The 564,461-nt window shown below is 41.9% G+C and overlaps 4 protein-coding genes, 2 long non-coding RNA genes and 1 other non-coding gene across 12 annotated transcripts; 4 read left to right on the plus strand and 3 right to left on the minus strand.

Annotated features, from left to right (window-relative positions):
- The first annotated feature begins 11,192 nt into the window (after positions 1–11,192).
- Positions 11,193–419,187, plus strand: MCC (MCC regulator of WNT signaling pathway). 2 transcript variants are annotated; one of them, XM_036886983.2, is made up of 19 exons: positions 11,193–11,352; positions 92,608–92,855; positions 128,927–129,141; positions 314,296–314,409; positions 326,370–326,512; positions 335,783–335,925; positions 349,896–350,059; positions 352,390–352,596; positions 368,786–368,932; positions 369,876–369,965; positions 371,006–371,154; positions 375,372–375,512; positions 378,055–378,158; positions 381,139–381,322; positions 390,785–391,019; positions 395,579–395,785; positions 399,433–399,533; positions 412,603–412,725; positions 414,059–419,187. In XM_036886983.2, the coding sequence occupies exons 1-19, from the start codon at positions 11,210–11,212 to the stop codon at positions 414,237–414,239; spliced, it is 3,039 nt and encodes a 1,012-aa protein (XP_036742878.1). In that variant the 5' UTR covers positions 11,193–11,209; the 3' UTR covers positions 414,240–419,187. The 2 variants fall into 2 exon arrangements, with proteins under 2 accessions (XP_036742878.1, XP_036742879.1); XM_036886984.2 differs by lacking the exons at positions 11,193–11,352; positions 92,608–92,855; positions 128,927–129,141 and adding exons at positions 165,679–166,326; positions 356,218–356,259.
- LOC118913178 (uncharacterized) lies at positions 233,760–247,523 on the plus strand. The gene is made up of 2 exons (XR_005025106.2): positions 233,760–234,719; positions 247,190–247,523. It is a non-coding gene; the product is annotated as an uncharacterized LOC118913178 (long non-coding RNA).
- Positions 419,188–419,906: 719 nt separating the features above from the next.
- Positions 419,907–460,640, minus strand: DCP2 (decapping mRNA 2). Of its 2 annotated transcripts, XM_036886899.2 has the most exons (11): positions 460,253–460,638; positions 449,441–449,592; positions 443,067–443,194; positions 442,552–442,650; positions 435,740–435,892; positions 435,506–435,618; positions 435,302–435,409; positions 433,206–433,341; positions 430,607–430,717; positions 429,092–429,143; positions 419,907–427,421 (listed from the first exon to the last, which is right to left on the minus strand). In XM_036886899.2, exons 1-11 carry the CDS (start codon positions 460,303–460,305, stop codon positions 427,258–427,260), a joined length of 1,269 nt encoding a protein of 422 aa, XP_036742794.1. In that variant the 5' UTR covers positions 460,306–460,638; the 3' UTR covers positions 419,907–427,257. The 2 variants fall into 2 exon arrangements, with proteins under 2 accessions (XP_036742794.1, XP_057348586.1); XM_057492603.1 differs by lacking the exon at positions 429,092–429,143 and having other exon boundaries at positions 460,253–460,640.
- Positions 460,641–469,015: 8,375 nt separating this feature from the next.
- Positions 469,016–469,123, plus strand: LOC118913207 (U6 spliceosomal RNA). Its single transcript, XR_005025124.1, has one exon. It is a non-coding gene; the product is annotated as a U6 spliceosomal RNA (small nuclear RNA).
- A 34,298-nt stretch (positions 469,124–503,421) lies between these two features.
- LOC130680897 (uncharacterized) lies at positions 503,422–509,043 on the minus strand. Of its 2 annotated transcripts, none has more exons than XR_008993920.1 (3): positions 508,504–509,043; positions 506,776–508,050; positions 503,422–504,133 (listed from the first exon to the last, which is right to left on the minus strand). It is a non-coding gene; the product is annotated as an uncharacterized LOC130680897 (long non-coding RNA). The 2 variants fall into 2 exon arrangements; XR_008993921.1 differs by adding an exon at positions 504,273–504,317 and having other exon boundaries at positions 506,776–509,043.
- A 1,291-nt stretch (positions 509,044–510,334) lies between these two features.
- Positions 510,335–551,497, plus strand: REEP5 (receptor accessory protein 5). Its single transcript, XM_036886869.2, has 5 exons — positions 510,335–510,565; positions 511,306–511,399; positions 527,575–527,713; positions 544,276–544,444; positions 549,186–551,497. Exons 1-5 carry the CDS (start codon positions 510,448–510,450, stop codon positions 549,233–549,235), a joined length of 570 nt encoding a protein of 189 aa, XP_036742764.1. The 5' UTR covers positions 510,335–510,447; the 3' UTR covers positions 549,236–551,497.
- Positions 551,498–554,800: 3,303 nt separating this feature from the next.
- Positions 554,801–560,137, minus strand: SRP19 (signal recognition particle 19). Of its 3 annotated transcripts, none has more exons than XM_036886979.2 (5): positions 559,983–560,136; positions 559,275–559,350; positions 556,836–556,907; positions 556,455–556,566; positions 554,801–555,336 (listed from the first exon to the last, which is right to left on the minus strand). In XM_036886979.2, exons 1-5 carry the CDS (start codon positions 560,021–560,023, stop codon positions 555,203–555,205), a joined length of 435 nt encoding a protein of 144 aa, XP_036742874.1. In that variant the 5' UTR covers positions 560,024–560,136; the 3' UTR covers positions 554,801–555,202. The 3 variants fall into 3 exon arrangements, with proteins under 3 accessions (XP_036742874.1, XP_057348639.1, XP_057348632.1); XM_057492656.1 differs by having other exon boundaries at positions 555,190–555,368; positions 559,983–560,137; XM_057492649.1 differs by lacking the exon at positions 554,801–555,336 and adding an exon at positions 555,554–555,866 and having other exon boundaries at positions 559,983–560,137.
- Between the last annotated feature and the right edge of the window lie 4,324 nt (positions 560,138–564,461).

Here is a 564,461-nt window from a genome sequence, read left to right on the forward strand (position 1 = left end):
CTCAATAGGCACCACTCCTGGCACCTTTTTTACGCCAGAGAATGAGCCTTGAGCCACCCCAGGGATGGTGGACCTCCTGCTTGCCATCATAGAAGAGGGTGAAGTGGTGGACTCAAGCTGAAGGCAGATCTGGTGTCTCCCAGAGACTGGAAGGTGAAGGTGAGGCTGTGCTGTGGGCATCCTGATAGAGGCCATCCTTTAGAGGAAGCAGCCTCCAGTGAGTACAGAGAATCTGGCCATGCACCTGTTTCCAGGAGAGGAACTCTGAAGTAGCTCAGATCCAGACCCCTACATGCCAGGCTGGAGGGGAGGGTGTGAGGGAAATGGCATCAGTTTGGGCTGGAAAGTCTGAGATCCCAGCATCGCTAATACACAATACAGTTTGCAAAGAGCTTTCCTCCCTGAGCTTTCCTGCCTGTGAGATGGGACCCCCTCTGAGAGACAGAGGACTAGGCAGGACTAGGCACTGATACCAGAGACCTGTGGGTCTGCCTCACCTTGCTTTCCATGTCCTTCACAAACACTTAACAAGTTAATCCACTGTGGGGAGGGCTGGTACTTTTCCACAGTGGGGTCACATAGCTCTGTCTTATAGTTACCTAGTGGAAAAACAGTATGGAGGATCTTTAAGAAATTAAAAATAGAACTCCTATATGATTAGCTTTCCCACTTCTTGGTATATATCCAGAGGCAATATAACTGTTAGCTGGAAGATACATTGGCATTCCATGTTCGGTGCAGCTTATTCAAAATAGCCAAGGTATGGAACAACCTGTCAGTGGGTGAATGGATCAAGAACAGGCAGTGTATACACACACACACACACACACACACACACACACACACACACACAGGAATATTAATGGGCCTTGGAAAAAGGAAATTCTGTCATTTGTGACAATATGGACAAAACTGGACAGCATTATGCTAAGTGAAATAAGCCAGACAAAGATAAATACTCCATGGTATCACTTATATGTGGAAGGAAAACAAACAAGGTCAAACTCATAGAAACAGAGAAGAGAAAAATGGTTGCCAGGAGCCGGAGGGTGGGGGAAACAGGGAGACCAGAGAAGAAGAAGTCATGTACTAGTATATCTGTGAATCCCTAGACAGGATTACTACTCTCTTAGAAGAGAACAAAACACAAATTCTGACTGGTTTGGAGATTCTAGAAGAGAATAACATATGCTGCCTTCCCAGGTGGAGCCCCAGAGAGGCAGTCCAGGAAAGGGTGGTGGTGTGGTGTGTCTAGGTGCGTGGGGCTCAGTGAGGTATAGAGCAGCAGAGAATTCCTGGTGCCCGAGGAGTTCAGAGCTGACAGTTATATACCAGACCTGAAGGTGTCTTGCAGCTGGGAACAGGCAATGCAGGACTCAGAAGGGACATGTGTTGCTCGACAACTGAGGATCAGAAACCCCTTTCAACACTTCCTGATGACTTGATACCCTTCAAGTCCTCCAGAATTTAGAAGCAAGCCTAGGCATGGATTAGGGACCCTGGATTAACTGGGATGAAGTTAACTGGAAAGAAATGAAGTGCTATGCATCTGAATCTGTGGAATGAAATTTGTCCCCACTATCTGAGGTTTAAGTAATTGTAAAATTTCTTCCAGCTCTATCATTCATTATACATGATTATATATACATTAAAATACGTATTTTGCTATGCTCTGTATTTATCTACTTTCTCCACAGTAATCTATTTAAAATGTGTATTAATAGGTTAGCCACAAGGTGGTACTAGAAAGCTATCTTTTGCTTTTTGGCCCTAGCTGTAGACCAGCATTCATGTCAACATACAGTTGAACTACCGTAGTAACAATGGTAATCACAGTAAAAGTGAGATGTCAGCAGTTGGGTTTGTGTGAGGCTGTGCCTATATTTAAAAATCATAAAAATAGACTTTCTTGAAGACAGTCTGGTAGCAGAGGAAATTTACTGGAAATGGAAGTACTCTATGGTCTTGAAGGTAGGAGTGACATTTATCTATGCCAGCAGGCATATGTCTTTATAGAATTTTAAGCATAACTAGATATTAAGCTAGAGTATGACTATTTTGTACTCTTTCTCTTTTTGTTACCCACTCTTATGTCATTATAGAATAACCCGATCATTACCCAAAACATCAAACATGAATATATTCAGCAGTCATAGAGAAAAATGTAAATAGACATGGTGTCTTAAAGTTAAAATCTGAATGAGTATTTTTACAGGGTGTGCCTCAAAAACATCTGGAACATCCTTAAGCCATCTCCCAAACACTAAGGCTCAGCCCGCACATGTGGACACCACAGGTTAGCAAACGCATTGTGTGGCTTATGGAGCACGTACTCTCTCATGCTGTGGATGACAGAAGAGAGGAGCAAAATCATCTCTTCCAGGCACTTTTGCTAGGTTTTGGTTTTTTTAAAAAAAGTAATTCTTAGGAGATGTACAGCCACAGAGGAAGGAGGTTTGGAAAAGCTCACAGGGCAGAACTTCCTAGACGCAGGGGTGGCACAGAAGAGAAAGCACCATGTCACAGTCCTGAGGCGTACTCGCTGGGAACACGAGAGGCAGGTTGACCAAGGCGAGGAAGAAAGCGGTGGCCTGAGGTGATGGCTGTGAGTCTTGTCTATGGTCTGGTAGCATAGGAAACCTACTTTACTGGGAAATGGAACCACTCTATGTTCTTGAAGGTAGGAATGACATTTATCCATGTCAGCAGGCATTCGTCCTTGCAGAAATGTAAGGAAATGATGCTGTTAGGATGCCAGTCAAAAGGTAGGTTGTAAAAATCAAGTGCAGAAATGATCTCACTTTAAGGATTTAACTGTGTTTGTAAAAAGGATTAGATAAGAATCTGTGAGAGAACCAGTTAGGTTGGAGAATGAAGGCCCTGGATTTCTCCTTCACAAGACTGTTAAGAAGGGCTCGGATATGAAGAGGGGAAATCTGTTTATTCATGGAGCCCTCTCCTGGGAACTCCCTCCTGAGGCCCTCTGCAGAGAAACATCAAAAACCTACTGAAAGACAAAAGGTTTATCACTGAATATTTAATGTTTCCATTCTATAAAAATCCTGCTTTTAAAGCATAGACCAGATTTACCCTAACATGTATTTAAAGAGGATTAAATACATTTTTCAATAGCTTGACAGTGTATTTACAGCCCACAAAAAATTTATTTTCTCCATAGTATGCTTCGTATAGTTGATCCTCTTCCAATGTGGGGAGTGTGGGGTTAGGGATGCCCAATCCCGCACAGTTGAAAAACTACATTTAACTTCTGACGCCCCAAAACTTAAGTACTAGTCAATTAACATATATTTTGTATGTTATACATATACTGTAAAAAAAAAAATACCATAAAGCTAGAGAAAAGAAAAAATTTCAAATTATCACAAATCTCCAAAAAGTTTTCCAGTATATTTATCGAAAAAAAATCTGCTTATAAGTGGCCCCATGCAGTTGACAGTTCAAACCCATGTTGTTCAAGGGTCAACTGTATTTGTAAATATTAGGCTCTCAGTGATATTTCTCTTTTGAATCTTCACAATCCTGGGAACCACTGGGTCTGGGTGATGGGTGTATGGGTGCTCTTTGTGTTATTCTCTTACTTTGGAGCATATTTGAAAATGGTGATAATTAAAAAAAATTATTAAAAGTCTTTCCAGTTCCAGCACGCATGAAGTTAGTAAACCCACTTCACATGTGGGATGGGTTAAGGGAGAAATACTCCTTTAGGAAATGCAGCCACCTGGTTTGAATGGACCATCCAAGAGTAGCCAAGTTCAGCAACAGGCCCAGGAGAAAGCCCAGCCCAATAACCTCTGGAGATGAATAATGTTTAAGAATATTCCCTTGCCACTGATTTTGGGGGCATTTTGAGGGAACTTTTTTTCATGCTTAATTTGGTAAGTTGACTCATGGCTGACACTGGAGAGGAAGGAGGGGTCCACATGATTAAAAGGAGATTACACTGGTCTGCTCAGACTGCCATGACAAAGTACCATAGACTGGGTGGCTTAAATGAAAGACATTTATTTCCTCACAGTTCTGGAGACTGAGAAGTCCATGATCATCAGTGTCTGGCCAGGTCCGGTTCTGGGGGGAGCTCGCTTCCTGGCCTGCAGATAGCTGCGTCCTCGCTGTGTGCTCACACCACCCCACCTCAGGGTGTGTGTAGGCAGAGGGAGAGAGCAAGCTCTTTCACGTCTCTTCTTCTAAGGACGCTAATCTCATCCTGAGGGCCCTCAGAGTCTCACCTAACCCTAATTACCTCTGAAAAGCTTCACCCCAAATACTGTCACCTTGGGGGTTAGGACTTCAACATGTGAATTTTGTGGGGGGGACACAAATATTAAGTCCGTAACTGAGATGTAAGGGACTTCAGAGTCATGTGCTAAAATTCATGTGAACTCCAACTGACTTCAAGTCTCCCCAAACTATCCCCTAAATTTAATCCTTTCATTTCTTCTTTTCTGGAACAAGTGGTCCACCACTCAGGGTAATGGAGCCGAGAAGTGCCCTGGATTCACGTCGGTGCCTTCATACTCTCCTTCAGCTCCTCCTCCTGTCCAGAAGACCTATCCACCTAATGGACAATTCCAAAGTTTTAAATTAGTGCTAAAGGCAGAATAATCTGCCAGAGACATTTCCATTTTAACAAGGGAGTCTTAATGGGGAACCTCCATAATGCAGAGAAACAAATCTCTACTAGTATAATCTCAGGAAATGCTATATAGCTAGTTAGGATTCTATCTCACTATGCCCTAAATCACCACATAGAAGTAGTCACTACTCTCTCTGCTTGTGAGACTGACCCTTGTCAAAGGTTAGGTAACACATGAGCTGAGGACAATTCTGCCTTACTAATAATTCACCAATAATGGGTGAATTAAACTTTAACTGTAGCAAATAAACCATGGAATTTAAAAAATAGCAGGGACTTTGGAATTCAGCCAGATCATTTTACAGATGAGGAGATGAAAGCATAGATTAGCTGGGTGGCTCGCCAAATGCTGCATAGTTGAAGATCCAAGACTAGAATGCTATTCTACTACACCATTTCCCATCGGTGCTCTAGTTCTGCCACATATCATTAGACATCAAGGTCAGCCTCTGGCAGCACACCCTCATTTTGGGCCTGTTACTAGGAGCTGGATGAGGGAGCCATTTCCTCACCAGTGAGCCTTTCACTTCTTAGCCCCGAGCAAGCAGTTCTACAGGTTTCATGCTGTGCTGGGCCTCAAAGATTAGTTTGTGGCTTCCTGTTAAGGCAAACCACGCATATCGAATTGCCAGCTGTTGCCACCCTACCTTCTCTATTCATAATTCACAATGTCAGGCATTTTCTATGTAGCTACAGGTCTTGTTGCTTCCTTAATTGTCAATGTCAAAACTGAAATTACAAGCACAAGTCTTCTCTACCTTCACAGGCTCCTGGGAAGTTCTGACTTTAGAGAGATCAGTGGAGTCAGTGGGGAAATGCTGGATTTAATAAATACTACAGACACAAAGCCATTTTTATCTTTTAGATCCCTTCTGATTGCCCAGTGTGACTATGGTTGATATGTCACTCTTGGAGAGCTTGGTCTATCGCAGCTCCAAGATTAGGCTGTTGGGAGAAGCTAAGAATGTGGAAACAGTGTAGCCCATTCATTGCTTCCATGTTGGTTTGAGGTTATGGAGGAAAAGGCAATTATCAGTCCTTGGATGGATTCCTAACAAGGAAGAGTGTTAAAGGCATTTTGAAACACTGTGGAAAATTTCAAATACAAAGTAAACAGAATAGTATGAATCCCCATGTACCCATCACTCAGCCTCAACAATATGCCGTTATTGATCCATCTGTACCTCTACCCACTTCCCACTCTTAATTATTAGCATTTTTTAAAGTAAACTAAATGTACATTGAAATGCACAGTTTTTAGCTATATAATTTGGAAATGGATATACCTGTGTGACCCATACCCCTATCATCTCCTTTTGGGCACATTTAAAATATGTATATTGGTAGATAAGGAAGTAGCTTATATGTTTTAGTTTTTCTCAATTTCAAATCATGAGGCATTGCTGAGGATGCTCATTTTGAGAATTCTTCCCTTTTACCTCCTATCCTCCCATTTCAACAGTACAGGATAAAACCTTCCTCCCCCAATTTTGTTTCTGACACTGTTGGCCTCTGTACCTTGGCTCCAGATTTCTGCCTGGCTCCTTGGAATCGAGGATCCAATGAGATCTCCAGTAATCTCTTCATTAGCTCTACCCATCTCAAGTAAGAAGGCTGCTCCAACAGCAGCCTAAGCTTACTCTTGACTGCTTTGCCTGCTAGGAGAGAGAAATGGAGCAGTCCAGCCTTCTTGACCAGCCCCGGGCGTCACCTGGATCTGAGTAGAGGCATAGAAGGAACCAAAATGAAATGCATTCTTCCTGATCACCCCAAGTATGATAAAGAGAAGGTAAATGACATGGAGAGGAATAAAAGAAATGCCTAAAGCTATTTCTGATCAAAAGAAAGAAAAGTAAGGCTTCTGGACTAAGAATGTCAGGCTAATTGTTCTTGATATCTATCTTTCCCTAAGACTGTGTATTTCAGCCAGATACATGATCAGGTATATACTTGTTTTATATTGTACCCCAGAAAATAAATACATGCAAAAATAAAAAAGTTTTCTGAAACAGCATGTAAGGCTACTAGGTTAAATGCATTCAGATATTTTGTATTTCTCTGGCTCATTAAAAAAATTAAAAAGCTGGTCACCATCCACTAAAATGATCTTGCTACACACAGAAGGGTTGCGACATACAGTTTGAAAATCACTGTCCTAAGGGCTTTGCGTGAGATGTTGGGTTTGAGCTCTTCTCTCTGGGGCTCTTCGCCTCACCATTTCCTTCACTGGGGGCCAGTTTAATCCCTCACAGAGTGTGGTTGCTCAATTAAAATCCAGGATACCTAGGCTCCTTGCAAGAGATGGTGTTTAGCTAGGGATTGTTTAAAGCCAAAGGAGATAGAGCACCTGCCAGATGGAAGGCTCTTCTTCACAACCCACCAAACACACTGTAGCTGGGTGGTGGTAGCTGGAGAGCCAGTCATCCTCTGAAGTAATGAGAGATCTGTGATGATAATGTCTTATCATTGCACACATTCGGCCTGCCCAGTGATTCTCTATTTGTTCGCCATACCCTGTGGCTGCAAGAAATGCAAGCCTCTTACATAGACAAGACAATCTCCCCATCCCTGCTTCCTGCACTGTGTTGGGCACTAGTGGCACTAGGTGCCCTGCACATGAAACTCTGCCTTGGAGTCTGCTTTCCAGAGAACCCGACTTGGGACAGATTATAAAACTATGATGCTGTAACATCTTTCTATGTTGAAAGATAGTAACAGCACTAGTTGGGGTGAGGATTTAATAATGTGTGTAACTGTTGAACCACTGTGTTGTATACTTGAAACAATATGATACTGCATATCAACTATACTTCAATAAAAAAGAAAGCTCATGATGTCGTCTTGTGATTATAAATGTAACAAATATATAAATATAAAGTCTAATGTTGTGACCCTTTCCCAGTGTTTCTCAAAAAGCACAATGCCTAAATGCATAGCAGTGGTCCTGATATTAAGACAATATGCAGTAAATGTAAATTAATGAAATAAAAGACAATATGCAGTGAAGAACATGGGCCTGACGGGTAGATGAAGCTCAATTACAGCTCTTTACTTTGGCAGGGATTTAATTCACCTTACTCGCCATCCCACCTCATAAATGGGGATGAGAAACACGTTCGCCCACTAGATATCATGAAGGTAAAGTATTCAAACATTTAAAAGCATACTAAACTGACTTGTGATAAGGGCTCAGTGTGGTCTGGGGAGGTGAAGGAAGGCTCCTTGGTGGACACAAAAACTCAGCTGGGCTCATGCAAACACCATAGAGAGAGAAGGGTGGGCGGGGGCACCAGAGGGGCCTCACTTCAACTCCAGTGTGGAGTCCTAGTTTAGGAAAACAGAATTTGAAAGTGCAAAAAGCAACTTTGCAGAGCACTGAAATGGTTCTGTTTGTTTTAACTGGTAACTATAGACATATAGAACAGTACATCTTATAATGTATATAGTGTACATTAAAATGTACTGCATAAATATGAAGTGTTAATATAAACAAGAGGAATCTGAGAAGAGAAAAACTGGATAAGTACGATGATGTTGGGCTATGTACTCAGATACATACATAAAATCTTTGAAATTATGATACAACCAATACTGTTAGATTTATAGCCAGGGGTATTGCTCTCTCATTCCAGGTTCCTACTTTACATTTATCATCTTTACATTCATATGGCATCTCTATTTTCAGTGTCTTACAAATTTCTCCTCTCCTAGTAACCTTTTCAGCTGAAATTTCCTATGCTTCATATTAGCTCAGAAGCAGATTCTTTTCTGGAAGGTTGAACCTATCTGTTCAGCCATTTCTGAGTTACCCAAGCATGGGCAAATGTTATTTGGGAAATTTGTCAAGATCTACTTTTTGTGTGTTCAGATTTAATTCAAGATGATTTAAATTTAAACCTCCAGAGCTGTCATACACATATTCTCTCTGAGAAAAACATTCTTTGCTTTGAAATAAAATTGGTTGAAGTTTACAACTCCACTTTCTGTATGCCTGGAGTGCGGTTATGAAGAGATCTACACAAATCCTGGGTAATCTTTTGTGTTTCCAGATCCTCCACACATGCTGTATTTTAAAAAGTGCTCCCCCCAACCCCAACACCCACTCAAACCATCAATTCTTTTGGAGGACACGACTCCTGTCTGGCTGTATTGTCAGAGAATAATAAAAATTTTATTCTATGAAAATCTGAAAAATAAAGATTTTAAATATTTACTTACCCTTAGAAACTTGAACATCATAGACAGGTTTATGTTGATGGTAGCATCTTTTAAGCAACTATTATTGGATATGTTGACAAAATTTTCTAAGATGACATCCTATTCATCGTATGAATTATACATGCCCCTAAATACCAGGAACTTGCAGAATTAAAAAGAACTAAAGTAGAAATGGGTGGATGGGGTAGAGAGAAGAGAGAAGAGGGCAGAGACACCTTCCTTCTGATCTGGCATAGTCCCAAGACACATGGATGTGTTCCAGTTATCTATGGCTGCATGACAAATCACCTCAAACCTCAGTGGCTTAAAAGAATAATTCTTTATTATTGTCGTCATATCTCTAGGGTTTGGCTGGGCTCAGACAATTTTTTGCTCAGGGTCTCATGCAGTTGCAGCATCTAGGGCTAGTATCAACCAAAGGCTCGCTCGCTCACACATGCCTAGCACCTGGGATGGGAAGTCTCCAGCATCTGAGGCTCCTTGGGCATCTCTTTCTATTTTTAACAGGGCCTTTCCCCATGGTCTCTACAGCTTGGCAGCGTCGGTGTGGCCAAACTTCTCTCAAGGTAGTTCAGGGCTTCATAGTTCCCGTGTCTGACGTGAGACAGCTAAATGGAATCTATATTGCATTTTCTAACCTGGCCTCAGAAGATATGATAGTCACAAAGGCCCACCCAGGTTCGAGGGGAGGCAACAGACTCCACCTCTTGATGAGAGGTGCACGAAAGAATGTGCAGACTGTTCTAAGACTACCACAGGACTTCACAGACCTCTGGCAGAAAGTCTGGGACAGAATAATGAGTCATTCACTAAACCACACATTGGCTCATTGTGGTTCCCTTTCTGCCATGGTGGAAGGATACTGTCATGTTTAAGGGCTCCTGCTCTGGAATTAGACTGCCTTCCTGGGCTCACCTCTGCCCTGACACTTACTAAGACTAGAACCCTAAGCAAATCTCTGTGCCTTCGTTTTCTTATCTGTCTCCTGGGGAAGAATGAGAACTAATATTTATTGAGCAGTTAGTAGGTGTCAGGCATTTCCCTAAGTACATACATACTGTGAAAATTAACGAAGTGAGTAATAAACCTCACTAAAGTGGACTCAGGAGGCTGAAAGGGGGACCAGTACCACTGCATTATAGGTCTGTTAATTACAGACCCTAGCAGAAGAATCTTCAATAGGAAGGCATCACCAATTACAGGCCCCCAGAGGGAAAGATGTATATTGCATCTCCAAAAAGAAATGAACTTTTCATGTCAATTTCAGTCACAGAGCAGTGGTCACCTCAGATCAGCCATCCTCAATCACCCTGAACCCTTGCTTTTGTCCAATGGACTTTTCATCCAAAAGAACTCTTCTTAACTGCTCCCTTCTTCTCCGTGGAATAATGTTCCTCTCCTTTGTTTGCTGGACTTGTCTATGGTTTTGCTATAGCTTTGCAATTCTCTGCGGTTCCCAAATGAACCCATTTTTTTTTTTCTGGTAAAGTAACCTTTATTTTTTAGGGTTAACAATACTATCTTATTTCATAACCAAGACAACACTATGAGGTAGTTACCTACCTCCTAAATCATAGGGTCAATAATAATAGGCATCTTTCACGTCTGTTGTGTGGGTCAAATGAGACCACAAATTATGTTCGCTCTTCATGTTATTAAAGCTGTTGGGGCAGATTCTAGTGATGCCAGCTCAGGAGAGTGAGCTGCATCCAGAAATGGACAGAACGTGCCTAATGATGCCACACAGGAGTGCAGATTGTTCTCAGTATAGTGGGAGACCAGTCGGAGCTAAGTAGGGTCGGATTTCTTGGCAGGTGTTAAAAATGCACAGACGGACCAAGTCATTCCTGATCTCACTGGGACTATGGTTGCAGAAACCAGCCCTGTCTTGCAGATTGGGACCACGAGTATTGCTTGGAGTTTGTAAAACCAGAGTGTTTTATCTTTTTCCTCGAAAAGAAATCCACGACTCCAGGCAGTCGGAAGAGTTCTGCTGGGAGAACACACGACCTCCGAGTCCAAGTGTCCGGGGTCTGCGCCGTGGCAGGACGCACCGGGCTGAGATACCCTTCCCGGGGGCCTCCTGTGTACTCTGCCTCCCCGGCGTCCCCGTCGCCACCCTGGGCTTCCTGACTCCACCAGCCACCTTCCCCGCCGAGGTGCCCGCTCCGCGAGTGCAGAGCTCCCGTCCTCTCAGCCCGGCAAAACCTGGAGAGCCGGAATCTCTCGCCCGGGGCGCTCCGGCGGCACTGGGCATGCTCCGTCGCCAGGCGGGCTGCGGCTGCGAGCAGCTTGCTCCTCGCCGATTCCTCCGCCTCCCGAGCAGGGAGCGGGCGCATGATGGCGGCGGCGGGGAGCGCCAGCGGCGGCAGCAGCGGCGGCGGCTGCGACAGCAGCGACACGTCCAGCACCGGCGAGGAGGAGCGGATGCGGCGCCTCTTCCAGACGTGCGACGGCGACGGGGACGGGTACATTAGCAGGTACCTGGGGAGGTAACGCGAAACGCGCCGGGGCGCGACCGGCCTCCCCGCGCTGCCCTTGACCCCCTCCGCCCGTTTGCCCCAACTTCCAGCAAGTTGCTCAGAAGCTCACGGGAAAAGTTGGCTGAGACTCTGAGCGTGTCGCCGGCTCGGCCACCGGGGCCGCGGGGCTGATCTGCTCGCCTTCTGGCGGTGGCAGTTGGTCAACTTTTCCCACAGCAGTCTTTGTCTGGGCGTTGGGAGACATCTCTTTAGGATGCGAGTCCTCCCGGGTCTCGGAGCGCTCTCGCCTGTGCGGAAACGAGTTCTGGTCACTTGTCTCAGGTAGGAAGGGCCGCCCTGCAGCCTCGGGCGCCTGGGTGTCAAAAGGCTGTGCCACCGGGCAGCGATTTCCGGCTGCTGGGTGGACAGCCCGGGCCAGACCCGGTTAGGGATGCGCTCTCGGTGACAGAGTTGGACATGAAAACAAGCTTTCCACCGAGCCCCTGCTTCCCAAACTTCGATGGCATAGTTGCCACCCAGTACTGGTTTAAACCTATTAGCCTGAAGGGATCGAAGAGCTCAGGGAGTTTGGGCGCGAGTGTGCAATAGAGACCCTACTCCCGACTCTGGCTCGGCGCGCTGACCAGGTGAGCCTCCAGAGGGTGCGGGCGTCTCTACGCCACCCACCACTTGCAACCCTCGCTGTGTTTGCTGCCAGATCCCATGCAGGGGAGGTGCTTGGCAAAATAATTACCGATGCCCAAATTTTAATCACTTATCAGACGCGGATGGCGAAGAAGGCAGTCGTAATGTTTTACGGTATGCTTCTGTGAAGGGTTGGCACGGGGTGCTGAAGACCGTAAGCGCCGAAATTTGAATTGCGGTCAAGAAGTAAGCGGCCTAACTTGTGTATTACATGTTTCTTTAGCCTTTGTCCTGGTGATGCTAAAGGTCTGTGAAAATACTGGGCTGCCTCCTGCTGATTGTCCTTGCCTACAGGAGGGGGGTGCGGGGTGGGGGAGAGATTTGACAATTAGGAAAACAATCATTTACTTGGGACTCTTGACTCAATTACGATCATTCTCAGCTGAATTTTATTACTTTTCTAAATTTTTCTTGAGAAACATTAGAAAGATATCAGAAAACTTCATGGAGTAATTCTGTCCTGAAATGAAAAAGAATATGTAACTGTAGTTGACACCCATATAGATTTTAATCTGGAAGTCTTTCTCTGTTTCGGTTATAAGATAAATAATGTCAACATATAGTTTAGAGTTTCTGTTCTTGTTTTCCTTATTGAAAGGCCACTGTCTCATTTGCAATAATAAAAACAATCTACATTCTGCAAGTTAGGATGCAAAGGTAATTAAATTTCATATGGGCAAGAGTGCATATAGAAGTTTAGCAGAATTCTCCCTTTCCTTCGTCTAATTTGGCCTGTTAATATGTTACTTTATCTGAACTACATACTCTTTGTATAAGTGCACACATTATTCTGGATGGTGGTGGCTCTGTGTACCCTGAAGGATAATGAATTCTGTAAGGATAAGTTGAGAACTTTGTTTTGCAGTATGAGGCGCTGTGTGTCAGGCAGTAGGAGTAAAGAGGGGTATTTCAGATGAGAGTAGAAACTAGGGGGGGCAAAGATGCAAAAAACGATATAATTCCTCGAGCCACATCACTTTAATAAATCTCCTTGAAAGTTGAAAAGTATGTGCAGTAAAGAACCCTAAACTATAACTTCAACTGCGGGCAGAGTTGCCCTGGATATTGTTTTATGCTCTGACAAAATTCCCATATAGGAGGAGTTCAGGGATGGCAATTTTACTGAAAGGGGTCACCACAGAACTTCTCTGGAAGTGTGTTTGTATAGCAAGCATAGTTTTACCTGGAATATATGTTTATTTGGTATGTCTTGGGGATGGAGTTAACTGGCATTGTGACTCCCTCTTCAAAGCTACTCGTTTGTGCTACCCGTTTTAATGACCTTTACTGACCACTCACTCTGCATTGGGTGATAAAGTGTGGAGTGCTGTGAATTATCTTTTGTTGAACACGAGGGTTGGACTTTCTACATTAAAACCTTAAAAACTTCAGATTCTTCCAAAGGTGTTAAGTTTATGCACATGGTACACAGCTGTATCCATTAGGATTTCAGTTGGGTATATATAATAGAAAATTAACCACAGTCAAACAAGGGTTGACTTTCTCACCTAGAAGTCTCACCTAGAAGGGTGGTCAGTCCAGGCTGGGGAAGCCATTCCGTAATGGTGTCAATGCCCAGCTTCCTTCTTTCTTTCTGCTTCACCATTATTTATATAAAGAATTCATCCTAATGGTTATCTTATAGTTTTAAAATGATTGCTGTATCTCCAGCCTCATCTCCAAGTTCTAGGGAGAAAGGTGTAAGAGGAAGCTAAAATGAGTCATTATATATATACACGTATGAATAAAATTAAAGCAGAGCATTTCCAAATCCCTTAACTAATGTGATATTGGTCAAATCACATCACCTTACCATACCTACTTGCAGTAGAGTTCAAAAAGGCATAAAATTTAATTGGCCTGTTGCCTCCTAAACAAAATCTGAATCCTGCTCCTGACAGCAGTGAATGGATATTGGGTATCCAAGCTGCAACCAAAACATGCAATAAAACCCCTAGCACAACCCAAATTCAACTATATTTGCTAAATTCAAAACTATGTATCTTTGCCTAGCTCTCATTCTCAAAGACTAGTGAGCTGCAGAGCTTATGTTTGAAGGAAGGATGGTGGAAGTTGCACTGAGGGCATGAGGGGAAATGTCAGGATACACCGTCTTAGAAAGAGGGAGGCAAAGGTAGGGCTTTGAATTCTCAACATTCACTTGGCCCAACCTTTCCCATAAAGCTGACAAACAAGGGCACCAGCTAACCAGAGATTCCTGGACTTGCCGCTTGTGCCCGGGACCTGCCAGAGGGGCCCAGAGTCATCCCCATGGATGGCTAAGCTGAGGCAGACAACTACCATCAGGTGGAGCCAAGCCACAGTCAGCACAGAGAAGGGTCTGTGCTGCCCAGTGGGACCCCAGTTGGCTCTTCTGCTGTACTTCATTAACCTTATGATGACTTTATCCCACATTTTGTCATGTGAATTTTTTGGACTCTAACATGTTACAGGAGATGGTGGGGTTACTCCATTTGTTGAAATTACTTTCTCTTTGGAATTTTTAAAGCCTCTTGTTTTTACCCTTCAATTTAAGAAATTATTTGAATGTTTTGACAAATATCTAAAATCGACACTTAAATTTTTTAGACTCCAAGCTTCAGCTCAAACATTGGTGACTTAGAGCTTCCCTGACCACTGTATCCAAGTGGGTCGGCACCATCCCACCATTATCCTCCATCGTAGGACTAGTGGCTTTCTTCCAAAGCACTTTTTACAACTTGTAACTGCATTTCTATTTATTATTTTGTTCACCTGTTTATTGTTATTCTCCCACTAGACGTAGCCTTTATGAGGTCAGAAATTATGTCTATTTTGTTAAAACAGTACACTTAGGATCTAGCACAGTATCTGCCATATAGCATTCAATCAGTAAATTCTGATGAATAAATGACCAAGAAAAAAACAGTGATATGTTTGTGCATATTAAAAAATCTTTCAAGCATATTCCATGTTTATGAAATACTTTAAATGTGAATATATTTTATTAAATAATATTTTCCTTAAAAATATCTCCTTTCTGGCTATATAAAAGATAGTATTATTGAAAAATTGGAAAATAGAGAGATGTAGAAATAGAAAAGTAAAGTTATTCATTACCTCATAACCAAGAAATATCATTTCTATTTTCCTGGTAGCATATCCACATAACTTCACTTCCTCTAGTACATTAAAAATGATTTGATAAAAGGAAAGACATCCCATGTTCATGGATAGGAATATTTAATATTGTCATGATAACAGTACTTCCCCAAATTGATCTACAGATTCAATTCAACCTTTCTCAGAATCCTAGCTGCCATTTTTTGCAGAAATTGACAATATGATGCTAAAATTCATATGGCAAATTAAGGGACCCAAATAGTCAAAACAATCTTGAAAAGGAAGAAGAAAGTTGCAGGATTCACACTTCCCAATTTCAAAACTTACTGCAAAGCAACAGTAATCAAGACAGTAAGGTACTGGTAAAAAGCTAGACATATAGATCAGTGTATTCGAAGTGAGTGTCCAAAACAACTCTATGTGTTCATGGTGAATTGATTTCCACAGGAATGTCAAGAAAAGCATACCAAAATCAAGGGTGAAATGGAGAAAGAATAGACTTTTCAACAAATGGTGCTGGAACAACTGGATTGTGACATGTAAAGGAATGAAGTCGGACACTTTTCTCATATACAAAAACATATGTGTTCTTCACATACAAAATGTATGGCTCGCTTTCCTCATATACAAAAATTAACCCAAAATAGATAAAAAACTTAAATGTTTAAGAGCTGACACTATTAAACTCTTAAAACAGGACAAAATGTTTGTCACCTTGGATTTGGGAATGGGTTCTTATATATGACACCAAAACACAGGCTACAAAAGACAAAATAGATAAACTGGGCTTCATCAATTTTTAGTGTTTAAAAGACACTGTTAAAAGCATGAAAGACAACCTGAAGAATAGGAGAAAATATTTGCAAATCATATATCTGATAAAGGATTTGTATCTACATTATATAAAAAACTCTTACAACTCAATGATAAAAAAAATAAATAACTCAATTAAAAATGGAAAAAGGATCTGAACAGACCTGTCTTCAAAGAATATATACAAACAGCCAATAAAGACACGAAAAGATACTTGCCATCATTAGCCACTAGGGAAATGGAAATTGAAACTGTAGTGAGACACCACTTTACACCCAGTAGGACGGCTATAATCTAAAAGTCAGATAATACAAATGTAGGTAAGGTTGTGGAGAAACCAGAACCCTCATACACAGCATGTAGGAATGAAAACCATTGCAGCAGTTCCTCATAAACTTAAACAGATAATTATCATATGATCCAGCAGTTCTACTCATAGGTACATATGCAAGATAACTGAAAACATGTGTCCCCATACAAACTTGTATGTGAATGTTCATGCAACATTATTCATAGTAGTCAAAAGGTTAAGCAACCCCAAATCCTATCAGCTGATGAATGAATAAACAAGAGGTGGTCTGTCCATATAATGGAATATTATTTAGTCATAAAAAGGAACAAAGTACTGAAACATGCTATAACCTTGGATGAACCTTGAAAGCATTATGTTAAGTGAAAGGAGCCAGTCACAAAAGACCACATGCTATGTGATTCAATTTATATGAAATATCCAGATTACACAAATTTATAGATACAGAAAATCAGTGGTTGCCTAGGACTGAGGGTAATGGGGGGGATTGAAGGTTAATAGCTGAAGAGTGGAATTTCTTTTTGAGATGATGAAAAATCTTCTAAAGTTGATTGTATGATGGTTGTACAACTCTATGAATATACTAAAATCCATCATGTTGTATACTATACATGGATGAATTTTATGGTATGTGAATTGTAATATATCTCAATAAAACTGTCAAAAAAAGATAGGAAAATGTGATTTGTAAGTATAATATTCCATTAACTGATCAATCAATTTATTTATTTTCCTACTATTGAATATTTAAGTTGTTTCCAATTACTTGCTTTGGAATTTCATTAAATCTAATATACCGTAGATTGGGACACTCCATTATTTTTTTAATTTTTAATTTTTTTATTTTGGTATCATTAGTGTACAATTACATGAGCAACATTATGGTACTACATTCCCCCCATCATCAAGTACCCACCACACACCCTATTACAGTAACTGTCCATCAGTGTAGTAAGATGCTATAGAATCACTACTTGTCTTCTCTGTGCTATACTGCCTTCCCTGTGCACCCCCCCAACATTATGTGTGCTAATCATAATGCCCCTTTTTCCCTTTCTCCCCGCCTTCCCAACCATCCTCCCCCATCCCTTTACCTTTTGTAACTGTTAGTCCATTCTTGGGTTCTGTGATTTTGCTGCTGTTTCATTCCTTCATTTTTTTTTTGTTCTTATACTCCACAGATGAGTGAAATCACTTGTACTTGTCTTTCTCTGCCTGGCTTATTTCACTGAGCATAATACCCTCTAGTTCCATCCATGTTGTTGCAAATGGTAGGATTTGTTTTCTTCTTATGGCTGAGTAATATTCCATTGTGTATATGTACCATCTCTTTATCCATTCATCTACTGATGGACACTTAGGTTGCTTCAATTTCTTGGTTATTGTAAATAGTGCTGTGATAAACATAGGGGTGCATATGTCTTTTTGAAACTGGGCTCCTGCATTCTTAGGGTAAATTCCTAGAAGTGGAATTCCTGGGTCAAATGGTATTTCTATTTTTAGTTTTTTGAGGAACCTCCATACTGCTTTCTATAATGGTGGGATACCCCATTATTTTATGTAGCAATCAAACTATAATAAAATACATATATAATTAGGTTTTAAATTAATTAATTTATTATTGATAAACTTTTAATTTAATCTTATTGAAAGGTCTCCCTTGAACTTCTTTAGTCATAAATTTATATCATATTTTACTATTGTGCACACATAAAGAAAAAGAAGCTAATCAGATTGTTCATAAAAATCCTAAAACTTCTTGATTTTGAAAGTTCAAGTCCTCTAAATCACTTTTAGATTCAGAGTGTTGGTGTGTTTTGCTACCCAATATCAACCTTTGTGACATCAAAATATTCAGGGATACAGCATTTCTTTAAAGGAGGCTCCATTATTTTCTGTAGGATTTTCTTCTAAAATACTAGCATGCTTTCTGTAAGTATTGATGTTGGTAGTGCTAGTCTTATCAGAATGTATCATTGGAAGGTTCTCAGACAATAACAAGTTGCTGCTCTCTAGTCATGCTGCTAGGAATAATAGCCTGATTCGTGCTGCACAGGCAATGGTAACTATGCCAGCACCGGCCAAGAGAATTGTAAGAAACATTCAGATTTTGCAATGTTAAACTGTGCATCTTAAAAGTTTTGACAAAGGATATTTTATATAATGCTAGGATAAATACCTTTGTTGTTCCATGTACTGTATTATTAAACAATGAGTCAAAACTGGAACTATCAGTGAAATGTATGAACTAGAATTGCTTTGCAAACACTTTGCTGAGTCTTCTTTAAAGAAGAACTACAACAACAAAAGTTTTCAGGTTGAATGGAGAACACTATAGTGTGTTTAAAGAGTTGCAGATTTACATATTAAAGATACTCTACTATTCTTCGACTGGTCAGTGGTGCCAGAAATTTGGCAGTGGGAGGCTGGAGAGAGGAGTCATTTGGCTTTTAAAGGGTTAGAGAAGCCACTTAAACAAAAGGCAAGTGGAATAGAAAAGACTATTACCTCTAGATTCCTTGTTTCATGGCCAAGTAGGTTCCCGTGACATAAAGGTTATTCTTAGAGGTGATAACTCTGAAACACAATTTTTAAAAGAGCCTTGGGTGAGATTCAAAGAACAGCGTAACCAAAGCCAAACTTCCAAGAAACTGACTAATACTGAAAGTCTCAAAGCTACAAATCATAATTTCAGAGAAGCATAAACTGAACCTAAGTGATGGAAAAAAGAAAAACAAAAAGGAAAAAACTATTAAAACTAATATGAGGGAGAGAATTGTGAATGGGACAAGTTTGGTACTCAGTCACCCAAAAGAGCTAACTCTGATATGTAGTATTTCCTGATTACTGACATACAATAAAATGAACCTATTTTAAGTTTATATTCAATGAATTTTGATATATTTATATACTCCTAAAACCATCACCACAATCAACATTGATTTTCATAATCTCAAAAAATTTCCTATGCCTCTTCCTGGTCAGTCTCTCCCCTGATCCCAGTCACTGATCTGCTTCCTGTCACTATAGGATAGATTTGTCTTTCAGTATTTCATATAAATGGACTTGTACAGCATGTACTATTTTGTTTTTTTCAAGCTTTCGAGATTCATGCATACTATTACATATATCAATAGTTTCTTCTCCTTTATTACTGACTAACATTCCATTGTATGGATGTAGCACAATTTGTCCGTTCATTTGTTGATGGACACTGGGTTGTTTCGAGTTTGAGGCTACTATGAATAAAGGCACTGTCTTGTCGATGGGTTTCAGCCCTGGGGAAGTTTGCTATGGATTCAGTGTGACCAAAGAAATCGACAGCAAAACGTTCTTGGGGTGAAAGGGTTATACCCAACTTTATTTCCAGGTGGCAGGTCGGTCACTAAAATCCCGTTCACTCAGAGAAAGTCTGCATGCAGCAAGCCGGTCTCTGCTTCTGGGCCCCTCTGTCACACAGCCGTCCTCTGGGCCTCTCTGCACAGCCGTCCTGCACAGCCATCCTCTGGGCCTCTGTCCTCAGCGCTGCCACCACTCCAACCTCTGCTCTGCTCTCTGCAGCCTTGAAGCCCTGCCACCGTGTGGTGCCCAGAGCACTAGGAGGAGCTCTTTATATAGAGTCAAATTGCCCACATGTGTGCAGTGAGCTAGTCAATCAGGGCCAGGTGAGAATCCTGGCCACCAGAACTCTCATTTTATCCACAGGCACTATGAACATTCATATACAAGTGAAACTACATTAGTTTTGAGGAACAGAATTCTGTATTTAAGATAGGGTAGAATTAACACATTGAGTGAGTGTTCACCAGGTGTTTTATATAGCTTATTTATCACTCATAGTAGCTACAGAAGCAAAGAGGAAAAAACGGATAATCCTGGCAAAGCAATAGTGCAAGATAGGAATAGTGCCTAATGGTTAGAGACTGCTCAGCCTGAGCAACACAGCACCACATTATTGAACCACAAATTCTTCATATCTAGAGACACTTAAGGGTCATCTAGCTTGAAGATCCTTAAGCAAGAGCCTAAGTCTAAACCATTTGTCTACCAGGATTCTTGCCTTACAATCTACATGCTTTCAATCTTCTGCAATAGTCCCTGTGAGAGAAAGCTGGAGCACTATAATCAGATTCCACAATACCAACAGAGGATAATAACAACTTAGAGATAATCACAAAAATTCAGATACAACAAGATTTTGATACAGGTAACAAAATTTATAATAGTCCTCAAGCCAGAGGAGGGTCCTAATACCAAAGTTTATAATAATCCTCAAGCCAGAGGAAGTTCCCAATCCACAGAGACTTTAGGGGTGATAAGACACATGTTTTAATGACACCAACATAGGCAAATCTTGTCCATCAGGTAGGATGCATGCAAGAAAGTGGTCCTGTGATAGGACTGTAGCAGGAAGGGGGTCCCTTCCACGTCTAGTATACCATAAATTTACTCCTTTCCCCATGGGGGTTACTGAAGGGTCTATATATAGTGCTACTGGAGGTTCATGCACTGGCCACAATGATAAAACAAAACTCCCTGGTAAGATGCTCCTACCTTCTGGCTATTCAGAATATACTACTGTGACCTTTGGCGGCCACTCTGCTGTTATTCCAGGAATACACAGGAGGCCAGTTTCCAGGCCTTGTCCCCAAGGTGCCAGGAGAGCCAGCCATCGTTGGTCCATGGCTACATCCACTCAATGGAGTCTCCCGGGTTCAGTGCAGTTGGTGATGGCCCCAAGATATTATTCTGGTGGCCGAACCTCGGTTTCAGTGATTCTTCCTTGGTTTGTACTTGCAGTTATATAGGGGAGGCAGCCATATGTGTTAACATGTCTACAGGGGTCAGGGCTCCCTTTCAGGGTCTCTTGTTCAAACGCCGTAGCATGGTGCATAAGCAGACTGACCATCCCAGCAGACTACTGGTATATGACTTTAGTCCGGATTTTAACAAGCCATTGTGCCTCTCTATCATGCCTGCTGTGGAAGGATTGTATGGCACATGAAACTTCCATTTGATTCCCAGCTGTTGCACCCATTCTTGCAGTGTATGTCCAGTAAAATGGGTGCCCTGATCACTCTCAATTACCTGTGGTCAGTCATAGGCAGCAAAGAGACACTCCAGGCCTCTTTTGGTCATCTGCTGGTCTGCAAAACAGGTAGGAAAAGCAACCAGAAGTCCAGTAGCTGTGTCCACACAAGTCATTGCATACCGATATCCTTCTGACACAGGTAGAGGCCCAATATAGTCTATCTGCCACCTGACGAGGGGTATAGGCCCCTTAGCTATTGTCCCATGTTGCTGTGGAACTCGATGTAAGTCCCTTTTGGAGCGCATGACACACTCCTGCCAGGCTCTGCTAACTTCTTCAAAGGTCAAAGGCAAGCCCCACCAACGGGCTACAGCCCACTTTGTCTTTTGCCCTCATGCAACAAGCGCTGATGTAACCATTGGGCTACATCAGAGGCAGGCTTTCCTTCTAATCAACGTATCTGGGCCAATTTATAGGCTTCATCATTTCCTGGGGATACCAGTGGCAAATGGCCTGTCACATGGTATACTGTAATTATTTTAGTCTGACCACAGGCCCATAAGTCTTGCCACAGTTCTTGCCCCCAAAGGGATCAGTGACCAACCAGCCAGTTGGCATGGTACCAGGTTGGTAGCCACAGGGTCAAGCCCCGATAGACAGCCCAGCTGTCAGTGCAGACAACTATAGGGGAGGGCTCCTGGCTGATTACAAGCCACACAGCCTGCAACTCAGCCCATTAGCTGCTTTTCCCCTCACTGTCTTCCATCCATATTGTCTCAGTCTTAGGATGGAAAGCTATCGCCCTCCATTTTGGGGGCTGCCCACAGTTGGAGCCATCTGTGTACCATGCATCTTTGGGTATAGGGGCTCTTCCCTCCTGATAGGGACTCTCTGCTACTAATGGTTCAAAAGCAAGTTCTTCCTGCTTTTCACTAGTATATGTCACTGGCCCCAACAAGTATTGGAGTTCTTCACTCAAGGGGCTATGAGAGAGGGCACTACACTGCTGTAGGTAAGCACACCACTTGGCTAGTGTGGGCGTTTGTGCCACACCACTCCTTGGCTTTTGGGTCCAGTCTCGTACCCACCCTGAGATGGGATAGGTGATTATTACCTTTATCAGAGCCATTTCAGTGATGGGTTCTGTAGCCAGCAAGGTGTGAAACACGGCAGCCAGTTGTTTTTCTATCAAAGTGTATCATACCTCTGCCCCTTTCCACGGTTGTGGCCAGAATCCAACAGGTTGGCAAGTTCGTTCAAGCCGCTGCCAGAGACCCCAGCCATAACTGTCTTCACTCACATGAACGTCCAGCTCACAGGGCCTTAATGGGTCTATCACACTCAAGGCCTGCACAGCCTTGACTGCCCGTTTTGCTGTAGTAAAGGCAGATGCACATGTCTCATCCTAGTTCCACCTGACGCCATTTCGTACCAACCGGTATATGGGCTTCAGAATTTGTGCCAAGTGCGGGATAAACACTGTCCAGTAGCCTAGAAGACCCAGAAACTCCTGTAGCAATGCAGTTGTAGGGGTAGGAAAGGCCTGTACTTTATCTATAACTGCTTCTGGTATAACTTTGGTCTTATCCGACCAGATGACCCCCAAGAATTGGACAGACAAACTGGGTCCCTGAACCTTGGTACTGTTCACAGCCCATCCTTTCTACTGTAGATGTTGCAGCAGTCTAGGTGCTGCACCTTCTAGATCTGAAAGAGAATCAGACGTGAGCATGACATCATCAATATAATGGTACAGCTGCACCACTGGTGGTTTCTCCCATGAAGCCAAGTCCTGGGCTACAAGTCCATGACAGATGGTGGGGCTGTGGAGGTATCCCTGTGGAAGGACGGTGAAAGTCCATTGCCATCCTTCCCACACGAAGGCAAACTGTTCCTGACTTTCCTGTTCAATGTCATTGGAAAAGAAGGCATTAGCAAGATCTACCACATAATGGTATGTTTCTAGTTCATGGCTGAGGCTCTCCATCAAGCCTGCAATAGAGGGGACAGCAGCATGCATAGGGGGTATGACTTTATTCAGTTCTCTATAATCCACAGTCATATGCCAGGAGCCATCTGGCTTTTTTACAGGCCACACTGGGGAATTGAAAGGACTATGGGTGGGCTTTATAATACCCACCTTTTCCAGCTCCTGTAGAGTTTCTCTAATCTCTTTATGCCCTCCAGGCAGTTTGTATTGTTTGGTATTAGTCACCTGCCAAGGCACAGGCCAAGCTATGAGCAGGTGCCTAGCATGTCTTCTCATAACTGCCTTCACCACACGTACTCTCAGTCTGAACTCACCTGCAGTGGTCTGCAGCCATTAACCCTGCAGGATATCAATCCCCAAAATATACTCAGGGATAGGAGATATATACACAGTATACTCTTTTGGGGGTAGATGCCCTATTCCCAAAGGGATTTGGGCTTTTTTCACTCTGACAGCCTTACCCCTGTATCCATCTATGATAGTGGGGGTCCTGGGGAACTGCTCAGGGTTACCATGAATCAGTGAACATTCAGCCCCTGTGTCCACCAGAGCCAGGACACATTGTATGTTCACTAGGTACCAATGGATAGCTATTTCAACATGTGGCCTCTGGTCCTCCCCTGGTCCCTCAGGGCAGATACCTGGACTTTCCCCTCAGTCAAACCATGTTCCCCAATCATCTTCCTGTGTGGGTGCAAGAGAGGTTGGCTCACTCTCCAGAAGGAAGACTTGCAAACACACAGGCCAGACTTGTGGCTCTGTCTCTGACCTCTGCCTCTTTGGTCTTAATGGCTGGAACTGCTGCTCTGGTTTCAGCTGTTGCCATAGCTCCAGTAAGATCCTATTTGACTTCCCATCTAATTTCCTTCCATCTGCTCCTACCCGTATTGAATCAACCCACATCTGGGTCCTCGTAACTTTCATGGGGCCCTTTAAATTCTTCTTGTGAGTAACAGATCTTATTTATTTCTGGGTTCTCATTGCTTCAGCCTCTCCTAAGTCTGCTACTGTATGTGTCACCTCACTTATGGGATGCCCTAAATGAGGGGAAAGAATGGCCCCTAGAGACCCAAAGAGGGATATGGGAGCCGTTTGAAGCACATTTCTTATCCTAGTAGTGAAAATCTCTTCATCTGGGCCATAATTCTCTTGACTATAGATGGCATTTCTTATGCCTAGCTCTCATAACACCTGTTGGAGCTCAGCATATGTCTGCCATCTAACAGGAGAGGATGGCAGATCACCCAGATTGGGCCACACAGCATGAAGTGCAGCCATAAGCCAATCTAGGAGGGAGTGACTCCCTGGGGTCTGATGTGCATTTTGTAATTGCTGCCTCAAGGCAGGCTGCAGTGTCAGGGAAGCCAGCTTTCCCATCTCTGATCCCGACAGAACAATTCCATCCACCCCTAAGTTCCACAGACACAGGAGCCAAGCTGATATTGACTCCAAGGGCTTCTGCCTAAACCAGGAGCCCAAATCCACCAGCTCAGCCTGAGTATAGGGGCAGACCATAGAGTGCTCCATGACCTGGGGAGGGGGCTGCTCCTCTCCTTGGGGAACTTTCAGCTGCTGGGTCTTTGTTTTCTTTACAACCACTAGGCATGCTTTCAATACAGGAGGGGCCAGTGCCTCCGGCACCAACCCTTCATCCTTCCCCAGCGACTCCATTTCTGGGGCTGATGGCACCTTTCTCTCCCCTCCCCCGAGTGCCTTCTCTGCTACAGTGCCTCGCAGCAATGCCAGCTCAGTCTTCAGCAGCTCTCTTACCTTCACCTCAATGCTTCACAGCTGGCGTTCTCGTGCCATCTTGGCCTCGTGTTTCATTTTGGATAGTTATTGTCATAGCTTCGAACTCACTGATTGTACTATATTTTTTAATGTTGTGAGAAGCAGCCAACCCACAGTCCCCGCTGCCTCACGGGCACTCTGTCTCTCAAAAGACCTACTTATTATACCAAGGGCCACCCCTACTGCCTCAGGTATCACCTCCACTTGCCTCCAGTCCTGGGGTGGGTCCCAGTCCTCTAGGAGGCAAGTCACCTCAGACCACATACCCACTGGGGGACAATCCACTGTCTCCCCATTCACAGGGGCAGCCCGCTGTAGCACCCCTCCCATAAGGGCAGCCTGTCTTTTTCCTTGGTCACCAATGAATCCTGCCGACTTTCACCAATTGTCTTGCCAATGGGTTTCAGCCCCAGGCAAGTTCGCTATGGATTCAGTGTGACAAAAGAAATTGACAGCAAAACGTTCTTTGGGGTGAAAGAGTTTATTACCAGCTTGTTCTCCTGGCAGTAGGTTGAGCACTAGCATTTCTGCCTTCGCCCAGAGCACTGGGCTAAGTCATCTATATAGTACAATAATAGCTTATTGCCTAAAGGTGTGGAAGTGGAAGCCTAGCAACAGGCCAGTTACATCATCAGGTGTTTAAGTTCAGTGAGGGTCCTGACCATAGGAACTCCAACTTCCCCACACATTTCTTTTTTTTTTTTGTAGATAATTATTTTTTATTGAAGGGTAGTTGACACACAGTATTACATTAGTTTCAGGTGTACAACACAGTGATTCAACATTTATATACATGATAATTCTAGGTACCAGCTATCACCATACCAAGTTGTTACAATATTTTGACTTTATTCCTTATGCTATACATTACATCCCAGTTACTTACTTATTTTACAATTGGAAGTGTGCACTTTTTTTTTTTTGTGAGGGCATCCTTCATATTTATTGATCAAATGGTTGTTAACAACAATAAAATTCTGTATAGGGGAGTCAATGCTCAATGCACAATCATTAATCCACCCCAAGCCTAATTTTCTTCAGTCTCCAATCTTCTGAAGCATAACGAACAAGTTCTTACATGGAGAACAAATTCTTACATAGTGAATAAGTTACAAGGTGAACAGTACAAGGGCAGTCATCACAGAAACTTTCAGTTTTGCTCATGCATTATGAACTCTAAACAGTCAGTTCAAATATGAATACTCATTTGGTTTTTATACTTGATTTATATGTGGATACCACATTTCTCTCTTTATTATTATTCTTTTTAATAAAATGCTGAAGTGGTAGGTAGATACAAGATAAAGGTAGAAAACATAGTTTAGTGTTGTAAGAGAGCAAATGCAGATGATCAGGTGTGTGCCTGTAGACTATGTGTTAATCCAAGCTAGACAAGGGCAATAAAACATCCACGTATGCAGAAGATTTCTCTCAGAACAGGGGGTGTGAGGTTCTAAGCCTCACCTCTGTTGATCCCCAATTTCTCACCTGATGGCCCCCCTGCGACTGTGCCTGTCTTAGGTTGTTCCTCCCTTGAGGAATCTTACCCGTCTCTGGCTAACCAGTCATCTTCCCGGGCCATACAGGGAAATGTAAAGTTGGTAAGTGAGAGAGAAGCCTTATTGTTTGAAAGGTTAGCTTTTTACTTCTTTGCATATTTATGCCCTGTGGCTTCTATGCCCAGCATTTGTCTTGAGGTATCTTTACCACTTGGAAGAATTATGATACTCAGTAAATTTGATATGAGGCACGAATTCTATTTAAGGGTTGTAATTAGGAAGGAAGAAGAAAAGCTATAGAAGTAGCAGGCAGAAGAAAACATGGGAAGATTATTTCTTTGACATATCTTCTTGTAGAGTAAGTTCAGCATGTATAGGTTTTAAACTACTAATTAAATTGCGCACACACATTAACATAATAGGAGTATAGTTACATAACCAAAGCATATCTGTAATTACCAGCCATCTCCAGTGAAACCAAGAAAACCAGTTAGGCACCTTAGGCATTTGTGAAAACTTATCTATGATATGGTGGATATTGTCCAACTGAACTTGAACAGTCTGAGAGAAATCAGACAAATTAAAACAACCCATTCCTGGGGACTGTTCACATCCCATATGTTCTTTTAACAGTAAATAGTCTGTAGTTGTAAGATTTTGGAGTGCTACAATTTGCACTTCTCCTAATTCTTGGTTGAGTTCCAACAGTATAGATCCAGTCAAATTTGTTGTTTTACTGTATGCACAGGCCAGCTTAGATATCTCCTTCTTCATTCCCATGGCAAGTCCAGGAACTGGTGGGATGAGTGCATCTACACCTGTAGCAATGCGTGGATCTTTGTTGGGGTTTTTTGATGATCACCTTCTGGCATGAGTCTTCCTGAGAGTGCTGATGTTGGAAGTTCTTTTTCATATTGTATCTTAGTTCATTTTTGGGGTAGCCCAATTAGGCTTTGATCCTCTGTATGAACACAAACAGACCCTTTGCCTACACTTTGATATGCCCTTAATAACCTTGTGTAGAACTCAGTGGAGGTCACCACACAGGAACTGCCTTTTTTTTTTCTTTTGTATCATTAATCTACACTTACATGACGAATATTATGTTTACTAGGCTCTCCCCTATACCAGGTTCCCCCTATAAACCCCTTTACAGTCACTGTCCATCAGCATAGCAAAATGTTGTAGAATCACTACTTGCCTTCTCTGTGTTGTACAGCCCCCCCTTTCCCCCACCCCCCCATGCATGCTAATCTTAATACCGCCCTTCTTCTCCCCCCCCTTATCCCTCCCTACCCACCCATCCTCCCCAGTCCCTTTCCCTTTGGTACCTGTTAGTCCATTCTTGAGTTCTGTGATTCTGCTGCTGTTTTGTTCCTTCAGTTTTTCCTTTGTTCTTTTATTCCACAGATGAGTGAAATCATTTGGTATTTCTCTTTCTCCGCTTGGCTTGTTTCACTGTGCATAATACCCTCCAGCTCCATACATGTTGCTGCAAATGGTAGGATTTGCCCTTTTCTTATGGCTGAGTAGTATTCCATTGTGTATATGTACCACATCTTTATCCATTCATCTATCGATGGACATTTAGGTTGCTTCCAATTCTTGGCTATTGTAAATAATGCTGCAATAAACATAGGGGTGCATTGGTCTTTCTCAAACTTGATTGCTGCATTCTTAGGGTAAATTCCTAGGAGTGCAATTCCTGGGTCAAATGGTAAGTCTGTTTTGAGCATTTTGATGTACCTCCATACTGCTTTCCACAATGGTTGAACTAATTTACATTCCCACCAGCAGTGTAGGCGGATTCCCCTTTCTCCACAGCCTCGCCAACATTTGTTGTTGTCTGTCTTTTGGATGGCAGCCATCCTTACTGGTGTGAGGTGATACTTCATTGTAGTTTTAATTTGCATTTCTCTGATAATTAGCGACGTGGAGCATCTTTTCATGTGTCTGTTGGCCATCTGTATTTCTTTTTTTGAGAACTCTCTGTTCAGTTCCTCTGCCCATTTTTTAATTGGATTATTTGTTTTTTGTTTGTTGAGGCGTGTGAGCTCTTTATATATTCTGGACGTCAAGGCTTTATCGGATGTGTCATTTTCAAATATATTCTCCCATACTGTAGGGTTCCTTTTTGTTCTATTGATGGTGTCTTTTGCTGTACAGAAGCTTTTCAGCTTAATATAGTCCCACTTGTTCATTTTTGCTGTTGTTTTCCTTGCCCGGGGAGATATGTTCAAGAAGAGGTCACTCATGTTTATGTCTAAGAGGTTTTTGCCTATGTTTTCTTCCAAGAGTTTAATTGTTTCATGACTTACATTCAGGTCTTTGATCCGTTTTGAGTTTACTTTTGTATATGGGGTTAGACGATGGTCCAGTTTCATTCTCCTACATGTAGCTGTCCAGTTTTGCCAGCACCATCTGTTGAAGAGACTGTCATTTCGCCATTGTATGTCCATAGCTCCTTTATCAAATATTAATTGACCATATATGTCTGGGTTAATGTCTGGATTCTCTAGTCTGTTCCATTGGTCTGTGGCTCTGCTCTTGTGCCAGTACCAGAATATCTTGATTACTATGGCTTTATAGTAGAGCTTGAAGTTGGGGAGTGAGATCCCCCCTACTTTATTCTTCTTTCTCAGGATTGCTTTGGCTATTCGGGCTCTTTGGAGTTTCCATATGAATTTTTGAATTATTTGTTCCAGTTCATTGAAGAATGTTGCTGGTAGTTTCATAGGGATTGCATCCAATCTGTATATTGCTTTGGGCAGAATGGCCATTTTGACGATACTAATTCTTCCTAGCCACGAGCATGGGATGAGTTTCCATCTGTTAGTGTCCCCTTTAATTTCTCTTAAGAGTGACTTGTAGTTTTCAGAGTATAAGTCTTTCACTTCTTTGGTTAGGTTTATTCCTAGGTATTTTATTTTTTTTGATGCAATTGTGAATGGAGTTGTTTTCCTGATTTCTCTTTCTGTTGGTTCATTGCTAGTGTATAGGAAAGCCACAGATTTCTGTGTGTTGATTTTGTATCCTGCAACTTTGCTGTATTCTGATATCAGTTCTAGTAGTTTTGGGGTGGAGTCTTTAGGGTTTTTTATGTACAGTATCATGTCATCTGCAAATAGTGACAGTTTAACTTCTTCTTTACCAATCTGGATTCCTTGTATTTCTTTGTTTTGTCTGATTGCCGTGGCTAGGACCTCCAGTACTATGTTAAATAACAGTGGAGAGAGTGGGCATCCCTGTCTAGTTCCCGATCTCAGAGGAAATGCTTTCAGCTTCTCGCTGTTCAGTATAATGTTGGCTGTGGTTTTATCATAGATGGCCTTTATTATGTTGAGGTACTTGCCCTCTATTCCCATTTTGCTGAGAGTTTTTATCATGAATGGATGTTGAACTTTGTCTAGTGCTTTTTCAGCATCTATGGAGATGATCATGTGGTTTTTGTCTTTCTTTTTGTTGATGTGGTGGATGATGTTGATGGACTTTCGAATGTTGTGCCATCCTTGCATCCCTGGGATGAATCCCACTTGGTCATGGTGTATGATCCTTTTGATGTATTTCTGAATTTGGTTTGCTAATATTTTGTTGAGTATTTTTGCATCTACGTTCATCAGGGATATTGGTCTGTAGTTTTCTTTTTTGGTGGGGTCTTTGCCTGGTTTTGGTATTAGGGTGATGTTAGCTTCATAGAGTGAGTTTGGGAGTATCCCTTCCTCCTCTATTTTTTGGAAAACTTTAAGGAGAATGGGTATTATGTCTTCCCTGTATGTCTGATAAATTTCTGAGGTAAATCCATCTGGTCCGGGGGTTTTGTTCTTTGGTAGTTTTTTGATTACCTCTTCAATTTCGTTGCTGGTAATTGGTCTGTTTAGATTTTCTGTTTCTTTCTGGGTCAGTCTTGGAAGGTTGTATTTTTCTAGGAAGTTATCCATTTCTCCTAGGTTTCCCAGCTTGTTAGTTTATAGGTTTTCATAGTATTCCCTAATAATTCTTTGTATTTCTGTGGGGTCTGTCATGATTTTTCCTTTCTCGTTTCTGATACTGTTGATGTGTGTTGACTCTCTTTTCCTCTTAATAAGTCTGGCTAGAGGCTTATCTATTTTGTTTATTTTCTCGAAGAACCAGCTCTTGGTTTCATTGATTTTTGCTATTGTTTTATTCTTCTCAATTTTATTTATTTCTTCCCTGATCTTTATTATGTCCCTCCTTCTGCTGACCTTAGGCCTCATTTGTTCTTCTTTTTCCAATTTCGATAATTGTGACATTAGACCATTCATTTGGGATTGTTCTTCCTTTTTTAAATATGCTTGGATTGCTATATAGTTTCCTCTTAAGACTGCTTTTGCTGCGTCCCACAGAAGTTGGGGCTTGGTGTTGTTGTTATTTGTTTCCATATATTGCTGGATCTCCATTTTGATTTGGTCATTGATCCATTGATTATTTAGGAGCGTGTTGTTTAGCCTCCATGTGTTTGTGAGCCTTTTTGCTTTCTTTGTACAGTTTATTTCTAGTTTTATGCCTTTGTGGTCTGAAAAGTTGGTTGGTAGGATTTCAATCTTTTGGAATTTACTGAGGCTCTTTTTGTGGCCTAGTATGTGGTCTATTCTGGAGAATGTTCCATGTGCACTTGAGAAGAATGTGTATCCTGTTGCTTTTGGATTTAGTGTTCTGTAGATCTCTATTAGGTCCATCTGCTCTACTGTGTTGTTCAGTGCTTCCGTGTCCTTACTTATTTTCTGCCCGGTGGATCTATCCTTTGGGGTGAGTGGTGTGTTGAAGTCTCCTAGAATGAATGCATTGCAGTCTGTTTCCCCCTTTAGTTCTGTTAGTATTTGTTTCACATATGCTGGTGCTCCTGTGTTGGGTGCATATATATTTAGAATGGTTATATCCTCTTGTTGGACTGAGCCCTTTATCATTATGTAGTGTCCTTCTTTATCTCTTGTTACTTTCTTTGTTTTGAAGTCTATTTTGTCTGATATTAGTACTGCAACCCCTGCTTTCTTCTCGCTGTTGTTTGCCTGAAATATGTTTTTCCATCCCTTGACTTTTAGTCTGTACATGTCTTTGGGTTTGAGGTGAGTTTCTTGTAAGCAGCATATAGATGGATCTTGCTTTTTTATCCATTCTGTTACTCTGTGTCTTTTGATTGGTGCATTCAGTCCATTAACATTTAGGGTGACTATTGAAAGATATGTACTTATTGCCATTGCAGGCTTTAAATTCGTGGTTACCAAAGGTTCAAGGTTAGCCTCTTTAGTATCTTACTGCCTAACTTAGCTCGCTTATTGAGCTGTTATATACACTGTCTGGAGATTCTTTTCTTCTCTCCCTTCTTATTCCTCCTCGTCGATTCTTCATATGGTGGGTGTTTTGTGCTGTGCTCTTTCTAGGACTGCTCCCATGTAGAGCAGTTCCTGTAAGATGTCCTGTAGAGGTGGTTTGTGGGGAGCAAATTCCCTCAGCTTTTGTTTGTCTGGGAATTGTTTAATCCCACCATCATATTTAAATGATAGTCGTGCTGGATACAGTATCCTTGGTTCAAGGCCCTTCTGTTTCATTGCATTAAATATATCATGCCATTCTTTTCTGGCCTGTAGGGTTTCTGTCGAGAAGTCTGATGTTAGCCTGATGGGTTTTCCTTTATAGGTGACCTTTTTCTCTCTAGCTGCCTTTAAAACTCTTTCCTTGTCCTTGATCTTTGCCATTTTAATTATTATGTGTCTTGGTGTTGTCCTCCTTGGATCCTTTCTGTTGGGGGTTCTGTGTATTTCCGTGGTCTGTTCGATTATTTCCTCCCCCAGTTTGGGGAAGTTTTCAGCAATTATTTCTTCCAAGATACTTTCCATCCCTTTTTGTCTCTCTTCTTCTTCTGGTACCCCTATTAAACGGATATTGTTCCTTTTGGATTGGTCACACAGTTCTCTTAACATTGTTTCATTCCTGTAGATCCTTTTATCTCTCTCTATGTCAGCTTCTATGTGTTCCTGTTCTCTGGTTTCAATTCCATCACTGGCTTCTTGCATCCTATCCATTCTGCTTATAAACCCTTCCAGAGTTTGTTTCATTTCTGTAATCTGCTTTCCGGCATCTGTGATCTCCCTCCAGACTTCATCCCATATCTCTTGCATATTTCTCTGCATCTCTGTCAGCATGTTTATGATTTTTATTTTGAATTCTTTGTCAGGAAGACTGGTTAGGTCTGTCTCCTTCTCTGGTGTTGTCTCTGTGATCTTTGTCTGCCTGTAGCTTTGCCTTTTCATGGTGATAGGAATAGTTTGCAGAGCTGGGACAAGTGACGGCTGGAAGAACTTCCCTTCTTGTTGGTTTGTGGCCCTCCTCTCCTCGGAGAACAGCGACCTCTAGTGGCTTGTGCTGCGCAGCTGGGCGCAGACAGGGTTTCTGCTTCCTGCCCGGCTGCTATGGAGTTAATCTCCGCTGTTGCTGTGGGCGTGGCCTGGCTCGGGCAGCTACTCCAAAATGGTGGAGTCGCGTTGGAGGGGGAGCGGCTGGGAGGCTATTTATCTCCATAAGGTGCCTCCCTGCTCCCTGCAGCCCAGGGGATTTGGGTGCCCAGAGATCCCCGGATTCCCTACCTCTGGATTAAGTGTCCCACCCTGCCCCTTTAAGACTTCCAAAAAGCACCCGCCAAAACAAAACAACGACCACAAAAAAAAAAAAATTTTTTTAAATTAAAAAAATAAAAAAATAAATAAAAAATGGCCGCTGGTTTTTCTTTATTCTCTGGTGCCAGCCTCAGGCATCTGCTCACTCGTCTTGCTGCCATGTTTCCCTAGTATTGGGGTCCCTATCCCTTTAAGATTTCCAAAAAGCGCTTGCGAAAACAAAACAGCAAAAAAAAAAAAAAAAAAAATGGCCGCTCGCTTTTCTTATGTCGTCTGACGCCAGGCCTCCAGTACTCTCTCACCATTCTTGCTGCCCTGTTTCCCCAGTATCCAGGGCCCCCTGGGCACGTACTGTGTCTGCGCTCTGGCCCGGATGGCTGGGGCTGGGTGTTCGGCAGTCCTGGGCTCCGTCTCCCTCCCGCTCTGCCTACTCTTCTCCCGCCGGGAGCTGGGGGGAGGGGCGCTCAGGTCCCGCGGGGCCGGGGCTTGTATCTTACCCCCTTCGCGAGGCGCTGGGTTCTCTCAGGTGCGGATGTGGTCTGGATATTGTCCTGTGTCCTCTGGTCTTTATTCTAGGAAGAGTTGTGTTTGTTATATTTTCATAGATATATGTGGTTTTGGGAGGAGATTTCCACTGCTCTACTCATGCTGTCATCTTGGCTCCACCCTCCCCCCTACATTTCTTGAAACATTTTTTTCTGTATCCTCTCTCCTTTCTTCTTGGGACTCCAATTATACAGGTATTAGATTGCTTAATGTTTGCCCACTCCTCACTGAGGCTCTGTTAATTTTTTACCATGTTTTTTCTCTCTGTGTTTCATTTTGGATAGTTATTGTCATAGCTTTGAATTCACTGATTTTTTCTTCACTTAGATCCTGCAGTGTCTAAGCTACTATTAACCCCATTCATACTTCAGATACTGTATTTTTCACTTCTACAAGTTCCATATGAATATATGGAGCGTATTTATAATCCTTAGTTTAACCTCCTTGCCTGTTAATGCTATTTATGTCATTTCTGGGTCTTTCTATTGATGGATTTTTCTCCTGCTTAGGAGACATATTTCTACTTCTTTGTATGCCTGGTGATTTTTGACTGGATGCAGGACATTATAACTTTTTGTGTTCTGGCTTTGTATCTCTCACACCACCTGACACTGTCCCTTGTACATAAATGCTAGTGCATAGATGCTAAATATGTGATGAATGAGTGAATGATGGATTATTACTACCTTAAGACAAAATTATGTTGCTGATTCCATAATCACAAGATAGGAGAAAAACTCCTGTATGTTAACCTGTTTTTAACTGTATGCTTCCATGCTTCCAGAATTACCATCTGTGAGATAACATGGAATGAGAAATTCACAAAGGATATTGCCTTTTGATCTTGTTAGCTAGTTGTTACAGCTCCCTATTTTGCTGATATAAAATCCAGTTTCCTTTAAAGGAATAATTTACCATTCAGAGTGGTTTGTCACTTTATAGATTTTCTCCTGAATCTTTAATACTTATAGTTGTTGATGATTGTCATATGAGAGTGAATTTAGCAATATTAATTTTTATTTTGAGCATTCATTGGATGCTCACTGTATGCATAGAGGAATACAGAGATGGGCGTGTTATAACTCCTGTCCTTAAGGAGTATTTATCTGGTCTTAAGCAATAATTACACACATGACCAGAAATAAGAAAAACTGTGCAGTAGTTAGGAGGGTTCAGAAAAAGGAGAAAAATAAACGATCAGCTGCGCTTCATGGGAAGATATTGTTCTAGTAGTGCTGAGTTGCCAAGAATATGCACTAGGTCCAGAATGGCTACTTAGCTTCGCTCCTTCCTAGATGGTGTCCTCTTTCTTTACATCAGCCAAAATGGCCATCTATCCTTACTTTTCTTCTTCCCAACAGATCCCTAACAAAAGTTCAAGCAGCCACACTTCCTATAAGAAACTCAATGTATTGTAGGGTCCCACTTCCAAATGTTAGGGGAAGCCTGATTGATATAAGGGGAATCCTAGTCTCTTAACAATAGTGGGTTAGGAATGGGCACATGATGTGACTTGGATTGATGAGCCTCTAGAAAAATTTTGCTGGAGATTTCTGGAAGAGTTCTCCACACTGTTTTGGTAGAGTTTCTGGAAGCATTTCCTTCTCTCTTTCCCTCCCAAGTGGGATATGGACATGAAGAGGATGTATGTGCCTTTGATAGCCAGTAACTGCCACCTACAGACACAAAGGGAAATTAATACTAGGATGAAGCCTGCATTTTGAAGGGAGAGAACTCCATGGAGAGAGCTAGAGCCTTGATATTCACCAAACCACTGACACCACCCTGCCTCTAGACTGATTTCCTGCTGTACAAGCCAATACATTTCTTTTTTATTTGTGACCACCTGAGTTATGTCTTCTTTACTTATACCCCAAAGCATCCTAGAACACCCAGTATTTATACAAATGGGATTTTACTATGCATGATGTTTTGTAAGCTGCTTTTTTCACATACTTTATCTTGTAAACTTACCATGTAAATATAGATCTCACATCATTGAAAATTAAGTTTTCCATGGTGTGAATATAAAATTTGATGTGTTATATTGTTTCCCTCTCCATAGAAATTTTATTTTACTTTCTTAGTTTTTTGTTGCTCCCCCCAAAACTCAGTGGCTTAAAACACGTATTTGTCATCTGACAGTTTCATGGTTTTGAATCCAAGCATGACTTAGCTGGGTCCTCTGCTTTAGGGACCGTCACAAGGCTGCTGTCACGGTATCAGCTGGAGCCAGGGTCATCTCATGGTTGGGCAGTACTCGTTTCCAGGCTCACGCAGTTGTTACTGACAGGGTTCAGTGCTGGCTGTTGAACGGAGGGCTTCAGTTCTTTGCTCACTATTGACCAAAGGCCATCCTTACCAAGTTCCTTACCAAGTGTTTCTCTTCACCAGAGCAAACAGACAAGAGGCCAGAGAGAGAGAGAGTGCTAGCAAGACAGGAGTCACAGTCTTTTGTAAGCTGACCTCAAAAGTGACATCCCGTTACATTTGCTGTGTTGTATTCTTTAGAAGCAAGTCATGAGGACCAGCTGACATTCAAGGAGAGGGGGATTACACAAGGATGTGACTTCCAGGCGGCAGGGGTCATCAGGAGCTGTATTAGAACACTGCCTATTACACTTTATTATTTTATAAACAATGCTGGGGTAAATATTCTTACACATGCATTTTTGAAAACCGCTTCTGTTATGGGCTGAATTGTGTACACCGAAATTCATTTGTTGAAACCCTAATGCCTATACCTTAGACTGTGAATATAATAGGAGATAGGGCCTCTACAGAGGTAATTAAAATTAAATGAGGCTTTTGGGGTGGGACCTAATCCACCATGACAAATGTCCTTATAAGAGGAGTTTAGGGTATAGTTACAAAGGGAGGACCAGGTAGAGACAAAGGGAGAAGATGGCCAACTTCTGTTGTTTAAGCCGCTCAGTCTGTAGTACTTTGTTATGGCAGCCCTAGAAACTAATAAGCCTTTCCATTAATATGTGGATTTACGTGTTACTAATTGCCTTGAATTTACTTTGCTATCAGCAGTTTATATAAGTGCCCACATATTTAATAATATTTGGTATTATTACTTTTTTAACCTTTGTCAATTTGATGTCTGAATAATGACATCCCATTATTCAATTTTAAAATCATTTGAATCCTAGTATGTTTGGACATCTTTTTTTATTCATTTATTGACCACCTGTATTTCTGATTTTTGAATACTCCATGTTCATTTTTTTTCTGTTAGGGAATTTGTATTCTTCTTTTTTATTTGTTAAGAGGTCTTTGTATATTAGGGACATTAATTTTTTGTCAGGTTGCAAATATTTTCCCAAAATTTTTGCTTTCTTTTAAAATTTGTAATATCTTTTGTAAAATATAAGTTTAAAATTTTTACAGAGCCAAGCCTATCACTTTATATTCTTTTACTTTTGCCCATGTTAAGGCTCTGTCTATTGACCTCAGTCGATAAATATTGGCATTATGTTCTAATAGCTCTCTTATGGTATGCCAGTGAATCTCTAATTCATTTTGCAATTAAATATCTAATCCCTCTGGAATTTATGTGTATATGATTTACATGATAGGAAACATCATTTTTCAGGCTAGTAAGCTGTCCTAATCCCATTTAATGAATCCATCCTTTCCCTAGTAATTTGCAAATACACACTTTATTGTATACTAACTTTAAAAATACATGTTTGCACCTGATTATGTATCTTACATTTTCTTTTATTGATCTATTTGTTCTTTATAATATGGTTCAATATTCTATTTGGATTGCCTTCCCTCATTGTCTCCTCATCTCTCCCCCACTAACAAAAATCTTGGCTATTTTCAGGCATTTTTTCCTCCTAGAAGAACTTTAGAAATTCCATTGAATTTTCGTTGGACTTGTCATGCATTTCTAAATTAATTTAGAGAGAATTGATACCTCTGAAAGCCAGTTTTTTCATAAGAGGGATTGCATGCCTCTACATTTACTTAATAAGTCTTTTTCCTTTTATGTCACGCAGTGGTTTTCCTCATTTTTATGGTTTATTTTTTGTTTTGTTTCTCCATCTTTCTGTCCACATTTTTTTGCTATCATTAATGGAGATCTTTTAAACCTTTTTTTGTCTAGTTGATAATTGATGGTGTATATATATTAAAACTATTTGTTCAAATATTTTCTTACTCAACACATTTATTAAGTGCTTACTATGTGATAAACATTCTTTGAAACACTGAGAATAGAGCAGTGAACAAAATAGACAAAAATCTCTGCCTTCATGAAATTCAACATTCTTTGGTTGGGGGAGATACATAGTAAACTCAAAAACAAAATATGACCTGTCAAATGATGAGAAGTACCAAATAAAGCAGGTAAGGGAATCATGAGTGTAGATGGGAGAGGTTAATTCAGTATGAAATCCAGTAGTAAGGAGGCGGTGGAACCTTGCAGGGCCCTTGTTGGTCAAGTTAAGGATTTTGACTCACTTGCAGGGTTTTAAGCAGGCTCTTCCAGCCTGGCTAGCTCAGTGAAACTGACCGCTGTACACCCATATACACAGACCAGAAGAAATCTTGGCATCATTCTTGACACCCCCTTTCTCATCAACTCCCATATTTGTTTCATCACTGAGAAGTAAGTTTTGAGCAAAGGCCTGAAGAGTTAGGGAGCAGTCATTTGTTTATGTGGCTCCTGATTGACGGAGCAGCAAATGCAAAAGCCCTGAGGTGGAAACTGGTGCCTTCAAAGAAGGAGGAAGTCAGTGTGACTGGAGTGAGAAAGAGTTGTAAGAAGGCAGGAGGGGGCAGATTTTTTGAGTCTGTAGATTATTGCAGGGATTTTGGGTTTTAGTTGGAGTGAGAGTTTTCAGCTTGATTCTGTAGGATTGTCTGTGTTTTGTACATTTTCTTACTTCTCATAAACTCCTTGACACACTTAGTTCTGGCATCTGTCACTCTCCTCAATCCATATTATCACTCCATGGAAACAGTGCTAAGTCACTCATGAATACAATGAATATTTTCAGGCCTCACCTTGCACGACCTCTCAGTTGTTGACTGGCCATTGTCACAGTGTGTCTGTGTTGACCATTGCCGGCCTCTCAAGGCACCTTCTCCTGGCTCCACTGCTTCTATGTCATCGGCAGGCTCATCTCTTTGTCCTAGGTACTAAGTATCAGAATTTCCCAAGGCATCAACTGTGGCCCGCTTCTCTCTCGGCATTTATGTCTCATCTCTAATTTGTTTCAGCTTCTGTTTGTAGATGCCAGTGCCTCACCTGTGAAGGTCCTGCTCAGATTTCTCTTCTGAGCCTCAGACCTGCATAACCAATGAACTCAGTTGCTTATATATTGTCTCCTGCCAGACACTTCTAAAACATTTCGAGCTCCACAAGTCCAACATTGGATTCATGATGTCTCACCACAAAATCTCTTCCAGCCTGGCTAGCTCAGTGAAACTGACCGCTGTACACCCATATATACAGACCAGAAGAAATCTTGGCATCATTCTTGACACCCCCTTTCTCATCAACTCCCATATTTGTTTCATCACCAAGTCTTTCTATTTTACTTTCTAAATCTCAAGTCTGTCCACTTCCTTCCATCTCCACAATCACCCCCCTAATTCTTTCACTTGGAGTACTGCAAATACTCCTAACTCACTCTTGTGTCTCCTCTGGCCCTCCTCCAGTCCAATCCTCTATACTGTAACCAGAAAGATCTTTTTGAAGTGTCCATTCAATCATGTTGCTCCTGCTTAAAACCCTGCAAGTGAGTCAAAATCCTTAACTTGGCCAACAAGGGCCCTGCAAGGTTCCACCGCCTCCTTCCTCTCCTGCCTCGTCTTGCTCTCTTTCCTCCTGGCTCTTGGTCCACCAATTCTTCTAGTCTTAGAATTTCAGTTTCTCCAATTGTCTGCATTTAGTTCCCATCCAATTCCCATGCAACTGGAAATAGCCAGCTATTCTCAAATTTTTAAACTCAGCTTGAGGATCAATTTTTCGACCTTCCTAGGCCCTCCCATCTTCCTAGCCTTCAGAGCACTTATTTTAGTTTGTGGTAATATGTTCATTTGTGGAAATTCTTGATTAATATCTTCCTGGTCCACTCAGTCATGAGGTCCGTGAGAGCAGGGACCATGTCTGTTTTTGTTCATCACTGAATCCTCAGGCCTAGCACAGTAACTTAGCCCATTATAGGTCCTCAGTAAATATTTGTGGAAGAATCAATGTAGTCCCTTTTACTTCTTAGAATTAAGCCAAAAAAGTTGCATTTTTGCATAATTGGCACACCAGTACCATTATTTTTATTTGCATTTTTAATATTTTAATTGAAAAATTATCTTTTTAAATTTTTATTAAAATTATTCACTAAAATTTTTTTAAATGTTTTAATTTTTAATTATTTTTTAATTGGAATGTAGTTGACATACAATATTCTATTGGTCTCAGATATATGCATAAGCAATTTATTTCGTAAAAAGTCCCATTTTTTGAGAAGTTTCTAGCTTTTTCTGGAGTTGCGAGAGGGGAAATTGCTGTTGGGTTTTCTCGCACTTTATCAAGATCTGATATAACTGCCCTCAGTCCTTTCTGCAACACCACCTGCACTCAGGATTGAGTAAATACAAAGATATTGAGCTGAAAGCTCTTTAAGACTATTGATGATATTTCTGACTATGTTGAAGATGTTGTTTTGGGTGAAATCCACTTTGGGGAGGTTTCAGGGAACTATTGCAGCCTAAGGTGCTATTTCCCAGTCTTTCTGTTGAGCACTTCCCCTGGGACTGTGAAACAGGCAGCCAGGAAAACCCAGCTGTGCGCAAATTTGAGATCACAGCTACAAGGTGTTTTAAAGGGAGGCAAGGCCCGGAAGTGGAAAGTGGATGAGTGGCTGGGTCAGCTGAAGTCACATCACTACGTGGACACTTCCTGAAGGTCAGAGGCCCAGCTCTGTGTATGGTCTTCAGATAGTTTTAAGTATGTTGACCTGACTTTAACAAGTAAAGCAAGAGAAGTACCAATTTTTATATCTTATTTCCCTCCGTTTCTAATGCATTGTGTGGATCTTAACTGGGTAAGGTTCTCATGCATGTGTGTTAAACCTCTTTTTACTTTACCTTTCAGTTCTAAAAACATTTTTAAATGTATCATTTAAGTGTAATACTTTTTCTTTATTTAGTTGTATGTCCTCTGTTTAGTAAACTGCCCCTTCTGCTTGAGTGCCTGATTGTTTGATGGAAAGAAGCTTTTGCTTCTTGCAGCCCTCCCTGAATTAACAATCCTTTTGGAGCAAAGGTTGTCTCTGGGCGTGCTGCTATACTCTGTAACTTCTCAAATAGTTTTTGTTGTTTGAAGCACCTATGGGTATTTGTTTCTGGTGCAAAGTGTGCATCCTTTAATACCTATTCTAATTATCTCCTGTATGTCTCCAAGAGGCAGGCAGCACAGAGTTGTAACATGCAGAATGGATTTTGGAGGTCTAATCCCGGTTCCATTACATACCAGCTGTGTGACTTTGGGCAGGTACTTAATATTTTCATAGATGGATTTCCTCATCTGTGAAATGGGGATGTAATAGTATCTATCTACTATACTGTTACACACGGGGTTGTTCTGAATAGTAAATGAGTTACTATATGAAAAATATGCTTTTGAGAGTGCTTGGCTTATAGTAATTACTATGAATGTTTCTAAATTGAGTAAATGCGATAAAGTTCCATAAACTAGTACTTCTTAAATTTCAGTATGCATAGAAATTGTTTGGGGTATCATTAAATTGCAGATTCTGACTCTGCAGTTCTGGTGCAGGACCTCAGAGTCTGCATCTCTAACAAGCTCCCAGGTAGTAGACATGCTACGATCCACAGGCCACATTTTGAGCATCCGCAGCCAAATAGAGGGCAGCAAGTTACGTTTGTCTCCAAAACTCTACTCAGATGTGACAAACTGCATTTATAAGAAGTCGGGGCTTAAAAATGATCCTTCCTTTTGCAGCTCTGTGGGCACAATGCATACGGTGTACAGTGCAGGGCTGTTAGTGGAGCCTTGAGCAATCTGCAGGCTCACTCGGTCCTCCCACAGCTTTTGAAGGCATTATCCTTATTGCTGGAAGTTAGTCCTCTCATCATCTGGGGGTGAGCTATGACACAGTATGTGTGTTAGGTGTTTTGGAGGAAAGAGAAATAAAAGAGGAGGGAATTCTGGTGAGAAAATTCACAGGAAAAGAGATATTAATGCCCTTGGCTAAGCGAGGTGGAAAGCCACAGCCACTGCTCCCTGTAACTGCTTGTGGAGCACTGGTGACACCAGCTGACACTGTGACACTCTGTGGGGCTCTGGGTGCTTCCCAAGATCTGTGAAAATCTGAAAAAGAAAGTGTCAACTTTAATTTTCACTTATTTAAAATAGCTATTCAACAACATTTTTTAGTGATGGAATAGTGTGTGTGTGTGTGCGTGTAACTGGGGACCAGGACGAGTGGTGTGCTAGGTGATTTGGGCATTGCAGGAGTTTCATGCCTACAAGAGTCTCAGCTGTGTCAATGTTTCTCTAAGGAGAAGGTTTAATTGTATTACCACTAGATGTGCCTTCAAGCAGGACAATTCAATAAGGCTGTGAGTCAGTCCCATGAACACCTTCCCATGATTTCTGTTGCCAAGTGGATCTTTAACATTCAACAGCAAGTACCCATTGTTCAGCCAATTGTTTGTCACTTCATACCTTGCTCCTAAAGTCCTTAATGAGCATTAGTAAATCAGATTAACAAATAATTACATAGAGGCCTTGTTGAAGCTCTGCCTTCTGGATAAATGACACATGAAGGCAAAGTTGCAATATGCCAGCCTCACCTGAGAGCAGGTGGGCAGCTACTTTCCTGCACCTGGGTCTGTACTGAAACTATAACCCTAGAGTCATGCATTGAGGAATTACTGGACTAGTGGCATTCTCACCAATCTTTCTGGGTTGCAGCCATGCCCCTTTTGGTGTGGTAGATTGTCTGGGAATATAGCTGCCCACAGTTCTTCCCATTCCTGAGCATGCATGTGGCTTCTCCATCGACAGACTGAATCTGCTTCCTCCCCTTGCACCTGACTGGCCATGACTTTGGCCAGCAGAAGGTGGTGGAGGTGATGCTGTGTGTTCCACAAGCCTAGGCCTTAAGAGACCTGGCTGTTCCCATTTTTGCTCTCTTGGAAGTCCTGCCATGTAAGGAAGACTGGGCTATCATACTAGAGACCATGAGAAGAGAGTTCTTAGAGGATGAGAAACCTTGTAGAAGAGAGCCGAGGTGCCCTGTCGCAGGCCAGCACCTACAGCCAAACATGACAGGGAGGCCAGTTTGCTTGTCGCAGCCTCAGCCAAGCTCCCAGTTGACATTTCTGGAGCAGAAGAGCTGCCCAGCCAATCCAGCTGGCCCACAGAATCATGCATAATTCAAAATGGAGTTTTTTAAGCCATTACATTTTGAGGTAGTTTGTTATGCAGCAGTAGAGAACTGAAACACTTGGTGTGTAGCATGGGCAACTGATTTGACAGTTCTAAGCCTCAGTGTTCTTAATCTGTGAAGTGGCAGTTATTCAAGTGCTACCTGCCTCACAGGATTGTCATGGTGAACAGCAATAAGAGAATATACATAAATGTTCCAGGTAAGTTGTAAATTGAATTTAAAAAGCTAGTTGCTGAATTGTTATTCTTTCTTCATCTCCTTCTGAGGAATCCCTGATTTTACCTTAGGGCCTTTTGTCATAGCGCAGAGGGAAGAAAGGAGGGCATCCATGTAGAGGAATACACCTCAGGAGAGGTATTTGAGGCATTTTTCTGGAAGTTATTTTTCTGTACATTTAGTTCTTTTTTTCTTTTGACAGTTTGATGTGTACATACATATGTATGGGTTTATTTGTAAATATAGAAACATTTCAGTGTTTGGTTGAGAAGAGGTTCTCTAAATTACCTCATGTAAGCATATAAACGAAAGGGTTTGGACACAATGCATATTCTCTTCTCTTCTTGTAAGTATGGAGCTGAAGAAGTGTTATTTACATATGGAGCTTTACATACATGTTACACATGTATAGCAGAGTTTGGAACATTGGAACTTAATAGTGTTAGTTATTGTTATTATAATAAAGGCATATCCTCTTTCAATAACCTCTCCACTGTCCTCAAGCCCCTGCCCCCCAAGACCTCTACAGGCTGTTTGGCTTCCAGTCGGCCTGGAGGAGAGGTGAAAGGGGAGCAGGGTAGAGCGGCTCAGGTGTGGACGGCAGCACGCCACCAGGGGTGGGTTCTTACCTTGCTTCTGAGTTCCACTGATGGGGATCCTACTGTGTGGTGGCATGTGCTGGCTTATGTCACAGGTAGGACAGACAAATGCACAATTTCGGAAAAGGAGAGGTGCATGAGAATAAAAAAAGAAAGGATGTGGGTCCGAAAGAGAATAGGAGAGAAAAGACAAGGAAAGGAGGGTGGTAGGTGCTGTTCTTGGAAAGACTAATTACAACCTACAAGGCCCTTCTGTTAATATTTGGCAAAAGTGAAGACTAACTGTTCTCTTCCAGGATGAAAAGGGGAGTTTTTGTTTAAGTGTGTCAGGAGTTTGCATTCTCTAGACTTTATCAAAGATGCTGAAGGTGCATTTTAGAAGTGGTCTCTCTCAAGACTGACGTTTTCTCAGGCATGTATGTGCATGTGTACTAGGATGAGGCAGTTTAAGGGGAACAGGTTTTAAAATGCTTATGAAAAGAAATTCAAAAGCAGCTTTAGAGAGGTTAGTGGAAATTCTGCATTACCTTTAAAGCATTTCTTAATGAAGCATATGCCGTGAGAATATCTGTTAAATGGCTTCAAAAGTGTGCTGGGTCCTCCATGGGTCATGATAAGCAAAAGGTCCTAGCGAAAATGCTTCATCTCTGGGGGCTCACAGATATTTCTGTTCATGATGCTGTTAGGTTTTGGGGCACCATATAAATAAAAATCAGTTATATTTGCCAAAAGAACAGGCTTTTTGCCAAAAGCCACAGTTGATAGCACAGCAGCCATGGATTTCTCCTTCCACTCCCCCCAGAGACCTTTCAGCAGGCTGAGCCCCTCCATGGCCTCTCAGGTTCCTAGAGGCAGTTCTCTAGGCTTAAATTAATAAACTAATTCAAAATAAGAATTTAATAACAAGGTTACATTTAATGTTATTTCTTCCTGACCCAATATTTGATTTCAATTGTCAACTTCTACTGTAACTCAAGGAAAGAGTCTAATGAAGGGATTTAATTCTTAGGGACTTGGGGGAGAGTGTATATAGGGAAAACCTCTCCAGTGTCTATGAAATCATGTTTAAAAAGTTCATTAAAACATTGGCAGTGTATTCCTCAAATCATACATAATGAGCTATGTGCTCCTTTTATAAAGGAAAAAGTAAACTTTTTTAAATAGAAAAAAATCACTCTCCAAATGCAGCAATTTACTCCACCTACATGTGAGACCACCCAGGCCTCCCCATCCAAAGGAGTTCTCTTTTTCTCGTCCCACCCAGGACTATAAATACAAAATTTTCTAATGTGGCAATGCATACATTTAAAAAGTCATCATTTATTTGTTGTTATTTGAAGATACTACTAGGGTCAGTTCAGACAAATGGGACCAGAGGTAAGTTCATGCCTAGTTTTTGTCCTGCTCCAGTGTAGACTGTCCTGGGGCTTAGCAGCTGTGACTCATGGGCAGGTCCACCCCAGGCCCCACTCAGTGACTGCTCGGAGTTTGAATACTTCTCTTTTCCTACTTCACTTGACCCTGCTCAAGGGTCAAGCAGATGTGTATTATGCTTCCCTCAAAAAAAAAAGGAATCTTAAGATAACTCCCAGTTTGCCCCTTGCTTTTTAGATGAAACTCCACAGAAATCATCGCTGGAAAGTGGGTGACTGGCTGGGCTGCGGCAGCCCAGCCAGTGTTGCTGAAAGCACACCCCAGGGTGCGCTGTGGGAGGGAGGCGGGGAGGGGCCCTTCTCTGAGTTCCCGATTACAGTTGTGGGTCCCTGACGTCACTGCTGGTCTTGCTGCCCTCCTGTCCTTTCTTCCTTTTGCCCAGCCACCTTTTCTGCTGCTCATATGTACAGGATGACCTTTATTAGAACATTCTCCAGCCTCGTCTTTTCCAGGTTAAGTAATCTGTTTCTTTTAGTTTTCCTCATAGGTCCTTTTCTCCAGCTTTTACAATTAGCTGTTTTTCCTTCACATAAATCCCTGGTGCTGAGAAATATCAGACTGGCTTTCAGTAGGGATCCAGCCTGACCTAAGAGTAATTGTCCACATGATTAGCTCATGAGCCGTTTGTGCTGTTTTATTCCCAGTACGCAGGTGAGCTGGCCTCCGTGGGGTTTCCTGGTCACCTTTGCAGGTTGAGCCAGCGCTGAGGCATGGTTGAATGAATGCTAGTAGTAAGTCAGAGCAGCAGATGAACAATGTTAAGTTTTACCTGTTACATGCAATATATGTGACACAAACAGATTCTTTAATATTTAATCTAGATGGCAAGCCTTCTTTATTGGAGAGGAATAACTCAAATACAAGATGGATGAGGTCAGAATCCAGTGTTAGGCCTTCATTTGTGCAGGTGCTTTAGAGATGTCCTTCAAGGTCAATCCGCCTTGTTCTCAGATACCTTTTCCTTTCCTGTTAGCTTTGAAATCTAAGGACTTTACTGTGCTGATTTTTCAAGCTGACAGTTTTGTAATGCCAGGAAAAAAATTTTCAGAAAAAATCCTTAATGTGCAAAAACAAGGTATTTATTCCTACTATTAATATAAAGGCTACATTTTGAAAAAGTCAGGGTCTGTATGCATCCCAGCAGAAGGCAGTAAATCAAATCTGAAGAAATAAAAAGACTTTGGGGACCCTTGGACCTCCAGCTGTCATTCTGTGTCAGTAGGGAAGCATTTATTAATTCCCTTTTACTTGAGGACGTTGCTGCCTTTCTTTGCTGTTTAGACTGTATTCTTGTGTCTGGCTTTACTTAAGTTTAATATTTAAACAAAATGTTTACCCTGAAAAGATTTTTCTGATGTGAAGCCAGTTGTGTCTGGGACCAAGGTATTTTCACGAGTTACGTGTCCTTACCAGACTCTTAGCTTTTTCACATATGTTCTTCCTTCAAAGGTTACATACCAGGAAGGAGAAGAAAGGAGAGGCAGCCCCACCTGATCCCACTCACAGGGCAGTGCCTGCTCACCCAAGGGCCGCTCCAGCCCTTGAAATAGGGCTCTGGGTCTTGGCATAATTAAAACCTTTTGGAAGCTAAGTGGGCAAATGACAGAAAAATCCTTTTGTGAGATGTCTTATGTGGGGTAAAATCCACATTTCAATTCTATTATTTTTCAAGATAGTTTTAATTTTCCCTCTGCTCTCTTTTTTCCAGCTCCTTTCCATTTCTCCCCAAATAATAGGAGGATTCCAGTCCCATAGGAATCCTGAAGGAGGTCAACAAAGCCATAACCATTTGCTGGCTCTCCTCCAGTGATTGCCCAGGAATGAGACAGCTGGCCCTCTGTCTCAAAATGCTGCTCCCTTGGTGGGCTGCCCTGTGGCAGTCCCAGACACGGCTGGGCTTTGGCATGGCACAGGGGCCCCATGTGTTGAGCAGTCTCAGATGTGACGTCTTCCCTCTCTGAGAGAGCAGATCTGGAGAGAGAAAATGTGGGGAGAATGTGTTTATTTGAATTTGAGCCAACTCAACAGTATCTCCAGTTAAGAAAAAAAGATATATCTTTAAACAAAATCCTTGGGGAATGAGCCAACTATAAGAGAATGTCAAAAAGTATTCATATTGAGCATGTGGTCTTCCTCATCTGTCAAAGGAGGCGGTTGGACCCGATATTTCTAAGATCTCGTCTGGCCATAAATTCAGTTTTAGAAAAATCCAAGTGGGATCATAATATACACAGATACCTGCAAACCCTCAGAGGGAGAGGTTCAATCAGAGCTGAGGAAAAGAGGGTTCGGGGAGGACTGGGCCAGTGACTACAAATTAGTAAGTATGTCATGTTCCCGAGACTCCCCAGACTTGGTGCTTGGAAACTCATTTAGAACTGAGAGAGACAAAGAAGGCTGCTACGGCCTTCCTGGAAAGTGGGGATGGACAGTGGAACCACAGACCATACTCCGAGGTAGAGAGCTGAAGGGCCTGGTTGCATCTGAGATACAGCTTTGTGCTCATCCAGGGAGACTGAATGATTTAAGATTAAGGGACTGTGTCCTGTTATGGACGGTGAAGCGGTGAAGCATATAGCTCTGCCCTTCCTAGCTCTGACCTTGGGTAACTGCTTCAGTTCTTTGAGACTCAGTTTTCTCATCTACAGCTACAGCAGTACCTCCTCTGTGGAGTTATTGTGGGGATAAATGATGTAAAACAATGTGAAGCCTATTTTACATTATTATTGTTGTTAGTTACGTCATTGAGTCATTGGCCTAGAAACTGATTCAAGGCTTTAGTATAGAGAATTATAATATGAAATGAGCCATTAACCTAAAAGAGCTATAATAATTGATGAACAATAGAAGCTTTTTCATTAACATAAGTAACAGAGCTAGGGATCAGTAGCAACAATAAGAAATGAAGGAGACAGATGGTCTTTGAGACTCAGTAATGAAACCATTGGTTTGAGGACCAAGCACCACCCTTCCCTTGATTGTCCCCAAGGTTGTATGGTCTGGATAAGGATTATGCAATTGTTACCAAATAAATCTGGGGTCAGTGTTGCTTCCTTCTTTCTTGCTTCAAAGAAACTCAATCCAGTAACTCTTGAAGGACGTCAAAGGAGATTCAATTCCTACAAATATAGTTTTAATAATCCCAGTATCTCTTTATCCTTTATGTTGTAGCAACCCAGTCTCTCTCCATTCCTCACTTTAACTCCCAGCTAAAACTCTCTCCAGCTCTTTTGTTCTCTCTTCACCCTCCATTTCCAGAGATGGGCAAATTATGGCCTGCCAGCTGAACATGGCCTTTGACCTATTTTTGTATAGACCTCAAGCTAAGAATGGTATACTTTTAAAGTGTACAAAATAATTTAAAAAAATTATGGCAGTGACCCTCAAAGCCTAAAATATTTGCTACCTGGTTCTTTATAGAACCTGTTTACCAACACCTGTTCTACACCACTTTCTTTTCTCCACTGCAAATAGAACTTGTTTTTTTCCCCCTAATTCTCCATCTGTCTAAGTTGGTTATTCATCTGCCCTATTAACCTAATCTGCAATTACAAGTGGGGATAGTGGTTAGAGAGGAGGAGAAGCTGTAAACTCTTATGCATGAACAGGTTTCGTCCCTGTCATGCCTTGATTCCAGCAGTAATATGAAAAATCAGGTGGTATCTTTCATTATCAACCATAGTAATAGTAGGTCATTGTTAAACTTCTGATTTAGTCCCCTATTTCTTTTTTCTCCTCTCTTTCCAGTTCTCTCTTGTTCCTTTTGTCTTCATTTGCTGATTCACTGAAAAATTCACTGGCAGTGACTTTCTTACCTGTTTCCGTAAAGGCTACAGGCCTCTTTTCTTTTTTCCTTTTTTCATGTTTTTGTCTCTCTCCTTCCATTTCTTTTTTACTTCTTGTTTCTTTTCTTCTTTTCTTTAAACAAATAGCTACTGAGGACCTACAAAGCACTGTGCCCTGAGAATCCAGGGACAGACAAGATGGGATGTTTGCCAGGGACACACTTAGGTGGGGAGAGTCAGTGAACGACAACTGCAGTGTGGAGTGCCCGTGAGAGAAGTGAGGTCACGGTGTTGCAGTCTGCCTGGGATGGGTGAAGAGGGAAGTCATAGAAGGTGGAGTGAAGGCAGAGCCAGGCAGAAGAGAGGGGTTGGCCATCTAGGCAGGGTTGGCAACCAGTACAGAGGCTCAGAAGTGAGAGACGAGGAGATTGTAGTTAAGGCACTTTCCCTGAGGGATCGGGAGAACAGATGCCAAAGGGCCTGTGCTTCCCAAAGAATCTCTACTTTTCCCTAAGGGCAGTGAAGATCTGTTTAGGAATTTGAAGCAGAGGAATAAAATATCCAGAGTTATCTCAATAAAGAACATTGAGGAGAAATGCCAGACTGGAGATAGACCAGGAAGGGGGGGGCTTAATTAGCAGCCGGGTGAGAAGAGGTGATGGTGCGCATGAAGGCCACATCAGCAGGGATGTAGGAAAACAGCCCTGAGTGGTCACAGTGGCTGCGCTAGTTCAGCACCTGCTGTGTGTGAGCCTTTTGCTGAGCATTGTCCAGCGTTATCTCATTGGTCCCTTGCAATAGACACTGTTATCCCTACTTACAAATGTGGATACTGAAGCTCAAAGAGACTGAATCTGCTGATTAACTGTGGCCCCAGCCTAGGAGTTTGTTCCCGCATCTGTCATCAGTGGCGTGGGTCTCTAGCAGAATATTTGTGAGTGACCATAGGGTTTTGCTTCCCAGTCCTGTCAGTTGTGAAAGAGCCCAGGGCACTGAGAAACCTTCTGAGGGCACCTGCCGTGTCATATTTCTCCCTATTTTCCTACGGCAATTTCCCTGTTAATAAAGGTTTGTTTTTTACTATAGTCATTCATTTCTCTGTTTTATGCTCATGCTGTTCCCCTTTCCTAGCTAACCAATTTACATCTACCTGTATAGCCCCTACTCTTATTTCAAGGCCCCACACATCTTGTCACCTCCGAGTAATCCCCTATTCATCCCTTGTTAGCCACTCTCAATGCACTGGCATGCCTTCCCAATCAGGCCCGGGACCTGGCTGCGACCTTACTCTCAGCCTGTTGTTGACCACTAGTCTGTCTCCCACATCCCCAGCTTTGGCCTGCCTAGCTGGTCAGTAACCTGGGCTCTTTATACCTTTTCTAAACCCATTTTTCCATCTGATCTCTTGGGTTTTCAATCTGGGTGTTTGACTGTTTCCTTAACTCAAACCTTGGCTGTGCATTGTGGAATGTCTACCCAGAGTGCTCTTTGGCCCCTTAAAATTATGTTCCTGGTATCTGTTCTTTGGGTTCAGGAGCTGTGGTCTTGTCCCCACACCCTGTCCCCACACCCTGTCCCCACAACACTGTCCCCACACCCTGCCGTGATCACATCCCAGCCGAGGGGACCTGTGTGAGGACACTGTTACCCCTGGGCAGCCCCAGGCCTCTGATTTCTTTCTTCTCTCCTAGAAGACTTAGGAAAGTTATCACAAAATCAGCACTTCTTCAGTGTTTAATACTTTCATATTATAGTACAATATTTGTATATATTCTAGTGCTTTCCCCAACTGAATATAAAAATTTCTTGGAAGATGGGGCCATATCATAACTTTTTATTTTCCCCACAGTGCCTAGTAGTGTTGAACAAAGTGTTCAACAGGTACTTGAAATTTATTTGTTTACAGGGTCCCTTCTAGAATGTTCTAGATTTATATTATGCTGAATGCCATTTTTTATGTGACTTGGGCCCAATATAGCAGAACGGCTCTGCTTTAGACCATTATGACATAGTGAAATCTCAGCATAATAAGAGGTGATATGCTGGGAATCACCACATTCAATCCTCAATAACTGTGTGAAGTGCATCCCCATTTGACAGGTGATATTCAGAGAAGAGTGTAAATTACTTTCTAAAAGTCACACTGCTAATAAGAAGGGGCCACTGGGATTTAAAACCAGATTTATCTGTTTCATATCTGGTGTTCTTAACCTTCTTCAGCTCTTGTGCATCACCATATGGTGGATGGAGCCCTTGAGGACGCATCTCTTCTGAGATAGAATCACAGAGTGTTAGATGTGGAAAGGACTTTAAGAATTTCTAGCGAAAATGTTCTTTTTTTCTCTGCAGGTAGGGAAACTCACGTGTGGGAGTTACAAGTTGCTTGCTTAAGATGATAAAGCGTGTTGTCAGAGCCCTCGGGTCAGGAGTCAGGTCTCCTTTCATGTGTTGCCTGTAGGAGAGCTGCTTTCCTTTCCAGATCCTCAGAGTTCTGCCTGCTCTGTTATGGATCTTATAGACTGCAGGTGCTAGCAGCTTTGATGTTGATTTTGGGACACCATCATCAACCTATGGGATGGTTTCTGAAGAGAGTCCCATGGGGCTCTGAGGGAGCAGACATGCAGCATAAAGCAACAAACTTACAGAATTTATTTACCCCCCTCATTCTATACCCAGCAGCAACCTAATCAGTGATAAAATGCCTTAGTTTGGGCCCTAGAATACCTTCATTACCTGGGAAGTAGGGAAGGAGGTTTGTACTGAAAGTATTTGAAAAGTCAAAGGAGGACAAATGGGTGGGAAGGGACTGGAGAGTCGATTTGAGAAGTATGGCTCAGGGAATTTTGAGCAAGAACAGATATCATTGGAGTGCTGCACTATTTCTGCTTTATCTCCAAGTGTTTTGTATGTATAGGTCTATGTGCGAGGGGGTGTGTACATCATCTTTTGTCCAGATTTCCATGAAATGCAAATATTCAGCGACCCCGTCAATTTAGGACTTTAGGTATGATATTCCTCCAAAATCCCAAGGTAATTATTTGTCATTCTGAGTGAATGCCTCATACGTCACTGTCTTTATCCTTGGACTACCCAGAACACAAAAAAGATAAAGGAAAATCGGTTTTACCCGTCCCTGCTGCTACACCACAGCCCATCAGTTTAGGCATCAGCATTTATTCAATGCGGGACCACGCATGAGGCTCTCTGCCAAGGGCAGCCAGGGGACACGCAGACGAGAAAGCCCAGTTTGCAAGGAGCTGTCTTCCCTTGACTCTTGTATTACCTCTATTTGCTCTGTAAGATAACGGCACCAGGACCAAACCAAAATTGTTTTAGCTGTTCTATTCCTAAGGGGAAACATAACCCTGGATGTTTGTCATTGTAGACAGCAATAAAGATAAACTTTTAGAGAAGACTTGAAAAATATTTTTAAAGCATTAAGCTGACAGAAATGCTGGAAATCTTCTACGCCATCTGTGCTTCTTTCAATATTATTTTAGATTCTCAGGAGGAGTGTAGAGACTAGAGAAAATGGGGGGAAAGACCAGGAGAAGTAGAAGCTGACTTACCCTCTAGTTTACTCACTTTTGATTTTCTTATTCCCTTACTCTCTCTCCAGTTCAATCTCTGTGTTGGTAAGAGTATTTGGAAAAGAACATACGGAAATTTTATTTCCATTATTTAAGATGAGATCATACTGGAGTTGGGTGAGCACCTATTCCAATATGACTGGTGTCCTTATTTAAAGGGGACATTTGGGCACAGACATGCACACAGGGAGACTGCCTTGTGAAGCCAAGAGTTATGCTGCCATACTCCAAGTAACTCCTAGAAGCTGGGAGAGGGGCTTAGAACAAAACCTTCCCTAGAGCCTTTGGAGGGACATGGTCCTGCCCCATCGTGATCTGTGACTGTCAGCCTCCAGAACAGTGAGACATTTCCATGGTTGAAGCTACTCTGTGGTACTTTGTTACTGTAGCCCTAGCAAAGCATCCACCATAAGGACTGATCTGGTTAGGCCCTTACCACTGCTCAGTCTCCTCTTCACCTCCTCAGCTCTCTATCCTAATCGCTGATTGCTTTGCCCAGTCCTTTCATGGCCTTGAGCTCCCCCAATTCCTCCCTCAGCAGATTCAGCAGATGACTGAGGCCATGGCCACCTCTGAGGAGACCTCCCACTCCCTCATCCTGCCACCCCTGACTCTTTCCTTCTCATACCTGCTCTTCCCACTGTACTTGCTACGGGCTTGGCCACCCTCCTCCTCTTCTCTGTCCATGTCTTCTTTTTAGTGTTCATAGTTGTTTCTTTAATGTCAAGTATAAAGCCTGTGCTGTTAACTCTGAAACGTATTCCTGTAACCCAACTTCTCTCTAGAGCTCACGCCCCTCAGTTACAACTGCTTGGCAGTTAGTTCCAATGCTGTCTCTTTGGTCCCAACCACCCTTTAAACTGAGCAAGTCATCTGACCACTGTATCAGCTTCTTCTCTCTTCCCCTTTTTCTACAGTCAACCAGACCCCAAAATATATTCTTTTCCATGTTCTTCTAAAAACAGAGTCACCAGGACATGTTGATTCTTTCTTTTTGGTGCCTCTTGCATCCAAACTTCCTAATTTCACTAGACCATTTTAAATTGTCATCCTGAGCAGCTTCAGTGGCTTACTTACTATCCTTCTTGTCTCCTCCCTCTAGCTTTCAGCTGTTCTTCATACACATCCAGAGTCATCTTCTCAATGTAGAATTATGCTCATGGCACTACCTAGCAAGGCTGGACCCTGGTTGAATACACAATAAAGGTTCATCTTAAATTTCGCATTCAAGGCTTTTCTTTAATATGTCTTCAGCTCGCCTCAGTGTTGTTCCCTTCAATAACTAAGGGAGACCAGCTACCCACACAGGAAGAGATTTTTGGACCATCCTTTAATGGTAACTTACGGAACTCTCTCAGAATTTCTCTGAATAGGTTTTATGCCACCACTCAATAGCCTATGAAATACTGGACAGAACAACATCAGCTGGAAAAAAAAAGAGCTGAAAAAAAGTTGAGAAAAAGGAGAGAAGCAGAGCTAAAAGGAAGACAAACAAAAATCTGTGAGGAGGAGTCCAGTGCTAGAGTTTGCTTACATTATGCATCCCCCTGCCCAAGCTGACCGATAATGATCTTCACCTTAACAACATACCATAGACTAAGTAGCTTAAACAACAGAAATGTACTTTCTCACAGTTCTGGAGGCCATGAAGTCCAGGATCAAGGCGCCAGCCGATTTGCTTTCTGGTGAGGGCCCTCTTCCTGGCTTGCACATGGCCGCCTTCTTGCTGTGCCCTTACATGGCAGAGAAAGAAATGTCTCTCTTCCTCTTATAACCCTATGGTCCTATCCTAAGGACCTCATAAATGACCTCATTTAACCTTAACTACCTCCTAAAGACCTTATTTCCAGATACAGTTACATTGGGAGTTAAGCCTTCAACATAGGAATTTTGGGCCATTTAGTCCATAGCACACCCCTCACAAAAAAGTACATGTAAAGTTTTTTCCCCCATTGCTTTAGGGAAGGAGAGCTGATGGATAGTAAGGTACTTAGACATAGTGTGATAGAGATAAAGTAGAGTTACTTAATTTAAATTAACCCAAGATAGCCAGCACAACCATCTAATAGGTCTATGTTATTAGCTAGACTGGGAAGCAAGTTAGCCTGATACCATCTTGTTATTTTAAGATAAATGAACCTAAGGGCTTCAGAGATTGTTCATGTACTGGAAGGTCTAAACTTTATTCAGTATTTTTTGGACTATGAAAAATTGAACCCTTAATGTAGAAAGTTCAACTGTGTTTGGTTGGAATTAATTTGCTTCTTTACAGAAAGTCAGATTATGTAGATGGTTCTTCTTAAATCTTTCCTTTGGTTTGGCTTCTTCAGAGGGGGATAGTCTACATTGGGTTCTGCAGGAAATGGATTCAAATGGAGGTTTAGGTGCAGGTTCTCTGGGGAGTGTGTTGAGATCAATCCCTGTGAGGGAGTTGAGGAAGCAGGATTAGGCAGATGGAGAAGTTGAACTGCAGCGCATTCACAAGAGATGTATAAGCTGATCTGATGGGAAGCTCTGGAGTAAGATGGCCCCACAGCACATCCAAGAGTTGAGAAAAGGGGGCCAGGCCTTTGTGCCCTCACGTCAACCAGTCTTCAGATGCTGGTTGGCTCTCAGGAAGGGGCATACCTCTGGGCACAGTGGCTCCTGTGCGTACAGGGCAATTTCCAGAAAGGGACTCAGTCATGAGCCCGTAGCAGGTAACCTCCTCCCAGCTTCAGTCCATAAAGGGGCTCTGGTATTGCATCACTGCATCTACCACACGGGTAAGGGCTGGCCCAGGAGCCATTAGTGTACATTAAAATCTGTTGACATTCCTCTACTTGGGATTCATTTTTTCCTTGTGGTTAAAACATCATCCTGTGCTAGAGGCTAAAGATTTTACAGGCAGAAGCCCTCTGAAAAATGCTGGGTGGCGGCCAACTAAGACTAGTAATTAATCGTAAAACCAAAACGCACAATATATGCAGTCATGTCAATACAAGCATAAGAGTGGGAGGAGCTAGAATCAGTTGTACACTTAATTTAAAATACTGATAGATAATGTGATGAGGAGAGAGCTTCAGACAAGCCTGAACATTTATTTTGGAGAAGCTGATTTCCATAGAGGCACATGTGGTTTCTATAATCTTTCTGGACTGTTTTTTTCCTGAGAATGTTTATGTTCGTTTGCTAGAATTAGCAGAGGAGTTATGAATGTGGAGTATGGCCCATTGCTGTATGAGTGGTCCTCAACACTTGACTGTTAATTAGTGTGGTTAGGTTTAATGAACTCATTTAACAACAATATTCCTGCTGAGAACTTTATTGGGTACTAAATTCTTAAATTTAATAATGCAAAACATATTTGTAGAGTCTTACTAATGGTTGCAGGACCTTCAGAGAGTGAAATACTGGAAGGTTAAGTGTAATGGAATAATTAAATATGAAAGCCCAAACTACCTTTCAAAGTGACTCCATAATGATCTTCACTTTGTTTTAACGAATAAAGCAGAATATTTCAACTGCCATTTGTGTGTGTGAGTTGAAAGGCAGCATTCAAAGCCAGCAAAGTTCCATCAGAGGAAACACAAATGCGCAGCAAAATATTCTACTTGGCAAACCGAGTTTGGTTTTCTGTACCGATCCATTAAATTGAATAACTTGATTTTCTTACAAGATGTCAACAGTATGTTTCTTCCATGTAGAGAAGCCAGTGGGAACTCTCCAGTCAACTCCTGACAGCAGCAGCTTGTATCAGTAGTGGTCCACATAAACATTTGGGAAATGTTTTTAATTGCTCTAATTGCATTTTAGTGAAATGACACAAACTTCTTATAGCTTTTTCAAAGGAGGCAATTCATTTAATTGGCTAAGAATTTTTAAACTGGTTGTAGATGTCCTTTATGTGATCTATTCAAAATTATTTTTAGCAAGCTTTTTGGGATGATGAATGTGTTTTCTAATTCATTAGCCTAATGTATTACTAGGACTCATGCAGACTGTGACCCTCAGTTTTCCCATCTGCACAATAGGGATGGAAGAAAGGATGTGATGAGGCCATGTGTGATGAAGTATGCACTTTAGCACTTTGAGCTCCTCAGAGTCCTCAGAGGCACTTTTATGTGAGGGTGAGTTCTGTGGGGTTTGTTTTTGGGGAGGTAAATACTCCCAACAGGAGTCCTGGAGGAGAATATTGAATTCATTTTCCACTCCCAGTGGATAATGGAGAAGTGAACTTTGAGTTTCTGAAATATTCAAAAAGCCTTGAAGTAGTGGTTTCCAATCAAATACATTCCCGTCCCATTGGGAAGACACGTCAGCTAGGAATGTGTTTAGTCGCCTTAACTGAGGCATCAAGAATCCTGGGGCGGGCGGCTCCGCGCTGCCTTCAGTGACTTACTTTTCCTCTTCCCTCTGTATGTGCTGCCGCCCTGAGAAGGCTGGTTGCTGCAGAGTTTCAGGATGCTCTGCCTGTGCAGGTGTTGCTGCGTTTACAGGGACCATGTTCCAGGCATGAAGAAGGAAAGAGGAAATAGGAAATGGCACCTGTATCAGTAAAGAAAAGTTTTCCCAGGAACCTTCAGTGTTTGTTTCATTGGATGCATATTATCTCACTGTATGGAGGTAGCATAATTTAACTAGTCCTGCGGGTGGGTTTTGTGGGGCTATACATATGGCCCCAGCCATGGACTAACATATTTTAAAGGAAGAGGGCGACCAGCAGCTCTCAGTTCTGGTAGCTGGCGTTGACTTGGTGTTTGTCAGGCTGCCCACATTTCTAGTTTCCTTTCCCTGTTGCCTTCTTCCAGGCTCAGCCTGATCCAGGTGCCAAGCTCAGGCAGGATAAAGAGTGTGCCCCAAGCACTCTGGGCTTGGCGTCTGCTCACGCTGGCTGCCAGACAAGCTCCAACCTGGGCGTCCCAGTTCAGTAGCGAGTCCCACCTGACGTTGTTTCCTCTGCCTGCCTGCCTGCCTGCCTTGGAAACCAACCAGCCCTCAGTCCCTGGAGGACCTGACCTGCCTAGTTCTCACTTGCTCCCCTCCAGGGAGTGGAATTCTCTTTGAGTTTCTGCCTAAAGGCTGGGCTTCTGCCCTCTGCTGACACTCGCTTAATGATGCCTCTGACTTAAGAGGGTTGTGAGCGCCCGTGACACCCTGTCCTTGGCCTGGCTCCCACCTACCAGCCCACCACCACCACCATACACACACGTGCACACAGACACACACAAACACGTTTGATTGAAGTTGTGCATGGTTTTAAAAATCAGATAGGTATTCAAGATTCATAATGAAAAATGGCACTATTCTGCCCAAACCTTCCTACTTTCAATCCTCCTAACACAATACTTTGAGCTATTTCTTCTCACTTGCTTCTGTAATTTATAATTTGCTTATATTGCTGTTTCTTCCACTTTATTTCAGTTGTAGATATTATATGTTGACTTTTTTACAAGGACTATGTGGATTTAGGGTCCCTCCCCAAATACATACCCACTTCCCTTTACCCATTCTCCTACTCATAAGTTTTGGTTAGATCAATATTCAGATTTCGTATTATATAAGATAAAAATCAACTTTCTTGTTTATGGCACTTTAGTTGGTCATTGGTTGTATGCAGCCAAATCTGATCAACTGTGTTTCTCCTTCTTATCAATACCTCTTTTTGGTAGATCCCTCCTCTAGTAGAGTCCTGAGAAAGCTTCTATGACAGCTAAATGTTTAGAGAAATATTTTTTTTTTTTGAGAGGGCATCTCTCATATTTATTGATCATATGGTTGTTAACAACAATAAAATTCTGTATAGGGGACTCAATGCACAATCATTAATCCACCCCAAGCCTAATTCTCAACAGTCTCCAGTCTTCTGAAGCATAACGAACAAGTTCTTACATGGTGAACAGTGCAAGGGCAGTCATCACAGAAACTTTCGGTTTTGATCATGCATCATGAACTATAAACAATCAGGTCAATTATGATTATTCGTTTGATTTTTATACTTAATTTATATGTGAATCCCACATTTCTCCCTTATTATTATTATTATTATTATTTTTAATAAAATGCTGAAGTGGTAGGTATTAATTTTTTTCTTTGTTCTTATACTCCAAGATAAAGGTAGAAAACATAGTTTAGTGCTGTAAGAGGGCACATGTAGATGATCAGGTGTGTGCCTATAGACTGAGTATTAATCCAAGCTAGACAAGGGCAACAAAACATCCACAGATGCAGAAGATTTCTCTCAAAACAGGGGGGCTGAGGTTCTAAGCCTCACCTCTGTTGATCCCCAATTTCTCACCTGATGGCCCCCCTGCGACTGTGCATGTCTTAGGTTGTTCCTCCCTTGAGGAATCTTACCCGTCTCTGGCTAACCAGTCATCTTCCGGGGCCATACAGGGAAATGTAAAGTTGGTAAGTGAGAGAGAGAAGCAATATTGTTTGAAAAGGTTAGCTTTTTACTTTTTTGCATATTTATGCCCTGTGGCTTCTATGCCCAGCATTTGTCTTGAGGTATCTTTACCACTTGGAAGAATTATGATACTCGGTAATTTCGATATGAGGCACGAATTCTACTTAGGGGTTGTAATTATGAAGGAAGAAGAGAAGCTATAGAAGTAGCAGACGGAAGAAGACATGGGAAGATTGATTATTTCTTTGACATATCTTCTTGTAGTGTAACAAGCGTGTATAGGTTTTAAATTACTAATTAAATTGCGTGCACACATTAACATAATAGGAATACAGCTACATAACCAAAGCAGACCTACAATTACCAGCCATATCCAGTGAAACCAAGAAAACCAGTTAGGCACCCTAGGCATTTGTGAAAAATTATCAATGATATGATGGATATTGTCTAACTGAATTTGAATATTTTGAGAAAAATCAGACAAATTAAAACAACACATTCCTGGGAACTGTTCACATCCCATATGTTCTTTTAACAGTAGATAGTCTATAGTTGCAAGATTTTGGAGCGCTGCAACTTGCACTTCTCCTAATTCTTGGTTGAGTTCTGACAGTATAGATCCAGTCAAATTTGTTGTTTTACTGTATGCACAGGCCAGCTTAGATATCTCCTTCTTCATTCCAATGGCAAGTCCAGGAACTGGTGGGATGTATGCAGCTACAACTGCAACAGCACCAGGATCTTTGTTGAAGTTTTTTGATGATCATCTTCTGGAATGACTCTTCCAGAGAATGTTGATGTTGGAAGTTCTTCTTCATATTGTATCTTAATTCGTTTTCTGGGTAGCCAAATTAGGCTTTGATCTTCTGTATAAACACAAACAAACCCTTTGCCCACACTTTGATATGCCCTTTCTACCATTGTGAAGAACTTATTGGAGATCAACAAACAGGCACTGCTTTTTTTTTTTTTTTAAGAGAAAGGAATATTATCAGAAAAATGTACTTCCATAGCTGATCATCTGACACCCTTTAAATGATCAAAATTAAGGATATTTAAAGCATGCATTTATCAGTGATTTGCAGTTAGTTTTATCCTATCAGGGAGTAATCCACCTTTTCTTTCTTTTTTTTTTTGTTTTTTTGTTATCATTAATCTACAATTACTTGAAGAACATTATGTTTACTAGGCTCTCCCCTATACCAGGTCCCCCCAACAAACCCCCTTACAGTCACTGTCCATCAGCCTAGCAAAATGTTGTATAATCACTACTTGTCTTCTCTGTGTTGTACTGCCCTCCCCTTTCTCCCACCCCCCCATTATGCATGTTAATCATAATACCCCCTTTCTTCTTCCCCCCCTTATCCCTCCCTACCCACCCATCCTCCCCAGTCCCTTTCCCTTTGGTACCTCTTAGTCCATTCTTGGGTTCTGTGATTCTGCTGCTGTTTTGTTCCTTCAGTTTTTCCTTTGTTCTTATACTCCACAGATGAGTGAAATCATTTGGTATTTCTCTTTCTCTGCTTGGCTTATTTCACTGAGCATAATACCCTCTAGCTCCATCCATGTTGTTGCAAATGGTAGGATTTATTTTCTTCTTATGGCTGAATAATATTCCATCGTGTATATGTACCACATCTTCTTTATCCATTCATCTACTGATGGACACTTAGGTTGCTTCCAATTCTTGGCTATTGTAAATAGTGCTGCGATAAACATAGGGGTGCATCTGTCTTTTTTCAAACTTGAGTGCTGCATTCTTAGGGTAAATTCCTAGGAGTGGAATTCCTGGGTCAAATGGTAAGTCTATTTTGAGCATTTTGAGGAACCTCCATAGTGCTTTCCACAATGGTTGAACTAATTTACATTCCCACCAGCAGTGTAGGAGGGTTCCCCTTTCTCCACAACCTTGCCAACATTTGCTGTTGTTTGTCTTTTGGATGGTAGCCATCCTTACTGGTGTGAGGTGATATCTCATTGTGGTTTTAATTTGCATTTCTCTGATAATTAGTGATGTGGAGCATCTTTTCATGTGTCTGTTGGTCATCTGTATTTCTTTTTTGGAGAACTGTCTGTTCAGTTCCTCTGCCCATTTTTTAATTGGATTATTTGTTTTTTGTTTGTTGAGGTGGGTGAGCTCTTTATATATTTTGGACGTCAAGCCTTTATCGGATCTGTCATTTACAAATATATTCTCCCATACTGTAGGGTACCTTTTTGTTCTATTGATGGTGTCTTTTGCTGTACAGAAGATTTTCAGCTTAATATAGTCCCACTTGTTCATTTTTGCTTTTGTTTTCCTTGCCTGGGGAGATATGTTCAAGAAGAGGTCACTCATGTTTATGTCTAAGAGGTTTTTGCCTATGTTTTTTTCTAAGAGTTTTATGGTTTTGTGACTTACATTCAGGTCTTTGATCCATTTTGAATTTACTTTTGTGTATGGGGTTAGACAATGGTCCAGTTTCATTCTCCTACATGTAACTGTCCAGTTTTGCCAGCACCATCTGTTGAAGAGACTGTCATTTCGCCATTGTATGTCCATGGCTCCTTTATCAAATATTAATTGACCATATATGTTTGGGTTAATGTCTGGAGTCTCTAATCTGTTCCACTGGTCTGTGGCTCTGTTCTTGTGCCAGTACCAAATTGTCTTGATTACTATAGCTTTGTAGTAGAGCTTGAAGTTGGGGAGTGAGATCCCCCCTACTTTATTCTTCTTTTTGAGAAATATCTTAATTCTGCCCTTTCTTTTAATGGGTAGTTTGGGCATAGAATTTGAATTGGAAATTATTTTTTCTGGGAACTTTGAAATGATTGTTCCAGTACCCAGAACTGCTGTTGAAAAATTCGTGCCATTATGATTCCTAATCCTTTGCAGGAGACCTGTTACTATTTCTCATTTTCTCTTTTGGAAGCTTTTGGAATCCTCTCTTTGCCCAGCATTCTGAGATTTCATGTGGGCTGTCTTAGTATGGATGTGAGTCTTTAAAAAAAAAATCCATTGTGATGGTCTCAAGAAGGACCCTTTCTTTTGAAGCAGATATCTTTCAGTTCTAGGAAATTGAAAAAAAAATTGTATCTGTGAGTTTCCTCCCTTCTACCTTCTTTGTCATTCTTCCTGGAATGCCTGTAATTTGGATATTAAATATTCTAAAGTCATCTTCTAATAGTTTTACTTTTTCCCTCATATTCTCCAGTTCTTTGGTTTTTACTCTTAGTGTTGCTGTGCTAGTTTCTGGGAGATTTTCTTAACTTTACCTTTCAATTATTTTATTACCATTTTAGTTTCTGCTTTTAATTTCTAAGGGATTTTTATGTTGGTATCTCTGAGTGTTCTTTTTTAAAGCTTTCTCTTCTTGTTCCATGAATAATGTGTCATTACTTAACTCTATCAAATTCTCATGATAATTTTCTGGATGTTTTCATATGTTGCAGCATTATTTCTCCATTTCCTACATTTTTCTTTTTTGGTTTGTTTTTCTCTCTCTCTCTTATGTTAGATATTCTCTTCAAATACCTAGTTGTTGTTGGCTGTCTCCTCATATTTAAGAGTTAGCACAGCAAAGCAGATTAGAAGGTGTGTATGTATGCATGTGCATATTTAGGAGAACAGGACTTTTTGGTGAGTGGGCTTTGCCACAGGATGACATGAGAGGGCCGTTCACTGGGTGATCCCTCCCTCCTCTGCACAACAGACACAAGTACTTTCTTTTGGCCCAGGCAGTATCCCCAGAGGAATATCCTTCAGTCTCCTGCCTGGGTGGTAGAAAGCTAGTAGCAAGGTTCTCAGAGCTGAGTGGGGGAAAGGAGTCAATGATCTTACCATTCAGTATGTGGACTTGCACTTGTCTCTGCAATTTTAGGATGACACCCTTATCCTCTGAGTGGTGGCCCTGAATCCAGAATCAATCTGGAACCAACTAGTATAGAGAATAAAGCTCCAGTTTTCTGCCTGGGCTGGACAGACCTGACTGCTCTGGTTGGGAAACAGGGGCCTGATGGCTTCTTAACCGCACCCTCACTGAGTCCTCCTGCTGTAGGCTTGCCTGCCCTCTCTGGCTCTGTCTGCTGAGCTAAGTCCACTCTTCCATCTGCCTCACAACTTCTGAAATTTAGTTCTAATCTTCTATCCTATTCTTGCCATTATACAATCAATTCCCATTATTTATGATAATTATGTTTTCTAAAGTCACTCCAGACACTGAATTAGTAACTGCTGAGCCATTGCCCTGGAGGGAAATGGAGGTTTAGATACCTGTAAGCCTCATCAACTAATCAATCCATAACCTTGTGTTACGTGTATTTCTGTTTAAAGTCACCTTGTTTAATACATATTATTGATTAGGTAATGTTTAACTCACGGCCTGCAGCACTATAACTCATGTCTGATTGAAGCTTATGCAAAAACACTTGTGTTTTCTCTACAAGGCACATCCAGCCTTCTTTGCTTAGGCTCACTACAGAGCACTTCAGCATTGGGCCTGGGAGCCGTTGTGAATAGCAAACCACCAAGAAAAAGCACAGAAATGCAAAAAAATGTGCCATTAAAATAGACTATGGAAAGGACACTGGTTTATAGTGTGAGACCTGAAACAAGGCAGAGCATCACCTTGTTCAACCTCAGTTGGGAACGTGGGCATCAGGACACTCAAATTTTTCACTGCTTTGGGCATGCCCACACGTGACTGCAAAAGCACCACGAGTAGATTTGGGGGTTAGAAAATAGTTCTGGAGAGCAGGCAAGTTTGCAAATGCAGAATATGTGAATAATGAAGATTGACTCTAGTTTTATCCTTTTTTTATTCCTTCATTTTTTTAGTGTGGTTCCAGGAGGGATTGAAGCAAGCTAAGTAAGCATGATAAACCTACCACATTTAACTAGAAGTCTCTGTCATCCTAGTTGTTTGTATAGGACCCAACGATACCTGCTTGTCTACAGTGACAAGTCCGATTTCTTCTAGTTCCATCTGTCTCTTCCATCCTTATGCATCACCACTGTGCTCCACCGGGTCCAGATCCCAGGTCTCCTGAGGTGACCCAGGCCCCTGCAACAAGCTGGGCTGTGCCTGCCCATGCCACCACACACCAATGGTAAGGGATAGGTTTTTATACATCCTATAATCAGTGGTGGGCTGGAGCACAAAAGCCAAGAGCTAAATTTTCAGGGATTTTGTGAGGCCATTATAAAAATTAAATTGCAGAAGCTTAAAATTAAATAAATTATAGTAACAACAGAGGTAATACTCAAAATGTATCACTTCCTTATTATTTACTGTTTTCTATATTTGTTTATGTTATTTATGTCTCTTGTGTCTCTATGGTGGAAAATGGTTTCAATGTACCACTGTGCATCTCTTCCAAAAACACATTCAATGACAGGGCAGTGCTAATTTAAAATCAGCAGTGACAGGAGTATTTATACCATGGAAATCAGCAAATGCTCCAAATCTGGGCTTTTTCTCCCCAGAGAGCCCATCATTAAACATTCACCAGCACATCCCTGCAGCCTGAAAAGTTGTGTGGGATTGAGAAAAAAAATAGAAATTATCTGACAGTGGCAACGAGGAAGGAGTCAGTAGCTAGATCTGAAGATATGGATTGGCTCCTTGGATATTTATTAAGCAGAATTAAAGAAGAAAGTGAAATGAAGACAGGTAGAAAAGTCACAGGGAAAGAATCAGTCATTCTTGCAATGAATTTTGAAGGTCTGATCCAGCTTAGCTATAGGATCTTATACATGTGAGCTTGGAAAAGCAAAAGCTGTAATGAACAGATGGGGATTAAAGATTATTGATATGTGGTTAGAATCATACAGCTTAGAAAACTTTTCATATGTCTGATAAGAGGTGATTGACTCATGTAATATGTGATTTCTCTGACCTGTTAGTACTGTTGTGAAATTAGAGTAAGGTGTTGTGTTTTCTCTGAGGAATAGCTCTAGGACAGTTGAAATAATTATTCCAGGAAAATCCAGAAGAAAAATAAATGTTATTACAAAATTTCTATAAATTGTAGATCTTTGTGAAGTTCAAGTTACTGGCTTATCATGTAAAATCAGTAAGTATTTTTTAGGAGATTTAAATGTGTTAGATTTAACTTTCGTGCTTAGAATTAGCTGATTCCAAAGAGAAGAAAAGAACTAATTGACTGATACATCCCTGGAAAGGCAATTAAGGGGGAAAAATATCAATGTAGGAGGTAAAAATAGAAAAGAGTAGTGCTGCTGTCGTCCGTGGCTATCATTGGCATGAAAACACTGCTTCTGTTTTTAAAATAGAACACTTCCTCCTCACATCCCCAACCACGTCGGTGAGCAAGGGCAGGCGCACCTCTGGGCCTCTGCCACCGAGTCTTCATCTGTGTTCCCCGCTCTGTTTTGGGGAGCCTCTAGGGTAATGTCTTTGAGGGAAGAAGAACGCTGTCAGGTTTATATACTAAAATCTACCTCACAGAGATGATCTCTGCTCGCAAGTGTTAGCCTGAGGTAAACTGAATGATTTCATAAAGTTGCTCAAGGGAAAGGCAGAAACATCTTTCCTCAGTTGTTCGGTATAAGCTTCATATAACAGAAATTGTGTGAGTGGTCCTGTCAGATTTCTTCGTTCCTTCTCTTTATTGTAACTGTTACTAGTCCGTGTCTAACTGGTTTTTAGTGCTGTTGCAGCATCTGCTTGTCTTCCATGGACAGCATAAAACCATTCTTCTGTTACGTTGCCTTATCTTAAATATGGCTAATAATTGGCACAGTCAATGAACTCATGTCTTTTCTTTAAATGGAGATAGAATCCACATATCATACAGTTCACCACTTCAAAGTATACAATTCAGTGGTTTTAAAAATTCACTATGTTGTGCAACCATCACCTCTATTTAGATATTCAGAATCTTTCCATACCTCACCAAAGAAACCCCATTCCTATTAGAAGGAACGTTTTGAGTTCTCTCGGGTACAAACAGACAGTGTCATTGCTGGGTCATGTGGTAATTCTACATTTAACTTCTTCCAGTGTATCATTTCTGTTAGTCACGGACCCTTACGTCCTTTATTGTTCTGTTCTCTTACGAGGAGGCAGGCCTCTCTCGCTGGCTGGTTGCGCCAGTTGTGATGTTCTGTGAGAGAAAGGATCCATCTGACTTCGGGGATGAGGTGCTGTGTGGTGTAGCATGTGAAATTGCTTTTTGTTTTGTTCTGTTTGTCTGCAAATTGTCAGGAAATATTTATTTAAAGACCCTCATATTGCCAGAATTGGGGGGCGGGGATTCATGGATGGTGTCTGTGTGTGTTCTCCCGTCACCTGGACAAAGGGCCACTCCCTCGTGTTCACCTTCCTGACGATGTTGATGATGACATCACATGTTAGGTGCTTCTTTGTGTGCTTCACTCTAAGAAGAGCTTTACACACAGTGTTTTGTTTAACCCTCACAATAAGTCTCTGAGATGGGTATTTAAAATCAACTTTTCGCTTGCCCAGACGTGGTGAAGCAGTTTCACCCGGCTGGAGGTCGGCAGGCTTGCAGGAAGCTGCCCGCAGGGCACTCCTCGGAGAGGCCGGTGTGCATCAACTCAGATGTGGTTCTTTTGATTGCAGCTGGCCTTGCTATATTGGAGAATGGATCGCAACTGAAGCCTGCATCAGATAGAAGGAAAAAAAGAAGACCTTAGAAGAAACCACCATGTAGTTTCAAACCCTATACCTGAAAAGATACCTGAAGGGGAAATGAACACAAAGCAGCTTGCAATTGCCTTCTAAATTCTGTAATATTTAGATCTAATATCCTTTATCAGTGCCACTAGGAAGATTCTTTCTTATTCTCATTGTATGACATTTTAGTGTTGTCGCTTACACGTATGCATCATAAACCTAGAAAAATGTGCAATAATGATTATTGACTTTCAGATCCCCAAGATGAAAATTCTTTCTCTCCGGAATTCGTCATGGTTGTAGCTTTTTCATAAGCCGGAACCGTTTTGTGCCTCCGGGGGCCAGCCTTGCTGCACTGGTGCTGAGCGAAGCCCGAGGCTGCTCGGTGAATCCTGGTATAAGCCGTGGCAGCCTTTCCCTAAATGAAAACAAGACCACTGGTAGCACAGTAACAAACAGTCTGCTTTATGAAATGTAGATTTTCCTAAATGCCTCTGGATTTTAAAACTTTTTGGAGAGTTTTAGAAAGATATACCCAATCTGCATGATCCTTAGTCTCATACACTTCAAAAAGAGGTGAATAATATCCTCCTTGCATGTTTATTATGAGGATTATGTCAAGTGCTGAGCACAAAGTATGTGCTGAATAAATAATAATCATATTAACTTATCCTGGAGTTATGATTATTGTAGCCACAATTTTGTATTACTCCTTTTTCTCTTGAGCAGTTTATTACAAACATTTCTTATGTTGCCCAGGATCTCCGCATCTATATTTAGAGGCTGCATCTGTTTCACTAAGTGGATAAATGGTATTTACTTCCTCTATTCTGCTACAATTGATATTTAGGTCCTATTGCTTATTTTATTACAGTGGAATGAACTTAGATTTTAAGAACCTGACATATCTCAGTTTAAAATTCTAGTTCTACTGCTAGATGGCTTTGGATCAGTTGCTTGAATTTCCTGGCAATAACAATACTTACTTTGCAGCATTGTTCTGAGGATGAAATAAGACCAGCAGCAGTATATTTAAGTCCTAACACTTTGCTAGGCACATCATACTTTGTCAAGAAATGCTAATCCTTTCTCCTCTTCACTTGCAAGGTGAAGCTCAAGGTGTGGCACCTCTGAGGCAGACCTAATGGTGGAAATTGCTCCCATCTTTGGAAGCTCTTTGTGTGTGTGGATCTATGTGAACCTCACTGAGGTTCTCTGCATGCACGCCTTCTGCTTGAACCTGCTGGTAAGAGAGCAGTGACTCTCAGTGCTCCATGTAAGATGCATGGCCTCAAACTGAAAAGTCACCTTTACTTCTAAATTTGTTTCTTATTTGCTTTTCTGTGAGTGAAGGTTATTTTTCAAACATTATTCTGAATGAATAATTAGCAATATTTAGACTGATTTGAAAAAAAATGTGGTGTAGTTACACTTTTACCAGTGGGTACAGATGTAGGCTTCAGAAGAGATTGTAGAGAATTATTTTTAATATTGGTTTTGAGGGGAGGGCGGGGGACCTTGACAGAGTTTCAGCTTGAGAAGAATCTATATTTCATTTACATAGGCAAGAGTTTATTATGTTCCTACAGAATGTGTCTGATATGAGTAATTTTAGAAAATTCTCCAGTGGGATGAGAATTATTAAACCATGGTATAGGGAAATTTGTGACTGCCTTGATTTTTTCACTAAAATCAGGTAACTACATGCAAAATGATCTTAAGCTCCTTTCCTTCAGCTGGAAGGAAATAAAATGGCATAGTGCTGGATTCTAAGATGAAAATTGCAGGGAAGATGTCTGTAATTAACTTAGAAAGTACTGTTTGTGTTTAACTTCACTGTAATTTTTCAGGGTGAACAAATTGCACATTAGTGTATGCATAAAGTAAGGTTTTTAACAAGTGAAAGTTTTTTTCCTGGTTGTAATTTCTAAGGTGGACCTGTCAACTTTTAATTTATGTGTTGGTTTGGAGTCATTAGCCCTTGAATTATGTAGCTTTTGAGACATAATTATTTAGAAGAGGGGGTGGACCCTGGAGAGCATCTTGGTTTTCAGAATCATCAGAGGAAAACTGATGCCCTTCATTGAAAATCATACAGTGATGCTCAAAAGGAACATATCACTTAGTCACATAGACTTACATTAGATATTTGAAATGAAATTATTTACACTTATTTCTTGTTTTGTAAAAAACCACAACATATTTTGTGACTCTTTTTCCCTCCAAATTACCTTGCCTGGTAGATTTTGAACCCGTTTTATCTTTACAAAGTTTGACGAGTAAAAGGAATTCAAATTTTCTCCATTTACCAGGTAATTAAATCCTGTTTAAATATCTTATATACTGATGTCCGTATTACACAAGTCACCTACAGAAGACCAATGAGTTTTGGACAACTGAAGTGAAGTATTGTCAAGACCACGTGTGAATTGCAAGCTGCTAAAAAATCTTAGCAAGATAATAACTGGAATAACCTGTAAGCTGATGATACCCTGTAAGGAGGCATCTGGTTTTCAGCTTGGCAGGACACTGGATGCCACACCTAAGCTCTGTGGCTCCCTTTTCTCTGGCATTGCTCTTTGGATACCAGGATTCTGACTGTCACTGTAGACCTGGTATGTAGCTTTTAAAAAAATGCCCTATTTGTGCACATGAATAAAAATTCACAATGTGCCTAAAAGGGTTAGATGGCAGAGTAAGTTTCTGTCCCAGCCCTGTCCTCCAGACACAGTGCCCCCTCCAGAGGCAGTCTCTGGTAACGGTCCCTTAGGTCTCCTTCCAGAGTCAGTCTGTGCATACCCAGTGCATACGGGCACAGAGTCTGCGTCTTTCATACATACGGTCGTATAACGTATACACTGATCTGCACCAGTCTTTTTTTAACTTGACCTGTTTGGGAGATTGTGCCACCATTATACAGAGTGGCCCCATTCTTTTCAAAGGCTGTTTAGTATTCCTTGTATTGTGTGGATGGACCACAGTTTCTTTACCAGACCCCCACTGGTGTTTATTTACATGATTTGCAGTCTTTTGCTAATAGAGACAGTGCTGCACTGAGTAACTCTGTACATTCATTGTTTTGCATACAACTACATGTTTGTGGGATATATTTTTAGGAATGGAATTGCTGGGTCAAACAATATGTGTACTTTTGTTTTGACCAATACTCCTAAGCTATAATAGTATGTGCTGTATAAGTCATATTCCCACTAGCAAGGTAGAAGAGTGGCACGTGCTTATTAAATCCTAGACCTGGCCCTTGTCACTGAAGGGTGAATTTTTCTGAAACTGGCCACTGTCCAGAAACGGTCCCTTAGGTCTCCTTCCAGAGTCAGTCTGTGCATACCCAGTGCATACGGGCACAGAGTCTGCGTCTTTCATTATATCGATGATTTTCTGTGTGTGATCAGGACCCATTTTCCAACACTCTGGGATGCTGTATTCTTTTCTAACCATTTGAGGGTATTGGTTGCAGCCTCCATAGGAAATAGACTTATTTCTATACGTTTCCTTGTAGATGGGTGATTGTGGGAAGTGCTCATGTTTCAGAGCCCTGAGTTTTGGCAAGGCAGAGGCATCAGAGAGGTTAGTGTATTATCCTTGATTTGAAAATCAGCGTAGGAGGGAATCATCCCAACTTTAAATAAAGAAACAAATTGAAGTTTTGACCTTTAAAGCCAAACTGCTGCTGGCGTCTGACAGTTAAGACTTCACCACTGCGCCATTCTCTCTGCTGAACCGACATCACGCCCTCCCTCGGGACTGGCTCCCGGCCAGCTCTCCCTCGCTGGCGCCTGCAGCCCTCTCCCTCCGTTGCTTCCTTCCCCCCTCTTTGTTCCTCACCTCCATTTCCTCTCCTTATCCAGACAGCTGTTTATGACTGCCGGTGGACCTTCACCACCTCTCCCTAAGCCTCTGTTGTAACATGACAGGTCCAGGCACAAATCGTTCTCTCTCCCTGTCCTCACTATTTTGTCATCTGTGACATGGTTTCTATTCCAAACTTCTACAACGTAAAGAACAATTTTTGTTCAATTATGTAGATCACCTAGCTCCCAGTGTCCACTGAAACTGATACTGTGGTTAGTTGGCGAGTATTTTTTTCAAGAATTTAGCTTTACATTTATTTCAATCTAAATATATTTGTAAATATATGTATATAGTTATTTAAGTACATGTTCTTATATTTATATATAAATATATTTATAAAATATAAATATATTTATATATATATATTTTTCTAGAACTGGGGCTCTTCATATACTTTGAGTAAATTTAACTCAACAAACCGTTTGGTCAATAAGTGTAGCTTTATTGCTTTTTTCTTTTTTTAAAGTCTACCTATGATTCCAAGTAGTTGAAAGCACGTTTATAGCTATAAATCTATGGCAGCATTTTGGTTATTCCCCCAATACAGTGTTCACTGATGCTGCACATAGACTGCAGTGTTATTTCAGTGCATACTTACTTAGAGTGATGTGTCCCCATCAACAAAGGTGGTGTGCTGCCAGGAATCTGGTACCGCTGTGGTCTGGGTGCATCCCTTCCCACACTGGTCTCCCATCTGTGGAGTACGGCATTCCTTTAGCTACATGCATGACACCTAGAACAGTGCTATTCAAGGTGCAGTCCGCAGACTAGCACTTTTCTGACCTGACCGTAACAAGTTCAGGAATTGGCAGTAACTGTTCAGAAACTTTAGGTTAATTTGACAATTTAATCTAATTTTTAAAATGGAGCATGTGTTTTTTCTATTCCCTTTTTAAATCTTTTTTTTTTTTTCTGAGAACTCATTTTATTCTACAAAATTTCAGTTTATCTCAGATCACGTTTTCTAAATCTAGAAAATTCCTCAAGTTTTGGTGACTCTCTAGCTGGTAAGGCAGATGCATGGCTCTAAAAGTGATTGCCTTGGCTTGTTTTTGTAGGGTGACAAGTGTGATGTCTCCATGGAATACCTGAAGAAATGAGGTACAATGACAAAATTCCTCACCTGATGCTGCTGTACATACTGGGACTAAATCTTCCCCTTCTCATTCCTGTGGTCAGACTCCAAGGGCATGTCTGCTTTTTTCTTTTTTTTAATTAAGGTATCATTGATATACACTCTTATGAAGGTTTCACAAGGAAAGCAATGTGGTTATTACATTCACCCTTATTATTGAGTCCCCACCCATACCCCCATTGCAGTCACTGTCCATCAGTGTACTAAGATGCCACAGAGTCCCTACATGTCTTCTCTGTGCTACACTGTCTTCCCCATGACCTCCCACACACCATGTGTGTCAATCATGATACCCCTTAGTCCCCTTCTCCCTCCCTCCCCATCCACCTTCGCCCACCCCTCCCCTTTCGTAACTGCTAGTCCCTTCTTGGAGTCTGTGAGTCTGCTGCTGTTTTGTTCCTTCCGTTTTGCTTCATTGTTATACTCCACAAATGAGGGAAATCATTTGGTATTTGTCTTTCTCTGCCTGACTTACTTCACTGAGCATAATACCCTCTAGCTCCATCCATGTTGTTGCAAATGGTTAAGATTTGTTTCTTTCTTTTTTTCTTTTTTTTCTTTTTTTTTTTTTTTTTAAATAATTATTTTTTATTGAAGGGTAGTTGACACACAGTATTACATTACATTAGTTTCAAGTGTACAACACAGTGGTAGAACATTTATATACATAATTCGAGGTTCCAGCTATCACCCTACCAAGCTGTTACAATATCTTGACTATATTCCTTATGCTATAGGGCATCTCTCATATTTATTGATCAAATGGTTGTTAACGACAATAAAATTCTGTATAGGGGAGTCAATGCTCAATGCACAATCATTAATCCACCCCAAGCCTAATTTTCTTCAGTCTCCAATCTTCTGAGGCATAACAAACAAGTTCTTACATGGAGAACAAATTCTTACATAGTGAATAAGTTACATGGTGAACAGTACAAGGGCAGTCATCACAGAAACTTTCGGTTTTGCTCATGCATTATGAACTCTAAACAGTCAGTTCAAATATGAATACTCATTTGGTTTTTATACTTGATTTATATGTGGATACCACATTTCTCTCTTTATTATTATTATTTTTAATAAAATGCTGAAGTGGTAGGTAGATACAAGATAAAGGTAGAAAACATAGTTTAGTGTTGTAAGAGAGCAAATGTAGATGATCAGGTGTGTGCCTGTAGACTATGTGTTAATCCAAGCTAGACCAGGGCAATAAAACATCCACGTATGCAGAAGATTTCTCTCAGAACAGGGGGGGTGAGGTTCTAAGCCTCACCTCTGATGATCCCCAATTTCTCACCTGATGGCCCCCCTGCGACTGTGCCTGTCTTAGGTTGTTCCTCCCTTGAGGAATCTTACCCGTCTCTGGCTAACCAGTCATCTTCCGGGGCCATACAGGGAAATGTGAAGTTGGTAAGTGAGAGAGAAGCCTTATTGTTTGAAAAAGTTAGCTTTTTACTTCTTTGCAGATTTATGCCCTGTGGCTTCTATGCCCAGCATTTGTCTTGAGGTATCTTTACCACTTGGAAGAATTATGATACTCGGTAAATTTGATACGAGGCACAAATTCTATTTAAGGGTTGTAATTAGGAAGGAAGAAGAAAAGCTATAGAAGTAGCAGGCGGAAGAAAACATGGGAAGATTGATTATTTCTTTGGCATATCTTCTTGTAGAGTAACTTCAGCATGAATAGGTTTTAAGCTACTACTTAAATTGTGCACACACATTAACATAATAGGAGTATAGTTACATAACCAAAGCATATCTGTAATTACCAGCCATCTCCAGTGAAACCAAGTAAACCAGTTAGGCACCTTAGGCATTTGTGAAAACTTATCTATGATATGGTGGATATTGTCCAACTGAACTTGAACAGTCTGAGAGAAATCAGACAAATTAAAACAACCCATTCCTGGGGACTGTTCACATCCCATATGTTCTTTTAACAGTAAATAGTCTGTAGTTGTAAGACTTTGGAGCGCTACAATTTGCACTTCTCCAAATTCTTGGTTGAGTTCCAACAGTATAGATCCAGTCAAATTTGTTGTTTTACTGTATGCACAGGCCAGCTTAGATATCTCCTTCTTCATTCCCATGGCAAGTCCAGGAACTGGTGGGATGAGTGTATCTACAGTTGTAGCAGTGCGTGGATCTTTGTTGGGGTTTTTTGATGATCATCTTCTGGCGTGAGTCTTCCAGAGAGTGCAGATGTTGGAAGTTCTTTTTCATATCGTATCTTAGTTCATTTTTGGGGTAGCCCAATTAGGCTTTGATCCTCTGTATAAACACAAATAGACCCTTTGCCTACACTTTTATATGCCCTTTATACACTTGTGTAGAACTCGTTGGAGGTTACCACACAGGAACTGCCCTTTTTTTTTTTCTTTGTTTTTGGTATCACTAATCTACACTTACATGACGAATATTATATTTACTAGGCTCTCCCCTATACCAGGTCTCCCCTATAAACCCCTTTACAGTCACTGTCCATCAGCATAGCAAAATGTAGAATCACTACTTGCCTTCTCTGTGTTGTACAGCCCTCCCTTTTCTCCTACCCCCCAATGCATGTTAATCTTAATACCCCCCTACTTCTCCCCCCCTTATCCCTCCCTACCCACCCATCCTCCCCAGTCCCTTTCCCTTTGGTACCTGTTAGTCCATTCTTGAGTTCTGTGATTTTGCTGCTGTTTTGTTCCTTCAGTTTTTCCTTTGTTCTTATATTCCACAGATAAGTGAAATCATTTGGTATTTCTCTTTCTCCGCTTGGCTTGTTTCACTGAGCATAATACCTTCCAGCTCCATCCATGTTGCTGCAAATGATTGGATTTGCCCTTTAGTTATGGCTGAGTAGTATTCCATTGTGTATATGTACCACATCTTCTTTATCCATTCATCTATTGATGGACATTTAGGTTGCTTCCAATTCTTGGCTATTGTAAATAGTGCTGCAATAAACATAGGGGTGCATCTTCTGTCTTTCTCAAACTTGATTGCTGCGTTCTTAGGGTAAATTCCTAGGAGTGGAATTCCTGGGTCAAATGGTAAGTCTGTTTTGAGCATTTTGATGTACCTCCATACTGCTTTCCACAATGGTTGAACTAACTTACATCCCCACCAGCAGTGTAGGAGGGTTCCCCTTTCTCCACAGCCTCGCCAACATTTGTTGTTGTTTGTCTTTTGGATGGCAGCCATCCTTACTGGTGTGAGGTGATACCTCATTGTAGTTTTAATTTGCATTTCTCTGATAATTAGCGATGTGGAGCATCTTTTCATGTGTCTGTTGGCCATCTGTATTTCTTTTTTGGAGAACTGTCTGTTCAGTTCCTCTGCCCATTTTTTAATTGGGTTATTTGTTTTTTGTTTGTTGAGGCGTGTGAGCTCCTTATATATTCTGGACGTCAAGCCTTTATCGGATGTGTCATTTTCAAATATATTCTCCCATACTGTAGGGATCCTTCTTGTTCTATTGATGGTGTCTTTTGCTGTACAGAAGCTTTTCAGCTTAATATAGTCCCACTTACTCATTTTTGCTGTTGTTTTCCTTGCCCGGGGAGATATGTTCAAGAAGAGGTCACTCATGTTTATGTCTAAGAGGTTTTCGCCTATGTTTTCTTCCAAGAGTTTAATGGTTTCATGGCTTACATTCAGGTCTTTGATCCATTTTGAGTTTACTTTTGTATATGGGGTTAGACAATGGTCCAGTTTCATTCTCCTACATGTAGCTGTCCAGTTTTGCCAGCACCACCTGTTGAAGAGACTGTCATTTCACCATTGTATGTCCATGGCTCCTTTATCAAATATTAATTGACCATATATGTCTGGGTTAATGTCTGGATTCTCTTGTCTGTTCCATTGGTCTGTGGCTCTGCTCTTGTGCCAGTACCAAATTGTCTTGATTACTATGGCTTTATAGTAGAGCTTGAAGTTGGGGAGTGAGATCCCCCCTACTTTATTCTCCTTTCTCAGGATTGCTTTGGCTATTCGAGGTCTTTTGTGTTTCCATATGAATTTTTGAATTATTTGTTCCAGTTCATTGAAGAATGTTGCTGGTAGTTTCATAGGGATTGCATCCAATCTGTATATTGCTTTGGGCAGGATGGCCATTTTGACGATATTAATTCTTCTTAGCCACGAGCATGGGATGAGTTTCCATCTGTTAGTGTCCCCTTTAATTTCTCTTAAGAGTGACTTGTAGTTTTCAGAGTATAAGTCTTTCACTTCTTTGGTTAGGTTTATTCCTAGGTATTTTATTTTTTTTTGATGCAATTGTGAATGGAGTTGTTTTCCTGATTTCTCTTTCTGTTGGTTCATTGTTAGTATATAGGAAAGCCACAGATTTCTGTGTGTTGATTTTGTATCCTGCAACTTTGCTGTATTCCGATATCAGTTCTAGTAGTTTTGGGGTGGAGTCTTTAGGGTTTTTTATGTACAGTATCATGTCATCTGCAAATAGTGACAGTTTAACTTCTTCTTTACCAATCTGGATTCCTTGTATTTCTTTATTTTGTCTGATTGCCGTGGCTAGGACCTCCAGTACTATGTTAAATAACAGTGGAGAGAGTGGGCATCCCTGTCTAGTTCCCGATCTCAGAGGAAATGCTTTCAGCTTCTCGCTGTTCAATATAATGTTGGCTGTGGGTTTATCATAGATGGCCTTTATTATGTTGAGGTACTTGCCCTCTATTCCCATTTTGCTGAGAGTTTTTAACATGAATGGATGTTGAACTTTGTCAAATGCTTTTTCAGCATCTATGGAGATGATCATGTGGTTTTTGTCTTTCTTTTTGTTGATGTGGTGGATGATGTTGATGGACTTTCGAATGTTGTACCATCCTTGCATCCCTGGGATGAATCCCACTTGGTCATGGTGTATGATCCTTTTGATGTATTTTTGAATTCGGTTTGCTAATATTTTGTTGAGTATTTTTGCATCTACGTTCATCAGGGATATTGGTCTGTAGTTTTCTTTTTTGGTGGGGTCTTTGCCTGGTTTTGGTATTAGGGTGATGTTAGCTTCATACAATGAGTTTGGGAGTATCCCCTCCTCCTCTACTTTTTGGAAAACTCTAAGGAGAATGGGTATTATGTCTTCCCTGTATGTCTGATAAAATTCTGAGGTAAATCCATCTGGCCCGGGGGTTTTGTTCTTTGGTAGTTTTTTGATTACCGCTTCAATTTCGTTGCTGGTAATTGGTCTGTTTAGATTTTCTGTTTCTTCCTGGGTCAATCTTGGAAGGTTATATTTTTCTAGGAAGTTGTCCATTTCTCCTAGGTTTCCCAGCTTGTTAGCATATAGGTTTTCATAGTATTCTCCAATAATTCTTTGCATTTCCGTGGGGTCCGTCGTGATTTTTCCTTTCTCGTTTCTGATACTGTTGATTTGTGTTGACTCTCTTTTCTTCTTAATAAGTCTGGCGAGAGGCTTATCTATTTTGTTTATTTTCTCAAAGAACCAGCTCTTGGTTTCATTGATTTTTGCTATTGTTTTATTCTTCTCAATTTTATTTATTTCTTCTCTGATCTTTATTATGTCCCTCCTTCTGCTGACCTTAGGCCTCATCTGTTCTTCTTTTTCCAATTTCGATAATTGTGACATTAGACCATTCATTTGGGATTGCTCTTCCTTTTTTAAATATGCTTGGATTGCTATATACTTTCCTCTTAAGACTGCTTTTGCTGCGTCCCACAGAAGTTGGGGCTTAGTGTTGTTGTTGTCATTCGTTTCCATATATTGCTGGGTCTCCATTTTGATTTGGTCATTGATCCATTGATTATTTAGGAGCGTGTTGTTAAGCCTCCATATGTTTGTGAGCCTCTTTGCTTTCTTTGTACAGTTTATTTCTAGTTTTATGCCTTTGTGGTCTGAAAAGTTGGTTGATAGGATTTCAATCTTTTGGAATTTTCTGAGGCTCTTTTTGTGGCCTAGTATGTGGTCTATTCTGGAGAATGTTCCATGTGCACTTGAGAAAAATGTATATCCCACTGCTTTTGGATGTAGAGTTCTATAGATGTCTATTAGGTCCATCTGCTCTACTGTGTTGTTCAGTGCTTCCGTGTCCTTACTTATTTTCTGCCCGGTGGATCTATCCTTTGGGGTGAGTGGTGTGTTGAAGTCTCCTAGAATGAATGCATTGCAGTCTATATCCCCCTTTAGTTCTGTTAGTATTTGTTTCACATATGCTGGTGCTCCTGTGTTGGGTGCATATATATTCAGAATGGTTATATCCTCTTGTTTGACTGAGCCCTTTATCATTATGTAGTGTCCTTCTTTATCTCTTGTTACTTTCTTTGTTTTGAAGTCTATTTTGTCTGATATTAGTACTGCAACCCCTGCTTTCTTCTCACTGTTGTTTGCTTGAAATATGTTTTTCAATCCCTTGACTTTTAGTCTGTACATGTCTTTGGGTTTGAGGTGAGTTTCTTGTAAGCAGCATATAGATGGGTCTTGCTTTTTTATCCATTCTATTACTCTGTGTCTTTTGATTGGTGCATTCAGTCCATTAACATTTAGGGTGACTATTGAAAGATATGTACTTATTGCCATTGCAGGCTTTAAATTCGTGGTTACCAAAGGTTCAAGGTTAACCTCTTTAGTATCTTACTGCCTAACTTAGCTCGCTTATTGAGCTGTTATATACACTGTCTGGAGATTCTTTTCTTCTCTCCCTTCTTGTTCCTCCTCCTCGATTCTTCATATGTTGGGTGTTTTGTGCTGTGCTCTTTCTAGGAGTGCTCCCATCTAGAGCAGTCCCTGTAAGATGTTCTGTAGAGGTGGTTTGTGGAAAGCAAATTCCCTCAGCTTTTGTTTGTCTGGGAATTGTTTAATCCCACCATCATATTTGAATGATAGTCGTGCTGGATACAGTATCCTTGGTTCAAGGCCCTTCTGTTTCATTGTATTAAATATATCATGCCATTCTCTTCTGGCCTGTAGAGTTTCTGTTGAGAAATCTGACGTTAGCCTGATGGGTTTCCCTTTATAGGTGACCTTTTTCTCTCTAGCTGCCTTTAACACTCTTTCCTTGTCCTTGATCTTTGCCATTTTAATTATTATGTGTCTTGGTGTTGTCCTTCTTGGATCTTTTCTGTTGGGGGTTCTGTGTATTTCCATGGTCTGTTCGATTACTTCCTCCCTCAGTGTGGGGAAGTTTTCAGCAATTATTTCTTCTAAGATACTTTCCATCTCTTTTCCTCTCTCTTCTTCTTCTGGGACCCCTATAATATGGATATTGTTCCTTTTAGATTGGTCACACAGTTCTCTTAATATTGTTTCATTCCTGGAAATCCTTTTGTCTCTCTCTATGTCAGCTTCTATGCGTTCCTGTTCTCTGATTTCAATTCCATCAATGGCCTCTTGCATTCTATCCATTCTGCTTATAAACCCTTCCAGAGTTTGTTTCATTTCTGCGATCTCCTTTCTGGCATCTGTGATCTCCTTCCGGACTTCATCCCATTTCTCTTGCGTATTTCTCTGCATCTCTGTCAGCATGTTTATGATTCTTATTTTGAATTCTTTTTCAGGAAGACTGGTTAGGTCTGTCTCCTTCTTTGGTGTTGTCTCTGTGATCTTTGTCTGCCTGTAGCTTTGCCTTTTCATGGTGGTAGGAATAGTCTGCAGAACTGGGACGAGTGACGGCTGGAAGGACTTCCCTTCTTGTTGTTTTGTGGCCCTCCTCTCCTGGGAGAACAGCGGCCTCTAGTGGCTTGTGCTGCGCAGCTGCACGCAGACAGGGTTTCTGCTTCCTGCCCGGCTGCTATGGAGTTAATCTCCGCTGTTGCTGTGGGCGTGGCCTGGCTCGGGCAGCTACTCCAAAATGGTGGAGTCGCGTTGGAGCAGGAGCTGCTGGGAGGCTATTTATCTCCGTAAGGGGCCTCCCTGCTCCCTGCAGCCCAGGGGTTAGGGTGCCCAGAGATCCAGGATTCCCTACCTCTGGATTAAGTGACCCGCCCTGCCCCTTTAAGACTTCCAAAAAGCACCCGCCAAAACAAAACAACGACCACCAAAAAAAAAAAGAAAAAAAAATTTTTAAATTAAAAAAAAAAAAAAAGTTTTTAATAAAAAAAAAAAAAAAAAAAAAAGGTGGTCGTTCGTTTTTCTTTATTCTCCGGTGCCAGCCTCGGGCCTCTGCTCACCGGTCTTTCTGCCCTGTTTCCCTAGTATTGGGGTCCCTATCCCTTTAAGACTTCCAAAAAGCGCAAGCCAAAACAAAACAGCAAAAAAGCAAAAAAAAAAATGGTCGCGCGCTTTTCTTATGTCCTCTGGCGCCCAGCCTCCAGTGCCCGCTCACAGTTCTTGGTGCCCTGTTTTCCTAGTATCGAGCGCCCTGCACTCTGGCCCGGATGGCTGGGGCTGGGTGTTCAGCAGTCCTGGGCTCCATCTCCCTCCCGCTCTGCCTGCTCTTCTCCCGCCGGGAGCTGGGGGGAGGGGCGCTCGGCTCCCGCGGGGCCGGTGCTTGTATCTTACCCCCTTCGCGAGGCGCTGGGTTCTCTCAGGTGCGGATGTGGTCTGGATATTGTCCTGTGTCCTCTGGTCTTTATTCTAGGAAGGGTTGTCTTTGTTATATTTTCATAGATATATTTTGTTTTGGGAGGAGATTTCCGCTGCTCTACTCACGCCGCCATCTTCTGCCCCTCTCCAGTTTGTTTCTTTCTTATGGCTGAATAGTATTCCGTGGTGTATATGTACCACATGTTCTTTATCCATTCATCTACTGAAGGACACTTAGATTGCTTCCATATCTTGGCTATTGTAAATAGTGCTGTAATGAACATAGGGGTGCATATGTCTTTTTGAATCTGAGGACTTGTTTTCTTTGGGTAAATTCCTAGGAGTAGAATTCCTGGGTCAAATGGTATTTCTATTTTTAGTTTTTTGAGGAACCTCCATATTGCTTTCCACAATGTTGAACTAGTGTACTTTCCGACCAGCAGTGTAGGAGGGTTCCCCTTCCTCCGCATCCTCGTCGGCATTTGTTGTTGTTTGTCTTTTGGATGTTGGCCATCCTTACTGGTGTAAGGTGATACCTCACTGTGGTTTTAATTTGCATTTCTCTGATGACTAGCGATGTGGAGCATCTTTTCATGTGTCTGTTGGCAATCTGAATTTCTTCTTTGGAGAATTGTCTGTTCATATCCTCCACCCACTTTTTAATTAGGTTATTTGCTTTTTCAGGGTTAAGGTGTGTGAGTTCTTTATATATTTTGGATGTTGACCCCTTGTCAGATATGTCATTTACAAAAATATTCTCCCATACTGTATGATGCCTTTTTGTTCTGCTGATGGTGTCCTTTGCTGTACAGAAGCTTTTTAGCTTGATGTAGTCCCATTTGTTCCCTTTTGCTTTTGTTTCCCTTGCCTGAGGAGATGCTTTCAGGAAAAAGTTGCTCATGTTTATATTCAAGAAATTTTTGCCTATGTTTTCTTCTAAGAGTTTTATGGTTTCATGACTTACATTCAGGTCTTTGATCCATTTTGAGTTTACTTTTGTATATGGGGTTAGATGATAATCCACTTTCATTCTCTTGCATGTAGCTGTCCAGTTTTGCCAACACCAGTTGTTGAGGAGGCTGTCATTTCCCCATTGTATATCCATGGCTCCTTTATCATATATTAATTGACCATACATGGTTGGGTTTATATCAGGGCTCTCTAGTCTGTCCCATTGGTCTATGGGTCTGTTCTTGTGCCAGTACCAAATTGTCTTGATTACTGTAGCTTTGTAGTAGAGTTTGAAGTCAGGGAGTGTAATCCCCCCAGCTTTATTCTTCCTTCTCAGGATTGCTTTGGCTATTCAGGGTCTTTTGTGGTTCCATATGAATTTTGGAACTATTTGCTCTAGTTCATTGAAGAATCCTGTTGGTATTTTGATAGGGATTGCATTGAATCTGTAGATTGCTTTAGGCAGGATGGCCATTTTGACAATATTAATTCTTCCTATCTATGAGCACGGGATGCATTTCCATTTATTGGTATCTTCTTTAATTTCTTTCATGTCTGTAGTTTTCAGAGTATAGGTCTTTCACTTCCTTGGTTAGGTTTATTCCTAGGTATTTTATTCTTTTTGATGCGATTGTGAATGGAATTGTTTTCTTGATTTCTCCTTTTGCTAGTTCATCGTTAGTGTATAGGAATGCAACAGATTTCTGTGTATTAATTTATTCTGCAACTTTGCTGAATTCAGATATTAGATCTGGTAGTTTGGAGTGCATTCTTTAGGGTTTTTTATGTATAATATCATGTCATCTGCAAATAGTGACAGTTTAACTTCTTCCTTACCTATCTGGGTGAATTTAATTTTTTTGTGTTGTCTGATTTCCGTGGCTAGGACCTCCAGTACTATGTTGAATAAAAGTTTTAGAGTGGGCATCCTTGTCTTGTTCCTGATCTTAGGGGAAAAACTTTCAGCTTCTCACTGTTAAGTATGATGTTGGCTATGGGTTTGTCATATATGGCCTTTATTATGTTGAGGTACTTGCCCTCTATACCCATTTTGTTGAGAGTTTTTATCATGAATGGATGTTGAATTTTGTCGAATGCTTTTTCAGCTTCTATTGTGAGGATCATGTGATTTTTGTCCTTCTTTTTGTTGATGTGGTGGATAATGTTGATGTATTTTTGAATATTGTACCATCCTTGTATCCCTGGAATAAGTCCCACTTGATCATGGTGGATGATCTTTTTGATGTATTTTTGAATTCGGCTCACTAATATTTTGTTGAGTATTTTTGCATCTGTGTTCATCAGGGATACTGTAGTTTTCTTTATCTGTGGTGTCTTTGCCTGGTTTTGGTATTAAAGTGATGTTGGCTTCATAGATTGAGTTTGGAAGTATTCCCTCCTCTTCTACTTTTTGGAAAACTTTAAGGAGGATGGGTATTATGTCTTCTCTAAATGTCTGATAAAATTCAGTGGTGAAGCCATCTGGTCCAGGGGTTTTGTTCTTAGTTGGTTTTTGATAACCAGTTCAATTTCCTTGCTTGTAATTGGTCTATTCATATTTTCTGTTTCTTCCTGGGTTAGTCTTGGAAGGTTATATTTTTTCTAGAAAGTTGTCCATTTCTTCTAGGTTATCCAATTTGTTAGCATATAATTTTTCATAGTATTCTCTATAATTCTTTGTATTTCTGTGGTGTCTGTAGTGATTTTTCCTTTCTCATTTCTGATTCTGTTTATGTGTGTAGCTCTCCTTTTTTCTTAATAAGTCTGGCTAGTGCTTTATCTATTTTGTTTATATTCTCAAAGAACCAGCACCTGGTTTCATTGATTCTTTCTATTGCTTCATTTTTCTCAATTTTATTATTTCTGCTCTGCTCTTTATTATCTCCCTCCTTCTACTGACTTGGGCCTCAGTTGTCCTTCTTTTTCTAGTTTCATTAATTTTGAGTTTAGACTGTTCATTTTGGACTGTTCTTTCTTGAGGTAAGCCTCTATTGCTATATACTTTACTCTTATAACTGCCTTGCTGCATCCCACAGGTTTTGAGGTGTTGAGTTGTTGTTTTCATTTGTCTCCATATATATTGTTTGATCTATGTTTTTATTTGGTCATTAATCCATTGATTACTTAGGAGCATATTGTTAGGCCTCCATGTGTTTGTGGGCTTTTTTGTTTTCTTTGTATAATTCATTTCTAGTTTCATACCTTTGTGGCTTGAGAAGCTGGTTGGCACAATTTCATCCTTCTGCATTTACTGAGGCTCTTTTTGTGGCCTAGTTTGTGATCTATTCTGGAAAATGTTCTGTGTACACTTGAGAAGAATGTGTATCCTGCTGCTTTTGGGTGGAGTGTTCTGTAGATGTCTGTTAGGTCCATCTATTCTAATGTGTTGTTCAGCGCTTCTGTTTCCTTACTTATTTTCTGACTGGGTGATCTGTTCTTTAGAGAGAGTGGTGTGTTGAAGTCTCCTAACATGAATGCGTTGCATTCTGTTTCCCTTTTAATTCTGTTAGTATTTGTTTCACATATTTAGCTGCTCCTATGTTGGGTGCATAGACATTTATTATGGTTATATCCTCTTGTTGGACTGACCCTTTTATTATTATGTAATGTCCTTCTTTATCTACTGTCACCTTCTTTGTTTTGAAGTCTATTGTCTGATACAAGTATTGCAATGCCTTCTTTTTCTCCCTATTATTTGCAGAAATATCTTTTTCCATCCCTTCACTTTTAGTCTGTGAATGTCTTTGGGTTTGAAGTGAGTCTCTTGTAGCAGCAGCATATAAACGGGTCTTGTTTTTTTTATCCATTTTGTAACTCTAGGTCATTTGATTGGTGTATTTAGTCCATTTACATTTAGGGTGATCATCGATAGATATGTACTTATTGCCATTGCAAGCTTTAGATTCATGAGGTTCAAGGGCAGCTTCTTTATTATCTAACAGTCAAACATAACTCACTTATTATGCTATTTCAAACACAATCTAAAGGTTATTTTTTTTTCTCCCTTCTTTTTCTTCCTCTTCCACTTTTTACATATTAGGTGTTATATTCTGTACTCTTTGTGTATCCCTTGACTGACTTGTGGGTAGTTGATTTGATTTTGTATTTGTTTAGTAATTAATTGGTTTACTTCCTTTACTGTGGTTTTACTTTCTCTGGTGACAGCTATTTAGTCTTAGGAGCATTTCCATGTATAGCAGTCCCTTTAAAATACACTGTAGAGATGGTTTATTGGAGGTAAATTCCTTCAACTTTTGCTTATCTGTAAATTGTTTAATTCCTGCTTCAAATTTAAATGATAACCTTGACAGGTAGAGTATTCTTGGTTTGATACCCTTCCGTTTCATTGCATTATTTATATTATGCCATTCCTCTCTCGACTGTAAGGTTTCTGCTGAGAGGTCTGATGATAGCCTGATGGGTTTTCTTTTTTATGTGATCTTTTTTCTTTCTCTGGCTGCTTTTAATACTCCCTCCTTGTCCTTGATATTTGCTATTTTAATTATTATATGTCTTAGAGTTGTCTTCCTAGAGTTCCTTGTGTTGGGAGATCTGTGCACTTCCATGACCTGAGAGACTATTTCCTTCCCCATTTTGGGGAAGTTTTCAGAAATTATTTCCTCAAAGAAACTTTCTATCCCTTTTTCTCCCTCTTCTTCTTCTAGTACCCATATAATGTGAATATTGTTCCGTTTGGATTGGTTGCACAGTTCTCTTATTATTCTTTCATTCCTGGAGACCCTTTTATCTCTCTGTGCCTCAGCTTCTTTGTATTCTTGTTTTCTAATTTCTCTTTCACTTACCATCTCCTCTACCTCATCTAATCTGCTTTTAAATCCCTCCAGTGTATGTTTCATTTCAAATACTATATTTTTCAAAGTTTCTATCTCTTTCTTGAAGTCCTCCCTGAGATCTTGAATATTCTTTGTAGCTCCATGGTCATGTTTCTAATTTTTTATTTTGAAATCTTTATCAAGAAGATTGGTGATTTCAGTTTCACTTAGCCCTCTTTCTGGTGTCTGAGGGATTTTGGTTTGTATAAAATTGTCACTTAATAATTCTAATGATTACTATGGAACATTAACTTTGTGTTTGCAGGGCCCTTTAGTGCCCAGAAGCTCTACTCTCTGTTCAGTGCTTCTGTCTCCTTACTTATTTTATGACTGGGTGATTTGTCCTTTGGAGAGAGTGGTGTGTTGAAGCCAGCACCTGCAAGAAAGAAAGAGGTCTTTTCTGCTTTCCTGGCTGCAGTGCCTGCCTCCACTGTGAGCATGCAGGGAGGAACCTCTGCATTATGCCCATGTAGCTGCCATATGTGGGGCTGCCCTCTGGATAGCCTGGTGTGATTGGGGGGCAGCAGGTCTGTTTACTGGTGCCTGCCAGGAGGAAGGAGTTGCAGGCTGAGTATTGCAGTAGGGTCCTCAGCACTGTGTTGCCAGACAGGGGGATGGAGCACCTGAAGCTCCTGAAAGTTCCCAACCTGCTGGGCTGAGTGTGCCAGGATGATTTCATCCACCTGTCCTTTCTCCTGAGGAGCAAAGTCTGTGTAATCCTTGCCACTTTTGCACTCCTCTTGCTGTTGGGAAGTCTTTTAAAGTGCCTGCCTTTCTTTTGTCCCCAAGTGGCTGGTTGTAGTTACCTGTTCTCCACAAGTGCTAGAATCTCAATCTCTTTGAGTATTCTTCCTGTCTTTGCTTTCTAGCACCACTAATCTCCAGAGTACCATGTAATGTAGGTTCATGCTCCCAAAGCAGATCTCCAGGGCTGGGTGTTTAGCAGTCCTGGGCTTCTACTCCCTTCCTGCTCCATTTCTCTTCCTCCTGTTGGTGAACTGGGGTTGAGGGAGGGCTTGGGTCCCACCGGATTGTGGCTTTGCTACTTTACCCTTTTCTATGAAGTCTTCCCTTCTCCCCAGATGGAAGCAGTCTATTAATGCAGTCTTTGGGTCACTCCTTCAGGATTAGTTGTATTTGCTGTGTTCTTGCATTATATGTGGTTTTAGGAGGTGGTTTCTGCCTCGCTTCTCATGCCAACATCTTTTTTTCCTCTCTAAATTGTATTTAATTTTAATTAATTTAAATGTAAACTTAAATAGCCACCTGTGACTGTTTAAGTGACTACTATATTGAACAGTGAGATTCCAGATTATCAGTATTAATTCACAAAAGTAAAAATTGGTTTCAGCATATACAGTATTGAGGAAGTTGGTAATTAGAAATTCTGGTTTTGCAAAAGCTTTTATCTCAATATTCCATTAGGTGTGGAATTTAAAAAAATATCTTTGTAATATAAATTAGATGACTTACTTCTTTTAATCTTGACTTTTATTTTATCCTTCCTATTTTTCTGTATTTTTTTCAAATTTTAGTTGAGGTAACCTCAACTGAAAGCAATTAGTCCAACAACTTCCTCACTTCTAGCCATATGTTTCATGAGAGAGAGAATGACTGCATAGGCTCATCTTTGAGCCAGTGTCAGATGTTTATTACTTTGGCTGTCTTGGCTTTAAGACTATAGTGATGATTTCAGTTAATTCCTTGGGATGCATGTAGCATGACATTTTGTTTAGGTAATGTCACCAATTCATTTTCTCATTCCTTCATGGCTTTTCATGTTCTCATTCCATGTGTTTTAAGACAACAGCTGACTTTTTTTTTTAAATATAAAGACTTGTTACGAGGGACTGGGGTGCATTTATCCATAGCCATGTCTCTTTGCTTTTCATTTTTAACATCAAAGCACCATTCTAAATTGTAGAACATAATATTTACGCCTCTAAGAAAATTGTCTGTTGATTAACTGAGGACTATATTTGCCACTTTGCCTTCTTCATGTATAACATTTCAATTCACTGGAATATTTCTAAACAGGGACTTCTGGGTGATCAAAAGGAAATGAAAAGAACTACCCATACATTCATTATTTATTTACTGATCATCTGTTACATGCCAGTTGCTGTTCTTGGTATTAGGAATACAACAGTGAACAAAACAGACAAAATGGGTGTGTCTGTGTTCCAATAAACTTGATTTACAAAAACAGGCAATGGTCTGGATTTGGCTGCAAGCCTTAGTTGCAGACCTTTGGCAACTAAGAGAGAAAATAAGTCAGTCATTACTGTGGAGTGGAGTACATGATCAAAGCGGGCACACATGCCTGGGGAACACAGAGCAGGGGCATTGGATTAAACTGGAGGTTACCTGAGGTATTTTGGGAAGAGTTCTGAAGGAGATGTTCAGGTGAAGCATGGGCTGAGGATTGGAGAACACGGAAGGAAGGGATGTTCTGAACAGAGGGATGAACATATGCTTAGCATGGGCACGTAAAACAGCAATGTCTGTCCTGGAAACTCAAAGAAATACAGCAGGGCTAGAATGTAGGTTGCCCACTTCAGCAGGAGGATGAGGCTAGAGAGCAAGGCCAGTGGTATCTGTTAGTTGAGAATTGTGAACAGAAGCATCTAACTTCTTACTTGAAGTAATGATTGCTTTTGCATAGCCCTCATTCCAACTGGGTTTGGGATTTAGTATCATTGTGGAAAATAATAATGTTTTTCTCTGCCTCTGAGCCTGAGAGACATAAGCCCATCTTTTGCATTATCTATTCCAGATACTGAGCTGTGAATTTCTCTGAGTGCTAAACAGCTTCATTGAATATTCGCTTTCTACTTAATTTCTCTGTAAGTTAAAGGAAGAAGAATTTAAAACGGCTTTTCTATAAAGAATGTAATAGCTGTGCATTGTGAAACCATGCAGTTTTGAGCTAGAAGCATGGGTCTTCAGTCGTCTTTTAATTTTGTCTGGTGATTGGTGTCCTCTACAGAACTGAATATTGCCTGACTTGACTAGTTCTTCTGCTGTAAAGTGGAGTCTGTTCTTCTCTTGCCTCGTGGTGATATCCCCCGAAGATAAGATCTACATATCTGACTGTGAATAAATATGAAACACCTTTTAGAGTAGTTGTAGCAATGATGAAAGGAGAAAATTTGTTTAGAGACAACTTATTTACTTAGAACACATTTAGTGAAAAAACATTCACCAAAATTTTGTGAAATTTACCCAAATGTTAACTGTGGTTATTACTGGGTAGAAGAATTACATGTAATTTGTATTTTCTCCTTTTTGCTTGTCTACATTTTCCACAGTGAATGTGTGTATTTTCTGAAATAATATACAAAAGTTTGGTTGGTTTTTTAAAGGTAGTTGTGTGATGTGATGATGTTATTGCTACTGAAAAGTTCTGCCCTTTGCTTAGTTTTGGACAATTGCAGCTTAGAATCTCTTCCTCTGATAGACAGTTCTGGCCTAGAACAGAGATGGGATGCTCAGTAAGGATGAATGACCAGCAGACACCACAGGCACACCAACCCTGCAGCCCCAGTGACGGAGGAGCTTGACAGTACCAATCCATCAAAATGTGATGGGGATCTGGTGTGTAAAGGGCGATGGGCTGGGTGTTGCACAAATCATAAGGGAGACTGATGCATGGCCAACACTGGCTACCAGGAAGAGAAGACTTGAGTGCGTGAAATAATAAAAAGAGATAAATGAAAGTCAAGTGAAACAATTCAAAAGTTGTCACAAAGCTGTATATAGTCACTGCATGAATGGTGCAGGTGTGAATGCTGTCCAATGGGAGAGACCACTTGGGGGCTCAGTGGGCTACAAGGATGCATGGAGTTGGAAGGGTTTGAGCTGAAAGTGGAAGCTACAAGGCATCTTAAGGCCTGTGCTCAGAAATCCTAGGATGTTATTTCTGCCACATTCCATGGGTTAAAGCAAGTCACTAGGCCAACCCAGATTCAAGAGCAGGGAAAAAGCCATATCATGGGGAGGAATAGCAAAGACACATTGCAAAGGGATGAGGTCATGGAGAGTATAATTCACTGAGAGTCATTTTAAATGACCTAGCTCAATGGCTTATAGTAAAACCCTGTGGTCCAAGTTCTCTAGGCCTTAGTTCTTGATATATAAAGGAGAGCTTGAGGAATTAAATTTTCTCTCTTAACCTGGTTTTCTCATCATGTTGATAACAAAATGTAATTTATTATTTCATCTGTGTATAAAATAGAAGGTACCCCATGTATAGGTGTATGTAGTCTTTCTGGTTAAATATGAAAGTATTGTTAATTAATGGCCATTGATAATTAAGGTGCTACTAATTAGTACTGTGCTCACATATGTTGACATGCCAAAAGGAAGGTATCATTGACGTTCAAGGTGGGAGACGGTAGAATAGAAAGGACAAGAGGCTTGGAATCAGGTTCATTAGATTTCGATTCCTGATTCTGCCACATGTTAGCTCCATGATTCTTTTAGCTTGTATCTTGCTCTGTAAAATGGGGACAATAGCCCCGTCCCTTGCAGGTCTGTTGTTATTGCTAGTTCTGTATCTCTATGCTGAAAGAATTTAGCTTTCATTCAGTTTTCAGAGATTAGCACTTCTATTTACAGACTGCAATGACTTTAGCAGAGTGCAATGTATTTGGTTTTTGATCTTTTACATCAGCCTCTCAGTGGCTTATTATGCATTCTCATCTGAGTTGTGATCACTACAACATTACATCAATGATGCAAAAATGCATCATTACACATTCTCCTCTGAGATGGCATTTCTAGAACACAGATCCTTTATTTCAGCTGCTTTTTGTTGAATGGGGCTTCACATGCCTGGGCAGAGCTAGGTTTCTCAGCAGAGTGCCCAAATACAGAAGTGGGCTGGGCAGGGAGGAAGGGCTGGCCTCTGCAGATTGCTTCATTTAGTGAGCAATCAGTTCAGTTCAGTAAGCATCCTTTTTCCCTGAGCAGTTCGTGCTTAATTACTGAAGACTTAACCATGAAACTGGGGATTGTGAAAGAACTATGATCAATAATTATAAAATAATCATGATAATGGTTACTATTTATTGAATACTTAAAATGTGCCAGGAACTGTTAAGTGTCTCACATGCATTATGTCATCTATCATCAGAACAACCTTATAAGATAGGTGCTATTATTACCATTATCTAGGTTTTTAAACCTAGAAAATGACATAGCAATTTGTGAAAGTAGTGTAGTATGTTATAGAAGTTACAAAATATACATAGGCAAAAATAAGAATGAAAACACCATGTTCCTATCATTCAGAAAATTTTAGTGTTAACATCTTTTTATGTGAATTTCTAAAAGTTAGAAAACTTCTTTATCTTCCACCAAGCCTAATTATTAAGACTTATTACCTAAAAATATAAGAAAGAAATTCTTATATTAGAATGCAGAATCTGAACCCTGAGCCTTCCTTTCTGTTTGCATTACTGCTTTAGCAGTCCTAATCATCCTTAAGGCTTGGGTGAATGCAGCTGAGTGTTAGGTTGCATTCTGCGAAGGGCAAAGAAGCATATGAATGCATTAAAAAAGTTACTCCAACATATCAGTTAGCTTTTGCTGGGGAACAATCACAAAATCTCATAGGCATAAACAATAAGAACTTATTCTTGATCACACATCTTGGGGGCAGCTGGGGTGGCTCTTCTTAGCTGTGGGTTTACAAGTCAGCTCAGGGGTTAATAGCTACCATGGTTTGTTCTGTCATTATGATGGCAGAAGTGGAAGGGGAAAAGCCCACCTATATGAACACATACCAGCTAACATCCCAGGGGCCAGAACAAGCTAAATGTCAACCTGATGTTAAGGGATGGGGAAGGACACACCTACCATGAGTGGCTCTGAGGCCAACACAAGGGTATAGATGTATAATACTACTGCAGGGGAATGAAAAATTAGGGCTAATCATTTAATCTACTGTACTTCCATGTGTGTATTTATTTATTCATCCACCTATCAACCTTACAAATAAAAAATAGAAATGTATACACATAGTCATATATATAATATACATATTTACGCAGACATACAGATGCACATAAGATAAAACATACGGCTATGTGTAAAAATTATGAAACATGGGTGGCATATGGAGGGAGGGTGATCAGCTAAAGAGCTAATGTAATAGGCCTCGTATAAATTGTGATAGTCTTGGAGAGTGTTATGTGTATTGAAAAACACAATTAAGAGTAAATATTAAAGCATTTCAGGGACAGGACCAACAGAAATTTGATGATCAACTGGGTACTGGAGACCAGGGCAGAGGGAATTAGGGTAAGATAGAGTAAAAAAGAAGATCTTAAAAATATTTATGATTCTGAGATCCTAGGAAACTTGGGGAAATCATAATGGCACTGATCAGGAGAAGGAATTTATGCAGGGTGACTGGGAGAGAGGAGCCGGTCTTCCTTTGCATGGTATCAGCAAGCATCAAACTGGTCAAGTTCTCAAATTATTGAACTTTATTGGTTATGTTGGGACACGAGCATTTATGAGCTTATTTTGTGACCATGGACTAGTTTCTAATGTCTGTAATCCTTTGACCTTTATTGAGACTTACAGTTGGAACAATATGAACAAAATGTTTCTCCAAAGAGTATGGATAGAGAGAAAAGAGCAAGACTTACACGTCAGGGGTCATACAGTGTCCTCCTGATAAATGTTCTTAGCCAGCAGAGTGTTGTTCTTTTTGTTCCTCTTTTATTATTTTTATTTTTCTTAAAATTTTTTATTTTTTTACATTTGGGAACCTGTAGGCTGGATATCCTTCTCTAGTCCAGCCACAGACTCCACCAACCCTTCTTGTCTTAACTCCAGCCACTTCACACTTTTATGTTATGACCTAGTCCTGAAGACATTTGGGATTTTGATCCCGCCTCTAAATCTTAGGGTTTACTAGTTGCTGATGGGAAGGTGGAAAGTACTCAAGGAAAATCAGGAAAAACCAGAGGTAGGAGGGCACTGCACTGAAAATCTAGACTAAACAATCTTTTAAAGAAGTGCTAAGATTAGCTGTTGGTCCAGGGGAATGAAAACAGAACTGGTTAAAATCTTTGTTGATCTTTTACAATCCACCTAGCTCTGCCAAGAGCAGAAACAATGTCTTTTCTGTTCTGAAACTTCATCCTACAGTGAGATTACAGAGCTGCCTCTACAGCGGCTCCATTAATCTCAAAGGAAAGGGAGAGAAGGGCATGGAGACAGGACGTAAAGGGAACAAAGGATTTTGTTTTTGCCTCACTCTTCCAAATAACAATAAAGTTCTTGTCTAGAATAACCCAGATGAAATAGATTGTTTTGCCCACTTGCCACTTTTCTAGAAGCAATGAGAAAGTTGGAAATAGGTTTACTCTATGTGATGTATTTAAGAAATACTCCCCACCCTGCCCGAAAAAACCGCACTTCCTTTGGTCTCTCCTAACAAGTTTTCTTCTGTTCATCCCCTCCTGCAGAAATGACTTGCTGATGGTCTGTCGCCATTTGAATATGGAAGAGTCTGTGGCTGAGATCATGAACCAACTGGGCGCAGATGAAAATGGGAAGATTTCCTTTCAGGATTTTACGAGGTGCCGCATGCAGCTCATTCGAGAAATTCGGAAGGAGGAAGTAGGCCTTTTTGAGAAGTCAGACAACTTCTGTAACAAGAAGAAACTGAGGGACAGAATTGCTTCCTGGCCCACGAGCAGTGACAACAGTTTAGGTAGGTACAACCAGGAGGCAGCTTGATAGTGTCCCACACCCGGGTGACCTCTGTGAGTGGGAGTGGCCTGCGCAGCCTGCTGCCAGCTTGTCCCCAGGCTGTCTTCTTGGTCACATATTCTCTGGGGGCCTGCTCGCTATTTCCCCCAGCTCTGTCCTATAGCTTCACAATCCCTAGTTTACCACTTTCTTAATTTTAGTTCCTCTTATTTACAAGTAAAATAATGCATTCAAATAGCTATTGGAGAGGAGGGGCAAACTGGGTGGGAGAGGTGCCACCTGGGTCAGCAGGCCGTAGAGAAACTGTTCGGGGTTGTCTTCAAAGCTTAGTGCGGTTCTGTTGAGGTGAGGTTTTTAAAAACCATATTTGTTTTGTTTAAAGCTTAAAAAATTTTTCTACAAAGTTTTCCTGTTCTTAAGTATTATTGTTTCCTACTGATGCAAGATAGGCAATTGGAAAAAAAAAGTTCTTAAAAGTGTTGATAATTACTGAAACTGGGTGATGAGAACATGGGGTTTATTGTACATATTTTTGCACACTCAAATATACATGTTTTATTACAAAAATTTTATGTTTACAATTTTTCAAAAGGAAACTGGCAGTTTAAAGGGTAACCTGAACAAAGGGACAGAGGAAAGTCTCTGAATTTTACCTAGACTTTAGGGAATTTTTTTTTCCTTTAAAATGTCTCCTGTATCCCCACTCTCTGTTCCTTTCTCTGCTAGCTCTAGTGGGAAGAAGCAAAGCTCCATGTTAATTGTCCATCATTTGTTAAATATATACTAATTAGCATAGATAATTATGTAATGCCCCACAGCCGTGCGTGCACGCGCACACACACATACACACACTCATCCTGAGCAGTGCTTCTGGCAGTGGAATAATTTGGAGCATTATTATTGAGTAATTGAAATCATAAAAATGTCCTAATAACCCCTATGCCGTACTATCTTAATGTATTCCATTTTAGTTTCAGATGTCTGAAAATGCATGTGCTCTCAGCATAATATGTAGAAATACTTAATTTTTGAAGAAACATTTTTCTGAGTATGAAAACAATATAGATTGTTCATTATACAAACGGAAGGAAAAACAAGCAACCAGAAGAAAATAAAAATCATCTTTAGTATCTCATCACCCAGAAATAACTGCTGCTTACATTTCTCCTCCTTTCTCTCTCATGTGTGCATGTAATATTAATTTTTTTACTGATTTTTCACATATTTCTATACAGTTTTATATCCTGAAAATTTTCCTTTGCATTTTCCTCATGCTTTTAAATAGCATTTGAAAGCATGATTTGTAATGGTTGCATGTCATGAAAAGGACATGCAGTCATATGTATTAAATGACAGAATAAATGGAATTCTTTTTGTTAAGCTGTCTTTTCTAATTTTTCTGACAAGAATATGGACTTCTTATATAAATTAATAAGCACACACATATATAATTGAAATTAGCTGTGGTATATCCCAACAATTGAATATCATATAGCCATTGAAGTAATAATAAGCATGTTTTAAATGTGTATATAGAAGGAAAATTGTGTGGGAAAAAACTATATGTCAAAAATTACATTTCAATGTGTAGTATATGTTTATAAATATTCTAAAAGAAACAGTTTTGGTAGAATTGCTGCCCATAGCCAGTTGGTTTGGCCATTTCATGAGATTGCCCCAATGAGAGAAACGGTTGAAAAATAATTCCCTTTCATTCTGTTCAATAACCACATACCTTTGGAGAAGGAAGAGTAACTGAGAGGAGGTTAATTACAAAGCATGTCATGAACTGAGGAGATGCAGCAGATGTGAATAACCAGTTTATTCTGGTAGTTCAGGTTTAGAGGCAGATTATTTGAGTGAGAATCCTGGTTCTGTCACTTACTGTGTACATGACAGGAGGCAATTACTGATCTTATCTGCATCTCAGGTTCATCTTCAAGTGTAACCTGAGAACAATGTTGTTATTTGGAGGAATACGCAAGCTAATATGTATGTAAAGCATAGAAAACAATGCCTGGCATATAATAAGCACTAAATACAAGTTCATTAACACTACATTGTTATTATCACTACTCAGTTTTATTTCCTAGATATTATCGCAGTTACAACTCATGTGTTGGGAAACAACCTTCTAGTCATTCTACTTTGAATTAAATTCATTAAAAAATCTACAATAATTAAACAAAGGTTCATGTATTCAATTAGTTTCTCTTTTCTACATCGCTGACCTTTCCTTCTGACTCTACACAGACAAACTTCAGTACCTCTCATCTTGGGGTCAGCCCTTTCGGGACTCCTCGTCCCCTCTAACCACTGCCTCGTCTCTCTGCTCCTCTTCACAGCAAAACTTGTTGAAGAGTTTGTCTGCATTGAATGCCTCTAGGCCTTACCCCTCCTTCCTTCACCCCACCCTTCCCAGCATCAGTCATCACCACCCACTGAACCTGATCTTATGGCCCACAGTGGTTCTTTGACGTTTGGCTCAGCTGACTACTCCCTCATTTGGTGGCACTTTATTCTCTTGGACTCTTAACACTACATTCTCCTGGGTTTCCGTCTATCATTTTGGCATCCCTTTTTCAGTCTGTCTTTTTTTTTTTTTTTGACTCTTTCTCCTGTACCACTTCCAAATTTTGAGGTGTCTTGGGGCTGCATTGTCATCCTAGGTGATTTCATACAGTTACATGATTTTAAATACAATTTTGTGCTCAGGACTCCTCCATGTGTACATCTAGCCCTGCCCTTCCCCATGAGCTTCAGCAGTAAGTAAAACTGACACATATTCCTGGCTGTGTTATAGACCTCTCAACCTTAACACAGTCAACGGGATGTTTGGATCCCTGCCCCACTCTTCCTCTTACGGCCCTTTCTCTCCCAGATATCCTCATCTAGGGAATAAGATCATCCACCAGTTTGTTCAAGCCAGCAAGTCTCATCATCTCTTTTGCCAGAATCTGCCCACTTTGTTCTCCAGCCACCACCCTTGTCTAAATCACCATCATGTCTTCCCCTGACTACTAAAACAGCCTTTGACTGGCCTGATTTCTACCTTGATCTCCTGCATTTCGTTCTTTATCTTGTAGCTAGAGTGGTGTTTTAACATTATAAAAACATGGTTAGGTTATCCCAGGTCTACAATACTCCATGGCTTCCATGTCATCTAAAATACCATCCATGTTCCTTACCGCAGTCTGGCCCATACCCACCACTCTAACTTGTTATCATACTGATTCCCCTGACTTACTATACAGGCTCCAGCCATACTGGCCCTTCCTGCTATTGCTCTAATTTAGCAAATTCAGCCAGCCTCCCACCTTTGTCCTGGCACTTCCCTCTGGTCTAGAACACTCTTCTTTCTGACCTTTGCATTATATGACTGGCTCTTTCCTGTTATTCAGATTTCAGCTTAAATATTTCCTCTTTAGAGAGGCCTTTCCAAGCTAACGTGACTTCTTATTCACAAGCTCTTATTGCTTCTTGGCACTTATTCTTATTTGACATTATGTTGTGTACTTACTTGAAGACTTATTTATCTGTCTCCCCAGCTTGTATACCCCAACACTTAGATTGGTGCATGGCACATCGGAGATGCTCAGTACATATTTGTTGATGAATTAATGAGCAATATACTGTGTTCATGCTCTTTTAGGGATACACGGCAGGGCAGTGTATGGTTGCAGACACTAAGGAACCTACAATTTAATTGTGGACTCATAAGCACATGACAAATTAAATAGCAATAAAGTTTAAATTAGAGTCAACAAAACTTTAGTAGCCATTGAATATAGTGCTCAAGATAAGGCCTACGAGGAGATCTAAGAAATGCTGTGAGCAGGAGTTTCAGGAGGGAATTAGGATTTTATCTGTGATTTGCACTATGGAGAGCAGTAGAAAGGATATTGTACTGTTGTGGGAAAAGCCTAATAGAAACTTTAGTTTAACAGGGAAGTGTCAGAAAGACTTTACTGTGGTGCCTGCCATTTCACAGCACGTCCACAGCAAGGGCTCAGCTGGCAGGAAAAGAAGACCTATCAAAATACTACCTGCTCAACTTGTAGGAGGAATTTCGATGGATTCATTTTTCCCAAATGTTTTCCACAAAACACCTATTTCAAGGGATGGATCATAAATACTACATGAGGAAAGAATTCCTTTGTTAAGTACACTTGAAAACTTTGGATGAAATTAGCTTAATGGTTTTCTTTACTGGGAGACTTCCCAGTCTTTAATATGCTAATGTGTTTTGGGACTCTCCAAGAGAAGAATAAAATATGTAGCATTTCCCACATTTATGTGACCATGAACTTTTATTTAAGAATCTTCTCTTAGGCCTTACATTCTCAGTTTAGGTATACTTTGGGGAAAAATTAAGATATCTGACCAACTAGGTCATGATAGACTTTTATATCTATTTTAAGCCATCTTAGAAATAATATGTTAAAATTTTTGTGTCTTTCATCCATTAGCTATGTAAAATTTATTAATTATAGAAATGACAATAATAAAAATGGTTAAAAATTACTAATATTTACTATGCACAAGGCAATTTTCTAGGCACTTTACTTGTGTTATATGCTAGAAAGATAAATCCCAGGTTTACCACTGAGTTGCCATGGGACTAGGCTGAATTCCTGACTATTATGAGCTTCAATTTTCTTATCTCTAAAGATAGAGTAATAATACTTGCATTATAATGTAGTTGGAAGGATTTAGTGAGATTTAATTTTGCAGTCCCTAAATTGTGCCTATTTGTATTAGGTTTTTAATAAAAAAGAGTGATACTATAATTACCATTATAATCTCTACTCCTTGTGACTACCTTAGTTTAGATTAGAATCTTCCTTATATAGAGGAGGACACTGAGGCTCAGAGAAGTTAAGTGACTTGCTCTAAGCCACAGAGCTACTAAGGAGTTGAGAACACTTAAGACATTGCTGATTGAAAGAGGTGATTCTTTGAGTTCCCTGCAACTTTTACTTAGAAAACGTTTGTGGTGATGACCAAGGTACAAACTAAAAAGAACACTGCCATCCAGAGGTCACTCCTGGAAATTGCAGACACTTTGTGCCTAGGGTCTTCTTGAGGGGAGGGATCTGAGGGCAGTTCCAATTAGATAAGCCCATCTTTTTGGCAGCAAAATGACAGCATATATTACCACAAAATAGTTAACAGGTTTTGTGTATGTTGCCTAATTCCCAGTGGAAAACAAATAATTGAGATTCATTATAATTATTTGTAATTTTCATTTTAAATTTTAAATTTAAAAAACTTAAATCACATTTCAAAAATTGTGATTGAAAATATTTTCAATTTTCTTTGTGATTAGGAAAGACTCTGGAGTTAAAAAATCTTCCTAGCATTAGGTGCTTATATATGTCAGCAATTCCAAGAAAGCCTTTATTGAAACACGCTTTTTTAACAAACAGGATTTTACTTCAACCGAGCTGTAAACTTTACACATGACTTCTATATATTGGTGTCAAAAGTGTGAATTACATGAAACAGGTAGTGCTTCTGGGTGATGACCACTGAAACCCACTGGATTGCCTGAGGAGAACTGATACAAGCCTTCAAGCTTCCTGATGAGGTTGTTACAAATCTGTGCTTTTCAGACCTTTGGGGGGCACTTTTTTTTCTTCCTTTGGTCAGGTCTCAGCGAGCAGCAGACCTTACTTGAATCAAATCCCCATGGTTTTAAAACATTGCTTAAGACAGCACATGTTAAAACCTGTTAATTAGTACAACTAAATTTAATTTATGCTAAGATTAGAACACTGGGCACAGTTTCTAATAACTTATATCTTCAAAGATGCTTTATGGCTTTGCCTTGAGATATATTCCCACCGGATGTGTTAGCCTACATTACTGCTCTAAGAATATCCCTGTGGTCAGGAAGGAACATACATATAAAGTACTGAAGTTTCTCAGAAAAACAAATAGCAAGAATTTCCCTAACAGGAAGTCAAAATAAAAAGTTAGATCAAAGAATATATAGTTTAGGCAGGAAGATCTCCACACCCCACAAGCCTGAGGGAGGAAATGTAAGGAGATATCCTGATTGGCAGATTTAAAGAAACATACAAGCAGTTCCTTGAATTTTGCTTTAGTATCTTGTTTTTAAAAAGTTAAAACCATAATTACTTAATATACACAAAACCTGTCAGTCCTGACACATCCCATTTTTTTCAGAATGAATGTTACTCTGAAATATTGTTGGGGTTTTTTTGTGTGTGTGTATGTTAATGTTTTTCTAAACTCTTAAAATAGGCTAACTTAAGTGAGACAAGAAGGCATTTTCCAATCCAATTGGATTAGCTCTAGTATGTAGTTTTGGCTAGTGAACTAAGAAACTCAAAAGTGGTTTAAGTCCCTTATGGGCTCTGGATGAACAATTAATTATTAACAAGGAGTTTTTAAATAAAGTCATTCATGAGAGTGATTCATTGTTAAAAATCCTCTCCAGCCAGCATAAAACCAGACTAAATTCACAATAGTTTTTAGCTCTGATTGAAGGTTTCAGGAAGTTTGTTTTTTACATACTCTTAGCCCTATGTCATAGGTTGGACAATATGTTTATTTAATTTTTTCTCTTCTTAAATTGGGAGTTAGAATAGGCTTCTAAAGTCTTTAAGTGATAGGTACCGTTTTATGTTTTCCTATTGCATACTGAGAATACTGTCAATCAACTGTAGATTGACTGTTCTTTAGATTTAGTTTATGTGGACTTGGCCACTTCTTTGATTAAATTAGCCCACTTGTATGTCTTCTTACTAGTCATCAGCCTTCCCGTCCTTGAGCAGGTCTGAATCCCTGCTGATCCATCTGTTTGTATTTAGACTGTCACTGCCATGCTCTGGATCTGGGTCCTCCTGCCTGCCCTCTGAATGACTGTAGTTTCTGCCTGATTCCCGTTGATGCTGCTGTAACGTACTAATATTTTTAATATGTACTCATGGTAAAATGCACTGATTCTCTTTTATCTACTTAATAGACTCTACTGTGTCACCTCTGAGCTCTTCTGGATGTCAAAACTCCTCACCACCCTGTGGGCTCATCTGACCATATCCCATTTGTTGCCCATTACTTGCCCATGTAGGCCCTTAGCTTCAGTAATGCTGGCCTTTTTGGTACATTTTTCTCAGACATACTTCTTGAGTTTTGATTATTCTGTACTTTACCAATTATTAGAGCTTTTTGGTGACAAGTGGCAAATACCCCACACTGATACTCTGAAGGAAAGGAGAGGGAGACAGAGAGAGAGAGACAGACAGACAGACAGAGAATGGATGAGAATGAATGGATAAGGATGTGCTGGTGAAGTGTGGGCCTTTAGATCTAGCATGAATGGATCTGGAGGCCCGAATGCCATTAGTTTTCTCTCTGTGTCTCGGCCTTTCCTTCAGGATTGTCTTTATTCTCAAGCTCCTCGTTGTGGCCTCCAGCAGCCCAGGCTTATGCCCATTCTGTTGAGTAACCACAAGAGAAAAGAGCGATTTTTCTCCTCACAGCAACTCCACAAAAGTCCTGGAAATTGGTCTCACTAGGTGTTCTTGGGTCATACACCTATCCCTCAACAAGTCCCTCTGGCCAGAATGCAGTGGTCTGCTTGGCTGGCCTGGATCGCATGCTCCCCCTGTGAAATTGGGGTGGAGTGGGCTCTATCCACGTCATATGGACTGAGAGTTGAAAAAGGGGCAGGGAATCAAGGTGTTATCACCACAAAAGTGAATGGATGCTGGCCAGGCAAAAAGAACAGATGTCTAACGCATGGTACTGTCATAGAAATCTTACCTCCTTTTCTTTTCTTTATATATATTCTTGCAATCCTCACAAGACTTTAATAATGCTGTATAAAACTGGTATGTACACATATATATTTAGCAACTAGGATTCATGTGTATCTTGTCACACAAATTGTGAATTTTAAAAATAAACTTTGTTTTTTAAAATGTATTTTTATTATATTCTGTGCATATATCTATCATTGCAATTATGAACCATCTTGTGTTATAATTATCCATTTGTATGTGTGTCTGATTATGCATCCTGGGAAAATAGCAGAACCTGACACATGGCAAACCCTAGATGAATGTTTGATGAATAAATGAAGGTATTAATGAGCGAAACTTTTTGGTACCCATAGTACCTAGTCTCAGGTTTCATAACTATTTGTAGATAGCATGGGCTTCTTTCCTTGAGGTACAGCTATTCCTTTGAAATAAGACATCTGTGTTTGGATCTGGGCAATTAAAAAAATAAAATTAGCCCAAGTTATAGATCAACCTTACAAGGTTAGTTTTTTTCCTTCAAATTAATTTTTATCCTGAGGTTATAGTCTCAAGCTGGATGTAATAAAAGTGCCAGAACTTTTAGCTAGTGTCTAGCAGGTGCCTTCACTCTGATACTTGCTGCTAAAGCATGGTGTGCTTGACTGAAAAATAATTTTGCTGCTCTTCCTATAAAGAGATGTTGTCTTTCCCCCACCCCATGAATCTAGGGTGGCTTTGTGGTTTATTTTGATCAACAGAATGTGGCAAGACTGCAGTCATGCATGTTCTGGAGTCTAGGCTTCAAAAGGCTTTCCAGCTTCCTGCTTCACCTCTTGGAACATTCCTGCATCCATGAAAGGAAGTCTGGGCTAGACTAACAAATGGCAAGAGAGCACACAGAGAGGCCCAGCTAACAGCCAGCATCAAGGCCCTGACATATGAGTGAGTGTGCACATTTTGGTCCTTCCAGCCCCAATCGAGCTACTAGGGGACCTCAAATCACAGGAGTGAGCTTAGATGAGATAAGATGGAGAAACTCTCCAAGTGAGCCCATCCCAAAATATTGACCCCCAGAATCACAAGAAACAATAAATTGTTGCTGCTTTAAGTCATGAAGTTATGTGATGTCTTACTATGTAGAAATAGACAAGTGATACATATAGGGAATTACCCTCAGTAACTTTGTGAAATTATTATGAATATGAATCAAGACAAAAGACCCAAAGCCTCTACAGATTTGATGCAATCCCTAGCAAAATACCAGTGGCATTTTTCACAGAACCAGGAAACCTAAAATCTCTATGGAACCACAAAAGACCCCAAATAGCCAAAGCAATCCTGAGAAAGAAGAACAAAGCTGGAAGCATCATACATCCTGATTTTGAAGTATGTTACAAACTATAGTAGTGAAAACAGTACTGGCATAAAAACAGACCCATAGACCAGTGGAACAGAATTGAGAGCCTAGAAATATATCTATGCATATACAGTCAACTAATATTTGACAAGGGGGCCAAGAATACTCAATGGAGAAAGGATAGTCTCTTTAATAAATGGTGTTGGGAAAACTGGATATTCACATACAAAAGAATGAACTTGACCCCAATGTTAAAACACTCACAAAATTAACTTGGAATGGATTAAATACTTAAATGTATGGCCTGAAACTGTAAAACTACAATAAAACATAGGGAAAAAGTCCTTGATGGTTGGTCTTGGCAAAAATATTTTGGATATGACACCAAAAGCATAGAAAACAAAAGCAAAAATAAGTAAAGGGATTATATCAAACAAAAGGTTCTGCACAGCAAAAGAAACACTAGCAAATGTAAAGGCAACCTATGGAATGGGAGAAAATATTTGCAAACCATCTATCTGACGAAAGGTTAATATCCAAAATATATAAAGAACTCATACTTCTCAGTAGCAAAAGACAAGCAATCTGGTCAAAAAAATGGGCAGAGGACTTGAATAGACATTTTTCCAAATACATACAAATGACCAGCAGATACATGAGAAGATATTCAACATTACTAATCATCGGGAAAATGCAAATCAAAAACACAATGAAATATCATCTCACACTTGTTAAAATGACTATCATCAAAAAACCAAGAGATTTCAAGTATTGGCAAGGATGTGGAGAAAGGGAACCATTGTGCATTATTAGTGGGTATGTAAATTGGTGCAGATACTATGGAAGACAGCATGGAGGTTTCTCAAGAAAATAAAAATAGAATTACCATATGGCCCAGAAATCTCACTTTTTCTTAAGGAAATCAAATTACTATATCAAAGAGATAATTGCACTCCCATGTTCATAGCAGTGTAATTGACAATAGACAAGATGTGGGAAAACCTAAGTGTCCATTGGTGGATAAAAGGATAAAGAAGATGTGGTGTATATATGCAATGGAATAATATTCAGCCATGAGAAAGAAGAAAATCTTGCTATTTGCAACATGTATGAACCGTGAGGGCATTATGATAAGGGAAATAACTCAGACAGAGAAAGACAGATACTGTATATTCTGACTTATACGTGGAATCTAGAAATGCTGAACTCAAAGAAGTAGAGTAGAATGGTGGTTGCCAGGGGCTGGGGGTCAGGGGAAATGGGGAGATGTTGGTCAAAGGTGACAAACTTCAGCTATAAGATGAGTAAATTTTAGAGATCTAGTGCACAGCGTAGTGACTATAGTTAACTATACTGTATTATATACTTGAGAGGTTTAAAGAGAGTAGATCTTAAATGTCATCACCACACACTAAAATGGCAGTTATGTGAGGAGATAGGTGTTAACTAAACTTATTATGGTAATCATTTTCGTGAAATACATGCTCATCAAATTATCACTTAACACATGTTAAACTTACACATGCTGTGTGTCAATAATATCTAAATAAAGCTGGAAAAAAGATAAAACACATAAATAGAACTAGTACAGGATTATGTGTGATCAAGTGAAAAATTCTTTATGTGAGCCAAATAAGAAGTGCTGAAGAAAATGGGAAAGGGTAATCATTGTTGGACAGAGATATCAGAGAAGACTTTTGGGAAAAATAAAGCCCAAGCTGATCTTAGTGAACTAGAAAGAACTGGAAGAATGTAGAAATAAGGAAGCACCTAGGTGGTGATGAGTTGGAGAAGTGTTTGTTAGAAAGTATTAAACCTATAATTAAATTAAATGCTCCTGTGCCTCATATTGAGTTGTGTGAGTAACTGGGGACCCTGCAGAAGTTGTTGGGGATGGGAGGGTTACTAAAAACCCCCAAAACAAATATGCTTCTCAAACATTGGTATGATTGGTTATTTGGAGGAAAAGTTATATAACTTGATAAGTTTTTTTAAATTGAAGCTTGGTAAGTTTTTTTTATTTTTTATTTTTTATTTTGGTATCATTAATCTACAATTACGTGAGGAACATTATGTTTACTAGACTCCCCCCATCACCAAGTCCCCACCACAAATCCCATTGCAGTCACTGTCCATTAGCGTAGTAAGATGCTGTAGAATCACTACCTTTCCTCTCCATGCTGTACATCCTTCCACGTGCCCCCACCCCCACATTATGCATGCTAATCGTAATGCCCCCTTTATTCTTCCCCCCCTTATCCCTCCCTTCCCACCCATATTCCCCAGTCCCTTTCCCTTTGGTAACTGTTAGTCCATTCTTGGGTTCTGTGAGTCTGCTGCTGTTTTGCTCCTTCAGTTTTTTCCTTATTCTTATACTCCATAGATGAGTGAAATCATTTGATACTTGTATTTGTCCGCCTGGCTTATTTCACTGAGCATAATACCCTCTAGCTCCATCCATGTTGTTGCAAATGGTAGGATTTATTTTCTTCTTATGGTTGAATAATATTCCATTGTGTATATGTACCATGTCTTCTTTATCCATACATCTACTGATGGACACTTACATCCATTTCTTGGCTATTGTAAACAGTGCTGTGATAAACATAGGGGTGCATATGTCTTTTTGAAACTGGGCTGCTGCATTCTTAGGGTAAATTCCTAGGAGTGGAATCCTGAGTCAAATGGTATTTTTATTTTGAGTTTTTTGAGAAATCTCCATACTGCTTTCCACAGTGGTTGAACTAATTTACATTCCCACCAGCAGTGTAGGAGAGTTCCCCTTTCTCCACAACCTCGCCAACATTTGTTGTTGTCTGTCTTTTGGATGGTAGCCATCCTTACTGGTGTGAGGTGATTTCTCATTGTGGTTTTAATTTGCATTTCTCTGATGACAAGCTATGTGGAGCATCTTTTCATGTGCATGTTGGCCATCTGAATTTCTTCTTTAGAGAACTGTCTATTCAGCTCCTCTGCCCATATTTTAATTGGATTATTTGCTTTTTGTTTGTTGAGGTGTGTGAGCTCTTTATATATTTTGGATGTCAGCCCTTTATTGGATCTGTCACTTATGAATATGTTCTCCTATACTGTAGGATGCCTTTTTGTTCTATTGGTGGTGTGCTTTGCTGTACAGAAACTTTTCAGTTTGATATAGTCCCAGTTGTTCATTTTTGCTGTTGTTTCCCTTGCCCAGGGAGATATGTTAATGAAAAAGTCGCTCAAGTTTATGTCCAAGAGATTTTTGCCTATGTTTTTTTCCAAGAGTTTTATGGTTTCATGGCTTACATTCATTACATTCAGGTCTTTGATCCATTTCAAATTTACTTTTGTGTATGGGGTTAGACAATGATCCAGTTTCATTCTCTTACATGTAGCTGTCCATTTTTGCCAACACCAGTTGTTGAAGAGGCTGTCATTTCCCCATTGTATGTCCATGGCTCCTTTATCATATATTAATCGACTATATATGTTTGTGTTAATATCTGGACTCTCTATTCTGTTCTGCTGGTCTATGGGTCTGTTCTTGTGCCAGTACCAAATTGTCTTGATTACTGTGGTTTTGTAGTAGAGCTTGAATTTGGGAAGCGAGAGCCCCCCTGCTTTATTCTTCCTTCTCAGGATTGCTTTGGCTATTCAGGGTCTTTGGTGGTTCCATATGAATTTTAAAACTATTTGTTCCAGTTCGTTGAAGAATGTTGTTGGTATTTTAATAGACATTGCATTGAATCTGTAGATTGCTTTAGGCAGGATGGCCATTTTGACTGTATTAATTCTTCCTAACCAAGAGCATGGAATGAGTTTCCATTTGTTAGTGTCCTCTTTAATTTCTCTTAAGAGTGTCTTGTTGTAGTTTTCAGGGTATAGGTCTTTCACTTCCTTGGTTAGGTTTATTCCTAGGTATTTTATTCTTTTCGATGCAATTGTGAATGGAATTGTTTTCCTGATTTTTCTTTCTGCTAGTTCATCGTTAGTGTATAGGAAAGCAACAGATTTCTGTGTATTAATTTTGTATCCTGCAACTTTGCTGAATTCAGATATTAGTTCTAGTAGTTTTGGAGTGGAGTCTTTAGGGTTTTTTTAATGTCCAATATCATGTCATCTGCAAATAGTGGCAGTTCAGCTTCTTCTGTACCAATCTGGATGCCTTGTATTTCTTTGTTTTGTCTGATTGCTGTGGCTGGGACCTCCAGTACTATGTTGAATAACAGTGGGGAGAGTGGGCCTCCCTGTCTTGTTCCCAATCTTAGAGGAAAAACTTTCAGCTTCTTGCTGTTAAGTATAATGTTGGCTGTGGGTTTGTTGTATATGGCCTTATTACATTGAGGTACTTGCCCTCTATACTCATTTTGTTGAAAGTTTTTATCATGAATGGATGTTGAATTTTGTCAAATGCTTTTTCAGCATCTATGAAAATGATCATGTGGTTTTTTGTCCTTCTTTTTGTTGATGTCGTGGATGATGTTGATGGATTTTCGAATGTTGTACCATCCTTGCATCCCTGAGGTGAATCCCACTTGATCATGGTGTATGATCCTCTTCATGTATTTTTGAATTGGGTTTGCTACTATTTTGTTGAGTATTTTTGCATATATGTTCATCAGGGATATTGATCTGTAATTTTCTTTTTTTGTGGTGTCTTTGCCTGGTTTTGGTATTAGGGTGATGCTGGCTTCATAGATTGAGTTTGGAAGTATTCCCTCCTCTTCTATTTTTGGAAAACTTTAAGGAGAATGGGTACTATGTCTTCTCTATATGTCTGGTAAAATTCAGTGGTGAATCCATCTGGCCCAGGGGTTTTGTTCTTGGGTACTTTTTGATTACTGATGCAATTTCTTTGCTCGTAATTGGTCTGTTTAGATTTTCTGTTTCTTCCTTGGTTAGTCTTGGAAGGTTGTATTTTTCTAGGAAGTTGTCCATTTCTTCTAGGTTTACCAGCTTGTTAGCATATAAATTTTCATAGTATTCTCTAAAATGTTTTGTATTTCTGTGGGGTCTGTTGTGATTTTTCCTTTCTTATTTCTGATTCAGTTGATGTGTATAGATTCTCTTTTCCTCTTAATAAGTCTGGCTAGGGGCTTATCTATTTTGTTTATTTTCTCAAAGAACCAGCTCTTGGTTTCATTGATTTTTTTCTATTGTTTTATTCTTCTCAATTTTATTTATTTCTTCTCTGATCTTTATTATGTCCCTCCTTCTGCTGACCTTGGGCCTCATTTGTTCTTCTTTTTCCAGTTTCAATAATTATGACTTTAGACTATTCATTTGGGATTGTTCTTCCTTCTTTAAATAGGCCTGGATTGTATATACTTTCCTCTTAGAACTGCCTTTGTTGCATCCCACAGAAGTTGGGGCTTTATGCTGTTGTTGTCATTTGTCTCCATATATTGCTTGACCTCTGTTTTAATTTGGTCATTGATCCATTGATTATTTAGGAGCATGTTGTTAAGCCTCCATGTTTTTGTGAGCCTTTTTGTTTTCTTTGTACAATTTATTTCTAGTTTTATGCCTTTGTGGTCTGAGACGTTTGTTGGTAGAATTTCAATCTTTTTGAATTTACTGAGGCTCTTTTTGTGGCCTAGTATGTGGTCTATTCTGGAAAATGTTCCATGTGCACTTGAGAAGAATGTGTATCCTGCTGCTTTTGGGTGTAGAGTTCTGTAGATGTCTGTTAAGTCCATCTGTTCTAGTGTGTTGTTCAGTGCCTCTGTGTCCTTACTTATTTTCTGTCTGGTGGATCTGTCCTTTGGAGTGAATGGTGTGTTGAAGTCTCCTAGAATGAATGCATTGCATTCTATTTCCTCCTTTAATTCTGTCAGTATTTGTTTCGCATATGTTGGTGCTCCTCTATTGGGTGCATATATATTTATAATGGTTATATCCTCTTATTGGACTGACCCCTTTATCATTATGTAATGTCCTTCTTTATCTCTTATTACTTTCTTTGTTTTGAAGTCTATTTTGTCTGATACAAGTGCTGCAATACCTGCTTTTTTTCCCTATTGTTTGCATGAAATATTTTTTTCTATCCTTTGACTTTTAGTCTGTGTATGTCTTTGGGTTTGAGGTGAGTCTCTTGTAAGCAGCATATAGATGTATCTTGCTTTTTTATCCATTCTGTTCCTCTGTGTCTTTTGATTGGTGCATTCAGTCCATTTACACTTAGGGTGATTATTGCAAGCTATGTACTTATTGCCATTGCAGGCTTTAGATTCGTGGTTACCCAGGGTTCAAGGGTAGCTTCTTTACTGTCTAGCCATCTAACTTAACTCTCTTATTAAGCTATTATAAACACAGTCTGATGATTCTTTATTTCTCTCCCTTCTTATTCCTCCTCCTCCATTCTTTATATGTTAGGTGTTTTATTCTGTACTCTTTTGTGTTTCCTTTGACTGCTTTTGTGAGTAGTTGATTTTATTTTTTGCCTTTAATTAGTATTTGGTTGGTCTGCTTTCTTTGGTGTGATTTTATTTTCTCTGTTGACATCTATTTAGCCTTAGGAGTGCTTCCATCTAGAGCAGTCCCTTTAAAATATCCTGTAGAAATGGTTTGTGGGAGGCAAATTCCCTCAACTTTTGTTTGTCTGGGAATTGTTTAATCCCTCCTTCATATTTAAATGATAATCATGCTGGATACAGTATTCTTGGTTCAAGGCCCTTCTGTTTCATTGCATTAAATATAACATGCCATTCTCTTCTGGCCTGTAAGGTTTCTGTTGAGAAGTCTAATGATAGCCTGATGGGTTTTCCTTTGTAGGTGACCTTTTTTCTCTCTCTGGCTGCCTTTAATACTCTGTCCTTGTCTTTGATCTTTGCCATTTTAATTATTATGTGTCTTGGTGTTGTCCTCCTCCTTGGGTCCCTTGTGTTGGGAGTTCTGTGGGCTTCCATGGTCTGAAAGACTATTTCCAACCCCAGTTTGGGGAAGTTTTCAGCAATTATTTCTTCAAAGACACTTTCTATCCCTTTTTTCTCTTCTTCTTCTTCTGGTACCCCTATAATGCGAATATTGTTCCATTTGGATTGGTCTTGGCAAATTTTTTAAAAAATTGTGTTAAAGCAAATTCTGATATATGTGGAATAGAACTCAACATTCAAATGAATTTTCAATATAAAACATGAGACCTCAAAGAAATCTCTGGCCTGAATGTATCTCAGTCTGTCCCCCAAGGCTTCTTTGACTTCTCTCTGCCTTTGGAGTAGTTTGGGGGAAGAAGTACCCCTAAGAGAAGCACAGTTAAAGAATCTCTTTATTTTTAGAGCTCTTTACTCTTGAGCTCCCAGAGTATGACCCAAGAATTACTATTATTATGACCTGAGAATTATGAAGTGTAAACCTTGGGCTTCTTTCTCTCTAACTTGTTATCTTGGGGTATCGAGGGCTCTTGATGCTTAAGGTGACAACTGCTCTGCTGCAGGTAGTAACTTACAGAGCCCAGCAGGTCAAGGAGTAAAGAAGACCTAAGGCCGCCCAAACACTATAAAGATCACCAGGAAAGATGTTTTCCAGAATGGCTACTATTGCAATGACTTCGATATTTTTAAAAGAAGAAAAAGAACCACAGTTCTGCATGTACAGGGAAGTGATCCTTCAGCTGAAAACATATTAATGCAGGAAAATCTTGATCATCTAGCAGCAGTTTATATATGGCAAATCTTGCTTTCAAATTATGAGCATAATTAAAGATATAACATAATAGTGTACTTAATATATCTCACAGCTGTAATAACCTGCAGATCAGCGGCATCTACTAAAATGAAAAGGTTTCCTTTTTCCTAACCCAAGGAAAATATGAAACAATCAAATAGAAAATCTGTTGAGGTTTAACCTGAGAAGTCATGTCATCTGCCGTGAAGAGGCCAAGAGATCTTCTGAACAAGGGAATGGGATAGGATACTGTGCATGCCCTCCCCAAGTTATGTCCTTATTGGTTATTTGAGGGTTCTCAGATAATTGAACCTACATATTAAAACATAAGATAAAACAGCTAGTGAAACCAAAGATAACAAATGACAGACATTATTGGAGACAGTGAGAATTATCAAGATTCAGATGCAGGCTATCTATCTGTCAGAATGAAAATTTTCTATGTTGGATATATTTGAACTTCAGTTCTTTGTATTTGGCTTTTCTTAGTCTGAACTTTAAATTCTGCATTTAAAATGTTAAATTCTGTTTATGTGCATTGGCTATCATCTCTCCTTTCTGCAGCCACTGCAGACAGAAGAAAAAACTAAAGGACGATGTAAGAGGAAAAAAGTGCAATATATTTCTTTTTTAAACTTTTAAGCAGGCATGTGTGAGATCACTGGATTCTCAGGTATTTCTTGAGATAGGAAATATTTTCATTTTCTTTTGTAGATTATTAACCTCATGTGCATCAATATGCTCTTGGGAAGTCATTTACATTGTTGTAAAATAATGTCTCAAGTAGTGCAAACTGGTTCTGTCTCTTGATTTTGACTTTTATTGGTGTTTCAAGCTATTTGGTGCTGCTCCTTTCGAATATGTTTTAGCTCACTTCCCAATGGCATTCCTCCCTTCAGGTTAGTCAGCATAAAAGGGAAACCACGTGTGCTTATTTCGGGTGGTAACCCTGGCATAAAGGGAGCCAGTGATTAACTGTGTTGATTGTACCTTTTGATTGACATATAACACAGTAAAAAAAGATAACTCGTATGCATCCATAAAATGAGAGCTAACTCAATACACAATGGCATTCATCTTTTTTTTTCTCTCCAGCGTGATCTAACTAAAGCAATTCATTAAGTGTCGCTGTTTTTATGGGATGTTGGAGCTGTTCCAATTTCAGTGGCAGTGATACAATTTGGCATGATTTTAGATATTTTTCATGGACTAGAAATGATTACTTGGCTGAGATAAAGATTCAGTCTGCTCACACAAAGTGTTTAGTTTGGCCAGACTTGTTCATTGTCCATTGTTCATTGTAGAGAATCGGTCACTCAGCTTTATAATCACAAAAGGCTCAGGAAGGCTTATTTTACTTCCTGTTTTATCTCTTGTAAAACTACTGCACGGTCTTTAGAGGGTGTAAATGAAAGGGCGTAAATAATAGATGACTGTTTGAATCAGTTAAATCTTTATGGTTGTTTTGGAAGGGTTTTGTATGGTTTCCAGTTGATCCATTTAAGTTTGTTATCTACAAGAAAAACATTTTTGCTTCTAGTTGAAGCAGAATTTAATCTTATACCTTGTGTATTGAATTAGCTCTCATTTTATGGATGCATATCAGTCAGTTCTAGATTAATTTTAATGCAAAAAAAATGACCATGTCAGATTTCTGTCTTGGTATTTATAGTGTTTTCTTTGATATCTCTGACTTGGAGTACTTTGATAAAATTTTGCCCTGGAATTACAAGATTACAGCCTAGAGGGTCTGCTAAATATCACCTAGTTTCACCCTCTAGATGGTATAGATGAAGAAACGAGAGCTGGAGGGTTAAATAATAATAATTCTCAGGTCATAGACTTAGATGACGGCATGGCTGCTACTAGACTGGAATCCTCCTGGCTTCTGGTTTAATCATTTTTCTGCTATCTCACAGCTGTTCTTCCCTACTTTTCTCTTGCTATATTAACAAAAACTTAGAATCCGGTCTCCAAGATGTAATTTTTTAGATGTATCTTTTTCTTGTTAGGACTTTCCATGTAGAGATTAAGGTGTGAAAATGCCACCCTCGACTCCCAAACAGTAAATATAGTTACCAACCTCACCTATTTCAGTTGTTTTAGTACCAATATCAAGAGACTCAAATGCTCATACATATTTTCTAGCATTTTACCTTTGCCCTTTTCCTCGTTATATTATCCTTCAAAGATATTTCACATAATGTATCTCTTTTGAATAACAGTAACTAGGCCCAGAATCTCAGGGATGTAAACATTAACATGCCATACCATCATCTTGCCATGTTTATGTCAACATTGTACTTAGATGTCACCTATCTCCAAAATTGTCACTGGAAGGTACTGGCTTTTGGGGAAAAGGCTGCCTTATAAAGAAAGCACCCCATTGTAAATGTATGGCTTGCATGACTGTTGGGACTGCAGCATGATACACACTTAGGTTTGCAAGGCCACAACCTTGAGATGGGTGGCGTGTCCTCTGAAGGGGAAGGTGTTTGCTGATGGTTCCTCCCAGTCCATCACATGGGGAAGAGTAAGTCCTCAGACACAGAACTGTGGATCGGAAGGTTGCAAACGCTTACTGAGGACAGGTAGACTACGTAAATAAATGAAGTTGACCAGGTGGAGGTTCCAGCAAATTGGAAGGCACATACCTATTTGCAAAGGGACAGCCAATACTCAACTATAGCCCAACTATAGCCAAATATTGTCATATGCGAATAGGGCCCCATGTTTCTAGATCTTGTGTGTTCATGTGTGTGTGTGTGTATGTGTTTTCAACTGTTTTTGCTTTATTAAATATGATCTCTCCAAGTTTTCAATGCTGATGGTTAAATTTAAAAAAAATGATTTTTAAGTAGAGCGGAACTTACAAAATATATCTGTGGACCAGACATAGTCTATAGTCCACCAGTCTAGAGCTTCTGCCAGAAGAGAGACCTTAAGTCAGCAGAGGAGGAGATGGCTTCTTTCTGAGCTTTCATATCTTGCTTTTGGAATAAGAGGAACTGGACTGTCTTGTCTTATGCTCTTGAATAGGGATATGCTCTTGAACTAGGATAATATAGGGTGGCACTGGGAATTAAGATGGATAGGGCTAGGATCCACAGACAGTACTCTGTGGGTCACCTCTGCTATGCCTAATTATCTAGTTCTTGCCACTTCTATGTTAACTTCTCTTTAGATGTTTATAAATCTTATATGAATGTTGCCACCTTGCTCTGTTTGGGATATTAAGGAAGAATAGTTGTCTGTTCTTGGGCTACAATGCCAAAAAACAGCTCTGCCTCTTTATGGCCTGGGAATGGTAGCAGGAATAACAAGAGGGAAATCCTAAAGGGGAAGGTGGACAGTAGTAGGGATTATGAGGCTCTGCTACACTTTCCATTGCGGAGATTCTCTCTCCATTACCAGCTTTGCAGAATAAAAGGTTTGTTTTTATTAAGGGACTTTTCTATTTTCTTATACCTTGCTGCTGATTTGCTTGGTGTTGACTAGATTATACCACTTGAGTCTGTTCCTTTGGTTTATCCCCAAGAAACACCTTTGTCCTTATTTTTTAAAACACCAGAGAACATACATAGGCTTAATAGTCATTCACATTGTGTATTAGTAAAATGATCTGATATTTTACTTGAAGTGATTCTAATGAGGAAAAGCTGAGGGAGAGATCCTAAAGCACAGAGGTAGGATGATGGAGAATTAGAGTTGTGGAAGAAACCTGGGAAGAAAGAGGAGGTGGGGCTCATGGGAAACACTTTGTGGGTTTCACTTCTGCCTACACCTAGTCTGATCAAGTTCCCAAGCACCTAGTGTGGCAGAGACATGGTTTCCTAAACTAGGCCCAGTAGGCTACCATGATTTTGGGAATGGTGAACTGAGATTTTAGAGGTGGAAGAGGTTATATGGTCCACAGGGAAAATAACCAAGGAGTACCAGACATCTGAGGAATTCCTCTAATATGAAAGAGACCAAAGAAGTAAAAACACTCTAACTAAAGGGCACAGAGATTCTGTAAGGAGAATACTCAAAATATTCCCTCTTTACATACTGTGAAAAACAGGAGAAAGTATTGTATCCTCCAAAAAAAGGAATAGGATTAAAAAAAACATTTTAAAAAACCTACTCTAGAAAAACTAGAGCATAAATTATAAACTCAACAAAAAGAATGAGAAATAAAGCTGAAACTGTCTTCCAAGAAGAGGAGCAAAAGTCAAAGAAATGTAAGATAGGAGAGAAAATAAGAAAATTAAAGGGCTGGTGCAACATGTCTGTCACTCAAGTAATAGGGTCCTAGAGAGAGCAAATGAAGAAAAAAGAAGGGAAGAAATCATCAACAAAATGGCCCATGAAATTGCCTTCTGAAACTGAAGGATGTGAGTTTCTTGATAGAAAGGACCTATAAGTATCCAAAATTTACATAGTCATAATGAAAAAAAATTTAAATTGAAAGAATATAATTTAAAGAACAAAAGTTACTAATCAAGTAACATGATTAGATATCAGGACTTTCTTCTAGCTGAAAACATTTTTAAAAGCAAAAATAACTATATTTTAAGTCCTCCTTTAACACACTGAATATCTAGAGAAATAGTAAAGATTTATGAGTCTAAAATCTAAGTGAATGAGGAAACTTGGAGCAGCAAACCACTTTTTACCTTGAGATTATTTATTGTCTGAAGCTGGTAAAACTTGGATAGTATTTATTGTCTGAAGCTTGTAAAACTTGAACTTTGGATGACATGACCTTGTGGGCCCTGGGAACAGAAGACAGACTGCTCAGGTGGAGAATCAATAAGATACACCCTATTTTGTAACTATATAGTGGGGGTGAGGACTTAATAATATGGGTGACTGGTGAACCACTGTGGTTATACTTGAAACCAATGTAAGATTGTATATCAATGATTCCTCAACAGCAACAAAAAGTTATACTCTTTTCCCCCAAACTAGAAAACTAGAGGGCTCTACCTTCTGCATAAGGTTAAACCAGAAATACACCACCCAGATACTGTCCAGAGTATTCTAAGGGCAAATGCCTTGGAGATGAGTGAACCAATTCTAAAAGAATATCCACAAATAATTTTCCATGGAATACGGGCAACTCAGTATCTAAAACTGCTAAGTGTATAAGGAAATTACAAACCATGAGCAAGAATTAACATAAAAAAAATATCCTAGCCATGGCAATCAGACAAAACAAAGAAATACAAGGCATCCAGATTGGTAAAGAAGAAGTCAAACTGTCACTATTTGCAGATGACATGATATTGTACATTAAGAAAACCCTAAAGACTCCACTCCAAAACTACTAGAACTAATATCTGAATTCAGCAAAGTTGCAGGATACAAAATTAATACACAGAAATCTGTTGCTTTCCTATACACTAACGATGAACTAGCAGAAAGAAAAATCAGGAAAACAATTCCATTCACAATTGCTCAAAAAGAATAAAATACCTAGGAATAAACTGAACCAAGGACGTGAAAGACTTATACCCTGAAAACTACAAGACACTCTTTAAGAGAAATTAAAGAGGGCACTAACAAATGGAAACTCATTCCATGCTCTTGGCTAGGAAGAATTAATGTAGTCAAAATGGCCATCCTGCCTAAAGCAATCTACAGATTCAATGCAATGCCTATCAAAATACCAACAGCATTCTTCAATGAACTGGAAGAAATAGTTTTAAAATTCATATGGAACCACAAAAGACCCTGAATAGCCAAAGCAATCCTGAGAAGGAAGAATAAAGCAGGGGGGCTCTCGCTTCCCAAATTCAAGCTCTACTACAAAACCACAGTAATCAAGACAATTTGGTACTGGCACAAGAACAGACCCACAGACCAGTGGAACAGAATAGAGAGTCCAGATATTAACCCAAACATATATGGTCAACTAATATTCAATAAAGGGGCCATGGACTTACAATGGGGAAATGACAGTCTCTTCAACAGCTGGTGTTGGCAAAACTGGACAGCTACATGTAAGAGAATGAAACTGGATCATTGTCTAACCCCATACACAAAATTCATTTAGAAATGGATCAAAGACCTGAATGTAAGTCATGAAACCATAAAACTTTTAGAAAATAAACAAAGGCAAAAATCTCTTGGACATAAACATGAGCGACTTCTTCATGAACATATCTCCCTGGGCAAGGAAAACAAAAGCAAAAATGAACAAGTAGGACTACATCAAACTGAAAAGCTTCTGTACAGCAAAGGACACCATCAATAGAGCAAAAAGGCATCCTACAGTGTGGGAGAATATATTAGTAAATGACAGATCTGGTAAAGGGTTGACATCCAAAATATATAAAGAGCTCACGCACCTCAACAAACAAAAAGCAAATAATCCAGGTAAAAAAGTGGTCAGAGGAGCTGAACACAGTTCTCCAAAGAAGAAATTCAGATGGCCAACAGACACATGAAAAGATGCTCCACATCACTAGTCATCAGAGAAATGCAAATTAAAACCACAAAGAGATATCACCTCACACTAGTATGGATCACCACCATCAAAAGACAAACAACAACAAATGTTGGCGAGGATGTGGAGAAAGAGGAACCCTCCTACACTGCTGGCAGGAATGTAAATTAGTTCAACCATTGTGGAAAGCAATATGGAGGTTCCTCAAATAACTCAAAATAGAAATACCATTTGACCCAGGAATCCCACTTCTAGGAATTTACCCTAAGAAAGCAGCAGCCCAGTTTGAAATAGACAAATGCACCCGATGTTTATTGCAGCACTATTCACAATAGTCAAGAAATGGAAGCAACCTAAGTGTCCATCAGTGGATGAATGGATAAAGAAGATGTGGTATATATACACAATGGAATATTACTCAGCCATAAGAAGAAAACAAATTCTACCATTTGCAACAACATGGATGTAGCTAGAGGGTATTATGCTCGGTGAAATAAGCCAGGTGGAGAAATACAAGTACCAAATTTCACTCATCTGTGGAGTATAAGAACAAAGGAAAAACTGAAGGAACAAAACAGCAGCGGAATCACAGAACCCAAGAATGGACTAACAGTTACCAAAGGGAAAAGGACTGGGGAAGATGGGTGGGAAGGGAGGGATAAAAGGGGGTGGAAAGAAAGGGGACATTATGATCAGCATGTATAATGTGGGTGGGTTGGGCATGGGTAGGGCTGTACAACACAGAGAAGACAAGTAGTGATTCTGCAACATCTTACTATGCTGATGGACAATGACTGCAATGAGGAATGTGGGGGGAACTTGGTGATGGGAGGAGTCTAATAAACATAATGTTCCTCAGGTAATTGTAGAGTAATGACACCAAAATAAAAACAAACAAACAAAAAAAACAAAACAAATGTACCAAGATTTCACTTATTGGAATTATCAGACTAAGAATATAGAGTAATTATGTTTACTGTGTTCAGAAAGAAAACCTAAGCTAAGAAAGGAAAACCAAAACACTAAGCAGATTTGAAAAAAAATTCAAATGAACATCTAGAAATTAGAAATGTTATAATTGAAATAAAAACAATTAAAATTAACAAAAAATTAGAGATGAAGAGAGATTAGTGAAATAGGAGAAAGGTTAGAGGACATTATTTAGAAGGCACAGGAGAAAGAGCTGTAAAATGTAAAATATGAAAGAAGGGCTGAGAATCAGGAAAGTTTAACATAAAATTGAATTCTCAGAAGGAGAGGAAAGAAAGAATGAAACAGAAGCAGCAAAGTAATAGCTGATAATTTTTTAAAACTAATTAAATATACTAACCAACAGATTCCAGAACCCCAATAAGTCCTAAGCAGGAAAAAAAAAGAGAAATATACATATCAAGTAACATAATAGGTAATTGGACACATTATATATATATATAATGAGCCTGTGGAACACAAAAGACACAGAAAATTTAGAAAGTATTTTTTAAGAGGCAGCTTACTTTCCAAGGAGCAACCTTTAGGCTGAGAGCTGATTCTCAAGAACAATGGAAGGCAGTGGACAGTGCATTCCTTTGTCCTCTGTGTACTGAGAAAAAATAACAGACAACCTAACACACATACCCAGCAAAAGTATCTTTAAAGAGTCACTGTGAAATATAGACATTTAATGACAAACACAAACCTCAGGAAGACGTTCATTAAGAGAAATTCTAAAGGATATATTCAAGCAAAATGAAAGTGGTTCCAGATGGAGGTTCTAATTTGTAAGAGAGAGAAGAATAAAGAAAGTGGTAAATATGTGGGTAAACTTGCAATATAAAACAATACTACCCTGTCTTGGAGTTCTAAGGGAAAATAAATATACAATAGTAGCATATTGGGAGTGGAATTAATAGACTTCAAACTTTCTAAGGTCCTTATATTGTCCAGGGATGGTTGAAGATACTGATGAACTTTAGATTTTCGTAAATTAAGGATGCATATTGTAATTTCTAGCATATTCACTAAAATAGAAAGCATTTAACTCTCAAACATATAGATTCAAAAAAATGGAATGAGAAAAAAATTTTTAAGGGCAAGAAAAGAGAAAGAAGTATAAAGCAACTAGACATATAGGAAGTACAAAATAAGATGAAAGATTAATCATTATATTAAGACTCAATTACACATAAATAGACTAATTCTACAGTTAAAAATCATATAAGAATGGATCATTAAAAAATCTGCTTACCCAAATAACCCGATTAAAAAATGGGCAGAGGATCTGAACTGACACTTCTCCAAAGAAGAAATTCAGATGACCAACAGGCACATGAAAAGATGCTTCACATCACTAATCATCAGAGAAATGCAGATTAAAACCACAATGAGATATCACCTCACACCAGTAAGGATGGCCAACATCCAAAAGACAAACAACAAATGATGGCGAGGATGCGGAGAAAGGGGAACCCTCCTACACTGCTGGTGGGAATGTAAATTAGTTCAACTATTGTGGAAAGCAATATGGAGGTTCCTCAAAAAACTAAAAATAGAAATACCATTTGACCCAGGAATTCCACTCTTAGGAATTTACCCTAAGAAAACAGGATCACAGGTTCAAAAACACATATGTACTCCTATGTTTATATTTACAATAGCCAAGATATGGAAGCAACCTAAGAGTCCATCAGTAGATGAATGGATAGAGAAGATGTGGTACATATACACAATGGAATATTATTCAGCCATAAGTAGAAAACAAATCCTACCATTTGCAACAACATGGATGGAGCTAGACGGCATTATGCTCAGTGAAATAAGCCAGGCAGAGAAAGACAAGTACCAAATGATTTCACTCATATGTGGAGCATAAGAACAAAGCAAAAACTGAAAGAACAAAACAGCAGCAGACTCACAGAATCCAAGAATGGACTAGTGATTACCAAAGGGAAAGGGGTTGGGGAGGATGGGTGGGAAGGGAGGGATAAGGGGGAAAAAATGGATATTATGATTAACACACATAATACGGGGTGGGGCATGGGGAAGGAAGTATAGCACAGAAAAGACAAGTAGTGACTCTATAGCATCTCACTACACTGATGGACAGTGACTGTAATGGCGTATGTGGTGGGGACTTGATAATAGGAGGGAATGTAATAACCACAATGTTGCTCATGTGAAACCTGAGCATAAGATTATATATCAATGATACCTTAATAAAAAAATCTGCTTACAGGCTGTTTACAAGGGATAAATAAAAAAACAAATGAAAAGATTGAAAGTACAATAATGGAAAAATGCATGTTAAGCCTTCCTCACCAAAAGAAAAATCTGGAGTTACCGTAATAATAGGAAACAAAATTGCCTTTATGTTAAAAAGCTTTGTGTGTGTTTTTTTTCCCTGACACCAAATACATCATTCCAATACCAATTCTCTGATTCTCTGACACCAATTGGGTGCTCTACAATTCAACTCTTGACACAAACTTTCTGGACTAGCGTAGACCCCACAAGTTAAGGGGTTAATCCCACAGGACTGTCCCCACTTCAGACATCAGCTGCAGATGGGGTCCCCAGCCCATACTTCTTCCTGGTCATTCAGGGGTTCCCACACCCTCCCCTACCTAAGCTGTGATGATTTCTAAAATGACTCACAGAACTCAGGAAAGCACTATACTTAAACAATTATAGTTTATTATAAAGGGTACAAATGAACAGCCAAGTGAAGAGGTGTACAGGGCGAGGTCAGAGAGGCCCCAAGCATGGGAGCCTCTGTCCCCAGGGTGCTGGGGTGTGCCACTTCCCCAGCACATGGATGTGCTCACGGATTTGGGAGCTCCAGAACCCCATTGCTAAGGGGCTTTTATCGAGGTTTCATTATTGTAGGCATGACCGATTAAATGATTGGCCATTGATGATTGAACTCAGCCTCCAGCCTCTAGAACCCCAATCTCCACTCTCCTTGAGTCATCTCATTAGTATACAGAAGACACTTTTATCACTCAGGAAATTCCAAGGATTTTAGGAACTCTGTGCCAGGAACAGGGAGCAAAAACCAAGAAATGTTTTTTATTATATCACAAAAGCTTTACTAGAAATAGGCTTTTTAAAATAGTGGAGGATTAAATTCACCAGAAAGATGTAACTATTTTAAATTTGTGTGTACTCAATAAAAAAACTTCAAAACACATAAAGTAAACATTGACACCTACAAGAGAAATATAACAACCCACAATCATTATGAAAAACATTAGCATATTTCTCATTAATTACTACAACAAGCAGACCAAAAAACAGAAAAATGAGTAAGACTCCGTAAGATCTGAATAATTCAATTGATAAGCTTGACATAATGGACATATAAACCTACTCTATTCAACAACTGCAAGATATATTTTCTTTTCATGTGTTCAAAGGACATTTGTAGAATTTGATCCTATATGGGCCATAAAACAAGTCAACAAATTTAAAAGCATTGAAATAACACAGACTGTTCGGAATACAATGTGATGAATCTATAATTCAGTAACACTGCCCAAACCCTGTATGATAGGAAATTAAGGAACATACTCTTTTTTTTTAAATTTTTTATTAAGGTGTGATTGATATACACTCTTATGAAGGTTTCACATGAAAAAACAATGTGGTCACTACATTTACCCATATTATCAAGTCCCCACCCATACCCCAATGCAGTCACTGTCCATCAGTGTAGCAAGTTGCCAGAGATCCACTATGTCCCTTCTCTGTGATACACTAAGGGACATACTCTTAAGTAGGCCATGGATCTATGACAAAATTATGAACATGCAAAAATAATTTGAATTGAAATATTATGAAAATATTAATTGAAATGCAGTACTCAGAGGAAATTTGATAGCTTTATGTGCATATATTAGAAAAGAAAAAAAGAGCTGAGGTAAGCATCTGTTCCAAGAGTTTAGAAAGAACAGTAAATAAACAAAATAGAAAAAGGGATTTAATAAAGATAAAAATGAAAATTAATGAAATACAATGCAAGCATACACTATAGAGGCACAGTGAAAACTAAATATGGTTTTTAAAAAAGTTTTGTGAAATTAATAACTTTCTGGCAAGAATGCTAAAGTAAAAAAAGAGAATAAGACAATTGTTAAGGAAAAAAAATAAAGACCCCTGGAGAGCAAGGACTGATTGCTGAGTGGAAAGTTTTATTGCCAAACAGACAGCTCAGTCAAGCATGGAGTCTAGGTAGGCTCTCCAGGTTGAGGTTTGGGGAATAAGAAAACCACAAACTGACTTGGTCTTGTATTAGGGATACAAGACACGGACAACTGCTGATTGGCAGTATCTCGGTTTGTCAGTTGGCTACACACCAGGCTGGCTGAAGGTCATATGCTATGTAGGTATGGCATTTATGTAGCATGAGTAGGGCACCCAGGGACCTCTGATTTGCATATATAACAACTGAGTCAAGACTGCTGTCATCCAGCCAAGTGTACATTGTTGTTGGCAGGCTACTGTGGCCAAGTCAGTGTTTGTTACAACCAATACCAGGAGTGAAAAGGACATATCACTACAGATGCTGCACACAGGAATGAAAAGGAAATAATATGAACAGCTTTCTGCCAATATAGTTTAAAACTTAGAAGTAAGAAAATTTCCAGAAAAATGCAACTTTCTGAAACTGATTCATTAAGGAATATAAAATATGAATAGTTCCATAACTACAAATGAAATTAAAACAGTAACTTGAGAAGTCTTTCCACAAAGAATACTCCAGGCTCAGACAACTTCACTGACAAAGCATACTTAATATTTAAACAACAATTCCCACCTCTAGGCTCACATGTAACTGTAATACCAAAACATGACAAGGACAAAGTAAAAAAAGAGAATAAGACAATTGTTAAGGAAAAAAAATAAAGACCACTGGAGAACAAGGACTGATTGCTGAGTGGGAAAGTTTTATTGCCAAACAGACAGCTCAGTCAAGCATGGAGTCTAGGTAGGACAGTGTAAGAAAGAAAAATCATAGGCCAATTTTACTTTAAAAAAAAAAATTGAAGTATCATTGTTATACAATCTTATATCGGTTTTAAATATACAACACAATGGTTCAGCAGTTGCCCATAATATTAGATCCTCATCCCCACTAGTGCAGTTACTATCGACATAGGAAGATGTTACAGAATCATTGGCTATATTCTCCATGGTGTACTACCGTCCTTGTGACCAACTTATATTATGATTGAGAATTTTTGTGCCCTTTTATCTCCCTCACTCTCCCCACCCACTGACCCCAACCCCTCTCCTGCGGTAGCCACCAGTCACTTCTCAGTGTCTGAGTCTACTGCTGTTTTGTTCATTCTGTTTTGATTTGTTTTTATATTCCACAAATAAGTGAAATCATATGGTATTTGTCTTTCTCTACCTGGCTTATTTCACTGAGCATAATACCATCTAGATCCACCCATGTTGTTGCAAATGACAGGATTTCTTTTCTTTTTATGACTGAATGATATTCCATTGTGTATATGTACCACATCTTCTTTATCCATTCATCTATTGATGGACACTTAGATTGCTTCCTTATCTTGGCAGTTGTAAATAATTAAGCCAATTTTACTTTTGAACAGAAATGCAAAAATCCTAAAGAAAATACTCCCAAGCCAAAATCAGTAATATATAAACAAGGTATCACATATTTCCACTATATTCAGTTCATCTCTTGAACACAAGCTTGGTTTAACATTAGAAAATTAATAGAATCTGCCACATTAAAAAACAAATGAAAAACTATAACTTCTCAGCAGTGAAGGATAATATAATTCTATTTTGCTGGAATCAGAACCATTTTTCATATTCCTGTTTGTGGATTTTTCCTGCTTGGCATTTTCCATTTTGATTAGGCTCACTTTCAGCCATGAAATATGACGAGCCCTATGGTCATAGATGTGTGTGTTGTTTCTCATCATGAAGAGCAGCCCTGGAATAGCATGAGCTCTATTCAGTCTGTCATTTATGGTATGGTATTTAAAAATTAGTGACTACCAAGGGCTTACTGAGTACACAGTCCATTAATATGCCTTGTAAGAGAAAAATACAGTTTCTGCCATCTAACCAAGAGAGACAAATCCTTATAAAAATCCTCAACCCTTGTGGACCATGGACATTAGACCCCCGACCCCAAGCTAGCCTCAGGTTCAACTAAAACTCAATTAACACTTTGCTCTGATGCCTTTTCATTTTAACACTTTCCCATAACTCTACTTTGAATTCAGCGCTGAATCAGCCCTCTTGTTTATCTTCTTCATGTATCTAGTTCAGACAAGCCAAGATAATGAGCTGTTAAATATTATTTTTAATTGTTTTTTTAAGTTAAATATACTTGCCTCAGCTGTGCTTTCATAACTAAATTATGAACTGCCAAAGGGCAGACACTTGCTTTTTATATTAAATTTGGTGAACAAAACAATAGAATCTCCATCTGGAGAAGACTTTTAAAGGCTATTTATTCTAGCTGTCCTATTAGCTGTATCTAAGCTACCTTCCATCAAGTTTTCTCAAGCCTGTGCTTAAATACATCAAGGACTGTTGAACTTACTTTTGCAGAGTGGGACATTAAGAAATATCCAATAATGATATTGATGTTAATAAGCACACTTTAATAAGAAAACTGCATTTCTTCATTTTTTTTCTTTCTTGTTACCTATCAACAGTACTGGGGAAGGGGGTAAGAGAGTTGCATTTCAAGATACATCCTCCACTCTATTTCCAGTGTTTCATTAAAATTTGGTACATTGCCTCTGAATAGGACACATGTGACATGTATTCAAAATAAGACACTAATAGGCTCACTTCCTGAAGATAGCCAAAGGCCGAAGAACTGACTTTTCCCACTTGGGAGGTAATATTACTCGCCTTCTCTTAGTAGGACATGTGCTTTGAATTTCTTCTCTTTTCTTTTTGTTTTTTTTTCCCAGAAGGATAGGTAGGCTTTATTAATCTATCCTTTCCCACCCAATTTTCATTGTGACCACAGACACTGATTTCTCAATTGGCCTGTGTTTGCAATATGATTTGTGCCAGAGGAAGTTAGAGGTCCTTATGAGAGTTGGGTTTCTGAATTGGTACCAAGCATTGCCATTGATAAATGACTAAAGACTCATATAGTGATTCTGTTGTGGACTAAATGATTTACTGCTGCTTCTGATGATGTCAGTATTATCTGGAAATAGTAAATGTGCAGTGACAGAGAAAGCTGACACCCGGCAGCCAATTTGTAAAAATTCTCCCTGTTTCTTTCTATCAGGGCGGTACTTTTACACTCAGAAATATAGCTGCCTCTAGTGCTTTGAAAGGAGTATTTTCTCTCTTGTGACAAAGGGTAATAAATTAGGTAATGTTCTCTAGCCAATCTGCATCAATGAAAAATTACTGACTCCTAAATACAGACAATATCATAAGATGCTATTAATACAGGTCTCAGGATCCCCTAAGCACTCTGCAGTACCATCTGCCTGTGATAAGATGAGAGGCTCCAGCAGGCAAATGAAGGATGGAAAAGAAGGCAACAGCAGTGGCTAGAGTGGCAGGAGCACAGATCCCACGAGTAGATCGTGCCTGCTCTGCGTTAGGGCAGCCCCACCACTGCAGGGCTGTGCAGGTCTTGGCACAGAGCTGGCCACAAGTTTGGGGAAGGCTACTTGTTCTCTGGAGATAAGACTTGGCCAAGAATAGGGAAGCAAAGTCTTTCAAACCCAGCAACCAAAGACTTTGCCTTACTGATGGAATATTCCAAACTTAGAGAAACATAACTTTGGCCCTGACCTAACTGGCTATTTGCATTGTCTTTACGAAAACGATACTATTAAGTACAAAACTCTTGATGAAATTTTAGCCACTGGGTAGGTTGCCAGCGATTTGTTTTTTAAGAATTAATAATTTTAACACGTACCTTTCAGAATCTGGGAGAGAGTATATGTTTCTCTCATATATTTGTCCCCTATGTTGTCCAAAATGGATTCCAAATAACTATAAGGTTGTGAGGTACGACCAGATAATTGCTAACATTTGTGGGTCAGTTTATCATATGCCAGGGATTGTCTAGTATGTTCTATATATTTTAATCTTATTTAACTTTCACAACACCTCTATACATGTTATTATCCCCAATTTGAAGATGAAGAAACTGAAGTTTAGGTTAAATAACTTGCTTGAAGTCACACAGCTCGTCATAGTGATTCTTGATTTAACACCAAGCAACCTGACTACAAAACCCCAGCTCTTAACCACTATTCTGTGCAAACAAGCAATGTCTACAAAGTTAAGCCTACAGAGAAGAAAATGTCCATTTCTAAAAATGGAAAAAAATGAGTTAGTCATTCATAGTCTGTGGGTATGACTAAATAAGATAATACATGTAAGATATTTAGAGCAGTGCCTGGCTCCTAGTGGCTTTGAATAAATGTTAGGTATCATGATTGTTATTACTGTCTTTAGTACATGAAGTGTTCTGGATGTTTTGGCTTGCTTTATTCTCACAGGGGGCTTGACTCATGGGGAAGGTGGCATAGGGCCTTTGGTGACTAGGCTCAGTAATTGCTGGCCCTGGTGCCGACCCTGGGTGGCACATTAAAGCTCCAGCATGTAGCCGCCAAGTCCCAGCAGAGCAAGGACTCAGGGTTTGGTGGGCTTTCTGTTCCAGTTTTCTCTCTTGAGATCAGGGTTTTCCCAGTGATGTATTTTATAAACATGTCAAAATGCCACTTGTTTCCTGTGCTTTTCTGACAAAGGAAATGTTTAGAAACTGTGCTCTGCTGCTTTGAACACTAAACATTCTTGTTAAAAAAAAAAGAAAAAAGAAAATACCTTTCCCCTTCCTTCCGAGTGCCCCATAGGATGATAGAAGCAGAGATGGTAGCCTCCTTTGGTTCTGCGTGTGCAGAGACCTCTAGACCCAGGGAGTGTTCTGGCCTTTGGTATTAAAGAGATGCTGGGCAGTTTCCTTACTGGCCTGCAGAGCAGCTGCTCAGTGTTTGTTATGGACTGAATGTTTGTGTCCCCCTCACCACATTCATGTATTGAAATCCTATGCCCTGTCCACCCCACACACAATGTGATGGCTTTTGAAGATGGGGCTTTTGGGAGGTAATTAGAGTCAGATGAAGTTGTGATGGTGGGATCATCACTGACGCTGGCATTAGTTTCCTTATATGCAGAAACGCCAGAGAGCCTGGTGAGTGTGAGGGACAGTAGAACTGTCATGGTGTCCATGTTAAGGAAAAGAAAGCGCAGCCATCTCTCTAAAGTCAACAGACTCTTTTGAGGTTAGCAGGGGAGTGAAGCGAGGCTGGCAGGAGGCTGAATGTGCGCCTGAAAACATCAGACTATCATGCTTCAAAGGGCAAGAGGAAGAGGGTTATTAGAACCACATTTTTGATGCATTTTCAGTGAGGTCATCCCAGTTAACTGCCTCAGTTAATTGGTTTTTATCCAGAAAAATCAGATATGAAGACAGATTAATAAACTGTAATGGGAATAATCTACTGTATTAAAAAACACACTTCTCTTTTTGGCGCCCATTTATGTGGATGCTAAACAAGTGACTTGGCTCCTTAGCAGAAGATCTGAGTTCCTCAGCATCACTTCAGCAAAAATTGTTATGGTGATAGTGTGAGAGCATTTTGATCATGCTGATTAACATGGAGCTTGGCGAAGCTGATCATATGACTCTGCCAGAAACTGGGCTTGGATCTGTTAATGCAGCATGATGAATTCAAATGAAGTATCCTTGGACCATCTTATCCCTGAAATATTGTATTTTATTATTTGAAAATGAGGCTCCCCTTTTGCATAAAGAAAAAGTTAAAGTGTATAATTAATTTTGATTAAAAAATTGATCTCCATGTTGCTGTTCCCAGTTGAGAAGTGAAACTTATAGTACTACAACCCTAGATAACTCAGCAATCCATTCAATAAATGTATATTAAATGCCTGACATGTCACAGGCCACGGGCAAGGTCCTGAGGATACAGTGGTGAAATATAAAAGGGAAGGGCCACCTTTATGCTTGTCTGTGTCACACATGAAGCAGAAGGCCATCTATGATTCAATCCACTTTCCAACTCTACCTCAGTCTTCTTGCCACATGTTCCTGGGCCAGGACAGAGAACATGATGAGGGAGGACAGGCATTCTGCCATCTGTGTTGAAGGAAAGCAAAACTGCCCTTGCAATACAGCTTTACATTTAAATAAACTGTGAGCACTGCATATATAGTGACAGAATTGTCTGCTCTGATACAAAGACATGTGGCCCCCACCTATGCAGCACTATACAAAGAGTATTGGCTCAGACTGACTCAAGATCAGAACATGAACCATAGGGGAGAATCATCTGAAGTGGTCTCAGACAAAAAGCGTTTTCCTAATCACACTGATTAAATTCACCAATACCTAATAAGAGGAAATTGGCACATTCATATCTGAACCCACTGTATATAATTTGTAGTTTCCTATATGCAATTAAATTCAAGTAAATTATAGAGTAATCTGTGTATGTTTCCATTTCATAGTACAAACTAAATCATTTTAATGAGTCCCTTTTTTTTGCCATTAAAAGCCATGTATTATAGACTTAACAAAATGAAAACCCCACAGGCAGGGACTACAATTTATCGTGCTCACTGCTGTGTCTCCAGTAGCCAGCACAGTGCCAGTGTGTAGACCTTTGTCATGCTTTCTTGCTGCCCAGGCCTTTTGACAACTCTTCTATGTTGAGAAAAAATCTCACCTTACAAATCCTACCTCCCCAAAATAGAAGCCTGTAAACAAATTTCCCAGCCTCCCTTGCAGCTAAAACAGAGGCATGTGACCCAGTCCCATCAACCAGCTGTACCCAGAAGGGACTTCTCTTCAAAAGTGAGCAATACAAGGAAGTGGGCTTTACCAAAGTTTTATTTTTCTAAGAAAGGTGACAACAGAAGCATCAGGCTTTCTCCTCCATAAACTTTCCCTGAACATTGCCCACTCTTCTCCAGGTCTACATTTTCATTGTACTTTCCCATTGTACTACAGTTATTAGCTTCTTTTATTAGGTTTTAATCTGCTTTAATGGTTAAGGTAACACTACTGCTCTCATAAGCAAACCAAAAATAAACAGTGAACTAAATGCAAAAGAAGTTTCCCTTTCCTAATCACATAAAATCAGAACAGGGTACCTAGGACCAGCAGACAGCTCTGCTGAGGGTGATGGCTGAGGGATCCAGGCATCTTCCATCCTGTGGCTTCCCCATCTGAGCCATACGGCTACCAATTTTGCCAGGCCAGAAGACAAAGGGCATGGAGAATCACACACTGGGGCTCATGAGCCAGGCCCTGAAGCGATACTCATCACTTCTGTTTACATTTTATTGCTCAGAACTCAGCTGCAAGGCTACATCTAACTGGCAGACAAAGTCTAGTTTCCTATAGCTTCTTGCAGGTAAGAGTACACAAACACTAGAAAATTAGGGTGAAGTACCATAGCTTAACTTTCTCTCTTCTCACTTGCTTCCTTCTTCCTCAACTGGGAAAAAAATGTACAGTAAGAAGGCTAATCATACATAACGCTGCCTGAATCACAGACAGATGTGGCTCTGATTTGGATTCCCTTTTCTTGGCTCTGTGGTACTTTTTTGCTAAGCATTTCTGTTTGAGCAACACATATTGGACAGTTGTTTCTGAATGCTTTGACTAAAATTGCTTTTATCTCCAGGCTCTCCTGTGTCAGTTTGAAAGGGAAAGTGCATAGCATGAAGCCTGGACCCCACATGTGTTCTCCCATGCTGGCACATGGAGGAGTTAGGAGGTTCCACAAAGGAAGGAAACATCTTTTTATTTTTTCTGCCTCTTCTTGACCTAGGTGCCTTATCAGCAGCCAGGGAGAGCTGGGAGTATGACTCGGGTGCCAGAGACCTCCAGAGCCCAGACTTGCAGAGTCAGTTGGCCCTACAGAAGCTTCTTGAGTATGGCGGAAGCTCTTTGCATCAGCAGGCTGCTGCTCTCCACAAACTGCTCACACAGTCGCCCCATTTTGGCAGCTCTGTAGGAGGAAACTACCTAGAGCTGGCCAACACGGTGAGTGCTTTCTGGTTCACAGGACACAGCTGTAGGCCTGTGTGTATTCCAATACAAATATTTTAATTTTGAGCTCCAGGGGACATATTGGGTATTGTCTTTTTTATTGAGCTAAACACTGTACCACTAACAGCATTTGCCCATAATATTAAGTGGTCCAAACACAGCTAGAGACTTTACTCTCATCATGAAGAGCAGAGTGGACTCCTAAAAGGTACTTAAGCCTGTAACTGTACAGATTTAATTACTGGAATATCTACAACAGCTTTTTGACAACGAGAATATTTATGGTATCAGACAATACAAATTAAGAGGATGTAATCCTTTCTGTTCCACAATCTGGGCTTTACTCATTTGAAAGAAAAAGAGGGATGTATTTCACTGAAAGTTTGATTGTTGTTTCTGTTTACACTTTAAAAATGTTTTCACTGGAAACCATGGAACAACTTAGAACTACATTATGTTTAATTTAACCCTCCCTTGCACCTCGGGATGAGCCATCACCATGGTGACCTCTGGGTGAATAGCTATTGTCTTCGCTTTGAGGTCAGAGTCAGGGACACCGGTGGGTGATGGCCTGGGCTGGCTGGGTGACACGCAGGCCGTTCGTAAGGTGAGACTGCTACCCAAACACTGTGGGAACAGCCCATAAACCTGCCTTGCTTTTTGAAACTGAAAGCTGAGTGGTGGAATAAGCATGTTGGCAACTTCACTGATGCATTTTTACGGTCGGCTCTGATGTAGACCAGTGACGTTCAAACTTCTTGTGTTTGAGGTGCTTTTTAAAATTCTGACTATTTGGTGACATGTATGAAGGAACTAACAACCTCAAATATGCCAACAATAATTAAAATACAATCATCAGAAAAACCCCAATTAAAGGACATTCTACAAAATACCTGACCAGCACTCCTCACAACTGTGAAGGGCTGCAAAAGCACGGGTTGTCTGGGGAAGAGGAGCCTAAGGAGATGTGATAGCTAAATGTGATGTGGTGTCCCAGACAGGACAGTAGGTGAAAACTAAGGGGCCGTGAATCATTTAGGGACTTAAGTCAGAGATAACGTCTCAGGACTGCTTCATTAATCATGACGACTCTGCCATGGTAACATAAGGGGTTAATAATAGTGGAAACTGGGTGTGAGGTGTGTGAGAACGCTTTGGCAACTTTTTGGTAAATCTACAACTACTACGAAATGTAAAATCGTGTGAAACATACATGCATAGACACACCATCACTGCTAGAGTATGACTGTGTCTCATAACATCTGTGAAAACACCCACAGTCATTGCATGTTTGTCACTAGGTAACCTTTCAAGGACATTATTGCTCAGTTTGGAAAGAATTATTACCTAGCCTAGTCGTGCCTTTCGGAGTGCTCAGGAGACCAGGTGGGTATGAATAAACATGCCATCTTTCTCTGGGGTGGGCCTGGACTTAGACTACGTGGTCACAGATAATTGGCAGCAAGCTGGACTTTCCTCTGTCCTGGCAACTCAGCCTGTTTCTAGACAGACGCTGCTCACCACAGCAGGATGGGCTGCAGCGAAACTTGGTGTCGCACGTTGTTGCAAGAAGCTGTGGCCCTGCTCTGAAGGGTTCGGGGTTCATGGCCTGCCAGTTTTCTGCAGCCAGCCTCGTGTGGAGACTGCAGGAGTGGGCTGTCTCCTGCCTCTGTGTGGTGCTAGTCACCCCTGGGGTTTCGTTCTGCTCTCCCCTCTCCTGCTCAGAGGGCTCCTCAGCCCCTGGGCCTCCCACAGCCAGGGTTTCTTTGTGTGTTACTGGCAAAACTCTAGAACTGATGGAACTTTGCCTGAGATGGCCTGTGCAGAAGCCAGTTTGAAAAGCACTCCCTTAAATATTGAGCACCCACCTCATACAGAAGTGCTCATGAGCTATATACTTTGAGTTTGCACACTTTGTATGTACATTACATGGCAATAAACACTTATGTCGAATACATAATCAGTAGTGGTGGTTATACAGTGAATAAATGTTTTAAAAAGCTGTAACTCTACAAATGGACAGACAAGGAATGTTGTATATACTCACTTAAGGGGATCCTTTCCAGTAATACAGCACGGAGAATATAATTAATGGTTCTGTAACATCTTTCTATGTTGACAGATAATAAGTGCACTAGTGGAGGTGAGGATTTAATAATATGGGTAACTGTTGAACCACTGTGCTGTTTATTTGAAACCAATATAAGATTGTGTATCAATGATCCTTCAATAAACAAAAAGTGATCCTTTAGTGAGAACCAGACCATAAATGCAAATATAGGCACTGACGTCCTGTGACAGTGATTATATGATTTATTTCTCACTGAACTGAAAATATAAAATTTCAAAATACTGTTAGATATGTAGATCCTGACAATGCCCTTGGACCTTGTGGCGGAGTGTCTTTCGAGCCCCAATTCTTTACCGTTTCCTTTATCTTCACCACTTGTCCTGGGACTGTGGAGCCGTCCTGTCAAATGTGAGACATTACAAGTGATCGTTATTTTAACCATTGTGTTTAGGGTGGTTTATTTCATAACCACCCTAGTGGTTGTGAAACCAGCTGGCTCGGGGTCTGCTCACAGGGGTCCAGGAGCCCAGGTTGAGAAGTGCCCATTATAGGTGGCCAAAGAAAGCAAGCGGCCTCTTTAAACTGCACACTGGGGCAATCCCTTCACTTCCATACTCACATTAAAAATAATTTATGTTTCTTCTAACAAATCCTGAACTAATAGAATTAAGTGCTGTTTTTTTTTTTTTAAACCAGCAACAAAGAGCAAGAGGCATTTTATCAGTGTCCAATTTGTAGACAGAAAGCACACAGTAATTCACACTGGACAAGTTGAACATAAAAATGATTAACTAGTAGCAGGGGATTACCTACAAAGGAGTAAATAAAACTCTAATGAGTATAGGGGTAGCACTTGTAAAGAGCAGCCATTCCCTCTAAAGCTGAGGTGGAGTTCCCAAGGAAGAAACAGGTTAAGAAAAGGGCTCTCTGCTCAACAGGCCCCACTGAAAGGGAGTGGCTGGGCCCCAGTGGGTGGCAGAGAAGTTCCCTGACCACGCTGCAGGCAAGGGCTGGTGAGCAGGAAACCAGCCCTCTGGAGTGTCAGCCCAACTTGTTGGGATGCTGCCCACAGCAGCATTTGCAAGACAGAGAATCAAGAAGGTGCTGGAGGAATTTGCTAGGAAGTTTCCTGCTGCAGTGGTGGCGAAACCCATTGTAAGGCCCCAAGTGGGGCCACTGGAACTTCCTAAGGGTGAACTGCACTGGATGCCTGTGCCACTGGCCTCTGTCTACCACAAGAGTGAGCAGGAAAGAGCACAACAGAACCAGAACAGGAATTCCTTTCTTCTTCAAGAATCCCTCAGGGCCCCCTACTGACAAAAGAGAAATGTCTACAGGGCCCAGCTTCAGTATTATACAGTGGGGCAAGGACGGATGCATTTGGATATCAGAGGTAAAAAGTTGGTATTTGCTACAGGCATTTTTAGCACTGAGATGCTTCTGGGAGCTTTCTTTTTTCTTTTTATTTCACTTACAAATTTAATAAAGGCCACTGTGAAGGAAAAAAGTTAGTAGCTGGATGACAAGATACATAGGGGTAGGTCCTGCATAGAGGCGCTTCTATCCTCATGGAGCTTGGGACCTGGCTTGGTGGCATGTGGAGGTGTTGGCTTCCCCAGGTGTGGAAGCTCGCTCACTCACAGGGAAGCAGGGTGCACAAGTTCTGGGAACTTTCTCCACAAGCTTTTACCTTTCTAAGCATCCCTTCCTTTTCTCCTACCATCAAATACCCATCTTCTCCTCCTGAAGATAGCAGCTATTATGATTTGGAAGCCTAACACACTGTTTGAAATGCAAAGGCAACAAAATTATGTTGTACATAGAAGGCTTGTAGCAGCTAGTTTTGTCTGAGAAGCAGAGTGGCTCACATCACATAGACTAAGGATTTATTGTAAGTGGTAGACTTTACATGAGGGTGGGAGCTGGTGGAGCAGTCTCTGCAGCCTGTAGATGCTGCATCTAGTGTTCAGTTAGCTGTCAGGTCAGTAGATAAAAGGAAAGCTGGATGTAGAGAGCAAGGACAAGCTGGAATGCAAGGACAAGCAGAGGTCCATGTGGACAAACTGGAACTCACTTCTGTCTCTTACCATTTCCCACCTTGATGCTGTGGGTGGCCTGCAGGAGAAGCTGGCACCCATTATGAAGGAATGGCACACACACAGAGGGGCTGAAAAGAGGAGACCTGAGGGGAGCTGGTACACTAAGTGGGTAAGGAGAAGATTAACAGCAACTTTCAGAACATAAAAAATACAACTTCTTCATTTCTCCCTTCTGTATTTCACACAAAACGTCTCTCATGGCCATACAGAACCGTACAGGAAAGAAAACTCTGGAAAACATGGTTCCAGCTTAGCTGAGTTGACTTAGTACCAAGGCACCACAGAGCAACAGCGGAACTTCCAGTACAATCTGAGCTGTATTCATAAAGCTGTCAGCAGAGCAATATGAGACATTTGAGGATATCAGTAAAGAAGAGATGCATTGGGAAAGGTGTACCCCCTGTTTTCCGACGGATCTTCTCTCCAGAGATTTGTATTTCAGGGAAGAGTGCAAGTATAAATTGTAATGTTATGGATTATGAGCAGTGACATACTTAAATATTATAAAATATAAGACATAACTTCAGTTTTATTTGCTAGCTACAACACTGATAAATTCCTGAACAATATCAATTTTGCCGTAGGTTCTTTTAGGCATACTACTTGTTTCTTTAAGTGTTCATTATCAGCTTTATTAATTTTTATTCTTAAACTATTAACTAATGTTAATTAAAAGTAATTACACTATAAAATAAGTCATTCTCAATATATAAAGTATTTGGACCCATACAGACAGTTAATGAGAAGCTATCATTTGTCTCCCCATCTGCCTTCATTTAAAACTTGATGGGGTGTCCCTGCATTGTTTTTATATCGGGAAACTTCCATTTCTCCTTTTGTAATTTTAAGATGCTATGGTCATTTATGTACTAGCCAAATTTGGGATTACCATATTGAAACCCTTGGTCTGCACGATGTGTCCTGGTTTTGTGGTTTGAGAAGGTTGATTATTCTGCGAGCACCCTCTTCTGGGCATTGTTCAGAATCGACGAACAAGCAATTTTCACTAGGGCTTACTTATCACCCTTTAGATTTTCAGAGAATAAAACACTGGATTTTTGAGAGGGGCTATGGGAGGGTCTGAAATATAGGATTGATAAGTTTTCAAAATCTTGAATTGTAACTTCTAAAGGATTGAGGCTGAATTTCAATAAATAACAAGTAAGTAAATAAATAAATAAATGGTTAGAGAAAGAGAGAGAGAGAGAGAAATGGCTTCGGCTTTGTGTTGTGTTATCTGAAATACCAGCTATCTCTGGGGAAGTGCAGTGTTTCATAAGTTTCTCCCCACATTGAAATGATGCTGTTGTGAGCTCTGCCACCTCATTTCTATGCAGATGGAGACAAGAAGTGTCTGGATTCTGCATCCTGCTGCTCAAGGCCAGCTTCCTTTAAAATCCTCTGGACAATTTGGCTTATTTTAACTTGGCCCATTTGAAGATTTAATATTGTGTTTAAAATTTTGCAAAAATGATTTACATTTTTAAAGGAGAAAAAAGTTATGAGTTGTGCAAATGAAATGAATTTTAAAAGGGACATAGCAAATTTTGCTACTCTGTTTATCCAACGGTCTATGCAAGGTTTTCCCTATGTCGGCAAATTATAACAGCTGAGTGTTGGAAGTTGAATTAAAATGGTGTCTATCACGGCTGGTTAGCCAGAGACGGGTAAGATTCCTCAAAGGAGGAACAACCTAAGACAGGCACAGTCGCAGGGGGGCCATCAGGTGAGAAATTGGGGATCAACAGAGGTGAGGCTTAGAACGTCAACCCCCCTGTTTTGAGAGAAATCTTCTGCATCCATGGATGTTCTGTTGCCCTTTTCTAGCTTGGATTAATACTTAGTCTATAGGCACAGACCTGATCATCTACATTTGCCCTCTTACAGCACTAAATTAAGTTTTCTACCTTTATCTTGCATCTACCTACCACTTCAGCATTTTATTTAAAAAAAAACCAATAATAAAATAAGGGAGAAATGTGGGATTCACATATAAATCAAGTATAAAAATCAAATGAATAATCATATCTGACTTGATTGTTTATAGTTCATGATGCGTGATCAAAACTGAAAGTTTCTGTGATGACTGCCCTTGCACTATTCACCATGTAAGAACTTATTCACTATGTAAGAACTTGTTCACCATGTAAGAACTTGTTTGTTATGCTTCAGAAGATTGGAGACTGTTGAGAATTAGGCTTGGGGTTGATTAATGATTGTGCATTGAGTCTCCTATACAGAATTTTATTGTTGTTAACAACCATTTGATCAATAAACATGAGAGATGCCCTCTCAAAAAAAAAATGGTGTCTATCATCATGTGAATCGTCTATATGATCATAATTCTTAGTGTAATTCATTATTAACTGAAATTTATGTGATGCAGAGTTCATGGTTATTTTGCTTTCAGGAATACTTCAAATCCACACATTTTAGCCAATACAGAAGAATTTCAAAATTGTATGTGACTAAATAAGAAATTTGTAAGTAAATAAGGAATAATAAGTAATGGTGAGATAGATAAGAGTCTTCTTTTTGGTTTAACCACTTGATTAGCTTCTCATGTTTCATGTTAGCTTTTGACTCCCTTTCTTTTTTTTTTTTTTTTTTTGAGAGGGCATCTCTCTTATTTATTGATCAAATGGTTGTTAACAACAATAAAATTCTGTATAGGGGACTCAATGCAAATCCTTAATCCACCCCAAGCCTAATTCTCATCATTGACTCCCTTTCTTCATTGAAAAGTTTTTACACTTTTCAACTGTCACCATCCTTATCATATCTCCCTCTTGTCTAGATCTACTACCTTGATGTTTTTAAGTCAGGGGTATGAAAACTCTGAAAAAAGTATCAAAATTTGGAAATAAAACATTACTAGTTTCCCTTTCACAGTCATATTAGAGCCCCCTATGGGTCGTCTGATGCTACAGTAGATGGAGCCCTGTTTGGTTTACTGTTTACTAATGAAGGGTTGCAGAATATGCACCCCAAACTATGACATAGGAGTTCAGGGCATGGCACGCCAATATGCCACTTTGGTATTTTAGTTATTTTGAGCTGTAGGCACTTGGAAAACAGCAAATGCAGACAGAGGCTTTCTCAGAACTCCCATTTTCCACCTAAAGACAGAGCCTCCAAAAAGAACTCAGCTGCCAGGAGTTTCATCGTTCAGGGAGGACTGGCTCCTATCACAGAACAGGAGACCACCAGCTGACCCCCACCCTGATAAACTGTCACAAAAACTGTCATACCTCCCATCTGTTCATCTTTCCTAAAAATCATTTACTCTCCTGAGAGGTCTGCATCCCCCTACCCTTTCCCTTAATCAAATAAGATGCTATTCGATCCTGAACTCTAAGCTTCTTTGGGAGGTACTCATCTTCCCGTGGGTATCTCCCAAGGATACATGAGGTATACATGTGAATAAACCTGTTTCCTTTTCTCTTGTCAATCTGTCTTTTATTACAGGGTCTCAGCTAAGAATTCAGAAGGTGTTGAGAGAAAATTATTTTTCCTCCCTTACACGGTTAATTAGGTTCCAGATTACTTTGCAGAAGATTGATAAATTATCAATGATTTTTGTTTGGTAGAGATGCAAATTCTTCAGCAGAAAAGATAGCATCAAATATTACATTTTATTTGCCCTGGTAAAACAAGAACCAGTTTTGTAACTACTTTGTGAACTTATTCTAGGATTCTTTTTTCTACTAACTGTGTATTTACAGTTGACCTGTGAACAACACGAGTTTGAACTGCACAGGTTGATTTACATATGGATTTTTTTCAATAACTATGTTGGAAAATTTTTTGGAGATTTGTGACAATATAAAAAAACATTTTCTTCCCTGTAGTTTACTTTATTGTGAGAATACAGTGAATAATACACCTTAAATACAAAATATGTATTAGTGGACTGTTTATGTTACAGGTAAGGCTCTGGTCAATAAACTATGGACTATTTTTAGTTCGGTTTTGGAGGACTCAAAAGTTATATGTGGATTTTCAACTCTGCAGTGGGAGGGTTGGGAACCCCTAACCCTCACGATGTTCAAGGCTCAACTGTACTAGTTTCTTCTGTCCTTTGATTAAGCTTTATTATCCTGCTGGGTTTCTCAGTGAATTAAATAAATCTTAGAAAAACGTTCACTCTATATTTATATGAAAGTAATGTTCTTCTTTTTTGAAAATTATACTTTGACACTCTATTCTTTTCGTGTACTGCTAGTGAAAATAGAGGAAGAGAGGAGTTAACAAATGAAACACTTACTAGTTTCCGTAAATTACCCCCAGTATGATCACCCCCCACCCCCACCACCAATGGTTCCCTTGAGGTTAAGCAAACCCAGGCAGTTTCTTTCTGACTCTTTCCCTCTCACTTCTCTCACAGGACTTTCAATCCTTTTCTTCTTCTTTATGGTCCACCTCCACCCCCACCTGTACCACCCTCGCCTCCCTTCCTGAGAGGAGTCCCCCATGTGGCCCATCCCTCACCCTAGGTCCTGGAGCTGGTACTTCCTGTAAGAGAATACAGAGAAATATTTAGAGTCCTGTCAGTTCCTTATCTCCAAAGAAATTCATTCCATCTGCAGGGAAACTTGGGACTGGTAGCATCAAGCTTTTCCAGGTTGTATAAACAAGTCACCTTAATTCAATCCCTGGTCTATAAAGGAGAATGTGGATGTATATAGAAACTAGCCTTTTATCTCATACTTTTGTTGAGTACATGACATGGAAGCACACAGAAGTTAAAAAAAAAACAGGCATGAGAGAGGAAGAATTACTTCTTTAGGTATTTATTTGCCTTTTGAGATATTTCCATAATTGTGCAGAGATGATTTATTATGGTGTTTTCTAATTCTTCGTAAAGATTGAGTTATTAAAAAGTCTTCCAAAGTACTTAATCTCTAAAATACTCTGCTGTCATAAATTTTGAGATAAAAAATTCTAACATCATCTGGAAATTACAATACTCTTAATGGGAAGAACATTAAATTTGACAAAGGTCTCTATTTGTGAAAATGAAGATGCTTTTAAAAGATCGCTGTGCAGGGTCTTTGCTATTGGGCTCTGGGCCCTCTTTTGCTCTGCTCAGTCATTGCTTTCATGTCCTCTAACCTCATTTGTGGATCTAAAGTCTAGACACCCTAGCACAGAAAACCATTTGCTGAAGTATCAGCATACTTCTGTACCAGGCTCCCTGCTACCCAGTCCCCTCTCCCAGGAACCCCCAACCTCCCCACAAGTCAGCCTCTGCAGGGTGAATACTGGCTTTGCAGGGGCCCCCCGCACCGCCGCCAGTGACATCTTAGGCCATCTGTTCTAGATTAAATAGTTTTAGCATCTCTTCTGCCCTTTTGGCAAGCTGTTGAACAGAAGCAACAAATCCAATTTTAGGGCCTGATAAGACAATGGGCACCAACAGGTAGGGTGGTGTGAAGCCATCACACCTCACTCTTAGGAATTAACATTATTTTGTTAAATTATTCAGTTGGCTACTTCAACAGGGGTTCAAGTTTTCTATTCAAGGGATTCTGTTTTCTATTGTCTTTGGGGTAAAGAGCTCTGATTTGCCAGGGTAAAGAATTTTGCAAATTTTAAAGTACACACTAGAGGGCAGTGGTTCCGTAGCTGAACTCCTGATAATTAAGACTTTCTTGGCATTTCTCTGCCCTTCCTTTGTGTAGGGGAGGGGAGGGGGTGGAGTGTCTTCCAAATCCTACAAGTGCCATTTATGTCTGAAGTGTTTTATGAAAACACATCAGCTGCTTGGCAGCACCCTGTCATTCTTTGTAGTTTCTTTTCCATTCTTCTTCCAGTGACTTATCTCAGTGGGGCTTTAATAGGAGAGTTAGTTAATTATTAACATCTTAATGACCTTTTCCTTTTTAAAGATAAGGTAAAGGAGAGATAGGAAACACATTCCTAATTTGGTGTCATAAGTTTTTCTATCTTTGCATCTCTGTATTTGCAAATATGGTCATGAATTAAGAAAGAAGTAAGAGAAAGGTACAGTGAGGGTGTTCTTGGATTTTGCATGTGTGGTGGCAAAAACCATTTACCAGGATTCCTTCTGCAGTCGTCCCCCCTACCACATCATGTCCAGCTCACTCAGTTCACCTTCCTGTCCACTCCTAAGTGGGAGGGGGTCCTGCACACTGAGAGAGGCAAAGCTGTTCTGTATAATACAGGTGGGCTGGGGGTGAGTGAATTGAGAACAGTGAAGCCACTAGGCTGTGTGTTTGCAGAGTTCTGGGGTACTGAAGAGAGAAGTTCCAGTGCAGCTGAATAGTGTGATGGAGTTCAAAAGAAAAGCAAAGGGACATTAAGAAATATGTCAGTGGATTATTTATGAGTCTACCTTTGATGGAATCTGAGGAACCTAAATAAAAGATTTGATTATTTTTAATTACTTTTGGTTGATGGACCATTTCTCTGAAAGGGCTAACCCTCTGAAACTAGATTATGTGAGTCCCTAGATTAATAAAAGTTATGTTGTCTTGCCAATGGGTTTCAGTCCCAGGCAAGTTTGCTATGGATTCAATGTGACCAAAGAAATTGACAGTGAAATGTTCTTGGGGTGAAAGGGTTATACCCAACTTTATTTCCAGGTGGCAGGTCAGTCACTAAAATCCCATTCACTCAGAGTGAGTCTGTATGCAGCAAGCCGGTCTCTGCCTCTGGGTCCCTCTGTCCACACAGCTGTCCTCTGGGCTTCTCTGCACAGTTGTCCCACACAGCTGTCCTCTGGGCCTCTCTGCACAGTTGTCCCACACAGCCATCCTCTGGGCCTCTGTCCTCGGTGCTGCCACCACTCCAGCCTCTGCTCTGCTCTCCTGCAGCCTTGCAGCTGTGCCACCGTGTCGCACCCAGAGCACTGGGCAGAGCTCTTTGCATAGACTCAACAGCCATGTATTGTCCACAGGTGTGCAGTGAGCCAGTCCACCAGGGCCAGGTGAGAATCCTGGCCACAGGAACTCTCATTTTATCCACATATGTATAGAATGAACATGCTGAGGTTTGTTTTGAATTTGTGAGATCTATAGCGGTTGTGTTCCTTTACATCTATTTTTAAGCATTTATTCACTGTGTTTACTCTTAGGCACTGATAGGAGACAAGGTGCTCTTCTTTGGATTCACCTGATCAGAGGCCCAGGTGGGAGAAAGGCCATGTGATCCTTGTAACAGCCTGTGCTGTGCAACACAGTCATGGAATTCCCTCTGCATTTCTCTTGGTTTTGCTCATATTTATTGAGCATTTACTGTATGCCATGTATTGTGTTAAGTGCTTTGCATAGATTATCTTGCTTAATCCTCACAACAACCTTATGCCATATGTATGGTTATTATCCCTGTTTACAGATGAGGAATTTAAGGATTATGAAATTAGGGTTGCCTGTGATGAAAGTGAGGACACAGCAGGCTGATATTCGAACCCATGTTTGTCTGACTCTACAGCTTGAGCTTATCACCATCATTCCTGAGCCCTGAAGGAAGGACAGATGCTGCAGGCAGTGCCACTGCAAAATCATCCCTTTTCCTGACCCAACCTATGTGTGCAGTGCTGTCTCACACACCCTGAACTTGGTATGGGTTCCTGATCTTATCTTACTCCTTCAGAGTACAGACATGATGTCCTGGCTATTCTGGGGATAGCCTAGGCCATCTCTCTCACTCTCTCTCACACACACAGGTTGGATTTGCATTTCTCTGATTTTATATAAGATATTTTCACTGGAAAATAATTAAAAGCCCTGGATTTATGTTGGGGCCTCCTGACATGGCTGTGTAGTTATTTATGCTTAGATGACAGGGAAGATTAGCATTAAATGTTGAGAGAAATGCACCTGTCACTTTGATGCAGTTCGAGGCACCTATCAGAGATGCATTTGGAGCCAGATATCTCAACCTAACTGCCAGGAATGCTGCAGGCTTTGTTCAGCTGGACTTAAAGGTAGAGAGAGAAGGAGTTAGTAGTGAGAGAGCTGGATGCCACCTTAATTTGTCAGTAGATTCTTCAGGGGAGAAGATAAATCTCCTTTCCAGTCCTATCTCTCTCAGGTCCTTGAGGTAATTGTCACAGTGCCATAGGTGAGGCACAAAACACGCTTGCCTAGAGACCGAGGCAGGCAGGGCCACTGTGCTCCTGCTCTTATTTACTCCTACCGCTTAATTTGTTAAGCCTTTACTGTGTGTTGGATATTCATGGAAGGGCCTGGCCTGCATCATCTCATCGTTAATGACCAGCTCCTCTGTCAAGCCTGACCCTCTGCACCTCTCCCCTGACTCTCACGTATGGTGCCATTTCGTTCCCTAGGGGTGGGGGTAAAGAACTGCTTACTTTTAAGACTGGCTTTCAAATATGCTCAAGAAGTAAACTGCCCAGTGACTAAGGCAGAAAAGGATTATCAGATTTATGAATTACAGTGTTTATACTTCTGTTGAGAAGAATAACCATTTGCTAGTTGTTAGATTTTATTCTATGTTTACAGATGTCAGTATAATATGTTTCATACTAAAGTATAATATTAATTAGTGGTTGTGTCATTAACCCAAATTCCAGCTGCCCCTTGGTACTTCATTTTAGTATCTGTTTGTGCCATCTCTATTTTTGCCCCCAATGCAACCCAGACTTGGAACTCAGAGAGAATCTATGATCACAAATGAATTGATGAGCAAAGTGGATTTTAGTAAGGGATGAGGGAGGAGAGTTATATCACATGTAAATCAGCTCCCCAAATACACACACACCCTCTTTTTTTTTTTTAAATTTTATTTTGGTATCATTAATATACAATTACATGAACATTATGGTTACTAGATTCCCCCTATTATCAAGTCCCCCCATGTATCCCATTACAGTCACTGTCCATCAGCGTAGTAAGATGCTACGGAATCACTTCTTGTCTTCTCTGACACACGCCCCTCTTTTTAAAGGAGCTTGAGAGTCTCTAGTACAGGCTTCTGCCCCCTAGAGACCCCCCACTCCACCCCCACCGTCCAGATCTGAGGCTTGTCTCTCCGAGTCTTACACCTCCCTCCTCAGCAGCTCCCCAGGTCACTGCTCAGTTTCCTCCTCCTTTTTAGGAGGGATGTAAATTCCTCTCCTAATATTACACAGCATAGTTTACAAACCATCTTTTGTCACTAAACATGTGTTTAGCATCTTATGCTTCTACCCTTTGTGGTTTATCAAAGTATTACTTTCAAAGAAACTCTCTTTAAACAGAAATAGGCTCCATTAAGACAGAATTCTGAAATGAGAGACTGTTTACAGAGTCTTAGCTTTAAATAGTCTGTCATCGCCCACCCCAATTCAGACATCTTATGTTTAACAGTACTTGGAGGGGCTCACTGGTGTGGGAGTTTATGAAGACAGCCAAAAATGTTGGGGGAGACCGCATCCACGTCCATACTACACCTAAATAATAGATAGTGATTTCCCTTGAGTCCTGAACACTCCTTTACCATGAAACCAGGTATCATCTTTAACCAGACAGGCCTGGTTCTGTCCTCGTGCCTCTGTATACCCCATATTACTCTTGTTCCTTGTTTTGATTCATAGTTAAATGTGAGAAATTCAAACCATATCACATTCAGATTTTCTCTACTTAGTCCCACTAATGGCTTTAATCTCAACAAAACATCTAATTTACAACCGAAGGTGTAAATGAGACCCTAATTCTTGTATTTGCTCATTGCCTTCCCCTTCCTTCCAGAGTCATCTCAAGTGACCTTTTTATAATGCAGTCCAAATTCACAGCTTTCGCCACAGCTTTTCAGAGTTCAGGTACATTAAAATCATGTCTCTGCTAGACCTTGTGGGTTAAAAAATGAATCCAGAAAGGTAACTATAGTATCAGAGGGGTAAAAGTATATCAGGGTTGGCTATGGCTGGATGGTTTAAAATTCCTGTGAAACTTAACTGTGGAGTGACTCCTTTCATAAGCAAAATACAGGTTTATGTTCTTGAAAGTCTGCCTTCAAATGAATTAAGTCTTGATTGGTGTGGCATCATGCATTGTAATACTTTCCATTAAGTAAATGGCTTTTAGTTGTTCAATAAAATATTCAAGCTTATCACTGAGATTTAAGTTTCTCTGGGCGCACAGCCCTTGTGATTCTGGGTGATTGCCTAAGACAGAAATAAAAGACTTTGCAGGAAAGTCCAAGAATCTTATTAAAGTAAGAATGGCTGATGTCCAGGAGGGGAAGAATTTTTATTTCTCACTGGGATTTAGGTCATTAGAAATATATTGAGAGTAACTTGAGCAACCAGTACAACCAGAATTAAATAGACTTCTCCAGGCAGGTTTTGTTTTGAGATTGAAAATTCAGTTTGAGCATTCTTACTGGGTGAATTACTAGCTTATCTACCTCTCTAAGCACTGCCCCCTAGGAGTTTTGGTTAGCATTTGTGGCAAGAAGAAACCCCTTTTTCTATCCCCCATAACTCATTTATCTCAACAGGTGAGGGATAAAAAAGGTGCCCAAATCCTCTCCATAGTGAACAGTCCTTGACTTTTATTTATTATCTTTTTTCATGAGCTAAGGATTTCAGCTAAAATTAAAGAAATGAAAGTTTATAGGATGGCAGCTCAGAATGACAGCCATGGATTTGAATGGGTTCCCAGTTGCAGAGATTCTCAGAAAGAAACAGAAATATTATTGATGCTCTTTATTTTATACCTTATGGTTTCTGTATCTTCCAAACTTCCTAAAAGCAGCAGTTGTGGTTTTTATAATGGACAAGGAAACATTTTTACCATCTCAGTTGTAACCAGCGTGTATGACATACAGGCATTAAGATACTCGGAGGGTACTCACCAACACGAAATAGTGTTTTTCTTGGAGTAATTGGGTAACTGGTAATTTTTAGTTTCTTCTCTTCTGCACGTTTATATTTCTTAATTTTTCTGTAGTGCACATTACCAGCATAATAAATGAAGACTTTTTTCAATGAGCATTATCTTTGTAGTAAAAAATTTAGTTTACATTAAAAAAAAATCATACCCATCCAAAGAGTAAATATTTATACTACAAATTTGTTCTTGTTCCATATCAACATTTTCAACTTAGCAAGTAGATTAACTCTCTCCTATGTTTGGAACTGAGTTCAGTGAGGCTCACACTGTCCCAGAATAGGCCCTGAGGTCCTGCAGAAAGTGGCAGAGAACCCTGTTGCTCTCTCCCCTCCATTTGTTTCTTCCCCTGCAACACTGCAGAGGCCACACCAGGCTTGAGTCTGGAATAACAGCAACAATATTAGGAATAGTCATTATGTCCTTCCTATATTTTCTGACCTTTCCCAATCATTCTTATCCAAGCCTCTGAATAACCGAAGAATAGACAATGGTCCTGGCATTGATATTCCTCCCCATACTGCAGCCCCACTGTTTTAAAACAGAGCAAATTATTTCAGTCTTCTGCTAAAGACTCATCAGAGAATTACCAATGCGTTAAGAATATAACTTAAACTCTTTACAAGAGGACCTGCCTGGTACAGCTAAGCTGATCTCTGGGACCTCATCTTTCCCGCTCCCTGCAGGAATAAGCTCTGGCCACACAGCCCCAGGTACTTTCCAGGACCTTCACTCGTTCCCTGGTTCATTTGGTTGCCTTGTTCTGGAATGCACTTGTTCACCCTGCCACCACTGCCACCACCTGCTCCCAGCTCCCCAGGGCTGAGTCCATTTTACCGCCTCCTGGGAGGTGCCTTTCCTGACCATCCTGTTTAAATAGGTGTGGTCTCACCTCTCACCCAGCTCCTTCTGCAGTAGTTACCTGGGGCTGCACAGTAAATCGTCGGCACCTTCAGTGGCTTAAACAACAAGCATTTATCATCTCCCAGTTTCTGTGGATCAGTACTTCAGGAGGGCCCTGCTGGGTGTTCTGGCCCAGGGTTTCTCCTGAGGTTGCAGGGGAGGCATTAGCCAGAGCCGCAGTCCTCTGAAGGCTTCCCAGGGGCACACCCACGGGCCTGGCAGGTAGAGATGGGGGTTTTCTCTTTCCAATTACTCATACGCTTGCTTACTGTTCGTCTCTGCCTACTCATTCGCTCGCTGTCCTCTGTACCCGGTCCAGTTCCTAACACATCATTTATACTTAATACATATGGAATAATAAGAAACCCCTGTCTACTAATTCACCTGATTATTTGAAACAGGAGGTATAAATAGGGATAATGGTTAATGTTGACTTCATCCAAAGAGCTTCAGTTGAGTAATTGGATGGGGCTAGGAGGAGTTGATTTCCTCTTTACTTATTGAAACTCACTTATTTCAGTTGGAAAACTTGTAATGCACAATTTAAATTTTTTCATAATTGATGTTCTTGATTCTTTTTTAAGTAAAACTGTTCACAACATATTTTGTGTCTTTTTCTCTGGGATCATTTTATATTGTTATGTGTTTCAATATATTCTTGAAAAGACGTTTTAATACAGAAATAATCAAAATAAAAATGAACTATCGCCAGATTGAACAAGCAGCAGGTAGGAATGACTGAAAGTCAAACTGCATGCTTACTTATTTACTTAGAGGTCCCCCACTGGGTAGTAAAGTAGGGAAGCTATAGATGTGTGTGCCCTGTATCCTTGCACCCAAGCATAGCCCATAAATCAGTAGCATCCACATCATCAGGCATTTTGTTAGAAATGCAAATCTTGGGCACCATCCCAGACCCAGTGAATCAAACCTGCATTTTAACAAGTTCTGAGATGAGTCATATACACATGGAAGCTTGAGAAGCCGTGCTCTTTAGTACAGAACATTTAAGTAAGGCTTTTGTACCTCAGGAACATGGAGCATTTGCTTTTCTGGAGTCAAGTTTGGGAATAAAAGGGCCCATCTTACAACTGAGATGCTTTTAATGGAGAAGATGTTTTTATTCGTTCCAAGTGTTAACTATAAAACTTCCCCGTCCTGCAGTCTCCTCCCGTGGCCCGGCTCCTGCCTGGCGCAGTTCCTTGCACATCCAGAAGGCTGAGCTCCGATTTAGGTTTTATCTCAAGTTAAGTAAACAGTGAAGAACCTGAGGCTTCTGGTTGTGAAAACCAAGGTTTGGAAATTGGGGTACAAATTATTAAAATGATATGACCCTGAATATAATGCTTTTCCCTACTGTTTTTTCAAAAATCTTTTTGTGTTTGTTTTACTTTACAAAGAAACATAGGTGTTTAGACTCAGCTATGGAAAAGATATATTTCTGTTTATAGACTGCCAATTAAAAAATAGAAATTCCAGACTTTCAGGTTTCAGTAAAAGTGGGAATTGCTTATCATTCTTGTGTCTGTTTCCTTACCTTTCTGTTTAGTAGTTTTGGCTGTACTGAAGATATTTCATGAAAACAGAGCAAAATGACTTACTGAACTGTGAGTGTATGATGAAATATTATTTCAGGCCTGTGTTTTTTCTTTTAAATAAAAATTTAGCTTTAGGAAATTAGAACAGTTGGATTTCCTAAAGCTGTTGATGTAATTGTGTCAATTAAGAAAGTGTAGGGTAGTATATTAAAAAATTTTTGAGAAAATATCATTAGTGATATATTGACATCCTCTAGACAAAGGTGACAGGATTGACTTTCAAGTCAAATTTCTCTTCATATTTCCAAAATCTGGCCAAATGATATTTAAGAGCAAGATCTTACCTATATACTAATTTACCCACCACAGTTTTCATTCGAAGGTGTTTCTTCCAACAATGTCCTAACCACTGGGCGTGGCCTTTGATTGCAAATAGGAGGGTGTAATAGGTGAGGGAACCACCTTTTTTGAGCAATCCTTTGGTTAGGGAACTCTGTTAATAATTAACCTAGTTGCTGGCGCCTGAAAAAATTAAAATGTAAGCAATATGCTTTCCTAATTCTAAAATAAACATACACTTCTCCAGAAATATAAATATTTGGAACAAGTAGAGGGCTTGTAGGTCATCAGCCTTCTTTGCCAGTTAATACTCTGTTCCCCCCTGGATGACATTTACTTTTTTTTTTTTTTGGCAATGACTCTGATGCATTTTCTTAAACAGTCTTGTCTTATGTATAGTTTTATCACCATTGGAAAATGTGTTTCCTGACATGGCTCTGAATTTGTATTTTTTTCCTTTTTCAATGTATTTCTCACTTAGGATCCATTGCCATCTCTGCTACTGAAATTAAGTTTTTTTGAGACAAACAGCTTGTGTGTGTGTGTGTGTGCGTGTGTGTGTGTGTTGTGTGACTACATAGTGGGTTTGAATGTATACATATGAATGTGGGTTTTTCTGGGAAAAAACATAGCACATGCCTATAAAAAAACAGAAAGCCGAGATATTATTTGTGTTTTTGTAGGAGTTTATATACATTGTTAAAAATGCTAGTGAGTTGGATTATGGATGATTAGGTAATGAAATACTTTTGAAATAGGGGTATAGAATATCTTTTGGTTGACTCCAATTTTGTTTTTTTAGTATTTTATGGTGATGATTGTGGTATCCTCATGGCCATGCTGTCATTCTGGTCTTTTTAGAGAAGCAAGGAAATGCCCAGGGCAAAATGATGCTGAGAAATGACTTCCAGACCCCCAGTGGCCACTCTCTGAGTCAGGCTTGCCCAGGAGCAGGCAAGGTACTAGGAACTTCTAGCCCCTCTTCTCCAAGGAGTTTTATGAGAGGGAGGGGTCTGGGGATGCCTGCGTGGTGATGTAGTTTCACTGGCAAGCACACTGAAGACACTCAGTGTGTCCAGAGCCAGCATGCTTGAATTCAGGCTGTTGAACATCAGTATTTGGTAAGAATTCAGCCCTATGTTTAATTTTGAGTTGGGCCTCAGATTTGTTACACATAAAATTTAATTGACTCGTACATGGAAGCAGGGATCTACTTTCTTTCAAGTTGAATTTTGATTTAAAAAAAAGATTAGATCCAGTCAATTCCCTTCTATTTTTTCCTTGTTCCAGCTCCTGCACAATGCCAGCCTGCCACAGGTTGATAGGCATGAGAATCCAGGTGGTACACTCACATGTACCACATGCAGTCATCAAATACAACTGTATCACAGGACTGGCAGAGAAGTCCCCATTTAGGACTTTTTAGTCCTTATGTTTACCTCAAGAGAAAAGCCTCATCTTGGTGCATGAAGGTCTTTAATATCTCCCTAACTTTCTAAGCCCTCTTTACAAAGGAAAAGGCAGGCCCCAGGTTCAGAGCTTTGGGTAGGCAACAGTGTTCAGCTAGAATTGAATTTATTTTCATAGTCATTTCTTCTGCTTAAAGCAAGTGATATTTTCCATTAATAATAACATTGTAAGTTTTTTCATTTTAAATAAATGTTTTGCAATGTAAATCTGTGAGCTAGAGAAAAATATTAAGTAGACTATAACACAGATGGCACATGGTCTGGCTAAAGTTTTAAAGGTGATACCTGAAAGACAGCCTTGGTAAATACTGTATAGAAAAACAAGGGGTTTTGGAATCCAATGAGTTAGTCTCTGAGTTCATGTATCTGGACACTTTGTGACTTTGGAGAAATTATTACATCTCTGCACTTTCCTCGCCTTCATCTCAAAATGATGATAACAGTGATACCATGTATGTAAAGTATGCCGTTCAGTGCTTTAAAGAAGGAATGTATTCAAAATGTAGCTCCTCCTTTAAAATGTCATCACTTCTGTTTAAGTTCCTTCACAAATCTGTCTTGAGCCATCTCCCTACAGTGCGGTATCAATAATTGGAAATCAGCTGATCTCCACCTCTGTATAATGGATTGCTTCCATCTTGTCCTTCTTATATGATTTATTTATTTATTTATTTATTAAGGTGTCATTGATATGCAATGTTATGAAGGTTTCACATGAGAAACATTCTGGTTACTACATTCACCCCTATTATCAAGTCCTACCACATACCCCATTAGAGTTACTGTCTGTCAGCATAGTAAGATGCTATAGAGTCACTACTTGTCTTCTCTGTGCTATACTGCCTTCCCCATGACCCCTCTACATTATGTGTGCTAATCATAATACCCCTTAATCCCCTTCTCACTCCTTCCCCACCCACCCTCTCCAACCCTTTCCCTTTGGTAACTGCTAGTCCCTTCTTGGAGTCTGTGAGACTGATGCTGTTTTGTTCCTTCAGGTTTTGCTTTGTTGTTATACTCCACAAATGAGTGCAATCATTTGATACTTGTCTTTCTCCTCCTGGCTTATTTTACTGAGCATAATACCTTCTAGCTCCATCCATGTTGTTGCAAATAGTAGGATTTGTTTTCTTCTTATGGTTGAATAATATTCCATCGTGTATATGTACCTCATCTTCTTTATCCATTCATCTGCTGATGGACACTTAGGTTGCTTCCATATCTTGGCTATTGTAAATAGTGCTGCGATAAACATAGGGGTGCATATGTCTTTTTGAATCTGTGATCTTGTTTTCTTCGGGTAAATTCCTAGGAGTGGGATTCCCAGATCAAGTGGTATTTCTATTTTAAGTTTTTTGAGGAACCTCCATATTGTTTTCTTCTTATATGATTTATAAAGCACTCAAATCTCCCAATGTATCTTGTGATATTTAAGCTATATAAAAGTCTTAAATCTGCAAGACTGTGAATATCAAAGCTGAAATTATATCCTGATCATATTTTTCCTTTTGATATTCGCAAAATGGCTCTAGAATTTCTGGGCCATCTGGATGTTGTGAGGTAGCCAACTTAATAGTATACCTTTCTCCATTTGTATCTTCATTAGCCCATCTATGTTGGCTATGATGAAGACATGTGGATTGCATTTACAATTTACATGGCCATATGCTACCATCCCATTTTAAAATTCTATTTGTGGAATGCAAGTTTTATGGAAAACATTTTGCTACAGAGTTGTGAATGTGCTCAGGGAGATCCGTGTCATACATCATGATGGCTCCTTCCCTGTCATCACCATGTGCCCTCACCTCCTTATATGAAGTGCCTTCTTTTAGCATCTGGCCACACACACCCCTTTATGGAATTATCACTCATGACATCAACTGCTGGTACACCTGTATATATTTGAGTGATGGCACATTTGATTAGATAGACATGCCCATTAGAGTGTCATATACTCAAATAAATCTCCCAGTGTCCATTTTAATATAATGGCAAAAAGCTCACTTTTCTGGCAAACTCAGAAATTGCAAGCCAAGCCCCATGTGGACTCAAGAGTCAGTTAATTCTACATGTGGCCAAGTCCCTGAAGGGAGATGTTTGAATGCAGTTGTGTTTTTTAAAGTGGGTTAGCTAACAGAAAATTTAATTCATATGCTAAAGTGTCAGGCAGCTGAGTTCCAGCCTTCAGTTCATCATTATCTTGAATTGTAGGTTTAATCAAGTTTCTTCACTTAATCCGAATGTTTGTGTTCAAAACGCAGCATTCTGCTTTAAGGAAAACCCTCACGTTTTATTGCTTTTGTAGAGCCCCCAGTTTTGCGGAACCTGATGAAGACAGCCAGTGAAGTGAATCTAATTTGGGTGGTTGAATACTGAGAAGGAATCAGGGAGACCACATAGAGTGTGGCTTTCATTAAAATAGCTTTGTCCAAGAAGACATTCTCATCATACCTTTGTATCTGTTCCAGTGTTACTTCCATTTTGCTTTGCTTAAATTAGAAAAGAATGCTATTAAAATGAAAATTTAGTTTTAGAAATATATGGTGATCAAGTCGGTAAGTTGGGCTGAATGCTGTGTTATTTGACAGATTTTGCATGCCTGCCATGGGATGGGAGAACAGTTGGGTCTGCCCTCTTTGATACAAAGCCAGAATATGTAATGGAGTTTACTTGTTCAGAGCTGGGCATCGGGTGTAATAGAACTATGGACTGCGTTTATGTGACCCTGCCTTTTATATTTCTGTAGTTGCTTATTCATTCATTTTTCAGATGTAAATTAAAAGTGGAGATTGCAGATTAGATGTGCCAGGGCTCATGTGCGCTATGTGAATTGTAGTTTCTCTCACTCTTGGAACTTATTAGATCATGACAGAAATATGAATGAGCTTTTGGAGAATATTTGACTCTTATGAGAATTCATTTCCGGCAAGAATAGGTAGGACTGTTGTCAGCAGATGAGGTCTATGCATGTATTTTTTTCCTCTTGTTCTTCTTATTTGTTCTCATCCTTTTAATTCAGTTAACAATACAAAGGGTTTTAAGCAATTTTCTCATTATCTCTATAGCCCATCAATTGTGAATATGGCTAATGTTAAGTAGATTCTCCTACTTATTAGAAGAAACACCTCTTGAGAGTCTACTTTGTGTCCAGCAGTCTCTGGGCACTTTACATGGAGAAATAATCCAATCATTTCAGTCTTCTTGCCATCATTTTTTAAAAAGGTCAGATGAAGAACATTTGACCTGTTTGGATGCTGTTAGATTATTTGTAGAGCATAATCAAAAATTGACTTTCTAAACTGGCTTTGTGTCACAAAACTTAGTGTTAAGTTGAACTATTTAAAGTTGATGCTATTTACTATTTGTGTTCTATGAAAGTGTCAATTTCATAAGCTCCAACATACTATCTATCAGTTACTGAGCTCTTACCAGATCAGTAGCTGTATTCAGCATATGGAATAGATGCCAACTCTAATAGAAAAGACAGTACCTTTGGGAACTGCTGTTGAAGAAAAGCTCCCTGACATGGATATTGTTAGGAATTTGGGGATTTCCTAGCAGCCCAACTGACTTTGGGATTTATCATTTAACATCTTCTAATCTTCACCTTTAAAGAACCTCATCCAACAGTTAAGAATCACCAACTTTATTTGTAGAGAACGTGAATACTGAACAGAGCTTATAATGTCTCTCTTAAAAAAATAGTTTTTTACTGCTTGATGGACAACAAAGCTCACTGAAAGATTGAATCTATAAATGAAGAGAATATGAAAATCAAAGGCCAGGGTGAGCCAAACCTTGAAAGAGAACTAAGAAGGTCCTGTTAGACTTTCAACAGGAATTTCAAGTCAAATATAGTGGAAAATCCATGTGTGTAGGACTTTGCTTGGCTTATTCTGATGGCCAGAGGAAGTCACACAGGGAAGTCCAAAATCGGGGGGGAGGGTGCTGCAAAGTTACAAAGACATGTGTACAGGATTAGTGAGGACTGAGCCATCCTTGCATCCTGTCACAATGGGACTCTCGGAGCAGCTGAGGGCAAGCATGGCATCCCTTTGTTTATTACCATTACATGCCCAGTACCTCGTGAGATGCTTGACACATAGTAGTAGATAAATCTTGAATGAAGGAAGGACTGAATAAGAAAATGTATCAGTCTGAAGCTGTTGTCTCAAGAATCTAGAGCGAGGACAATTTTGAAGGCCGTTCCTGCCTTAACGAAAAATAAAATTAATTCAAAGCTGTTCCCCTTTCTTGTTCTTCAAATTCCCCAAGTCCCCCAGATAATTGCAGGTCGCATCTTAGGGTTAGCTTTTCTTTCCTTTGTGATACATTTTCCTCTCACTCATCAGTGCCAGTAATGGAAGGTGTTTGAAAAATAATATCAAGTGGAAAAAGTGAAACATGAGTTGTATGAAAAAAGGGGACAGAAACTTAGTATTTTGGATATGAGGGGGAAAAAGTGTAGTTCTCATGGTCTGTGCATGGTTTCTTATGTGCCAGAGCACAACCCAGTCTCTTGGTGCTTTCAAATAGTTGAGTTCCTAATAACTGAGAGAATAAGCCAAATATTTTGGTTTGTTCTGGAACATGAAATCCAAAGAAGATTAATAAAACTATGAAACACATACAGGAAGGAACTTGTACTGGAAAGGAGAGGAAAGGAAAGGAAGATTGGCATTGTCAAGAATATGAAACATTAAATGGGTTTCATATTCAGAAAGTGGTAAAGGAATTGGGAGATGCTGATTCAAATGCTGTTAGAAAACCCTGTAAGAGTATGGGGATAGTTTAATTAAACCGTATAATTGGGTAGCTTTAATAAAGAAACTTATTCTTTGATTTTGTCTTCACTTAAGAAATATGACTCCTTTTCTCCAGGAGTGAAATTCAAAGTACACGACAGTGGGGACTAGCTGTAGCAATGGAGGAAGGTTCTAGAGCCCATGATTGTGCCAAGTGTTAGTTCTATGGCTGCTGGACTGTGGAAAGGTCTGGGAGTTTCTAGGGATAGGAATGGGATAGCTGGGCAGCTACTGCCCAGGAAGTGGGCACTCTCTGGTTTGGGGCAGTGGATTATTAACAGACTGGATCAGAATTGTTTCTAATATTGGTTTCTAATTGGTTTCAAAATGGTTTCTAATATTGACACAACCGTTAGATGGTGGTGGTGGTGGTTGCATAACTCTGTGGCTGTACTGAAACCACTGAATTGTACATGTTAAAAGGTGAATTTTATGGTATGTGAATGATATCTCAGCAAAGCTTGTAAAATACATAAAAAAAAAAAGATTTACTTGTATGATTACTTGATAGAAAGCTGTATTTTGGAGAAAAATAGCTGGTCTAGAGTACACAGAATGATTTAGAGTTGAGTCATATAATTAAGTTATAGTTACCAAAGCCTAAAGAGACAAGGCCAGGAAGATGACCAGAGCGGAAAAGTGGAGAGCAAGTGGAGGAGAAAGGGTTAAATGGTTGGAAGGATTTAAAAATTACTCCAAAGATTTTAGACTGGAAACTATGATTCCATTTGCAGAAATTTGCAAGCTTTAATTATAGCTAGTTTTTGGTGGAACATGACAAGTTCAGTTTTAGATACACTTTATAGTGATGGCAAGACTTTGAAAGTGTCTGGTAATCAGATAAAAAACATTAACTGGAGCACAAATAAGGGTTGTGACTAGAGATGCTGATCAAAGAGCATTTGCTTAGAAGGTAAAGTTTGACATCACATGGCAATCATGCAAAAGAACTGGGGATGGCTGGGAGAGGGCGCTCCTCATGCACCAGCATGTCCCTCTAGGAAACCTCTACCACTGGCACACTTTGTGGACCTAAAGTCTGGGATGACTTTCCCAGCCTGTGCCTCAGATCTTCCTTCTTCATCCATCAGCTTGGTACGATGCCGGGTGAACTGCCTCCTTCGTCATTAGGTCTTGAAGCATTGTAGTATATTAATTATTTCTCTGCTCCCTTTGGGCAGCTGCTGTAACATATTCTAGCTAAAAGAGAGTAATTGGAATAATGCTGTTTTAGCCTCCCAAAGAGCTTTAGAAATAACAGTGGCAGGCATTTAGAATTCATTTAATTTAAGCATGTTCTCCAAATTTTATTACATCTATTTCCATGCATCTATTTAATGTATTGTTTTCTCTTTTCTCTCCTGGAGATTGAGCATGTACAGGTACTCCTGGGAGGATTTAAAACATTTAAAATAAACTCCCTTGAATTTCCAAATCCTTTATCTCCACTGATTATTTTTCCTTTCCATAAAGGATTTGATACAGTTTAAACAAACTTGGGGAACAAAAGAGTAAATATTTGTGAAAGATATTCTGAATATTTAAGACAAGATGTCACAGATACTAAATTTTGGGCTCCAGAATATCTTACCAGACAGCTGAGAGGTTCTTGAAGTATCACATGATGCTTGCATAACGTAGTGCATCTCAACTAGGAATTCCCCACTGAAAATGTCAGGGATGTAGCTGTCAAACAACTCTCGGTGATTCCATGAATGTAGTTAATGAGGCAGATAAAAGCCACAGGGGTGCTGCTCTCTTTGCTTGGGATTTATTTGCAGGTGGAGAAGGCTGGATTTTTTGTTTGTTGTATGTGTGAAATTTAATCTGTATTTACTTTTCAAGTATTTCTTTTCTTAGCAAATTTTAAACACAGACTAACCACCTTGTCTACTGCATTTTGTCTGTTTCACAGCAGTAAGTCATTGGGTCAAAAAGCAATGTAGCTGATTTAAAAAATAAAGTGAAGACCCAGCATGGTAAATGGGCTTCAGTTGTCAGTTTACGAAGGGGTCTACTATGCTAACAACTCAGAGTCTCTAATCCCAGTCAAGGGATTCCAGGATAACTTGACTGAAGGGGATAGTGAAGGGATAGAAGGTTAGGAATAGAAGTTAGGACTTCGGTTCAAGATCTCATCTGATAGTTCAGTAGTAGGTAGGCTTTAGACAACATGCTCTCTAAAGTTATCTCCATGTGCTCTCCCAACCTCACTTCCTAGTCACTATACAATCCACACTAACCTAGCTTCTGTCCTTCTCCACCACTTAATGAAATTGTTCCTTTCAAGGTCACCCAAATCCCCCAAACCAAAGGACACTTCTTCATTGTCAACTGTACCATAAGTTTGAAACACTCTTTTCTTGGCATCTGTGATGTCATGTCTTAAGTTTTTGTCTTCCTCGCTGGATACTCTTTCTTGATCTTACTTGCTGGATTCTCTTCCTCTGTCTAACCTGGAAATATTGGATCACCTCAATGATTAAGTCCTAGGACTGCATCTTTTTGCTCGTTTCTCTGTAGGTGGCCTCGTGTTCTCATGGCTTTCAACATCAACTATAATCTATATGCTGATGACTTCCAAATCTGTACATCTAGCCCCAATCCAAATTCATTTATCCAACTGTTACTGACATCCTCTTAACTGTCAAATAGGAATCTCCAATTTAATATGTCAAAGTGGAACCCTTGATTCTCTGAACCCCGTCCTTCCCCACACCCAATGCTCAGCCCCCAAACTGGTGGTCATCCTGATTTCTCTCTTTGTCTCACTACCTGCATGCAATCATTCACCAAGTCCTGGTCAGTTTTACCTAAAAAATGTATCTCAAGTTCATCCATTTCTTACCATCTTCATTGATTGCCTTTCATTTCAAGCCCCAGGTATTCTCTTACCTGGACAATTGCAATAGCTTTTACTTGGCTTCCTTCCTCTACTTTAATAACATTACAACCTATTCCTTTCATAAAGGCAAAATTATCCTTTTTTAGCTTTCTTATTACACAGATTTTCAAACATACACAAGTGGGCAGAGTAGCATAAACTCCCATTTACTTTTCACCCACCTTTAACAGTTATCAATTCATGCCAGCTTGTTCCATTGAAAACCCTATTTCCTTGCCTCTTCTAGTATTATAACACAAATCTGAGACGTCGTATCATTTCACCAGGAAATATTTCCATGTATACCTGTAAAAGACAAATGCTGTTTTCAAGTATAAGCACAAGACCGTTAACACATCTAAAAAATTAATAATAGTTTTTAATATCATCAAATATCCAAAAAGTATATTTCTAAGTGTCTTATTAAATATCATAATCTTTTACAGTTAGGTTGTTTGACTCAACGCCTCAATACAGGCACACAATGCAATTGTTTGATAGGTCTTACAGTTCCCTTCAATTAATATCTCACTCCCCCACTTGCTTTATTTCGTCCTTGCAGTTTACTTGTTGAATAAATGAACTGTTTCTTCTTATCCTGTTGGCTTCTGTAGAGCTGTGGTCTGGATTTTGTTACATGTGCCTGAATGTTAAAAGCCACTACGATGGCTTCCTAGGTGGCGTTGTGTTCTTCCAGCAAGTCATGTGTTTGCTTTTTGTCTTTGGTGATGGCAGCAACCATTATGCTTTATGTCTTCTAAATCTATTCATCAGAGGTTGAAAGATAGGGATATTATCTCCTTTGTTCTTAATTTATTCACAGGAATACCTCCATAAAGGAGGAACTTTCTTTTGTCTATTTTTTAGGTGCCTAGTGGTAACTTTTGTATAGGAATAGATTTACCTTTTAAAAACAGATTCGATCTGCCTGCTTCAAGTCTTCCCAGGGCCTCTCCCAGCACACAGAATGAGATCTCTGGCTGCACGCAGCTGCATGATCTGGCTTCTCCTTTATCTTCACCATGTTCCATCATACTGTCTACCTTTTTATTGAAATGGAAATTTAAAATTATATAAAGAACTTGAAGTTTTGGAAATTTATTGGAAAGGTCAAGTCCTTTTCTGCCCTAGGATTTTTGCACTTGCTCTTCTCTCTGCCTGGCCCTTGTCCCCCACCTTCTGCCTTGTTGTCTCCTTCCTGACCTTCCGGTGACACGCTGAAGTGTCATCTCATTGAAGCCTTCTCTGACTGCTTCCCCTAAGGGGCCTGTTCTCCCTCATCGTAGCTCCTGTTTAGTTTCTCTAGAGCGCCCATCACAAGCTGTTAATCATCTTCTTTGTTTATTAGTCATTTTCCGGCAAGCATGCTAGCTCTGGGGAAGTGAGGATTTTCCTGCCCCATACACCACGGAATCTCCAAGCACACCACAATGTCTGACACACAGCGATCTCTTTCCTTTTTTTGAATGAACAACACAAACTTGCTGATCCTGCATATCCTCACCTATGCCCGTTGGAGGCAGGGATGAGCTAGGCTGTAGGATTTTTTTCCAGGTTTTTAATGTTCTCTGCAGACAAGAAGACCAAGACAGAGCTCACCCAGTGCAATGCTTCCTGGATTCTTTGTTGTGGCGCCTTGGGCAAGTGAGGTCTGTGATGGGGCAGGCCCTTGAGGCTGGCTGTGGGCCCGACCTGGCCCAGGCCTGAGAGAAGAGCCACCTTGGTGACTGAACCGAGGGCCACAGGAGTTAGGTTACAGAGAGCATTTCTGGATTCACTAGGGTGGGAAAGTAGGATGGGCTTATGGTTTTAGGGCAGGAAATGCTTGTGAGTGTATACTTTGAAGGCTCCTTGACTTTTATAACCATTAAGGACTTAGAGGACTGGGCCTTCCTGCATCTCCACAGGGTTCTGAAATCCCCCTTCCCCTGAAAAGTCACTTTCTTCTTCAGGTAATTCCACCAATTTAGCATTATTTCAAAGCATTCTCTTTGGGCTTGGTTGAGAAGATTATAACTATTTTTCACCTTTGTGTGAATTAGCTTAACCAGGCTGCTTTCCTCCTAAAACCTGAGGTATCAATGTAATGTTTAGTTTCAGAGACTCAACGAGGAAGGGGACAATTTTCGAGTTTGGGTTCCTGTGTGGGCTGGAGGAGGACAGGCATGACTGGCACAGTGCATATCCTAGGCTTGGGGACAAGGGCTTAGGGCTTAGATAGCCATCCCCAAAGTTCCAGTCAATTTCTTTAATCCTGGAGGCTTAAGACTTTTCCCCCAGATTGCTTTGATTCATCTGATATTCATTAGTGATAGAGGGTACAGATAAGACCCAGGTTATTATTATTCCTACTGTGCATAGATTCCTGAGGTTGGCAGCCATTCTTGGAGGGCCCAATCTGCCCCCCCTCAACAGCAGAACGGCAACGCCAGTGTGCCTACAGTCAGCAGTCTGCACCCAGATGCGCCCACTCACTCGAAAGGCAACGCCTGCTCTCCCAACACTCTCCCAGGACGACAGCTGCTTCCTCTTCCCTCTTCGATGAGATGGGAAGAGATTAGCCTCTAGGGAAGATGAGGCCCAGGAAGTGGGGAGTCCAGACCATGAGCTGCTGCCCAGTTGGAAAGCAGGTTTGTTCCTTCTCCCAGACTTCTCTCTGCTCTTGATAAATATCCCTGTCACCTCCTGCCCACACCTCTCAATAGGAGCTTACTCTCTGCAAACACAGAACTTAGAGAAACTCTTCCAGAGGGATTATGTTGAGGCAGCCACAGTATGAAAGGATTTGTCAGCATGTACAGTTCTATACTTGGTAAACCATGGTGAGCATTAATCTTGGGACCTTTTCTTATTATGTTGGAAATGCACTTGGAGCTTTATTCACCTCTGGTGTGCTGGGGTGACATGCTGAAGTGCTCCTTGCATTTCTGATGTGCTTAGGATATTGACCCAGTTGCATTCTTGTTTACAACAACATCTTAGCTTTCTTTTATTATTATTATTATTATTTATTAAGCTTTCATTGATATACACTCTTAAATGAAAGTTTCACAAGAAAAACAATGTGGTTATTACATTCATCCTTATTATCGAGTCCCCCTTCACACCCCATTGCAGTCACTGTCCATCAGTGTAGTAAGATGCCAGAGAGTCCCTATTTGTCTTCTCTGAGCTACACTGTCTTCCCTGTGACCCCACACACACCATGTGCACCAGTCATGATACCCCACAATCCCCTTCTCCTTCCCTCCCCACCCACTGTACCCCACCCCTCTCCTTTGGAAACCACTAGTCCCTTCTTGGAGTCTGTGAGTCTGCTGCTATCTTGTTCCTTCAGTTTTGCTTCATTGTTATACTCTACAAATGAGGGAAATCATTTGGTATTTGTCTTTCTCTGCCTGACTTATTTCACTGAGCATAATACCCATCTATCCATGTTGTTGCAAATGGTAGGATGTTTCTTTCTTATGGCTGAATAGTATTCCACTGTGTGTATGTACCAACTCTTCTTTATCCATTCATCTACTGATGGACACTTAGGTTGCTTCCATATCTTGGCTATTGTAAATAGTGCTGTAATGAACATAGGGGTGCATATGTCTTTTTGAATCTAAGAACTTGTTTTCTTTGGGTAAATTCCTAGGAGTAGAATTCCCAGGTCAAATGGTATTTCTATTTTTAGTTTTTTGAGGAACCTCCTTATTGTTTTCCACAATGGTTGAACTAGTTTACATTCCCACCAACAGTGTAGGAGGGTTCCCCTTTTTCCACATCCTCGACAGCATTTGTTGTTCCTAGTCTTTTCTGTGTTGGCCATCCTAACTGGTGTGAGGTGATATCTCATTGTGGTTTTAATTTGCATTTCCCTGATAGTTAGTGATGTGGAGCATCTTTTCATGTGCCTGTTGGCCATCTGAATTTCTTCTTTGGAGAAGTGTCTGTTCAGATTCTCCGCCCATTTTTTAATAGGGTTATTTGCTTTTTGGGTGTTGAGGCGTGTGAGTTCTTTATATATTTTGGATGTTAACCTCTTGTCGGATATGTCATTTACAAATATATTCTCCCATACTGTAGGATGCCTTTTTGCTCTGCTGATGGTGTCCTTTGCTGTACAGAAGCTTTTTTGCTTGATGTAGTCCCATTTGTTCATTTTTGCTTTTGTTTCTGTTGCCCAAGGAGATGTGTTCAGAAAAAAGTTGCTCATGTTTATATTCAGTTGATTTTTGCCTATGTTTTCTTCTAAGAGTTTTATGGTTTCATGAGTTACATTCAGGTCTTTGATCCATTTGAGTTTACTTTTGTGTATGGTGTTAGACAATAATCCACTTTCATTCTCTTGCATGTAGCTGTCCAGTTTTGCCAATACCAGTTGTTGAAGAGGCTGTCATTTCCCCATTGTATATCCATGGCTCCTTTATCATATATTGATTGACCATATATGCTTGGTTTATATCTGGGCTCTCTAGTCTATTCCATTGGTCTATTGGTCTGTTCTTGTGCTAGTACCAAATTATCTTGATAACTGTGTCTTTGTAGTAGAGTTTGAAGTCGGGGAGCATAATCCCCCATGCTTTATTCTTCCTTCTCAGGATTGCTTGGACTACTTGGGTCTTTTGTGGTTCCATATGAATTTCAGAACTATTTTCACTAGTTTGTTGAAGAATGCTGTTGGTATTTTGGTAGGGATTGCATTGAATCCGTAGATTGCTTTAGGCAGGATGGCCATTTTGACAGTATTAATTCTTCCTAACCATGAGCACAGGATGTGTTTCCATTTATTGGTATCTTCTTTAATTTCTCTCTCCTGAGTGTCTTGTAGTTTTCAGAGTATAGGTCTTTCACTTCCTTGTTTAGTTTTATTTCATTCTAGGTAAAAACAAAAGGTATTTTATTCTTTTTGATGCAGCTGTGAATGGAATTGTTTTCCTGATTTCTCTTTCTGCTAGTTCATTGTTAGTGTATAGGAATGCAACAGATTTTTGCATATTATTTTTGTATCCTGCAATTTTGCTGAATTCAGATATTAGTTCTAGTAGTTTTGGAGTGTATTCTTTAGGGTTTTTTATGTACAATATCATGTCATCTGCAAACAGGGACAGTTTAACTTCTTCCTTGCCAATATGGATGCCTTTTATTTCTTTGTGTTGTATTGTTGCCATGGCTAGGACCTCCAGAACTATGTTGAATAAAAGTGGGGAGAGGGCATCCTTGTTTTGTTCCCGATCTTAAAGGAAAAGCTTTCAGCTTCTTGCTGTTAAGTATGATATTGGCTGTGCGTTTCTCATATATGGCCTTTATTATGTTGAGGTACTTGCCCTCTATACCCATTTCATTGAGAGTTTTTATCACAAATGGATGTTGAATTTTGTTGAATGCTTTTTCAGCATCTATGGAGATGATCATGTGGTTTTTGCCCTTCTTTTTGTTGATGTGGATGATGATGATGGATTTTTGAATGTTGTACCATCCTTGCATCCCTGAAATAAATCCTACTTGATCATGATGGGTAATCTTTTTGATGTATATTTTAATTCAGTTTGCTAATACTTTGTTGAGTATTTTTGCATCTATGTTTATCAGCAATATTGGTCTGTAATTTTCTTTTTTTGTGATGTCTTTGCCTGGTTTTTGGTATTAGAGTGATGCTGGCCTCATAGAATGAGTTTCGGAGTATTCCCTCCTCTTCTACTTTTTGGAAAACTTTAAGGAAGATGGGTATTAGGTCTTCACTAAATGTTTGATAAAATTCAGCAGTGAAACTATCTGGTTCAGGGGTTTTATTCCTAGGTAGTTTTTTGATTAACAATTCAATTTCGTTGCTGGTAATTGGTCTATTCTGATTTTCTGTTTCTTCCTGGATCAGCTGTGGAAGGTTGTATTTTTCTAGAAAGTTGTTCATTTCTTCTAGGTTATCTAGTTTGTTAGCATATAATTTTTCATAGTATTCTCTAATAATTCTTTGTAGTTCTGTGGTGTCCATAGTGATTTTTCCATTCTCATTTCTGATTCTGTTTATGAGTGTAGACTCTCTTTTTCTTGATAAGTCTGGCTAGGGGTTTATCTATTTTATTTATTTTCTCAAAGAACCAGCTCCTGCTTTAACTGATTCTTTCTACTTACCTTTCTTTATAGTAGAGATTCCCAGCCCGATTCCTGACCAATCTAAGATGTGAAAAAAGATCACAAAACATTTAAATGATAGGAAAAATTCTTCATTTCCTGGAATCTTAGAGGGGAGGAAAATTAATTTGGACTTCTCCGTGCATGCTCTACCATACATGCTGATGGCTTTTGGTGTGAGCCACCAGCCCTTAACCTATGCTTCGACAATTTCAGGGCTGGGGATCACAACTACTCTACTTTTCTTGCATTGGCCAACAATACTATGGTCTTCCTTTCGTTAGGTTAAAATTTGATTATAAGTTATTATTAGTCTTCATTCCCTTCCACAATCCCATGGAGGAAGTTGGATGACTCTTGAGATAAATTCTCTTAGTTATTATGTGTCTCTGAGTATCTCAGCATGGTTACTGCCTTCAGTTCCTCCTCATTCCTGTAGTAATCTGCATTTTGTCTCCTTAGCTTTGTAGGAATTTATCTTTGAAGGACATTAATGTCTTTAAAATTCTCTTTCATCATTCTTCAGGCTTCTTCCCATGCTGTAGCATAGGTAGACAGAAACTGTAGTGGGAAGAGGGGAACCTAAAAATGACTTGTGGGTCTAGAACTTGGTTGAATGGGGTTTCGGGCAATGTTCTCAACAAAAATAGGGATTCCACAGAAGAAATAGGGAATATATAGGCATCAATATAATATTGATGTCACCCCTTCTGTCTTGACACTATCTCCCTTAGACTCCCAGACTCAAAGCTCTCTGAGTTGCCTTCCAATTTGTCTAATTGGCCTTCCCCACCATTACTTCTTTTATTCTTTTGCTTCCATGAAAAAGACCTTCCTTAAGATAATGTCCTCAGACTGCCTCTCTTTTCTCTGTCCTCGCTTCCTTGGCAACCTTACCTGATTTCACAGTTTCATTTATTATTCTAAAGGCATATCCCCAAATCTCCATCTCCCTTTCCACCCTGACTTATCTATAGCTTCATTTCAAGCTTCCTGATGAATATTTCCACTCAGATATCCAGATACCTCTTAAAACTTATGATATCCCAAACATGGTTTCATCCATAACCTATTTCTTTTCTGGAATCCCTATTTCTTCTCTGGTTCTCTGGAATCCCTATTTTTGTTGGGGACATTGCCCCAAACCCCATTCAGCCAAGTTGTAGACCCACAAATCATTTTTAGGTTCTCCTCTTTCTACCACAGTTTCTGTCTACTCTCTTTCTATAGAATCTCTTATACCTACCCTCCCCCCGAAATCCATTTCCATTGTTTCAACTTAATTCAGGCCCTGTTAGCCTCTTGCTGAACTGTTGGGATAGTCCAATTGGCGTATCTATTTACCACTTCCAACTTACAACATTGGCTGCTTCCAGATTGGAATGGAATTGCATCTTATGTGGGGCTTAAGTTTAAAGTCATTGCTTAAGAAGAAAAACCCATATAGTCAACGTTACTCTTGAAAATGCCTTATGTTGTCCACAAAGTAGAATCTGCACACACACTGCTTCTCAGTAAGTTCAACACTGCCAGTTTTTCCTCCACTTTTGGAACAGATCACTTTTCTTTGGTTGAGTAACAGATGAAGTCATCTGCTTGATTTTAAGGATCATCTAGTAAGAAAAATATGTTTCTTTAAACATCAGAATCACATTCAACACTAATCTATTTGAATTCATATTAGTTACTCATGAGTGTCATACAAATCCCCTGGAATGTCTCAAAGCACTGCTCTGATCCTATTATTTCTGTGCTCAAAAACCTTGAGTGGCTAGCTACTCCATTTCTTATCAGAAGTGCCCTTTCTCTAGCCTGATACTCAAAACTGTCTACCATGTGGCTTCAACTCACTTATCTAATAGTTTCCACTCCAAAATGGAACGCCTGTCACTCCCACACATGCTTTGCACATTCCAGTCTCCATCCGCACTGTCTCTCACAGGAATCCCACTGCCTGGGATACCTTCTCCTTACTCCCCATTTCTGCTGGGCTCAGCCATTCCTCAAAGATCAACTCATATGCTGCCCCTCCTAAAATCCCTTCACAGAGTCTTCTCCTCCAACCCAGCCCAGCCAGAATTCTGCTTCCCACCTTTGGCCTGCAATAGATCTTCGTTTGTACTGCTTTTATGACAAGTATCATTTTCTATCTTGGACTGTCATTTCTGTTAATTTTTTCTGTGACTATAAAAACCTTATGGGCAGGGTTAATGCCTCAGTTCTTTATATTTTTACATTCTTTTACCACCATCTTCATCTTCAAGCACATAGTTCTCAACAGGTATTAATAAATAAATAAGTAAAATAAAGGGGCTTCCCAACTCCTCCCCATGTAGAATAGAAGGGCTTTCCCCGATGTGCTCTAATCTGGCAGTGCCTTAGTACAGTTCTTCAAAAAAGCAGCCAACTCTTTCTCATCCCGGGAGTGCTTCTTCCATCAGCTAAGGAATGAACTCAGCAGGAAGGCAGATGGCTAAGAAGGTATATACAAATGGTCAAGCTCTTTGCTTCTGTTATTTGATTAAAAAAACCCAACAAACCTTGGAAATTAGCAATGCAGTGGCTTTTGCATAGAAGGCTTCAGGAAATGCCAGGTCTGTCACTGGGAATGGAGACATTTTCTTCCCGTTGTGTAGAAAGAGACTGATGAGGCCTCTTAAGCAATTCCGCAGACCTACTGTTTTAAAGGATCGGAACATTTTTCAGTGCATCTCAAGTTCAGTGGCTCTTTAACCTTATGGAGAGAAAAATCCGGTTCTCCCCCACCATCCCCGTGTTGTTACCTCAGGGAGACTTAAAGATGAAGGGAGCTCTGATTCCAGAAGTCCACTGGATATAACAGCTCCTCGAATCTTTTCTGAGTCATACTCCGAACCTCAGAAATACAAATCTAGCTCTGCTCAGATGAGCAGTAAGTGTTTCGGGAAGGTCTCAGGGTCGAAGAGGATGGGAAATGTAATACTTTAAAGGACCTTCTGGGGCCTGGGGAGGATGGGAAATTTGAGCCCAGCCTTGCATTTTTCAAGGGATGGGGTATCTTATGGACGCGCAGAAAATGTAATTTGCCCCAGCGACCAAGAGAGTTTGATAGTGAATTTACATCCTCAGTGTTGGTTTTAGACTGATCAAGGAAAATGACGGCTCCACGCTCTTGTGAAATCTTAATGGACCCTGAGAAGCGCACAGAGCGGCCTGATGAAGTGTTCAGATTTGTCTTGACCTTATTAACTCTCGGACAGTGGCTTCTAGGAGGGAAGTTTTTTTCTTTTAATTTCCTGCATAATTACTCAGGTGGCTTTTCCTGTTTCTTCTCTTCCTCCTGGACTGGGTCCTGTAATTACCATGGCAGAGAGCGGGGAGGATGCCCGCGCTGCCGGCGCTCTCCTCCGCTCGGCCTGCTCCCTGTTTTCCTTCCTTTCTCTCTTTCTGGCCCCGCCTCCTCCGCGCACCCCGTAGCAGGCAGCTAGACAGCTGGGTTCAATCAGAAACCACTTACAACTCCAGACGACTCGGGAGGGAAACTCCGGCGTGAAGCGCAGCCCGCGCCGGCTCTCTCCGGCTTTCCCCCCCGGCCGGGGACCCGGTCCTCGGGCTTCCTCGCCCCGCCGCCCCGTCCCCTCGGGAGCCCTCCGCGGTGCCGGGTCCTGCTGCGAGGTGCCCTCCAGCCCGGTGATGGGGGGCGGCCGGTCGCCGTAGGAGTGGCGAGGCGGCGCCGAGGGGGCAGTGCCCCGGGACCGGCGGGGGGCGCGCGGCGGGTCCCCGCGCCGCTGCCGCAGCTGCGAGCGCGCCACGCCGCCGAGCCTCCTGCAGCAATGGCTCACCCGTGAACCGCCCGCGGCTCGCTTCCTCTTAGGAGCGCTCGCATCCTCGGTTCGGGCTTCGCCACCGTGCTGGGCGAGCATGGCCGTCTAGACTGAAGTGTGCCGCAAGGGACCGAGCAGTGGGTACCGAGCTAGTTAAGCCCAACTCGTGAGCCCCGAAACCTGGGGGAGGAGGAGGAGGAAGAGGGGCTCGGCTCTGAAAAGTGCAGTCATGAATTCTGGAGTTGCCCTGAAATATGGAACCGATTCCTCGGCGGAGCTGAGCGAGGTAAGAAACAGCTGAGGTCCAGGGCTCTGGTTTCTTAGGCATTTGCTTTACGACAACCCCCCGCCCCCGCGCCCAACCCTTCCCCCGGCCCTACACCCCCACCCTGGTGTTCCCAGTCTGGAGGCAGCGCAATTAAAGATTAATAGATTTTTCTGGATCTTGTTGTAACTTGCACTGCTACTCAGGAAGTGACCTGAACTGGCTTGATAATTCAGCCTGAAACGAGTGGCTTAAAAAAGAAACGAGCTCCCACCCCGTCGCCAAGGCGTTTTACCCTCCGTGGTCTGGGTTCCCCGTCCCTTCCTACCCGCTTCCTCCAATTTATGTACAACATTCCTTGCCGTAGTCGGCAAAACACACCGGGACCCCAGCCGAGCTGGGGCCGATGGCGACTAATTTGGTGGGGCCTGGGAGTTTATTGGATTATTGAGTCTGCCACTTGGCCCCCACGTGTGACGCCTTTGGTTAAGTTCAGGCAAGGTGGGCTCTCCCTGGAGTAGCTGAGTGACCCGCACTGGGTAAGGGAGTTGGGAGGAAGCACATCAAAGCTGCTTAGAACTTTATTTCCTGCCGGGACTGGGCTCCTGAGTCTTTGAGGCAGGAGCATTTGCAATTCCTGGCGCTCACTGTAACATACCCACTGGAGTGTTTGAGACCAGCTTTGAAATTAAAGCTACTTCAAACGGTATGCAAATACATGAGCTGTAAGATGCTCAAAGCCACCTTTTTTGATGACTTTAGGGACGCCTCGGGCACATCCTCTCCAGGCTTTGAATCCCTGAGCCGGGTGATAGGAAACCTGTAGAACTGCATGCTCAAAAGAGAGGAGAAAGTGTATGTGATTGGTGTTCGCAGCGGGAGACTGGGTGGCTATCGGCTTTCCTCTTAAAACCATCACTGAGCCATTTATGGGGGCAAAAGTAGAAATAAATAGTCTGTGCTTGAGTATGGCTGAAAACAGGAAAAGGGAAGAAAAGGAGACCCGTGTAAAAACAGCTGGGAGGCAGAGGTGATGTCGGATCACGAACAGTGAAGGGAAGACAAGGCTGGAGCCCTCCTTGGGCAGAGGGCTGCTGATGGAAGAGAGAGGGGGTAGGCGGAGCCACGGAGGTCTGGGGCTGGCGGCCGGCAGTTGATGCCCTGGCCCTTGCCTAGTGCTCTGTGTCTTGCTGCTCTGCTGTCCCTGTACTGGTCTGTAATATCATTTTGAGGTATGGTGGAAAGACGTAGCAGCATTTCCTAACGCTCGGGTCTCCCCGGTGATGTAGAAGCTAAGAGTGGAAGCCTCACTTAAAAAGAGGAGGGTGCAGAGGGGAGAGGCACAAAGACCTGAGTGACTTTTGCCAATTTTACATGCAGGGAGAGGTTTCAAACCTAAAATAGAACCTTGGACCCTGATCCCTTACTAGTACGCCTTAAGGAAAAGCTTTTGTTTTAACTTCTAAGGTCATTCAAACATCAAAAACTAAAGGCATCTGTCTCTTAGAGCCTTTGCCAGGCCTCCCACATTGTTTATTTCTGTGTGGCCCCTTTCGCTCTCTGACACCTGAAGTGTGCTATTCGGTTACCTTTTGTTTAACCATGAATCACAGGTTTTGGACAGGTGGCTGGAATGTCAAATAGGGAGGTTTGGATTGGCTTTAATAACATCGGCGCTGTCAGTGACTGCATCAGATGAGCCGAGCTTATCTCTGAAACTCAGGTGGGAAGTAAAACTCTCCTTTCTGTGCCTAGTTGTATCCACTCCTTAAATAATCCTTAGAAAACCTGTGGTCAAGTGAAAGAGTTGGGGGTGCTCTGTGGCCCCTGATTAGTTGACGCAATCATATCTGAGCATTATAGAACATAGTTTGTCCTTAAGGACAAATTTGTGCCCCAACCACATTCTTTACCATTTTCCCCCCTTTGCCTCAGTGTCTGCTCATTCATTTCTTGTCTTCTTTTGGGGGTCAGTGATTTAGTTGCCCCTTCATCCCTCCAATCCTAGTTTCCCTGCAGATTGAGTAGTTGCAATAGACTGTAAGGATAGTTATTTTTAGTTTTTGCCCCTGTTTTAAATTAGGGTATGGGTACAGAGAATTTGTAAGGCGAGGGTGTGTGTGTGGTTCATCTTGTGGACCCTAAATCTCAGTTCAGTTTTTCATGGGCGATAGCTGTAGCATTTACCTTTTCTGTAGTATCTATAGATCAGCATCCACAGGGATCCACAGATCTGAAAACAATTTATTTGTATTTCTTACATTAGGTCTTTGGTGCAAAGGAAACTTTCTTCTTTTCACTGTAATTTTTCTCTTAAAAACTGGCTTTGCTTTAACAGCTTGGGAGGCAAAGTTGTCATTCTTTTGATGATTGGTTGTTCTTCCTTACCTGGAAGCAGAGCTAATAAAAACCTTCAGGGGCCCTTTTAGTGTCATACCTTTTTGCCCAGGAGCCTCAATGCTGTCGGGAGGTCACCATGGGGTCAGATTCAGCCTGATGTTCACCAGCATTTCAGGGACAAGAAGAACTCTGAAGGCCCAGCATTCTCCTGGATATCAAAGGCAAGAGGCCCCCTCACTGGTATCCCTTTTGCAAGGGTCCTCTAGCCACAGGAGTCACGGACTCTGGGACAACAATGTGGACAGTGACTGCAAACATCCTAAACAAGGGGGAGTGACTTGAATCAGTTTCTAGTTGTAGTCTGCTGGTTCTGCTCATGAAAGCTTTGGTCAACAGGTGAGATGGTGGCCCCTGTCTATGAGGCCCCAGGAGTGTTTGGGTACAAGAGAAGCAGGAGGAGTTCGGATGTGAGGGACATGTGATGAGGAGGCCTAGAGCTGGGTGTTGGGCATGAGATATTTTGCACGTGTGAGAACTTTAAGATGGAAAAACAGGAAATTTGTGAATGTGTTCCTTTTGTGTCTTTAGTTTAAACAATAGCTGTTTAAGATCTTGTGAGATGGTTACAGGAGATAGTAAAATTGCCTCTACCTAAGGATATTCAAAACATTTTTATTTATCCGTGACTGCAAATGGATTATGTCAAGTCTGAAAACTTTAACTAAAGCAAACTGATCCTTAGCATTCACAACAGAAATGCAAAAGGAAAATTTGAGAAGCATGAATTGGTTATTTTTTCTGGGTTATTCACTGTCCCTGTCAAAGATTTAAAGGATGTTTTTCTTTTTCTACTGGGGTTAAGGAAGGACTTCAACAACAGCCAGATCAAAAGTACTTAGGAAATTAAATGTTTGACTTTCAGCCTCTCTCCCCAATGATCAAGAAGCTGAGTGGTTACACTTTCAGGTGCCTTAGATTAAATTCTCCCAAATCTGTCAAGGGAAGGCTCTTAAGTCATCTTCCTCATCACTACATGTCTTCGGTCAGCAGTTAGTTCTGTTTGTTTTGGTAAAACCTGTAGGACAAGTATGAAGTTTAACCTTGTTTCACTATCACAATTACATCTGTTGGTTCTTAGAATCACCCAGACTTTGGGAGGAGAGTGTCTTAGGGTGCAGCAATGTCAGGGAACAACTTGAATTTACTCATCTTTACAGAATTGTGATCTTTTGGACCGGCTTATCTGGTAACAATTACCTATTTATGTAGCAAAATTAAAATTTATCTTTAAGAGTTTGTCCCTGGCAATTATTTAAACCTCTGAAGATGAGTACTTTTTTACTCAGAGTACTTTGTCTGAAGCAGTCAGCTTATATTCTTTGCCTTTTAAACCTTAAACAATGAACAGATAAAAATTCTTCTGTCATTATTTACTTTGAAACCTTAGTTGCCCTTAGGAATCATAGTTCCTTACTCTCCCCTTTGCTCTTTATTCAGAGGCTTTTTATTCCACACCTGAATGTAGGCTACAGAGGCTGCTCTCCATTTCAGCATCTGTCTGTCAGGGAGCTAATGAAACCCTGCATCTTCATTGATACTCTAAGAAGAAGATTTGTACAGGAGAAAGTTGTTCTCTAGATTTTATCTTTTATGACTATCTCTAAGTGATCATCTCACAGATGTACTTAAAATTTTTTTTAATTTTACAGATTTTACAGACATACTTTTCATCATCAAGTCACAAAATATCAGACTTGAAAGGGCCTGTGAATTCACCTTGTCTTGCCACACCCCTTTATACTTCTTTGTCTTTATAGGTTCATTGTAATGCATTGTTTAAGGTCTGTCTTAAGCACCAGAAGCATGGTGTCACATCGTAGGTGTTCTACAAAGGTTTGAGTGAGTGAGTGCCTTGCCTCTTCTCTCCCTTCTCTTTTTTTTATAAATACAGAATTTGAGGAACTGATCTAAGTGCTTGCTCTGAAGCTTTTTTGGCTGTCTAGGGCTGTGTAATTGTCCCCAAATTTCAAGGCTTGTAATAGCTAACACATTTTTATTATTATTAAGGTATCATTGATATACAATCTTATGAAGGTTTCACATGAGCAACATTGTGGTTACTAGATTCCCCCCAATTATCAAGTCCCCCCCAACATACCCCATTACAGTCACTGTCCATCAGCATAGTAAGATGCCATAGAGTCACTGCTTGTCTTCTCTGTGCTATACTGCCCCCACCCCCTACATTATGTGTGCTAATCATAATACCCCTTAATCCCCTTCTCCCTCCCTTCCTGCCCACCTTCCTGCCCCCTTTCCTTTTGGTAACTGCTAGTCCCTTCTTGGGGTTTGTGAGTCTGCTATTAGCTAACACTTTTTGAAGTATTTCCTAGGTATTGACATGCTTAATGATCAAAAAATCCTTTGAGATACATTCTGTTCTGCCCATATTATAGGTATAGAAGTTGAGGCATAAAGAAGTAAAAAAACTCACCAAGATTTTAATGCCCAGGTAGCCTTTCTCTAAGTCCACCATATGTACACTGTTTCCTTTCATTGTTTCTGTTACTCCTCTCAGCTTTTGATCTTGTGTTCCTTGGAGGGAGTATTCTATTTAATAAGCCTGTTTAACTTGATTTGTATTACAATCTCTCTGTGATACCCAGGTAAATGTTTTTGATAAAAATGATATGATTAAAGGGATATAGTTACTGCCATCACCTTTTAAGTGGCTGAGGAATTCTAGGCATTGATTTTCTAGGGCCCTAAAGCAGTAAGGAATAAGGTGGTCCTCTCCCAGGAGGGCCTTCCCTTCTGTTGCCGCTTACTGCTAGGGAGAACCATGACCTCTGTCCCGCTGCCTGGTTGCTCACAAGCGTCGGAGGGATTCGTGCTGCAATACTGGAGGCACCAGAATGAGAATAAGGCTTCCTCCACCACAAGAACTAGGGTTCTCCCACCCCTGCAGGTGGGGCTCTCAGCTTCTAGCACAGTTGCCTAGATCACTATGGGGCTGCAGAGTGCTGAGTGGTAAAGGAAGCCAAGGAACCCAGTGAAATCGGTGGCCAGGGTAAGACGGCTGCTCGGGGCCAGGTCCTGAGGAAGCAAGTGCTGAAAGTGGCCTTGGGCCTGAGTGAAACCTTGCTGGCAAGGGGAAGTACATCAAGTGTGGCTGGAACCAGTGTTCCTCAAAGTAACAGGTGGCAGTGATGCCGGGGTTCTTGTTTGTGGAGCCGAAGAATGAGCTTCACAAACAGTCAAGGTAGGAGAGCCAGGTACAGGCTTTTATTTAGAGATACAGTGAAAGGACAGAGCTCCCGGCTCACGCCAGGAGGGGACAAGAGAGTCTGTAGTGGTGCGTTGTCTAGGGGGTTTTATAGGCAGTTGAGGATTTTTCGAGAACATGAAAAAACTTAGGGGTGGGGACTTGTTAAGTGGTCCTTGAATATTAAAAATTAACTTAACGTAAGGAATTTTCCTGCCTTGATTTCTCTCTGGCACACAGGCGCCTTGGTCTGGGCGCATATGCTGCCTGCCCAGCCCCCAAGGTGGGCTGAGGTATTGTCTACTTGCTAAAGAATCTTGCCTCTTGAACTTCCTGGGTGTTACAATGCAATCTTATCTTTAAGATGGAATTCTTCCTGCCTTTTACCATGCAGTCTACAGCTGGGTCTGCAGGCTAAGTTAGTTGCTTAGTTTGCAAAATCACCTTGTCAGATCTGAAGGAGGAAAGACAGCGCATAGACCTTGGCCTTTTAGCATGCTAAAGTGAATCTTACACATGGTTACAAATGTGCTACTCTTTATCTGGGGAACATTAACTGATCTCACTGAAGAATGATTCTAGAGCTCAATGTTTAACATTGAGTTTTAGCAGGGGGGTTTTCCTTGCATGTAGTTACATTGCTCTGACTGCAAATATCCTGCCCTGCCCCCTCCGGAGGCTCTCACCCTACTCTGACTACATCCATGGTCCCTGTCTCAGCAGCAGAAACATGACATGAGAGGAGAAGGTTAGTCAAAGACCAAGCAGGTGGTCAGGACCGAGAGAGCCACACACCTGGAAACAGAGAGAGAATCTTGATTCTGAGAAAGTGCTTTGTCCAATCAGGAAGTTTTAAAATTAATCCCAAGACTTTTTAATATTAGGGAGGTCATTCCAGGAGTGTGGACACAAGATTTGGGGAGCCAGAACTTTGAGTGAGGGGTACCCATCTAGAGTAGGGAGTGTAATGGTGATGACTCAGCAAATAAAGTCAAGGTGCTGTGGCAAGAGCTCCCTGAAGCTAGTTGACCCAGTGCAGGTCATGAGGAGGGCTTCCTCCAAAGGGAGACTGTAACCGAAGACAAAACCTGACTTTATGGCACAGATGTGAATCTGTTGAACAAAGATTTCACTTTTAGGTTTTGATCCAAGGAATCAAATTTCAGGAAACCAAGGTTATGTTTTAAGTAATCTCTAGGTTCTGGGAAAGAGGTTTGTGCTGGCTAGATTATAGTCAGGCAAGCCCAGAAAAGACTCAGAAGATTGACAGTAGTCAGGATGTAGATTTTTATATTAGTGAGGGGATGTCATAACAGAGGTAAATTCTGTGCATTTATTTTCTCACCTGGCTCCCGACCACACCCACATTCTTGGCAGCAGTGTCTTTCGGTCCTGAAAGAAACCAGGAGAGAACAACCTGGATTTCACAGACCAACAGAAGTTCAATTTCCAGAGTAAATATTTACTGGGACCACAGAGGTGTCCTCTCTTTCTAGCAAGTGTCCTTCTCTTGCTGAGCAGAAACAGCCAAAATTAGTGCAGAGGGAAAAAGGACGCCTTTTGGAAGGTTTGCATTATCGCAGGGGGTGACTGAGGTTGTAAAGCACTTTATATATGCAAATATTTCAAGATATTTCTTAAACTCAGCAAAGAATACACCTTGAGAAAATTTAGGGGAAAAAAAATCCAGTATAGCAGCTGTGGATTCTACGTGCCATACAGAAAGCTATGGGTTAGCTATAGTTTCTTAACTTTGTAAATAAGCAGTAAATGCTGTTGGGCTGGGAAAATTGTGCAATAAAACCTCCTTGATGCTTTGACTGGTGGGATATTTTGAGGCAGATCTCTTGTCAGGAGGTGTGATCAGCGCGTGGAATGCACAAGGGGAATATGAAGCCAGAGGTGGGAACACATCTCAAGCCAAAGGCTATAGTTTTTGATTACCTGAGAAAGTGCCCTGAAATCTCAGTTAGAGCACATGCATGTCAGTTAGCCGTTCCAGCTGGATTCATGAGAAATATTGAAACAGTTGTCAGGGGAAGGCTGCCAACGTGGAAAAAAATTGCAGAGATGGGAGTGCATCATTTCAGGCAGAGGGACGAACAAGGGCCAAGGTGCAGAGGCCAGAGCTGCATGGTGTGTTTAAGCAGAGTTGATGGAGCTGGGAGTGCAGTGAGCAAGGGGAGAGTGGAAGGAGGTGAGGTCTGAGAAAATAGTTCTGGCCAGATCACTTATCTCCTTGGGGCTGTGAAAAATAATCTGCATTTCTCTGGAGTGTTACTGAACTGATTTTTTAAAAATCTTTCAAATAATATGTATATTTATTGTGGAGCAGGGTTGGGGAGACATCAGGAAAGGGAGGAATTAGCAAAGAAAAGGCCAACCAGGAAGGTTGTGTCCCACAAGCTAATGAATGAAAAGTATTTTCAGAAGAGGGTAGAATGATCAGTCAAATGTTTCCCCTTTTGATTTTTTTTACTCCTTAAAGCCTATGCATATTCCCAAATTTTCAAATTGTGTCATTTTCTCCAATCAGAAATAATTGTTATATGCCATAAAAATAAACTATAATTATTTTTGGACTTCAGAGTATTTGAGTTCATTTTCCCCTTAAAAGGAATGGTTTAAAGAACAGAGTGGCATGGACACTAGCCAAGAATAATTAGAAAACTGCCTTCCCTTGATGGATGGTTCAGTCTTAATAAGTGCTGATGACGTAGAATATAGGTGGGTTCTGAGTTAGGAAAACTGGGCTCTACTTTCCACTGTCACTTGGACCAATTTTCTCCAACTATTTAGAATCACTGACTTTATTTTATGAACCTTAGTAATTAATTTTTTCACTTATAAAAAATGTAGCTCCAAGAAGCCTAGAATGCTGACATTTTTTCCTATTGAAAAGCTGTTTGGCAGTCAGATTATAACCAGAAAGTTGCTTGGTAAGCATAGATGCGGTAAAGGAGTTGCTGCTCTTTTGTGGCGCCATTAAGCTATTCTTTGAAGTTTTTCTTAACCAAACCCTTTGCATGATCGATGAGGTAACTGAGGCCTGAATAAGGCTGGCTGGTGGCAGAGGGAGTGTAGAACCCAGAATTTTTTTTTTTCTTCTTAATTCCCAGGGATAATTTTTCCTTTTCTGCCTCAACTTCCTCTGTTTCTATGTCATAGGCTTTGCTTTAAAATATGTGTCTTGCATGGAGATGAGAAGCTCCAGCTGGATTTGTGAGAAATCCAGTGGACAGTGAGCTTAGAGAATATTGTCAATAATATTATAATATCTTTGTATGGTGAGCATTTTGTAATGTGTATAATTATCGAATCCCTTGTACACCTGAAACCAATATAATTGTATATCAACTATGTTTTGATAAAAAAGTACATGTTTTATAATATTCCATAATTATTTTGAAAGGAGGAGGTATAATTCTTCAGTAAATCTTGTCTATATACGCATTACTAGTGATCACACTATCCAAGTAGTTAGAAGAATTTAGTTTTAGCTCTGTGATTTTGGAGTATATTGTAGTAGTCTGTTCTCAGTGGGCTTTTACTGGCCAAGGTTGTTGGGGCCTAACAGGCATAAAAATCCAAAAGAGCAGTTGTGTTTTATTTTGGGGGAATAATGAGATGGACTTGCTCTTTAGCTGGTTTGCCAGCTGCTGTGTGTTGATGGTGCATAGCTTGGTCAGCCCGCCTATCCTCTTTTTTTTTTTTTTTAATTGTGGTGTAACGTACCTAACATAAAATTTTCCATTTAAACCATTTTTAAGTGCACAGGTACCTGGCATTCAGTACATTCACACTGTTGTGCAGCCATCAGCACCATTAATCTCCAGCACTTGTTCATCTTCCACAACTGAAACTCTGCCCCTATTAAACACTAACTCTCCATTCCCTTCTCCCCTGCTCCTGGCAATCACCATTCTCTTTCAATCGCTTTATGAATTTGACTCATCTAGATATCTCATGTAAGTGTAATTATAAAGTATTTGTCTTTTTGTGACTAGTTTATCTCCCTTAGCATAACGTCTTCAAGGTTAATTGACACTGTGGCTGAATGATATTCCACTGAATGTATATATCATATTTTGTTTATCCATCCCTAAAAGGACACTTAGGCTGTCTCCACCTTTTGGCTATTGTGAATAATGCTGTGGTAAACGTGGGTGTGCAAATATCTGTTTGAATCTCCACTTTCACTTCTTTTGGGTATATACCAGAAGAATTGCTAGAGCTTATGAAAATTCCATGTTTAATTTTTTGAGGAATCGCCATACCATTTTCTATGGCAGCTGCTCCACTTTACGTCATTCCTACTAGCCATGCACAAAGGTTCCAGTTTCTCCCCAATCTTGCCAACACTTGTTCTTTTCTGTTTTGTTTGCTTGTTAAAGAATAGCCATCCTAATGGGTGTGAGGTCTTTCTCATTGTGGTTTCTCTTTGTATTTCCCTAGTGATTACTAAATATCTTCCCATGCTGAACATCTTCTCGTGGGTTTTTGGCCATATCTTCTTGGAGATATGTCTGTGCATGTCCTCACCCCCTTTTTAATTGAGTTGTTTTGCTGTTCTGCTGTAGGAGCTCTTGATCTGTCTTGGATATCAGTTCTTCTTCCCTTTTCTCCTTTGTCTAGGTCTGATTTTCTCCATGGTAGGGGCTTTGCAGGACACTCGCCCCTTGGTATTTCCAGAGGGCTTGACAGTGAGTTTAAAATGAGGCAGGAGAAATCAACTGCTCCTCCATGGAAAACAAATGGGCTCTGCCAAGCCTATGAGGCTCCTTCCGTGGTGTCCAGGAAGAAGTGACTTCCTGCTGCATTGCAGGCCAGTGCACAGTTCATGGGGTAACAGTCGGCAGCTCTTGCGGACAGACTAATGAGCTCTAGCGATGTGAGGCAGGCACCAGAGTTAAGAGCCAAGTTCCTGACATTTAAAGAGTTGCAGTGGTCTGCAACAGGCTGTGATTTCACAGTGTTTGAAGAGGAGTTTTAGGAAAGGGTTTCAGCAAGAGAGGCTTGTGGAGAGTAGCCAGGAAGCTGAAGCTGGCCTGTTAGATTAGATAAGTGTTACTTTATTTCTTGGTGCTGTGAGTCTAAGCCTGGTTAACTTGCCATCTCATGTATTTTCATGCTTGATTGGGAGCATGTGAAGTGTTGGGGGGAGAGGAGGCATCTCATAGGAGCACTGTGGGAATGGGATAGCCCAGGGCCTGCTGTACCCGGCTGATCGTTAATAGGCTGTTACTGGTGAGTGGGGGAAAATAGGTGTGTTGGACCCCACAATAGGACTTTTTACTTCCAACTTAGAATGGGTAGGTTTAAACTCAAATGTGGGATCCCCTTTGTTCAGGATGCCTTGATGAAAACATGGGGCAGAGAGCAGTGTGCCTTCTGGTATGACGGAGAGAGCAGCTTCTAGGGGCTTCTCAGTCACTTAGGAAATGCTATCTGGACACACATGTAATTAGTGCCGAAGACAGTGTCTGACTTTGATAAAGCTTCAGCGCCTTTAATTCCCCAAATGTCAGAGATGGGGCCTGTCTCTTAATGGGCATTATAATGTCTCCAGCTAGCAATGAGGACATGTTGGGGTCAGGGTCACATGTTGAAGGACTAGGAAAGGCCTCTGTTTTTTGGCCACCTCCTTTGCCAATTTCTCAGGTCACTTGACTGGTCACCTCAGTTTATCTGTGTGTAAAACTATGTGTGGTAAAGATGTGGGCTCTGAAATCCCAGCTCTGCCACTTTCTAGCTGGGTGATCTGGGGGAAGGTGGCTTTTCTGGGCTGCACACTCCCTATGATAAAGTGGTGATGGTAAGAGCATCCACCTTAGATGTGGCAAAGGCAGTGATGTAACCTGTGTAGTGGTTGTCAGAGCGCCTGGGAAATACTGTTCATTGGCTTTTGCTGCTCTAATTACAGCACAATAATAATAGTAATTGTCATCACTGTGATTCTGCTACTGCAGAGCTTAGTGCAGGTGCCTAAGAGAAGTACTTCATAAACAGGTCATTAGTAGCTGTAGGTGTAAGCACTGAAATAATTGAAAAGAAGTTCTTAAATGTAGACAGGTATGGCATGAAGACTGTGTCCAGGCATCCTGAGAGTCTCACAGTCTGCTGGTGTGTTTTCTCTCTGGACCCTGATGCCAAAGGTCATTACCGGGCAAACTCTTCTTCCAGATACTGGCAAGTCTTAGAAAAGAGAGGTGGGTTTTTGGGTTTTGTTTTGTTTTGTTTTTTTATATGTGCAAAGCCAGAATGTTAATGAGCTAACAAATGGCAGTACTAATTGCTTTTTAAATGTCATTATTTTTTTACCGTTTTTATCAATTTTGTTCTAATGTTGTCCTGGCCATGGTGCCTTCAGTGCCTCTTGCAAGCAGCAGCTGACTTTTGGATAACCATCCTGGTGACCTGCCCTCTGTGGGAGTGGGAAGGCAAAGCAGGCCACTACCCGTGGCCAGAGTGAGGGCGCATTGCAGAGAAACCGAATCCATGGAACTGTGTTGATGTATTCTGAAACTGTTGCTTCTGTGAAGACAAGGTTGATGGTGACACGCACTCTTGAGTTCCCGGACGAGCTGCGATCTGTGAACTGGGGGCTGCCACCGCACTAGTGGGAGCTTTGCTGTAGAGTCGCAGGGGCAGGTAGAGGAGGCCCATCCACTGGTGGGGAGAAAGGTGCCCGGATGAAGGGGTTTGAGACAATCGGGATGTGTCCTGGCAGGGAAGGAAGGCCTCTCTCACTGTTTACAGCTCATTTTTCATTTGAAAGAACTTTAAGTTTAAGCCTCTTGATTAAGGTTTTGTCCAGCAGTCAGAAAGGAGCAAGTTGTGGAATATTCTGTCTCCTGTTTTGAAGTTATTAGGCAGTTTGGTCATTTGCTGAAGAGTGGATACCCGAGGGACCCTGGAAGGAGACAGACAGGAGTCATGGACCCAGATAAACCCCAGGCTCTAACATCTCACTTCTGGTTGAGATTTAGACCCCTTGGACTTCTGTCTCTGTGGACTCTCCACAATGATCTTACCCATTCCTGTGGCTTAAACTACCCTCTCTATCTATGCTGTTGCCTCACAAGTCTCTATCTTTGACCCACATCAATCTGAATATCCATTGTGAAAGGAGAAGTACAGGATTTTGTATAGCACAAAACCTACCCACAGTGTTCTTCCTCCTTCTGCCCTCATCAGAAACTCATCCCAGTCCCTCTTCCGGAGTGATTTTTCCTATAGTTACAGCAGCTTATTATTATTATTTTATTTTAATTTAAGTGTCACTGATATACAATCTTATGTTGGTTTCAAATACACAGCACAGTGGTTCAACATTGACCCATATTATCAAGTCCTCACCCCCAACAGTGTGGTCACTGTCCATCAGCATAGTAAGATGTTATAGAATCATTACCTGTCTTCTCCGCGCTGTGCTACGGTCCCTGTGACCAACCTATATTGTGGTTGCTAATTACTGTGCTCCTTAATCCCCTTCTCCCTTCCAAGCCACTCACCTTTGGTAACTACTAGTCCCTTCTCAGTGTCTGTGAGTCGGCTGCTATTTTGTTCATTTCCTCCTGTTTTGCTTTGTTTTCATACTCCACAAATAAGTGAATTCATTTGGTATTTGTCTTTCTCCAGCTGGCTTATTTCACTGGGCATAATACCTTCTCCATCCATGTTCTTGCAAATGGGAGAATTTCTTTTCTTTTCATGGCTGAATAATATTCCATTGTGTATATGTACCACATCTGTACCCATCCATCTACTGATGGGCACTTGGGTTGCTTCCACATCTTGGCTGCTGTGAATAGGACAGCAGCTCATCTTAAGCCTTGCAACCTATCACCTTCTCTAGGAGGCCTTCTCAACTCCCAGTCAGTGCCTGCCAGGTCCCCCCGTGCAGCCTGGCAACGTGCTTCTTCCACCGACTTACCCCTTGGTGCTCCGTGTCATCTGTTCACTCATTTCTCTGTCTCAGAAGCTTACCTCGTGGGGGCTGGGGCAGGCAGTGGCCTGAGAAATGCTTTTCTCTCAGAGCAGTGTGGCTGTTGGGATACATGACAGTTACCAGTGGTAAAAAGTACAAAGAAAATAAGATGAAGAGGTAGAAAAAAATACACAAAGGGCAACTACTTTTACATCACGTCGTGGTGTGAGCCCCCCGGTGCATCCCCAGGTTCCCTCTCCCTGGAGCTGGGTCCTGGCTACACCTTCCCTCCATCTCCTCCTGAAGGCAAGCACTGGGCCCCCGGGGCCCACTTAGTGTAATTGGGGTTGCCGAGCTTTGCTTCCTGCTTGATCTCTGTGGAGTATCAGCCTGGCTCTGGGTATTCCCTCTTAGGAAGAAAGATCACCAGGGAGGCTGTTTGGAAATAGGTTCTGGTCTTGGGATGGTGGCTGCAGCTTCAGGAGCTGGAATTAGAATGTGTTCCTCTATTAGAAATGATAAATGTGAAGAATGGCAATGCTAATACTCTGTTGAAATACTTCATGTGAAGTAATATGGTGAAAAACTACTTCTGTCTCATCTTACAAGTATTCCCTCCCACTATCTATACTGTAATTTTTAAAATATGTTGTTTTCAGTATAACAAAACTGGTTATTTAATGATGCACAATAGTAGGTCCAATATGCAACAGCAGCCTGTTAGAGATCATAGGTCCTTATTGTGCTTCGCTTTCTTGTACTTTGCGTATACTGCGCAACTGTTTACAAATTGAAGGTTTGTGGCAGCCCTGCATGGAACAAGTTTGTTGGCACCATTTTTCCAACAGCATTTGCTCACTTCATGTCTCCATCATATTCTGGTAACTCCCACAATTAATCACTGATCTTTGTTACTATTGCAATCATTTGGGGGGCCCATGAGCCACACCCATGTAAGACAGTGTACTTAATTGGTAGGTACTGTGTTTATCTGATTGCTGCATGCACAGGCCATTTCCTTGTCTCTTCTTGGGCCTCCCTGTTCCCTAGGACAGAACAATATTGAAATTAGGCCAATTAATAACCCTACAGTGGCATCTGAGTGTTCAAATGAAAGGAAGAGTTACACAGTTCTCATTTTAAATAGGAAGCTAGAAATGATTAAGCTTAGGGAGGAAGGCCTGTCAGAAGCCAAGACAGGCCAAAAGCTAGGCCTCTTGTACCAAATAGCCAAGTGTGAATGCAAAGGAAAATTCTTGAAGAAAATTTAAAGTGCTACCCTAGTGAACACACAAATGATAAGAAAGCAAAACAGCCTCATGGCTGTTATGGAGAAGATTTTAGTGGTCTGGATAGAAGATTAAACCAGCCACAACATTTCCTTGACTCAGAGCCTAATCCAGAGGAAGGCCTCAACTCTCTTCAGTTCTTTGAAGGCTGAGAGGTTTGAGGAAGCTGCAGAAGAAAAATTTGAAGCCAGCAGTGGCTGGCTCATGAAGGTTAAGAAGCCATCTGTATAGCAAGGTGAAGCAGCAAGTGCTGATGGAGAAGCTCAGCAAATTATCCGGAAGATCTAGCAAAGATGATTAATGATAATGGCTACACTAAATAACAGATTTTCAATGGAGACCAAACAGCCTTATACTGGAAGAAGATGCCAACTAGGATTGCAGAGCTAGAGAAGTCAATGCCTAGTTTCAGAGATTCAAAGGACAGTCTGACTCTTGTTAGGGGCTAAGGCAGCTGGTGACCATCAGTTGAAGCCAGTGCTCATTTACCATTCTGAAAATCCAAGGGCCTCTAAGAATTATGCCAAATCTACCCTGCCAGTGCTCTGTAATTGGAGCCATACAGCCTGGATGACAGCACATCTGTTTACAACATGGTTTACTCAGTATTTTAAGCCCACTGTTGAGCCCTACTGCCCCAAACAAAAGATTCTTTTCAAAATAGTACTTGCTCATTAACAGTACACCTCACTCGAGCTGTCATGGAGATGGACAACAAGGTTAATTTGTTTTCATATCTGCTAACACAACATCGATTCTGCAGCTCATGGGTCAAGGAATCATTTTGACTTTCATTTGTCTTATTCTTTAAGAAATACATTTCACAAGGCTATCGCTGCTATGGAGAGTGATTCCTGTGATGGACCTCTAGAAAAGAGTCACCGTTTTAGATACTATTCAGAACATTCATGATTCATGAAAGAGGTCAAAATATGAGCATTAACAGGAATTTGGAAGAAGTTGATTGCAACCTCCACGGATGAAGTTCAAGACTTAAGGGGAGATGTGGTGGAAATGGCAAGAGAACTAGAATGAGAAGTGGAGCCTGAAGATGTGGCTGAATTGCTCCATCTCATGAAACTAATGAATGAGGAGTTACGTCGTCTTATGGATGAGCAAAGAAAGTGTTTTCTTGAGATGGCATCTACTCCTGGTGAAGATGCATAAAGACTGTCAAAATGACAACAAAGGATTTAGAATATTATATAAACTTAGTTGATAGAGCAGTGTCAGGGTTTGAGAGGACTGACTCCAATTGTGCACGAATTTCTACTGTGGTTGTGCTCTATCAAACAGCATTGTTGCATGTGACAAATTGTTCATGAAAAGAACAGTCATTGAATTTGGCAAACTTCATTGTCATTTTATTGTAAGAAATTGCTGCAGCCACACCAACCTTCAGCAGACACCACCCTGGTCAATCAGTAGCCATCAGCATTGAGGCAAGACCCTCCATCAGCAAAAAGACTGCGACTTGCTGAAAGCTCAGCTGATGGTTAGCATTTTATAGTAAAAAGTGTATTTAAAGTACATACTTTTTTAGACTATGCTATTGCACACTTAATAGACTTCTGTATGGTGTAAATATAACTTTTATATGCACTGGCTAACAAAAATTCATTTGAATGACTTTATTGCTTAATTACTGTGGTCTGGAACCAAACCCATAATATCTCCGAGGTGTGTCTGTATTGTTGTTCATTGATACTGATTCATCTAGAGTGAAATTGTTGGAGTTCATGAGAATGGTTACCCTAATGCCTCTAACCTTATCAAGGTTTCTTTTCAAATTTAGAAGTGGATAATGGTATTTAAGGATGAGGGCATGGAGAGTAATTCTATATAGAATTGTCTCCTACATGCAAAAAGACATGCTTTCTTACAAAGGAAGGGAAGTCCCTGTGGTTAAGGTTCAGTATTCATTTGCAAGTGACAAATATGTTAAATCCTTTTCTTGGGTGAATGATTCTTAATCCATAGGAATGATAAAGATGTCAATTCATTTCACTAATTTGAGTTTTTAAAAAAGCATGCATAGGTTACTGTATGGAGTTAATAAGAAATTTCAATGAGGCCTGGGTTACTGCGTGGATTTCATTCAAAATGTGACACTGTGATATTCCTTGGTGGTGGAATTAAGTTTTCATCAAAGCAATCAGCCTGTGATGCTTTGGATGACTCTGAGTGCCCTGAATCACTGGTGCTTATTTGGGCTGGATGGGAAGATTGGTGCATATTATGCCACGAAATGGTGAGGCTGATGCAGTGCCTTATAAATCTACTTAGCAGAGCACTTGGAATTGAGAAGTTAAAGTGACTAGTTATGTGGAGACTTCTGAGGTTTGTGACTTAGATAAGAAATTAACCTTTTCGTTGCTCTTCTTACTGCTAAAGAGCCCAAGACTGGGCTTCTCCCTTTACATTTCTGCCTTTAATTCACCAAGTAGACTGAGGAAACATTTTAAGTTGCTTTAAAAAAATACTCTAATATATTAATAATAGGAAGAGGCTAGCTTAAGAAAAAAGACATTAAAATGTAAGTTTATGGAAAGATAAGCTAGGCTATATGAAAAATGAAGGCAGTTACATACAGGAGTAGTACTCAGAAGTGCTAAGCATGTCGCATGCATTTTACAATGTCATTTTCCTGCTTAAAACCCTTCGTGTCAGGCTATCCAACCCCTTCGTCCCTGTTGACTTCTCCAGCTGTATCTCTGGCCACTTCTCGCCTTTGCATTCTAGTCTCCTGCCAGCTCAGCTACTTCCTATGCCTTCTCAGTACCTGGCTTTCTCTTGACCTCAAACTTCATGTTGGTTGTCCCCTTTCTATTGTTCTAGCCATGTCCTCAAACTTTGCTTTTATCTACTTCCTGCTTGTGTCACATGACTTACTTTAAGCGTCAGTTCCCCTGCAAATCTCTGTCATTCCCACTCTAGTCTAGATTCCATCCTCTCCCTTATGCTCCGGTAGCACTGGCCATTTTGCAATGAAACGCTTAATGCACTGCCTGTACTCACGGACTTGGTATTCCCTCCTGAGTGGTGCTCTTTACCCACTGATCACTAGCACTTAGCCCCTAGCCCTCAACATTCCCTTTTGAGGGAATGACCTTCATTTCAACTTTGTAACAGTCCCATGACACAGCTCCTATCTTTAGGGGGATTTGGTAGTGAGGGAATGGAAGCTCAGACAGATTAAGGGTCTTGTTCAAAGTCACACATGAATACGTAGCAGGGCTGAGTTTAAACTGGGGTCTGATTCTGGAAGTCCCTGCTGTTTACATGATGCCTGCAGCCTTCTCAGCCCTTGTAGTCATGGCCTCTAGGAGTGGCATCTATAGGACCTGGGGTTGGTGGGTGGCTTTACAGGTTGCAGGAAGGAGAAGGACTAGAGATAACCTCCAGGTTTTGAAGAGGATTGTGCTGATGGGTGAGATTGGAGAGTTCATGTAAAATCCAGTTTGTGGGGGATGATGAGTCTGGATTTGGGTGTGCTGAATTTGAGATGCCTGTTGGTCATCTAAGTGGAAATGTGCAGTAGGCTGGGGGGTCACAAGGTGCAGAAAGGGGTCAAAATTTGGGAATCTTTTGTCTTCATGGCTGTTCACTCACAGTGCAGATGAGTTGTGGCTGATGTGCTCTATTTCAGCTCCCCCACTGTACAGCCCTGCACCTCACATGCCACCTAAATAAGGAGTAGTATGGAGCAAGCAACTGGTTTGTGTGTACTGAAATGCAGATCAAAGGACCAGGCCCTCCTGGCCTTCTGGCATTTTATGTATACATAGTGTGCATGTTCATGACTATGGTTCAGAATTTGCCATTATAACTGAAACAGGTTGTGCTTTTTAAGTCATGCTTCTTTATTCTTTTTAAGAAAAATCTGATTAGTTCGTCACATCACATGAGCCATTCTTAGGTTTTTAAGGTTACTCCTTAAAGGTCTTGGTAAGGAATAAGGGCTATGTGGGTGTGATTATACAAATAATGCATGTATTGGGAAAATAAATGAATAAACAAAAACTTGTAATTATACTATCAGGTAACATTTTGGTCTATTTTATTAGTAATATTTTTCTAAAGGGATCATACTTGGGTTTTATACTGGTATATTTACTTTTTCTCACTTTTTTTCTTGATACATTTTCTTTTAAAAAACAAGTTTTAATAACCCTAATAGTACATCTTATATACCATAAAATATTAAGTATTAAATAAATATTTTAGGTTTTCAGTCTTGCACATACAAGTAATGCACATACATAACTTTGCACTTTCTTATATTATTAGGGCACAAGGTGGGAGAGAGAGGGAAGCAGAAAAAATGTGTGTAAGTTAAGAAACCGAGCTGCATATTGAGCAGGTGTGATGTCTGATGTTAAAAGAGAAAAAATAGGGGTACCTTGAGGCCCTAGGCTGTTCTTTGTAAAATAATCCAAAGACTAAAAAGGTCAGTTTAAAAAAACCAAACACACAGGCTCTAATAAATTGGGACCATCTGTTGTTTTACCTAGGCCCGCTTACTTAGTTTTCTGCTGTTGCTTGTTTAAGAAAGCCTTTAAAATGGTGAAGGCGTGCTGCTGGGTGTCAGGTGGTCCTGGGAAGGAGTGTGGAGACTGGAAAGTGGGCAGCAGCCTCTGGAGTGGCAGGATTCAGGACTGTAACCCCTAGGCGCGGGCATAACTGTGCCCTGCGGCCTTGATGCATTGATCCATGGGGATGTGGGATGGAGGTGGGGAGAGAGTTAACCTTTTTTTTCTTTAACTACCAAGTATAAGCAGTTTTAGAATGATGTTTCTAAAAAGGATATTTCACTTGAACATCGAATAATGTATTACTTTCTTCTATGTATGTTGATACTAACCTGTCTCCGTGTGATGTCATATTCATTCATTGTTGCAAAATCTTCCTTAATCTAATTGCAGGAAGCTTAAACCCTGGGGCCCAGTGGAGTCCTTTTTAATTATTGGGGTTGCTGAATTTTCTTTTCTGGCCAAAGAAGGTTACTGTATGAATTGCTAGTGCATCTCTATTTTAACAGATACTTCCTTTAAATAACAAAATTATTACTTGGAATTCCCTAAACTGACCTATTTTCAAAGTACAAGTCTACAGTTAAAGGCTTTATTTAATTTTTGTTTAAATGGATATGACCAAACTGCTAATCTAGATCAACATTTAACTTACTGGCTTGGCAAACTATGAATCAGTTTTAGCTCTTGGAATCGGAGTAACTATTTTTGTAGCAGAATGCAGGAGGGCTTGCATGTAGGTGTGGGTTGTTTTGGGGGTTTTTTTGAGTTTGTTTTTTTAAGGAGCTCATCACTCCAGTGGCCCACTCTGGCTGACCTACTGGCTGCAGGCTTTGGTTGCTAAGATGGTCTTAGGCCTTTGCTGCTTTCAGGAAGTGAAGGGAAGGTGGCAAGCTGTGTGAGGGAAGCATTTGCATGTTGGCCTTGCTCTCCTCTGCACTCCAGTCCCCCTTCTCTGGCATGCTGAAAGCCACACTGGGGATGTAGGCAGGGTGCAGGCAGATATCGGAGCCTGGTTTCCTACCCAGAAATGTCATTGAATGCAAACATGTTTTCTCAAGCATAAAATATAATATTTGTTCAGAAAAGACTATTTATGAAAATAGAATCGATTGTGGGAACTTGGATGATGAAAGCCATCATGTTTGGTGATGCCAGTAGCCTGGTACAAGACCCATCAAAGAATTGTAGTAGAGACTTGATGGAATGATTGGAAATAGCTTTCAGAGTGCTAATCTGCCCTCAGTTTCATTACCCTTCAAAGTGTCTTTAATACAAATGAAATGATCCCATGAGTGCAGATTCTCTGTTGGCTCCCCTCTCTCCTAGGGAAGTTGGTTTGCTAAGAATTACACCATTCTTAGCGAAGTAGAGGAAAGAACTGATTGGCTTCTAATGCCTGGAATCTGATTTATGTTCTGTTCTGATTATTACACATTGTGACAAGCATCCAGCCTATCATAAAAAGTAGGTGCTTTTAATAGCGTTGCAGAAGGAAGTCCCTATATGGCACTCCTCAGTGACCTTCTGGAAGCCCCCCACCCTGCTTCATCTGGTGGGTGGGTGTACAATGTTCAGCAATTTGTGCTGGAGAAGCTGTCTTTTCTATGTGCAGAGGTGAAACCCTCTCTTCTTTTGTGTCAGTGGTACAGACAAACCCTCAGAGCAGCCTGTAATTAGGAGTAGAACTTATGGGCATATCATGAAGACAGAACTGGGAGGATGAAGAAAGGAAATGGGAAATAGAACATATTTCATTGAGGAAGGGCTTATTAACCTCTCTACCCTTGATATTACTTAGTGTTTCTTTCATCATCCAGTTTATTATTATGGATGAGGAGATTCCTGATCTTAATTACTAGGGCCATTTGCATAGTGTTATTTGCATTTTCAATCCAAATTAATCATGAAAATACCCTTATTTGGTTCAGCTTGTCACAACCACATGTCTGTTTTCACCTCTCTTTTCTAAAAGCCCTATCGCATTGAATCTCTATACGGACATGTTATGTGCTTTAAAATGTGGCCTCAACTTGTTTCTTGTGCTTATCTTTCTCCTCCCATATGAGCTTGTAAGCGTCTTCAGTGTCTCAGACTGTATGGTTCTTTAAGCAGTCTATCTCTAATACCTAACACAATACAGGGAGATCAAAGAAGACCCAGCTGAGAACGACTGCATGCTCAAGGCGCGCCTCAGAAGAGAGCACAGAATCCCTGACTCTCAGCTTTATGTAAACTTCCTAAGATCTGATTGGTCTCATTGGTGCTTTCTCTGCAGCTAGCTTTCAGAAAACCCTGAGCAAGTCAGAAATCTCTGATCGCCTTAGATAATGTGCTCTCACTGATAATGGAACTTTGCTAGAAGTGGGGAAGGGAAATGATGCATATTCATGGTATTCCTACAGTTTACCGAAACTATACATTGGTTAAGTTATTAGTAATGAGTCTGCTTGGAGGAAATGCTGTTTTTCTTTTTCCACTCTAAAAATTTGTCCGGTGTCACTCTCAGACCCTCAGGTGCTGTTCTGATAAATACAATGGATTAAGAGCTTCTTTCCTTTCCTTTCCTTTCTATCATCGTGGGACTAACAGTTCTCTCTCCTTAGTTCATTACTGTTTTCTCATTGATGAGATAGCAATACTAACTTCATTAAACCATGCCTTGTCCCATTTTGCATTCCCTGTTGCTGCAGCCCCAAGAATCGATAGCCACTTTGTCAACATTATTACATTTTTGTGGTTCTGTGCTGCCTACCCACTTGAATAGTCAGTGGTTTTATTAGCTTGAGATTGAAAATTCAAATGAGTAAAGGACAACAAAGTAAAAGGAACCTAGTCAGATATGGTAGGAGAGTAATGTTCCTTAATCCATTCACTGAAGTGTTTCCTTGCAGTCCATGCATTGTCATATTCATTTTAAAAGAATAATTACTGTATTTTGTTGAAGGAATAGGCTCATAAAGTCCAAGAAGCTAATTATATTTCGTTACTGATACTGCTAGAATTCTAATAAGCTTATTCCTACATCTAAGTTAGCTATTGGAAGCGGGAACATATCCTACTATGGACAAGTATATCTTGATAATTAGAAAGTCCCAAGAAAGAAATAATGATATTTTGTCATTAGAAGAGTTTTCTAACACTTGGTTATGCTAAAGTGAGCATGTAGAGCTGGATTTTGAAGAAGGAAGTTAAATTGCTTCTTCATTTTTTTAAGTGTAGCTCTGTCAGGGAAAAGGGGAGGGAGTAAGGGAGAGCATGTGAACTTGACTGACTATTCTGAGGTCAAAAAAACAACCCACAGTATTTATATAGATGATGGGGGTTATTTAAAAATCACCAGCAGAACAAATATGACCATACTACTAGGCTTACAGTATTAAATAGAGATGATAATGCTGGCTTACACTTGAGTGCTTACTAGGTGCCTGGCCTGCTGAGGAACTCCAGACAGAGAGGTGCCATGACTCGCCCAAAGTCACAGAGTAAGTAAGTGGCAGAGCCTCAGATAACTGAACCCATACCTGGTTCCCTTTGGCAAAACAGAAAAATCAAGAAAAAGCTAAAATAGAGATAAGCTAAAGCTAGTCAAGGTCTGATTTTTAATGTGGAGAATTAAGTTTAAAGTAGCTGTCTTTGTGAACTTGACCAGTCATCACTGATTATGCAAATATTCTTCCTCATTTGAATTTCTGGTAAGGTAACTGTCTCTGAGTTGATCTAAGAATTTTAATACAAAAACCGAGATAGTCCTGAGCAAACTGGGGTGGTTGGTCACCTTATGTCTGATGTTGATACCAAATTTTGTTCCTAATTTCACAGGAGGAGATTCTTTCTAAAAGCAAGGCTGACTAATCCTAAGAAGCTTTTTCATTTTCTGTTCCTTTTTCTTTAGAAGCTAGGACTCTTGTCTGGGGGTTTTGTCTTCTGGTTAAGTTTTGAGCCTGGAGACCTTTACTGTGTACAAAATGCTTTGCACTTGCTTAATAATTTATGAATCCAGTGTTCTGGGTGGTCGGTAGAAAAGATAACACCCATGCCATTGTCAGTGATAGGGAAACTGAGTCAAGGAAACAAAATATTTCTTACGACTGTAGGAATCCCCAGCAGCCAAATCAGTAGCGTTACATCCCTATGAGTCTGTTCTTAGAAGTGTAAACAAAGGCTTCTTAGATGAAAATATTTCCTTTCATTATCTTAAAGTAAACATACTTGATCATTTAAGTCCAATTTTAAATAGTACTTCTGTAATCAATGACTTGGTTAAATTGCTTAGCTAAGTAGACTGACAGAAAATTTAATGAAGCAAATATTTTTATCCTTGTCTTAGCAAACTGTTGATATTCTTTGAGAGATATTAAACCCAATTTTTTATTTGTGTATTTGTTTGCAGGGAAATTGAAGAGGTGAAGAGAAATAGTTACCTTTCTATCTATCAAAAGCTTTTCTTAACACCTATGTTGGTGGCATTTGGGCTCTGCAGTTTAAAGAGCAAAGACATACTGGGCTTCTTGGAAGATGACACTCATGGAAGTTAGAGATGTAACGAACTCAGGTCTCATGGAATTTGATATTGGAATTTCCATTTCTCAACTTACTGAGCAGAGGCCTTGTTACCATTTTCTCTGCATCTGGTGTGCAGAACAGTTAAAATGGGCCTTGCATCAGAAATCATGAGGCATTTCTACATACCCTTTACATGGGGTAAAGGGAGTCAGGGAGGTGGATGTAAAGGGGATGACATATTAATTAATATCTTGGGAGCCTGAAATTTCTTACGCAGTCGGCCCTTGGGGACATGATGGAATGCTTTATTTCCTTTCCCTTCATTTTGTCTGACTCTCTTTTTTCATAATAATTCGAATGAGTTTGCTGTGTCCCCATGGTAAATTTTGGAATTCCGTCAGTGAAAGACTGAATTCATCCCCTCCAGTCAACAAACATGCTGGGCTTTCTCCTCCCATTCTGCTGCAATTAGCTTAAGTGAATGCCTCCCATGGTTGGACACCCAGTCACTGGTGACCTAAAGGTGAACAGCCCTGTCATCCATTACTTCCTCTTCGAATGATTACATTCACTACTACTTATGCTTAAGAAGGCATGAATTGAAGTTGTTAAAGAAGGAATCTGTTTTTATTTTGTCCTAAACCGGTCATAAGCACATTTTTCTAGTGCAAAAGTAAGGAAAGCAGGTGAGATCTAGCTCCTTCAGGTGCCCTTTTCTAGGTTAGCATCCTAACATTTATTGTAAATGGAAGCAGATTTGATTGGCCCTGGTTTCCCAATCTCTTCCTCTAAAACATTTTCTTATGCCCTCTTCCTGCTTCAGTTAAGCATCTTCTACCTTATATGTTTAAAAATTTCAAAATGTAATTGTCCTTCAGACAAAATAGTGGTTCTGCTTAGTCCTGAGCTCTGTGTACTCTCTTGCTTCTCTTTGAACTCAGACTTGCAGTGGTGAAAAATAAAAGCAGTCGGCCAGTGGGGTGTCTCACTACTTTTCGAGTAATCATCTTTATTGCCATTCGCTTTTACTGATTGCTGCTCTGACATTTCCATGAAAATTACCGAGGGCAGCTGAACTAGATAAATTAGGCCCTTTCTGACCAAATAAAAAACCACTGACATTCTGGCAGTGTTAAACTCATTAACAGTATTAGCCAGGAGTCCTGCTTTTTGCAGAGCTCCATCCTGGGCATGTGGCTGTAGGCTGGCGAAGATAAAGACCTTACTGCTCCTAATTAGCAAGTGTAATAAATGGCAAACCGTGTGTGGGAGTCCCGGAATAACATTAATCAGATTTAGAAGGCTACCACAATTTAATAAATTGTTTCAATGTCAGTGTGAAAAAACATGATTCTAAAGCTACGAAGGAAGTGCTTTTTTGGTGTGTTATCTCAGTAGTTAAATTCAAGAGATAAGAGCTTAACCATGTAAGCGTTTATCACTCAGAATTTTTTTGAAAAAGCTCATAGCAAAGAGTTCCCGGGCCTCTGGTCCCCTGCAGTGGAGCCTGTTGGAGTCAAAGGGCCGGTCCCCGCCTGGAGGGAGATTGCGGAGTCCTGACACCAGGAAGGGACTGCCTGACAGTGTCCCACAGGGTTTCTGTAAGCAGAGAATTATTATGCCTTGTCTCCATCCAGCTTGCAAAGCTGGTCCAGCTGTTATTTTGTCGTCCCTGTCTTCTCTGTCCAGTGCTCAGTCTATAGTCCTGCTATTTCTGCTGCTACCTTCACTGTTGCTGATTTTGCTGCCATTTTTCTTTTGTCCCTTTGGTGCCCGTTGCTTCTTCCCTGAGGTCTCACCTTTGAGTAAAAAGTCTGACCTTTACAGATAACACCAATCCATGTTAATATTCCTGTCTTTATGTTCTGTACTAACCAATCAGGATACCACTGGGTAAAATCATTGGCTTCTCTGTCTTAGCTGGTATTTTTCTCCTCTTAAACCCAGTGTTTGGAATCATTCTAGAAGCTGTTAAAACTAGTTCTCAGATAACCAAAGATGAATGGATGATTTAAAAGCATCTACTCCCCAAACTAAAAAGCTTTTCTTTTGCTAACAGCTTATTGAGTGTTATATTAGGCAGTAAATGGGTGAACTATTTCTAGGAGCTCACGGGTCTTCTTTAATGGTGGATACATTTAACAACACTGTATACAAAAGTATTCTAAGCTGATGGGCAGAGGACCTAACAGATGTAATACTGTCTAACTGCCTGAGCTGCCTTTTGGCCCTCTCTGGGAGACAGAATACAAAGGTGGCTTCTCTTGTTATCTAAGTGTCAAGTGAGTCATGCAGACTGTTAATGCTGGGTGTCGAGAGAAACAGTATGCAGTCCTGCTTCCTGAAGGATTTCTCATAAGCAGAAACAAGGGATTTCTGGTGGTGATGGTGCCTGAGTGTGAGTGAGAGAGAGACTCGTACATCCAAGGAGAGTTAAGCAGACAGGCAAGACTCGATGAGGCCTCTTGATGACGTGGAAAGGGCTCAGCTAGACCCCTGAGGGCCTCTGTGTATTCCACGCTGAGTTAGATGCTAAGATCATTGGCCTCTCTAGGAAAAACGATCTGAGTTGTAGCTGGAAAGTGGTGCAGGAAAATGGTGCTTTGTGAAGATGAATTTTGAACATCTTTGTGTAGGGATGTTTGGATTGGGAGATGTGGTTGTAAGGAAAAAGACCCGAGTTGTTTCAATAACTCAGGTTTGTAGAGATTAGGCCTGGAGTGAAATGGAAGAAATGTTGGACATGTGAGTGACAGGGCTGAGAGACTGTGAAGGAGAGGGGAGGAAGCTGTAGCTGGGTTTGTGTGTGTTATTTTCCATCATCCATTCCACTTTACTTCATTCTACTCTAAGATCTATTCTGTTTCAACAGACATATCTTACTTATAGAATGTTACATGTTAATATAAAGCTATTTTTAATAGCTTTATTGATACATTTATATGCCACACAATGTATCCTTTTTTGTATATTCAAGGATAAGCAACCATCACCACAATCAAAGTTTAGAACATCATCATCCCTGAAAGCAGCCCCATTAGTTGTCACCCTGGGTCTACCACCCTCGGTAAAGGCAGCTACTGATCTACTTCCGTGCCGATGGATTTGCCTGTTCTGGAAATCATACCATGCATGGCCTTTAGTGACTGGCTGCTTTCACTTTGCACTGTGTTTCCCAGTTTGTCCATGTCGTATCACATGTTGTCAGTATGTAGCTGGGTTATTTGACTGTCAGGTGGATGGGAAGTGGTATGCCTGACAGAAAGAAGCTCAGAGTGGCCTCACCTATTAAATGGGAGTGATGGCGTCATCCTCATTACTTCCCATGTTATTGTGAAGATCAGATAACACATATGAACATTTATTTATTTTATGTAAACTTAGAGGTCTTGATGTCGTATTTTGCTGAAGAGAAGACGAATTTTAGGAGTGAGGGGGTAAGATTTAGCCATCATTGCATTTGGGGTGATGGTAGGCCATGTGCAGGTTGCCAGCCTGCAGAGCTTCTGGGGAAGTCATGTTTGCTGGGTCAGTGGTTGAGTCCACGAGCACTGGAGGAGATGCTCCAGGGCAGAGGTTATGGGATTTGAGAACAGGGGACTGAGGTTTGGGGAAGGCCTGTTGTTGGATGGCAGAGAGAGTTTGTGCTAGGATACATGGGAGCACAAAACCTGTTCTGCTGAAATGGTTTAATAATGCAATCCTTGCTAAGTTCTCTTAATTGCCTAACTGTTGGCCAAGTCATGTCTGTGCAGGATTCTCTGACCCAACTTATTATTGACCCAAGCTTACATTCTAACTGGTCAGTAACTTAGGTCTTTATTTAAAAAACAAAATGAAATAAAACAAAGCGTCCTGAGCTTGAAATGTGACCTGGATCTCAGGCCAAGATTCCACTACCCTAGTGTGTTGGCGTGAGCTTGACACCTAATCTCTTTGAGCCTTACAATTTTTTTTGTCTTTACATGAGAACTCCCTTGCCAGGATGTTGAAGATCACCACACATGTGACAAGGTGTGCAGAAAGGCTATGGAAATACTAAGATGCCTTTAAATGTAAGGCATGTCCCATCTGCTGCCCATCCCTCTCCCAAATAAATACACATAAAGCCAGATGTAAGATATTGGGTATTTCCCAGGACTGACTCTGGCCACATTTGTAAGAAACTCTGCTGTGTTGTGTAACACATTTGTAAGTGGTGTGATAGATTGTTGCTGGGTAAATAAGAGTCCCTCTTTGGGAGGTTAAACATCTAGTCTGAATATTTTTTCCTGTGTAGGTTTTCTTCTCAGGAGAGGTAGTGATTCTTCTGTGGTGGGTGGGTGGGGGTGGGGAGCGAAAGGGGAAGCAAGCAAAACAAAACAGAAAAAAGAAAATAGAAGGTGGAGGTGGTGGTCCACTCAGCTAGGACCAAAAAAATGTAGATTATTTTTCATGTTTCTGGGAAAAGGAGTGAGTGAATCAAAGGGGAACCATAAAAAAAAGAGTATCAGTTTTTATTTGCATTTGGCTTGGGACCGAGGGTTTTCACAGAAATTGAAATCCAATGCCTGAGGCTGCCCCATACTGGGGAAGTCTTACTAGACTGGTCTTTGGAAGGAGACTTACTGTCTCTCTTATTAGACGTGTATAGCTTGTTCTCTCTGCCTATATTTTGGTAGGTGAAGTATTTGTTTTTTTATTAAAGTATCATTGATAGACAATCTTATGAAGGTTTCGCATGAACAACATTGTGGTTTCAACATTCACCCCTGTAGGTTAAAGTATTGTTCACCTGGGTCTCCCCTCCTCATTTTCTAGGAACCACCCACCGCTCCATTTAGACTGCTACACTGGGCCCTGTACACTGGGCCCACCTCCTGGGCATTTGGGAACAGGGTATGATTCCACCCTTAGTCTGATTGTCTCTGAAACAGGACAGGCAAACCCTGGTGGTATGTGCCCTGGGAAGGGCTGGGTGTGCAGTGAGGGAGATGTGCAGAGGAGGGCAAAGTCAAGAGACGTGCCCACCTTCCTGCATGGTGCCCGCAAGCTCCCTGAGACCCCTTTGCACTTAACAACCAACAAAGGGAGTTGGTTCCCTTTTCTGCTTAAACTGCCTCAAGTGGTTTTGGGAACTTGCAACCAAAGGAGCCTAATAGAGTAGTTAAAAGCAGCCTGAGAGTTTTACTGTTGTGTGAGGACTTATTATAAGGCAAATATAAGTAGGGGGTTCAGTTACTGAACATTTGGCCCCATAGAGCTGCCGTTTCCTTCCTTGAGTGCAGACATTGAAGTTGGGGCACACTGGTGACATCACAGTCTGCTCTGAACTAGAAGGAGAAACATTTGCCAAAGAGGTCAGGTTGCGGCGGGAGAGAACGACCACTGTGCTGATTTTCAGTACAGTTGCTTCCAGGATTAATTTCTAAGGGTCCCCAGATGCTCGGAGGCATGTAGGACCTGGGCCCAGAGCAGGGATAGGGAAACATTCTCTGTAAAGGGCCAGAGAGTAAATATTTTAGTTTTTCTGGGTCATTTGGTCTATGTTGCAAGTGCTCAACTCTGTCATCATGGGCTAAAAGAAGCCAGAGACACCATGTAAACAAACAGGCGTAGCTGGGCCCCAGTACAGCTATATCTACTGACACTGAAATTTGAGTCTTAGAATTTTTGCATGTGATGAGGTCTTCTTCTTTTGTTTTCTTCAACCAGTATAAAAACCCTTCTTGGTATGTAGGTCATAAAAAAATGTGCAGTGAGATGGGTTTGGTCCATGGGCTGTAGTTTACAGACCCCTAGAGCATAACATGGGAATAAAAGGACCCACTTTTTTTTTCTAAATAATAGCTCAGGTGGGTGAGAAGAGCTTTCATCAAGGGTGAGTCCTGGATATTTTAACTGTGTTATTAACCCTTCCAGACCTCTGTAAGATAGCCTTGTAACCAACCCTTGAGTTGGAGGAAAGATTTTAAGTTCAGTGAGCTAGTTTTAGAAGTGGGAGCTAATAATTACCAGGCTGACCCATGCCTGAGGCCCTCTGTGCATTGCATCAGCTGGAGCAGATGCTTTTGCTACATGTAAATAGGGAAATCAGGACTCCTGGAATAGTGCAGAACGCTCTATGTGAAGCCCACATTTGAACCAGTTTAATTTTTTGCTCTGTAGTTGAACTGCTGAAATTCATACCTTCCCTTGCTCAGTAGTTGAAAAAGCTAAGTACCTTGCTCTTTAAAAACTGTTTTATTGAGACATAATTGACAATGAATTGTACATATTTAAGGTGCATACTTTGAGAAGTTTTGATTTAGGTATAAACCCATGAAACCATTATGACAGTCAAGAAACTAAACATAGCCATCATCCCTAAAAGCTTTTCTCTCTCCCTCCCCCCTCCCCATTCCCCTTCTTGCCTAGACAATTGCAGATCTGCTTTCTGTCATTATAGATTAGTTTGCATTCTCTTGAATTTTATGTAAATGGAATCTTCCAATAGGTGCTGGTTTTTTTTTTTTTGGTCTAGCTTCTTTTACAATTTTAAGATTCATCCATGTGGCAATCAATAATTCATTCCTTCTTGTGACTGAGCAGTATTCCATTATATGAATGTACCACACTTTGTTTATTCATCTGTTGATGCACATTTGAATTGTCTGTACTTTTTGGACATTTCAAATTTGTGGCCATTTGTATAGGCCTTTCTACAGTCTTTGCTCAGGATTCACATGAGCAACATTGTGGTTACCAGATTCCCCCCTATTATCAAGTCCCCACCATATACCCCATTACAGTCACTGTGCATCAGCATAGTAAGATGCCACAGAGTCACTACTTGTCTTCTCTGTGCTATACTGCCTTCCCTGTGCCCCCCACCTACGTTATGTGTGCTAATCGTAATGCCCCTTGTTCCCCTTTTCCCTCCCTTCCCACCCACCCTCCCCAACCCCTTTCTGTTTGGGAACCACTAGTCCATTCTTGGGTTCTGTGAGTCTGCTGCTGTTTTGTTCTTCAGTTTTTGCACATGGTCTTTTTATACTGTCATTTCTCTTGGGTAAATACCTAGGAGTGGAATAGCTGGTCACATGGAAAGTGTATGTTTAACTTTTTAAGTAACTTCCAAACTGGTTTCCCAAGAGGCTGTGATACTTTACATTCCCACCAGCAGTACAGGAGGGTTCTCATTTTTCTACATCCTCACCAGTTAAGAGTGCTGATTTTAGAAAGCAGTTTTAGTGGGCATTTACTTTGAACTCTTTCAAATACAAAAAAGTCACGTCATTGAGGATCATGTAATTTTTGTTTTCAAAGAGCACTGACATCTAGCATTTCTTTTCATTTGCAGGACATCCCTGTAAAATGAGGAATTAAAGACCAAATGAGATGCATGGGCTAAGCAAAGTCAGTTCCCCTTTCTCTTCTTCCCTTTAAAAGTAAGCCTGCTGGTTTTCTTCCCTCCTTTCCTTTTTACTCCCTTCAGTTATTTTGCTTTTGCCACCTTGACGGGTGAGATTTGTGTCTTGATCTGGCTGGAATTGGTATGTGAGCGTCAGGCTGTCATCTGCCCACCGCGAATGTCTCAGGAAAATTAAGATGCTCCCGGAGATAAGCCCTTAGGTAATAGCTGTATTACAGCTTTTAGTTTCCAGAGTGGCTTCCCTGCAGTAAAATTAAGGCAGTCTTTTTGCCTTGTCCTTGAGTTATGTTATTCTGAGCAATGAAATGTTGCTAAAAATGTGTGCATCCCAGTAGGAGAGTTTTAAGCGATTTGAAAGAGCCGTGTTTTCACAATGCCAGTTTTGCAGCTTACCAGGCGGAGGCTTGTCACGTTGAGCCCATAGCTCTTCCACTGTCCAAGTGAATCAGGGCTGCCATTGATTAATCAATGGGAGCCCGGCTATGATTCTCTGGCATAGCAGCCAATATCTGACCCAGAGTTAATGTACCGAGAAGATGTCTCATCTCGTACATTCCATTTCCTTGTCTTACACCTTCAGCGTCCATTTCCTCTCTGTCACAGTCACTTAGATTTAGCCGCAATCCCCCCTGACTAGTCAAGTGGAAAGCGGTCTGCCCCCTCTAACTCTGGCAGATGCTGCTAAACTGTTGGTTGGCTTAGAAGAGACGTGGACACTAGTTAGCAGGGCCCGTCTCTCTGCTCTTTTCTAACTGGAGAACACTTGCCCTCTGCCAGGTGAGCAACTGGAGAGGTGTGGTTTCTTGCCGGCTCTGCAGGGGCTTAGTTGTTACTCTGCAGACCCCTTGATGATGAAGCAAAGAGAAGCCTGAAGTACGTTTCTTGAAGGGCATAGAGAGTAGAAAAATTACACAAGTAGAAAAACTCTCAAAGAGAATTTTGAGAAACGTGTCAGAATTCCAGCCTTTTTACTCCATGTAAACTTTGTGGCTGTGTTAGTTTTCATCTGCTTCCTACACAAACACTAAACCTGCTCCCGGGTCGCGTTGCCATGTTGTTTAGAGCCATAGTTCCTAGTGCGGTCCCTGGACCAGCAGTATCAGTGTCATGGGGGAACCTGTTAGAAGCGCAGATTGCCGGGATCCTTTCCAGACTCCTGCATCAGAAGCTAAAGGGGTGGATGGGCCCAGGAATTGTTCGAAACGGGTCATCCAGGTGACTCTGATGCACAGCAAAGTTTGAGAACCACTTGTGTAGTGAGAAACCTGTGTTTGGATCTAAGTTGTTTGAAAGCTAACCGGGGACTGGTTCATTTTCTTTCAGTTTCTTTACTTACATGAAAAGAGGATAGCCATCTCTGTTTCAGGGTCACCTAAACAGGGATTAAGGTGATCTGTATATAAATATTTGCACACATGTCAGTAAACAAAAACTGCTGGTATTTGGTACTGTCCTTTAAAAGGCATGGCGATAGTCAAAGAGAAGGTAAAAGATGGGCTCAGCCTTGAAGAGTTTGCCGTCAAGAAGAGGTGACTTATGCATAAATGATTATCTGACCAAAAAAATTAATGGCAACCTTTATTGAAAAACCCAAACCAAGACTTTTTTCCCTTTCTACCTGATAGCAAATGTGAGAGTTGAAGAAGGTAGAAGTAGTAATGTGCCTGGAGTCATGGAATGGACGTTACTTTTGCTAGGAATCTGTTGAGCCTAAATTCATAGTCATGTGCTAAAACGTGTGAGGAGCCTGGTGTACAGGCCACCCTAGAAGTGCTTTGTTTCAGGGAATCTTAGGAGAAGAGGCCTTTGGGTTTGCATGGACCCTGTGCTTTAAAAAAATCTATTGAGACATACATGAAAGAGTTAATGCTTTTGGGCTGGTGCAGGACTGGTTGATCAATCTTTCCGATTCTTTATTAGCAGATGGGTAGTTGGGTGCATGGACCCACAGATTTTCATTTTTTTAAAAAATAACCAGTCCCTTCATGTATACTTCAATAACATTAAATGATGCTGTCAAACATCATACTTTCCAAACAGCTTTCAGGAGCTATACTGCTTTGTGTGGACTCTGTAATGAAAGAAGGTGATGAGCAGAAATGTCTTGGATTTTGCACAGAAACCTGTTTGTTCTGTCAAAATCTCAAAAGGATGGCCTTTGGGAATGAATGTGTGTGTAAATGCATGCATCTCTTTACCTCCTGTGCCAAAAGACGGAGAATCATTTCTTCCATGTTGGGTGAATAGAATAGGATTTGTATTTCATTGTTTTTGTTTGTATGGTGATGTTTAACACTGACTCAAGCTTTTTTTTTTTTTTTAATGTAAATCTAACTTATAGATGGTAATACTTGTCAGGCTCTCCCATCAGTGTTGACATTTGGTATTAATGAGTCTTAATTTGTAAATTCTTTTAAAGGACTAGATACCTATCTGCTTTCTGCTGAAGAAAAAGTTTTGGGTTTGGTTTTGTGGCTATTTTGTCTAATATAGAAAAACCTAGGGAAGAGATACATAAACTTTTTTAAGTGTAGCAGATACCATAATATATAAGCAATTTTTGTTACCTTTTTCCACTTAATGTTATAGCATATGCATTTTCCTATGCCATTAAACTATTTGTAAACAGTATAATGGCTGTATAATTCGTCATTAGGATGTGTTCCAACTTAACTAGTCCTTTTGAGCACTTAAGCTATTTGATTTTTTCTCAGAAATAAACAAGGAACCTATCATTTCAAGAAAAACACCTGAAAATACATGTTGCCAATGATAAAATTTGAGCTGTCAAGTGAAAATTGGAATTTTGGATTCACAACCCTATATTTGATAGCTTCCCAATACCTAAAGACCTTTTGCTAGGACCAATGGTAATATTAACAAATGTGATTTTTTTTCTATTTTCTAAAGAAATGTGCTAGCATTTAGAATAACTTATAACTCAGTGAACCAAAGTTTTCCCAAATCACCATAGGTAAAAGATCCTTCCAAAGGGTTAAGATAGACTGTTGGATTTTAATGTAGCAGAGTACAGAGAGTTTGTTTCAGATTCTACACTGCAATTAACTTTTCAGAAACTAACCTCATCAAATTGTATGCATTCATCAAGTTGTATACATTAAGTATGTACAGCTTTTTATATGTCATTCATATCTCAATCAAGTGGTTCAAAAAACAAAACTACCACTTGTTGAATTTTGGAAAAGTTTGGAAGAAGAATAGCCACAATTATCTGAAAAGGCCATTAAGATACCCCATCATTTTCCAGCTAATAGCTGTATGAAGACAGGTTTTCTTCATAGACTTCAACTCAACATTTTGCAACACATTGCATGCAGAAGCAGGCATGAGACCTGTTTTCTGTTAAGCCAGACATTGAATAGATTTTCCAAAATGCAGAAGAGGGCCTTTTTTTCTTACTAAATTTTTTTTTCTTTTGGAAAATATACCTTCCATAAAGAGTATGTATGTTAATATGTAATTAAAAATGTTTTAAATGAAAAAATATTTTTAAAATGTCTCTATTTTGAATATGATGAGCAATAGATGTAACTCATGTAGCAAATGCTCTTTGAGGTCCTCCATAATTTAAGAGTATAAGAAATTCCTGAAGTGAGAAAGTTTGAAAACCACTGGGTTAAATTAATTTCTCTGTTTAAATAGATTTTTTTCGAAAGTTGGATGTCATTGATTCTATTCCTATTCTTGAATTTGTAATGAGTTCAGGCCACCTTGAAAGATACTGTTGATTAACAAACGAAATCACTCATCTTTTCCTCTCCTTTTGAGAGTCATTTTTTACTTAGAGCTTGCTTATACATTTTGGTTAAGCTGAAGCCTGACTTTTCCTAGAAATCAATATTTACCTGATGAAATACTGCATTCTGTGGTACTGAGAAGGATGTCACACGTATAAAATAGCTTTATTTTTTATTGCAGTGAGTAACATGTTCTAGGAGTTGAAATCACCCCAAAGGAAAAATAATAGCCATGTGCTTCCCCTCCCACCAAGTTGAAGCTGATTCCTGGAGATAGCTATGAAGCCACTTGTTTTTTTATCTTTGCAAATGACTTTTGAAGCATGTTAAGAGCAACACACTCTCCCATTTATTTTGATTTCCCGTACTAAATGATAATGTGTCACTAAATGACTTCGGGATGTGAGTGTAGTCCATTACTTGGCACCTTTCTGTCTTTTCCAAGACTGGCTGTCTTCTAACCCGTGAAGTAGACAAGGGATTAGAAGTCAGGGCTGAATGATTTTGAAGGATAGTCTTGATCTCTGAATAGTGTTTGCTCTTTGGCTACATGAGAAAGATGACAATATTCATTTTTTGACTGTTTCATTTGGGATTCATCTGTAACAATGGGGTACCTCACAGATAAGTGAGAGTGGAGAATAAATACAGTTCTTTATAATGGAGTCACTTTTATGGTTCCTTTGGGGGTGGAGGAGTACCTCTTAGAATTTATTTGACTTCCATTATTAGAGGGTATTTTACAGGAATGGGGTTTTGTGTCTTGCTTTTTGCCATTGTAAATCATAAAAATGTGGGTGGTTTTAAACTAAGACACCTTTTAACCTTTTTACTCCCAGCACATGATATATCCTACAAGCTAAATAGATCACTTAAAGATCTTTTGATATAAGAATTTTAATGGATAGCAAAAAGCATAATTATGTGGTCAAGCAGAGTAGTATACAGTCTCTTAATTTGCTGTCAAATTACTTTAAAAGTTTAAATTAGCATAATTAAGTAGAGTAAATTGTAAGATATATTACTTGATGTGTTTTATATGCATTCTCTCCTTGAGTCAGTGCTCTTAACAGGAGACTTTCAATTTAATTACTGCCTTTAACTTAGGCCAGGTGTGAGGCACAAACCATAATTTAGATTTAGTGTGGCCACATGCTAAACTGTTTCTAGTGTCACTTGAGTCCCTGGTGCTCCTGAGCTGTTTTTTCTGTTTGTCCTAGTCTGTTGGCTTTCAAATACTTTGACTGCAACCCACAGAAAGAACATTTTAAACCATCACTGAGTATACACATAAACATGTTATGTTAGTTTTATTATGTACAATAGTTGCCTTTACTGCATGCAGTGTACTCTGATTTTTTAAATCCCCTTTTAAAAAAATACTGCTTTCAAAACCCCTTGCAACCAGCTCCTTGAACAACTCTCCCTGCCACCCACCAGAGTGATTATTTGTTAGCTTTTCTGCTCTCATATCTTATCACTTCTGTCAGTTTCAGCAGATGCCTTGGCCTCCTGCTTTACTGAGAGAGCTCCTGAATTGTGACTTCTTCCTCAGCCTGTCACCAACACACAAGTTTCTGCACTGGAGCCATCTGTCCATCTGTCCTTTCTCCCTCCCTTAATGGGAGAGGTTTCCTTTCTCCACACAGGCCTTAGATATCTGAACCCTGGTCCCACGTACCATGTTGGGCCAGCATGACTGGGGGTGGTATGTGAAGAGTGCCAGAAGGCCATGAATCTTGAAAGTGAGTGTGCTTGGTGCCACAGATGTGGGTCTCCATACTACAAACTTCTACTAATCTCTACCAAGATAAGAGGGGAAAAGGCAAAGAGAGGTGAGTTTCTTTCTTTCTTTTTTAAATTAAGGTATCACTGATATACAATCTTATGAAGGTTTCACATGAACAACATTTTGGTTTGGACATTCGCCCATGTTACCTAGTGAGAGGTCAGTTTCTGACAGCCACTAGTCCCCCCACACCTAGGAAGGGTGGTGATGGAGCATGATAACCCCTGCCAGGCCTCACCTGCTCAAAAGACATGAATTGAAATTAGTTACCTTAGAGATATCAAGGACGGTTATAATCTGGCTCTTAGAGTGATTTCTAGTTTTGCTTTACTAGCATTTTCAGCAAAATAAGCAAAAAGCTGGTACAGTCTAGAAATAAAGCAAAAAGTGCTATTAACCAATTTTGAAGGCCACAGTGACTTTTCTCAGATTTGAGGCTATACTAAGTGTCTGTGTCCAGACGAAAAGTAGACAGTATGTGCAGGAATCCTGTTTAACTATCTCAAACGTGTGCTCCCTTAAATTCTTAATTTCAATAATGATACAATTGTCTACCTACATGTACAGGTAGACAAGTTCTTTGGACTTCAAGCTCCTTGACTCTGCCATGTTGTCTTGCCTCTAGACCTTTGCATATGCTGTACCTTCTGTCTGGAGAACCCATCCTAACTACCCTTTACCTTTTCTAGGGCCCCTTCCCTGAACTACCCTCTTAATCCTGGCTCTGAATTTCCACAGCACTCTTCTCTAATTTCCCCTTCCTATGACACAGTACAAGATATTATAATAGCTTGGTGAGTGCCTGCCCTACTCCCTGGCTTCTGAAGGTGTAAGTTTTTTGAGGTTTATTGTCTTATTTTCTAGAATATTCATAACACCTGGCCAAGCATGTGTCATACATAGTCGATACTCATTTAACATTGTTAAATGAATGAAATAAGCAGTGCTGGGATGAGGATAGGCTTTGTTGCAGTCAAACAGGGGGTGTTATCTAGCTGCCTCTTGCATGGAAACTGGTAGAACCAGGAAGAACTCTACTAGAGATAATTGGGTTGGTACAGCTAAACATCATGCTGATTGCTTTTAAATTAGAACCTTCCATTTGCATTCAGTTTATTTGGGGTGTGGTGAATTACCAGAACAGCAGATACACCCAGTTTAAAGTGTAAATTCATTCAAGGCAAATATTTTGGCTTATCTGTGCCATTGTTCAGTGAATAATGAAGAGTTTACTGGTGAATAAAATATTGATGTGGCTGAATCAGACCAAACGAGCACTTTTGAATTTTAGAATTTGCTATGTCTTAAAATATTACTAGATGGATCTAAATTACTCCCTCCACTGTGTTTGCATACTCCAATGATAGTATGTGTATTTGTCCCCTGCCCCACTGTCCTGGGGCTGATGAGGACAAATGCTGAGCTGCTGTCCTATATACAGACCAGGAATTAGTCTGTGGTGGGGGCCAGTAAGTATTTAAATGAAAGTTCTACCAGACCCTAACAACACCCTATTCTTCCTGAGGCCGTAAGGTAAAAATGATTTGGTTCTCTGACTGTGAGTCTTTGCTCTGGAGCTAAGTGCAAAGAAAGAGAATACAAATTAGATTTTTCTTGTTTGCAGATGACAGAAACCCAACTCAAATTGTGTTTCCTTCAAAACAGGAAATTGATTTCTTGTTTAGTCAGGAATGTGTTCCCCAACAACAAAAAATATGCAACTAACACCTCAAGTAGACTGGGGATTAGTTTTGGAAGGAAGTCTGTCCATGGCTGGGAGATGAATTTGCAGAAGCTATTCTGCATCTTCCCCCATCCTGCCCCACCATTCTTAACACGTGGCTTTCATCCTCAGTCACAAAATTGCAGGATAAACAGGGAAGGAAGAGTGCAAGGATTTTTCTTCAGCAAGTCTTAGCCTTTTTACCCTAAGGGAAACCGTCCCCAGGACATTACTCTAACTGGTCATGTTGCAGAGGAGGTTGGAAAATGGAGGTTACATCAGCCAAGTACAGTGACTTTTAAACTGTTATACTGGGAAAATCCAAGGAGTTGGTTTGCTTTTTTTTTTTTTTTTTGGTTAGATCCAGAGGATCAGGTCCTTCCCGTAAAGTAGTGTCCAAATGGACCATTGAGATGGAATCCTACGTTCCTGATGAAGCATAGGCCACTTGGAGAGAGGTACTCTAAACATCTAAGTCAAATTCTCTATTTATCCTTAGGATCACGGCATACTTTTGTTTGCTTCATACAGGAGCTCTGATGTTCTTGTATAGCGTTGTCCCTCCTGGACTTTTTAATTGTCTGTTTCCTCATTAGTAGAAGAAACATATATTTTCTTTCTCTCAGCACCATAGTATACTCTCTTAATTATACAACTTTTTTGAATGTTTTGTTATGAGCTAACTACTTTCTAGACCTGCTACAAAGCTGTAATCTTGAAATTTCTTTTCCTTTTATTCCTGGATTAATTTTACATTTTCTTAGATTCTATATCTTCCTCTTTCTTAGACATATTTTTCATTTTTCTGGAGTATATTTTGAAATAACTTTTCAGAAAGAGTACATGGTAAGCATACTTTGCAGCCATGCTTATCTGCTCTCATACTAAATTGGTAATTTGGCTGGGTATGAAATTCTAGGTTCAAAATAATTTTCCCTTACCATTTGAAAGGAATTTATTTCTAGCAGTCAGTGTTGCTAAGTCTTGTGCCTTCATATGGACCTTTTCTTTGGAAGTTTATGATGCTTTCCTTCTCCTTGATATTGTGACCTTTCATGAGAATCTTTTTTCATTTTTTCTGCTTAGCACCTGTGGGTACTTTCAGTCTTCAGCTCTTAGAAATCTTATTTCTCTCATTACTTCCCTTCCACTACCTTCCCTTGCAGCCCCCCTTTTTTGTAAATTCAATAGATTGATGTTAGATCTCCTGGATTAATTCTTATCAAACTTTCTGCCTTCTTTCCCTCACCACCCCCTGCCAGTTTTCTCTATTGAAATTTTAACTTCCAATCAAATTTTTATGTCTATATTCTTTTCATAATATTGTGTCCCAGGTTTTCTTTTTTTTTAATTTTTATTCATTAATCCTTCATTTATTCATTCAACAGACATTGGTTTAGCGGTGGCTCTTAAGAAAACTGTTAATCATGGAAAATGTCAACCATAAACAAAGGTAGAGAGAATCGTTAATGAAGCCCTGGGGCCTGATCAGCCAGTGTCAACAACTGCCAATGATTTGCTTGTGTTTTGCATTTATACCCTTCTTCTTTTCTGGAGTATTTGGCAGAATTTGCTATTTTGAAACAATTAGATTTATAGCAAGTTGCACAGAGATGTCCAAGAGGCTGGGGCCCCGTCCCAGGCTCCAGCAGCATCGGCACCTTGAATGTCCCGCAGGCGACGCAGGGACCATCCCAGAGCTGCTTGTGCTTGTGTATGTCTGCGCAGTTTCACCACCCGTGTGGATCTGTGTGGCACACTGCACACAGATCCTTGTGCTGCCTCTTTAAACAGAGGTGTTTCTATAAGAAACTCCCCAAATGTTTTCCAGAGTGACTGCCCCATTTTGCATGCCCGGCAGCATGGGGTGAGGATCCACTTGCTCTGTATCCTGGCTGGCACTTGCTCTTGTCACCACTTTGCAGGGGCCATTCGAGCAGCGGCACGGTGGTTTTGCTTTGCACTTCCCTGATGGTTAATGATGACGAGCGGCTCTTCATGTGCCAACTGGCCACCTGCATGGCCAATTTGGTGAAATATCTTTTGTCCATTTTGGAAGTGGATTGTTTGCCTTTTGGCTGTTGAGTACTGCTCATCCTTTTCATTGATACTTCCCTCTTTTTTCCTGTAATATTATTTTTTTTTTGTAGATAATTATTTTTTATTGAAGGGTAGTTGACACACAGTATTACATTACATTAGTTTTAGGTGTACAACACAGTGATTCACCATTTATATACATGATAATTCTAGGTACCAGCTATCACCATACCAAGTTGTTACCATATTTTGACTATATTCCTTATGCTATACATTACATCCCGGTTATTATTTATTTTACAGTTGGAAGTGTGTACTTTTTGTTGTTGTTGTTGTTGTTGTTGTGAGGGCATCTCTCATATTTATTGATCAAATGGTTGTTAACAACAATAAAATTCTGTATAGGGGAGTCAATGCTCACGCACAATCATTAATCCACCCCAAGCCTAATTTTCGTCAGTCTCCAATCTTCTGAAGCATAACGAACAAGTTTTTACATGGAGAACAAATTCTTACATATTGAATAAGTTACATGGTGAGCAGTACAAGGGCAGTCATCACAGAAACTTTTGGTTTTGCTCATGCATTATGAACTATAAACAGTCAGTTCAAATATGAATACTCATTTGATTATTATACTTGATTTATATGTGGATACCACATTTCTCTCTTTACTATTACTATTTTTAATAAAATGCTGAAGTGGTAGGTAGATACAAGATAAAGGTAGAAAGAGAGCAAATGTAGATGATCAGGTGTGTGCCTGTAGACTATGTGTTAATCCAAGCTAGACAAGGGCAATAAAACATCCATGTATACAGAAGATTTCTCTCAGAACAGGGGTGGGTGAGGTTCTAAGCCTCACCTCTGTTGATCCCCAATTTCTTACCTGATGGCCCCCCTGCGACTGTGCCTGTCTTAGGTTGTTCCTCCCTTGAGGAATCTTACCCGTCTCTGGCTAACCAGTCATCTTCCGGGGCCACAAAGGGAAATGTAAAGTTGGTAAGTGAGAGAGAAGCCTTATTGTTTGAAAAGGTTAGCTTTTTACTTCTTTGCATATTTATGCCCTGTGGCTTCTATGCCCAGCATTTGTCTTGAGGTATCTTTACCACTTGGAAGAATTATGATACTCGGTAAATTTGTTATGAGGCACGAATTCTATTTAAGGGTTGTAATTAGGAAGGAAGAAGAAAAGCTATAGAAGTAGCAGGTGGAAGAAAACATGGGAAGATTGATTATTTCTTTGACATATCTTCTTGTAGAGTAACTTCAGCATGTATAGGTTTTAAAATACAAATTAAATTGCACACACACATTAACATAATAGGAGTATAGTTACATAACCAAAGCATACCTGATATTACCAGCCGTCTCCAGTGAAATCAAGAAAACCAGTTAGGCACCTTAGGCATTTGTGAAAACTTATCTATGATATGGTGGATATTGTCCAACTGAACTTGAACAGTCTGAGAGAAATCAGACAAATTAAAACAACCCATTCCTGGGGACTGTTCACATCTCGTATGTTCTTTTAACAGTAAATAGTCTGTAGTTGTAAGATTTTGGAGTGCTACAATTTGCACTTCTCCTAATTCTTGGTTGAGTTCCAACAGTATAGATCCAGTCAAATTTGTTGTTTTACTGTATGCACAGGCCAGCTTAGATATCTCCTTCTTCATTCCCATGGCAAGTCCAGGAACTGGTGGGATGAGTGCATCTATAGCTGTAGCAGTGCATGGATCTTTGTTGGGGTTTTTTGATGATCATCTTCTGGCATGAGTCTTCCCGAGAGTGCTGATGTTGGAAGTTCTTTTCCGTATTGTATCTTAGTTCATTTTCAGGGTAGCCCAATTAGACTTTGATCCTCTGTATAAACACAAACAGACCCTTTGCCTACACTTTTATATGCCCTTTATACCCTTGTGTAGAATTCATTGGAGGTATCCACACAGGAACTGCCTTTTCTTTTTTTTTTTTTTTTGTATCATTAATCTACACTTACATGACGAATATTATGTTTACTAGGCTCTCCCCTATACCAGGTCTCCCCTATAAACCCCTTTACAGTCACTGTCCATCAGCATAGCAAATGTTGTAGAATCACTACTTGCCTTCTCTGTGTTGTACAGCCCTCCCCTTTCTCCCACCCCATGCATGCTATTCTTAATACCCCCCTTCTCCCCCCCACTTCTCCCTCCCTACCCACCCATCCTCCCCAGTCCCTTTCCCTTTGGTACCTGTTAGTCCATTCTTGAGTTTTGTGATTCTGCTGCTGTTTTGTTCCTTCAGTTTTCCTTTGTTCTTATATTCCACAGATGAGTGAAATCATTTGGTATTTCTCTTTCTCCGCTTGGCTTGTTTCACTGTGCATAATACCCTCCAGCTCCATACATGTTGCTGCAAATGATAGGATTTGCCCTTTTCTTATGGCTGAGTAGTATTCCATTGTGTATATGTACCACATCTTCTTTATCCATTCATCTATTGATGGACATTTAGGTTGCTTCCAATTCTTGGCTATTGTAAATAGTGCTGCAATAAACATAGGGGTGCATTGGTCTTTCTCATACTTGATTGCTGCATTCTTAGGGTAAATTCCTAGGAGTGCAATTCCTGGGTCAAATGGTAAGTCTGTTTTGAGCATTTTGATGTACCTCCATACTGCTTTCCACAATGGTTGAACTAATTTACACTCCCACCAGCAGTGTAGGAGGATTCCCCTTTCTCCACAGCCTCGCCAACATTTGTTGTTGTTTGTCTTTTGGATGGCAGCCATCCTTACTGGTGTGAGGTGATACCTCATTGTAGTTTTAATTTGCATTTCTCTGATAATTAGCGATGTGGAGCATCTTTTCATGTATCTGTTGGCCATTTGTATTTCTGTTTTGGAGAACTGTCTGTTCAGTTCCTCTGCCCATTTTTTAATTGGGTTATTAGTTTTTTGTTTGTTGAGGCGTGTGAGCTCTTTATATATTCTGGACGTCAAGCCTTTATCGGATGTGTCATTTTCAAATATATTCTCCCATACTGTAGGGTTCCTTTTTGTTCTATTGATGGTGTCTTTTGCTGTACAGAAGCTTTTCAGCGTAATATAGTCCCACTTGTTCATTTTTGCGGTTGTTTTCCTTGTGCGGGGAGATATGTTCAAGAAGAGGTCACTCATGTTTATGTCTAAGAGGTTTTTGCCTATGTTTTCCTCCAAGAGTTTAATGGTTTCATGACTTACATTCAGGTCTTTGATCCATTTTGACTTTACTTTTGTACATGGGGTTAGACAATGGTCCAGTTTCATTCTCCTACATGTAGCTGTCCATTTTTGCCAGCACCATCTGTTGAAGAGACTGTCATTTCCCCATTGTATGTCCATGGCTCCTTTATCAAATATTAATTGACCATATATGTCTGGGTTAATATCTGGATTCTCTAGTCTGTTCCATTGGTCTGTGGCTCTGTTCTTGTGCCAGTACCAAATTGTCTTGATTACTATGGCTTTATAGTAGAGCTTGAAGTTGGGGAGTGAGATCCCCCCTACTTTATTCTTCTTTCTCAGGATTGCTTTGGCTATTTGGGGTCTTTGGTGTTTCCATATGAATTTTTGAATTATTTGTTCCAGTTCATTGAAGAATGTTGCTGGTAGTTTCATAGGGATTGCATCAAATCTGTATATTGCTTTGGGCAGGATGGCCATTTTGACGATATTAATTCTTCCTACCCATGAGCATGGGATAAGTTTCCATCTGTTAGTGCCCCCTTTAATTTCTCTTAAGAGTGACTTGTAGTTTTCAGAGTATAAGTCTTTCACTTCTTTGGTTAGGTTTATTCCTAGGTATTTTATTTTTTTTGATGCAATTGTGAATGGAGTTGTTTTCCTGATTTCTCTTTCTGTTGGTTCATTGCTAGTGTATAGGAAAGCCACAGATTTCTGTGTGTTGATTTTGTATCCTGCAACTTTGCTGTATTCTGATATCATTTCTAGTAGTTTTGGGGTGGAGTCTTTAGGGTTTTTTTATGTACAGTGTCATGTCATCTGCAAATAGTGACAGTTTAAGTTCTTCTTTACCAATCTGGATTCCTTGTATTTTTTTGTTTTGTCTGATTGCCGTGGCTAGGACCTCCAGTACTATGTTAAATAACAGTGGGGAGAGTGGGCATCCCTGTCTAGTTCCCGATCTCAGAGGAAATGCTTTCAGCTTCTCGCTGTTCAATATAATGTTGGCTGTGGGTTTATCATAGATGGCCTTTATTATGTTGAGGTACTTGCCCTGTATTCCCATTTTGCTGAGAGTTTTTATCATGAATGGATGTTGAACTTTGTCAAATGCTTTTTCAGCATCTATGGAGATGATCATGTGGTTTTTGTCTTTCTTTTTGTTGATGTGGTGGATGATGTTGGTGGACTTTCGAATGTTGTACCATCCTTGCATCCCTGGGATGAATCCCACTTGGTCATGGTGTATGATCCTTTTGATGTATTTCTGAATTTGGTTTGCTAATATTTTGTTGAGTATTTTTGCATCTACATTCATCAGGGATATTGGTCTGTAGTTTTCTTTTTTGGTGGGGTCTTTGCCTGGTTTTGGTATTAGGGTGATGTTAGCTTCAGAGAATGAGTTTGGGAGTATCCCCTCCTCCTCTATTTTTTGGAAAACTTTAAGGAGAATGGGTATTATGTCTTCCCTGTATGTCTGATAAAATTCCGAGGTAAATCCATCTGGCCCGGGGGTTTTGTTCTTTGGTAGTTTTTTGATTACCGCTTCAATTTCGTTGCTGGTAATTGGACTGTTTAGATTTTCTGTTTCTTTCTGGGTCAGTCTTGGAAGGTTGTTTTTTTCTTGAAGTTGTCCATTTTTCCTAGGTTTCCCAGCTTGTTAGCATATAGGTTTTCATAGTATTCTCTAATAATTCCTTGTATTTCTGTGGGGTCCGTCATGATTTTTCCTTTCTCGTTTCTGATACTGTTGATGTGTGTTGACTCTCTTTTCCTCTTAATAAGTCTGGCTAGAGGCTTATCTATTTTGTTTATTTTCTCGAAGAACCAGCTCTTGGTTTCATTGATTTTTGCTATTGTTTTATTCTTCTCAATTTTATTTATTTCTTCTCTGATCTTTATTATGTCCCTCATTCTGCTGACCTTAGGCCTCATTTGTTCTTCTTTTTCCAATTTTGATAATTGTGACATTAGACCATTCATTTGGGATTGTTCTTCCTTTTTAAAATATGCTTGGATTGCTATATACTTTCCTCTTAAGACTGCTTTTGCTGTGTCCCACAGAAGTTGGGGCTTAGTGTTGTTGTTGTCATTTGTTTCCATATATTGCTGGGTCTCCATTTTGATTTGGTCATTGATCCATTGATTATTTAGGAGCGTGTTGTTTAGCCTCCATGTGTTTGTGAGCCTTTTTGCTTTCTTTGTACAGTTTATTTCTAGTTTTATGCCTTTGTGGTCTGAAAAGTTGGTTGGTAGGATTTCAAGCTTTTGGAATTTACTGAGGCTCTTTTTGTGGCCTAGTACGTGGTCTATTCTGGAGAATGTTCCATGTGCACTTGAGAAGAATGTATATTCTGTTGCTTTTGGATGTAGAGTTCTATAGATGTCTATTAGGTCCATCTGCTCTACTGTGTTGTTCAGTGCTTCCGTGTCCTTACTTATTTTCTGCCCAGTGGATCTATCCTTTGGGGTGAGTGGTGTGTTGAAGTCTCCTAGAATGAATGCATTGCAGTCTATTTCCCCCTTTAGTTCTGTTAGTATTTGTTTCACATATGCTAGGGCTCCTGTGTTGGGTGCATATATATTTAGAATGGTTATATCCTCTTGTTGGACTGAGCCCTTTATCATTATGTAGTGTCCTTTATCTCTTGTTACTTTCTTTGTTTTGAAGTCTATTTTGTCTGATATTAGTACTGCAACCCCTGCTTTCTTCTTGCTGTTGTTTGCCTGAAATATGTTTTTCCATCCCTTGACTTTTAGTCTGTACATGTCTTTGGGTTTGAGGTGAGTTTCTTGTAAGCAGCATATAGATGGGTCTTGCTTTTTTATCCATTCTATTACTGTGTGTCTTTTGATTGGTGCATTCAGTCCATTAACATTTAGGGTGACTATTGAAAGATACGTACTTATTGCCATTGCAGGCTTTAAATTCGTGGTTAGCAAAGGTTCAAGGTTAGCCTCTTTAGTATCTTACTTCCTAACTTAGCTCACTTATTGAGCTGTTATATACACTGTCTGGAGATTCTTTTCTTCTCTCCCTTCTTATTCCTCCTCCTCGATTCTTCATATGTTGGGTGTTTTGTGCTGTGCTCTTTCTAGGAGTGCTCCCATCTAGAGCAGTCCCTGTAAGATGTCCTGTGGAGGTGGTTTGTGTGAAGCAAATTCCCTCAGCTTTTGTTTGTCTGGGAATTGTTTAATCCCACCATCATATTTGAATGATAGTCGTGCTGGATACAGTATCCTTGGTTCAAGGCCCTTCTGTTTCATTGCATTTAATATATCATGCCATTCTCTTCTGGCCTGTAAGGTTTCTGTCGAGAAGTCTGATGTTAGCCTGATGGGTTTCCCTTTATAGGTGACCTTTTTCTCTCTAGCTGCCTTTAAAACTCTTTGCTTGTCCTTGATCTTTGCCATTTTAATTATTATGTGTCTTGGTGTTGTCCTCCTTGGATCCTTTCTGTTGGGGGTTCTGTGTATTTCTGTGGTCTGTTCGATTATTTCCTCCCCCAGTTTGGGGAAGTTTTGAGCAATTATTTCTTCCAAGATACTTTCCATCCCTTTTCCTCTCTCTTCTTCTTCTTGTACCCCTATAATACGGATATTGTTCCTTTTGGATTGGTCACACCGTTCTCTTACCATTGTTTCATTCCTGGAGATCCTTTTGTCTCTCTCTATGTCAGCTTCTATGCGTTCCTGTTCTCTGATTTCAATTCCATCAATGGCCTCTTGCATCCTATCCATTCTGCTTATAAACCCTTCCAGAGTTTGTTTCATTTCTGAGATCTCCTTTCTGGCATCTGTGATCTCCCTCCGGACTTCATCCCATATCTCTTGCGTATTTCTCTGCATCTCTGTCAGCATGTTTATGATTCTTATTATGAATTCTTTGTCAGGAATACTGGTTAGGTCTGTCTCCTTCTCTGGTGTTGTCTCTGTGATCTTTGTCTGCCTGTAGCTTTGCCTTTTCATGGTAATAGGAATAGTTTGCAGAGCTGGGATGAGTGATGGCTGGAAGAACTTCCCTTCTTGTTGGTTTGTGGCCCTCCTCTCCTGGGAGAACAGCGACTTCTAGTGGCTTGTGCTGCGCAGCTGCGCGCAGACAGGGTTTCTGCTTCCTGCCCGGCTGCTATGGAGTTAATCTCCGCTGTTGCTGTGGGCGTGGCCTGGTTCGGGCAGCTGCTCCAAAATGGTGGAGTCGCGTTGGAGGGGGAGCTGCTGGGAGGCTATTTATCTCCGTAAGGGGCCTCCCTGCTCCCTGCAGCCCAGGGGTTAGGGTGCCCCGAGATCCCCGGATTCTCTACCTCTGGATTAAGTGTCCTGCCCTGCCCCTTTCAGACTTCCAAAAAGCACCCGCCAAAACAAAACGACTACAAAAAAAAAAAAAATTTTTTTTAAATTAAAAAAATAAAAATATAAATAAAAAATAGCTGCTCATTTTTCTTTATTCTCTGGCGCCAGCCTCAGGCATCTGCTCACTGGTCTTGCTGCCCTGTTTCCCTAGTATTGGGGTCCCTATCCCTTTAAGACTTCCAAAAAGCGCTCGCCAAAACAAAACAGCAAAAAAAAAAAAAAAATGGCCGCTCGCTTTTCTTATGTCCTCCAGCACCAGGCCTCTGGTACCTGCTCACTGTTCTTGCTGCCCTGTTTTCCAGTATCGAGGGCCCTGCACTCTGGCCCCGATGGCTGGGGCTGGGTGTTCGGCAGCCCTGGGCTCCGTCTCCCTCCCGCTCTGCCTGCTCTTCTCCCGCCGGGAGCTGGGGGGAGGGGCGCTCGGCTCCCGCGGGGCCGGGGCTTGTATCTTACCCCCTTCGCGAGGCACTGGGTTCTCGCAGGTGTGGATGTGGTCTGGATGGTGTCCTGTGTCTTCTGGTCTTTATTCTAGGAAGAGTTGTGTTTGTTATATTTTCATAGATATATGTGGTTTTGGGAGGAGATTTCTGCTGCTCTACTCACGCCGCCATGTTGGCTCCAGACCCCAGGTTTTCTAATATGACTGCACTCAGATTTTTTTCTCCCTTAAATTCTCTTCTGCTTCATGAATCACTGCCTGTTTTTCCTGGGATGGGTTCTGTTTGTTTCCTGCTTGTCTGCCCTTTTTGTTCTTCAGCTTCCCTCAGACCTGATGATCCTTGGTTGCCTATCCCTATTCGCCAGTAAAGGACTAGGTTGCTTGTTGTAGGTAGCTGACTTCATTTCCCTCTGCTGCCCTGCTGATCCTTCCTTCACGAGGAGCACTGGGTGTGCATTCTGAAAGTGGGGGTGTAGTATGTCAGACAGAAGGTTTCATTTTAAGGTGTGTTAGATGGAGTGAGCAGGGCAAGTCAAGGTTCCCTCAGTGCTGGAGAACGTGTCCCCACTGAGGGATCACTTGCTCCCTTTGGAACGTAGATATCTGACTTCAGGGAAAACCCTGCTGCTGCCGTCGTAGGCAAGGGAAGGGCAACTCAAGCTGGGCCTCCATTCTGCAGGCAGTTCTTCAGACAGATGCTCCTTTTGATTTCCACACTTCTAATCTCAGTTTCTGCCAACTTCCACCTCTGCTCTTGCCTCTGCTTACCTGTTTGCATCCCAAGCTCTGCTCTGGTTATTTCTCAATATGCTGTCCTCTCACTTATAAAAGTGTTTACTTCATTGATGTGCCCCTGTGCATTGGGATGGGGAGATATCTTCTTAATGTACAAGCCTTCGGGTATTACATTGAAAGAAAAACTTGTATTTTAGAGAAAGCAACATTCACATGGTGAAAACAATTCACAAAGTACAGGAGATGCAGGCAAAAGAAGCTTTCCTCAACCCTAGGCTCTTGGTTCTCCAGATCCCCCTCCCAGAGGCTCCACTGTTAGCAGCTTCCTGCATGCTTCCAGAAGATCGGTGTGTACATTTAAGAAACCACACCTCAGTCATGTGTAGAACACCCACAGGAGAGAGACTGGAGTCAGGGGCTGCCAAAGTGACCACCGTGGGCGAAGCACTGGTGAGATGGGACTAAGGGGCGGATCCTTGGTGGAGATAATTCCTGAAGGAGATGAACAGGCTCTAGCCACTGGTTAGGTGTTGGCAGGATGTTGGAGATGGCTGGAGTGAGTGGCAGAATGGAGTGTGGTGAAGAGAGAGCAGCCCTCTCAGCTGACTTCGTAGAGGATGAAGGGTGGGGTTTATTTGTGGTCACCCAGTGACTTTACAGAGACTCTGAATGTGTTGTCTCCTAAGTCTATGAAACCTTAATAATTTGTTATCCCCGCTGTTGTTCCTATTCCTTTTACACATTGCCTCAGGCCACTGGAGGGTTTCTGAGACTAACATGCCACAGCAGTTTTAATAGTAGTCATTGAATATGCATTCTTCCCTCTGCCTGTGGAGGAGAGGTAGCAAACTGGAGACCCAGCAGCCAAGTCTAGCCATGAGCACAGCTGGTTGGGTACACACAGTGTTTTGTTTTGTTTTAAACTTGAGTTAACACTTGAGAAAAATTGAGAACTCCCCCAAAACCTGGATTTATGGCTTCTCTTGAGAAAGACGAAGATCTGGCTACACTGAACAGTCTTCTCCACTGTAGTAATTGGCAGTCTGAATACCTTCCCTAATTGCCCTTAGCACCCACCCCTAGCCTACATCTGCATATGAATTACCCTGCCCTGCTGACTCAGTTTCCAGCCAAGCCCCTGTGGTCCAGGTTGTCCTGTTTATAGTGATCCCACCTTAAGAGGTTCCAGACTCTCAGAGAAACTGTCTCTGCCTTAAGGTTTCTCTTAGTATACTTTGTTGTGGTACTTCCCCCCCCCCCCCCCCCCCCCCCCCCCCCGCACACAAACGAATGGGATAATACGGCAACATTAATTCCAAGGTTGAAATCTACCGTAGGCAATACCAACTTTTTTGTTTAAAAAGAAAAAAGCAGGCAGCACTGATGAAGAGTTATATGAAAGAGGGTACCTTCTGGCTCAGCCACACTGATGGAGCTACTCCTGATGGTGCAGTCAGCACATTGCCACTCACAGCGGAGGCGAGGCGACACCTGGAACTCTCCATCTAAAGTTCATAACTAAGAGACTGGATAATTTTATTTTCTTCTGAACAATAGTGATGTGTTAACATGTAGGAGAGTGGAACTGAATAGAACAGTTTTGATTGTATTGCTGAAGCAGTACCCCAAGAAACCTTCTGGATAAAATCTGTGCCTCTTAAGTCAATAAAGAAAAGATATAAATCCTTTGTGCAGCCTTATAGTTGGAAAGAACACTATCAGTTGAGATATTTTGTAGGAATGATATGCCCTAAATTTACCTGTTTTGGGGTCCGTGTTTGTCTAAGACCATCAGAGGGAGTTCCCTTTGTACATGTAGGTCGACCTTGGACTAACCCCAAGATTTCTAGTCATCAGGACATAGGAAATGGAGGGAGCAGATTTACACATGCTTGGAACCCAGCCCATTAGAAAAAGCCACATGCATTTTCCAGTGTTGACTGTTTTTGTCTTCAATTTTGAGTCACTCACTGAATATTTGATCTTAATGTTTGATCTGAATTCCCCATACTGCTTATGTAAACAGTTTCATGCACTTCTCAGGAAGTGTGTGACACAACTTTGTGATTGATGTTAAGAGTCCAGTAGCAGGAACACACAATCACAGAAAAGATCTGTTAGTCCAAATACCAGATCAGTGTGTAAAGGTAACGTCTCAGTGTGTAGGAGAGCGGCTGCAGGGAGGCGGCATGCTGTGGAGTGGGCTGAGTCAGGGTGAAGGCTCAGGAAACATGGGTTCCAGTCCCGGCCCTGGCTGTCTGCTGTGTGACCTTCCAGCAAATTTTCTCTACATCTCCTTTTCCTCTTGTATAAACTTGTAAAAGGAGGGTGAGCTGATGCTCTTCCAGGCAGTGTTCCCATCTCTGACATTGGAGCAGTCCTTTGTTCTCACTATTTTTGCTTGAGAGACTGGATCCTGGGGAAGGTGCTCCTCAGTGGCTGTCTCCTCAGTGCTGTCGGTTGGCTTCGTTTCCCTTTTTCCTGTGTGACTTCTGACATTGGCAGTCTTCACCAACTGTCTTCTGCTCTTGCTGTGTGCAGTGCACCTGGAGACACTGTGGGAGGCAAGACTGGCTGTGTGGGGAGCCAGTCTTTTTGGTGTTTCATAATGCCAGGAAGTTCTTTTCCTTCCAGATGTTTCTCTTGTTTGGTAGTGGTTCCTAAAATTTTGTAATAGTCTTTTCTTTACCCCCCCTTTTTTTCCTTTGTAAAGGCTGTGTTTTAGAGTCTGAAGAGGCTAGTAATAATAACACGGCAAGTCTTAGAATCACAGAGGATTAGTTAGTGGATGGCAAGACCAAAGAATTGGGGGTAGATGGTGACACCAGAATGAGGAAGTGGAAGGAGGGCCTGAAGGCCATCTCATCATCCATCTGCAATTAGCCTAGCCCCCGTCCCGGATGTGTACAGGCCAAAGTGAGATGCAGCTGCTGCTCTGCACAGCTGTGCTTTCTGACCGTGGACCCCACCTGGGACAGGTGTGTGGTATGTGCCCCAGACCCACAGACACGCACAGAAGCAGCCCGATCGCCTGAGCACAAGCTTGTAGGGTGAGCAGGAGGAAGCGAGGGAAGGTGCCAGTGAGAGGCAATAACTAGTGGAACAGAGGCTGGGCAGAGGCTGGGGAGAGTGGGGCAGAACGTAGGTGGAGGGCAAGGGTTTGTCAGTTGTGAAAGGTGGTGTTGTTATCACAGGAAGCTATGAAGGAGAAGGGTAAGTGTGTGGTCTGGGCACTGGGAGATAGGGCCACGGGGGATTGTTTTTCTTCTGACTTGTCCTTGGTAAAGTAGGGAAATCTTAACTGTCCTCATCTCTCCACTGACCTGATCTTTCTGTGTTGGATCTGGTTCTAAGTGGACCTTTATGTGCTGGGATCAGCATTTGAAGGAGCACAGTTGTTGCAGAGTCAACAACAGGGCCTTGGTGCCGCTCCCCATCAGCTCCCCATCAGCTCCTCATCCCCTTCTGAGTCTGCAGTGTGGGGTCTCATCAGGCCTTTAAGGCAGAGAGCTTGCTGCACTGCACTGGGAACCAGAGAGCATCGCTCTGTCCTGAGGGTGCAGAGAGCTTTTTATGTCAGGACCCCACTGTCCCCATGGGATAGGAGGGAGGCAGTGCTTTACTGTTCAGAGCCCTTCCAGGTAAGTGTGTTAGACCAAGAAGCCTTGGCCTACGTCTCTGTTACCGTTTAGAAGATCTCCAGAGTGTCAACACTGAGGAGGTTCAGGAAGCAGCCAGATTGTCTTACACTGGCCTCATATTTCTGCTTCACTTAGATATGAAATTTATATTCACCCGGGCACTGGTAACATGAGGCAGAGTATTGCACTTACTCTGACTCACAGCTTCCTGTGTGACTCTGATCTCTAAAAGCCTGTTGAGAGAAGGGAGATGCAAGCTGAGGGTATCTCAGAATCAGGAACACTCTTTTGGTGTCCTGGCTTAACTGTAAATAAAGCAAAGCCCCTTTTTGAGATGTAATATGAAGAAATGGAAGCTGTGCTTTTAGCTAAGACTTCAGATACATCCTCTAACACAGACTCTCAGAACCTCAGAATGTTAAGGCTGGAAATGTTGGATACCAGCGTAGTCTGACCATAATGGCCTTGTCAGTCCAAGGCTGCACAGTACCTGGCAGAGAAGAGCATAGTGACTTGAGGCTTCTGACAGTTTGGGTCACGTATGGCCCTATCACTCATTAGCCTGTGTCTTGGGCAAGTTCCCAAACCTTTCTGTGCCTCAGTTTCTGTATTTTAAAAAATGGGAATGTTAGGACTCCCTGTGCAGATCTGTTATGGGGTTGAATTCATTAACAAGGTGAAATGCTTAGCACAGTGCGGGACCCACTCCACGCTCAGCACCTTAGAGCTGGTGTTACTGTTAAATCTCCAGCTTCCTGAGTCACAGTGCACAGAGTACCTGTTGTATCTCCCTACCATCTAGATTTTGCTGATTTCACTCTTTACTTACAAGTAATCAATATGGGTTATTCAAATTCCCATGTCTCCTTTTGGGCCGTTTTATTGCTTCACATCAGCTTTCTTACTTTGTCTTCTGATACCCATAATCTTCTGATCACCTCATGAAATGTGTTTTCTGTTCATTTACATTAATTCCTTGGGCATTTAATGCTACTGATTTGTGAAGCTCTCTCCTGGCTTTTTCTTATGCATTGTCTTTATTCTTAGCCTTCTCTTGAGGCTTTTCTTTCTCTGTCTGGTTCCCTGACTTTTCTTGCTTCTTCCTGCCCCCAATAGTGGGGAGGGCCCCAGGCTAAGCCTGTGGGACTCCTTGGACGGTGTGACTCCCACCATGTGCTTCCTGATGTCTTTCCAGAGCTTGGGTTCAGCATCCAGTCTTGGCCTTTGGATCTGTCTTCACATGTGACCACACCCCACCCCTGCTGCCACCTCTCCAGGGCTTCCTTACATCCCTCCCTGTGGTCATGGAGACTCCATCCTCCCATCCTTCCTCCTGAAGATTTGGAGCCTTCTTTGATCCCTCTGTCTCCTCCCCGGCCCCACATCCAGTTGATGGCCGTAGCCCATTGACCTTCTTTTAGAAGGTCCTTCCTTCCATCTGTCCTCCCTCTTGTCACCAGTCACTGTCATCTCACACCTGAGCTATTGATCTCCTCTCAGACTGCCCTGACTCCAGTCTTTCCTCAGTCCACTCTGAACTGCATTTCCAGAGCTGTTCTATTTAAAATGCTGTCTTGTATGCATCACTTTTATTTCTACTCAAAACTTCTTTCTGTACTAGCAGAAATGTTTACAAAATGTCTGGTAAATACAGTAGAAATTCCTTAGCTTGGCATTGAAAACTTTCTCTAGTTTTTCTTTTCATCCCTGTTCATATTTTTCTCTGCTCTCTGAAATATGAGCCCTTCCAATGTCTTTCTCTGTGTGCTCTGCCTCCCTCCCCGACCTTCCCCTGCTTGGAGGCTCTGTCTTGTGGGCCTCATCTGTGCTCTACTCTTTCTCCCTCAAACGGCCCCACCTAAAAGGGCCTCCCTCTGGTGCCCAGCCCCGCCTGGGTGAAGTCTCCCTCTTCTGGATCCCTGTAGGGTTTCTTGCTGACCCTGTTTTCATGTGTAAGCCCTCTCTTCCTCAGTAGCTATAGACTGCTCCAGGGCAGGGATCATGTCTTAAGGCTGCATCTCCAGGGTCTGATACCTTCCTTGTCATCAAACCATCTGAGGATGAAGGCAGTAGACAGAATGGGTTCTGTAATGGACTGAATAGTGAACAGAGTGGGGAAAGCTTGGATCTCACTTCTGCTTCTGAAAGTTACAAATAATCTTGCCAAAAGTTACAAAGAATCCTGACCTCTGTGAGTCTGTTTTTGCATACTTAAATGTGAAGGGAGCTGATGCCATTTTTCAGGTCCAAAATGTAATGTTCTATGAAGGACTCCAGTGATTGGATTTGGAAACAGGATCTGCACTGCTGCCTCCTGGTCCCTGTGTTGTTAAGCTGCAGAGTGGAAGCGGTTTACAGAAGCAACATGTAACTTCATAAAAACAGTATAGAGAGCATTCATGAAATAAAAGTGGAAGGATTTTTCCTTCAGCACAATCACAGAACATGATGAGACAACTTTCAAAAAAAAAAATGGGAAGCTCAACTGGAGACAAAAGACAGTATCTCCTCTTTGGATTAGTTTACTTGGCTCTGAGCCTCTGTCTGTGTCCTAAGTAGGATTAGCTGCCTCTATTTTCCATTCCTCTGAATTCCTGGTTGAATTAGCAAATAGCAGGTACTTAGAAAAGCAGTCCCTTGGCCTTCCTGTTCTCCTAAAAATGAAATCCACCCCTTCCTTCCCACCCCACCCTGCAATCTGGAAGACATAATCTGAATCCTTTCAGTTCCACAATACATTACTGCTGTTCTTTTTACTGGGGTAAGCTTTTCCCCTTTATGTCCCTCTTCCTCTAAGTCAAGCTGAGACTACTTTTTATCAGAAATTACTTTTGGAAGAATGGATTGACTTCCCACTTAATAATTTAAAAAAATATTTCAATAGGTAGGGATCTCAATGTACGAAATCTCTGATTAGGGGTAAGCAAGTGGAAACATTTTAACTGCCTCTGGAACCCAAAAACTTCTAGAATCTGAGTTTTTGGGGAGAGCCTTAATGCTGGTTATCTTTCCTACCCTTGTTTATAAAATTCTCTTCTAGTAAACCATCTTAGAGAACTGAATCCAAATGTCTCTTTTCTACTAAAACTTCATTCTTTTTTGTTGTCTATCTTCCCCTTGGGAAATATTTTTGGTTAGGAGCTATCTTATTCCAGAGCCTCTCTAACAAGATCTTTTCCTAAAATCTCTGAAGTGAGTGACGCTGTTCTCCTTGGCCTCAGTGTCACTGGGAAGCCCAGACTCCCAGACATTTTCTTATCCCATTAGATGTTGATTACATTGTTGGCCTTTACTCCTGGTGACTTTTTCTCCCCCTTTCAAAGTGGCAGTTGCTGTGATTGAATGGGTTTTAAATTGTCTCAGTAGGAGTTCTTTATAGCTTGGATCCTTTTGGATTTTCCATCATTTCAGGGGAGGGGGTGAAAATAAAAGTATGAGGCTTTGTCAGACATGTGTTAGTGAAACTGAGAAGCTGTACATCCCCTAGGGAGGTTACAGGGTGATGGGATAGCAGAGCATCAAACATTAATCACTAGGAGTTTTGTTTTTTTACGCTGGGTTCCAAACCAGCTATTATCCTGCTGGTGCACATCTTGCTGGCCTCATGTCCTTGATTCTCCAAAGCTATGGTGGTGCAGGCTGAATCCTATTCTGTTAACCCTTGTCTCTAATTAGATTGCATATGACTTCAGCATATTTAAGTTGATCGACTTAAAATGTTCAACTGGGCAAAAAAATCAGATGGTTTAGAGAACATAGAAGAAATTGGTTTGCCCCTTCAAGGGTCTTTGGGTTGAACTTCCATGGGGGAAAAAGGCATTTTTATGTGCTCTGCAGAAGCAAGAGTAACCCAGATGATTTACTCTAACAGGTTTGTTTTTAACACCCCCTTGACTAATCAATACTAGTTTTTGTTTGCCTACTTGCAGGTAGTATTGCTGGTTGAACAACATCAGAGAAACTTAGATTTTATCTGACAAATCTATTGTCACAATGGACTTACATTTCATACATATTTAAGGAGAGTCTCATTTTTAAGATTCTATAGATGTGGTATTTGGGGGATAGTACTCCAGTGAAACATTGTGTCCCTAATTAGTTTAGGGATGTGTCTCTTCCCATTGTTTAGCTGTCTTTACTGCCAGCCTCCAAGAGTAGAACTCTTCATAATCACTTAGTGAAATCATTTCTCCAGTGGGAGAGTGGGTATGGATTTGAACTGATTCTGTTCCCTTCCTTTTGGAGTCTGACATTTTATCTTTCAGAGTAAGTAAATTTTCAGTCACAAGAGATATTCCTCGTAGCCAAATGTATGTAGAAATGCTATTTAAGGCTTTTTTTTTTCCAAGCTGAGATATCTAAGGTTTCATAATGTATAGGCTAAATTACAGAGCAGATGTTAAATGCATTCTCCCTCCAATTCCAGAGACTGGATCAAATGTTATGTAATTTGGAGTATTTCCTACATTTATTTGAAGTATAACTTTTGGAAGATCAAAATACATCATGGTTGTCCTACAGGCTTCAGTGTTTTAAGTCTACTTGTGGGTTATATAACTGAGTATTTTACTGTATTTCATGGAAATTTAGATGATCGTTCTGTGTGTTGTTAAAGTACATCAGTGACTGAGGCCACCAATTTTATTCACATACATATACAATTTGGGGGTAATAGGCATGTTCCTATATAGAAATTAGTTATTTAGATAAGCTAGATCTGTAAGAATCACTTATTTAGATTTAGATAATTTTGCCTTTTCTGTATATCCTATCTAAGAAACATCTTGGCAGATTTCTGTATGCTGGCCTTTCCTGTACTATGGAATCTGCTGACTGTGGCCAGGTCTTTAGTGTTCTAACCCATTGCATAACACCATGCATAGAATTCAAATCTGGGTCAAGCTGGGTGTTGGATGGGTGGGAGAAGCAGAAGAAGGTGGTAGTAGAGCCTGAAGCAAGGAGAGAAGATAGGGAAATGCTGGTTGTGTTGAGAAATATCATAGCATCATGTGGCTACAACGTGGGGCAAATGGAGGGCATTGCTGAGAGAGAGCTGGGCCAGAGCACCATGAGCCCCATCACCAAGGCCTCGAATGCCAGGCTGGTTGATAACTTTGTTCAGGATTCAGAGGAAACCCATATAGTTCTTAAACAGGAGGAAGGGTCAAAACGGTAGGTATGGCCAGCATTTGAATTATATTCCAGAAAACAAGGTCTTGCTCTCATGAGTGTTCTCTGTCTGCCAAAGCTGTGTTGGCATGTGAGTTAATACCTGTTTCTTTTAATAAAACAGTCTTTTCTTTACCTTCCATTTATATGTCCTAATGATTCATTACCAGAAAAGGATTGGTGTAACTGATACTATTCTAGGTCATGTCAGTACTTGATACCATCCCATTAAAGAAAGACAAAAGGAAAAACATGGTCTTAGCCATTTTTAGACCTGGGCTTCAGGAATATACTGGTTGCAAGGTAGGGGGTACAAAGGGCATGGGTGTTAGTTTCAGAGTTCAGTAGACGCTTGACTAGATGTTTTGGTTTAAATTTCTTTTTAAAATAAGTAATTCAGTGGAAACAGAAGAGTTTCCCCAGGCATATCTCACTGTGAACTGGACTTACTTGATGGTCCCAGTCTGAATGGGGAGTGGAAACTCTGGCTACTGCATTTCCTGTGACCCAGTGTCGCTCACTTGTCCGGGTCTTCTCTGACACTTGTCATTGCTTTTTGAAGTTACAGCTTCACTTTCTCAATTTTCTGCAACTTAAGTTTTTCTGTTCTTTTTGGTAAGATTGGAGAGAATGGCTTTCTGAAGCACCCGACATGGGAAACATGTGGTTCTTCATACTGCGTAGGCTTGAGTTGTGTCAGTCTGGTTCCGCTTCTCTGGGCACATTGTGCGCTGACCAGCACCCTCTTGAGGGGCCGCCCGCAACCCCGAGCCAGACCCAGCTGGACGGCGCCGGGACGCCCTTCCAGCCTGCTGCCGTCTGTGACGGCGGGAGCCTTTGTACAGCTGTTTCATGGGAGAGCCACTGATTGTGTGGAAACTCAGACTTTTGGGGTCACGTTTTTATTTTTTAAATTTCTTATTAACTCTTGTTAATTCACATCTCCCTCTCTTTGACTAGCTTTTAAAAAAAACATGAATGTGAGGTAATGTCAAGCCAGTCGGTTTGTCCCTGCCCGCCCATCCTTTCCGACCCCGTTTGGGTGGCCCCCTGGTTCTGTCAGCTCACGGCAGCTCAGGCGCCGCTCTGCCTGCTCTGGCCTCCCCTCGTTGCTGGGATGGGTCTTCTGCTGTCCTCCGTGCTGCTCTCGTGCTCTCGTCTTCCCATCTTCCCTTCCCCTCTGACATCATGTCGGCTCTGGAAAGGAGAGGTGAATAGCGGGGTGGGGGTGGTGTCAATCTGCTGCATTGGACCAGAGGCCTGTGTTAGCTCATTCAAAAGCAAATACTGGAAGTTAGTTGGGTTTTTAAACAATTGTCTCATACAACTCAGGCCTTATTACTATTATAAGATTAAAGGTATCTCTAGATGATTCCTAAATGACCTGTTGATATTACTTAATCTCTGATTCAACCAATTTCAATTTATAGGGCAAACCAAAGATTATAGCAGCATGTGGGTGCTGTGTTCCAGAAGCCACACAATGCCCTGGAAGAACAGTGCAGTGGATAGGGACAGGGGCGGGTACCCTCACACCTAACTCTGTGCAACTCTGAGTTGAATCACTCCTCCACTCTAGGACCCAGGTCCTTATTTTGTGAATAAAGGGTCTCTCCTCTGAAGTGATGTTTAGGGTAAACGTTCTGTGATTCTTAGTCCACACGGCCAATGGGGAGGACACGTATGGGCCTTGTGTAAACGCCCTATGCAGCCCTCTCATTCTCAGGTCTTTAGTCTGAACCGGGAGACTCAAGCCGACTCAAGCCCGGATGAATGGGAATCCCTGTGAAATGTCATCGTTTTCTCTGTGATGTGGAGCATGGGGGCCTGCTCTGGTTCTCAGCTTTTCTGGGCCTGAGACTTTGGTTCCTGGAACACAGTTTCCCCCCACACCCTTTTCCTCGCAGCTGGTGTGTTAGCTGTGAGTGAAATCACCCGGTTTGCTCTCTGCCAGAAGGCTTGAAACTGTTACAGTTAGCACTAAACTTTCTGAGGAAGGGAAATGTTGTATCTAAGCCAGCGCCATCCAAACTATCCTCACAGTGAATAGTCCCACTGATCCATCAAACAAGCCATATTACAGGAAGGAGGGAAGAGTTCAGTATAGAAGCCATGCAAGCTAGGGAGTGGAAATCATGGATCATGTGATATACTTATGTTCTATTGAGTTGAAATATCTGGACATATTTACTCCTATAGCCTTATAAACAAATGGAGTATACATCTGCCAAAGATCTGTCAGTTTGATGTGGTCTAAGTTGGAGGTTTAGTTGGAAGTTGAGGAGCCCAATGCAAGTTAGCTTGAAAGTAACTCATAAAATTTATGTTTAGGAGTGACTTTACCCATGGCTAGATCCTGAGGCCCAGGTATTACATTCACACTTCCCTCCCTGCCCCATCTGTTAACTGGGCTTGTGCATATTGACCTCAGGGAAGACTTACTGGGGTCAAGTTCCAGCCCCAGGCCAGTCACTAAGTTGGGGAGAGAGTGTTATTTATGACTGCCCTTTCTCAGGCAGTAGCCCCCAGGCAACCACATATAAGGGAGAGGAGCCTTTCCCCAACAGAAGGGGGTAGGCAATAACAGCCCTCCACCGCTCCCTGCTTTATACACAGTCACTGTGAAGATTTAATTTGCAGAACAGGTAAGCAGAAAGGAGCAGGATTTAGACTTTTAAAGTAGGCAGAAAGGAGCCATTGGAGGATCCAAATGACATAATGAATGATCTGATTAAATTTGTTGTCTTAAAAGCTGGACCTGGGCTGCATGTGGAGAATCAATCACCTAACCTGAGTTGGAAATGGGAGACGAGGTAATGATCAGAAACTGGGAGCACCTGGCACAGACCCAGGAATCTGTCTTCTGCCGTATTTGGAGCTGACCCAGAGGAGTTAGCAGTTCACTGTGGGAAATCTGACAAATGAGAAATGTGTATATGACAAATGAGTGTGCACACCATAGTTGGCAAAGATAAGCGTCCCAGATTTAGGCTTTGTCCACACGAGCCATTTCCCACTGAAGAGTCCACCACAGGCGTCCCGCCCTTGGGTGTGTCAGACGTAAGTCCCCCTCCCATCTGGGCTTTGCAGCCTAGGTCGTCCTCCTAGCTGTGGCTGAGCCCACCTTTTGCTTCCTGGGATCGTGGTCCAGGAATCCATAGATGGGTTTCAACAGCTCTGTCAGTCAAATCCTGGAAATGGATGAAGAGAAGGTCCATCCTTGTTAGATTAAGAGGGGGCTAACCTGAAGGAGATTAGGAACCACTTCTTCATGAAAGTCACCTTGGAGAAATAGCCCTGCTTCCTCTCAGAGCTCCTATACTGGGCTTACCAACTCCCATTACTCAGTTTATTTCTGAAAGAGACCTACAGTGTAACAGGATGTTCCAGTGACGTGTATTCCTGGGGCCGTCCCAGTTGAAACATGGAACGTGTTTTTATAGAGATCTTGTTGTTAATATAGTAACTAGGAGTTATGCTGATATTACTATATAAACTAATGGTCTCCAAACTTCTCTTTTTAAAAATAAGAAGCTTAAGCTTTTACAGCTTGTATTGTGAATCTATGTGTATTTAGAAGCTCTAACTGTATTAATGCTACATACCCTATAAAACATAAACTAGGTGTTAAAGGACAAGGCAAGAAACAGAATGAATGTTCTTCCCACACTCCAGTGAATTGTCACAATTTCCTTACCTTTGAGTCCTTCAGTTTAAACTACATGAACTAAATAATTTTGCAGAGTTAACTAGAAGCATGCCCCAGCCTTTTTCTTGTACTATTTCCTTGGAAAATGTGTTTTAAGGTCTAAACAACCACTTTACAAAAATGGGAACTATAATTTTGCTATACATTTGAGACCCAGTATTTTCCTGCTGCTACATTGCGTCATCTCGAGACTCCAAGGCAGCCTGTGGTGGTGGGATTGCTCCTCTCCACATCCCCTTAGTCCCTGGGGTTCCTGAATGTGCTGGCAGTTTTTTCTAATCTCCTGGCTCCTTGTCTATGCTTTTAGTTCAACAGTCTTTTTTTTTTTTTGAATTAAAAACAAACAGCCATAACATAACCACAAAACATTAAACCAAACTTAAAATTAGGTTTAGCTTAAATTACTGGGTTAACAGCTTTATTGAAGAGTTTTTTGAGGGTAGAGAATAAAATGCTACACTTGGTTTCTCGTGTGTTACCATATTTAACTGCCAAATAGGAAAACAGGAAATAGAAAAAAAAAGACAGGAATGAAATAACAAAATGCTAACAATTAGTGATGTTGTAGGTGGTGTTTTTCTCTTCAATTCCTAGTTTTCAGTAATAGGATTATTTTGCTACAAAACTGGACATTTTTTCCAAATGTTTCTTATTTTTTCTTACAGTGCCAAAAACTCATTCAAGGCTGATTTAAGAATGTCTACATCCATAGGCAGCGATAGGCACTGAAACACAGGTGATACTTGACTATATTGTATTCTGAACTACCCAAGTGACAGTATCCAAAGCTTTGTAATTCTTACATCGACGACTTTGTGAAGTTAAGAAACTGTGAGGCTGTGTGTGTGTTGCTGTGACTGCCGCTCACGCCATGTGGGAAGACAAATACAGCTGCATTCTTGATGTCCGTGTGATATCAGTCTAACTGCCCAAAGTATTTGAACTCTCCATTATTGTTGAAGGAGGGAAAATCCACACAGCACAGTTCCTTTCTTCTCTGAGTCCCTAATTCAGTTTACACGCTCTCCCCTCCCCTGCCCCCTAGCTTGCTTTGCACTCAGTTCATGGAAATTATTTTTCTGCTGTTTCTGAAACATAATTCAATTCTGGTACTTCAAGCATGAGATGACCCTGATTGTTTTTCACTGCTCTTGCTTTAGAAGAAATTAAATCACTAGCAATATTTTGCATCCAGCCAACACACATTAAAACTCCTGTCTCCCTTGGCTTTGAGAGCCTTGGAAGTTTCTGAATTAGTCAGAAATTGTAGTATAACTGAGACTGATAAATGAGGAAGCCCTGTTTTATTTTTTAAATACAGTCTCTCTTCTAGCCCAGGTGTGTGCCTTTGTTTTCATTAAAAACAACTGATTCTTTTTCCCTTACTTTTTTTAGACCTGAAGCCTTCCATGTTTTTCCCCTCTGGCTCTTTGGTGGATAGCTATCATTTTAATATAAATGACTCTTCTGGAGATTTGAACTTTACTTGGATTTTCCTTGGCAGAAATAAGATTAGGTAATTTTATGACCTCCTAATCCTGGAGGCACCGGTTTTCCTAGTTTGCAGTTTTTTTATTGGCTTTCTCCATAAAAATATTTTCAGAACATTAAGATGAATGAGCAGTAGAGCAGTTGGTAGTTGATTTTCATGGAACAAGCCTGTTTATTTCCCCATTACTTAGTGCATGTCAATGAAAATGCCTAAATCATATTAAAATATCTTTGAACCATGAAACTCAGACATTTCTCTGGTGTTAGCTTTAAACATAATGGCCAAAATAGTACCCATTAAAAAGTAGAAATGTTCACATTTTCACCTCAGTAATCTCAGTAGTATATTTGTACCAATTAAATATTTACCTTAAAAATAAACTATTCTATGCTTACTATTAAGAAGCAAGATACTTTGGGAATGGTATAGTCTAGGATTTGTTCCCTGCAGACATAATACAAGTCCAAGTTTTCTTTGAGGGGGCAAGTTCAGTCAGCTAGCTGGTACTGAATGAAGACCCTCAGGGTTTTCAGTACATTGGGAGCCCCCTTTACCACTTTCTTTCACAATTCTTAAAAAAAATTGGACAGGGTGAATATAATTTCAGGGTCTAATTTCTTTTCTTTTAGTATGCACGTTCTGACTTCTTCCTTTTTAAACCTCATTATAAATTGATTTGAGAAGGAAGGAGAGGAGGGTCTCGGGCATGGACCCTTGGGAACACACTCCTGGCCCGGCCACCCAGCCTAGTGCCACGTCGTCCCCCGAACATCCACTGGGTCAGCTTGAGATGGGGCTGGAGCGCTCCTCACGGTGTTCATCTGGCTCTCCATCTGCTCTGCCCTAAGCTTGGTGTTGAGCTTAATGCTCTATTGCTGGTCCTCAGAGTGCCTGCCTCACATAGGAGTTATGATATTTACAGTTGGTGACACTAATAAAGACAAACACTGTGTAGCACTCAACTGTATATCTGGCATCATTCTAAGCACTTTGTAATTCATTAAGGTAATGAATCCCTAGCAACCTCAACAACCCTAGACGTAGTAATCTGCATTTTTCCAATGCAGAAGCAGAGACATAGAAAAATTAAGTAATTTGTCCAAAGTCATAGCTGATTAGCTGATAAGTGACTCGGGTGAGGTTGAAGTGTATGTGTCCAGTCCCAGAACCCATGCTCCTTGCCACTGTACTGCCCCTCCACGGCCTGGCGAGCCTGTCTGCCACAAGAATTTCTAGTATTTTTTGAAATTTGCCTTCCAGATTATTGGTGTCATTGGTTTATGTCATAAGTGCAACAATGTAATTTCAAACCCAGAATCGAGTATGCCTCACCTACTAACTGCTGTCTCGAGCCCTCCTGGCAGTGTGGCTTAGCTGTGTGGATCTGAGATGCCTGAAAAGAGGACACCACAGCCAATATTTTGCCCTGTCACAGAATTCCTACCTTGGAGGCCCTCAAAGGTCTGACATGAACATGGGGAAATCCAGCCGACGGGGTTAGGAAAGCGAGGACATGGGGACAGGAGCGCCTGTAATGCTGCCTTGGTCATTGGGCTCCCCACAAGCCCGGCGGACCCTGACACAATCTCAGGGTCATCAGAATTAGGCAAATCAGGCAGAATGTTCAGATTCCAGTTATTTCTGCTTGTGCAAGGTTGGAGCTGTAGAGTTGGATATAACATTGAAGAAAAAGGATGTCCCCTCAGAAAGTTTTTATTTCCCAGGGGAATGTAAGTTCTGGAAGTTTCTTTACCAAAATGGTTCCTCTACAGCAGAAATCATGCCCAAAGAGGCTTCTTTACCCCACCGGTGAAGCCATGCCCCTTGCAGCCCTAACCCTCCTGTGCGGTTCTGTCCCGGACAGGGCGTGGATCGGGGTCCTCGAGGGCAGCCTGCCTTCAGATGGCAAGGTGGTTACACCCACGCGCACCATTTGATCGCACTTCACCCACCCACTTTCTCCAAGCACAGGTGGATCTTTTTACTTCTCAAGTGCTAAATTCTGTTTAAATATACTTTTCCTCTGTGGGTCATTTGCTTTTGTCATGTTAAGTGGGTTGGAGAAACTAATCCACATGCATAGCCGAATCAGATTTAAATCTATTTGGGAAATTATTTAGGGAAGTAACATGCTATGTGTATGTTTGGTTACCAGTCCAAGTTAAAACACCGGTGTTTTTATTTGGAGGAACATTCCTCTTTGATTCATTTTTCATGTGTACTGAAATCATACTTTTGAAGAACCTAAATTGTGAAAAGAAGGAGGAGGGTTTTGTGTTGCTCCCTGTATTGATATTTTCTTAAATAGAGCCATTTTTATTGTGGAACCATTTAATGTGGACTTGGCACTTTTTGCCTTGGAAAGCTTCGAGAGCAGTCATTTCACTCCTGAACAGTTAGAGAAAGTGTGTTGGGCAAGGCCAGGAGAAGCAGAACTTAAAAGCAAGCCTTTTAGGAGTGCTGGTGGTACATAAAGTTGAAAGTTGGCCAGAGACTAAGGTTACATTGTGAATGTGTGTGTGTGTGTGTGTGTGTGGTGGGGAAGGAGGGGTGAAGAATCCTGACTAATTGGATCAGGCGTGTGGTTTTATCTCCTTTTAGAAGGCATTTATGTCTCTTTCATGTACTTTGGGCTGAATTGCTAGCACCCAGGAGCCTGTCACGCTGTGGGGAACCTGCAGCTGCTCTTTGCCGCTTATGTTGGATCTGTAGTGTGCACCTCCGGGATCCATGCAAAAATATAGTGTGATGTCCCCGGCTGGGTGGGGCTGTGAGTTTCCTTGAGGAAATGGGCAGGAAAAGAGTACTATTTTAACCAGTGTTTCTATATATAATATCTGTACTCACTGTGGCTTTCTAACTTCTTGAAGGAAAATTGAAAACTAAGGGTAGAGATACAGACCTTTTCTTCAGGGATTTTGGTTTTGTAGAAAACCTTCCTGGGGAACCTGCCCTGGTACCCCAAAGCCTGATAGAGTCCTGCAGGGTGTTCCTCTAGCCTGACCCCATATAGAGCAGCTTCCATCACATTTCACAAAGGAGGACATTGGTAAGCTTAACTTTTTATTGAAGTGTTATTCTCAGAGACTTCCTTTTCTCGGCAGGATCATAACACTTGATTTATCCAAATATCTATTTATATGAGATTATATGTAGACTTCTTCTAGAGTCAGTGTGTGTGAAGAATTCATCTCATGTATGCTAAATGTTGAAAGGGATCATGGCTCAAAGTAGCAGCTTTACTTAAAAGTAATTTTCAGTATTATGGCAACATATTGTATAGTGGGTTTCTTTATGTGTTTAACTGTCTTTCATCATCAAAACAATGATTCAGCAATTTCATGACCCTTCATAATGCTCCTGAAAGTAGGTCAGCACCACTAGATTCAGTTACTCAACAAATACTGAGTTGTTATTCTTTTAGATGCTAGTCAGAATGGATCTTTAAGTTTAAACTGTAGGTTAATGGTAAGTGGCTCTGAACATTTTCCCCACTCTTGGTGGTAGAGTGGCAGAGCTTATGCCCTAGCATATATACTTATGTTTCTCTATTGTTTTTCTCCCCCAGGATCTCTCCATCCTGGGATGTCTTTTCTATTTGGGAGCAGGGGCTGGTCACATGAGGAGAATTGGTTCTGATAATTAGGGTCCACCAAGGCCATCTATTAGTCTGACAAATTTCATAGTGGTTACAATTGAATATTATTTGTAATCCAGGAATTTGGGGCAGCCAAATATATCTCAGGTGACTTGGGTGGATTTGGGTCTAATTCTCAAAGAAATGTTGATTGAATGGTAAAGGTTTCAGCCTTTCTTCCCCAAAGGGGTGGACTTGCTGGTAACATCTGACTGGGGTGTGGGGTGGGGGGTGACTCAGAAGGAGGAGAGAGAGGGGAGCGTGCACATATATACAAGTTACCATCACCTCACGGCTACAAATCACAGAAAATGGCAGTTTTGTTCCTATTCTGTGTCATTAGATTGTCTTGGAAGAATGCAAAACTTTTAACTCCTGGGGTTTCAGAGAACCTGGCAAGTTAAGGAGACTTCACTGCACTCCTGCTTGTGTTCGGAACCAGTAGCCTGGTTACTTTGGTCTGCTTTTCTTCATCACTTGAGCTCCTTTCTAGCCTGAGCCATTGAGAGGCATCCAGGGACTCAGTTTAGTTATCTAAGAATTTACAGGAAAACATGAAACCCTTATGGTGACCTTTTCCGCCTGAATATGGGTGTTTTCAGTCTTTACAATTCATATGGTAACTTGCTGGGTAAATAAATATTCTGTCTGGTCCCAAAACACTTTATTTCAAAGAATCCTGTTTCCTTTGCTCTAATAGTTTCAGATAACGTGAACGGGCTTATAATGCCCCTTTGCTCTCTTGTATAATTTTGTTTCCTTAACATTAGCAATAGTCAAGTGTATAGAGCACTTACTGCAGGCCGGATGTTTTGCTAAGTGCCTTACATGTGTTATCTCATTTAATCTGTATGACAGGGTTCAGAGGTGGATTAATTGTGTGACTATTCACTTGCATGGCCACTTCCAAAGTTCTGGAATGGCCTAGCTGTGGATTCATACAATCATACTACGTGTCTTTGCAAAAGACTACCCCTCTGTAAACTTCAGCTCAAAGCCTGGTTCTGCCCCTGGGTGGATACTTTAATGATCTATATTGTATAGTTGAGAAGACAGAAGCCCAGGCCATCTGGCCCCAGGCCCCTGAGGTACTCTGCACACGGTTAGGAGTCTGAGTTTCTCTGAATATCTTAGTGAACATACTGCTTCATATCAAAGTTATATTAATTATACTTAATTTGCAATTCTAGATTCTTCTTAGTGTTCAAATAGGTCCTTTCCCACTTTAATCAGTTTTCAAAGTACCTTTCATCAAAGAGTTACAGGTTTTTTGAAGTGTTGATACATTGAATGTATGTGTATAGAATTATGCATTAATCCAAATTTGAACCCTAGTATGAAAAATCTGCCAAGTAAACTGGCCTGTTCTTCATTCTCACCTGTTTGGAGTTTTTCAGGCATGTGAATCCAGAATAAGGAGGCAAAGGGAGCATTTTGGGTGACCTAAAAGCTGGTAGACATGGGCAAAGGTAAGGACATGCTGACTCACACATCCTGTAGCTATTGTGTGCTAGTGTCTAGCATCTAATTCTGGAAGACTCACTCCCAAAGTCAACTAATTGAACCCCTTTTCCACACACTGAGGTCCAGTATTCCAGCCCTAGGAGGTAGGATGCAGTCATACTATATTAAGTGGATTAAGCAGAAACTATTAATGCAAATGTGAAAAAGCTTGGGGATAATCTTTCCCCACCTCCGTGTGTGCAGTTGGTGCTTTCATGCTTACTGGGTCTCTTTTCCCTGATGTCTGAAGTGATAAGCTCTATTTTTGCTAGAGTGTTAGAGTTTCCTTTAAGGTACAAGCTAGTTAGTAATGTACCATCTTTGTGCTTGAAGTGGTGGCAAACTATCTAGGTAATGGTATCTCATAGTCCATGAATCGACTAGTGAACATAAAAACCAGAGGATTGAATTCAAAGTTTTATAGGTTCTGTAGAACTAAATGTTAGTTCACAAGTTATTGGATATATAAAAGCTAGGGCTTAGTGTAGATAAATAGAGTTGAGGTTTACTAAAGTAGACTTTCATTTGCATGTTTATAAGGAACACTGACCATGTGAAATAGCCTTGAAATAAATGTGAACGCTCACAAAACTCATTGAGCATCAGTAAAACCATGATATTCTTTATTGTCTTTAAGTTCAGTATGTATTTTCCATATTTCTCTTACACATATTGGTCAATTGTTAAACATGATTATCTCAGAGACACCACTTCTAACTTTCATAGCTGTCAAGAAAATTTGTGAACATTTACTTTCCAGGAGAAAATTCCAGTGTGGAGATGATAGAGGGGGAAAGGGATTTTTAATGAGAAAGCTCCTTAGCATATTTGGCCTTAGGAACAAAACGAACATGGGAGATAGCCATGACTAATAAATAAAACATCACCCGTGTCCTGTGGTCAGGTGTTCTGAGTTTTGATCTAGCTAAATAACAGGCCTCCTTTATTTTAAGCAAATGAGTTAAGAATGTCTGATTTGCAAAACTGAGAATGTATGATTGTTAAGGATTGCATCCTAAGATAGTTTTTAGGTGGGTGCATATTTACTGGTGATGTGTGAGAGTGCAGTGTAAACTGAGCTCCTGAATTAAATTAGATTTGGATGTGTGACAGGGAATTTCTAAAGCCTAAGATACTTTTTTCTTAATGAGGAAGTGGAAAGACTCGCAGGAAGGGAGAAGCAATAAAATAGGGAAATGTGCTTGCACCTTAATACTTTAATTTTTTTTTTAAAGATTTAATCTCTGCAGTTTTCACCAATGACTGAAGGTCAAGCTCTTGAAAATTTTTCACTCTGAGAAAACATTTCTGGAGTTAGGCAAGAGTGCTGGAGAATAGGATTTGCTTTCCAGAATGAGGACTTTAACATTGTGATGGCAGTATGTAAACTGCAATCCAAGGAATTTCTGTAGCTGAGGAAAAGTGTTGGGTTCATCAGTTTAGAATCAGAAAATCCCCAGTGACATATAGAAAGTAGTAGAAACTGCCAGTAAGTGAGAGAGAAGGGTCTGTTTTTCAGTTATCTGTAATAATATGGCTCAACTGCTTGAAGAGAGTCAGTGCAACTGTAGTTTTTGTTTTAGAGAAACTGCAATGTGGAGATGCGGGCACAAGGCCAGGTTCAAGTTGCTAAGGTGGAAACTGCATGCTGGGGTGCTTTGCCAGTTGCACCAAATATTCAGGTTAGGCTGCTCCAAGGCTCCGTTCTCACCTCTTCTTCTCACCTGGCCTCCTGGCTGTAAAACCATCTCAGTGCTGACTTCTGAGTCTGTATTGTCAGCCTAAACCTCTCTTCCAATCCAGATCATATTCAACTGCCTCCTCTTTACTTGAACAGGTACCTCAAACTAAAACTGCTAAAGCCGGGCAATCTTTCCCTGTATATGAATGGCAACCCTGTCCTTCCAGTTGCTTGGGCCAAGAACGGAGTTTTCCTTGAATCTTCTTCCTCATACCTCACACCCAGTCTGTCACCAAATCATATTGTCTCCACACCTTTCAAAACTACCTGACACCAAGTGCTGGTCACCTTTGTCATCTGTTTTGGTTGGTCTTGTGCTTTTTGTTTTTGTAGCTGTCTCTCTGTATCCGCCCTGCCTTTCTGCAGCCTGTTCTCACCACAGCAGCTGAGTGAGCCTTTTAAAATGTGAGTCAGTCCCTGTTATCCCTCCACTCCAAATCCTCTTTCCATCTCACTCAGTATAAACACTGAACGTCCTAGAAGTGGGCCATAGGCTCTGTATGACCATCTGTCACCGCTGACAGTCTCCCCTCCGTCTCCCTGCCCAGAAGTACTGGTGGCCCTGCTGTTCCTCCAGCACTCCAGCCGCTCCTTTCTTAGGGCCCTGCTTTCCCCAGAGAGCCACATGATTTGCCCCTCACTTCTTCAGGTGCTTGCTCAAATGTCACCGTATCAGTGAGGCCGTTTGGTCCATCCTATAAATGTGGAAACCCACTCCCTACCCCTCCACTGCTGTGTTGCCAACACCATCTGAATTTCATATATATATATAATATGTTTACATAAATGTTTTCTTTATATTTATAAATACAAATATTTGTAAATATATTTATGTTTATTAAATGTGCTTATAAATACAAATATATATATATATTTTTTTAATCTATAAAATCTTATTGTCCCTTGACTAAAGTGTAAGTTGCATATGAACAGGAACTTGCTTTGCATCCTGCTGTGTTCCTGGCAGCCAGTGTAGTGCTGGGTCCATGATATCCAAAGATATTTAATAGAATGAATGGATTTTAGGTCTTTTTTTCACTGTAAAAGTTGGAAGATTATGTTATTTTATACTACTTATGATAGTTATGTTTGTTCTCAGTAACTTTCTATATCCTCCTGGGTAATCTCATTTTAATTTCTCTCCATTAAAAAGTCTTAGCTGTCTATATTCCAGTTTTCTGGAAAAAAAGTCAAACCTTCAGATAAGTTGCAGGCTTTGTGTAATGAACACCTGTATACCCTTCACCAATTATAACATTTTGCCACTTTTATTTCATCTCTCTATACCTGGGTTTATATAATTTTTTCTGAGCCATTTGAATTAGTTGTAGACATGACCCTTCATGCCTCAGATGCTTCAGGGTCTACTAAGGTCAAGGACCTTCTTGATGTTGATACAGTGCTATAGTCCAATATAGTCCATTTCAAATTTCCTCAATTGTTTCCATCATGTCCATTAACTGTTTTTTAAAATCCAGGATCTAATCAGGTTTCGTTGTTGCATTAGTTGTCATGTCTCTTTAATCTCCTTTGATCTAGAACATAGTTCCCTGGATATTATTGGTCTTTAATGACGACATGTTTTTACAATCCCGGCCACATGTTTGGCAGGATGTCCTTCAATTTGAATCTGTCTGATTGTGTAATCTGAGTCTAATCATGAGAAAACATTTTTGGCAAGAGTGTAACATAGGAGATGTGGTGTGCTTTTTAGCCTGTCACCACTCGGCACACAGTGTCATTTTGTGTCGCTGCTGGTGCCAGTTTTGAGCATTAGGTTAAGATGGTGTCCACCAAATTTCCTTATTAGAAAGGTGTCTTTTTCCTTTTTGTTGTACATGGTCTCCAGTGTGATACTTTGAGACTACGTGGTCATCCTGTTCCCTAGCAACCTTTTACCCAACGGTATCAACATCTAGTAATGATTCTTACCAGGTGGTAAAAATGGCAATTTTCTTTTTTCTATCATTCCTTCTGTATTTATTTGATATTCTTCAGGTAAAAAACTTTCCCTTCTATGTCTTCCTGTTTTAAAATCTTTTTCAGTGTAAGTATAAATTCATAGATTTTTTTTCTATTCAGTATGTCATACTGTCTCATTTTGAAACTCAAATTGTCCCAAATTTGACTAGCGGAGTGCTGTATCTCAGTTTTGATGGAGAAAATAATTGGCACCTTTTCTTCAATATAGTTAGGTATCTGAAGAGCTAAAGGAGTCTCCTAATTGTGGTAACATTGGAGGGAACAGATCGTATAGTGGAATCTTCATGGAGAAAAACGAAGGGGCCTCGGGTATCCCAGCGTGAACGGTCTTGTTCAGCTGGCTTCCTGCCAACGACTTGATAAATGCTATTCTGGCTGAGGCAGGTCTGGAACTGGGCTCTCTGTCCCAATTCTATTCCTACCCTGAGCAAGGCAATGAGGCAGTCTGGGAAGGCTTGGATCTGTCTCTCCATTAGTGGTTCCCAATTGTAGGAGAGATATTTTGGCTTTTTTGTTTTGTTTTGTTTCTGGTTTTGTTTTTTTAGTACAGCGTATGGACCTATAGACTCTGACTCTCTGGACTGGGCTCCATACTTACTCTGAATGTTTGTAAGTTTTTCTTAGGTGATCTTGATATTGTAGGTTCATGCTTTTTGTCTAACTGGAACTTGAGTAGTCAGAAACTCTGTGGTCTGTTGGGTTTAACTGAACCCAGGCTCACTGAGGCTAAAGGGTATAACTTGTGGGTTGATGACAGGTGGTGGCATACCTGGTTCTAGTTAGACTAGACCAGCCTTCAACCAGAGGATGTGTTGGCCCAGGAGTGAAAGATCAGACGCACATAGCCGATGAGCAATCTTCCTTACAGATTCTCTTTCTTGCAGGATTTACATGACAGGTGCTAAAAAGTGGGGAATAATGGAAAGTAATCTTATGGGGGAAAAGACTGCCTTTCATTTCACTTTTATGGTAGGAACAGAATATGTTTGACATCCATCTCCTGCTTTATAGTTATGATAGCTGTACAGAAGCAATATGTGCCTGTCAGAAATTTATAAGCTATCTTAGTGTTGTTTCCTCCAGACTTAAAGTTCTACTGACTGCTAAAACATATAATTTGAACTTTGTTTAAAGATTTTAAAAGGGGGTGGGGTGGTTTTATTATAAACTACTTATTTAAAGCACAATGACTAGTTACATGAGTGAACTAAGCATCACAGCTACAGTATAGGAGCTGAAGTTCAAGTTCAGGTACCATGTTCTCTAGCTGGAAGGTACCATATAGATACCTTGAGTTGCTATAAAGTATCGTTCAATTCAGGAATGAAATACATGGAAAATGGATGTCTGGATTATTTAAGATACAGTTAGATACCAAATAATATATAGTATCTTTTGGTGAGGTCTCGTATTCTATTTTCTGTAATGCTCTGGTATCTTAATACCTAACACCAGATTGTTTAGCAAAGTGGAGCTTGCTTTTATTTTCTGGTGCATTGGAGAAAAGGTGAAATTTATTCTTTGAAGGTGGTATCAGGATACTATAGATAGTAGTTACCCTAGAAATAAGATAATAGGCAGAGATAGTTGCAAGAAGTTAAAATGTGTGTTAGAGCATTATGGGCAATTTTTGTTAACCACCCAAAGTTTTATAATGCTCTAGTGCTAAACAAAATTATTTAATCCCTTTTAGAAATAGGTTACCTTATCGCTTTGGTTGAAAAACAAAATGAAAACTGAGGCTTGGTTTTGCGGCTACTATTAAATATATCTGATAAAATTGCATTGTTTTATCCTTAGCAAATAACAATATACCCTCTTAATTTTCACAACAGTATACAAGGCAAGTATAATCACCATTTTCAGATGCAAACAACCAGTAATAAGACTAAGTAACCAAGTTGAAGGCACTCAACTGATTAGCAGCTTTGGCACACCTTGAACTCAGATGCACTGAGGCCAAGACTATTCTGTAAGGCGTTTCCCCTGATGACAAATAGTACTTACCACGAAGAAAAACACCAAGTTAGAATTTTAAAAATTAAAATCACACATAATTCCACATCCTAGAAATAAACACTTTTAGTGTTTTAGGGGATACTGTTCATTATTGGTTTGGGAAAGTGTTCAGTTAGCTTAATCTAATGCTTGTGAAAAACGTGGAAATTCTTTAAATTGTTGCATCTTTTTCTTTAAAATGATAGGTTGATAACTCTAGACCCTCACATTAACTTGTCAGGTACTTGCAAATGTAGCATTCAGACACACATATAACTTGTTGAGAATGACAGCTGTCATTGGAAAGCCTGATTTTGTCCTGTGCCTGGGTCAGAACACTCTTCTCCAGAACTTTTCATCATGTTGCATCCTTGTGCAGATGTGTTCATGGATTTTCTGGCCTTCAAACTAAAATTTGAGCATATGTCATTTTTCTCCATCATGGCTATTGCCTTTCCAGTCACATTAGTACTTTGTAAGGGATTCAGAGTCATTGTTTCTGGTCCTATATCGGCACTTAAGTATCTCAGTAAGCCCGCACTCTCCCCCAAGACAGTTCCTTGCTCTGCACAGACTCTGTGGCCTGCTAGCACTCACTTTAACCTTAATTTCTTCATCTCTATGGTTAGGGCATTAGAATTGGTCATTTATCACCCTCTCCAGCCCTGACAGTCCCTGATTCTCATTGTTTCCTGGGATGCCAGTGATCTTGTGTCTGTGACTGTCTACACACATCATGATCCAGGAACAGGTGTCTGGTACAGGTTCCCTGGGTTGTGATTCCCATCCTACTGCTGTAATTATGTTAGATCAACTAGGTGAAGGACTTGGTGGGGCTTGTAGTCATGAAGTGCTCATTAGAGTTGAGGGTGGATAAGGGTATGAGTGCTCAGAGGAAGTGACTGGGAGAATTTACCCAAATTGCACCAATGTTCAGTGAATGTTTGGAGGTAACTCTTGAGGCCCAAAGAAAGTTCAGTAGACTTAAGGAGGGGCAAGCAGAAGGTGGTCAGGAGGCTTAGTTGAAGAAGGGAATCTTGGTACTGAGCTCTCAGAGGTAGACCAGTTTTAACTGTAGATGGTGCAAGGTCTAAATGCTGACTGGGGTGGATTGGAACTGAGATCTTTAGGTTGGTGGCAGTCAGAATACCTTGATGGCAAGAGTTTTAGAAGGAAACTCATAACATTAATTCAGTGGAATAGAGGAGAAAGCACATACATTTTAGTGTTCTACCTGGTTCAGGTCAAAACTCAGATAACAACTTTGTGATATGAGCATCTTTGACTCTGTGTATGAATCTGTAAACACCCTGCCAGAGGTTGTCACCAAATCAGGTGATGTTAAAAAGGCCTTAGGAAATCAGCAAAGCACTGTGCAGACATACCAGCTGTTGGTCCTTGATGTGGCTTCATTCTTTAGCCTCTTCCTTTTATTTCAACAAACAGTATAAAGTGGGAGCAGGGCCATCACTTCTACATCTCTTGTATCCTTCCAACTTCTGTTCAGTTTTTAGCCTATCTATCCTACGTAATTGATCTCCCCCAGAATTTTTTTCTAAGGGAGCCACTCACTATCCCCTGGTTAAACTTGTCTCTGTAAAAGGGAGTATGAATTTAGACTTACCTCACTGCATCTGTAAGATCTGAAGTTAGTAGCAACCATACATGGCTATTGTTGGGATTTCAAGAAGGTCCTTTTTATGACCTTTAATTGAAGTTTTTCCTTTGTTTACTCTCATTTGAAGAGTTGCTGTTTGGATTAGTGATGGCAGTTTGGAGTTTACTGAGAGTCTGGGAGCCTTAAAAGCCTTCTGTTCTTTCCACAGTGATGTTAAATTCAGTGTTATGCTGCCGTTAGAAGTTCTTAAAGGTAAAGGGTATTTCCTCCAAGGAAAGTAGGTATTTTCAGTTTTGGGTCCCTCCAGTTCAGAGCTGGAATAAGAAAAAATGTTTGCATGCATTCATTATATAAAAGCAGGCTTTTTAAAAGAGGGAGGAAAAGAAGAAATTAAGGGTCAAAGAGGAAATATTGTACAGGTGTGTACTTAGAGAATATTCATTATAAATATTTTTTGAACTTGATAGGTAATGGAGGTAGAGGGGAATTGACTAATGTACAAAAAGACTTGCTATAAATATTTCCAAGTCTTTTTTAGGTGATTAAATTATTTGAACTATTGGGCTAGTGGCAATGTAGCTTAAAGCTTGAATGTCAGAAATGTAACTTAATTGAAGATCCGTCAAAAGTAGAGATAAAATATGTATGATAACAGTGGTTGGAGAAAAAAAAATTTGACTTGCACATACTGGGTTAGGACCCTATCCATAGAGCAAAAGTAACTCAGGGAAGGGAAGCCTGTAGGGAGGTAATAGCAGACTTGAGGTTTTAGAAGGACTTTCAAATGAGAATGGCCTTAGGTATGTCTTTTGGGATTCATGAGCCTCTTGATCCATCTTGCCAGATCTGTACGTAGAAACTATGAGATTGTCACTCGTACAGTATAGCCATCCTATATGCTTGCAAGAGAGTGGGCTGCCGTGGGGGCTGCAGCATTCCCAGTCTAAGCACTAAGGCATAGCCAGGGCTGTGGTACCAAGTGGAGTTCCCAGGTCCTTCACCTTAGTAGTTAGGGAGGCACTGGAGATCTGCGCTTGTAAACGGTTCTGCAGGGGAGTGTGATGAGCTGGGTTTGGCAATCACCACCAGACAGGACCCAGGAACGGGTCAGGATGAATGTAGAGATCATCAGCCCATTAGCCTATAAAGGTGCTTTATGCCCTGAGTTTTCTGAGTCTCTCAGTTACCAATTACTAGAGTACAGGGTAAAAAATGGTTAAGGACATGTGTTCCATCTAAAGTCTGACCGCCTAGGTTCAAATTCCATCTCTGTCACTTATTAGCTGTATGTCTGAGCAAGTTGCTCAACCCCTGTATTTCCTTATCTGAAAAATGGAAGTATTAACAATGCCTACTCCAAGAATTGCTGTGACTAGTACTTGAGTTATTGTCTGTAAAAGACTTACAATAGTGCCAGGCTCCTAGCAAGCTCTTAGGAAGTGTTGGGGCATAGCAGCAGGGCAAGGAGTTTATTTCACATGGAGAAGGCCTCAGGAGTCCTCGACCTAGAGACCTGGAGAGGATGCCAGTGTGTGAGGGCTTGGAGGCAGTGCCCATTTTCAAGCTAGATGTACTAGAAATGAAGTAGTTATTTGGCAAAATGTCCAGTCTTACAGACTGGTCATAGAAACAAATCCACCCTTGGTGGTGGCTGGGCCATTCTGTTATCTAGGCTAGGAACCTTGACTACTCCCTCTGCTGAATCACCATATAGTTCTTGCTAAAAGAAAATTTCTCAAATAACCCTCCTTTCTCTCCAGTTCCTACGTCCACTGCCCTATACAGGCTGTTTGCATCTCCTGCACTGTCCCTGGAACCAGGCTGTTTGTTACAGGCTTGGTGCTGCTCTCGCAGCAGTTTTATCTAACACCAAGTTCCACAAACACAAATGCCTCCCACTGGCTCAGGCTGGGTGGGGACCTTGGTAAACTAGGGGGGTGCTCCAAGGGGGGCAGGAGCTGCTTGACTCTGAGGATCATGGGCTCTGTGTGGCCAGATCTTCTTAAGAGAAGCTAAAAATCCAAAGTTGTACATAATTCCCAAGTTTTTTAAACTTTGGTAATTAATTGAAGTGTTTTACAAACAGACATGCTCACAGGCCATGGGTTTGCAGGCCGATGGTTTGTGACTTCTGCTATCAGTGCCCAAGTCCGGCATGTGAGACCTTGCATGGAGGTCTCCTGCTCGCCTCCCAGCCCTTTCCTGCATGCCCTGGGTCACACTTGCAGCTGCCCCTACAGCTGGTAGTTCTTCTGCATCCCATTGTTATACCTGTGGCTCTGCCCCATGAATAAGGGTCCACCTGCCTGAAATGCATGTTTTGACCTCCTCACACCCGGCAAGCTTTTCCCTTGCATTAGCAGGAAAATATCTGCGCCTGGCACTGGGCTGTGGTGACGGGTGGGACAGTCCTTGCCTTCAGTGCCTTTGCAATCTCTGGCCCAGGTCTCCTACCCTACAACCTGCCCCAGTGCAGTTCTGCACCCACTTCTGACATGTGTGGGCTTTTCACACCACCACGCAATTTGCAGACACCAGCTGGGGGTCCTCTAATTCAACTCAATTCTGACTGTCTACCTGGAGATAGCATCAGATCCCACAGGGTAAGGCTCAGTTGTCATTCGCACATTCAGGTTGTCACCTGTACTTTTGACCAAATTCTGGCTATAAACCAGCGGTTTCCATGACCCTCTTTTTGGGTTTGATTAATTTGCTAGAGTGGCTTACAGAACTCAGGAAGTTTGCTTCCTTACTAGGTTACTGGTTTGTTATAAATGATATCACAGGATATGAATCACCAGCCAGATGTACCTGAGGACATACAGAGGGCCCGGTATGTGGGAAGAGGCATGGAGCTTCTCTACTCTATGACCATGACACCCTCCCAAAGTCCCACGTGGAACCAGTCTGGAACCACTACACACCCGGTAGAATGAATAAAATGAAAAAGACTGACTAGAACAAGGATTGGCCTGAACGTGGAGCAGATGGAACCATGATACCTGGCTGATGCGAGTGTAAAATTGCTCAGCCACTTTGAAAGATAGTTTGGCAGTTTCTTAAAAAGTTGTACATGTACCTATTACATCACCCAGCCATTCCAAACACCTGGACATGAATGTTCATAGCAGCTTTATTTGCAGCAGCACAAATCTGGAAAGAACCCAGATGTCCATTAACAAGTGAGTGGATAAACAGACTTGTTCCGACCATACAGTAGAGCACCACTCAGCAATAAAAAGGATATTGATAAGTGCAACAGTGTGGAGCATCTCAAAATAATTATGCTGAAACAAGCTAGACCAGAGGTACAGAGTGTATGATTCCATTTATAAAAAAATCTATGAAATGCACACTACTCTGTAGTGACAGAAAACAGAGCAGTAATTTCCTGGTGTTGGGCATGGTGGGAAGAGGCTGGGGAACTTTTTGAGGGTCCCAAGTATCTTCACTCTCTTGATTATGATGATGGCTTCGCATGTGTATATATGTCAAAACTTTTCTAATTGTCTACTTTAAATATGTGAAGTTTATTCTAACCATTATACCTGGAAACTCGAATGAGACAGGACCCATATTTCTTTGTTCTTGTCTGTTGTCCAGAATCTGTCTTTGCTTATAATAGGTGCATGTTAATTATTTCATGAAGTGAATTTCTTTTTAAAATAAAGTGGGGGTGTGGAGAAGAGTCAGTTAGGAAAATGTGAAGAGCCACTGGCGATTCTACAGTGTCATTTATTCTAAGTGTCATTTATTCAAATGAAGGCTGGCTGGGTCCACCTTCCCTTTTCATCTCCTCCAGTGTTTATTTTCTTGCCTTTAATAGACTCATTCCAGAAGAAAAGATTAAAATGGAGTTGGTTTTGGCTCTGATAGAGCCTTAGGCTTGTACCCAGAGAGGCTTTAGATGATATGAAGGCAAACTTGGCTTTGTACAGGTCAGTAAACCAGACCAGAAGAATTCTAGAGCCCAGACTGTGAGCGCAGTTCCGGTCTTCACTGTTAGCAATGAGTCCTGTGCAGCAGGGCCTGTGCAGCAGGTGCATTCTCCAAGTCACGCTGCCGCTCCATTCTGTTTTCTGCCAGATTCAGAGAGAGGAGGGCAGTCGTTCTTAGTTTAGGGAAACCTGACTAAACACTGAGTACAGATTATTTATTCTGAATCTGATTCTGCTTAATAATGAACCTCTGTAGAAATGGCCCTGGGCATCTTGGGCAGCTTGTTTTTGGATTCGTGTTTTGTTGTGTTTAGAGCCTGCAAGTGAGATGAAATGACGAGAAGGGTTTTTGCTCAGGTGGGTTGGCTTTATTTCAGTCATTGACCCAAGGGCGTGATGAACCAGTGATTTGGACGGAGCTCGTCAGGTCCTACAGCACACCGTGGTATAGAGCAGAAAGGCATGTAGGAAAAACAATAATGGGAAGTAGTCTGAAGGCCAGTTTGGACTCTGCCTGGAGAGGGATCAATGTCTTCGTCACAGCAAATCCAAACCTTGTGGAGTGTCGTTGAGGGACATGAAGTTTAGCCTTCAACATAGTATCTATCTGGCCTGCTCAGACTTACAATAAGTCTTTGTTATGGAAAATTTCAGCCATATACAAAAGTTGAGAAGCTAGGTATAAGGAGATTCATTATATTGTTTCCTAGTTGGGACTTCTTATTAAACCTTTTTAAATAGTGATTAAATGACTACCAATAATATGCCATTACTAATACAATTCTAAATGATCTAGTCTGAGATATTAATGTTCTAACCTCACATTGCTTCAAATAAACTTTTGTTTTATTTATTTTTATTTTTATTTTTATTTTTTTTGTTATCATTAATCTACAATTACATGAAGAACATTATGTTTACTAGGCTCCCCCCTACACCAAGTCCACCCCACAAACCCCATTACAGTCACTGTCCATCAGCATAGTAAGATGTTGTAGAATCACTACTTGTCTTCTCTGTGTTGCACAGCCCTCCCCTTTCCCCCCAAATAAACTTTTTTAAAAATGGAAACATAATGTTAAAACCATTTGTAGATTTATTTGTGGATAGATTTAACAATTAATCATTGATTTTTAATCCTTGATTCTTTCTTTTTAGGAGAGCAAGGCAGAGGCTTTTATTTAGAGAGAAAGTGAGAGGACAGAGCTCCTGGCTCAGGCCAGGAGGGGACAAGAGAGTCCCTGATCCCTGATTCTTAATGCTAGAAGCTGACTGCTGAAGTCCCAGCAGGAGTGGAGGCCCCACGACCGGCCCCCCAGAGCCCAGTGTGCTGTGAGGGCCATTTCCTCCAACCTTCCTGCGAGCAGACTGCTCGGCACCGTCCAAACAATGCTTTCCAAGCTGACTTGGCAGTGGGACTCTGGGTTCTAAAGAAATCTTCAGCTTCCAAGCGTTTAAAACAGCCACAAAAATAAAAGCAATGAACAGGTTACCTCTTTAGGCATTTTATTCTGGGTTTGACAGCAGATGCCTTATTGTTTACTGAAAACTGTAAACACTTTAGAAGGCAGAGGACAATTTAAAAATGCTATTTTACCACATTTCTCTCTTACACCAGAATTTTTTTATACTCGCCATCCCTACTCCCATAAAAAAGAAAATACACACAAATTACATATCATCTATAGTATGTTGAGAATTTCTTTGGATGATCTTAGTTCTAGGTTATTTTCAAAGCCATTCTTACATCACCCTTGCTATTTTGAATGCTAGTTATTAATTTAAGAATTTTATTTGTTAAAGAAGCTAAATGTCTAAGATTTCTTCATGTCTAAGTATATCTTGCACAAAAGATATTGCCAAACACATTGTGTGCAAATCAAAGGTTTAATTATTCAAAATGCCTGAGAGGACATTTATATTCTGAAAGAATTCTATAGTGAGCTCATTGGTGAAATGAAAAAATAGCTCCCTAACTCGCTTGAGGGTAATTTTTTTTAACTTTTTGACCCATGTAAATTGAAATGCACCCCACTTTGGTGTTATGAAGTTCATTTCTTCCTCTAAGCATTTTCTCATTAGTTGCCCATGTGGGATTTGTAAGAAAGAAGGGGAAAAAACCCTAATGCACTTAACTGATTATTCTGACCTGCCTCCTACCCTTCTGGTTGAGTGGATGGTAATGTCCGTAATAGGAAGGAGAAAGCGCAGGCACTCAGCCGATCACATGGTGCCCTTTGCCCTTGTCTGCTCCTGAAACGCTGTTCTACCCAACCCCCAACCTCTCAGCTCAGTGACAAAACTATTAGCTAATCTTAAGAGGATGCAAATGTTAGAGATGTAAAGAATAAAGTTAATAAAAACCAGGGTATGAATCCACTTAGCCAGCATACATTTCTGAAGTTATTTGTTGCAGATGAGGCATCCATAAGGCAGTATCACTAGGCTGGTGAGTGAGCGAAACTGGCTGGAGGGCTCTGCTACCCTCCTCCCTGCCCTCCTTCTGGTGGCTGCTTAGGAGCCAGATGCTTAGTTAGGAGTTGTGGCTCCTTTCTGAGCTAAACTATTTGCAGAATCTGGTTAATGTGGGGGAGGTCAAGCAACAGGAAATACTGAAGAATTCTGTCTTACATGTCTACTCCCTACTCCCCAGCCCACAAAAATGTGTGGAGTTGGAAGAGGAGACATGTACTCAGCACAATGAGCACATATGCAGCGTACGTGTCCCTTCTGACCTCTCAGTGTTTCCCTTCTCCCCTGGGAGTGGATGGGGTAGCACTTCCATGAGCAATGCTCAGTGGGCTCTGCCTGAATTCTCTTGTTTCAGGCCAAAAGATAAATGGCAGAGCTCTGGCCATCCATCACAGTCACATGGTGCAACCAGAACATCGATTTGGGGGTACAGGTGGAAGGCAGAGCTTTTCCCCTAATTAGTTTAAAACTCCACTTTCCACTTAATTCCCAGTGCCTCCAAATGTCTTTGTATTTCCCTTTTGGTGAATTTATTGGTATTACTCTCTCTTTTTGTTTTGACATGTGTTAAACTCAAATATCTCTGTCCCAGCCCCCATAAAACACTCTTTACCTTTAAAGAAAGATGATGTTTCACATATATTCATTAACATGGAAAAAGGATCTTTCTAATAATGTGACTTTACAAATTCACTTATTTAGTATTGTCCTTGCATCAAAATATCTACTGTTAAAAAAAATTTGCAGCTTGAATTCTGAAGTATGTCACATCTGAAAAGCAGGTCATGGTCAGTCTATCAGGAAAAGACAATTTATAGAACAGTTTGCTGATGCCAGTGTTTAGTCAACACTAATGTTTTTTAACTGATGAAGCTTTAGGGAGGAGAGGGAAAAGCCCTTCTCTTAGAGTTTGATCTTTAATTTTTATTAATGTAAGACCCAGCCACTTGTTTCTATAATGTAAAATATGAACCAACCAGCTGAACCTGGGTTCCTGTATGAAAAGCTCAAGTGCCCTGCTGTCACGCAGATGTGATCGTAACAGCCATGTTCACTGCCAATGTATTTGGAGCCTCTAAGCAGGAGAACTTGCCCATGAAAATAATACCTCCTATTTATTGAGCACCAACAAGGTGGTAGGCATTTTAGACATATTCTTGATTTCGTAACTACCTACTCTCTCATTATCTCCATTTTACAGATGAGGTAAAGTCTCTGAGAGCAGGCACCTTAACTGAGATCATACAGCTAATAAGGAGCAAACCCAGGCTTTCAACCCTTATCTAGATGAGAAATCACCTATTCGGAATTTTTACTTCATTGGCCATGCCACCTGTAGATGGGTCAAAACTGTTAACGTAAAAGAATAGAACCTGCGTGAATTGAATTACTGTTTTTCACCAACGGACCATGGCTGAACTTTTCCCAGAGCCTTCAAATAGAATAATTTTTGCAATACTTTGTAAACACTCATCCACCTAGTTGATTTTCCTCAACGGCTATTGTGTGCCTGACGCCACGCTCAATTACAGTTGTGACGTGTGGGCCCTGTCCTCAAGGAGCCTAGTCTTTCAGGGAAGACAGATGCACTTAGTGATAATTATACTCTTGGTTTGCGATGGAGGGATGTTGGGGTGCTGGAGAGCCGAGGTGGAGGGAGGGAGAGTGTGTGGGGTGAGAAGACTGAGGAGATCCTGGGGAACACAAGCTTATACCTTCACTGGGCAACAGAACAACAACAGAGGTAGGAGGGAAGCCCGGAGGTAAGGTCACAGGCAGGCAGGGCAGGGCGTGGCAAACTTTTTCTGTAAAGGGCCAGAAAGAAAATATCAGATGTTGTGGACCATGTGGTCTTTGTCAACTGCTTAATCCTGCCCTTCTAGCAGCAAAAGCAACCGTGGACTTCATGTAAATGAATGGGCATGGCTGTGTTCCAATAAAAGTTTATTTATAAAAACTGGCATCAGGCCAGGTTTGGTGCACGGGCTGTTGTTTCCTGTCCTCTGTGTAGAGGAGGGAGAGGGGTTTGTTATCAAACAAGATTCAACTGCGAAGGAACAGTTTTGACTGAACAATGAAACAATTAGTGGCTACTCTGAGAAATCAGTATGGTCATTCCAGCCCTTACCTCGCATATTTTAGGACTGAGTAAGTATCTGTCAAAGACTGAAGGATGGCTTCTAGTTGGCCTGGAGACAGTCTGGTAGTAAAGGGAGAGGTGAATGGTAGGAGTGTGTTTCAGATTTTAGATGGATTGTGTATAAATCACTTGATAGTGTATTCTAAAGAAAAACAAAGACCTCATATTTGAAAACTTATTTTTACTTTGAAATGAAATCATAATGCTGGCCACTTACTTTGGGTCCATCAGGCATACTCTTGTTTTTGGTTTTGCTTTTCTGGAGGAAAGGGGAGGTATTGGTACTTAGTATCCAAAAATATTGAAGTAGTTGATGCTGAAGAAAATTTTGATCTGTCCTTAAAAGTCTGAGGATATATGTTATGCATGGAGCATGGACTGAATGCTTCTTGAGGATGACCAGAGGTTGGCTAAGGCTTAAACTTCAAGGTTCATTTGTTGCTGCTATTAGGGGATTTTATCATTTCATCAATGTAAAAATATATGTGTATTGTTTCACACTATTCTGACTTCTGAACGCCTATGATAGCATAACAAGCCCACACTATTGTTTGAGTCACAGTGGCAGCTGTCCACAGTTCAGTTGTACAAATCAAAGTCAATCTTAATAATTCAGCTCAGTTATCTTTCTGTGGTACCAAAACGAAATATTTTCCATATTGGGGCAGACAGGACCTGTCTCTGGCAACCATGATTGATGTGGAGCAGAGGCTAATGGGTGGGCGGGCTTTGCATTTGTTTAAATTTGAGGATCTTCCCAGAGTGACGACCCCGACGCCATGGTCATGACTGGGCCTTAGCAAACCCTGGATGAACCACTTTCTTTCTTTCATGACTCAGATGATCCCTTCCTGCATACAGCCTGCTACTGAAGCCTCCAGAATTAGACCTTCCATTCAATAAATAATCACCTGCTTCTGTCAGGCACTATTCAAAGACAAAGGCACGAGGTAAGCAAGTCACAGTTTCTGTCCTGTGGTTCCTTATTTGGAGCAGATATCAAGAGTCCCCTCTCTGGAAGGGCCCATTCCAGTCCCCCTAAGTTGCCTGACGTTTAATGGAGAAGAGGTATGCTTCTGGGCACTTGTGATACAGGGTAGCAGGTGTAGCAGGAACTTAAGGAGGCCTCTCGCTCTGTACAGGAGGTCAGCAAAGGCTTCCAGAGGACATGCCTCAACCCCAGCATAGGGGCTGGGCACAGCTCCCCCAGTGAGGGGTGAAGGGATGGGGGCCGAGATGGGATTATGTTCTGGGTAGGGGAATGGGCTGTATACAGAGTCCCAGGGCAGGGCTGAGTGGGGTGATTTGGGGGTACTACAGGCTTTCAGTATGGCTGAGCCAGGTGCCAGGGGAACATAGGAGACAGAAGGGGTTACAAATGGCATTATGACATGGACTTTATCCCAGTGCTTGTGAGGAACTGCTGGCAGATAACTTTTTAAGGGGGTTGGGGGACAGGGCACCACATCGAATTAGAGCTTTGAAAGATGCCTGTCAGCCACGTGGAGCATATCTCTGAGCGAGACGCGTTTAGAAGCAGAAAGAACGGTCAACAGATTGAAGTGATGCAGGAGAGAGATGGCCTGAGAGGGGCTGCTGGAGGAGTGAGATTCAGCAGAATGTAGGCTGGAGCTCATCACACTGGTGGTTGGATAGTCCAAGAAGCTGGAGTTATCATTTGCTGTGAAATCTCATGCCCACCTTTGTTCTAGCATATGTTACATTGGACTTTAAGTGTTTACTTCTTAGATTTTCAGGTTTGTCCGTGACCTCCTCAAGGATTCACCATTGTATGCAGGGCACCCAGTATAGGAGTGCAGCTTGAGCATCCGAGGTCAGTCAGCTCACAGAAATGCATGGAACAGAATCTGTGGATGTGGCCAAGCAGTTGGGACCTGTGAGCAGAGAGGGAATGTGTGGTGGTCTCCAGTCCTCAGCTCTTTTGGCCTGTGTAGGCTTTGAAAGCAGGCTTTGAAAGGGGGAACGTTGGGCCTTGGCTGCAGCCCAGCGTACTTTTCAGCTGAGGCTGGAGCTGGTTGGCATGTGGCTTTGCACTTTTGTGCATTCAGGCCATTGTGCACCGCCTTGTATGGAAAGTTTAGAATATGAAGGTGGGGGCTGAAGAGGGACAAGGAGAGATTGTAATGTCTAGAATGAAACGCTGATCCAACAAATTCTGACTCAGCTGCCTGGGTCCCTTGTGCTGTGTTTTGTGCCTCAGGATTGGGGAGGATTTCGGAAATAGGAAAAAATATGATGCATCCTGCAGGGAAATGCTTTGGCTCTCAAAAAACTCAAGGATTAGCTGGTGTGTCCTCTTCCTGAGAGAGCGGCCGTTGCCGAGTGAACTACAGAACTGCAAGTGATGGCACAACAAAGGGAAGTGGCCAGTCCACTGTGAGTGTGTGAAAGCACACGCGTGTCAGGAATTAGAAATTGACCTTTTTAGTCAGGCAGCTTCAGGACTTGTCAGCACCGTCATTGTTCCCACTGTGTGCTGAAAGGACCGTCAGCCCGCCTTTTCTCTTATCAGACATGCTTTGACACGAGGCTGCCAAGATCATGGGCAGCCGGTGAGCGTAGCTAGCCTGTGCCCATCCAGGGTCCACACATTCTTCTTTTTTATGTTACTGTTTTCCTTTTATGACTAAGTATTTTTATTAGGGCACTGCTTGGTATGCGCTGCCTGAGGGGTCATGGTGGTTACCAGCACTTACTGAGAGCTGTGAATATCATGAGACCATAAAGCTCCACATTTCACTTGACTACTACTGAGTCAGATTTTGTTATCTCTTCCTTGCCAGCCTCCATGGCACAGTGTAGCCTGGGGAGCTGGGGGGTGTTCACATTCTGTTTAATATCTTAATACCTTGTGGCATATCTTAGCCTGCTAAATTTAGCTGCTTGAGGACTTTGATTATTGTCATGTTTATTCCTAGTTCTGTGAGCATAGTTCCTCCGTGGAAGATTAGGAAGGTGTGGGCTTGTCAAGTTACAGAGACCCTAGGACAGAGTGGCAAATTGGAGCAGCAGTGATACAGCACATGATAGCAGCAATTTCAGTTAGCATAATCTTGTAGGAAACAGTCTTGGTTAAGTCATTCTAAAATACAGGTCAAGGAACATTTTCACTGGAAAGCCAGCCTTGCGGAGTAGAATTTTAAAACATAAGGTAAACAAGTACATTTCAGAAGGAAGAAGAAACACTACAAACAGAGAAGATGTATTTGGGACAAATTAAATATTAAAGTGATTAGGGCAAATCCAAGGTAAAGAAAAGTCAGACTGGATAGGAAGGGGAAGCACCGGTAGGAAGGAGGGGGGATTAAAGCATTGGAACAAGGTGCGATTTGTTTTTGCCATATTTTTTTTTAAGTGACAGAGGGGGACTGACACCTTAGACATCTAGAAAGCACAGGAATATCTGGCTCTGAGTTCCATGCCTGCAGGAACTGTCTTCCATCTGGTTCTGGGTTCTGTGCCTAGCACAGTGTCTTAGTAGACAGTGAGTGCTGGTTCATGAGGAACAGCAGGAGCAGTTTCTCATTGGAGAAGGGGCTGGGGCTGAGAGAATGAAATTGCAGGTGGTACTAAATGTTGCCTGGAGCAGTGGAGATTTTGTGTTTGAATATTGGCATTGTGAAAAAAAACAAGGTGGCTTTATTTAGAGGTTTACATTTTTGCGGTATGTGTGTGTGTGTGTGTGTGTCTCTAACAACTGACTGCTAACATGATACTAAAGCTGTCTGCAATCTGAAATTTTTTTGGAAGATCAGGCTACATGCTGCAGTTGAATGGTTTCCAAGAATGGTACGAAGCCTTCTTTGTGGCCTTCCCTGGAGAGGAGTCAGGTTGTAAAGCTCTGTCTGATGGTGGCTATCAGCAACACATGTCCATGTCCAGAATATCTAGGGATTTAAGATTGGCCAGAAGAAAATGTGTATCATGCTGCTTGGCAGAGAAAGGCAATTGGCCTTTCTTGCCTTTTAGCATTGGGTAGGTGTGTATTACCTAGCTGTATGAAGTGGGGAAGATTGGTTATATATGAGATTTATGTACAAACATTTTATTTACTGATGTGTTCTTCTTGAGAGATCTAATAAGGTGTTATTATCAAATACTGTCAGTTTTTAAATGCCATACCTTAGTACAATGCACTTTACTAAGTTATAAATATGTGCTCTTTCTAGACTCTTGGAGAAACCATATATTCAATGTTTAAGAATTGTAGATACTTGGCTTTTTTTTATGCTTAGGTTCTGATGTTTAATGAAAATCCATTTTAGTCTGTAAGTTCTGTTTTTTGGGCATGTGTCAGATGGAGCTATTCCTATTTTTCATGATTCTAAAATGTTTTGATGATATGTTTGTTCCTAATAAATTGTCTCCATTCAGATGGGCTGCAAACTGACCTTTAAGCCTTATTTTGATTAAGTGGGGTTGGGGTGACTATTGGTTAAATCCAGCAGGTGAGGTAGATGAGGGGTATAAGTCTTCTTCCTCAGTCGTGTTCCCAGATAGGAGAGCTGATTCCTGTGACCCCTGCCGGGTATGCAGAACCACATTCCATCAGCAGGCAGAAGGCAGCCACTGGGACTGTTCTCTGAACTTTTAGATGCTCTGACAATACTTTACGTGAAAAGTTACTGTGAAGTAAATGCAACATTTCTGGGTGCAGAATTCCTCTAACCTAGTCAGGATATGGTGACAAGAAGCCCCTAAGCTGGTGGCTGGACACAGGATTGTTCCAGAATCAAGCTGTGGGTACCATTGCCCAGGGTAAGGTCAGGCTCCTCAGATTTCCTGTCTTACTCATCCCTGAGTGAAGGAACTAGGTCACCCTCCTAGCCAGTCCACTATGGTAAACGCCACTAATTTCAACAGTAAGAAATCTTCTCTAACCTCCATTGAGCCGCCAGCATAGAGAGGGAGGTGAAGAGCTTGAAGCAGCTGCCTCCAGAGTGGTGCCTTTGACGAGCATCTTTCAGCACCGGCTAAATGTGTGGGAAGTGCTGGGTAGGTGTGCCTCGTTAGTGCAGAGCCGGCCCCTCGGGGGCAGATTGAAACTAACACATCCCTATCCTGTTGTCTGTGCCAGACTGTTTTAAAGTCAGTTATCACTCATATAACTCTTTCTCTACTGGAAATTAATTTCCTTATCTAGGGAGCTTCCTGGTGCCAGCCAACCCTGGTTTCTCCTTCCTGTGCTCACTGATGTCGCGTCCTTCTTTTTGCCTGTGTACTTATGTTCACGTTCCCCCGGATCCCTTCTTCCCTTTCACCTCAGCTAATTCCATCTCCAGATTCCTCACCACACTTGTCTTCCTCGTTCCCAATCCCCTTCTGAATCCCAACCACACTGAGTCTGCAGATACACACTCATCAACACGGGTTGGTTGGCACTCGGATTAGTTCTGTGTGTGCCCTGAGTGAGGGGGTGGGGGTGTTAGTCTTCCAGACTAAAATCTAAGGTTTAAGATAAGGGCCTCTTAGGCATTTTCTAAACTACTTCCAGCTCCTGTTTAGCAGAACACCAAACTCATATTAAACATTAAACAAGGGAGAACTGGGGAGGAAGAAGAGAGAAGGGGCACATATGGGAAGGTATATTTAGATGCCTTCTAGTTCCTGGTCAGAGGCAATTGTCTGGGGGAAAAAATGTCCTCCTGTCCTGGTGAGGGCTTAAAGCTTCACCCTTTCAACCGTGGCTTTGTCACCACATTCCCTGCCCCTCTGTTAATGCCAGAATATGTGTGACAAGAGCCTAGTGAATGTGATAGGGTATATCATGTGGTGGTGGCTACAATAAAAAGAAAAATAACACTCAACCACATGTCCTTTAAGTCAGATGGAGACTGTACTTTACAAATCTTACCACTGCAGATAGAGAAGGCTGTAAGCATGGACACCATTTTTATAAGCAAAAATGAAGTAATATCCTAGACACATTCATTTACAAATTTAACGAAAAAGCATTGTCCACTACCCCCTCACTTTGTTTTTTGCCAGACTTTTTTTTTAAGAGTAGGTAAGATGAACATGAAACTTGACCAAAATGGGATATTCCCAGAAGCAGATGATTCCCTAAAGGAACGGCCGTGGAAGGAGAGAGTCAGTAGATCAGCTGACATCAGCAGCTACAGTCTGATGTTTGAAAGCAGCTCCTTTCCTGCCTGGGTGCAGTGGTGTCCTTGAGTGAGAGGAAAAAGCTGTCTTGCTTTTTGCTTGACCACTTCATATTTAAAACTCCTTCCCAAAAGAAATTTCTGTACCAGGCATTAGAGTAAAATTATTGCAGCCATGAAAGTAGTGATGTACCCAAAGCCTAAAGGAAGTCAGGGCAGGTCTAAAATAAAGTGTCTATATTCTTTCATCTTTCTATTCCCTTGGCAGACTTTATGGCCTCTGGCGGTGCCACTGGAGTTGCCTTCGGCACAGTCTGTTGTCACCGTGTGTTGCTTAGGTGGAGCATGACTGATTGAGGAGCCACTGATAGATGACAATTGGGAGCAATAACATTTTGGGAATGAAAATAATTTTTGAAGCCTTACTTCCTCTGCTTCTGAAGCATTTTAATAAGTCTGTTCTTTATGACTTTCGGTAAACATATCAAGTGTTCTCTCAAATCTGAACATGTTTTGTATGCCTGAATTAATGAATTGCTTAGAATGTCAATTTTGGAATGTAAGAGCCTGTCAGGAAAACCCAGGCGCTTGATACAGAATATAATCTTGCTCTGCTAGATATACAGCTTCTATAAAAACTCTGATTGTGGGAGATGGATGATATTTAGGGAAGGTAACTGAAGAGGGAGTCTATATTAGTCCACTTTTTGAAGTATTTTAGGATCTGTCCTTGGATGAAATTAGACCACAATAGGAAATTAGACCACTACAGGAATTTAGACCGCTCTAGGATATCAATGTGTACACCACATCCCTTAACTCCTTGCTCAATGTCTTCAGGATCTGACCTCAGTGTAAGGCCTCTGAATTTATAGTGAGTTGTAATAAACAAGAGTGTTAAGAAATCCATGTCTGCATTTCTGTTGGCCCATCGCTGGTGATGTGGCCTCTGGGTAATTTAGTTGGTGCCTCTGTAGTTCTTCAGGTGAGAAATGGCCGTTTAAGAACTGAATCGTTTAAGAAATGGAGGTGTTTTTATTGGTATTCTTGTTTGCTAAAATTTCTATGACTTCCTCTTTGTCTCAGCTTCCAGTAAACTTTAAAAGGTTAGTGTTACTGTCTTACATCATAGCAACGTATTTGTCTCTTATGGTTAAAAAACTTGCAGGTTTTTCACCTCACATTTCAGATGAGAGCAAAAGTGTCAGCCCACCTCAAGGAACCTAGTCGGGAAAAACTGCAAAGGTGACCATCCAGAGGACTTGGTCCTCCATTCTTTGAAACTGTCTCAAGGGCCTGGGACAGCCTTAGACAGGTGAGAGCCATCCAAGAAGCCAGCCATAAACAGCTTCTGGGTGTTCTTGAAGGGTGGTAGTTTTCCTTCTGTATAAGATTAAGGAACTTTGTGGAAAGAAGTTAGTCTTGTCCCCTGGGGTAAAGGACGATGGATGCCAACTTCCTTCATAAAGTTTGCCATGCAAAGGATTGAAAACCAGCTCATGAATGATCAAATTTATTGATTTTTTTCTTGTATCCTTAATAGCAGAATGTTTTCCTTTCCTTTTTTCAACAGCAAGTCCGTGGGCTCACCCATTTTGGCCCTATCTCTGCTTCATCCTCATTAGCACCCTTGGCTACTAGGAGTAGGTGATTGAAAGGAGAGAAAGTTGAAATCATAGTACAAACTGGAAAGTGGGGGTTATTGTCTGTGCTATCATTGGTAAGCAAATACTGCCTATGAGTAAGCATTTGGCCAGGTGAATTCTCTCCTTCAAATGAAAGGTGAAGTCAAACATTGAAATCTCAATTATCTCAGGCTCAAATACCTCTGCTATTGAGAGTAGGGTCCCCATTCAGTCAGCGGCTCTAATGTGGCCTTTGTGGGGGAAGCATTTTTGGTATTGTTAACAAAAGTCAATTTGTTGAGGTTCTTTTTATAGGTGTTTATCTCTTAAGCTGTTACCACTGGCTATGATCAGAATGGACTACAGATATGCCTCATTTCACCCACTAGATATAAGTCTGAAAAGTTGTGTGAGTATAACTCTCAGAAATGAGCTCATGTTTTAAGGATTCTAGGAAAAGCCTTTATTCAGAGCAGCCTTGCTGAGTATCATTTTGTGAAGTGCTGTGCTCACAGTAGGTACTGGGTGACTACATGGATGGACACATGAAAAGAAGATTCTTTTCTATGAACAACCCTTTCATTAGAGCCATTCTCTAAGATTCAGTTCTCCCAGAAAGTGTCTCCAAAAGCCGAGGGTGGATGTCACTGGACCTCCTCCAATAATGGCCTCATATGTCTCTCTCACTGCATGTGTTAACCTAATTAAAAGCAGTAATTCTTATTGGATGCTTACCATAAACCAGGCCCTGTACTAAACATCTTTCGTCTGTTATCTCATTTCGTCCTGTGAGATGAGGAAACCGCAGCTGGAAGAGGCCCCCCAACCCTTGAAGTTTGTCAACCCCCATGAAGTTTGTCATGGTTGCGTAACCAGTAAGAGTGGGGTCTGATCTCAGATGTGAGTCTGTCTGATTCCAAAGCTTGCAACCTCTGTACTCATGTCTTTGTAAGGTGTATGTGTCTGTGTGTCTCCACTAGACGCCAGCTCCCCCAAAACCTGAACTCTGTTTTCGCCTTGTCCCCTTGATTTCAGCCACCATGTCTGATGTGTAACAGGCTCTGAATGTGAGCAAATGAGAAGGAAGGACCAGGACTGTGGTGGGAGACCTGGGGTCAGCTCTAGTTCCAGCACCAGAAAGATCATTTAACCTCTCTAGAGCACTATGTAAATCAGGGAAGTAGTCCCTGCCTAGGTCACAGAACTGTTGTGAGGGTCGAATGAGAGAGAGCTTATGTAAACCATAAAGAGTGATACAGATGTTGAGAAGAATTCATAAACTAATTGTCTAATTTACCTGTTTTATAAATTCAGAATAGTTCAGTGCTAGGGTCCCTCAAAGCTGAAATACTTAAGTATTAGAAAATAATGGGCCTGAGGAAATGATGGGGGAACAAAGATTTTTATTAAATCAGGAGAAAATGTTCTAGGATAATTTGAAAGTCTTATGATATAGATACACATACTGGCAAATGGGCAAACCGTAGGGGTCCCTGTTAGTGAAGGAAAGTATCCAGGTTAGTGGATGGTGGGGAGTCAGGTCCAGGATGCTCAGCGGAGCTTGGTTGCTACCTCTCCTGGGCAAGTGCCTTCATCTTGCTACCAGGCCTCAGTTTCCTCATGTGTAAAATGACATACTTGGACCAAATGACTCCAAGCTCCAGTGACCTGTCATTTTTAACTTGGGTGTTTGGGGCAGTCCTGTAGGGGTGAATTGTCCAGTTGCATGTGGCTGTCACTGTTCATTCCAGATGCCAGCACAGTGTTTTCTTTCAGCCTTTCTTCGTGGTGCCAAAAAGCTGGATGGACCCTCACAGGCTGAAGCAGCAGAGAGCACCAGCCCCACGGTGCCCCTTCAGGTGTCTTACAGAACTGTGCTGGATTCCCAGGCTGCTCTGTGTTCCCCGTCAACCTAGCTTCCTCATTAACACCTCTATTGCTGGTGTCAGTAGTCTTAATGGGTAGAATGTTCTATTTCCTCCCATCACGCCCATAATTTCTCTACCATCGTACCCCTAAACCATTGATTTGAAGCTGTTATGAGTTCCTGTATTTAAAGCAAATAAGATATTTTCCTACGATATGATATAAGGATGTTCTTTGAGACTTTCTATCAACCTGAGAACTGTTTATGCTCACAAACTTTACAGACTTTAGACCTGAAGAATGTGTCCTCAGATGCTATTATAATTTTTATTTTCAAGAGCATTGTTGAAGCGCCACGTTGACACTGGCAGGTACACAGAGCAGGGATGCTAATCCTCATTTTACAACTGAGCCTAAGAAAGGAAGGAAAGCGCTCAAGGGACAGGGCAAACTGGGTCTCAGACTTGGTTTTCTCCATCCTGTGCAGCCCACTCTGTTGATGATGAAAAGCCAGGCTCACTGACCTTGCCACACAGGCACCAGTCGGTCCTGGGCAGAAAGCAAGCAGGACAGCTGATGCTGTCATCACAGCTGAGGAAATGGAGCCTTGGAAGTTAGACTCTCTGCCCACAGGGCTGTGCCACTGAGGAGACCATATCTCAAACCTGCCTCTCCAGACGCCCCCACTCTTTCCACAATATCAGTTGACTTTCATTTCAGCATTTCCTGTAAAAGCTTCATGCAGTGCCTTCATCCTGACAATATCAAATATCTCATGGTTTAGCAACGCACTGGAGAAAGTGCTAGTGAGGCAGGGTTAGGAGAAAGGGAAAGATGGAAACGGCTAAGGCCTGCCTCCTCAGCGAGAGTGGGAAGCAACCTTTGTGCTGACATTCTCTCACGCTTTGTCTGTAAACCCACAACTTCCAGCTTTATCCCTGTCCTGTGCTCAGGGGGAAGTTGAGGGCAGTTCCACTTTCTGTTCTAGGTATTGGTATATTTTCTCTGTTATGCATGTTTACATTTATCAGTTGTTGCATGTAAAGCTGAGACATCATAATCAATTCAATTTAGTTTTCCAAATTAATCCACCTTGAATTTGAGGTATAATAGCTGGAAGAAGGTATTATAATCAGAAAGTAGTTGGAGTTACCTTCCTGTCCAGTAAATAATTAGAACTGTTGGTCAGAGAGCTGGCAGCTTTGGAATGAATCTCCCTTACTTAATTTCTCCTGGATTCCTGACATCTGCGCTCTCCCCTCACATGTTCTGCCTGGCAGTGCTGTCTCTGCAGCACACAGCATGCCCTCTGCCCCCTGGTATTTCTCCTCTGCGATGTTCTCTACAGCACCCTGGATCTGCCCATTTGCTTGAAACAGAGACTGGAATAAACTTCAAGTATTTTGATACTCATCAGTTTTATTTGGTGTGTATTTTTCCATTATAGGCATTTCTAAGGGAAAGAGGTTGAATTTTCATTAGCTGTCATCACAGTGTTGAACTAAAAACCTTTGTTTTCAAAATCAATAAGTAGAGCTTTTCTGAGGAAGAAAGGTTTGTGTGCAAAGGGTTTCATCTGTATTGATGGCTTCATAACTTAACACTTAGTGCTGGAAAAATCCTTTGTGACAGTTTTATACATGGCCTAGCATTCTTGTCCTTACGTGTAATGCTGATTAAACTATTCTCACAAAACCTTAAGGCCGTTTCTCCAGGCATGTATGTAGTGGTTTTCTGGGAACACCCAGTTATCTCCTTGACAGGTTGTCAGCTTTGTACTCATTCCCCTTATTTATCTTGTCTGCTTAGAAAGGCTGTGGAGAGAGACCAGTGTTCTCTTACACGAGCCCTTATACTTTAGGAACAGTATAAAAATTGCTGGAAAAGCTGAGAAAGTGGAGGAAATTGGTCCGTGTTCAGTTTGGTTCCCTGGCACCTTCTCTCAAGTTTAGTTTAATTTACCTCTGTTAAGAATCAGTTGAGACTGGATTGGTTAAGAGCCAATATTAGTAAGAATGTTTTAGCATTCTTAAAAAAGGATCATACTTAGTCTGAATTAATCTGAGAATAAAACGCCCTGTTGCCCTGCCTTGGATCTACTGGCAAAGAAATCTAATAGCAAAACCCATCATCTGGTGTTTTCCAGCTCGTCTTAACCTGTCATTTAACGTACAGCCTTTACTTGTAATCTTCTGATTTGGTGGTAGTGGTGGTGCCTACGGTAACAATACTCTGCCAGGGTGGTTGTGATTACAGAACCCAAGGATGACTTCTATTGCTGCATCTGTGTAAAATCCGGTGTTGTTCCCTCCTCCCAGTGGCCTGCACAGAGCCTGGTTGAGTGGTTGAATATCGGTTGCCGAGTTGCTTTGTTAAAGCCACAAACTTCGGAAGTGAAATCATCACACCAAGCGATCCAGCTTCTGTGGACTCTTCTGTAAATAGTGTGCACTGGGGGAGTATTCTCTGGCCCCTGGGGAAGGTCAGCAAAGTGGTTGTGAGATGGAGTAATCCGGTCTGGATCGTGCTGAAAGCTCTTATTGATACGGGGTCAGTCTCAGTGGAGACACGGCTGTCACATGGGCATCCCCGGGCTCGGGATGGGAGGCCAGCGGGGGAGGGGCTGCCGCTGAGTCACTGAGTTCATTAAAAGGCTGCTCACGGGCGGCGGAGGCCAGACCAGCCCCGCACTGTGCCACCACCACACCCACACCTCTGGGTTAGGTAAGACTCCACTCTGCCTGGGCGAGGGGGCCAACAGCACTTGACAAGGTAGGAACCCAGAAACTGGTTGTCTCAGAGCCCCCATACCTCTCACACAGCTGAGGGCCCCTGGGCAGATTTCTGGTGGTGGGAGGGTGAGGTCCAACTGTACTGCCGGAACTCGGCTCCAGTCCTGAGTGGTGGCTTCTCTTACAGAAGAGGAGTGGGTTGGTCACCAAAAAATTTTCTGAGGTGGTAGCTCACAAGTTCTGAAAGGGAAAAGAGGAAATGGCATATATTTTACTAGTAGCCAGCAGTCAAATACTGTTCCTCCAGATGGGGCATAATTTAAAGTCACATTTAAACTTGGCAGTGAGAAGGCATTGTTGATGTGGGTGAGAAAAACAGGGCTGAGAATATGTTAAGTCCCTGTTCTTGCAGAGATCACATCCAGTTAGACTCTGAAGCTTCTATTCCACTATAAAAGGTACAAAAATAGCAAACTTTGGTCTATGCTGGAGCTGGGAGGGGAGAAGTAGGAGGTATTTGGGGTGGGGGCACTGGGAGCAGAAGTCATACAGTCTAATAAACTGCCTCGCTGATCTGAGGGCAGAAGGCCATGGGGTCTTTGCCTTGTCTGGCTCCCAGCCTTAGGTGGCTGACACTGCTGTGTGCACAGGTGTGCGCTGCATGCTGGGTGGTGGTGGCTGTGTGCTTGTGTGTCTACCACATCATATACTGTCAGCCTATCTAAGTGACTTAATAAATGAACATGTCCAAAAAGGAACTGCAGAGATGAGTCTGTAGACCAATCACATGTGTGTTGTCAAAAAACATAAAAAATCGGTGGCAACCTGAGAAAACCTTTGAAAAGTAAGTAAACTCAAAGTAAACTCTGAATGATGGAGCTACCCCAGGGTAGGCTGTTAGTTCTGGAGAATTGATTTTGGCAAATCTAGATTCACAAATGGCTGCTTGGACTAGGTGAGTCCTTTTTTTTAAAGAAGTCGTTTTGCCCTGCAGCCCCGTGTGCATTCAGGCACAACATTCAGGGGTTGCTTTATTTTTTGAGATTGTTCCCCATCCCTCCCATTTTTTTTCCTTTGCAAAACAGAACATTGCATTCCGTTCATCTCAGTTTGTTCAGAGGCATCTGAGGCAAGGAAAGCAGACAGCAGAAGTTTGGTGGCTCTGGCGGAAGGGGGAAATTAGTCATGGAGGATAGAGGCTGTGCAGGGTCAGGGAAGAAGGAAAGCCTGTTCTCGGCGCAAGAAAAGTTTCTGTTTAATTGGTTGTGTTGGCAGCCGGTAGGAATGGCAGGGAGAGATGAAAGATGAAAGATGAAGAGCACGGGGCTAGGAGGTCGTTCCTTGCTGCTGTCACCTATTTCCTGGCTGACATGACTGTAGCTTGTGTGAAGGCGTGTTGCTTGGATGGCCGTTCGGAAACCACTCCATTCCTGTCTCCCCTGGTCTCAATTAGCTTGAGTGTAAAAACTTGGTTTGGTTTAATCTGTCCCTCTAGCAGAATAAGACTTTCCCCTTTTAAAGAGAAAGGAATGTGTGTCTTAGGCTTTAATAAACTTTTACTAAATTAACCTTCCTGAATAATTAAATTACTTTGAGGTAAAAGGAATCCCTAAAAATTAAGGGTTGAAGTATGATCCAGAATACAGTTTAAATATTTCTTTCAAGTTTTAATAAAAGTTCAAAATGAAAATATCAAAAGCATCAACTCTGAAATGCATGAGGTTTGCTTAGCAACACTCATACCTGGGGAGAAAAACAAAAGCTAGTTGGTTTTGGGGTTTTGTAAGTCACCAGCAAGGAGCCATGGCTTAGGGCTCCATCTCACTTGGGGCCCTAGACTTATGGAGGGGTGGGACGCTAGATTGTGGCGGGCCAGTCATTTCTAATTCCCGATCCAAGCACATGTGATGGCAAGTTAATTTTAGAGGAAGAGATTGGAGATTGGAATTTTTTCCCCATGTGTAATGGTTCAACATGAGAATTGAAATGTTTGATCTCAAATAAGCTGCCATACTCCGAGTAACCTGCAGATTGTCCAGTGCAGAAGGTTAGCCCTTTGTCTACTGTAAGGTCAAGCTAATTTGTGCTCAAGAAATGCAAGTACATAGAGTTAACCTGATAGAAGCCCTCCCCCTCTCCTGGCTTTATGGGACACAGGTCGAGTTCTCCACCAGCTAAGGGGTCTCCAGGCCTTACTCCTGGTCTCACCTAGATGGCTGTGGGGGTGCTGTCTAGCTTCAGATCCCCTCATTGCTCTCTTTGAAATTCCTCTTTTTTTCTGGTTATTGACTCTTTGGTTGGCTAGATTTTTTTTTTTTCATTTCTTTGAGACTTACCCAATATTGCTATGTACAGTTGACCCTTGAACAACAGGGGCTTTGGGACATTGAACCCCCAAGCAGTTGCAAATCTGCATATAACTTCTGACTCCTCTAAAAGTTTACTTACAGCCTACTGTTGACTGTAAGCCTTATCAGTAATAAAGTTGACTAACACAATTTGTATATTATATATATTACATACTGTGTTCTTGTAATAAGGAAGCTAGAGAAAAGAAAGTGTTTTTTTTAATTGTCACTTATCTCCAAAATTTTTCCAATATATTTATTGAAAAAAATTTATGTATAACTAGATCTGTGGAGTTCAAACTCATGTTGTTCAAGGGTCAATTGTATTTAAAATGAGCAAGAGGCTTCCTGTGTCAGCTCAACATGCTGTACAGCCTCAAGGTCTAGTCTAACTAAATGAACTGGGAGGTTCAGCTGGGAGAACGTTTCTCTCAGTTAAAGCAGCGAGCGTTGGTGTGGGTAGGAGCCTTTCCACCACGTGTTTGTATGTTGTCTCTGTGGAAGCAGTGGTGTATTCTTACTGTAACATGTGGTTACCCTGTAAGTTATCATCTTGGCACACAGTTGCTCTCCCGTATAGGACTCTGGATGGCTTTTGTGGAACAAGATGCACCTTCCTATTATTGTGTCACTCACCCGAGACTACATTTGAGATCACCTTTCCTTCATGGGTTCAGATTCATGCTGTTTACTACCCATGGGCTGTGCATCTCTGATGATACTCCAGCGCCCTTCTATTTTTTCCTGTTAGGTTAGAAACCCCATCTATGTTAATCTATCATATTTTTTGCCTTCCACTGTAGCTAGGTTTTAAGTTTTACGTGTCTTCCCCCATTTCCCAAATTCCACATTGACACTTGTTCGCCTTGTCAGTTGGTTCACTGCAAAATTTCCTTTCATCCGTGCTCACGGGGTGCCCTTTCTTCCGGTAGGAGTCATCATTCTACTAGTGCCTTGCACACGTTGTACCTAAAAATAAATTTTAAAAAAGATAAATACAAATCCTATTTTCCATTGTCACATATATTGCTATAGTCTGTGTCCACCTTTAGCTTTAAAAATCAATGACCTTCACCTGGAGGAAGCAAGGAAACATGCCTTCCTTGGGTTTCAGGACTGTCCTCAGAAAGTCAGGGCATTTTAAGGGTGTCGTTTGGTCCTGTGTGAATTAGCAAGTGGGGAGGTGAGAGGGTAGGGTCAGCCTCGGCAAGCTGTTGCGCGTCCTTCTCTACCATTTGTCATTTTCTTTGGGAAGTCTGCAACCTCTGGGGAGTAGTTACCTCATCTCCATGGGGCCCCCCACGTTCCCTCCACTCACCACTCCCCTGGAACTGTCCCAAGACTTTGTTCTGTGGCTCGCAGTGGGCAGCACCTGCTGCAGTGCTAATTCTTCACTCCCATCCCTCTTACCCTGCTTTTAACTCCTTTTAGGTAATGAATCCTTTCAAGAAGCTGAAGCTGCCAACCTTCCTCCCAGAGCAAGTATACACATGTTCAGTTTTGTGTCCAGGCTCAGGGGACTCAGCACATCCTAATCTGGGATAAAGACCCCTTGCATAAACCATACCCACATTGCTTTGAAACGTGGCAGTTTATTTGACTCCGGTCTGTATTGTGGATCATCTATCCTGTGTGTTTTGTGGTCTTCTCACTTACTGTTGGATGCCAGGTGCTCAGAATCAGGTTAATCCTAGCACCTGGCTCACACCAAGCTTCTTGCTGGTTCATGTGGGGCCTCTCCCAGCACTTCTATCTCTTGTAACAGCCGACAGTGTGAGACGCCCCCTCCCCTCCACCAACACAGACTCAGTGTGACAGTGTTGACCTCTGCCTGTGTAGTCCTGCTCACCCAGCCCAGTGCAGCCTCTCTCTTGTACCAATTGTTCCTTGCTTTCTTCAAAAGTAATTTTGTCACATCTATGTTTCTAAAAGGTTAGCTGGGGTGTGGTTTTGTTCCTAACTCCGTTCTAGAAATATTTACGTTCTCCAAGGTTCATTTATTTAAAAATATCTGGGCACTTACTAGATGTTAGTCAACTGAGTGGCAGGGAAAGTTGGAAATGAGATGACTGCTTCTACTGTCACACAGCTCAGGAAGGAGATGCAAAACGCTTTAAACTCAGATAATTATACCCGTAGAGACATGAATGAGTTGAACCGTTTTATGTGGGTGATACCATTTCTGTACATGGTAGGAGACCTGCTTTTCACCAGATTTATAAATATCATGAACCAGGAAACCTACAGTGTGAGCACTTTGCATTTACCTGAGTGAGTTTTGGCTCACAGCCTGGCCAGCAGCCAGGCTTTCCCTCCTCGGCACAACTCTGCCATGTTGAGACACTCAGAACTCAGCTGATACATGTTCACCCAGCCTCCCAGGACTCTCCTCCGCTTCTTGTTTTGGCCTCGGTTTATGAAAGGCTTCATAACCTGCTGCAAAGACCTTGAGTTCAAGTCCAGGCTTTGCAGTTGCTCTGTGACCTTGAACAGATTGCCGCCTTTCTTTCTTTACTTGCAAAGTGATGATAGTAACACTCCCTCGTAAGGCTATCAGGACTGAATGAATACACAGGCTTTATTTCATATATCGTTGAAATCAGTGAAATAAAGTGCTTAATACATAGCACGTAGTAAATTCTCAATATTCGATGCCATCTCTGACTGTTTTGGCTGTCTATGGCCCAAGGAATAGTAGGAGGTGAAATAAAAGGGCTTGGCTCTGTCACCTGTGGTCTGAGACGTCAAGCTGCCTGTGTGCTAGGAGGGTGCAAAGAGAATGTATTTTTAGCAAGCCTGTCACAGTGACCCCACCCATCCACCCATCTGAACCCTTTGCACTTCAAAAAGTCCTTCTATTTCTCCAGTATCACTGTGTGCTGCCATTTCTGCTCCTGTCACCACATGTGCAGGTTATTTGTCCAGAACCAGGGTTCAAGCTCCCTGAGGGCAGAGACTGTATCTTATTTTCAATGTCACATGCAGGGTGGCACCCTTAATAGACAGTTTCAAAGAAAATAGTGCAGGTTCTATATCACAGGCCCCAACTCACAGCTGGAACCCACAGACATGCTTCTGTTGGCCTACACATTTAAAAAAATTAGCACTAGTAAGTAGCCCGTATACATCATAATATTTCACTTAAAAATCCAGGCTTTTGGATTTTCTTATAAAATCATCTGACAACCCAGGACCCACATTCCTACCTGGTGGCAAATGCTGGAGTTGAGAAGCAGATGCCTAGTGGTAGGCGGGCATGTAGTCTATAGTTTACCACAGACCTCACTGCTCCCTAACACTCACCTAGCCCACTTCTCTCATAGCTCACAGGCCAGACCTCCTGGGCACTGGTCTTTGTTACTCTTTCCCTAGTATGTTATGAGAGTCTGATACCAGGAAAGAGAGTTAGTCCTCCATCTAGTACCTCTTCTAAGGCCTGGCATGAGGTGCTGGGTGGGGGGCAAGGGAGATGGAAAGGAGGGAGGAGCAGGCCATGTATGTCACCAATATGTGCATCCCCAGTGGGAGATGTGGCTCCTGTGTAGTGGGAGGTGATATGTGTCAAATGCATGGTGCAAAGAAAGAGTAAAAGGTGGGGTGTCTGCATCTGCCTGAGCTGTATACTGGGGTCTCATGAATGGGACGTCACTCACTAGGGATGGTAGGAGTTCAGTGTCTGGAGGAGAACACGGCCTTCTCCCGGAGGGAGGGGTGTGTGCAAGAGAAGGCAGCTGTGACTTGACCAGTTTGACCCACTCAAGGAGGAACAGAGGGAGCCGAAAAGAGAGGAGGGGGCAGACAAGGGGCCTTTAAGGCCAGACAGAGGCATTTGGAGCAAAGGCACGAGGGTGCTGCCAAGGATTTTTGAGGACAATATTGTGATCAAAGGGGTTTGAGAATTGAAACATTTTTTCAACTGTCAGCAAACAGCCCAAAGGCAGGAATGGCGCTGTGTGTTTGTGTCGCTGTCCCCTGTGCCCTCCATTCTGCTTTTTCTTGAAACCCACTTCTTCCAAGGATGCACCGGTGATGTCAGAAAGGTCCCCTTTCCTTCTTAGGCTCAGAGCTTCTGTGTGGTTGGCAGAATCCCAGTGATCTTAGCCCCAGAGACAAGAGACAGGGGATAAGTTTCACATGCAATCTGAAGCTCATTAAAGAGGCATGGTGGCACTTGGAAAGCCATTTGACCTGCCCATCACAGCAAGAGACCGAAGACGTGTTGACGCTGCTCTGAAGTATGTCTGACTGATTCAGGCCACTGATTGTGCCTGGCTCTGGCCAGATTGTAAGTCTGATTCTCTAAGTGGGACTCCCTGGGTTGTGATTGTTGTAATTGATGCCCGCTGGTGAGCAGAGATGCCCTGCCTTCCCCTTGTTTGGGGCTGGGGTCTGGATGATGGTGAGAAATACTGCTAACCCCTGTGGAGTACATTCTGCTAAGGCTGCTGCTGATTATTGGTTGATGCCTCTGTGAGGCCTGCCATGTCCTCACACCAAGTGTGATCTCCCTGCCATCTTGGAGCCCGCTTCCTTCGCTGCTCCCTTTAACAGACGTGATATATCTGGCACATACTATGCCCTGGGAAGCCTGCGGCACAGTCGCCATCCACAGCACATTTGCTTCTTGGCTGGATGACCTAGTTTCATTCAAGTTGAACGTCACCGCTCCCAGTGATAGACCCTCCAGCCTGTCTCTGATGTTGCCACAGCAGGCAGAGAAGCGAGGCCTGCCCTAGAGCCACAGGGGTGCGTATTCCTTGGTCCATTTTGTGACTATTTCAGGTTTGTTTTATTTTGTGTGCCTTCTGCCATTGCGTCGAGATTCATTTTCACAAGGGGTCCTCGAGAAACGACTGATTACGGAATTCAAGATTGCAGAAATCTTCCTAGTGAGAAGAGTGGTTATCACACAGCAGCCACGTGGCATCAGGAATCCTTCCAAATAGCATCATTACTTTCCTTCCTATGGGACAGTACTGCCCTGCTTTTTCCTCATTCCCTCAACAGAAGCTTCTCAAGCATGTATGTACACGAAGCATCATGCAAGGCTCTGGACGCGGCGAGGTGAGGGATGGATAAGTTAACATCATGTGTACCTGCTGGATTCCTGGATTTTGTGACAAATTCAGGGCAGATTCACTCACTTGTCAAGCAGAACCATCTCCCTCTTTCCCACCACAGAACCTAAGTGTGCTGCTTCATGGCCTTGGGCTTACAAAGTGAGTCCTCTGGATGCCACTTAGTTTTGCCAAGTGATATTTCTGCAGGTGTGCAGATGGCACCCAGTGAACAGTAGCACCTGAAAACATGAGGTAGACCCAGCAGGTGGGCAATGCCCAGGTGTGGGTACCTGGAAAAAAACAGGAAGAGCCCACAAAACATGCTTTCATAGAAGAGTAACAAGTATTACCCAACCAGTGTTCTGGTTAATTATTCTTTAGAAAAGAAACAAATGAGAGGAGGAATTGCTAGGTGTGTAGCATTCACTAAATCCCGGTCAAACTACAGACTTAGGTGTATAAATTTGCCCCACACAAAGGGAAACACACGTGTTTGTGAAAGAGGAGCGTAAGGTCTGGGAGGGTGGATCCCAAGCTATTTAGTGATTTTCTATGAGAAGCAAAATTTATGCTTGCTTTTTGTACTTCTGTACTTCTTGAACTTGTAACAATTAGTAAAATATACACAGATACATGTACACAAATACTAAGGAGTTTCTAGGCTTAAATTTAGTGGGAGAAATGACAAAAGCAATCAATAGGATTTGGCAATAAATATGTTACTTTCCGGACAGAATTGAAAGAAACGAAAGAAAATATTTCCATGTTACCGTCTCAAATAGCTTAACTTAGTAGGAGCCTCTGGCAGGCCGGGTAACACCCCCCCAACCCCCAGTGTCTGGGCCCAATCCCTAGAATTTGTGAATATGTTACTGTAGATGATAAAAGGGACTTGGCATATGTATTAAGAATCTGAGGTGGAAATATCCTGGATCACCAGGTGCCCCAGTATAACCAAAGGGTCTTTATAAGAGGTAGGCAGGAGGACGGAAGTCAGAAGAAAGCAGCCTGGTGGCAGAAGCAGAGGGTCAGAACGGGAGAGCGTCGGAGGGCTGTGCTGCTGGCTTGGAGGTGGAAGGAGAGGCCTCCTGCTGAGGAATGCTGGCCGCCCCTGGAAGCTGGAAGGGGAAAGGAAACCATTCTCCCCCAGAGCCTCGGGAGGGAACCCACCTTGTCCACCCTGGATTCTGGCCCACAAACCATTTCAGACTGGCCTCCAGTATCTGCGTCTGCCTTCTGTCATAGCAGCACCAATAAACTAGCACAGAGCCTGAAGGAGAGAAACTTCTCCAGGGATGTCCCGCTGTCACTTAGCAGGTGCTTCTGGGTCCCGATGTGCTAAGTGCTGTGCATTGTTATCTCAGTCCACGTGAGCTTATGGGAAAGGCTGTATGACTCTCATTTTTGCAAATAAGTCAAGTAGAAGGCTTAAATTATTACTGCACACCCTGCCGTTAGAGTCAGAACTGGGATTTTGTCTGGTCCACCTGACCCCAAAGCCCATGCATAAGCGTCTTCAGCCCTCACAAGTACGTACAGACAACAGGTGCTAAACTGGAAATGGGGGCTGGGGGTGTTAGTGATATTTTCTGCTTATGGATTTTTTTTTTTTTTTTGGTTAACTTACACATTTTGCACAGAGGATATATAACCTTATGTTCAGGAAAAGGGGAAAACATTCTTAATGACAGACTGGTACCTTGCCTCTCATGGTTTACATTATTGACAATTAAGTCTCCCAGGGAATGTTTCCTTTCTGAATCAAAAGCCCTCTAGACTGCACTTCTCAGAGGTCGTTTTCAAAAGCTGCCTTGATACTAGTTCGGTCTTACCAGAACACCTCCAGGCCTTGTGGTTGGCTGCTCTCAGGTGTTGGCACAGGTTCAGGGCAGGGGGGTGGAGGCTGTGGTGAAGGTCGGGGCAGAGATGGCGGGGCCCGTGGCCCTGGGCCCCTGCAATGTGGGATATGCCCTGCTGTGAACTGATGGCCCACCAGCAAGCTGCTGTTTTTAGTTGCTCTTCTGTTATCAATCACTTTAACCATCATATAAGAAGAAACTGGAAAAAAAACTGCTGTGTCCTCAGCCCCAGGACTGCTTCCTCTCCCTTCTCCCCCTGTGCCCAGAAGTGTGGCCAAGAGAAGCACTGCCCCAGGTAAGGAGGAGACTCTGCCTGCGTCACCTCCCCGGGGGGCCCCCCTGCCATCTGCCTGTCCTTCCTTTGTTCCACTGAGGGCGGCCCCCTGGCTGAGGGGGAGCTCCACCCAGCTGGAAGGCCCTCTGGCATCTCTAGGTTCCGGGGCATCAGCTTGGCCTGGACCCTGTTGCCCCCTGCAGTGTGATCCGGAGACCTTTGTCTCACCAGGACCACCAGTGCTCCTGCGTGGACCAGGGCCAGGGCCAGAAAGACAGATGTTAGAAGAGAGAGGTGGCCCCCTGCTCCTCTGAAGGGACAGTGGGAGAGGAGATGGAGAAGCAAAGCCTGGGGTGCCAGAGATTGAGAGGTTTGGGCAGCTGACAGGAGGCAGGGGCCAGTGGAGAACAGGATGAACGCTTGTAAAGAGTTCTTAGAACCTGAGATGCCAGAGGGATGAGGATCAGAAAAACGTGGGGAAAGCTGCCATGAGGCTGATGGGGCACGTCACCCCTCCCAGCCCTTCCCACCTCTGACATTTGTCATGACCAGATGGGCAGAAATCAGGAGCACGGGCAGTGAACAGCCTCCACCTTCTGCTTTGTGGCATTTGGGAACTTAAATGCAGTATGATGGATAACACCCAAAGGGGGTTATGGTAAGGTTTGTATTTGATGATTTCTCCTCTTCTGAAACTACTCTTACAGTCGGGAAGGGACAGGCCCTCCAGGCCTCTGCTGAGGCCCAGCTGTCCAACCACACTTGCTGTGTGCAGGCTCCCAGCTCTGGTCCCCTCTCCCTCTTCATGGTGCCTGGTACCTGTGTGCACCAGGTACAAGGATGGTTGTGGAAGTGGTAATGGGGCTTGTTTTCAAGAGACGTTTCCATCCTGAAACTTGAGGAACATTGTTCTTTTCCTCTGCCTGTCAGGATGAGGTGGGTCGCAGAGACAGGAGTGGGCTCAGAGGGTGTCTGGTGTGCAGTGTGATTGTAAAGGGATGTGGAAGGCAGTGCGGCATAGTGATAGATAAGACTGTGGGGCTTGGAGTCGCCTGAGTCCTGGCTCTGCTTTTGCAAGCATAGTGATTCTGGGGGGGTCCATCCAGTTGGCTTCAAACTCAGTTTCACCGCTTATAAAATGGGCTTATGCTCAAAGGGCAGGCTTTTACTTTGAGACTGCTTTTTTGATGATGGTGATGATAGCAACTGACAGTTACTGAGCACTTGCTATGTGCAAGGCATATTGGATTAGGTGCTTTAAATACATCATTTAATCATCAGAATGCCTCTGAGAAAGACACTATTTTTATGCCCATCATTTTCCATAGGAGAAAACCAAAGTTTAGTGAGGCCAAGGAACTTTACCAATGTTACATAAACAACAGATTACAGAGCCAGGATTCTCACTCAAAAGCTCAAATTTCTCATAATGTTGAAATGTGAGTAAAATAAATATTAAAGAAAGATTTTCACACCCATCCGCTTATTGAGAATTAAACTTCAGTCGTACTATTTATATTAGGATGAGCAGCAATAGCCACTCTCATACAATGCTGGTGGGAGTGTGAATTGGGAACACCATTTAGAAAAGCATTGGGCAGCTTCCTGGAAAACTGAAGATGGTCTAGCAGTTCCTCTCCTGGGTGCATCCTGGAGATGTTGCTTCGTGAGTGCAAGGAGACAAGTAGAGGACTATACATCACTGCTGTTTACAGTAGTAAACAAATCAAGGGCAACGGAAACTTCCAGCAGTAAGTGAAGCAACAAACTATGGAATCATCCCATGATTTAACACACTGTGGTTAAAATGATCACTTCCCTAAGATTGTAGCTAGTAAAAAAGAAGCAGTTAAAATGAATAGTTGGCTAATATTGCTGTATCAGCATGGATAACCTTATAATCATGAATGGAAGGAAGCAACATGAAAGGCTGTGTGTAAGAGAACACAACTTGTGAAATGTAAAGAAAGATCAACAGCTGTATGCATTTATGGGAAGTTATGTTGTATGAAAACTTAGTAGGGCAGGTTCACAGCAGCTCAGGTGGAGTGGCTGTTTCTGAGGAGGGGAGTGGGGTCAAAAGGGGCTTCAAGCATGGCTGTAACTTGATGTTTCCTTTCAAAAAATCTGAAAGCAAGTATGACAAAAGGTTGACATTTCTTAAATCGAGGTAGTCAGTACATGGTTCATTTCTGTGCTCTTCTGTATGTTCTAAATATTTTCTGATACAAGGGGAGGCAGTACATTTGAGAAACTCTTCATTCAGAATTCCTTGCAAAGATTGCAGCACTCTTGTGACTTTTTCTTAGTAGGCACTGATCTTCATCCTCTGAGAGCAAATTGAATTTTTATAAAATAAAGGGCGGTTGGCTTTGGCTCTGAGTGATTTGGATATGCCATCAGGGGAATGGTGGTTTTTACAAATGAGAATTTGGTGTGGCATCAGAGAGTGAATGGTGGAGTGGTGGCTGCATCATGAAAGCAAGTGCTGTCCTCTGGGGTGGACCTCTCAGGAGGGCAGGATGCGTCCACGCAGATGTGCAGGTTGGTCTGCTTGTTAATAGGCCACCCTTGTTATTGACACGCCTCATAACCATTCTGGTGTATCTTCTGACAGACCTGCAGGGGCCATCTCTGCTTCAGTTGTCTTGTCTGGGCCTTCAAGCATATTCTCTTCTGTTTGAGTATAAAATTAGACTAAACCTTCAAAGTTTCTCTCTTCTGTCCTGTGAAATCATGGGTTGGTGTAAGGTGAGTCCTTCCACCAGGGTCACGGTAAGAGCCTCTCACTCCAGGGAACAATGGACTTTTGGTCACACAGGATGATAGCCTTCCCCAGAGAGGATGTCAGAGCAAGGTGAGGGCCATGGCTGTTCCTGGGCTCACAGTGCACATGTCGGATTGTTTGTGAATGCTGGTTTGAAGCCTTCGGAGGCAGGAAGAGGCAAGTCCGAGGTGATGTGGATTCTGTGCAGGTGCTGCCTGCGGCCTCCTGGACGGTCTGCAGTGTGTTGCACTGTGGTCACTTCTCCCAGGCGCCCGCAGACAGCCTGACGCCTCCAAGGTGCAACTGCCTCTGGGCTCCACAGATGGAAAAATCCGTTGTGCAAAGTTCAACTTTGTCCCCTGGGAGAGCAAGCTTTTCTCTTCTCACGTTTACTTTTCCTTGTTTAGTATCCATGTCTCATTCGCATTATCTAATATGCTTTTCACATTCTTTGGTCTGTTTTTTATAGTCATTTGAACTCGGAGTTTGTGTAAGTAAAAGTTGTGGTTTTGGAGGCAGGCAGACGTTTTGATTCCTCTGCATCTGACCAGCTGTGTGACCTTGGGCACATTATTCTGCCTCTGAGACTCAGTTACCTTACACTTCCACTTATTAGTGGCACCTTCCTTGAAGGGCCGTTGTGATGGTTAATGAGATGCTGTGCGGGACCTTGCAGGTCATGTGACATTCAAGTCAAATGTCGGTTGGCAACTTTATACCATACCCCTCTGAAAAGCGTGTGCACCCTCTACTTGATTTCCCTCTACTCCTCTCTGCCGTTGTTTGTTCGTAGTACTGCTTTACTTCATGATTATAAAAACATAAAGCCTCTTAATCAGATTTACTCATTAAGTAGTACAAACTTGGTAGCTGTCCCCCATCAGTCACTGTGGCTGCCCTGTGAAGCTAACTTCGGGGTGTGTGGTGTTCCATGGTGGAACACCAGATTCTGTAGTTTTGGTTACCTGTTCCATCATGGTGCTAGGATAATTAGAATCTTTTCTTTTTCCTTCTTTTTTGGTTAACAATGAGATGAATTCAGTTTGTCAGCTAGCTGTTGTCTTTTCATGAAGCTTGACCACATCCTGTCCTGGCTACGATAAATTTATAATGGAAAACAGGGCATCCAGGAGCAGCCACAGGCTTGCATATAAGGAGGACGAGCAGGCCCTACATAAGCTCTCTCTCTTATTTCAATTCCCATCTGAGGCCCCCACCTCCTTAACTCTAAATAATGCATGGTCCCTTTTACATCCCCTTTGCAAAGCCCCGGGAGTGAAGGAGGCTCCTTTATGGCTTGGTTTACTTGCTCCTGCTTCCTCGTCTCTAGAATGGTAATAGGATCTTGCTGGAGCAGGCCTCCCCACAGATTTGTTTATGCCCCGTGGTTATGTCTTTGTCCCTCAATTTGTTCTGAGTGTGTGATAGGACTCCAAGGAGCTGACTTGTGATGTGTGTTCTGTCTGACCTGGTGTGGGTCACATCTGTGATAACTTACCTCTTTGGGAAAGAGTCCATTTGGCTTTTCTGTTCTGGCTATGGGTGTGTCTTACTGCTTTTGCTGGTGTGTCTTATTATAGCCTTCTCCACTAGACGGAGTGACATGTACAGGTTGTTGGGGAGTTTGCCGAGTGTTTGTTACCACACAGGACACAAGGTCTGCACAGCCATCTTAGACACTGAAGGACATTAGTACTGGCATGGAATTCAGGGCTGTGACGCAGGAACATATGAACACCTACTTCAAGGATTCTACCACAGACAACGCAAGGGGGATGAGGCTTGGCTGTGGACCTGGGTGGTAGGTATTTAGTCTGCATTTTAGGAATAAGGACCCTCGTGGTGTCTTGTTGGATCCTCAGAGAATCCCAGTTCTGGGGTCCGGTGGCACATCTCTGGGGAACCTAAGGTGCCCTTCAGACTGGTGCTGTCTCCCTCCTGGTGCACATCGAATACCTAAGAAGAACCAGGCTGGCTATGCTATTAGGAGTGAGGCTACCCCAGAATGCCAAAGACTGCCTTGTCTCAGCTCTGAAATATCCTGGGATGCTCTGATCTTCCCAACTGCCCAGTCCACTGAGGGTGCTTGTATCCCATTTTTGTAGGAAGAAAGTGAGGAAACTTGCCAGTATCACAGAGGCAATAAGAGATGGTGCAGAAATCGGAGTCCTGGTGTGGGGTGCACCACCCAATTAATACATGCTCTTGCTGCCTTTCAAACAGCAATTTGTGAGAATTAAATGAGGTGATGTAAATACAGATAGGCTGAGCAACACACAACAAAGGCTGTCATATTGATGACATTATCAAGGTGTTTTAAAAAATATATTTTACAATCTGAGAACACAGAAGGAAGTAATCTAATTTTGACAAGAAGAACTTGGGGTCAGCTCCTAGGAGCAGGAAACTGAGGGCTACCTTGCAAGATAAGGGGGATAGAAAGGTGTGGCATGAATACTTTGGGGATGGTGTGGCCACACTGAGTGTGCAAAGGGTAAAGGAAAGACTGGTGGTGCTGGGACAGATGAGGAGTGGAGGAGGATCGACAGCAGATGGAAGCTTCCATGCATTTTGGAATGGTTGGTTGGAGCCAGATGTTGAGCAGCCTCAAAATATCCTAAACCCTATAGGCCAGCATGTCTTAAACATTCCCCTAAAGCTGGGGTCTTTGGTCTCAGCATTTTGGGATGGATAATTCTTGGTGGTGGGGGCGGTCCTACACATTGGAGGTGCTCAGCAGCATCCCTGGCCTCCACAAGGAGCTAGTAGCATCCCCTGCCCCACCCTCCACCATCTTCCTCCCTTTTTAAAGACCAAAAATGTCTTCAAGTTTGCTTGAGAAGAAAATTGCCCCTGGTTGAGAACCATCACTGCCCTAATAAAAAAGCAGAATTAGAAACTGGCACCCCTCAGGCAGCAGAGAGCAACCTACGCTGACCCTTGAAAGGGTCCATGGCTTGAAAGTTCTTCAGCATCTCAGGGGTATTAGCAGTTTTCTCTTAAAAGTGCACATGTGTTTTACTTTGTTCTCTAATATATCTGTGTAGATCTTTAAGGATAAAATAGTTTAAGTTATGTTTAAATCAAGTAAAGCGTTGCTCTAGGGCAGGCTTTACAAAATCAGATGCCAGGCTGGGTAGGTTAAATCAATGAAGTGAGCTAGGGGGTTATTTGTTACTGTTTAAAGGTGATGTTAATTATGGAGGGCGTGCCCTAGGGGGGAGCTAATCTCATTTCTAGTCCATTGTCACCATGCCTGCTGCAGAATTCAGGTTGTTTATAAAGAAATCTGGAAACATTTTCGATGTTAAATCCATTCATATGTAAAACGAGGGAGATTGGCCACACGGACCTGTTGTGTTTTGGTTTGCTCTTTGTGTGTGTGTGTGTTCTCCCTAGGAACCCCACGCATGTGCTCCCCTAGGAACCCCATGCATTTCCCCCCCTAGGAATCCCACGGTCCACCCACAAGTTCCCTCCTCCAGGAGCAGCTCCGATTCAATCCTATGTATTAGATTAATGTACCCACCCTCCCACCCCACCCCCCCACACACACATACACACACACTCACCCCATCCCTCCACTTAAAGAAACCCTCTTTCTCCTATTACCATTTCACATCTCAGGGTCCTGGGCCTCTCATCTGAATGCACACTTACTTGCTCTCCTTTCTCAAACCAAGGAGTCAAGAAGTGAACTCATCTGACCAGTGTGGGTGGGTGGGGGAATTACCTCCTCCTCCACACTCCCTGTACAGCCTCTGGGACTGTGTCCTAAGCTTGCAGAGCTCCTTGGCAGCCACGGGCATGCTTAATTCACCGTGAACTCAGTGTGAACTAGAATTCCTAAATCTCTTTTATATGTTCTGCTACCGAGTCATATTTCTCTGCTACACTTGTAATAAATTATCTTAGTATCTTGGGAATGGTAATGGCTCAAGAGCAACTGAAGTCTGTAAAGCCATTGGTCCCTCTCAGTGGTCCTAGGTGGCTGCTGAGGTTTTACAAGTTTGCTTTTTAAAGTAATTGCCCTCCTGATCTTTCTGCCAGCTGTCCGTTCTTGCTAGTATCTGTGTAGCTGTCTCTAGCCTTTTAATTTGCTGCCTCTAATCTCCTGTGGGTTGGGAAATCATGTGTCCAGGAATTTTAGAACCATATAACCAGGATTTTGAGAATTTCAGAAAAGATAGATGGTCTCTGTGTGTGGACCCTTCTTCTGAGTCACATGTGTGAGCACAGGTCAGACACCTGATGTCTCCTTGGCTGGTCAGAGTCATTTTTGCTCACAGTTTTCAGGGCTGTGGAGGAGTTGGTCCCTCTGGGACTTCTGTCTTATTAAGTAAGACTTGGCTGCATAGAGAAACTCTGTTCCCATTCGTACAGCCACTCTTCCTCAACCCCTCATCTCCCCTGATTGCCTGGAGAATTGGGGCCTCATCTTAGAGACAACGTACAGTCAGGATCCAAACTTGGATGAATTTGTCCTCTTATGCCCACTTCCATAAAGGTGATGTTTCAGCCACTGTGGAATAGTTATTTATGCATGGAATGGTTAACAGCCTGCTAACACTTACGCCATGTTAGACCAAGGTTAATGCAGTGGGCATGACTGTATGTTCTCATTAGCTCTCACATGGGCCCCTCTGGGATCCTTTGCATCCTTCTCTTAATCCCTTTTGTTAAAAAGTGGAGGACATGAGATTTGGGTTTGGAGATGGGTTCTCAGAGTACCTCTTTCTTTCTCTCACCACAGTGTATGTCAGTGAGTCCTTTATATAAAGTTAAGATTGTCTGCCTATTTCAGAATATAATTCTAGAACTGGGTATGTGAAGTTGAAGCTATTAACTGTCTAGTATACCTCTATCAGTGGAATATAAAGATTTTACATAGAAGTTATGTGTTCTGTAGTGTCAGATTTATTTGTGTGACTTATACCTGTCCATTTCTTCTGACATTTTTAATAAAAGTAAGCCTGGTTGACCTCTGTGCCTATAGGATTTTAGAAACTGAACTGATATAGAGGAAAGCCATGTGCTATTCCACAAATGAGCAAAACAAAGTTTTATAAGTTATTCTAATTTTTCTTCCAACATCTTTCTAACGAGTCCAAACAAAAATTTTAAGTTATGCCTCGTAATTAAGGAAAACCAGTTGAGTTGGTGGGAGAGTGGGTGGCAGAGAATTAGAAGCTAATGTTGTAGCCTTTTTAGATTCTATTAAATAGAAACAGAACTTTGAGTTAAGGACTTGAATTATCTCACTATGTTCTGCCAAAGTATTGGTATCACCCAAATTCATCTCAACAAAGACATGGCACTAATAAGTGGGAAAATGACCTTATGAGAGCACACTCTAACTTTGGGAGATGACAAGTCTTTGGAAGATCACTAAAAATTAAACGTCAGCTGTCTCTAATGAGCTTCGGGGAGAGGGGTTGGTGAGGGGGTAGGGGAGCAGAGATGGGTTTTGACATCATTCCTTCTACTTATGGGCTTTGTGACTTTGGATAGTGACTCTATCCTTCACGGGCTTCAGTTTACACAACTGAAAAATGGAAATGGGAATTGTGCAGATGGGGGTGGAGTAACAGAGGAGATGGTGGGAGGAGCTAAGTAATGGTAGTCCTGTATTCTCCTTCCGCCCTTCTCCACGTGTCTTTTTTTCAGACAGAACAACAGGATTCTGACAGTCGTTCCTCACTCATTACATCGCTCTGAGTGGTCGGTTCCCCAGCGCTCTTAGGATGGGGCTTTTGCATCGGCACGCCTCTCCAGATGTCTAGCTCCGAGTCTGGTTAGACCCTGGCCTTCTCTGTGCTGGGTACACCATTTCAGTCATGACCCACGCTGCCGAGGGTGGATGGTCCCTTGTGTGCCCCCTCCAGGCCTATCTGGAGCCTGAACCCTTGGGTGAAGCCAGGCCCCCACTGAGGAGGGCTGGGAGACTGCTGAGCATGTGGTCAAGATGGTTAATGAGGGGCCAAACACCAAGGGAACACTCTTCTTTTTTTTGAGGTAAGAGAGGAAATGTTTTTAAGAGTAGTTTTATGGGTTTTCTCCAGCCTGATACCTAAAGGAAGGAGAGAGAGCTTTGAAAAGAGTCACATATTGAAAACATTGAAATTTAGAGCTGCTTATTATAAAGGAAAAAATCTTTCTCTCACTCATATACACAGCTTAAGCTTTCTAGCCTCTCTCTGGTTTGAATCAGAGCCTCTCAGGAGTGTAAGGGCTGTACTTTGGCTATTGGGGCAGCCTCTAAACTTTCAAATCAGTAACAGCAGAGAGTAGATGGGGGTGCTGAGCAATCGGAGGGCTCGTAAGGTCTACCTTCTCGCAGCTTCCTGCCCCCATAAGCCACTTGATGCTTTCACTTCAGCTGTTCTGCCCGCCTGGACACCTTCCCTCCAGCTGCCATTCTTTGCACCTGTTGAAATCCTACTTCCAGGCTTAGCCCAAAGGCCCACTCTCCAATAAAATCATCCTAAATCACTTCAGATGGGAACTGCATGGGGCTCTCCTGTGCTGCCTGGTGGCAAATTTGGGGATGTCCACTCTGGCCCTTGCCACAGGCTTCCTGAGACAGCACGGTTCTTCAGTCTACACCTTCCTGTTGTTTAGCGTGCTGACTCCTCATTGGCTAAACATAAAAGAGGTGCTGACTGTATGCCAGGCATTGTGCTAGGAATTGGAAATAGGTAAATACAGGAGCTGACCATTCTGTATGGAGACTGGCGTGTAAATACAAAACTCACCGTGAAATATGTTGTATAGAGAAAGGAGTATTAACTATATAACGGAGCATATAACATCAAGGACTTGAGCATCTTCATGTGACTATCTGTGTAGCTCTTTGGGGTCTTATTTTGATGTTGTAGAGTATCTTCTCAGGCTTTTGCTTCCATACCTGACAATGTCTAGCACCTAACAGGTACCAAATATGTGCATATTGAATGAATCACTTACCATCTAGTTAGCAAAAAGAATGTGTGCCTGATGAACCGCACATAACCCTGGCTAGTGTGCTATAGTGGAAGAACAACACGAAGCTGTGGCAGACTGAGGAGAGCACCCTCATACACGCCATCCAGTAAATGCTAACAGAAGAAGTTCTGTGTAATGTGTATAAGGCAGTTCAATCCCTTCTCTTCTACAAAAACCTCCTTAAAAGCATTTCAGTTGGAGGCAGCTCCCCTAAAGTGGAAACTAAATTGACAGGTAATGAGTGACCCCAGTGGAGAAGAGCCCTGCAGCTTCTGCCTTATAAAAACTTGAGGCAACCACCAGTGGAATCGGGCGAGCTGACGCGTTGCTCAGGGCGCTCTGCCTCGGGCTCTTGCGGGTCCCCAGCTGGGTTGTTCTGCAAGAGAAGATGGTCCCCAGGAGCCACGGCTGATGGAGGGCGGTCCTGGGGAGGGCGCCACACCTGCGACGGGATTTATGGTGGGGCTGCTGTCACAGGTAAGGAGACTCCCTGGTCCTTCAGCACAATGACCAGTTTCATTGTCTTTTTATGTTTTTTGTATGATTTTGGTTTTGGAGCTGTGATTCTGACACGCGAAGAAGGGAACTACCCAGGCGGATGATTACATTTGGTTTGATGTTTGCCTTTTGTGGTTGACAACATAAGCCTAACACCTCACATCTGTTGGCGCTGTTAGCATTTCTGTTCATTCATACACGCCCTCTCGCTGTATCCTCTCCCGGGGGCTGGTTAGCCCATTCTCTCGCTGAGAAAGCTAAGGCCCAGAGAATAAAGTCAGATTTGATCCTGTTCTTACAGTAATGCCCAGTCAGAATGCAGCTAATGCCACTGTGCATTCTACATCACTTTAGAGTCCATTTTATAGGTAGAGATGCAAGGTTTTTTTTTTTGTATCATTAATCACAATTACATGAGGAACATTATGTTTACTAGACTTCTCCCATCACCAAGTCCCCCCCACATATCCCATTACAGTCACTGTCCATCAGCGTAGTAAGATGTTGTAGAATCACTACTTGTCTTTTCTGTGCTGTACAGCCCTCCCCATGTGCCCCTCCGCCTACATTATTTCTGCTAATCATATTGCCCCCCCCTCTTTTTTTCCCTTTTCCCTCCCTTCCCACCCATCCTCCCCAGTCCCTTTCCCTTTAGTAACTGTTAGTCCATTCTTGGGTTCTGTGAGTCTGCTGCTGTTTTGTTCCTTCAGTTTTTGCTTTGTTCTTATACTCCACAGATGAGTGAAATCATTTGATACTTGTCTTTCTCCACCTGGCTTATTTCACTGAGCATAATACCCTCCAGCTCCATCCATATTGTCACCAATGGTAGGATCTGTTTTCTTCTTACGGCTGAATAATATTCCATTGTGTATATGTACCACATCTTCTTTATCCATTCATCTATTGATGGACATTTAGGTTGCTTCCAATTCTTGGCTATTGTAAATAGTGCTGCAATAAACATAGGGGTGCATATGTCTTTTTCAAATTGGGCTGCTGCATTCTTAGGGTAAATTCCTAGGAGTGGAATTCCCGGGTCAAATGGTATTTCTATTTTTAGTCTTTTGAGGAACCTCCATATTGCTTTCCACAATGGTTGAACTAATTTACATTCCCACCAGTAGTGTAGGAGGGTTCCCCTTTCTCCGCATCCTCGCCATCATTTATTGTTTGTCTTTTGGATGTTGGCCATCCTTACTGGTGTAAGGTGATATCTCATTGTGGTTTTAATTTGCATTTCTCTGATGATTAGTGATGTGGAGCATCTTTTCATGTGTCTGTTGGCCATCTGAATTTCTTCTTTAGAGAACTGTCTGTTCAGCTCCTCTGCCCATTTCTTAATTGGATTATTTGCTTTTTGTTTGTTGAGGTGCATGAGCTCTTTATATATTTTGGATGTCAAGCCTGTATCGGATCTGTCATTTATGAATATATTCTCCCATACTGTAGGATGCCTTTTTGTTCTATTGATGGTGTCCTTTGCTGTACAGAAGCTTTTCAGCTCGATATAGTCCCACTTGTTCAATTTTGCTTTTGTTTCCCTTGCCCGGGGAGATATGTTCATGAAGAAGTCACTCATGTTTATGTCCAAGAGATTTTTGCCTATGTTTTTTTCTAGGAATTTTATGGTTTCATGACTTACATTCAGGTCTTTGATTCAGTTAGAATTTACTTTTGTGTATGGGGTTAGACAATGATCCAGTTTCATTCTCTTACATGTAGCTGTCCAGTTTTGCCAACACCAGCTGTTGAAGAGGCTGTCATTTCCCCATTGTATGTCTATGGCTCCTTTTTCATATATTAATTGACCATATATGTTTGTGTTAATATCTGGACTCTCTATTCTGTTCCACTGGTCTGTGGCTCTGTTCTTGTGCCAGTACCAAACTGTCTTGATTACTGTGGCTTTGTAGTAGAGCTTGAAGTCGGGAAGTGAGATCTCCTCTGCTTTATTCTTCCTATTTATGCCTTGTATTTCTTTATTTTGTCTGATTGCCATGGCTATTTGGGGTCTTTTGTCATTCCATATGAATTTTTAAACTATTTGTTCCAGTTCGTTGAAGAATGCTGTTGATATTTTGATAGGGATTGGATTGAATCTGTAGATTGCTTTAGGCAGGATGGCCATTTTGACAATATTAATTCTTCCTAGCCAAGAGCATGGGATGAGTTTCCATTTGTTAGTGTCCTCTTTAATTTCTCTTAAGAGTGTCTTATAGTTTTCAGGGTATAGGTCTTTCACTTTCTTGGTTAGGTTTATTCCTAGGTATTTTATTCTTTTTGATGCAATTGTGAATAGAATTGTTTTCCTGATTTCTCTTTCTGTTAGTTCATCATTAGTGTAGAGGAAAGCAACAGATTTCTGTGTATTAATTTTGTATCCTGCAACTTTGCTGAATTCAGATATTAGTTCTAGTAGTTTTGGAGTGGAGTCTTTAGGGTTTTTTATGTACAGTATCATGTCATCTGCAAATAGTGACAGTTTAACTTCTTCCTTACCAATCTGGATGCCTTGTATTTCTTTGTTTTGTCTGATTGCTGTGGCTAGGACCTCCAGTACTATGTTGAATAACAGTGGGGAAAGTGGGCATCCCTGTCTTGTTCCCAATCTTAGAGGAAAAGCTTTCAGCTTCTCACTATTAAGTATGATGTTGGCTGTGGGTTTGTCATATATGGCCTTTATTATGTTGAGGTACTTATGCAAGGTATTTTTGTTGAATGCTGTCAGTTTAGTCTTTGGAGTTTGTGTGTTATCTTATTTTCTTAAAAATTGACTTCAACTATTATAACCAACAGAATAGCCAACCTAAATTCCCATGGGTCTCAGTAAAAATGTAGCTCACCAGAATCCACGTCTAACTTCTAACTGGGACATTTCAAGGCTGGTCATGGTATTCTTACAAATAGTACTAATCTAAAATTTGCGTGATAGAGTGTTAAGAGGTCTGTGCACATCCAGCCATCTTATTAGCAGCAGAAGCAGAAAAATTGCTTGGGAATCAAAGCTTCCCATCAAAATCCATCTTTAGGAATTGTCTAAATTTGGCAACTGTCTAAATTGTCTGTTTCTGGTGATTTAAATGGTCTTTAATGAGTGTCATCAGTTAATGTAGACATTTATAGGTCTCAGTATTCAACATAGAGCTTCGAAGAATGCATGCAGGTTTTTTAGGGCAATACTATATTGATATAGTTTAATCAGATTGGCAAGTTGAAGCCTTGGCTCTTCAAAATCAGAGGTGGCTCCTCGGGATCATTTTAGATTAGATTGTAAATAGGATTAATGATGGCTTGCAGGGAAGGGTCTGAGTGGGGACAGGCAGGACATTAATGACTTTATGTAATATTTTTTTCTGATTAGAAAAGTAATTCTACCATTTTCCATTTATGTCTTAATGTTTGCTTATGTCTTAATGTTTGCTTAATGTTTGCTTATGTCTTAATGTGGAGAAGAAAAAGCTTGATCTTTTTTACACTGTTGAGATCCTAACATATGCAAATGTATATTTGTTTTGAGTATGAAGGGCTGATATTATAGCACAAGAATCTCTCAAGTTTGAATAACAGGAATTTTTGTTAAGCAGCTGACTGGGGGCCGTTCCTTACCTGAAAGTTGAGCCTCCAAACTAGAATATCCTCCTGTGTACCCTCATCTCACCAATGTAGCCTGAATAAGGCTGAAAGCAGAGGGGTAAGGGGGAGGAGAAAGAAGTCAGTGGTCCTGCGTGTGAGAGGGTAACAAGTGGGTTTTACAGGCGGATTCTCTGCGATACAGTCCATCTGAGTCACGCCTTGGGTATTTTTCTTCATTAGGTTTCTGAACAGGAAGCACTGTACTGAAAACTGGAAATGTAAAAGGTTATGAAATTGAAAGCATGGGAGACAGAGGATGGAACTGAAGAGGAAATAGAAATAAGACCAGTAGACAGAGGCATTAGGAAAGAGAAAAATGGTAGATTGAAAACCATGTGGGAGATGAGCAGTGGAGTCTGGAGTCAGTGAGGAGACAGTGCTCAGGATGGGAGGATGGGCTACATCTGCCCTCAAGCTGGGGAAGGAAGGTGTCAGGCTGCTGTATCCATTCCCTAAAGAAGCCCTCTTTGGGGTGGTTGGGAGTAGAAGTATCTAGGAAATATTCAGCACAGTATATGGAGCTACTTTTCGGGTAATTCAAAACCAAGACTTAGGTACCCATAGCAGTAGCTTAAGTGAACACACCCAAAGCCCTTGGCACCGGACAGTATCTGGCTGGGTGTTAAATGTGCTAAATTGTTTGATACTCACAGTACCCATGGCAGCTGGACATGGGGTGAAAAATGCTGCAGCTGGGATTTGAACCCACATGTGTCTGCACCTACTAAGGCACTGCCCCTGTCAGCACTGGCAGGCAGGCCTTGGCACTAATGCTCACCACTGTGAGTTATAAATGGGTGGTACCTCCTGGCAGTGCACACAGTTCCTAAAGGGGTTATCAGATTTTATAGCAAAATCCTACTGAATTGACTACATCCTTTTGTTTTCTTTTTTTTTCAGTTAAAAAGACAAAGTTTACTTAACTGTTAATCTGCTCTTAATATTTTAAAAATTGCAATGAGTTCTCTATTATATCAAAGCAGTTTCTGAAGCTTAAAGTCTCAATGAATTGTCAGAATATTTTTTTTTTTTGTAAATAATTATTTTTTATTGAAGGGTAGTTGACACACAGTATTACATTACATTAGTTTCAGGTGTACAACACAGTGATTCAACATTTATATACATGATAATTCTAGGTACCAGCTATCACCATACCAAGTTGTTACCATATTTTGACTATATTCCTTATGCTATACATTACATCCCGGTTACTTATTTATTTTACAATTGGAAGTGTGTACTTTTTTTTTTTGTTTTGTTTTTTGTTTTTTGTTTTTGTTTTTGTGAGGGCATCTCTCGTATTCATTGATCAAATGGTTGTTAACGACAATAAAATTCTGTATAGGGGAGTCAATGCTCAATGCACAATCATTAATCCACCCCAAGCCTAATTTTCGTCAGTCTCCAATCTTCTGAGGCATAACAAACAAGTTCTTACATGGAGAACAAATTCTTACATAGTGAATAAGTTACATGGTGAGCAGTACAAGGGCAGTCATCACAGAAGCTTTTGGTTTTGCTCATGCATTATGAACTATAAACAGTCAGTTCAAATATGAATACTCATTTGATTTTTATACTTGATTTATATGTGGATACCACATTTCTCTCTTTATTATTATTCTTTTTAATAAAATGCTGAAGTGGTAGGTAGATACAAGATAAAGGTAGAAAACATAGTTTAGTGTTGTAAGAGAGCAAATGTAGATGATCAGGTGTGTGCCTGTAGACTATGTGTTAATCCAAGCTAGACAAGGGCAATAAAACATCCACGTATGCGGAAGATTTCTCTCAGAACAGGGGGGGTGAGGTTCTAAGCCTCACCTCTGTTGATCCCCATTTTCTCACCTGATGGCCCCCCTGCGACTGTGCCTGTCTTAGGTTGTTCCTCCCTTGAGGAATCTTACCCGTCTCTGGCTAACCAGTCATCTTCCGGGGCCATACACATCCTTTTGTTTTTTTAGAGGACTTGCATATGATTAATTGGTAAATGAGAAGCTACGGTAACATTTTAAAAGAAATCAATAAAAATTGATTCAGTTTGTCTTATCTTAATAAAATCCTGCTACCTACTGTTTTTAAAGGATCAAAACACAGCCACAATGGCAACCAAGAAACCTTGAACCACTTCTGGGAAGAATTTCCCTTGCATTCCCTCCACAAGGAATGCAGAGCCAGGCATTTACGGGTACCGAACATTGCCCCTGAAGCAGCTCTTGTGTTACTACCAGGCAGTTACTAACAGCATGTGAGACGCAAATGTACCCTGAGCTAGGCTGCAAATGGATGAAAGCAATGTTGATCCTCATCTGTCAGAACAATTAGCATGAGTAAAATACTTGCCCTACTTGGAGCAGATGGACGGCGGTGAGGCGGCGGGGTAGGGGACGGAGAGGTGTTCTGTTGCCCTCTTTGCAAGATTAATGCTGCAGTATGGGCAGCAGAGAGCACTGGATTTATTTCCTGAACATTACGTGGATTTACAGGGATGTCAGTTATTGCTGAAAGCCCAGGCTGTGTTCTTAAAGGGTCTCTGTAGGGTATTGAGTGAGGCACAGAAGGGGCATGGGGGTGGGGAATGGGTGTGAGATATATAGCATTTTTAACAGTGAAGTATGACTTGCTGACCTTTTTAAGCTCTGTTGAATTCAAGGCTTAACAGTAACCTGGCTTCTTAAAGGGATATATAAATATGGTTATAAGATTTTTTGATAAAATGGACTGACTAGGTAGAAAGAGGGCTGTAATGCCTTGAGACCACAGCTCTGTGTTTGCAGGGAGAGTTCAGATCCCCTCTGCCTTCCATTAGAACTGGATCTGTGCTACCAGGGTGGGAGGAAAAGAAAACAGCGTATTAATTAAGAATGAGACATCTAGGAGAATTTTATTATTCTTTGACAGTGGAATGGAATGGGAAAATTGTTGAGGTTGGCACAGAATGATAGAAAATGACAGTTGTGTGAGAAATAATATTTGCCTGAGTGCTGAAATCAAATTTTAATTATGGGAGCCTACTAAGGAAGGCCTCGGCCAGCAGCAGAAGTTTGGCTGTGACAGCAAGGGCAGGACTGGGGTGAAGAGGAGGGAGTACTGAGTGGCCGCTGGTCATGGGCAGGGTGGGTTGAGATTCTGTTTCTTGGGGCATGCTCCCCAGAATGTCCCTCACAAGTCAGTTCTGTACCCTGGTAGCCATTTCTCTCCTTGTTTGCTCTTCATCTTCTTGCTTTCTAGTCCCACAGCTGTTGGAAAAAGGTCAAAGTGCTCTGCTGTCCTGGCTTTCATGTTTAAGGGGATACTTAGCCACCTGGCTGGAAAACCTGCCGGGCTCTGAGATGGCAGGATGGTCCACTCCCCAACTGGGATGTCCTGTTTCTGAACAGGGACAGCAGAAGGGTGGTACTAACTGTCTGAGAGCCAAGAGTAAGCCTAGAATTGCTTTTCTGGTGTCTTGCTGGTACATACTCCGCTTGCACCTGGCCTGTCTCCACTCCTCTTCCCCTTGTGTGTTTTGCAGCATCTCTTCCTTTGCAAGGTCTCCGTCACTGCCCACCGCTTCCTTTCCTGCTCATCGCTCTGCATCTCCCAGGTGTGTGTTTTGAATTACAAGCTCTTTCTCCACAATTACAGGGGCCTTTGGTTGGAGTGTTGTCTATGTGGATGGTGCCCCAAGCAGGCATTCCTTTCAGGTCCTTTCAGGTAGTGAAATCATTCTTCAAAGTGAGAAAAAAATGAATTCTGTTCCTAATTTGAAAAAAAAATGTGTTTTATGTATGTTACCACATTATCTAAATTAGTAAAGATTAGAAACTTCCTAAATATGAGTTAGAAAATTGTGCATTTACTTGATGACATTTACTTAGTCATTAAAATTAAAAATATGCATTTTATGTATGTTACCACATTATCTTAATTAGTAAAGATTAGAAACTTCCTAAATATGAGTTAGAAAATTGTGCATTTACTTGATGGCATTTACTTAGTCATTAAAACTATGAATTTGAAGACTGTGTACCCACTTGGGAAAACTTAAACAGAATAACACCAAGTTACCCTAAACACAATATATGTATGCTATGATTACAGCTATTTAAAGAAAAACACAAATATATAGATAAAAAATGGGAAGGACCATGGAGAAATCTAATAGTTGTTAACAGTTTTTTGGGGGGAGTGTAATTTCTTTATAGAAAGTGGTATTAAAGGTAGATAATGTTGACATTGTTATAAACAGACTTCCATAATTGACTTTAATTCTTCCTTGTGTTCTGAAATCATGTGGCTCTAGGTTTTCCATCCTTGTGCACCTCAGAGGTTTGTTTACAAAAAGTTTCCTAACCACTGCTGAAGGTCTGCATCGCACAGTGTGCATATCACATGGTAACTTCCAATGCCTCTAGCTTTTCCGTTGTTCCCATTGCCCCATAAAGAGGAACTGGTTAACGCTGAACACACATGTATTCAGCATTTACTTTGTGCCAGACCTGCTGCTGGATGTTGTAAACTGGTGAAACACAATTTGCTCCTCAAGGAATTTACAGACCTAGTAGAGGAGACCCAAGAGACAGAGCCTCTGAGTAGTGGGATAGATGCTGTGACAGGGGAGAGGAGGCACGCATGGGGTGGTGCCCACCAGGGTTCAGGAAGTTTCCCAGATGCCGCCTGAACGAGATGTGGAGTTGAGTGCATGGGGGTGGGATCGCAGCTGGACTGGAGAGCGGCAGTGTGTTCAGTATGGCCAGAGAAGATAAGTGTGGAGGGAAGGGGGTTCTTAGGTCACACTGAAAAATTTGCACTCTACCTGGGAGCAAAGGGCAGCCATTGAATGGTTGTTTACTTATATTTATCTTTTAACAAGAGCAGTGATATACTCAGAACTGCCTTTAGAGTGTTGGCTGTGGCTTTGGAGAACAGTCTGGAGAGCAGGTCAGAGGCAGGAAAGCCAGGGAAAACACCAATGCCACAGCCCAGGTGAGCAATGGGATCCGGAGCTAGAACGATGACAGCGGTCATGCGGAGCCGTGAACAGGCTAATGAGGTGCAAGGTCAGCAGAAACCGAGATACGAGTGATGAGTAGGGAGGAAGAATTCAAACAGGATGCCCAAGTCTCTGGCTCAGGCCAACGGACATGGTGAGCCTGGCTCTTGGCACTTACTTGTTCATATAGTGGGAGCAGCCTACAGGGTGGCACAGTGGACACGTGGGGTGGGCTGGCATGCAAGGGAAGGAGACAGACTGAGTTTGGAGTATGCTGAGTGTGTCCCTCTGGGTGCAGGGGTCTGGTACGCAGCCAGTTGTACATGTCTAGGTATAAGGGAGCTGTCACCCATGGCTGTTAGATTTGGGATCAGCGTTTTATTTCTGTGTGTGAGGCACATCAGAGCTTCAAAAGCAAATGCCAGGTACCCTGAGAATTCTGCTGGCAACAGTGGTCTTGGGAATTCCAAGTGCCAGCAGCACAGCTGCGGGGAGTGACTTGCAGATCTGAGGGTTTCCTGGCTGAGGCTCCCAGGCAAGCTCCTGTCTTCTGCAGGTGCCGGTGCTGGGCTGATGCCGTCCCAAGGAAGGGAGCGTGATCCCAGCCTCCTCTCTGTTGTAATCCCCCATGTTTTTATGTGGCATTGTAATATACAAGAGAAGGGAATTTAGGAATTATTTCTCAGGGAAAAATGCAAAGGCAAAGCCACTTACCCATCATAATAGACACTTTCATTGAGAGGTGGAGAAAATAGAATCATCTCTTGAATTTTCTAATGGATACTTGAACTAGACCTTTTCTTTTTTAATGGCAAAATCAGCTCCTTGAAAATCACAGAATGGGGCCATACAGACTTGAGAGAAAGTGTTCTGCTCCTGCTGGCTGGGAGTAGGAGGTAGGGATGGTAGCAGGTAAGAAGGGAGCATTTAAGGCATTGGCTTTCAAACTTAAAAAAAATCTAGCCCCATGCTCTTCACAACACACTAAATTTATTTCTAGACTCATTCACAGGTCATGACCCACAGGCTGCAAACATTTATGAGAAGTACTCTAGGGACAATTGACTGGGGACCATTTTATCTCTTCCTTAGAGTTGACAGTATTTAGAATATATTATAAGGAATATCATGCAGTTGATTTTTAATTTATCCCCTGGGGTACTCCACAACAAATTTGCAATCTCATACAACCTCCTCAATATTTTCCTGAGAAAGCCGAAAAAGGCTTTCAAAACTCAAATAAATTATGGCAGCCGTAGCATCCTCTCTACTTATCTGTCACTGCTTCCTCTCCAATTTGAGTAGCTAATCAAACACTAACTACAGTAATCTGATTTGCATTTTCCCTGTCAGATGTGCCACTCTACAGATAGCTAAATTAACTTAGTCTTCCTGGAATATGCCCAAATGTTGAAAACCATTTAGGACCTTTCAAAATCATTGGGTCTATTAGCTCTGTCTTGAGATAAGCAGAATAAATAAGTCCTTGAAATCAAAGGAAAACTAATTGTAATACCTTTTTCCAGATTTGAGTCATCAAAGCTTGACTGTCTCAAGTATGTTCTAATGGGGTTCATTATTTTGTCCTACATTTGATAATTCTGGGATAATTTTACATTTGCATTGTTAATATCCATTTTTCAAACATTGTTGACACATCTATTTATTTTCAAGAATAGTAATTTATCAGCCTTTCCTTTCAAGGCACAAAAGTTATGCATGTCTAATTGTAGTAAGTCAAACATAGAAATATACCAAGGAAAAGGCAACTCAGGCCCTGTCCCTCCATATATTTCCATGTCCCTCCTTAACCCATGTTAACCACTTGGTGTTTATTCTTTGATACCAATCTGTGCTCATATCAAATAAACAAATATATATATGGTGGACATTTTTATGAAAATAGATCAGACTATATACATCTTAATGTTAACTTTTTTTAACTTAACAACATATATCATAGTTTTCTAAGATCTCCAATAGATCTCATTCTTTTCCACAGCTGCAAAATGTAGATATGCCACAGTTTATTCACTCACTCCCCTGTAGTTGAGCATATATGAGTTTCAGTTGTTTAGTGTTGTCATTATTACAGTGCTTTAACATGTTTGCAAATATGTCCTGAAACTAGTAAGTTATATCAAAAGAGGTGCTCCCTAGGTGTCATAAATAATGCAAGCAATCCTTACCAGTAATCTGGGTATGATTCACTGTCATTCTTTCCATGCTCCACCTGCAGGTTGATTTTTATTAGTTGAGTCAACAAGGCATTGGGAAGAAGATGGGTCAGGAGCACTGATACAGGCCATCTTTTTGACTCAGAATGCTTATTTCTCTGCCTACCCTGTCCTGTGCCATCACCCTTTAAAAGTCCTAAATGTCTCAGTATTGGGGCTAGGCCTTTTTAAAAGCAGTTTGCTGACCCCTCTACTCCTCCATGGCAATAATATGAAAGGACCTCACTCTGAAGTTCCTATGGTTGTTAAGCATGGATTCTTAACCTGTTGGTTTTAGTTCACTGGAACCTATCTCTGTGACACCCGTCTTTCGTTTGCCCTTTGTGTTGCTGTTGCAGTGATTTGGGAAGGTCTCCACCTTTGGAGTTGGATATACGGTTGGTCAGAGTTGGGTGAAATGGCCTATAAATCCCTTGTACACCTTTGCTCACTTTACACACACCAAGTGCATTCAGAGTTATGGTGCTAATTTTAGCTATTTTGGGTTGGAGATACTAAAGTTATTTAAGACAAAAAAGCTCTACCTCACTTTGATTTCATTCATTCAGTAACTGTATGTGTGTTTGCACTGTACTAGCTGCTAAGGATAGAATTCACTGAGGAGCAAAACTGACATTGTATTTGACTTCAAGGAGTTTGCATCTGAGTTAAGGAGAACCACTATGAAGAAAATTAAAGTTGATAAATGAAAGTCCTTGTTATTACATGGGGTTCAGTCTTATACATGATCACACTGGGGGGAGAGTGGCAGTTAATGTTGTTCTGACGTAAGTCCTATGGAATTTTGAAAATCTTCTTAGTAATTTTATCTAGAAGAATAAACAAATAGCTAAAATATTTTTGAAAAACACTAGGGATATTTTATATTAATGCAACATTAAACATGATAATACTATAAAATTATATAAAGGATTTAACTGTATCTTAATGGCTGCAATAAGTACAACAGAGAGAGTTTAATTATTCAGTACTACTAGGACAAATATTAAAACAACAAAGTTAGACTTATAATTTAAGTATATAATGAAATTCCATATTGAATAAAGATTTTTTAAATGACCACATTAAAAAAAAATCATGATGAATTAAATGTAGGTAAATACCTGATAGAGTGGAGAACTTTTTTAACAAAAAGAAGAAGGGAAAAAATCTGTAAAGGAAAAGATTTATGAGGACAACATAAAAATATAAAACATAGATGTCAAAAAATGTATATAAATTAAAAGGTGACCAGCCAACTGGGAAAGAATATTTGTAATACACATGGTGAAAGGTTCATTTCTGTAATACACATCAAATTCTAAGAAGTCAACATCCTGTCAAAATGGGCAAAGAACATAAACAGGCAATTAAAAAATAAAGCCTTATGTCCACTAGATTTATGAGAAAAATTTAACCTCAAATCATCATGGAAATGAAGGCTAAAGGTCATCTTAGAACCATATTGGCAAAAAAAAATTTTTTTTAAGATTATATCTAGAATTGTTGGGAGTAAGGCAAAATAGATATGGCAGGCAGAAGTATATCTTGCAAGAGCTTTTATAAGGGAAGCAATTTCACACTCAGAAGCAATATTCAGTTTCCAGGAATTTTTCCTAATGTTCTTCATTGCAGCATTGTACAAGGAAAATTGGTTACACATCCAATAATTGGTAGTTGGTTAAATTTTGGTACGTCCAGCACATAGGTAATTATGTTAAGATGGGCAGACAGCCTCGGGGGTGGCGGGGGAGGGGGTCTTCTTTCTTGTAAAGTGGTTTGTTCTTTGTTCTGTCAACGTTTGAAAGGTGTGGGGAAAGAGGGAAATCTTGTATTTACCACTCCTACCCCTTTTTATTCAAACACAGTCACATAAGAGAAGAAGGGCTACACATGGAAAGCTCTAAAGCTGTAGGAAAAAGGTGGCCACATAGTGTGCTAAAGGAAAAGGAAGCGTGTTCTGTATCCAGATAGATTGCTGAAGAAGCTAACTATCTGTAATAACCTCCAGATTCTCACTTGACTGCTGAGTAATTTAAAGAGGTGATTCTGACACCTGAAAGGCTTAGTTGGTCACGGGGACAGAGGGTGTGCCAGTCAGTTCTGCATCCTTTCTCCTTTCTAAGTGGAACTTGGTCATCAGTATTAAGTCAGGAACCTGGATTGTTTGGACTGAATTATGTTTGCTTAATATGAACTGTTCACTGGTTTGTGTCTGTGTTGTCTTCTACTCCTTCAATAGATAAGGGTCTTAATGAGTTTTCATACAAAATCCTTCCCCCAAATAATAATTCTTTTCTTTCCCAAGGCTCCCACAGTGCCTGAAGTCAGTCAACCATATTAGGATAGCGTTCCCTATTACTCACTCTAGGCCAAAAAGTTCAACTGATGGTAGGTGGATTATGCAGGTAGGGAAGGGAGAGCCTTCCTTAGGAAGGACTTCTTGCAACAGTGTCTACAGCCGACTTCCAGGACTTCCTGGTTGGCAAGCACAGATCCCTCAAACTCTCTGGGCCTGGAAGCCTTATGGTTTCTGTAGAATTTCTTCACCATCACTGCTGCTTTTCTTGGACTCTGCCCAGTCATCACTGTGAAATTATATGGGACACAGAGCCGTGTTTTCTGGGTTAAAGGGGTTCCCATCTTCTGCTTATCTGTGCATTTTTGCTTTTGTCAGCTAATTGCCTGACAGATGCTTAACACATTTTGATTCACAAATGCAGGCTAATCGGTACCAAAGTGATGAAACAGCTCTATTTTCTGTGCTTCCTCCTCTGGTCTTTACAGTCAAGAGGATGGCTCCCTGTCTGATGGGAAATTATCTTGTACCATGCTGTGGGATGCTCTGCAGATTTTGTCTCAGGAAGTTGCTCGTGGGTGTATGAATTTGTGATTAGATGTTTTGTGCTGATGGCAGGTATCTGAGTGAACTTCCAGGAACTCACCTTCTGTGATTCAATGAGGTCATTGCCTCATGCCCCAACCAAACACAAATGGTTCACAAGAGCTCCCAGCATATCCGAAGCCAAAGCTTTAGGGAGACTTATACCCAGCACTTCAGCGAAGTGCTCAATTCAGGATGCCCAAGTCCCCTACAGGAGCCAAACACCCATTCTTATGTTAGGACACTCCTATGAATGCGATGATGTGAGTGATTTAGCGACATCTAGATACTCACCCTCAAATTTCAAGTCTTGTCCTTAAAGATCAGTGCTCCTTAAAGCTCCTTTGTGGGAGCAGAATGTGCCAGAAGTGCTTGCTTGTACTGTAACTACTGACTCTATTGGCAAAGAGCCTGTAGTCCATAATGTGACTTCTTTTTTTTTCATACTATGATTCCATTTATATAAAACTGAAAATCAGGCAAAACAAATATGAACTGTTGGAAGTCAGGACAGTGGTTGCCCTCGAAGACTGGAAGGGAGCATGCAGAGGGCTCTGCAGCAGGCAGTGTTCCATTTCTTTTTTTTTAAAATTTTTTATTAAGGTATCATTGATATACAGTCTTACATAGGTTTCATAAGAAAAACAATGTGGTTATTATATTCACCCTTATTGAGTCCCCCCCCATACCCCATTGCAGTCACTGCCCATTAGTGTAGTAAGATGCCACAGAGTCCCTACCTGTCTTCTCTGTGCTACACTGTCTTCCCCATGATCCCCCCCACACCATGTGCACCAATCATGAAACCCCTTAGTCCCCTTATCCCTCCTCCCCACCCGCCCTCCCCGACCCCTCCCCTTTGGAAACCTCTAGTCCCTTCTTGGATTCTGTGAGTCTGCTGCTGTTTTGCTCCTTTGCTTCATTGTATAACATGACTTCTTGTCAAGCTTTATAAACAGAGGAAAACAAAGTGTATTACACATGAATTTTAAGGACCTAGGTAAGAGGAGTTACATATTAAAGTCAGTAAATATCACCTTGAACTGTATTATATATTATTAATAACATTTTTATAGTGCTTGTAACACTCAGCACTTACATAAACATTGTGCAGGGTACGGTAGATGTTAGTTTCCACAGAACACATATGGAAATGGGTGGGTGTGGGTAGACAGAGGTTGGGCCCTGAGGTACTTTAGTTACAGGCACAATGAAAAAAGCAGCTAAGCTTCCCACCGTTCATGTGGTTGTGATTTCTCAGAAGTTTTCAGAAAGGTAGTTTCCTGCCTGAGAGGAGGGAAAATGGTATATTGCCCAATTCTGTAAGAGAAGGGTGTTTTTGCTGTGGGGTAGAAATAGAGTCCTTTGAAGAAAAGGAGAAAAAAGATGAAAGAAATAATGAAACTAGGTAAATCCTACAGCTCCATTTGTCCTGGTTCAAAAGAAGTAGTTGCTGGAAAGAAAATAAAATAAAATCTTAATTTAGACACCACATTAATTACTTCTTTCCCTGAAGACCCAACCTGCCAGTGATCTTGTTCTTTCAAAAACAGAAAAATACCATTTGTGCATCTTATTTTAAAACCCTAAGAATTTTACTTTGGAGTTGAGATGTGTGGGGTAGATTCCTTTAGTTTAATTCTATCATAGCTATAGCCAAGGTGTGCACTTGCCATCCCAGAAAAAAGTGCTTTATTTAACCAGAATGAAGCTGGGCAACGCATAAACGCTGGAGCAGAATAGAAATGTATCATTCGTGCCGCTCTCCCAAGCACTGCTTTGCTGACCAGTCTCTGAATTGCCTCTTGCTGCCTGAATAGCTACTATTAAGGAAATGAGGTATTTTGTTTCCCAGACAGTCCTCTGATTGTTCCCTACACTCACACAGGAGTGCCTGGCTGCAGAGCTTTCCATTTTTCTCCCTGGTCATCCCAAGCAGTTCAAAAGGTGACCTGTCACGGAGAAGAGGTCAAGTTGATGCATTTTAAGAAACCTGCCCTTGTGTGTCCCTGTGGCCAGAATGTAACCCACACAGAGTTCCTGAACTTGAACATTAACCCCCTTGGCTCTGCACCTGAGCAGTGTGACTGTGTCTGAATGAGAGAATTCTTTTTCGAGAACAACCTCAAGCTGTTTCTCAGTCCATAACTCAACTCCACCCAGTTATCTAAGCATGAATGCTCCCCCCTGTGCTTGGCTGGGAGGGCAAGGGGCGGTGAGGCGAGGGGTGGAGCATTACAGGGCACGATGCCAGATGATGGCTTTGACACACTGAGGTGCAGATCCTGTGTGAAGAATTCCAAATGGCCCATTTTTTTAAAACTGAGATACAATTGACATGCAATGTTATATGAGTTTCAGGTGTACAACATAGGAGTTCAGTATTTGTATACATCATGAAATGATCACCAGAGTAGTCTAGTTAACATCTGTCACCATACATAGTTGGAAATTTTTCCTTCTTGTGGTGGGAACTTTTAAGATCTCTCTTAGCAACTTTCAAATATGCAATACAGCAGTAGTAACTGTAGTCACCATGCTGTGCATGACATTCCTGGGATTTACTTATCTTATAACTGGAAGTTTGTACCTTTTGACCACCATCATCCTTATCTTCCCCCACCCCCAGCCTGTGGTAACCGCTAATCTGTTCTCAGTGTCTATGACCCTGGGGTTTTTTTTTCCTCCCCACAGAGGGCCCATTTAAAAAAAATCTTATGCTAATTCCTGTAATTATTTTCTCCCTATTTTCCTTTCTCATTCTGGGTTTCCTGGCTTCCTGCGGAATTAATGACTGCCTCCACGCAAACGGCATTCTGATTCCCCTTTTCCTCCCTGCTTCCCACCCACAGAACAGCAAGAACAGCGCAAATCCGTTTCTCCTCTCCCCCTCCCTCCAGGGCAGGGGCAGGCAGCTGGGACTGTGGCAGCTCCAAAATTTCCATCCAGGAGGGACTCAGAATGCTCTGGGGCAGGGGAGGGAGCGAGAGACTCGGAGGCTTGTCTTAAAGCTCTGTTTTCTTAGCCAACGCAGTTTTTATGTGGATCGATCGCTTCATTGGATGGCTGCAGGAGAGCTGGTGGTTATTATGGGGCTGAAGCCTGCCTAAGCTGTTGCTACTGGTTTAGCCCAAATTCATGGATCTTTCCTTTACAGGCTCTAAGTACAGGGAATTAGTCATGCAAGTCTTTGGCCCCTGCCCTCCTTTCTCCTCCCCACCTCCGGTGTGTTTGCCCTCTTCTCCCCACCCCCACCCACCAGGGGGCCTTAATAAAAAAGCCATAGAGTGGAAAAGCATGGGTTGCTGTGGACTGCAGCCACTGTTAAAACTGAAGATTCAGAATTCCATAAGCCACAAGAGTTTTGTGCATATGATATATTCTGAAATTTGAACTCACCAAAGGCGAGGTCTGCTTTACATTATCATCTTTCATAGCACAGATTTATTGTTCTGTGTACTCTATTAATGTATTTCTGTGGAAATCATATAACTTATGGGGCATAGCTAATCTTTTTTAAGTTGTTTAAAAAATATGTGAATAACTGCATTTCTGTTGATAAAATGCAGTGGGAGAAAGAAATGCAAGTATATATTTTCAGAAGGTTTCAAAGGATGGATCATGTGAAGCACTGGTCTAAATGGATAGGAAGCTACTCTAACATCTGGAATTTATTTTGGAAAAGGCATATTTTCAGCAAAATGTTAACACTCCACATTTAAGTTATCAATTCCTTTAGGCCACGTTGACAAGAGCATGTCCAGCATGTAAGCTCTGAGCAGGCTTGTGGGGCACGCCCGTGCTTGAATATGGTGCTACGTTCGTGAAGTGACCGAAGGCAAGTCAGTTAGCCTTACTGCTTTACGAGGATCCTCTTAGGCTCTGTTTCCCCAGGAAATGATTCGATATGTTCGCACTTCTTCTTCATGAACATCAGTCTGTTGCCCAAAAGAATATAGCATCCGGAATGAGATGGGTTAAATTTTTAATTTCCAAAATCTTAAAACACTAGGCAATTTTTGAATAATGTTAGTTTAAGATGGCAGTTGAAAGGGCAAGGTGATAGTTGTAGATTAGGTTTCTCTGCCCCAGGAAAGATTGCTTTCAAAGTCTAAAGGGAGTTTAGATCTGTTTTTAGATCTGTTCCATTAGGGATTTAAGGTGGTGGTTCTGTTTGTTTTTTGCTCTAACCTGTAATTTGGGGGGAGGAGGAGCTATTCCTTTTTATATCAATCACTTTAAATAAACATCCAGTTTTGTTGCTGTCATGTTCTGGGTAACCCTCAGGCCCTGCAGGTATGTAAGTGCCAGTTGCTCTTGGGGCACAGTACAGCAGGGAATGGAGTGTGCGAATCCTGGGTTCCTATTGATGTTGTTCTATTAGGAATTGCTATTGCCAGGATTTTTTTAAACCAAGAAAACTGGCTGGTCACTGCTTGAAATAACCTCTGTTTTTGTGTGCCACATGGAAAGAAGTGTCCTCCATGATTACTCTGTTGACTCACCTGTTTTGCCCCAACACATCTATTGGTGTGAAATGGGAGAGAATCGTCAGGTTGGAATGCATTTGAAGAGGCTGTAGACTAAACTGTCAGGCAGGGCTGCACCCACGTTAGCCCAGAGAGATGACGCTTACCGGGGCTTGAAAGGTTTTCTGGGAGAGGAACTGCATAGCCCCAGCTGCGTCATGGAAGCCATGACAAGCCTCCCTCTCAGGAACGGCTCTGAGAGCAAGCCTGAATCCCTGTGCTGAAATGCAAACTCATTATCTCAGGCTGTATTCGCTGGTGGCTACTCTCAGTGGAAGAGCTTCTCCAATGCCTGTCAGCTAGTGCTGATCTGCCTTCCTTCTTACCTCAGAGCTAAATAATCCCATTCCACATTTGTTATTTTTCTGGGAGCCTGGGACTAAGCTCAGTATTTTTTATAAATGATGCCTTGGATTAAGGTTGGTGGGAAGGCTATTGTACAGTCTTTGGATTTCATAATCCTGTTTATCCATTGCAGAATGGTGTTTGCATTTAAAGAATAACATCACCAGCATTGTTTCATAATTAGCATTTCAGAATTTTGACCCCACAGGGCAATACACTCTAGGAGATTGCATCTGAATATCAGGCAAAGCTTGCTCACCATTTTGCCACCCCTCTATTTCATCCTGACCGATAGTGTCAACTTCTTTAGAAGTGAACCTTAGCTTTTGATAGTTTGGGTAAATTTGGGTTTTTGTATTATGGAAACTGCAGTATTTCTAGTTGATGCCGGATTTAGGCTTTCCTTTGACATTTTTATCTAGGTTGGAAGTGTTTCATTCTTAAACCACCTAGGAATATTTAATACTTCTCTGCTCATTGCCTTTCTACTTTCAAAAACAAAATAAGGCAGCTTTAGGGAACTTTTCTGTTAGCAGTCTAGTGCTGTGCCTACAAAGGAGTGAGAGAAGTGGGTGGTGGGGCGGGGAAGACATTGTAAGAAACGTGAGGCTTAGATGTCTGTCCCCTCTGATGTGTGAACTGATAAATAGGCTAGACTTCATGGACTTAGGACAACAGGCAGCTCTCCCCATAAGCACAGGAAAAATTCAGTGTGTAAATGAGCCTGTATGATGGGAAGAAAGCTGTGCTGTCCCAGAAGATGTGATGAAAGGGCACCTACTTCCTGGGGGCTGCATGCTCTCGTGATTGTCCCCAGGCCCCCGCTCCCTCTGCACGCAGACCATATCTCTGTCCTCATTGCTGAACCAGGTCTGGAGGTGTGCTGGGGTTTGTTGGGAGCCTGGTGTTGCAGGCCAGAACACAGGGCCCCCCAACTGGGGTCTCCTTCCTTTAGAGAAGGTCTGAGACCACTGATATTATTTGTGCCCCTTGCAGCATCACTTTCATCAGCCCCACAGTGTGACCCCTTTTCGTCCTCTGCTGCTTCTCTTTGAAGGCTGCTCCAGTGGCCCCTCACCAGCGGAAGGGTGGAGAAGAGCACCCGGGTCCTTAGGGAGAAGGTGGGAGTCCTCATGTTGTCCTTAGTACCCCATCTGCAGTAGTTGGTGGGTTCTGCCATGCCTCCTTCTGTACTTTGGTCATTTCAGAGTTAGCCTGGGAAATGGAGGGGGCAGGAAGGGGAACAAAACAATTTATAAGACAGAAAATTTCCTTATAAACATGTGGCAAAGCATTTTCCTAGTAGGTAGGGAGAAAAAAGGGAGGCTCTGTTTATTAAAACAATGCTGAACTGCTTTGTCCCTCTCCAGTTACTACTGTGCCGTGGTTTCTAATGGCAGAGCCGGAGGAGGGGGCACCTTGGCAGGACCAGTGACTCCTTACAGGAAGGGAGCAGGGGCACTGCCAGGCTGGACCCCAGCACAGTGCCGCATTCTGGTCTGGCTCCCTTGCTTGTTTACAGCTTTTGTCTGCAGTTCTGACGTCTCTCTGTGATTTGACAAGGGTGGTGAAACACCCACCAGGCCGTGGCCAGGCCAGCGCCAGCAGATGGGGTGGGGTGCCTCTTCTTTGGTGGGTTCATGGCTCACCTGCAGGAACTGGGCCTTAATGGGTTTGAGGCCAGAGGTCACCCTGCCCTTCACCTGCACTGCAGCTTTCCCCCAACCCCAACCCCCCGGCACCGGTGCTGTCAGAGCAAGTACAGGGGATCTCACTGCAAATCCCTCCTGGTACCAGTGGCTTTTCCAGTTTGAGCAGCACTGCGTAAACCATCTGGTGCTGGGCGCCAGCCAAGTCTGCAATCCCAACTCCCCCGATTCTCTCCCTTGGCGTCCGATCATGCAATCTGAAAATGTGTGACCCCGGATGCCCATGGTAACCGAGACGCAGTAATGGTGAATGGGCTCTGTCAGCCTGGCAGTTAGAGGTTTCAGGTGCTAGAAAAACTGACTGTGCCTCAGTTTCCTTATCTGCAAAGTGAGGTAATAACAGCTCCTATCTTGTTGGGTGAGAATTCAGTGAAAATCCATAGAAGGCAGCTGGTTCCTGGCACGTGCGAAGCGTGCTGGCCAGAATTCGTCTGGAGTGTTGTGCCTGGTCCTGGGTAGCACTTATCAAAAGGAACATTGACACCCCAGAGGGATCTCTGGGGGATGGAGGATCCTTCTGGAGATTTGATGACTCGGAGGGCATGTAAATGGTACAGTGAGTTATCTGGGGCGTTTTGAAGTAGAGAAGAGAGTACTACATTAAACATATTGTTTCATATCAGCTGTTTTAAATGTATTTACATGTAGAAAGACATCTTGACAGACATTTGTGAGTGATGTGACTGCTAGGATGTGGGGGTAAGACAATATAAGTCCTTTTATCTGAATTTTCTAATTTCCTAAATTTTTCCATTCAACAAATTTGTCCAAAGTTCTACCATGTACCAGGCACAGTTCATCTTGTTTGTTGGCTATTTCCCCAGTTACTTGACATATCTGACTTCTTGGAACTCATATTCTTAGAGAGGAAATGAGTCGACAAAAACACACATGATATATTGTAATGAAATTAAAGAGGAGTAAAAGGATAGAGATGTGGGGTAAGGGAGAAGGAAAACTTGTTCCAGGTGGTTGGTGGGGACCATGGAAACCAACCTGAGGGAGTGGAGGGAATACGCATACATACAGGAAATAATGATATTATTGAATAAATAATGAAAACAGATAGAATTTTCTTATGCTTTCTCTATTTTGTTAACATCATAGTGTATTATGCATATCATGCAATTTACTCAACTAATCTTGTTCTTTTTTTTAATGGTTGTGAACAGATCTTCATGCATATCCTAGTTTACTGTAACTTCTGTCTTTTTACCATTTGCATACATTTTCATGGAAAGTCATATTGGGCCAATGTCTCTCTTGGTTCTTGATCATCTCTGACCTTGTGATATGAGGCGCCAGCAGGTGGTGGGTGTGTAGATGGTGTGGGGCTATTCCAGTTTCTAGGCTGTTTATGATCAATGTGTTTGCCTGCTTACCTGCAGGCCCAGCCAGGGTGCAGCTGATTCAGTTGCACACATTGAAAAGCAAAGTGTGGATTATTGTGATCAATGTGTTCTAGGCCTCAATGTGAGGAGTCATTGGGATTGCTTACTCAAGGTTTGTATACACAAGGAGATGGGATAGTAACCCATCTCTGCTTTCAAGGCCCAATTTTATCTGGACACTTCTTAGCAAGCCCGAAGCATGGCAGAATGATTATGATAATGTGAGGAACATTCTGCCAGGCAGCCTGTGGTTGAGTGATCTGCCTACGGTGTGTCCACTTAATCTTTACAACTCTGTGTGGTTAGGTATCATTCCCATTTTATGGGGTGAGTAAACTGAGGCTTAAAAATTTCAACAACTTACCCAAGGCTGAACTGGTATTCAGGTCTGGGGTTTTTGGTTTTGATTTTTGTGATAAAGCCTATGTTCTTAACCATGAAACAATTTCCCTCCATTGCTCTTTCTCCTTCCTCTCTCCCATTTTCTTCCTTTAAAAGGAATAAGATAATCCTGGTTCGGACAAGTATTTGCTGGGTTAGGTGATTTGGAAAGGAGGGAATATTTAGACTTTTTGTCCTCTGTCTAAACATACTGTTCTCTGAAGCAACCAGCATGGCCCCTGATGGGAGAGAACACTGGGCAGATTTGAAATGTGTCTCTTCTGTCCTTTCCTGGTGCCTTGGATTACATGGACCAGTGCGTGGTAAAATGGCCCATCAGTCAGCACCCCCTTGGAGGGGAAGGAGAAGTCAGGGCCTGCGTGTGCCTTCACTGGAATGAGAGCTTATTAATGCATCAAGCATTTCAAAGTGATTCTTTAAATGAAATAGTGCATGTTAAGGTATCTTTTAAAAGTTAGGAATGCATTTAAAATTGATTATATTGAATATTTCAGCTGTCTCCTGTGCTTTAGTGGAAAGTCTGAAAGCATGTGCTTTGAGTATTGTATACATGCAAAGCCCATGTGTATTTATGTGTGTGTGAACACATGTAGATGTGTATAAATATGTATGAGTATGTGTAAGTGTGTGTATGTTTATACATACAGACACTCAAATCAAAATCTTCAGTTTTCCAAAGAAAAAGCATTGTCCTCAATCCAGTAAAAAAAAAAAAAATAAGGCCCTTTCAAAGCACTTCACTATTGCTGTAAAAGTATCTTGTCCTTTCCTGATCTGTAGAGTTTATTGACTGTTTCACTATTAAAGGTACTTGGTTTCTCTAGAGTGGGAAATTCAATACCTGCTAAATTGGATCAATATAAAAATTTATGAACAGTGCAGGCCTTGTCAGGGAACTCTTTCACTCCTGTTCATATACTTCTCTGTGGGAGTCTCTGCCTCAAGGATCACGTCAGTATTTAGTGCATGTTGAAATATTCATGTCCTCTGATTAGCGGGACTTAATTGTTACATCTTCATCTCCTTCATGATGAGTTGTTAGGATGCTACCCACTTTGAAATTTAAGTGGGTGCTGCCAGTTTATTGCAGTCTTTATTTTGTCTGTGTTTCTTTCTAAATACCTTTGTATATACATGTAATTTTGGTTTACCTAGAAAATAAAATTAACTCTGCAAAAGTAAGGATTTACTTGGTAGTGGAAAATACTAAATGACTTATTTTTACTGGCAACTATTATATTTATATAGTAAATTTAAAGATGTATTTATATGTATGTATTTATACACAATATTCTGCTTTGAGTTTTTATTTTTTAAGATCAGTTAAAGTAACCATCCCTCCCATGTGCTGTTAGCATTTTAAATTAATAATTAGCATATTAAAGGCTTTTCCAGCTACACTGCAATATTTTCCTCTTTATCTTTCCCTCATAGGGTATGGAAATAGCTGGAAATTAATTTTTTCTGATAAATTCCTGGTTCTGATATCAGTTGAATGTCTTCTATTTTGCAAAATGTTGGAAATGTTAAAGAATGAGTAACTTTTCCCCTATGCTAATTTTGCAATTCTGCTTTCCCCTCTTATAAAAAGAACCCTCTTTCTGACCTTATCTTTTCAACAGTTTCATGGGTCACTACAGGGACCTCAGAAGTGCTATGATATTCTGAGGCCTGGTGGGTGTGAACTGGGCTCTGGGGTTAGACAGACCTAGGCTTTCATTCTAGCTCTTCCACTTACTAATTTGACAAGTTGCTGAACTTCTAAGCCTCAGTTCCCACCCCTTTAAATTGGTGTTCACAGCAGTGCACTTCGTAAGGCTATGTGAAAGGATAATTAAGAAAGTACATGTTATATGTTTAATAGGACACTTAGCACATGGTAACTAACCACGTGTTAGCTGTTATCATTTCCAGTAAAAATTATGAGGTGACTTACTTCTAGAGGAGCATATATTTGTGGATGGGGTGTTTAAGGGTCATCTTCAAAGCTGGGATGGCTAGCCTTAGACACCTGTCTGTCTTGAGAGCCATCTCCCCAGCTGTTTATTTCTGGCGGAACCGAAAGGGTTGCTTTAGGTGGGTCCCAGGGCTGGTGGGGGGGGCTGTCTTCCCAGTTAGTACCTGGGCCCTGCTTGGTGATTGGCACAAGGCATCCTTGGGTGGGGTCATTTCCTCATGGTATTCAAGTGCTGCCAGGTTGAAGGGGCCTTAGAATGCTGTTTTCAATCCTGGAACCTCAATGGAAGTTGAAAAAGTAACTTGGGGGCCACTGATTTCTCACTGAAATTATCAGGTAAAATGAAAGACAAAAAGCTACTGCTTTCTGAGTTGATCGAGGGCAGCAAGAGGTGATTTGTATGCAGTGGGCAATCTTGTAGATGATATTTAATGAGATTTAAGTTTCAAGGCTCTGAGCAGCCTTTCTTGCAATACTGCACAGCAGGTGCCCCTAGCTGGAATTCTAGCAGTAAATAGGAATGTTCCAGTCCTGGAAGCCACTGAACAGGCCTGATTGTGTCCATCTGGCCAGGAACACTACCCTTTTGCCAGGGATTTTGTTCTTTCTGTATCTGAATTAGAGCGCCCGGGGTGTGGGGAGTCTTGGAGAGGAAGCTGAATGGAGCTGCTTTCTTGTGTACAGCTGTCTCCTGCTATTTGCAAGGACAGAGCTGGGATATGTACATTTATTCACTACCCAGAAGCTCCTGGATTGCCATATGGGAAAGTAGGAAGCCTCTGGATAGGGAATAAGGAAATCTGAATTTGATGAGCCTTGTTTCTTTGGGTCTGTTTCATTGCTTTACAGCGAGGAAATTGGACTAGCTATTCTCAAACCCCCTTGCCAGTGGTAAGGTTAGGTGTGACTCTTGAGGGCTCTTGCATTTCTGGGGAAAGTTCCCCATATAGTGATGCTTCCTTGTATAATGAACTTCAGATCCTTCCTGGGACTAGCGGTCAAATAAACTATGCAAAGCCCCAAGCGCTGAACTCAGGGTGGGGTCTGGGCAGGTGAATGTGCCAGGTATACATGCTTCCAGGTTTAAAACCGGAGGCATGTCAGAGATTATTTGGTACAGATTCTTCTCAGAAGGATGAAAAGACACAGGAAGATAAAGAGAGTTCCTCAAATTCACACTTGCTGACGCCTGCTACTGGAGGACTTGCCCTGCCTCGTTCCCTGCCCCTTCCCTCCACGGAAATCCTGCTTCTCCCCGTGTCCCCGCCACTGCACAAATCTGACTTACCACCCCACTGTGTATATGCACGCATGCACGCGCACCCCACAAGCAAGGGACAGCAGTGGCATAAATGAATTGGAAGTGCCAGCAAAGCACGCCGTGGAGATTAGAGCATAGAGTGTTTGTTAATTTTGCTTCTATTTATTACTTTTCTGCCCTTGGCTGATCTCCAACCTCCTCTGTGCCTTGGTTTCCTCCTTCATTCCTATCTCACAGCATCGTATTGAGGATTGGCTCAGATACTGTAGGAGATGTGCTTAGGCCAAGCACCTGGTGCCCATTAAACGTTCAGCAAATGGTAACTATTAATATTATTTCTGCTATTACTATCCCGTTGATTAGAATTCTCAGAATATTCCCAGAGGTTAGTATTAGGGTTTTGACCCTGCCTTTCATCTGCGGGACTCTGCAGCCGATTGAATTAGGTTAAGTGTGGAAAACAATGCAGAACCCAAGTATGTGGGTGTGAAGAGTACATGTTCAGTAGTTCGTTTGCACTTCTTTCTTTCCCTTTAATGGAGAGAGCAGTTCACTAGGTGAAGGAAGTTGGCGCTTCCCCTTGCCGTCACTCAAACATAAGCAAAGCTGTCTATCTTGTGTCCGGAGGGCAGGTGCTCAGTTAAGACAGGATGGTGTTCCCTGTCACCCTTAGCGGGAAGGAGATAAAGGTACCCTGCAGTGAATGACTAACAGCAACACCTCAGGGAGCCAGACCAAGTAAGAAAGAAAAAGAACAAGTGCAGTTTGCTCTGGATGAGCTGACCTGCCAACTGAGTAGGAGAGGCTGCCTCAGTCATCGCACCCTTCACACGCCAGGTGCCCGTATCTCAGCTCATTCCTCCGTTTCAGGTGTGGCCATGGGAATCTTAGGTCCCTTTGCAGACAGTGCTGTTAAAGAGCAGACCCAAGTCCCCGAAAGATGAGAAACATGGTGGACGAGAGTCTGACAGCCTGGGTTCAGGTCCTGGAGCCCCTCACCAGCTGTGGTCCTTGGGAAAAGTTCCCATTACTTCCCTCAGGCCACAGTGCTGTGGTGAGATGCTCAAGGTCCAGTGGGCTGCTGCCTGGTGAAGTGGACAGTGTGGGCATTTGGTATTTTTATTGCAGTAGTAACAAGATGGAGAAGCATCTCCAAATAATAAATACACAGCAATGCTCCTGGGGCTCATCAGTCATTGGGCTGCTGGCTTAAGAGGGCATCCTGAGAAGTGCAAAGCCCTTTGTCTCATGGCTGATGGGTAACGGGAAGGGTATCTATCCACTTAGTCCAGGAGGAACCACTGGGAGAGGATATCACAAAGGCACTGCTGGCTTCTCACCTGAGCCCCAGACCACTAGACAGCTTATCTGTGAGAGGCTGCATGAGGCTGTCCTTACAGTCAGTTGAACAGTGAAATATTAGTCAAATAATGTTTTGTCCAGAAATAACAACCCGTTTTGACAGTTACCTTGCAGTCAAATTTCCAGGTAGTTTGGTTTCATTTGGATACACACTGTAAAATGAATGTGATGCAGAGCTCAAAACAGCCTAGGGAATTAGTGCCTTCTATCTCCAGAAATATGAGGTATGTACAGATTTATGTCCTTTATGCATTAGACCCAAATTTGTATAGGAAGTGTCAAGGTCCCATCCAACCTTGCTTAGGCCTTGGGTTAAAGTTTCACAGAGAATTAAGAGCCTTGGCAGTCATCTCCTTAAGACAGGCCTTAGGACTTGAGCAGAATCTGGCAAACCAGCCATGGCCTCTCAGTCCTGGGCTGATACCTGCCAGGAGGTCAGCTGCTCCAGGACGTCACTGTGCTACTCACTTGTCCAAATGTCCCTCTCTGCCTTTGGGGCTTAGTCTGAGAAGGATATTACTTGAAACTTGGTGATTTAAAACTTGGCTGGGAAAGAGGAAATGCACATTTGTGGAGTGCTTACCCAGTTCCAGACACTGTGCTGGTGAGTTTATGGATGTGGTCTCATTTTGTCTTTATGAAAGTGTTAGGGCAAAGAGACTAAGTAAACTGTCCCAAGATGATCCATCACCAAGTGGCATAAATGAGATTTGAACCCAGGTGTATCTGGTTCTTCATAAGTTAGGGTTAGATCAGCTTCACTTGCCAGAGTAGTGGCCTACACAGCAGAGGTCTGCTTCTTGCTGCTCTGTTACAGAAGTCTGGAGTTAGGCAGTCCAAAGCTGGCAGGGTGGCTCTACAGAGGTGCAAGGGACACAGGCACCTTTCAGCCCCCTAGAGTGTAGACCTCATCTTTATGCAGCAAGGTGGCTGCAGGAGCCCCATCCATCGTGTCAATGTGCCGGATAGCAAGGATGGAGGAATAGAAAAAGGGTGTGACAACTCTCAGAGATTTTCCCAGAATATGCACATACTTCTGCTCACATCTCATTGGCCAGAACTTCATCACGTGGCCGCACCTAGCTCCAACTTCAGGGGAGGCTGGGAACTGGGATATTTTAGCTGAGCAGCAGCAGTATGACCAGCTAAAAATCGTCTTGTTCCTGAGCATGAAGAGAAAGATGTGCTGGGGAAGAGACTAGCATGGACTCTAAACAGCATATATTTTCTTTCTCTTTGGTTAGTGAAACACCTTCTTTTAATGGTCCTTCATAGTTTGTTTATCTGAATCTCTGACTCAAGTTAAAGGCCATTTCAGAAACCAGGAATATATGTAAAGAGATTCCACCAAATGGTATAAATGTAGTTTTCCTCTTGTAGCTATGTGACAACTTTGGTTGCTTTGGTGAATCTGTCTTTCCAGGATTCAAGCCCACTGTTACTCCTTTTAAAAAGTACCCAGAAAGACCTCTGTGCTTCTTACTTTTCATGGCTTGCCCTGTGCTGCACAGGTCCCAACGTAGTGCTTGTGGCATTGCGCACAAACTCTCACACCTTTGAATTTGCAGGGCTACCACCAGGTCTGCCAGAGTGAGCGGGGTGAAGCCCAGGAGGAAGGAAAGTCAAGCTGGCTTTTGAGTACTGAGTTATGGACAAGGTGGGGCAGGGAAAGCTGCTGAGCCGACATCTGCAGGGAGTGTCCACTCCTCCTGGGAACTTAACTCATCTTGTGCTCGGTGGTCAGGAGGCAAGGGAAGGGGCTCAGGCCCATGCTAAGCAACAAGTCTTGGGACTTGTGGGTAAGGTGCTTTCCCTCCTCTACCTCCCACCCTCTGTAGTTAGCTTCTGCTGAGCAGTTGGCAGTAACATTAGGGAACATGTATATTCTACCCCATTTTTAAAGTTGTACCTTCTATCAGAAGAGCTGCTGGCCAGGGAAATAAAATACAGCAAGGAAGGAAAATAACCCTTTACAGTTTTTATGCTATTGTCTACATGTGCAGAAAACACAATCACAACTCTCTTGTGTCTTTAATACAAAAGGCTCTTTCTCTTAAAAAAAACAACTTATTAAACAAAAAATATCCAGAACAGTTTGAAGCCATCCAGAAGCCACCACTAAAATATTAGAATGCTATCTTTCTAGTTTATTTTGCTATTACATTTTCATTACTGTTATTATCAGAGGAAAATATCTTAAGTTAAATTTTCATCCACAGAAAAAAAAATTGCTGTCACTTACAACATCATATAATGAAGAAAGTGCACCAATAGCATTGTTTCTGGGACTAAGCTATCCCTGGGACCTTGAGTAAGCAATTCAGCCTCTGGGTTGCAGATCCTTGTCTGCAAATATGGAAGTGGGAGATGTCAAGTTCCAAGGGCCTTCTCCCCACTCAGTTATCTGCGATTATGACCCAAGAGACAGTCTGTAGAACTTAGGTGGGATCACAGAGCTGGCATCTAGACCAGATGTTTCTTAATTTGGAGTTCAGCGTATACTCTAGAGTAGTCATCACTGTAATTAGGTGGAACACATGCATGATCCCCAAATTCAGACTCTTCTCTAGAAGGGTCCATCACATCCATGAGATTCATAAGGAATCTGTGACCCAGGGGCGATTGAGAACAATGGATCTGTTCTCATTTTATGGATAGGCACCTGGCGTCCAGGGAAGTGAAGGGACACACCCCAAGTGCACGTTCTGTGGGTCTTTCTGGCAATCTGGAGAGTTGGTGGGATGAGAGGTGGTATGGGCTCCAATCCCCGTGCTCTCCCTGGTAGCAGTGACTCACCCAGGCCCCCTCTGCCCTGTACTCTGATGGAAATAACCACTCCGTGTGGTTCCCCACCCGGCCCAGTTCCTGAGATCAGGATGAAGCACACGGCCTCCCCTGTCAGCCTTTGCCTCTGGTTCTGCTCAACCTCTCAGGCAGCCCTTTCCCTCAGAAGCAGGAGGCGAGCTGCATGAGCCAGAAAGCAACTCTAGGCTCCCACAGCAGGCAGTCTTGTTTCCTACATATTTCTTAAAATTTCAGCCATCCCATTTTATCTTGATTGTCAGGGTGAGGTGGTCATCCTCTCCCAAGACTTAACCTAATTAGGGTAACAGGCCAGTGTCTCACAGGGAAAGGAAATCCTCAGATCGACAGTTCAGAGGCAGAGGGGGCAACTCAGCTGTCTGGCAATTCACTGTCAGTGAATTTGGGTCCCTCTATACCATACTGGAAGCAGAAAAGCCTCAAAAAGATTGTGCAATGGAAACACTGTGGTATTTGTGCTGAGAATTCATCACACAAAACCTTGTATCTAAAACCCAAAATGACCTTTTCTGAGCGGCCCTAGCACTACATGAGAAGGCAAATACCGCCAGATTGCCTGACATTTCCTTTTTTAAATTTCAAGCATTCCTGAGTTCAAATCAGCTATTGATCTGTTGGTTTGCAGCCTTGATGCAATTAAGTGGAGTCACATTCTCTGTTGTTAAAGTGTAACATAAACAACTGCTCTAAAACCCCAGTCCCTGCCCTACATCTCCTTCTTCCTTCCCCAGTCCCTGCCCTTTATCTTCCTTCATCCCCCCAACCCCCACCCCACTCCCCACCCAAGCCTCCCAGCCAACATGCAGTGTGGAGGGGCAGGTTGCAAAAAGAGCATTTTTCTAAACCTGAAATTAAAATTTTGAAGTTGAATCATGTACTGTTGTGCTGTGTCCATCTTTGAAGATCAAATTTATTTGCTCACTCCTTACTCTAAATCCCTCTTGGCAGAAGCTACAAAAAACTTATAAAGAGTGAGTATTTGTTGTGATTCTATTCATTCACCCAGAATGTCGAATTCAGCCTGAGCATGGTCTGAACTCCACCTGGAATTGACAGTGAAGAGACATGAGAAGTGGTGACTCAGAAGGCAAAGAAGGGTGAAGGTGTTGCCCTGGAAGCAGAGCTTTGAACAGACCTTAGAGCCCTATCCATTGGCCTGAGAAGCCACAGAAGACATGTGTGTAGTATGTGCATGCAGCTGAAGCTCAATGTTCAGAACTTGAAAGTTGAGCGGGTCGAGATTCTGGAAGTACATGGTAGCCCTTGTTAATCTGTTGAAGAACATTCTTTCTGGCTCCCGTTGACCTGAGAGAGTTGACTGGGGAAAGATATCTGGATGGATTCTTGGTTTGTCTTTTCACAGCATAATTTATTAGCTTTCTGGTTCTGCTCCTGTGAGAGGCCTTTCTAGCACAGAGAGGCATCTGGTCAGTCTAGTCTGGGGACAATGAGGAAGGAGGAGATGGCAAGAAAATAAATGGGCCAACTTTAAAAGGAGACCATGAGCTCTCACATTTTTTTTTTTTAATACTCAGCCCCTTGGCCTGTGTGTACATGTAGCAATAAGGGTGATTGAATTACAGAAAATTGAATTGCCCTATTCAACTTTCATATTTTCCAAAGGTAAAAGTAATCAGTTCTGCCTTTTCCTTGCTTCTCATATTGAGACTCAGGAAAGCCCCACACCAGCTCCTCAGGGCATCCTTACTGAGTTCCCCAGGTAAGACCCTTAGAATGAGGAGCTGTGTTCTCCATCCTGATTCGACCATCCAAAATTAGGTCTCACTGCTCACACATGACAGTTTTCTCCCCTTTGTGTTCAGGGTGACCATATAACCCAGCTTGCCTGTAAGACACCTAATTGAAGTCTGTTGTCCCCTGAGATTAATAGCACCCCAAAGTGTCCTGTTTGAGATGATTCATTTCTTCATATGATCATACTAATTACAGGGAGTGAAGGGAAGGAAATGAGTTCCTGCTGAGGGGTCTAACCTTGTGCTCCTTGCTTTCTGTCACTGCAGCTCCACTTGGCAGCTCTGGCATCACTCAAGGGAGATATAGTGGAGCTTAATAAACGTCTGCAGCAAACAGAGCGGGAACGGGACCTCCTGGAAAAGAAATTGGCCAAGGCACAGGTAACGGATCTGGAAAGTTTTATTTTTTTAACTTTTTAATTGTTTATTTAAAGATAAAACACAGATACAGGAATTCTCACAAACCAAATTACAGGTTAATGAGCAAACATTTTTCAGTCCACTGTCCGGGTCAAGAACTAGAACTTGCCAGTCATTGCAGAAGTCCCAGCCCAGTCCCATTTATTTCCCTTCCACCAAGGTGACCACTGCCATGAGTTGGACTGTCAAGTATTTCCTGGTGGGTTGTTTTTTTTTTTTTACAGTTTATCATTGAAGGGTTTATGTCCCTGGACAGTAGAATTTAGCCTTGTGTTAAATTTAAAAACTATGTGTTGCCTTTGAATCTCTTAATCTACAGGTTTTCCCTCCATTCTTCGCTTTATAACTAGTCTGTTAAAACCTGGCCATTTGACCTATGGAGTGTCCCACTGTCTATGTGTGGCTGATTGCACACATATGGTGCAGTTCAACATGTTCCTCTGTCCCCTGCATTTCCTGCAGAATGGAAGGGGGACTTAGAGGCTCAGGTTCATGCTCAGTCCCTTTGGCCAGACTCTAAAGAGTATTTGTTTTTTTCACTGGGAAACACAGAATATCTGGTTGTCTCTCCTTCTGTGATGTTAGCCACTATTGATACTCATTTAGGACTTACAAAATTTTGGTATTTTAGTCATGCCATTTCTTCCTCACTTGTTAATTGTAATGCTTTTATTTATTTTTATTTTTATTTATTTATTTATTTTTTCCTCGATAATTATTTTTTATTGAAGGGTAGTTGACACACAGTATTACATTAGTTTCAGGTGTACAACACAGTGATTCAACATTTATATACATGATAATCTAGGTACCAGCTATCACCATACCAAGTTGTTACAATATTTTGACTATATTCCTTATGCTATACATTACATCCCAGTCACTTATTTATTTTACAATTGGAAGTGTGTTTATATATATATATATATATATATATATATATATATATATATATATTTGTGAGGGCATCTCTCATATTTATTGATCAAACGGTTGTCAACAACAATAAAATTCTGTATAGGGGGATCAATACTCAATGCACAATCATCAATCCACCCCAAGCCCAATTTTCGTCAGTCTCCAATCTTCTGATGCATAATGAACAAGTTCTTACATGGAGTACAAATTCTTAATTGTAATGCTTTTATAAAGGCATTTCCCATCATCCATGATTTGTTGAAACAATGGTATATGTTTCATAGAGGAAAAGCAGACTAAATCCTTCATTCTTCCCATTTATTTAACATTTTTCAAGATAATGAGTTGATAGCTTATGATCCTCTGTAAGTGTGCAATTATTTTTTAAAACTATTATTATGAATTATGGACTTCAACATATTTGGGTTTCAATCCATTATAATTATTTGCCTTGTAGAAACTCAAATTATACTCTTTGTCCAGTAAGAATCTCTTCAAGTTGGCTTCTGAGTCTTTTGACAGGAGCCTACTAGTTATTCCAGGCTCATTGAATCCATTTCTCATCCCAAACCTGGAGTTTACCACTCTCTGAGTAGCCCAGCTTTCTCTTGGAAGAAAATGATTATTTCAAGACCACAAACTGGATGCTAAGAGGGCTTACTGCTTCTAGGTTGGTCATTGATTTTAGGCCTCTTTATAGACCTACCCAGGGAATTATTTATTTGTCTACATATGTATGTATAAAATAAAATACCATAAGAGTTCATACTAATCACTCCAATTTAAGTCAGACTACAGGGTACTCTTATAAAGATCGCTTCCTCTGTATTTTATACCTCCTTTCTTTCACCCTAAAAATCCTGGTTCTTAAGGTTACAGAGGATGATTGACTGAATTAGAATTTCATAGTTATTTACTTTATCCCATATTATATACAAAAAGTCTCAAGATAATAATGTTAGTACTATCATGACAAATACACTTAGAAGAATTAAAAACAAATTTTTTTTTTTGCATTGTATGCTTCTCATTCCCCAATTTTTGCAATCATCCTATATACACACTGCTTGACCATGTGGCCATTTCATCCTCTACTCTTTCCCTTTTAGTTTTTATATAGTTTTCTACCAGAAACTATATATCTAGTGTTTACCCTTTATGGTAGTCTTTATGGTAGTGTCTCTCTGTTTGTTTATTTACTGAAGCTTATTTTCTGGGAGAGTCCTCAGGGAGGACTCATGGAATAATCTTCACCAAGTTATTCCTTAATGATAGAGTGAGTGTCTGTGCCCTTCATACTTGAAAGGCATTTTTGCTGGATATAAAACCCTTGGCTTATGGTTTCTTTATTTGAAATGTTTCTTTATTCTCTTTTGGCGTAGAGTATTGCTCTCAAAGTCTGATAATATTACAACTTTCTTTCTCTCAGAAGACACATACTCTAGAAGGCCATAGCATCTTTTTTCTTTCTTAAGTCCAGTAATGTTACTAGAGTAACTCTTAATCTTAGTCATTCTGGTTTGATATTTTCACATTTGCTGTGTATTCCTTTGGTTATAGTAATTTTTTTTAATCAGGAAAATTTAAATTAAAAAATTAAAAATAAAATTTCAGGAAAAAATTTTTTAATTATAGTATTTAATATTAGTTTTGCACCCTTTGATTTTCTTCTTCAAGGATGCTTATCTATTTGTATGTTAGATCTTCTTTGTCTTCAAAATCTGTCACTACTCAAATCCTTTCTATCTCTCTCTCTCCCTTTTTTCTTTGTTTTCCCTGTTCTCACCTTCTGTCTCTCTTGGGGCATTTTATGTTGCATTTATTCCCTCTTGTGTGCCTTCTAGTTTAGCTTTATTTTTGAAATGCGTTTTTATTTCTGATTTTTTCCTACTTCATTACCTTCTGAGTTTTTCTAATTCTTAATTATATTCTATTGTGTCTTATGCCATTTCATTTCCTTAAAGTATTTTATCTTGTTTTGAAATAGTAGGCTATTGTTTTGGACTTTCTGTGAGGGTCTGGGAGGTTGGGTGTTGCGTAGTTCTATTTGTGGCATATCTTCATGTTTTATAGGGATGTTATTCTGCTCTTTTTCTTCTTTCTTCTTTCTTATAACTTTGCCTGGAATGTGACCTCAATTCTTTTCTGTTTTTCATTTTTATGTGGCAGGTTTTAAGATGGCTTTTCAAGTTCATAGAGCTGAGACCTCTGTTGCTTTCTTGTAGTCAAGCATATGGCAGCCTGGTTTCTGACACTTCCTGGTCCTGTTCACCCCTCACCTACTTCTGTTTGGATCTGTTTTTTTTCCTTTGTCTCTATTACCCCATTTTGTTCGGTTTTGATCCTACTCCCATCAGTTTCTCCTCCTGGAACGGATTCCTAGGCCAGAAAGTTCATAGGGACTGGCTGCCTTAGCCTCTTCAGATCTTACTGTGGGTTCCTTGCTCACTCACTCTTCACTTGAGGGGAAGTAAACCCTCCTTGGTTTAACTACTATTCTCCAATTGACCCTCCTTCTTTTCTATGTATACTTACTGGTTATTTTGGGGTTTTCCAGTCCTCAGGTCCATCAACCTTGTTGCTTCCTTCTGCTTCTGCCCAGCAGACACTATGTGGGTCTTGTGGATAGTAGGGTTTTCTCCCTATCTGCACGTATTTTGTTGTTCAAGAGGATATGTTGTGTCCAAGCATTTGGTTTTGCTGTGTAAGTGCTCTGTTTTTATGTGGGAATTCAGAGATTAAAAGACGAGGCCGCCACAGTCATCAGTCTAGAATGACCTGTGGAAAGTTTTGAAAACTCATGTCTCATAATCATAGATTGTTCAAATAGGGAGGAAAGACCCTTTGTACTTGAAATCATCTACTTCCACATCTGACAGGCAATCCAGAGCTTGCTCATTCAAGGTCAAATGAATAGCTTAGCACCAGAGCCAAGACAAGGCCACCAGTGTTCTTTTCTCATATAAGATGTTATGCAGACAAAAATTTTAAGTTTTTACTTAGATAAAACAAAATATTTTCTCTCTAATTATAACATTTCTTAAAAATGATAGAAAAAACTGGAAAGACAGCATTCTAATGGTTCTGTAGTGTACTCTGGTGAATTAAAACTTTTTTTTAATGCTTTTTTTCTGAAAAGTGGTTATTTTTGTATTAAAGAAAAATATAAGAAGATGTTAACTGACTGTACTTTCTAATTTACAACCATCCCAAGCCAATCAACTTTAATAGTTCTTACTGCTGAGAGTTTTTTTTTAAAGAAAGAAATTGTGAGTGTTTTTAACTGGAAGCTGGCATGTATCCCAGTCTTGGATTTCAAAATGTGACCAGGAAGGCATTTATTAATATTCAAGCCTATAAAGGCAGGGCAGGTTGTACAAAGGGTGGTTAAGAGGATATTGGAAAACTTTTTTCTCAGCTATGTCTAGGATTGATTCATTCCCCTTTTGACTTACTTATGGTCCAGATAGTCTCATGTAATAGTCCTTGGTGGCTGGTTTTACCCCTGATAGTTACATTGTAGCACGATTAATTGACTTTGTTGTTTGCATTCTTATACTACATAAACTTAAAAATTATTCTTTGTTCCTTTTGCTAGAAATGTCTTCCCAGTTCAGATACTGGGACCCAGGAAAGGGAACATGAAAAAAAGATCAGACTTACCAGTCTGATACTTTTAGAAAGATCAGATTTGTGCAAGGAAAAATAAGAATAATCGAATGACTGTGATATATGCTTTGGTAAGGGAATCATTTTTGAGGCTTTACCAGATTGTGGGAGAGCAAGTTTGTGTGTAAATTTATGATCTGTGGCTTTAGTAAGTTTTATGAGCTCTAATAGAGTTATGACTAAACTAAAATGTGAAATGTACATGGTTCATTGGAAATAACCAAAAGGAGCTGCAACATCTGTTGAATAATTATTAATAGTGACACTGGAACTGGTTGAATAAAAGAAGGTTCATTATACATGCTTGTCAAATCAACCTGTCAGTGGAGTATTCAGAATAGTGGTAGGAAGAGCTGAGTAAAGGAGCCCAATATCAACCTGACGGGGATGGCAACATGCTTCTGTATTAGTTTTCTGTTGCTGTGTAACAAATTGCTGCAAACTTACTGACTTAAAACAACACGTATTTATTATTCACAGTTTGTGTGTATCAGGAGCCCAGGCCCGGCTTAACTGGGTCCTCTGCAAGTTTGTAATCAGGACGTTGGCCAGAACTGAATGCTCATCTGAAGGCTCAACAGAGGAAGAGTCCTCTGCGGACTCAACACACTGTCAGCAGAGTGTGTTTCCTTGTGGTTGGAGAATCTGTGGTAGCTTGCTTCCTTAAAGAGGGAAGGGTTCTAGAATAAGTCTGCTGGCGAGACCCAGTCTTATATATATAATATAATGTAATTATGGGAGGGACATTCTATCACTTTATCCCATGTCAGAAGCCAGTCATAGGTCCCGCCCAGACTCGAGGAGAGGGTATCACACAAGGAGACCCAGGGATCCCAGGGCCACTTAGTGGGTATCCATCACAGCTTCGTGGGGGTTGATTGACAGGACAATACCACTGTTACCTCATACCAACAGTGATAGTCACCACACTTCTCTCGCTGTCGTTTATGCTGGGCAGCATGCCAGGATTTCCACATGCTTTACCTCACTGAGTTCCCAGAATGACCTCTGGTGTCAATACTGTTAATACTCCCATTTTACAAATGAGGAAATTGAGGTTTAGGGAATTTGAACATCTTGCCTGAAATTATGTAGCTACAAAATACCAAGAGTTAGAATCTGAATCTAGGTTTTGTGGGAATCCATAGCTGTACTAATCCTGTATTATCTCTTAAGCTGCCCAGCCTGCCATTAGCATCCAGGCGGATCTTGAAGAGGGTGGGACAGGACACATAAGTTGATTTGATTTAAACATCTCTACCCTCCCAAACAGAACAAGTGCACAGACACGTGCAGACATGTGCACTAACATTAAACACCCTGGTCAGGAAACAGGAAAAGATCTGATTTGATGCTTGCACTGTATTTGCTGTTTATTTAGCACTGACAATTATTTTAAATTACTGCATTTAAATACTGCAGAAGGAGATAAATCAAGCAGGCTATTCGCCCATTTGATACAGTTCCATAGTAACATGGAACACTTCCTATACTGAAGCTCTCTATCTTCAGAATTTTCTACCTCCTGGCTCTTAGAAAAACACATACAGTTTTCATTAAATGTAATAGAGATAGTGTTTTCTTTTGTCATTCTCTTTTTGTATGAGATGCTTTAAGATGTAGTTTGGGTACATTTTCTTTGTCAGGATCCCCCTCCCCTCGTCCCTTTCCTGTTGTTTACGCTCTGTTAAACTGCTTTAGCTGTTTTGCTTGTCAATGGCATTTCCATCTTTGCTGGGCCTCTTTGTTTAGTTGGCTTGGTTCCCCCACCTTCCTCTTGGGAGAACCGAGCCAAGGATTTAGAATGAGGATGGAAATACCATGAATAGTATTACTTGCACCCCATTCAATGTGACCCTGAGAAAGTAGTGCTGCTTCTTAGCAGATTTTAAAAGGGAGCAGCCCTACCCCCTTCACAGGGTGGTTCAGAGGGTTAACCAGTTATGACAGCATTGCAGTTTCCAAGAACAGAGTTCACAATTCCCTTACATTTGACAGCTGAGAATACTGTGATGATTAAAGATCACAGGCCTCTGTGGAGCAAGATAAGACCCAGTGAGGAGCATTAACAAAACCATAAAGCTCCTTAGCATCACCACATTGCACACGGTTTTTCCTACAAGGGCTCAAGTTCTCGGGCCCGTCTGTGTCAAGGCTGACTCGTGGCTGTATCCTGGATTGCACCATAGCGGTGATGAGCCTCCAGGGCTTTTACGCTTGCTGGTGTAATGATGATATTGCTTGTTTTTATTAAACATTTTTGCATGTAGGCAACTTCACCAATTTTTGTAGCTAGACAAATATTTATGCAGATTTTAGATTTGCTGCATCATTGTGACAGGAGAGTTGAACCTAGGGAAGATGCTCAGGGTATGTACTAAGTGCCAAGGGAAATTCAGAAAAGCAAAATTTTCATCATCTCCAATCCCACTCTTCTTTCTTTGCCTTTCAAACTGAAAATATGTTGTTGCAGGAGAAATTCCAATGCCTAGTGATATTGACCTCTAGGAAGTCAGGGCCGACTTGGTGCTGCCACCACAGGCCTCTGGCTGTAGGATCAGTCAGACATTGAGTATTGGCTGAGAGGAGGGAGAGCCCTGGATGCAAAACCCCAGTTGTAAGAAGAGAAGAAAATAGCGGTAGGGTGTTGTTTGTTTGAGATTGTTTTCTTATTTTGTCAGCTGAAAGAGTATGAGGTGCTTCTATACAGTAAGGAGAAGAAAATAATCCCTCACTTTTACCTTTTGCTACAAGAGGCTGCCATTGCTTGTTAAGGAAGTTGTTGCTGAATAACTGTCTGTGGCAGCTACAAATGGCTTGGTGGGAGCTGGAGGGAATTAGAATTCCCTGTTTTATGCCCCTTGTGTCTACTTTTCTATTTCAGTGCTCCCAGGGGTTTGAGGAAAGAACAACTGGGGCTTCCCACCTCTCATTTGGTATTGAATGGAGTAATACTCATGTTTCCTGGCATTCCCCAGAGGTGATTCAGGTGGGACCGCCCTGCTGCCCCTGGAGATCTTTGGGCAAATGGTGAGGGGGAGATCAGTGCATGGGTCAGGGAGCTGGGAGAGAGTGGGAAGGAGACTGGCTAATGAAAGCTTTAACTACTTGATGGTGTAAACAAGAATCAGGGTTTTTCAGAGGGTTCTGCTTGTTACCTGGGTTACAATAAATAAATCGGTCCCTTTCCATTCAATCTGTTTTCATCTGTAAAATGGTTGCATCATTAGGATATGCAGTGGCAACAAATAACCCCAGGTTTTCCGTGGGTTACAATACCAGATTTTGTTCTTCTAGGAGCGCGCTGGGGCTGGCGGAGACTGTGTTGCAGGGTGACATGCCCTGCTGGCTGGTGCATGGCCAGCAGCCATGGCTGGGGAAGGGAAGACCATGCAGGAGCTTTAAAGGGGGTGTATATTCACTCACCTCACTGGCAGAAACAATGTTCACTTCTCGCTTCAAGGGGCGGGGTGGGGGGCAGGTAGTATAACCCCACCATGAGCAGGGATGGAGGTGCCAGGGTCTTGATGAGCAGCCCTGCTGGCCACCACAGGGGTGGTGATGCTTCTGTGAGGTACACCCTGTGTGGTGGTGCTGGGAGGGCCCCACATAGGTAAGAAAATACTGGAGAGAAACGAATGCATTTTGAAAAACAATTCTGTTAATGGATGCTGAAAAAAAGATGCCATTTTTTCATTTTTTAAAAATGCCTATTATGTCCTTAAATTTGCAACTTAAAAATCAAAGAAGTTGTGCAAATGCCGGTAATCATTGAAGTAACTCTCCTTCCTGTCTAGTTGTTGCTGTTGTATTAGCTTCTTGAAAGAGGCTTTACCGGGATACCTGCCATAGCGATTCCTATGCAGAGGGGCAGTACTGAGCTGGACCTAGCCCGTGTCCTTGTAAAGCAGAGCTGCTGAAATCATACAGCCTTGCAGGTTACAAAATGCTCTCACAGGTCTTGCAAACTCAGACTGGTGAGAGGCATGGGCCTGTGATGATGCTGGAGCGTCCTAGAGGCATCCCATCCTGCCTGGGTGGGAGGTGGCCAGGGCGGGAAGGCACCAATCATGCACAGAATGGCTCGGCCTGGGGTGCCACCCATTCATCTCCCACTTTTCCGGCACTGACATGCCATATTCCAGGGCCGGTCTTGTACAGTTTAGTGGGAGCTGCTTAACAAGGGTGTTATGTTGGGCTCTTTTGGGCCCTGCAGGTGACTTCCTCCTGCATGTTGCCCTGTGAAGCTGTTCAGTTTGCCCTGCATCATAGCTTGCAAAAGCTCAAGGGATTTTCACTCAGCTTGGAGATGAGTGCTTCAGCATATCTTCGGCCGTGTACAATGAGTGTGCCCAGAATGGGTGAAGTATGTTTAATAGGGTGCCTCATGGTGATGTTGATTTGTCCACATGAACGATGAGCAATGTCTTTTCAGTCATTCATATTCATCTAGAGGCTGGAAGTTTTGCTAACAATTTTCCAATATTCTCTTCTCACTGGGGGAAAAAATCCCCAGGGTGCATTCTACCATCCCTCCTTCACTTCACCCTCATTTCTGTCCATGTTTCTAATTCTCCAGCAGAGAAATCCACCTGGATGCTGCGACCATAGTTCCCTTCAAAGTAGGTGTCATGGTGACCCTCCCTATGGCACTCAGCACAATATATTAAACATTATGGGAAAGCAAGGCGATTCTATTATTTTGAGGGGACGTGTTAATTATAGAGGCTTTCCACCATTTAAAAAAATATACTTATGAAAATAGATGGAGTGTAAACCAGCTACCTTTGCCTTCAACTAGGGGACTTTTTTTTCTCCAATACATTCTTGTTGCTATTCCCAGAAGAACCCTATGTTCCAAAATATACATTATGAGTCTTTTTTCTCCTTTTAGCTACAAGCACTGTCTGACTGAGTCATCAGGCCTTCTGTTGCCTCTTGTTCATACCCATACCTCCAGGCAGACTCCCCAGTCAGAGGCAGAGGTGAGGATGGCACACCACCAGCCGCCAGGCTCTCAGTACCCGGCCTTCAGCCATCTGCTCTCCCTGCACCCTGGGCAGCCCCACGGGATCCGAACTTTCAGGCGGCTGATAACAGTGAACAGGGAGGCCCGGGGTTGTCTTGATGATCAATTGATTGTGTGCCTTCTCCTTGAGTGAACACTTGCACATCTTCATTTTTAAGTGGATTTTGCAGTTTCTTGTCTGCCTGGGTAGGGTGGTAGTGGCCTGTTGATCCTGTAAATTGGGGAATTAAGGGAGAGAGAAAGAGAGCACCCTAAGTTTGTAAGGGAAAGCATTTCACACTAGCTGGTAGCCCCGGAGAACTGAATATGGAAGCTGGAAAGGAGGGACAAACAAGATGGCAGTGTGGTGGGGGGACGTGGCGCAGGCGAGGCCCTGGTCAGACCAGGCAGTGTGCTTTAAACATTTTATGAACTAGAACAGGTGACCTTCATGAGAATGTCAGCTACATACACACACCCGTACTTACTACACACACACATGCACAATTTGAAGACAGGAATAAAGACTGGTGACTTAAGCTGATAGATCCGCTGTGGGGAGGGAGAAGGAACAGTATTCTGCTTGGGTGTGCTCCAGAGAAATAGGAAATTTTTTCATTTACTGACAAATAGTGTCTTTGAGACACTGTCATTTTGTGGATTTCTCTTGTTCCTTTCAAAGTGTGATGATCATGGATAAAAAGGCATAACTCAAGGGCAGAGTATTTGCAGCCTGTTAGTCTTGGTCAGTGTAGGAAAGCTTCCATGCAGATGTCACTTTCCTCCATCCTCCATCCTTGCCTCTGGTTCCATTTATTTCCTGTGTGTTTGACCTTGAGTGGAGGTTATTCGATGTTTGTCATTAAGAACAGAAGTCTGCGTTTCTGTTTCTCAAAGCATCTCACGAAGGTCTGTCTGTGATACAGCTCCTGCAACTGTGTTGCCTCCAGTCTTGTCTGTGGAGCTCTGAGCAGCCCCCAGGAAGTCACCACGTTACTACCGATCAGACTGTTGCTCATAGGTGTGTGGTCCGTCCTGAGTCATCAGCTTCTCTCCAGGGTACTCCCGTTTCATTACTGAGATGGGCTTAGAGTAGCATTCTGCTTACCTTTGTGGAGGCTTTATGTCCCAGTAGCTTCTGGGTCACCCCGCTGGAACCCCAGCAGATGTCAGGAGGGGAGAAGACACGGGAGGTGGTAGCTGAGAAGTCTTACCCTGGCCTGCCCGCCACCAGCCCTGAGGGTGCAAAGCTGGCAAGTACACACGGCTCCTGGCATCAGGAAGACCTTGCTGAAAATGAAATTAAAATTCCTCTGCTGGATGGGAAATTAATTAGGGCTGAATGAAGTATACAGAGACAGAAGCTAGACTCCTTGTTCCATCACTGATGAATGTTTTATTATTATGTAAATGAGATTAAATGCACAGTTGACTGGTGGGGGTTAGAGGAGGGGGATGAGAAATGAAAGACGGACAGGTTCCTTAGGGTGTAAATTCTAGCCACAAAAACTGTTTTTATAGCATCTGCTGCCTCAGCCCATCAAATGCCAACAAGGGAAGCTCAGCTTCCTTGTTTCTGCAAAGCAGGCTTCTTGACTTTGTTTATTCATTCCACAACACTGCCTGGTCACCCACAGTGAGCCAGACCGAATGCCAGGTGCCGTGCCTACATCATGCAAATGCCTCATCCCTGCCTTCCCAGAGTTTATAGTCTGTAGGAAAGGATATTGAAAAGTGTCAGGTCTATAGATAACCAGCTAGATAAGAAATGGTGTCATACCACTTAGGATCATTTGGTTGAAAAGTGGCTGAAAGGTAACCCAGCAAATTTCAGCAAAAAGGAATGACTTGGTAAAAGGAAAATGAACAGCTAAGAAGAAACTTGGGAAGGACGCTCTGTCGATGCAGATAGCAAAAACTAAGGCACAGGACCCTCAACCAAGTGAATCGACTTCATGCAACCTTAGGTCCATTCATTCAAGATGCAAATTCCCAAAATATGGTAGCTGATGGAACTAGCTTGGGCCACTTGCCCACTTCTTATCTAGGGAAAAGCAGGAGACTGATAGTGCCCCAAAGATTGTATGCAATGGCAGAGGAATCTTTCCCTAAAGAGAGAATGAATGCTGGAAAGGCCAAGACTCAGATATCCCCTGAGGCATGGTAAAATTTAACTGTCGATGCACCTTCTGGGATTCCAGGCCAATGAGCAAGCATATGTTTACTCAGTGTTGAGGTCATGATGGTTTGAGGCCATAAACTTAGAGCCATTTGCCTACGTGTGCTTCACCTCATTTGCACTCCTGTCTTGTTCTCTTGATCCCAGTGCGAGCAGTCCCACCTCATGAGAGAACATGAGGATGTCCAGGAGCGAACGACGCTGCGGTACGAGGAACGCATCACGGAACTCCACAGCATCATTGCTGAGCTCAACAAGAAGATAGACCGTTTGCAAGGCACCACCATCAGGTAGTGGGCTCCAAAGTCCAGCTTTCTGTCTGCCCTCAGGGCTGTAACTGGGGTCTTGGAGTTGAGGTTGCCCCTAGGAATTATAGTGATGTTTCATTTGTAACTAAGATTTTTACAGTTGATAAGTACTTTCTCTTCACTTTGTTAACAATCTGCTTTCCCTTCCATTATTCTGTTCTAATCTTGATCCTTAGGATAACCCTAGAAGGTAGCAGGGTGGGAGATGTAATCCTCAGTTTATTGGTAAGGTTGTGGAATCAGAAGTTGAGTGAGATGCTTTAACAAGTCCTAAACGGATCCCCCTCTGCCTCAGCGACCAGCAGCCCAACCAGACATTCCGTTCACCAGATCTGCTCTAGATGGGTGCCTCTCCTGGTTTATAAGTAAACATTACATATTTATTTACTTCTAGGTAATCTAATAATAAGTTGATTTACCAACAGTGATGCAGCCTATTCCCAGCTCCTAAGATAGGGCCAAGATTCGATCCATTGTATTAAAATGGAAATCCATTTAAATTAAACCCATTTAATTAAAATTAAAATGGATCCATTGTGAAAAAGCTGGGGCTTGAAAATATTAACTACTTTGACATTACACTTAGAGGATAGAGGTAGTTAGAACCCGTAAGATCTCTGCCCTTAACGTTTTTGGGGTTTTTTTTTTTTTTCTTTCTGTAAAAGTGACCGTTGGGGCTCCTGCCTTCCTTGCTTATCAGTGAGTCAGCCTCTAAGTCTTCTGCACACAGCACTTAGTTGGCGTGTCAGCCCTGCCGTTCAGGGAAGGGGTTTGCTGTTGTGATTTACTGATGAGCATGGGCACTCTCATCTTCCTGCCTCTGCTCAGAAACGGCCCTGGGGAAAGCACAGGGCACCTACCTTTATGGAGAAAGGCTGCTTATTCACCGAACGTTTGCACAAGCCACAGTTAAAGCAGCTCTTGTGGTAGCTCCTTTAAACTCTCCGTCTGAGAAGTCCTGGGGTGGAAAAAACTTTGATGCATTTGTTCCAACTCTGAGAGTCTCGGGGATGACAGGGTAGCTTGACGAGAGTGCTGATGGGCCTGTTTTCTGGGCAAAGTTGGATAAAAATGTGCACCGAACTGGAGCCGCACACTACGTTTTACATGCCAATTTAAAACCTCAGGCTATTAAATTGTATCCTGGTCTTCAGGATGATTGTAGGTTAGCAAGGCATGAGCAGAGGATTTTCAGAAAGAAATGATTAGAGCAGATTTAAAGGAGGCCAACCGAGTACACTGGCCAATTTGTAATTTCCATTAAAACATGTTGCACTTTTAGCACTTGTGAAGGTGAAGGCAAATGGGCTCAGTGAGTTGTGAGAAAAAAAAAATGCATCACAAGTCACCTGGAAAACTCAATTTCAGGATGTTTAAATTAAATATAATGGCCAAGCTGCTGCTTGTTTAAAATGCAGTGAGCTGCTTGACCATACAGGTTTATCAGGGCCTTTTATTTAAAGGGAGATTGCACCGTACACATGTCACATTCACTTCTGCCAGTTTTTCTTTCTGTAAATGAGCTGGCCCCTCCTTGAGGTGACTCCCTGCCAGGCTAGAAGACATGAAGCTATGTGGGCCAGTAAGACTCGGCTCTTCTTGTCCACTGAGGCCCAGTGGTGAAGGCCTCTCCCAGCCACTGGCCCTGCAGGCCCTGAGCTGCTGTGATAGATCTGGTGCAGGATGAGCCAGACGCCTCGGAGCAACTCTAACTGCCCCAGCATTTCCAGGCTCTAGAGAATGACTGTCACACTATTCAGGTACAGTGCTCGTACTGTACAGACTTCCTTACCTCTTCAATGTGGACCTGAGTTAGGAATTTCTTAGAAAAGCTGAGAAATTGTTAAGAAGGGAATAGTTTATATTGTTATGGTATATCCACACTTAAGCAATACTGAATCGATGAAGACAAGAAAATGACAATTTCCTATTTCTCATTTATTTCTCAGATCACAATCAGAGAACCAGGGCCCTTCTGTGGCTGCCCTAGAAGGCTCCCTCGTTGCTTATAGCCACAGGGCTAGTGTAGCCAAGAATCAGACACAACAGGTTGCTGAATTCCCGTGTAAGATGAATTTGCAGCCACATCAGATCTCTTAGGTAGAGATTAAGCTTTGATGGGAAAAGATGAAATGCTGAAATTTTGAATGGAGATACTTGGGTAGCTTTAAATGAATCAAAATACCCAGAGCCTACAAACCCCACTGAGCTTTCTGCAGAGGCAGCTCCCCTCCCTCCTGATAAAGCTAGCCCTACTTTGCTTGGACGCTTGGTAGTGATCTGATCCCAGGCAGGCGCTGCTGGGTACATACACCTAGGGCTAGGCCCCTCAGGAATGAAGATTTCAGATCACTTCACTAGGTAAAGAACTCTAACCACGTGAGAGACTGGTCAAACACGAAGGAAATAAGAATTCTCTAGTAAAGAACGAAGTATAAATATCAACAATAGCCTCATGACCAGTTGTGAAAATGATGGCTAAGCTGTTTATGCATATTTTCTTGCTAGTTTATGTATGTGTACAATTTCCTTTTTATCCACTTATTTTATCCTGTTATATAAGGTGAGTTGGTATTGGTGAAATTTACCTAATTGTTAGGTTACACGATAATGAGATGGATTTGCCATTGAACTAGAAGAGGAGTGATCCCCTAACAGTGGATACAATGCCTGATGGGACTTTGGGTGAGAAGGGGAACCCATTTATATTGGAATGAGGACGGATATAAAAGCTTGGTGTCATTGCTACTGCAGTTTGGGAATTTCTGTGGAAGAGGATGTGTATGGTTGTCTAGTAGCCAAAGTGGGTGGACTACAGCATGTGTTATTAGGTACCCAGCATTCCCTACCCCTTTCTTTCTTCTCTCCCCAAGATCAAAGAGGCCAGACCCTGGAGTCTACCCCCAGACTACCATTAACAGCTGGGTTCTGGATAAGTTTTAGTTCTGCCAATGAGACATGGGTTTGCAGGCAGATGGGAGGTGGGAACTGTTGTTCTCAGGCCGTGATGGTGGCAGCTGACGTGCAGGCTTTGGTGGGCATGAGGTCCTACACAGACTGGCCTCTGCTGGGGCTGCAGATGTGAAGGCAGCAGCAGTTCCCTGATCTCTGAGGGGCCCACAGCTGTGATGGCAAATCTGACAGCTCTTGGTGGCCTCCACCCACTCCTCTTCTCCAGTCCTGCCAAGTTTTGTAAGCACAAAGCTCCCTAAATTAAATCCTGTCCATTTGAAACATCCAGTGTAGTTTGTTTTCCTAATTGAACCTAATGCATCCTAATCCTATCTTCTAGGACTAAACTGAATATTCTACATATATAGCCTTTAGAAATTTTTATTCATGAGTATTTGAAACATCCTGGATCATATAGCACATACTGTTTTGTAATATGTGCTTTTTCATTTAACTGTATATTATGAGTGGCTTTTTTAAATGTGTATCTGACTTGGGGAGATTATATAATATGATGAGGAAAATGGAAAAATACATCAGTAGCTCATTTTGGATCTGGGGGAAGAAAAAAGATGCCTAAGCAAATTAAACATGAGACCTTTGTTTCCCAAGGCAATTATTTTCTTTTCCCAAAAGCTACTCTCATAACAGCAAACTTTCCCTGCCAACTCTCATGAGTAGACCATATTTTCTGCTCCATTTCCTGTTTGCTTGCTAGCCCACTGCTGTCTGGCTTCTGACCCCAGCAGCTTGCCGAAACTCCTTTTGCTGTGGACTGAATTGTGCCCCCTACCACCAAATTCATATGCTGAAGCCCTGACCCTCAGTGTGATGGTATTTGGAGATGGGGCCTTCGGGAGGCGACTCTGTTTAGTTGAGATCAGGAAGGTGGGGGCCATGTGCTGGGGTGAGCAAGTGTCCTTAGAAGAGGAGACGCCAGAGAACTTGCTCCTGTCTCCCCCTGCCCGGTGGGGGCACAGCGAGAAGGCGGCGGACTGCCAGCCGGGAGGAAAGCCTTTCCAGCATCTTGATTTTGACCAAACTCTAGAACTATGAGAAAATAAATTCCTGTTATCTAAGCTAGCCAGTCTGTGATACTTTGTCACAGCAGCCTGAACTAAGTAAGACACTTTTTTGAAAATCACCAATATTTCTTAACAGAAAAACCTATGACCTTCCCTTGCTTCTGGTCCTTCCTATAGCATTTTGACCCTGAGTCGTCCTTCCTTCCTGGTCTGCTCTCCCCAGACCTCTAGGACCGGGTAGGTGCTAGCTCTTCCTTCTGTCCTCGCCTGGGCTCTTACCCTGGGTGCTCTCCCCAACACCTTTCTCCTTGAATGGCTGCAGCCCTAAAGCACCCGTCTTACCTGCATCTCTGCATTGGCAGTTAACTCTTCTGCTTTCTTGTCTGAAAAATGCTCCTTATTTGGTGACTGAGATAACGTTCCGGAGTCTCCATCTACTGTCTCGTGATCACCGAGACCTCATGCCTGCGCCAGGAGCTTGGCCTTTCTCCTGAGCTTTTGGCCCATGCTTCGCCATGCACACTGCATGTGTCTGTCTATCTTCATGTGGTTGCATCTCAAATACAGCATAATCAAAACGTCGTTACCTCCCAGCAAAACATGTTTTGATTAATATCTGGCCTAAGAAGTAAAATGTAATGAATGATATAAAAGATAAAACCCAGAAAGGTAACTTTCTCTTTCCCTGTCTTCCTATGCAGTGTGTATTAAAAACCCTTGTTTACTATTTAGAAGGTCTTGAATATGGACCCTCTGTAAGATCCTGTTAAAACTCGTACTTGCTGATGACAATGATGGATTATTATATACATACAAGAGCATTTCAAAATCTCATTTGTTCATTTATTCACCAAAAAATTCCTAGATTAATCTGATCTTCTGTTGTGCTCTCTGGAAAAATAAGAGAAAGAATTACAGTAAGAATCAGGACTTGACTCATCACTTATTTTCTGCTATAGATCCTCTAAGAACTTGTATCTACAAAAATCTTTGTTTTTTAAAAGAATGTTGTCCATTTTAGGTCAAGTCTGCCTTTAATTGTAAGAAAAACAGACTGGTTCAACTAAAAACCCCAGGTCAAGTAGACTGGGTTTGCTGGATATCATTGACTGACAGTTGCCACGTAGGCAGATGCCCATCTGGGTCTTGTTCACAAATCACTCCAATCCAGTGACAAGGCAGAAAGTGCACCCCAATAAAATAAAATAGGGGATTGCTAATGAAGTAATATTTTTGTCAAATGCTGCTGCTTGAGGTCTGGAAGCATGATGAGAATGATACTTTCACAAACTTTTCCCTTTCCTGATTAGGAAATGTCCCACCATAAGGAGGGACAGTGACCAGGGTCTGTGTGTGCTCTCCCTGCAGGGACCAGAGCACAGATGACCTTCCACGCTGCTCTCCTGCTTATTCCATTTCTAATCAGGAAATCTATTCATTCATCTAATAATGAAAAGGTATCTTTAAAAACACACAACAAAAAAAATCTTTTCCTTAGGCCACCACACCAGCTGTTTGGCTGGTACTAAGTCTAGGAATTAGGCTGTGCTGCTGGCTAGTTGCAGAATCTTGGGTTAGTCACTTGGCCTCTTGAAGCTTCAGCTGTCTGATTTGTAAAATAAAGGTATTGATTCTGGCTTACATGGTCCCTAAGATCCCTTCCCGTCTGACCGTCTGTCCCTCTTCCAGCACTGCTAGTCACACAGGTGAGTGTACAGTCTAAAGCCTGCCTCCTTGGGAGCAATTTGGCTTGCTTTTGTTGTTTAAGCTGGTAGCAAGCATTAATCATTGCAGCTCTAAATAGAGCAACTGGAAGCACTTCACAAATGCTTCTCAGTGAAAGAAATAATGTACATTTAGAATCCTGTGAGATGATCCTTTATGTTCCAAGGAAAAACTCCTGAGAACTTCATAATTCCATAATTATGGAACTACCAATAGCATATAATTATCAACACTTGTCAGCATATCAGAGCTTCTGGCAGTTTTTTTGGCTTAAAATAAGTCACTTCTTGGATCTTGAATGTCGTCTTTTTCACCACCAGCATTAGCTGTTGATGTTCTTTGAGGAGGCATTTTGCCCCCATAGAAATCAGTTATCACTTGCCAAAAGTTACTCTGTACAGAACAAAAGGAAGCAGACAACGAAGTCGCTGTGAGGTGCTGATGCTGTGCCCGTAGCTAGCCTCCTTTACAGCTGGTGTCCCCCTGCGCGGGGTAGTAGCCTTCAATCCACACTTCCGATTTTCGCCTTTGTTAAACTGCCATGGACCAGCGGACTGTTTTTGGCTCCTTGTTCCTTTGCTCTCAATGGACCAGTGCTCCTGAAGAATGTAGTAGGGAGAGAAACCTCCCACACGTCAGTCCTCCCCATGTGCTGCAATCCCAAATCGACAACTTACAAGGGGCCCTGAGAGAATTAGCTTTTGTCATTTCCTGGTCCCAGGTTCTAGCCTCCTTTCAGTATTGACACCCATCATGATGTACAGGAGATGATAAAATATGCAACTCCATGATTTTTTACCAAAGTCAGTGGGAGAAACAGGGTTGCACAAACTTCCTAATATTTAAGGTCAGTTTAACCTTTTTAAACTTCATTCTTTGTGGCACAAAGCCCTGTCTGATCTTCTCTCAAGGTTGCTTTCCACCTCCAGTTACTATTTACTTTGCTTGTGCATGTTGTTTTGCATCAGGATACTCATCATGATCACCATAAGGAGGGACAGTGACCAGGGTCTGTGTGTGCTCTCCCTGCAGGGACCAGAGCACAGATGACCTTCCACGCTGCTCTCCTGCTTATTCCATCTGCTTCCATGGAAGATCTTGGCAACCTGCACTCCTTCCCCTGAATTCCTAGACTTTTTATCTTATTCCTACACATTTTATCTTATTTCTCCCATCTAACCCTGATGATCTGCCTCCTTCAGTACAATCAGTTTTCCTTCTGATCAAGCTTGCCTGCTCAACCAGTGGCCCAAGTGCCCCTCTGGCCTCGTGTTTCCATCCTGCACCCCATTTTGGTTTCAGCTATGCTCACCACTGATTCCTCTCCAAGCTCCACACGTTCATGTTCACAGTCAAAGGCTTTTCTGAGCCTTTGCATGTGCCCTTCCACTCCTATTGCCTATTTAAAATCTACTTGGCTGGAGACATATTTTGAGTGCTGCCCCATCCAGGAAGTCTCCCTGGTCGCCACCCACCTGCAGCCCCAGAGGCTCCTCCTGGGTCCGCCCGCCCACAGCATCCTTCTTAGGTGAGAACGAGGTGTGACCGGATTTCACTCCCGGAAGACAGCCTCCCTCAGGTCTTTGCTTTCCTGTCCTTGTTTTGGTGCTTGGATACACTGAATGAGGATCCTGAGTTTGTGCATCATGACACTGAAAGCCTTCCGCGGAGGATGGCATTTCTAGTATGGCACGGTTCTCCCTCTGGCCGTGCTCTGACCCCAGTAAGGAAGGTCTCCCACAGTCAGCAGCTCCTGCTCACCCATTCCCTGTTCACTCCTTTATAAAGTTGGTCCTGATAATTCTGAGAAGTAATTCCTTATGAAGCAGGCAATTTGGCAGGCTCAGGACGTTTTGGAATCTTCCAAGCCAGGGTTTAAGGTGGCTATTGAAGATTTTGCAAATGCCATTTCTACCAGAGATACAGCAGCTGCATTTATCTGCCTTTCTTGGCTGTGAAACAGTCTCAGCCACGTTGAAGCTGATTACATTGGCCATGCAACAAAGGTAATTTATTCATCAAACACAAAACCTCCTGTTAACTAAAATCAGAATTTTAAGTGCTGATTGAAAGGAGAGCTAATATGTCAGGGCACAATTACCCTCTAGACCAAAAAGATGACTCTTAAGAATGCTTTTTAATTGTTTTCTTTCCTGAACCTAATTTATTACTGGCTTCACAGATGTCTAATAATTAACTTATTCGTAGAACATTAACCTATATTTTTTGCCTTCACCACTCCCATTCTAGTTCATATTTTGCATGTCTGGGGGCCTTATATCTATTCGAAGTCTTTCCAGATTTCTGGATGGCTTTTATTAAAAGTACCATAGAAAGCTGGGACTCAGCTGAATCCTTTCTGTGGGAGGATGTTGATTTCTTGAGAGAGCCAGGAACTCTGGGGAGCACTTCACAGTTCTCTAATTCATAGGTGTGTCTCCCCAGCTTAAAATGGCAGTTGCCTCTCCCACAAGTTCCATGACCACCCTTCCCCCTCTTTGTCTACCCCAAAACCAAGACTATAGACTTTCTTCCCCCTGGTTGGTGGTGGCCGACTGAGGGGATGGATTTCTTCTCTTCCTATCTTTCCTCATGGACACCCTCCCCTGCAGCCGAGCGGATACGTGTGTGCTTTCCAACCTCATAACTAAGTCCCCTCACATTTTTGTCTTCTGGCTCACTGGCAAAAGAAATGCTTCAGAGAGGGTCAGTTTTGCACTCCCCATGCCTGGGGCATAGGGAAGGGAGTATGTGTGTGCTTAGAAATACACACTACAACCCTCGGTTTCTGAACTTGCTCATAGCTAATTCAGAGACCAGAGGTTGCGGGATCCAAGAAGGGGTGGTGGGCTTGTGCAGGGAAACATGGCTGCACAGAAATGTAGTCTTCCTGTCAGCAGGTGCAGCCTGAAGGAGGCAGACCAGTGAGTGGCCTCCTCACACACCCTGCTTCCCATCTTCTCTTCACCCCTCACCTCACCTTCTGCTTAGCCCCTAACTCCACTTGCTTTCTTTAGGGAAAACAGTAGGCATGTTGATCCCTTCACCCCTCAAAGCAACCATTGTGATCTGCAGGGATGAGGTGCCGGTTTTGGGGTAGCCCCAGCCCCAGTGCCTCCTTGTGTCCTCTTCCACAAAGAAAGCCCAGCAGGGGGACCCTTCCGATGAAGGGAGATGCCATCCCTGTGCACCAGGTTCCTGATGGTTGTGCTCATGTACCCTCAGCCTGGTGGTCTTAGTTCTTTATTACCTCAGAATTTGAGGAGATGAAGAAATCTAATTTCTTCAGGAACTCTTTGAAGGGGAAAAGTTTCTACTAGGCTGATAGACCAGTCTTGCTCAGTATGGGTATGTACATGGGCACAGAAGCAGCCTTTTAGCTGCACGCAGTGACAGTAGGTATGACCACGTGGTCTGGGAGGAATCCTGGTCCACGGAGGGGAGGATCTGTTTTCTCTGTGGAAGTCTTTTCCTTGCTTTTAAAAGACATATTCTCCAGGGATTTGTCTTTCGTCTCTCCCAGTGGTGGCTGAGTCTCCTTTCTTCTCAGGGAGGAAGATGAGTACTCAGAACTGCGCTCAGAGCTCAGCCAGAGTCAGCACGAGGTTAACGAGGACTCTCGAAGCCTGGACCAGGACCAGACCTCTGTCTCCATCCCTGAAAACCAGTCCACCATGGTCACTGCCGACATGGGTGAGTCTGCCTGCCATTACCACAAAGCCTGGGTCTGGTTCCTGGATTCTAATAGGAATTTTAGAAACATGAGGCAGCCTGAATTTAAATTTAATTAGTCAAGGAGTTTGGTGGGCAGATGGAGCACATCCATTTCAGTCCCTTATGTACTACTTTGTTGGAACCAGAGGGTCGAGTTAGCTTTCTGCCCTGATGTTTGTGATTCCAACATATGTCACCCCTGTTTGAAAATTCTGGAAGTCGGGAACCAGCTAGAAAGGCTATTATAGCATTCTAAGTTATAGTAAAATCTGAACTGTGATGGCAGGAATGGGAAGGATGGAGTGGGTGGTGACACATTGCAGTAGGAGAACCAATGGGTTTGAGCAACTGTTGCATAAGGAGGAATCCAAAATGACTCTAATATGCTGTTCCTATTCCCTATTAAGGAAATTTGGTTGACAAATGAGTTGGGAAATAGATATATTATGTTTGAGGTTGTGGGGAAATGTCCATGTGGAAATACCTGCTTGGTATGGTGCGTTTTAAACTGCAGGTCAACCTATTAATGAATATTGGAATTATATGAAAAATAAAATACTTTTTAATGAAATAAAATAGGAAAAAAAATAGAATGACAGTATTTCACGAAGCTTATTTGTTAGGGGTGTCTGTGTGCAGTAAGTTGCCAAATGAAATGTTCCAACTATGGGTTGCAGTCAAAATGTTGCAAAGCCACTGATCTACTTGGAGACGCTTAACTGGATCTTTGAAGAGACTGGGGTTGAGGATAAGGCTTTGAAGTCGTGAGGCAGGAAGATCCCTGTGGTTGAAAGGGTGTGGGGTCAGAAGAGGGAGGAGCAGCGTGCCTTAGGGAGTGTTCACATGCAGAGGAGAGATGGAAGAAGGACCAGGATGAGGAGGAGTTGAAGTGTGAGTGCAGCTTTCATAGCACTTAAAGTTTCACTGGTGAGAGAGACTGTAATCAAATATTACACACTTACATTTAATTATAAATCTATGTAGGTCTTATAACATTAAATGACATAGTACCATGAGAGTGTATCAAGGGAATCTGATTCAGTTTACAATTCCAGGATAGCTTCGTCTAGAAGTGATGTTTGAACTGAGGAATTAACTAGGTAAAGAAGGTGGGATTTGAGGGGAGGTGGGCAGATGCATTCCAGGAGGTGAAAAAGTCATGTGTTTGGAAGGCACAGAGCTGTGGGATGGAGGCTGGAGAGGTGGGCAGGAGCTAGGTGACACAAGATCTTGGGGACTGTGTTAGAGAGTCTGATCTTTGTTCAAAGATTCACAAGAAACCAGTGAAGGATCTTAATAGTGAGGGAAGGGGATGAGTTCAAATTTATGCTATGAATCAATCACTATGTAGTGAAGAGAAAGCATCAGTGGATCAGAAGTGAGTGGGGAGACCAGCTAGGAAAGCGTTGCAGAAGTCTAGGTGGGCAAAGCTATTGCTCGGATTAGGATGGTGGCAATTGAGATGTAGAAAAGGTATAAATTTGCCAAGATCTGCTGAAGGATTGGAAACACAGGTTAAAGAAGAAGGTACATGTGCAGAGATGTCCCAAAAATGTCTGTATCGCACAATGGCCTGCTTGGGGGCCAGTCGCCAATATGAGAGCATAAGAAAAAGAGTTAGGTCATTTTGCTTTGTTTTGTTTTGCAGGGTGAAGATTGTGTGTTTTGTTTGGGCATAAATTTGAGGTATCTTGAGACATCTGGGTGGAGATGCACCAGAAGGTGATAGGTATACCTTAAGAAGTCAAAGAAGTGTGGGCTGGAGAAAAGCAGGACACATCAGGTTATTAGCAGACAGTTACTGAAGCAGTGCAAGTCCATGTGAAGGTGAGAAATACAGAGCCGTGGCCCAAGCCTTGGGGCTGCCAGCTGAGGAGACCTGGCAGGTCATTCCAGTCCCGGTTAAGTGCAGTTCCTCAGAAGGCATCTCCTGGGCACCGGTCTGTACGAGTCCCTGTGCTGACTCAGTCGCTACCCCATTTATTTCCTTCTCATATAACACTGACATATGAAATGATGTATGTGTATTTCTTTGCTTGACTGACTCTCCCACTAAACTCTGTGGGCAGAGCATGTTTGTTTTATCTACTAATGCATCTCCAGAGCCCACCACGGAGTGCACACAGTGTGTGACGGAGACGCTTGTTGAAATGAACAAGTGAAGCAATCTGCCGATCCATCAACCAGTCGGTCAGCCAAAACTGTAGGAAGGGAACGAGGCGGGTGGTGTCTGGGAAGCCAGGGGGCAGAGAAGGCTCTGATGAGGAAGAAGAGATCAGCAGGATGGATTGCTGCTGCCGCCAGTTGGATGCATTTAGCTTCATCAAAGTCAGTAAGAGCTGAACGGCAGTGAACTGAGGGGTGAGGATGCCTCTTAGGGTCTCAGTGCCTTGGCTCTGAGACTGACCTGAACCCAGACCCTGGGTGGGAACTCAAGTTACCGGGCGGCCCCTGCTACCAGCCCAGCCATGGGCCCATGTCCCACATGCTGAGTCAGACTTCATCATGTCTGACTCCTGGGGCTGCAAGCTGCTGGCCGGGGGGCGAGCAGCCAGGAAGTTCCCAGCCGCGGCAAAGAGGTATTACTCCGCTGACCCCAGTTCATTTCTCTGAAGTTTCCTTTTATGAAATTTAATACTCCAGCAAAGCTCCTTAATCAAATAAGGTTGGAAATGGAGGGACAGACCTTCCGAAGTGGGGCGGCCATCTTTACTGCGAGTTTCCCCAGGGCTCATTCCGGGAGACTGTGTCTACAGCCCAGGCTCCCTGCCTGCCGCCGGGGCCCACCTGTCTGCGCTGTGAGCGGGATTCATTTTCCCAAATCATTAATCTCAAATCATTTCATCCCGTCCCTTCCCTCATTAAAAGTATATGTTCACTATAACCAGCGGTAGTATCTTTTCCAATAAGACTGAGCTGGAGGGAAAGGACCCCTACCACCCAATGCCCATACATGCTCTCACGTAGTGTCTCCATCATTTGTCCTCTGGCACTTGCTCTGCCTGGTATGTTTGTGTTTGCATTCCTTTCATTACATAGTCCCAGGCTTTACACATGTGGGCTCCACATGAGCAGAGTTGTCGGCTGTCCTGTCTGCAGTGTGACACTGCTAGCACGCAGCAAGCACCCAAATATTTGCATTGCAGAGAATGCCATCTCAGAGCTCACAGTCCTTTGGACAGTGCACATGAGTAAACAGGCAGTGACGCCTAGTGGGTAAGGACCACAATAGGAGGTGTGCAGGGGCCCTAGTGACCATCAGCTGGGAGCATCAGAGAATCCATCCCAGAGGTCACCTGTAAGCAGAAAGCTGGGGGACAGGTGGGAGCAATGCAGGGAGCGGGGCAGGAGGAGAGTGCTGTGAGCACGGGGCCGCACCTGCCAGGTCCCTGACAAGGGCCGACAGGGACAGCAAGGAGGAGCTCATTAAGGCTACAACAGAGTGGTGACCCTGTGTGCGTGCCGCAGAACTGGATGTCTGCCTCTTATTCCTTTGCCATTTTCCAATTAAATTGCTTCAACAGGGGAAAAAGCTTCCGTATATAAACACCATTATAGAAAATCATTAAAAGCAGCCATTTCATTATGGTTGCTGTATTTACAAACCTGCATTAACAACCTGAAGGCTTTCTTGGACTGGATTTTATATGCTGCAGTGTATTTGCTGATCTTCATTTAAGATAGCAGGACTTAGTCCATCCCATTCCCTTTATCAAAAAGCACTTTTCTTTGTTTTCAAACCCCACCCATCAGAGTCAGGCTGCCCCTTTAGTGAGTTGACTCCTGAGCACTGTCCTCAGGACCTAGAGGAGTAAACCAGCAGTTTAGAAAGTGCTTTGACTTGCCTGAGCAGTCTTACAAAGAAGGGTCCCTGTGGTGTCACACTGCATCTTAAACTGCGTTACCTCTGTCAAGGTAAGCCTGGCCACGTAATTGTTTGAAAAATCAAAGTAATTAAATGGACAAAGATAAGGTAGGAATCATGGTTTGAGATTTTTATTTTGTCAACTTGGCAGAGTTCTAGCTGAGAGAGAGAGAGGCTGGACATAATAGCCAACATGCTTTGCTCACTCACTTTGTGTTGAGCATTTACATGCATCCACATGCTGAATCCTCAGCCTTGACGGAGGCCCTATGAATCTCCTCATATGTAAACCTGGAATAGCAGAGTGCGGAGAGGGCAAGCCGCCTGTCTGGGCCACATGGCCAAGCAGTCGTCTTGCTGTTGCCCCTGGTGTTTCTGTAGATGGCTCTGCTTTTCCCTGCTTTTCCCTGCCTCTGCTGAACAGTGAAACATGCCTGTGGTTGGTGCGCTAGGCTTTGTGCAACCTTTGGGGTCTGTAGTGCTGACAGGGGAATTGAAGGAGCAGCTGTGTGATCACGGCACCTGGTTTCATAGCAGAGCGTTTGCTGTGGATGGCGATTTTGCAGAGTTCCGTCACAGGAACCACACTGAGGCCAGAATGATTCTGGGTGTGGCAATAGCGCAGAGCACAGATGTGTGCCGTGGCCCATTGCATCGTGTTAGTGTGGGTGGTGTACCCTCTGGCAGGCTGTTTTCCTAACTCTGTTCATGGAATAGCAAAGCTTGTCTGTAGCAGTTGTTTACAAAATAAACAAAATCCTAATCCAGTGGACCTTTGCACAGCCTGTGATGGGTTCTGCACCCATATTTTGAGATCTCCTCTATTTTTAGGTGAGGAATTCTAGTTTTCTGGAATTTAGATGTTAAGCTGTTAGACCCTTAGGGATGAAAGGAAGCATATGACACCTTGCTTGCTGGTGTGATCATTTAGTTAGATATTTCCTCCGTATGAGTAGTTTTTGGAGGACAACCAAGGAAGAATTTACACATGAAACCTGGCTCTTTGGCATGGCTGTGACTGTGAAATATGTTGAACGTTAAAGCCAGATTTTCCTGGCTTAATGGCCAATGAGGCCTAATGGCTTCAGGAAAAATGTTCCAAAGTGTCAAGCACCCTATAGGGGAGAAGAGGGTGGGGAAGGGCAGGACAGGGCAGTCCCCCCTCCTCTGAAAATGCTTTCTGGCAGTTTAGAGAGAAGTGTTTTTATGAAGGGCAAGTCACTTGCATTAGGAATGAGGAGATGGCTAGGTAACCAGGTGTCCTCAGCAAGGACTTTTTTAAAGAGAATCAGATTATATGTAACCTGATTATAAAACTTTGGGGACTTGGTCCACAGACTGGAAAGGTTAGATGGGACTAGAAACAGCACCCCAGTTGGATAGAACAGGCTGAGCCCTCTGTTGCTTTTTTCTTTTTTCTTCCCTCTTCTCTTTGCTTTAATTGGGCAACTTAGTATCTCCCAAGAGGTTCATGATTTTGGTCATTGCTGAGAACCAAACCTGGAGAAGACTTCCAAGTTTCAACCACTGACTCAGCGGAGGGCCCTCTGGAGTGGTGGTGTGCCTCATCCAGGGACCTGAGCCTGGACAGTAAGGCCCGTCTGCAAGTGCCAGCAGGGCCTGGGAGGGGCCACCTAATAGCATTCCAGAACCCGAGGGCCAAGGAACCAAGCCCAAGGACAGGAAAGGCCATTGCTCCACTTCAGTCTGTGTTACTTTGGAATATTTCCCTCCAACTCTCCCAGTGAGTCATTTTTCAGCCTCCAAAGAGACTTGGGGCATACAATGAAAATGGCCAGGCATCGATCTGCCACATTTGTTCAAAATGAGGTCTCATAATTTTTGCAATTCATGAACTGCTATTCTAATATCAGCAGTCTTGATTGTCTAAGCAGACCGTGTCTCTTTGGGTTGGGCCATTTTCTGGTTGTTTAAAACTCATGATTTATCTTTCCTTAAAAATCAGTATTATAAAGAGTGCTAGCTCTCAAAAGCAGCCTCTGAAAGTGTATTTAATCTGTAATGGAAATAAAGGGTGGAACCTCACTAGTGTTACTGCAGGCCCATCATTGCGAACGTTGTTCCTGGGACAGAAAGTTCTGCAGACCACATTCGGGTCCCTCCTCCTGGTGGCTCTGGAAGTTCTCCTGTCCCTGCCACAGTGAGAGCCACAGTGGCTGGGACTGGGGCTGATGGCTCCCTGTGCTGGCACTGTTCGCTCTTGAGGGCTAGCACAGCTTTGGACCAGAGGTTAGTGAGCCTGGGGGAACGTGGTCAGAGGTGGTGTTTTAGAGAAACGTACTGTGTCAAAACTGGGAAGTGACAACAGCGAAGTGAAACAAATCTCAGGCTATTGCAATTTGGCTGAAATAGAAGTCCTGTAGATGCAACCTTGCTTTCTTTGGAAGAAGAGACACCGAAGAGGCTCTTTCCTCCTGGCGAAGTCAGGACCCAGGAGGGGTGACAGCTGGTAGCTGGGAATTCTTGGCACTCCCGCCTGACTCCTGCCTGTGTTCTCAGGGGATAATTTGGGGGAGGCAGGGACCCTTTCAGGGGTGCATGCCCAGTGTCTCAGCTGCATTGAGAAACTGATTGCCATGGTGGTCCCCGCATTACATCCAGACTTCAGCATATCTGTGCAGTGGTAGACGTTCTTGCTTTAAACATTGAGGTATTTGTTTTCAGCTTTTTATTTTGAAAAACTTCAATCTCACATAAAAGGTAAAGTGAATCCCTGTAAGCCCTTTGCCTGGATTCACTAGCTGTTAACCTTTTGCCACATTTGAGTTTGCATACCTGCAGGAATTTTTTTTCTGAGCCATTTGAAACTAAGTTGCAGACATCTGAATGCTTCATTCTAAATTGAGCAGCATAAACCTCTTAGGAGCAGAGACTTCTCTTTTATAACCACAGTACCTTTATCATACTGGAGAATCTTAACCTAGATAGAACATTATATGTAGTCCTTACTCAAATTCCCCAAATGTCCCATTAATGTCTTTAGTTGCTTTTGTTTAATCCAAGTTGCTATCAAGGCTCACACATCATATTTACATATTCACACGTCTCTTTACCCTCCTTTAATCTAGAGCAGGTCCCCCACCTTTCTTGTCTTTATGACATTGACAATTTTAAAGAGGCCAGGTTAGTAGTGTCATAGAAAGTTCCTCGATCTGGATAAATAATTTTTAATAATTAATGTTAATAATAATAAATCTTACTAGATTTGAGGTTAACAGTTTTTGCAAGAATATACATGGGTGGTGATGTGTCCTCACTGCTGTGCAGGAGGTCCGTAATATCAGTTTGTCCACTGTTGGTGATGCTGGGTGTTTGTGAAGTGTACCAGCACCGTTCTTCTAATCTCCTGCCTTCCGGAGACACAGACCCTGGGGCCGGTCCCAGGGTGTGACTTGTGCAGGTACTCTCTCACTCCTTTCCTCTCAGACTGTCATCTTCCATGTCTTTGTTCTGGTTTTGTATCTTCCTTGCTGGAGGTAGGGAGCACCTTGGAGAGAGCTGAAGGAAAGCGACAGCCCAGCTGGTCTCAGCCTTACAGCCACTGCAGGCTCTGAATGGTTCCCTCCCTGGGGTATCACCTCCTGCCGCTTAGCAGTACGTCTGGGTTGATGCTGAAAGAACCTGTAGGTCTTTCCTCCATGTGAAGTGCTTTCCAAGGCATGATGTGTGCCCGGGGAAAACAGAGGTGGGGGCCGTGTGTCGTCCTGGGAAGGCCTCGAGGGTTATAGGTATGGGCATGGCCTGGCCTGCCACATCCCCCTTGGGAAAGGCTTTGGGACGGTTCACAGCAGGCCTACAGCTGCTCCTGCTGCTCAGACTGGCTGACACTCACAGTGGCTTCAGTGGGAGTTCCACCTTGGGGGTCCACCTTAACTGAGAGCTTTCTACCTTTTTAGCAGGGGTGGTTTGCCACACGGTAGGTCTAAGATTGATGATACTTGATCAGTGAGCACACTAACAAAAACCTGATGCTTTCAAAAGTTGACTTATGTTTTCCTTTACACATTGAATGCATGCCCAGCACAGCGAGCATCTGAGAATACATGGATGAAGGAGCAATCAGTGCCCCGTGCCCCAGAGGCCGGACTTAGTAGGGTCGACATGTTGATTAATAAGTTATTATGGGGAATGAGAGACCTGAAAGAAGAAAGTAAATATGAGACTAGGTAATCAGGGAAGGCTTCCTGGGAAAAGATTCAAGGCAAAGCTTAAAAAATGGCCATTATGAAGAGGAGAATGAGAGGCTTCCAAACTAGGCAGGTATGTACACTAACTCTGAGGTGAATGCCCCAGGAGAATGTCCTTTTGAAGCAGGGACCATGCTTTGGAGCCGATTCATTCTGGTTCAGGTCCACTGTGCAGACTCAGGTGGACCAGGGGGGTGATTCTAATATCAGCCCATTTAGCTGTATCTTCAGTTGGGTAGGCTTTTACAGGGGTTCAGAAAAACTAGTAGCCTTTAACACCTGATTCAGGAATCAACTCTGGTATAGTTTATTGTGCACAGCTCTGTCGGTAGGCTTAGGTGATCCTCAAGGAAAAAGAGGAGAACCGGCTTTGCCAGCTAGTACAAGCTTAACCAAACAGGGCCATTGGGTGGGCCTCAGTTCATAGCTGTGGATGTCCTCGTGCTGCCTTTCTTGATTCACAGAGTGTCCGGGTCTCCCCTCAGACTGCAGCATAAAAACTTGGGGCTCTGGGTTCTTGCTGGAAAAGCATATCCTGAGCTGTCTTCTCTGGTTTCCATAGAAGTGTAACTGGGGACAGTGACACTGAGAAACGACGGCCCAGCCAGGACTGTGGACCCTCACAGAGGTGGGCAGGGAAAGCAGGCAAGCCGCCCAGGCCGTGCCGAGCTGCACCGGGCCAGCTGCTGGCCGCTGTGCACATTGTTCTCATGTGATGATTGGGGCCCAGCATTACCAGACCTTCTAATTTTACAAGAATGGCCATAATTCTAATGATTTTTAAATGTTGACAATTAATTAAAAAACAATTTTTTTAAAGGCTGTGCCAGATACCAGACCTCACTGTCCAAACAAAACATGTCTTTGGCTGCAGGCGGCTAGTTTGCATCCTCTGGTTGAAGGGAGATGTCCACTCCACTTGCTCTCTGTCCTCTGTTTCATCTTTACAGCCAATTAGACAACTAGAGGGCAGAATGTCAAGATTGTGTGAGCTTGGCCCTTCCCAGAATTCCCTTCCCATTGTACTTTTATGGTCTACAGCCTAATTGTAATTGAAGATTAGTTTAAGAAGAAACCATACGTGCTTAACAAAACAGGGCCGCTGGGTGAATGTCATAGCTGTGGATGTCCCCGTGCCTCCTTTCTGGATTCCCAGAGTACCTGGGTCTCCCCTCTTTTAATCTGCCTGTGTGTGACACTTGCTGAGGAATTGGCAATCCCATTGCTTCACACCACATACGAAGTCCTGTATACCTAAATTCTTTTAGTATCTATTGCTAAAAACACACGTTTCCCTTGTGAAACTGGAATGTTTCTTCCTTCTGACAGGAGATAGTTCAATTTTGCTTTGGCTGCCAGGAAGCTCCAGACTAAAAGAAGGAGTCAGCCCTGGCCGCTGTGCTGCCTCTGCTTGTGTCTTCACCTTTCCCCAGGCTCTGTGTTGTATCATAGTATTTTCCCTGATTTGTGGTTGTTTGCTGTATGTCACCTCAGGTCCTCTTTGGAGAGATGTAAATCACATCTGATAAAAGAGTGTATGTTTGGTAGGAAGGCCTCCTCTCCGTCTCCTGGACATGGAGCTGCACCCTTTCCATTCCTGTGAAAGCATAGCACAGCGTGAGGTGCTGCGGCTCTGCGTCCGCGCCGCCCTCCACCCTGGAGCTCCATAATGAGCACACCAGGCAAGAAGCACATTCAGAGCTGGGAAGCTGACACCACCATTCATTCCAGGGCTCTCTCATCCTCCCAGATGGAACTCTGAATCCGTTAAGCAATATTGCCCCATTCCCCAGCCCCTGGTAACCTCTAGTCTATTTTCTGTCTGTGAATTTGCCTGCTTTAGGTGCCTCATATAAGTGGAATCATACAGTATTTGCCCTCTTATTACTGGCTTATTTCACTTAGCATAAGGTTCTCAAGGTTCATCCATGTTACATCATGTGTCAGAATTTCCTTTTTTAAGGCTGAATAATATTTCACTGGCCACATTTTGTTTATCCATTTGTCAATGGACACTTGGGCTGCTTCCCCCTTTTGGCTAGTGTGAATAACACGGCTGTGAACATGGGTGGACAAGTATCTGTTTGGGTCCAACGTTCAATTCTTTTGAAATTGAATTGAGAAATGGCATTGCTGGATCTTATGGTAGTTCTGCTTTTCATCGTTGAGGAACTCCCTTACTGTTTTGCATAGTGGCTGTGCTATTTTACATTCCCACTGACAGGCCACAAGGGTTATTTTTTGCCCACATCTTGGCCAACCCTTGTTGTTTAGTAGAATCCATCATAATGGGAGCGAAGTGATATCTCATCGTGTGATCTGTAAATGAGGCACCTCTGGCCTGGAACACTTGGTTCCCTGTCTCAGCTTGTCTTGTTCCCCTGGTGCCTTAACTTACACCTCTTGTCTTTTATAGAGACTCCAACCACCTCCCTTTGATGCTGAAGCCCCAGTCTCTGGCAGGGGCCAGACTGTGCAGGGCATTATAGGCTAGGAGAAAGAATTGAGAATTTACTCTAAGTCTACATTTAGAAGAATATGCCACAGACTCTGAAAGGTAGTTCCCCCACATATTGGGCAGCATCGAGCTGGGGGGAGCAGCAGTGAGTGATTGCTGCTGTGTGACAGCTCCTCGGACAGGGGACCCAGAATATCCACCCTTGCCAGCCCGGCCACCTTCTCCTCCTGTGATGGAACGGTGACAAAGGGCAGCCAAGTGTCCCCTGATAATTAGGGGACTCATATAAGACCACAGGGCAGGGCTTGGTGAGTGACAGGCAGGTTCATCATCCAATCCATGTCTTACGCATTTGCCTCTCTAAGACCAAAGAAAACATTTACAGCCCTCTTTGGTTTGAAAGGAAGATGCTCATTGGCTGTTTATAGTCTACATGTTAAATTAAATACCCTCTTCAGTCCTGATTCTCCATCTGGAAATTGCATTATATTCTGTATAATTACTTTTACCAGGGGAGTGAGGGACAGCTGAGAGAAGGGACTGTGACTTCGCCTTGCACATCTGCAAGCCCCTCAGAGTTCAGAGTCTCTTGCTCATTTTTGTACCCTACTAACCTACAACAAAGCTCAGCCACTGTTTGATAAAAGAATGAGAAGTGCTGGTCAGATCCCTACACCCTCCCCTGTTTCCTGTAGCCAACCTCCTCTGGATGCATCCTGGACCCACCTCCTGGGGCCTGTGTGACTTGGGGCCTGTGACAGCCCATCAGCAGACATGCCCAGTGTGGTCATGGTATCATGGGTCTGTGCTGGGGGTATTCAGATGGAATAGCTGAATAGAAGCATCTTACTTCTTCATCTCCCTCACAAGCACTTAATAACACAAAAGATTCAGGAATGTGTGTAAACTCCAGCTCAGTGTACCAGGAAACCCTGTACCTTGAGATAAATGATCATTTGGAGAAACTTCTCCAGTTACCACCCTGGAATGAAGTATCCTCCAGAGACAGTTCCACCAGCACATGTGGCTGCAGAGAGGTGCTGTTCCTCACTCTGGACCTGCTGGCCTTGAGCTGCCTTCTGCAGTGAGGAGTGGCCTCCAGTTGTTAGCAGCTCAGGTCATGAAGCATAACAAGCACAAAAAGCATAGGTTGATGTAAAACATGCTGCTAATGACAGACTCTCTGTTTCTAGTCTTAGTGCCTCTTAAATATACAATTGATGTTTATATTTGGTCACTTAAACATTTTTTTGATCACCTACACTGTTCTGTGTTAGAGATACAATGGTGAGGATGATCAGTCCTTTCTTTCATGGAGCTTACATTTCAGCAGGGAAGAGATATTTAAAAAACACATAAGTCAGATCAGATAGTGATGATTGTCACAAAGAAGGTAGGAAGTGGGGTGGGAAGTGAGCAGGGATTGGAGATGGAACCCCAGGCTTTAGATAGAAAAGAGCTTGGTGAGGAGGTGATTTGAGTTTAGAACTGAATAATAAGTAGAAATTGGGGTGGAAATCAGTCTCAGCAGAGGAAACAGCAAAGGAAAAGGAAGGCCTGGGGCAGACAGAAAGTGGCATGTTCCAGCAATGGAGAGTAGGAGGCTGGAGTGTGAGCAGAGCATAGTGAATGTGCGGGAGTAGACAGATGGGGAAGGACAAGATGAGTGGTTCTCACCCTGGCTGCACATGGAATTACCTGAGGAACTTAAAAAAATTTTCCAGTGCCCAAGCCCCACCCCCAGAGACTGTGATTTAATTGGTCTTTGGTGGGGCCTGGACAGTGTGGTATTTTATAAAAGCCTCCCAGGGAATTCCTTGGGGCACCCTGCATTGAGAGCATCATCAATCTTGATCATGTAGAGTCTCACAGACTCTGGTAAGGAATTTGGACTTTAGTTGAATGACAGTGGTAGGCCATTGGATGGTTTGGGCTAAGGGAGTAACATCATCTGGCTTATGTCCTTAAGAGACTCACTTTGGCTACAGGGTAGAGAATGGAAGTAGGAGGTTGTTGAGGTAGTTCAGCTGAGAAGTGATGGTGGCTTGAACTACAGTGCTATCAGTGGAGATGATAAGAAGAGGTCATGCTGGGATAGGATTTGGAGGTTGTAGTCACAGGTGAATTGGGTTTAGGATGTGAGGCAAAAGGAAATCAGGGTTGCCTGAGAGCTGACCTGAGTAACCGGGTGGGTGGTGGTGCCATTCACAGTGATGGGTGAGATGGGGCAGGAACAGCAAGAGGAGGGGAATAATTATGCTCGTGGGCTGGAGTGAAAACCTCAGGCTGTCTTCTCTCTAGATTTAGGCAACTTTAGAGTTACAGGCAGTCAGATAAAGTTGACTAAAATATTCTGATAAATCATGTGCCTATAGTGCTAAGTTTTCTCCAAGTCTTTCAAAGACAAGCCCCAAGAGCAGCTGAGCAACTGAGTCCCTGGAGCCAGGACAAGGAGGGAGAGGAGCGACGAAGGGACACGGACACTCTGCGCGCCTTCGTGCGGGAGTCAGGCTGTGTGCAGGGAGAGTGTATCGAGAGATGCCTGTAGTTAACACCTGTCTTGCTGCAAGAATTGAAGGCATGGTGATACACAGAATCCAAAATAGAAGGGTTAGCAGTTTGTATTTGATCTTAAGGGGAGTTTTTTTTCCCCCAACAAAATTATCTTCTGAAATATGTCTAGCTTACTGTTAAGATTACAATTAATTTCCTTCCCAGGCCAGGCCCTGGATGTCTAGCAGTTAAAAGTAACTGGGATTTTTAAGTAGGAATCAAATTATCAGAATTATTTACAGGACCTCTACATGGAAAACAATATGGAATTTGTTAGAACAGTTTGTCCTTCCCCTGATGGAAAAAATGGGTTAAATTGCCATAGTAGAGCATGTCAATTGGTTATATCAGAAAAATGTTCTTACTATAAGCTCACTGAGGGCAAGGACTGTCTCTTAAAGTTTCTATTTTTTTAAAGTGCCTAGTGTGTCTGCTCACTCTGGGCCTTTTTGTTTTGTTTAATAAAGTTATGAGATCGTCTTTGCTGAAACTCTTGCTAGAGTCCATGCTTGTCTGAATGGCTGAGTAGGAAGGTTGACCAGAAGGCTTCTGGAGTCCCGCCAGCCCCTTCTGGGACACTTCTTTATTCCTACTAAAGAAACTTGAGACATGGCTGCTGTGTAAAAGACAAGAGAATTCAGCCTGGCATGGCTATTTAGAAAATGGCCATGGTCTGAACCTCCTGCCTTGACTCCAAGCCTCAGAGGTAGTGCCAGCAGCTGGCAAGATTAGGGTGCAGGGCTTTAAACTGAGGCATCAGCCTCTGTGGCTGTTGGTTTTCGCCTGAATGCATTCCTCATGGCTCCAAGGAGAGCATGCGATTCCCACTGCCTGCTTGGCTCACCCTGACCGCCTTCCCCCACAGATAACTGCAGTGACCTGAACTCCGAGCTGCAGAGGGTGCTGACGGGGCTGGAGAACGTCGTCTGCTGCCGGAAGAAGAGTAGCTGCAGCCTGTCCGTGGCCGAGGTGGACAGGCACATCGAGCAGCTCACCACGGCCAGTGAGCACTGTGACCTGGCTATGAAGGTAGAGGCCCCCCCCCCCCGTTCCCCCCTGAGATTATATGAGGGAAATGACTAGATCTTCCTCTTCGGAAACGTGGTTTTCTCAATACTTGTTAGGGATGAACGTTTCTGAGGAAGCCATGCTCTAACTGGAGCCACCAGGGAGGAGCAGGGGCCCTGTAAGTTTTTGTGGGACTGACACAGAAAAAAAAGTCATTGTATTGCAGACTCACAGACTCCAAGAAGGGACTAGTGGTTACCAAAGGGGAGGGGTGTGGGAGGGCGGGTGGGGAGGGAGAAGGGGATTGAGGGGTATTATGTTTAGTACACATGGTGTGAGGGGTCATGGGGAAGACAGTGTAGCACAGAGAAGGCAAATAGTGACTCTGTGGCATCTTACTACAGTGATGGACAGCGACTGCATTGGGCTATGGGTGGGGACTTGATAATATGGGTAAATGTAGTAACCACATTGTTTTTCATATGAAACCTTCGTAAGAGTGTATATCAATAATACCTTAATAAAAAAAAAAGAAAGGAAAAATCATTGTATCAAAAAGAGTCACAATCACTGACTTTGCTGCAGAAACAACAATTTCTTTGGAAACTCTTAGACCATTGGTCTTGAGCCGCATCGTTTTAGGGTTGCTTGTCCTATAGCACTAGCAGCTCAAGCTGAAAGTCTCACGAAAGCTGTAGGGCCCTTAGAATATTATTTCAGGTTTCATCAATTCACAGTGCCAACAAGGGGGCGATAAGGGCCTGACAAGTCACCTGCACACGCTGGTCTGGGTTGCAGCCACACCCTCACATGCACTTGTCTTACTGCTTTGGGAGGACCAGGCGGGAGGAATTTGCTGCACCTGCACAAATGCATCATGAACAGTTGGATCGTCAAGGCCTGTTGATCCTGGGCCCCTGGTCTCTCAATCTTCACCATAGCTCAGTAACTTCAGCACAGCAATTGAAAGTGGAAAGACAGGGAGGAGCCTGTGTAAAAGAAAAATGTGTTGTGTTACTTCAAAAAATGCCTTTAGACTGTAGGCCCAAGTTTCTATCAGCAGGAATCCTGGATTTCACAAAGGAGCTGTGGTATCTCAAGGCAAACCATGATTCATGTTTATAACCCAGCTGGTTTTCTATCTTACTCCAGCCATCTCAGTTATAAATATACAGTTGGTGTGCTTTGGGGAAGCAGCCGCCAATGTGTGTTTCTCTGGGAGTCTCCCAGGCCCTGTATTTGTAATGTTAGCTTGGGTGCTTGCCCTGACCTTGGCCCTGAGAGGGAGGGCGGGGCCAAGGACTTGTCTCCCAGCCAGCAGGGATGGAGTGGGGTAGGAGTCCCTGACCTAAGAGGAAGGCCAAAGCCCCATGTGTGGAAAGTGGCAGAAAGACCTGGGTGTCTTCCTCAGGGAACCAATCTGAGGGACTAAGACAGACGTCCCCTCAACTCACTCATTTCTCAGACCTTCTGTCTCTCATCAGCTTCACTGCCTTCTGCCCCACGTAGCAGTTCACCCTCTTCTTGCTGAATCAGTTGGCTTATGCTTCCTTTTCCAAAGGGCGATAAATGGGAAACGAATAGTTTCTGAAAGCAAGCAGAATGAGTTCTTCCCTTTTTTCTAATTTTGTGCATGTTTCTTCTCCATTAATACTGTTTTAAATGAATTTTTTGAAACTCCCCAAGTACTATTAAGATTCTGTCCCTTTTAGCTCATAGCTGTCTTATTAATTTATTAAATCCCTGCTGTCTCAGAAACCTCCACAATGATTTTCCTCTTTTCTGTGTGCTGAGGTTTATTTTTGTCTTTCACATCTTGGGACTGAACCTCATTCACACTCTCTGAATTCCGATGTGACACTAAAAGCTGGAAACAGTGATGTGACCTGTCGTATTGCTGAGTGGCAACATGGGAGGCCTATAATTTAGGAAACTTTAAGTTAGATTTTATATGCCGTTTGCAACTTCCCATTTGCATTATCAGGATCACTAACTGGCTTGCTGTCTGGCGATATGTATTCATCAACTCCGGAATGCGGGTGAAGGAGATAAACACTTGTGTGGACGCAACAGTTAGCACCACAGACAGATTTATGTGCCAGGAAGGATGGTGTTTTTCTCACTGTGGGGACTGCTGGGTAACACAGACTCTGCCCCAGGCAAGTGGCAGAGCCTCATCTGAAAATGGGGGGAAGATGATTTGAGGGCATTGCTCATGATGATTCCTGTCTGCAGTGAAGTGGCTGCAGAGCCCCCTTCTCTGTGGACTCTCAGTCCTGTCCCGCCTGCTCCTGCCCCTCCCCTTCCTCCCAGTCACTCCCTTGGCTTGTCTTTGTGGCTGTGTTTTCCAGACAGTCGAGGAGATTGAAGGGGTGCTGGGCCGGGACCTGTATCCCAGCCTGGCTGAAGAGCGGTCTCGCTGGGAGAAGGAGCTGGCTGGGCTGAGGGAAGAGAACGAGAGCCTGACCGCCATGCTGTGCAGCAAAGAGGAGGAGCTGAACAGGACCAAGGCCACCATGAATGCCATCCGCGAGGAGCGGGACCGGCTCCGGAGGAGGGTGAGCGCGCCGAGGCCCGTGTGCCCGGGGCCTTTCCCCCACCGTGTGCGGCTGAAAGTGGCTCTGGCACACAGAGCCAAGGGCAGCCCGAAGAAGTGTGTGGCATTTGTAGTTTGGGGGATTGCCATCCATTTCTGGTTATGAAGTCATTCTTGAAAGAAAGTAGTTTGAAAATGCTGATGTGTGCAAGTAAGATTTTAAAAAATACTCTTCTCTGGAATCGTCAGTCTAATTGAATGGTAAAATTATATCAGTGCGGTGATTTCTCTCACTATTCTCCAGGGTATGCACGTCTTCCCCAAGCTCAATTAAAATGCCCTTCTTTTAAGATAGGCTAATAATATTTTATAATTCACAAATGTATATAGAATTTTCCCCTTTGCAATTTCTTCTACAAGATTTTCTTTAAATTTATAGGACCTGCACTCATTTACTGTATTGAATCACAGGTAAAATGTCATCTCCTCTAATTCAGACTTATTACAGTAATCATATATATGTATGTGTGTGTACATGTATGGTCTGTGTGTGATGTATGTGTCTGTGTATGTGAGTATGTGAGTGTCATCCTGGCATTCACCCCAGCATAGCAGATGGCTCCATAGGCTAAAGCAGACTGAACCACTTTGTTTAGGAAATACATCCATTACTAAAGGAGCTAATGGTTCAGGATAGAAGTGTTTGGCAGAGTTGTTAAATTATTCAGTTTTCCAAAGATGGAGTTTTTTGCTCAGGACCCACCAGTACTTCTTTGATTGTCAGTTTGATCTGTGATTTGGACTTGGGGTAAAGCAAGGAATTCTTCAATCAGAATGTTCCCTCTGTACGTCACTTTGAATGGCTAGGCCTACTTTCTTTCTCAGTCTTGGCAATACTGGAAGCTTGCTTTCTAGTTGCACTCTGGTAATTTTGCACACAGAGCTGAAACTAGAGGGAAAGATATATCTAGTTGATCTCATCATCCTTTACCATTGTTCCTTAAAGAACATCTTGGAAATAACTTGTTCTTCGATCAGCATGTGTACATCATTTTGTTTTTAATCTACGCAATCAGGTTCTCTTGATTGCCATTATTAGAAATATACAAACAATTGCTGTTTTTGAACATTAGCAGCTCTTTCCCTCATTTATGGCTAATGTCATAATTAAAAGGCCAGCATTCCTATCTCTCAGATCTGAATGTAATTTTGTCTGAACCTACATTCAGGACCCAGCTGTGTGGGATGCCATTTCCCTACGCATATCAGCAGGTGCAAATGATCCCTGTCTGCAGACTTTATCTGGGCGAGCTGATGAAATGTACTTACTCAGGCCCTCACCACCTATAACTTCCTGGGGCATACGCCATGATCATGATGACTAATGCCCAAATTGCTCTTACAGGGCACATTCTGACGGTGCATGTTTAGTGAAGTGTTGGTCCTATGTGTAATTACACGTTGTGGCTTAGAATAAATTTCCTCTTCTAATTTGATCTAAAGCACAAGATAGCTCTAGATTGTGACTGGCAAAAGATAAAAACCAGTCCCCTTTCTTCAAGTATGTTCTCCAGCTCCAGAAGTTAGTATTAAGAACGGCATGGTTAGTGATAGTACACTAGGTCTGGAACCTGGCCACCCAAGGTCATACTGAGTCACTGTGAATCTTTGGCATGTTACCTAACTGCTCTGTGCCTTGGTTTACCCTGCTGTGAAATGCGATAATAATAGTACCCAAAGCAGGAAGATTAACTGACATAAGCCACTTAGAGAACCTTTCTTCTGATCACATATATTACCTTTTTAAGTTATGCAGTTAACATGGTTTTATATAAATTTATGTATTTTGATTATTTCCAAATAACAAAATGTTGAGTAACTTGTATCTCTTCCTCACCTGGAAAGGTCCTTGGGAATTTATATACATACCCATGAAATGGATTTCTTTCTCTGCATTTCAAAACATCGTAGGTCTCATAGACTTTGCTAGATGCTTTTGAATGCCAGTTCACTAGACTCCCCTGGATGACTTCACCACCCACTGTATTTCATTTCCCCGAGGAGGAATCTGTTTTATGTTCTTCCTGGTAGTTCTGTGGAGTGACTGAGTAGTTCCACTTCCATCTCTGTGATACCACGTGATGCATGGCTCGTTTGCCTTTCCTGTCTTTAGAGAAGGTCTGAATCCATGTTCGTCAAAGTTGCATGAAAAGCAATTGGAGCTACATTTTCTCATTGCCCCTGTTCACTGTGTAGAATTTCACTGACCGGATCAATAGGACTGGTGCTTGCCCCACTGCCTATAATTAAACAAAGTGCTCTGGGTAGGTTTTCTGAGCTTTGTTCAAAATTTAATTAGATTAGATCTGTAATGTCAGTTAACAGATTGGGCTGCTTGGCAGAGCAGTAACTAAGGGAACAAGAGGCAGACAGGTTTTATTATTGGTCCCAGCTCATTATTAAATGAGATAATCATTTATTTTTGCATGCTCTGTAACCATTCATTTCCTTACACTTAAAGAACCAAGCTTAATTTAGGCAAGGTAGAATTAATTACTCTAGAAAGGAAGCACTTTGCTTTTCATTCATTTATTCATTTCATAAACATGATTGGTCATCTCCTCTGTGCCAGGGGGTTTATAGTGATGAACAGAACACAGTTCATGGCTTGAAGGATGTTGAGGCAAGTAAACAGGGCGTTACAATGGTCATAGCAAATGATAGGGAGGGATGAACACAGAAAGTGTATTGGCAGCTCATAGCAGAGACATGTGTTGGAAGGTCCAGCTCTTCTCCACAGTTTCCATTTTTTATGTGATTTTTTTAGGTCAACTGCCATGTAGCAAAAATGACTAATGCTTTTCCCAGATAGTTTGGCAAAAAACAAACTGGATGTCACCATAGGCTCGTGATGAATCTGCCCCATCAAATCATAGACTTGAGTAGAAAACAGGCCACACAAGTTCCTTCTGAGATTTTGTACAAATTCATCAGAGAGTTCTGCGAATTCATGGCATAAGGTGGTGGCAGCAGTTTCTCCCTCGCACCCCATGGTCTACCTGGGTGTTTCAGCATGTCCGGCAATGAATTCCATCAACTCTCCTGGGCTTCCTTCATCCTTGGGGTCCAATTTCTCTCTGAATTTGTGGACATCACCACAGTAAATTCAAGGGACTAGAAGTCACACTGCTTTGAGCCAAATTTAAGTCACCCTAGACTGAAGTTTTCGTCTCTCTACTTCCTCCACTCCCCTTCAAAACATCTTTAAAACACTTAATGCTAGTTAATTGACTTGGCTTGAATTGGGGGAAGGGTAGTATTTCCACAGTAATAAGAAGATACAAGTGTCTGTCTTTTCCAAACCAACCTCTCTTGATTACTAAATGAATGTTACATTTATGAAGGGATTTCATTGTTCTGTGTTCATAAGACCCATGTAATAAAAATGGAATCACCCAGTTCAGATAAAGGCTTTCAAAATATAAACAAGGACTCTACACTCCGGATATTTCAATGGTTGCCATTTGGCTCCTTGGCCAGGAAAAAGGACAATTCCTGAGCACCCATTTCCTCCCCCGATACCTCATCCTGTCTAACAGAAAGTAACCCCAAATTCCTGGTAATGCAGCCTTTTTCATCCTAGGGGGATGAAGCTGGGAAAGGAGGCATGAAAGGAAGGCCACAGGTAAGAAGAAGAAATTCCCTCCACACATCGACCCTCTGTGAGAGCCCGTGCACTCCGTGAGCTTTTCAGAGTTAACAATCCTGTCGTATACTCCTTTGGGCCATTTCTTTTAAACTTATGATTACAGTTTTAGTCCAGTAAAAAGAGACCAAATCAGAACCAAAATAAAAGATGCATAGATGAAGTCTGGAAGGGGTCCAGAGGCAAAGCTTCCAGCTGCTTCTTCCCATAGAATACTGGATGGTGCTACCTCCTTTTCAGACAACCCTGAGAGTACTGTCCACAGGGAAGTTCACCCAACTTTAGTATCCAGAGCTTTTATTGGGGTTTCATTACATAGGTGTGACAGATGGGGTCCTTGGCCATGTGGCTGAACTCAGTTTCCAGCCCCTCTCCTTCAGGGAGATCGGGCTGCTGGTAAGTTTGTGGTGATGACAGGTGTGATGGGCTGTGGTGTGTCTGCACACAGTCATTCTCCTGCAGGAGAGACCCAGGATGCTGTGGCTGTGGGGGTCCAGAGCTGTCCTGTTTAGCAATGTGTGCAACACACAGGTCAAGCCCTTGTCCCATGAATTTACCACCTGGGGTGACGTACAGAGCATCTTCTTACATGACCCCAAGTTCCTCCCCTAGAACCATGAGTTCTAAATCCTTTGGTGCCAGTTTCTAAATCATGAACTGGTTCTAAGCACCAAATTGGTCCACCTTCAGTGTTTACCCAAGTTATCTCCAAGCGCACTTGTCCATTAGTGTTCCTGCTTAAAGGAGTTGGAAAGAGAAATCCAAATGAAACCAAAGGGCCTAGTTAGAAAAGGTATTTACCTTAAAGGTTGACTGTACATTTTACCATGTACTTCTTTCTACTAATTAATCTATTTTTAATATATACTTACTATGAGGCCACCCACCCCTACCAGGAAATAAGATTGACAGTGTCATACTGCTGTGTCTCGAGTGTGGCGTGTCTCCGAAGCAGCCATTCACTTTGAGTTGTCTCCTGTTATATGCTAAGTCAGTATATCTTTGATATTTTTAACTCAAAATCAGTAACAGTAGAGATATTTCTGGAAGTGAAATTGTCGTGGCCTTATGTAGGTTAAACAGAGATTCATCTGCTTCACCTTACTTGGCCTTAATTCCCATCTGAGCTCTTCCCACTCTGCCTTCCACTCCATGATGCTTTTCTTGGCCAAAGTGTCTATAAATGGAAAATGCAGGACTGGAACGCAATACTTTATATTTACTATGAATTTATGTGTAAATTTGCATTGACTGCATATGTGTGTATGTAAGAATATTCAACATAGACTGGACAATATAAACCGATCTCATAATAACAGCTATGGTGGGGAGAGAAGCAAGTACCTAGACGTGTCGGTAAAAGGTACTCAAATTTTCCTCTAGCTAATTTATTTTTTAAATGAATGTATTCTTGTAATTGTATAAGTTCTAATATGTAGAAGTATGTGCTTGGAAAGGGAAGCTGATATGCCAAGATACTAATAGAGGCTAAATCTAGGCAGTGAAAGGATAGGCATTTTTTTCTTCTTTATACTCTTCCTTGATTTTTCAAGTTAAAAAATGAGGTATGGATGATGGACAGTGATCTATCTATATCTCCCAGCTTTAATGACTTGATAGTCATGTACAAGCAGCCTTCTCTTTGGTCCTTGATGGAATTTTGTTCATCTTGTCCCATTTTTTTTTAGGAGTTTCTTTATATGAGAAAGAGGATGCCAATATCAGCTACATTTAAATTCTTAAGAGATTTGTTAAAAAGACAAACAAGGCTGTTGTAACACTCCTAGCCACAGTCTGGCCCCGCAGGCAGGTGCTAAGAGGAGTGGGTCTCACCGCAGAGCTCTCCTTCCCACCTCCGTCTGGGAGTCCTGGCTGGCTCTTCTCTGGATGGCTGATATAGCAGTCAGGATAACAATAGTTATATGAACCAGCCCCTCAAATTTCAGTGGCAGCAGACCAAAAAAGCTTGTTGCTTGTACAGCATGTCCGATGCAGGTTTGGGGTGGGCACACAGCTCCGCTGCACGTATCCCCTCGGGAACCCGGGCGGACGGCAGCCCGTTATCGTAAACGTTACTTGCATGGATTCACCCTGCACTTCAGTGCTTCTGCTCACAGCGCGTTGGCTGGAACTGGACAGACGCCCCCCTAACCACACAGGCAGAGCAGTCCGGCGCAGTGTGTGAGTGTTCATGGAGCAGGACGTGACCCTGACCCTGCTGGCCAGAGAAACGGGGCCTGTCACTCATCCCTCTTGTGCTGGCGCCCAGCGTGTGTGTCAGAACCCCTGGGGAGCTTCTTCAAAGAAAATGTGCCCGGGCCCTCCCCTGCGCCACTAAACCGATGAGTGGGGTTCAGAGCCCAGCATACTTCCTCACTGTGATCCCAGAAAGTGCTCAGGGACAGGAAACAGAGGGCAGTGCCCTTCAGTCGTGGGCCTAGGGCCTCTCCAGGCATCTTTACCGGTCTTCCCAGGTGGAGCGAAAGAGAGAGCTACAGCCTTTCTGGCACCTTCTGCTCATACCTAGCCTGCTCCTCCTGGGCCTGCATGTGGCACTGGTGAACCCCGTGTCTGAGGGGGAAGCCACCTGCTGTAAAGAGCCTGCCCTGCTCTGTCCACTCACAAGCCGGAAGGAAGAGGGAGGGTGGGAACGAACGTGCTCGCCCCGGAATCTGGCAGGATACAGGCGCCCTGGGCTCCAGGGGAGAGGGGGCCTTCCCGGCTCCGCGCAGAACTCCCCTGCCCATCCAGTGAAGGAAGGCAGGCAGTTCTGTAAGGAGCCACTTACCAACACAATCTTTTTTTTTTTTTTCAATGCAATCTTGATAGTTTATTTTTAAGGACCTGTTAATATTGATGGTATTAACATTTTTAAAACATTTTCTGACTAAATATAACCCTCTGAGACTAAAAACAGATACCTCTGAAGGCAAAGCAAGACTTAAAGGCTGTATTACCCCACTGAATGTATTTTGAGCTTTTACTTGTGATGAGCGATGACTTGCACACACCTCATTTGATCTGCATCAGAATTTTACAAGACAGGTACTGCTGTTATGCCCTTCTTAGAGATGAGAAAACTGAGCCCCACGGAAGTTTGATAGTCTTATCCTAGTCTATGCTGACATTACCTTTTAGCATCAAACCTTGGGTAGCCTTATTACGGGATGCAGTCTGCATTGTCCTCGGGTGGACTCCCCTCCTGAGGTCTGGCCACCCTTTCCCCCTTGCTGCCTCCTTCCACACAGACCATGGGTTAATGAACTGCCATCCGTGGTAACGTGGGTGCCAGATTCCTGAGGGTTCCACTGATCAACCTTCCTGGCGTTCTACAACACTATGTGAAGGCACATGAATTTGTTCCCTGGAGAAGAAGCCATCTGTGCATTTATATATCTTGATTTGGTCCCAACAGGGCATTATTGGTACAACGTGTCGCCCTTCTTTCCTATAGTTGGAGGAAGTTCTAAGTGGGGTCCAAGGCAGAGAACCCTGAGACCTGTGATTCTTTCCTGTCTCCTTTGCAAACAGTTCCAGTTGCTCTACAAGGGCTTTGTGCACATGTGAACCATGGAGATTGTGAGGGAACATTTTTAGTTGTTAGTTGTGGGCACCAGTGTTTGCTTCGTGCCCAGCTGACCTCCAACCCCTGCTCCTGTGAGGAGGTCAGGCTATTTAAAGGCAAACCCTTGGCTTTTAAGAAAGTAGCTGACTCCCTTTGCTGGAAAGCTGGTAAGAAGTCAGGAAGACAGCCAAATCGCTGACTGTTCTCCTGGTGCGGCTGTTTGATCGCAGGCCCTTCAGCGAGATGCGGAGCAGAGCCCTGGCCGCACAGTGCGGTGCTCTTGTGCTCATTTCCCTTCTGCCTTTGATCGCTCCCTCCTCTGCCTCGGCCGACTGGGCACTGCCGTTAGCTGTAAAACGCGACTTTCCTGAAACACCATGTCAATGAGATTTATAGGAATAAATATGTATTTTCTGTGAGTAAATCCTAATTTCTCATTTGTTTGAGGACTCCAAGAAAAGTCTTATAAAATCTCTAATAAAAAAGTGGTTCTCTGTAAAATACCCACATGCCCTGGACCTCCAGGAGGCAGCTTTCCAAGAACCACTGGCGACTGACTGCCTCAAGCTCACTGAGGGGAGCTTCCCCAGCCCACTGACCCTTGCCCTCTGCAGGGTGGGAATCATCTCATCTCAACCAGCTCCACTGCCCAGTGAAATTATGAATTACATCCTAATTGCCTGAAATTATAACGACCCAGTGAACATGGCTGCATGTCATACTCAGAACAGACTCATTGTCTTGTGGCTAATGCTAATGTTTCTGTCCGATTCAGGACTCTGGTGCCACTTTCATTCCTGCCTGACACTCGTCTGTGCACCGCATGAACAGGGGACATGAGCACAGACTCACCTCTTGTCTGTGCTCCTGCAGTGCCCCGGACGTGACATGCCCAGCAGCTGACCCACCTTGCCCTTATCCTAGACTCACTTTTTGAGTGAACTTCCCTCCCTTTGAGAAACCCACCTGCACACCCACCCCACCAGACGCTCACTTGTGCCGGCCCTCGCACCAAAGTCTTCATCACCAGCATCTCACTGTCTGACCTCACACAACCTCTTGTGTCCTGCGCGCCCATCTTTATGTTCGCTTTCTTGCACTTGTTTGCTTTAATGTGGCCTGAAGGGGCAGAGAGATAAGCTAATTGCATTCCTGTGTTAAAGGCATACTCATGGATCCATGAAAGGTCCCTCTTTTAATTTATTTATTCCTTTTGCGTACCATTCTCTCCCCCCATTTTTCTTTTTCCCCTCAGCACTCTAAGGTCTGCCCACCTTGCTATATATACACCATGTCTCCTGGTCACCCACTTGGCAACCTGGTTGTCCACTTGTGCCAGACAACCAAACTCCCCCCACTACAAATAACGCCCTGGTGCACAGCCCCGTGCGCGTGTTCCCTGCAGCCCCAGGTGGACTGTTCCGGAGTACCTGTCCTGGAGGGAGGTAGCCGAGTTCTGGTCGTGCATGCTCTTACTTACAGCACGTCCTGCCATGTGGCTCTGCGGAACAGCTCCCCATTCCTTCTACTCGGTGCCACAGGAGGGGTTCCTTCTGCCCCTGCGTCCCTGCCAATTGCTGTGCTTACCGGGGTCTCTTTCATACACTGTTTCTCTGGGTTTAATGTTCTTGTTGCTGAAAGCATGTATCCTTAGGAAGTTCTTTCAGCAAAGGTCTGTGCATGAAAAATTCTTTGTCTGGGGACGTCTTTGTTTTTGCCCACACTCTTGATGAGAGTTGTATGGTTTCCTACGGCTGCCATAACAAATACCGCAAATATAGTGGATTATAGTAACACAAATTCATCTTACAGTTCTGGAGGTCAGAGGTCTGGAATGCATCTCGCCCCATTACGTTGGTGTCCTCGGGGCTGCATTCCTCCTCAGGGCTTGAGAGGAGAATCTGCTTCCTTCCATTTTCCAGCTTTAAGAGGCAGCTGGCATTCTGGGTGTTCATAGCCCTTCCTCCGTCTTCCAAGCCAGCACCGAGCATCCTTAAACCTCTGTGACGCTGACAACTCCTGCTTCTCTCTCAGGGACACGTCCAACTGCTGGACAATCAGGATAGTTCCTTGTCATTCCTGCAAAGCCCCTTTGCTGTGTAAAGTAACATATTCACAGGTTTCCCAAGTTAGGACAGAACATCTTGGGGGGCTATTACTCAGCACAACTAAGTATTGGATTTTAGGGTGACAGATTTTTTTAAATGATGTTCGAAAATAAAGTAGTGAATAAAACAGGCCAACACCCCTGCCCTCAGAGCCTAAGGTGTCTCTTTCCCACCAGACAACTCTACACTGATCTCTTTATCCTTTTTTCCCCTCTATGTTTGCACTATAGTGTTTCTAGATAAGCACTGATTTTTTTCATCCTCCTGTTCAGTTAGCTCTAGCTGTATAACAAACCACCCAAACTTAGAGAACTAAAACAATGGTCATTTTTTATCTCCCACGTAGTTCTGGGGATTGACTGGGCTGCGGTGGGCAGTTCTCACTTGGGCTTGGATGCAGCTGGCCTCAGATGGTGGCCGGGGCCAGAGTCTTCTTAAAGGTTTTCTTACTCATGTGTCTGGTGGGTGAGACTGACTGTTGCCCAGACCTTAGCAGGGACCAATGGTCAGAATTCCCACAGCATCCTCCCCATGTGGCCTGGGCATCCTCACAGTGGAATGCCTGGCTTGGAAGGACCAGTATCCCGAGAGAAAGTGAGCAAAACTGTTTCTGCTTTTCTAACCTTGCCTCTGAAGTTATGTGGTATCACTTCCACTGGACTCTATTCATTAGGCACAGTCTCTCAGGCCAGGCACATGCAAGGGAAGGGGAATTGAACCCTACCTCTTGATGGAGGGAATATCAAAGAATTTGCAGACATAACTAAAACTGCCATGCCTACCAGCCCCTGATGTGATACTTCAGTCTCAGGACTCATGTCTGACTCCGCATGGGAAAACTTACCTATCTGCTTTTCAAATATTGCTTCTCTGTCATTTTCTATGTTCTCTTCCTCTGGAATTCCTTTGAAGGTATGTTGGAGCCCTGGTTGATCATTTTGTTTCTAAATGATACTTGCATATTTTATATCTTTTTAGCTCCCCATGCTATGTTCTGAATTAATTTCTCTTTCCTCTCTTCCCACTCACTAATTCTCTTTTCAGTTCTATCCAGTCTAGAGTTTAACCAGTACATTGATTTTATTTCATTTGACTATGTTCCCATGGGCTTCCCCTTACCCACCCCAGATTACCTATTCTTATTTGATGTCTGCCTGTTTTTGTTTCATAATTTCTTACTTTTTATCAAAATTACTCCTGTCATCTCTTTAAGGGCCCTAATAGTATTTATTGTGACACAGATTATTATTTGCTTTACTTTCATTTCTTCTCAGGTGAATTCATCCACTGATTTAGATTGCTGGCTCACCTGTCTCAGCCTCCTTTCTCTGCAATCCTCCCTCCATGTCTACCAGCTCAAGTCTCTTGTTCTCCAGTGACATTGGATGATTTACTAATTAGGTCTCTGAGGCAGTGGGTGGCCTGGCAAAATCCAGACCATTTTCACTGTTAATTTATAAGATTGGGGCCCCACAGTATGCAAGTAGTATAAACTGCATACCCAAATGTGTCACAAGTCTGGGATCTTGGTTTCTTAACGGTTGACCCCTGTGCACAGCTCAGCTCTAGGGCTTCCTTCTGGCTCCACGAGCAGCACACTCAGTCCTCTTTTCACAGAATGTGGGGGGCAGGAAAGCTCCAGACTTTATGCAGGAGAACTTGGAGGTCCAGCCCTCCCTCCCCAGCCCCTTCTGGCTTGATCACTTCATGCCCTGCTCTCAAATCCCATGACTTGGCTGCAGGACCACCTCCCTCCTGACCCTTTTATTTCTTTCTTTATTTCTGGCACCTGGAGATTTTACTGCCTTCCCTTAAACCTTGGTGGTGAATTTCTTTCTCTTTGTTCCTTTTTTATGTAGCATTTCTATGCATCCTTAAAGCATAGAATGCCTGTTTACTTTAGCTGAGGCTGTCATATGCTGGAAATTTTCATTTGTTCCATATACACAGTTATTCTCCATTTCAGTCTGCTTCTCATTCTTGTCCTTGCCAGTACCTGCAAAAGCTGAGTCTCAACCCTGCTGAAGCTTCTTCTGGGGAGACCGGCCCCCTCCCCTCATACATTTTATGGAATTTGGCTTTTCCCATTGTTTTTTTCATCAGTACTCTTCCTTCCACTTTGCATTTAAGGAATGTGCGCAAATCTTTCTGCTAATGCCCCATGCGTGTTCTTTTCACTGTTACAGTTTTAAATCTTTTTATCCTTTACTCTCAGTTTCATGAGGTGTCCGGAGTTTGTAGAGAACAATGCCTTTACTGAGTTTACTGTTTTGAATGGAAGAACTCGCTGAGTGCTCGGGGCCGCTGTGCAGTTCTGGTGTTTGGGGTCAGCCTCCGTCCTCCTCTCTGGCTTCTGCTGTGCCCTGAGACAGCCCTGAACTCTCCGCTCTGGGAGAAACAGAGACTGTCAGGCAGGAACCCTTCTTCTCCTGTCCTCGTTCTCCAGGCTGCAGACCCGCCTTCTTGTTGGCCTCTCCTCACCTCCTTTCTCTCCCTTCCAGAGAGTCAGTGGCTGCTTCTCACTGTCCTCCTTTGGACCCACTAGCTAAGTCTAGGCTGTGCCCTCCCACCCCTGCCCCTGCTCTGCCTCTTCCCTGGGCAACCTTATCCACAAACCAAATGCCTAACCTGTACACTCAGTGCTGATCTTCTTTCTCAGATTTTATTTTTAACTGTTTATTTTATTGTTGACTGAATATCTTCACTCACATACCCGATGGTTTCTTCAAATTCAACATGTCCAAAACTGGCATCTTTATTTGCCTCTGAAAAATCAGCTCCTCCTCCTGTTTTCCCAGTCTTGCTGAGGAAGAAGTGCTGTGATCTGACGAGTCATCCCAGCCACAAGTTTGGGTGGCTTTTTTTTTTTTACCACCTTGAATAGTTCTAGAACTGACTAATACAGTAGCTACTGGCTATATAGTTATTTAAATTTGAACTTAAGTTGATTAAAATAGAATACAATTTAAAAATTCAGATCTTTGAGTAGACTAGACACATCGGAAGTCCTCAGTAGCCACGTGTGGCCAGCGGTACCCTAGTGGACAGTGCAGCTGTAGGACATCTCCATCATGACAGGAAGTCCTGGTGGACAATGCTGGTCTACAGTGCATTTTGCCATTTTTGCTCCCACTTCACTGTGAGCACCTGTCATTTCACACCAGTGACTGCCAGTACAGCTCTGACTCACCTCCTTTATTTTCCTCACTCCAGTCCATTCCCTTCTCAATCTACTGACTTTTATAAAACCTTCTTCTCCCTTTGGGAGTCATTAAGGTATAGCCAAGAGAAATGGTGTTATGGCTTTTAATGTCATTTCCTTATCTGAGTCTTTCATAACTCCCCCATTGCCTCTTCCTTACTGGCTTGTGGGATGACTACTCAACCTTCAAGGTTGAATCCCAGATCCAGTCTGGGAAGGCAGAGGTGATGTTGCTTTCACACTTTGATACTCTGTGTTGGTACCCTTCGCAGGGCGCATCTCCCATTCTAATGTTTGGCTGGACTCTGAGACCCTGAAAGGCCAGAACCTTACCTTCATACACTACCAGATTTCCAACACACAGAACAGATTGGCTTCTCTTCTGGGCATCTAGATAGATGGCTACATGCTCACTTTAGGAGAAATGAGAAAATGGCCACTCAAATCATGTTCTGGGCTCTATTGTTGAAGAACTCCAGTTGAGAAAGGCTGGGAAGGGTGATGAATGACTTTCCTACAAAGGTCGATCCCTTGCTTAGGGTTGCTGTAATTCCTGGCTTGTCTCTGACTCCAAACCACCCATTTTGTAGAGAGAAACATGTTTTCTTGAATAAAATACCCTCGATGAAAGATGGATGTATTAGTTAATCATCTCAGACTTGATGGCTTAAAACAATAGAAATTTATTCTCTCTCGGTTCTGGGGTCCACAAAATCAAGGTGTGGACAGGGCTGCACTTCTGAAGGCACCAGAGGAGAAGCCTTCCCTGCCTCTTCCAGCCCTGGGCCCCTGGTGTGTGACTCAGAGCCAGTCTCCGCCTCCACCTGCACGTGGCCGCTCTCTGTGTGCCTCAGACCTCCCTCTCCTTTCTCTTGTAAGGACACCCGTCATTAGGTTCAGGGCCTAACCTAAAGCCAGGATAATCTCATCTTGAGGTCCTTAATTTAATGACATCTACAAAAACCGTATTTCAGAATAAGGTCATATTCACAGGTACTGGGGGTTGAGAGCTTAGTTGACATATCTTTTGTGGGGAATAAAATTTAGCCCACTACAATAGGTGAAAATAAAAATGAGGACTCTTGATAGCTGTGTTTCCTAGCCCCGAAGCCTTATCTACGCTGAGTCAGCAGACTGGCTGAGCCTTCATTTCTGTGCATTTATTCATTTAAATTAATAGCCCACCCCCAACTCAAGAGGCAAGAGAAGGTGGTTTCACTCAACCATCTGTCTCTCTTTTTTTCCATTACAGACTCACTCCACTCCCTTCAGCTTGATTTTTTTTCACTAACGATTATCATTAAATGATAAAGCATAGACCAGAATAAACATGTTTGTCATCCTTTTGTTTCCAACAACATTTTCTAGGTCCAAAAATTTTTTAATGAAAAAGGATATTTAGATTTAGAAATTTTAGACACTCATGTCCCGAGCACAAACCTGCATTGGAAAATGACTACCAGTCATTGTCTGTGTATAGTTACAAAGAACATAGATAACTTTTTGTGTATTTACTTTTCAGTGTCATCTAAATTTTCTACAATGAACATGTCTTACTTTAGTGATTAGAAGAAGAAACTTTTTTTGTAATATGGGTAGTTTTCATGAAGCTTTTATAAATTGCCCAGGATAATCTGTATTTTTTAAAAACTAAGATGAGTGGGCCAATTGGGATTCTAGAAACAGACCACCGATTGTTTTCTGAGTGATTCAGACACTCTTTAGATTTTGCAGTGGTATTAACAGTGTTAATTATTCAGGATCTCATCAGCCTCTCACAGAAGCAGCAACTGAAATCCATGGTCTCCACCCAGGAGGTTTCCCTGGTGCCAGGTAGCTAGTCTGATGGGAAAGTGGGCCTCTCCTGCTGCCACGTGGCCTACCAAGGCATCTATACTATGCCTGTTCTTGGTGTGTTGGGACCATTTCAGAATGAGTCCTGTAATCTCTCACCAGCAATACCATTTGGCTTTGACAGGCATGTGTTTTTATAGTCTTTGAACTATTTTGAGGTCTGCCCCGTGTCTGGCGTGCTAGGACGACGGCATGTATTTCCATCAGGCTGTGTTATTGGAGGCCATGGCCAAGCAGTAGGCACTTTCTAGCTGTTTCACTATTGAATGCAATTTGCTCCGAAGGAATTTTCCTATTTGCCTGCTAATATGTTGATGAATTATTGAAATTTCAATTACTTTTGGTCCCCAATTTAGTAGGGATGGAGACATCCAAGATATTTAATATGAAAAGCTTTCCAGTCGCTTTTAGAGAAGGGTTTGCCCAGCAGGGCTTGGTGTCAGGGCTGGCAGGGCTGTGGCTCCACTCCTCCTGTCCCTGAGACAAGTGCGGTCATGGCCTGGGGAGTCCCTTAGGGCAGTGCTGTTCAGGGGGCGAGCCCCAGCCCAGAGCATCAGCATCCTGGGAGCTTGTTAGATATGCAGTTTCCTAGGCTTCATCCCTGGTACTAAATCAGAACCCCTGGGGCGGGGCCCTGGGCTCTGTGCTGACCAGCCCTCTGGGACCTGCTGGTGCACTGGGCGTTTTGGAAAGCCCTGCCCTGGGCGTTTCAGTGCACATTCCTCCCGGCAGGGCCTGGTGCCCATTTGTGAGGGCCCTTGGGTGCTATGGTGGGTTTAGCCTTAAAGACAGACATTGTACCCAATGATAAAACTGTGATCAAGGTTATCAGAAAGACCAATATCTAACGACAACCATCACTTACTTGGGACACTTCTCCTTAGGCAGTCACTGAGCTGTAACCATAAAGAAGCAGGATTTGGACATTTAAATTCTGTGCATGTAAACATGTATTCTAAGTGTAATTCACAGTGCCCTGTGTTTCTTATACAGAAGGACTATTTTGATATTCCTTCCCACATCCCCAGGATGAGCCCATCTTGGAGTCCCTTGGGGAAGGGCTGAGGGTGCCCTCTCTGTCTCTTCACTTAGCCTCACCTCTTTCCCAGCACAGATCTCTCTTCTCCCCCATGTGTGTTGGACAGTTTGCAGTTCTTCAAACAGCGTGTCATCCTGATGCGTGTGCTCTCATGCAAGCTGTTCCCCCCACAATGTTCCCACACCACCCCCAAAGCCAATCCCTCACTCGCCTCACCTGTTATAACCTGTTCACCTGTAGGATTCCCTCCTTAACCCTTCCCTGGTCTTCAGATGGAGTCATACCTTTCCCCTTCTCTGCTTCCCGCAGCACTCTCGATAGACATTTGTAGCATTAATGTGCATTTGAATTGAAATTACTTGTCTCTCTCTTCCTCTGAGCTCCGTGGGACTGGGGATTCTGTCTGGGTTCTGTCTGCAGTGCCCATGACAGCAGGCACGTGAGGCTGTAAGAGTAAACATGCCTTAGAGACAGTCATCCTACCTCTGCTGAGAACCTCCAGTGCCTTAGAAAACATGTTCACCTTATGCTCCTGAGGAGTGGCTGATGGCCAGCCAGCAGCAGGTCCAGTTAAGAATACAGGCCATGTCTAGTTTATGTGGACTCAGCCAACTTCACTTTCCAGGAAGCTAATCTCTGAATGTAATAAGTGGGAGCCCTGCCACCCAGCCATCTGCTGTTTTGCTCTTTGGACATGGAAGGCACACCAACTATGTCTAAAGGCATGATTCTTTCAGGTCCGAGAGCTTCAAACTCGACTGCAGAGCGTGCAGGCCGCAGGGCCATCCAGCCCCAGCCGCCTCACTTCTGCCAACCGCCCAGTTAACCCCAGCACGGGCGAGCTGAGCACGAGCAGCAGCAGCAATGACATTCCCATCGCGAAGGTGAGCTCCTGGGGGCGGCGGGAGCCCGTTACCTACAGCACTAGCCCTGCCCAGTGGGGCCCCTGTGCTGCTCCCGATCCACCCAGGCGGCCGCAGGGGCTTCCCGGGGTCTCGTGCAGGCCTCCAGTGCCACAGCTGCAGGGAGAGAACCCGCTGGTGGTTTTAAGTCTCTTTTGGCCACGACCTGGACGCCAGCTCTCATTAATCAGCCGGTGGGAGCATGTCCCAGCTGCCAAGTCGTTGTGGGGAGTGAGATGTTTTGTCAGCTTCTACAGTACCAAGGGGTGGACTAAGAGGTGACTCTTGAGGACCAGGACTCAGCCAGGAGGGGACCCTGAGTAGTGAACCAATGATCTCCCCGCTCATGGGAATGACACCCCTGCCAGCAGAAAACCAGATTATGACGGGCGGGCCTGGCACTTGTGAGAAATAGCCCCGCACGTCTGCCACAGCCCCCTGCCCTCTATGTTGAGTTTCTACCCCAGAAAGACTGTTGAAGTGGTGCGTGTCTTGTCCCCTACCAGTCTCCACAAGAAGGTTGGTTCTCAACCGTCACATTTAGTGAATTGGGTCAAACGGGTGTTTCTCAAACAGAAGTGATTTCATCCTGCAACGGGTACTTGGCTATGTCTGGAAACAGTTTTGGTGGTCCCAGCTGGAGTGCCGCTGTGGGCTCGCGGCCAGAAGCCGAGGACGCTGCCGTACGTCCTGCAGTGCACAGAGCAGCCCCCACAACAAAGTCGCCCGAAATGTCAGTAGTGCCGAGCTTGAAAATCCTTGGGTCAAGCAGATGGTAGAATTGGGCAAGGGAGTTGTTTTTAATAAACTGCTTCATCAGTTTAGTTGCCGTGGTTAAACAGGAGCCCTCTGTAAACACAGTCTCAACAGTTTGTCTGGGGAGTGCTGCGCTGTCATTTGGTAATTTTTTGTTTTGTTTATTAAGATTGCCGAGAGGGTGAAACTGTCGAAGACCAGGTCCGAATCTTCGTCATCTGACCGGCCGGTCCTGGGCTCAGAAATCAGCAGCATAGGGGTGAGTGTTTATGAGAAACAAGACAAGGAAGTGCAATAGAGCCACAGAGACAGGCTTACAGATGATAGAGGAATTTCCAACATTCGCCTTCACCAAGTTAATTATAATAAATCACAACTGGTTTCCTTCCAAAGGGTCAGATTAAAGTGGTTTCCATGTGGAGTGTTACTTCTTCAGTTTTAAGGGAAATTTTTTCCTCTGCTTGAAACCATTCAGAAAGGACTGAGTTAGGTCTAGTTATTGGTGATGTAGAAGGAAGTCTTGAAGTGTCTGCTTTCTATCACCCTGCTTCCCCGGAGACAGAGTCAGGAAGCTCCAGAGAACTTCACATTTGCCCATCCCTCTTGAAAAGGAATGTGCTCTCAGTGAGGATATATGCTGCCTTTGAAGTGCAGCCCAGGGCTACAGAGGAGCAGAACCTTCCCGCCTAGTACCAGAGTTTTCATTTGTAGAGCCTTCAAACCCCCAGGAGCTGCACGAGTTAATGGATGGGGAGAAGGGAGTAGTTTCGGCTCCCTGAGCGATGTCTGTTAGGATTGGGGATGATCCTCAGGCACAGGGAGAGACTGAATTTAAGGCCCTGATTTAGAATTCTGCGCCGAGAAAAACTGCATGCATTCAGATACCATGCCAAAGCCAAACAGGGGAAGTGAAGGAGTCAGCTGCTCTCCTTGGCTGCAGCCACCAGCACCAAGAGCCTGGAGAGGCGGGGGCTCAGGTGGGGGAAGCAAGGCCAGACTCTGTTCAGTATCCAGAATCTTAGGGACTCTAAAGAGGCACAGTCCCCCACGCCTGCTTCCCCACACACATGCCTGCAGGATGCAGCTGTGTTGCGATCTGGTTTTGTCTACTGCTTTCCCAGTGGTTTGTTTTTATATTAGAATCATGTTATACAAACAGGAAGATCAGGGTAACCATCTCCTGGTGCCTGATTCTCAAGGAATATCAGCTTTAAATTGCTTTGCATGCGCAGCATGCCTAGGGGACCAGTGACCCTGAAGTCACATTGTCCAGAGGGGGACTAACGCTCACTTGCCCAGGTATCCAGCAGTGTGGCGGAGCACCTGGCCCACTCTCTTCAGGACTGCTCCAACATCCAGGAGATCTTCCAGACGCTCTACTCACATGGATCTGCCATCTCAGAGAGCAAAATCAGAGAGTTTGAGGTAGAAACGGAACGGCTGAATAGGTAAGGAGAAATCCTTATTTGAATGGTGGTGTTGCTGGGAGCTGCCGTCCTCTCCCTTTCCAAAGGTTAATTCAAGTTGGCTTGTGACATAGAGTGAGGCTGTCAGGCACCGAGGTGGGTGGGGAATTTTCACCATCTTGGTCATCAGCAGAGGGCTTGCAGCAACCCAGGCTGCCTTCCTCGGTGTGTGTCACCTACACATGCGAGTGCACAGGGCCTCGTGTTTAGAAGGACCCCACATGTGCTTGACTGCCCTGCTGTCACCGTTTTAAGTTCTTAGTAATATAAGAATCAGGGGCCCCCACCTTTTCATTTTGCACTGGCCCTTGGAAATGATGTCTCAAGTCCTGGGAGCAGTCTGCATAGAATGATAAGTAGGTCAAAATGACAGGATGGCTACTAAGCCTGTAGTCCTGTGCTGCCAAGACCCACAGAAAGCATCTCTGGAATGCTGAGTCAGCATCCCAGGGGCGTCTGGAGCTGCCAGAAACCAGCAAAAGCTGTGAGATACAGGCGTTCCTGGGGTTGCACAGACAGGCTGCCCTAACCTCCCTGCTCCTCCTGAGGGTTGCCTGATTTTATTTTTGCTGTCTGCAAATATGCACAATTCTCCACCCCCTACATCTTATCCTCCTCACAATAATTTTACTGTGTACCCAGTGTTACACATTCTTCCCCAGATTCACAACAGACGTAGGTTAAGTTAGTACTCCTGCCTCTCGGCAAGGCTAGCAGGGAGAGAGAATTGCTGAAAAAGCAAAGGAGAAGGACCAGGGCCAGACCACGCAAACCACCGACTCAGAACTGGCCCCGCAGTGCAGAATGGGCCGGGGGATCACATCTGAGGGTGGCTGGCTGCCCTGACTACCAGTCTTCAGTGGGAGAGCATAGTGAGAGTTTGAAAGGCTTATGACCTAACCAGGAAGAAACGTGGATAACATTTCCCATCTACCATTGCTAATGCCGTGTCTGGCAAACCTGAATAAATTGAATTATCATGTTAGTCCTCCCTGATTTGAAGCTGCTTAATACAGTGCTTGAGGACTAATGAAATGTGGCAATCTAGGCCATTTTACATCTTGAAATTAAATGTTTTTCTTATTAAATCCAAAATACTTTAGAGTGACAGTCCTGATGTAGAGGTAAAGAAGGAGCCCTCCTAGCTTCTCAGGTAGCTTCTCAGGGTAGGAGTGCTTAAAAATCAAGTCAGATGTCTCCCTTTGTGATTCCATGAAGTCAGATGCCTTCCATGGCCCTGTGTTGAGTGGAACTCTCCTCTCTACTGATTCTGAGATTTGACAAGCCTGCTCTGTGGTTGAACTTGGGGAGTTTCCTTCCTCAGGTGTGTACACCTAGGAGAGACCAAAGGACAGGGAAGCATTTGGTACTTGTAGCTCCCAGTATCATGGTGTTTAACAGCTTACAAAGGACTCTCACAATCACTGACCCTCAGCTTGGGAGGGCAGAGTAGACCCGTTCTGCAAGCGAGAAAACAAAGGCTTCCATGTTGAGCAACTTGTCTTAGATCCAGAGCTATTAATAGCCCTGCTGGAATTCCAGACCCTGCCCTTTGACCTCACCACCATTGTCCTCTATGGGCAAAGCTACTGCTAGGATGTGGAGTTCTTAGAAATAATCTACCAGTATGTCCTCAAGTCTGTTATTTAACTACCTATGTCAAAGCTAGAGGCCTAGTACACTCCGAAAAATGGCAGCCTTTAACTTTGTGATTATGCCTGTTGGGCAAAACAGGATTATACCTACTCAGAGGTGTTTCCTTATTTAATGAATGTGTTTTAAGCACCTACTATGTGCTAGGCTATTTGGCACACAAAGGAAAGTAACACAGGCAGGGTCCCTGCTCTCATGGAGCTTATATTCTGTTAAGGGAGCTATACAAGAAGCAAACATATAAATGAAATCATAAAAAGCCCTAAGTAAATAAGGCGTTGTGGTAGAATAGCAGGGGGAGGTGTGTGTGTGTGTGTGTGTGATTTTACGTAGGTAGCCAGGGAAGGCATCTCTGAAGAGAGGACTTGAAGTTAAGGTGTTAAGGGAAAGGGGAAGCAGCCATATGATACACTAAGAGTCTTGTGGGCCGATGTATCAACCTGAAGGCTGGGAAGAGATTGGTCTGAAGCAGGAACTGTCCAGAGGCTGATGGAACTGGAATAGAATGAATGAATGGCTGAGTTGCATGAGATGAAGTAGTAGAGTTGGCAGGGCTGATGGAATATAGGCAAAGTTTAGTCTTTATTCTAAGTGCCACTGGAAGTTATTAAAGAGTTTAAAGTAGGGGAAGAACAGATCTGATTTAAATTTTGAAAATCACTTGTGTGTGAAGAGTGGAAAGGGGTGGGGCAAGAGTAGAAGCAGAGAGGTTATTACCATGGACCAGCATAGCCAAAGCGCGGTGATGGGAAGGGGCAGAGGTCAGTACGTGTTTGGGGTTAAGTCAGTGGAACTGCAGCTGGGTTTGTGCTGGATGTAAGAGAAAACGATGGTCCCCAGAATTCTCAAGTCTCTTGCCTGTACTGTTGGGTAGACTGTGGTGGCACTTATGAGATGGAGAAGATGAGGAGGATGAGCTTTGGGGAAAATCTAGGGTCCCATTTGAGAATGTTCAATTTGATGTGTCAGTGTGACACCCTAATGGAAATACCAGGAAGCAGAAGATCTGTGAGACTAATACTCGGAAGAGAGGTCCATGCTGGAGAAATTTGGGAACCATGGAAACATAAACCCTTGAAAAGTCATGCGGCCGGATAAAAATCTCCCCTAGGGAGAGAGTGTGGATAGAAGTGGGGGTGGGGGCAGGACTGAGCCCCGAGGTAGTGCCATCCCTCACCGATTTCATAAGAATAAGGAGTCAGCAAAAGGCACAGAAGAAATGGCTGAGGGAGGAACAAAGCCAGTGGAGAACTATCATGCCCCAAGTGAGAGAGAACTTTTAAGAAGGTAGGAGCAGCCAAATAGTGGGGACTTGCTGGAGAAGGCCCCCAAGATGGGATTGGTTCCATGGAGGCCTGTGAGCTGGGCAAATAGTTTTATCTAATTAGTGGGGACTGAATGTACACTGGAGCAAGTTGAAAAGTAAATGAAAGAGTGGGTCTGTTCAAGAAGTCTTAATGTCAACAGGACAGAAAAGTACGTTTCTGTAATACCTTGCATTGAACGGCCCTCCTATCTGCCAGAGCCCTACGGCAGGCTTCATTACACACTCCCCTGACGCCTCCCGTGTTGCTGACAGTCTTCATAGTCTGCTCTAAGACATGTGGTCCTAAGATTGATCCTCAAGGCAGATGGCCTCCAAGCCCCTTAACATTTCAAGAGGCCCTTGAATTTTGTGTGTGTGACACCCTCTGTCTCTAAGTCTTGGTGGTCAGGGCACTACCGATGGGCGTGACCGTGGAAAATGAGTCATTGCATCTAGAGCATCAGTGTCCTAGGACGGAACACAGGCTGAAGGCTTATGTTTTTCTGACTTTGCCGTAAACTCATTTGCTCTGAATTTATAGTTTTGATTCCTATAAAGCTGAACATTCCCCCTGCTTGTCCTACCAGTGGTTAGCGGTTGTGAGACTCTCCAACCTGGAAGGAGCTGTGGACATATTCCACAATTCCTGGTCTGCTTTCCATTCAGAGGCACTTAGGGGCAGGTTCTTGTTCACTCAGAGATCTGTCTTTGGCTTCTGCTCTGTATTGAGTGGTCAGTACAGGATCTGGGGTCAAACCGCCTGGCTCACATCCCAAACCAAGGCACTGAGCTTTCTGTGCCTCCACTACCTCCTCTGAGAAATGGGGGTGGTGATGCCTCTACCGCAGGGCTGCTGGCCCGCCCAACCACCGCTGCGGCGCTGCTCTGAGTTTGTGCCTGTGGAGGGTGCTTCAATCAGTCGTGATTCTCACGAGGGCCTGAGGTCGCTGGCTGGCTCCTTTCCTTGGTAGCCTCGCTCAGTACCTGGCACATGATGTGTCCATGCAGGTTGGGGAATAACCAGAGGGCTTATTTTTATTTCTAATTCACACAGAATTTAGTAATTCTTTTACTTTAGATTTGCTTCCTGTATTTCACATCTGTTACATTTGCAAAAAAAATCTGACAAATTCACCTTCTAACGTACATTTCTGGCCTGGATCTAGATTAGACAACTAAAATACTCGCAAAGGCGATGTATTCCAGAGTGAAATTGTGAATGACTTTTCTTCCCTTGTAGTCGTATTGAACACCTCAAATCCCAAAATGACCTCTTGACCATAACCCTGGAAGAATGCAAAAGCAACGCCGAGAGGATGAGCATGCTGGTGGGGAAATATGAGTCCAATGCCACGGCACTGAGGCTGGCCCTGCAGTACAGGTAGGGGCATGCACGGGGTAGCCACCGTGACTTAGAAATGCCGCCGTACAGACATTTGCAGAAAGAGAGAACACAGGCTTTTAGCACACATGCTGGGGCTTGAACCAGCAAATACTAATGTGATACATGATGAAAATCAATTCGCACCCTTGTAGCGAATAAGAAAGTAAGAGTAAGGAGAATGGTGTGAGTAAACAGGGATGTTTCTGCTAACGTATTCAGCTTAAATATTATTTCATTCAAGCAATACACTCAGGATAACAAGTTTTGTATTACATATTCATTTGGTCTTTCCAGTCTTTATTCACATTCCCATGTATTTTACATTGAAGCTGTAAATCTAGTGCATTCTTCTTCAGTTTGTTGTAGTTTTGTAATATTGATGAATAGTCTCCAGTTACTGTGAGTGGCTGTATCACCTGCATCAAGCTTATATATTGTTATTTTATTTACTCATTTCTCTAAAATAAATTTAGACTTCTGTAGACTTTTAACCTTGAAAATAATTTTATGGTGAATAATTTAATACAGATAATATCTTCATTCTTTTGAATATTTTCCCTGGGATTAATATCCCTGAAGCTGGAATTACAGGTCAAAAGATACTAATGTTTTCATGGTTCTTCAGGCATGCTGCCAGTTTGTTCCCATAACAACAAACCTGTTTAAATTACTATGATTCATTGATTCATTCATTAATAAGCAAGTGGTAACTGAATGTATTTCAGCCTCATCAGCTTTGGAATTTATTTTTAAATTACAGCTTCCTTAATAACTACAAAGCTATACTTTATTATTGTTTTCATAGGTTTATTTTAGCATCACCACTTAGGCATATTTGCCAAGGTCCCAGAGAGTAGGGACTGTGTCATACTCTTAGCATCCTCTAAAAAGATCAATATTGTTTTAAGAAACCTTGTTTCTGTAGAAAACAAAATCAAACCAAAGTCCATGAGACCAAAGCTAGAGAGCAGTCATACGTGTTCACAGACACCAAAGCAAACAGATGATCCATCTATGATAACTCTTAAAACAAGCTGTTCCGCCACAGTCTGCCCGTCCTCTGGGTGGATACAGCAGTGGCCCAGGGTCTCAACCCTGAAGGGTGGACTGCCCTTGCAAGGCGAAGCTGCCAGCACCCAGAGCTGGGGATTGGGCCCTTTTTCTTATCTCTTAGTAAAGGAAGATGAAGTAAAGACAATAAAAAAACAGATGGTTGGTTGACTAAGTGTTGAGTAAAACATTTCCCCTGCACAGCTCGGAGAAGATACCAGTTATTTGCTTAGGGAGAAATTTCTCTCCACAGGCATCTTGTCCTGAACTACCGAGGCACAGCACCTGCACTCCACCCCCTGTGCAGACGTGGGTCCTTGTGGGTCACAGGTGGAAATGGGGAAGGGGTTACCCTTTGATCCTGTACCTGGTGTGCCCCGTGATGATGCACACAAAGAAGAGAAACTAGTTTTCTTCCTCTTGGAAATCAGACACTCCAACCCTTATCAGAGATTTATGTTTCATGAGACCGTTTTGCAAGCTTCTGATAGAACTTTCTGTGAAGATGAACTGTTCTCTGTGCTGTCAGTAGGGTAACTGCTAGCCACATGTGGCCTTTAAATACATGAAATATGGCAATTGCAACAGAGGAACTGAATTTTTCATCTTATTTGACTTAAATTCTTTTTAATTTAAATAGCCACACTTGGTCAGTGGCTACTGTGTGGAATAGTGCAGGTGTAGATCAAAATAGTCTCCTTTCTGGGGGTTACATTAGTTACCTCTTATTGTATAGTGTCTATTCTGGCACAGTTTAGGGTCAGGAAGCTGGGAGTGATTTAGCCCGGTGGTTCTGGCTTAGCGTCTCCTTTGAGGTTCTGATCAAGCTGTCAGCTGGGGCTGCGTCATCTGATGCCTTAATTGGAGCTGGTGGACCTGCTCAGAAGGCTCAGTTACTCGCTGTTGGGTGGAGTCCTTAGGCCTTGACTCACTGTTGGCTGGAAGCTGTAGTCCCTCACCTCACGGGCCTCTCCGTCGGGCTGCTCCACAGTCTTCAAGACGTGGCAGCTGGCCTCCTCTCAAGAGGGTGATCCACGACAGAAGGTGTGGGGGGAAGCACAGGGCGGAGGTCGCAGGCCCTAACCTTGGAGGTGACACCGTATTCTCTTTGTCGCATGGACCAACCCTGGTACAGTGTAGAAGGGGACAACAAAGGTGTGACGTCAGCTTGTGGGACCAGTGGGGGCCGCCCTGGGGGCTGGCTACCATGGTGTGTTTCCTCCCCTTGTAGCTGACCCTCAGAGGGGCGGCAAACTTGCCTCTCCTGCCGTTACTGCTTCTCTTATATGTTTCTAGGTCCTAGTCTAAAGTAAAAGAAAAAGGCAACCTAGCAGAGTGAGCCCCTGTGTCCTGGGGCATTTGTCCAGGAATACCGGTGGGTGCGTCCTGGCCTCCCCCGCCAGCGAGGCTGAGGTGGGTCTGGAGGGAGCAGAGCTGCCCTGAAGGGGCGCCGTCCTCCAGAGCGAAGATGCCGTGTGCTTCCTTTCAGTGAGCAGTGCATGGAAGCCTACCAGCTCCTCCTGGCGCTGGCGGAGAGCGAGCAGAGCCTCATCCTGGGGCAGTTCCGGGCAGCCGGTGTGGGCTCCTCCCCTGGTGAGTGTGGCCTGAGTCCCCCCTCCTCCCCCTTCCTCCTCCTCCTCCTCCTTGTCCCCTGCCTCTCTTGCTGTACTTTGCTGTACTGCCCCCATCTTGGCTGTTGGCATTGGAACACCTCCCAACAACACGAAATTCGCTTGTCAAGTGTGTTTTTTCTTTTTTCCCCATGACTGAGTGAGTAAATTGTTTATGTTGAATGCAGCAAGAACTGGAGTGGAAACAGAATTACAGACAAGTTAAAACAAACAAGCCCTCTTAGGAAACATATTCTCCAGGGCAACAGTCGGACCAGATGGAGCGGGAGGCCCGCTTTCGTGATGAAAGGGACTGACTTCCACAGCCTCTCTCTGAGATGCTGCTTGTTGAGGGTCCCTTAGCTGCCCACGCAGCCTCTGCCTCATCCAGTGGTGTTTTATGGGCTGGGCTTCTCCTCCAGGTTCATTCCTTTGGGTAGTTGTGAAGCATGAGTTCCCCCTACCTGGTCTCCAGGTGTCGTACAAATATGGAGGAAACAGCCCCACATCCTGCTGTCATGGCCTCGCAGAGCTAACCCCGTGAGCCCCGCCTTGTGGAGGAGCAGAGGGGCCAGCTGCCCCCGCCACCCCCCCAGGGGTCACGCGTCCTGTTGGCCTGATGAGTACCTCCCGGCCTGCACTGCCCCCCACTACTACCCTTTACTTTTGAGCAACTAGAAGGGTGATCAATAGAAAAGACACCAGTGTGGCATCCGAGTCAGCACCATCCGTCGGCACTCCGCTGGTGCTGTGGCTCTGGGCCTGGCAGTGAGGCGAGGAGCGCTGCAGGTGAGAGGACCGAGATCCCGAGGAGGGGTGCCTCTAGGCGCCGACGGCGGACACCACCTCAGCCTGCACTTACAACAGCAGCCTCTTCAGTGGAGCAGCAGCAGTAAACAGAAAACCCATCCAGAGCAAAAATGGGTGGGCCGGCCGGGCTTTCCTTCGAGGGCTGTGAGCCTCCATGAGTACTGGTCCTTCAAGGGTACACCTCGGGGTCACCCTCAGGGACCCTCCTGAGCACCTCCCCACCCCGCCCATCCTTCTTGCCAGCTGCTCCCCGCTTGCCTGGAGTCTAGCTTCTGCCCCAAGCGCTCACACATTTCTCCTCCTTCAGCTTGGACATGTACAGGAATCTGAAGGAAAGGAGGTGTCCTGGGTGTTATTTTCCTGCTTAATATCTAAATTAGCCAGCAAAGGAACAGGCCTCCGTTTGCACGGGCAGCCACCCTCCACTCCCCTCTCTAGATTTTTTTGGGGGAGGGGGGTTTAAATAGTATTAATATCCCAGCCCCAAAGTAGAAATTGTGCCAGCATTTCCATTAGAAACCTCATTTTTCAGGGTCTTTTAACTGAACCATAAAACTTTATACCTCATATTAAACAGATCCTAAAATGATCTTGGCCTGCTGTCAAGTTTTTTTCTTAATATATGTATTAAAGGAAATGATCAATTAAAGGAAAAGAATCACTCATCTTATTTCCAGTTTGTATCAGAGGAATTTCCTCAAAAGGTACCCTTTATTAGGCTTGGATCTGCTCAGCACAATTATTTGGAAGGAGCTAAAAGGGCTTAAATAAACCTGCCTCTAAAATATTTAACATCAGTAAGGAAATGCTTTGTATTAATGTAATCCTGGGTAGCTCATGGATATGCTTATAAAATGAGCCACTTGGTAATATCATGCCTGCTTCAGAACAGAATTCCTAAGAACAGTCAGTGAGATGTATATAAAATACCTTGTTTGTGGGAGGAAGAAAGGCATGGAGGTTGTCAGAGGAATGGATGCGGCCGTCCAGGCACGCTCAGCCTGCAGGCCGTGTGTCCCCATCTCCTCTCCGCTCTCTGGGAGGCTGAGGGTTGGCTTCACTGGCACGGGTTCCTTACTCAATCCCACCCCTCCATTCTGCCAACAATGGCGGCTGACCCGTCATTCGGCCCTAATGTGCCGTCAGGTTGCGCAGCAAAGCAAGTACTCATTTGTGACACTTACCCACAGTACCAATTATTATGGGTTTTTTGTTATTTCTGGTTGACTGCACAGGCATTCATTACATTCATTGTAGACGATTCAAACCAGTGGTTTCCAAACAGTGCCCTGGGAAGCTGGTGGGGGGGATTTGGGTTTCAGCAGTGGGCATGGAAGCTGCATGTATGCCCCTCACCCCCGCCCACTTCAACCAGTCCCAAATCGACCATTTTTGTACCTTAGACTTTGGCATAAGATACCATTTGAACGTATTTGGGAGACTGTGGATCTGGACTGCGGAAGGAGCAAACTGGTGACTCGTTTGACCAGCAGTCTTTGAAACACAGCAAGGGTGTGAACAGCTTGGGCAGGGAACGCACTGCCTGGCTCCGTGCTGGTGGCCCTCCCTTCTGAGGTCTCGCTCCATCCCAGTCGCCACACTGCTGGAGGCATTTGAGCTTACCACTGGCCAGCCGAGGTGAGGAAAGTCAGGCATAGCTTTGCTCCAGAGAGCCAGTCTGAAGTTCTCATTTCAGCCATTAGGTATGTCTCTGTTGCCTACACAAAGTTCTAAGTAAAGCTGTAAGCATGTGGAGATACGGCACAGGTTGGTCTCAGTCCTTGTTCACAATGAAGTGCCAACACAGGGAGGAATGGCCACACAGACTTGTGGCCAGTGGGAGGTGAGGCCAGGAGCCTGGATAACTAGAAAATCATAGCACTGTAGACCTGGAAGCAGACCTCAGAGATCATACTGGCCAGCCCTTCATTCATTGATGAGGACAGTGGAGCCCAGAGCAGTAAGCACAGCTTCTTGCCAGGAACAGAGCCAGGCCCAGCACGCAGATGTCTCCATGGCCCCCCACCACTAGTTCCTGTTCACCAGGCCGCCTCTGCCTGAGTAACTGAGAACTGATTTTCCAGCTCACTCCCAGGCTTGTCTCATTGAGACCTGTGTTGATTAACCAATCCATTGGCTTCTCTTTGATACAGGAGACCAGTCGGGGGATGAAAGCATCACTCAGATGCTCAAGCGAGCTCATGACTGCCGGAAGACAGCTGAGAACGCCGCCAAGGCCCTGCTCATGAAGCTGGATGGCAGCTGTGGGGGAGCGTTTGCCGTGGCCGGCTGCAGCGTGCAGCCCTGGGAGAGCCTGTCCTCCAACAGCCATACTAGGTAGTGCCTGGCCTTCCTGCCGCGATGGGACATGTGTCCACATGGGGTCCGCTCCCTAGGCTTGCCGTGCAGTGACCCAGCTCCCAGAGACTGAGGCTTGGGGAAGGGCAGAGTTCTCCCCTAGCTTACCACCACTCTAGCCCAGGAGCCGGGGAGTCCGGATGGGAGACCCAGACGGGGCCTTCTGGTGTGGCCGGTTTGAAGCTGCGGCCCAAACGGGCGATTTGTTCAAGAAAGCAGTATAGAGGGCACCAAACCTGCCTTTCTGTCTGGTGCTCTTTCTCCCATTTTTTGTTCTGTTCTCCTTTTCTTTATGGTTCCTAGTTTCCAAGAAGCATCTGGGATAGCTAAGGCCCATTTGCTGCAAACGGTCCCTAAGCACCCAAGCCCCAGCCCACTGCAGCGCAGCCCAGGCTCCATTCTCCCCCTTCCTCTTGTGCTTCTGTCCTTTGTGAGCTCTTCTCAGGCAATAGCTTCTCCTCTTCTCCCATCTCTTTTGCCTCAGAGAGTGATACCATATTCATAGCCGGTGCATAACAGACACTCAGTCATGAACCTGAGTTCAAGTTCAGTGTCTGTGAATCTAGAAAACTGAAGTGGATACTTGAACAGAATGGGAAGGAAAGCTGGGAAGACCCTGAAAAGCATGATTTGCTGAGGTCACTGGACTCTCTTGGAAGTGGGTGGAAGGGCAGAATAAAGCCTTTGCTAGTGATCTTGTTTCTTGCCACTGAAGCCCTAAAAACATGAATGCCTTCCCTTTGTGTACCAGTTCTCAGCCTACAAAGTACTTTGTTAGAGAATTGCATGTGATGGCCAAATAATAAAAGACAGGAAGGGTAACTTACTCCATTTTCACAGGGGAGAAAACCTTGGCTCAGAGATGTATGAGTGACCCACCTTAATAAGCTCACATGGCTGACAGATTAAGAGGGAAATTAGGACTTGAACCCAGGACTTTGACATCAAGTATATTGTTCTTCACACTGAGCCAGGTTGGATTAAAAAGCAGTGTCTACTTGCAGCTCCAGTACCAAAACCACATAAGGGTAGATTGACTCTCAAGAGCCAAAGAAGAAATATCGGTGCTTCCTTGGTGCCCAAAAGCAATTCACGTTCCCGCCTCTCTTCCAGCCGCAGGACCCAGCTGCCTGCTGGCAAACACGCATCCGCCTGTGCCGGACCTGGGCCCTCGGAAGAGGGGGTGTCCCCAGGAACGTGCTTGACCAGGTGCCCGCAAATGCAAGGTGCTTACTTCCTCTTGGCTCCGGCAACAGTTGTCTTATTCAGGGAAGTACAAATGATGATTTATTTTTCCTTAAAACCAGATCCTTCTGTTTAAACACAGAAAGCAGATGTTCTTCTCCGTGACTTTTCCAGATGTGTAGAATCTATCATTTCCGTGTTCATTTAGAATAGAAATGTAGTCCTCCTGTTGTCAGTGGTACTGTTCTGTTGAATCAGGGGAAGAACTGGGTGTGACAGGAACTGTGTGCTGTCTCAGCAGCCCTATTAGGGGTGTGTTTCCAATCTTTTGCTCACACCTCCCCACCACAAAAATGATTTTGTTTTGATCTAAATCAGAGGCAAATTTGGAGTTAGCCAGGATGGGAACTCTCACCGTCTATGTAGTGGGAGGTTCTGTTTTGGAACACTTGTTAGACATACTTCAACATATAGTAAATGAGTCTTGATTTTGAGACAGTCTTCTTAGAGAAAGTTAATTTTTGGTAATATTAACATGTTAATGAGATCAATTCAGGACATAGTCTCAAGGTAACCTCACTAAAGAATGGTCCTTGAACTAATTTTAATCTCAAACTGGTCTTCCATCAAAGTACAGAGAACTTTAAGATTTCACTCAATTCTCCCAAAAAATTCACTTTTATGTTCTCACTCAAATCAGAGCAGCTCAGAGTGGGTACAGAAGACTGACACACAGAGCATTTATGAGATACCCCACGTTCTTAGGACCTGGCCCAGCTAGGCCGCTTCATGCTAAAACGTGAGCTCAGTAAAGAGCCCCAACCCACCAACCCCTTTCATAATTATAATTACAATAATTGATTTTGCTTGTAAAACTTGCCATTCCAGCTCAGACATTCCCCCATATCAAGTTTATGGAAGAAAGAAAGAAATGGAGCTTTCTGAGTTAGAGCTCTTTGTGGCTGCATAAAATGCCCTCTCCTCCCACTGCAGCCAGCTTGGTGTAGAGAATTCTAATCAGTCTACAGTCCTCAAGGTCTCAGGGTAGGGGTGCTGAGTATCAGGCCTCCACATGCCTCCCCAGCAGCTCCTGGCAATGGGGTCCTGCTGTGGGAAAGGAGCAGTGGAAGGGTAGCTGCCAGCAAGGAGCATAAAAATGGTAGCTAGCCCATCAGCTGACAGTTGGCAGGGGCCTGGGGTTGGGGGGGGCTGCTATTTTATGTGTGAAAAGTACAGCAACAGCCTCATCAGAAAGTGTGACTGTCTCAGTGGGCAGAGTAAACAGAGGGGCAAAGGATGACATCGTTGGGAAGGGGAATCAGAATCTTACTCAAGCCCACTCTCGGGCACGCATCACATTTCATTTTGTTCAGTGGTAGCAGTCATCAGTCAAAATCTACAAAGGACATGTGGCCAAGACAGAATAAGCTTCAGCAAGTCTGCCCTTGCGGAGACTGTAGTTGAGTCCCCAGGGTGCAATCCCCAAATGGAAGCAGGGCATCCAAGCCCGCGGTGCCCCCTCCTTGCTGCAGGCAGGCTCCCCAGAAGACAGAAAACCGCGTGCCACCAGCTTCAGTACTCAGTGCTGACTTGTTCCACTGATGTTATGTAAGAAAATCCTGGTTAGGGACGTCTTGCCCACCTAATACCAGTTTTTAACCTAACGAACATCCTGTTATGTGGACTCTGTTGAAACTTGCTTTTTCCTGTCAGTTGCTCGGTTTTCCATTGGATGGCAGGCGTCACGTATTTACACAGCTGCTGCTTGTTTTATATTCATACCCAGTTTTTCATGATTAGACCCCTGCTGCAGCCACGCCCTTGTCCTTATACCTGGCCCTCTTGTTTAGTTTCTGTAGGACCAACTCTAAGTGGAATTTGCTGACTCAAAAATGGTAAATGTCTCAAACATCAAATAGCCCTTCGTACATGATTATTTTCCTGCAGCCAGCGTATGAGAGGGCTCTTCCTCCCCACCCTGGCTAAAACTGGGCAGTACATTTTTTTCAATTTGGCCAATCCATAGGCAAAAAAGAAAAAATACCCTTAGTATTTGACTTTGTGCCTCTTAATTATTAGTGATATTGAAAATCATTTATAATTTTAATTTTTGTAATGCCAAAGGAATTGTTAGCAGCAGTTCAGCTGTCAGACCCAGATGGGTCTATCTTGGTGTGTCATCAGTGACTAGGTCAGGAATAGATTTTTTGTTTTAGAGAGAGCTCATTTCCAACACCATTATAACAGCTTCTTTGAAAAATGGCAGAAATAGAATCTGTCCCCTAAACATCTGTGTTTCTCCTTTTGATTTCCACAGTCAGCTAAGTTCATAGACACTTTCTGGAACCAGGTTGGTTACCTGGCAGCAGGTTTCCCCATGCCTGCATTTGGCAGATAATTTTCCCTCACTTAGCCTCCACTCTCTTCTAGAGAATTCTGATGCAGCCCTTAAAGAGCACACAGGCCTAAGAGGTTTGGATTATCTTTAGTGGTTTTAGTCCTTTGTTACAAAGGATTGTCCAAAAAAGTGGGGGAAGGTGCTGGGGGAACCCCCACAGCATAACAGTGAAAGATACAGGCAGTAGATGCAGCCAGCCTTCTGCTTGGAGGTCTGGCCACCTAGGTGTGGCTGACCTGGCTAGGTGTCACCTGGGCCAAACCCCTCTTCCATGTAAACTTAAAATGCTTGGCAAAACCCAAGGCCGGACCAGTGGCATTTTTCTTTCTGAAAATGAGCTGCTCCTTGGTGGAAATGAGATATCAACTGGGGCCAGGTAAGATGATATAAACTTAAGGAAAAACCAACTTTGGTTTTCAAAGCAAAAGAAATGAAATGCCATTCTAGCTTTCTGCTTCAAGAGAGGAGGCTGAAGAAAAATAGGTTTTTCCTCTCAAAGAGCAGGGTGGGGAGTTGTCGGGAGGACGAGGAGGGTCCGTGGTGGAGAGGGACGGCGAGAGGCTGTGTGAAGCAGACGCTGCTTCGGGATTCCCACGTCCTTGCCCTGTCTTGGCCAGAGCAGGCCCCGGTGAGGGCCCAGGCCCCGCCCGTGTGCATGTCCCCAGCTGGGGGCCATCTGCGTGCAGTGCGCCAAGGGCTCCACTAGCCACTGATGGATGCAGCGGAGCCAGCAAGAGGGGAGCATCACGGAGAGGGAAAAACCAGAGCAAAATGCAAAAATGTGCAGCTCCCCTGTTCTGGGGTGGGCTGGGGTTTTCATCATTCGCAGCCCTCCCCATAGTCCCTCCTGGAGAACATGTATGGCCTCCCGCCCTGGAGAGAAGGAGTCTTTTGGCCTACATGGAAAGTGATTTATTCCCCCTTGACAGCTGAGACCATCCAGCATTCCAGGCCGGGGGAGTTAATGGACGGCTTAACCCTTGCCCAGCAGCCCTTGGGAGACCAGCAGAGAAAAGGCCGGTGGCTTCCCCTGCTGTTACTATTGTCATAATCATAGTCCACAGTGGGACATTTAGGGCACAAAGCAGAGTTGTAATTAACCTCGCCTGATCTGGTCCCTGCTGGTGTCCTGGAAGGGGGAGAGAGGGAAGCCAGAGGGGTTGTGGGGCTGTGGTGCTTATCTTAAAATTGAACTTTCCCCCCTAAAATGTTTTGAAACTAGAGCTCTTGACAGGGGTAGGATCTGTGGAGGAGGAGATCCTTTGTTCTTTTTCTTCTCTTCTGTGTACTATGCCAGTAGCAGAGGTGGCGAGACAGAAGCCTTCTCTGTCTGGCGAAGGATCAGGCCCCAGGCCCCAGACTGGGCCAAGACATCCTGTCAGCCTCTGCCCCCCACGCTGTGGCTTCCAAATGGTTCTGGGTGGCTTCTCAAGTCCGGTCAAGCACTTGCTGTTTTGATTCTCCCTCGTGACCTGCCAGGTGGCTGACTCCAAGCGGGAGCCCCTGAGTCTGCTGCGAGGGGTGGGGGGTCCTCCTCCTCCTCCTGCAGGGCACACGGCAGCACTAGCAGGTCCTGCCTGCTTCAGGACTCTCTGTCTCCTTCCACAGCCAGCTGACATGGGAGCGATTAGTGTCTGTTTCACTGTAGCCCAGAAAGGCTGGGTCATTTACTCTGGGACATAAGCTCAGTAAGTGGCAGAAGAACATTTTCTCAGGTCTGTCTGATATCAGAGACCTGCTTGTAATCACTGGTACTCGCCAGATCGAGAGCATAGTGGCCTCTCTCTAGGGAATATGGAGGACCCCGTTGCCTACAGGCTATCCCCAAAAAGCCCATGTACTCTGTGGGGTAGACAAGCTGTGCCTCAGAATCACCAAGAGGTGTGTGAATCACAGATCTCTGGGGCCTGGGAATGTGCATTCCCACCAAGTTCCCAGGTGGCCAGCCCAGCAGCTACTCTTTGACGATTCCTGGAGGACACCAGTCCTGCTAAATGGAAGATCTGCCCAAATATCATTTCAGTGCCTGCAGGGTAACTAGAGGACTCTAGCTGCTGGTGCTCTTTTAACTTGGAAATTTCCTTTTTAAGTGAAAGGGGCAAAGGTTGCCTCACATTTAAGTGTTATATTTCTTAAAAAGTATTCTGAATAGGATAAAAAGGGCACCTGGCTGGTAGGTACGTGGGCGTTAATATCTGTGTTTTTTCTGGCTGCCCAAATTTTTCAAAATAATTTTTAATGAAAGGAAGGACTCGGGGTGTAGAGTAAATCTGGAATCCTGAGTCCCAGCTTTATGGGAAAGGATTTCATACCTGGAGCCTCCTCCCAACTCACCAGAAGAGAAGTGTTGACATTTCCCAGCGCCATGCTGTCTAAACACACCATGCCTGTGAGCACATCTCCACCCTCAGCCCTGTGGAATGTGCCTCCACTTCAGTTTGCTTCAATTTTGCCGCTCATTTGTCTGTGGAACATTAGATGTCTGTCTCTCCGTGTCAGTGTTGACGACCTGTGAAGGTGAGCTCAGGGCCCCCCTTGCACGGTTTTGTCTGAGGCCTGCCGGCTGTTCCACCCACCAGCGGGACCTGCTCTTGTCTGAGGAGGCCCCCAGTCTCCTCCCCGGGATGAGTCCCCGTGGTCAGCAGCTCCCACCCTCAGACACCCCGCCAGGCTGCCTGGTGCCGTCTGCTAGCGTACTGTGCACTCTTTCACGCTCTTGAACTGCTTTATTTCTATATGGAATTGTGCCTGAAGGGTTCTAGCCAGAAGGAGTTGCTTCTCCCTTCTCATCCTTTTAAAAACATACCTTGAGAAAACAGTAATGGTGATCAGTAATAATTTATTTTTTCTGCTTTCCCAGCTTCTACCATCTCTCCCCAAGATTGTTGCAGTAGCCCCCAGGGGCTCTGCCTGCCTCTGCCCTTGCCTCCTTGCATCTCTCCTCAGCACAGTGGCCAGAGGGGAGCCAGTCAAAATGTAGGGCACATCATGTCGCTCCCCTGTTACGAACCTTCCAATGGCTTCCATTTTAATTGTAGAGAAAAAGGTACAACCCTTATAAAACCCCGTGTGACCTGGCACCTTGTGCCCTCCCAGCCAACCCCTCCTCTGACCAATTCTCCTCTCTCTCTGCTAGCTGGCTCCGCATCAGCCACAGTTTCATCCTCGCTGGCCAGCCCACTGCCTTGGGCCCTTTGCACTTGCTGTGTCCCCTGCCTGGGTCACTCTCCCTCCAAATACCACATAGCCCCCTTTCCCACCTCCTTTAGGTCTGCTCGAATGTAACTGTCATACAAGCCTTCTCTACAGCTCTGTTTCAAAGAATAATCCCGCCCCCTCTCAATGCTCCCAATAACTGCTTCATCTTTCCCCGTGGTCCTTCTCATCTCTGGTATACTGTATATTTCACTTGTCTCATGTATCAGAATATGAGTTCCCTGAGGGCAGAGATTTTTCTAGGGCCTAGAAGAGTGCCCTGTAGGAGGCACTCCAATACTTTGTAAATGAATGGCAACTGCATTTATTAAGTGCCTACCTTGGGCTGGGCACTGTTCTAAACCCTTTGCATCTTCCCTCATTTAATCCTTACCACCACCTTATGAAGCATGTACTGCTCTTACCTTCATTTTACAGAAGAGGAAATAGAGGTACAGTTATTCTACTGATAAATCCACAAAGTGTGTAAGAGACTCAAGTCTCAGGTAAAGGTAGCACCTCAGTACTGAGGCTGTTCAGAGAGAACGAGTATGGATGGGTGGGCATGTGGGGAGAGTGATTGGTTGATCAATCAGTTAACTTTAGGGATTGGTTCATGTGATTATGAGGGCTGGCAAATCCTAAAACTTCAGGGTAGGTGGGCAGTCTGCAGATCCAAGGAAGATTTGATGCTATGTCGAACCCAAAGGCTGTCTGGTGGCAGCATCTCTTCTTTCTTGGGGAATTTTAGTCTTTTCTCTTGAGGCCTTCAACTGCTTGGATGAGGCCCACCCATATCATGGAGGGTCATCTGTTTTACTCAAAGTCTGCTGATTTAAATGTTAATGACATCTTGAAAAAAACAAAAACAAAAACCTTGACAGCAAAATCTAGTTGGGTGTTTGGACAAGCAGCTGGGTCCCATAGCCTCGCCCAGCTGACACATGTAATTAACCATCACGACCTCTGAAGAGGTGGCATGTGTCAGTCGGGCTGATCTTGCTCCCTTCATCTCCAAGGTATGTCCTGCCTTTCCTGGTGGGGTAAACAGCAGTGGAGAGCAGCCCTGAAGAGTCTGTGGTGCTCAGTTCCTTCCAGTGCTAGCAGGAGTCCTCTGGCTTGAAGACCCCACCCCCACCTCCGAGCCCTAGAGTGTTTCCTCCTCATGTACTGGGCAGCCAAGTGGAAAGCCCCAGCCCACCATCACTGCTCACCCTCTCCCCCCAGACCTTGTCTTCTTGATAATGTGTCCCATGCAAGAGCAGCATGGCCCCTGGTCACACCTAGGCCATGGGGAGGAGATTCCACCTGCTGAGGGGGCCCACTGCCCTGTCCCAGTGTGAGGTGAGGTGGGCGGGCCTGAGCTCAGGGCTGCCAACGCCTGTGGGCACTGCTCCCTGTGACAGAAGACTCGGGGAGACGGGCTGCCAGGTGAGGAACCTGTGGCTCCAATCCAGTTGCACCGGTTTCCATCCTCACCACTGGGCAAGCCACTTGATGTCTTTGGGCCTCAGCTCCCAAATCTGTAATGACACAGATGATAGTGCCAACCCTGGCCTGTTTTCATGAGCATTAAATGGCTCTGCTTGCCTTTTTGCATCTTTTCAAAGCCAGTTCCATGAAGGCTTTGTCAAATGTAGGCCGATTCTCTGTAGGTCCAGAGAAACTGCTATAGGTCCGCACCAGCCTCAAATGCTAGAGGAAGGACCAGGTGGAGTGGGCCTCGTCCTGAGCCAGCAGGGGCAGTTTGTGCACTGTTTGAACAGTTCAGAACCCTCCTGAGAGCCATGGCCTTAGCCCTTCTGGGATGTCAGTGGTCTGGGTCCCACAGAAACCATGGGCCACCACTTCCCCAGGGTCCAGCCCTAGGTGCTCCGCCCCCTCTGCGGCCCCTGCCTGGTCACCGCTCAGCATGGGCAGCCAGGGCCCCTTGGCCCAGCTGGAGTCCCTGTGGTGGGCATAGTCAGCCTCGATGTGGGGGGTACGGCTGTGCAGGCCTGAGGCAGCCTGCTCCCCGAGCTGTCACGGCACCATTACACGCACCTATGGTTTTCACGGTACAGAGCACCTCCTTCACTACCTCGCCTTCCTGTTCCCACCCTGCAGGGACTGCTGTCAGCAGTCTGGGATGTGTGTGTGCACCAGTTAGTATGTGTATATACACATGCACATGTGCACAAGTGTTCATCATGCCATAGGTATTTTGTTCTTCAACTTACTTTGTTCCACTAATACATCCCTTTTTTTAAGTTCTGTCCACATGTACACAGATTTTTCTTATATATCCTATTTCCTCACTCAAAAGATCTCTACCATTATTGTAATTCTATTGTGATATCCACATATTATCCCTCTTTTTGATATATACTATAATCTGCTAACCCCTGTATTCCATGGAGCATCTTTGTGTGTATCTTCTTGCTTCTGTGGAATTATTTCTTTAGATTTATTTCTAGGGTCCACACGTTTTGGGGTGTATACCTTTCTGTTACTCTTCATGCTTATTTCTTTCCTGAAAGGTGCTATCAGTTTACAATGCCATGAAGATTTTTTTTTTTGATTACCATCTAAATACCACTGGAGAGATGGGGGGTGGAAAAGGGTGAAGAGAAAGACCTGCTCACAGTGACCTGGAAGTGTGATGGGTTTTCTTTGCCTCACAGCACAACCAGCTCTACAGCCAGTAGCTGCGATACCGAGTTTACTAAAGAAGATGAACAAAGGCTGAAGGATTACATCCAGCAGCTCAGGAACGACAGGGCTGCGGTCAAGCTGACCATGCTGGAGCTGGAGAGCATCCACATCGACCCGCTCAGCTATGACGTCAAGCCCCGCGGAGACAGCCAGCGGCTGGACCTTGAAAATGCTGTGCTGATGCAGGAGCTCATGGCCATGAAGGTATCCGTGTGGTGGGCCTGTGTGAGCCGTTCCCATTCCCTTAGCCTCATCTGTGGTTTCAGGATGTCTGGGGTCACCTGGGCTGGAGGTGTTCCTGGAGTGGTGACTGAACCCTGAGGAATGCCTTGGGGCGTCTGAGCCCAGCTTAGGAAACCTCGTTCTCCGAGAGGGGCCAGATCACACCCCGTAGGCTGATGCAGCCTCAGTACATGTGAAAGCACCCCAAGCTCCAGAAGCCTACAGGTGCCTCTCGGGTTGGTGCTAATGTCAGCGTGGGGTTGGGGAGAGCAGGGAGAGGCCAGGTGCCGAGCTGGAGCAAGCGCCCTGGTTTCCCGACACTTCTCCTGTGGGGCCGTGCGGAGCCCACTTGGATTTCGTGCCCTCCAGTGTGCTGTCGGGTGAGCGTCTCCTGGTGAGATCTCGAGCTGGTCGCGGGCTGGCTGCGTTGCCTGCCTGCACCTCTAGAGCAGGGGAAGCTTCTCGGAAAGCTGGTGCCCATCGCCGGCAAGTGGTGAAACTACCCTCTCTCTGGCGGGATACGCTGTGCGTGTTTCTGCCCAACAGCGCCAAGCACTAGGCCCTAATCTATCACTTCCTTTCTCAGAAGAATGCTGTGGTGTGATAGAGACTGTATCTGGTATTTGTTCCCCCTCCCTGGCCACAGCTTCAAAAAGCCTTGGAATTTCCTGGTGGCAGGAGTGTCTTTGGTGTGCGAGATCTCTTCAGGGTGGGGCTGTTCCCCGAAAGGACTGAACTGTGACCCGAGGTCCTTCCCCCGCAGACCGCGGCCTCCGGGAGGGGGGAGTGCTGCAGGCGGGGCTCCAGCGTGTGGCCGGTGAGGTGGTCGTGCCTGTGTCTCACTCCCCAGTGAGAACGCCAGACACTGAAGGTCAGGGAAGCCTCTGGCTCATGAACACATCGATGTGTCGGTAGAGTGATATCGATATCCTCTGACTCCACGGGGAGAGGGCAAGGATCAGCATTCAGGACTCTTCCCCACACACCCTATTTATAATAAAATGGTATGCCTGAGTCCTGCAAGTTGTCCTAGTAAAGTACTGATCCTGGGGCTGTGGAAACCTTGAATTTGTAGGCAGTTGGTGAGAAGTACAGCTGGCCTGGGGACTCCCCCACCCCCAACACTGTGGCTGGTATTTGGAATAAGGGCCGTCTGTGGAGTCTGTGAGAACTGTAGAATATTTGTGTCAAGAGTCGTGTTTTATGTGTACACTCAGTTGCAGTGGGAAGAGAATAACCACTCACCGAGCGTGGTCCAGCACTGCTGTAACCTGCCCTTCGCACACCAAAAGCAGAGGGGGAACTTTCAGGGGCTGTTCCCACAGGTTGGGGTCTACACAGGACTCTGCTGCCAGGCCTGTGGATGTGGAAGTCGGGTGGGGAGCCTTGTTCCCAAGCCTGCCTTCCAAACACCAGCCTCCTGTGTGCAAAGGCCCTGTTTGCACAGCCACGGATTCGGTAGTGTCACTAACTCCCAGGAGTTGAGACGGTCAGGGAGGCAGTCTGGGGGCGGAAGCCAGGTTACCATCAGGTATGTTAGGCCAGGGGGGTCACGGTGGTTCTGAGTTAATAGCTCATGACTGATGTCTCCTGTTGGGACTAGCACTGTCCTCAAAAGAAAGAGCAGGCCCCTCTCTGGTTACCCTGCCTGGAGAGGCGAGAGGAGCTGTCGGCAGCGGTCAGCCCAGCACACAGGGGCGACGTGCTCGGTATGTTCCCGCCCTCGGCAGCTCTGGAGCTGGAGTTCAGGTGTAGCCTGGGGAGTCGTCTGGAAATGTTGGCTGACTCTCCTCTTATTGGCCCTGAGTCAGGCATTGCGTCCACAGTCAAAGTGCCTTCTTCCCCAGTCAGGAGCCCTCTTTGTGGAGGCACCCGCACCCTATGGCACAAGCTATGAAGCCGCCCTTCTGTTAGTTATTCCAAACTCCACATTGCCTTGGGCCAAAGACTAAAGATTTCCTTTTTATATTCAGGCCAATATGTTGTGTGATAAATTCAGTGTTATTCTGGCCAGGAAAGACATTTTTGGTAGAGTAGAATCTCTAATATCCCCTTTGCGATTTGAAAATAAATGTGTACACATCACAGAAATATTCTAAAAGAGTAGAAATGATCAAAAGCTGGGAGAGAAATAACCCACAGGATCATGATCCAGGGGCAGCCGTTGCTGGCATTCTGGCTTGATTCCCTTCCTGCGGGTTCCTGAAGGATAAACATGAGAGCCACCTCCCCTCCCTGTGTGTCCCTAGCGGTGTGTTCACGGGTGTGCGCCCACCCCTACCACATCCCCTAGCAGCAGGTAACGTTGGATTTCACTATTTTGTTCTAGGATACAACTGCTGAGAAACTCAAGTTTTCTGGTTGTTTTTTCCACTTCTGGTACATGATCTTTAGGAAACACCCTTTCATTTCTAGGTGACTTGGTTCCTTTCGAAATCAACTGTTCTTTTTTGAATATCCTAACCTTTTAGGATTAAAGCAATTTCATCTTCCTCTTCCTTTATGTCTTTGTTTTAAATATTTGTTTCCTGGTTTTTAATTTGTTATGTCTGGTTCTCATAAATGATGATTCTACCTCCCCATGATTTGTATCCATTTTCTCTTCGTGTGCGTGCTGGGTGGAGAACATGCACACTCGCTCATCTTCAGTGGAGTTGGCATCTTCCATGGTGTCCCATGGCTCCTACAGGGTGCTTAGATCTGTTGGGACCTCTGGGTTTCAAAGGTTTAGGACTAGTTTTTGTTACACTCTTGGGCTAGGATTCCTGTTCTGCATCTCCATGTGACACAAGTTTCTGGTTCTGAGTCTCAAAAGAGGCTTTTCTTTCTTCTCCCGCCAGAGTCTAAATGGTGACAAGTTTCCTTACCGCATTTCCAGAAAGTCAGTCTTGTAGTCTGTTCCTGTAGGCAGTGCTTTGAAGTCTTGGCTCATGTAGGGGTCTCAGTTCTGGCTCTCAGCCCTGCCCTTGCACAAGTGCTAAAAGCCCAGGTCCTAGGGCCTCCACCGTGGCCTGCTGCCTCCGTGGTCGCCTAGCCTTTCCTCTTGGGTGGAGATCCTTCTTTGGGCACCCGTGGAGTCATCTTTTCTTCTTTCAAACTTGCATTTATATGTTTGTTCTGGGTGTGACTATCCACATTAGCTCAGTATGGAGTGTGCTGCCAGAACCTTCAAATCCTGCTTCTAAAGGCAAAAGATGAGACGGCTTCAGTGTATGGAAACACCTTTCATTCTGGTTTTATGTCTCATGTTTAGGAAAGGTTTGGCATCTTTTGAATAGTGCAAAAAACCACCACCACTGTGCACATTCCTTCTCCAGGTCCGACACCCCAGCCTTGGGCATTACAAACCTTAATGGGGGCCCTCTAGATATCTCCCCACATTGGAAGGTGCAAACATCGACACCCCAGGTCTGGCTTATCCAGGAGAGCACACCAGGCCTGTGACTCAGAGAAGGGTCCCTTGAGGGATGAACAGAATCAGTGACTTTTGTGAATCTTTCTCAAGGCAGTGACTCAGCATTATGAAGAATCATTGTAAGTGAGACACCAGATAGCTTGGACTGGTCTGTGGCCTTGCGGTGGCAGAACCACCCTCCAGCAGGGGTGAGGGATGAGCGTCATGCGCGGGCTCAGCTTGAAAGCTCAGTGGGCTGTGGGCCAGATGCGCTGGGCTCAAACTCTGACTCCACAATTTACCTGATAATTGTGGGCAGACGGATTTCTCAGTTTCCTGACCATAAATGGAGATACTCATAATGCTGACCTCAAGTTGGGAGGATTAAATGAGTTCTGTGTCAACATTTAAAACAGTGTTACATGCTCCGTAAGTGCTGGTGGTTATCAATGTTAATGTAGCTCGTGGTCCCAGGACGGCTTTGTCCCACTTTGGAGTCACCTCTTACTTTCCACAAAAACTCTAATCTGAGTTCTCAGATGCACTGAGAGGTTACCTGATGAGTAGTCACTTGTGAAGGACTCGTTTCTATTGATCTGTGTGGGCTCCTGAAAAGACGAGAGCTGGGGGCGATTCTGTTGCTGCGGGAACCCCCGTCTGCCCAGCCCACCTGTGGGTGGGTGGCTGACCATGTGCACTGGTGCTATGGCACACGGCACAGGAAACTGGAACTGGAAAGGATCCATCCAGACCCAGCCGTGTGTGTATGACCCTGCCTTCCAACCTCTTTGACTGATGAAGCTTAGCCTGTGAGTGCCACAAAATGGGTTTCTAGCAAGACAGGTGTGCCCCACAGGGGCTGGGGGTGGAACTGGAGTTGTTAGGGTTCCCTTTTTGTCAACCAGTCTGTTTACCTGTACCTTCTACTGTTACCTCAGTTCTGGTCCATTGAGTGACAAAGCACAGGGCTTCATGCACATGTCAGTCCTGCAGTGTGTGGAGGCAGTGTCCTGTCTCCTCCCCGGCGGTGGGTGACGGCTCTACCGCGGGCCCGTGGTCACAGCCACAGGGCCCTTCTCGCCCGCCTGCCCTCCCACCAGGCCCTGCCATCCCACCGCAGGTGCCTCCTGTGCTCTGTGCTCCGTAGGAGGAGATGGCCGAGCTGAAGGCCCAGCTCTACCTGCTGGAGAAGGAGAAGAAGGCCCTGGAGCTGAAGCTGAGTACACGGGAGGCCCAGGAGCAGGCCTACCTGGTACACATCGAGCACCTGAAGTCCGAGGTGGAGGAGCAGCAGGAGCAGCGCGTGCGGTCCCTCGGCTCCACCGGCAGTGGCGGCAAAGACAAGCCTGGCAAGGTAGGATGGGGGCGCGGGGGCCCAGGGCGCGGCTACCTCCCTGCCCAGTTACCACCACCGCGCATCCCCGCCCTTTGCCTCATTCCTTATTTGCATAGGGACTACAGGCCATTCTAGATAGCTCAAAGGCAACATTGTTAGCGCAAAGAAACCAAATCCACATTAAAGAAAAAAACAACTCCGTCTATGTAGTAGTTGTGGCATTTCCATGCAGTTCTGTGGGCTGAGGGGTGATCTGTGCAGTTGTTGCCCGGTAGACTGGCATTGGTCCTGCCTCCTTTTCTGTCCTGTTCCATCTGCTGGCCACCTGCCTTTGTCATCTCCCTCGGTTCTCTCAGCTCGGAGGGAGGGGTAGTTAGCCCATGTCCAGGAGATGGTGTGGCTCACAGAAGGGAGGGCTCTCACAGCTAATGAGGGGCAGAGTCGGGGTTTCACCCACATGCGCTGGGAGGCCCTCCCACCTCGTCTGTGCTGGCGGTCTGCCGTTGGCGAGGTGGGGAGCAGGAAGCAGCCTGGGCAGTGGAGGAGGAGGGCAAGCCAGGACTGCCCAGAGGCTGCCACAGAGAGTGGGCTCCCTGGGGCGAGGGCACACTCTTGAACATTCACACTCCCATTAACTCAGAAGCCTTTTCTGCAGAATCCAAGCTCATTCCATCCTACTGTACCTCAGAATTATTCCAAATTCTGCATTGGAGAAGAAAATACTCTGGACCTTAAAGAATTATGTCCCTCGTGCCCAAGTCTTGACATGCTGTTCATCATATTTTCCGTTCCAAATAAATGCTGGTTTCTCCCGACCCCAGTTTGTTTCCAGCCCAGGACTTGTGGGCATGCATTGACCTGTTGGCCAAATGACTGGCTTCTCACAATGCAAAGGCAGGGATGTCTCCAGGAGACTTGTCTGCCTGGAAGCAAGCACCTTGCTGATTCCATGCGGCAGTGAGAGGTGCTCCTTGACAGCTAAGAACTTTGAGGCTGCCTCAGGAAGGGTCACAGCTGCACTTTGCCCACCTTTCACCTGCTGATGAGCCGAGGGAGTCCTTGGCTGTGGAGTCAGGTGGGCCAGCTCTCCCTAGACCCCTGCTGCTTTTCAGTCATCCTCTCATTTGATAGATGTGATGTGGTCCTGACAAGGTGCTATAGAATGTTCCAGGAGTTTCCATTCCCAGCAAGGGACACTGATGGGCAGTGATCACAACACAGTGACACAATGTCCCGAGCGCAAGGATCTACTCCTACTCTAGTGGGAGGCCACGGCTGGATGCACCTCCAGATGTGGAGATTGGGGACAGGTTTCCTGCAGAGACCCTGTGGAGAGCGGGGGCCAGGCTGATGAAGAGGGCCAGGGCAGAGAAGAAGGGGCACTTTGGGCCCGTGGAAAGGCATGGGCAAAGACCGTGCAGGAAGAGGAATTGGCGTGCTGGCCGGAGAGGCTGGCTCTAGGGGCTGTGCTGTCCCCTAGGTGGTGATGAATGGCTGAGGGGCTGGCAGCAGGGGATGAGGTGAGCCATCTGCCTAGGGCGTGGAGGCATCAGGGCAGGTGGCAGTGGCCTGTGTGGTTCATCTGGTACCTGGGGCTCAGGAAGATGGGTTTTCTCTCCCATGCCAATGCCGTAAACATCTTCATACAGCCTTTTGATTCTGTTGGCGGTCACTCTGGGACAGAGCGCCAGTATGTGTTCTTAGGGTGGTGGAAATGGACTCGGTGGGCTCTTCCCAGAAGGCCCATTAACTGAGCCTTTTCCCTCTAGTTCTTGGTGTTTATTTTGACTGGGGAAGCCACACTGTGCTTTTGTGGAATGGCTTCAAAGTACAGAAAACTCTGATGGAAAAAGCTAGATGATTTAAAAAAAATTTTTTTACATTAGAGTAAGAAGCTTTTTAAGAGTACTTTGTGCTGTTCAGGTAACGAAATTAGAGTAAGCTGATTACCTTGTCTATCAAATATTAGATCCATTTACTACTTCAATGAAGTCTCCCTTCTGGTTATTCATTTGGTCTTATTTGTGGGTATAAGAGGCAAGCAGTGTAGCGCAGGGGTCAGTAACCTGCACAAAGCTTGATAGTCAATATTTCAGGGTATCAGGCCACACGGACACTACTGGCACTGCTGAACTTTGCCATGCAGAATGGTGCAGAAGCAGAGCAATGTGGGCATGGATGGGCAGGCTCTGTTATTTACAGACACTGAAATCTGAATTTCCTGTTGTTCCTACGCATCACAAAGCATTCTTTCCATTTTTCTTTCATGATTTTTAAAATAGAAAAGCAATTCTTTGCCGGTGAGCCTTATAAAAACAGGTGGCAGGCCACATTGGTGTCTAGAAAATCCAGTGCTGCTCCCTAGGGTGAGTGTCGTGCCTGTTTTAAAATAAGCCACCCAGCCGGGCCCCACACCTTATCCCAGGTGCATTAGGGTTTGCAGCTCTAGTCTTGGTGCAGCAGGTATTACCAGAGGCATTCAGTAAGGGGTGCGGGTTGAGATGACACTGGAGTCTTACGAAATGTTAACTTGACACGGGAGTTGCTAGACAAAAAGAAGGTGCTGGAATTGCACCACAGTCCCTGGACTGGTGGATGTGGCCTGGGTCTACAGGACGTCTGGGTGGAGAGGAGCATGAGGGAGCAGAGTGTGGGAGGCACAGCAGAGAGAAGGGTGGTCGGCTGCCACAGCGGAACCCGGGTGGGGCGCCTGGCTGCATCAGAGGGGCCGAGGGAGACCCTGTGCCCTCCTGTCTTCTGGACTTCTAGCTCTGGGTTCATATTTCTTTGTGATTCTCATCCCATCACCATATAACCTTCTGCTTACATTCTGTCTCCTGCAGAATGTAAGCTTTTTATTCTCAAGCCTAGCAGGTAGTAGATGCTTAGTAAATGTCTGCTGAGCAGATTGTCAGGTGAGCACCTTTCCCCAGCCACTTTATTTGACAGCATAGCTGCTACCTTCCCTGTGTGCACAGAAAGAAGAATGCTCCAACACGTATGATGGTTGCTTTCTGACTAGTCTTAGTTTAGGACTTAGGTGCTCTGGCTGTTAGGTCTCTTCATCTGTCAAGTGAGAGGATTTGGTTCAGATGGTGTCAAAGTCCCATGCCATGCACTTCTATGTCCCTGTTTCTCCTGGGTCTTTGAGATGATTGTGCTGAACCCAGTAAAGCTCCTTAAGTCTAGAGGAGACTGGTTTTCTCCGAGGAGAACGGGGTGGAGGTGCAAGGACACTCACGTGTATCACCCACGTGTCTGTCATGAATTCTGGGAGGCTTACCCCAGCAGTGAGGAGCGCTGGTCTGCAGGTAGTCCACCTGGGTGTGACTCCTGGCTCCACCACATTCTAGCTGGTGACCTGAAGCAGTGTAACCTCTGTGCCTCAGTTTTCTCTTGGTAAATGGGGATAATAGCATCTGCCTCGGAGGGTCTCCACAGTGATTAAACGACAGAACGCGTGTGTGGAGTGTTCTGACTAGTGCCTGGCTTCCACTGGGCACCCAGAGCACCTGGGGGTCATCATCACCCCCCGGCCAGCCTGGGCAGAGCTGCCTTTGCTACCCTGGCCGCCTCCCAGGCTCTGCCACAGAGCAGCCGATGCACCCCCAAGGTGCTCTCATGCATGGCCCCACATCTGACAGGCACGTGTTTGCTGTTCTCAGGAGTGTGCCGACGCTGCCTCCCCGGCCCTGACACTGTCCGAACTGAGGACGACCTGCAGCGACAGCGAGCTGGCTGCGGAGTTCGCCAATGCCATCCGTCGGTAAGCACTCTTCGCACAACCCCGACGAGCGATCTTTTCCCGGAGGGACAGCTCCGTTCTAAGTCCTCTTGGCTGCTCATGTCAGCTCTTCGTGGATCATGACAGGCCTGCCCTGGAAGCAGGAGGCGCTGAGATGTCCTATGTTTGTCCGGGCGTGGGGAAGTCTTGTTAGTGCCAGGCCTTTCAGAAGGGCAGGGGCACAGGAGGGTGTACAGGCAGTCGGTTCACATGTGCAGGTTCACAACCTGCTTTCTGTGTTGCTGCGTTGGCTAGAACCTCAGGACAGTGTGAAGTGGTGACAAGCAGGCATCTTTACCGTGTTTCCAACCTCAGTGGGAATGCTTCCCTCAGCGTCACTGGCTCTTTCCAAGCAGAAGGCCTGGCATTTTCCCTCTGGTGTCTCAGTGTACCTCCCCCTCCTTCCTGTCCTGCAAGGAGAAACATGCCGAGTGGTCGACATCTGTCTTCCATATCTTAACTTTTCATAGCCTCGCCATGCCTTGCCTCCTGTTCCCGAGCAGCACTGCCCAGCAGACAGACACGTAAAGGGGACCATACATGCAATTTCACCTTCTCTAGTAGCCACATGAAGAAAGTAAAAAGGAACAGTAGAGTCCAGTTTAGCAACATTTTATTTAACCCAGTGTATCCAGAATATCATTTCATCATGTAATCAATATCTTTAAAAAGACAGATTGTTTATCTTTTTTTTTTTTTTGGTACCATGTTTTCAAAATCTGGTACATATTTTACACTTACAGCATGTCTCAAATTTGAACCAGCCAACATTTCAAGTGCTCAGTGGCTCACGTGGCCGTGGCTGCTCAGGTGGAGGGGGCGGTTCCGGGAGGTTCCTCAGCTCACTCACCTGTTCTTCAGCTCTGTCCACCGCGGTCAGCTTGTATGTTGAGACTTCTGGTGAGGAAATCCATCGTCTTTTTTTAGTGATACGGTTATCTTCTTGCGTCTCTCTGAGGATGTTTATTATATGTATTCTAATGGGTATTTTGTCGGCTATATTAACTGTTTTCTCACATATAAACTCTTTTTAGAGTTGAGTTTTGTGGCTCAGGCTTGGCTTTGGCTCATGAGCTTGCCTCCCGGGCTTCCTGTTACTTCTGCCTGGCAAGGCTCTCTGGACTGTGCCGCTGACCGGGGTGGCTGGTCCCCTCCTGTTCAGGCAGCCGGCACCTCTGCCTGGAGCACTTCTGACTCCCCCTCCTCCCTTTGCAGCAACCTTCCTCCGTGTGCATTTTGAGTCGTGGTCTCCTCTCTACCATCGCTCATAGTTTCTGGCATTCAAAGAGCACACCTTGCTTTCTAACATGCTTGAGGACTTAAAAAAAAAACTTTTCCCTCATTTGGGGGATTCAGGGTGGAAGGTGAAAGCTGCAGCATATGCTGGGTCTGCTGTCACAGTCCCGCCAGGGACGCCTGTTGTGTGATGCGGCCTCCATGCTAAGGGTGGACTGAGCACTGCCTTGGGGGGACTTCACTGCCCTTCTGATTTACTCACTGGCACTTTTCATCTCTCCTTCCAAGTTGTGATAGCTCTGTTTTTACAGTACCAGCACCTCTGGCCACGAGGGTAAGTTGTAATTGCTTTGCTTGAGGCAGAGAGAAGCAGGGCTGGAAAATGCCGTCAACAGATCCTAATGACCCGACTGAGCCAGAAACGGGATGCAAATGCATTCCCTGGTCCACCTGGGAGCCATTTGGATATGCTGTCTGTAAGCTAAGCCCCTAAAGTTCTCTGATTCCCCAAACCTCAGGGGCCCTCACTGGTACAAGTAGGATGCAGGTTCTGCTGAGTAAACACAAAGAGACTCCATTTGTTCTGTCAGGCACAGCGCATTTCCAATACCCAGCCTTAAGCTGGTTAGCACGGATTTCTGAGGAAGACCCAGATATACAGAGCCAAGGAAGAAACTACAGTACAAAGGAAAATAACATAATTATACTGTAAATATAGCTTCGGAACTGGAAGAATAATTTCATGAGGATCTATAATACACCTGTGGGCTGAGGTTTGGGGATGGTTTTACTTTTAAAAATCAAGTGGAAACTGACACCTTCTTTGAGGATACTCAATCACTGCTGAGCTGGTGGTTGAAGTCAGTTCAGGGAATCTGCCCTGCATTTTCAGAAATATTCCTCCCTTGAAAAAGGATGGTTCCAGAAACCACAGTTGTGGGTCTAGGCATCCAGACTGAAAGGAGCAGAGGTGGAGGGGGCTGGGGAAGGGGCTAATAAGCAGCAGTCTTCCTTGAGAACCACTAGGGTGCCACCTTGTGACATTCCGGTCCTGGTTCTAGGTTCCTGCCCTGCCCCAGCCTAGCCTCCCTGAGGCCGAGCCAGGCTTCAGCCCTGCCTGGGCTCTCGCTGCCCAGCGCTGCTCTCTCAGCCTGTTTCCTCCCAACCTTCCTGGGTTTGCAACAAAACCAGGACTCTGTGCAATCGTGCATTTACTATGTAACTCCCATCTGGTCTGATCTCATTCCCTCCACTTCCATGAACATCCATTGCATTTTATTGGCTCCGGTATTGCCATAAAACCCCATCTGGATGACCAGGTTTCCAGCCTTGCACACAAGGAGTTTTCTTGTCAGGGTACCTTGTTTTTACTGCTGTCCACACAAACTGTGTGCTACAAAGCCCTCTCCATCTCAGATCTCTCTCTTGCTCTTGGTCCTAGTAAAATTTAACTGAGGGACCTTTCCACCAAAGAAGTGAACTATAAAAATGCAGTTGAGGAGAGGGAATTTGCAGACATGACTCTTCTTTGCACTTGTGTAGCCTGCCCTTGGGACCTGAGCAGAGCTGAGAGGAACAGACGATTTCATCTCCATCAAGTTCTTGGGAACCAGTGAAGAGCGGGTGTTGCTCACCATATGATGGGGTGGGGTGCTGGCACAGCAAGGCTGAGTGGTTTCCAAGGTCACATAGCAAGGTGGTGGGAAGCCTTGTGCCTCCGCCTTCTCTGAGGATCCCCGTGTGCCAGCAGAGGTGTGCTTACCGATGAGCGTGAGCTGAGTCTGCCTGTGTGGGCTGTACTATGCCCTGAGGACTGTGCCCACCGCAGTGTGCATGGACTGGACAAATGGGGAACTGTGCACTCCTGGTACATGACTGTGCATCTGTCTATCACATTCACGGGGCAGAGGAAGTACTGGAGGTAGGGGGAAAACTTCAAGTGCCCTCAGGTGATGTTGGTTAAAAGACAAGGAAGCTGTGCTCAGTGCTGGGGGACAGGGAATGGTCAGGACAGGGGCTGGTGACGTGGTGAGAAGCAGCATACAGCGCCATCTCAGATGACTGCACACCCACCTGCTGCTGGGCCCTCAAGCAGGGCATGACCTCGCTCTGACACCCTCACCTGCAGAGGTCAGCTGCCCTGTTCCCACAGGAGGCTGTGGTAGTCACAGGCCCATGTAGTCACAGGCCCGCCAGGGCCTTGCTGAGCCCATCAGAGAACTGGGATCTGCCACCTGTGTACAGGTGTAAAATGCTAAGTAAAGGCAATCAACAAATTGCAGTGGCCTCTATGTCCAGGTACAAGATATCCCCAACTCATCCAGCAGAAGAGGAGCATAAAGACTTCCTATAATCTCTCTGATGAGTAAGAAGCAAGCTGCTGCAATTTGGGGAGGGCTACACGTCAGACCCCTGTATGGGGACATCCGGGGATAGATGGGCCCCGTCCAGTCAGTGTGGTCACAGGAGACCAGATCTGGAGGACCAGAATGTGCCCTTTGGAGAGGGGAGCTGGCCCATGCGGGCAGGGGCAGCACAGGAGGCAACTTCTCAGAGTTCAGAGAGATGGAGTGGGAATCCCCCCAACCCCAGGCCCACGGGCCTCCACCACTGTGCCAATCATGTGACGGTAAGAACTTGGCAACAGACCCTGACACGTCTAGCAGCAGGATGACACAAAAGCCAAGAAAAACATTTCAGAGAAAGGAAGCCAACCATTTCAGACTGGAGTAGGTTGAGGAGGGAGGCAGGGAGTGAAGACAGCTGGCTGGAGAAGCAGTGGTGTGCTTGAGCAGAACCATCAGGAACCTGTCCTAGGAACAGAGACATCTCTGTGCTCCTGAGAGAGACCCAGTAGAGGGGCAGTCTGTCAGGGTCACCAAGAGCTTCGTAAGATGCAAATCTGATGCTTACCCCGTATTAGTGTGCTATTGTGTAACAAATTACACAAGCTTAGTGGGTCAAACGACACCCACTTATTAGCTTAGTTTCTGTGGGGCAGAAATGTGGGCACAACATGACAGCCTTCTCTGCTTAGGGTCTTACAAGGCCGCAATTAAAATGTCATCCAGGGCTGTGTTCTCATCTGGAGGCTCTGGGGAAGACTGTGCTTCCAAGAGTGTTCTGCCTGTTGGCAGAAGTCAGCTGCTTGTGGTCGTAAGGCTGACATCCCACCTGCCTGCTGGCTGTTGGCCACTGGTAGCTCAGATGCTAGAGGCCTCTCAGATTCCTTCAGCACAACCTCTCCCTCCTCAGAACCAGCAACAAGAACCTCGTCCTCATCAAATCCCTTTCCTGCTTCAAATCTCTTTCCAGGAAGAGCACATTCCCTTTCAAGGGCTCACCTTAATTAGGTCAGGTCTTCCCTGGAAAAATCTTATCTTCAGGTCAGCTGCTTAGGCCTTAATTCCATCTGCAGAACTCCCTCCCAGCAGCACCTGGATGAGTGACTGAATAACCGGGAGAGGGCGTGTGTATACCAAGGGGCCCAAATCTTGGGGGCCATTGTGGGATGCTGCCGGGCACACCTCATGGCTTAAAACCTCCCAGTGACTCCCAGCCGTCTCTGTCTGAACTCCTCAGCGTGCGTGTGATCTCACCCCTGCCAGCCTCTCGGCCTCGCCTCCCGTCACATGCCCTCCCACCGTGAGCCGCACTGACTACTTACTGTCTTTGCTGCCTCTGGGCCTCCACTCCTGCTGGCACTTCTGGCCCCACACCACCTAATCCCACGCCCCAAGCACTCACATGGCTGAGCCTCTACTCAGTCTGCAACATGTTTTATTGCTGCTGTTGGTTCCTCTGGGCCCTGAATTTCCTCGTGTCATGAACACATCATTGCTGTGCTTCTTAGATGCCTGGTTTCACCCCTTCCCCTCCCCTTTCACCCGGCCTCCCCCTGCAGAAGGAGAGTCCCTCTGGGACAGGGATCATGGCTTACTCACCCAGGCATAGGACATCATCCATTCTGGTGGCTTTGTTCCTTTTAAGTGGTCCCTAAATTTCTCGCAGCCTCATTTCTTTCTGCCCACTAGCCATCTCCCCCATATACCATGCTGGAGCCTCAGAACACAGCCTGTCCAACACAGTCTGCATGTCCTCCTGCCCTTTGAAAGTGGCCTCTTCCTCAGATTTCCTCTTTATATTAAAAATGATATTCTTTTAACCATTCAGGATTACAGCTCTGAAGTCTCCTCTACCTCTTCTCAGCAGATCAGTGTTTTCCCCTTCAAACCCCATGTGACCCTTGCCCCTGCACTGCCTTCTCCTGAGCTTGGCCCTTAGCTGCTCAGCACTTGGCACAGCATCCGGATGGTCATTTGCCCTTAGTCTCATCTTGTCTTCTGCCACCAGAAATCTCTTAAAGCACTCTTCTCATCAGGTTGCTCTGCAGAAACATCTCCAATGGCTTGGCATTCAGGATTGTCTGTAGCTCCTTAACTTCCTGACCTACATTTTGGATGTTTCCCGTGTACATAATCTGCAATCCAGACTCACGGACAGTTCGTCTTCCTGAGAGCATGCCCTTCACTGTCCTGTGGAGCCCCGCTGCTCAGCCCCTCTGGCAGAGGGCTCGCCTCCTGAAGCTTTCCCGGCCACCTCGCCGCATGCCTCTGCATTTCTCCACACCCCTGTGGTGCTGACCAGTCGTCACCCATCAGTGTCCACAGAGTGCTTGGTTGTCAGAGAGCCTGAGAATAAACCCCAGCCTCAAAGTTCAAATCCATGTCCAGGTTCAAAAATACCTGCCCAGCTCTAGAAATTTTCCAGACTTGGAAGGAAATGAGGAAAAAAGATGGCACTGATGGACCCCCGTTTCAGCAACTATGGATTAATGCTGGTTTTGGGCCATACAAATTATGGAATGAAATGAAGAGGGAACTAGGTGGGGGTCCTTTTAAAGAGGGAGCCCCCACTGAGCAAACAAGCAGTAGAATCTTCACTGTTTTATTAGTAGGAACATTATTTTAAAAGGTGCTCTTTTATTAAACTTGCACTTGTTGATTCTTCGTATTTTGGCTGATAGATAATAGCAATCAGGAGATGGAAGTGTGCTTAGAATTTCATAAATGCACGTGGGTTTGCAGGATGTTAATGGAATACGAAGTACACCTATGAGCTTATTATCACGTAAACAAATTGCTACGCTCCAGAGCTGGGGCCTCGAAGAGCACACATAAAGGCTGATACTCGCCCCATGGGTGGTGGTGAGTGTTGCTTGGGTATCTTTTAATTCCTGTTATTTCTCCCCATGTTCCAAAAGGCCTTCAGAGAGAAGGTCTTTCCTGGGCTCTTACGAAGGCAGAGGCAGAGCGTAGTGCCACCTGCAGCCAAAAGCAAGGGCAGCTCGCCTGTGCACCCTGCAGGGGCAGCTCCAGGGCGGGAACGCGCAGTAGGAGAGTCTGGGCATTGCTGTCAGTGTTGCCACCATCTTTTGCTAGTCTTGGCAGAATACAGCCACAGTCCGACACAATGCCTGCAGAGCCTCACTATCTGGGGCACAGCCTTTGTCCTGCAGGCCTGGACTCTCCCTGGGGTCTTTACCTCCTGCTCCACCACCTCCCGTTGTGACTCACAGCAAAATGCTGAAGAGCAAGGCTGGCAGACGGACTCCAGTGTGAGTCCCCACTCCCCAGGTGGACTGGCAAGTCTCCTCAGTGTGCTTCAAGTTCCTCATCTTGAAAATCAGCAATACCAATAGAACTGACCTCCAACGGTGGTTGTGAGAAGTCAATAATGCCACCCTTGTAAAAGGGTTAGACAGCTGTTACCACTGCCTGGGTTTTTTGAAAGATACGTAGTTATAGGCGGTAATGATTATCATGAAGGAAATAAGTAGAGTGATGTGATATAGTCACTGTGGAGTTTTGTTTTTTCAAAAAATTGATAGATAGCAATGAATAATATGGAGGAAATGACAAGGTGCTGCTGCTATGTCATACCTTTGGGATCTTTGTTTAGTCGGGTGGTCAGAGTGGGCTTCTCTGAGGAGGTGATTTAAGTTGAGTTGAGGAGGAGGACAAGTAGCCAAGCAGAGGAAACACCTCCCAGGCAGAGGGAACTGACTGCTCAGGGCTCTGCCGTGGGATGGAGGGCGGTGTGTGCCCAGGATGGATGGGATTTGGGCATGCCCAGGAGAGGGTGGTGCAGAGACGGGATAGGCAGGGGGCAGGCCCAGTAGGGCCTCAGTGCAAAGCAAGACCACAGACTTTATTCCAAGTACAGGTGGAAGACACTGAAGGACAGTAATATGACCTGATCTGTCGTATTAAAACCTTACTCTGGCTGCTCTGTGAAAACCAGACAAGAGTGGGTGGAAAAGTGAAGCAGAGAAACCAGTTAGTTAGGAGGCACTTGTGGTTGTCCAGGTGAGAAGGGAAGGTGTTTGGACCTGGGTGGTGGCGGCAGAAACAGCATGAAGATTTGATAGGTGGGCTTTGCTTACTTAGTGGCTGTGGAGGACGAGGAAAAGGGGGGGGGTTAACGCTGACTCAGGACTAGTGTCAGCAGCTGGGCAAATGGTGGTGCCACCTGCTGACAAGGGGGAAAGGGGATTTGGGAGATCATCTCAAAAAGTTCTGCTCTGGATGTGTTAAACTGAAGACGCCTGTTACGTGAACAGGTAAAATGGACAAGTCCCGAAATCCAAAGAGAAGTCTAGAGATAGAAAGATTGGAAGTTTTTTAGCATGAGGTAGTTTTTACACCGAGGCCAACACCTTCATACTCCCAGTATTTAGAGGTGGAGTGGAGAGCAAGGAGTCAAAGCAGATTGATGGAATGAATAGGATGCCCATGGGAGTAAAGACTTGCTCAGGGACAAGGGGAAAGTGCCAACAGGTAAGTTGAGGACAGAGCAGCCTTTAGACATGGCAGCACCAAGACCATCAGTGACCTCAGCAGCTTCAGGGGAGACAGCAGCCTGGCTGGGGCTAACCAGCAAACGGAAGGTGAGGAAGAAGGAAGAGCGCGCGCAGACAGCTCTCTCCGCGGCTAATTCCCTCTAGTGAGCAATCACTGAGACGCTCAGGCCCTGTGGCTGGCTGCAGGGCTGTGACTCCCTGTGCTCTGGTCTGATTGCAGCTCCTCTGCAAGGCTTTCTGGCCAGCTGCAGAGGCCAGACTCTCGCCCTGGTGACTCCCCAGCAGCTCACTTGGACTCTGTGATTAAAGTACCGCTGCTGGCCTTTTTATTTTAGGGAGAATGTAAGGCCCATTGATGGCTCAGAGAGCCCTCCTTCCAAGCCACCTGGGCACGGGGACAGAGGCCTGCAGAGCCGTCTCCTGCCTGGCTCTTTAGTAAACCCCCTCGTTTCTCACCACCTGCCAGCTCCCAGTGGCTCTGCCTCTCAGATCCCCCACACATACGCTTATCCCCTTTGTACTGCTTAAAATGCTTTCAACTGGGAATAAAAAAACCTCCCTGACTATGTGGTTAGAGTAAGATCCATAGGATCTTCTGTGACCAGAAATAACCCTCATTTTTGGTGGAGTGGGGAGGTGTTTAACTGAAACCCATTTTGTGCCAGGTTGGGGTTTTCATAGTAACTGTGTAATCCAGCATTGTCTTTGTACCGACAGATGTATATTCTTGAGTGCCTAACCTACTGGGAGTGAAAAGGGACGCACTGAAGGATTGTGCATTATAGGCAGTCTAGAAAACACTGTATGAACTACTGAAGGGGCAAATGGAGCACGTGGGTTTAACTTACTTTCTCAGATCTGTGGCGCCTCAGAAAATGCTCATTTCAGCCTTACTATTTAGACAATATATAAATTCTTCCTTAACTGAAAGCCAAGCAGATTTGAATTCAAAATTAGAAGGAACAGGGTATGAATGACTGAGGCTCCAAAGTGACTTGGATTAGCAGGTTTATGGTTGGTCTTGATCCAGTTAGTCCTTTGAGAATCTGGGGGAAGCTGTAGGCTCGGGGAAGTAAGCTGCTGTGCGTGACTTCACACCTAAGTTGAATGCCAAGACCACATGAAGCTCATCTGCAGCCCAGTGGTGAAGAACACTTCTGCCTTTCCAGAGCTTCTTAAGTGTGCCTGAGAACAGGACCTCCTGGGGCATTGCTGGAACCAGTTGCTCCCACCGCCTCACGTGCTCTAGAGCAGCAACGTCCTCTAAAATAATCCAGGTCACAAATGCATGCAAGACACAGGGTAATTTAAAATTTTCCAGGAGCCACTTTAACACTGCAAAAAATGTTTTAATGAAATATATATATGTTGCCTGATATATCCAAAATATTATCACTTTAACATGTAATCAATATCCTTAAAATTGGGATAATTTTCCTTTTTTTTTTTTTTTTCATATTAAGCCTTCAAATTCCACTGTGGGTTTTACACTCACAGCTCACCTCAGTTCGCTCAAATGGCCCGCCATGGCTTGTAGCTGTACTGGGAGCGTGGGCTAGAGTTGTGAGTTCCCAGTGTTTGTTTCCATCCAGATGAGTGACAGGTGTGACAAGTACAGGCGTCTGCCTCACTCAAATGAAAATAGGTAAAGTGACCCACATGTCAGGTTAAATTGGAATTTGGCCTTGTCTTTATATTGTTAAATGAATCAGCATCCTAGTTCTATCCTGGAGTTTGTACAAGTTGGCTCCCATCTCCCTTTCTGAGGCCTAAGCAGTTCTCCAGGACAGTTCTCAGCCCCCAGGTTGGCCTCCCCAGCTGGGGGCTGTTTCCTGCCTTTGCAGGCCTCTCCTGTCTTCCCGGGGTAGGGTGGGAGTGGGTTCAGTCCTCCATTGGAACCTGCCAGGTCTGGAAAGTTCCTTCTGGCCCCTGGGGGAAGGAAGCCCTTTGTTTTATCCTGGGACTGGGATTTCCAGTCTCCCTGTCTGCTGGGCGAGGCAGGGGCGTGGATGTAACCGGGAGGGGGAAATGGTATTACTCTAGGCAGTTCTTTGTTGTGAATGAGTACTGAGTTGGTGGTGACATTTTAAATTCTCTTCACAATGTTTTTTCTTCTGTACTATGAATCAACTTTAGAATGAAAGATAAAAAAAATAGCAACAGTAACAAAATGTAGGAGAACCCTTCCCTATTCTTTATAGCCAGAAGGAAAGGGGAAAAAAATTGTTCCTGCTCTCTGAAGCTTCCCTCTGCTGGTGGAGGGCTGCCAGCAGGGCCGAGGGGATAGGCTGGAAGGGAGCTGCTCTCCCGACACCACTCAGTTCTGGCACTGTGTGTGAGACCTGTGCCTCTGTGATTCCACTAGGAACTCAGCCGAACCTGAGCCTTCCTGGTGCTGCTAGGGCCCAGGGGAACCCCACATTCCCCCGCAAGTGGGAGACACTTGCTAGAAGGCCCCTGCTTCTCAAGGAGGGTGGGTGGGAGGAGTTGCTGACAAATGGAGTCATCAGGACTTCAGGGCTGGTTGGTAATTTCCTTTAAGATCTTCCCCCTCAATCCTCCCTCCCTCATAAAAACAGGCTTGGGTTTTTGTGTTGCAACTCCTTTCTTTAAAGAGATTGGAAAGCTTGACTTGCACTTACAGTAGCTGGAGGCAGAATGTACAACATGAGGTATCTGAAAATTCAGGAAGGGCTGAACCATCTGTGCGCCTAAGAGCCCTCCACCCTGAGGTCACTGTCCTGCCCCTCCTACAGGATGCATAACCACTAAGACTGCATCTCACATACTTTACAAATGTATACTTTAGAAATGCAAAATTATACAAATTTCAAGCAGTATAAGAGTGTAAGTCCGGGGAAAGGAAGTTCCGGGGCAAAATACCTCTAAAAACCAAAATCAGTCAAAGGGAGAAATAAAGTTTAAAACCTGTTTATTGCTCACAAACTGCAGTCCCAGACCGTCTTTCTTCGCTGCTCCAGCAGCAACCACAGCAGCTCTCCCCATCATCTCTCACATACATATAAGCCCTCTGTTGCCCAGGTAATCACCCATTGATATGGAGATGAACTTCTCCACCCCCGAGGAAAGATGCAAATGAACTAAAGCCATACTTCTTTCCACCTCTGAACACCTATTGATAAGCAGATATACTAAAGCCAGGCGAGATATTCTGGAAATGTTTCCATTTTACCCACAAAGAGTAAGTAAAATGAAAAATAAAAGCCTTTCCACCATCCCTCTTCCAGGAGTTCACTACTGTTGAGTGCTTAGCCTTCTGTTCTATTGTTAGGGTATATCAGCTATTCACACTTAGATTTTTCGTTGTTTTTGTAAAAGTGGGATCTAATAGAACACTCCCTTTTCATTTGACAGTGTATGCCAGCGCCTGTCAATCTCTTTTTTTTAACAGTTGCCTTGATGAACTTAACCAGTTTCCTGGTTGTTTCCCATTCTTAGCTGTTGTAACCAAAGCTAAGTGAATCCATCTAAATTCTCAAGTACATTAGGAACCTACACGAACACTGTAAGAAAAATTTGTAGAAGTCAAGTTGCTTAGTCAAGGGATGTGTTTATTTTGCTAAATACTTCCAAAATGCCTTCCCAAACAATTGTGTGAATTTACTTTCCTCATACACTCATGAGTCGTTCTTAAAAAAGAATTTCTTCCATAAATCCTGGTTTCTCATTATGCTCCAAGTAAACAAATAACTTCAGTGAGTTTGTTCTGAAGCTGTTTAAACAACTGTTGTCACCAAGAAGCAGTCACCCAAGCCTGGTGCTGAACACTGGGGATACCCTGGGAACCAAACCCAGTAAGGTCCTCGCTGCCCCGGAGCCCACGTGCCAGTGGGGAAGCCTGCTGAGTTTACATATCAGACAGACCGTGGCAGGCTGCGGAGCGGGACGCTGTGCCTGAGAGGGATGCCTTAGGAAGGAGGATGTGTCATTAACCCGTTCCTTGCCTGGGGCTGGTTTTCCTGTGGGAATCAGATAAACACTGTAAGCTGGACTGGATGCTAGAAACTGCCCGAAACTGAGTCGCATGTTAGCCTACGTTACCATATGTTAAGTCCGGGGAAGGGAAATCCCGGGGCAAAATACCCCTAAAAACCAAAATCAAACGGAGAAATAAAGTTTAAAACCCGTTTATTGCTTACAAAACTGCAGTCTGGCCCATCTCTCTCTCCTGCTCAAGCAGCCACAACACCGGCCCTCCCCCTCACCTCTCAGGTACAGATAAGCCCTCTGTTGCCCAGGTAATTACCCATTGATAAGATGCAAATGTACTGAAGTCTACTTGTTTACACCTCTGAACGCCTGTTGATATGCAGATATACCAAAGCCAGGCAAGAAATTCTGGAAATGTTTCAATTTTACCCACACCATAGTAGTGAAGAGCCCAGAGACCTTGAAACCATGGAGTGTGGAAGTCAAATGGACTTATTATAAAATGAGAACAAGAACCTTTAAAGCGAGAGGACTATCAATTATTCCTCCATCACTACCACCCTTTTTTTTTTGCAAGGTAGGGCCCTGTAGATTCACTGAGGAGGCCTCCCTGGGGCAGCCTGCCCAGACCAGAGGCTTCTGTTCTTCCCTCTGAGTGGCTGAGGGGAGCGCACACCTGGGAGGGGGCGTGAAGACCAAGGCAGGGCTTCGTGCTCTCACTGTGCTCGTTGCTGAGCGCCCGCGGCGGAAGGGAACTTCCAGGTCAGCTGCTTTCCCATCTGCAAGACTCCAGACGACTTCCAGTCTTGTGTGACAGGGACAGATATCTTCCAAGGGTCCTCACTGTGACAAGCAGCAGAGTTCTGGCTCTGCAGGTGCGAAGGGCTGTTCTCCTGCCCACTAGGATCTCCCTTTCTGTTCTGCCTTTTGATTTGGCATTCAATCTCCCTCCTCTCTGCCACCACAAGTCACTCACGGTGCGCCTCTCTCTCCTTCATACAGAGAAAAGAAGTTAAAGGCCAGAGTTCAAGAGCTGGTCAGTGCCTTGGAAAGGCTCACCAAGAGCAGTGAAATCCGACACCAGCAATCAGCAGAGTTTGTTAACGACCTAAAGCGAGCCAACAGGTAAAATCTTCCTTTGCAGACTCACCGTGGTACTTGGGCTCATACACCAGTGGGTATTTCCGTGGTTGCTGGGAACCAGCTCCGGAGAGTGGCCGCCCCCGCGGAGCCTGGTCGGTCTTAGGGTATTATTTCCCACAGTATTGCATAGAAACCTGAGACCCATTCAGTGTAGACGGTCTTGGGCCCAGGGTGTCAGAGCAGAGCAGCATGCCATGGACTCTCTGAACACTTCATGTAGGGAGGGGTCAGATACCAAAAAAAAAAAAAAAAAATCTTTTTAGTTGTGTTTAACCCAGTTTTTTCCAAACAAAACTGGCTACAAAACCTCCCATTTGAGCGACACTTACTATCCAGTGGAAGACTTTGGGAAGAAGCACTGCTTTGACAGCAGTGGCAGACTTTTTGGACTGAGAACCCCTTTACAAAACTCATGAAAATCCCAAGGATCTCAAAGAGCTGTGTTCTTATAAATTATCTACTGATAAATCTCATTTTAGGGGAAAAACCTGAGACCAATTGAATTTTTTATTAGTTTACAAAAAACTTTAAATATATACAAATTGACTACATATAAAACAAATTGCATTTTTAAAAGAAAACCTACTTTCTAAAAATTGAGTGGCACTGTTTTTACAGTTTTACCAGTCTGTAGTTAGAAAGTTTGCTGACTTCCCCTGAAAGGGTTTTGGTTCTCAGACCACCCTGTGGGAACCTGACGGTACATGGGATTGATTCGGGGTGCCATTTTGGACCAGAGTGGGTATTGGGACTTACCTAGCCCTGGGCTCACCCCTGCCCCCTTGTCACCGGTCTCCCAGGGGCACGGTTCAGAGGCCGACATTCTGTGTTTGGCCGGCAGCATTAGTTTATGGCCTGTGTGCTCTGAATCCACCCGCCCAGAGCACAAAGGGAAGTCCTGGAGCCTCTCTGCCTCACCCCCACGTGGTCACTTACACCGCGGTGGCTGAGGGACATGCCCTGTAACTTACACTTGGCCATCCCATGCCGCCAAGAAACAAATAGACCCACTAACTTGTATTTACAGGAGATTTCTAGAATTCAGCTACCATTTCTGCTTATCTATTTTGGATATGGTTAGTATAGATTGTTAGTTTAAATCCCTTTTAGTATGTTGGTGACGAGCCTTTAGCATTCGGGCTGCATTAGTCATGGTTAAGCCAATAAATAAATGGCCACGAGTGCTGAGTATCTGGTTTCCTCAGTTTCTTGAGTGGAGCTACCTGGACCTGGTTCCCCAGTGGACAGGACAGTGTGTGTCCCACATGCTACTCAGGATGAATCTTCATTCTCATTTCCACCTGTTCCCACACAGCAACCTAGTGGCTGCTTATGAGAAAGCGAAGAAGAAGCATCAAAACAAACTGAAGAAGCTGGAGTCTCAGATGATGGCCATGGTGGAGAGACACGAGACCCAAGTGCGAATGCTCAAGCAGAGAATAGCTCTGCTGGAGGAGGAGAACTCAAGGCCACACACCAGTGAAACTTCCCTGTAGTCAGCACTCGGGCACCAAAGGTCTGCCCTCAGAAGCTGAACTGCATGCAGTCCCTGAGGAGAGAAGGGCCCCGGAGGACAGAGCACCTGTTAGGGGAACGGGACAAACGCGGGTTGGGAGGTAGGTCGGCTCCAGACATCAGAGGCTGTCAACTCGGCTCCAGGGCCGAGTGGCCCTGGTTGACACCATGTGGACTGCATCCGAGGGCCCTGTTCGTCCCCTCCCAGGCTCACGGATGGAGTGTGAATACCTGCTGTGTGTGCTGTGCTCGGCAGGCCTTGCTTCTGCTTTCAGCACTGGCCTTGTCCCTCTCAAGGCTGTGTATCAGCAGTATCCTAGGCATTTTTTTTTCCCAGGATTGTCCATTCTTTTCTCTTTGGTAGACAGTGACCTTTTCCCCAGCATCCCCAATTTCTCCTCTTTCCTTCTTCAGGGATAAACTCTTGACACACTGCACAGGGGGTGTATCTTCAGCATCCAGAGCCGCTGGGTTGCTTTCTAGTAAGCAGGCTTCAGCTGTCGCTCAGAGGTGTCCTAGGAGGTAGGTCACAGGGTGGCACACAGGTCCCGGTCGTCGTGTCCAAGAGCAGGACAACTTCCTCCACCTTGTCTCGTACAAGAGGGCTGGGAGCAGGGTGCTCTCGACTCTGGGACTTCCCCCTCCCAGACTCATGGCTGAGAGTCCTGCCGATTCATGTAATAGAACTAAAATCTCATCAGGTGTTTCTCCAAATCAGAGCAGCACTGCTAGTACTTCTCCCCACCCCAGGGCACTACAGTCACCGTTCTGTATGAACGTAATTAAGCTCACCCACATGGGTACACATGTAGCCCTGGACCTGCCTGTTTTCCTAGGGGCAAGAGGCAGGAAGTGGGTGCTGAAATGTTTTTTTCAGCTGTTCCTACTTAGAAAGAGATTGCTACTGACCACTCCTAGTTCGAGGCTCTGCCCCTGCTGTTATGAAGGGCAGAGAGTGAATGGTTGTTTCAGAGCCTCCTTTTATCTCGAGACATGGTGACAGCATATGGTGCTTAGGCAGGTCCAACTTCAAGCAAAATGCTGACAGGGCTGGGCACGACCAAAGCACCTGAATTCTTTCAGGAAGGTCTTCCATCTCCAATTTGTTACTCCACTTTCTGTCTTCTAATTCTTCTGCAGTTGCCCTACACTGATAAATTTAAAGGGCCATTTGCCATTTAAAAGGTGCTCTTCTATAGTACCACAGTGCCCTATGAGAATCATGTTTCAATGCCACAGTTCAGTTTTGCTTTCAACCAGATCACTGCATTATAGTCCCCACATCCATGAGCGAAAGCTCAGAGAACGTCATACAAGGTCCTCAGCCTTCTGCACAATGGAGGACACTCTAGCCGCCCCCTTGGAGGGCAGAGCAGTTCTATCCCAAAAGTCATCACCCTTTTTTTGCAGGCCAGTAGTGAAGCTGCCTCATCTTCAAAAAATCAACTACTATCAGTGTGCTCGGACCAGTTCTTGGGTGTTCCGGTCACTGTGGAAGGGCCCGCCGGCTCGGGTTTGTTATAATCTGTCATGTAGTCACAGATGGTTCTTGTGATTTTTTTTTTTTAACCAGTTTTTACTCTTTGGATAAAGGTTCATTTTGTCACAAGGGAAATGTTTTGGCTGAAAAGGTATTTAATAGGCAAAATCATGGTTTCCCCCATTTCCCCAGCTTGCCTAGGAGAAAGGTTCTCTCCTAAGCTAACTGGGATGTGCAAGGTGGATAAATGATTCTGGATTTCTCTTGTGTGAGGGAACAGACATTGAAACAGTTTTCCGTTTTCAGCAATATTGAAAGGTCTAGCTGATAGAGGAATAAAATTCTGTCTGCTGACCTATGGTCTACCATTCTTGCTCCAAATTTAAGCAGAGAACCCACCTTTTTAGTCTGTAGCACTCCAGAGCTGGGAGGTCTCAGCTCCTCCATTATGAGCCCCAGTATTACTGATCCTACCTGGCCTCATTTTGGGTTTATACTTCAATAACATAAGACATTTAAATATGTGGTGATTGGGTGAGAACTATTTCCCCGGCAAACTGTTATTTTAAAGATGTGTAGAATAAAAAAGCTATTAAATAGTTGATTTCCTTTTCTTGTATTTTTCAAATGCTCCCCAAGACACAATCCTTGCTGAAGGTGAAATGACAGGCACTTGGCTATGCTGTGGGGCCTCCTAAAACTGCACTGGTTAAATAAATGACTGCGGGTGCCTGGATAATTTTCTTCTTTTATAACTTGAATTCTTCTTTCTAAATAGGAGCTGGTTTATATGAATGTCTCCATCAGGGGTAAACAATTATCTAGACTGTAACTTGTATTAAGTTAAAAAACTTCAGACTCGTATTTTTTTTTTCATTCAGGGTCCTCAGTGGTTACTTCTTTTAGGCAGTCACCTTCTCTGTTCAGAATTTAGTCTGTGGCTCTTAGAGAAATGGGCATAGGAAAAAAGAACCAGTTTGACACCCCCGTTAGACTGCTGAGTTAGGGCAAAAGAGATCCATCTGTGGCTGGAATGCCACCTCTATGTGGGCCTACCAACGGGACCTGAGGCTCAGCCAGCCTGACGGGCACCAGCTACCAAAACTGCCATGGCTTTGTAGACAGTAAGACTCCTTGTTGAGATGTACACCTAAAGTTATTGATGCCTCAGTATCTTCATGTGAGCAGACCACTGGAGATGTATCACGCGCTCCCTCTCTTGCTCTAGCCCCAGAGGTACACTAGGCTTTGTCATCATCGTCAATGCAGGTATTACCCAGCCCATACTCACACTCACCTGCTGGCATGTCTAAAGGTAATGTTCATGCTGCCTGAAACTGGAGTGTTAGCTTAATAAAAACTTAAGTGCCAGTTAAACATTATTGTTTAGTTCTCCTTTGAGATGCATGCACTTCTTACTATGTCTACCTCTGGGCCTGCAGCAATACATTATAGGGACCTCAAAGAACTCGAGAACCTTTAAGGCCTTTTCTTAAAAACTGTTTGGATAAGGCAACTCAAAAATTTAACAACTATTAAAAATCTAGTTCAAATCTCCTAGTTGTGTACAGGTTACATTATTTTAAATGGAGAAAAAAAAGCCCCATAGTAAACAGATTTGAGCTGGACTATGTCACTGGGATGAATTAGCCTTCATAGTTGCCTGTTCTTCTCTGAAGGTTTTTTCTATGGCTCACAAAAATTACCCTGCAATTATTTAATGCTATCAATTAATAATCATAAATCTCTCAAGAGTTTGGGGTATCATGCTCTTGTTTTGAGTGATGAGAAAGTTACCAAGACTACAGAAAACACCCAAACTTTTATTAACCACTTCTGTAAGTCATAAGGCTCCATGAAGTTTTAAACCATTTGCAGATGAGCAACTGGAGTATGTCTCATGCATGAAACTGTGTAAAGTGAAAAGATCATGTTCACTAAGTTTATAGCTGCACCTATTTCTAGATGCAGCAGACTATACATAGAAAGTTTTTAGAGGCCAAAACGGGAGAGAATTTTAAAGATTTTAGATTTTTGCACTGAATTTAATCAGGGTGCAGTCAGAGTTGTCACGGTCTTTTGGAAGGGAGCATAAATAATATTTTTGGTTCTTTTCAGCAGTAAGTGACAACTGTGCAGAACACTACCATTTAAAAAATCATAGCAATTATTTTATTTATCCAGTGGAATGGTCTGTTTGACAAATGATACAACCACCACCTTTCACTGAGGCTTAAAAATTCCCTATTGCTCTTCTGGGCACTACTCTGAGAAGAAGCAATTAACTCATTAAAAAACTAAAATTATGCCTGCTGCAGAGTTCTTACTGAAGCTTATCCAAATCCTATTCCAGTTAATTGAAACCTTGTGTTTATATAGGCTAGGCTGACTTTAGCTCTGAACCTGTGGCCTTCTGAAGCTCCTCCTGTTTCACACTTGAAGTTACTTTCTAAATACATGTGTATCACTTATGTGCTTGGCAGCCTTAGGCATGTATCTAACTTCTTAGAATTGGAAACAGAACTATTAATTACTGTAATGCTGGCAGCTTAAGTGGGAAAGGGTACAAGCTAAGTCCTGTGTAGAAAAAGATAGTTTCACATACAGACTATTGCATTTTCAGTTAAGAGTTATATTGGATACATTCTCTAGCACACTATGTCTGAGTAAGAGCTTACAAGACAAGAAATCATTCTGACCCAGCAGCAGCTGCTCTCTGATAACTGTATCCTTGACTGTTAGTGCCTGGTGGTTCTACAGTCCAGGCAGCTACAGTAACTCACGTGATCTACAGCTCAACAGAACACAGCAAGCTAAATACAGAATTCCCTCACATTCACTCATGACCTGCTTAGTTAATTGTTCTTGCTCTACTGTTCACTTTTGTTACTTTTTGCAAATCAGTCTATGTGGAATATGTTTAATTTGTAAAATGCATAGTAGTCACTTAACATGCTCGTGTTACAACTGCCAAGCAAATGTGCCCCTAATTTTTTATGTTTGAACCTAATGCAAAGATAATGAAACATGTTCATTTTTCTAATCAGTTTTAGACATTATAAAGACTTCTTTACACTTTGCATGACATTTAGGTTTCCTATTATTTGAAAATGTGCTTTTAAACCACTTGAATTATTAGAAAAACCTGCTTGAATGTATTGTCAGTTATTAAAGCACATAGCTAAGATTGCATTTGTCAGTATTCTACTGTTCGTATTGAAAGTCTCATTTTAAAGTGGCCACTTAACACTGTACTATAACTTGTAATTTTTTAGATTCTTCAGCTGTATGCTTTAAATGTTTCCAGATGCCTTTAGTTTTAGCTGCTGTAAAATAGCTACTCTGTTATTTGATATAGAACTGTTTAAAAAGAACTCCCTTTATTTATACAGAGACATTTATAATATTTTACATTCTTATATTCTGAATAAATATTTCTAATTCCATGATGTACTTTAACTGTGGTCATTAACGGGTAAGACTGTCCTTCTGTAATACTTACCATTACCACATACATATCAAACCCGTGGTGCTTTGTGTTACTGATCAAAGCAGGAGGCTGGAGCACAGACTGTATCAGGTCAAAACTGCCAAAGAAATCTCTTTCATTGCCTTCTCAAATCTGGTGCAAATGAGAAAGTTCTCTATTGGAAGAATCTTTTTGCCTTTTTAAAAATCAGGGAAATGGATGCAATCAAAAACTAGAAGTGCGAGGGAGGCCACAGCATGACCACAAGAATGGCAAGCAGCTTTGCGACGTGTCTGTTAGAAAGTCACAGCGGTGCTGTCACTTCTTACTGCCAAAGCAAGGTTCCTCTGACAGAGTGTACTACCTGGGTCACTCTCCGAAAGCTTCAAATAAAAATTACTGTCATATAGCTGAGGTCTCTAGTGGAGAAGAATATTTCTTTCTCCTGTGAGATCCAAGCTCTAGTACAAATAGTTGTTGGATTTTATCTACTTAATTCACACTATAATCTTGCTTTAAAGGAACAACCAAATTGTTATTGTCTGAGATGGAGAATACATACCAGTTCCTCAAGAGGCTCTCTTTTAAGATTTCTTCCTACTGTGTAAACATACCGTTGTCATCTTTTCATTGGTCCAAAAAGCAACCAAAATAAGAACTTTGAGCTTACACTAAGAAGTAATAGTAGCAGACACCAGGTTATGGTAGTAATTAAAACTGCCCAAACAGCAAAATTTATTGATATTGCACTACAAACAGTCTAAATTTAACATGGTAATATTTTTACAGAAAGCCAATATTTACTCAATTGTAGAGATGTTTTAAAATATCAAGGGAACCGCCCATCATTCAACTGTATTTTGTAAAATAAAAGGTTTTTAAACTGGTGTTATTTACATCAAAAAGCTATCTAAAGGAGCATAAAAACTGTTCAGACATAGGACTTTGTTCATTTTCTCCGTGGAGAGTACAGCTGTCATTTCTAGTTCACTTTGGAGGCACTGTAATCCTGCAAGCTCCCAATTCATAAAGTCACTCAGAAACCTTTATGATGGTCATGCCCAATGTAACTGAAAACCAGTCCTTATCTTTAATTAACACTGAGGAACAGAGACAATGCTACTGTTCAGTCAGAATGTAATAAATTGAGACACACAGTAAATCTGCTCTAAAGGTATCAGTGCTTCTAACTACAAGGTGAATGAACCTGACAGGTATCCTGAGGCCCCTTTACTGCTCTCCCTCGATGCTGACAACCAAAACATGCACCGAGAACTTCATTACTACCTCAGGCAGAATTACGCCCATGGTTTTACTTTATACAGTCTTTCTCCAAACATTAAAATGTCCTAGAAGGTAAAGTAATAATACACTGCTGTAACTAAGGCAAAAATTCAATGTTAAATCATTTCACATTAAGAAAAAAATGATTACTATTGAATAAAGTTTACAAATATATGTAGTTACCACATTTACTCTAAAGTCCAGTTTTCTCAACTGAGTATATTTGGTAGAACCATTTCATTAATTTTTTTCTACCTATTTATAGGTCCCAAACAAAACAGCATACTCAGCATAAATATTGTCACCTTTTTCAGACTAAAACCTACTCCCAAGAAAACTGTTTTAAGAATACGTATCTTCCACAAACATTACCTAGTCTCCATGGCATAAGAGATATTTCAAATCTTGTTTTGGAAATAGGCAGGGTATAAAAAAATCAATTCTTACTCCTTTCTTAACTAAACCTTCTGCCCTTACTCTGGGTAAAAGACAGTCTCACCTAAGATTTCACATGAGTTAGCTAATACATCGGCTCTAATTCCACTTCATTAATCCCTTAATGAGATTGTTTTAAATTTTTACTAAAGTGAACAGGTAAAATTTAAAATCTGAATTGTATGAGTTAATACTTACCAAAGGCAGTTTTTGTAAGGCATTAAGCTAATAAACTTCAAAAACAAGAAAATATATGTGTGTGCGCACACACACACACACACATACAAATATATATATGCAAAATAGTTCATGGTTATATTTTCCTTCCCTAATTGTTACTGAAGAAAAACAGTTTGTAATCATGAAATGAAAGTCAGCTTAGCCTTTTCTTGTCCTAACTTTGAAGTGAAATATGACCAACAAAGTAAAATTAAAGATTCGGTTCTTTGGACACTTGCATTTGATATTAAAAGGTACTTGTGCAAGATCCAAACACAAACCTAAAAGGACAGCAGTGAAACGCACAAAGAAATCCTTGCAGATACGTTGTTTGTGCTTTTCCGTACATACGGCGTAAGAGTTGGAGGCCACTGCTACTCGTTCATTCAGATATACTAACACATCTTACCAATCAAGTGCTGCAGAACAGGAACTACCATTCTAAATTTCACTCGCAGTTGAGAGCCTTTGCTTTTGTTTGCTGCCATCCAGTCTATTCCACGTATCACAAAGGCTTGAAAAAGGCCAGATACTGTTGTATAAAGAACTAATTTCTGAAAGCTTGAGAAATAACTTTAAATGACAAGGTAGATTTGTGACCAAAAACCTTTCTTCACACCAGTTTGTAGCTATAGATTGTTTTAGAACCTCAGATTCAATGAATAAAAAGATTAAATTAAAATGTTACATTTGATCTCATAAAGTCTACAACCCAAAACTGTTAACTAAGACCTCTCAAAGACGGAGGACCAGCAGAACACTGCCTATTTCACCCTAGAACCACACAGTTTTCTTTGTTCTAAACTAATTTGACAGCTACATGCACTGAGAGCCTCAAAACAGTGCAGATGTCCAGAGCCCTTCTATCTGTGGCTCAAGTGTCAAAGTGAGATCATCTCTAGGAGCCAAGATGTGATCACAGCTAACAAACTACCCAAGTCCTCATATGGTGACTACCAGATTCACTGAAGGGATGTAGCACAAATGAAAAAGAAAAAAAAAATTCTATAGAAGGGACAGGATTGGGGTGAGGCGTGGGGGTACAGCAGGGAGGAAACAGAGAGAGACAACTCAATGGCCTCTCCAAGGCCAGTCACACCACGGAGGAGAAAAGATAAAAAATCAACAGGTCCTCGTTCTTCAAATGGCACTCAACAGATAGATGCCAATAGCCAAGATACCTACCACCCAACCACCTGCTAGAGCCCTCCCACCAAAAAAGTATCAAATATATGTTTAGGGCCTTTTTCTTCCACTGGACTAAAAGACTAAAGTCTACTAAAAAGAGGAGGATCCATGTGGGACCAAGTTATCTAGAAAAGCAAAAGATTTTTGCATTTAATCCCTTTCCCCAGAGCACCCATTAACCCTACAAAGCTACCGCCAAGTATCTCGTCAAGGTTAATTCCTTTTACATGGTGCTTTCAAGCTGCCCCCGTAGCCAGACTGTCCCATCTGCTAACTCCAGAAGACAAAAGACAAAAGGAATCTCTTCACTGCTGATTTCATTCATCTGGGGACCCAGATTAAAGATTCAATTTCTCAAGATATGACTTCCAAACTTTATTATAGTTTTTTATTTACACTTCTTTGTACTTTAGGTTAAAGTCTGAGCAACTAAAGTTGGTGGAAGCCAACCACTGAAGTCCCATGTATGAGAGGTAGCTTTACTCTTTTCCCTACTATAGACTACTATTCCAACAGTAAATGCCATTTGTCACAAGAAAACCAGATGAAAAGGAATGGATCACCACCCAGGACAAATGTGTAACCAACACATGAAGTGACTATGACATACCTTGACTATGGCTATATTGGGGGTTATGTTCCTAAGACAGCAGAGCACTTGAGTGTGGCTGCACTTGTGAAGTACCAGTACAGGAAGGATCAGACTCCCAAACACTGGTCTTTAAAATGGAAAAAATTACTGTAGGTTTATGGAATTGCTTGGCAGCCATAGTCAGAAAAAAATTAACTATATCTGAGCTAGAAAACACTTGGTAACAGCTACATGTATTAGACTCTGCTTGGGCTAGGCAACAGTCACATTTCTTTGTACATCACGTGGCACTCAAAAGCTGATTTATCTCCTAAAATTTCTTCCTTCCGCTCTTCTGTGACCAGCAACTACAGTTATCTTCTCCCTTCAGGGCAATTTGTTCTATAATACCTATCACATTTTTTGAAACTGCAATTTAGAACTCTACTTTGAAAGCATGAGACAGAGCACACTGCCATCTATATGGCACAGGAGTACAAACTTCAAGAGCAACTCAATTCTAGGAAGAAAAGATGCTGAGAAACCCATCATAATCTCATTTTTAGAATTTTTGGCAACTATACAAATACACTTCAAAGTCTTAGGAAGTAATACAAAATAAGGAACTCTAGCTAGGCTTTACCAAGCTATCAGGGATAAGGTCTAACAAAACTGCTGTTTTACTATGATACCTGTTCACCTAGAGACAGGTACTTAAAGAATATTAATGCCTTCAGACAAAATAAGTTTGTCTTGTTTATCATAAGCTAAAATCACAATACATATAAGCCTTCCCCAGGCTAGAAAACAATCCAAGTAAAAATTACTAGACAACACTTATTTTCTTCAAACGTAATGAATCTGACCTTGTATATATAATTAATATGAAAAGAAAATACCTCAGAACATACAGAGATACAATAGATGTCCATCAAAACAAAATCTCTGAGTAGGCCAGGGGAGGTCCACTGGTACAAAAATGAAGATTAAAATGCCAAGAGATGTTATTATACTAAGAAAAAAATTACTTGGCAGAAGGTCTAATTTTTATATTGACTCTACTTCTTACTGTTTTAACAAACAACAAAAAAGATAAATGAGAGACTAGGTAATGAAATGTTTGTCATGCACACATGCACTCAGACCTGAACTTTCCTAAAGACCATAATATGATGAGTTTACAGAAGAATTTAATCCCTGTGGAAGGATACTATTCACTTGGATTTGAGTTTTTTATTTGATATTACACATAAACTACTAAAGCCTTAAAAGGACAAAGTACTAACCCAATCTTATAGCATAATATTAATTCTGCTGAATTCTACTATGCATCTTCATTATCTGTACTTACTGATATTTAATAGAAAAATAAGGATATCCACAGTTCAAAGCAGCAAGCAGTGAACACAATTCCTTTGACAACATAGGAGACCTGCTTTTATACATTACATTAAAATTCAACTTCATTTTCAAACAACTTCTAATTTCACCCTTGCTAAGAGAGTTCTATTAGGTCCTCAGACTTCTCCAAATGCTCACATCTCAGGAAAGTGGCACTATTTGAAATCCTAAAACCATTCATATGCTATTTAACAAAAACTTGTGAAAGCATGTAAACCATATCCCTAATATTTTGGATTACGATGGTTAAGTACAAAAACAATTCATTTAACATCTTATAAATCATTACAGTTATACATAAAAGCACCTACAAAATTTTAAAAAATAAGAGATTCACAGTGCACTGAACCTTGGAACATATAAGGTTGGAACATAAGAATATTTAAAAAGTGTTGGAACATAAGAATATTTAAAAAGTGGATTCAAAGACCTATTTCTTTCAGACGTAAAACATAATGAAGCCAACACAACTACTCTTCTTGTCTAGCTTTTAAAACACAACACATAGAGAAATCATTGCATATTCAGCACTCATTTATCACTTGATTTCTTCAAACCAGGCTAATTTCTCAAGAGAGAAATCTAGTTCTGTGCTGAGCATGGCCTTCCCTAAGGTAACTGAACACTGAGAAACTAATACACAGGTTCAAGGGGTAAGTAAGTATAGCAGATGTACATAAAAAACACGTACATCCAACTTATACACTTTCTGCATAGTTAAGTCACACCACACACATTAACTTTAACTCACATCTTTTAACATCTTTTATCTCAAACTGTAGAGCGCTAAAAGCCTCAAGTTATCAAAATCCCATCTCGACAATACCCTTACTTTGTCCCACAGTGCATTAAATGAAGCAGCGCTACAGCAGTTAACATTTAACCATAGTTAAACTCTCACAATCGAAAAGAGATCATTTGTTGGTTCTTAAAGGCTCAACACCATTAAAGACATACTTTTGGTAATTAATTCTAATCTCTTTTACTTTAGTATTTAGAGTTGAAAAATCCAACTCCAGGCACCAGAAAGACTGACCAAAGTACTTATGTAAAAAGGAAAAAAACCACATACAACATCACTAAAAAATAAAATGGTTTCCAGATGACAGTAAACGTGTGAAAATTATTTACCTGTCAGGCAAACTAAGTTTTCACTCCCTTTAACAATTTAACAGAAATCTGGAATGCTGGGACCAACTATAAATCTGGCTCAAGGAGACCCAAGCAAAGCAGCTGTATTTCTGGAAAGAATAAACAAGAGCTTTCAAATGAAATCATAAAATGCATTTTCAAAAAGGTCACAGAAGGATTCAAAAAATTGTCACATTAAAAGATCAGGATTGTGAATAACCTAATTCTAAATGCATTGCTGTAACTGGGAATTCTCCTGCTTAGCACCAAGAGGGTGTCACTTTTATTAATAAATAGAATTTCTCCTTTAAAATCAAGCCGTTCAAAAGCTAAAGCAAAGAAATACCAAGTGATTCCTAACAATAGCACTTTTTCTGAAAGTCCTGCTGGATTAAATAGAACCCCTATTAAATAGGTTATCTATACAGAATAAAGACTTCTACAATAAAATTTACAAGCAGAGATATACTTTGTGGATACCACATGTAAAAAAAAGATTTTTAAAACCCACATGACAGTTGCACATGCACGCATATGCTTGCACCACCCCCGTCCCCCCGCAAAAGAAATACCTTCAATGAGGTCTGAAGCAGCCCAAACGAAACACTAAAGCCCCCTTAAAGCTCTGGTGACTGTCCTCAATTAGAGCTGAAATTCTTCATAAGATAGGCACTGCCATTCTCATCTGGGTCGAAGCATCCTGAAGGAGCAAAATACATTCCAAGGACTGAGTTATGTGTATTACTTCCATGTTCTGATCCTCCCCTAATGAAATGCTTTACTTGTTCTTGGGTAAACTGCACACCCCTGCTTCCTGCCCCATCACCCAGGGGCTCCAGCACACCAACAGTGTGTCAGTCTCTGCTACTACAGCAAATTAGAACCGAATATAACATCAGTTTCCAGAAATCAACACCCAAAGACAATGTAAAACCTAATGTCATAATCCATACATATTTACACAGCTATAATACAGAAAAAATTTTCACAAGAAAAAAATAATTGTATGATACAAAAAGGCTGGCGGCAGGACAGTGAACATAGGACCAAAGCAGCTGCTGGGTGCGGCCTCCTCGCTCTCTTCTCCCCTCTCCAGCGTCTCACAGGCTCCTGACGGTGCAGCACATCCCTCAAGGAGTGCATCAGCTTCCCACCCAACCGAGTCCCTTCTCCAGGCTGAGGACTCTGTCTTTTAACAAAGCACTACAAGTTTGTTTTGAACATGAACAATACATAGGAGATGCTGGCTCTAAATAAAACCTTCCAATGAAACCCCAAGCAGAGGAGACTTAAGAACGTAAGTGGTTATAAGCAGAGAAACGCACAAAATGTCACCAGAGCAGATGACTTGCGATCTTGACTTCTGTGACATTTCAGCTCTTATACTCATTTAATAACTGTGTATTTTAAGTATCTTTTAAAAATTTCAATGTAAGGAAACTATTTTTGCAATCACTGTAATGGGTAGATGCAGCACATCCATTAACTTGGCTACTTGGTGACTCAACCACTATTTTCTTGACCAAAACACAAGATAAAAACTACAATCACACAGAAAAAAAGGCTCTCATAAAAAGCAACTTAAAATTTGCAAGCCAACACTGAAAAGGTACATCTATATAAAAGGTTATTATAACTACATCTACAGTGCAAACTCATGTTTCTTTCTACTCTCTTCTGCACAGAGAACAATCTCTTCAGAAAACAACGTTGCCTCCCTGCATTTCTTTAAAACACCTGAGAAAGGTAAGGCTCAAAGAGACACCCACTCAAATGCCACAGGTCTCTGATCTTGGGGCTTCCATGACCCATTTGCTGATATCAAAGGTCCAAGATTTTCATTATAGCAGTATGGTCAAATTTGAAACTCAAAAAGGTTCTGGATGAAAAGGGGAACTTGCAATGTCCATTACATGCCACAGACTGTCCCTCAGCATGTTCTAGCAACTGGTCTTCACCAGAGCAAGATAAGTCATATACAGCATCTGTTTAAAAAACAAAATAAGGTCAGTAACTCAGTTAAGAAATAAAATGTAGCATTTTGTTATAAAGGAATTCATGTATGATATATATGTATCTCCCCATACTCTAAATCTAACTTAGGCAGAACCACCAAGATGTTATCCTTCCCCTAAACTGGGACTCAACTGAATTTCTAATCAATTATTGTTTATTTCCACACAAACATTCAAAATCTTAATCTCAGCCTTTAAGACCCTTAATATTTACTTGCTTTCAAAAATGGACATACCCTTGTTTAACTCCTATATTTCTATTTTATGCCAATATAATGCAAGCTTCTTGATGGAAATTAAAACATAAGCATTGTAAAGCTTACATAAGATCTGTAAGGATTCCAACTCTAGAAAAACAAAGCTGGAGCTTACCAAATCTTCAGGAAATATATCAACCTAAAGAAAAATCCAAATTTTCAAAATTACAGTGCAACAAAACCCCCAACTTAGCAGGCCTTTTTTTTTTTTTTAAGGTAGAACAGGGATCTGACCAGAAAAGTAGGTTTTGAATAGTCACCAAGAGCCTGAGACAGAAAGAAAATTTGAAACAAGATATCCCAGGACAAGAATCCGTTTATACTTTCTTCTCAAGACACCTAAAAATTCAAAATATTCATATTATGCCCAACTAAGCTGGGTATACAAAGTTATAGTGTGCCTTCTTTAATGTTGCTGAACATAAGGCTTTTTAAAGATTCTGTGAAGTAACTGATTTCTGAGCTTAACGTTAATTAAACTGTTAGCCTATCATGTCCCATCACCCAAGGTAGCCAGAAAAATCCTATTAAGGGGATGTCTACCTGCACAGTATCTATATTAAATTGATAGTACCTATTTCTTCATAGCTAACCTAACTCCAAAACAAGATTAAAGCATTTCTTTTAAAATAGCTATTCTATGGCTTAAGCAGACAGTATTACAAGAAATTATGATTATAATGTCTTACACATTTCTTAAACTTTTCTATATGAAAACCTTAAATTTAAATGGTGCATAAATGCGTATCTACTACCCAGGGAATTTCCTAATTCAAAACAGCAATTCTAAGAAAAAGAGTGTGCTGTTCTTCCAAACAACATCTACTAAATCAGTATTAAGTATTACCAGAGAGCTTTCTACATACATCAGGCATTATTTTCCAAATCAGATTCACATGTACCCTTCATGTATGAGGATGCGAAGTTCCAAATGTCATTTCAATAAAGGCTATCCTTAGTACCTCCTTAAAAAGTTGATCATTGCCTCCAAAAAGGCAAATGTTTCCCTTCTGAAATTACTGTTTCCTTGCACATATGAAGTTTCCTTACCTTTACTCTTATTTGATTCTACTCCCCCTCTAACCTTTAAGCAGTATTTATTTACAGTATTCATGCATAGTATCAAGGTTTGACATTCACCAAAGAGATAGCACATTAAAAGGGCAAATAATTTCATCTTGATCATTTAAACGAATTTCATTTTAGCCAGTTTCACATTTAGAGAACTTGACCACATATACGAATATACATACTTTCTGTACAGAACACGTGCAACTCTGCTTGCTTACTTGTCATAGTTCGTCACACATGCAACTAAAATCAAGGTTAGGCCAAAGGTAGGCCAAATCCCACCAAGCAGATTTTAAAGAGAAGATGACTTGCCTGTTTCAAAATTATCCTGAAGTTTTCGTGGATGAAGTTTTTTTTCACATTTCTGTGAAAAAAACACACACACACACACACACTCAACATACCATCTCTAGTTATGATAAATGAGATATGTTATCAAATTTCTCGGGAAAAAAATTAAACTAGGCATATAATCACTATCCCCATTCCTGTATTGGCATGTTAATTATTTTTATTTTAAGCCTAGAAATTTTTAGTTCATGATTACATGTACAACATAGAAACACCAGAAAAAAAAATTCAATTTCTCAACTCAGAGATAACCGACATTCCAATATATCTTTCTAGCTTTTTTTCTATGAAGATACATGTGAAAGTATTTTCAGATCTATTTAACAATTAAATGTAATTATTCAATATACTACTATTCTATAACCTGTATTATAAATTTAACATACCATGGGCATATTCCTTTTTTAACCGATATAAATCTACACCATCATCTTTAAACTCCATGGCAGTCTGTTGCATGGATCTGTGACACTTGATTATTATCTTCTTAGATGTTCAGATTGTTTCCAAGTTCTCATTATAAAAAGAGTAATGGGGTGAATAGCCTTTAAATTTATCTTCTAGAGAAACAACGTTAAGAACTTTTTCAGACGTTCAATATAGCCAAAATACTCTCTAAAAGGCTATGCCAATTAGTAGTTTTTAAGTGTTGCCAATACACTCAACAGTATACAACTGGTATCTTCTCATTTTGCTGATCTGACAGAAGGTGTAATAATAGTAAAGGGCAAGTAGTCTAACAGTAAACTGATTTTTAACATGTTTGCTAGTAGAATCAATATACCCAAGTTAGGTTAACAGCACCTAGGAAACTGAGGTAAAATATTTTTGCTAAAAACATGAGATATTACCATTATTACCCACTGTTAAACTATTTAGGTAAAGCTACAGTAAGGAAATTCAACATATAAATAAATACCAGGACTAGCAGGAAAGATAAGCAAGGAGCCCATTTAGTTATAATTACTTTCTGGAGCAGAGACTAACAGACTGGAAGTAAATGCCTTAAAATTCTCAGTTATTTAGGCCTAGTCTAATAATGACTGGCACTAGCTCTGCATTACTTTTAATTTTCTAAATTCTATCAACTTGAGGGAAAAAAACCACACTTCAATGTTCTTCCACTGCAATGGTCTTCCAAGCTATTAACTTCATTAAAATAATACAGACTCTGGAAAAATATCGACAAAAACAACAGCCAAGGATTTACTCGAGAAAGCAAGGATGACCTCCCATTGTTTTCATAGTATTAAAATAAATTTAAATACCCACTTAAAAATGCACAGATCAGACTTGCAACTGAATCAGTGTTACAAGTCTGGACTTGAAAGTAATTAGTCAGAGACTTTTAGTGACTAAATACTGCACAATGCACTCAGTAAGAAACCTGTCACTGTTATCAGTTCCATGTGCCTTGACAATGCCCTTGCCCCAAGCTTAACAAGGGCAAGCTGCCCTGAGAGTTGTAACTCTTACCATCAAGGGATTCTGCTGTTTGGCTGGCTGGCTGTGGACCCCATTTGTTCTTTTCTTTTGATTAGGCGAGTCTTGATACTGTTTTCTGCCATTTCCCCTCATACTTTGATTCTGTTTTTCCAATAAGAAGAAATAAAATGTAAACCGATACTAAAATGTAACAGGACAAAAGAACATACTCCTATGGATATGTTTAGCTGGTTAAGTTTTGCAAAGCCCCTTAATCCCCCCTCAAAATTTTCCCAACACATTGGGGAGCCACATCTAATCAGTATATTTTCTTATTAGAATATAGTGCTTCAAAAATGAGATTCCTCTATAGGTATGAAATTGCAAATACAATGGTCCCTAAGAATCTCTCCACACCTCCTACCATATCCCATTTCTGTTTACAGATTTTGTTACAATGCATAAGGTAAAAAATAGTATTTTTTCAAAAACATATATTTCAGACAAGTTTATAAACTTTACGTGACTGTCAAAAAAACATCTGTGAGGGAATGCTGGGGCTCACTGGCCATCGTTCTTAGGGCAGGACACATGTAGCAGATGTGATCAGTTGTTACCGTAAAATTTGCCTTATTAATAAACATTTTAAAATTAATAATCTTTTATACAAAATAAAGATTGGTGCTTTTAAAATCTGGACTATTATCCCTAAATTCAGACCTAAAATCTAAACATGCAGTAGATGACATCGGGCTATACACATACTGCTTTCAAATGAGTTAATTTTCTTAAAAAAAAAAGATTTTAAGTTTAATTGGAAACAGACTTTTCAAACATTAAGTTGTCTGTAGTGGTCTTGACAGATATTTAAGAGGACTGGCTAAAAAAATGTGAATAAAATAATAACCTTATTATTTAAAGACATATAAAAATCATTTATTTATTTATGTCTATCTACCTATAGAAAAGATTAAGCAGTCCCTAAAACAGCTTGAAAATAATAAGCTAAGAAAGGAACAGTAAGGAAATACGGCTTCTTTCAGAAACTCATGTTATGGCACACTTTTAATTCAATGTCATTCTGCTCTTTATGGTATTTACTTTTTACTATAGTACAATATACATAAAATTTACCACTCTTGCCACTTTCAAGTGTACAATTCAGTGGCACTAAGCATAGTCACCATACTGTGTAACCACCACCAGTACCCATTCTCCAGAACTTTTTCATCATCCCAAATAGAAACTTTGTACCCATTAAATAACTCTCTTCCCTCAGCCCTGGTAACAAGTTGATTTCCTTCTCTATGAATTTGTCCCTTTGAGGTACCTCATAGAAGCAGAATTATTCAATATTTGTCTTTTTATGTGTGGCTTACTTCACTTGCCATGTGTTTAACATTCACCCATGTCATAGCACATGTACATCACCGTATCATTCCTTTTTAATTAAGGCTGAGTAACAGCCCATTGTATGTATATGTTGCTCATACATTCAGCTGTTGATAGACATGTGACAGTTTCTACCTTTTGGCTATTATAAATAATGCTACTATGAACACTGGTGTACAAATTACCTACTTAAATACTGGCTTTCAATTCTTTTGGGTACATGCATAGGAGTAGAATTGCTGGGTCATTTGGTAATTGTTTAATTTTTTAAGGAACCACCCAAAGGTTTTTCATGGCATTCCACGACCACTGCATAAGGGTTCCAATTTCTCCATAACCTTGTCAACACTTATTTTCCATTTCTTATTACAGCCATCCTAATGGGTATGAGGTAGTTATCTCCTTGTGACTTTGATTTGCATTTCTCTCATGACTAATTATGTCAAGAATCTTTTTATAGATTTATTGTCCATTTGTATATTTTCTTGGAGAAATGTCTACTCAAATTGTTCACCCATTTTTTACTTGGATTTTTTTGGTTGTTGGTAGGAGTTCTTTGTGTATTCTGGTTATTAACATCAGATATGTGATGTGCATTCTGTGGGTTGTCTTTCCATTCTTTTGATAGTGTCCTCTGATACACAAAAAGTTTTGTATTTTGAAGAACTTAGTATTTTCAAAAGAATAAAAATAAGAAGTAAGAGTGACATCCAAATGGATGGCTAAGAGGATTAGTAAGGATGTGGAACAACTGTAACTCTCATATATTTGATGAGGTTATAAATTATTTTAGAGTATTGTTTGCAGTATATACTCAAGAACGTAGGAATATCCAGTGCTCCACCAATTCTGTATATACCCAAAAGAACTGTATATGTTCATCAAAAGACATGTACAGAAATGTAACAATATTGTTTGTAAAGCCCAAACTGGAAACAACCAAAATGTCCGTTAAGGTTAGAATGAATAAATAACTTGTGGCAAACTCACACCCTAGAATACAACACAGCAATGAACCTTTTGCTGGTAATACATATACCACAGTCAGATATTAATTCTTACAACTTACTACACGGTTTTTACACCAAAGCTGTAAAGGTTAAGGAGTGTCAGCCCTGTTTCAAATCACAAGTCAGGAACGCAGACTTGGTCAACAATTCAGAGCTTTTAACTGTTAATCTGCAGTTCCTCAATTTAGGTACATTTCTAAGTCAAATGACCTAGAGTTATGAAAATCTTTAAATGTATTATCACTCACCTTTGCTTTTAAAGGGTCAGTCATTTCAGAATGATTATTATATGGCTTTTGCTGCAGTGGCTGCCTGTGCTTTACCCACTGGTCACCAGGAGAACCTTCAGGAAATAACTGCTGACTGTGGCGGAATTTGGTTCGACTACACAAATATTTAAAAAACAAAAATCAGATCAGAAAATTTTCACTTACAGTTCTTCCAACACCTTGCTTGTTTATCCCATTACTTTCTTATTTACTGTCTACCCTCCACCCCCAAAATGTAAGTCCCCTGAGGGTAGCGTCTCTTGTCCACTTTGGGCAGCGATTCTGCCTTGTTTACTGCTTTATCCCCAGCACCCAGAAGAAAACCTGGCATTCAGTATTTATTGAATTAATAATGTTATTTTTAATCACAAACTTTTCTAAATTATCCATACTACTTCCTCCCTGTAAGTGATTACACTTTCAAAAATCTGAGTAATTCTAAATTTAGTTGACCAATAAATCAGTGGATTTTCCTTGTTAATCGGACAGATAACTCACATTCCCATGAGTGTGTTTAAACTATGGAATTTGATTTTGCACAGATAAGTTATGGAACTCATCCACGCTAGACGAGGATCTGAAAGATCAAGCTATATTCTAAAGCAAAAAATTAAGGGACCCAGGGAAATGGATGAGCAAATTAAATAAAGATCTAGTTTCAAATTTTTATATGAAAGAATTCACTTATAAAAGGTTGTTGTACTCATGCATTAGTTTGTAATAAAGAATCCATTTTATAGTACCACTAGCATGTATAATACAGTCCAGAATCACTGATCCCAAGGACTGTATTATATTAAGACTCTTTCTGAATATTTCAGAGTTCTTCTCCTTTCCCATTTAAAAATTACAAAATTAGTCTCTCTACTCTTTCTTTAGACAAAATTCAGATACTTCCTCCAACACATCATCACAGATATTAGTCTCAATGCTAAAAATATACCACCCTCTCTAAAAAATCAGAATTTGGCTAAAGAAATTGCTGTATTATCTCCTTATGACACTCTAGGACCACAAACCCTAAAACTAAAAGATATGGGAATCCTATCACACACTATGGTGAACAGGTTCTCCTAAACATGAACATTCATATGATTTTTTTTTTTAATACTGTCACTGTTTTATAACTTCTTAGCAGTATCTTTGTTTTTTTTAATCTTGGTTGCACACCTGTCTACTTTTTCTATACTGTTTCACTTATGTCTAGCAGTATACAATTTAGTGATTGTAATCAGATTCTGAAAGGTAAAAATGACTCTTTAGGGCATTTAGTCCAAGTTCTTGTCCTCATAAAACCCAATTAAAATGAAATACTCCCTATATATTTTTAAAATACTGACTGTAAATGTGGTTTACTTTTACTGTTTAATTTTTGAAGCTCTAGGGTAAAAACAGGACATCTAAATCAGAGAAAATGTAGAAAGCAACTCTCTCTGAACCTAACATAGGTTAAGTTCTACCAAGTGATTATAAATACATATGCTTATTTAACAAAATGACTTACTCAGCCTATACTGTAATTGTGATTTGGATACAATTAAGTTCTAATCAAGGAATGTTCTTTGTGGTTTGTATCCATGTAATAGTCACTCTATAATGCAATCTATGCTAGGGAAAGAAAAGAAACACATCCAAGTTTTCATAGTTCTATTTTTGTGAACAAATTATCCATTAGCATCGCTCATCTCCCCATACAAAAACAGACCTCAACATATCCCCCATTCAATCATCTTCAGAAAATTATTTCTAAAGAATGATATGAGAACAGAGAACAGTATAAACGCACAGAGACCGATTTTTTAACTCATGCTCTAGCTATTCATCTGAGAAGTCAGCACCCTCTTGTGTATACTATTTTAAAATGTGCCTGAGGCTCCTTTCCAACTTCAATTAACCTTTTTCATCTCATCTCATCAAAAGCCCTTAAAAAAAAAAGACTTCTATTATCTGTGAGACCAGTACCAAAGTAGTACCTATAAAAGGAATGCAACACCTCTGCAAACATTAAAAGCAAAATGCTACTACTGTATCAAAATCTATCAGAAAGTCGGAATCCTATGAATTTATTTCCTTACCTCAATTTTTCCACAGTGGGTTTAGCTGGAGTGCTACCAGTTGAGGAAAATCCATTGTCACTGTCTGAGGAATCTCCAAATCTTCGAGAAAGCCAGTCCCTTAATGGTCTATGGAAACATTAAGAATTCACATGTAAAACTTGGGTTTTAGAAACTGACTGTAAGAATTATGATGGTTAGTTTTATATTTCAACAAATATGTACCTGATGAAGGGAATGGCCATAAAAAATTTGTTAGGTGCCAAACCAAGTTTGGATTTTGGGGTCATATCATTTCTATGACAGGGCAATTTCTCAATGGAGAACCATTCGATGTTCTGAAACGTAAGAAAATAATTCATTTAGTTCACTATTATCAAGGAGTTTCTAAAAGCAAATTCCTACTTCATTCAATTAGGATACTGTCCAATAACCTGAAAATTACTTTCATTTACATACCCGAATTTCTCTTCTGGTTTTTGGGTTAAATTTTGTGTCTTTTGGAATTCCTGGAATGATGTACAAACGAGCAAGCTGGTCATTGATTCGAAGTTCAATGTAATCATCCTTACAAATATAATCTTTGATATCAAAACCAGTTTCTTCAAAGACCTGGAAATAACGAATCTAGATGATTTTTTTGCTGTTAGACCTCTAGTTTATTAAAATTTATTTATCTCAAAAGCAAAACTTCAGAAATATACAGGCAATTAAAGGCATGAAAACGATGCTAGGCAGGAAGTCAGAATGTTCCAGGGTCTAATTTTGTTCTGCCTCTACTGAGCTGTCAGACTAAGGAAAAACCTTTTCATGAGCCTGAGCTTAAGTTTCTTCACCTATTCAATGAAGGTAGATGTGTGATATTGTGATTTACAGTAAGAAGTATTTACCTGGTCTTCATCCCCCTTTCTGGAACAGAACTCCTAAAACCCTTGGAATTTCCTCAGTGACAGAGCAACAGAGGTGTTTTTGTTATGTTAATGATGTGACCTTTGACACCCCCCCCACATAGGAAGGAACTTAGTTGGTAAAAGAACCAACCAGGTGGTTAATGGGTTGGAACTTTCACTTCCATCTCTACCCAGCACCACCTTCAACACCCCACCTTCAGGAAGGGAGGCTGGAGACTGAGCTTATTTGCCAAAGGCCAATGATTTAATCAATCGTGCCAGTGTAAGGAAGCCTCCATAAAAACTCCAAAAGGAAGGGGTGTGGAGAGTTTTTGTTTCTGGTTCTTGGTGAACCTGTGTGGATTTGGGTAGTGTCATGTGCTAGGAGACAGCATGGATGCTCTGTGCCCTTCCCCATACTTTCTCTCTGGCTGATCCTGAGTTACATATCCTTTTAAATAAACTGGTGATGTAGTAAGTAAAATGTTTCTGTGTTCTATGAGCTATTCTAACAAATTTATTGAGCCCAAGGAGGGGGTTGTTAGAACCTTCAATCTACAGCCAGGTGGTCAGAAGCACAAGGACCTGCAATTGGCATCTGAATAGAGTAGTCTTGTGGGACTGAGATCCTAACCTGTGGAATCTGATACTATCTCCAGGTAGATAGTGTCAGAATTGAGCTGAACTGTAAGATACACTGATGGTGTCCAAAAATTGCTTATTAATGTAGGGAAATCACATATACACACTGTAATTGGGTCCAGCCACCTTAAGATGTTAGAATACATCAGTGGTTCCCAATCTGTACAACACTGGGGACCACATAAGGATTTATTCACAGCATCCACAAATCTTTATGTACACCAAGCTACAGACTAAAAAATGTCTTACACAATTAAAACTTTGTCAAATATGAAACTGAATTCCAAAAGTACAGCTACAAGCAATTTATGTGCATGGGGGTTGAAATAAAAGAAGAGGGGATAGATGAAAGATAAAAGAGGGGATGCGAATTCAACAATCCAAGCAGGTTTATTGCTAAACCTGAGAGGGACCCTTCTATCCTGGCCAGCAGAACAAAGGAAAAGGGGCCTCTAACAGATCGAGGCTTTTTTATGGCCAGGGTTTTCAATGGGCTTTTTGAGGGAAGGGGTCAGGGGAAAGGTGGGCTTGTGGCTTGCTGATGTGTCCTCTGGAGAATGCTTGTAGCTAGGTAAGATGAAACCTAGGCCTCTCTGAGATGGTGGGTGGGCTTATTCGAAAGGCGGTACTCAGGTCCGGATTCTATCAGGGGTAGGGGAGAGGTGGTTGTTAAGTGCAAAACAATTAGAAAACTAGTGAATTAATGGTTTTAAAACTGCTTTCCCTCAGTAGTGCCTAAAGGACTGGAGGAGGAGAAACTGGGAGAACACAAGCCTCAGACATTAATGTTACATCTAAACCCTCACCTTTTCCTTCAACCAGAGCAGTCATGCTTAACCTAACATATTGGACATCTGTTTAAAAGAAAAACCTACTGTCTCTTCAAGCCTTAATGTTCTCTTTCAAGTAACACTTACATTACTCTGACAAAGTCCTTCACTCCCAAAATCAGAAAGGCTTAGAATTCTCAGTGGCTAGAAACCAGTGTGGGTCTTTTGTGCTGGAGTTCCCCACTTTCCTCTAATACTTCTGCTTAATAAGTGACAAGTACTGTTCTAGACACTGACTTCAGAAATGAAAAAAGCAAGCACTGCTCTTTTAGGAGCTCAGTCTGAAAAAGAAAAAAATTGTAATATGATATACATGCCAAGAGGTAGGCGGGCGCTGCCTAACTCAGCCCTGGGTAAGCTGTGAATTGGGGTGGGCACCTTTGGAAGGTTGTCATGGACAGCATGCTATTCTGATGGATACACTTAAGCTAGGACTTGAAAGATGAGAAGGAGTTTGCCAGAAAGACAAAAAGAAAAATGCACTCCATTTAGATAACTGGGAAATGGCTACAGCTGAAGAATTATATGGGAGGAAGTAGTATAACATGAGGCAAAATAAAAAGGACCTTCAGCACTAACCCAGGCAGCTTCAAACCCTGTTCAACCAAACTTAGAACAAACATCAAAGTTAACAGATATAACCTCTCAATTCCAGGGCTGAAAACATTGATCTGCCTCTAAAATTAGGTATTCACTCTCATCAAATATTTATCAGGAAAAATTAACAGATCACTTACTTGTACAGACACCAAAGATAAAAATCTTAATGCCATACCTTCTACGAATCACATCCATTCCTGAATTATATACACAGTTGATTTTCCTGGCACATGGCCTTGCATTAACTTCTCAAATGGTATCACACAGAATTTCGTAAGATTACAAAACGTGCTATCCAGAGAGCACCAGCACAGGCAGAAGATGAAAACCTCTGCCTATAATCCAATGTCCTACAAGCCTGGAGGGAGAGGTAGGATGAACCAACCAACAGCTCAGCTGTATAAGTTTTATCAAGATGAAATCATAGAAATGCCTATTAAAATCAGCTTCATAACAACAAAATATAGTTTTGCCAAGTAATTAGCAACAATTTGAAATCTCAAAACCACAAGTGAACTGCCAGGTATCATCTGCTGTTCTCAAGAACAGTTGGTATTTCACCACAATAACAAAAATATGAGGTTATCTTAACACATTCTTTCAACAATATCTAAAAAACATTTTTCACAACTTTGTCCTAAATCTACTTCACTGAACAAAGTGATAAGAAATAAACCAATTACCAAAAGTGAACCAAAAGGTCAAAGAGAAGATGGGAAATTTTTAATTAAGGCTGTTAGCTTTTTACTGACAATTTATTCATGCCTTCTCCTGGAAAGCTTGCTTGCCACCCTTTCAGGTGAGCCCACATACACAGCCCTAATAAGACTGGTTACATTCTGCTACAGTGTAACAACACACCTCTGGACGGCCACAGTAAAATGGTGACACTAGTATAACTATATTAAACCAAATTAGAATGTTATTAGCAACTTAATAAGCACCCATGCATAACTTAGACAAAGGCAAGAGCAAACATGCTTAAAATTTCAGCCTGAGTCTAATGGCAGCTAGATACTTAGGACCAAATCTCTGCTTGTATATTAATACAAATGAAAATTAAAAGAAACAGTTGATATTAAGATAAACTCCTATAGCAAATGGAGTAACCACCTGGGTTTCAACTAAGACTTAATATTGGTGGTTCGGGAACAGTGCCGCTTCTATTACACTGCAGTGCCACCAAGCGGCAGAGGTACACACTGTATGCACATCCGGGACTGCTCCTGGACCACCTTCATCACTCCAAACCAGTAACCGCTATGGCCTGAACTGTGTCCTCCGAAGTTCTTAGGCTGAAGGCCTAACCCCAGTGTGACTGTATTTGGAGACAGGGCCTGTCAGAAGGTAACATTGTTAAAGGAGGTTATAGGGTGGACCCTGAATCAGACCAGGCCGGTGCCGCTGCAAGAAGAGGAAGAGACCCAAGAATGCTCTCTGAGCACTCACACAGGCACCCAGGAAGAGCTCAGGGACCCATGGCACGAAAGAAGCTTCCTGCAAGCCAGGATGAGAGCCCTCTCCAGAAACCAAATCAGCTTGCACTTTGATCTCGGCCTTTCCAGCCTTTATCACCGAACTTTTCACTCTTTATGAGAAAGGTAGTCATTGGAAAAATCAGAAAAGACTTCCTTAAAAAATCCTAATGCAAAAATGTACAGAAGGTCGAGTCTTTTCTGACAAGTTCCTCTATCAGGTAAAAAGGGCTAAGAATAGAAGGATTAAGTCTTATTATCCAAGGGAAAAGTTTTTTTCCTGAAATTAAGGGACTGTGGTTCCTAAGGATGCCTGTGCTTTCCTCAGAGTAAAACAAACACTGAAGCAGGAAAAAAAAATTCATACTGATCCAAAGCAAAAACCTAAATGTGTGTACTAGAAAAAAGACATAGTTAAAAGTCACACATTCCTCCTGTTTTCAGCTGTGTGTGTTCAGAACTACCTATTTACAAATACTCCTTGACTGCCTATTGTAATAGTCAAGGACACGGATGCCGGAGCCCACCCAGCAGGGCCTGCATCCCCACTCTGCTGCTCAGGAGCCTCAGGCAGGCTCCTGCACCACTCTGCGCTTCAGTTCCTCGTGCGAACGTCAGATGCACAATGGGGTTAATAACCTCCTCACAAGCCTGTCTTTAGATCCCATCGTCCACACTCCTCTCTCACGCTAAGAATAAATTTTATTTACTTTCTTACAGATTATAGTACTCTATAGCCAATACTGAGATTAGCACCACATGGCCAACCTTTTATCTTAGTATCTTAGTGTCTCAGAGCAGAGGATAAGATGAACCAAAGTGAAAACTGGGTGCTTCAGTTCCCAGGTTAACTGTCTCTCTTTCTCACCCCAAATATCCTATCTCTGCATCATCCCGACTCTTTACAAGACAGTGTATAAAACTCATCAGATGGAAGGTTCTAATGGCAGATGCAGGCAGACTCCTTAGGTCTGTGTACTGCTTCAGTCCAAGTTTTGGTATTTGATTTCCTCCAAGTTCCCCTAAGAAGATCCAATTACAGAAACAGTTGATCTCAAATCAATTTAGCCTAAATTTCTCATACTCCAGTTAATGTAGTCTTTTTTTTGGACCTGGACAACTACCTTACTGCTGTAGGACTAACTCCACATACAGGACTACAGATCAATTCTGTTAAGTAGGATGCTATGGTTCCTACTGTGTCTTTCCTTATGAGCAAGAGGACTACAAATTTGAGGGCATGAAGGGAAAGACTACATTTGCTCCATTAGGTCTCTTACCATCTACAGAAAAGAAAGGGAAAGCTCTTACCTGCTCCTTAAACACCTTTCAGTTTTAAGTGGTGTGCACAAACCTTCACTTACATGTACATAATGGCTTTGTCTACAAGCTGTTAAAAATACTAGCTTAGAGAAGCTCTTCTACACTAAATTAAAATGCAGCATTTCAATTATTTTAAAAATCCTATTCCAAAGTAAATAACCAGTAATAGATTTTCTGTGGTAAATAACCACTAGTGGTTTATAAGAATTTTAACTATTATCCCACACTAATAATTATACCCAAACTTAAGCTAGGCAATGGGCAGTGCTGCAGGGAAAAAAAAAAAGCAGCAACAGATTCAAATGAAATATGCCAAAAATCCATATTGCCACCTCAAAACTACCTCGTTTCAATCACTACCACCTTAGATTTTATAGATATTATTTCTAGTTATGAAGATAATACTTCTTGGTTATTAAGCCCTTGAATGTATCTTAATAAATTTTTTCTTCTAAAGATTTATCTTCTAAAGATTAAGTGACTTGCCAAGACTCTAGGCTGAGTAACATATATCCTGGAACAAAAAAATGTTTTCAATTCCTAGGCCAGTTTTCATTATATCATACTTCCTTAGAGCTTGCTTAACTTCTTAAATCTCAAGGATAATGTATATAATGTGATAATGATAAGGAACTGGAAATAAAAATACAGTATATAATCTATCATAAGGTGCCATATAATTAATGCCAAGTGAGTGATAAAGATAACAACTGCTATTAAAGTTCAAAGACTACACTGTAGGCTGACTGGTTAGATTTAAAAAGGATTTTAAGAATGACCTTTAGAAATTATCCACTCTAAACTTTGTTTTACAAATAAGGAACTCAGGTCTTGTATAGAGAACTAGTTGGCAGCAGTCCTTCAGGGAGAAAACAGTAATTTGAGCTGGGTCTAGAAAGTTACCTAGATAGACAGGATTTGAATAGGCAGAAAAAAGAGAGGACTTTCCAGATAGAGAAATAATATAAGCAAAAGTTTAGAGGCTGAAACAAATTGGTCAAATTCAGGGGAAAGAGAAAAAACCCTCTTGACTGAAAATGAAGAAAGATAAATTTAGGAGTCGCTAAGTTTTGTGTTAGGGTAGGGGAGGGAGCTTTAATACTTTAAGAATTAAACTTCATCCTAGAGGGGGAAGCTAGAATAGGTTTTGTGAAAGAAATACTAAGTTCCTTAGAAAAGCCCAAATTGTGCACTTGTCTAGAAGCCAAGACTAAGAGTTAAAACAGCCGAAATGTTTTACCAACTGCAAATCCAATTCGATGAGGAAAGGTAGAGAAGATACCATCCCAAAAAAAGGAGTTTGAGATAGTAAAATTAAAAATGGACAACGAAAGAAAAATGGAAACAAGAATGATAGAGAGATGTGGACAGAAGAATCAAGGTAAGTTACTTCATGCAGCCAAATTCTGGAAAAGGGATCAGATGGTCCAAACACAGTTACCTCTGGCTAGAAGAAACACACTCAAAGTATAATTGCCAATGTTACTGTGTTTCAAACTGCAGTAACTCACCTCTCTAGCAGCACAATCATGAGGAGCTTCTTCTTTATTTACTTTTCCTTTTGGAAATCCCCAGCCTGATTTTGCTAGGTACCCCTGAACCAGTAGTACCTACAAAACAAGCAGAGGTAAAATAAAACTTGCCCTCCTTTCCCACATTTTCTAAAAGTCAAAGGTGTTTACCCCCTTACTTCAGGTAACCATTATTACCAATAATTTTTATAGTACTTGGTTTAAATTACCTTCCACGAGTCTAAATATAGCACTCCTAGTGTGAAAAAGGCATTCTGATCATTTTTAAGTATTTCCTCAACAAGTAATGCTTCTTTAGAATAAGCCATACTGCAACAAGGATACAATATTAAGACTCAGAATGCAGACAAAATACGAACAATGTGGCCATTTAGCACTAAAAATCTAAGTATATTTTAAAACCTCAGTTCAGAACATGAGAGAAAAAACACATACTAGCAGGGTAAAAACAGCTGATCACTATTTCACTAACGATCTTATTCTATTGTACTCACATTTTCAAGTGTCTCATCAAGAATAATTGCACCATATGTTGGTACTCCCATTTTATATTCCTTCCATTCATCCAAAATTTTTTCCACATCTTCACCTTGGGGCAGCAAAAATGGACAATGACTGAAGAGTATTCATAGTGTTAAGGAAGCCACTTTCTCCCTTAATACAGCTTGAACACATATATTCAGAAAGAGACCTGTTTAAACCACTTGTGTATTTTATATGAAATTACTCCAATTTTCACCTCACTCCATGTTTATCCATTTTGGTTTCTTCACAGTTTTATCTTGAACCAGTCATCGCTAACTTCTGCATTTAGCCTAGACACAGATCAAGCTTTGGAATACTCATAGTTCTGGCTCCCTAAGTTAACATAAATACATTCAGGACCACGGAAATACCTCAAATACTTCTGAGTTGAATTCATCATTATTAGGAGTCAACAAACACTAAAACCAACTTCAAGAAACAGGAGTACAGTACACACATGCAGGTAAGAGCTAGAAACCCCCAGAACCAGTTAAAATGGCTAACTCTGGGAAGCAGAACAAAGGATGAATTATTTACCACTCAATACTGTTGAAATTTCTTTATGTACATGTACTGCTTTTATAACTAAAAACATTTTAAAAGATAAAGGTTTACTAAGGATTATAGAGAAAGATAAATCTGCCTATTAAGTACAGCCTGTTTCAAAAATTGGGCATGCTCCCTTCCCCTCAAAATTGGGCAGAGTAAAATAATTTTTTTCAATTTTTAAAAAGTAAATAAAACCTAAACTTGTAAAGTAAGTATATGCTCAGTCTTCCCATACTGCATGCTATTCAAATGCCTCATACTATAACACTGTTAATTATGAGAAGAATGGAAACTTGCAATTCATGATAGTGTTTCTCAAACCAAGGATATATTAAGGGTCCTTAAGACCTCTATGAAAACGTATATATTCTATTAGTTCCCACTTTGATGTTAATCTAAAAACATGTAGTATGTTTTAAATCACACACATCAAGCAATACTACTGATTTCAGAGACCATGTTGGTACTAGTACTATTTACGGCTAGGGATACTAAAACCTAGTAATACACAAATGATGCATTAAGGTCAAATGATATCCCAACATGATATAGAAAGGAAGGTTTCAAAACAGATGGGGCAACAGTGAAATAAGCCAGAGAAAGACAAGTACCAAATGATTTCCCTCATTTGTGGAGTTTAACAACAAAGAAAAACTGAAGGAACAAAACAGCAGCAGACTCACAGACTCCAAGAAGGGACTAGCTGTTACCAAAGGGGAGGGGTTGGGGAGGGTGGGTGGGGAGGGAGGGAGAAGGGATTCAGTGGCATTATGATTAGCATACATAGTGTGGGAGGGTCATAGGAACAGTGTAGCACAGAGAAGATAAGTAGTGACTCTGGTAGCTTACTATGCTGATGGACAGTGACTGCAATGGGGTGTAGGGAGGACTTGATAATATGGGTGAATGCAGTAACCTCAATGTTTTTCATGTGAAACATTCATAAAAGTGTTTATCAATGATACCTTGATTAAAAAAATTTTTTAAAAAAACGGAGCAAAATTGGTGAAAAAAGTGATATATAGGCACTCAAAGAACTCGTATTACATTCACATTGTGATCAGCAGTTCAGCTTAAACAAAAACACATTAAATTCTTTTTATACAAACAAATTTATGAGTTCTACAGTTTTATATCTAAATACTTGTTTTGATTTTAACTAGAGAGGCCCTTAAAGAGCCCAAAGTCCACCATGTATGACACTGTAATTGAAAGATAGGCACTAGGACTACATAGACTCATAAGACACTCAAGAAGTGACTGACTGGTGGTTACGGGGGGAGAGCCTGGGTGAGTGGCAGGGAGGGGGATAAACAGGCACAAAAATTCTCAATCATAATATAAGCTGGTCATGGGGATGGCAGTACAGCATGGAGAATATAGTCAATGATTCTGTAACAAATTCTATGTCAATAGATAGTAACTGCACTAGTTGGGGTGAGGATTTAAGAATATGGTAACTGTTGAACCACTGTGTTGCATATTTGAAACCAATGTAAGACTGTGTATCAATGACACTTCAATAAGGAAAAAAAAGACAGGCACTAGGTTAATCTCAAGTATTCCATGCCTTCTTCATCTGGGGAAGGAAAAAAAAAGGGATAAAGTTTGGATACAACATTAACCTTTCCATGAAGCCCAAGGTTCTACATGGGCTTGCTGAGATCCTGAAAGTTATTTGCCAATTAGAGTCTGGCTTTAGAGTTTAGTAAAATTTCTATGCATTTTAAAGTCACCACAGATTTTTTTTTTAATCTAAATATAAATTTAAATAAATGAGTTATTTTTTTCCATTAAAAATTTAACCATAGAGAAAAACATTGAAAAAATATCCCAGGAACAGAGATAACTTCCAATAGTTCAGACAATAGGGCAGTTATCCAGTTTTTTCTTTCTCTTTCTTCTCCCTACAATGTTCCTAACAATTTCAAGTTACATCAGTGTCTCCACAAAGTGGTATTATCTTATTTTTCTACCCTTTAAACACCTTCTTTAAAAAAGAATAATAAGAAAGGTTTAGCAAGAGAAATTATATCAACTGATAAAACTTAACTTTGGAGACTCTTTACACTCATTTATCCATTTTTTTCCTACCCCAAAACCACCACAGAGTAAGCTGAATTGAGTGAACCAACCAACTAAGGTTCATGATATACTTTAATGCTGAAAAGAACCTTAATGTTTAAGCACTTGCTGAAGTTGCCACAATTACCAAGATGACATCAACTTCCCCACCACAACTCTACAATCCTCCCCGTACTTAATAGTGCATACAAGCAATTCAGTTCAAATACAGAAGTATGAATTTTTAACATTAACATTTTATTTAATGAGGTAAAGTATTTAATTTGAAAGGCCCTATAACAAGCACTGAATAATGTTTAATTATCATTTGTAATTCTCATGAAAATTCTTAACTACTGTCTGATTTTTTTAACCTCTAAACCAAATATTATGAGTCTTGAATCTGGGTTATTGGGCCTTAATAGTAGTTCTAAGGGAAAGAAAGAAGGTTACACTGATTAAATAAAGAATGAAAGGATCTTAAGCACATGTCCACTTGTATTACCTTCTACTTTTAACAATTCGGTGGTTTTTAAAAAATATATCTTTTATTCTAACATTTTTGCAAAATCATGAAAAATATGCTCTAGATATAAACAATCATTTAGATAGTAATCTCCATCCAAAAGCCTACCATTATCTTAGATGATAATAACTTCCCCATGGACAACCCATCTCAAGCTCTAGCCTTGCTTCCTGCATTTCTTGTCTTTTACATCCATTCCCACTTCTAGGACCAATTCCCACAGCAACATTCTGGATCTTGCCACTATTAGAACTTTCTGGCAAACTCATTAAAATAAAACTTCTTGACCATAATTTTCTATGGCATCTTTTAATTACTTACACTATATCATTATTCTACATCAGTCTTTGTCTTCCTTTGTATTAGCACCCTCCTGCTCTTCTTCTCTAAACATATGGTCCATCATTTTAATCAATCACTTTAATCAAATTCCTTTGCCCCACTATTGTCTGAATAAATAGCTCCCTAGCAAAACCTCAACCCAGGAGCAAATCCAGGATACCTGATCTATACCTAAATGGCAGAGTGCTTACTGAAGAAAAATCACAAGATTATTATGCATAATTTACAAATGAGAAAATAGATGCACAGAAATCCCCCACAATTTGCCCAAGGATGCATGGCTAGTAAAGGCAAAGACAGGATGCTACCCCAAGGAATCTGGCTCTGGAACTCAGGCTACTAACTTTTAGTCTATACAGCTCTCCACTTCAATATCCCAGACGTACCACAAATGAACTTGTCCATAACTGAGCTCATCATTCCCCCACAAAATTTCTCTTATTTTTCTACAAATGGAATGCCATACCCATCCACTCAACTGCTCAAACCAGAAACTTGGGTACCATCCTTGGTTCTTTTTACCACCTCTCCTCAGACATCCAAGTTAACACCAATTTCATTTCCTAAGTATCATTCAAATGTAACCACTTCCATCACAGATTTCCATTTCTCTCTCATAAATTAATCAAATACCATCTTAACTAGATCCCAAATCTTGCCTTCCTCCAATTCATTGCCCATACTATTCCAGAGTTATCTTTCAAAACAACCCTAGAAAGAAGTAAAGCAAACACAGTAAAAAGTTAACAGTGGTTGAATACATAAGAAGGGTATGATGGCAGTTCACTGTAATATTCTTTCAACTTCTCTGTAAGTTGAAGATTTTCCCAAAATAAGAAGTTAAAAAAAAAAAAAAACTCCTATTGATCTTCAGGATAAAGTCCAAACAAACATGGTCTGTAAAACTCCTACATGATTCAGCATTGTCTCTTGTCCCTTACTCTAAAACCCAATCATATTAAACTCTATTCACTCTTTCACACAGATTTTCTCACACAGACCACTTCCTCCAAAGAAAACTTTATCTAATTCTGAATGTGGGTAGAGTATCCCTCTCCTCCATTCCTACTGAACCCTGTACTACCCTACCCTAAGTTACCATACTGCATGCAATCACGTCCTTTCCTGTCTCTCCTTTCTGAAGACAGGGACTGAATCTACCTTGCCCGCTGGCACAGAGGAAGCACTCAGTTATTTAGTGAAGTCTACCATATTAGCAAAAAAGGTTTTTGGCTCCATATAACTGAATTAAAAGATAACTAAAACAGGTTTTCAATTTTTTTAATAGCAAAGGAAGTTCAAAACGCACGTGCACACATACACCAAATCTTAACCCAGAACTCCAAAGTATGTGAAATTGTTTTGGCAGAGCCCTAAGTCTATGCAAAATAGACCAAAATCACAGAATTAAGAGGATTTGCCTATTCTAATGTTTTTATAATTAGCTCACAGCTTCTAAAAAAGTCTTCTTTGATTTTTCCACAGAACCTATTACCAAGCCTTTAAAGACAGTGCTCAATAGTGCTTCTATTCCTCTGTGACTCCTCATTTACCTCTCCCTATTTAATCAGTCAAATAGCTTGATCCTAACTGCCACTGAAATCTGTCTCTTTGGTCTTTTTTTTTTTTGCAGTCCCTCTGCTATGGTTCAGCACGTTACTGCTCTTCATCTCACAGTCTATCTTATGATTCAACCTATTCTGCCAAATAAAGTCTTCCTGAGTACCATTTTCAAATGATTGGAATAATATCCTTTAGCTTTGCTCAAAATGGTTAACAGGTATCTAGTACAAACAGTATTTCATCAATTTTCTGCAGGCCCTTAAGGGGCTCCGTAGTTCACGGGGCTCAATAAAAACTTTAGGGAGCTCAGTAGAAGGGTTTTTTTAGGTCACTTCATCCGTACTTCAACTCTAGTATAGTGCAGTGAACTTGTGGGTACAATTCCAATTGACCACATGATTTATGGTTAAAAACAGTGACCTACAGAATAAAAATCAAACACTTCAGCTCATGATTTAAGAACCCACAAATCCACCTACACATCTTTCATCCATATCTCTTATATCCCCATAAGAAACCTCTTTTCAATACAAGCTAATTTACTTCCCCAGATAGCCCCCTTACCCTTTCCAATTCGTAATTTTGCTCCATCCTTTTTTCTTTACCTGCAACATATTCCCCACTCTTTTCTATTTAGAAATCCTATTCTCCCTTAAAAACATAGCTGTGCCTAAAGCTTTTCACCTTTTCCCAAATTCTAAACACATTTACTATCAGGACCATTAGCAATTCATCAACTTTTTGCCTTATGACATAGCTTCTTTTGTAATCTCAAATATTATAAAAGAATTTCTTGTAACAAATTATGAGAGGCTTCTATCTTATCTGTAAATGGGGGGAAAGCAAAGCTTCTTTGAAGGCAAGGACTTTTTATTTGCCACAGAACCAGAAACACTGCTTTGAACATAGTAAATATTCAATAATTACTTAAGAATATCTATCTCAGAAAGGTAGTGATCAGATTAAAGATCATCTGGTTAAATGGGAGAGCAAGAAGAAAACAAACAGATCAGTCCTAGAAATATGCTATTTCTGAAAGAAAAGACAATCAAATTTAATTCTAATCATCAGTGCACATTTCAAGGAGTTCTCTACATAAAAATACTATTAAATTGTGTCTTCTATCTATATTTGACAATTTTTAGAAACCAAGTTTTCTACTTAGATTTAAGAACCCACAAACCCCCCTACACACCTTCCATCCAGTAGCCTATAAATCTCAAAGACAAGTAAAAGGAAATTTATGCTGAAATATTTTATCAACAAGAAAGAGAGTCATGATAGTAATAAAAAGGATATCAGCTTTTGCAAAGTCTCTTATCCCACACTGAGGTAATCCTGGTGTGTTCTGCATGTAGAAATCCAAGTAAAACCAATGGGCAAGTTCAATTTGAAAACACACTCGGATAGCATTGTCTCTTTCCTCGCTGGGAATATGCAAAATAAATCGGCTGTCAAAAACAAAAAACATACAAAAATTACATTTACAAACCATAACAATTTATTCTAACCTATTTAATTGTTTCATTCCTGACCAAGGCAGTGGTGATCATGGAAGCAAAATTTGGGCAAAATTACTATAGGGAAGATGAGTCCAGGGGGGAGAAAAAAAGAATGTATCATATATGTATTTCACTCATAATTTTTTTAAGAAGACATTTACTCTCTGTTCAAAGTACAGATAAACTTTTAAGAGCTCACTAACAGTAAATTAAAGGTGACCGAGAAAACCTTCACTAGGATTTCTTCCCATGTCTAGTAACATCTTTTAATAACATATGCAAATATGTTCACATAATCAAATAGAAAAGATGTTAGAGAGCTGCTTAATCTTCACATTTAACATATTACAAAGAAATATTAAAGAAATCAATACTCTGGTGCTCACCAACATACTAGACTTCTCAAAGAGCCTCATCTGCAGAATATGAGTTCAGATGAATTTTCAACTACACTCACTTTTTTAAAAATCTTAAATTGTCATTTCCAAGCACATTTGGAGGGAGGAGGGAATATATTTATTTTATATATTTAGTATAAATGTACACTATATTATATGTACCTGTGCATACATGTGATTAAGATAATGAATCCCTCTTTTCTGCAACAAGTCAGAATGTATGAATCTAAGTGAATGCAATGTATAACACTCATTAAGCAAACAACTGTGTCTTTCACCACAAAGCATTTTTGTTCATCTTTTTTTCTAGCAACCTTTAGATACAGATTTGACTACATAAAAGAAATCTATTGGTTTTTAGACTGATTTTTAAGAATTAAAATTAGCATCACCCAGTTTGATCACATACACTGTTCATTAGCCATGGTGCTAAATGTTCCTGGCTATTTCCAAATTTCAAATTAAACTTCAAAAAAATGCTTTAAAATTATAAAAATAAAGTAACATTCCAATCAAGGAATGAATAATAAATGGTAAGACAAATGTATATACAATAACCTACATCTTAATAGAGAAAAGCTAGGGGGAAAAGGAGTTTAAACTGCACATTCACTGAAAATAAAATGTGTTAACACTCAACCCTGATGGCATTATCTAAGATTTTAAAAAATCTAAACTCTTCTTGTGGCATTCAAAATCTGGTCCCTGCTCACCTGCACAACCCCTTCTATCAACCTCTGAGTTTCTCTATACTGAGCAATACCTAATTCTTGGAACTGTCCTATATTGCCATCCACATCCTGTATCTACCCTCCCCTTCTCTTGTCCATCTAGCAAACTTCCACAAACACTATTTCTCCTATGTAAGTGCACCAGACTCCTCTGAACAGATTTATATACTCTCTCCAACTCCCACTCCAATACAGCAGTTATCTGGTTTTCACTATTACTGTCCACAAACTCTTCTCACTTAGTTCACTGAGATAATGTATTATCTCTTTGCACATTTTATCCCCATAGTCTAGCAAACTGAAGGATGGAACAAGCACACTCCACTCTGTTCCTCCCATAAAACACAGCTACAAAACCAGGTCACAGTGCATGGAGCAGCTATTTGAGGGCTGTGAAAATAAACAATAGCAGACAAACTGGAGAAGTCGACAGTATTTGAAGTGAATTTACCATTTTCCACCCTTTAGTATCATCCCCTGGCTAGACTGCGGGTTGGAAATGAACACCAGCAGCAAGAGCAAGAGCACCAGAAACTTTCTACTTCTACCTCAAGGATCAAAAGGAGTCTAAAGGGTCTCCTATCGCTTGGAGACAGTGAGGGGAAATTTCCCCTTTTCTCCATTCTCTCACGCCCCAGCCCCCGAGCGGTGCCATCATGGTTAGAGGTGGTGGCCAATAGTATTTGTAACAGTGACCCAGAGAGGCTTGAACTCTGAGGGACAGGAGCCTTCCTCTCCAACTGCGAGAGCGGTCCTAGAAGAGAAGGGCTGATCTCTATTGCTTGTTCCCTTCCAGCCTCCAGCTGCGTGGCCCTAGACATAAGCAGAAACAAACAAAGCGTGCAGCAGAGCTTTCCGGCCACAGGCCTAAAAAGGGGAGGCCCAAGAAGCTGAGAAGTACCAGGGAGATAGCAGAGGAGCAGCAGCTCAGAAAAGTAGCCCCAGGAAATTGTTTATGAACTCTGAGGATCAACCCCAAGCTACACAAGCTTGGTGTACACTACAGCAGCAGACCACTGCTTCTGTGAACTCCATGCCCAAGTCAGACGCCACTGGGTGGCACATAGGACAAACAGCACTGCAAAGAGTAGCCTTCTTTTGTCTGATTTTATTTAACTTACTAACTTGTTTTAACTTAAAAAAAACCACTCCTTTTTCTTATTTTCTCAGTTTGGGGCATTTTCCATTGATTTCTATTATGGAAGATAAGCAATTAACTCTATTCCTACCCCCATTCTACACACCCTTCTCATGTCTCCATCCTTCCAAAATCACACCATAGTTTTGGTTAGTTTGTCACTGCAGCACTATTGCCATTAGGAGCAGATAATTCTACACTGAGAGGAGCTGTCCTACGTTTTCTAGGGTGTTCAGCAGCATCCCTAGCCTCTACCCGTTAGATGCCAATAGCACTCGCCACCAAGTTGTGACAAACCAAAAAGATCTCCAGATATTGCCGAATATTCCCTGAGTGAAGCACAAATTATCCCCAGTTGATAACCACAACATCAGATCAGCATTCAGTCTTTATATTACTAATATGACTCTGCAAATGCAATTCACAACTAAGTCATATAGAAAAGTTTAATTATTTTCCTTCCCTCAACAGGGCAAGGGGCGGAGAGAAAACAGCCACTCTCTCCACCCCTCTGTTCCTGGTACCTAATTGGTTTGGTGACCACCAGTCACCAGGGACACGCTCTTGGAGTTCCTGCCAGAAGGGATGGGCTGGGGAGAGGCACACCCAGGCTGCAAGGGACAAGGGACGGATGGATGGTACTCCTTTGCTAATGGAGAGGAAGGACTTGGGAGCGCACCAGAGGAGCTAAGTGAGACACTGAACTGTGAGCAATAAAAATCCTTCCTCCCAACCTGCCCTTCCCCTTGTCCTCCTTCAGTTTCATTGGTTTCACAGGGAACTTGTCCCTTATTCCCAGAGCTGTACTATCCCTGAGCTTTCTGATCTGTTCCAATCTGGACTGGATGTGTACACATGACACACCTCTGTCCTTTAACTAGCACCCTATGCTTCCCTATGCCTCCATCCTATACAATTAGATCTCATGTTTCTTGCATCCTCTCTTCCTCAACTTAGTTCCTTGTTTTCATAAAGTACATCATCCCATACCTTCTGGAGGAAGGATGCAGGGGAGAAAATATTGAGACACTGTATGTGTGAAATAATCTTTATCTTCACACTTGGTAATTTGGATGGGCAAAGAATTTTAGGTTGGAAATTATTTTTCTTCAGAATTCTGAAGACAGTGCTCTCTCTCCCAGCCTTGAATTCTGACATCAAAAAGACTGAAGCCACTCAGATTCCTTTGTCTGACCTGTTTTTTCAGTCTGTAAAACAGGTTCTTTCCTCTGTCCCCCTTTAGTGTTCTGAAATTTCCCAATTGTCTTTCATCCATTGCACAGACTATTCAATGGGCCTGATCTATTGGTAAACTCATATCCCTCAGTGCTGATGGACCAACTCATGGACTGATCCTGTGATTCTTTACTTTTCTCAGCCATTCCTACCTGACTCACCCCTGCCCCTTTCCCAGAAAGGTCTTAACTTTATCTTACAAGCCATCCATTGAAATTTTTGTTTCTGCTTTCATATTTTTAATTTTCAAATGCTATTTTTGTTCAAATTATGCTTTTATAGATTATTCCATGTTTGCAAAAATCTACCTCTCTAAGGAGACAAAGGAGTTTTAAGTTTTCTTCCTCCTGAATAATTTGACCCTTCCCAGTTGCTTTTCTGTGGCTGTAAGCACTACCTCTCCTCTGAGGCCAACTTCAGGCTCCTATTTAAATGTGACATACCACCAGGCCGTACCACTTACGGTGATCAGGCAGGCCATCTAACTGAGCGACCTACAAAGCGGTATCTTTAGCTCTTTCCTCAAGGGCTAATCAGACACCTAGAGAAGAACCTTCTAATCTTGTATCTGGAGGGCAAAGGACAGGCTGCCATATCCTGGAGGCTGAGCAGGGGAAGAGGGATGAGGGCTGTATGAATTCACTTCCACCATTTTGCAATATTCTCTTATTCTGGATTACATTGACGCTACTATAATTGTCTCTCATTTAGGCCTATCAGGTGTGCTAAATCACATACCACTTTGCTTCTGCTTTATAGTTTCCAAATTTTGTTGCTCATCTCCTCATCCATTCTTCCATTCCTTGTGGGTTTATGCACTTAAATTTTTTAAAAACTTTACTCTTTTAATGGGGTAGATGCTTCTGTTCAATCCACTATTCTAAATTGGCGTTCCCATTTCAACAAATTTCTAGAGGACACTAACCACAACATAAAATGTGGTTAAGAAAGTGCGTAGGACAAAGAGAAATCCAACTGCATCCCCATCTCAACCCGAAAAAGCCTCAAATGAAGAAAGGTAAACTGGAGGATGGGAAGTAGAAAGAGAACTTAGAGGGAAAATGCAAGGTCTACTTCCTACTCTTCTTTCATCCCTTTGACAGTCAGACTGGAGCTCCTCACACGAGAGCAGGCGAGGGAGGACAAACCCAAGGCCCATTCCTGCCTTCAGCAGCCAGGTGACGGTGCCGGCACTCCAAAGCTCAGGCCCCACAAGAACTCCTTGGTTTCCAAGGGTTCCCCAACCCAAGGGCCGGCTCCCCATCTACTCACATAAAGGAGAAACCTATCGATAGGATGATAAAGCTTCATCTTAAATATGAAACAGCAAAGATGAACCAAACATCTAAGAAAAATCTGGGGTGTGACAAAGAAGAAATTAAGTAAATTTTTTAAGCTGGCCCTGAAGAAGAGATAGTGCTGAGGCTCTCCTAGAACCTTGGTACTCAATGTGCGCCCTGAACCAGCTGGAAGTGTAAGTGTGAGAAGAGAAAGAAACATCTGAGTCTTAAAAGGACTCAGAAAGTTTACTTCCTAAGGGCCCCTCAAAGGAAATTACTTCACAACCTGCACCAACAATGAAAACCAAGAAAGCATTAAACCTCGTTAAGATTCATGAGAGAATAAGTACAACCTGGGAGTGCTGTGGAAGAGGATTCAAGCAAGCCAGTTGTTTGGCAAGTCTAGGAAGCAGCCAGTCCAGATTGGGCCAGGAGTGGACGTTTCCATGAGGGCCCTACCCAGGAAAAAAGAATTCTGTAGAATAAATAGTAAGATTGAGGGTAAGACTGAGGACATAAAAAGGAGTAGATTGGGCTAGGGGGGGAATAGGGAGGAAACACCTAGAAACTAAAACATGTTGGCGGACAGGGGTAAATGTACAAAGGAATCATGGTCCGAATGTGAAGCAAAAAAACAATTAAAAAAATGAATCTCAAGAGCTAGGAGAAATCAGGGAATAATGAAGATATGCTTCTTTCTCCAAAAGAAAATGAAATGGCAGCATCCTTTTGACCAATTTGTAGAATATACGAAAGAATTCATTTGGACGTTGTCTTTCAAGATCCCTACAAAGAAATGGTGACAATGTGGCCAGAGGAAAAAGAAACAAAATCCTAGCCAACTGTAGATTTGCCTCTACTTTGAAACATACGTATATAGTTAAACCATGTAACAAATGCTATTGGCTTTTGCAATCAGCCAATAGCAAAAAGTGTAACAGACTTCATAAGGTTACAAAATGAAATGTAAACAAGATCTTAATTTTTATTTTAAGGTCACTGGATACAAGCTAAGGGAATGGGTAAGAAAGAAACAGAAGATAGGGTACTACTTGCCTTACCTTATCAAATACAGACTCAAGAGGTATGGCCTATAAGTTCATAAGACAAATATAATTTTAAGTATATTAAAGTCACAAAGGTAACCAATGGAACCAATTAGTTTAGTGATTTCACTGGATTGGAAGTACAAGGACAACAGGAGGTATGTTAAACTAAACCCTCACCTATTATCTCCAAGGTAAATTAAATCCTTAACCTAATACCTGAAGTTGGAAAAACAAGAAATTGGTGCAAACATATTTTAAAATACGGAAGAATCCACCAGAAGAATTCAACACAAAACAGATGAAAGTCTGGAGAGCTGAACTGGGATAGAAAGGGGTAGGGCAGGAGACTATTGCTTTTCATTCATAAATTGATCTGTACTTTTTTTTTTTAACCTTACATGAACACATCCTTTTAATATTAAAAAGCTGACTTCTTTAAGAAACTTTGTAAGAAAAAGGAAATTCTGGTACATGAAAAATTTAAAGGAGGGGTTGATGCTTCAATGCTTTCATCCTGTTTCTGATATCTTAAAGATTTTTAAAGTGTGTGTTACATATTATATAGTAATAGCTGAAATAAAATGCTTTCTGTGATAATTTGTTACAGAAAAAATTTCTCTGCCTCACAAAGTCATCTTTTAATGTTCCCAGATAGAAAGAACATTTGCACAAAGACTGCAGTTAGTACAGAAATGTTTCAGTAGAACTGAACACTAAAATGGCAAGCTAAAGATGAGCACAAATCACTTAATTAACCTATGAGATCACCAAACTAGAAGCAACATTAGTTGCCAGAAAATACCTTTCTCCTTTTAACACCAGAGTGGCCTTACCATTTAGTTTTTAAAGGGGCTTTAAAAAATACTCCAAGCGTCTCTTTAAAAGAGAAACAGTTTAGCAAACAGTTTTTCAGTTTTTACTTTAAAAACATGCTTTTCCATTCTTTAATAAGCTAATGTAAATGGTATTTTAAAACTCTGTATTTCCTCCTACACTGCTGGTGGGAATGTAAACTAGTTCAACCATTGTGGAAAGTAATATGGAGGTTCCTAAAAAAACTAAAAATAGGAATACCATTTGACCCAGGAATTCCACTCCTAGGAATTTACCCTAAGAATGCAGGATCACAGATTCAAAAAGACATATGCACCCCTATGTTTATCACAGCACTATTTACAATAACCAAGATATGGAAACAACCTACGCGTCCATCAGTAGATGAATGGATAAAGAAGATGTGGTACATATACACAATGGAATATTATTCAGCAATAAGAAGAAAACAAATCCTACCATTTGCAACAACATGGATGGAGCTAGAGGGTATTATGCTCAGTGAAATAAGCCAGGCGGAGAAAGACAAGTACCAAATGATTTCACTCATCTGTGGAGCATAAGAACAAAGAAAAAACTGAAAGAACAAAACAGCAGCAGACTCACAGAACCCAAGAATGGACTAACAGTTACCAAAGGGAAAGGGACTGGGGAGGGTGGGTGGGAAGGGAGGGAGAAAGGGAAATAAGGGGCATTAAGATTAGCACACATGGCATGGGGGTAGGGGGGCCACGGGGAAGGCAGTATAGCACAGAGAAGACAAGTAGTGACTCTATAGCATCTTACTACGCTGATGGACAGTGACTGTAATGGGGTATGTGGATGAGACTTGATAATGGGGGGGAATCTAGTAACCACAATGTTGCTCATATGATTGTATATTTATGATACCAAAAAATGGCTAGCTCTATGATATGTCCAGCATGATGAAACGTTGATTAAAAAAACAATACAAAACAAAACCCTGTATTCACCCTTTAACATGAAAACCATGATGCACCAAAGACAAATATCACCATAAAATGGTGCAGATTTACTTTTTTATATACTAATTTAATATGTGCTCATTTTATTTAAAGCAATTTTTGTTCACTAAAACATTCTACCTAGACAAGAGTCTTCCCTTCACTTCTCTAATTCCATTCCATCCAGAAGTAACCAATTATCAGTCTGGTGTGTATATTCTTTCAGATTTTTCTTGTGTGCACGCATGCGTGCACACACACACACACACACACACACATTTAAAAGTTTGTTTTAACAAAAAGCATCAAATTACTAAGTGTCACACTCAGTGTTGGGTATATTGTGTTCATCTTTCCAGAACACAAATATTTTCCCTTAGTTTACTGCTTGCTAATTGCCTTGGGAATTTTAGTGGCTGCACAGTATTCCAATAAATGAAATTTATTTCATATTAAAGCATCTGAAAAATAACATTCCATGTCTTGAGTGTACAAGCTGTCTAATGGTAACGAAGTCACATCTTGAAAATGTAAGTCCCTAATTTTTCACATCAAAATCAATCTCAAGTTTTACATTTTCCAAAATGTATTAATATGTGACCAGTGACTAAAGCAGATAAGATTAGCAGTAATATATAATTTATCAAAAATCAAAATAACACAAAACAAAAAACCTCTTAAACATTTTAACAGTAAACAATGCTGGGGTGATGGGGGGGAGAGAGAAATAAAGGCAGTAAAAACAAGTGTTAAAACCAAATTCAAATTAAGAGGGTACTAAAAAGAGCAAAGTGCAGAAAAATTAACTTTTAGCTTAAACTTTATTTTTATAGAAATTAAACAAATGTTAAGTGTAAAAATTTCTGAATAAGCCCACAATCAAAAGCCTGAATTAACCTTAAAAATCTTTAAGCAACAAAGTTAAATATTTTACATTTAACAACAGTTAACCAACAAAAATAAATATTAACTTGAAAAAGGCATTACTTTTTAAAACTTAAGTCTTAAAATATGTTATTTCTTGTTTGCTTTCATTATTGGTTTATCAAGTACCTAGCCCTAATTTTTAAACACATCGTCCTTATTTTACATGGACAAAACGCACTAATTCAAAAAAAACTTATTAAAAGAAAGAAGTGTTATTCTATTCCAAAAGATCTGTATAGCTTAAATACACTCACTGAAAACCAAGAGTTTTCATTTAACACGCAACAGATGTTTAAATGTATTGTTTACAAAACACAATGTAATTATTTTGGGAGTAAAAAGGTTCCACACATAAACTCAATCACTTTCATTTAATAGTTGATGACTTATTTTAATATGTAAACCTCTGAACATAAATAAACCCAATACTAGTGGGAAGATTAGTTTATATGCCAGCAAAAGTTTAAGATTACTGATCTTTTCCTGAATCAATCTGTACCCCTGTTAATCTATTATGTAATTACTGGTCACGTTTCCAAATATATACTCATCTTTAATTTTTTTTCTAATTATAAAATGCACATCGTTTCTAAAATCTTGGGAACATGAGTAAGAAAATAATCATAATCGCACTTTTGCTATATGTTCTTCTTAGTCGTTTATCCACACATAGACACATCATCTTTTTCTTTTCTCACAAAATGTGAGATCACATGGTTCATATGAATCTATCATACTCCAAAAATACCATCACCAGAGAAGTACGGTGATATTAATTTTCACTAACTGCAAAATTAATTTATTATCACACATACATCTCTTTTATGAGGTTTAAAATGCTAGGCTTAACTTTCCATCACATCCACCTGGGGTGGGGGAAAAGCACAAGAAATGTAAAGAAAATGTAAAGAAAAAGGCCTAGGTTTTTAAAATTTTTCTGAATTACAATGAATGTGGCCTTGTGTAAATTACAACCTGGGTCCGTCAGACAAAAATGCGAACAACTGCACCTACCAAATAGGGGTGTTTCAAGGATTAAATAAAACAACGTATGTGAAAGCAGCACCCAGTGACTGGCACACAGTAGTAACTCTACACATATTCTTGCCTTCCCACTTAAAAAAAGGCGTGAATTCAACACAAACTGCAAAAAGTTAGACTTTTAGACATACAGTAACTGTGACTGAAAAGGTGTTAATCAGAGCTCTTCCTCACTTGTGACTTAATATTTCACAACCCACTTACGCTGGCGACACCTCAGGGTATTACTACACCAAAATTTTACTTCAGGAAAATAAAATATTTTGAGTTCATTTTACACGTGTTTGGCTATCTGAAATCACAGCTCACAAGAACGAATGCAGAAATTTTCTCTTGTAAAAGCATATCATGAATTAAAACCCCGCGGCTGAGAGTTTCCTTTAAGGATAATTAAGGGCTGAAAAGAAAATCAGCTCGAGACTTTTCCCCCCCTCTTCCAATGATAAGTTTTGGAATGAACCAGAGGAATTCTTCACAGCAATTTACAGAGAATACCACGGACGTGTAAGAACACACGGGGGAAAGTGTAAGTTTGAAAACTGCTTCCTGCGTAGGTCGGGGAACCTGGGATTCAAAGACTTAAAACGTTGGGGTCTTTGAACAGAACTGGGGAATGAGACGGAGGAAGGAGGGAAGAAAATGGTCTATAAAGGTCTGAGACGCCGAAAAAACAATGGGAGGGGTGGGGGCAGCCGAAAAACCCTAAGGACCCAGACTTTGGCGAAGCGGCTTCGCGTGCAGAAAAGCAAAATAGCTGGGGAACTAAAAAAATGAGGAAATTCCGGTGCTCCGCGAGTAAGGGTAGAAGGGACTGTGACAAGCTGGGAGGCTGCGGCCGAAAGAGAGGTGGTGTCGTCGAGGAAGGGTCGACCGGGAAAGGCGAGCAGCGGCGGGACCCGAAAGCAAGGCCCAGGATGTGGGCGGAGGGGGGAGACCGGGAGGCCTGGGGGTCTGCGATGAGACGAGGACGGGAGGAAAGGGGACCCGGGCAGCGCGGGGCGCGGCGATACCTGCAGAGATCGTCCAGGACGCTGCTGGGAATCTCCACCCGTTTGGTCTCCATGATGAGGGCCCACAGCAGGGGCAGTGCATCCCGGCTCCGCGCGGCCGGGCACTCGGGGTACGGCACGGAGACTCTGGCTCGCTGGGGAGCGGACGGCAGCCGCGGCGACTCCAACGCAGCAGCGAGGGGAAGTGGCGGGACTCGCTCACTTCCGTCCCACTGCCTCAGCCTGAGACCCCGAGGCTGGGGCGCCGCGGGGGCGGAGCCCCGGGAGTCACGCCCCTGCTCTGCTTGAAACAGCCAATGGAAAGCTGGAGGTTCCGGAGCCCGAGCGGCTAAGCCAATGAAACATCTGTTTATTGGTCCGTCGTCTCCAATCCGTCCTCCAGCTGCTCAGTTGCGGCTCAGAAAACCAACTTCCCGCCGCCTTTGACTGAGCCCTGGGATAGATTTCGCATGCGCACCATGCCTCCCTCGCGCTACCGGGAAGTCCACAGGGCTCCGGTTTTCCCTATGTAACCCAAGACCAGAATCCGTGAGTTTGGTGTAGGTGGGTCTGCTCGGTGACGGAGCAGGCTGCGCATCCGCACGAGCGTGTATTCACACCTCCTGTCACCAAGTATTCTGCACACAACGCTCATCGCTGCCCCCACCACCTTCAGGCCAAGGGGCATGCCATCTTTCACTACACTCCTAAAGAGGGTTGTCTTCTTGCGGTGACTCACCTCCCTCTCTCCTCCGGCACCCAGACAAGGACTTTGTTCCGGTACCTGACACCTAGTGTGATTTCAAAAAGTACTGGTTTAATCTGAACTTGGGAATCTGCGTTCCAGCCCCCTATACTCTCACATCACTCCAACCTGCTAGTCATTCCTACCTCATCCTGCTCAATGGAGTCCAATCCATTCGGGATCCTTGGAGAAACTCTGGATTCATCCGTTCTTCAACCTCCTCATTGCACATCAGACCCACTGGCCCATAAACATGCACCTGCTCAGTCATGAATTTAATCTGTTCTACCATTTAATCTCCCATCTTTCCTCTGTCTAGATGTCCACTGTCTTTACATCAAGTTTACATTATTTCTCCTAATGTAAGAGCTGCCTAACCATTAGTACTTCTGCCTCTATTCTTGGCCTGTACAACAGCCCAAGTTTATTTTGTTCAGATATGAACAGGTTACTATCTTTTCAGCTTCTGATATAGGATCAAACCCAAACTTTATATGAGCCCTGTTACCATCTATTTTACTTTCCTGTTTTCCATCTTTGTCTTTTTGGTCTTTATTGGAGAATTCGTTAAATTTATCTCCCATCTATAGAGTTTTATGACCATTCTTCAAATGTCTCTTTGTTGTGTCATAATCTTGCTTTGTAGATCTCATTTCTATTTAATTTACATTTTTAAAGTTTTAAAGTTTAATTTAAAGTTTAAAGAATATTTAATAATACATTTTTAAAGTTTCCTTCTTCCTGAATATTCTCTTATTCCTTTCAGCTGCTGCTTTGTTGTCAATTTGGTCTCCATCTATCATATTAGAATTTTCTGTTGGTGCTTGCCTATTCACATGTAGCAAGGAACGAAAAACCTGGAGTCAAATGCTGTAAAAGCTTATTAGAGCCTCTCAGAATGGAACTTGTTTCCTGAAGCTTCACTGTGGGATGATTCGGCTGGGCTGTTGGTTGGGAACACCAGGCATCAGTATCTGTAAGGCATTCTTTCCACCTGCTTAAATTCCCTAAAGAGAAAATCCCTCCATGCCAAGCTGGAAGTATTCTAAAAGTCAAGTAGGGAGCGACAGGCTGGAGTATTCTGTTTGCTTCATTCAATCCCAGCACAGTACAATTCTTAGTTTGAGTATCCTAAGAAGTAGGCCCTGGAGACAAGGATTTGAGTGCAAACAGTTTATGTGTGAGATGATCCTAGGAAAGACTGGTAGTGGAGAAGAAAAGTAAGTCAAGAAAGGGAAGAAAGCAAATAAAAGGATTATTATCAAGGCAATTAGAACTGTGGGTAACTGGAGTTAATCCTGCTGGAAAACTCCGGAGGCCAGTGTAAAACACACACCTCAGAGCTACCCTTCTCAAGGGGTGAGGAAGATGGGGTATTTATATACTAACTTCTGTCAGTTCTCAGTGACTGTTTTTCTTAGTTGCTCATTTGGAGCTCAAATCTGGTTTTTAGAGTGCTCTAAATGATGTCAGTGAAACAAGGGTGGATGGCAAAATGGTGTTTACCTCTCAGGGGCCAATGATATAGAAAGAAGGCTATGGGGCACCTGCTGAAGGACCTAGAGGGTCTTCCTGCTACCTTATTTATTTGAAATCTCTCAGATCAGGGGCAGCTATACAACCCCCGTTTGGCTCTTAGGGGCCAGGAAGTCCCCATACTCTCTCACACAGTGGTAAACCATTCTCTCCCTCCATCACTGAGAGTGCCACAGGTATCTGCAGGCAAGCATCTCCCAAGTTACTTCTCTGCTGTCTTGCCTGAGGGAACTGCCCCCAGGCAAGTTCACTGGATTTGCTGAGACAGAATAACAACAGAAGTTAGGAGTAAAAGGGTTTATATCAAGCTTTATTCTCATGATGGCAGGTCCAGCGTTGGAGTCATTTCTGCCTCCAGAGTATTTGCAACCCATCTCTAACTCTGCCTCTGGGGAGAACGCTGGACAGAGCTCTTTATATAGTAACAAGGACAATAATGGCTCATTGCCAACAGGTGCGCAAGCAGTAGCCTAGCAGCAGGCCAGTTACATCATCAAGCAGTTAAGGGTTAGGTGAGGATCCCAGCCATAGGAACTTCCGTTTCCCTATGCCTGCCCATTCACCATCCCACCCCTGCCTCCTCGCACACACGCTTCTAGGAGCCAGAGGAGTGCACAGTAATGCGGCCCTTGCAGCGCTCCTCTGAGCCATAACTTCCAAAGAAGCCAAGGCCTCATTCACACCCAGTGTCTGCAGGTCCCAGCAGCCTGTGGCTTGAGAAAGACAGACTGAAGTTTGAAGTTGAGGGAAAGGGAGATGCTAGGGTTCTTAAATTACACTAGTGATCCAATTTTTAAATAATTGAGTTAACCAAAACCTTAATAGTTTTAAAATATGATATCTCATTTAGTCTTTATAACTACATGGGATGGGCATTTAGAGATTAATGAAGTTTACAAAGATTAAATGATTAAATGATAGTATGTAGTGGACCCATGACTAGAATTCAGTTCTTCTGAACTCAGCAGGAATTCTGCTTTGGGGAGGATGACATAGGAACAATAATTATTCATGTCTGTACAATACATTACAAAATTATTTCAAATATAATAATCCTCACAACAAAACAAGCTGTCATCAAATTTCAAAAAAAAATAATTAACTTGCTTATCAGCCTCCATTTAAATTGAATGAGGTTGAATTAAGCCTGTCAAAGCCTTTTCACATCCCTGCAAAGTTCTTTTTTTTTCCCCAGCTTTATAGAGGTTTGACTGTCAAGTAAAAATTATATATATTTAAGGTGTTGTCTTAGTCCACTCAGGCTACTGTAACAAAAATTGCCATCACTTGGATGGCTTACAAATCCCAAACATTTATTTCTCCCAGTTTTGGAGGCTGGGATCATGGCACAAGGAGATTTGGTGTCTGATGAGAACCTGTCTGCTGGTGCATAGATCGTACCTTCTCAATATGACCCTACGTGGTGGAAGCGGCGAACTAGCTCTCTGGGGTCTCTTCTATAAGGGCACTATCTCATTCAAGACGGCTCTACCCTCCTGACCTAAGCACCTTCCAAAGGCCCCCACCTCCTAATACTATCACATTGAGCATTAGTATTTCAACATATGAGTTTGGGGGAGACAAACATTCAGACCATAGCAGGTATACAACATGATGTTTTGATATATAGATATATTGTGTAATGATTGCCACAGTGAAGCTAATTAACATACCCATCACATCACAGTTACCTTTTGTGTGTGTGATAAGAACACTTAAGATCTACCCTGCACAAATTTCCAGTGTACAATTCAATATGTTAACTATAGTCACCATACTACACATTAGCTCTCCAGAACTTATTCCTCTTACAATTGAAAGTGCATACCCTTCGACCAACAGAGGTCTTATGGTTCAAGTCAGCATTTACAGAACACCACATATTTGCCCCTTCTGTTCACATCATCCTCTCTTTCTAATGGATCATCTCCCATTGCATATAAAATGTTTTAGTACCATCTACCAAAAAACAAACAACCAAAAACCTCCCTGGAAGGCTATCACAGAGACTTACTAGATGCTGAGCAATCCCGTTTCCTCTTCTTGGGCTCATCTTGCTTTTAGGTGGACCCAGTTAACTGAGTTCTGCCCAGGGGAATGAGGATAAAGGTGATGTGCCCAACATCTCAGCACAGCTCCTGAAATGCCCCATGTGATTTTTACATTCTCCTTTTCCTTCTCTTCCTAGCTGGAAGCAAAGGAGGCTTGAGAAGATGGAGCCACTCTGTGGAAGGAGCACAGGCCCCTGAGTTTATGACTGGGAGAGGAGCTGCCCTGCAGGGTTTGCCCCAGATTCTGAGCGAGCAACAAATAAACCCTTGCTATGTAAAGCTTCCTGGTTTTGTTTACATGCAAACTGTTCTCCACAATCAATCTTCCCCGTTTTGGTAAACACGTCTCCAGTGGGTATTCTTGTTTGCTTACCCAGCACTCATTTGCCCACGGCCAGCCCCATGGGGAAGGGGTGTGTGACCTGTGTGATTGTCACCATGTCCAAGCTCTGGCTGCTCACCGCACAGCAAGCCAGTATGTTGAGAGGTGAGGTGTGGGGCAAGGAAAGCAACTCTATTCAGAAAGACAGTAGACCAAGAAGATGGTGGACTTACGTGCTAAAGAATTATCTCAGGTTGACTTTAAGCTTCTTTTATATTTATATTTATATTAGGGAATGGGGTACAAGGAGGGAAGCTGGGAGGTGATGATTGAGCACAGAAATCTGGGTCTGATGTCTGGAAGACCCTTCCTTCCACAGAGCAAGGGTCTGAGGAGGAGGGCTGTGACACTCCTTGACCTTGGCTGGTTGACTCCAGTCATCTTGTTGACATGGGTCGTGTTGTTCCTGGCCATGATGTTCCTGTAAGTCCAGAACAATCCAGTCATCATTTTTGTACATGTTTCAGGAAAGGGACTGGTTGCATCAATCTTAAGCCATGAGCAGAATTTCTTTAGATGATTAACAAGCTTATGTGCAGGGCTGCAAGGCTGAGCAGAAGCTTTCTGACCCAAAGATTAAACAGCAAAAGAAGCAATACAATATAAAGGCAGAGATGCCAACTTGTTCACTTGGTTACACAGTCACATGGGCTCTGCACTCAGAAAGGCCCCATGCTTGGTTTAATGCTCTGCCATCACCATCTTAAAATTCTCAATACATTTCATTTTGAACTTGTGTTTTGTAAGTGAAGTGGGACAATGGAGCATGTGCTTGGGCAGAGGAGATACGTGTGATACGCATGTCTATTCACTCCCTGACAGGCCGTTTGCATTATATCATTTGAAATGTCCCATGAGAACAGAATTTTAGTGAGCCCATGATGCATGGAAGTTCAGCAAGACTTAACACGAGAACACAGTAATCACATTAAAGCTGAGAAATTGGGTCACTGTCAGCCCAAGAGTTTCCTAAGAATCACAACTTGCTTCAAATGCAAAAAGAAAACAGTGGCAGTCTGAGAAACACAAAGAAACAAGGGTCCCTTTCATATTCTTTCCTGCTACTTGCCTGTTACTTGCCTATATTCATCAACCACTCAGGCTGAAATGGATGACATGGAAAGAAAGAGGAAGACAAGACAGTCTGTAGCTCTTTGTCCTCTCAGCCTTTCTCCACACTCATCAGCAGGCCAAAGGTAGGCAGTGTAGTAGAACACGTGCATACCTAAAAGTGACATAAAAACAGTGGACTTTGTTTTGTGCAGTGTTTTCACTGTTCTGGTAGGAATGAAATACATAATGCAGGTACCAGTTATGAAACACACATTGTGTGATTCTGGTGATTCCACATATCAGGTAAATGTTTTATATGTGCATTTAAAACTAGCATTGTACAATATGAGTGGTGAAATTCATTGTAACAATTCGAAATTTAATTTTTCTTTACTTAGCATTACATTAAACATCAAATAAAAACAATACTGTAAGAAGTCAAGAAGAACATAGACGAAAGGAAAAAGCTTTATATTCTAGTACGTTTAGTGATTTTTTCCTGCCATTTGAATAAGAAACTCTGTGTTTGCATGGGGGACACATGTAAATGACATAGCTGGCTGTGTGTGAATTCATCTCTAATCTTTCCTAACAGACGCTGAGGCACACAGGCATCCCTCGGCTTTACATGCAGCCTATGTGGTCCTAGCTGGCCACACTCTTGGCTCCAGGGGTGGGCTCAGGTTAGCTTAATGGGTCACCAAATTCCATTCCCTGCCTGGGTGCATGTATCTACACAGTCCAACCAGCATGAATCTTAGGCCTCTTCTTAAAGCCTTTGATGAGAAAGTCTCTTTTTATTGGACGTCATCTGGTCAGGATATGATGTCTGGAACCACCAGGGCCTTTTCACTATCATCCTGAGTATAAAGCTAACACATGGAGTAGGGCAAAGCTGAAAGACATGTGTAGAAAAGGAGCCAGGCCAGATCTGTGTGTGAGTGTGTGTGTGTGTGTGTGTGTGTGTGTGTGTGTGTGTGTGTGTGTGAGAGAGAGAGAGAGAGAGAGAGAGAGAGAGAGAGAGAGAGAGGGAGAGAGGGAGGGAGGGAGGGAGGGAGACGGAGACGGAGACGGAGGGAGAGAGAAAGGGAAACAGCAAGCTGTCAGGTGTCAGAGTAGACTGTTAGAGTCAATTAAACAACCCAAAAATGAAAGAGTTAGCCTTTTGTCACTTACTGTTATGATACGAGCAAGAGACTAAAATGAGAGAAAGGACCAGCTCCCTCTGTTGCACTTTCCCCCGTGGAACAGGGCCTGGTCAGGAGCCCCCTGGAGCAGTGCAGATCCACCCGTCCAGGGGCTGGTCTCACTGAACAAAGACTCTGGGGAGAGAGGGGTTGGGGGGAGGGTTAGGAGTAGAAATGTATTCCTCCTTCCGCCTAAGGAGATCTCAGCTGAGGAGACCAAACAAAGCCTCTGCCCAAGGCCTCAGATAAAGAGGAAGCCATGCAGGCCTGGGGCTAGGAATGCAAATCTGCGAAGCCCTTGAATTAGAGACCTGAGTCTGACTGCAAGCAAGCCCCTCAGAGGCTGCGGTGCTGTCTAGGCACCCAGTCTCCTGGGGAGGGCCCTGTTCCCCCATGAGGCCTGCCAGGCGAAGCTTCTGTAATTGCCTGTGATGAGACTTGAACAATCACACACAGGTTTTAATCACAAGCCAGACTCATCAAGAACTACTGGAGTTAGGAGAGCCCTAAAACCTGCCCTATCTCTGACCTTACAGGAACCTATATATTTCTTTTCGTTTCAGCCAAAGCTTTCTTTACTCAAGCCCACATCATTCCAACTGATGTGTTCCATTAGCTGTAGAGTGGCTCAAACCAGAAATCTAAGGTTAAACCCGGGTTCCTGTCTTTCTCCCACATAACCTTGACTAACCCATCAGTGAGCCCTGGCCGGTCTACCTCCAGAACATACCTAAGCGCCATCCCCTTTCCTCCACCTCAGCTTCCACTTTCAGTACAAGCCACCTCCTCTGTCCTGTCTTCCACTCCTGCCCCTTCTAATCCACCCTCAACGCGGCATGAGTGATCTCCTTAAAACATAAATGTGATCACGTCACTCTCCTTCTTGAAATTCTTTCCAACCCTTGAAGTAAAATCCAGCGGGTGTGCCCGGGCCTGAGAGGCTGTACTGAGCAGCCAACTGCCGGTCGCTCTCGCGTCTCTGTCCCATTTTCAGCTCTCTCACTACATTCCAGCCACACAAGTCCTGTGATTTATCAAGTGCTCCGAGCTCTTTCTGCATACCATTCCTACCCCCTTCCACAACCCCCTCTTTCTATCCTTCACGTGTAGCTGTGTCGCCTCTTCAGAAAGCCTTCCCAACCACTCTATCTGAATAGTCTCTACTGGTACCTATCATTCCTTTGTTTCCTTCATACTGTGCTTCCTCAATTGGAAATTTTTTCAGTTCATTTCTCCCCTCTACCCACTTTACCATAGGTTACAAGAAGGCAAAGATCTTTTCCATGTTACTCACTGAATCCCCAGTGCTTAGAATGTCCCGGTCGTGTGGTGGGCACTCTATGAATATTTGCTAACTAAAGAACAGGCAGATGAGCACGTGATCCCCCAGTGTGCTGAGGTTACTGAGGAGAGGGTGATGGGATGCAGAACCGTTTTTTTTCTTTCAGAATCTTCATGTGAGTAAGCATGACTCTCTTAAAAAGAGAGTGAATCTCTGCTTAGAAAGCTGTTGGAAAAGATGAACTCATTCTTGTTCAGATGGGTGTTTATTACTTTCACCAGTGCTAATTAGTATACATATTGACATGACTGGAACCATTTTAAAATGGAGTCAGAGAGGCCACTGTACAGAAACTGCCTCACCCGCCTCTGTACTGCGCCGAAACCTGTAGACTGGGCAGAATGGCAATTGTTCTAAGCAATTTTTGCCAAGTCCTCAGGAGAACAGGCATCGTGGTCACAAGCCTGATGGTTATGGACTTTCTGAAGATAGATTTAGTAGTTAATCAGTGTAAACCCAGAGCAGCTTAGCTTATTAAAATGCCCAGAGTGCTCAATTCAGCAGCACATATACTAAAATTGGAATGATAACAGAGAAGGTTAGCATGGCCCCCGTGCAAGGATGACATGCAAATTCATGCAGTCTTCCATATTCTCTACTGACACTTATCGTGGTGAGCATTTCATAATGTATGTGGTTGTTGTATCACTGTTGTACATCTGACATTAATATAATATTGTATATCAACTCTACTTCAATAAAAAAAATAAAAATAAAAACTTAGGAACTTTTCTCTTTTCCTACTCATGAAATTGCCCTCCTTCCTTTTCTTCATAAAAACCCTTTGCTTTCACCCTACAAGTGGGATGCTTCTCTGGTTATTCTGGAATCTGTGCTCTATGAATTGCAATTATGCAACTCCAAATAGAAGGTTTTTGTTCTTTCTCAGTTTGCCTCCTTTTCTTGGTTGACTATGTATATACATACATACATATATATGGGTATACACTTAGATAATAGATATATAAATACACATAACACATTGTATATATGTGATACATAAATAGAATATATAAATAATGAATATATCTCATATGCAATGATGTATGTTAAATACAAACATACATGTATAAATATATTATAAATATAAAACAATTCTAAACTCCAGAACTCTAGAATATCTTTTTCTTTTGCCCTCACCTTCCTGCCCCTCTGTCACTTCTAACACCCATGCCCTGACGGATTTGCCCAGAATGGGAGGAGGCAGTCAAAGAGGGGCAAATAAAGTTGTTAGACCCAAACAACAAGCTCTAATCTAATGGCAAACAACCTTCTTTTGCATGAGGGACTACTCAGGAAAAATAAAACTGTTTCAGGATTTTTCTTTAAAAATAATTTCTTAATTTAAAAAAGTTAGAAATACAATCTCTGTAACAACTCTTAAGAATTCTCTTATTAAGTTCCTGTCACTGCCAAAGGTATTTTTTGACTAAAATTTCAGAAACTTAGTTACTAACACACAGTAATGTTGAATCTTTGAATAGATTTTGTTGTTGAGTAATTATGCTAGAGGCTGCTTTGTTTTTCTTCAACTGACCTTGTAGGCATGTTAACTGGGAAAAGCTGTTTGTCTCATAGCATCTCTTATACTTAATTCTTTAAAAGAGGAGGTTGTATTGAAACAACAACAAATCTAAAGAAGTTTTCTCCATCACTCATTGTTAAAATAATCAGCTCAGGTTGGCCCCTAACTCTCTCTCACTGCCTGCATGGACTCACCGGCCAGTCTGTCCTCACTCTCCAGGCAGGGGCCTGCCTGTGACAGGCCTGGGGAGCCTTAACTGTTCCCAGAATATGCAAGGAGACCAGAATCCTAAATACAAGAAGTCTCCGTATCTGCCAGCAGAGGGTGTCCATTCCTTCTTTCCATTTTTAAATTTGATATTATACTGCTGACTCATGTTTTTAGCGCAAGAGCAGGACTTGGAAACTAAAGCTTTTGCCATTCATAGAACTCCACCTCTAAAGCGGAGGGTAATTCCATTGTTTTCTGGTTAGATGATTCAGATCTCTGAAGAAGCCCTTTCGCACATAATGACACCTCCCCCCTTCAAGGTCGCCTGCTGTTCTCTATTCTGTAATCATTGCAGCACTGCTAAATCAAATATCACCTCAGGGTACGCTAGTTGTGTATTGCTCCTCTAACAAACTACCACAAATTCGGGGACTTATGCTCCTCCCTCTTCCTTCATCTTTAAGACAGTAACGGCAGGCTGATTCCTCCTAGCATCGCACCACTCTGCCCTGCTTTCATAGTCCATCTCCCTGGACTCATTGCTTCTGCTTCCCCTTCCATTTGCACAGACCCTTCTGATTACACTGGTCCAGATAAACCAGGACACTTTCCCTACCTTAAAATCAATCGATTAGCAACCTTAATTCCGTTTGCAACTTTATTTCTCCTTTTCCATAAAGGTAACATATCGGATCCCAGGGATTAGGATGGACATCCTTGAGGGCATTATTCTGCTTGGCACACTCTGTACCTTGCTCTGTAGCTTTTCTGTGTCCATCCACCCACTTTACTTCCAATTCCAGGAATCAGTGACACTCTAATTTTTTCAGTGTTTGAAAAGTGCTAGTTTTGTAAATTGAAATTGGGGAGTTTTATCTCCTTTGTTCATTGTGCATGGGGTCACCCAGTTTAAAAATAGCTCTTATTTAAGGGTAAAATAATATCTTCTCTGTGATTTGCTTTAAAATAAGGCACTAGGGGGGCGGAGCCAACATGGCGGCGTGAGTAGGACAGTGGGAATCTCCTCCCAAAAACATATATACTTTTGAAAATACAACAAATACAACTAATCCTAAAAGAGAGACCAGAAGACACAGGACAACAGACAGAATACAACTACACCAGTGAGAACCCAGCACCTGGTGACAGGGGTAAGATACAAGCCCCGGCCCGGTGGGACCCGAGCGCCCCTCCCCCCAGCTCCCGGCGGGAGAAGAGTAGGCAGAGCGGGAGGGAGACGGAGCCCAGGACTGCCGAACACCCAGCCCCAGCCACCCGCACCAGAGCACAGGCACAGTGCATGTGTATAGAGGGCTGGTAACTAATGAAATAGGGCAGCAAGACCTCTGAGCGGGTGCCGAAGCTGATGCTCCTGTGACAAAGAAAAGCGGAGGCTTTTTGAAAGTCTTAAAGGGACAGGGATTTAACAGCTGGACAGAAACAGCATAGGTCACAGCCCAGTGGCAGGAAATGACAGGGAAAACTGGGCGCACTAACCCCCTAGGCAACAGCTATGAGACCGCTCATGGAGGTAAACAGCCAAAACAGCACACACACGCACACACACCCCCACCCCCGTCCATTAGCCCTCTGGGCGCTGCGAAAGCAGACCCAGCCTACTCGCAATTACCCAACACAAGCCACTAGAGGTCGCATTTGTCCCAGTAAAGAAAGGCCAGTAGCAAGTGTAAAGTTTGGCCCTCCCAGCCGACAGTCAATAGCCCCTGTCAACATGAAAAGGCAAAAAAATATGATCCAGACAAGACTAACCGAGACAGCTTCGGCATCTGCTACATCTTCCCCTGAGAAGGAACCTGGGGAGATAGATTTAACCAGTCTTCCTGAAAAAGAATTCAAAACAAAAGTCATAACCATGCTGATGGACTTGCAGAGAAATATGCAAGAACTAAGGAAGGAGAATACAGAAATAAAACAAGCTCTGGAAGGACTTCAAAACAGAATGGATGAGATGCAAGAGACCATTAATGGACTAGAAAACAGAGAACAGGAATGCAGAGAAGCTGATGCAGAGAGAGATAAAAGGATCTCCAGGAATGAAAGAATTTTAAGAGAGCTGAGTGACCAATCAAAAAGGAATAATATACGCATCATCGGAATAGCAGAAGGAGAAGAGACAGAAAAAGGGATAGAAAATGTCTTTGAAGAAATAATTGCCGAAAACTACCCCAAACTAGGGGAAGAAATGGCCTCTCAGGCCACAGAGGTACACAGAACTCCCATGACAAGGGATCCAAGGAGGGCAACACCAAGACACATAATAATTAAAATGGCAAAGATCAAAGACAAGGAAAAAATATTAAAGGCAGCCAGAGAGAAAAAAAAAGGTCACCTACAAAGGAAAACCCATCAGGCTATCATCAGACTTCTCAACAGAAACCCTACAGGCCAGAAGAGAATGGCATGATATACTTAATGCAATGAAACAGAAGGGCCTCGAACCAAGACTACTGTATCCAGCACAAATATCATTTAAATATGAAGGAGGGATTAAACAATTCCCAGACAAACAAAAATTGAGGGAATTTGCCTCCCACAAACCACCTCTACAGGGCATCCTACAGGGACTGCTCTACATGCGAGCACTCCTAAAAAGAGCACACAACAAAACACCCAACATATGAAGAAGGGAGGAGGAGGAATAAGAAGGGAGAGAAATAAAGAATCATCAGACCGCGTTTATAATAGCTCAACAAGCGAGTTAAGTTAGACAGTAAGATAGTAAAGAAGCTAACCCTGAACGTTTGGTAACCACAAACTTAAATCCTGCAATGGCAATAAATTCATACCTTTCAATAATCACCCTAAATGTAAATGGACTGAATGCACCAATCAAAAGACACAGAGTAATAGAATGGACAAAAAAGCAAGATCCATCCATATGCTGCTTACAAGAGACTCACCTCAAACCCAAAGACATGCACAGACTTAAAGTCAAGGGATGGAAAAATATTTCATGCAAACAACAAAGAGAAGAAAGCAGGTGTTGCAATTCTGGTATCAGACAAAACAGACTTCAAAATAAAGAAAGTAACAAAAGACAAAGAAGGACATTACATAATGATAAAGGGCTCAGTCCATCAAGAGGATATAACCATTATAAATAGATATGCACCCAATACAGGAGCACCAACATATGTGAAACAAATACTAACAGAACTAAAGGAGGAAATAGAATGCAATGCATTCATTCTAGGAGACTTTAACACACCACTCACGCCAAAGGACAGATCCACCAGACAGAAAATAAGTAAGGACGCAGAGGCACTGAACAACACATTAGAACAGATGGAACTAATAGACATCTACAGAACTCTACATCCAAAAGCAACAGGATACACATTCTTCTCAAGTGCACATGGAACATTCTCCAGAATAGACCACATACTAGGCCACAAAAAGAGCCTCAGTAAATTCCAAAAGATTGAAATCCTACCAACCAACTTTTCAGACCACAAAGGCATAAAATTAGAAATAAACTGTACAAAGAAAGCAAAAAGGCTCACAAACACATGGAGGCTAAACAACACGCTCCTAAATAATCAATGGATCAATGACCAAATCAAAATGGAGATCCAGCAATATATGGAAACAAATGACAACAACAACAATAAGCCCCAACTTCTGTGGGACACAGCAAAAGCAGTCTTAAGAGGAAAGTATATAGCAATCCAAGCATATTTAATAAAGGAGGAACAAGCCCAAATGAATGGTCTAATGCTACAATTATCGAAATTGGAAAAAGAAGAACAAATGAGACCTAAGGTCAGCAGAAGGAGGGACATAATAAAGATCAGAGAAGAAATAAATAAAATTGAGAAGAATAAAACAATAGCAAAAATCAATGAAACCAAGAGCTGGTTCTTCGAGAAAATAAACAAAATAGATAAGCCTCTAGCCAGACTTATTAAGAGAAAAAGAGAGTCAACACAAATCAATAGTATCAGAAACGAGAAAGGAAAAATCATGATGAACCCCACAGAAATACAAAGAATTATTAGAGAGTACTATGAAAACCTATATGCTAACAAGCTGGGAAACCTAGGAGAAATGGACAACTTCCTAGAAAAATACAACCTTCCAAGACTGACCCAGAAAATCTAAACAGACCAATTACCGGCAACGAAATTGAAGCGGTAATCAAAAAACTACCCAAGGACAAAACCCCAGGACCAGATGGATTTACCTCGGAATTTTATCAGACACACAGGGAAGACATAATACCCATTCTCCTTAAAGTTTTCCAAAAAATAGAAGAGGAGGGGATACTCCCAAACTCATTCTATGAAGCTAACATCACCCTAATACCAAAACCAGGCAAAGACCCCACCAAAAAAGAAAACTACAGACCAATATCCCTGATGAACGTAGATGCAAAAATACTCAACAAAATTTTAGCAAACCGAATTCAAAAATACATCAAAAAGATCGTACAGCACGACCAAGTGGGATTCATCCCAGGGATGCAAGGATGGTACAACATTCGAAAGTCCATCAACATCATCCACCACATCAACAAAAAGAAAAACAAAAACCACATGATCATCTCCATAGATGCTGAAAAAGCATTTGACAAAGTTCAACATCCATTCATGATAAAAACTCTCAGCAAAATGGGAATAGAGGGCAAGTACCTCAACATAATAAAGGCCATCTATGAAAAACCCACAGCCAACATTATATTGAGGAGCAAGAAGCTGAAAGCTTTTCCTCTGAGATCGGGAACTAGACAGGGATGCCCACTCTCCCCACTGTTATTTAACATAGTACTGGAGGTCCTAGCCACGGCAATCAGACAAAACAAAAAAATACAAGGAATCCAGATTGGTAAAGAAGAAGTTAAACTGTCACTATTTGCAGATGACATGATATTGTACATAAAAAACCCTAAAGACTCCACCCCAAAACTACTAGAACTGATATCGGAATACAGCAAAGTTGCAGGATACAAAATCAACACACAGAAATCTGTGGCTTTCCTATACACGAACAATGAACCAACAGAAAGAGAAATTAGGAAAACAACTCCATTCACAATTGCATCAAAAAAAATAAAATACCTAGGAATAAACCTAACCAAAGAAGTGAAAGACTTATACTCTGAAAACTACAAGTCACTCTTAAGAGAAATTAAAGGGGACACTAACAGATGGAAACTCATCCCATGCTCGTGGTTAGGAAGAATTAATATCGTCAAAATGGCCATTCTGCCCAAAGCAATATACAGATTTGATGCAATCCCTATGAAACTACCAGCAACATTCTTCAATGAACTGGAACAAATAATTCAAAAATTCATATGGAACCACCAAAGACCCCGAATAGCCAAAGCAATCCTGAGAAAGAAGAATAAAGTAGGGGGGATCTCACTCCCCAACTTCAAGCTCTATTATAAAGCCATAGTAATCAAGACAATTTGGTACTGGCACAAGAACAGAGCCACAGACCAATGGAACAGACTAGACAATCCAGACATTAACCCAGACATATATGGTCAATTAATATTTGACAAAGGAGCCATGGACATACAATGGCGAAATGACAGTCTCTTCAACAGATGGTGCTGGCAAAACTGGACAGCTACATGTAGGAGAATGAAACTGGACCATCGTCTAACCCCATATACAAAAGTAAACTCAAAATGGATCAAAGACCTGAATGTAAGTCACGAAACCATTAAACTCTTGGAAGAAAACATAGGCAAAAACCTCTTAGACATAAACATGAGTGACCTCTTCTTGAACATATCTCCCCGCACAAGGAAAACAACCGCAAAAATGAACAAGTGGGACTATATTAAGCTGAAAAGCTTCTGTACAGCAAAAGACACCATCAATAGAACAAAAAGGAACCCTACAGTATGGGAGAATATATTTGAAAATGACACATCCGATAAAGGCTTGACGTCCAGAATATATAAAGAGCTCACACGCCTCAACAAACAAAAAACAAATAACCCAATTAAAAAATGGGCAGAGGAACTGAACAGACAGTTCTCCAAAAAAGAAATACAGATGGCCAACAGACACATGAAAAGATGCTCCACATCGCTAATTATCAGAGAAATGCAAATTAAAACTACAATGAGGTATCACCTCACACCAGTAAGGATGGCTGCCATCCAAAAGACAAACAACAACAAATGTTGGCGAGGCTGTGGAGAAAGGGGAACCCTCCTACACTGCTGGTGGGAATGTAAATTAGTTCAACCATTGTGGAAAGCAGTATGGAGGTACATCAAAATGCTCAAAACAAACATACCATTTGACCCAGGAATTCCACTCCTAGGAATTTACCCTAAGAATGCAGCAATCAAGTATGAGAAAGACCAATGCACCCCTATGTTTATCGCAGCACTATTTACAATAGCCAAGAATTGGAAGCAACCTAAATGTCCATCGATAGATGAATGGATAAAGAAGATGTGGTACATATACACAATGGAATACTACTCAGCCATAAGAAAAGGGCAAATCCTACCATTTGCAGCAACATGGATGGAGCTGGAGGGTATTATGCTCAGTGAAACAAGCCAAGAGGAGAAAGAGAAATACCAAATGATCTCACTCATCTGTGGAGTATAAGAACAAAGGAAAAACTGAAGGAACAAAACAGCAGCAGAATCACAGAACTCAAGAATGGACTAACAGGTACCAAAGGGAAAAGGACTGGGGAGGATGGGTGGGTAGGGAGAGATAAGGGGGGGGAGAAAAAGGGGGGTATTAATATTAGCATCCATAGGGGGGTGGGAGAAAGGGGAGGGCTGTAAAACACAGAGAAGACAAGTAGTGATTCTGCAACATTTTGCTACGCTGATGGACAGTTACTGTAAAGGGGTATATAGGGGGGACCTGGTATAGGGGTGAGCCTAGTAAACAAAGTATTCGTCATGTAAGTGTAGATTAATGTTAAAAAAAGAAAAAAAGCAGTTCCTGTGTGGTGACCTCCAATGAGCTCTACACAATGATATAAAGGGCATATAAAAGTGTAGGCAAAGGGTCTGTTTGTGTTTATACAGAGGATCAAAGCCTAATTGGGCTACCCCGAAAATGAACTAAGATACGATATGAAAAAGAACTTTCAACATCAGCACTCTCGGGAGGACTCATGCCAGAAGATGATCATCAAAAAAACCCCAACAAAGATCCACGCACTGCTACAGCTGTAGATGCACTCATCCCACCAGTTCCTGGACTTGCCATGGGAATGAAGAAGGAGATATCTAAGCTGGCCTGTGCATACAGTAAAACAACAAATTTGACTGGATCTATACGGTTGGAACTCAACCAAGAATTAGGAGAAGTGCAAATTGTAGCACTCCAAAATCTTACAACTACAGACTATTTACTGTTAAAAGAACATATGGGAAGTGAACAGTCCCCAGGAATGGGTTGTTTTAATTTATCTGAATTCTCTCAGACTGTTCAAGTTCAGTTGGACATTATCCACCATATCATAGATAAGTTTTCACAAATGCCTAAGGTGCCTAACTGGTTTTCTTGGTTTCACTGGAGATGACTGGTAATTACAGGTATGCTTTGGTTATGTAACTGTACTCCTATTATGTTAATGTGTGTGCACAATTTACTTAGTAGTTAAAAACTATACATGCTGAAGTTACTCTACAAGAAGATATGTCAAAGAAATAATCAATCTCCCCAGGTTTTCTTCCGCCTGCTACTTCTATAGCTTTTCTTCTTCCTTCCTAATTACAACCCTTAAATAGAATTCGTGCCATATATCGAATTTACCGAATATCATAATTCTTCCAAGGGGTAAAGACACCTCAAGACAAATACTGGGCATAGAAGCCACAGGGCATAAATATGCAAAGAAGTAAAAAGCTAACCTTTTCAAACAATAAGGCTTCTCTTTCACTGATCAACTTTACATTTCCCTGTATGGCCCCGGAAGATGACTGGTTAGCCAGAGACAGGTAAGATTCCTCAAGGGAGGAACAACCTAAGACAGGCACAGTCACAGGGGGCCATCAGGTGAGAAAATGGGGATCAACAGAGGTGAGGCTTAGAAACTCCCCCCCCTCGTTCTGAGAGAAATCTTCTGCATACGTGGATGTTTTATTGCCCTTGTCTAGCTTGGATTAACACATAGTCTACAGGCACACACCTGATCTTCTACATTTGCTCTCTTACAACACTAAACTATGTTTTCTACCTTTATCTTGTATCTACCTACCACTTCAGCATTTTATTAAAAATAATAATAATAAAGAGAGAAATGTGGTATCCACATATAAATCAAGTATAAAAATCAAATGAGTATTCATATTTGAACTGTTTATAGTTCATAATGCGTGAGCAAAACCAAAAGTTTCTGTGATGACTGCCCTTGTACTGTTCACCATGTAACTTATTCACTATGTAAGAATTTGTTCTCCATGTAAGAATTTGTTCATTAAGCTTCAAAAGATTGGAGACTGATGAAAATTAGGCTTGGGGTGGATTAATGATTGTGCATTGAGCATTGACCCCCCTATAGAAAATTTTATTGTTGTCAACAACCATTTGATCAATAAATATGAGAGATGCCCTCACACATACACACACACACAAATGTATATATATATATACATGCACTTCCAATTGTAAAATAAATAAGTAACCGGGATGTAATGTATAGCATAAGGAATATAGTCAAAATATTGTAACAACTTGGTATGGTGATAGCTGGTACCTAGAATTATCATGTATATAAATGTTGAATCACTGTGTTGTACACCTGAAACTAATGTAATACTGTGTGTCAACTACCCATCAATAAAAAAAAAAATAACGCACTAGGGGATAAAACTGTAAGGCAGATAAAATAAGATTGGCAAAAGGATGGTAATTGTTGAATTGGGTGATGAGTACATGGATATATTTAACTATATGCTTTTCTTTTGTATATATTTTCAAATGTTCACAATAAAATGTTTTTAAAAATTGAGACCTTCTTACTGAGAATTCAACGAACCTTTCCCCTTCTTGTTTCTTTAATTTTTGAGAGGAAAAAATTTGCTAAGAATGGTCACAACTCAAGAAATAACAAGTGTTGGCAAAGATGGGGAGAAAGGGGAACCCTCTTACACTGTTGGTGGGAATGTAAATTGGTGCATCTAGTGTGGAAAGCAATATGGAGGTTCCTCAAAACACTAAAAATAGAAATAGCATATGACCCAGTAATTCCACTTCTTGAAATTTACCTGAAGAAAGCAAAATACCTGAATCAAAAAGATATATGCACCCCTATTATTTACACCCATATATGCACCCATTATTTATAGTAACCAAGATATGGAAGCAATCTATGCGCCCATCAGTAGATGAATGGATAAAGAAGAGGTGGTACATATGCACAATGGAATATTACTCAACCATAAAAAAGAAATCCTGTCATTTGCAACAACATGGATGGACCTAGAGGGTATTATGCTCAGTGAAATAAGCCAGGCAGAGAAAGACAAATACCATATAATTTCACTTATTTGTGGAATATAAATACAAAGCAAAACAGCAGTAGACTCATAGACACTGAGAAGGGACTGGTGGTTAACAGGAGGGAAGAGTTGGGATGGGTGGGTGGGGAGGGTGAGGGAGATAAAGGGGCACAAAAATTCTCAATCATAATATAAGTTGGTCACAGGGATGGCAGTACAGCATGGAGAATATAGCCAATGGTTCTGTAACATCTTCTTATGTTGACAGATCGTAACTGCACTAGAGTGGGTGATTTAATAATACTGGTAACTGTTGAACCACTGTATTGTATATTTGAGACCAATATAAGATTGTATATCAATTAAAAAATTAATTTAAAAAAAGAATGGTTACAATTGCATACTAAGTATCATTGTTAAATGTACCAATTTGAAATGCAGTTGACCTTTAAAAAATCATTGAGACATAATTTAGAATGAAATGCTGCTGACTTTTGTAAAATTCAACTTTTTACTTTGAGAAAATTATAGATTTATATCTAAATGTAAGAAGAGAGACCTTTACTTAATTTCTCACAATGGTAACATCTTATGAAACAATAGCATGGTTTTATAACCAGGATATTTACACTGACACAGTGAAGACCCACAGCATTTTTGTCACTGTAAAGATCCTTCATGTTGTCCTTTTATAGCCAGCATTTTCTGCCTGGGTGTCAAATATTTATGATACATTCCAAATGAAAACCTTTTCCTGACTTTTACATACCATCCTCTCAGCTTTGCTTAGGATTTTATTAGCAATGGCTTAGAATTACCAAATCCTATTTTTAAGAAACCTGGAGAACTTAGGAACACCCTGATTACAATAATAAAATCAATATATCATGAATGAAATATGATATCTGCAGAAAATGGTCTCATTGGTCCAAGGGGAAAGAGCTGAATCAGACAGTTGGCTAACATTACTCACTTCTTTGAAAAATCCAACATCACAAGGTACAGAGGGAAACACCTGCAAGAGGTCTGAGATGCTGACTTTGACATTGCCTCTCCAAACCCCACAAACTGAAGACACACTGAGCAGCTGGTGTGACTGTCTGCTTTGTAGACTGCCTTGCAATGGCTCCAGTAGGACCTTTAGTCTCTAAAGGTCACTCAACTTAGGCTCCTCTCAATCCAATACTCTGCAGTCCATTTTAGGATTGCAGTTTTACACTTTGTGTAGCTTTCCATCAGCATCATTTCCTGTTGTAGGGCCCTGCGAAGGAGGGAGTCCAGACCAAAACCATTTGAGGGAGTGGAAAGTCAAACTGCCCCTGGGGGGCCAAGTCCGCATATCAGGCCTGGATGGTCCTAAAAGAATCATAAATTGTAGAAAGGATGAGGAACTGGTAGGGGGGTGCTGGGTGAAGTGCTACACTTTCTGCGTCAGAGACGGAGTAATAAAAGATCCAGTTGGAGATGAGGCAAGAGGTTTTGGTAATTGTTCTAAGCAGACTGCTAGGGTTTGCACTGACTTTGTGGGCTCCTGCTCTGAGGAGTGGAGCTTATTCTGAGGTCAGGTGGCCAGGCAGACAGGAACAGGGCCTGCTTCTCTTGGTTCTAGTTTTTTGTATGATAGAAGGCTTCCTGCCCATATTTCATGTTGGGAATACTACCGTAGAATTTCCTTTGTCCTAAAGCTTTTCTCCTCTAAAAATGCAAATTTCCATGAAGAGAGTTAATACATTAAACATCATCACTCACTAGACATTATTAATTAGAAATTTTTCTCTTTTAAGCAAAAATTAAGTGCCCTCTGTTTTACTACTTAAAAGAGTGCCAGTGTTTTTACAAACAAATGGCTTTCTGAAAGTTAATTTTCCTAACTTTGAATATGAAAAATTCATGCAAATCAATGAAGGACTAACTCTGGAGTAAATAATGTATGCAGTTTTTATGCATATAAAGTCCAAACCATGATATTATTAACTTGCAAAAATGGAATGTTAATTTCCATAATTTGCCCATATATATCATTATTTTTATGACAGTGGGGTATATGAACCATAAATTTACAGTTTCCAAAATTATATAAGTCTTAAAGATTATCGGCCTCTGACTTTTGAGTGCCGTTCTTCAGAGTTACTTGTTTGGAAAAGAATATCAAATAATGACCATCAGGCAGCATAACAGGTTTCAAAAGAACTGCAGATTTGGCCTTGTGTCCATGCTTACATTAAAGTCTGTCTATTTAATTTCCTACAGGAGAGAATCTGCATTGTGAACTTGGAATGTACAGCATGCATCCCTAATTTAGGTAAAAACACCCATTCTGCCAGAGCTCCAAAATTAAGAAAACAACCAGAAAAGCTATACAAAAACATATGTTATTTTTCACGAATTTAAAGTTTTATTTGCAAAGCATCAGCCCACTCTCGATGGGTGCTACACTTTGCAGGAATCACTGCACTGCTTAAGCCCCCACCTCGCTTAGGTCGGCAGTCTTAAGTCAGCAGTCTCTGGACCTGCCTCTCTTCCCTTCTCCCCGCCAACCTCAGTCCTTACTCAAGGAAGTTAACAACCTTTGTGCATCCTTGCACACCTTCTCCCTACTTTTTTAATTAGACAAACACATATACATGGAGATTTCCTCCTCATTGTTTTACAAAATAAAAAAGAGGGTTATAAAATTACCTGCATTTCCTTTCTCAGGAAAAAAATGTATTAGGAATCTCCCAAAGTCAAGTGACAGAAAGCTCACTCATTCTTTTAACTATATAATATTCTGTGTTGATTAATATTCTGTGATGTGGATACACCACAATTTAGTCAATTGTTTCCCTCTTGATGGGCATACTGTCTGTTGCCAGTTTTTTGTTCCTACATAAAGCGCTGCAGTGAAAGTCCTTTATACATGCTCTTACGTACTGAGGTCTCTGATTCTAAGGACTAGTGGGAGGGAGATAAATGGGGCAAAGATATGCATAGTTTTTTATTTTAATAGGTTCTGGTAGATTGCTTTGTCAATGGACTGTATTGAATTCATAGTTTCAAATGCAACATATGAGCGTGCCCTCTCCTACACTCACCTCTATTGCCACCAGCCATAGGCGTTCCTATTCTTTACAATCATTCCATCTGGGTAAAAAGTGATTGCTGTTTTGTTAATATTCATCTTTGATAATTTTATCTTAAATGCACACACTAGTAGTTCTGGATCAGAGTCAGGTTTCTTCATACTTCCTGGAAATAGGTATACTGGCCCCATTTTCCCAGCTCTAATTCTGCTGTCTCTGTCCTCAGCGGGGGACTTCTGTGCTGGGTGGGCACTCTGAATCCCTGTGGATCCACACAGAATTTTCTTTCAAGCTACCAGATGAACAATATCTGAGCTGGGGAAAGATTCTCGGGAAGGGTTTTTGTTGTTGTTATTTTGTTAGTTTTCCTTTCAGCAGTCTGTGGATTTTATTTCATTTTCTCTAGCTTCAGGTTTTTGATGAGAAATCTGATGTCAGGCTGGTAGTTTTCCTTTCAAAGTAACTTTTTCTTTCTTTCCAACAGATTCCAAGATTAGTGCTTTATTCCTGGAGTTCAAGAATTTTACCAGAATATGCCTGTGTGTAAGGAAAAATATGTCTGTTTTTGGTTTTTATTTTTTAATCAATCTGACTGGAATTCAGTAAGGCCTTTCAATCTTCAGATTCAAACTGTTCTTTAGCTAGATAAATTTTCTGCCTTTTTTTGTTAAATTATTACCTGTCCTCCATTGTTCCTTCTTTTCCTGGTAATCTCATTCATTATGTACATGTTGCAGCTCTGGTATCTGTCCTCTGTGTCTATTTTTTCAACATTTCTATTGCTTTTTTTTTCCTCTTTAGTTTGAACGTTTTCTTTTACTTTCTAGACCACTGATTCCAGTATGAACATTACCATCCTTTCTTGAAATTTACCTACTATATTTAAAAGTGAGAGAATGAAGCTTAATGCTTTCAGAACTTCTCCTTCATACTATAATTGAATTTTGTTACATTCTTTTCCTTCTTGCTTGTGGCTCAGGTTGTCCTCTTTCCCCTGAGTGTTTCTAGTTGGCTAGGAAGCATCTGGTATATGAGTAATCTATCGCTGCAAAACAAATTACCTTACAACTTTGCCTATGAAAACAATAACACACATTTATTATCTCTGGAGAATTTGAACGGAATAACAGAATACCCAAAGAAAAGTAAGTCTTCCTTCTACCTCAGAACTTCAGTTCCATCCACCCATCAACCCATCCAGAGATAACTGTAATTTATAGTTTACAAAAATTTCTAAGCATGTATACATAAGATATATTTTTTACTTTTTGCTTTGAAATAATTTCAGACTTATAGGGAAATTAACAAAAATCACAAAAAACATATCTTTCACACAGACTCCTCAAATATTAGCATTTTGCCACATTTGTTTTATTATTCTATGTGTAAATACATGTGTTCATATTTGTATGTATATATATACTTTTTAAAAAGCAATTTGAGGGGGGTAACAGGAAGATGGCAGCGTGAGTAGTTCAGAGGAAATCTTCTCCCCAAAACATATATATTTATGAAAATACAATAAATACAACTATTCCTAAAAGAGACACCAGTGGATGTAGTACAACAGCCAGGATACATCTACATCTATGAGAACTCAGCATCACACGAAGGGGGTAAGATAAAAGCCGCAGCCAGGCGGGACCCGAACGCTCCCCCAACCCAGAACCTGGTGGGAAGAAAGAATCAGAATGGGGAGGGAGTGAAAGCCCAGGACTGCTAAACAACCAGCTCTAGAAATCCGCACCTGGAACGCAGACACAAGGTACACGGGGTGCTGGATATTAGAGAAACAGAAAAGCAAAACCTGTGGGCAGGTCCCCACAACTGGTGCTCCTGAGACAAAAGAAAAGCGAGTGCTTTCGGCAAGTCTTAAAGAGACAGGGACCCCATAGCTGGACAAAGTTGTGGTGGCACACATAGCCAGCAGCTGGGATCTTGGGGAAACTTAGGCGCCCTAAACCCCTGGGAGGCAGTGCAGCTCTGAAGCCCCTCACAGCATTAAGCAGCCTGCCAGTCGTTCTTCCAACTGGCGTGGACCCCGACACATTGGCCCAGTAGCAGGAGAGTGGCAGCGCATGCCAGGGACGGTGGTGCCAGAAGGGATCGAGAGCAGATCCGTGCGCCAACAGCACCAGAGGAGAACAGGAGAGACTTGTGCGAGCCCGCAGTGGTGTAACCGAACAGCCCGGGCGTGGCTTGCGCGCACCGGTGGCAGGGGAGCCAGAGGACCTGGTAGAGGCCTGTGCGCACCTGCAGCAGAGCCAGAGGGAGCAAGTGTGCTCCCAGCAGCCGACCAGAATCCCAGCCCAATGCACAGCTGCCCGGGACAGATCCAAAGGCCGCTGTTGCCACAGAGCTGCCAGGCAGGGTCGCCGCTAGCACAGAGGAGTGCACCTGGTGTGCCTGCCACTCTACGCAGGGCTCTGCACTGCTCTGACAGACATCCTGCCCACAGCAGCTTAGGGGACTAACCCGGTGGCTGCTCCAGGAGTGCGGGTAACCATCACAGGCAGCGGAGAAGGGCAAGGCATCCAGCAAGCAGGAAAGGACTTTCTTCTCCCAGCTGACACACCCACAACCTGCCTACAGCCACTGCTATCACCATGAAAAGGCAAAAAAATTCGGTCCAGACCAAGATAATTCAAACAACACCTGAGAAAGGATCTGCAGAGGCAGACCTAACCAGTCTCCCTGAAAAAGAATTCAAAATAAAAATCATAAACATGCTGACAGAGCTGCAGAGAAATATGCAAGAGCTAAGGGATGAAGTCTGGAGGGAGATTACAGAAGTGAAACAACTCTGGAAGGATTTATAAGCAGAATGGATAAGATGCAAGAGGCCATTGATGGAATAGAAACCAGAGAACAGGAACACATAGAAGCTGATGCAGAGAGAGATAAAAGGATCTCCAGGAATGAAACAATATTAAGAGACCTGTGTGACCAATCCAAAAGGAACAATATCCGCATTATAGGGGTACCAGAGGAAGAAGAGAGAGAAAAAGGAATAAAAAGTGTCTTTGAAGAAATAATTTCTGAGAACTTCCCCAAACTGGGGGAGGAAATAGTTGCTCAGACTATGGAGGCACACAGAACACCCGAGAGATGGGATCCACAGAGGGCAACATGAAGACACATAATAATTAAAATGGCAAAGATCAAGGACAAGGACAGAGTGTTAAAGGCAGCCAGAGAGAGAAAAAAGGTCACCTACAAAGGAAAACCCATCAGGCTATCATCGGACCTCTCAACAGAAACCTTAAAGGCCAGAAGAGAATGGCATGATATATTTAATGCAATGAAACAGAAGGGCCTTGAACCAAGGATACTGTATGCAGCACGATTATCATTTAAATATGAAGGAGGGATTAAACAATTCCCAGACAGGCAAAAGTTGAGGGAATTTGCCTCCCACAAACCACCTCTACAGGGTATCTTAGAGGGACTGCTCTAGATGGTAGCACTCCTAAAAAGAGCACAGAACAAAACACCCAACATATGAAGAATGGAGGAGGAGGAAAAAGAAGGGAAAGAAATAATCATCAGACTGTGTTTATAACAGCTTAATAAGCAAGTGAGGTCAGACAGTAAGGTAGTAAACAAGCTAACCTTGAACCTTTGGTAACCACAAATCTAAAGCCTGCAATGGCAATAAGTACATATCTTTCAATAATCACCCTAAATGTAAATGGACTGAATGCACCAATCAAAAGACACAGAGAAATAGAATGGATAAAAAAGCAAGACCCATCTATATGCTGCTTACAAGAGACTCACCTCAAACCCATAGACATGCACAGATTAAAAGTCAAGGGATGGAAATAGATACTTCATGCAAACAACAGAGAGAAAAAAGCAGGTGTTGCAATACTAGTATCAGACAAAATAGACTTCAAAATAAAGAAAGTAACAAGAGATAAAGAAGGACATTACATAATGATAAAGGGCTCAGTCCAACAAGAGGATATAACCATTATAAACATATATGCACCCAATACAGGAGCACCAATATATGTGAAACAAATACTAACAGAATTAAAGGAGGAAATAGAATGCAATGCATTCATTTTGGGAGACTTTAACACACCATTCACTCCAAAGGACATATCCACCAGACAGAAAATAAATAAGGACACAGAGGCACTGAACAACACACTCGAACAGATGGACCTAATAGACATCTATAGAACTCTACATCCAAAAGCAACAGGATACACATTCTTCTCAAGTGCACATGGAACATTCTCCAGAATAGACCACATACTAGGCCACAAAAAAAACCTCAGTAAATTCCAAAAGATTGAAATCCTACCAACCAACTTTTCAGACCACAAAGGTATAAAACTAGAAATAAATTGTACAAAGAAAGCAAAAAGGCTCACAAACACATGGAGGCTTAACAACATGCTCCTAAATAATCAATGGATCAATGACCAAATTAAAATGGAGATCCAGCAATATATGGAAACAAATGACAACAACAACACAAAGCCCCAACTTCTGTGGGATGCAGCAAAAGCAGTCTTAAGAGGAAAGTATATAGCAATCCAGGCATATTTAAAGAAGGAAGAACAATCCCAAATGAATAGTCTAATGTCACAATTATCGAAATTGGAAAAAGAACAAATGAGGCCTAAGGTCAGCAGGTGGAGTGACATAATAAAAATCAGAGAAGAAATAAATAAAATCGAGAAGAATAAAACAATAGAAAAAAATCAATGAAACCAAGAGCTGGTTCTTCGAGAAAATAAACAAAATAGATAAGCCTCTAGCCAGACTTATTAAGAGAAAAAGAGAGTCAACACACATCAACAGAATCAGAAACGAGAAAGGAAAAATCACGACGGATCCCACAGAAATACAAAGAATTATTAGAGAATACTATGAAAACCTATATGCTAACAAGCTGGAAACCTAGGAGAAGTGGACAACTTCCTAGAAAAATACAACCTTCCAAGACTGACCCAGAAAGAAACAGAAAATCTAAACAGACCAATTACCAGCAACGAAATTGAAGCGGTAATCAAAAAACTACCAAAGAACAAAACCCCTGGGCCAGATGGATTTACCTCGGAATTTTATCAGACATACAGGGAAGACATAATACCCATTCTCCTTAAAGTTTTCCAAAAAATAGAAGAGGAGGGAATACTCTCAAACTCATTCTATGAAGCCAACATCACCCTAATACCAAAACCAGGCAAAGACCCCACCAAAAAAGAAAACTACAGACCAATATCCCTGATGAACGTAGATGCAAAAATACTCAACAAAATATTAGCAAACCAAATTCAAAAATACATCAAAAGGATTGTACAGCACGACCAAGTGGGATTCATCCCAGGGATGCAAGGATGGTACAACATTTGAAAATCCATCAACATCATCCACCACATCAACAAAAAGAAGGACAAAAACCACATGATCATCTCCATAGATGCTGAAAAAGCATTTGACAAAATTCAGCATCCATTCATGATAAAAACTCTCAGCAAAATGGGAATAGAGGGCAGGTACCTCAACATAATAAAGGCTATATATCATAAACCCACAGCCAACATTATACTGAACAGCGAGAGGCTGAAAGCTTTTCCTCTGAGATCGGGAACTAGACAGGGATGCCCACTCTCCCCACTGTTATTCAACGTGGTACTGGAGGTCCTAGCCATGGCAATCAGACAAAACAAAGAAATACAAGGAATCCAGACTGGTGAAAAAGAAGTCAAACTGTCACTATTTGCAGATGACATGATATTGTACATAAAAAACCCTAAAGACTCCACTGCAAAACTACTAGAACTAATATCGGAATTTAGCAAAGTTGCAGGATACAAAATTAACACACAGAAATCTGTAGCTTTCCTATACACTAACAATGAACTAATAGAAAGATAAATCAGGAAAACAATTCCATTCACAATAGCATCAAAAAGAATAAAATACCTAGGAATAAACCTAATCAAGGAAGTGAAAGACCTATACCCTGAAAATTACAAGATACTCTTAAGAGAAATTAAGGAGGTCACTAACAAATGGAAACTCATCCCATGCTCCTGGCTAGGAAGAATTAATATCGTCACAATGGCCATCCTGTCCAAAGCAATATACAGATTTGATGCAATCCCTATCGAATTACCAACAGCATTCTTCAATGAACTAGAACAAATAGTTCAAAAATTCATATGGAACCATCAAAGACCCCAAATAGCCAAAGCAATCCTGAGAAGGAAGAATAAAGTGGGGGGAGGGATCTCACTCCCCAACTTCAAGCTCTAGTACAAAGCCATAGTAATCAATACAATTTGGTACTGGCACAAGAACAGAGCCACAGACCAGTGGAACAGACTAGAGACTCCAGACATTAACCCAAACATATATGGCCAATTAATATACGATAAAGGAGCCATGGACATACAATGGGGAAATGACAGTCTCTTCAACAGATGGTGCTGGCAAAACTGGACAGCTACATGTAAGAGAATGAAACTGGATCACTGTCTAACCCCATACACAAAAGTAAACTCCAAATGGATCAAAGACCTGAATGTAAGTCATGAAACCATAAAACTCTTAGAAAAAAACATAGGCAAAAATCTCATGGACATAAACACGAGTGACTTTTTCATGAACATATCTCCCCAGGCAAGGGAAACAAAGGCAAAAATGAACAAGTGGGACTATATCAAGCTAAAAAGCTTCTGTACAGCAAAGGACACCATCAATAGAACAAAAAGGTATCTTACAGTATGGGAGAACATATTCATAAATGACAGATCCAATAAAGGATTGACATCCAAAATATATAAAGAGCTCACATGCCTCAACAAACAAAAAGCAAATAATCCAATTAAAAAATGGGCAGAGGAGCTGAATAGACAGTTCTCTAAAGAAGAAATTCACATGGCCAACAGGCACATGAAAAGATGCTCCACATCGCTAGTCATCAGAGAAATGCAAATTAAAACCACAATGAGATATCACTTCACACCAGTAAGGATTGTCATCATTGAAAAGACAAAACAACAACAAATGTTGGCGAGGTTGTGGAGAAAGGGGAGCCCTCCTACACTGCTGGTGGGAATGTATACTAGTTCAACCATTGTGGAAAGCAGTATGGAGGTTCCTCAGAATGCTCAAAATAGAAATACCATTTGACCCAGGAATTCCACTTCTAGGAATTTACCCTAAGGATGCAGCACTCCAGTTTGAAAAAGACAGATGCACCCCTATGTTTATCGCTGCACTATTTACAATAGCTAAGATATGGAAGCAACCTAAATGTCCATCAGTAGATGAATGGATAAAGAAGATGTGGTACATATACACAATGGAATATTACTCAGCCATAAGAAAAAAACAGATCCTACCATTCGCAACAACATGGATGGAGCTAGAGGGTATTATGCTCAGTGAAATAAGCCAGGCGGAGAAAGACAAGTACCAAATGATTTCACTCAGATGTGGAGAATAAGAACAAAGGAAAACTGAAGGAACAAAACAGCAGCAGAATCACAGAACTCAAGAATGGACTAATAGTTACCAAAGGGAAAGGGACTGGGGAGGATGGGAGGGAAGGGAGGGGATAAGGGTGGGGAAAAAGAAAGAGGGCATTACGATTAGCATGTATAGTGCGTGGGGGGCACGGGGAGGGCTGTGCAACACAGAGAAGACAAGTAGTGATTTTACAGCATCTTACTATGCAGATGGACAGTGACTGTGAAGGGGGGACTTGGTGAAGGGGGGAGCCTAGTAAACTTAATGTTCCTCGTGTAATTGTAGATTAATGATACCCAAATTTAAAAAAAAAAGCAATTTGAGATTGGATTGCAAATATGAAGACCCTTTACCACTAAATATATCAGTGTTTCCTGAAAATAACATTTTGCTTTATAAATATAATTATAAAAATCAAGATGTTAACATTAATGTAATAATATCTAATCTACAGATCTTATTCAAATTCCGCTAATTATCCCACTAATATCTTTGATAGCAAAGAAAATAATTTTTTTCCGGTTCAGGATCCAAACCATTGTATTTAGTTGTCCTGCCTCTTCAGCCTCCTTTTGTCTGGGAAAGTTCCTTAGTCCTTCTTTCTCAAAAGATAACATTCTTAGAAAATCACAGCTGGAATAATTCTATATAAATACATGTCCTTTGTCTTTTTCACTTAACATATCTCGGACATTTTGCATTTCAGTACATTCCTATCATCTCATTCGTTTTATTGACCACACAGCGTGTATCCGTCGGGAGGTTTAAGTTATGCTATGATAACCAACAGCACCAGAACCTCAACGGCCTACACAACAGAAGTTTATTTCTTGTGCACGTGGAGCTCGCTGTTGTCCCTGGGAAGACTCAGTGTTCTGGCTGCTTCTGACTCAGGCCTCTCCCTCCCAGTGTGGGTTTCTACAATTGCTGCACCAGAAGAGAGCATGGAGAATCCCACATGACTCTTATTTCAGAGGTCAAAGCAAATCACATCAGCATGCCCAGTCTCAAAGGGGCAGGAAAGTGAATTCCTCCCATGTACTCAGAAGGAGAAGGGATCAAGAAACATTGGCGAGCACTAGTAATACCCACCACACATATCCCTGAAAGGGTCCTCCATAATATATTTAAGCAGTCCCTTATGGATGGATATTTAGATTACTTCTGTGGATTTTTTTCTCATAAGCCTTTATACCTTTCTTTTTACACACTGTGTATCCACACTATAAATGGATTTGCAAAAGCTAAGGGAATGTGCATGTAAAGTTCAGGCTGCCATCTTGAGCTATGTGCAAGATGGGTGAACAGAGGAAGCCAGACAACAAAGACAAAAGACACAGACAGAAAAATAAAAGGAAGAAAGAGATGGGAGAAACAGTAGATTTCAAGCCTGACTTTCCAATTCACAAGCCCTTTGAATCCTGACTGTTCATGCCTATTAAACCTCATTATCTGTTCAGTAAGCTCTTGTTTTTACTTTTGTGTGTCTGAATGGGCTTCTGCTCCTTTCTATAAGTCACACCAGACTTTGAGGAGGACAGAAAGAGGGATGGCATGATCCTTCCTCTCATTTCAGTTTCAACCTAGTAAAGAATTGGGGCAGGTATATTGCTGAGCGCTCAGTTATCCAACTCACAGCTTCCCCACTGGACCAATGCTTTACGAGCTGAGCCGCTTTCAAATCCAGCGCCAATGATTGGTGGAAATAAATCTTAGTCAGATGTGGAACAAAAGCACGGCCCAAGGAAAGTCGTGCTTTTAAATTCTGTTTCTGAATCAGAGTAAATTCTTCTCATTTAAAAGTCCAGCTCAGATTTCATTTACTTTATGAAGCTTCACCAACTGCTACCACAGCCTGATCTCCAACTTTTCTAAATCCTTATTTATAACACATGGCATACAAGTTAGTCCACATTTAGTTTTATATTGTCTTCTGTCTTATTTCTAGAATTCATTTTTAAGTTCTTTGAATGTGGGGAAAATTTATTTATTTTGAATTTGCTACAGAATCTTGCAGATAAAACAATAAAGGAGCAATTCTACCTAAATTATGCAAACCCGACTTAACTAGTGTATTTATAAACCACAAATAAAAAGGACAACTCAGCTAAAACCAGCACGTGGCTTGCATTGCCAGGTTTCCCAAGGAATAGAGACTACTGCCTTGCTGATATAACTGCAGCAATTTTGAAAACCAAAAGGAGACACCTAATGTGGGCCATTCTGTTAACTACAGACTATTTTCTTAGACTTATATAGATTTAAGTCAGTCTACCCATATTCCTTAAGCATATTTATAGAATATGATGCTCACTCTGTAAGTAATCACTCTATATGTATACTTACTTTAAAGTATTGGAAGGCTTTTTCTCCCTTGCTTGTACAATCATTTTATAAATGCTGTTGTATATCATTCCCATGCATTTTTTTCACATTTTTACCATATTAGTATGTATCCATAAATAATATATACTACTGTGTGGATGCATGTTTTAAGTTTTAGATGTTATCATTCTCATCTGCAACCTCCCTTTTTTCTCTTCACAGTATGTACTTGTAATTTATCTCATGTTAATATGGTAACTCTAGATCATTCAGCTATCTAGAATTTCATTTTAGTAAACTCATTTTCCTGCTGATGCACATTTAAGTTACTTCCAGTTTTTCCTGGGTTCAAAGAAAATGCTGCAAGGTATGTTCTGTTCATATCTACTCTGTACCCTCACAGGTGTTTCCTTACGGTACATGTCTTCAGGTAGAATTGCTGGCTATGTGTATCATCAGCTTTGATAATGCCAATAGCTCTCCAAAATGGTTGTAACAATTTTGATTCCCACCAGCATTATGTGAAAATGCCCACCTGCCCCACAACTTCCCCTGAATTAGTGTTAATTTAGTCTGTCACATAGACTTCAGTAACCCAGACCCTGCCGGACCACTGTATGGCTTTTGGGGATCAATATCTTGTGGCCCAACAGGTGGGAAACACTGATTCCTTTGTTATATATTAATTCAACCAAGCTTATTAATTTAACTTCTTTTGGCCAGCTTGATCCATTACTGAAAGAGGTGTTAATATCTTCCCTCTTAATTGTGATTTGATTAAACATCCTTCTATGGTTCTTGATTGTTCTACTTTCTACTAAATTATTCTTTTTATCAAAAAATTTTACTTTTAATCCCAAATGGTGCCTGTTATCTTAAATTCCATTTGTTATTACTCTTCTGTATACTCTTTCTTTTCATTTGTATTTGTGACATTTTTCCTTTTATTTTCAAAGTTCTTGGTGGTTTTAAGTGTGTTTCTTGAAGTAAGTGTAGCTTTGTTTGTTTGCTTGTTAATTGAATGGGATGATTTTGATCTTTCAGGAAATGAGTTCTATCCAGTTAACTCATATAGTGATCCTGGTGTATCTGGATTTATTTCTACCATCTAACTTGGGTCTTCTTTTCACTCTCCTTTTTCTTTTTTACTCCTTTTCTTTCTTTAGAACTGGTGAGGTTTTCAAAATTCTTTTTCCTCCTGTGTTGGTTTTGAAGCTATACATTGAATTTCTATTTTTTATCCCTACAATTTTCCTACAGTCGTAAATCATTCAGATTTTTTTCTTTCTCCTAAACAAGTCACAAAGTTAAATAAGCTTTAACTACTCACACTAGTTAGGATGGCCAACATACAAAAGACTAGGAACAACAAATGCTGGCGAGGATGCGGAGAAAGGGGAACCCTCCTATACTGCTGGTGGGAATGTAAATTTGTACAACCTTGTGGAAAGCAGTATGGAAATTCCTCAAAAAACTAAAAATAGAAATACCATTTGACCTGGGAATTCTGCTCCTAAGAATTTACCCTAAGAAAACAGGATCACAGATTCAAAAAGACATATGCACCCCTATGTTTATTGCAACACTATTTACAATAGCCAAGAAATGGAAGCAACCTAAGTGTCCATCAATAGATGAATGGATAAAGAAGATGTGGTACATATACACAATGGAATATTATTCAGCCATAAGAAGAAAACAATCCTACCATTTGCAACAACATGGATGGAGCTAGAGGGTATTATGCTCAGTGAAATAAGTCAGGCAGAAAAAAGCAAATACCAAATGATTTTCTTCATTTGTGGAGTATAACGAAAATGCAAAACTGAAGGAACAAAGCGGCAGACTCACAAACTCCAAGAATGAACTAGTGGTTACCAAAGGGGAGGGGTTGGGGAGGGCGGGTGGGGAGGGAGGGAGAAGGGGATTGAGGGTATTATGATTAGTGCACATGCTGTGTGGGGGGTCACAGGGAAGACAGTGTAGCTCAGAGAAGACAAGTAATGACTCTGTGGCATCTTACTATGCTGATGGACAGTGACTGCAATGGGGTATTGGGGGGACTTGATAATATGGGTGAATGTAGTAACCACAATGTTTTTCATGTGAAACCTTCATCTGAGTGTATAACAATGATACCTTAATAAAAAATAAAAAATAAAAATAAATAAATAAATAAGCTTTAACTACCTGTTAAGCACTCTCCATTATTTTCTAGCTCTCAAGTTATCTTTTTTTTAAATTAAGGTATCATTGATATACAATCTTATGAAGGTTTCACATGAGCAGCATTGTGATTTCAACATTCACCCATATTATCAAGTCCCCACCACATACCCCATTACAGTCACTGTCCATCAGTGTAGGAAGATGCTGTAGAGTCACTACTTGTCTTTTCCATGCTATACTGCCTTCCCTGTGACTTACCTATATTAATGTGTGCTAATAAGTTCTCCTTTATAATAATTATATTTACCTACTTAATTTTTCAATATCTGTACTCACAATTTTTTCTTGCATCTACTTCTTCTCCCTAGGTTTACTGTTCCTCCTATTGAACTGCATCTTTTCATAGATCTCTCAATTAGGTCTATGGTTAGTAAGTTCTCTTATTTTTGTATATTTGTTTTGCATATTTTCTCTATCCAAAATGTATTTTCATCAAGCTTTTATGCTGCCTTTCCTATACTACATAAGGAAACAGAAGTTGAGAAGTTTGTTATTATGGAAGTATTTCATCAATGAAATAAAGAAGTAATGATTAAATCTGAGTATCACCATTTTGTACCTTACAACAAATTAATGGATTAATAGCTGCCAACATTACAGAGAGAGACAATCAGCTATTACATGTCTTCTACATGCCACCTACAAAGGGTCAGACCCCGAATTGTACCATAATCCTATTACCAATTTATAGAAAACACAGAAGACAGAAGAACAGGGTAAATTACATGGGAATGTAGTCAGCAAAATCCAGATGTGGGCAACTCTACAAGTCAAATCAAACAACTTTGTTTCCTCCAGAATGAAAATGTAAAGAAAAAAGTGGGGTAAGAGGAGAAGCAAAGGGTCCTTGGAGAATTGGAAAGACTTAAATAGGTATACTTTTTAGAAAAGCAAGTTAAACTATAGGATTTAAAGATACATCTTCGGTGATACAACTACAAAGAAATCAAGGAAATGATGACTATAAAAGTCAAGATGTGGTTACTTTTAAGTGAAAGGGAAAGGTTTGGGATTGGGACAGGGTCCATGAAGGGCCTCTGGGGTGGCTGGAGAGTGGGCCTGATTGGGACAGAGCGGAGAACAAAACCGAGTCCCCAGCCCTCAGGGAGTCGGCATCGTATGGGGAGAGAGAAACCAATACATGCACAATATCATGACAGGGAGTGTTAAGTACTACGAAGAAATTTAAGTATGATTGATCCCAAACCTCTAAACAAGGGACAACTTTTTTCTCTTAACATAAAATATATAGAAAATATAAGCACTTGATAAAGTCAATAAGGAACACAGTTTTTAAAAAATATATGGCCAGTTAAGAGAAGAAGACAAAAGGAAGTAATTGAAGGAAGAAATAGAAATGGAGGTTCAAAAAGCAAGACCAGAGACTACTACAGCAGGCAGCCAGCCCCGCAGGGGTGCACAGGCGCACCCGCGCCCACAGCGGCAGGAATTAATGGTGTAAAATAGTTTGCTACCGCTACAAATTCACAGCTCTATGGAGAGATCGGGGCGTATTCTCCTGCAGCCTCCCGTTCCGATGGGAGAAGGTGAGATCCAGAGGCCATCTCAGACTTGGTCATTCCACTCCGTGTCTGCGCTCAAGTTTGCTACCTATTTGGTTAGAAATACCTTGGGCCGAAGTGACCCTTTACGACTACATTTCTGAAAACATTTTAGAAGGAAAATGAGGGTGAGAGTGGAAGGGTAGCATGGTGGAGTGAAGGGCACGGAAGGGCCTGGGCAAACGGCCCAATGCAGCCAGGACGGACACTGCCAGGCGGCGCAGCAGAACGGATGCCGGATGCCGGCGGAAGCAGGGGGCTGCGTGCACACGCGGGCTCCCTCTGCTTGCCCTGCAAGGTCACTTAGAGCTCACGCCTCTGGATGCAGACAGGAAATCAACCACACCACCTACCGCAACAACGAAAATGGCAACAAAATGATTGTGGTTTTTAATTTCTTCCCCTGTGGCACCTTCACGTCGTCCTTTCATGACTGAATTTATTAGAAATAATTATCCAAGTCAATGAAACCACAGGAAGTTAAGTTCTGTGTCGTCTAGAAAGGGGAATTCTAAATGTGGTTACAATTTACTTTAAATATATATAGTTATGTATATTACATTATATACACAGATAAACATTATACGATAATTATATAATAATATTATAGCTCATATTTTGACTTTTAAAGATAGAGAATAGTAATATTGATTTGCAGACTATGGGAGGACCGGAGGTAATCAGAGCGATAACGCACCATTTAGCAGTAAGACCTCAGCCAAATGCTGTCTCATATTTTCCAGTAATACTATTTTTTTTTCCTTTGCAAAGTAGATTTTATTCTGGTTATAAAAGTAATACAAAAAGGTAATACAAACTCATTGTTTAAAAAAAGTCCAACAGTGGAAAAAGCATACAAATCATCTGTACTCACTCCACCAAGAAATCTGTGTGTCCAGATTTTTCTTTGTTGCTATACACGCATACAAACACACACTTTGTAAAAGCAGGATCACTCCAAACATATTGTTTTATAACCTTATTTTTTGCTTAATATATCATAGATATTCTTCATATGTTGTAGAATGAGAAAAGGAAGTTGCCAAGTATTAGGTATGTTCATAGAATGACCCATATTTTGTTTAAAACTTCTGTGTGCTTGTATATAGATACACAGCAGTATGATTTTATTTGTGGTGGGAGATGAACTAGCAGGGTACAAAACAAACTTTTGACAGCAGGGAATGGGATAGAAGGGGGGTAAGTAGAGGAAACTTCATTATTTTACTTTATATATATCTGCATTATCTATTCTAAAAAGGCATATATTACTCCAGAAATTAATAAAAGTATACATAACAAGCAATTTTTCATATCAATTATTTATGTCACTGTTTATGGTTCTTCTGCAGTATTTCATTGTATGCCTATGTTTATAGCATTTAATCAACTGTCTATTTAGGAACTTTGAGACTGTTTCCCACTTCTGGTATTAAAACAGTGTACATGGGATAGGCTTGCATATATTTTCTGCCCTCTCTTATCAGTCCTGGGTATTATCAATTTTAATATTTTTCATCCACCAGCCAAAAATAGTATTTCATTGTTTTAGTCAGCCGCTTTTGATTACAAGTAAGATTGAACACGTTTCTTATGCTTGTTGTGTATTTGTTCTTCTTATTTTGTGAACTATCCTATTCTGGTACTTTGTTTACTTTCCTTGGAATTTTCCTATTTTTCTCAGGTAACTGCTTACATATAAAGTCAGTGGCCCTGTCTGTGATGTACATAGGAAATATTTTTCCAAATTTGTTTTTGACCTTTCAGAATTGTGTTTGTTTAGCTTCCTTTTGTTGTTGTCTTGCATTCTCCTCCATTGTTTGCCATGTTAATTTCACGCAGATATTGGCATCTGTCTATACGTTGCATTATTTCTCTGATTTGTCCATTCTTGCACTAGGAGCCATGGTTTTAATTACTGCAGATGTATGCCTGGTAAGGCAATCTCTCCTCATACTTTTCTTTCTTTGAATGATAGCAGTCATTTTTGCATGCTTATTCTTACCGGTGAAATTTAGAATCATTCTGTCAAATCTCAAATGGTGGGATTGTGTTAAACTTCCCATGTGTTAAACTTGATATTGTAAACGTGAGCTAACAATTATAATATTGAATATGTTCCAAGTCTTTTGTGTTCCTCAGGTGAGTTATAGTTTTCTTCAAATATGTCTGTCACATATCTTGTCAAATTTATGCTTATCCATTTTATGACTTGTACTATTAATGCCAATAAGAATTTTTATTTTTAATTAACAGTATGACTGGCATTTTATAGGCATTCAACAAGCATTTGTGGAAAGAATAAATGCATAGTAAACTTTTAAAAGCCATGAAAGCTTTTTTAAAATTATAGAGTATAGGAAAACTGTGCCCTAATATCTGAAAGATTTTGGTTTAATCAAAACAAAAAAACATAATTATACAAAACACACACAAAATTAGTTTGCCAGAGCTCATATCTGGAAGTGAACTTAGCATTCAGGCCTCAAAGTCAGGCTCATATCTGGAAGTGAACTTAGCATTCAGGCCTCAAAGTTATCCATGAGTGGTGGGCCTTGGGAAATTACATTTGCTTGGGGAAAGTCTCCTCTATTGCTTCACCAATGCCTAGAGTTCTACCATTAATTTCATTGCTTCAGGATAAGGGATTCCTTTCTCTGTGAATGCAAACACCTCTGAGAAATTAGCACATAAAATTATGTGTTAAGCCATTACGGTCTTTCATACCTTTGTATGAATTCATTGCCAGTTTCTTCCAACTTGCCCTGAGTTAAGAAGAGTTTTTGATGAGTGCAAAAAAGAGCAAAGAGCAAGGAGTGCCAAGACCTTGGACGTGTGGGATGTGTAGAGGTAAAAATAAGTCAGGAAAGGAAAGCTAAAATTCATCCGTTTCTTTGGACAGGAAGTGCATCTTGCTCATCTTTAAGCATAATGCTTCACACGTCACAGCCACTATGAAGATGTGTGTAAAACAGATGGGGGTCAGTGGGCAAACAGCTCTGCTCACCTTGTAGCTTTGCCTACAGGTTGTTGCCCAAAAACACAGTCTTAGTGCTGTTTTGGGGTGACTGCTGCTCTGCTATTCTGGCTTCCTTTCCTCAGAATCACTCATAGGGGATGTGAGGCCAGAATCTTATTGCTGACAGATGTTGGTTCACTGCTATAACAAACAGTTGCTAACTGCTAACATATTTTGCATTAAGGTTAAACAGTGAGAAGTCTATTTATACAGTACAAATGTCTCCTGGTAGAATAAAAAGAGATGCTTCATCCACTCAGTGATTAGCTCTCCTTCCCACTCCTCATGGGTCTGCTAATTTCACAACTGACCCTCCTGGGGATGTACTGGGAGACTGGAAGATGGGGCATAAATAATAGACCTTTTCCCACTCTTCAGTTTTTTTCCACTGTTAGTTTTCATGAATTTATTATGTAATGTGACAAAATGATGAATGAACCATCAGGTCACCACTCCCCCAACTCCTACTGGACATGAGGAAAAGGGGAAAGAAGAGGGGCTGAAAAGTTTTTGCTGCTAGCAGAGTAGATGGTATCTGTTAGAGAACAAATGATACCCTGTGATGGTCAAGTTGAAAAGTTATGTTTTTTTTTAATAGAATAATTTTTTCTATAGTGATAGAAAATATAAATATTGTGTTGAGATACTAAGTTTATTTCAAATTCTCAATGATAGACATTAAATGCTGCTGTGGTTATTATCTGCTGTGAGGTCCACAAAGCTTGGGCCTCATCTACCTTGGTCTGTGGTGTATTTTCTGTACCTAAGATATAGACAGTAGGTGCTCAGGAAATAATTGTTGAATGAATGAATGAATACTGGTGATTCATTATCCTTGTGCAAATGGGTGTAAAACATTTAACAAACTAAATAATTCGATCCAGTACTAGTGGGAAGGAACTTCATGGGTGGAGGAGTACATTCAGGAATCTATTTAATTTGAGAAGAACATCACTGACTACTCCTTGGTCTCAAACTAAGTCACCTGAAACATGTACCCATGCCCACTTATTCTCTGTTGAAAGGTCATAACCTGGGTCTGTCTACATCAAACAATTATTTGTATGATTCTTACTGGTAGGGAAGACAATTGCTTAACTCTCTACTTTCTTCTGTGGATGTGCAATCTAAGGCAAATGAAATCATATTATATAAACTGATGCAGGTATTCAGTCTTAGCTGGGTTTTTTGATTTATTCTCCTCTGAATTAATACAAATTGGATAAAGTGATTTGAGATAAATGTAAAAAATAATCTATTTTACCTTGAGCTAATGTTTTTCTGTTAATTAAGATAAGTGCCTATCCTCTGTTTAATTTTGCACTCAAATCTTTTGTGGCTTATTTAAGGTATTTGCACCTATTCCAAATCATGGCATCATTTAACATTAAAATTATATATTTTATATAAATCTAAGTATAAAGGTTCACCTATGTACGTGTTAAAGACACAAGTTACAAGTAATCACATTCCCAAAGAATCCTTAAATGGAAACTCCTTTAATCTACTTCAAATGCCATAGTGTGGAGTTATAAACACACCAAATATACCTGTGCCATAGACTTGGTATATTGTAGTAAACATAAATTCGGTTATTATTGTACAAAACTGGAAGTAACAGTTTTAACCATTGATGTTTCCAACTTCAAACTGTTTGCCCAAGAAGGATCATTCAAAGTATCAAAACTTGTGATTTTCAGTAAATTTTATAAAGCTGGTTAAGATGATACCCACGATAGTCAGTGCTTTTTAGAGACAGTAAACATTATGATTCTTTAGACTAATAAATTTTCAGTTTCAGCAGTGTTTTTGTTATGGTGGCCAATAGATAAAGCATTGTTAGAAACAAAGGTGTGAACAAAATCAACTATCCCCCTGAAACCTCTTCCCAAGCCCCCAGTATTGACATGTTATATATCTACATCAGCTTTGATTTTAGACAGGCCATTCTGGATAATAAGCAAAAGACTATGTGGTCAAGTCATTCTCTCCTAACTGTGTGGCAGAGCTTGTAATAAAGCAAAAGTTATTTATGTATTCAAAGGACAAGGCATGTCCTTGAGTCAGCCAGTGTGGTCACGGCACAATCAATGTCCAAGAACTGGAGGATCTTGAGCCAGAACTCTTCCAAAAAAGGCTGAAAGACAAAGACCAAGGAGTGAGAGGAAGCATTTGGAGAGGACTGAGTGATAAAGAGCTGCACAAACCAGCTTGCTGCGTGCCAGAGAATGGCTGCCTGACCCAACACGTACTGTTAGGCCGGGTCCTTGCTCCCATCTGTGCAGGCATGGAGGGTCCATTTCCCCTGGCCACTGATTAGTCAAAGGGTCTTAGGCAAACTAGGAAATTAACACTTGGGTTTTACTACTTGTGCCTTGGGAAAGCCAACTACTTTAATCCTCAAGCACTGCTGCCTCTGCCTCATTAAAATAGGCTCTCCAATCTTTCACATACACAAATTGCTTAACACAAAATAGGTGCTCAGTGCACATTTTCATTTTTCTTTCTCATTACTGTAGTCAAATTGCTGATGAAATGTGCTCTTATTTCTTCTAGAGTATTTTTATTTTCACAGATATCAAATCCTATAATCAAAAGAATAAGACAAGAGGGAGGAATTTTAGGGATCAACTCTTGTGACTATTTCATCTATGCACACATCTTTAGATTAGCTATAACTTCATCAGAATTCTACAAAGCTGTAGAGGCTAGGCACTCTACATGGATACATGCAATATGTCATTTATCCAACAGCCCCAGGAGGTAGTGTATCAGTCCATTTGGGCTGCTATAACAACAATAGACTGGGTGACTTAAGCAATAAATATTAATTTCTCACAGTTCTGAAGGCTAGGGAACTCAAGATCAAGGTACCAGCAGATTCAGTGTCTGGTGAGAGCTCACTTCCTGGCTCACAGATGCCATCTTCTGTCTGCATCCTCACAGGGTAGAAGGGGTGAGGGAGCTCTCTGGGGTCCCTTTTATAAGAGCACTGATTCCATTCACTGGGGCTCTGCCCTCCTGACTTAATTACCTCCTAAAGGCCCCACCTTCTGATACCATCACCTTGTGGGGTAGGTTTCGACATATGAGTTTTGGGAGGACACATTCAGCCTCTGGAGGTGGATACTAACATTATCCGCATTTCAGAGGCTGAGAAAAGTGGGGCTTATGGAGATTGAGAACTTTCCTAATATCACACAGCTAGGAAGTAGTGAGCCAGGGCACCCCCTCTGGGGCCCGTGCCATGTCCTGGGCGGGCCCGCCCTCCATGTGCGGGAAAGGACGACACAGCTGACCATCTCAACATTTTCCTTCTTCCCAGGGGCCTTCAGGCTGGTGTAGTAGGCAGAATAATGACACCCTAATTCTGTTTATACCCTAATATCCAGAACTTGTGACTATGTCCCCTTACATGGCAAAAGGGACTTTGCTGATGTGATTAAGGTTATGGACCTTAAAATAGGAGGATTATTTTAGATTAGCTGGGTGGGCCCAATCTAATCACATGAGACATTAAACATGGAAATGGAAGACAGATGGGTCAGAAAGATAAGACAGAAGAAGGAAGAGAAATTTGAAGTCTGAGAGGGATTCATCCCACTGCTCCTGGCTTTGAAGATGAGGAAGGAAAAGCAGATCTCAGTCCTACAACCACAGGAACCTGAATTCAGCCAACAACCCCAAGTGAGCAAAAGCCCAGATCTTCCCCGAGTGTCCCGAAAAGAACGCAGCCCTGCAAACACCACCTTGATTTGAGCCCAGTGAGACTTGCATCAGACGTCTGACATGGAGAACTGTATGAGAACAAGTTTGTGGTAACTTGAAGCAGCAGTCACAGGAGACTAATACAACTAGTTAGGTCCTTTTGTCAAATCAACTCAGTTTCCCTGATGCCAAGTATGAGAAGGGGAGTGCCCAAAATGGACTCCTCCTGGTCCTCCTCCTACACGGGAAGGGAAGCAAACACGTGTGCTACCATGTAGGCTCCAAGGCAGACGGGGATTGTTCTCTGTGGCTGGAACCGCCCCCAGGAGCAGTGGATGGCAGTGCCTCCCCTGCGCGGATACAAATGCCATGGTTTGTGCAGAACTGGACTAACTAGTCTTGAACACAGAGAAGCAACCTACCATGACTTATTTTCTGTTTGTCTCCTGTGCAGGTGCCATTAGGGGAATGAAAAGGTGAACTAGACAGTGTTTTATTTCTGGTGAAAATCTCTAGATTTACATGCAATAGCAGTGATGGATGACATTTAATTTCAGAATAAAAGTACTTTGCTAAACAAAAGGCTCTTCCCAGGTTGATACATTCTCAGTTGTGAGCCGTAATTTTCTAAAATTCAACGTCCTGTTTGATAAGTGGAGACGTATAATAAAATGCTCTGTCCATATTTTCAGTAGAAAATATTTAAAATAACACAAACGAGGTAAACAGAATATAATTCAAATGTATTCAATGAAGCATGACAATTTTCACATTTTATTTCTTTTAACTCTCTCTCTTAAGTTACATTCATTCTCTGAATTTTCCTCCTGTCATCTGGCAGGTCTGTGTCTCAGATTCTGTTTACTTTGTCTTTCCTCCCTCTTATTTTGATGACCTGTCGCCATCAGCCTCTGGCAGAGGGAGTGAGGCGGTGGCGACCGGGGCTGTGTCCACGGCACTGAAGGTCTCCTGATGGAGAAGGCTGGCTAGCCTCATCAGCACCCAGGGTCTCCTGCAAATGCGGGGGTGAGTGAGGGTAATAAATAAATTGATTATCCTGCACATTATGCTCTACCTCTTCTTCCCAACATATGTGAGATTTAGAGCAAAAGCGTGTTAATGAGTTCAAGTAGTTGAGACATTTTTTTCACCTGAAGAAACAGCTGGGAAATTCGGAAATCCATCAGCATCATCCACTACATCAACAAAAAGAAGAACAAAAACCACATGATCATCTCAATAGATGCTGAAAAAGCATTTGACAAAATTGAACATCCATTCATGATAAAAACTCTCAACAAAATGGGCATAGAGGGCAAGGGCCTTAACATAATAAAGACCACATATGACAAACCCACAGCCAACATGTTACTTAACAGCGAGAAGCTGAAAGCTTTTCCTTTAAGATCAGGAACAAGACAAGGATGCCCACTCTCCCCACTTCTATTCAACATAGTTCAGGAGGTCCTAGCCATGGCAATCAGACAAAACAAAGAAATACAAGGCATCCAGATTGGCAAGGAAGAAGTCAAACTGTCACTATTTGCAGATGACATGATAGTGTACATAAAAAAACCCTAAAGACTCCACTCCAAAACTACTAGAACTAATATCGGAATTCAGCAAAGTAGCAGGATATAAAATTGATACACAGAAATCTGAGGCTTTCCTCTACACTAACAATGAACTAGAAAGAGAAATCAGGAAAACAATTCCATTCACAATTGCATCAAAAAGAATAAAATACCTAGGAATAAACCTAACCAAGGAAGTGAAAGACCTATTCCCCCAAAACTACAAGACACTCTTAAGAGAAATTAAAGAGGACACTAACAAATGGAAACTCATCCCATGCTCTTGGCTAGGAAGCATTAATATTGTCAAAATGGCCATCCTGCCCAAAGCAATATACAGATTCAATGCAATCCCTATCAAATTACCAACAGCATTCTTCAACGAACTGGAACAAATAGTTCTAAAATTCATACGGAACCACCAAAGACCCTGAATAGCCAAAGCAATCCTGAGAAGGAAGAATAAAGTGGGGGGATCTCACTCCCTAACCTCATGCTCTACTACAAAGCCACGGTAATCAAGACAATTTGGTACTGGCACAAGAACAGAGCCACAGACCAGTGGAACAGAATAGAGTCTCCAAACATTAACCCAAATATATATATATGGTCAATTAATCTACGATAAAGGAGCCATGGACATACAATGGGGAAATGACAGCCTCTTCAACAGCTGGTGTTGGCAAAACTGGACAGCTACATGTAAGAGAATGAAACTGGATCATTGTCTAACCCCGTACACAAAAGTAAATTCAAAATGGATCAAAGACCTGAATGTAAGTCATGAAACCATAAAACTCTCAGAAAAAAACATAGGCAAAAATCTCTTGGATATAAACACGAGTGACTTCTTCATGAACTTATCTCCCCAGGCAAGGGAAACAAAAGCAAAAATGAACAAGTGGGACTATATCAAGCTACAAAGCTTCTGTACAGTAAAGGACACCATCAATAGAACAAAAAGGCATCCTACAGTATGGGAGAATATATTCATAAATGACAGATCCGATAAAGTGTTGATACCCAAAATATATAAAGAGCTCACACACCTCAACAAACAAAAAGCGACTAATCCTATTAAAAAATGGGCAGAGGAGCTGAACAGACAGTTCTCCAAAGAAGAAATTCAGATGGCCAATAGACACATGAAAAGATGCTCCACATCGCTAGTCATCAGAGAAATGCAAATTAAAACCACAATGAGATATCACCTCACACTGGTAAGGATCGCCGCCATCCAAAAGAGAAACAACAAGTGTTGGCAAGGATGTGGTGAAAGGGGAACCCTCCTACATTGCTGGTGGGAATGTAAATTAGTTCAACCATTGTGGAAAGAAGTATGGAGGTTCCTCAAAAAGCTCAAAATAGAAATACCATTTGACCCAGGAATCCCACTTCTAGGATTTTACTCTAAGAATGCAGCAGCCCAGTTTGAAAAAGACAGATGCACCCCTATGTTTATCGCAGCACTATTTACAATAGCCAAGAAATGGAAGCAACCTAAGTGTCCATCAGTAGATGAATGGATAAAGAAGAAGTGGTACATATACACAATGGAATATTATTCAGCCATAAGAAGAAAATAAATCCTACCATTTGCAACAACATGGATGGAGCTAGAGGGTATTATGCTCAGTGAAATAAGCCAAGCAGAGAAAGAGAAATACCAAATGATTTCACTCATCTGTGGAGTATAAGAGCAAGGGAAAAATTGAAGGAACAAAACAGCAGCAGAATCACAGAACCCAAGAATGGACTAACAGTTACCAAAGGGAAAGGGACTGGGGAGGATGGGTGGGAAGGGAGGGAGAAGTGGGGGGAAGAAGAAAGGGGGCCTTACAATTAGCATGTATAATGTGGGGGGAGGCACAGGGAGGGCTGTGCAACACAGAGAAGATGGGTAGTGATTTTACAGCATCTTACTACGGTGATGGGCAGTGACTAATGGGGTATGTGGGGGAGACTTGGTGAAGGGGGGAGTCTAGTAAACATAATGTTCCTCATGTAATTGTAGATTAATGATACCAAAAAAAGAAAAAAAAAAGAAAACAGCTGGGGAGCGCAAAAGTGGCCCACTCACAGGTTGCTGGCAGTTTTCTCTAGCGCCTGAAAGGCATAGTAAGAGCGTTGCCATCACCCTAAGCTGGTTTGACTTCCTTGTCAGGAATTTCCAGAATCAACCTGCTGTGGGCCAGCCTTCCCCAGGGCCTCTCAGACACCGGGTCCGTCTGGGTCTCAGGTCTAGCAGCATCTGTGTGCAGGATGTGCTCCATCAGCAGGAGGGGAAGAACAGGCTGTGACCTAAGGCAGAGCTCTTTACTTCTGCATCGCTTCTCTCATCTGTGAAAGTGTCCTTGCTTTGCAGTGATGACTGGATGAGGTAAGGGTCCTTCACTTCCCCACCTGACTATCATTTCCTAAAGGAAAGAATTATGTAATATTTTTCTATCACAATGTTAGCATCTAGCTATGTTGTTCTTTCTTAAATTATTTAACACTTATTCTGTATCAGACACTCTTGAAAACTTTGCAAATTGTAATTCGTTGAGTCATCATGACAACCCTGTGACATAGGTAATATTGTTATTCCTATTTTATAGAAGAAGGAACACAGGCACAGGGAGCTTCTGTAGCTTGCGTAAAGTCATACAGATCAGTGGTGGAGCTAGGATTTCACCTCTGCAGGCTGGACCCAGCGCACTGCTCCACACACTAGGCTTACTATGATGCCTCATCTTTCCAGGGTTATGTGGAATGATGGAGGAAAGAAGACATTTGGAATCTAAGTTAGAAGACAATTGGGAAGGGAGAAATATTTATACAAAAGAAATCCAAATGATAGTGTATTTCCACATACTTCATGCATAGTTAATATAGTACAAATGTTGACACTGTATGAAAGGTAGAGATAAAAATCTAGGCTGATTTGAATACCTAACTTAAAAAGATTTTGCTCCTTGGCTTAAAAAAAAACTATCAAATTGTACATCATTTGAAGTACTCAAAAACATGACCCTGGCTTTCAGATAAGGGAATAATTACCATATTCACTTAGTAGGAAATTACATAAACTCACAACTGCCTAAAAAGTTTAAAATTCAGATGCTCTGGTAGGCAGCTGTAAAAGTTTGCTAGGGCTGCCATAACAAACTTCTGCAAACTGGCTTTTTTAAACAATAGAAATGTATTTTCTCACAGTCTGGAGGCCAGATGCCCAAGATCGAGGTGTCAGCGGGACTGCTTCCTTCCGAGGGCTGCTGTGAAGGAAGGCTCTGTTGCAAGCCTCTCTGCGTGGCTTGTAGATCGCCAGCTTCTCTCTGCATCTAAACGTCATCTCCTCTGTGTATGTCTGTCCCTGTGTCCAAATATCCCCTTTTTATAAGAACACCAGTCCTATTGGATTAGAGCCCATCCTAATCACCTCATTTTAACTTGATTGCCTGTCTCCATCTAAAGTCACATTCTGAGGTCCAGAGGATTAGGACTCCAGTTTGGAGGGGAGGCCACAGTTCAGCACATATCAGCAATATAATATAGGGGTAAGAGTCCGGGCCTGAATGCTAGAGCTGCCGTTTGTTAATTATGAGTTCTCACTGTACATCATTTCTTTCCCTGAACGAGGACAAAACATAGTATTTGCCTCATGCTGTTGAGGATTAAATGCTTTAGCACAACTAGCACTAGACTACTGGGTAAGTGCAATGTGTATTAGACATTCATCAAATAGCCACTGAGCACCTATTAAGTGCTGGGTGCTGTTCTAGGTGTTTGAGATACAGAAATAAACAAAATAGGCAAAAATACCTACCTTTGTGGAGTTCATACTGTAGCGGGGAAAGAAAAACAATCTAAAAAGTAGAACATATGGAATGCCAGACTTAACAGTGCTATGAAGAAAAATAAAGCAAGATAAGGGCTAGAGAGCATTAGGGGTTGCAACCTGGGATCAGAGGGGGCCTCACAGAAGCGTCATTTGAGCCAAGACCTGGAGAACAGGAGGAGACAGTTAAGGGGTTCCATGGAGAGTTTTGAGTAGAGGTGGTGTTCCCAAACCAGTGCTGTGGACTTCTGGGGCTGGCTAATCTCCTTGTGAGGCCGTGCTGGGCACCTTCCCTGGCCACTGCCCCTGGATGCCAGGAGAGGGTAGCATCTACTACCCCAGTTGTAAACACCTGTCTGACAACCAAAGAGCTCTCCACATATGTCACACGTCCCGCGCGGGTCAAAACCGCTCCTGGACGACAACCACTGAGGCGGATGAAAAGCGAAAGCCCCGGGGGCGGGAATGGGCTCCACCGGGTAGGGGCAGCGCGGAGCGGGATGAGGAGATGGAATTAGAAGGGCGCGGGGTGAACCACATCACCTATGACCCGAAGCCGCTCCTCGGGCAGACGGGAAGCTACTGGAAGGTTAAGAGCAGAAAAACAACACAACTTGACAACACAACTCGACCCACATTTTAAGAAGATCCAATTGGCTGCCGCACTGAGAATTGCCGGTAGGTGGAAAACCAGAAATGCACAGCTCAGTGGGGAGGCTGTCAACAATAATCTCATTAGTTTTTTAGTTGTTTTAATTTGTTCACTGATTGGCTGGATGGCGGTGGGAGTGCCGAGAGAAGTAAGCTTAAGAAACTCTCCCGGAAGAAAAGAGGACTCATTAGCATAAAAGGCAAAGGGCAAGAGCGGCAAGATTTTTTTTAAGGAAGTGGAAGGCAGTATGTAGTTAAGTCAGTTTGAAAGGGCAGAAAGTTGGGTAGGACACAGAGAATGCTGGGGGCCCGGCTGTGCGCAGGCCCCCGAAGGCTGGACGAAGGCACTGGAGCCCGGACCTGTGAGCGAAGGGGAAGATTTGCAGCTTAAGCCACGAGGAGCACTGCAGCCAGATGTACACCACAGGCGTCATCAAGAATAGTTTCAAAAGGAGCTTCCTGAAATAATATGTGCGAGATAACAAGAGCCTAAGATGGGGTGGAGGACGAGCAGGCGCGAGGCCTTGTGTGGGAAGCAAAGCGAGGTCCTGCCCTCAGGCCGGGAATGGCCTTCCTCGGGGTGATCTTGGTTGTAAGCAAGTGCAGGCTGCTGTCTCTGCTGCCGGGGTTTGGAAACGTTTCCACCGTATCAGACATCAAGCAAGTGCAAGCCCACCACGAAAAGGTTTAAGTAGCGCAGTATTTTCCCGGAAAAGGTGTCCCCGGAGCAGGGCGTGTTAAATATCCTCAAGGGACTTTTCAAACAGGCTATTATCTGTAGGTGAGAAGAACTGCCCCGAGTTGTGGCAGCGAGGGGAAGAGCGGGGCTGCAACAAAGAGCACCCTGAGGACGGCCGCGCCTCCCCCCGGAGGCCCAGCCAGCGCCTTCGCAGGTTGGGCGCAGCAGGGCAGGCACAGCAGCCTGGCCGCCCGCCTGCGGGTGGAGCAACCAGGCGCCGGCCTCCTGCGGCCCACACGCTTTCGGCCCTCGGCCGACCAATGACAGGGGCTCACGGGAACCGTTGCCTCCTTTCACTCTCCGCGGAGAAGTCCGCTCAGACGCGGGGGCGGTCGACCGGCGGAGCCGCTGCAGCCGGGCCACCTCGCCGGGGCGGGGCGGGGGGAGGCGCGGCCGCGGAGCGCGGGGCGGGGCGGGGGGCCGCGCCCAACGGACGCGTGGACGCGCCGGCCCCGCCCGCTGCCGCCCGCGCCCCAGTCACCCAGCTCTGCGGCCACCAGGTAGTAGGAGCAACCCCGGGCGGCGGCGCGACGGTCCCCACCATGTCTGCGAACATGAGGCAGAGGTTCGACCAGTTTCTGCACGAGAAGAACCGCATGACCGACCTCTTGGCCAAGCTCGAGGCCAGGACCGGCGTGAACCGGAGCTACATCGCGCTCGGTGGGTGCGGGGCTGCCGCGGCGTGCCCGGCCCCGGGGGCAGCTGCTGCACCAGCAGTGGGACAGCCGGGGGGAGAGGGCTCGGGGAGGGCCGTGGCGCTGACAGACGGGGGCGACCGGTATCCTCGGGGACCGAGCTGGCCGCCCAGAAAGGTAAGAGGCCGCGGCGCCGGGGCTGGGGGCGCTGGGCTGTGCCCGCGGCCAGGTGGCAGAGCGCCCGGGCGGCGGGAAGCGGAGAAAGGCCGGCGCTGACGTGTCTGTCCCCGCGGCTGAGCGCCGTGTCCTAGCGGCCTTGGGCTGGGCTGGCGCGGAGTGGCGGGGCCTCCTGCGGGAGTGCGCGCGGGTACGGTGACGGCGTCCCCGATTCTGGCCAGACCCTCGGTGGAGATGAGCGCGGAGAAGCAGGGGGGCCTCGGGAGGAGAGGGGCCTTTGGGCCGGCGCAGGAGGCCGGGTCCCGGCGGACCGTCGGTGGAACGGGGTTCCCGGGGCCGGTGCGCGGCACGGTGGGGGCCCTTGCGGGAGAGAAGGCGTCGGGGAGGACGGGAGGGACCGCCCAAAGGTGGCGGCCCTAGGGTTTCCCCAGACGCAAGGCCAAATCCCGCGAAGGCGCAGGCCCAACCTTTGTGGGGTTTGTTTTTGTCCATCGCCTATGACAGGCCAAGCCTTGCGGTGTGGGCAGGGGCAGCCCGTCTTGAGCCCCTTGCTTGCCACCAGACCCACTTCTCTCCTCGTGTCTCCAGGTGTCATCGGGCTGTTGGCTTTGTACCTGGTGTTCGGTCACGGAGCTTCTCTCCTGTGCAATCTGATAGGATTTGGCTACCCGGCCTACATCTCGTAAGTGACTTCCCCTGTAACCATTCTTCCTTCCCTTCACCCCCCTTCCTGCCAGGGCTGCCTGACTTACTATAAATCCCCACTTCCCTAGGAGAGGGGTCAGAGTACGAGAGGGTAGTAGCTGACTGCTTAAGGTTACACATTTCAGAGCCTTAATGTGATACCTGATCTCCTGATGACTAACGGAAATCTGTATTTTATCAGATTATACTGGTGGAGTGTGTACTTTCTAGTTGATGTACAAATGGGAAGTGTTACAACACAGTCATCCTGCCTTTACTGGTGGAGAGATCACATTGGGTATAGAAAACAGATTCCTTCTCCCTAATAATTATTTTAATGTTTATTTCACCTTATATTTATGTACATAAACAGTAAAACCCCATCAACTAGGACTTTCTTAATTCAGAATTAATGTTAATTTAGACCTGGGGAAAGTTTTGCTTCTTGATTTAAAAAAGGCTGGCCACTAAAGTAATATGTAGATTCCTCAAAAAATTAAAAATAGAAATACCATAGGACCCAGTAATTCCACTTCTGGGAATTTACCTGAAGAAAACAAAATCCTTGATTCAAAAAGATATATGCACCCCTATGTTTATCATCACATTATTTACAATAGCCAAGTTATGGAAACCACCCAAGTGTCCATTAATAGATGAATGGATAAAGATGGGGTACATCTACACAATGGAATATTATTCAGCCTCAAAAAAGAATGAAATTCTGCCATTGGCAACAATATGGATGGACCTAGAGGGTATTATACGAAGTGAAATAAGCCAGGTGGAGACAAATACCATATGATTTCACTTATTTGTGGAATATAAAAACAAATGAACAAAATAGCAGTAACTCATAAACACTGAGAAGTGACTGGTGGTTATGATGGGGAACGGGTTGTGGTGAATGGATGGGGAGAGTGAGGGAGATAAAGGGGCACAAAAATTCTCAATCATAATGTAAGTTGGTCACAGGGACAGACTACAGCTTGGAGAATATAGCCAATCGTTCCATAACATCTTTCTGTGTTGACAGATAGTAACTGCAATGGAGGGTGTAAGGATTTAATAATATGGGTAACTGTTGAACCACTGTGTTATTTATTTGAAACCAATATAAGATTGTATGTCTACCATACTTCAATTAAAAAGAAAGGCTGGCCGTGATTACATGTAATGGGAAACACAGTAGTATGGAAACAAACCTTATAAAATGCATTCCTAATATAGCTCCTTGGGTATATACATGATTCATTTACATAACTAAACTAAGTTAAAAATGAATCTTACAGGATTAGGATCTAAATTTATCGCTAGTTGAGGATGCTTTTACTTTACAGTATGTTTATTTTGAAAATACTCCACAATTTCATTTTTCCATTCATTTAAATAGGAATTATTCCTCCCCACAAATGAATTTGTTTTACTTTACAGCTGTTCCCAGGAAGCTGGTAGGTTTTACTTTCATTGAATTGGTCTCTGCAACTTTCCTCAATCATTAGGATAAAAATAAAGGAAGAAAAAATTCTCAGCTTGGAGGCTAAAACACAGATAACACATTATTACACCTTGTGTCTGTCATAGGTGATGCCAGACTTCAAGATATGAAGAAACGTGTTTTAGAAGAATTGCAGTTTTCCATATAATGTAATCTGATAGTATGGTTAGATACCAGAAGTTTGTAAGGAACACCGAATCAGAATGGATTGCTCATCACTATGTCTATAATAACAGACAAAATAGCGTTGTAGGACACTACTTGTCTTCTGCTTCTGTATTCTACTTGCAAAAGTTCCTTTAATATGAAAGATTTAGAAGCATTTTTCAGTTTTGTGTTTTAGATGTTATTGATTGCATTTAGAACAAATCTTGGATGACAGTTTATTAACCGCCTAGCTACTCTAACTATTTTGGACTATGGATTAAAAAAAATACTGAATAGCATAAAAAATACTCTCCACATCACTGCCATTTGGTGCATAATCTTGTGAGAAACATAACCTTCCCTGTAGGGGGACTAGATCATTGGTATGGACTTTAGAGAAGTAAAGTCTGTTTCTGGGTGGGATGTGTAGATCCAGGTATATGTGGATGTGACTGAAGAGGTGGATAGAACTCAAATATGCTTCTCCTTGACCTGAAGTGAATTAATTCTAGCAGGAGCCTTTTTTTTAGTCATATCTTAAAGTAAATTTAAGTAAGACAATTTTGTTTTTTTATCATTTGTAATCATTCTTTCATTCATTTTCTGCAATGGTCAATTGCTTATTATAGGCTCTTACTTCAAAGAAGTTAAATGTTCCTGTCTATTGCTAGGAATTCTGTGAAATGGTAGAGGTGGTCATATTTCTTGAGTAGTTTAGGTAAGTGGGTTTTACATATTTCAGAATTAACCTATTTGCCAAGTGTATACACTTTATTTTCTATCTGAATATTCTGAGGCAAAGTGACATTTGAATATATCCTAATAGAAGTTGAAAAAATATTAAAAATATAATAAAGGGAACTCAATGATTTAAACAAAAATACACGACATAATTGAGTATTTCTAGATTAATATTTATTCATAGGATAGATTCCTTTTGGTAGACCCAACTGTTTTACCTTTACGATAAATACAAGATTCTGTGACCATAAGGGAATTAAGGGAAGGCTCCTCTCTGGGTACTGGGCACTTGGATTTTCCCTTAGAACTGTGGTTCTCTCAGCCTTAACTGCCCATTGGCATTATCTAAAGAGCCTTAAAAAGTACTAATGCCTGGACCCCATCCCCAGAGATTCTGCTGTAACTGGTCTGGGGTGCAGCCTGAGTTTTGGGATATTTAAAGGTTCCTTGATCTTTTACAATTTTTAAAGGATGCTGAGAACCCCTGGTGTACAGTGGCAACAGTAACCTGTGCTTTTCCCACTTGAAGATGGGGTGAAGGGGAGAGAGGGAGAAATGGCCTGCTGACCCTGGGAATAGCTCAAAGTGCTGCCTGGCCTCTCCTTTGTGAAGGAGGTTCAGAGAGATGCAGGATTGTGTGCACAGTATAAAGCATACAGACCCCCATTTAGTAAATATTCAGGCAGTCGATGTTATATTAGTCTAATCAAGTCTGTTCATTGCCTAACCAGTGTGACTGTGTTACTCAGAAAGTCCTTGAAAATGGTGGTATTTGTAGCACCAAAATCAGTGTTACTTGAAATGGGATCTGTGATCACCTTCACTTTAATTGTAATTCTCCCTGTGCTCCCCAGGCAGTTATTTTTAAAGACAGGTTCATCTATTTAACAAAAGTCCAATGTCAGCCATGTACCTGTCACTGTGGTGGCACTTCAGAAACACCAGGGACTGAGGTAGACATGCTCCAGCCTCTTTGAATGAGCAGAATACCAGGGTTCACCACAGTAAATAGGAAAGTAGGGACAGTGTAGTAAGCCTTCCAAAGAGAATCAGCCGGGAGCGGTGGTACAGAATTACAGGAAGGACCCCTCTGGGTATTTATCTAAGATACTGTTTGAATTAAGATGGAGGAATGAGAAAGGGCCAGGCCAGAGCAGAGCCAGGCAGAGGGGGCAACCCCAGGGTTGCTGGCACTGAGGCTGGTGGAAGAGAAGCTGGGGCGTTGGGAGCTCTGGGAGGGGAGGCAGGTGCCACGCAGGGCCAGGGAGTGAGTGTACATTGGATTCCAGGGAGGTGTAGGGAGTTTGCATGTTTTCTGATTGCCTTGGATGGGCTTTAAATATGGGGCATCATGATAACATTTACATTTTAAGTCCCTTCTGGCTGCTGTGACATCTGGCAGGACCCGCGTCCTATCACTCTTGCCCAGCTCCTCTTTTCTGGCCTTTCAGCTTTGCTCCTGCTGTTTCCTCTTCTTGGGCTACCCCAGGGAGGGACGCATAGACCATGTGCAGCGGTCCATATTGGTGAGAGGCCGCAGGGTGCAGAAATGAAATTTGGAAAAGCTTGTGTGGTTTCCTAGCTTTCTTTGTGACTCACACAATGACCAGTATGTGTGTGTTGGGGGGAGGGGGGCAGGTCAGGTGTCAGTGTGGGAGCACAGACAGCTGAAGGGCAACCAGTGCTTTATCAGGTCCCTCCTTCCTGCTGACTGCTCTTGTTTTCTGTGTGCATCTGTTCCCTTTGAGAGCAGGGCCTTTAATCCTCTGCCTCAGTGTTTGCAGACTCTTTGGCCACCCTGTATAGTCAATTTGAAATCTAATTCCAGGCTTCTCCTTATTAAGAACTGTTGACAGAATTATTTAATCTCCTTCCCTCTATTCCTCATAAGATAAGGATAATAATAGGAAGCTATTATTAAGGTAGATCTGCCTCCCACACCTGTTTTTTTTTCTCAGATATAATTCATATGCAGCCCTTTTTTTTTTTTTTTTTAAATAATTATATTTTATTGAAGGGTAGTTGACGCACAGTATTACATTACATTAGTTTCAAGTGTACAACACAGTGGTAGAACATTTATATACATAATTCTAGGTTCCAGCTATCACCCTACCAAGCTGTTACAATATCTTGACTATATTCCTTATGCTATACATTACATCCCGGTTACTTATTTATTTTACCATTGGAAGTCTGTCCTTTTTTTTTTTTTTTGTGAGGGCATCTCTCATATTTATTGATCAAATGGTTGTTAACGACAATAAAATTCTGTATAGGGGAGTCAATGCTCAATGCACAATCATTAATCCACCCCAAGCCTAATTTTCGTCAGTCTCCAATCTTCTGAGGCATAACAAACAAGTTTTTACATGTAGAACAAATTCTTACATAATGAATAAGTTACATAGTGAACAGTACAAGGGCAGTCATCACAGAAACTTTCGGTATTGCTCATGCATTATGAACTCTAAACAGTCAGTTCAAATATGAATACTCATTTGGTTTTTATACTTGATTTATATGTGGATACCACATTTCTCTCTTTATTATTGTTATTTTTAATAAAATGCTGAAGTGGTAGGTAGATACAAGATAAAGGTAGAAAACATAGTTTAGTGTTGTAAGAGAGCAAATGTAGATGATCAGGTGTGTGCCTGTAGACTATGTGTTAATCCAAGCTAGACAAGGGCAATAAAACATCCACGTATGCAGAAGATTTCTCTCAGAACAGGGGGGGTGAGGTTCTAAGCCTCACCTCTGTTGATCCCCAATTTCTCACCTGATGGCCCTCCTGTGACTGTGCCTGTCTTAGGTTGTTCCTCCCTTGAGGAATCTTACCCGTCTCTGGCTAACCAGTCATCTTCCGGGGCCATACAGGGAAATGTGAAGTTGGTAAGTGAGAGGGAAGCCTTATTGTTTGAAAAGGTTAGCTTTTTACTTCTTTGCATATTTATGCCCTGTGGCTTCTATGCCCAGCATTTGTCTTGAGGTATCTTTACCACTTGGAAGAATTATGATACTCGGTAAATTTGATATGAGGCACGAATTCTATTTAAGGGTTGTAATTAGGAAGGAAGAAGAAAAGCTATAGAAGTAGCAGGCGGAAGAAAACATGGGAAGATTGATTATTTCTTTGACATATCTTCTTGTAGAGTAACTTCAGCATATATAGGTTTTAAGCTACTACTTAAATTGCGCACACACATTAACATAATAGGAGTATAGTTACATAACCAAAGCATATCTGTAATTACCAGCCATCTCCAGTGAAACCAAGAAAACCATTAAGGCACCTTAGGCATTTGTGAAAACTTATCTATGATATGGTGGATATTGTCCAACTGAACTTGAACAGTCTGAGAGAAATCAGACAAATTAAAACAACCCATTCCTGGGGACTGTTCACATCTCGTATGTTCTTTTAACAGTAAATAGTCTGTAGTTGTAAGAGTTTGGAGCGCTACAATTTGCACTTCTCCAAATTCTTGGTTGAGTTCCAACAGTATAGATCCAGTCAAATTTGTTGTTTTACTGTATGCACAGGCCAGCTTAGATATCTCCTTCTTCATTCCCATGGCAAGTCCAGGAACTGGTGGGATGAGTGCATCTACAGCTGTAGCAGTGCGTGGATCTTTGTTGGGGTTTTTTGATGATCATCTTCTGGCATGAGTCTTCCAGAGAGTGCAGATGTTGGAAGTTCTTTTTCATATCGTATCTTAGTTCATTTTCGGGGTAGCCCAATTAGGCTTTGATCCTCTGTATAAACACAAACAGACCCTTTGTCTACACTTTTATACGCCCTTTATACCCTTGTGTAGAACTCGTTGGAGGTTACCACACAGGAACTGCCCTTTTTTTTTTTTTTTTTTGCTTTGTTTTTGGTATCACTAATCTACACTTACATGACGAATATTATGTTTACTAGGCTCTCCCCTATACCAGGTCTCCCCTATAAACCCCTTTACAGTCACTGTCCATCAGCATAGCAAAATGTTGTAGAATCACTACTTGCCTTCTCTGTGTTGTACAGCCCTCCCTTTTCTCCTACCCCCCCATGCATGTTAATCTTAATACTCCCCTACTTCTCCCCCCCTTATCCCTCCCTACCCACCCATCCTCCCCAGTCCCTTTCCCTTTGGTACCTGTTAGTCCATTCTTGAGTTCTGTGATTCTGCTGCTGTTTTGTTCCTTCAGTTTTTCCTTTGTTCTTATATTCCACAGATAAGTGAAATCATTTGGTATTTCTCTTTCTCCGCTTGGCTTGTTTCACTGAGCATAATACCCTCCAGCTCCATCCATGTTGCTGCAAATGATTGGATTTGCCCTTTTCTTATGGCTGAGTAGTATTCCATTGTGTATATGTACCACATCTTCTTTATCCATTCATCTATCGATGGACATTTAGGTTGCTTCCAATTCTTGGCTATTGTAAATAGTGCTGCAATAAACATAGGGGTGCATCTGTCTTTCTCAAACTTGATTGCTGCGTTCTTAGGGTAAATTCCTAGGAGTGGAATTCCTGGGTCAAATGGTAAGTCTGTTTTGAGCATTTTGATATACCTCCATACTGCTTTCCACAATGGTTGAACTAACTTACATTCCCACCAGCAGTGTAGGAGGGTTCCCCTTTCTCCACAGCCTCGCCAACATTTGTTGTTGTTTGTCTTTTGGATGGCAGCCATCCTTACTGGTGTGAGGTGATACCTCATTGTAGTTTTAATTTGCATTTCTCTGATAATTAGCGATGTGGAGCATCTTTTCATGTGTCTGTTGGCCATCTGTATTTCTTTTTTGGAGAACTGTCTGTTCAGTTCCTCTGCCCATTTTTTAATTGGGTTATTTGTTTTTTGTTTGTTGAGGCGTGTGAGCTCCTTATATATTCTGGACGTCAAGCCTTTATCGGATGTGTCATTTTCAAATATATTCTCCCATACTGTAGGGATCCTTCTTGTTCTATTGATGGTATCTTTTGCTGTACAGAAGCTTTTCAGCTTAATATAGTCCCACTTACTCATTTTTGCTGTTGTTTTCCTTGCCCGGGGAGATATGTTCAAGAAGAGGTCACTCATGTTTATGTCTAAGAGGTTTTCGCCTATGTTTTCTTCCAAGAGTTTCATATGCAGCCCTTTTAAAGTGTGCAATTCAGTGGTTAACATATTCATAAAGTTGTGCAATGATCACCACTTTATAATTGCAAAACATTTTCATCATCTCTAAAGGAAACTGTTCCCATAGTAGTTTCTATTTCCCCTCAGTTCTTAGAAACCACGAATTTACTTTTTGCCTCTATGGATATGCTTACTCCGGACATTTCATCTGAATGGAGTCTAGGCTGTGGCATTAGTGCCCCGGCCAGCCCTGCTTCTGGTGGCCCTGCACATACATGTAAGGGGCTTCCTGGGATACGTCTCGGGAGCATGCGCTGTGCTGCCCTTCATATGCAGCCTGTTCCTGGGACCTCAGATAACCCTCATAGTGGCCCCGAGTGTGGGTGCTAGTCCTGTCCCTGCTTCTTTATTAAATAGGATTATGAGGGAGGGACTCACTAGACTTCATTTTCTAGTTTTATTTTTGCTCTGCAGAGAAAGGAAAAAGGGGAGGGTTTGTTTTTTGCCCTACTCAGCAACCTTTATGTTTAAAATTCTATAAAATGTCTACTAACTTTCCTCTTTTTATTTCATATTTTTAATAAGGATCGGGCTGCCATCTACCTTGGACTATCAGAGTTGGGCCTTAGAGATCAAGCGTGTAGTCTAATTCCTTTAGTTTTCAGATGATCCAGGGACAGAAAGAGGTACCTTGTGTTTCCCAAGGTTACACAGAGGCTGGACTTGGTTTGGACCCCTCAGTCACTACACAGGAATGGGAAAGTGCATTCTGCCATATATTGGTACCAAGCTTAAAAAGATTAAATATGTTTACAGTTAAGCATTTTAGTGACTCTATTTAATCTAATGTTTGGCAACACTTTTGGAATGTCATGTGCACTTCGGGGATGTCTCACTCATCTCCTGTGGTCTCGCCAGCCCACTGGTGTGCCCCACCAGCACAGAGTTCCTGCCTTCACAGCTTTGCATGGCTGCCGAGCACCTGTACAGCTTTCCTTCAGAGGCACTTAGGTATCCCTGTGTAAGTGCTTTACAAATATCACCCATTTAATCCTCATGACAGCCCTATGATGTAACTACTGTGACTGTTCCCACTTTACAGATGAGGAAACAGAGAAAGGGAAGTAACTTGATCAAGGTCCCATAGCTGGTAGATGGGGAAAGTGGTATTTAAAGCCAGGTGTCTGGTTCCAAAGCCCATATCTTTATCCCACAGATACATGCCATACCCTATGCAGAGATGAAAATTGAACTGTTGATGTTAATGTTTTCCTTTATCAGTTTGACCCTGTCACTACATTGCCCTTCAGGCAGTGTATTTTTCTTCTCAAATAGGATCTGCCATCCCCATCACGTATCTGCCCACATAGGCATTTGCAGTGTTCTGTGAACATGAGTTAGAATATATTACTCACAAGTTCTGTCTCTTGTTATCTGTTACATAGCACTGATTTACAGCAGCAGCAATACAGATATTACTGGCAGAGACTTGCTCTGTTTTATCAGTACAGGCCCACGTGAAGATGGCCCACTGACCTGGATTTCCTGAGGGAGTACAGCCTGGCCTTTAGTTCTGTGTCAGGGGGCAGCGAATCTCAAAGGGGGAATGTGTGGGGATGACCTCTGTGAGGTCAGCTCTAAGGGAATTATGAAGGGGAAAATTAGAAAAAAACTGTCAAAATAACTATAAGAATTGTAATACTATTAACCACAAGTAAAAGCTATAGCATCTTCTTGGGGGATGATGCACAGCAGATAAAGAAAGGGAATAGGTTAACAAGGATGGAAATCTACTTGAGTGAGGTTTTCAGTGATAGATTCCTAAACAGCAGTTCATTACCCAGAGGAGACTTTGAGAAAGTCGCCCTGGTGTGACTGACAGTTGCAAACCACTTTCTGTTTCGCTGAAGTGGAGCTAGGCTTCCCTACTAGTGCCAGAGGATGTGTATTTGTGGTGGTCTTCTCAGACTCATTAGTGAGGGGTGTGTTTGTTTCCATGTGGTTTTTGAGAACTTGTAATTATTTTTTTTCTTTTTTACTCCTGAGAACTCGGGAGCAGATATATTTTCTACTAAGCTGCTTATGTTCCTATTACAGTAGCTTTTCTCTCTGCAACTGTATGCTCTTTGTTAAGAGTGCTTAAGAGCAGAGCAACGCATGCCATGCTTTGCCTCTTGTGGGTGGTTCTGAAGCACATGCAAGTGTTCTGGCCAACTGTGCACTTGGACCAGAAATATAATGGCAGCTGTAAATTTTGCCTTAAGCAGATATATTTAAGCATTTTATTTTTGTCAGCTTTTTCCTGGTAGTGTTTTCTCTTAACATTACTGCTCATACTGCTGAGCTATTTTAAGGTGGAGTTGTGGAGAAAACTGAAAAAGTAATAAAATATCCTTATAACAACCTGTGCTTATTTTTGTAGATAATTACAGCCAGCATTTGGGTTATGCTTTCATTTCTCTTGCCTGTATCATACAGTAAAGGAAGTTTTGAGGTGCAAGTAAAATGAATGATTTAAATTATTCATGATCTAGTTTCTGGGCTCAAAAGAGTTGTGGAGAGAGATCCCTAATTCCTAATACTCTGTTCTGGAGTGTTCTCTGTGAATTTTAAGGAGCCTTTTTTTTTTTCCCCAAAGACTGTGGAGATTTGGTTTGTCCTTAGCTGCCTTCATCTACTCCCTGTCCAGGAGTTTGTCTCTTTTTCAGGACTCAGTTTTCAGCTGAAATTCCTTATATAATATTTAAAACAAGTATAAGTACATATGGCCAACATGCACATGAAAAGATGCTCCACATCACTAATCATCAGGGAAATGCAAATCAAAACCACAGTGAGATATCACCTCACACCAGTCAGAGGGCCACTATCCAAAATACAAGAAATAACAAGTGTTGGTGAAGATGTGGAGAAAAGGGAACCCCTACATTGTTGGTGGGAATGTAAATTGGTGCAGCCACTGTGGAAAGCAGTATGGAGGTTCCTCAGATAACTAAAAATAAAAATACCATATGACCCAGTAACTCCACTTCTGGGAATTTATCTGAAAACAAAATGTCTTACTCAAAAAGATACATGCACCCCTATGTTTACCTCCTGCATTATTTACAATAATTGGCTAAAGAAAAATGGTACATATATACTCTGGAATATTATTCAGCTATAAAAAAAGAAATCCTGCCATTTGTGACAACATTGGTGGATCTAGAGGGTATTATGCTCAGTGAAATAAGCCAGGCCAAGAAAGACAAACACCATATGATTTCACTTACTTGTAGAAGACCTTTCAGCATGGGCCTGAAAAATTTTTTCAAGAATGTCCAGCTTTTTCCCCCACTGACCTGCAAATAGGATTTTGGGGATTTCAGCTAACTCTACTCTTTAGTATTTGGGATTTGGAGAGTGAGGAATAATTAAAATCCAGGGATAATTCTCTAATCTTCTTTTAACCTTATCAACAATGTGTTAACCCTCAACCAGCTTCACTTAGCCAGAAGGACTGGAGTGTTCTTATCACTTTTTTTTCTTAATCTCTTGCCTCCCTAAGAAAATAATAAATAACCACATTATAATTACTGCCTATTAAGGTAATATTTACTGAGAGTTTACTCTGATCCGGTCATTGTTTCTAAGTGCTTTACATATATTAACTAATTTAATCTTCACAATACAATGAGCTTTATCATCCTTTGTTGACAGATGAGGAAACAGGCCCAGAAGAAATGAAGGGAAAATGTGGTTATTCCATAGTTCAATGTAATTAATAAATTTTTGACAGCTTGCTTTGTTTAAATTGAAAATCAGAATGAGTCAATTTCATGTGATGGTTTGTTGAACTCCTTTCTCTATATATCTTTCTCTGTGTATGTGTATATTCAAGTCCTTTTAATGCTTTCAAACACAGATTGTGTCTGATCATTGTTATGAGAATTTGTAAGAAAATCAGGAGCTTTTCCTCAAGAGAGAGATTAAATGAATGTGCCTGATGTTCACATTAGTGTTTGTTTTAACAAAGCCATAAAGAGAGACCTAGTCTTACAGGAGGAAGTACTTGCAGAAAGTCTGGTGCCTGGTTTTTTTTCCAAATAGAAACCATCTTCCTTACTTTTGTAAATAGCACATGCTCATTATAAAAACCCTTAAAAAGTAAAATTCTGCCAGTGTTAAGGATTAACTTTACACAATCTGAAATATGTATTTCTGGACACCATTCTTGGTCTCTGAACATACGCAAACATGTCTGTCTCTTTTGTTGTTAAACACAAAATTAGGAATTTCCTTTTTATACTCAATACTATATCTTGGCTATCTTTCCCTGTGATATTCTTTCTAAAGACTTCAGAATATTTCATTGTATGGACATACCAAAATGTATTTAAACAGTGCATTGCTGCCCTTAAAAAATGTGTAAACACATGCTTCTATAATCTTTGAGTTGAAATTCATTTAAATATCAACCTTTACTCTTTAAACTTCACTTTTTTTGGTCTATAAAATATAGAATTTGAACTAGTTCATACCTAAGATATTTTCCAACTCAACATTCTATGATTTCTAATTCTGCTTGGTGAATTTTTAGAACTCCTGGGCGTGTCCATCACATGGTATTGACAGCCATGTGTCTGCTGCGTATCTAGCCCTTGCTTCTCCTTTGCCACCTGCTTGAGGGAGCGGAGCCCTGTCCTTGGAACGTGATAGGTGGCTCAGGAGAGAGGACAAAGACACCACCATATGGAGCCCAGGTGGCCAGGCGTTGAGTCAGTGGCAAGTCTGGAAGTACGCAAGTGCAGAGAGCAGTGTCAGACCATGGTGTCTGTTGTGAATGTGCCCCTGGGAGTGTTTCTGATCCTGGAGTCAGGCTGTGGGGCCGCTGACATATCCGCCTCGAGTGTAACGCAGCACTGGAGAGAGTAAGAGGGTGGCCAGGTCTGTGGAGAGGCGGCTGGAGTTGCCAGCTGCTGCTGGGACAGTTCCAGGTTCCTCTAGGGGTTAGCTTGGGATTGAAAGCCCTGGGGGTGGTCCAGGGCCTACCTAAACAAATATAGGGCTTTCAGGTGCAGTTCTTGAAATCTTAGCAAGCAGGTTTGTTTAGATGTTTTTATTTTGAATTCTCTTACAAGTTGGAGAATGCTCATGTGACTGTTCTAGATCATAGTAGAGTTGACTCATTCTAATCGTAGCAGAGATCTCATTCAGTTTGCCTTCCGTGTCCAACTTTTCTTCTCTCTTGGCCTCTCACTCATTGCTGGAATGAGGGTCCCCTGCCCTCTGGCTATAGCTGATTGGACCCAAAGCAGCATTTCTTTTTTCTTTCCTAAAAATGACATGGAGGAGGAGTTCTTTGAGCTGGTGGGTCTGAAACTTGGCTGTGCATTAGAATCCCTTCCATAGAATGAAAGCACAGGCCTGTGCTTGATGTGCCAGAGTCTTAATGTCTAGGTCTGAAGAGGACCTGGGCATGTATCTTTCTCATTAGTTCCCTGGGTGGATGTGGATCATCATGTAAGTCTGAGAACCAGCGAATGAGGGCACCGAGCCTGAACACTGTCTTGTTCACCTGTGAAGGTTCTCCCCAGCATCTGGGCGAGCAGGGTGGAGGGGGCACGGTCCTGAGACTAAGACATTCCCTCCTAGTTGTCAGTTCTATGACCAGTCTAACTTTTCTCAGCTTGGCTTTTCTCCAACATAGGGCTAGATCCCTGTGGTCCCTTCTAAAAGTAAGATTATAAACTCCTTTTGTATTTATATTAATGCAATAAATCTTTATTAAATGCCTTCTTAGTACCAGACATTTTGCTAAGTACTGTGTAGGCTGGTGGTGAGTTCTCCAAATTAGGAAAACAGCCTGGGAGGGTGAACAGGCACAGGCTTCATTAGTGTCAGGTGTAAATCCAGCCTCTGCCACTTGCAGCTGGGAGCCTTGCACATGTTATTTTTCTTTCCGAAGCCTCAGTTTTTTCCTTTCAAAAACAAAAATAACAATATCTATTCCATAGGGCTGTTATGAAGGCTAAATTAAATAATCATTAGGTTCCTACCTCCCCACTATTTAGCTTTGCCGTTTTGGTCAGACTGCAAATGACTCAAGGGCAGAGAGCACATCTTAAGATTCTCAAATCCCCTATATGCCTGGTAAGTTGCTTCATCCTCATTCTGATACACTGAGTTGAAATATGATTTAGTGTGTGTTCAAGGCAGTGGAGTGTTTTGTTGCAAGAATTGTGTGTGTCCCAGGGAAGGCAGTATAGTACAGAGAAGACAAGTAGTGACTATATAGTATCTTGCTACAATGATGGACAGTGACTGTGATGGGGTGGGAGGGGACTTGATAATAGGGGTGAATGTAGTAACCACAATGTTGCTCATGTGAAACCTTCATAAGATTGTGTATCAGTGATACTGTAATAAAAAAAAAAGATTACTATACTTACTGAAAGCACATGATGGTTAGCATTTTTTAGCAATAAAATATTAAAAAAAAAAAAGAATTGCCTGTGTCCACTCACTTGGATAAGGAAGTATATAAGAAAATAGCTTTCAGTCAGTTGGAAGCTCTGTTTTTCTCTGGCTGTGACTGGTTTGAGGCATTTCACCTTTCTGAGTCTCAGTGGATGAGCTCTCTTACGTTCATTCTTGTTATGACTAGCTTAGGATGTTATAATATGTAGATATGTTTTTTAAATGAACACTGTGCTATTTTAAATTAAAACTAAATGCTTCAGTAATACAAGTAATTCTGTAAAAAAAATCTCTTCAGCTTAATAAGGCTCTGTGGTCTTTTCCTGTCTTCTTTCATGCGTGTTGGTTTCCTCCAAAGTTGTCATCAATGTGTGTTTAGCTTTGAGCTCTTTCTACTTTTCAGTGTGACTGTATGATGTTCCAAGTGTACTGGCGTGGAAACTTTTGAATTCATATTACTGACAAGTTAGGGAACTAACCACTTTTTAATGCCTTGAAGCATTGAACTTGAACTGTTAACAGTAGTTTTTCCATTTTTGAATCTGAGGATCTTGACTAACATCTTAAAAACAGTGAGGTAAAATGGGATTGAAAGTATTAGAATGCTTCATGAAATGTGTGTTTGCTGGCTCTTGTGTGTTTACTTAGTCATGGACTGCTCTGGTTCCCAAAACTAAGACCTTAAGTGAAATAGAGCTATTTATCCCCTCTACCCAGGTTGGATGTATAATAAAGAAGTTTTTATCATACTAGTAGCTTTAAAAATCCACTTAAATATGTAAGTAGATAAATGATGCTCTATACCAAGTAAAGCACAGGGGAAGACCTTATGTGTGTAAGGTGTACTGTTAGCTCTTTGGTTAATGTGCTGGCCTACACTTTTCCTTTGGCCTTCTATTACGTTAGCCAGCTTCCATCTGAGGAAAGCTCACAGACATAGTTGCATGTTACAAGCTATTATTTTATAATCACCTGTCTTAGATTCACTTTATATGATTCTTGTGTTAAAAGTGAAAAGCTGTGGCCCAGTGCTGCACATGTTATTTTTCTTCCCTAAACCTCATTTTATTCCTTTCAAAAATGAAAATAACAATATCTATTCCATAGGCCTATTATGAAGGCTAAATTAAATAATCATTAGGTTCCTCATGAGCTCAGAGCATGCTCACCTCATCACTTCTCCTTATCTTCTCTTATCTCCTCATGTCATTAGTGGCATCTCATTCAGATGAAACTTTTCCCTGTTGGGTTATTTTCCTAAAACACTCATGTACCCATAGCTGCTTCTAATTAACTCAGAGGTTTTCTTAGAGAATGATTCATTATGATTCAGCAGCCCAACTGTCTCTTTGGGGAATCCATTTGACCAAGTAGCCACTGTATTTTCAAAAGTTAACCCATCTCATAAGCTAAACAAGATTCAGATTTCTTCTAATTTACTAGTAATTTGGTACAGCTCAGTTAGAAGTGTCCAGACATACATTAGTGTGGGATAAAAAATTACAGAATTCAAGTTTAGAATGATGAGATTCCCAGGACTGGAAGAAACGTCTGTGATGTAGACGTGAAAGAAGATTTTTAAAAATGTATTTCCATTCATTTGCAGAATGAATTTTGTTTAAGCAGTAGTTGGTACTGAGAAAGTCATGTCATTAACTGATGAGGGGAGGGAAGGAGAGACCGCAGCCTGAGTATCACGTAATGACAGTTGGAACCAAATGTGACATTTGTTAGGAGTATGTTACAGGCTTTGGGCCATGTCTGAACTATGTTTCAGAAGTTCCTTTATGGAAATTCCTCTTCACCCCTGATGTACCTCAGCTACTAAAGGTACCTAAGGACTGTGTTACCATGAGTAAATTCTTACTACACCCCTAGTGGCAGGGCCCCACTTGGGACTGGGGATTACTCTGCTTCCTGGTCACTGTGGGTACTCTTGGGGTCTCAGTGGAGGCTTGAGCAGGGTGGAGATCCAGGGGGTGGACAGCTGTGGTCTCTGCTAACCAGAAGACTGGTAACAGTAGTTACAAGGGCTTGTCCTGAAATCTCCACATTGCTTCCTGTCTTTATAATGTACGTTTGCATCTTATGACATGGCACGTACATTGCTGAGTTTCTCTCCTGCTGTTGGAGGGCGGGCTATGAAAGCATAATTGTTTGAAAATGTTTCACTAATATCTTATCATGCGATATACTTGCTTTTGTATTGCATTTCAGCATCAAAGCCATAGAGAGTCCCAACAAAGAAGATGATACCCAGTGGCTGACCTACTGGGTGGTGTATGGTGTGTTCAGCATTGCCGAATTCTTCTCTGACCTCTTCTTGTCATGGTTTCCCTTCTACTACATGCTGAAGGTATGTTGGCTTTTCCTGAACCTCTCTCCCTACCACTAAAATAAACTCCATCTCAGGACCAATATACATGGAATAGGAAAAAGTGCTTGAATGTTAGACATCTGTGGCTGTGTCTCAGATTATAAACAGGAAGACAGGACTCGACATGTCTATGTTCTTGGACAAGAATACTGTTTTGGAAACAGCCAGAGCAACTGGGTGTTCAAATTGCATTTGATATAATAGAAGGTGGAAATCCTAGGACCCAGACAGGCATTGCTATTAGTTTGCCAGCATCCTAGCTTCATGCAGTGTTGTCCACATTTGCTGTAGAAGTATTGCAGATTTTGGCAGGCCACTGATCATTCCGTGATGTGTAGGGATCATTTCTAGAGGAAAAAAATCCTTACATAGGTTTGGAGAAAGAAGATGTGAAATGGGCTCTCTGAGGAGGTCATGGTAGTGACTTTGGTCAGTGCGGTAGTCAGGGACCATCCCTGCCACACTGGGTGTCTGTAGATGACCAGCCTTGGTTACCAACACAGCCTTCGTGTGAGGTAGGACTGTAAGAAGGTGAAACTCATTGCTAACGGGACCTGTATTGACCCCAAACTTGCATCAGAGGCAAATGAGAAAAGAGGCCCACACCTTTTAATAGAGTGCTGCTTTCTCACTAAACTGTACATGCTGTCTTCAGTTGATTCCTCAAGTGTCATCCATAGAAGAGGTCCTGGAATGCACTAATTTGGAGTCACATATTTTAAACTCCATATAATTTTGAAGCCCTTAATAAGACCCATCTTATGGTAGTGATGTCACAGTGCAGTCACTAAAGGAAAGAAACCTGGCTTTTGTCTTGGGCTCACCTGCTTGCTACAGTGAACAATATCCTGTTTGTAGAACCATTCACACCAGTTATCTGATCTCCAACTTCTGAAACATGAACAGTCCTGACTTCAGCACTCTCTTAGTCATCTCTGCTAATTCCCATGAGGTAGAGAAGGGATCCAGAATAAGAGAGAATGACTAAATCATTTCTATTTGGTTTTGAAGTACATTCCAAAAATTGCTTTGCAGTAAATTTTCTTGCCTAATAGCAAAATGAATGTGCATCCATTAGTAGTCCCATGCTGCATTCCCATCCTGGTGTTGATGAGAATGAGAGAGTAAATTTACTGCATATGTTGCAAATACATAATATACTTGAGATAATTAAACATTAATTATGCTGTCAGTCAAAATGCTTCCCTCTTGCAGTAGTGACATATGTTGAGTGGCTTCAGTGAACACACAGAGAAAAAGCCTCTGAATTGCAGTGTGTGTAGGAGAATACCCCCATTTTAAGGACCAGGATAGGGCTTACCTGTGCCATTGCTACAATCTCATGGTAATTGTATGGGAGTGTAAAAAAGAGGCCTGCTGCATGAGAATTTTGGGAAGATGGTGGCGTGAGTAGGGCAGCGGAAATCTCCCAAAACCATATATATTTTTAAAAATACAACAAATTATAAACTATGCCTAACAGAGAGACCAGAGGATACAGTACAACAGCCAGGCTACATCTACATCTGTGAGAACTTGGCATCTCACGAAGGGGGTAAGATACAAGCCATGACCTGGCGGGATGTGAGCGCTCCCCCCGCCCCAGCTCACCGGCAGGAGGAGAGGAGTTGGAGTGGGGAGGGAGTGGAAGCACAGAACTGCTAAATAATCAGCCCTAGTAATCCGCACTGGGAGCACAGACACACGTTGCATGGTGTGCTGGATATTAGGGAAACGGAAAAGTAAAATCTGCGAGCGGGTCCCTGCAGCCGGCTCCCCTGGGACAAAAGAAAAGCGAGTGCTGTTTGAGTCTTAAAGGGACAGGGGTCCCACAGCTGGATGGAATTGTCCTGGCACACTCAGCCCAGCAGCTGGGAATCCTGGGGAACATCAGGCACCTTAACCCCCTGGGAGGCAACGCAGCTCTGAAGCCCCTCACGGTGATAAACAGTGAGATAAACAGAGCAGCCTGGGAGCGGCTGCGCCCAAAGTAGCAGCCCAGAGCCTCCTCCCAGCGTGCAGCCGCCCGGGCCAGATCCACAAGCCACTGCTGGCGAGCAGCTGCCCTGCGCAGGCAGAGGAAGACAGAACAGGGCGTGAAGGGGCGCTGTTCTTGCAAGAGAGCACACCTGGCACGCCGGCCACTCCCCGCAGGGCTCTGAGCTGCCCCACCCACCATGGCTCAGGAAATTAAGCCGGAGCCTGCTCCCAGCGTGTGGGTAACTGGCACAGGCAGCAGAGAAGGGCACGGCGACCAGCAAGCAGGAAGGGACTTTGTTCTCCCAGCTAACACACACGCTACCTGCCTATGACTACCTCTATCGCCATGAAAGGCAGAAGAATTTGGTCCAGTCCAGAATCACCCAGACAACCCCTGAGAGAGGGCCTGGGGAGATAGATTTAACCAATCTCCCTGAAAAATAATTCAAAATAAAGGTCATAACCACACTGATGGACCTGCAGAGAAATATGCAAGAGCTAAAGGATCAAGTTGGGAGGGAGAATACAGAAATAAAACAATCTCTGGAAGGAATTAAGAGCAGACTGGATGAGGTGCAAGAAGCCTTTAATGGAATAGAAATCAGAGAACAGGAACACAGAGAAGCTGAGGCAGAGAGAGATAAAAGAATCTCCAGGAATGAAAGAATATTAAGAGAACTGTGTGACCAATCCAAACAGAACAATATTTGCATTATAGGGGTACCAGAAGGAGAAAAGAGAGAGAAAGGGATAGAAAGTGTCTTTGAAGAAACAATTGCTGAAAACTTCCCCAAACTGGGGAAGGAAATCGTCTCTCAGACCATGGAAGCCCACAGATCTCCCAGTGCAAGAGACCCAATGAGGACAACACCAAGACATATAATAATTAAAATGGCAAAGACCAAAGACAAAGACAGAGTATTAAAGGCAGCCAGAGAGAGAAAAAAGGTCACCTACAAAGGAAAACCCATCAGGCTATCATCAGACTTCTCAACAGAAACCTTACAGGCCAAACATATATGGTCAATTAATATCCGATAAAGGAGCCATGGACATACAATGGGGGAAATGACAGTCTCTTCAACAGATGGTGCTGGCAAAACTGGACAGCTACATATAAAAGAATGAAACTGGATCACTGTCTAACCTCATACACAAAAGTAAATTCGAAATGGATCAAAGACCTGAATGTAAGTCATGAAACCATAAAACTCATAGAAAAAAACATAGGCAAAAATCTCTAAGACATAAACACGAGTGACCTCTTCTTGAACATATCTCCCTGGGCAAGGGAAACAAAAGCAAAAATGAACAAGTGGGACTATATCAAGCTGAAAAGCTTCTGTACAGCAAAGGACACCATCAATAGAACAAAAAGGTATCCTATAGTATGGGAGAATATATTCATAAATGACAGATCCAATAAAGGGTTGACATCCAAAATATATAAAGAGCTCACACACCTCAACAAACAAAAAGAAAATAATCCAATTAAAAAATGAGCAGAGGAGCTGAATAGACACTTCTCTGAAGAAGAAATTCAGATGGTCAACAGACACACGAAAAGATGCTCCACATCGCTTGTCATCAGAGAAATGCAAATTAAAACCACAATGAAATATCACCTCGCACCAGTAAGGATGGCTACCATCCAAAAGACAAACAACAACAAATGTTGGTGAGGTTGTGGAGAAAGGGGAACCCTCCTACACTGCTGGTAGGAATGAAAATTAGTTCAACCATTGTGGAAAGAAGTATGGAGGTTCCTCAAAATGCTCAAAATAGAAATATCATTTGACCCAGGAATTCCACTTCTAGGAATTTACCCTAAGAATGCAGCAGCCCAGTTTGAAAAAGACAGATGCACCCCTATGTTTATTGCTGCACTATTTACAATAGCTAAGATATGGAAGCAACCTAAATGTCCATCAGGAGATGAATGGATAAAGAAGATGTGGTACATATACACAATGGAATATTACTCAGCTGTAAGGAAAAAACAGATCCTACCATTTGCAACAACATGGATGGAGCTAGAGGGTATTATGCTCAGTGAAATAAGCCAGCTGGAGAAAGACAAGTTCCAAATGATTTCACTCATATGTGGAATATAAGAACAAAGGAAAACTGAAGGAACAAAACAGCAGCAGTTAGAATGGACTAACAGTTACCAAAGGGAAAGGGACTGGGGAGGATGGGTGGGAAGGGAGGGATAAGGGTGGGGAAAAAGAAAGGGGGCATTACGATTAGCATGTATATTGTGGGGGGGCACAGGGAGGGCCGTGCAACACAGAGAAGACAAGTAGTGATTTTACAGCATCTTACTACGCTGATGGACAGTGACTGTGAAGGGGTATGTGGTAGGGACTTGGTGAAGGGGGGAGCCTAGTAAACTTACTGTCCTTCATGAAATTGTAGATTAATGATACCAAAATAAAAAAAAAAACAAAAACAAACCTTCCAGGCCAGAGGAGAATGGCATGATATATGTAATGCAATGAAACAGAAGGGCCTTGAACCAAGAATACTGTATCCAGCACGATTATCATTTAAATATGAAGGAGGGAATAAACAATTCCCAAACAAAAGTTGAGGGAATTTGCCTCGCACAAACCACCTCTACAGGATATTTTAAAGGGACTACTCTAGATGGAAGCACTGCTAAGGCTAAATAGATGTCACCAGAGAAAATAAAATCACAGCACAGAAACCAGATCAACCAAATACTAACTAAAGGCAAAAAATAAAATCAACTACTCACAAAAGCAGTCAAAGGAAACACAAGAGAGTACAGATTAAAACACCTAACATATAAAGAATGGAGGAGAAAGAATAAGAAGGGAGAGAAATAAAGAATCATCAGACTGTGTTTATAATAGCTCAATAAGCAAGTTAAGTTAGACAGTAAGATACTAAAAAAGCTAACCTTGAACCATTGATAACCACGAACCTAAAGCCTGCAATGGCAATAAGTACATACCTTTCAATAATCACCCTAAGTGTAAATGAAACGAATGCACCAATTGAAAGACACAGAGTAATAGAATGGATAAAAAAGCAAGACCCATCTATATGCTGCTTACAAGAGACTCATCTCAAACCCAAAGACACACACAGACTAAAAGTCAAGGGATGGAAAAAGACATTTCATGCAAACAACAGGGAGAAAAAAGCAGGTGTTGCTGTACTTGTATCAGACAAAATAGACTTCAAAACAAAGAAAGTAACAAGAGATAAGGAAGGACATTACATAAAGGGGTAAGCCCAACAAGGGGATATAACCATTATAAATATATATGCACCCAATACAGGAGCACCAACATATGTGAAAGAAATACTAACAGAATTAAAGGAGGAAATAGAATGCAATGCATTTGTTCTAGGAGACTTCAACACACCACTCACCCTAAAGGATAGATCCACTGGGCAGAAAATAAGTAAGGACACAGAGGCACTGAACAACACACTAGAACAGATGGACCTAACAGACATCTACAGAACTCTACACCCAAAAGCAGCAGGATAGACATTCTTCTCAAGTGCACATTTTCCAGAATAGACCACATACTAGACCACAAAAAAGAGCCTCAGTAAATTCAAAAAGATTGAAATTCTACCAACCAACTTCTCAGACCACAAGGGTATAAAACTAGAAATAAATTGTACAAAGAAAACAAAAAGGCTCTCAAACACATGGAGGCTTAACAACATGCTCCTAAATAATCAATGAATCAATGACCAAATTAAAACAGAGATCAAGCAATATGTGGAGACAAATGACAACAACACAAAGCCCTAACTTCTGTGGGATGCAGCGAAGGTAGTTCTAAGAGGAAAGTATATAGCAATCCAGGCCTATTTAAAGAAGGAAGAACAATCCCAAATGAACAGTCTAAAGTCACAATTATTGAAATTAGAAAAAGAACAAATGAGACCCAAAGTAAGCAGAAGGAGGGACATAACAAAAATCACAGATGAAATAAATAAAATTGAGAAGATTAAAACAATAGAAAAAATCACTTGAAACCACGAGCTGGTTCTTTGAGAAAATAAACAAAATAGATAAGCCCCTATCCAGACTTATTAAGAGAAAAAGAGAATCTACATACATCATCAGAATCAGAAATGAAAAAGGAAAAATCATGATGGACCCCACAGAGATACAAGAATTATAAGAGAATACTGTGAGAACCTATATACTAACAAGCTGGAAAATGTAGAAGAAATGGACAACTTCCTAGAAAAATACAACCTTCCAAGACTGACAAAGGAAGAAACAGAAAATCTAAACAGACCAATTACCAGCAAAGAAATTGAATCAGTAATCAAAAAACTACCCAAGAACAAAACCCCTGGTCCAGATGGATCTACTGATGAATTTTATCAGACATATAGAGAAGACGTAATACCTATTCTCCTTAAAGTTTTCCAAAAAATAGAAGAGGAGGGAATACTTACTCCTTCTATGAAGCCAGCATCACTCTAATACCAAAACCAGGCAAAGACCCCACCAAAAAAGAAAATTACAGACTAATATCCCTGATGAACATAAATGCAAAAATACTCAACAAAATATTAGCAAACAGAGTTCAAAAGTACATCAAGAGGATCATACACCATGATCAAGTGGGATTCATCTCAGGGATGGAAGGATGGTACATTAGAAAATCCATCAACATCATCCATCACATCAACCAAAAGAAGAACAAAAACCACATGATCATCTCCATAGATGCTAAAAAAGCATTCAACAAAATTCAACATCCATTCATGATAAAAACTCTCAGCAAAATGCATATAGAGGGCAAGTACCTCAACATAATAAAGGCCATATATGACAAACCCACAGCCAACATCATACTTAACAGAAAGAAGCTGAAAGCCTTTCCTGTAAGATCAGGAACAAGACAGAGATGCCCAGTCTCCCCACTTCTATTCAACATGGTACTGGAGGTCCTAGCCATGGCAATCAGACAAAACAAAGAAATACAATGAATCCAGATTGGTAAAGAAGATGTCAAATTGTCACTATTTGCAGATGACATGATATTTGTACATAAAAAACCCTAAAGACTCCACTCCAAAACTACTAGAACTAATATCTGAATTCAGCAAAGTTGCAGGATACAAAATTAATACACAGAAATCTGTTGCTTTCCTATACACTAACAATGAACTAGCAGAAAGAGAAATCAGGAAAAATATTCCATTTACAATTGCATCAAGAAGAATAAAATACCTAGGAATAAACCTAACCAAGAAAGTGAAAGACCTATACCCTGAAAACTACAAGACACTCTTAAGAGAAATTAAAGAAGATACCAATAAATGGAAACTCATCCCATGCTCATGGATAGGAAGTATTAATATTGTCAAAATGGGCATCCTGCCTAAAGCAATTTGTAGATTCAGTGCAATTACTATCAAAATACCAACAGCATTTTTCAACAAACTAGAGAAAATCATCCTAAAATTCATATGGAACCACAAAAGACCTCGAATAGCCAAAGCAATTCTGAAAAGGAAGAATAAAGCTGGGGGCATTATGCTCCCCAACTTCAAGCTCTACTACAAAGCCACAGTAATCAAGAAAGTTTGGTACTGGCACAAGAACAGACCCATAGACTAATGGAACAGAGTAGAGAGCCCTGATATAAACCCAACCATATATGGTCAATTAATATACGATAAAGGAGCCATGGACATACAATGGGGAAATGACAGCCTCTTCAGTAGCTGGTGTTGGCAAAACTGGACAGCTACATGCAAGAGAAGGAAACTGGATTGTTGTTTAACCCCATATACAAAAGTAAACTAAAAATGGATTAAAGACTTGAAGGTCAGTCATGAAACCATAAAACTCTTAGAAGACAACATAGCCAAACATCTCCTGAATATATTCATGAGCAACTTCTTTCTGAACGCATCTCCTTGAGCAAGGGAAACAAAAGCAAAAATGAACTCACGGGACTACATCAAACTAAAAAGTTTCTGTATGGCAAAGGACACCATCAACAGAACAAAAAGGCATCCTACTGTATGGGAGAATATGTTTGTAAATGACATATCCAGCAAGGGGTTAACATCCAAAATATATAAAGAACTTACACACCTCAACACCCAAAAAGCAAATAACCCAATTAGCAAATGGGCAGAGGATATGAAGAGACAGTTCTCCAAAGAAGAAATTCAGATGCCAACAGACACATGAAAAGATGCTCCACATCACTAATTATCAGGGAAATGCAAACTAAAACCACTTTGAGATATCACCTCACATCAGCAAGGATGGCCAGCATCGAAAGGACTAAGAACAACAAATGCTGGTGAGGATGCGGAGAAAGGGGAACCCTCCTACACTGCTGGTGGGAATGTAAATTAGTTCAACCATTGTGGAAAGCAATATGGAGTTTCCTCAAAAAACTAAAAATAGAAATACCATTTGACCTGGGAATCCCACTCCTTGGAATTTACCCAAAGAATACAACCTCTCTGATTTAAAAAGACATATGCACCCCTATGTTAATTGCAGCACTTTTTACAATAGCCAAGGTATGGAAGCAACCTAAGTGTCCATCAGTAGAAGAATGGATAAAGAAGAAGTGGTACATATACACAATGGAATACTATTCAGCCATAAGAAAGAAACAAATCCTATCATTTACAACAACATCAATGGAGCTAGAGAGTATTATGCTCAGTGAAATAAGCCAGGCAGAGAAAGACAAATGCCAAATGATTTCCCTCATTTGTGGAGTATAACAATGAAGCAAAAGTGAAGGAACAAAATAGCAGCAGACTCAGAGACTCCAAGAATGAACTAGTGGCTACCAAAGGGAGGGGTGTTGAGGGGGAGAAGGGGATTGAGGGGTATTATGTTTAGATCCCCATGGGGGATCACGGGGAGAACAGTGTAGCACAGAGAAGGCAAATAGTGGATCTGTGGCATCTTGCTGCAGTGATGGACAGTGACTTCATTGGGGTATGGGGGGGACTTGATAATATGGGTAAATGTAGTAACCACATTGTTTTTACATGTGAAACCTTCATAAGAGTGTATATCAATCATACCTTAGTAAAAATTTTTTAAAAATAAAAACAAACAAATAAATAAATAAAACGATACCATACAAGGTATTGAGCCAGAAACAGTGGATCATGTATGCTCAGGACTTTGACCCTGAGATCTGTCTTTTGAGCAGAAGGGTTTAAAAATAAATGTGAAAGCCCTTTTTTCTCTACTTGTAAAAGTAGTGTATGTTCATTCTTTTATTCAGCAGGTATTAATTTAGGACCTCTGCAGGCCAGAATTTGTTCTCTGTTTGTGTGTGGGGATACTTTGGTGAATAAAACAAAGTCCCTGCTGTTATAGTGTTTATATTCGTGTGTGTGTGTTTTGATGCATGTTTGAGATTGTTTGAGATTCGGAAAAACACAGTATCTGTTGTAATCCTACTGCTGTTACCATCTCAGGGTAGTCTTCCTTTTTTTTTTCACTCCATGTACAAATATATTGGTTTGTGTACATAAACACACCCAGAACTGTGGATATATTATTGTCTTGACTATTAAATGTATGATTGAGACCTATTGCATATGATTCTGTATCTCACTTTTTTCAGTTAACACAATACTGTATTTTCTCATTCAATATTCTTTGACATAGCTGTCTAATCATTATAGATAATAATATGCTCATTCCCCATTAGTAGACATTTAGGACATTTATCTTGCACTTGCATCTAATGCTGAGTGAGTATCTTTGTGCCTCCTCTTCACCCTCATTCAAATCATTTTCTAGATTTATTTTTTAAATGAAGTTGAATAAACTCTGGGAAGTTTAAATCCTGATCCTGTCACCTGTACTGTTTTCACCCACTGACAGAGAGCATAACATTTCTCTTCTTAACTTGGTAGGAGGCAAAGATGAGAGAGATCTTCCCTTCATGTGTTGTTTTTTAGCCTTTATTTGTGCATGCCAAGCCGTTGGTTTAACTTTAGCCCTTTGCTATTCTGTGGCTGCATTGGAAAGGCTTCCTAAGACTTAATGTTTCTTATCAAATTATTGTAGCCTATCAAGAGGGTGGTGTTGAAATATATGTATTTTTGACATTAACTCCCAGTTCTGACCAGACTAGTCCCAAACTGTGCATATAGCATCTCTCTACCTTGGAAATACATCTTATAGGGAAAAATTTGATGGTGGAAGCAATAGAATTATCTGGCCTGTTATAGTTTGTATTTAGTGTGTCAGTGCTAAAATGCCGAGAATCAAGATAGCACGGACTCTGAACAATAGGTAAGAGCTGGCTTGTGTTTGCTCTTGGGAGTTATCATTAGCTGGTATCTGACAGCCCTTGATTAGGAAGTAGCTGTGGGTATTCTGGGCTGTGGAATAGTAGCAGAGATTGAGAAAAGGGAGTTGTAAAAGCTGGCAGCTGAATATCACCATGAGAGTTGGGCAGTAATTAACTTTATTTTTAATACAAGTAAGTTATTTCATTTGAGAACTGGAAAATGATCAGGATGTAGGCAGAGAACAGTAATTATTGTACTGTCTCAAGACAATAGCTGGAGGGCCCTGGAAAGAACTGAATGAACAGTCTGGAATATAGCCTACGAAGTAAGTACACTGGAGAGGTACAAAAATGTAGACCCTTGCTTATGGTCCTGTTGGGTAGTGTTCCCTTAATTCATGCAGAAAAGATAAATGAATGCACTTCTCTGGATTGCTGAAGCATTGATACCTACAAAAGCATGTGATATTTCAGAGAGTCTCAGTGACTTGAACTGTAGGACCTGGTCCACTATTGCTACTATCTGTGTACTTCCTTCAAGTATGTTAATCTCTGCCTTCCCAAAAATCCTACAGAAGAGAAATTGATTCATAGAGAGGATGTTTGATTTACCTAAAGGCATAAGACAGATACCAACCCTCCTGATTCCTAATCCAGTCAGTCATTTCCACTTCACCTTGATATGTATGGTTATACTATGGGCACTGTCTCTACATCAATAATCCATTCCTGAAAATCACATCTTCTATGTAGGAATTCCAGCCAGGAGACTGTTTCCTACCATTTATTTTTATTTTTTATTTTTTTATTAAGGTATCATTGATATACAATCTTATGCTCAGGTTTCACATGAGCAACACTGTGGTTACTACATTCCCCTATTATCAAGTCCCCACCACATACCCCATTACAGTCACTGTCCATCATTGTAGTAAGATGTTATAGAGTCACTACTTATCTTCTCTTTGCTATACTTACCTTTATACCCTGTAAGTATAATACAGGCCCCCCCCCCCGTATTATGTGTGCTGATCATAATGCCCCTTAATCCCCTTATCCCTCCCTTCCCACCCACACTCCCCAGCCCCTTTCCCTTTGATAACCATCAGTCCATTCTTGGGTTCTGTGATTCTGCTGCTGTTTTGTTCCTTCAGTTTTTGCTTTGTTCTTATACTCCACAGATGAGTGACATCATTTGGTACTTGTTTTTCTCTGCCTGGCTTATTTTTTATTATTTTTTATTTTTTTAAATTTTGGTATCATTAATCTACAATTACATGAAGGACATTATGTTTACTAGGCTCACCACTTCACCAAGTCTCCCCTACATACCCCTTCACAGTCACTGTCCATCAGCGTAGTAAGATGCTGTAAAATCACTACTTATCTTCTCTGTGTTGCACAGCCCTCCCTGTGCCCCCTCCCCACACTATACATGCTAATCATAAGGCCCCTTTCTTTTTCCCCGCCCTTATCCCTCCCTTCCCACCCATCCTCCCCAGTCCCTTTCCCTTTGGTAACTGTTAGTCCATTCTTGGGTTCTGTGATTCTGCTGCTGTTTTGTTCCTTCAGTTTTCCTTTGTTCTTATACTCCACAGATGGGTGAAATCATTTGGTACTTGTCTTTCTCCGCCTGGCTTATTTCACTGAGCATAATATCCTCTAGCTCCATTCATTTTGTTGCAAATGGTAGGATTTGCTTTCTTATGGCTGAATAATATTCCATTGTGTATATGTACCACATCTTCTTTATCCATTTATCTACTGATGGACACTTAAGTTGTTTCCATTTCTTGGCTATTGTAAATAGTGCTGCGATAAACATAGGGGTGCATCTGTCTTTTTCAAACTGGGCTGCTGCATTCTTAGGGTAAATTCCTAGGAGTGGAATTCCTGGTTCAATATTTCTATTTTGAGTTTTTTGAGGAACCTCCATACTGCTTTCCACAGTGGTTGAACTAATTTGCATTCCCACCAGCAGTGTAGGAGGGTTCCCCTTTCTCCGCATCCTTGTCAGCATTTGTTGTTCCTAGTCTTTGGATGTTGGCCATCCTAACTGGTGTGACGTGATATCTCACTGTGGTTTTAATTTGCATTTCTCTAATAATTAGTGATGTGGAGCATGTTTTCATATGTTTGTTGGCCATCTGCATTTCTTCTTTGGAGAACTGTCTGTTCAGATCCTCTGCCCATTTTTTAATTGGGTTATTTGCTTTTTGTTTGTTGAAGTACATGAGCTCTTTATATATTTTGGATGTCAACCCCTAATTGGATATGTCATTTATGAATATATTCTCCCATAAGGTAGGATGCCTTTTTGTTCTACTGATGGTGTCCTTTGCTGTACAGAAGCTTTTTAATTTGATATAGTCCCACTTGTTCATTTTTGCTTTTGTTTCTCTTGCCTGAGGAGATAATGTTCATGAAAAAGTTGCTCATGTTTATATTCAAGAGCATTTTGCCTATGTTTTTTTCTCAGAGTTTTATGGTTTCATGACTTATATTTAGGTCTTTAATCCATTTAGAGTTTACTTCTGTGTATGGATTTAGACAGTAATCCAGTTTCATTCTCTTACATGTAACTGTCCAGTTTTGCCAACACCAGCTGTTGAAGAGGCTGTCATTTCCCCATTGTGTGTCCATGGCTCCTTTATCATATATTAATTGGCCATATATGCATTTTAAATGGTAAAACCTGTGTTACATGTTAATCTAAAAGTCCATGCCAATTTTCTAAATATTAATAAAACATAGGTAAAAGTACTTCCAAGTAAGTTACAAATATGATAGGATGTTAGGTGCTAAAAACATCACTTCCTGCTTTCCAAATAGTTAATGTAGTTGGTAAGAAACTTGCTTTGGATGCTATAATACATGGCACAGCCCTTGGGCCCTCTGCATACTCTTCAATTCCACATGGAATTCTGCTATGTCAAGAATGTAACTTTTCCTCTTCCTGCACATTTTAAGATGTTCTGTTGTTTTAGTTATTTATATATTATATATGTGTATGTATGTATACGTATATAAGCAACCAATAGAAACATTGTATGAATGTTTGGATATTAAAAACCAAAGGTCTTCCACAGGGACATGTTAACTACAGAAATGGTCTGTAAGGTCTGCCTGAAATTAGCTTGGCTCCAAGCAGAGGAAATGAGAGCTAAAGCCAGTGAAAAATGCAATCACTTAGTTCTCTATTTGGATTAATGCACATGTGTAGTTAAGAAAACCAAAGTTTCTCTAGCAACATTTTCTTACAGTTCACTAGGACAGCTAGCTGATCCAGCCTGGCACGTGCTAGAGCAGTCACTGGGAAACTAAAGGGGAAACACAGAACTGCCCACACATACTGAGGTCCTGAGGCTATCTCAGGGAAGTGGCTCCATTCTAGTGCTTGGACCTGTCATGGAAGGTGTTCCGCCATTGTATATGTGATGGCTCGCTGTGGTTTCGGGTGGCCGCATACAGGTGTGCAGTGAGACTACGAGATGGCTAATCTGAATCTTTGCCCTTCCCCTTCCTGCTGTCATGCTTTCCTGTCCTTTGCCTTCCTACCTCTGAATATTCCATTTTCCCAGAACTGTGCTCAGTAAGCGACTTTTGGAGTCTGCCACACATCAGGGGTATGAAAGGTAAAGGGAGGTTGGCTTAAAACCATAACCTGGAGATTCTGGCAGTGAACTGCATTTGCTTGAGTGCTCTGATGTGGAAGGCAGGCTGTGCAGTCCTTCTAGTCTGGAGATACTCAGCCTCTTGGGAATACTTGCAGGTAATCTTGTTTGTGGCTGTTAATAGTCACTAATCCTACTTAATGAGTATTTTATGGTGTTTTCTGGTATAGTTTGGTTTTAACATGTACATTGGCTTCAACATCGAAATACTGTTTTATTATAAATTACTTTCACTTTATTTTTCCTTTATATTGCAGTTAGAAAACTATCTTGTTTTTTGTTTGTAATTATATGTGTAATGAATTGTATCATTACTTTGAATTCATTTCAGGTAGTAAAAGGAGAGTTACAAAAATAATTGTTTAAAAAGTGTGTATGTTGGTTCTGGCATTTGATTTTACCCCTCTTAAAGCTAATAAGTTAGCCTGTAACTGTTTCATGGATGTTGGTAGAAGACACAATAGTCTTGGAACAGAGACAAAGCCCCTACTATGTTGGATGCTCCAAATGTTTATTATTTTCTCACAAAATCTGTATGAGGTAGATTTAAAAAAAATTCAATTAGCACGTATGTTAAAGAGTTAAAACAGACTTAAGCAGTTAATTTGCACAAGGTTGGCCTAGCTAGTAAGTGGCAGAACCAGGATTGGAACTTAGTTTCTCTGAGCCCATTCTCTTAACTTCTATATACTATTGTTTATAATTATCTTAGAATCCCTGTTTGTTGGGTAGAGAGATCTATATATGTCTTTAGATCAAGACTTTTAATTTTGTGTTCTTCTGTATTCTTACTAATTTCTAGCTTGTATGATATATCAATTTTGATGGAAGTGTTACAATTTACTGATTGTGGAGTTTGTCCATTTATGTATATAATTCTAATTATTTAATTTATATATTTCAAAGCTATATTTGGAAGTAAAGATAATTATATAATTATAAATTATACAAAGCTATAATTATATGAAATATATAAAGTTATATTTAATTTACACATTTCAAAGATATATAGATTCACGTGAATTTTCTTGGTGAATTGTTTCCCTTATTTACCACTGTTTGTTTTGCCTTAAGTGATGTTTATGTACTATTAATATTTCTATGTGTGCTATTTTGAGAGTTGGTATTTGATGCATCTTTTTTAATCCTATTTTTCAGTGTTCCTAATTGGTTGTGTCTTAAGTGTTTCTAATAAGAAGCATATAGCCATAGTTTTTTTTTTTTAATGTAGTCTAATAACCTGTCTTTTGAAAGCATTGCCCCCCCCTGCTCATGTGTGTCTGTAACAAATTCTCATTTATGAAAATTACTTTTCTGGAGTTTGTAGTTCATATAATAAATCCAGAGAGAGTAATTTATGGAGAACTTGCATTTTATTTTGTATTTTGAGTGTAACAGAAGTTCAAAATGTCATACAGATTTCTCAGAGCCAACATGTACTGATGGAGTGAGCTTTCATGTGCAAATATGTGCATTTTTAGAGAGCTCAAGCTCTCTATTATTATCAGTTATTAGCCCCTTTCCAGTTTCACATCTCTAGAGCAAACTTAAAAGACTATCTTAGGAAAGCAGCATAGTTTCTTTATTATTTGAGTATATTATTTGGTTTGGAATAACAAGGACTAAGGCTGCAGGTTAAATTTATGGCATAAGAAATTAAGAGGTTTTTAGTTTTTGAGAAGTAGTAAATAGAGATTTGGAATCTCAAGAAATGATTCTCTTTTTATAGCGTCTCCTAGGCTGTGAATATAGTATAGTTAGAATCTTTTAAACTAAAAGAACCCAGTATGTTATTTATTCAGTTTTAGGGAAATGAGCATATCACTCTGAATATTCCCTTTTTGCTCACTATCTTATAGGGGAATAAACTGCTTGGATGACTTGAAGTGCTGAGTTGTTATTTACTATTTGAGTAAACAGTCAAATGTTTTTGGATATAAATATTAGTGTAACAATTCTTGTTTTTTTTTAGTTTCAAAGGCACAATTCTTGTCTATTTTGTATCTCAATGGCAAAGTAGAGCCATAAAGAGTTAGGAATGATACCTACATTCAGGGTGAAAGAAGACAAAGAGCTGACTGTAAAGATTCCTTGAAGACTAAGATATACTAAAAACTGAGATTCCGAAAAGGGAAGAATTCAAGAATGGCCAGGGTATTCTTTTCTATAACACAATGAACAAATGTGACAAACACTGAGGTAGCCCACTGAGAGCTCACAGATATTATGTGTATCCATCAAGGGCTTTACACGTGCAAGTAAGTACTATGTTTTGTAGAACTGATTCTTAAGAGCTATAGTTAATAAAAGCCTCCGGTAGCTATAATGAAAAAGCGGTCCAAGTTAGGAAGGAAGTTGAGCTGCTGGACCTGGTGTGTTTTGCCTTTCTTTTTCAGTCTCGGCTTTTCCTTGCCAGGGCAACCTGTCCTGTTTTCCGACCTCAGGGAAGCTCTCCTGTAGCCTGCAGGGACACTCGGCAAGCTCTTGGAGCAGGCGACAGAGGCAGTGCCGAGGCAGAGTAGTGGTGGCAGTGAGTGTGGTCAGGGTGCTCACCACCTCCAGTCACCACCCTGGTTCTCATTCTGTGCAGTGCGGCTTCCTGGTGTGGTGCATGGCCCCGAGCCCTTCTAATGGGGCCGAACTGCTCTACAGGCGCGTCATCCGGCCCTTCTTCCTGAAGCACGAGTCCCAGGTAGATGGTGTGGTGAACGAACTGAAGGACAAGGCCAAAGAGACTGCAGATGCCATCACTAAAGAAGGTGAGACTTGGGGACAGCTAGGTTCAGCATGTGAGGGCATGTGAGGTGTCTGCCCTTGTCTCATCAGCTTTCCCAGCCAAATGCCAAGGCCACTCTGGGATTTCTTTGCTCAAAATCAAGGCTTTGTATGTTGCCCTTTACTTTTCCCAAGATCTTCCACCAGCCACACTGAATGCACCATTCAGTTGGCACATTAGGGAAAATGACCTTCCTGTGCGGGCAGAGCTTTTAGAGGGTCATCTGTACTTCCATGCAAGGACAATCTCTTTACTTCAGCATATTAAGCAGTGCAACCTGCTTAATATGCTGTTCAAATTGCTTTTGTTAAAGGTCCAAGAGAATGCCCTCTTTCTCAGCTTTCCTGATTCACTCAACAGATGTTTATTTATTGAGGTGTTTAATATGTGCCAAACATGTTCATAGCACTGGGGATGAACCAGTGAACCAAACAGACCATGGTATATGAACTCATGAAGCTTACGATCTTGTTGAGGGATAGTCAGACAATAAAATTAAAGTTACATGGCATAGTTCACAGATCATACAGAAAAAAACAAAGATGATAGATATGGAGTGCCAGGGGCTAAAGGGAAGGTTACAATTTTAAATAGAGTGATTGAAATAGGACATCCTCACCAGGAAGGCTATACTGAGTCAGACTTGAAAGTGGTAAAGAAGAAACCATGGGGAAGAATGCTTTAGATAGAAGAAAGCTCATGGGAGAGACTGGAGGTGGGAGCACTGTGGTTGAGTGGAAGGCAGTGAAATAAATAGAGGGACAGTAGGAGACAAGGTCAGAGAGGTTGGGCAGTAGAGGTGGGACCAGGACTGATCACGTAATGCCTCATGAGCTAGTGTAAGGCTTTGCCTTTTACTCTGTATGAGATGGGGTGCTACTGGAGAATTTTGAGCGGAGGAGCAACACAATTCTGTTTTTTAATGGATTAAAACAATTCTGTGTTTTAATGGGACTGGTTTGGCCACTGTATTAAGAATAGACTGAAGGGGACAGGGAGGAAATTGGGAGACCAGTGAAAAGATTACTGTGGTTGTCTGCTGGTGATGATGGTGGCAAGGCTCATAGTGGTGGCAGGGCAGTGGGAGGTAAGAAGTCACTGGATTCTTGATATATTTTGAAGGTAGAAACAATAGCATTTGCTTAAGGATTAGGTGTGGAGTATGAGAGAGGAGTCGAGGCCAAGCATTTTAGCTTCAACAGATGGAAGGACAGAATTGCCACTGAGCTGGGGAAAACTGGGTGTAACAGGTTTAGAGGAAAAAATAAGGAATTCAGTTCTGGATGTAACTTTGAGGTGTCTACTATGTATCTATTTGGAGTAGTCAAACAGCCATCTGGATATAGATGTTGAGAGTTCAGGAGACAGGTCTGGGCTGGTGATATAAATTTGGGGTCACCAGCATATAGACAGTACAGTAAGCATGAGACTGGATGAGATCACTAAGGAAGTGAATGTAGTTAGAAAAGAGGAGGTCCAAGTCTGAGCTCTAGGTTCCCCAGTATGTAGAGATTGAGGAGATGAGAAGCAAGCATCAAAGCAGACGGATAAGGAGGGCCAGTTGAGGTAACAAGAAAGTCACAAGAGTGTGGTATCCTTGGGGCCAAGTGAAGAAAGTGTTTCAAATAGGGAGTGATCCATTGTGATACATACTGCAGACAGTTCAAGAACCACAGGGACTGAAACCTGACCATTGGGTTTAGCAATAAGGAAGGAATGAGTGATCTTGACAAATCAGTTTGTGGAGTGGTGGGAGAAAAATCCTGGTTGGAATGGATTTGAGAGGTGGGAGGCAAGGCATGAGAATGTAGATAAAATTTCCTGCAAAAAGGGGCAGAAGAATGGGCTATAACTGGAAGAAGGAACTAGGGTCCTGAGGATTTTTTTCTTTTACTCAAGGTAGAAGAACCAAAATTAATGTGAATGATCCAGCGGAGAGCAAAAAAGTGATATGAAGTGAGAGGGTGAATTAGATCAGAGGCAGGGTCTAGGGTTCAGACAGCGGATTGCTCACAGGAACAGAATGATTTATAATAACAGGAGAGAAATGAGGGTTTATGGGTCTAGATGTTGGGAGGTGAGTATATGTGATGGTAGGAGCTTCCAGAAGTGATTTCCTGATTGCTTCAAATTTCTCAGGAAAATAGAACGGTCAACTGAGAGAGGATGGGGAAGGAGGTGATAGAGGAGAAAGTACTTAGGACTGGCGTTGGCAGACGTTTTCTGTAAAGGGTCTGATAATAAATACTTTCATTTTTGTGGGCCATCATGTCTGTACTCACTCTGCCTTTGCAGTGTGAAAGCAGCCGTAGATAATATGTAAACCAATGAGTGTGACTGCAATTTGCTGGCCCCTCCATGACAGTGGATGAGTGAATGGACTGGGACAGTGTCATGCGACTGCCAGGGAGTATCACAGGCTCACTTGACATTTGTGCTCATGAATGCAAAGTGAGGCAGTTCTTCTGTTTTCCTGCGGCCACATCCAGCTGCATGGGGGTAGCTGCGGAATAATACATGGAGAGCTGGGTCAGGGTTGGTTCTGTTAAGTAAGAACCATGAAGTGAGAGTAGGGTTAAGGTTTGGTTAATGTTTGACGATGGAATTTAAACTGCGTGACTGGGAGAGAAGAGGACATAAAGAAGAGTGAGGAACAATGAAAAGGGTGGTAGTAGGATCAATGGATTATAATACTGGGTATTCAGGGAAGACCTCTGACTCAGGATAACAGAGGGGGTGAGCTGCAGGGACAGGAAGTGATGGTGCAGAGCAGACTGGTGACACTGAGATCACAGAGGACTGCAGTTACTGGTAGTTGGAAGGACCGTGGGAGTGAGGGCCACAGGTAGGTGAGAGCAGATAGGATGGAATATAAAGGTTACTGGAGGGGAGGAACTAAGACACCAGGATATTGGGAGAATTGAAATCATCAATTGTTGAAATATGTGTAGTGTTATAGAGAGTAATACTAAATTTTAATATCTTAAATCTTACAGAAATGAGGCAGCAAAGCCCATGGGTCAGAGATGACCAGAGAAAGAAAGGCTGGTGGGAAATATCTGATGACTTGGGACTCTGAATGTGGCAGTGAGGAACAAAGACTACAGTTAACGGACCTACAGACCCAGTAGTACTGGGGTCATGGAAGAGAAAAAACAGCCACTACTTGAGAAAGCGGCGTCCTCAGGACAGCCAGATTTCTGTGAAAGCAGGAAAATAAAAGAAACACTTGGATAAATGGATGAGGACAGAGGAGATTTTCCTGATGATGGGTCTTAAGTTCTAGAAGGCACAGTAAGGGTTTTAGAAATTGTAGCAAAGTGGGCAATGGACATAGAATTAAGGATTTTTTACAGCTCTCTGGTAATGAGAGGTGATTTGATGCAGGGGAAGCACAATCCCCCAGACAGTTCTCTGGCAGTACTGATGCCCTGGCAGCAATGTGGTCTCCTCATTTCTCTCACAGGCCCCTCTTCCCTGGACTCCCACTTTTGGGCATTCAGCTCCAGTCTATTTCTGTACAGTTTTATACATTGTTAGGTGTTTCCTCACTTGTAGCCTTCACATCTTCCCACTTGGGGATCTCCAGTTTCCTTGTAAGAGATTTCTTTTCCGTTCCTCCCTGCTCTCAGCTTAACCAGTGACCTCTGGTGATGTCATTCTAATCGAGTTCACCTACATGTCTTAGCCTCCGGTTCTCTTAGATCTCAGTATTCTAAAATCCAATTTCACTTTGATATACATTCCTAACAGGGTGAGAGGATGAAAATACGTTAGGAGGAACTTACATGCATGCTGACACACATTTTAGACTTTTCTCGAAACTTCTGGATTCTCCAGGAAATACAATTTTTACATAAGGCTAGTTAAGAGAAAGGTGGCAATTTCTTCTTTATTAACTTCGTTCAGCAGTTTTAATTGAGTGAAGGGTGAGCAGCTGTCAGGCAGCTGGTGAACAAGGAAGGACTTCTCGGCTGTCATCACTCAACTCTGGGCTTCATCAAAAACAGCTGCAGTTTGTGGAATCACCCTGGAGGCTTCTAGAACATCCCACCCACCCCCAAACTCACATACCACACTAGCTCTTATAGCACATTCTGTCACTTCGTAGTGAGAAAAGGGGAGGCTTAGTCTGCCACAGGTTTAAGAATAGCATCTTGATGAATGTAGCATCTTGCCACCAACTCAAAGACTTACAGAAAACTCCCCATCATAGGAGGAAATGGGGGCACAATGAGAGAATATAAATGTGCATATTATTCTGCTATTTCTGCGTTCTGGGGAATGAGGACTTTCTCTGATTTTTGTTACCATGAAATCACCATTTTTTTTGTCACCATGAGTGATGGAGAGATAACCTAGGTGTCGTCAGATTGAGACACAGTGAAATTGTATAGGTGAGCACCCAGACACAAAAGAATTTCTTGATTGTACAGAGTATTACTATATGCCCAAGGGAGCTCTGCTTACAGGAAAACCAGTGGTCTAAGTGATGCTCACGACAAGGGGGCGAGGCCACATGGCCTTCAAGAGCTGTGTTCAAGTACTCAGATTCGTGGTCTGAAGAGCTCTCTTGTCCATTTCCTGGACACTCTCTTAGCCCTGCTCACAAACCGTAATGGACTCTCATGGGAACACGAGCCATCCAACTTATCTAGTAGCTACATTAGGCACAGAGCCTGTATTACAAATCTCTTTGATACAGTTTTCTTTCTTCCCAACAGCCAAGAAAGCTGCTGTGAATTTACTGGGAGAAGAAAAGAAGAGTACCTAAACCAGTGACTCGATGAAACCTTCCTGCCCTCTCTGTACCTTCCTATTAGTGCTTGGTGTTATATTAGGGACTGTGGTATAATCATTTTAATAATGTTGCCTTGGAAACATTTTTGATATATTAAAAAATGGAATGTGTTGTAAGGTTTTGTTTTTGCTTTTGGCTTTTACAGAGAGCATTTTAATTTAAATTTAAGGCAATGGGCAGGAGCCAAATCTCTGGAAAATACATTTTGCCTCTAAGTAGGAAAAAACATGTTACCATCCTGCAGGAAATAAAACTTAAATCCCACAGGCTTTGTACTTTAGTGGGCTCTCTGCATGCATTTCTCTGTATTTGTATTTTAGGATAATCTTTAAGGTTCTACTTCATGTCATGTAAAATTTTGTATTAAATGTTTTTAATGTATCTGTGCATACATATATATAGGGAAACGTTACTGACTGTAACATGCATAATGCTTATGGGGAGCCCTGCCAAAGCTGAATGTTTCATTGTGCTAGTGTGATCTGCTGAATAATACTTCAGAAAATTAAACAAATAAGTTAGTATTTCAAGTGAACAGGGCAGTGAAAACTGAGGTTGAATGTAAGTTGGTCTGGTTGTTTTCATAGCATGGTAGCAGTTGAATACCAGAACAGATTTGTAAAGCAGTCACTTTAGTAATGGGGAAATAAATGTACACACGTCAGTAATTGACAGCTTCCAGTTCCTGGGAACTAGTTATACTGTTTTGTGGCCTTTTAAAAATCTGCTTATAAGCTTTAGATTTATCTGTTTTTAAGATGCTGTAATGGAAACCATCCCTGGTTTCGGGTTTCGCTGTCCGAGCTGAGTAACGTTGGTTTAGTACGTTTCTTTCCTAGTCTTTTTTTAAACCAGTTTAAGGAACCTCCAGAGACTTGCCCACCTCTAAATGTCTGATATTGTTCATGTCATTAGCAACTATATGGTAATGATGACGCAGTTCTGGGAGAATGAATCGAAGTATGATAGAACCCATAACCTAGGTGGCAGTGGTTAAGTCAAACTGCCTTTACCTTCTTTCTCTGGCCTTTAAGGTCAAACACAAGAGGCCTCCCTACTTTACAAGTCAGAATCATTTGTGGTTCACTTAAATGCCTTCATCTTTATGCTTTGTTTTGATAAATTGCATAGTTTTAGTGCAGAAAATTACTGTCTCCAGCTTTAATAGCCAAATAACTTATTTATAGGGACCATGACACTTGCTTGGATCAGAAAAACTGAGGTTTACACTGACCATACTTCTGTGATCTTTCTGAATTAGACTAAACTGATTAAAACAAGAGTGTGCAAAACTAACAGGATTAAATATCCAGCCTATAAAATATTTTTTAAGGAAAATAAAGTTGATTTTTTCCTTTTGGTAATAATTAGATAAGATCATAACGATGTCCAGTGATGAAAAAATATCAATATATCAAAAATAAGAGACAATATCACCCAAATATTACAATGTAGATCAGGGCATTTTTTCCGGGAAAAATAGTGGTGATCATAAGGCATCTTATTAAACTTACGTTAAAGGGAAAAAAAAATTAGAAGATAAACAGATTGTCACTGGGAGAAAATCAAGCTTAAGATTAATAAAAAAACACCTCTAGGAATATTTAAATTCCTTTCCCATAACGAAAGCTATTCTTAGTGGCAGAAAAATGAAAATTAGCTACTTCTAGTATACAGAATATATAATCAGACTGTTAGTATATAGAATGTTCAACTTTTAGTATATAAGATAGCAAGCAAGTTGGGGAAGCATAAAAGTTATAATTGCTCATAAGTAATAACAGTCATTATTTTAAAAACAACTATAGTAAGAAAACATTCTGAATGCAAGTGTTTGTCTTGTAGCTTTCTTCTTTAGTGCATTCTGTGAGAAATTTAAGTACTGTTTTTGGCAGTTGAAATGTACATATTAAGGAGAAGTTATGAGTTGAGCAATTCTGTTTTAGATTTCCCAAATATATTGCCATTGCTGGAGTGTTTGACAGAGTAATTGAGTCTGTGTCTAGCTAGCAGACAAGCATTTAATTTGTACATGCCTGGTATTTCAGGGCTATGTAAAGTCAAAGAATCTCTACAATAATTCTTCCCCTATAGCTTTCAGATTCAGTAACTGCTATGCCAGGGAGAGTCTTCTAGCAGACAGAAGAAAATGAGCTTACCTTTTAAATAAGTTACCACCTATCCTGAAGATGTGATATATTAAATGAATGTAAATAAAGTTTCATTATCTCTGAAGTGTTAATGTTATTTTATTTTGTGGGGTTTAAAAAAAATCCAGACTCATTTAAGCGAAAACTTAAGTAAATACAGATAAATGAACATGAAACTGTTATTAAATTCCTTTCCTCACCTGGCCTGTAATTTCTCTCTGGTGGTTACCACCTGTCAGAGGAAAGACTCCCTAAAGAAAACATACCATGGGATAATATATTCATAAATGATTTATCTGATAAGAGGTTAATATCCAAAATATATGAAGAACTCAAATGACTCAACACCAAAAAAACAACCCCATTAAAAAATGGGGGGAGGACCTGAGCAGACATTTTTTCCTAAGAAGAAATACAGATGGCTAATAGGCACATGAAAAGATGCTCCACATCACTAATCATCAGGGAAATGCAACTCAAAACCACAATGAGCTATCACCTCGTACCAGTGAGAATAGCCACTATCCAAAAGAAAAAAATAACAAGTGTTGACAAGGATATCGAGAAAAGGCAATCCTCCTACACCATTGGTGGAAATGTAAATTGGTGCAGCCACTGTGGAAAGCAGTATGGAGGTTCCTAAAATTAGAAATAATACATGACCCAGTAATTCCACTTCTACAAGTTTAGCTGAAGAAAACAAAATCCCTGACTTGAAATATGCACCCCTGTTTATCACCACATTTACAACAGCCAAGATATATATATATATAAGCAACCAAAGTGTCCATCAATAGATGAATGGATAAAGATGTGGTACATATACACAGTGGAATATTATTCAGCCATAAAAAAAGAAATCCTTCCATTTGTGACAACATGGATACATCTAGAAGGTATTATGCTAAGTGAAATGCCAGAGAAAGAAACAAAAACAAAATGAACAAAAGAGCAGTAGACTCACAGACACTGAGAAGTGACTGGTGGTTACCATGGGGGAGGGGTTGGGGTGGGTGAGTAGGGAGGGTGAGTGGGATTAAAGGGCATAAAAACTCTAAGTCATAATATAAATTAGTCTCAGGATCACGGCACAGCATGGAGAATATAGCCAGTGATTCTGTAACATCTTCTATGTTGACAAAGAGTAACTGTACTAGTTGGGATGAGGATTTAATAATACGGGTAACTGTTGAACCACTGTGTTCTGTACTTGAAACCAATATAAGGTTGTATATCAATGATACCGCAAAAAAAAAAAAAATACCAACCAATAAAAAGCACTACCAGTAATGAGCACTAGATTTAAAGGAAGCCTAGACTGTTTTCCACTGGCATATTGCATTACACACTTTCTCATATTACAAGTTGGTGTATCACATGTATTTTGATATAAACACTTCTAATATGTGCCTCCTTCCAACATGTCTTTTTTTTAGAGACCAAGAAAAGAACTAAAAATAAAAACCTACTTCTGGTTAGCTTCATCTCTTACATCTGCTTTTGCAGGCTTCTGCCTAGAATCAGTCTTTAGAGTAATAGATACAATTTACATCCTTAGTTATCAAATATTACAACTTTATGTAGTATGTCAGGAAAGTAAATATTATTTCAGAATGACTTCAATTTTTCTGGCTCCTAAGCTTGTAAAACTTTAATATTCACCTCACAGCAGTTATAGAGGTTCTTTGGTTAGGTCAGTGGTTCTCAAATGCACGGGTGCACCAGACTTTGGGGGGATGGGATTAAAACAGACTACTGGCCACATCCCCAAAGTTCCTGATTCACTAGGTCTGGTGCAGGGCTGAAAATTTTGCATTTCCAGGTTCCCAGGTGTTGCTGATGGTCCAGAAACCACACTTTGAGATAAAACCACTGAATTAGGTAAATGCTATCTTTACACTTAGTATACAGAGACTTCAGACCGAACTGCCCATTATCATCACCTGAGCAGCTTTTCAAAAATACTGCCTCCACCAGTTCTGACGTTAATCTACTGTGGTGCCCAAGTACTGGTATGCTTTTAACTCATTAATTCTAATTTGGAGAGAGGGCTGAGCCACTATTAGAGACTGCTAGTAAGGCCAAGAATCCCAAGGTATGGAGAGTCTCTTAGATAACTAATTCACCTGGTTGAGTTTCCTATTGCTGCTTTAACATATTAGCACAAATTTAGTGGCTTAAAACAATACAAATTTATTAACAGCTCTGGAGGTCAGACACTCGAAATGGGTCAGCAGGGCTCTATACCTTCTGGGTATTGAGGGGAAAATCCATTTTCTTGCATCTTTTCAGCTTCTAGACACCACCTGCAGTCCTTGGCTTGTGGCTCTCTAGTATGCCAACCTGTTTCCCTTTTATAGGTACCCTTGTGATTACATTGGGTCCACCTGGGTAATCCAGGGTACCCTCTCCAGCTCAAGGTCTTTAATTACATCTGCAAAGCCTTTTGCCATGTAAAGTAAGATATTCAGTTGTTCTTCTTTGTGGGGGAGGGGGAGGCATTATTCTGCCCACTCCAGGAAGTCTCTCTTTGGTATAGAAATTTCATTATTAGAAAGCCCTCCCCACCAATGCAATATAACAGCAAAGAATGATCTTAATGTTGGGATGGAATTAAAACAGGGTTGGTGGAAAACCACCCTAACCCCATCTAAGTAAAAGACTGGAGGTTTATCCTCTGAAGATACTAAGACTTTTGGAGTAGGGCACAGGCAGAGTTGAGGGAGGGAACTTTTATTAAAAACAGTATTAATGATTAAATGTTGAGACCCATTTTCCCCACCCCACCCTCTCCCATTAGGCTCTTGGATGTATGTTAGACTCTGAGTAAGGAGATCAGCCTAAGAGCAGACACCTCTGATCTTGAAAATTTCTCCAAAAGTTTCTCAGCCCAAATCACTTTTGTGAAACAGTCTGTTTTTCTTGTGTGCTCAGAACTTCTGATCAGCTTTTTGGTCTTTCGCTCTTAAAAAAAAAAAAAAAGAGCTCAGGAAAGCCACACTAACACAGGCTCAAAATTAAGAAAGAGGGAAAAAAAGGTGCAGGGAGCTGGGGGGAACTTGGAAACAAAGGAATATAAACCACACCCTCTGAGAAATAAGAAATTACATCCATGAAACAATGCTAGAAAAAGGAAGCATTCAGGCATTCAGATGACAGGAGAGCTTACAGATGTTGAAAATACAAGAAAAATGAAAAGTTCAATAGAAGGATTTGAAGGTAAAGCTGAGAATCCTAGCAAGTAGAACATAAAGGCAAAGAAATGGAAGAGAAAAAAGGTAGGAAAACTTGACTAGTCCGGCAGGCTCACACTAAGCTTCCATTACCCATTTTATTCTACTTAATTATCTACTCTACTGGCATTATCTCATAAGTAAAATCTACAAAATTCATTTGCAAATTTTATTTCATTAACTTAAAAGGTGAACAAAATTGTATTTCAAATCTTATTAAACTCATTTATCTGAGACATGTTATATAGAGGACCAACAGACACAGGATTCCAAGTAACTTATGCTAGAGTCCAGTGTCCATTAAAAAATTTGCTTCATTCTTCACAAAAACTGTTGAAAGGCAAAAAAATTTTTTCTTTTATACTGCATAAGAGCTAGATGCAAACTTCTGATGTAAATTTTTGATTGTCAACTCTGATACTGAAGCTGGGAGGCACAAATGTTCAGAGTTCAGTTACATGATGCAAACAAAAAGCTTCCGTTTCTCTCCGGTATAATTAGAAGCTTCCATTCATGTCTCTGACCAGCAGCGTCACAGACTTGACTCTCACACCAGGTCACTTCTTCTTCTTTCCTTTACCTTTTTTACTACCCTCTCCTTGCTGAAGACTTTGGTCACCACCTCCTGTTTTCTGTGTCCTTGTTTTTAGTTTAGGTATCATTTCTGCTGCATACAACATTACTGACTTACCTAGGAACCAGAAGTTAGGCTTAGTGTACAATCTGAGAAATAAGACATTAAAAGGTCATTAACTTGAAAATCATAAAGTTCAAGAAATCACATCAAGAAACTGAGGATTTAAAAAGAAAAAATTAAATGACCATAAAGATGACTTTCTCAAGTGGGGGCCTTTGCTGTAGAAAATGTACAGAGAACATCATCAAATATTTAAATGAATGGAATCAACAATATTTAAAACACTTTATTTGAAATGGAAATTTCGGTCTTGGTCATAGTAAATGACTTGAAGATGGAAGGATAATATATCTGTTAAGTTGGAAACACAGTCAGGATATCATTTGTACTTTAAGCTATGGAAACACACAGCTTCTCAGTCTTTTAACAAAAACCCAATGCCTTTACGCTCTAGATGATGTTGCTCACATGCCCAGATGACTTATGCATACATGTTCCCCTGCTCTGTGCACCGATCACCTCCTTCAGCTCCAGTGATGGCTCTCAACACACCAGGCCCTTCAGCTTTTCTTTTTCCTTTATTACTGGCAACAGGGAGCAGTATATTTTCAACTGTCATTTTCTGGCCACCACCTGTCCTCACTCCCCACCTGCTGATCGCCACTAGGTTAACCACTATCTTAAGACTGCGTGTTTTCTTCCAGTCTATTTCAAAAACATTTACACAGGTAATATCAATAAATTACATATACATGTCAATAAATAGTAGTATTTTGTATTTAAATTTACCTGAGTGGTACTACACTATGCATGTATCTTGCTTTTTTTCACTCAATATGGCTTTTTAGATTTATTAATGATAGAAATTATTAACAGACCTCAAGAGTCTCTAGGATATGATATGGCAATTAACATCTGACCATTTAATAAAGAGTATAAACACTCTGAACATGGGAGGGGTGACAGACTTCCAGAGGTTTATAGTGTTCACAAAACAGTATTTTTTGAGAAATGATTAGTAGGTTTCATCATATTCCCCAAGTCCTTAAAAGAAGTTAGAACCACTGTTTACCCTTCCCCATCAGCTGTAGTCCTTTCTCTAAATTCATCTGTAGACTGCAAATTATAACTTTGCCTTTCAAAACTTAATTCATTCATTAAAAAAAGCTTACGTGACGGGAACTGTACAAGACAGAGGTTGCCATCTTCCTGTTTGAGCTGGACCCGGACTCTGCCCCTGTATTGAACATCACGATTCCATTCTCTAGAGTACATTTTATTTTTCTAACATAAAAAAATAAAAATAAAAGAATAGCCTTTAACAGTATATACAGAGAAGACAAGTAGTGATTCTATAGCCTCTTACTACGCTGATGGACAGTGACTGTACTGGGGTATGTGGGAGGGGACTTGGTGAAGGGAGGAGTCTAGTAACCATAATGTTGTTCAAGTAATTGTACATTAACGATAAAAAAAGAAAAAAAAGAATAACCTTTAAGAAAGTTATTAAATTAATTAAACATGGAAAATAGTGAAGGAAAAAAAAATCATACCTCAAGAAACACATTAAGTCCAACTGCTGAGCATACATCTTGAATCTCTGTAGCTGTAGGATTTTCAACAGCCTGAACAGTTAAAAACAAAAACACTAAACAGCTTAGCTTTAAGGGCATACTGCTCTATCATGTGTAAAACACTTCAAAAAACTATAATCAAAACACAGAGCAAAATCCTAGGTTTTCTTTTTATCAAGTACAATAGTTTCAGCTTAATTTTAAAAATTCCTAGTAATAACACTGATTCATATTTATGCATCCATCTCCCTTCCAACAGAAGGTAAACTTCACAAGGGCAAGGACTGTTTTGTTCACTAGTATACTCCTCAGCACTTGGTATGATGCTTGGAACATAGGAGGTGTTCAGTGAATATCTGTTCAGCAATATTACCAAAACAACTTTAGAAAACTGGTAGTATCTACTAAGGCTGAACATGTACATTCCTTATGCCCGTGCAATTCCACTTCTAGGTATATATCCAGAAAAAATGCAAAAATATGCTTCCTGAAAGTCACACTCAAGAATATCCGCAACATTCACTATTTATAATAGCTCCAAACTAGAAACAACCCAATTCTCTACCCACAGTATAATGGACTTAGGTATACTTATACCTTTAAATACTAGAGTAGTGGTTTTCAGCAAGGCAATTTTGTCCCCTCATCGACATTTAGCAATGCTTGGAAACATTTTTGACTGTCACAATTACGGTAAGGCACTGGCATCCAGTGGATAGAGACCAAGGATGCTGCTGAACAACTTCAAATGCACAGGATGGTGCTCCCCCCAGAAAGATTGATCTGGCTCAAAATGTCAATAGTGCTGCTATTGAGAAACCCTGCTACAGGGCAAATGAGAACAAACTACACTCGAAAAATGTGGATGAATCTCAGAAGCTTAAAGTTCAGTGAGAAAAGGCAGACAAAAAAGTACACAGTGTATAATGCTATTTCAATAAAACTCAGAAGCAAACAACAGTAATCTTGTAACCGCACAGGGAGCCAGCCTCCTTTTGATGAAGCCCCTCAGACTTTTCATTAACAAAGAGAAGCCCAAGTCCCTCAGTTATGACCCAGCTAGTGAGAATTATACTGAATTAGAGATGAAAGAAAATGGGAGTTTGCGAACCAAGGTAAAGCAAACTAAACAGGACTCGTTCCCGCTCAAGGCTATAGATAAACTTTTGACTCACGTATCCTTCAGATGTTTTAAAGGAATTTAGATCCCCTTTCCCGGCCAAATGGGCCACCTTCTGACAAGGGCATAGGCCCTAGACTCGGTGGAACCAGAAGACCAATGACTAAGAGTCCTGAAACAATTCCCTGTCAGACCAGGAGACTCAGGTTTGTTTGGTTTGGTAACAAACTGTGGTGCTGCAAGTCAGAACACTCGTTATCCTTGTATGTGAGAATATTAGGAGACAGTGACTGGTAAGGGACATAAAGGAATCTTCCTGGGGGCTGGGAGTGTGGTAATGTTTCCTTTTTAAAATTTGGGTGCTTGGTTAGCCATGTGCACTCACTTTGCAAAAAGTAATCGAGATGCACACTTAATATTTATGTATGTTTTTGTATATATGCTATATACATCAATGAAGTTAAAAACATCAGTCATTCTAGCAATCAGACGCCTCTGTCACAGTAGCTTGATGTCAGGCATTATTTTGAACCAGTGCTTTTACCCTGAGGCAGCAAAGTAGACTTTCCTTTACACATTTAAGCAGGAAATGGGACATATTAAATAACACAAAAATAGTGCATTGCCTCAGGTCAAATTACCTTAAATCTGTCATTAGATTACAAAATGTAAACTGACTCTTAAAAAAAATTATAATATCAATATTGAAAATAAAAAGCTACCAAGACACTTGACTTGGCATTAGGCACTTTTCAAAACCAGGACAATTAAGAACTTGGATTTTCCTACTCAAACAGTGCAGGAGAGAAATCATATATTTTAAAACACTCTATTTTAAAGAGGTACTAATTTTAAAGTAAATTTACTCCTCTCGAAAAAAAAAATGTAACAGACATATAAAACTATAAAATTGACACATCTCAATTCCCTGTGAGTCTGGTTTTAAAACTCAACTGTATTCTGGACTTTATATTGTACAAAGCGATAACGTTGGTTTCCTTTTACTAAGGGGAAGATTGTCATAACCTTGGTTTAAAAAACAAAAACGTGCAAACCCTGCAAGCACACCCCCTCCCCCAACTTCTTTCAAACACAGGATCATGAAGAACCACTTAAAAAATACTATGGCTATGAATTAGTGCCTTTCTAGATTTCACATTATTAAGGAAAGCACCCCAATTCTTGGCTAATGTTCTCCTTAGGCCCCAAACAATGCAGCAAAGTAAAAGAAACCTTTGCGGTCCTAACTGTACAATCTCCTCTAACCCCTCAGGGACCGGAGGTGCCAGCTTGCTTACCTTACTTATGGGGATTCGTCTCCCCTCCGCGATAGTCTTCTTATTATTTAAATAAGCAGGATAGATACAAATGAACCTGCCACAGAAAAAGCACAGCTGGTATCAATAACAGCAATACTTCCAAAAATTCATTCATTCATTCAGCATCGGGATTTTTGTCGCGAACTATCGTTTACCTAGTATTTTTTTCTTTAAATGTCTCCCTTAACTTACTTAAAATTTAATTTACTACCTTATACAGAAAAAACATCCCTTGTTAGGGTAGGTTTTTAAAAAAGGAAAGAACAGAACAATGCCGTAACTGTTAGACGTCAGATACAGGTGACAGAAGTTCCCGAGGGTGGGGCCAGCTCTCTCATTCCGGCATCAGAGGTATTAAAGACTTTAAAAAACCCAAACGAGCCTTTCGGAACGTAACAATAATTAAGGGAACAGACTTTCCACTTTGTGATTGTTACTTAATGTCCTGTCCACGAAGCCCCCAAAGTCCTTCGTCTTGCTTACACGTAAACACTGCGCTACCTAAAGTCGTAACTTTAGGGACTCTGCGAAGAGCCTGGCGCTGCTGGCCTCCCGGAGAAATGAACGCTCGGGGCCAGGCCCACAGCCCGCGGCCGGGGCCGAGTTCCACCGACGAGCCGTTCTCAGCGGTGGGTAAGGCAGCGCACCCGCCGGCTCGTAGCAGGCCCCTTCCTTTCCAGGACCCACCTGTCCTGGTCGGCCGGGGAACGCGCGGTAGCACACGCCATCGTCACCCGCGCACGAACACCCGCAGCTCAGAGCCTGCAGGCCAAAAAGCGGCCGGACCCCGCCTCTGAGAGTTCCCAGAACGCAGCGTCTTCCGGAGGAAGTCCCGCCCACCGACCCGCCTAAGCGTCCCGTTCACCGGCCGTTTGTTCTCGCACCTGTCGCTCGGCTCCGGTCTCTAGCTTCTGACGTGGCGTCGGCACCTCTCCTCTCGCGAGAGGATCTGAGAAAGCTTCTGTTTCCTTCCCTTCTCAAATCTCGCCGAGAGGAGGTGTCTAGGGTTCATGTCTAAGTAGCGTGTGGTTTTCACGCTCCTTTACGCCCAGTTTCACGCTGAATTTGCGTAGTGCCAGCTCCCCTCACCCTTGGGCGAGGGCTCTACCTCGGGCCGTCCGCGAGGAGCGATCAGGTGTTAGAGCAGGCCAGGGAATGCCCTGTGTTTACTCTTTGTTCGGCCCCGGGCCCAAAATCTTGCTTTCAACTTAACGAAAACTGGATTTTTAGTGGCGGAACTAGCAAGGTTACTGGCACTGTGTCTCAGTGTGCTGTGTAAGTGTTAAAAATTCGATTTTACACCTTTTAAAACTTCTTATAAAGAACACCTACCCGAAAATTGTATTTTTGCATACTCAGGTTAATTGCAAGCACTGTTTCAGCATTTCCATTCTTGAACTAAACACAACTTCGTCCGTATTTTAGTAGCCGCTGTATCTACAAAGGCATTTTTCAACAAGCAGGGTAACGATAGGTACTCTTTTCTACAGATTAAAAAAACGAACGAAAATGCCCCCAAAATCTTGAATGTCAGTGAGGTTAGGTAATTTGCCTGTTTGTGCCCATAGATGCCCAGCTGGTCTGACTGGAAGCCCTTGACGTTTTTCCATCCCCGCAATTTTCCTTGTAGTTTCTTAGTACTGCATTAGTTTGGTGCTGATGTAAATAAGTGGGTCTTCTTTCTTAAGTGTACATGACATCTATAAAAACAGCTTCATGCAATAACCAGCAAAACAAAACATTTAGAGATGAAATGAAGCCAAGCTTTAAAACACTCAGTTTTACTCTGTTTCAGGACTTTGTTTTCATACTTTAGTTGCATCATGAAAATTCAAATACTTCTTTTCTGAAAATCAGCATAATATATACATATGTAAAAAGTGGGACGTGAACAAGTCAGTCTGAGATTTAATACATGACCTACTTACTATGGAGTTGTTTTCTTGGAGATAAAAAGACCAATATTAAAACTGGTTACATTTCTTGGTTCATACACACCAAGGTAGTTAATGAGGGAGCAAAGGAGTGAATATTTTTCAGTACCATTCAAGGCTTGATCTGTAACTTTTTAACCCTCACTGTTGTAGAAATATTGTACAAGTACAAAGAAGGGGGGAGGGGGCAGTGGCAGTATTGTTACCACATGATTATTAATGAAACAATAAGCTAATACAAAGTTGTTAAATGCTTATGCTTGTGGAAAAAGGTTGAATTAAAGGAGAATGAAGGTGGACATGGGAAATTGTGGAGATGATTAATGGGCTTTTGAGATTGATGAACTTATCTTCACATCTAATTTTTATCAGAGTGTCTTCCTTTTCCTCATGTAAATGTGCCACTAAATTCATCCTGCCAACTTTGGTTGAGGCTGTTGGATACAGATGGGGTTCACAAAGGTGGAAAGAGAGGATCCAGCTGGGCAAGAGAACTTTACCTAAGACAGTTGAGAATTGAAAGTAGGAGAAAGAAAGGGGTCTGAGCAGAGGTGGAGATGAGCATTTGAATCAGTGCACTGAGTAAAGAAGATGAGCACTCTCCATGTGGGCAGGCATCATCCACGTGTGGGTGGTCGGGAGGAGACTGCTGGAAATGCAGGTAAGATGACCTGGGAGCTTTGACAGAAAAGTGTGTTAAGGGAAGAAGTGGTGGATTAGATAATACCTGTGCTACAGATCACTTGTTGGACTCACACATCTGGCAGGGACATTTTTAGAAGTTACTATGAGCCATATTCTCTTCTAACTCTGGAACTCACACCAACCATCAGCACTCCTGGACCTCAGGCCTTTGAACTCAGACTAAATTATAACATTGGCTTTCCTAGTTCACCAATTCCTATAATAATGTGCATTATATATATATGTATATAAAATTTAGTCTGAGTCCAAAGGCCTGAGAACAAGAGTGCTGATGGTTACCAGAGTTAGAAAATCTGGGACCCAAGAGCTCTGATACCAGTGGACAGAAGATGGAGGTCCCAGCTGAAGAGAAGAGAGAATTTGTCCTTCCTCCACCTATTTGTGGGCCCTAAATGGATTGGATGATGCCTGCCCACATGGAGAGTGCTCATCTTCTTTACTCAGTGCACTGATTCAAATGCTCATCTCCAGAAACACCCTCACGGACAGACCCTGGAATAATTTTTTAAGAGCCATCTAGGCATCTCTGAGTCCAAATTGGCACATAAAATTAACTATCATAGTAAGTTTGGCAAGAGTCCCCCACCCTTGATATCTGATCACCCTTAATATCCGATCAAATTCCTCATCCCTACCTCTCATGTATATATAAATCCTTGGCCTGCCTTCAACAGGAATACCTTTACTCTTGATTTCCATCCACTGACTCCCTCACCCTGCTCTTTAGTTAGAAACCTCTACTGTCCACCACATTTGGAGCTGAGCCAATGTCCCTTATATTACAATATTCTTACTGCAACAGTCTTGAATAAAGTCATCCTTACTGTTTCAACAAGTGTCAGAATAACTTTTCTATAATAACTGCCTCATAGCATGTTAGTGTCAGGATTTCTTACATGGTGGCTGGCTTCCTTCAGATCACAAAGTGGAAGCTGCCGGGCCCTTTTAAGCCTCGTCTTGTAACTTCCTCTGGTCAGAGCAGTCATAGGGCTACCTCAGATTTAAAGAATGGTTACAGACTCATTGCAAAAAAAACAAAATAAAACGTGGGATGGGAGTTACTGTGCCATCTTTGGAAATAAGATCTACCATAGTGTGAGAATACCTAGAATTTACCCTAGGGTAACTAAAACTTAGGTGCACCACCTTGACCTAATGACAGAGCTTTAATGGTTGAGGGGAAAGTTCAGAGCACAACATGGTGTTTATGAGTAAGATTTATTCACATTCCATATCTAGCCTCTGTTGGATTCATATCTGTATCTTGGGATGGGAGGGTAGACTCTGAGTAAAATCCATTTTAATGAAACTTTCATTAAAAATCCTCTATGGCATTCGAACAGAAGCAGTACTGCTTTTGTACTCTTATGGAAAAATGTTGATACCAAAGTGGAGGGCAGATGTTCCTCCCTCTCCTAGAGGAACGGTACAGTCCCCACTTAGGCACTACTAAGATTCTGGCTGGTGTCTGATGGAGAGGGCCATTTTGGTGGATACCGTTGATTTGAACTTGGTGTCCACTCCAAACTTTATGTTATGGCTCAGTTTGTGATACTGCAAGTGAGAGAAGCGAAGTGATGGAGGAACAGCCTTAAGAAAAGTGGTAACATAAGAACGTTCACTGAGCTGAAGACTCAAGATTGAAAAGATTTAGTATTGAAAGACAGGCTTATGGAAACAAGGCATAGCAAGACTTATGCCAGTAAAACTGCATCAAGATAAAAACAAAATCCTACAAACACCAAGGTAGGAAATAAAAGTTACTTATATTGGAAAAAGCTCTGATGTATGAACTTCTGATGTATGAACTTCTTAGCCACAGTAAATATGAGAAGAGTTTTGAGAAAAAAACTAAACAATTTTAAACAAGCAAGAAATGAGAAAGTATATCCCCAACTTAGCTTTTCTGGAAAAAAATATCTAAGGACATACTCCAGCCAAGCCAAATTATAACAAAGAGTTCAAGAAAGTGAAAAACATGTAATACAGAGTAAACAGTGGTGAGCATTTTCATCTCATTTATACCCAGATTCAAATAGTTATTGATACTGATGGTGAAGGTAATTTGAGTTTATTAAGAAAAGATTCTGAAAACTAGAAACAAGTGAATACATTAATACTGGAACATATTTTGCAAAGAACTTAGGGTTCCAAGTGAAATAGCATAGGTCTCAAGTTTCTAAAATCATTTTAGCTGCTGCATCACCAGGGTTTTCATAGACTTTGACTTGTCACCATTTCACTGCCTCTTTTTTCTTTTGTCCCCCCTCATTTCTATTCCTCAGCCCCCATTCATGGGTATCCCAAGAATCCCAAGTTCTTGCCTCTCTTAAGCAAACCTATGAAAATTAATCCTCACACCTAAACTCCAGGCTTGGATTCACAGATGTCAAACTCATCAAGGTCCTTAGCTAAAGAAAAGGACCTGCTGAGAGGCTTCCTTTATTAAGAACCACTGTTTACGGAAGGAAGTTGTGGTTTTAAATAATTTCTTCTTTTGTACAGACCAAGTAATCTGTCAAACACT

This window comes from Manis pentadactyla, chromosome 2 (assembly GCF_030020395.1).
Source record: "Manis pentadactyla isolate mManPen7 chromosome 2, mManPen7.hap1, whole genome shotgun sequence".
Classification (NCBI taxonomy): domain Eukaryota; kingdom Metazoa; phylum Chordata; class Mammalia; order Pholidota; family Manidae; genus Manis; species Manis pentadactyla.

Bases quoted from the DNA above. Each gene is read 5' to 3' on its own strand.
- REEP5 (XM_036886869.2), top strand. From the start codon at position 510,448: ATGTCTGCGAACATGAGGCAGAGGTTCGACCAGTTTCTGCACGAGAAG. The intron at 510,566-511,305 runs GTGGGTGCGGGG...TCGTGTCTCCAG, and splicing joins CCGGAGCTACATCGCGCTCG to GTGTCATCGGGCTGTTGGCT. The intron at 527,714-544,275 runs GTATGTTGGCTT...CATTCTGTGCAG, and splicing joins CCTTCTACTACATGCTGAAG to TGCGGCTTCCTGGTGTGGTG.
- DCP2 (XM_036886899.2), bottom strand. From the start codon at position 460,305: ATGGAGACCAAACGGGTGGAGATTCCCAGCAGCGTCCTGGACGATCTC. The intron at 449,593-460,252 runs GTATCGCCGCGC...TGTTTTTGACAG, and splicing joins GTCCTGGACGATCTCTGCAG to CCGATTTATTTTGCATATTC. The intron at 433,342-435,301 runs GTAAGGAAATAA...ATATTTGTGTAG, and splicing joins CCCACTGTGGAAAAATTGAG to TCGAACCAAATTCCGCCACA.
- SRP19 (XM_036886979.2), bottom strand. From the start codon at position 560,023: ATGGCGTGTGCTACCGCGCGTTCCCCGGCCGACCAGGACAG. The intron at 556,567-556,835 runs GTATGATTTTTT...TTTTTATGTTAG, and splicing joins GACTTAATGTGTTTCTTGAG to AAAAATAAAATGTACTCTAG. The intron at 555,337-556,454 runs GTAAGCTTTTTT...TCTGGTTCCTAG, and splicing joins TCTTGTACAGTTCCCGTCAC to GTAAGTCAGTAATGTTGTAT.
- MCC (XM_036886983.2), top strand. From the start codon at position 11,210: ATGATGGCGGCGGCGGGGAGCGCCAGCGGCGGCAGCAGCGGCGGCGGC. The intron at 371,155-375,371 runs GTAAGGAGAAAT...CTTCCCTTGTAG, and splicing joins GAAACGGAACGGCTGAATAG to TCGTATTGAACACCTCAAAT. The intron at 391,020-395,578 runs GTATCCGTGTGG...TGTGCTCCGTAG, and splicing joins AGGAGCTCATGGCCATGAAG to GAGGAGATGGCCGAGCTGAA.